General features: G+C 40.4%; 1 protein-coding gene across 1 annotated transcript; it reads right to left on the reverse strand.

The window, feature by feature from the left end:
• Positions 1-34,285: 34,285 nt before the first annotated feature.
• HMCN1 (hemicentin 1) lies at positions 34,286-407,205 on the reverse strand. Its single transcript, XM_078393073.1, has 108 exons — positions 407,148-407,205; positions 405,950-406,270; positions 351,425-351,495; positions 343,408-343,566; positions 340,156-340,278; positions 304,225-304,396; positions 298,066-298,172; positions 293,524-293,644; positions 287,773-288,036; positions 287,181-287,325; positions 281,724-281,845; positions 276,381-276,656; positions 265,519-265,660; positions 264,357-264,484; positions 263,388-263,501; positions 261,997-262,155; positions 259,908-260,102; positions 254,053-254,151; positions 253,497-253,624; positions 250,257-250,401; positions 247,692-247,804; positions 245,454-245,613; positions 243,533-243,707; positions 238,347-238,474; positions 235,547-235,819; positions 234,139-234,234; positions 232,357-232,551; positions 230,583-230,713; positions 229,186-229,333; positions 227,322-227,448; positions 224,934-225,088; positions 214,263-214,541; positions 212,909-213,190; positions 211,818-211,926; positions 208,326-208,495; positions 206,662-206,816; positions 204,945-205,068; positions 202,108-202,209; positions 200,733-200,909; positions 195,901-196,052; positions 193,763-193,886; positions 190,873-191,048; positions 190,023-190,119; positions 186,782-186,904; positions 185,774-185,935; positions 184,878-185,159; positions 182,860-183,027; positions 180,533-180,646; positions 179,304-179,390; positions 178,011-178,202; positions 175,742-175,915; positions 171,106-171,219; positions 168,607-168,752; positions 167,516-167,666; positions 166,321-166,512; positions 164,838-164,951; positions 156,391-156,578; positions 155,696-155,792; positions 152,883-153,044; positions 150,267-150,380; positions 149,926-150,128; positions 148,911-148,992; positions 148,515-148,646; positions 147,857-148,006; positions 145,534-145,693; positions 144,354-144,478; positions 139,340-139,523; positions 137,872-137,969; positions 123,547-123,825; positions 121,915-122,111; positions 121,699-121,780; positions 120,595-120,731; positions 120,025-120,166; positions 116,344-116,488; positions 114,521-114,648; positions 113,723-113,879; positions 112,225-112,346; positions 111,007-111,171; positions 108,449-108,556; positions 105,918-106,055; positions 104,608-104,742; positions 103,300-103,569; positions 100,740-100,930; positions 99,076-99,289; positions 92,304-92,438; positions 91,776-91,966; positions 89,495-89,576; positions 80,852-81,121; positions 78,684-78,854; positions 78,167-78,337; positions 77,701-77,871; positions 76,599-76,769; positions 75,717-75,887; positions 74,256-74,426; positions 72,524-72,673; positions 71,665-71,802; positions 71,113-71,234; positions 69,976-70,213; positions 67,675-67,737; positions 66,520-66,639; positions 65,154-65,288; positions 46,982-47,095; positions 44,846-44,971; positions 44,294-44,422; positions 42,095-42,445; positions 38,920-39,039; positions 37,259-37,385; positions 34,286-35,874 (listed from the first exon to the last, which is right to left on the reverse strand). Exons 1-108 carry the CDS (start codon positions 407,203-407,205, stop codon positions 35,508-35,510), a joined length of 17,025 nt encoding a protein of 5,674 aa, XP_078249199.1. The 3' UTR covers positions 34,286-35,507.
• Positions 407,206-566,464: the final 159,259 nt, after the last annotated feature.

Raw genomic sequence — 566,464 nt, forward strand, 5'->3', positions numbered from 1 at the left:
CCTGAAGAGCTAGATTTTTAGGAGTTCCTTAAACGTCCAAAGGGAGGGAGCCTGGTGTATTTCCTGCCGGGGGGGGCATTACAGATGGAGGGAGTGACTGTCAAGAAAGCCCAATTCCTTATGGACGACTTACAGGATTCTCTTGGGGTTGGTACTTGCAGTCCTGAGGTCTGCGAAGACCAGGTAAAATGGATAGCAGAATTTGGAAGAAGACATTCTGACAGGTAGTAATGTCCCATTTAGGGCCTTAACACATTATTACCAGAACCTTGAAGCAGACTGGTGAACAGTGCAAGCATACCAATATTGGGGAAATATGGTCAAATGATCCTTAAAGGGGAGGATTAATCCATCTAGTTTATGGGAGATTTTCCCCAGGCAGGTAAATGACCTCCTGCCCCCAAAGATCCCCATCTTGTCTAGATTCAGTTTCAGTGTGTTCATCTTCGTCCAGGCAGCGCTCAAGGGGCTGGATTAGCACCCATTGCAGATGGATTAAAGGAGAGATAGATCTGCCTTGCTATTAATTTGTATTTTATATTGTCAATATACCTGTATACTGCTCAGATCTGCAAAAGCTCAGGACTTTGCAGAAAATACAGCCGTGTAATCACTTGGAACTAGACTAGATGAGATGCTGTCTAAAAGCAGTGCACACTAAAAAGGAAAAGACTATTTTATTACACAGTTATTTAAGTCCATGTTTAGCAAATCAGTATTTTTTTGTTTTAGAACTGGTCATTTAAGAAATAACATGGTTTGATTTACACGTTTGGTGTCTGAGGCACATAGCACTGCAAGAGAAGCATGTCTGGAGCAATAATATGAGGAAATACACATTTGTCTTAACATATGATAGGTATCCATGAATCGGGCAACAATATGAAAATGATTCACCAATGATGACAGCACTTAAATTGGCAAAAATGTCAATCTAATTGGGCAGTATGTCTGGGTTTTCTGTAGGGGTTAGTGAGGAAAAAATGACGTTTCTAGAATAAGGGTCTGGCATAGAAGAAAGCTGACCATGTTTGATTCAGTGTTCCTTGGTCCCTAATCTTTGAGCAGTGCTTTTAATTTTAGAGTGTGCAGCAGCCGACTGTGATCTGAACAAATGGAGTGAGGTCTCAGTCAGTTCACTGTTGGGAAAAACGAACGCGAAATATAATCTGGCTCAGCAAAATAAGACATCAACAATGAAAATAAAATCTTTTAATAAACCTGGCTTCACAGGATTTAACTAGATGGGAGTAAAGTTCCATTCCAACTGCCAGATTTCCATAGACCCTGATCAAGCCTTCGGTTCTTCTACTGTCTTTTCTTATGCACAATTATTTGGGAGCAAGTTCCATTAAATACAGTGGGATTTACCTTGGAGTACAAATACTTAAATCTATAGTTTATTCACAACACCACCACTTTTAACCAGAATACAGACCTGGTAGTGGCCAGAATTTGCATTTAAAAATTCTGGTGCCTTCTCAGAAGAAATAAATGTCTCTTTCACTATTTAAGAGTCAGAAGAACAACCTTTTTCAGACAGATGGCAAAACCACCCCAGAATAATGAAGTTGTGTTACAGCCATTTAACTATGGAATCAGTGGCCTAGGAGGATGGTTGTGAAGGAGAGCAGACAGCAAGTGTGCCATCCTCAACCGAAAAGACAGAGATAGTTTTGGAGGGAGTGACAGAAGAGAAGAAAGGCAACATAGAAATCTGCTTAGCAGCAGGAAAAGGGGAAGACCTAGATTTATCACTGTGGGAGGAGGAGATAAAAGGGAGGGGAGAACGGAGATTCAGGGTAGTTGTTGGGAAGAAGGAGTCAGTTAAGAAGGAGGTGAAAGTAGGAACAGAGGAGCAAGCAGGGCAGTATGACAAGGCGTGTGATCTCTTGAGGGATTTTCCTAATCTGAAGGTAGGAGGAGGATTGCTTCCTGATCCTGATCTCCCTAGGAAAGGAGAAATGATATATGAGATGCAAGAATGGACAGTTATAGTATTTCCCTGTGGCCAGGGGTGAGGGAAACAAGTGATCCGGCCAGATCCAATCTTCAATTTACCACCCTAGGAGGGAGATTGGGCACGACGTCCCTGTTATGGGATGGTGTGTACGATGAGGAGTGCCCCATTACGCCAGATCACCAACAAGGACCACTTTAGTCCAGCCCCGCAGTAGAAGAAGAGAGTGGATCTTCATGAAAGACACTGATGTCTAGTTATGGTCCGTTACCTGACTTATCATGTTTGGACACAGTTGTAACTAATGATGAAATTATGCAAATTAATAAGGAAAGAATTATTGAAACTAGATCGGCCTCCACCTCTCCTTCCCGCCAAATTGGAGGAACTGTCATCAGATTTGAAAGAACTCAATCACAAAGGTAGACCCTCATTCACTGGAAACATTTGAGCAGAGGTTGGATGGCCTTGTCCTGCATGCTTTAGGTGTGACCTTCCTGTGTTGACAGTGGGGCTGGACCTGATGACAACAGGAGGGGCTCTTCCAGATCTGCAGTTCTACAATTCTAGTAGAAGTGGATGTGGCTACAAACTCGTGGCTGTGGCTGTACAGTGTAATAACATATTATACTGGAACTATGGAGAATGAATATGAGCTTACACAGCTGTGTCCTCCTGATGCATCCTTGACTTGCAACTGCCCTACGTGATGCTTTGCTGAAGGGAGAATGTTTTAGAATATAGCTCCCGAAAATCCCCCATGCTGGCTGTGGGTTCTGGAAGTTGTAGGACTTTGTGTTGTTGTTTTTTTAAGGTTTTTCCAAGCTCCAGTCGTAACTTGCTTACCCTGAAAAAACTTAAATAGTAAAAGGCCTTGGATGGCCGAGAACTTCTTGTACTCTTGATTCAGTGCTACAGTGTTAAAACAAACTGTTCCCTAAAAATGAGGTGCTTCATGGAATCATACAGTATGCTGACATTATCTGCTGTTGCTTCCATTGGCTGTGGAGATGGGCAGAGGACCAGAATGGATTCAATGCCTTCTGTGATGGACTGGGTGCGATTGAATTGGGTGCAAATCCAGCTGCCCCTTAAAAAAAACCACACACTTATTTTTACGACAGAAGAGGCCTTGGCTAGGTCGTTCCCAAGAGCTGGCTAATGAGCACTAATGAGGTGAAACATTTTCCCGAAGGATATAGCAGATTGCTTAAATCTCCCAAAGATCTATTTTGAAGGGGACAATTTTGCATTAGTAAATTGTTAAATCATTCTTCTGTCTCTAGTCTTGATGAGCTTATACTCGTTTGATACTGTTAAATACTGGGTAGCCAATGCACAAAGAAAAACAATATTTAATGTATAATATAAAGGATTTCTTCCTGAATAAGAAAAAATAGTGTTAGTCCTTGATCTAATACTCAAACAGCTTTCCTCACAAAGTTATAAGAAACAGAATGTGGGGAAAAATGGTTTTTGCAATTCATCTCCCAGAATCTCATTAACCAGGGTGGCTATTGGGACTTGTAGTCTGGAAAGGGAGTTGTAGTCCCAAAATGCAATTTTCATGCTCTGGTATCATTATACTTGCAGTGCGGAAATGGAAAAGAAAGACTATGCAAGCTATCTGTGCATGGGATCACAACCCCTGACCCTGGACTATAACTCCCATAATCCAGTACAGGACATACAGCAGACTACATGTGTTCCCATGCGCAGGTGGTTTGCTGTTACTCCCATTACAAGGAGGACTGTCTACCCAGGGGGGACATGTTTGTGGCTGCTCTAGTTTCTGTCCTTCATTGAATGCATTTAAGTTTGCACTCATATAGTAGTCCTATTATTAAGAGTTAAAAAAGAATAATGTAAGTATAGTACTGTGTTGAAATTTCACCAGAGGTGGTTCTGTATGGTATATTATATTTAGAATATTACATTTAGAAATAAATACTGTATTTCTATTTTAAGCACCAAAAAAAAAAAATCTATCACTACCACCACCACTAAAAGGTAAAGGTAAAGGTTCCCCTTGACATTTTTAGTCCAGTCGTGTCTGACTCTAGGGGGCAGTGCTCATCCCCGTTTTTCAAGCCATAAAGCCAGCGCCTGTCTGAAGACAGTTTCCGTTGCCACATGGCCAGCATGACTAGGGAGCTCCGTTTTACCTTCCCACCAAGGTGGTACCTATTTATCTACTTGCTTTCAAACTGGCGAGGAGCTGAGACAAAGCGAGGGGAGCTCACTCTGTCGCATGGATTCGATCTTACGACTGTTCATCTTCTGCCCCTGCAGCACAGGCTTCTGCGGTTTAGCCCACAGCGCTGCCACCACCACTACCTTATTCAATTACCAGTCACTGAATAGGGTGGAGTACTACTAAGGTTCATGGAAGTGGAAATGTAAAAAATGTAGAGGTGCAAATTAAGTCATAGGCATAGTGGGATTGTGCAGACATTCATTCTTCCCCACCATGCCTAAAAAGCAATCCCTTCAGAAACATAACTGTTGGATAGCTCTGTGGTTTAGGTATTTCCCTTCAGAGCCAGAGGCTGGGAGTTCAATTCCCTACTATGCCTCCTTGACAAGGGCTGGACTTGATGATCCCTAGGATTCCTTCCATCTCTGCAGTTTTATTATTAGCATTAGCACTAGTATAAACATAAGCACGTATCCCTCTTTTGATGCACACTTTAAGGTGATGAAAGGGCTTGAGCTGAGAGCAGTGCATTCAGGAGGCCATGTTACAAGTCTGCACTCCCAACATGGACATTCAGAGAGGAATGGTCAAAGCCAAGAGACCAAACTCAGGTGTATCCACCTTCTTCAGAAATGAATAGTTATCTCAGCAGAAGACAACTCTTCATTACAGCAATGATGGGGGCAAAGAAATTCCTGAAGCGCAAGTGCTGGGCAGCAACAGCAGTGGGAAATGCTGTTGTCGAAAAAGCTTTCATAGGCAACAGCAGTGAGATTTAAGCTAACTCTTAGCACTATGCAGATGAAGGCAACATTAAACATCTTCTGGATGCTTTATACTCAAAACCCCTATCCAAAGTGAAACAAGAATAAAATCAGGCCTGATTACACTGCTAAACTGTGTTTTTGCAGATCTGAGACAGCAGTGAACAATGAGTGTTTGTAGGGTCATTCAACCGCTTTCTGTGGTTGGAGGGGTAGGATACAGCTTGGTGGGTCATGTGCTGTGTATTTCTATACTTATTCCAGCCAAGAAATAACTACATACTGAAAATAAACAACAGGAAGTATGATGTCAACACTGTAATTATTACTATGTTATATAATAGCCATGGAGCTCTGCATTTGTAACTTCTGTTGGATTCAGATGGGGTTCACTCTCTACTGAAAAGGTAATCTAAATCCTGAAGCATTTGTTTCCTCGAGATACTAAAAAAGCTAGAGGCAAAGGTGATTTTTTTTCCTCCCTGATTTTTGTCAGAGTGTCTATAGATAAAATGACCAGTATATCTATTAAGAGTTGCCATAATTTCTACTCTTCTGGTTCCTATCCATTTATAGAAATCATCAGTACCATTTGTGACTACTCTCTTATGTCAGAAAGATTGTCTTTTATAAACTGTTAAGATCTGCATGGTTGTGTTTTCTGCTGTGTTTTGAAGGCAACAATGTTTATTTGGACTACCTTGTTCTTATGCCTGTGATGGGAAACACACTTGTGTGTTGTATTTCACTTTAACTATAATCAACATATTGAAAGAAGCAACAGAGGCAAGCTATTCATAGAGCCCATTTCATTGCCTCCCCAGAAAGCAGTTAGGAAGAAAGCAGGAGGATCACTGTGCTTCAAATGCATTAGAGTTATATGGGCAATACATAACTCCTGTCACTTCACAGTCACCTGATGGGGGCCATCCTTTTTACCCAATTATTTTAATATAATGTTATTAATTCTTTTAAAATATGTGAATAATTTACTGTTTTTAGCTTTTAATATTGTGTTTTTAATGATGTCAGCAGCCTTGGGTTCTTTTTTAGGCGAAAGATGAGGTAAAATATTTTAAACAAACAGTTCCTTTTTTCTGAGGCTGGGTAGTTAATTACCAGGAAATATCTTTATGGAACTTTCTGCCCCAACAAACTGGGATCAGCCTCTCCTTATGAAGGTTCAAGAAGTTACCTTCTTGTCTTGTTCTAGAAATCTAGAAAGATGAAACAGATTTTTTTAAAAGATGGTCCTTACATGATTCTGTTGTCTCATTTTTGCTGGCTTCCCCCCCCCCAAGTATATAGATTAACATCCAGAAAGGTGAAAGGTACATTCTTAACACAATATATTGCACACAAGTATATTAGCATCACAGGCACACAAACAAAGCAATCAGAAACAATACCAGCCACTTGCCCATCAGAACTTTGTGGGAAATAGTGCTGATTAGTTTTGAAGTGACACTCTATTTGTTTCAGGATATATTATATATACAATACCAACTTCTCAGATTAATTGGTTTGACTGTTGATTGTTTTGTAAGCAGCCTTACCTAAAAGCCAGGGTATACATTTTAAATGAAATGTTAATAGCTTCATATTGCAAACATAGGGATAAAAGTGAGGTAGCCTCAAATCAACTAGAAAATGCATAACTCTGGTAAAATTTTAAGCAAGGACTTTCCTGACTGTGTTACACCAGCTCACAACTTTTGTGATGCAATGAAAGGTATAGGTAAAAATGTCCCAAAATTTGGAGTCAGGCTGTTGTAAGGAAGTGAGAAGGATGTTTTTCAGAGAAAGGGATGAGGGTCCAGAAACTAATGGTTGTGGCCAACACTAATAATGTACATATGCGACTTTCTGAAGATAAATGCATTCCTACTTTTACCACTAACATATACATTTGTTTTTCTATAGCGTTTGCCGTATCAGTTATTGGGTAAGAGAGGTGTTCTGTGTAAAAAAGGGAGAGCAGAAGTCTAGACTAGCCATTTGACTGGTTTAGGGTGCGACTGTAAAATCAGATCAGCTTTTCCTGCTCATGCCACTGATTCAATGTGTGGGGCAGGCAATTGATTAACCCTATGGAACATCATAGGACAAGGAGAAAAGAGAAGTGTAAGGGAGAAGCCTTAGGGAAGCCCATGGGCAGAGAGCCGTTGGCCTTGGAATAAATTATAAATAATAAGCCTATTTTACATAGCTTAATGGAGTCTACTAAATGGCTACTTTTATACAATATTTATTTTTTTATTAGGGATTGGTATTGCATTGGGGGGTGTTCATACAGAGCAGGAGGGTGCACTTGCGGTTTGTCACAGAATATGTGATGGACAAAGCAGCAGCAGAGGACCAAAGCATAGTTTCATTATCAGGAACCCGTCTTCGCCCCACTTTGGTAGCATCTCAAGGAAGGGAGGGAAGGAGGGACTTTTCAACCCAGAAAGGAAAAGCAGTCTGAAGGGACGGAATTAAGAGATGTAGAACTGAAACATGAATCTGAAGTAGGAGAAAACATTGATGTGATCTAAAGAAAATATTTGGTGAAACTTAGCATGCATTCAGCTGTTTTCTTTACTCCACGTTGTTGTGAACTAATAGTTCTGCCACCACCTCTCCTACTTAGATGAATAAGCATTCCCAGAAATGGTTGTGAAACTAACACCCTTCCTTTTGGCAGCTTTTATGGATGGTGAACCACTCAAAACATATATCTGGGAAAGAGGGGGAGTAATATGCTAGGTTTGGGTTTTTTGTGACATGCTAAATATGAGGTAACTACTACTATGTGATGTAAAGAACTCTTTGACTTGTATGTTACTGTAAAGGAAATGTCAGGAGAATGAAATCATGTCAGGAATCACTATCCTGTTAAGGAGTATAATAATAGGACATTCTGAAACGAAATGCACTTGTGTCCCTCAGGCATTATCTGTGGGGACATGAAAGGATAATGCCCCAGACAGAATGCTCCAGTGAGCCTTATAGTGGTCCTTTCTCACGCAACACAGAGCAGTGCTTGCACTTGGTGATATCATGCCCTTATTTCTTGAGTATAACAAAATCGGTCTAAATGCATATATTTGTCTCTTTTAAATTAAATTAAATTGACTCCTTTATCCAAGAACTCAGACCTCAGCTGCCTTGTAATTGTTTCATGTCAAGTTGATTCCAATTTATGGCAACCATTTCTGGGTTTTTTAGAGAATACTCAAAAGTGGTTTACCATTCCTTCTTTCTCAGGCCCTCTGGGGCTGTGCAGCTTGCCCATGGCTACCCAGGCTGGCTGTCTTGGAATGTATGGTGGAGGACTGAACTCCCAACCTCTGGTTCTGCAGCCAGGTGCCTAAACCACTGAGTGCCTCAGAAAATAATTCTAAATTAGTACTACCAAACACAATAAGTATTACAGATATTATGCTATAATAATACATTATAATATTGAAACATGTCATCCCCTCCCCAAATTAATTTCCCATCTGAGAAATTCATAGGGCAGAATCCTGTTGATGAAACACAGTGCATTACACCCACTGGCTTAGTGCTTGGTGTGATCTCCAGCATAACATAAACTGAAGAAATCCCCCCCCCCCGCCCGATTAAAAGCATTGGGGCCACTGCTTGGACAAGAAATAGTTCATACACATTGCACAGATTCAGGAGAAAGGCCAATACACATGTGTGTAACAGACCATTGTGCACATGGTAAAATAACACAAGATTGCACCACTGGTGTGCTGTAGTGTGTAAAATGAATTATGCATATTAACCTTTAGCTGCCATGTTATGCAAGTTACAATTTAAAACAATGCAAAGTTGCCATTCAGAACAAAATTAACTAGAATGGTTACACCTTATAAATTGGTCTAGTTAATTTCAGCTCTCCATTAACTTCTGCAGGTCTAGTTGAACCTCCTGCAATGAAGTTTTAATATTACTGAGAAAATAGGTTATGTAGCTCCCACCACCCCATTCTCATTTCGCATGCCAACAATTACGAGTTCAGTAAATGAGGCAACTTTGCTTTGCTTCCACCATGACTGCAGAAGATACAGATTTGTGACTTCTTATCTCATTTCTTCTGCATCTATTGCATCTCCTTTTTGCCATTTTAGTCATAAGAATGATCATATATTCATCTATATTTAGTCAAGATAAATAATTGTTGTTTTGCTTAAATAAATACTACAGGAGTGAGCTGAAATTTTTTTTTATTGTTTATATATATGTATTTAAAAATTTTAACCACGTACAGAGTACACCATGTACTTAAAATACTGTAGAAACAAGTTGCCTAGCCTACCACTCTGGGCAACTCGTTTATAGTTTAAGTACATGGTGTACCCTTCCCCATGGGACTCTACATAGGTTGGTATAAAGAATAATCTTATCCCTTACATACTGCTGCAGATAACCAGTTTAAAAAGAATACCGTATTATATGATTTTACCAGTTGCTCGGTAGAAGTGTGTAAAATGATCACTGTAAAGTAGATTTTTCACTTGTTTTCCAACATTTCAAATGTAGGAAGATGTTAGCTGTAATCCACATCTTTTGTATTTTGCAATCAGATGCAGAACATGAGTGCAGACTGTGAATCTAATGGACAGACACTAATAATTTTCCAAGGGGATGTGGTCAACAGCTGGAGATTATATCTTTGCCATTACCCAGGGTGTGGTCAAGCAGGATGTTCTGGAATACCACCTGCTGAGTTCATCACTCTGGCAGATTATCAGGCAAACCAAGGACCATCTGATTTTTCACGCAGACATGCAGTTCTCAGATTCTGCCCCCCCCCCCCACACACCTTTTTCCTCCCTAAACTGCAATTCTAATAAAATAGGGCTTTCCCAGCAGCAATATAAAACCTGAAATTATGGAGCATAGAAGCAGTAAGTGAAAAATCCAAGATAAATTACAACGTATGTGCTAGTAGTTTGGATGTCTTCCCTTTGCCTCATAATTCATGGCAGTTCCTACTTCATTCCTCTTCTATTTGTTTGACTGTTATTGTTGTTTTGCTTATTTCTTCTCATGTTTTAAGTGGTTTCACAGCTTTCCCCTTCTCTTTATTAGGCTGTTGTTGTCTTTCTCTTTTAGTCTTTTTGTGTTTCCAGCCTCCTTCTGCTAATCCCAAGTAAGAGTAGACTCATTGAATCAATTATTGAGAGAAATTAACATCCCACTGATTTAGTTGGTCTACTCTATTTGGATCAAGTGAAAAGGTACTGGTCATTATTTTTAAGGTGCCATAACTCTTTTGTTTTTGGTTATGCCTGCTGAAACAGACTGACTACAACAGGCTACAGTTCCCCATAAGTGCGTGTTCAGCAACAGCTAGAATGAACAAACATTTAAATGCTATCCTTCACAAAAGGGGGGAGGGGTTCAGTTATATAGTACACTTCTGTGATCTAATTTTAAACATGTGTGTGACAACCCCAGACCTACTGGAGTATGCCACACTTTCACTAAGCTGCCACCAACCATTCCCTGTAAGAAGTCACACAGACCAGGGATGGATTTTTAACAAACAAAGGAATAAGGTTTATTTAAATAACACACAGGGAAAATAAAATGATCAAGTGAATAAGATACAGTAACGTGGCTTAGTCTCAATCATACATACACCAGTTTGGTTCACACAGAACACTTTTAAATCAAGCACAGACCCTGAACCTATCAGTTCTGGCTACCCATAAAGACACCTGAACCTATCAGGTTGGTACTGACTGACACACAGTAGTACCCTGTCTGACACACAGACTCCCACACCAGCTTCTTCTTCCCAGCTTCTCCTCTTCCTCCTCACAAGCTCCACATATATATACAGTACAGCCCCTCCTCCTGATGTCCCGCCTTCCACTCCCCATAGGATGGAACTTTCCCTCCAAACCCATGACAGACAGGTAACATCAGTGCTGTATGTAACACCTCCCCTCTTTATAAGTTGTTTTGTAGGGGGAAAGCTAAAGTGCTTTTCTCCAAAAAACAACCTGGATCCAAAACATACAAAAACAGTTATACATTAACATACAATACCATACTTACTCTAGGATAAACATATCAATTAGGCATTTAAACATTTACCATTTACAATACATCAAGTTACCTTTATTCATACAAACCAAGCATGTTTAATAAACAAGCACATTTAACCTTTGGTCACCAAAATATATACATAGTCCATGTTTCTTTCGCCGTCTTCATTCTTCGGGTCTTCTTGACAAGGCATCAGCAACACAGTTCACTGACCCTCTGACCACCTTCACTTCAAAGTCATAGTCTTGCAGGTTTAAAGCCCACCTCATAAGTTTACTATTGTGGGTTTTCATTGTCTTTAACCATTGCAGTGGTGAATGGTCAGTGCACAGAATAAAATGTCTTCCCCAGATGTAAGGCTTGGCCTTCTGGATCGCGTAGACTATGGCCAGGCACTCCTTTTCCACGGTTGCCAAATGTCTCTCACCTTTCTGGAGTTTCCTACTCAGGTAGGACACTGGATGCTGGTCACCATTTTCATCCTCCTGGCAAAGAACTGCTCCTACCCCGCTGTTAGACGCATCGGTGTAGATGACGAACTCCCGGTCGAAGTCTGGAGCACGCAGCACTGGATAGTTGATGAGGGCCTCCTTCAACCTCTGGAACGCCTCCTCACAGTCGCTGGTCCACGGGATGCGGTCATCAGTCTTCTTCCTCGTCAGATCGGTCAGCGGAGTCGCTATCTCGCTAAACCTCGGGATGAACTTTCTGTAGTAGCCCACCAACCCAAGAAATGATTTGACCTTTTTCTTGGTGTTGGGTCTGGGCCAATCATGAACTGCTTCTATCTTGGCTTCTAGGGGTTTGATCACTCCTCCCCCTACTATGTGACCCAAGTATTTTATTTCTGGGCTACCCAGCTGCAGTTTGTTCTCTTTGCAGAGCCTAGGCCAAAGCACTTCCTCCCCTGGATTAAAGTGCCTCTCCCTGGCTTTCTGGTCATCCCAAGCTTTCTTTCTGACCTTTTGAGCTTGCAGGGTCTCTGCAGCTAGCTCTAGGTTTCTCTTTAGGTCATTCCTTAAAGAGTCTATATATGTCACAACGTCTTGTGGGTCATCCTGGGTGATCTGCTCCCAATTTTGTTTGATTAAATCGAGTGGCCCTTTCACCCTTCTCCCAAACAAAAGTTCAAACGGACTGAACCCGGTACTGGCTTGTGGCACTGATCGATAAGCAAACAAAAGGGATTGCAGCTTCTGGTCCCAATTGTTTGGATTCTCCGCCAAGTAAGCCCTAATCATGCGCATCAGAGTCCCATTGAACTTCTCCGTTAACCCATTACTTTCAGGGTGATAGGCAGTGGTTTCCTTGTGTTTAATTCCACAGATTTGCCATAACCGTTTCATGAGCTTCGATGTAAACGATGCGCCCAAATCTGTGATTATTTCTGAGGCAAATCCCATCCTGGACATATACCCCACCAAGGCATCTGCCACTGTGTTAGTTTCAATGTTAGTCAAGGGAATGGCTTCAGGGTACCTCGTGGCATGGTCCACAATGGTGAGAATGAACCTGTTCCCCCTCTTTGTGGCCTTGGGCAAAGGTCCCACAATATCCACCCCTATGCATTTGAACGGAGTGTCAATCACAGGCAAAGGGCACAACTTTGCTTTGGTCCTGTCACGGTTATTCCCCTGCCTCTGACACACATCACATTGTTTACAGAACTCCTTGATCTGCTTCCCTATTTCAGGCCAGTAAAAATTCTGTGTGATTCTCTGCTGTGTTTTGTTCACCCCTAAGTGCGCAGCAAACATGTCAGAGTGCCCCCTTTGTAAGATCATGGGGCGATACTTTTCAGGTACCACTAGCTGACTTCTGATCCCATCTCCCCCTTTTGAGATATTCATCAGGGTTTCTCTATATAAAATTCCCTTTTTCTCTCGAAATCTCACTGGGGTTTCAGGTGTTAGCTGGGCGTCTGTCACCTGTTCAAAACACTTTTGGAGAGTGGCGTCTGCCTTTTGCTCTTGGCCAAATTTGCTGTCTGTGGTTAAGTTTTCCACCACAGCTTCTGAACTTCCCCCACCTGCTTCCGTCTCGGGCTCATCAGTACCCCCTTGAACTGTCCCCGTGGTAGCTTGTGAGTGTGTAATCACTAGCACCCGTTTCACATGTTCAGCCAGGTCATTTCCCACGAGCACGGCTGCTGGCAGAGTCGATGAAATCGCTAGCCGCCAAACTCCCCTCCAGCCTTGAAAGCTCACAGGTACCTCAGCTACTGGCAGTGAGATCACCTGCCCCTCAATCCCTGCCACCTTTAGGCTCTCATTCGGGATTATATACTCCCTAGGAATAATATCTGGATGGCACAGGGTCACCTGGGAACAAGTATCCCTTAGCCCCCTATACTGATGGTCAAGTATTCCTACGTCCACCCCTGCGGTTTCAAACAACTGCGAATCTGTTCTCACTAGCAAGCAGCGCTTGACCTCCACAAGAGGACCATTTTCCTCAGCCTGATCAGCAGATGTAACTGTTCTAGATTGAGTAGCCATGGCAACAGGCTCCCTCAATGGCAAGGAGCTTTGCTCTTTCTGGACACAGAACACAGCTTTTGGCTTGGTTCCACTCAAATCATGAGGCACATTTCCTTTTAGCTGCTTTAATTTCTCACACTCTGAGATTAGATGGCCCTTTCCTTGACAGAAATAACATTTTCTGCTGTACTTGGAGTCTTTCTCATCTGTTTTTGGTTTTCCCTCCAAAATCTGAGGTCTTGGTTTCATGTCTGAGGGCTTCCCTTCACCATGGGTCCCTCCCCCTTGCTGGTTTCTCCCTGGTCCCTGAGAGTACTTGCTGTAGGTTTCTTTAGGTTTTCCTACAGATTTCCCCTCACCTAAGGGCTTTCTTATTTGAGAAATAAAATCTGCGATCTCGGCTGCTTCTGCCACAGATTTCGGTTTCCTTTCCCTCACCTGGAACTTCAGTTCCCCATGCAGGACTGAATAAAACTGTTCCAGCGCTATCAGGTCTTTGAGCTGCTGGAAGGTCTCTGTTCCCTCCTGAGATAGCCATTTCTCTAGCAGCCTCACCAGTTGGGCCCCCACTTGGGTAAAAGTCTGCTCTGGTTTCTTTGTGAGTGACCTGAATCTTTGCCTCAGCTGTTCCGCATTTATCCCATGTCTGGCAAACACCAGTTTTTTAAATTCAGCGAAGTCTTTTAGCAGTTCCTCTGGCATCTCTGCATAGACTTCTGCCAGGCTGCCACTGATTAAAGATCGCATAATGGTCATCTTCTCAGTTTCCCTTACTGAGAAGTCCACAAACGCTCTTTCCACTAGGGAAAAGAACACCTCAGGGCAATCTCCCTTGTGGTACACAGGGAATTTATTCAGGTCAGTTTTAGACAATTGGCCTCCCTCAGAATCTCTATTGTTATTATTGTTCTGGTTCATCATTTCCAATTTTCTCAACTCAAACGCCATCCTTTCCTTTTCCAGAGCAATTTTCTCTCTCTCTCTCTCCATTTCAAATTGTCTCTGCCTCTCCATTTCCTTTTGCTCCATTTCCCTCACCCTCAGTTCATGCTGTTGGGCTAGAAGCATTTTTCTGAGCTCTGGGTTCTGTTCTCCCGTGCTGTCATCCTGCACTGAGCCAAATTCATCCTCAGAACCTTGGTCTACCTGGGGTTCCCTTACTTCACCCATTTCTGCCATTTGGCTTCGAGTCAAGGGCATAATCCCCCCCCAGAACAGGCTGCTCTCAAAAGTCAAGCCTCAAAATAAAGCGACCACTTTTTTTTTCTTTTGCCTCAGAAACAGCCTTCTATAGATTGCTGCTGTTCCTTCAGCACTAACTTGCAACTGTTGCCAGCCAGAATCCACCCCCCTCTGCTAGGCCCCTCAGCAGACAGGCTAGATCACTGCTACTTCACTCAGCTTTGCCTCAGCCTTTTCCCGCCAAAACAGGTTGCCTCAGAGCTCCCTAATCTAGTCCCCAATCTGAGGTTACACGTTCTTCCACTAGCGCACCTCCCCGTGAGGTAAGCCTAGAAGATTACCTACGCGCTCTCAGATTTTCCCTGACTAGACCCCCCTTGCTCTGGGCACACTTGCCAAGGCTTTGCTGGACCACTGGACAACTGGACCAGTCGTATCCCACACGCTGGACACCAATCAATGTGACAACCCCAGACCTACTGGAGTATGCCACACTTTCACTAAGCTGCCACCAACCATTCCCTGTAAGAAGTCACACAGACCAGGGATGGATTTTTAACAAACAAAGGAATAAGGTTTATTTAAATAACACACAGGGAAAATAAAATGATCAAGTGAATAAGATACAGTAACGTGGCTTAGTCTCAATCATACATACACCAGTTTGGTTCACACAGAACACTTTTAAATCAAGCACAGACCCTGAACCTATCAGTTCTGGCTACCCATAAAGACACCTGAACCTATCAGGTTGGTACTGACTGACACACAGTAGTACCCTGTCTGACACACAGACTCCCACACCAGCTTCTTCTTCCCAGCTTCTCCTCTTCCTCCTCACAAGCTCCACATATATATACAGTACAGCCCCTCCTCCTGATGTCCCGCCTTCCACTCCCCATAGGATGGAACTTTCCCTCCAAACCCATGACAGACAGGTAACATCAGTGCTGTATGTAACAATGTGCTCCATCTTTCTGTCCCCTGAAAGGCACTTAAGGCAGCTTTGAAAAGATGCTCAAAGTGGCTAGGGCTTCTCAGTAATCGTTCTTTGACATTCGAAAGATGTAATTCTGAGAACTGCATTTTGGTCAAGCACTGAGAATTCTCTTAGTGAGCTGTAGCCTTCCTCCTGGGAAACTTCTAAAGGTCTCTGAGAGGAAAGTTCATCTACTGAACTAGTTTAGATCTGTTGCAGACATATAGCCTCCCATTTGTGCACTGGTACACATAGGAATAAAATTATTTTCTCCAGGATTAGCTGAAATGTATCACATTTTTGGCCAAAACCTATTACAGTCTGCCATGTTGCTAAGAAAATGGCAAGTTTTCCACTTAGTTGAACTACTCAGTGGAAAAACTTCTAAAGGATTTTATTTCTTTTTCATTCCTCCTTCCCTCCCTTGCTCCTTTCTCCTCTCCCTTTTATTAATTCTTTAGAATGAGTCAGAGAATGCAGACAGTGTGTAAAAATGCAGGAGTAATTATTTATTTAAAAGCCTGTCCCACCCTTTTAGAAATGCTTACATTTTATTTGAGTCTAGTTGCAAGAAAAGAGCTTTCTGAGACAAGCCCAAGGCATATCATCTGATAAAAGGAGAAGCTCAGAGAGAGAGAGAGAGAGATTTTGCCTAAAAGAACAATATTCAGGGCTTTGAATGAAATTCTGAAGTGCTTGAATCAAAGGCTGCATTTGGATGGTGAGGTGGTTCCCACACAAGATTATATATGCTTTAAACGTCCAAATCCCAGCTTGTGTACAATTCATTAACAGTAGTTCTTATTTGATAGCTTTCTTGAATCCTTGGCTTTAACTTGAAGTGATAAACAAATTAGCCAGAAAGGTGCTGCATACTGATCAGCACTAGACCAAGACCAAGTTGTAACTGGCATTTGTAGTGTCAGGAGCTCTATCGCTGTATTGGTTAAGCTTCAGTTGGGGTGGGGGTGAAAGAAGGGGAAGAAACACCTGCACCTGAGTGCATGGGGGCCATATTGGTTCAACACTATGCCCATCTGTTTCCTTTTGCCTGGAAAGGAGCAGCTAGAGATGATATACATGCTTGGGGTTAGCAGCGTCTTGCCCTTGCAGCAGAGAAGATACCAATAAACAAGTTTATACACTTCTAGCAGTGAATCCCTCCTCCCAGTTTTGGCGCCTGGGTCATTTATCAGGGGTCTCCCAAGACATTTTGTTGCCTGATGAAAAGTTCAACATAGCACCTTCCTCTTCAGCATATAAAAAACATCTGGACTCGCAGCTAAATCTTACTTCAGTATTGGCAACAGAGAACACCCTTAGCAGAACTGAATATAGCCGGCAAAATACAGGACAGGCCATATTATATCTAGAGTTCTTCACCATTTCCCAATGTCTGCAGTCTGTACTTCATGAAAGGGCCAAATCTGATGCAGATATATACACTTTCTGCCAATTAAGTTTGGATCATACAAACTAGTATGTATAACGTTTGCTGTCTGATGGCCAGACTAGAACATATAATGTATCTTTTCTGTTAATGTGAGGTTTTTTTTTAAAAAAGTAAACATTTGAAAATTACAGTGTCTTCAACAGGCATAGACAAAAAAGTAACTATTTCATACCTTTCTTTATTATGAAGGAATCCCTCCTCACAATGCAAATAGCACCTTCCTTACCTGTCACATTTTGTTCAGCATTTAGTTAATAATAATTGTGTGCCATCAAGTCAGTTATGAAGTGTGGTGACCTTTTCCAGGATTTTCTAGATGCAGAGTACTCAGAGTTTGTTTAGTATTCCTTTCTTCTGGGGATTCAGAATGATAAAAGAATTCCATAAAATGTGAAATGCCCCTGTAAAGGTCTAAATTGTGCTTTAACCCTCCTCCAAGAAGATTAAAAAATGCATTGAATGAGTCCTGGGGAATCTAGGATCACATAGGAATTTCAGTGTGTTACAGACTATGAAAATTCCCCATGTTCACAGAACTGTTTGTAGGTACAAAAGCAAGGATATAATATAACACCCAAACACCTCAGGCCAGAAAATATAGATTCATATGACTCAGTACTTGATAGCCCTCCTTTTTTGGAACAACAAAATGTACCCAGCACAAGTTCTATGTCTCAAATACTACTACTGTTATTTTCAATCCAACCTTGTTTTGAAGCAAAAAACTGAGGAAACCAGTATAAACCCTGCAGGGAAACAGCTGTTTTTATTTATTTACAAGAAGACCTGGCGTTCATGGTCTCAAGGGATTATTTTGATCCCAATGACAAAACAGTGTCGGCTGCAGAAAATGTCCTCTTATGAAAAGGCATTCCTTGTACCACCCATCCTATGGGCAACCAGAGTGACGGACACTTTCTGGTCCTGCCAAGAAAATTGTCCACATGCTGTGCACCGTCTGCTGGATTTCTTATCCACTGAACTAGTAAAGTAGTAGCACTAAAGACACGTGGGGGGGGGGGGAGAGGAGACTTACGCCTTCTCTTCTCAAGCATTTATTAGGTCTTTCGTAAGCAGAATTATTGCTGGTCCTGAATTTGTGAAAAACTGTGTCTTCTACCATATTTCATCCAGCACGAATAACCAGAACAAAATACCGTTCAGTCATTGTAACCAAGCCCAAACTCAGTTGTGTTCTGCCATTTATCTTTCATAGTAAAAGATGTTTTCTACGAAGGACAGTTGAAATATTTCTAGTACTGTTTTGTCTGAAAAAAGCAAAAATGAAACTGCACATGGAGTGACGTTTATCCACGTGACCCTTCACCAAACAAAGGCTCACGCCGTCATCTCACCAGCAGATATCAATTGAGAAGTTCCTTCTCCTTTTCACTGCCCTCAGTGGATTTCTGTTATCCACAAGGTAAAAGACTTTATTCAAACACTTGCTGCCAAAAGAATTGATTTATAGAAGTGTATTAAATTATATTGGATGTTATTTATTCATTTCATATAATCTAATCAACATCATATATCTTTAGCTACCACCTGCTCTACCTATGTATATGTTTATCTGTTCCAGCTTTATCTCTCTTTTTATTATCTCTCCGACTATCTATCTTTCTTGATCTTCTTTCCAACTTATCCTATTTTCAACTCCTTTCTTCCATTCTCTTGCAACTGCCACTCTGCCTTCTTATTTGCTGACTCCGCCCCTCCACTCCTTCCATAGGCTCATACAAATGAGATCTGGACATGAGTGACAGGAGTGACACTGGGCCGATCATCACAGATGGCACGTGGCTAAAACTTGGACCCATTGTTTACAATTCTTATTACTCATTACAACAGTACCATATTTTGTTCCCATTTGTTATATTACTGTATTTTCCCCTGTATAAGATGATACTTTTATCTAAAATCTTTATATTAAAAATTGAGGTGTGTCTTACACATGGAGGTGGGGGAAGGGATCATAGTGCTTTGAAGGGATCCCCCTCCACTTTCTAGCAAAGAAAATGCTTTCCCCCTCCACTTTGCTTTGATTCCTCCCTTCCCTGTCCTCTTTCTTCACAAGAAAGTGGTGGGGGAAAGCAGGGATCAAAGCGATCCTGCAGCACTTTGATCCCTGCTTTCCCCCTCCAGTTGCTAAGCCCCACTCAGATTTCTTAATTTTGGGTTAGAAAAGTGTGTGTGTGTCTTAAACATGGGGGCATCTTATACACAGAAAAATACGGTACTTTTACAATGCAGTAATCCATTCCTTTAGTATCAGTAAAATTACTTCTTATGGGTACAGAAAAAAAACAGGCAGCACTTTGAAGACTAACACTTTTATTCCAATGTGAGCTTTTGTGCATGAAAGTCCACCTCTTCTGACACTGGAGTGTGAATATATGACTGGTAAATTTGTACGTATTCGCATGAGCAGATGAGGTTACAGATAACAGACAGTGGTTTGCTAGCACAAGAATGAGACTGTTAAGCAATTAATCATTTCCATTAACAGGTTCTGGCCAGGGCAGTAATTGTAGGCCAGTTGGACGTGATTGTCTTTAGAATGCTGAGACACTTTATTGGGACAGAGGTCAGAGCTGCTTGATGGAGGCAACTGATTTATACCCATATTACAGACAGTTATCTTACCTGTAACTTTCCATACCCAAGTTCCATTTTTCAGTGGCTCCTGTTCTGCTGATCAGGGATGTCACTGCCTGTATGCTTCCCCTGTTCCCAGTCCATAGCATGGCCTAGGGTATTGGAAGCTGGTGCTTGTTTCTTTTCCCTTTCCATCACTGCTTGCTCACTTAGGGCAAACCGTTTGGATCCATTCCATCCCAGCAATCCTATCTTTGGTCAATATAGTGAATATTCATAATAATAATCATGTGCTATCAAGTCAATTCTGACTTACAGTGACTCCTTTTTCAGGGCTTTCTGGGTAGAGGGTACTTAGAAGTGTTTACCATTCTCATCTTCCAGGAACTGTGTAACTTGCCAAGGCCAGATAGGCTGGCTCTTCACCCAGGAGGCACAGTATGGAACCGAACTCCCAACCTCCAGCTCTGCAGTCAAATACCTAACCACTGAGCGATCTAGCCAGCTCTAGTGAGTGTTAGAGATGTGTTTTTGGACTCTGTCTCCCAGAATTCTCCAGGCATCTGTTCAGAGGCAACCTTTGGACTTCCTCTGAGTTATTATTCGTTTTTCCTTCAGTCTGTCCTCTGGCTAGGTCTCTTTAATGTAAAAGTGCAACTGTTATAACGGTCATGTTACTGAATTCCCTTAGGCTAATTAAATTGTCTTACTGGAGTTATACTAAGAGAAGTGGAGAAAGATAATGTAAACATGGTCTTTTGAGCATTCATCATCTTCCAAACACTTTAATGAAATAAGGTAGAGTGCTGACAGTTACTTGGGAGACATTACCTCATTACAAATGGATCAGGCCGTAATTTGTTTCCGCTTGCTAAATCATGATGAGTATTATGCACATCTGTTGAAGAGTCTTGTTGTTGGGCAGTCAATACAATTTTGCCATGATGTAATTGGCACGAGGAGACGACAACACAGTCATTTCCCAGTTTTCAAGTCTTATAGTTCAAATAGTGAGTCCGCGATGGAGAACAAAGTATTCGTCTTTGCCTTGTGAGACTTAACGATTGAATGTTTATTCAGTATGGCACTCGTCTCTGACACAGGGTTGTCCTGCATTAGTTTGGTACCTGAAGTTGAACATCCAAGCAGTGACTTAGGGCTGTGTCCACAGACTAAATAATTTTTTTAGTTGGTTAATTTAGTTTTCAGAGTATTAACTTGATTTCTGAGGTAACTGATTAAATTTAAATTTGTATTATTTGTAGAATTCATAGAATTTATAATGTAGTAAAAAAAACCTACCACCACGAATTTCTACAAGAAGGAACCATCTTTCATATCTTCTTTTTTATCCCTTGTTTCATAAACACCCTGAAACAAAACAAACCCAATATTGTCCAACCTCTGATTAAAATAGTCTCATTAAAATTCATTCCTGTGGATTTAATGAAACTGATGACATTATCACCTGGCAGGACAAAGTTCCAATTAATGTAATCCTGGAATGATCTGGAATTGTTAGCATGTATACACTACTGAAACAGCAATGTCTGCGTTGGGTCAGGCATGTCGTGAGAATGGCTGACGGTCGGATTCCAAAATATCTCGTGTATGGAGAATTAGTGCAGGGAAATCACCCCAGAGGGAGACCACAGCTGTGATACAAGGATATCTGCAAGCGGGATCTGAAGGCCTTAGGAATGGACCTCAACAGATGGGAAACCTTGACATCTGAGCATTCAGCCTGGAGGCAGGCGGTGCAGTATGGCCTCTCCCAATTTGAAGAGACCTTTGTCCAGCAGGCCAAGGCCAAGAGGCAGTCCCGAAACCAGCAAAATCAGGGAGCTGGACAGGGGGCAGATTGGATTTGTCTTCAGTGTGGAAGGGATTGTCACTCTCGAATTGGCCTCCTCAGCCACACTAGACACTGTTCCAAGACTTCTATCCAGAGCACATTATCATAGTCTCTTGAGGCTGAAGGATGCCTACACACTGACATTATTAGCAATTTAAAGAAATCCTCCATCTAATGAAACCCAAAATCTGAAACCTGAGGTTGCCACCTCAGATTGACTCATGCTAAAATAGCATTCTGAGGGGTGGAGTGCTTCTAGTATAGGTTTGTGGAGATGTCATGGTTGATCCTAGGCTGCCATAATTTTATATTCTTCATTTAAAAACTGTTGTTGCTTAAACAGCTTCATAGCTTTGCCTTAGCAGAATTCCTAAAGTGACACTAGAGACCTAGAACTGCAAGGAAGGTGTACCATGTTTTGTAATGCAAGTTGCCCAGTTCCTTGTATTTCATGTCTGATGTTTCTTAAATGGATACACAGGATCTAGTCAAACTAGTACATAAGACACTGAACCATTTCTCAGTTTCTGATTATGAAATGGTACAAGTAGTGGTCTACCTTAGGATAAAGAGATATACTAACAAAGTAAAATAGTTTGCTAAAACTGGCAGATTGTTGTACTCATGTGTGCATGGGTGTGTGAGAGAGTATGTATGTGTCTCACATCAGCAGCTCTTTTAGCACACAAAAGAGTCCACTGTGCTGCCACATTATCCTCCCCAAATACCCTGATACAACTGTACTGTTCAACAGGGCGGCACCTATTTGCATCATGCGCCTTTCTTGGATATGGCAGGTTTTATAATAGTTACCACACACAGGACGAACAGCCCTCCAACGTGCATTTTGTCTTGTCTGTATGTGCTGAGAGTTTGGCATCAGATTCTGCATCCTGCTGCCAGTGCATTATGGATTATAGGGCCACGCTGGAAAACAAAGCAAATACCTCTGTATAGTAAGGCAAACTGAATTCAGTGAGGGGTCTTACAGGCCTGGTCTCTCTTTGCTTGTGTCAGAATTGTACATAATCCTTACCACACGCATATGTGTTCTGTGACTGAATGCTGAGTAATCATTCTGAGGACTATAGCAATGTATTCACGAAGGCTTTCATGGCCGAGATCTAATGGTTGTGGTGGGTTTTTCGGGCTCTTTGGCCGTGTTCTGAAGGTTGTTCTTCCTAACGTTTTGCCAGTCTCTGTGGCCGGTATCTTCAGAGGACAGCACAGATACCGGCCACAGAGACTGGTGAAATGTTAGGAAGAACAGCCTTCAGAACACGGCCAAAAACCCCAAAAAACCCACAAAAACTATAGCAATGTTTTTGAAAAATCATTTTCTGTCTTTTTCTTTGATGTACATTTTAATGAACCACGAATGTGAATAAAAATCAATATACTATGCAAAAATCATTCATTTCCCAAAGTTCTATGAAAGTGCCTGGGAAAGTTAAATGAAAACATAAAAACATAACATGTTTTTGGATTTGTCCAGATGTTTTCATGACAAATGCTATTATGCCTTTTAAAATGGAAGACTATATTTTCTGGTACATTTAAAAATATATATATCCCCGCTATTCAGCCCCACTCAGAGTTTGAGATAGTTTAACCAAACACTTCTGCCTAATTCCAAAATGCCTCCAGGGAGATTAGAAATTGACACTTCTCTGACCAACCAAACGGATAATGCATAATTATTAAGACTGGAGTGACATAAACACATGGATTGTCCTCTTTTGACCACATCTGGCGGTGGACACAATCATTTTCTTTTGTTTTTCCAGCAAGAGAAAATTGGTTTTTGTAATTTTTGTTTATTTTTACCCTCTCAGCCTGTGTTTTTGTGCGTGTGTGTGTGTGCATCTGTTCTTAAAATTCCTAAAGTAGAATCAATATACTGTATGTGTGGTATAAGTAACACACATGTCACTGCTTTGTACAAAAGGCCATTAAAACAAGGGTGAATAACTTATTTTAGTCGAACTCTTCTATGCCTGACCATAATTCCTTAAAAAGGATTGCTTGCTCATAATATACTCAGTGCTTCACTGCCTCAAGTACTGTATTCTTATTTCTCTGCACTTCAGAATTGTTTCTCCAACATGATAGTTCTACATAAATATTGGTCGTTATATGGCACTGTGTGCACATCCATACTGTGAAGAAACTAAAGACCTCGGGAAATATGAAAATGGCATGCAGTTTATAAACTCTTCCATGCTTTGAACTGCATGGACCTGGCCCCGTAAAACAAGCTGCCAAATAGTAAATCGAAGATTCACACCTTCCACTTTCCTCTTGGAACTTCAAAGGAGAAACTGACTAATAACAGATGCTTCTGTACTTAACAAAAAGGACTCTAACACCTTGGTTGTAAATGACTGCCCTGGGAAAATCTTAATTCCCATCTTGCTGAGATTAAATGCAGATTAAGGAAGCAAGTCAGATTACCTGTCTCTTATGAATCTCTTCTATCAAGATGTCCTTTATTTTACATGGTGATCAGAGCAGATTAAGAAATAGCCCATCCACTGTTACAAACAGGACATGAGAAAGTGATGGCTTTGTCTTGTTCTTGGTTCCTTAGGGAGTATGATTCCAGACAAGGCTTCCTGACTCTTTGTGAATTCTGTGAAGTTGTGCTGGATTTTAGCCCCAGATGTGCCCATCTCTCTGCTTAAGTAGAGTTATCTTACCCTATTTTGGGTAGCTTTAGGTTTTCTCATTTTCTGGTGCTTCTGTTTTGTGCCCTGCACCCACAGGTGTTTCGGATCTCGAAGTGTTTTACTATTTATTGTAAATTATTATTTTAATTTTTTCACTTTTCTTTTCCCCTTGTAAAGAATAGCTGGGAAGCTCAGTGGTTCAGGTATCTGGCTGTGAAGCTAAAATTTGGGAGTTTGATCCCTCACGGTGCTTCCTTGACAGGGGCTGGATTCAATGATCCACAGGGTGCCTTCCAGCTCTGCAGTTCTAAGATGGTAGTAATGGTGATTATTACTTAGATGACTGGCACACACCATAGCTCAGTAGTAGTGTGCAAAAGGTGCCAAGTTCAATTCCTAACAGAACTGTTTGTGGGGGGGAAACACCTTGTGGGAGTCTTTCAAAGTTTGGAACAATTACATTTTGGACTAGGATACTGCACATGAAATTGACACAACTACAGGAAGCAGTGGAAGACAGGAGGGCCTGGCGTGCTCTGGTCCATGGGGTCACGAAGAGTCAGACAGGACTAAACAACTAAACGAATGAACAAACTGCTAATAGCTATGTTGTGTAGAAACCCTAGGAACCAAAGTTCAAAACAGTAATTTTCCATACCCTGGACTGGATTCAATCTAAGGTGACAAACTATGTCTCTTCTATATTCAAACATTTTCTTAAGCAGAATCTTAGATGCTTGCCTTTCTTTCTTTCTTTCTTTCTTTCTTTCTTTCTTTCTTTCTTTCTTTCTTTCTTTCTTTCTTTCTTTCTTTCTTTCTTTCTTTCTTTCTTTCTTTGCTTAGGCTGCTGTACCTGCTCACTTCTCAATGAGTTATTCCTTCCCACCTCAATTTTAGTACCTTAAAAGCATATTACACTTCTCCATCCCACATGGTCCTGCTGAGGATGCTAATATTTGCTTGTTTTTTCTCTTCGGCCTCACCATTCGTGCAATCCTGTAGACACTCAACTACTTGAATTAATTATAAGTGGAAATGAAAAAAGAGTTATTCTTATACAATAGTATGAATAAGTAAGCCTTGGATTGCTCACCTGTTTTCTTCCTGTAGCACAGCAAATCATGATGAAGTTACAATTTTCTGACAGGTCTGTTTTGTGAGGTGTAAGCCCCCTTCCCTTTTCAGGGGCCCTGTTTATTCTAAGGAAGCCATGTGACAATACACAATTCATAAATTTACAAGTTTGGTGGTTCCTGTTTGGTCACTACCAGTGTTTGCAATCAAGAGCAATGTCTCTGAGTGATTAGTCGCCAGTGCAATTGGAAATGCTTAGTAAAAAAAGTATATTATTTTTGGAATTCTCTTGTCCTGCCACTTCATAAATTGAAATAGTAATCGTTATTTTAATTTCTTGCACTTCTAGTCTAACAAGTGGGTGAATTTAAGGGGTGACAAAGTGCAATCAGGCATGTTATGATACTGTAATATAGCTGTTAAGAAAAACATTGTTTTTGTCCGCTGTGAAAATAATTATGTCAAATTAAAACAAGTTGTGCAATTTACTGAAGCAAATAGAGCTGTCCCCAAAGCCAGCACAGTTCAATTTGAGCTAATGTCTTCATCACTCTGTTTTCTTCTTTTGATTCCAAGCCAATATAATTATTCCCAAATTGCACCCAACTTCCCTTTCCAGATTGAGGATATAGATTTATCACCCACCACCTCCTCAGTCCTTGTACTTGACATTTTGGATTTTGTGCCAAGAGAAGGGGAATGGGGTCTTTTGAAAATCCCATACTTGGGCTTGCATCCAACTAAGGAGTCAGAGAATAAATAATTGAAGGCCAATCGAAACATAGCATTAAATGCTCTCTCTTTTTCATCTCAGAGAACTAGGGTGGGGATTAAAATGTAAATAGCATCAGCTTCATGAAATGTCACTGATGAATTTTCACAGAAACTGGGCAGGGAAGCAATTAACATTTTTCAAAGCTGTGGGTTTCAATAGACCAAGGGTTGCTCTGATGTATTATTTATTACTATTTATCAAAAATAGGTCTAAACTGCTCTTGATCTTTATAACTACTAAGGCAGTAAACATTGAGCACCATGAAGACAAATCATGCCATTCAAAACGATTAGGTAACATGAATCACAGAATGATTAGAACTATAGAAGTCCAAACGGATCAATACTTAAATTGCCTGGCAGAGAAAAAGGGTTCCAATCTGGTGCCAGAAGAATCAAACAGTTGATTCTGTAGTTTAACCATGTTTTTATGGGGAAAATATTTCAGAATTGGGGTGTCGAAAGTATGCAGCTTCTCTCCATTTCTTGCCAGTAGCATATCTTTCCTGACAAAAGCACTTGGAATGAGATTAGATTTTATAGTTAGCACTTTTTAAAGAATTAGCACTTCTTCAATAGATGGCACATTACTCCTTCCCCTGACCTCAGCTCTCCCTTTGTAGCCCAATCTAGCCTGCATTAAAATAGCCAGTCTGGAGAGGCCCTTTGTTTTGTGATGAAAACCTTTCTCTGGTTAAAAGGTTTTGCTACTAGATGCCAGATCTTTGAATAACAAACCCTCCAGGGCTGTTTATGACTTGATCCTGGGTGGATGTGCTGGTCTGCCATCTGTCACAGAGACCTGCTTGGATAAAACAAGAGAGATGACATAATCTCAGCTATATCTGCAGTTTTCTCCCTACAGATGCAGAACCTCCCCTATAGCAGGTTCCAGCTGGTGGGTGGCAAGTTGAAGTTACACTTGCTTGTTCATTACTTTTGCCTTTCCTGTCCAGATGCCCTGCAAAGGAGTATCTTAATTCTGAGTGTTCGCATATGATCTAGTTAAGCAAAATCTGCCATTCCTAGGATATATTTTGGCTACAAGAGAACAGAGAGAGAGAGAAGTATTCCTACCCGGCAGTTAAGATCTAGCCAGGGGGCCCTTTTGAAAGAGCCGTCCCTTAAGGAGGTAAGAGGGATGGCTTGTAGACAAAGGGCCTTTTTGGCAGCTGCCCCCAGACTATGGAATGCCCTCCCGACTGAGATTCGTCTGGCGCCGACGCTGATGACATTTCGGCGCCAGGTCAAAACCTTCCTGTTCCAGAAGGCTTTTAATTGAAATAATATTAGCTGTGGGTCTGATGGCAATTTTAATTGTATTTTAATTGTATTTTAATTATTTTATCTTTTGCTGTATTGAATTTTAATTATTGTAAGCCGCCCAGAGACCTCTGGGTAGTTTGGGCGGCATATAAATTGAATAAATAAATAAATAAATAAATATTCAACCAGCAAGAGAGGCTTAAATCATAGCATAGATGGCTATGAGCGCATGATGGCTAGTTGCACAGTGTGTACAGTGTTGCCACACAGTTGGCCTTGTCCAGCTTGTCCAGCACTGTTCCTTTTGCGAAAGGCACACAGTGTTTTAGTTGGAGGATGAGCACATGGATTCCAACCTCATAAGATAATTGGAGTTCGATGTAGAGCCTTTGTAATTATTTTAATTTGAGGTCTTAGAATTAAATGACTAGAAACAGGGAAGTCCAAACAGGTCTTGGGCAACATCCTGTGGCTGTTTTGTCTTGTATGACTGTTTATGTGTTTGCCAAATGTCTGGTTGCTTACATCTGCAAGAATATTTCAAGCAACTTCAAATGGGAATGGAAATCTGATGAACAAAATTAACTAAGACTCCACCAGTGATACCTGTTTAAGACAGATCAAGGATCGTCAAGGCTTGATGTAATGTCAAAAGAAAATGAGTTTACAGTCCATACTAAACATGGCTTTTTTCAAATCCTCAATGGTTGCATAGTGGATTCCACCCCCACCCCCAAATAATGATTTGTTATATGTCAGGGGAGCATGACATAGTGTGGTGTAGGGGATTAGGACTCTGGAGAACAGGGTTCAAATCCCTACTTGGGCATGGAAATTAACTGGGGAAGTGGAATCGGTATAACTATTCCTTAAATATCTAACTTGAAAGCTCTATTACGGTTGCTGTAAGTCAGTTCAGACTTGATGGCATATAACACACGTTTGGGGAATGAGCTGGAACAGGATTATGGTTTTGGAAAGGGAAGCGTCACTGCATTTCTTTCCTACACTTCCTACAGTTCTACTCAGAACATCACTACAGCAGCTGATCTGATTCTCAGGCAAATCCTTTGCAGCTACAGCTGGCCTTGGTCTTAGTCATACTGTATATCTTTGTTTCTCTATGCATTTTTTTCAATTTCCAGCAACAGTCCTTCTTTCAGTTTAAATTCTCAATGCCTCAAATCCTGTTGCTTAGCACAATAAATTGCAGTATAATTACTGAATTAATGAAGATTTTGTAAGTCAACTCCTCCATAACTTCCATTGATTCAAATGGGCCTAAGTCTAATTACAACTTACTATGCAGTTACCTAAGGGTCACCTTTATGAGCCTGCCATGTACTCCACTGAACATTTGAGAGTCTGATACAGGTGACCTCCCCTCTGGGCACAAGAAAATCCTGGGGCTGAAACACTTGGCCATTCCTTACACCTTTTGGCTAAGGATTTTTGACTCAAATAAACAACTGAAGAGAATGGTTATTGTGGGGTGTTTGGGCTGTCTGGCCATGTTCTGGAGGTTTTTCTTCGTAACGTTTTGCCAGTCTCTGTGGCTGGCATCTTTAGAGGACAGGAGCTAGAACTATGTGTTCTGACCATCGGATCCTGGCCGTGAAAGCCTTCGAGAACAAACTGAAGAGAATCTTTGAGATGCATCTTTGTAAACAAATATTGTTCAGGAACTCTCTGTATTGTTTAAAATGAGCACAAATGCACTTTGTGGACTACATAATCTTTAGATGTTGGACAGTGAGCTCATTTGTGGCAGAAGTAGATTCTCTTGCAGCAAATATGACATGCCACATGATGTCACCCTTAAACTACCAAATTCCTTTCTCGTGCAAGTTCATTCAAGGAAATGCCAAATCCAAGCATTCACAAGCTGCATGTGGCTAACTTCAGTTCTTCATTTAATTTGCAGCTGATCCTATCTGGATGTAACTTAAACAGAGTTCCACAGAACTTGGTCCCAAACAAAGGATTAGGATTGCTGTCTACAAATCTAACCAGAGTGCAAATAACATGAAAATGCTCATGTTAAAATTTCAATTTTCTTTCTTTTTTTCTTGAACCAAAAATACATAATAAATAAACAGGACCTTTTAAAAGGAAAAGTTAGTGGGCAGGGTATATTTCCATAATACATTGTTATCATCTTGAAGATTAAGAAGAGCTATGTTGAATCAGATTAAAATCTCATCTAGTCTATCATTCCTTTCACAAAGCAAACAATCGTTTGCCTGTTGAAGGCCAGTCAGCAGAACATTAGTGTAAAAGTTCCTGCTTGTGCTCCTCAGCTACTGATAGAGCCAAAACAGTGAGAGAAATGTATCCTTCTTCCTTTCTTTTTGTTTTCTTCCCAGAAATATGGTCTGATTTATTGTGTATAATTCTGGAATCAGATATGCCAAGGAAACTAAAGTTTACATTCCAGAGATAATCCTTATGGTCCATGTGCTTCTTTTTTTAATGTGCTTTCCCAATTATACCTCACCCCTCACCCCCACTTGAGGAACACTATACAGTATCTAGAAATGGATTTCTGGGATTATGGGCTTTGACGTAATCTCTCATAATACCATCTTCCATGGATTTATCAAATACCATTTTAAAACCCTCCAAGACAACAACCATCATTGCAGCTGTTTAATAAAACCGTGAGCTGCTCCTATTAGGGCTGTCATGGTTTAAAATGTTGAGACCCTGGCAAAACAAGTGAGACTCCACCAGTACCACCCTGATCAGCACTGGAAAGAGGACTGATGAGCAGTGGGGTGGGTGGCAGACAAAATCAATTGCTATTCTGTCGCAGGCCCCCCAATTTCAGATAAACACATTCTAATTTGGCAAACTGGAATGTGTTAACTGGTGAAGGAGATGGGATCATGATAAACCACGGCATGTCTGCCTCCCTACTCATTTTTTCATCCTGCTTCACAGCGATCCTGGGTAAGCAGAGCTGAGAGCAGTTATTTTCTTTGCATCTGTTCTCATTTCATCTAGCCAGGTCTCTGTAACATAAACCAGGTTGACCTGCTCAGCTACGATGGCTGTTTTTTCCTCTTTCATTAACCTGGCATTTAGCAGCAGCATTTTCAAACCATGAGAGTGGTTGTCAGGACTGCCCAGGCTACTTGAATTGTGCACATTCAACCCCCAGTTGTCCTTACCTCTTGCATTATTCCATAACTGCCTCCTCTATATATCTCCCTATGCCCAATAGAGACCCCTTGTAGTGTAGTGGATAAAGTAATAGGCTAGGACTCAGAGGACCTGGATTCAATTTCCTAGCTCAGCCATGGAAGCTTACTGGAGGCGTAAAACCACCCCTTCAATACCTCATGTACCTTGAAAACCCTAGAAGGGTCACTATAAGCCATAGATTCAAGCCAAAAAGCTCTGGCATTGAAAGGTTTACAAACTGGTTTCTGAGGGACAGAAATAACAGTCACACTATTTAATGTAAATAGTAACTATGCAGTTGCCAGTCTATGCTGTTGATGAACAGGCATGAAATCCTTCTCAATAAATGATCATCCTAATGCAGTAGATGGTTGCTACTAATGTTGATACACCAATATTATGCAAAGGAAAAAGGCAGCGAGGCACAACAACAGGAACAGGAAGAAAGAACTTCTAAGGCACACAAATATAATTTATCCTACACGACACATTTTCATTACAAGCAAGGTTCTCTCTAAGCTGTGCATGCATCTGCTTGCCCAAAGCTCCGTCAGGGTTGCTCATGGGCAGCTGGCAGTCAGTTTGTTTACTTCCCATTCTGAATAAAGCCCTGTCCACCCTGTGCGCATGGATCAAGGCTCCCACACAGCGGGATAGAAACTTAAGCGGGAGAGTTGATTACAAGCCATCATTGCATGTGGAAAACAACTATGATTTGTTGTTTATGCCAAAAATGCCAGGCAGACGACCAAATAAACCATGGTTTATTTTTCTGCTTTCTAGTTTGTTTCTCTCCTACCCCTGAAGTCAACCTGTTCCTGGGTGAGCAAGTGGAAGAACAATTTGGGGACAAGCCAGATTCAGAACCCTCAGGCATTGTATAAAAAGTCAGAATTGGTAAACCAGCAAAAAATCAGCAGCTCAGATTGTAGTTTGTGCCTGGTTACCAAATTATGGCTGATTATCAGAGGCAGCTTTGCACATAACAATGATCCAGATTTCAGCAAATGACACAATTATTTATCATGGTACACTGTAACAGTCAGGGTGTTGTGTTGCTTTATAATAGCTGATGAAGAATGTGATCAAATGCACTGGTTGAATGAACTATACTTTAGTGCCCTTTAGATTTTTTGTATTCTACTCAACTGATTGGGACATGGGTCAAGGAGTATTGAGAATCTGCATAGGGATTCAGGCAGTGCATATATAATACTGCATAACATGGCAGGGAAGCTATTGGTCATGGGAAGCTATACTGGCCATGTGAGAAAGAAAGGACACCCTCTTTAAATTCTATGGTTTTATACATCAGGACATATCCTGTTTCCCTGAAAATAAGACCTAACCTGAAAATAAGACCTAGTATGATTTTTCAGGATGCTTGTAATATAAGCCCTACCCCCAAAATAAGTCCTAGTTAAGTGAAACCCTGACAAACCTAGACAGCATCTTAAAAACCAGAGACATTACCTTGCCCACAAAGGTCTGCATAGTCAAAGCTATAGTTTTTCCAGTAGCAATGTATGGAAGTGAGAGCTGGACCATAAAGAAGGCTGACGGTCGAAGAATTGGTACTTTTGAATTGTGGTGCTGGAGGAGACTCTTGAGAGTCCCCTGGACTGCAAAGAGAACAAACCTATCTGTTTTGAAGGAAATCAACCCTGAGTGCTCACTGGAAGGACAGATCCTGAAGCTGAGGCTCCAGTACTTTGGCCATCTCATGAGAAGACAAGACTCCCTGGGAAAGACCCTGATGTTGGGAAAGTGTGAGGGCAAGAGGAGAAGGGAACGACAGAGGACGAGATGGTTGGACAGTGTCATTGAAACTACCAACATGAATTTGACCAAACTCCAGGAGGCAGTGGAAGACAGGAGGCCTGGTATGCTCTGGTCCATGGAGTCACGAAGAGTTGGACACACTTAACAACTAAACAACAACAACGTGAAAGCCCACCCTCCACCACTGTACAGCAACCAGAAGAGGAGATGTCTGTATTTAAATAAACGTAGATTGTTGTACATGTAAAAAATAAAACATCCCCTGAAAATAAGCCCTGCTCCTTTTTTGGGGGGGGGGGAGCAAAATTAACATAAGACCCTGCCTTATTTTTGGGTGAAACACTGTAATAAAAATCATCTAGTCCTTAGCAGATCTAAAAATTAAATACTGTACAATCTCCAATGAACAACACATAACATATTATACCATGTCATGATTTATCTTATAAAAATAAAGCCAGAATGGAGAAGCCATGTGTGAAATTCCTATGGAAGCAATACAACCTTACTGTTTCCATAGGAATTAAGAGGCTAAGTAGCAGCCAGGTGATGCTAATCAAATGCCCTTGAGTAACTGTACATCAGCAAGTGTGACCACCTTTATAAAAGCCCAAGTTTACATAGTTTGCTGGTCTGGAGCATGTTAATACAATGTCCATCAATCTAGGAAGGGTTATAAGGCCATTTCCAAATAATTTAAAGTCCATCATTCCACAGTGAGGAAGATTACTTGTATTCACAAGTGGAAAACATCGAAGACAGTTGCCAATCTTTCCAGGAGTCCAAGCCAATTCACCCCAAAGTCAGACCGTGCAATGCTCAGAAAAACTCCAAAAAGCTCAGGAGTTACATCTCAGACTCTACGGGCCTCAGTTGGCATTTTAAAGTGCATACCAGTACAATTAGAAAAAGACTGAACAAGTATAGTTTGCTTGGTAAGGTTGCCAGGAGAAAGCCTCTTCTCTCTAAAACGAACATGACAACACAGCCTAGGTTTGGAAACCACAAAATGTCTGAAACAATTTCCTTCAGACAGATGAGACCAAAGTGGAAATCTTTGGCCATAATGCCCACCGTCATGTTTGGTGAAAACCGAACACAGCATATCAGCAGAAACACCTCATATCAACTTGGAGGGGTTCTTATTTGGGGTTTTTTTTACAGTCTCAGGACCTGGGCTCCTTGCAGTCATTGAGTCTACCATGAACTCCTCTGTATACCAAAGTATTCTAGAGTCAAATGTGAGGCCATCTGTCTGACAGCTAAAGCTCAGCCGAAATTGGGTGATGCAACAGGACAATGATTCCAAGCACACCAGCAAATCTACAACCGAATGGCTGAAAAAGAAAAGAATCAAGGTGTTGCAATGGCCCAGTCAACGTCCAGACCTCAGCCTGCTTAAAATGCTGTGGCGGGATCTTAAGAGAGCTGTGCATAAACAAATACCCACAAACCTCAATGAATTGAAGCAACATTGTAAAGATGAGTGGGCCAAAATGCCTTCACAACAATGTGAGAGACTGATAAAGTCATACAGAAAATAATTACTTGAAGTTGTTACTTCTAAAAGTGGTTCTACAAGCTATTGAGTCATAAGATGTACTTACATTTTCACACATGGCTTCTCCATTTTGGTTTTATTTTTGTCAAAGAAATCACGACACAGTGTAATATGCCATGGATTGTTGTTCGCTGGAGATTGTATTTACCTAATTTTCAGACCTACTAAGCACCAGATGATTTTTATTATGTTCTGATATGTGAAACCATAGAATTCAAAGCGGGTATACATTATTTTTCACATGACTGTATCCTTCCAGCACCCTATAGTCCAAAGTGATACTTAGATTTAGATATTTAGATTTATCTTCAGAAAATCTCTAGGTAGATATAGCTATAGTTTTCAGTGAACTATAGCATCATCTGCTATCTCTACACCAATGGACAATACTTCAAACAAACACAGAGGTTAAAGGTGGATAAGGAAATTAATGCTATTTAGCAGTCGTACCGTATTATTTTTTAAAAAGAATGTGATGCTTTATTTTGGTTATTTCCATTGTGTAAACAATCCTCTTTAGTAAAACATTTGTTTTCATTTTTGGGGGGCGGGGAAACACTTTGATGTTGCATAGAAAATACACACAAGCAAATGACACATTATATATACATACATACTTTCATAAAAATAGAATACATCTTGGCAAATTACTTCCAGAGTTTGTTACCACCTTATACAGTGTATTGACACCTAATGCACTGCTTGACCAAACTTGCGACACCTTTCTAGATTTCTGTCTCTTTCTTGAAACCTAATTGATTTGATATTGGCAATGCTCCATATAAGCTAATCTTTCCTGTCAACCGTTGAAGGAGAAACCTGAATTTCTTAGCCTGTACAATACACCTCCAATATTTTCAGGAATGATTCTGAGGTGGTGTTTCCAAACCAAGCACCCATATACATAAGGGTTATTCAGAGAAAATGGAGTAAAGAGGTCCAAAGGACATGATAAGGCATAGTGAAATATAGAACACAAAGACATTTAAGAAACAATATCAAAAGCTTTTCTCTATTCACATTGCCATCTCTGCTCTTTCAAAACTACCTACTGAAACAAGAGTAGTGTCTAAATTTAGTGTTTTTGAGTATCAAGAAAGAAGCACTCCTCACCATGGCAAGAAAAGACAGCTCTAGCTCCACCACTTGCTAAACAAAGATACAGCTGATACCCTGTTCCATATCTGCACAAATCTGGAGCTCCGGGCAATGTGTTAGAGTCCAAAAGGATATTGCCCTCTTTTTTAAAAAAAATCTTTCTTGCAATTCTGTGAGAAATACACCTAAATTTGTTTTCATATCAGGGGAAATAATGGCTTTTCTTTTGCCTTCCACTTACAACCACCGCATCACCAGCTAATTAGTCCTTCTAAATTAGTCTCAAACAGTCAGCATAACAATCTTTGGGAAGTGGCTGCTCCAGTGTAATAAATAAAGCAAGTGGTTACGATTCTAAAGAATCGTGGTTTATGGCCATTTTTGTCAAGATGGATCGCAACAGATTAACGGCTAAAGGGAAGAAACAAAGATAGAACATAGCACCATTTTCTTCCCATAAGCTGCAGAGTCTGCAACTGGTTTAAGATGAGCCAGTGGTCATTCTGGAAGTGGCGACACCCAGTGGCAAACATATGCATGTGGTTAACATACTTTGATTACTCTCAGCAGAGCTTTTCCTAGTATGGATAAGCAGACACAGCTATATAGACTATGAAAGTTGTCTGATACTCAATGGCTCCATTGATGTCATAAGAGAGAGCCTTGACTCTCATCCTGTATGTTTCTGGCTCTTGCAGAGGCCTGGTTGTGTACACCACTCCTTTCAAATTTTCATCTCTGAGTGCAAAAGGGATTGTTGCATCCTCATTTACCATAATGAAAGTTGTTCTTGGATGCATCACTCCATCTTCAGTATAGGCAACTAGTCGGATTAAATCCTGATTAGCTGCAATCCCAAATGGGAGGGATACAAGTTTGTATTCCAAGGCGTAGGGGCTCAAGGCACACTCCAGATCATTGGGTGGGCAGTTCTTGAGGCAGAACCTGAAAACAAACACAACCATGAAGGCCCAGACTCGAACTGCATCAGAACACCAATAAAGTTAAGCAGCTGTGAATTTCTAAATACATAGTTTAAGATTACTAGATCTAACCATCAGTACTTTCCTCTAGAATGGAATCTATTTGAAAACTTAAGAGCTTTTTAGAGAGATTAAGGAGGACATTAAGGAGAATTTTCCACAATATAACACAAAATCACTAGAAGGCTTTTACTTTCAGGTGAGAGTCCTGCTAGCCCATGTCTTCCAAAACTTGAACTTAAATAAGTGATGTGATGTCATAGAGTTAGCATGTCCTTGCATATTGCTCCACTTCATTCATAGCCATTTTGGAGGGGCAGGAACTCCTAATACCAGGAACCCATTAGCAAAGAGAAACTGAGTTTATATGTTTCTCAAATACACAAAGGCAGGAAACAACCATTCAGGACAAAATAAACCACTGCCACTCCCACGCCAAGCCTAGATTCCAAAGAGCAAGAAAAATGAAATGGCCAGTGAACGTTTCTGAGAAATGTTTCAGTTAACCAAGTTCCCAAATTGTAGGGACCAATAAACACCATTTAAAGGAATTTCTTCTAGTTTAAACTTTCTTAAGCCACTTTTGGGGATGAGAAAGCAAGGTATAAATGCATTGAGTAAACTTAACATATGATTACTGTACAAAATCCATAGATGAGCATAGTTCAAAAGAGCTTTCTTGCTGTTGAGAAACATCACAGTAGGTTAGAGAGAAAGGATGACTGAAGAATGAAGTATGTTTGGCCTGCAGACCTATTCTCAAATTGATTTCTGATCTACACCAGCCATGGAATTCATACAGAATAGTTCCCTCTTATAGCTCCCCTATGGAAGGTAATAAAATAAAGAATGGCTTGGGTGGGAGGACCGTAATCAGAATGTTGTTTTTTGCCTCTAGGTTTTGTTGTTCTATAAATCCTTGCACAGTAGTGCCCCGCAAGATGATGTTAATCCATTCCATTGAAATCATTGTCTTGTGAAAACATCATCTTGTGAAATGTGATTCCCCGTTGGAATGCATTGAAATCCGTTTAATGCATTCCAACGGGGAAAATAGTCGTTGATCAGCTGTTAAAATCGCTGTCTTGCGAAGCATCGGTCCCGAAAACACCCATTTTGCGAAGTGCCGATCAGCTGTTAAAATCATCGTCTTGTGAAGCATCAGTCCCCCCCAAAAAAAGTCTTGTGAAGCACAGACCGAAACATCGTATAGCAAAAATCGCCCATAGAAAACACTATTTTGCAAAGTGCTATAGCGATCACAAAAACTCATCGTCATGCGGATTTGTCATTTTGCGAGGTAATAGTCTAGCGGGGCGCCACTGTATACTGAAGATAAAACATACCCAGAAAGAGAATCTCGCTGATAATTTGGAGGACAAGGTGTATCAATACATTGATAGCTTCCTCTCATGTTAAAGCACATGCGATTTGGTCCACAATAGATATTTTGTTCAAGGCACTCATCTATATCTGAAAAGGAGGAACACAGAGAGATATACAACTCATTGCTTTCAAGTTATGTTATCATTCAAGTTCTGTTAAGACAATCTTGGGTGGCCTAAAAAGCAGGAAGGCTACTTCACAGTTTAGTGTGTGGCAAAGTTCAGGAAGCTTCCAAGACTTATTAGTGTACATTGATTCAATAACACTCAAGAGTCTTGTGGCATCTTAAAGACTGGCCAGCTTTTTGGGGGGGAGGTACAAACCTTCATGGATTGAAGCCCATCTCTTCAGGTTCACAGAATGGTGACGTGAGCTGCAGTCTACAAACCTTTATACAAAATAAAGCTTGTTCATCTCTAAGGGTCTTGTATAAAGGCTTTAAGGTAAATAGTTGTGATTATTGGTTTTTTCTTTTTCGATGCTTCATTATAACAGCAACAACATTGGCAACAAAGGGGGGGGCTTACTGCATGCCTTTGCACACAGAGCACCTAAAACAGTTACTGTCCTTAGTTTGGAGCAATGGACATGGGGAGAGATAGGTTGGAATATAATGGAAGGTTTTTGGCATATGAGCCAGGATTCTGAATGGCAAAACATTGAAGAAGCTACCACCAAGGAGGCTGCTGAAATAAAAAAAAAATGCTGGGGACCCAATTCCAGGAGGAACCCAATTCCTGGCCTCAGCACAATACTTAAGGTAGGGTTTTCTAGGACGTGTAGTCTAGAAAAATGAGTTTTCCAAGTTTGGGCTGTTTTTTCATTATAAGGACAGCTTGCATAGGCCCATTTCATGGCAGAGTAAAACAAAATGTGCTGCTTATATACTGCCCCACAGTACTTAAAGCACTCTTTGGGTGGTTTACAATTTAATTATGTAAGCTACACATTGCCCGCCCACCCCCAACAAACTGGGTATTCAATTTAGTGACCTCAGAAGGATGGAGGGTTGAGTCAACTTTGAGAGAGCCACCTGAACCCTGGATCAAACTCGGGCCATGAGCAGTCTTCACTGCAGTACTGCAGCTTAACCATTGCACAGAAGGCTCTCACTGGTACCTTTAGATGCTTTGTTTTCCTTTTTAGGAATGATGGACTACTCATTACTGTCTTACCTTAAGGACACACTCTGAATCTCCAGTGGCTTTTCCTGTGCCACCCCCCCACATTAGACACATCCATGAAAATGTTCCCCCTGCTCCCTTAAAAGCACCCTTAATAGTATGCATAATAAAATGGCTGGATCACAAATAAAACAATGAAGTGACTAATGATATTGTTGCCTCTAGGAAAGTGACCCAGAGCATAAAGAAGGGACAGGCCTGCCCTCTCTGAAATATAGCCTTATGTAACTCTGACAGCAAGAACAAAGCTCCCAATTTGAATAATAAATATTTAGCTTACCTTTGTTTTCAGATTCCTGAGACTTTTTCTGCATCAATTATTGGAACATATTTGTCTAAACTCTCCTAAAGGTCTGTCTGATACTGCATTTATGAGCTAGATAGTGAAAATGTTATACTGTTTGTGCAATTTTTCATTTTACCAACATATTTCCTACCTTGGCATGTTTTGCCATTGGCCATTACTCGGTAACCAGCTGGACAGAAACACTGGTAACTTCCTAAAGTGTTCCTGCATTCATGCTGACAAACATCCCCATTTTCACATTCATCAATATCTGTGAAAAGCAGGAGACCAAAAATTAAAACAGACCCGAAAGAAAGATGAACACTGAAAAAGCACTTTTCAGGGAAGAGTCCAGAAAATAAGTTAGAAATTTAAAACAGACACAAAAGCACAAATACGCTAGGCTGCATAAGATTTATATGCACCAAGCAGTTTTATATATTTTGCTAGATGGTGCAGTAGATCAGATAACAAGAGTCCTACCTCATTCAAGTTTTTTTAGTTTAAGTAGTATATGACTATTAAAAGATCCCTCAACTATTGGATAAGGAATCTCTTGACAAACCTTTGGAAAACAGGAAGGAGACAGAATGTGAAATTGATACCTTCCAGTTGTAGAAATTGTTGGAGGCCAGCAGCTTGCAATGAGTAGGTTCTAGGCAAAACAGTGCCAAAGGCTGGCATAGAAAGGCCAGGATTGCCAAAGCCGAAGTCCTACTTGTCTTCTGGGAGCTGCTACCCTAATATATAGCTCCCATGGGGCAAATCCCTCATTGGACACAAATGCCTTCCTCACACCCTCAATGAGCTCAACTTCTTCCACCCAGAAAATTAAACAACATTATTTATTACTAGTTTTGGCAACTTCTGGCAGCGGATAGGTAATGCAGCAAAGCAGCAAAAGTCAGTCCCTATGGTCAACACAGTTGAATTTAGAAACGAAGAGATGATTTAAAATAAACATATTTCAAGTTACACTTTTAGCCCAAATACGAACTGCATCCCACTCCACGCAACATGTCTATTAGGTATGTAGATGGTATGACACCATATACAATAAATGGATGTGTTGCTCCATGCATGGAAAAATGTGTAGCAGACTGCCACTATTGCTTGTCTGCTGTATGTTTCAAGTGACATTTGTTGCTATTGTGCCAAATGGTTGAGTTCACATGTAAAAAAGATCAGGTAGTATTTTGTGGCATTATGGCTTCCTTGTGCCTACATTGGCACAAATAAAGCATGGTTTATTAGCCAGTCACAAACCACAAATGGAAGCCATGGTTGGTTGTTAGCCTGTACTTAAACCATTAAGTGCAGGGATATTGTTATGTCTAAACTCACACTGATGTCCTGTCCCTTGTCTCAAAAAAAAAAAAAAAAAAAAAAAGGGACAGAGGAGAAACCTAACCCCTTTACTACCCTGCTGAAATTCTGGCTGAGATCTAAAACCCCATTCTCGAAACCCTTTTTGAAAGGCAACTAATATATATTTGAGCAGTCAACAAGCAAGCAAAATGAAGCACAAGTTCACTGCTGTATCCACTCCAGCCTCTCACCATTGTTTCCATCTCCTGCATTGGAGGGAACTGACTGGCAGACAGTGAGCAGCACATCCAACTAAGCTCTTAAAATGACTAATGAACAGATTCTCCTTTACTGTTTTTCTACAGCACTACAGGGGGGAAAGGCCTCCCTCTACTTCCACATTTGCATCTGAGGCACATCAAGTGTTCTATGATCAATTAGAGTATTACAGAATATAAGAATATAACTTTTATTGAAGACATCCTCATAGAATTGTCCTAAAATGGGACTTAGAGCAATTCAAGACTTTTCCCCACATAAATGGGTGTCACTGAATCAATCACAGCCAAATGTGTGAACAAACTCTAATGGGAAGCCTTGTGTTTTGAGTTGGGCTGTGATGGCTGATTTACACATGAATGTCACCCTTATGTGTTGTGAACACACACAAGAGAGGAATTAAGCAAGTGAGGTAGCAGTGGTGCCAAATTGCCTGCCTCATGTTCTTATTCGTTCTTACTTGTTTTAGTACAAAAAACAGGGCACCTGCTTCATCCCACAGGGATCTCATTCTGTGTCCAAGTCAAACTAGTGATCACTATTTAGAATGTACTTTTGTCCCATCTCTATATACTGTATGTCAAGAGTAATTTGACATTAATGAAGTTATGAGGGTTGCAATCCATAGTAAAATTAAATTTCACACCAAAAACGAATAGAGGAAAGCTAAAACACCAAAGAAATAATCTAAAAACATACAGTAATGGGATATAGTATGGTGGAATAATATGGAATCTACCCCCCAAAAAGGTGAAGTTTATACATTTTAGGGTTTGTTTTAGAACTTAGAATGTTGTTAATCCTGCTTTTGTGTTTACTTTTATCATGTGCTGCTAGGTTTATCTTGGTTTTAGACAGCTAGGGAATTTAATAAGAGATCTCCAAAAGAAATTTGGATTAAATGATGATGTTTGATCCTTAGAAATAACTCCATTGAGTGAGATTGATCAAACTTAGTATAGTGGCATTGTTTAATGGCCCTCTTATCCAGGGATGGAACCATGAAGAGGGCTGGAACCATGAATGATCAGCACTACCGTGTGCCTCTCTCTGGGAAAGGTAAAAGGTAAAGGTTCCCCTTGACAATTTTTGTCCAGTCATGTTCGACTCTAGGGGGCGGTGCTCATCCCCGTTTCCAAGCCATAGACCAGCGTTTTGTCCGAAGACAATCTTCCGTGGTCACGTGGCCAGTGCGACAGGGACACCAAAAAGAGAAGACAGAAACCAAGAGCTTCAAGGCTTAACACAAAACAAAACAAGGAGGCATGAAAATATGAATTGATCTGAGGGACTGGAGACAGTTTTGGACCAGGCTTCTATGAATAACATATCTGAGATAGGTAAAATAATATAAAAAAAGAGCAGCACAGAGTAGTTCGGGGACACTTTTTCTATGATAGAAAATTCTCTACACCTTCCCATGCAAATCTAGCATCCAACTGTCATATTTTATTAGCATGAATATGACTTGTAATATTCTATACCTAAGTCATCTGCCACTCATTAAATATAATTATATACAGTATAATCAATGGTATATTGTTAACTTATTAACTGTATGTGCCCATATTCTATCTGAGTAAGCCCTGCTTAAATATCCAATCCAGAGCTGGTGGAACAAAGCAAACAAGCAGATTTTTAAAGGAAATCCTGAACATAATTTGTCACAATTATTGTAATTTGAACCTCCCCAAAAAAAACTTGATATATTTATACACATGTATATATGTGACATTTACCTATACATTTGTTATTTCTTGCCTCAAAGCCTTCAGGGCAAGTCTTTCTAACACTCCTTTTAGTCCTGGAGATGGGCACTCTGCTGTTCCTATACTCTGAGTAGGAGCTGTAGAGACTGGAGGAGTGCCTGATATACTGCTGTGGTCGGTAGTTGTCTCTCACAGGGGAGGACTGAACATAGCTATAGCTATTGTAATAGGTGCCATAATTTGGGAACCTTTCCAATCCGGCGCAAGATTTGCCATCTCCTAATAAATGTTGTCCAGGGGGACAGATACACTTGAAGCTGCCAGGGCTGTTGGTGCACTGATAGGCACAAGGTATAGGCACTTGTTCGCATTCATTAATGTCTGCTCATGTGACATGATTCCAAAGCAACAAAGCATGTGACAAAGGAGAGGGGAGAGGAGAAAACACAAACATACAAAAGCACATCAGTCTGTGGAACAAAGATGTGATTCTGAAATGCCAAACTTCAGTTTTGTTTGGCTATCAAAATGCATGCAATAATCTTCTTAAATATGATTTAATTAATTAATTAATTAATTTATCAAACACACATAAAGAAATCAGTCCTGGACCAAAATAGCAAGGATAACATGAAACATGGTGAGTGAAATGGTCTATTTGATTATGCAAACAAACCTTAAAAGGTTTGGGTTGGTTTCTGTTTACACTGTGTTATTCCAAAGGCAATATTCCCTAATTTCCCCAGGCCCGGCTCCCTTTTGTAGATATCTATTATTATGTCACATTTGAACATAGGTGTTTACATGTTATACCTATGTTTGAATGTGTGTTTAGTCTATGATTAAGGTGAAACCTTTTCCACATTTATCTGGATGCATCCCCACTGAGCTCAAAGATGATTATGTCCAAGTAAACAAAGAGAGGATCACACCATATGCTGAACAGTACACCTCTTCCTCCAAAAGAGTATAGACTCTTCTAAACAAAAGAAGCAAACAACAAAAAAATGGAAAAAATGACAGAAGTACAGAAGGTCAGTTTCATACATGCAATGCTTAAGTCCATAGCAGAGAAAGTAGCATGCCACACTCTTATATAATCAGTTTGAAAGTTATCCACACTGACATTTCTTAGTACTGTAGCCTTTGCTGATAGTGCAACAACCCATTCTGGTAATGGCATCATCTGCCACTGGGTATATTCAGTGCACCGAACCAGCAAGTTGCTAAGGAGCTGACCAAGGCTAATAATAATAATAATAATAATAATAATAATAATAATAATAATAATAATAATAATGATGATGATGATGATGATGATGATGATGATGATGATGATGATGATGATGATGATGATGATGATGATGATGATGCAGAATTAGGAACTGTCCTGAATCAATTGTACTGCAATATGCATTTTGTAAAATGTACTGCCTTTTTTTTAATACATGCAAGCTTAGGGTAAGATCAGACAGTGGGTAAAGTGTGCACAAGGAAACACCAGAAAGAGTCACTTTGCAGGGAGCAACCCTTCCATCTGTCAGGTAATTGCCCCAAACCCAAAAAGCGGTAGTCCAAACAGCTGGGCATAGATGAGGGTTGGACCAGTGCACTACTTCCTGTATGTTGTGTCTTCTCTGGGAAACAGACTGCACCAGACTGCTCCACAAGCTGACCAAAGTGCAATCGAGTTTCCCATACGATACTTTCTCTAGTATAGTAAAGATTACTTTTACCTCCTGCATTTACCGGAATTGCTGTGCTTTGTGTTTGAAATTTGCTACTCTTAGAAAGACTCAGTAAGAGAGGTTAGAGTGCCAAATAGTTTTCTCTTAAGCAGGGTCTCCATTGTTTTCCTTATATACTTTTTTTTTGCTGAAAAAAGCCTCCTTGCACCTCCTAGTACCCCCAAATATATTTAAAAATAACATTTAAGGGGTTTTAGGAACCCTCAAAGCATGGCAAAATCATCCCCCAAGCCCCCTAGAAGGCAGGAGAGAACTTTTGGGGCAAAGGGATTTTCAAATTTTAGGTGAATGGGAGGGGGGCATCTCAGGAGCCTGCGTTTGAGCCTGCTGGGGGCTGCACAGAGCCCACACGCTGTATGTTGCCCACCCCTGCTGTAGAAACTGCTGATTTCCAAGAACTCTAGCATCTTTAATCATTAGTACAGCATAGGTAGAACCAAAAAAGGTAGAAGACAAGCACTGTTTCTTGTCTCCAACTTACCCATGCAGGGTCTTCCAACGCCCTGGGACCGGAAACCTCTTGGACACACACACCGGTAGCTTCCTCGTGAATTTTCACATATCTGATTGTATCGGCACTGATGAGTGCCATCTCTGCATTCATCAATATCTGACAAGGAACACAAACTCTTAAAGGTAACTGTTCGTGTACAGAAATTTAAGAGCATGCACTTCTTCCTTTTCACATAAAGCTCATTTACAACGTCCCCAAAATCTTTTTCCCAACCTGATTCCTGTCATCCTTCCACTATAAAGAACATGCCTTCTTCGCTAACAAGGAATGAGGAAGACTGAGAGAAAGCAAGCAGAGAAGAAAGTATTAGCTCTCTTCTCCTTTGTTTGTGTGTTGTAACCATCACAGACCTACACTGATGTCTGTAGGTGGCATTCATGTCTAGAATACAGAAGAAGCTGTTCATGACTGAGATTCATGAATGGGGTGTAAAAAGAAAGACCCTTCTGAAGCAGCTGGGTGTCAGCTGATTCACTGCTGCAGTCTTTGCAAACAATATGATAAACGAAGCATACATACCTACGCATGTTCCATTTTCTGCTTTGGTCATTCCATTTGGGCACAGATCAATGCATTTATAGCCACCCCGCGTATTCTTGCAGAGCTGGTCAGGTCTGCACACATTTTGCCTACATTCATTCACATCTTTAAAAAGACAGAAGGTTAAAAATAGCTAAACTAATTAGATACATATCTTCCTCATGTAACTGAGAGCAGTCTTGTTTTGTCTTTGCTCTCCCATGTGCTGGTAGGCCTGCAAAAACACACTTCCAGTTTGCCCATTGCAGAAGCATGCTTTGCTGCTTAGGTAAAGGAATTTTAGTCCTTTCAACTTCAAATACTCAAGATGATCATCCAGCGTCTATCTCACTGCAGCAGAACTGATTTAGAAATTATGATGTCTGAAAAATGTATACTCTGGATTCCTGATTGAGTTTAGATCTCTGCTCTTTCATTCCATCAACTGGCATTAATGTATAAATATGCAACATTTGAATTACAAAAAATTACCAGATTTACAACTAGGTGTTGACAGGTTATCAGTTCTGTGTACAGCAAAGTTATTCAATATAATCAATCTATGTATAAAGCATGGACAAACCAAGGCACAAATTGGAAACGCTGAGAAAAGATGGAAGAGGACTTCCACTGGCAATAGGGATGCCTACAAATTAAATTCAGGCTTTGCCCAAGCAGTAGTCTGCTTGCTTTGTACCAATCTTTGTCTCTTTCTTACCACGTTATATAGATTAAGGCTAAAATCCACTGCACTGTTACATGTTCTGGACGTGTTCCACTGCACTTCAAGGTAAATTGAAACAAGCTCAGATCAGGGGGCTTGAAACCAAGCCTTATGAGTAAAGATTGGAAGAATCAGACATGTTTAGCCTTGAGAAAGGTAGACTGAGGGAAGATATGATAGCACTTTTCAAATACTTGAAAGGCTGTCATATAGAGAAGGGGCAGGATCTGTTCTCGATCACCCCAGAGTGCAGGACATGCAACAACGGCCAGATTTCTATTGAATATCAGGAAAAATATCCTAACTCTTAGAGTAGTATGGCAATGGAATCAATTACCTTGATAGGTGGGAATGTTCCAACACTGGAGGCATTCAAGAGAAATTTAGACAATCAGATATCCTTTGATTTGTATTCCTGCATGGGCCCCTTCCTACTTCATGATTCTTTCATTCTGTGTTTGAGTCCATTAATTTGGAAAGATTTAAACCCTGTAAATTGTTGTTTGTCCTCCATTCTGGCCTCCTTCCCCTTGCATAATTTGCTTCAATGTCAGCTCACAGCTTCCTTCCATTCTTTGCAAGAACACATGCCTTGTTTTTAAGGAGAATCCCACTTGCTGGAGATTCAGCCTGTGTACCATGTTTGCAAGAAGAAAGCAGTGGATTTACTTTGTGGCACATAGGGAAATTCAGCAGTATTATTAATGTGTGTGTAGGCTTCCTGCCCTGTCTTAATCCTTGCAAAAATATTGTGAACTATTCCTCTATATCTCTTCAGCACATAGCAAGGGTTCACAGAGCTCCTGGTCAGGACAACCCATTTTTCTACACAGCAAATTTCCTGAAAAAAAAAAGAGATCCTTTTGACTTCCAAGGGGACCTGCCTTGTCACAACTGTAATGATCATGAAAACAGCAGGAACTGAAGACCCGAGACATACCTCAAACCTTTTCTCCACTAATTGGTATAGGTGCTGACTTGCACTTACAAACAGCCAGGTAGAACAAAAGGCCAATAAAAATGTTTAGTGTATTCGCGAAAGCTTTCAAGGCCGGGATCTAATGGTTGTTGTGGGTTTTTCGGGCTCTTTGGCTGTGTTCTGAAGGTTGTTCTTCCTAACGCTTTGCCAGTCTCTGTGGCCGGCCACAGAGACTGGCAAAACGTTAGGAAGAACAACCTTCAGAACACAGCCAAAGAGCCCTAAAAACCCACAACAACCAAAAATGTTTAGCACGTTAAACTTAAAATACACACACTAATTGGAGTAGCGTGGACTTGGAGAGTTTCATTGCTGATCTGTGAACCAAATATACAGTAGCGGCACATTCTAGATTAGCAGCAGGGAAATTGTGGTCCAGCAGATAGAAATGGAGGAAAAACACATTCAGCTCCCTTCTATATGCTATTCTTACCCATGCATTTTCTACCCTTTAGCTGATATCCTGGATCACATCCACAGTGGAAGCTTCCAATGGTGTTGAAGCAGCGTTGGTGACAGGGGTTAGATTCTTGGCATTCATTAACATCTGTTGATTAGTAAGGATATCATTAAATATTTCTGGCCTGAAACCTTGCAATATTTGTCCCCAAACAGATATACAGGAATGAGTAAAAGGTGAGGGCTTGCTTAATCTCTCCTCTACCACCTCTTCTTTTCTGCATCCTTTTTATACCAACTAGATATGTGTAGCATTCAGCAATACCATTCTTCCCTTTTAAGCAGGATCTTCAACAGACTCACCAAAGTATTGTGAGATCAGGAAGACCTGTGAGAAGCTGGCTGTGAAATACTGCAAGGCCCCCAGGCTTCACAAGATATTGCACTGTCTTCCACTTTGTGAAGCATATGCCACCCAAGGTTTCTGCCTGCCACAAAACCCTCTTTAGGCCCAAAGAACTGTTATTGGGCCTAGCAACTATGCCAGCTCCCCACTATTGCAACTACTTCACAAGATACCACATACATTGATGCTTTCGGGCTCTATAATAAAATGGGTGCCATCTAGCAGTAATAACTTCACAGCTGTGAAAGGCATGTTCCCAGAGTGCTAAATACAAATTCAAAAGAAAAGAACAATATTCAAGGTTAAAATATCATTATTTCTTCCAATCCATTAATGTTTCTCAAGAGCAGCTGTCTCCAGTGTGGCATACTGTGTGGGGAATAGTGGGATTCAAATCTAAAATATCTAGAAAGCATCAGGTTAAGGAAAGCTGGCCTAGAATCTCACAGAATATCAGATAACAGCTAGTATTTAAAATTGGCAAGATAAAATAGCTTTAGAGCTAGATCAGGGTCATGAACAAATGAGTGAGTTATGTTGTTGTTTAGTCGTTTAGTAGTGTCTGACTCTTCATGACCCCATGGACCAGAGCACACCAGGCCCTCCTGTCTTCCACTGCCTCCCGGAGTTGGGTCAAATTCATGTTGTTTTAAATTATGTACAGAATCCTGTTGGGGACCTAAGCTAATGTATAGTGGAACAAGATGCAGAAGACATGGGTCCAAATCCCTGCTTGATCATGGAAACTCACTGGTGGGGGGGGTGATGTATCAGTAAACCACTCCTTGTATCTCTCTCACACGGCTTGGAAACCCTATTAGGGTCACCCTAAGTTGAAATCAACTTGATGGCACATAATATAACATGATAAAGAACCACTGCACAAGCAGATGTGCCTTCTGGGGAACCAGAGAAGAGCCATATCCAAGACAGAGTTGTATAAGTGTTATTGCATGTGCAGAACATTGAAGAAGCGGCTCTACTTTCTGAAACACTCTATCCTCTTTTGCAACATGTCACAGGCTTGAGGTTTCCACTGCACAATCCTTTTGTGTGACCTTTTGCACAACCATGTGATCTAGCACAACTTCCATGTAATTCTGTCTGTGAATATTTCCTTCCTTTTGACCAAGGACCAAGCAAATTGACCAAGAGGCTGAAGGTAACAGCATAAAACGAAAACTAATAGTACACTTACATTTTTAACTCTACTGAATTAGCACTAGTGAAAAATCTGCATTATTGAGTATTCTGGAAGCAGCTGGAAATTCATCAGAGAATAACAAAGTGGGAATGCAACATCTTAAAGATCATCTATTTCCATCCATTTCTTACTACCTTCAAGAATCCATGTTATCAATGTGTGGCATAAGAAAGTCTCATGTTACTGGAGAAACAGAAAAGTACTTGCTGACATTAATATCCAAAGAACTGTCTGAGCAAACAGGAATAGACCAACAGGATTTTTCTCAAGCTGTGGAAAAAAATTTCCGAGTGGGCAACACATATATCAGGCGCAACAACCTACCAAAAGGGGTTCATATAAAATTTCTAAGGAGAACAGTAAAAGAAAAACTCCTTAAAGTAAACAGAGAATAAGAGCTCACAATAAAAGGAACCAAAATCAATATACTCAAACAAGTGCCTTGGACTGTGAGAAAGAAGAGACAAGAGAACTCCTTCCTAGCTAAGATATTACTAGACAGGAAAATACTGTTTCAATGGAGGATCCCGGAAGGGCTGCTTCTGAACTTCCAATCCAGGAGGTTCAACCTTAACAGCAAGATGAAAGCCAGAAATTTCATGAGGGAAATGAAGCATGAACTGAACCTATCAGAAGAGGACCTAAAAATTTTAGTGAACAATCAGAAGAGGAAGAAGAGGAGGAGGAGGGACAAGAAGCAAGAGGGGACGGAAGTCAAAGGATATCATCTCCAGTAAGGGAAATAAAGGGAAAGAAACAAAGAGATAAAAAAGGTAGTAAAGACCAGCAAGATGTCTAAACAAATCAAGCTTCTCTTCGTAAATGTCAAAGGACTCAACTCACCCCAAAAAAGAAGAGAAATATTCACCAAACTTCTCAAAGCTAAGGTGGACATTATATTTATTCAGGAGACCCATATTAGAGAAAAAGATAAAAAAAACTGTTAGAAAATCCAAAATTGGGCAAAGTCTTTACAGCTTCAAGCAAACAAAAGAAAAAAAGTGGCCCTGTACATCAAAAAAAAGAACTAGAACCAGAACTAGTGCTCACCGCTGAAGATGGGAGACTATTACTGGTAGAAATTTCTAAGGAAGGAGAAAAAGTCCTGTTGGTCAACATATATGCACCGAATGAAGCACAAGTCAAATTTTACTCACAACTGAAGAACCAACTACTGCAAAGGTCAGAACAGAAAATATGTATTATGGGAGATTTTAATGCAATAATTGATAAAGAGAAGGACATATCCAAAGAAACTCGGCATGGGAGGAAAAAGTCAAGAAATATGACACCCAAGGTGTTCCTTGAAATGGCTGAGGAATTAAACTTAATTGATCTATGGAGACTTAGGAACCCAAACAGAAGAAACTATACATTCTATTCCAATTGGACATAAATCATGGTCAAGAACAGACAATTGCTGGATATCAGCGGAAGCCATACAGCAAGCGGAGGATATTGAAATTCTACCAAATACATATGCAGACCACAACCCAATATTGCTGATCTTAGGGCAGAGGATAAGGAGCGGATTTTGGAGACTTAACACGCAACTGCTGAGAGTAGAGACCTTTGTAAATAAAATAAAAAATGAGCTGAACTTTTTTTCCAAACTAAAAAACCTCAAGATACAGGAATGACAATGATATGGGATGCAGCCAAAGCATACTTCCGAGGATACGCAGTAGAATTCAATGCAGAAAGAAAAAAAAGAAAGAAAGAAACAATACCAAACCCTAATAACATCTTTGAAGAAAGAGGAAGCAGAGCTTAAGAAGGCACCAACCAAAAAAGGATTGCTTAACAAAATAAATATTCTATAGCATAAAATTAATTTACTAGAACAGGAAGAGATGGAGAAGAAAATTAAATTTGCAAGGGAAAAATTATTTGAAAATGCAAACAAACCAGGAAGATGGTTAGCGTATAGAATGAAAAAGGGAGAGAGAGAAAATGAGGATTACAACAATATTTGATAAGCAAGGGAATGAAGTATATAAACAAAAGGAGATCAAAAAGGAGATCCATGAATTTTTCACCAAACTATATAAGAAAAGAGGAGAAGAAGAAAGACAAAAAATTTATTGGAGCAATATTCCAGAATGAAGACTGAATCATCAACAATTGGAGAAATTGAACAAACCAATCACAATGGAAGAGATCGGAGAAGCATGGAAGAAACAAAAAAGTGGCAAATCCCCCGGTCCAGATGGACTACCAGCAGAATACTATAAGACATTTGAGGAAATCTTAAGTCCACAATTAAAGAAATTAATTGAAGATATACAGACTAAAGGGGAAATTCCTAATTCCTGGAAAGAAGCATACATCTCGCTAATACATAAAGAAGGCACGGATAAAAGACTAACCAAGAATTACAGACCGATCTCTCTCCTAAATATTGATTATAAGATCTTCACAACTATCCTAGCCACAAGACTAAAGGAGACGCTTGAACTAATAATACAGAAAGACCAAACAGACTTCTTATCTAAAAGGAAATTATCATCCAATATAAGGACAATAATAGACATACTGGAATACTACGAAACGCATCCCGAAAAGCAGATGATGCTAATCTTTCTTGATGCAGAAAAAGCCTTTGATAATGTAAATTGGGAGTTTATGCTGTCATTACTGAAGATAATGGGCTTCCAAGGAACATATTTACAAGCAATTAAGGCAATATATACTAAGCAAGTAGCCAAGATAAAAGTTAACAGAAGCCTAACTGGGAATATACAGATTGAACAAGGAACAAGACAGGGTTGCCCACTATCCCCCTACTATTTATTTTAGTACTGGAAATACTTAACAAGCAGATCAGAGACAATGAAGCAATTAAAGGACTCAAGATTAGAGGAGAAGAATTCAAGCTACAAGTGTATGCAGATGACTTGGCGATAATACTAGAAAATCCTTTGGAAAATCTTGAAGGGTTATTAGAAGTTATAGAAGATTTTGGACAGGTGGCCGGACTTAAAGTAAACTATCAAAAAACAAAATTTGTGACAAAAAACATAAAGAAGGAAGATGTTGAAAAATTAGCACGGAACTCCAATTTTGAGGCGGTGAAAAAAATTAAATATTTAGGAGTGATTATTACCAAAAAACCAAGCAATTTAATGAAAGAGAACTACTTAGCAAAGCAGAAAGAAATTCAGAAAAATCTGGAGGATTGGAGCAAACTACAACTCACATTTATGGGAAGAATATCAGCAATAAAAATGATGATCTTACCTAAACTCATATTCCTGTTTCAAAATCTCCCAATACTACTGAATTATAAATACTTCAAGGATTTGGACAGATTAACATCAAATTTTCTCTGGAAATCTAAGAAGCCAAGAATAAAACTTAAACTGCTACAAGATCTGAAAGAAAGGGGGGGAGTGGGCTTGCCGAATTGGTTATTATATTACAAGGCCTGCGTGATGACCTGGATTAAAGAATGGATAACTTTAGAAAAACAAAGACTTATGAAACTAGAGGGACACAATTTAAAGATGGGATGGCACGCATATGTATGGTACAGGAAATATAGGGAACACTCACAGTTTGGAGAACACATTGTGACAAACCCAGACCTACTGGGATATGCCACAGTTTCACTAAGCTGCCACCAACCATTCCCTATAAGAAGTCACACAGACCAGGGATGGATTTTTAACAAATAAAGGAATAAGGTTTATTTAAACAACACACAGGGAAAATAAAATGATCAGGTGAATAAGATACAGTAACGTGGCTTAGTCTCAATCATACATACACACAGTTTGGTTCACACAGAACACTTAACTTGAAGCACAGACCCTGAACCTATCAGTTCTGGCTAACCATACAGACACCTGAACCTATCAGGTTGGTACTGACTGACACACAGTAGTACCCTGTCTGACACACAGACTCCCACTCAAGCTTCTTCTCTCAGCTTTTCCTCCAGCTTCTTCTAACTTCTCCACACACGCTCCACATATATATACAGTACAGCCCCTCCTCCTGATGTCCCGCCTTCCACTCCCCATAGGATGGAACTTTCCCTCCAAACCCATGACAGACAGGTAACATCAGTGCTGTATGTAACACCTCCCCTCTTTATAAGTTGTTTTGTAGGGGGAAAGCTAAGGTGCTTTTCACCAAAAAACAACCTGGACCCAAAACAAACAAAAACAGTTATATAATAACATACAATACCATACTTACTTATACTTACACTCTATTAGGCATTTAAACATTTACCATTAACAATACATCAAGTTACCTTTATTCATACAAACCAACATGTTTAATAAACAGACACATTTGACTTTTGGTCACCAAAATATATACATAGTCCATGTTTCTTTCGCCGTCTTCATTCTTCAGGTCTTCTTGACAAGGCGTCAGCAACACAGTTCACTGACCCTCTGACCACCTTCACTTCAAAGTCATAGTCTTGCAGGTTTAAAGCCCACCTCATAAGTTTACTATTGTGGGTTTTCATTGTCTTTAACCATTGCAGTGGTGAATGGTCAGTGCACAGAATAAAATGTCTTCCCCAGATGTAAGGCTTGGCCTTCTGGATCGCGTAGACTATGGCCAGACACTCCTTCTCCACGGTTGCCAAATGTCTCTCACCTTTCTGGAGTTTCCTACTCAGGTAGGACACTGGATGCTGGTCACCATTCTCATCCTCCTGGCAAAGAACCGCTCCTACCCCGCTGTTAGACGCATCGGTGTAGATGATGAACTCCCGGTCGAAGTCTGGAGCACGCAGCACTGGATAGTTGATGAGCGCCTGCTTCAACCTCTGGAACGCCTCCTCACAGTCGCTGATCCACGGGATGCGGTCATCAGTCTTCTTCCTCGTCAGATCGGTCAGCGGAGCCGCAATCTCGCTAAACCTCGGGATGAACTTTCTGTAGTAGCCCACCAACCCAAGAAATGATTTGACTTTTTTCTTGGTGTTGGGTCTGGGCCAATCACGAACAGCTTCTATTTTGGCCTCCAGGGGTTTTATCACTCCTCCCCCTACCATGTGACCCAAGTATTTTATTTCTGGGCTACCCAGCTGACACTTGCTCGCCTTTACTGTTAGCCCTGCTGCACTTAACCTCTGCAGCACTAACTCCAGGTGTTTCAGATGATCTTCCCAGGTATTACTGAAGATCCCTATGTCGTCAATGTAGGCCACAGTAAAGTCACTGAGCCCTGCCAAGGTCTGGTCCATCAGCCTTTGGAATGTGGCTGGTGCATTTCTGAGACCAAAGCTCAGGACTCGAAACTCATAGAGACCAAAAGGGCTGCAAAAGGCGGTCTTTTCTTGATCCCTGGGATCAATTCTTAATTGCCAATATCCCTTTACCAGGTCCAATGATGAAATGAACCGACAACCCCCTATGGTTTCAATCAGGTTGTCCAGCCTGGGCATTGGGTAGGCATCAGGAGTGGTTATGCGGTTTAATTTCCTGTAATCTACACAAAACCTAATGCTCCCATCAGGCTTGTCCACTAGGACTATCGGAGAGGACCAAGGACTAGAAGAGGGGACGATTATGTTCTCCCTAAGCATCTCGTCCAGCTCCTTCCGCACCTTGTCCCTATAGGGTCCCGTGACTCGGTATGGGGATACTGCCTGCGGGGGTGCATCCCCTGTGTGGATCCGATGCATCACTCCCTTCACTATCCCCGGCTTGTTGGAAAACACCTGTTGATATTTAATGAGCAGCATTTTTAGTTCTTGCTGCTGGTCTTGGGTGAGTGCAGGACTGATCTTTACCTCCTCTGGGTTGTATTTTACTTCCCCTCTACCCTCCCAGAAGGGTAATTCAGCTTCCTCACTCTCAGCTGCTTTTATCGCAAATAAAACCCTCTGTTCCCCTCTGTAGTAGGGTTTTAGGGCATTCACATGAACCACCCTCCTTGCTTGGTTCTCCTCCTGCTCTATAAGGTAGTTCAGGTCTGACATCTTGGAAATGACCCTATATGGTCCTGCCCATTTGAGCTGCAGTTTGTTCTCTCTGCAGGGCCTAAGCCAAAGCACTTCCTCTCTTGGGTCAAAGTGCCTCTCTCTAGCTTTGTGGTCATACCATGTTTTCTGTCTGACCTTCTGAGCTTGCAGGTTTTCTGCTGCCAGCTCTAGGTTTCTCTTTAGGTCATTCATCAAGGTGTCTATGTATGTCACAACGTCTTGTGGGTCATCCTGGGTGATCTGCTCCCAATTTTGTTTGATCAAATCAAGGGGCCCTTTCACCCTTCTCCCAAATAAAAGTTCAAACGGACTGAACCCGGTACTGGCTTGTGGCACTGATCGATAAGCAAACAAAAGGGATTGCAGCTTCTGGTCCCAATTGTTTGGATTCTCTGCCAAGTAAGCCCTAATCATGCGCATTAGAGTCCCATTGAACTTCTCAGTTAACCCATTACTTTCAGGGTGATAGGCAGTGGTTTCCTTGTGCTTAATTCCACAGATTTGCCATAAGCGTTTCATGAGCTTCGATGTGAACGATGCGCCCAAATCTGTGATTATTTCTGAGGCAAATCCCATCCTGGACATATACCCCACCAAGGCATCTGCCACTGTGTTAGTTTCAATGTTAGTCAAGGGAATGGCTTCAGGGTACCTCGTGGCATGGTCCACAATGGTGAGAATGAACCTGTTCCCCCTCTTTGTGGCCTTGGGCAAAGGTCCCACAATATCCACCCCTATGCATTTGAACGGAGTGTCAATCACAGGCAAAGGGCACAACTTTGCTTTGGTCCTGTCACGGTTATTCCCCTGCCTTTGACACACATCACATTGTTTACAGAACTCCCTGATCTGCTTCCCTATGTCAGGCCAATAAAAATTCTGTGTGATTCTCTGCTGTGTTTTGTTCACCCCTAAGTGTGCAGCAAACATGTCAGAGTGCCCCCTTTGTAAGATCATGGGGCAATACTTTTCAGGTACCACTAGCTGACTTCTGATCCCTGTGACAAACCCAGACCTACTGGGATCTGCCACACGTTTACTAAGCTGCCACCAACCATTCCCTGTAAGAAGTCACACAGACCAGGGATGGATTTTTAAACAATAAAAAGAATAAGGTTTATTTAAATACACACAGGGAAAAATAAACAATCAGGTGAATAGGATAAAGTAACGTGGCTTATTCTCACTCATACATACACACAGTTTGGTTCACACAGAACCCTTAACTTGAAGCACAGACCCTGAACCTATCAGTTCTGGCTAACCAACAGACACCTGAACCTATCAGGTTGGTACTCTGACACACAGTAGTACCCTGTCTGACACACAGACTCCCACAACAGCTTCTTCTTCCTAGCTGCTGCTTCGTCACATCCCAGTGTCTCACAGTGTCTCTCTTCCACCACACACGCTCCACATATATATACAGTACAGCCCCTCCTCCTGATGTCCCGCCTTCCACTCCCCATAGGATGGAACTTTCCCTCCAAACCCATGACAGACAGGTAACATCAGTGCTGTATGTAACACCTCCCCTCTTTATAAGTTGTTTTGTAGGGGGAAAGCTAACGTGCTTTTCACCAAAAAACAACCTAGGTAAAATACACAACAACAGTTATACATACCATGTCATACTTACTTATACTTACATCCTAAGTTAACCATAGCAATTAGGCATTTAAACATTTACCATATACATTACATCAATTTACCTTTATTCTTACAAACCAAATTCAAAACCAGGTACATTTAATTTTTTGTCATCATTATATACACATAGTCCATGTTTCTTTCGCCGTCTTCATTCTTCAGGTCTTCTTGATAAGGCGTCAGCAACACAGTTCACTGACCCTCTGACCACCTTCACTTCAAAGTCATAGTCCTGTAGGTTTAAAGCCCACCTCATAAGTTTGCTATTGTGGGTTTTCATTGTCTTTAACCATTGCAATGGTGAATGGTCAGTACACAGAATAAAATGTCTTCCCCAGATGTAAGGCTTGGCCTTCTGGATCGCGTAGACTATGGCCAAACACTCCTTCTCCACGGTTGCCAAATGTCTCTCACCTTTTTGAAGTTTCCTACTCAGGTAGGACACTGGATGCTGGTCACCATTCTCATCCTCCTGGCACAGAACTGCTCCTACCCCGCTGTTAGACGCATCGGTGTAGATGATGAACTCCCGGTCGAAGTCTGGAGCACGCAGGACAGGATAGTTGATGAGCGCCTCTTTCAACCTCTGGAACGCCGCCTCACAGTCGCTGGTCCACGGGATGCGGTCATCAGCCTTCTTCCTCGTCAGATCGGTCAGCGGAGCCGCAATCTCGCTAAACCTCGGGATGAACTTTCTGTAGTAGCCCACCAACCCAAGAAATGATTTGACTTTTTTCTTGGTGTTGGGTCTAGGCCAATCACGAACAGCTTCTATTTTGGCCTCCAGGGGTTTTATCATTCCTCCCCCTACCATGTGACCCAAGTATTTTATTTCTGGGCTACCCAGCTGACACTTGCTGGCCTTTACTGTTAGCCCTGCTGCACTTAACCTCTGCAGCACTAACTCCAGGTGTATCAGGTGATCTTCCCAGGTATTACTGAAGATCCCTATGTCGTCAATGTAGGCCACTGTAAAGTCACTGAGCCCTGCCAAGGTCTGGTCCATCAGCCTTTGGAATGTGGCTGGTGCATTTCTGAGACCAAAGCTCAGGACTCGAAACTCATAGAGACCAAAAGGGCTGCAAAAGGCAGTCTTTTCTTGATCCCTGGGATCAATTCTTAATTGCCAATATCCCTTTACCAGGTCCAATGATGAGATGAACCGACAACCCCCTATGGTTTCAATCAGGTTGTCTAGCCTGGGCATTGGGTAGGCATCAGGAGTGGTTACACGGTTTAATTTCCTGTAATCGACACAAAACCTAATGCTCCCATCAGGCTTGTCCACAAGGACTATCGGAGAGGACCAAGGACTAGAAGAGGGGACGATTATGTTCTCCCTCAGCATCTCGTCCAGCTCCTTCCGCACCTTGTCCCTATAGGGTCCCGTTACTCGGTATGGGGATACTGCCTGCGGGGGTGCATCCCCTGTGTGGATCCGATGCATCACTCCCTTCACTATCCCCGGCTTGTTGGAAAACACCTGTTGATATTTACCAAGCAGCATTTTTAGTTCTTGCTGCTGGTCTTGGGTGAGTGCAGGACTGATCTTTACCTCCTCTGGGTTGTATTTTACTTCCCCTCTACCCTCCCAGAAGGGTAATTCAGCTTCCTCACTCTCAGCTGCTTTTATCGCGAATAAAACCCTCTGTTCCCCTCTGTAGTAGGGTTTTAGGGCATTCACATGAACCACCCTCCTTGCTTGGTTCTCCTCCTGCTCTATTAGGTAGTTCAGGTCTGACATCTTGGAAATGACCCTATATGGTCCTGCCCATTTGAGCTGCAGCTTGTTCTCTCTGCAGGGCCTAAGCCAAAGCACTTCCTCCCCTGGGTCAAAGTGTCTCTCTCTAGCTTTGTGGTCATACCATGTTTTCTGTCTGACCTTCTGAGCTTGCAGGTTTTCTGCTGCCAGCTCTAGATTTCTCCTTAGGTCATTCATCAAGGTGTCTATGTATGTCACAACGTCTTGTGGGTCATCCTGGGTGATCTGCTCCCAATTTTGTTTGATCAAATCAAGGGGCCCTTTCACCCCTAAGTGTGCAGCAAACATGTCAGAGTGACCCCTTTGTAAGATCATGGGGCGATACTTTTCAGGTACCACCAGCTGACTTCTGATCCCATCTCCAACTTTTGAGATATTCCTCAGGGTCTCTCTATATAAAATCCCCTTTTTCTCCAGAAATCTCACTGGGGTTTCAGGTGTTAGCTGGGCGTCAGTCACCTGTTCAAAACACTTTTGGAGAGTGGCGTCTGCCTTTTGCTCCTGTCCAAATCTGCTGTCTGTGGTTAAGGTTTCCACCACAGCTTCTGAACTCCCCTCTGCTTCCGTCTCTGGCTCATCATTACCCCCCTGAACTGTCCCCGTGGTGGCTTGTGAGCGTGTAATCACGAGCACCCGTTTCACATGTTCAGCCAGGTCATTTCCCACGAGCACGGCTGCTGGCAGAGTCGATGAAATCGCTAGCCGCCAAGCTCCCCTCCAGCCTTGAAAGTTGACAGGTACCTCTGCTACTGGCAGAGAGATTACCTGCCCCTCAATCCCTGCCACCTTCATGCTCTCATTTGGGATTATAAACTCCCTAGGGATGATATCTGGATGGCACAGGGTTACCTGGGAACAAGTGTCCCGCAGCCCCCTATACTGACGGTCAAGTATTCCTACGTCCACCCCGGCTGTCTCAAACAACTGAGAATCTGTTTTCACCAGCAAGCAGCGTTTTACCTCCACAAGAGGACCATTTTCCTCAGCCTGATCAGCCGCGGTAGCTGTTCCAGACTGAGTAGCCATGGCAACAGGCTCCCTCAGTGACACTGAGCCTTGCTCTTTCTGGACACAGAACACAGCTTTTGGCTTGGTCCCACTAGAATTCTGAGGCACCATTCCTTTTAGCTGCTTTAATTTCTCACACTCTGAGATTAGATGACCCTTTCCCTGACAGAAATAACATTTTCTGGTGTATTTTGATTCTCTCTCATCTTGTTTTGGTTTTCCCTCCAAAATCTGAGGTCTTGGTTTCATGTCTGAGGGCTTCCCTTCACCATGGGCCCCTCCCCCTTGCTGGCTTTTCCCTGGTCCCTGAGAGTACTTGCTGTAGGTTTCTTTGGGTTTACCTACAGATTTCCCCTCACCCAAGGGCTTTCTTATTTGGGAAATAAAATCTGCGATCTCTGCGGCTGCTGCCACAGATTTCGGTTTCCTTTCCCTCACCTGGAATTTCAATTCCCCATGCAGAACTGAATAGAACTGTTCCAGTGCTATCAAGTCTTTAAGCTGCTCATAGGTCTCTGTCCCTTCCTGCGATAGCCATTTCTCAAGCAGCCTCACCAATTGGGCCCCCACTTGGGTAAAAGTTTGTTCTGGTTTCTTGGTGAGGGACCTGAATCTTTGTCTCAGCTGCTCCGCATTTATCCCATGTCTGGCAAACACCAGTTTTTTAAACTCTGCAAAATCTTTCATCAGTTCCTCAGGCATCTCGGCATATACCTCAGCCAGGCTACCACTGATTAAAGATCGCATGATGGTCATCTTCTCAGTTTCCCTCACTGAGAAGTCCACAAACGCTCTTTCCACTAGGGAAAAGAACACCTCAGGACAATCTCCCTTGTGGTACACAGGGAATTTCTTCAGGTCAGCTTTGGACAATTGGCCTCCCTCAGAATCCCTATTGTTATTATTGTTCTGGTTCATCATTTCCAATTTTCTTAACTCATACGCCATCCTTTCTTTTTCCAGAGCAATTTTCTCTCTCTCTAATCTTTCTTCTCTTTCCAATCTCTCTCTCTCTAATTCAAATTGCCGCTGTTTCTCCCTTTCCCTTTCTTCTCTTTCCCTTTCCTCCATTTCAAATTGCCTCATCCTCAGTTCATGCTGTTGGGCTATGAGCAATTTTCTAAGTTCTGGGTTCTGCTCTACTGTGCTGTCACCCTGCACTGAGCCAAATTCATCCTCAGAACCTTGGTCAATCTGGGGGTCTTTCACTTCACTCATTTCGGCCATCTGGCTTCGAGTCAAGGGCATAATCCCCCCTCAGAACAGGCTGCTTTAAAAAGTCAAGCCTCAAAATAAAACGACCACTTTTTTCCTTCTTGCCTCAGAACCAGCTTTCCCTATAGAGATTGCTGCTGTTCTTCAGCACTAAACTTGCAACAGTATCGAGTCAGAGCCTACCCCCCTCTGCTGGGCCTCTCAGCTGGCAAGCTAGATCACTGTTACTACGCAGTTTTGCCTCAGCTTTTTCCCGCCAAAACCAGGCTGCCTCAGAGCACCTTAATCTAAGTCTCCCCAGTTGGCACGTTCTTCTACTAGCGCACCTCCCCGTGAGGTACACCTAGAAGATTACCTACGCGCCTCAGACTGTCCCTGACTAGACCCCCCTTGCTCTGGGCACACTTGCCAAGGCTTTGCTGGACCGCTGGACAACTGGACCAGTCGTATCCCACACGCTGGACACCAATCAATGTGACAAACCCAGACCTACTGGGATATATCACACAGTTACACTAAGCTGCCACCAACCATTCCCTGTAAGAAGTCACACAGACCAGGGATGGATTTTTAAACAATAAAAAGAATAAGGTTTATTTAAATACACACAGGGAAAAATAAACAATCAGGTGAATAGGATAAAGTAACGTGGCTTATTCTCACTCATACATACACACAGTTTGGTTCACACAGAACCCTTAACTTGAAGCACAGACCCTGAACCTATCAGTTCTGGCTAACCAACAGACACCTGAACCTATCAGGTTGGTACTCTGACACACAGTAGTACCCTGTCTGACACACAGACTCCCACAACAGCTTCTTCTTCCTAGCTGCTGCTTCGTCACATCCCAGTGTCTCACAGTGTCTCTCTTCCACCACACACGCTCCACATATATATACAGTACAGCCCCTCCTCCTGATGTCCCGCCTTCCACTCCCCATAGGATGGAACTTTCCCTCCAAACCCATGACAGACAGGTAACATCAGTGCTGTATGTAACAATCCCATCTCCCCCTTTTGAGATATTCCTCAGGGTCTCTCTATATAAAATTCCCTTTTTCTCACGAAATCTCACTGGGGTTTCAGGTGTTAGCTGGGCGTCAGTCACCTGTTCAAAACACTTTTGGAGAGTGGCGTCTGCCGTTTGCTCTTGGCCAAACCGGCTGTCTGTGGTTAAGGTTTCCACCACAGCTTCTGAACTCCCCCCTGCTTCCGTCTCTGGCTCATCAGTACCCCCCTGAACTGTCCCCGTGGTGGCTTGTGAACGTGTAATCACTAGCACCCGTTTCACATGTTCAGCCAGGTCATTTCCCACGAGCACGGCTGCTGGCAGAGTCGATGAAATCGCTAGCCGCCAAACTCCCCTCCAGCCTTGAAAGTTCACAGGTACCTCCGCTACTGGCAGTGAGATCACCTGCCCCTCAATCCCTGCCACCTTCATGCTCTCATTTGGGATTATATATTCCCTAGGAATAATATCTGGATGGCACAGGGTCACCTGGGAACAAGTGTCCCTCAGCCCCCGATACTGATGGTCAAGTATTCCTACGTCCACCCCTGCGGTTTCAAACAACTGAGAATCTGTTCTCACGAGCAAGCAGCGCTTGACCTCCACAAGAGGACCATTTTCCTCAGCCTGATCAGCAGATGTAACTGTTCCAGATTGAGTAGCCATGGCAACAGGCTCCCTCAGTGACAAGGAGCTTTGCTCTTTCTGGACACAGAACACAGCTTTTGGCTTGGTTCCACTCGAATCCTGAGGCACAATTCCTTTTAGCTGCTTTAATTTCTCACACTCTGAGATAAGATGGCTCTTTCCCTGACAGAAATAACATTTTCTGCTATATTTTGAGTCTTTCTCATCTTGTTTTGGTTTTCCCTCCAAAATCTGAGGTCTTGGTTTCATGTCTGAGGGCTTCCCTTCACCATGGGCCCCTCCCCCTTGCTGGCTTTTCCCTGGTCCCTGAGAGTACTTGCTGTAGGTTTCTTTAGGTTTACCTATAGATTTCCCCTCACCTAAGGGCTTTCTTATTTGGGAAATAAAATCTGCGATCTCGGCTGCTTCTGCCACAGATTTCGGTTTCCTTTCCCTCACCTGGAATTTCAGTTCCCCATGCAGGACTGAATAAAACTGTTCCAGCGCTATCAGGTCTTTGAGCTGCTGAAAGGTCTCTGACCCCTCCTGAGATAGCCATTTCTCTAGCAGCCTCACCAATTGGGCCCCCACTTGGGTAAAAGTCTGCTCTGGTTTCTTAGTGATTGACCTGAATCTTTGCCTCAGCTGTTCCGCATTTATCCCATGTCTTGCAAACACCAGTTTTTTAAACTCTGCAAAATCTTTCATCAGTTCCTCTGGCATCTCTGCACAGACTTCTGCAAGGCTGCCACTGATTAAAGATCGCATGATGGTCATCTTCTCAGTTTCCCTTACTGAGAAGTCCACAAACGCTCTTTCCACTAGGGAAAAGAACACTTCAGGACAATCTCCCTTGTGGTACACAGGGAATTTCTTCAGGTCAGCTTTAGACAATTGGCCCCCCTCAGAATCCCTATTGTTATTATTGTTCTGATTCATCAGTTCCAATTTTCTTAACTCAAACGCCATCCTTTCTTTTTCCAGAGCAATTTTCTCTCTCTCCCTCTCCCTTTCAAACGCCATTTTCTCTCTCTCCAATCTTTCTTCTCTTTCCATTCTCTCTATTTCAAATTGCCTCATCCTCAGTTCATGCTGTTGGGCTATGAGTATTTTTCTGAGTTCTGGGTTTTGTTCTCCCGTGCTGTCACCCTGCACTGAGCCAAATTCATCCTCAGAACCTTGGTCAACCTGGGGGTCTTTCACTTCACCCATTTCTGCCATTTGGCTTCGAGTCAAGGGCATAATCCCCCCCCCAGAACAGGCTGCTTTCGAAAGTCAAGCCTCAAAATAAAGCGACCACTTTTTTTTCTTTTGCCTCAGAACCAGCTTTCTATAGATTACTGCTGTTCTTCAGCACTAACTTGCAACAGTTGCGAGCCAGAGTCTACCCCCCTCTGCTAGGCCTCGCAGCAGGCAGGCTAAATCACTGCTACTTCACAGTTTTGCCTCAGCCTTTTTCCCGCCAAAACGGGTTGCCTCAGAGCTCCCTAATCTAGTCCCCAGTTGGCACGTTCTTCCACTAGCGCACCTCCCCGTGAGGTACACCTAGAAGATTACCTACGCGCCCTCAGATTGTCCCTGACTAGACCCCCCTTGCTCTGGGCACTCTTGCCAAGGCTTTGCTGGACCACTGGACAACTGGACCAGTCGTATCCCACACGCTGGACACCAATCAATGTGACAAACCCAGACCTACTGGGATATGCCACAGTTTCACTAAGCTGCCACCAACCATTCCCTATAAGAAGTCACACAGACCAGGGATGGATTTTTAACAAATAAAGGAATAAGGTTTATTTAAACAACACACAGGGAAAATAAAATGATCAGGTGAATAAGATACAGTAACGTGGCTTAGTCTCAATCATACATACACACAGTTTGGTTCACACAGAACACTTAACTTGAAGCACAGACCCTGAACCTATCAGTTCTGGCTAACCATACAGACACCTGAACCTATCAGGTTGGTACTGACTGACACACAGTAGTACCCTGTCTGACACACAGACTCCCACTCAAGCTTCTTCTCTCAGCTTTTCCTCCAGCTTCTTCTAACTTCTCCACACACGCTCCACATATATATACAGTACAGCCCCTCCTCCTGATGTCCCGCCTTCCACTCCCCATAGGATGGAACTTTCCCTCCAAACCCATGACAGACAGGTAACATCAGTGGTGTATGTAACACACATTATTAGGAAGCCCCTAGGGATGGTATGGCAAAAATGTTAAGCACAAACTTATGAGAAAATCCCATTGTGGGTGGCACCCATAGAAGCATTTACATTAAAAGCCTTGAACCAGAAAGGAATGCTGACTACATATGAAAATCTGTTAACTAATGAACAGAAGATAAAGGACCAACAAGAGCTTGAAAAAATGGGTGTCGCTGTTGATTGGAGGTCAATGGTAAAATTAGAATCAAGATACAAAAAAGATAGGATGGTGGGTTTCTTTGAGGGTAAAGTACAAGTGGATAGATTGTGGATATATACTGATGAAAGAATAATTTTAAAAAGTACACATACTTAGAATATGATTTAGAGGATGAGAGGGTGAAAGAGATAATGGTAAAATGGGCAAAAAAATCTGGATACAGTGTGGATCTTGATGATTGGACTAAGATGTGGAAAGAAAGCTATAAGATGCTTAAACCAGCAAACCTTAGAAAAAATATCCTTAAAATGTTCTACAGATGGCATTACACACCTGTAAAATTAGCAAAAATATCAGAGGGTAACAGCAATATATGCTGGAAGTGTAAAAAGAATGCAGGAACTTATTATCATATGTGGTGGACATGCGAAAAGGTCAAAAATTATTGGACACAGGTATGGGACGTAGCAAAAGAAATTACCCAGCAGAAATTAGATATAAAACCTGAAATGGCATTATTGAATGCCATTTTATATATATATAGTCACAGAAGCTAGACTACTCTGGGCCCAAAAACGGAAAACCGAAGAGGTTCCAACGATAGAAGAGCTGTTAAGATACAGCAGAACTGGACACTCTATCAGAAGCACTACGGGAACAACCAAGAGACTATGTAAAACAAAGCTGGGAACTAATATATTCTTGGGCCCAGAAGAAGACAGGAGTGTAGGGCAAAGTTTATGATGCATGTATATCTACTAAGCACATACTGGAAATGAAATTGGGGGAGTAGACAGGTTAACGAAGCTGGAGTCTCGGACTCCAAAGGGGGGAGGGGTTAGTTTTAGGGGTTAGTTTTTTCCTTTTTTCCCCTTTTCTTTTTTCCTTGTTCCTATTTGTCTTGTTTTTTGTTTCTGTGTGAATTTTTTTTTAAAAAAGAAAGTCTCATGTTATTTAATTATCAGTAGTGATGAGTAAATCCATCTCCATACCTCGGCAGCTTAGTCCATCTGATGTTCTTTTGAAGCCAATGCCACACTGAACCACACAATGATAAGAACCAATGATATTCTCACAATCTTGGCCAGGGTGGCATGAATGCCTTCGCAAGGCACACTCATCAATATCTGCAATAAAGGGCAAGCCATGAGAGTGTTATGTTTCATTGCATATAATGGGAAAAACAATACTAGTTTCATGACAAAGTGTTAGTATCACACAGATGCAAGAAACATTCTGTAGAGCATTCTGTAGAATGCCCAAGTGTGGGTCCAGTCCAGGGATGCAGTGAAGCCATGGCTTTTCAATGAATAGGGATGAAAATGTCAGCTGCCCAATCCTTACTTCCCTGTTTCCTTTTTATTCAGCTGTATCCCCACAATACCTTGGGAAGGTTGGATTTTCCCACAATTTATGTATTTGAGGTTGACTTGATAACAAATGGATAATTAAGATTTGTTTTGTTTTCTTAAATGAAAGACCTAATCCTAGTAGAGCTGAAAACTGCTGGTTCACTTATCAACACAAATGCATGCATTTTTGAACTCTCCTTGGAGGCCATGGGACTGTTGCATGGGGCGCTGCATGTCAACATTCATCAGTGCTCCAGCCAGTATCTGAATGAGAGACCGCAAAACACCTTATGTTCTCTCATATGTTCTCAGGGTCTTATATTAATTTTTGCTCCAAAAACACATTAGGGCTTATTTTCAGGGGATGCTTTATTTTTTTCATGTACAATCTACGTTTATTCAAATACAGTCGTGTCATCTTCTTCTGGTTGTTGCGCAATGGTGTAGGGTGGGCTTTCACTTAACTAGGGCTTATTTTTGGGGTAGGGATTATATTACGAACATCCTGAAAAATCATAGCAGGGCTTATTTTCAGGTTAGGTTTTATTTTCAGGGAAACAGGGTACCACATAGATTTTTTAAAAATTGCTACAATACAAAATTGTTTGTATTGTTGCAAAATACAAACAACCTCAACAAAACACAAAAAACTACACATGCTTCTGTGGTATGTGTGCTTCTGTGTATGTTATGAAGAACATTGGAAAACTGCTGCCTTTTCCCTAATGTTGTGCAACTATTTGAAAACCAAGTAGCTTGACAGTGAACCATAAAAGGATTGGCAGAGGCAGGAACAGAGGAAGGAAGGAAGTCTGTGGGCTGAAATGTCGATCACACCATGTCTGGGTGAGGACATAGGCTCCAAATCAATCTACAGCCTCCATGCGATCACTAACTGAAATGGTAGACAGGCTGTGAATCAAACCGCAGCAAGGTGGAATTACTCTGATTTCACTTGCCAGTGTAGTCACAGCCTTCTTTGCATAACATCTAAAATGGCCTTTACCTTGGCATGCTCTTCCATCTGCTGAAATGGTAAGGCCTTTGGGACAGGAACAATAATAGGTTCCCACAGCATTGTGGCATGTGTGGGAACATGGATTTTGAGTAGTACACTCATCTTCATCTAATGATAAAGACAAAAGTTGATAAAGTTATGATGCCATTCGCACAATGTGAGTTGACAACATAAAGCCTACAGCCTAAAACATATGCCTGGACTTCCTAACTTTTATGTTGGAGGTAGAAGAAGAAAAAGAAAATATGGAGGAGAAAAAGCAGTCCCATTTCCACCAAACTGCAATCTTAACATTTCAGTGTGTAAACCCCTGTATAGTTGTAGATGCAGTGCTGGACATTTCCACAGTTTAGAGTAATAATTCCTAAATAAAATTATTGTGCAAGACAGAAGAGGGGAATTCCCAACCTAAGGGCCTAGTCTTGCCTGCCAGGATCCCAATGCGTGCCCATGGAGGCTTCCTGGTCATGCCATCTGTCCCCAAGTTCTCCTGCCTCAGAAGGGCAACAGGGCTGATGAAAGGTAGAGCCAAAATCAGAAAGGATTGCAGGGCAGAAGCCAGTTCTGCTCCTCCTTTGCCTTTCCTGCATAGGATTGTAACCAGGCTGCACAGTGCAGTCCAGCAGTAATTAAGCAGTAGTTCAGTTGAGTCTTCGGATCTCAGCCAGGTCTGAAGATGCCAACTGACTGTACCCAACCCTACCTCCTTCTCACCTTGCCTATGAGGAGATAGTAAGAGAATATCAAAGCCACTTTATAAAAGGGCTGTGGGAAATATCTGACTTCCCACCACAGACCACCTCCACACCCCTGGTATATGAGCAATATGTTAACCAATTACATATATTATATTTTCCATCTGTAATGTAAGAAGACCTTTAAACCAAATGCTTAGTTTTCCTAGTCTTCAGAAATTGGGAGGAAGCTATGCACATCAAGAAACTGAATTGAGATTGTGTGCTGCATAGGAATTTAGTAGGCAGACGCATCTAGCACTGCAAAGTAGGAAGGAGAGGCACTAAAATAACAGGGTGTCTGTGTTCTGTAGTGGCAGGATAAAGTGTCTCTTCTCTGTGCTCTCTCCATGAGCTGGCAATGCAGAAAACAGATTTTATAGTCATTTCATATTGCCCTTTCTCTTACCTGAACAGTAGGGTCCAGAAGTATCCAAATGAAACCCATTAGGACACTGGTTGCTATGGTGTCCTGTGGAGAAAGAAAGCCAAAGGTCATTCAGACTGATAAAAACTGTGATTACCAAATAGCTCATTCTCACATGATGATGGAGTGCACTGTTTCTCTGCTACTTCAAAGGGCCCAACTAGATTGCAATCGCAAAAACAATGGTCTGAATGGGGTTTTTTTGCTTTGAGATGATCGGTTCCCTGCTTCGGGAACCGATTCTTCACAAAACGACAATTTTCCTCCAGCTGATCGGCGGTTTCAAAATGGCTGCTGGGTAAATAAAATGGCTCTGCGCTGTTTTCTGGGACGGATTCCTCACTGCACAGGCACCGAAAATGGCCACCCTATGGAGGATCTTCGCTGGATGGTGAGTTTCCAGCCCATTGGAATGCATTGAAGGGGTTTCAATGCGTTTCAATGAGCTTTTTATTTTCGCATTACGACGTTTTCGTTCTACAGCGATTTCACTGGAACGAATTAATGTCGTAATGTGAGGCACCACTTTACTGGGAAGATGGAAAGAACCAGAATGAAATTTATCCAGCAAATTAATAGTACATGTGCCCCATTTGCTCTAAGTACCCCAGAACTGCCAGGCTCTGTTTAAATCACATGGACTCTCAAAGGACTGTTGTACTATGAAAAGTATCCCTGTTCGCAAGTATCTGCTTTTCTACAATAAAGCTTGTTTGCAATCCAGCTAGCTTTACAGTGAGACTTTTGGTCAGAGGACAAAACTCTACAGGCTTTGACTCAGGGTCAGATTGGATACTATAGTTAGCACAATATGAGAAGAAGAAACCATTAGTGTTCTAGCCATACAATTCCTTCTGAATGTTGCTTCTGAGCTATGGGAATGGAAACAAAGCAGGAGTTTATATTCTGATGGTCACAAAACAAATGTATCTGCAAATGGGAGACCAAAAAAAAGCTAGAGGAACTATGATCAGATTCTCTTAGCATTTAAAGAAATGCCACTTCTAATAAGGACCTTTCTTTGGTGTCCAGTTCGCCTCTCCGATACTTTTACAAGTAGGAGTGGATAGCAAATTCATTTGTTTTTGTTAAATGACAGCTTCCTCAAATTTTCAATTATTACCCTAAATTCAGGAGAGAAAAAAAATGAAATTTAAGCTGTTTGAAAGGTAAGAGAAGCAGCAAATGTCTGGTTTGTTTATCTAGGCAGAGTGGTTTGAATGCTTATATCCTAGAAGTCTGGCTTTGAATCCATGGATATTATGCTTGTTGTGAGGAACTAGAGTTAGCAATTCTTTTCTTTCCTGATAAACATATGATCTAAATAGATGGGAACAACATGGTATTCCATATTAGAAATACCTTATACCTACTGAATTTGACTAGTGAAAACCTCTGACAATTGTATTTGGTTTTATTGTAAGTACATTCCAGATTTTTAAATTTGTTCATTAATTTTATGAGAAACAGATGATACTAAAAAAATGTGAATGTGACAGAAAGCAAAATTGTTAGTCCTTAGTCAGAATCCTCCTGACTCAAGAAACATGAGGTAATAAAATATTGCTTCAGAACTGTATTCTTCACAGCTGCTGTGTTCACACAGTCAACATGCAAACATAGCCATTTGTTTCCTCCAAATGTAAAATCACCCAACAAAAGCAAGTTAATTTGTAACTTGCAATCCTGTGAAAGATGCTAGAGGACTATCACATCCTTTACTACTTAACAAGATGTCACTTCTTGTCCTAGAGCACCTGCCTCATATGTTTTCTCCTTTGGTTCGCAATGTTGTGCCACTCTCCAAAGTACAGCTCCCAGTTTTGCTACTTTCTTCCAGTTTGGACTGGTTGTTGCCATACATTTTTCTCTTCCTGTCACCATTGTATGGCTGACTTGATAGCTCACTGAGCTGGGTACCCAGCTGTGGTGCTGGAGGTAGGGAGTTTGAACCCCACTGTACGTCCAGGGAGAAGGGCCAGCCTGTGTAGCCTTGAGCAAGCTGAGGTTATCCTCAGAAGAAGGGAACGGTAAAGAACATTATATCTAGAAAACCCTGGAAAGGGGTGTCAGTGGTTGGAATCAATTAGACAGTATGTAAAACATCATATCATTTTTCTAGTCTGTCAGTTGTTCTTACCCACTTTCTACCTAAAGTGGTGGAAGCACTGAAATGTCTCTCTCTCTCTCTCTCTCTCATTTTCCTTGTCTCATTACCTTGCAAAAGCAGCCCATTTCAGAAAAGGGCAAACCATGTTGTTTTACTTCTGCCCAAAACAATACCTTTGGTAATGGAAGCACGAATTTTGAATGTTAGGGCTTCTTCAAGTGGATTGTATTCTGTTTCAATAAAGGAGGCTTGGAGCATTTCCACCAAAAAGGGCATTCTTCCATGATCCTCATCATAGGTAATCGTATGATTCCAAGTATATGGTACACTAACTCCATCTATGGTGAAGAGCCTTGTAGAATAAGCATAGAGTTGACCAGGACCTGTCTGAATATAATCTTCTGTATAATCCTGAAATGAACATCACAACTCCAGATTAAAGAGAAAGTAAAAGTGGGCCACTGCCATTTGAGGCTTCTCACTGAGCATATTTAATGAGCAGGAATGCACACTTGAACATTTGAAAATGGCAGATTCTTAAAATATTTCAAGTCTGTGATGGAACATTAAGTTCTTCTATTCTGAAGGGAAGCTCAGTGGACCTTTAAATAAACATAAATACTTTGAAATGTGGCCTACGACAAGGAACAGAAATGTTTTTATAAGGGCTAGTGCTTATTGTGCAGGTTACGATTTTTATTTTTAGAAGTTGATTTTTAAAAGAACACTTAGGTTATTTAGCCTTTTAAAAAAAAACAGAGTATCAAAAGTTTTAATAATGTTATTATTATGTTTTGAGTTACTTATCTCAGATTTCCTTCACAGTAGCCAGTGTCCTTCAAAGCATAACACAAATCAATTGTCCATTCTCTCTCTCTCTTTGTGTAATATCAAAAGAAAGGATAATTTATGCACCTTTTTCTTGGCCTAAACATGATGTAGTATTGTGGGCTTTACAATTTTCTTATTGTTCACATGAATATTTTTGCATTTTGCTTTTCCACCACTTATGTGGCAAGCTTTTATTGTAAGGTAATGTATTTAAGATAAAATAGTCTAGGTTGTCACTAATTTTTTTGCATTTTATCATTTATGTGAAATATTCTGTTGTTGTGTTATATGTGTATTGTTTTATGTTGTGCACAGTTCTGGGTTCTTTTGTGGAAAGAATGGCATATAACTAAATTAAACTAAGCTAACCTAAACTACATGTTAAATGATAGCAATCTCATATCTCTGTCTTACAGTGCCTGAGTATATGAAATTTAGGAAGGAAACTCTTAAAAGGTTGGAGCAATGTCTTGACTTACCTTTACATTAACATCAGCTAATGACTGTAGTGGTAGTACATGGCCATTGATGACAACATCCAAGAGTAAAGAACCATCTGAATCCAAGCCACGGGCAATATGAGTCATTCGTAAGAGCTCCCCTGTGAATGATAATAATGGTTCTAATACATGAGAGAGATTTGGGTGTTGTTTCTTATAAGCCTCTGAAATGAATCAACAACAATACATTTACATTTGCAAAGCATAACAATAATAAGACTATATATATAAAGCTACCTCTTGAGTAGGCAGTTGACAGGGATTACAGACAGACTTGAACCCCACACTGCCAAGGTCATATATTTAAAAGCTTTTATTTCTCAGTGTGCATCCATATCTTTATTGAACTAAATTAATGATCTACAAAGTATGAGGAAGGTGCTTTATATTCCTGCCTCTTTCTCAGGGCATGATGAGAAGGAGCAGCGTAGCATTTGGGGGGGGGGGGGGGAGAAATTATGATAAATAGTCCTAAAGAAAATATGTTGTTATTATATGGAAAACAGAAATATGTATCCCGTAATAACTAACCAGTAGCAAATTCCACTTGAGTTTCTCTCTTGAAAACTGCGTTGGTGAGTGAAAAACCATTCACGGCTTCCCCAACTTCTTTGGCAGTTGTCCAGTAAATTGGACTCAGAACAGAAACTAGTGCTCTCATTGCTGGACCTTTGGGAAAGGGGGGGGGGAAACCAAGCACAGCAACATGTGACTTTTATATTTGTATCTTCATTTTTGCTTGATTATTTCTCTTGTAAGGCTCCAATCTAGCTTACATCATCATGGGATCTTAAATAAGCTTTCTCCTAAGCAGTAAAAAGAATTATGAAAATAGAACAAATTATACTTCAGGATTTTCAAAGATTGTAAAAGTGAAAGCACATGGTTCTGAATAGGCTTGCCTGCTTTCTGAATTTCTCTTACTATGATTGAAAGATAATGGTGCTATTCTCACTAGTTATTATCTCACTTGAAAAACACATACAGAGACTCACAATTCACATTTCAGTGGTCTCATCTCTGAACTGGTTATATGTTCAATAGCCTTTCTGGCATGAGGGAGATGTGACTTGTAAAGATGAACATCTAATTTACACTGAGTGTAGAAAAGTCAAAGAAAGCAATGCTGTATTCCAGCCATGAATAATGCAGGCAATTCTTTGTGACTGTGACCCAGTATTTCAATTGAAATAACCTGTATAAACTAAATCTTATTGTTAGTCCCAACTAGAGTAGAGTAGACCTAATGAGTCAATGAAACTTAATGTAAGTCTGATTCATTCAGAATTTTGCCCTAGCTGGACCTAGCTATAAGGCAGTAAGTCTGCTAAGTCTAAGTAACATCTCTAATCATAAAAGAAAAAAAAGAGGAAAAAAATCCTAGACGTACCAAGACTCCGAGGGATATTCGTAATTTTGGCTTGTATTCTTCTAGTATCCAGATCTGGGCTATCTTTTATGGTGGCATTCAAGAAAGCTATTCCAAACTCAATATCATTAATATTTCCAATTATACTTCCTCTAGTGCGTGGGGGCCCACCTATTGCCAGGGAAGTTGGGGAAGAGAAAGAATTAACAGAGGAAGATAAAAGGAAGCACATATTCATGAAGTGCATAGTTAAGCTATGGAACTTGTTTTCACAACATGTAAATAATGGCTAGGAATTTGGTTGCTTAGAAGAAGGATTAGAGAAATTCAGAGGACATAGTGACCATCAATGTTCATTAGACATGATATCACATATTACTCCCAGGATTTGAGATGCTGTACATCACCTGCTGGAGAGCACTAGTAAGACAGTGTCATACAATCACATCTGGCTGGTGGGCTTCCCATAGACAACTGGCTGGTCATAGCAGGAACCAAATGCTAAACTAGGTAGTGTTTAGTCAGATCCACAAAGATCCCTCTTCTGATGTTCTATATGTGCCTGCCAACCCATTAAATCTTTTACTTTGTCATATTTTGAAACACACCATAAAATATGAGCATTGCCTCTGAAGTGTTAGTGTGAGGCCACACTGCTCTCTTTGTGTAGAAACATATAAAACAAAACAGCACACCTAAATGGTGATGTTACCAAACTTCAGCCAGGTTATGGATCCCTAGATGGATACTCCAAGCCTTTTTATGTAATACAGAATCATCAGAGTAAAAAGCAACTGCTGTTTAACAGGCTGCCAGTGTTACCACAAGAGATTATGGCAGGAAAGGAAACAGAACAAACTCCTGGAAGAATTCTGGAGAGCTTTACGCAATTATTTGGTTAGGATCTTTGCCAGAACACCGGAGAATATTCATCATACGGACATGCAAATCTTCTGTGTTCTAGTGCCAAATTAAGGAAACGAGAACCAAAAATCATGTCATGGGGGTAGCAATGAGACAGACACTTGTATTTTTAAAACATATTTTAAAGGCTTTTAAAGCAGATTTTTTAATATTTGTGTGCTTTCAGGTGGACAGACTGACAAGCAACTTCCCTTGGGTTATGCAGCATTTTTAAAAACAACATTCTAACATTGAAAAATACCTTCCTGTGAAGCACTTGTAAGAAACGTTTGGATTCATCTGAAAATATTTGCCTGGAGTTTGAGCAAATATCAGTACATAGATCTGTGTAGTCCAGTGAGAGGTGGTGACTTTCCTAGGTTATAAGTTGGTGACAACTTTTTAACTCTCTGTTTCCATGATTCTGTGCCAAAGAGGTGAGGATTATGGTGCTCATAATACAAGTAAACTTGGTGGCATTGTTCTTGGGAGACAGCTGCAGCGCTAATAAGCTGCCTCCTATCCTTGAAAATATAATGCTACATTTTTCTATGGAGTTACCCATAAATACACAAAGTGCATGTTTCTCTGTGTGTGAGAGAGTAGTGGGTGGGGTAAGTAGATCTTATATACTGGGAGTACAGGATGAGCGATTTTTGTGAGATGGGAGGAGGCATAAAGGGGAATGTAAATGGAAAGAAACATATTCAATGTGCAAACATGTAAAATATGTGTCTAGTTTGAAATTTTGAGCATGAGGATGAATATCAATAACCACAATCAGTATCCATAACATAAAATTATTTTATTTCTCAGCATCTGACACACAACCTTAGGTTCGCTTACCTACCTGGACAAGCTTGAGTGTTACACCTGGATACCTGAGACTTGTCTCCAGGACAAGGGCGCCCATTGCTTGATGGGAATGGATGATTGCACAGTCGTGATCGAGCCTGTTCCCCTCCTCCACAAGTAGCAGAACATGTGCTCCAAGGCTGCCAAGGGCCCCAATTGCCATCAACTGTAAACCAGCACAGAGGGTTGAGACCAGAAGTTTAACAGTGTCACACTGATGGTTCACTGATGTGTGCTTGTTATGAGGTAACTGAAATCTGGATAACTATGGGATAAAACCAGACTCTCACTTGTAATAACAACAAAGAGAAGGCAAGCGGTTGCAGAATGGTGTGGAATGATGTACAACAGTTGCACATGTTCCAGGGAAGGCCAAAGCAACACAACACATAGAATCTTTTTTTTTGGGGGGGGGAAGTAACTCTAGATCTCATGGAGATCACATACACTACTCGTACCTAGACTAAAACAACAAGATATGTGAGAGTTATTTGAGAGAACTAAACCAATGGATGGCAATATCCAGAGCTCCAACAGCCATACATGGCCGTTCCTGAGTCCTGGAAGGCTACACCCACTCTCGTGACCTCTACATCATTTTTTTCCTTACAAAAAAATGTGTGTTTCCCCACCCCCACCCCCCAGAAAAAGCATAATGCATCCTATAGTGGCCATATACCAGTGGATTTTGAGCCAACATAATTTTTGGAGGGGCTGCAGGCATGCTGAGGGCTGCATGTTTCCCATTTGGTATAAATTATATATGATGGCAGATATATCTCTTCAAATATGGCTCCATCCTTATAGTTGTTACATGCCATTAAGTCATCTCCAACTTATGATAGCTCTACTGTGGGAGTATGGTTCCAGGTACCAAAGGGTGATGCTGTTTCCTTCTAGCTTGGCTCTGATACTAGAAGGAAAGAGAGTTAGGCACCGGGGAGAGGGGAAAAAAGAAGAAAGTATCTCATCCACGTATTTGTATTTTGTGGTTTATAGTTGTGTTCGGACGCTAGGGTGTCCTAGTGGGGAACAGGAGAGGTTTACTTCCCACTTTGATCATGATATCAGTAAGGGAATTTCAGCAACTGTAAATTCATATGAACCTGCTGAAATGCTCCCATCTGCATAATTGTTAAAGGGGCAGTGATCTGGTCCTCTTTTGCTTTCATCACCTGGCATTGGGAGTAGGTGTGCATTTGAAAATACATATCTGGTGACATTAATTACTATAGTTTAGCCAAAAAGAGCAAATAGCTGCTAAGCCATTGGCACAACAGTTTCCATGTTTCTGGTGAATTCATGCCTCTACATAAAAAAAAATAATAATTCAAAGCCCAAAATGTCTTTGAGAAGTTTCTACTTCTGGGAATAGAATTTCTGCACTCTATAAACATCCAGATTGCTGTCTTTCATGTACAGAGGTAGTAGCCATGTACATACCAAGGTAACTCACCAGGACATAGTTCTGCATGACATCTCTGGATCTGTGTATCAGCCCCTGCACAGGCTCTTCCGCCATTGAGTGGACGAGGGTTGTCACAAGTCCGGTATCTCCTCATCTGGCCACTATTACATGTTCGACTGCAAGTGCCCCAGTTGCTCCATGGGCCCCAGTTGCCATGTGCTGTGGAAACCAAACATTTTTCCAACCACTAGTATTTATATTTAAAGACATGATGGGCAATGGTAAAAAAAAATCAGAAGAAGACTGAGACTTGAAAGGGCATTTATGAAGGAGCTAGAAAATATCCCTGAGAATAAGGATATTGCACTGGGGACTAAGATCATCCATACAATGATATTCCCACTTGCTATGTATGGGTGTGAAAGCTGGACACTGAAGAAAGCTGCCAGGAAACAAAATGATTCATTCAAAATATGAAGAGCTTTATGGATACCATGGAGCATCTGAAAGATAATAAGTGGCTGCTAAATCGAATAAAGCTTGGAATTTCTGAAAGCAGATATGTCTGAACGGAGGCTATTGTACTTTGGGCACAATAGAAAACAAGCCTCACTGGAAAAGGCAATAATTCTGTGAAAAGTTGAAGATGGTAAGAAAAGAGGGAAAGAGGACTGAATATAAGATGCAATGACTCAATAAAGGAAAACATAGTCTTGAGTTTGCAAGACCTGAGTAGGGTTGTTCATGACAGGACCCTTTGGAGGTCATTACTTACAGGGTCACCATCTAGCAGATGGCAGGCGGCATCTACCATGGCATTATAACAACAAGAGGCATTGTGAAATCTGTCGCCTGGCACCACATGAAGATGAAAAGCTGTCTATAGCAAATTCCCATTTGCCCCATAGCTCCAGTCCCGAAGGCACTTACTAGGGCAAGGGTCACTGTTGCAAAAGTCAACCTGCACATCGTTCCCTTCACATTTGTGTCCGCCATATTTTGGTGGTGGGTCTGAGCAAACTCTTGTTCTCTGCCGGGTACCACCTCCACAGGACATCGTACAAGCACTCCAGCTGGACCAGGAAGTCCACTTGCCATTCACTGTTTAAAAAAAAAAATTTTTTTTTTTTAAATTGTGTACCTTTAAAAAATTCCCAGGTAAAGCAGATATGTGTGTTTGTCTGAGCAGAAAAGACATAAAGGGCAAGGAGAACTGAACCATCCACATTTTCATGCTTCACCTCTCCTCTTTCCAGGTGGTTTCCTCTGATGCTTTTCTTAATTTGGATGCTAGAAACAAATGAGGTACCAAATTGCCTGGCACAATGAATGGAGGAGAGGTGCGGAGAGGTGAGCTACAGAAGAAGCAAGCTAAGGTATGGAGGCAAGGATTCAGTATTTGCTTCTTATACGCTGCCTCACCCCTGCTCTGTAAATGAATGAGGCAGGGGAATCCAGATTAGTTGAGCAACCAAAAAAAGTGCAATCTGCTCAAGTGGCATCTGGGATAATGTTTTTTTCTGAACTGCTTTCATTCCTTCCAGACAGAAAAATCATATGACCGGATGAAGGCTAGGCTGCAGCTTCTTCCCCAATAACCAACTTCTTTTTAAGAAAGAATAGCAAAGTATGATTTTGCCCCCATTTTTTTTTTTAAAAATCTAGCTTGATCAGGGAAAGCTTACCCATTTGATTCGAGAGTACCTTTCCAGAGTAGGAAGACCTTTTAAGTTAGTACACAACCCATACAATTGCAAGCCATAGTCTGAAAAGCTGCTTCTGGATTCTAGTCCCAAATGCAGTGGGAACATCAATGCCACGTATTTCCCCCCATATACATTTCCAATAGAAATTATTGTTTGCCCCATTTCCAACCCAAAATACCACAACTATTTTGCTTTCCCCTCTTGCCTTCTATAATCCCCTGTTCTTAAAATAGGTCTGAACTTTTTTATAAACTCAGAGTTTGTTTTTCCTTCTAAAGAATATATAAACAATACAAAAGAAATCATTCATTCACTATATAACCTACCTGGACAGTCCCTCTCACTGCAAACCTGTGCCTGTGCATCTGGTCCATCACAGGAAGAACCGTCAAATGACGGAGGGGGATTATTGCACAGCCTTACTCTGACGTGAGTGCCTTTCCCGCATGTCTCACTGCAAGGTCCCCATGGAAGCCAAGAACCCCAGGCACCATTGACTAGAAGAAAAACAAAGGTACAATCCAAGATAAGCCTTTAAAAAAAAAAGAAGGAAAATAAACCTTGGGTTGGATCTGAAGGCTGCAGAAATGCAAGGCTGTTTGCCCAGCGGATCATCTCCATCCACTCATCCCCCATTTCAGACCTTTGTGCCCCCTAATAAGGCTGTATGTGTGGACTCTCCAGAATAGAATAGGCTGCACAGATAAGACTATAAGCCACCATCTAGAGAAGAAAAGGGAATTCATATGAAGGGTAGCCCACGTGCATCGCTTGATCCCTCTGCATTCTTACCTGGACAAGGCCTAATGTTGCAGATGACTGACTCTGCTGCATTGCCATCGCAAGGCTTTCCACCGTGCTGAGCTCGGGGGCTGCTACAAGTTCTGGTTCTTGTCTTGTTGCCTTGCCCGCAGGTTTTCGAGCATTCTTCCCAAGACCCCCATTCTGACCAGCTCCCATCCACTATGAAGAATACATATATGGCATGAATTATTGAGATCCACTGGCAAATTTATTATAGCTCAAATTTATTACAACAAGCCAAACAATGCCAGACAGAGATACACAATGGGATAAGCTCATAGAGGAGCACTGGCAGAATTGGCTTCAGCGTTTGCCCAGAAATTCCCAGAAAAACTATAAACATGTGAAACACGTCGTGGCAGTGCATCGCTGGCGTGGATTACTGTAACAATAGGTTTCTTTCAACGGGTTTATTCAACAGAAACACAGCATATCTCACATAAAGATAAGAATTGCAGTCTGGGCTTCTGTTAGGCATATGTAAAAAGAGTGAATATTCATTTACCCGGACACAGTTTGTTCTGACAGCTTCGTACTTCATAATCAGGCTCAATACAGTGTCGTCCACCATTTGCAGGTAGAGGATTGTTACATCGACGGGTCCTTTTCTGAACTCCTTGACCACATGTTATGCTACATGGTTGCCACTCAAGCCACTCAGAAAATCCCCCATGCACTGAAATGGAAAAAGCAAATTAATTTTAGTTAATATGCCTCTCAAACATGTAAATGTGTTATTTGCTTTTAACTTCAGACGATGCATTTAGTCTTGTAGCTAACTCAGTTATTAATCTACCATAGGTTAATTTTGTCTCACAACTGAACAGTGATCAAAGTGATGTGACACAAGGCAAACAGTTGCAATTTCTTTCTGTTTTCCACAGAGGACTAAAAAGAGATCGGAAATAAAAAGCCAACAAATCATACAAGGAAGCCTGTTTTGAAGATTCTCACTAATAAATCTTTAAAGTGCAAGGAGATTCTCTGTGGGTTTGCTTGTTTTAAGAATGGACTTACATTTTAAGTACCATATTTTTCCGTGTGTAAGACTATACTTTAGTCTAAAATTTTTAGACTAAAAATTGAGGGTTGTCTTATACATGGAAGTAAGCTGAGGAGAGTACAAAAAATGTGGAGGGGAAAGGAGGGATCAAATTGTTCCTGCAGGGATTTGATCCCTGCTTTCCCCTCCACTTGCTAATCCTTAGCAAAAGGAAAGCAAGGATCAAAGCGCTGCAGGATTACTTTGATCCCTGCTTTCCCCTCTGCTTGCTAAGTCCCATAGGGCTTAACAAAAGGACAGGGGAAATAATCAAAGCAATCCCTTGGCTGTATAATGGGGAAAGGGATCAAAACAACCATGCAGTTGTGGGATTGCTTTGATCCCTTTCTCCCTCCTTTTGCTAAGCCCCGCGGGGCTTAGCATGAAGGGAGAAGGCAGGGATCAAAGCGATCCTGCAGCACTTTGATCCCTTTCCCCCTACACTTGCTAAGCCCCACTTAGATTTCTTAATTTGGGGTTAGAAAAGTGGGGGGTGTCTTATACATGGGGGTGTCTTATGCACAGAAAAATACTGTACTTCCAGGGAAAGCCAGGACAAGACACACATTTACAACAGTTTAAAATAGATAATGTACAGTATATGAAAATATGGAAAACCAAGGTCTAAACAATTTCCTGAAATCCTATTTCTAAAGGAAACATTGCTATTGTAGAATCTGTCAGTAAAATGTTTTATACTTTAGTGTCACAGGAAGTCTTTTAAACACTACTTTCTGGGCTTATCTCAAAAGTTGTCATAAATAGAAAGAAATATCTTAAATAGAAAGAAAAAGCAATGCAAAACTCTTTTGTATTAAAGGAAAATGAAGTATTTCTAGAACACTGTTTCTCAAAACTTTGATGGCTTATAGAAAGTGTTTTTTTCCTGAATGAAGCCAAGAGTTTTAGTTTTTACTCTTACACATAAACCCTACTCAGGTGTTTGAAACTAGTTAAAGTAAACATGGAAGGAGTACATGGCTGCACTTTCCTCCAATGCCAGTCTCTCCATGTGAAGAGCAACAGTTTAAATCAGAGAGCCTACTTTATATGAGAAGGCTCCCTATGCAGTTCTAATATCTGATTTTTTTAAGTAAGAAAGTGGCATTAGGGGGTAGGGCTACAGCATTTCCAGCTCCTTCTGTTTAATTTAGCTATTCAGACATGTGAATATGGCTCAGTGATGGTTTGCTTTCTAGAGTGTGTAAGAATAATCATGGCATACCCTGTCCTATAGCAGGTAATTCTGCAGCATCTCTGTTTGCAAACAGACGAATGCTTTAACACCACAGGATGTAGGCATACTGCAGAATGGCTAACCCTCACCATGGGGATGGAAGGAAAGAATATAACATCAGAGCAGTGACATATGGCAGAGGAGACAACTTCCTCAGTGGGTGGGCAATTTGAGTTCGCAAGAAGATTTAATTTGTAATTAGTCCTCATTTTGTGGAAGCACAGTTCTGCTGGCATGGTAGCAGACCTCACATGGCACAGCTGTGCTTCCCAAGAAATAACTGGTGAAGTACCGTTGTGTAGAATGACTGACTTTATTAAGGTCTTCACTTCAGAGCACACATGCATTTATGTTACAAAGTCCACAATGAACAGTATGAAAAAGTAGCACCCACCTTGGACAATAAATGGCACTTTGACCAGGACAGAGCCCATGAGGTTCCTCGCTACACATTCATAGTCAGAAGTATCTTCTTTACGTGCAGCTGCAATGCGCAAGGAACCATTCGTCAAAACAGTCATTCGCTCTTGGCTATGGAGAGGCCAGCCTTGGCGAGACCACTCGATAGTTGGGGGAGGTTCTCCTTCTGCTTGGCAGTTCAGCACCGCTGTGGTTCCAGCATCAACAATAGTCTCTACCGGTTCAATTGTAATAACAGGTGTACCTAAGATAAGGAGAATATTCCCAGTTTGATTATTCTCACAATAAAATACTGAGAAGATGGATCTCTTCACTTTCTCCAAAAGACTTTCTGCAGTGTTCTGAGTGACACATCAAATATTTCATTTGAAAGAGAAATGAAGCAAACATTTATGAATTTTGTCAGGATTTTCCAAAATACAAACACACATCATCATCATCAAAACCTGTATTTCTAAATGGATTTTCTCTCCAGGGCCTAAATCTAACCTGATACTAACACAAGAGGAATATTGACCCATCCCCTCCTAGATCTTGTTGGATATCAAATCAGCCCAAATGGTGCTCTGGACCTATCCAGTTGAGGAGGATCATCCTCAGCTTGAGAAGCAACAGGATCTTATCCTTCTTATAAGAGATGCAGAGAGGCAAGGAATCCTAGATAAAGTACAGTGGTGCCTCGCAAGACAGTTACCCCACATGACAGTTTTTTCGCTAGACATTGACTTTTTGCGATCGCTATAGCGATTCGCAAAACAGTGATTTCTATGGGGGAATTTTGCTCGACAATGTTTGGTCCCTGCTTCTCAAACCAATTTTCGCTAGATGATGATTTTTACAGCTCCCTCCGCGCTCGCGAAACAGGTGTTTTCGGGACCTAAGCTTCGCAAGGCAGCGATTTAAACAGCTGATCGGCGGTTCGCAAAGCGGCTTTCCTATGGCCGATCTTCGCTAGACAACAACGATTCTTCCCCATTGAAACACATTAAACAGGTTTCAATGCATTTCAATGGGGAAACGCTTTTCGCTAGACAATGATTTCACTAAACAGCGATTTCAGTGGAATGGATTATCATCGTCTAGCGAGGCACCACTGTAAATACATTTACTGTCAGGTTCAGCGGAAAAGCATAACAAGAAATTGTTTATCAATTCCTCCTTTTGGTGGCAGTTTAAAAATAATGATTTCTTGCACACGCAAACCATTGTCCCAGGGAAGTCTCACTCAGGAGGAACTCCTGTCTCTAAATATATTTTATATAACCTTGAGAATTATCTTGGTTACATTATTTTTCTCCAAGATTTAAGGGTAAATTTGACCATGGTTACAAACCCTGATATATAATACAAACATTTCTACAATCGATTCCAGATTAAAGTTTGCATTCATATTTAATAATACAAGTGACAGTTGAAGATGTATAAATATATGTCAGCATTATTAATTCTGCATTAGTCAGGTTTCTAGATAGCTATAATTTTTTTTAGCCTTATAGGTTAGAATAGAGGCATACATCAGTGTTTCATATATACATGCAAAGGCACTGGAATGGAAGAATGCTTTTAGCAATATATCTTTCAGGAGAAATTTGCCTTTCTGCCTTTGACAAGCTCTCTGGTGCCAAAAACATGCTTTGATGAGTTTCAATCTGACAGAGGTGCTGCGTTACCAGACTACGCCAGGGGCGTAATGGTGAAGTGAACTGCCCAGAGATTAAACCAAACAGACACTGTTGTGGTGTTGAAAATATTATTTACATTAAAGTCCATATATACAGGGGTAAATACAGCTTCTCTTGGTCTTTATACAGTCCTGGTCATTCACAGTAGTTCTTCAGTTAGCAATGGTAAATTACAGTTTTCAGTAACCAAAGATTGTTACCAATGTAAATAGTCCAGCATCCACGAAGTCTTCTCCTCTCACCACGGAGATAGTCTTCTCCCAGGATCTTCTCCTTGCAATATGGCAAGTCTTCATCCAGCGATGCAGTATATACAGCTCTCAGCAACACGATCACCAGCAACACAACAGCCCAACCACCCAAACTATCCAAACTACCCAAACTACCCAACAGTTTGTCTCTGTAAGCTTGGCTAGTTTTATCCTTGGTTCAACCAGTCAAATTGGTTGTCCCACAGCTGCCTCAATTAACCCAGCTGTGCTCTTTTGTTACATGTTGCTTTACTAAATCTGATCCTGTAACAACTTATACACTGAATTGCGATGAACAATTCCCTAGGTTGACTTTGAGACCTGTCAATCTCCTCCAATTGTTTATAGCAATTCTGTAACATATGTATCTTACATAGTACATTGCCTTGAACATATACAGAGTTCTTTTTACATTCATATACATTATATCATTCCCAACATTTCACATGCTTTATTATGTTTAGTTGGCCCCAATACTTTTGTCAAACAATCAGCTTTATTATTTTCTGTTCCACAGTATACCAGTTCAATTAAACCATTCTCTATACTTTGCTTAACATTTTGATATCTGATATCTGTGTGTTTGGATCTGCTTCTTACATTTGGTGAGTTTGCCATCTGTATGACAGCTTGATTATCTTCAAAAACCTTTATTTGATATTTTATATTCACACCCAGATCTTGTGCCAATTGTTTATAGAATACTAGATCTGTACACAATTCAGATAATGCTGCATACTCAGATTCGGCAGAAGACAATGATATAAATTTCTGTCTAGCTGTCTTCCAGCTTATCAAACTTCCTCCCAAATGCACAGTCATGCCTGATGTTGATCGTCTGGTTGTTAAATCACTACCATAATTTGCATCGGCATAGGCAGTAATAAACAGTTCTCCCACTGGTTCTAAATTTAGCTTTTTATTTTGTGCTTCCTTTAAATACCTAAGTACTCTTTTTGCTGATTGCCAGTGCCTTTCATTCGGCTTGCTTACATTCCTAGATAGCAGGTTTACAGCTATAGAGATGTCTGGCCTTGACCATCTGCTCAAATATAGTAAGCTGCCTATCAGTGATCTATATACATCAATATCACAATCCGGGCCATTCATATCTTCTTTCTCGAACTCTATGTTCATAGGAGTTGCTGCACCTTTACAATCCTCCATTTTATACTGTTTTAGGAGTTTTAATATTTTGCTCTTTTGTGCTATTTTAAAACCTTTCTCACTTCTTTCTATTTCTACTCCCAAGTAGTTACTTATTTCTCCTAAATCTCTCAATTTGTAGTGTTTCTTTAACATTTGGATTATTTCTTCAGCCTCTTTCTTATCTTTGGTAAATATGGCTAGATCATCCACAAATACTAATATTATAGCTTGTGTTCTCTCATTTATGAATAAACAAGGGTCAGCCTTTCCTTGCACAAAACCATTGTCCTTTAAAGTTTTGGTTAAGTGTTGGTTCCATTCATGGCCACTTTGTCTGAGACCATATAGACTTTTTTTCAATATCCAGCATTTACCTTCATTTTCAATACCTGGTGGAATTTCCATATAAATTATGTGTTTCAGGTCAGCATATAAATAGGCTGTTTCTATATCAACATGCCTGGTCATGAGATTATGCTTGGCTGCATAGGTTAAAGCAAATCTCAATGTCTCTGGTCTTAGAGCCGGTGCAAAAACTTGATCATAGTCGTTTGAAGTTTGTGCATATCCTTTTGCCACTAACCTTGCTCTATACCTCACATTACCATCGGCATCCACCTTCCTTTTAAATACCCATCTGGAACCAATTACTTTTGATTTTTCAGGCAGTTTTACCTCCTCATAAACTTTCAGTTGTTTTAATGAATGCCTCTTTCCATTTTATTTGTTCTTTCTCAGGCATATTACATATGTCATCATATGTCTCTGGTTCAGCCACATTGAGACAATAATAGGTCTCAGGCTTGTACCTGTCAGGAGTTTTTCTCTCTCTGCTAGACCTCCTAGGTAATTCTCTGTCCTCCTCTAGAGTTTCCTTCCTTTCTGAGTTGGATGGAATTTCTTTGTCTGATTGCATTTCCTCAGGTTCTACCTCTCTTTTTATTTCTTGCTCTGGTTGAGAGTCACTTTCATCTGCACTATCTTCACTACTTTCATTCCTTTCAGGCAATTTAATTATTGTTTCTGGGGGTTTACATATTTTGTCCCAGTTACTGTGCTCATTAAATGAAGCACTGCTACTTATCACAAGTTTGTTGGTATTTGGCAACCCAAACCTAAATGCTCTCCTATTTTGTTGGTATCCAAGGAAATACATCAACCTGGCTTTCTTTTTTCCCTTTCTCCTTGTTTCTTTTGGGATGTGAACCCATGCAGGAGATCCAAATACGTGTAAAAATTTTAAATTTGGTTTTCTCCCAGTCCAAACTGTGTAGGGTATGTTGTTTATCCCACTGTGCCAAAGAATATTAATATAAAAATTCGCACAAAGTGTAGCTTTCCCCCAATATTTCTCTGATAGATTACTCCCCCTAATCATTGCCTCAGCCATATTCTGCAGAGTTTGGCCCCTTCTTTCAATAAAGGCATTCTGAGTAGGTGTATAGGAGCGGCTCTCCTGTGAGTAATACCATTTTTCTTTAATATTGCTTGAAATTTGGCATTGGTAAACTCTGTTCCATTGTCAGTTTGTACCACCTTAACCTTTTTCCCTGTTTTGCGCTCTACAAATTTGAGCCATCTTTCAAACTCTACATGTACTGCACTTTTATCCTTCATGAGATAACAGTATCCAAACCTGGACTTTTGGTCTTGGATAGAGAGAATGTATCTGGCTCCTCCTAATGATGCACTTTTAGGTCCAATTACATCAACTGACACCAAATCTAATATATTTTTCACTTGTACATCACTATGTTTCATTATAGGAGCTTTCTTACTCTTGGCTAATTGGCAAGCTTGACAATTCACATATTCATTGCATTGTTTTAAATTAACTCCTACTGAGTTTTCAATTGTTTTTCTCAATGTTTTGTAGTTTGCATGTCCTAGCCTTTGATGCCATAAATGAATACAATCTTTGTGTATACATTTGTTCTCATAGACATTGTTAGCCTTAGTACAGTTTAGTCTATATAAATTATTTCTAGCATAGCAATTCAATTTTTCATTGTTCTTGCTAGTTATTACACATTTCTCCTCATAAAAAGTGCTGACAAACCCATTCTTTGCTAATGAACTCACAGAAAGTAAATTATGTTTCAAATTTGGAACATGTAAAACATCTATTTGTCTAGCAATATAAGGCAATTTCACTTTACCTTTTCCTAGTACCTTAGCACTAACACCATTTGCTAAGCATACTTTTTGGTTGGATACAGGTTGGTAGTTAAATATTAGCTGTTTGCTCTTACACATGCTGGCAGTTGCTCCTGAGTCGACAATCCACTCTTCACCCTGTTCAGAGTTATAAATCTCCTCAGTCAGGCTTAGTGTTTCTCTCTTGCGTCTGGTTTGTTTTTCTTTTACTTTCTTAAATTTACAGTCTTTCATCAGATGTTTTCTTGAGCCACAGGAAAAACAGCATTTTCCAGAATGAATGCTTGCAGCTGTGTCCCCCTCCTCCTCACTTTCTTTCAGCTTATCACGTTGATTAGTGAGTTTGGAGTCTCGGAGCTGTTTGTTATCTTTTCTCTTTTGTTCCTCTTCCAACAGTTTGCTCGTTATATTAATTACTGTTAGCTCTGCTTGAGGAAGAATTTCTAAATTGGTCACCAGCTGATCATATGACTCATCTAATGAAGACAGGATAATAAATGCTTCCTGTATTTCTGTAAATGTGATGTTCTTTTCTCGTAAGTCCATCAACATTGACTTCATTGCCTCTAAATGTTGAAGCATACACCCTCCAGCTTGCAGTCTAGTTCGGAAAAGTTTTCTGGCAATTTGAATCTGGCTTCCAACGTTATCTCTTACGAAGAGTCTCCTTAAATCCTCCCATGCCTTCTTTGCTGAGTTTTGGCCTCTCAGGTGGATAAGAAGACGGTCTTCTAGAGTTAACCCAATAATAGCCAGAGCTTTTACATTTAGTGCTCTTTTTTCTTCATCTAGGACTGCTGGGGGATTTTCTACAATGTCCCATAATGCTTCTTTTTGCAATAGCAACTGAACCTTCTGCTGCCAAGTTGCATAATTTTCCCCATTCAACTTTTTTATGCACAGTCCAGCCATAGACATTTCGTTGGCCATTTTCACCACAGACTGTAGCCCACACTACTTGGCTCTCTCTGTTCAGCAGTTTCTTCAATAACTTCTTAAATTTATACCTGGATGCAGTCTGGTGCGCTGTCTGGGCCCATAACCAATTGACAGAGGTGCTGCGTTACCAGACTACGCCAGGGGCGTAATGGTGAAGTGAACTGCCCAGAGATTAAACCAAACAGACACTGTTGTGGTGTTGAAAATATTATTTACATTAAAGTCCATATATACAGGGGTAAATACAGCTTCTCTTGGTCTTTATACAGTCCTGGTCATTCACAGTAGTTCTTCAGTTAGCAATGGTAAATTACAGTTTTCAGTAACCAAAGATTGTTACCAATGTAAATAGTCCAGCATCCACGAAGTCTTCTCCTCTCACCACGGAGATAGTCTTCTCCCAGGATCTTCTCCTTGCAATATGGCAAGTCTTCATCCAGCGATGCAGTATATACAGCTCTCAGCAACACGATCACCAGCAACACAACAGCCCAACCACCCAAACTATCCAAACTACCCAAACTACCCAACAGTTTGTCTCTGTAAGCTTGGCTAGTTTTATCCTTGGTTCAACCAGTCAAATTGGTTGTCCCACAGCTGCCTCAATTAACCCAGCTGTGCTCTTTTGTTACATGTTGCTTTACTAAATCTGATCCTGTAACAACTTATACACTGAATTGCGATGAACAATTCCCTAGGTTGACTTTGAGACCTGTCACAATCCCTTCAGGAATGTTTGAGGTGCTGCAGTAAGGACTAGACACAGGCTATTCATGAATCATGGCATCATAGGTGCCATGGAGGCCCATTCTCTTCCCCCAGAACTAGCTGGTCCACTCACCATTTGCCGTGAGGTGCTCGACTCCATTGTCATCATCGTCACTCCAATCACAGATGAAGGCTGGCCGGTTCTTCCCCACCTACACGCACAACTGACCACTCATCAGCTGAGTGGGGAGACTCCCCATCCCACCTCTGTGTTGAAGTGGTCAGCTGCACGGTGGAGGCACAGATGAGCTGGCTGGGCTCCTTCTGCAATTGGCACAACAACAGTGAAGCTGAGCGCCACACAACAAATGGTGAATGGACTGGCCAGTTATTGGGGGAGGGAATGAGCCTCCATGGTACCTGTGGTGTTGAAATTCGTACTCATATCCCTGAGGATATGAATATGAATAGCCCATGTTTAGTAAGGAGGACACATCAAGTTTTAGACAGTGTCAAGTATGCAATGTTAACCACATTTCATACAAAAAAAGTTTTTACATATATTTTCATACACCTTGGGGGTTAGGAACAGCACTGAAAAATTCAAAGATCCTTGAATCAGAAAAAGCTAAATATGTTCTGTTCCACAAATTACATCAAGGCAGCATGGCCTCAGATCTATTCTTACTGGAATCCACATACACTGAATTGCTCAAACATACCTGGTGTCTACTATTTTTGAGGGACATTACAGCCCCCTTCTTCAAAATTTGTGGATTTTTTCTACTTAGCATAGAGTAGCAGCTGCTGAGGGAAATCATGGAAGAAAGCAGATCTAAAATGGGAATTCTGTTGTTGAAATGAAAGGCCAAATCTGATTTTAGTCCTATCCAGAGTAGACTCACTGAAATGAATGGGACTTGTTCAGCTCATAGAACTTAAGTTTCGTTTATTTTAATGAGTTTACTCCAGATAAGATAGGATTTAGCCCTGAATGGCGAAGCACACTATATAGCCATCATACTCTGTAGGCTACAATACCAGAGTGCTGAGAGACTAAACTAATGGCTTATCAGAAGGAGAGAGAAAAATTACAGTAGAATCCCTGTATCTATGGGATCAGTATCCATGATTTCACTTATCCGTGGTCTGAAAATATTAAAAATATTAAAGGAAAAAATTCCAGAAAAATAACTATTTCCATATGTGCTTCCAGAACTGGCCACTAGAGGGGGAGCCAGAGACCATGGTATTAATTCTTGTTAGTGAAGAATAAATAGCATTGTCTCTAGCTCCTTCTAGTGGCCAGTTCTGGTAATGCATGTGAAAAAACTCTTCCCCCCTTTTACCATGCTATCTATCTATCTATCTAATCTATCTTATCTATCTATCTATCTATCTATCTATCTATCTATCTATCTATCTATCTATCTATCTATCTATCTATCTATCTATCTATCTATCTATCTATCTATCTATCTATCTATCTATCTATCTATCTATCTATCTATTATCCATGGCTTTCAGTATCCACAATGGGGCTCAGAACCAATCCCAGCTGATATGGGGTGTGTGTCCTGCTGTATTTAGAAAAAATAAAACTAGAAAATTCACCAAATTTAAAATGTACATAAATTTTTTGTTTTATTTCTAATTTGAACATTAGGTTTCACTTCCAACTTCAAGAATTCTTTATTTTACTATCATAACACTGATACAATTATAGCTTACTCTGTAGTGTTAGGGTGACATGGTGTTCAACCACACCAGCTTCATTGGTGGCTACACATGTATATTCTGCTGCATCTTCATTCTGGAAAGACAGATAAATAAATAAATAATCTTAGAACTGCCGCCCCGAGTAGACGGTGTCTAGAGGGGCAGGGTATAAATCGAATGAATGAATGAATGAATGAATGAATGAATGAATGAACTGCATTGCTGGAAGGGACCCTATGGATCATTGATTCCAGTCCCTGTCAAGGAGGTGCAGTATGCAATTGAACTCCCAGACTCTGCCTCCATAGCTAGATATCTAAACAAATGAGCTAAAATATGTTACTAAGGTGCTATAATATATCAAGACCTGGGATGATAATCTGGGAAAACGGAAAGGAAACAAGATGTTTGTACTGATGCATATGAGAATCTCTGTTATGCTGTCTCTTACATTCAGACTGTTTAAAACATTCTATCCTATATATGAAGAAATTTGAAAATTTTGATAAATTCCTCAAAATTCAACTAAAAGAGAATTTTCCGCTAGTTTCACTGGCCAAACTCAATAGGTGAGTTTGCAGCATGAAGTGGATATGTTGTACCTTCCTGCCATATAGGTGTAAAAGATAAGGAGCCTCTAAGAAAGAAAGAGCTGGCAACTCTAAATCAGTACATTAACTTATGGTCTAGTAGAAGAGGATTGAAACCCAGACTTTTATGAATCAAACATCCAAATTTACCCATGAACAAATTTACCAGTTTCAAGTTCTACCATATATGAGAAGAAGGGATTAATCTTCAAATTCTTTCTACCCGAAAAATGAAGAAATTTGCAAATTTCGATACAATTTCATTTTATAGCTTGAAATTTTCACTCATCTGTACTTCATTTTTGGGAGACAGTAGAACAGTATATTATATGCATAAGAGAATCAAATATATAAGAAATATAAATAATACATATCACTATTTAAATTTTAAAAATTTAAGCAAAATCTGACTTTTAATGATTTTCTGGGCATTGAGTTCTCAGAAATGGTTTACCAGTCCCTCCTTTTGGTGGCAGTATGGAATTATGCAGCTTGCCAAAGGCCACACAGTTGGCAAGACATGTAATGACCCCCATTATCAGCCACATACACTCCAGGTGTTGTCAACTGGCATACAGTGGTACCTCACTAGACGACCCCACCAAACAATGAATCCGCATAACGCTGACATTTTGCGATTGCTATAGCAATTCGCAAAACAGTGATTTCAATGGGCAATTTTCGCTGGATGTTGATTTGGTCCATGCTTCGCGGACCACTTGTTCTATAGTTTAGATTTTGTTTTATTTCAATAGTTAACTTTTATAGAAGGTGCTGAAACGCTTATGCTGTTGCTTAGAAATGAAATTGTAGAGAAATGTTTTCTTTGTTCACTTAAATAAACTCATGTTGTTTAATAATTGGCCTTTCTAGTCCTTTGAACAGAACAGTTTCCCTATAGATAATGAATTTGGCCTTACGTTACCAAAATTGAGTCATTGAACAGTAAAGATACGGTATTAAGTGGTTTCTTTTTAGTAAAATCGAAACAGCCTTAAATACAGGTTGTCCAAGAGTTCATGTCCCGGAAACTGTGTTGACTCAAGCAGTTCACTTCAATCGGGAGTGAAGGAAGCCTGGATTTTCCTGTTTCGTGGTTTTTGATCTCATTTATGAGACCAATTTCTGACAATTTCTACAGCTGATTGTCGGCTTCGCAAAATGGCTGCCCTGTGTTTTCCAGACCCATGCTTTGCAGGACAGCCATTTTTACAGCTGATCGGCGGTCGTAAAATGGCTTCCCTATGGGCGATCTTTGCTGGACGACGAGGTATTTTCCCCATTGGAATGCATTAAATGGGTTTCAATGCATTCCAATGGGTTAACTGTTTTCGCTAGACGATGATTTCGCTAAACAGCGATTTTCATGGAACAAATTATCCTTGTCATGCAGGGCACCACTGTAGTGAATCCTGGAAGGCACGGTGGAGATTTGAGCTCCTGATCTGTGGATTTGCAGTCAGATGCTTCAACCAACTGAACTATACCAATTTGATATAACTCTAGCTTATCACTAATTCACAAGTCCTTAGTTTGTTATGAAGATAAATGGGATAGTCCTTAATACGGTATGCCCTCAATCTTCTCAAAAGGAATTTGTTATACAAATATGACAGCTAAATCCTTCATAATTGTAATCAAATCTATAAAACTGATTTCTGCTGGATTTAATTTATGCAATCTATATATAAATAATGACGTACTACTGTGCCGTAGATGGCCAGGGATCCATTGTTGAGTTGTCTGATTCGGTTGCTGATCTGAATAACAACTCCTTTTTTGCTCCATTGGATAGTTGGTGGTGGGTCTCCTGTGACTTCACAGTTGAGAATAGCATTGCCGCCAAGGGGCTCAATCCGACTGGAATGATAGTCTCCCATGAAAACTGGAGGCTCTGTGGGGGAAAAAAGTTCAGTTGGTGTGGGTCCAAATGAAAGCCGAAGTTCACACATCTAATGTACTCAACATTAATTTAAAATATGTTGAAACATGGAACTTAGCATTTAAAATTATTTTGAGGCCAGTCAGCTTATCATTCTGAATTGTAGGAAATTCAACAAATTAAAAATGTGTAAGAAACTCTGTTTGAACAAGAGGTTTCCTTTCTCATTATGTTGATGAGCATAAAGTACTTTGTATTTTTTATAAGATGAACAATCCATTTCCATTATTTCATCTCATCACCTTTAATACTGTTGTCAAATACGTCATATTTCCTTACTAATGCGTACCTTTAACATATACAAATCCGAGAGCCTTGACAGAACCAACCAGGTTTTCTGCTGTACACACGTAAGTACCTGAGTCCTCCTTAGATACTCTTTCAATAACAAGTTCACTAAGTCCGTTCATACCATCATATTGTGCTGGGAAAGCAAGAGAAACAAAAATAAAATAAATAAAATAAAATTAATCAACAACCATCAAAGCAGGATTAGTAAGGCTCTAAAAAGCACATATCTCTTATACAACAAATAGAATGGAGTATAGAGACATTTGGATTTTTTTTGTCCCATCTGCTAGGAAATAAAGATGAGACCAACCACATTCACATCTAGCAACAGAAAAATCTCCTTTCTGATAGTGATCAATCTAACCATGACTGTGTTTTGGAAAATTCATGTTTGGTGGAAGAAAGATATCACCATCAGGGCATTTGTACTTTAATACTAATTCAATAGTGATTTAGAGAGTTTTAGGTTTAAAAAAAGTGTTGCCACCTATCTTAGATCTACAAGTCAGTGTAAAAGAAAACACACAGAAACAATGATTGTTTTACTTTCGATCGTCCATGTTTTCTTGTTGTTTGCTCTCAGGATAGAGTGTTGTTACATGAGCTGATCTGGTATTCACCTTCAGCAACAATTCTAATCCTGTAAACTCCATCCTTTCTGCATGGATACTAGAGATTTGGAAACAGCAAAGAGGAACACAAGTAAGTCCTGTGGAAAAGCTGTTCCACTGAAACTCACTGGCAAATCTGTGCTCATTGTTTCTGTCGTGTCTTTTCTTTATTTCCCTCCTCTTTGCTAAATGCAGATAAAAAGCAGTTTGCCAGCAAAGATACACTCAAGACAGTGTATTACAGCCCACTGTAGATTTCTAATAAGTGTATCCCTCACATGAATATGTTTTCAGCCATCTGCCTATTGCACTCAAATTTTTAGGTGTAAGCTGTTGAAAAGTAGTATGAAGAGGCCTTGTGCAAAAGGAAGAAACAGCCTGTTAGTCCAGTCTGTAATAATCAGTGGCTAAAAATCTGAACTGATTATGAGGGAGTGCTGATCAGTATTGAGCCTTTCCCAGAAAAAATTGAGCTAGGAAGCTGTAACTGCCACACTATTCTACGTATTCCCCCAGGAAGACAATGCACTTGCGACATCTGTCCTGCAGCTTCTTAAGTCCCTGCAAATAAAATTCTTCCGACTGCTGGTGTAACCACTCATTTGCAGTAATAGTTGCCTCCCAAATTGTTGCCCCTTTAGGTGTTTTTGAGTTTGGGGAACAGATAATAATCAGAAGGAGCCAGGTCGGGAGAATAGGGTGGATGGGGCATCACTTGAAAGCCTAAGGATGTCAGTTTTGACATTGTTTCACTTGCACTGTGTGACGAGGTGTTGTCATGCAACAGGATGACACCTTTGGAGAGCTTTCCTCGAAGTTTTTTCCTTGATGTTTGGCTCAACTTCGTCAATAAAGCATTGATGGTTGAACCCTGTTGGAGGTAGTCCACCAGCAGAACTCCAATCTTACAGCAGAACTCCAGTCTTATCCCAAAAAATTGTTGCCATTTGTTTCTGCACCGACCTTTGCACTCAGAACTTCTTTGGCCCAGGGGGACCACTGTGCCTCCATTCCTTAGACTGTTCCTTTGTCTCAGGATCATAACAATAGATCCATGTCTCATCACCAGTTACTAGTTTGCGCAGGAAATCTGACTCATTTCTTGCAAAATGTTCCAAAACAGCCACCGATGACTCCACACGATTCCTCTTTTGTTCGGTTGTCAAAAGTCTGGGGATCCACTGTGCTGCCAGCTTTCTCATTTCCAAGTCGTTGTGGATAATGGCACCAACTCTCTCACATGATATTCTCAAATATATAGCAATACTTTTGTCTGATATTCGGCGGTCCTCCATGATCATGTCATGGATGGGTTTCACATTTGAAGGCACAGAAACAGAAACAGACCTTTCACTGGATTTCTCACTTTCAACACCGAAATGTTCCGTTTTAAAATTGACAACCCAATGTTTAACTGTCGCATATGGAGGGCCACTGTCACCCATCATTTGTGACATTTCATTATGGATCTGCTTTGCACCTTTCCCTTGGAGAAACAGGAACTTGATTATGGTCCTATGCTCTTCCTCACTGAAATTTTCTGGAGGTGCTGCCATGTTCACTTTGGGCCTGAACATGAAAGATAAGTTAAAATCATAGGTAGTTGATTTTTGCACCATTGAATACAGACGAATTGGCCAATACACCCTGCAATTTATAGCTTCCTAGCTCAATTTTTTCTGGGAAAGGGTCAATACTTATCAGCACCCCCTTGTATTACAGACTGGGCTAACCGGTATAATCTAAACCAAATCCCTTATGAATACACAATGGAAGTGAAGAACAGATTTAAGGAACTAGATTTGGTGGACAGAATGCCTGAAGAACTATGGATGGATACTCATAACATTGTACAGGAGGCAGCAATAAAAACCATCCCAAAGAAAAGAAAATGCAAGAAAGCAAAGTGGCTGTCCAACTAGGCCTTACAATAGCAGAGAAGAGAAGGGAAACAAAATGCAGGGGAGATAGGGAAAGTTACAGAAAATGGAATGCAGACTTCCAAAGAATAGCAAGGCGAGACAAGAGGGGCTTCTTAAATGAACAGTGCAAAGATATAGAGGAAAATAACAAAAAGGGGAAAACCAGAAATCTGTTCAAGAAAACTGGAGATATTAAAGGAACATTTTGTGCAAAGATGGATGTGATAAAGGACAAAAATGGTAGGGACCTTACAGAAGCAAAGGACATCAAGAAGAGGTGGCAAGAATACACAGAGGAATTATACCAGAAAGATCTGGATGTCCCGGACAACCCAGATAGTGTGGTTGCTGACCTTGAGCCAGACATCCTGGAGAGCAAAGTCAAGTGGGCATTAGAAAGCATGGCTAACAATAAGACCAGCGGAGGTGATGGCATTCCAGTTGAACTATTTAAAATCTTAAAAGATGCTGCTGCTAAGGTGCTACACTCAATATGCCAGCAAGTTTGGAAAACTCAGCAGTGGCCAGAGGATTGGAAAAGATCCCAATCTACATCCCAATCCCAAAGAAGGGCAGTGCCAAAGAATGCTCCAACTACCGTACAATTGCACTCATATCACACACTAGCAAGGTTATGCTCAAAATCCTACAGGGTAGGCTTCAGCAGTATGTGGACTGAGAACTCCCAGAAGTACAAGCTGGATTTCGAAGGGGCAAAGGAACTCAAAACTGAATTGCTAACATGTGCTGGATTATGGAGAAAGCCAGAGAGTTCCAGAAAAACATCTATTTCTGCTTCATTGACTACGCAAAAGCCTTTGACTGTGTCAACCACAACAAATTATGGTAAGTTCTTAAAGAAACGGGAGTGCCTGACCACTTTATCTATCTCCTAAAAAATCTATATGTTAGACAGGAAGCAACATTTAGAACTGGATATGGAACAACTGATTGGTTCAAAATTGGGAATGGAATACAACAAGGCTGTATATTGTCTCCCTGCTTATTTAAATTATATGCAGAATGCATCATGCGAAAGGCTGGACTGGAGGAATCCCAAGCCGGAATTAAGATTGCCAGAGGAAATATCAACAACCTCAGATATGCAGATACCACTCTGATAGCAGAAAGTGAAGAGGAATTAAAGAACCTCTTAATGAGGATGAAAGAGGAGAGCGCCAAAAATGGTCTGAAGCTCAACATTTTAAAAAAAACACCTAAGATCTTGGCCACTGATCCCATCACCTCCTGGCAAATAGAAGGGAAAGATATGGAGGCAGTGACATATTTTACTTTCTCGGGCTCCTTGATCACTGCAGATGGTGACAGCAGCCACGAAATTAAATGATGCCTGCTTATGGGAGGAAAGTGAAGACAAACCTAGACAGCATCTTAAAAAGCAGAGACATCACCTTGCCGACAAAGGTCTGCATAGTCAGAGCTATGGTTTTTCAGTAGTGATGTATGGAAGTGAGAGCTGGACCATAAAGAAGGCTGCCTGCCGAAGAATTGATGCTTTTGAATTGTGGTGCTGGAGGAGACTCTTGAAAGTCCCCTGGACTGTAAGGAGATCAAACTTATCTGTTCTGAAAGAAATCAACCTTGAGTGTTCGCTCACTGGAAGGAGAGATCCTGAAGCTGCAGCTCCAATACTTTGGCCGTCTCATGAGAAGAGAAGACTTTCTGGAAAAGCCCCTGATGATGGAAAAGTGTGAAGGCAAGAGGAGAAGGGGATGACAGAGGATGAGATGCTTGGACTGTGTCACTGAAGCTACCAATATGAATTGGACCAAATGTCGGACACGACTTAACGACTAAACAACAACAAAAAATCGAAGTTATTCTGCTCTGTGATTCCCTGCACTTCTGCTGCATAGCTAGAGGAATTTAACCAAACATTCAAGACCCTGCAACGAAACAACCCCGTTTCCTATGCCATATACCATGTCACCAACAACATATGCAGTGCAATTTAGTGCATGATATATTGTGGTATAACTGATAAGACAGGGGAATCAGGGTGTGATCACACAGAGAAATAGATTGCAATTCGTAATCTATTTCCTCGTGATCCTTCAAATACATTCAAGCCCAACCCTTTTTGGTCCAGTTGTAAGGCTTTTACTATTTGGAGCATGGGCTGGACCAATTCTCCAGCAGATGGAAGAGTCACTTTAAAGGAGATTGCTCCCATTTAAAACGACCCTGATTGACACTACCAAAACACCATCAGCTTACTGTTTAATAGAGGAGATTCAGATCTGGGTGTAAGCTTTTCACAGTCAAAGAACCTTATTTCTATGCAGCACTAAATATTTTGTGACTTAAACCAATCATTTGAATTAAAAACAACTGTAAGATAAATTGAATTGTAAACCATGCCTATTTTATTAGAATTGATCTCCCTTCCTCTGCCTTAATTCCAGAATATGTGTGGCAGTTAGGGCTATCCATCACAATACCTATAAATCACCTGCAGTATGAAAAGGAATATGACTTTGATATATATTGTGCAATATATTGTGCAGATTATCAGCTGTTTTGAAAGTTTTGGGTGAGACAAGAAAGGGTAGCTGAATGACTGCAATGCTATGAGGGTTTATTACCTCTTGGGAACCGAAAAGGAGTAAGAGAGTTCATCAGTCATTTGAAACAATAAGCCTGAACATTAATAAGCCTTTCTAGCAGCTGGTGGCAAACAAAAAGATGGAACTAAAGTGCAATTCTTATACCACTACTTGCTTCCAGTATTCAGCTAAGTTGTTTCATAATCTACTTGTTGATTTAAAACACGTAGTTTGTCTATCATCAAGATACAGTGGTGCCTCGCTTAGCGATTGCCTTGTTTAACGATGTATTCACTTAGCGATGAGGTTTTAGGAGCGATCTTGCACTCCGTTTAGCGATGTTTCCAATGGGGAAATTTCGCATAGAGATGTTCGGGACCTTGCTTCGCTTAGCAATGACAGTTTAGGTCCCCCTGTTCCACTTAGAGATGTTTTTGACAGCTCTGTTTTCACTATTTTTAAAAGGTGTTAAATTGTTTTAAAAGGGTTTAGAGTGCTTGAAATCGTTAGTGCACTTAATAAACCCTTTGTTAACCAAAATTGACTTCTTTTTGACTCTTTTTGAATTTTTGGTGATTTTTTTTCTCCCCCATTGAAATGCATTGAAAAGGTTTCAACGCATTCCAATGGGGGAACTGTGTTTTGCTTAGCAATGTTTCCTATGGCGATTTTCGCTTAAGGACGGCAATCCGTTCCCATTGGAACGAATTATCCGGTTTTCAATGCATCTCTATGGGAAAATGCTTTTCGCTTAGCGATGTTTTCCCATAGCAATGTTTTTTCCTGAACCAATTAAAATCGTTAAGCGAGGCACCACTGTACAAAGATAAAACTTCCCAGTTATAACTACATGAAGCTGCCTTCTTTTGAATTAAATTACTGAATATGTTGAAAACATTGCTTCTACTGATTCCTGTATGGTGTTTTTCAGCTTGTTATGAAAGATAATTTAGGTAGTGAAGGGGAAAAGGATGGATGCCAGATGTCCACTGAACTACAGAAAACCTCAAACCTCCTATGGTGCTTTAAGGACCAGCTTCATGGATTAGAGCCCGTTTGGTTTATTTTAATTGTTTATCTTTTTAAAATGTATTTAAATTGTTGTAAGCCACCCAGAGACCTTTGGATAGTGTGGGTGGCATATAAATTTAAATAAATAAATATATCAGTAACCAGAAACCCAATGGTGCAATTGCACTCATGTTATGCTGGTGAACTTCTCATAGGCAATGAACGTTTATTTGTGAATAGGATGCTAAATAAGATAGGTCTTCAGTCTGATCAAGCATGACTTTTCTTACCTTTAAATACAAGCATGTAGTAATCATTCCTCTGTCCTGAAGCATTATTTCAAGGAGCAGAGTGATAAGAGCACACATAGACATGGCAGTTGCATTTGTCTCACCTCCCAATTTATGTGAATCAAATAAATCTCTTTCTGGCTGAGACTCTGCTTTTTTCACATTTTGTCTAGATCTCTGTCAAAAAGTGCATGTTCCTTTGCCAGCCAAAGTTGATGCCATTCTGAACTTCGTATGATGCAAATAATGTACAAAAAAACCCCCGTACAGACCAACTCAATGTCACAAATTCAATTATCTTGAAAGGATATGTCAGTTTTCTATATGCAGTCTCATGCTGTCAAACTGCCCTTTCCTGAATGAGCTCACCTGGGATAATATTATTGTTAAAAGTCCATATGATTTGGGGTATGGGAACTCCAGTTGCTTTGCAAGTTAACCGAAGTTGTTCTCCTTTGTTTAAAGCCACATCTCCAGGGAGTTCAATAAACTTTGGCAGCACATGGACTGTTAGGTTTACAGTGTGGCTATCCTCACCAGCAACATTGCTAGCAATACAGGTGTAGCTGCCAGAATCCTCAGGCTGCATAAGAGAAGAAAAGAATAGCTTGTAAAAATTTAACAAAATGCAATCAACATCATCATCTTAGAACTGATGTGCTGGAAGGGACCCTATAGGTCATTGAGTCCAACCCCTGTCAAGGAGGCACATCAACAGAGATGATGTTTTACTACAACTTCTCTGTGTGTGCAAAAAGCAAACCTAAGCTTCATGCTAGAAATATTACAGAAACAACTTCCACAATGATATTTCTTTAGAAAGTGTGTTCTTGAGCCTGCCACAAATCATATTTAGAGCTATTTAAGAAGCACCACAGTAAAGACTAAAAGAACAATGTATACATCAGGGTCTGGCTACTGAACCTGATAAAATAATGAACCCATTAGAGGATGGCCAAGGATGTTGTAGTTATGGACTTCCGTGACTGGCAAACAATGTTCCTTAAGCTTTCCCCTCCAAACTCTTTATAATAAAAAGTCTGAAGCTATCCCAGAAACAAGCTCACGGTAGAGGAGGGGATATAGACAAACATAGTATGAATTCTCATAGGGTCACAAAGAGTCTGATACGACTTAATGACTAAACAACAACAACAAAAGTATGAACTGCTATCCTCCTGCTTCCATATATGTGATGTTAAGGACTATACAGGCTGAGATGGGCGGAAGAAAATACATATTGTCTCTCACTCTTCCCAGCCTAGGAAGAAATATCTACTGATGGAGATACAAGGTAAAAAACAGACTAACTAAGAAAGGTTGCTAATAGTTTCTGCTTCCACTGGTATCTGCCTAAGACCTATCCAGCCTTCTCTGTATCTGAGGAAACTGCAAAAATTCTCGGTCAGAGTCGGTATGGTTACTCTTTTGATGTAGTGAATGGTATGTTCTGAGTTAGGTGACTTTTCTTTTGAAGATTATGGTTTGTTACTGGAGCATAACAATATATGCATAATGAACACACCTTGAACCTTCTCTCACAAGGTTACCGTGAGCTTCATGCCTGTGGACATCCTGCGCTACCTGGATGAAGAGCTTGCCTGTGCATGAAACACTCACTTTGTTTCATTGGGTAAACAGCATGCTCTCAGTTTTGTTGAGAAGTGTCCTGAATATATGGACTGCATGTCTGATTCCTGATTCACTGAATTATCTATAAGCCACAGAAAAATTCAATCCCAACTCAAGCAGCAAGTGACAAAGATGGCTATTTGAGGTCTATGGATCAAACAGTTCCCCATATGATGTTTCTTTTTAAAGCAAGGGAGAAAAACTTTCCTAGGTGTCTTACAAAATAATGTATCCTTCATGCATAAAAAATAATAAAATAAAATGAAATTAAATTGGGGGTGGTGGCGGCGATGCATGCTCTTCCCAAACTGTTTTATGAACTAAATGAGAGGGGAGGGGGAAGGCTAGTTTCTCTCCTTACTCCTATTTATCCTGAGCACTTTGATTTAAATGAGATTTACCACAGCATTTTCCACAATAAGATCTCCGTATGGCACAGTTGTGTGTTTTCCCATCAAGTTTGTTAAAAGAATCTCATCTTTCTTCCATTTCATGGATGGTGTTGGATTTCCATCAGCAACACATGGCAGAACTACACGGAAATTTTCCACAACTGTGTAGTGATCCTCTGTACTGCGTATCTTAGGTGGAACTGTATGAGGATATTTTTTAAAAAATAATACAGTTAATTGTTCATGGATTTTCAAAACCTGAATATGGATATCATCATGTGCATGCATGGCATCAATAATATTCATATAACCATCTCAATGTAAGAGTGTTCAACCCAGTATTTATGTAGGAGATAACTGAGAGAGATTGATCTGTTATGTGTGCACATACAGCATAGAAGAAGAATGGTTGCATTCTACAAATACGTGACAGAAACTGTGATGGGAGACTAAAATACAGTCGTGGGGGGGGAGCACATCCTCTTTGAATTCTATTTTACATTTTACGTTTATAAAAATAATCTGGTCCTTAGCAGGTCTGAAAATTAGGTAAATACAACTGCAGATGGATGACAACTGTAACATACAGCTCTGCTCTCACCTGTCCGTCACAGCTGGGCAGGGGAACATCAGCCAATGAGAGGACGGAGGGTGGTGCAGAAGGGGGAGGAGCTGGATTATATAAGGGGTGTGTGTGATGTGTGAGGGGGAGAGTTTTGAGAGTTTGGGTGATGAGATAAATTGTTAGAGAGATAGATTTGTGAGAGATAGTCAGTGATGGAAAAGTCTGTGTGAGGTACATTAAATGAGAAACTTGATTTACAACTTGATTTACTACCTGTGATTCACTCCTTTTTATTTTGTCAAATCAATAAACGCAGTTTTTGTTTTAGAAGAAACACTTGTTCTTTTTGATTACTAAATAAACTTTGGTGGCAGCAGTAGAAGAAGAGTAGTGAGAACTCTGGGAGGCCTGAGTTGACAGAGGCTTCGGAGGGGCCCGCTACAACAACACATGACATATTGCACCGTGTCATGATTTATTTAGCAAAAATAAAACCAAAATGGAGAAACCATGTGTGAAAAACTAAGTATACCTTATGATTCAATAGCTTGTAGAACCACCTTTAGCAGCAATAATAAAGTTATTGTTTTCTGTATGACTCTATCAGTCTCTCACACCATTGGTGGTTTGTCATTAGATGCATGAGTTGAAACAAGCCTCAGGCTCATATGCTCCATGCAAAGTGACTTCATTTAAATTTATATTCATTGTCCTGTCGCATTACCCACTTTTGGCCAAGCTTTGACTCTAGAATACTTTGGTATAGAGAATTCATGTTCGACTCAAAGACTGCAAGGTGCCCAGATCCTGGGGCTGCAAAACAAGCCCAAATCATCACCCCTTCACCACTGTCCTTAACAGCTGGTATGGGGTGTTTGTGTATGGTTTTTGCCAAATATGGCTCTGTGCATTTTGATCAAACATCTCCACTTTGGTCTTATCTGTCCAAAGGATATTGTGGTTCATCCAGATGCAACTTTGCAAGTCTTATAATTTGTACAGATGCAACTTTGCAAATCTAAGCCATGCTGCCACAATCTTTTTAAAGACAAGAGGCTTTCTTTCTTCTGGCAACCCTTCCAAACAAACTACTTGTTCAGTCTTTTTCTAATTGTACTGTCATGAAGTTTAACATTTAAAAACTGAGGCCTTCACTGGCCGACACCTAAGAAGCTCCATTTCAGCATCAACCTAAACATAAGATTTCTCATCTCATCTCAGGCAAAATGACTCACACCATAGCAGGCGTTCGTTCATTCGTTCGTTCATTCATTCATTTCTATACCACTCATCTGGCTGCAAGGCTACTCTGGGATTTATAATAATCATTTCGCACAGTTTCTTAATAAAATCAATGTTCCTTCTGAGCTGATGGGTGTTGCCATTGCTGTTAGGGCCTAAGAAGCAGTAAATGGGTGTGGGAGGATGGGGGGAAAGGGTATTTGTGGATAGAAGGGAATGCTGAGAGTGGGCTGGCTGGCTGAATGTTTCCTGGCATGGTCACCCTACTAGTCAATACTCAGGGTTCCATGGCAAAAAGGCTGGTAAGTTGTGACCAGATCATTGCAATGTCTAGCTGTTTCCAAGTGTAATGTGTCCGTCACTGTGGGCTATATCCTCAATTGCTAGATGTGCCATAGATCATCCCACTGATTTCCTTTCCTTTCTGTATAAACATTATAAGCTGTGTTGGCACAGGATGCAAGAGGAGACAACATCGCATACCACTGGCAGATCTTCCCACCTGCCCCACAGAGTTGCAGAGACAGCTCCACAAAACTGATATGCTAATTAATGATCATTAATGTAAGTAATAGGCAGAAGCCTACTCAAAGTTGATAGAGTGTTGCTGTCTATTCATTAGAATATTGATTGTGTAATAATTGATGTAGAAAGCACAATTGCATCCATGAAACTATGAAAAACACACCACCTTAACCACCGTACTAGTATTCACCATGATTATGAGAGCAGCTGATGTTTCCCATTTCTAGTCTTACTTACTAAGGACAGTGAGTTCCATGCTGGAGCTGCTTGATCCAGCCACATTTGTTGCAGTGCATGTATAACGTCCAGTGTCAGCGGGCTGAGCAAATGCAATCTGCAAAGCTCCTGTGCTGAGAATCCGCAGCCTCATGGACTCTGTGACCTGCTGTCCATCTTTATACCATGTAGTCTCAGGAACTGGGTAGCCTTCTGCTTCACACAACAGAGTGGCAGGTTTATCCACAACAACAACATACTCTTCCAGATGAGATTTGATAGCTGGAGGAACTGAAAGGTGATTTTCAGTTGTTTTAGTGCACTACTATAATACAATGAGGCAATTCTCCTTTTATTCCATAGACTTACTTCCCAGCACCCTCCATCTTAGAAAAAAAACTGTCAACTGGACCAGACCCCTCTCCATTTTATGAACAGGTTAAAAGCAAACATTGTCAGGTAGGTTGGCAAGCACGCAAGATACCAGTGAATGTCTTTATTCTTTAGTCTGATCATTAGTTTGATTGGGAATATGGTCATCAGTTTTTAAAGACACACAGACTTTAACGGATCTAACTGACTTGCTTGTTCCAGACAGTATTTAATTTCAGCCCATCATCTTTACTATTACGATCATATATCAGTCAAATAAAAATACACTTTTAATGCTCTAAGAATACTAACAAGGCAAAAGGTCTCGAAAAGCAATAATACTGTTTTTAATTTATTTTAAGGACATATTTTATACTGTGAATTTTATTATAATGAGTTATTTTTTAAAAAATAAATTTATTTTATGATTTATTATTTTGCTCTGTAGGATACTTTGCCCCGAAACTTTTATTGTACAAGAATATATTTAATAAACAAATAAGCCATAAAATGCTTCCTTTTTTCCATTTGTTAGGCTGTAATGATTTATTTGTTATTTATTATTTTATTTATTTATTTATTTACACTTTTATACCATATCATCTGGCTTGAGCCCACACTGGGCGATGTACAGCAGAGAACAAATCACAATTAATAATCATAAAACACCAACATAACAAATTGATATAATATTATAAAATAAACAACAGAACAAAGGATCAAAAAGCAACTACAGTAAATTAAATGAATCATTGAATAAAATTCAAAATAAATAAACACTGAACATTAAAAACAGGCGATGGATTATTTTTCATGTTTAATTATCCCTTAAATGATGCATTTCTTAAGAAGGGATACCAGGATAATCATAGTTAGCAACAATCTAGCACCATGATGAATGATATCTGTGGTGATCTTAGATAAACAATAAGGCTATAGTTAATGTAAAAAATTTACCTTGAATTTTTAGTTTGATCTTTCCAACTACAGTGCCTGCTGGGTTCTGAGCAACACATATATAAGTTCCAGCATCTTCAGCAGTAGCCTTTGTAATTTGCAGACCGCCACTGGGAAGAACTGTATAACTGTTCCCTAGAATATATGCTATTATTAATGCATCAAATAACAAACAATATAGAGGAGCCATGTAATAGCCAAAGGAACTGTATATATCTAGGCTAGAAAGTACTTGGGCATTTATGCTAAAAAATGTCAGATACTTACAAAACATCAACAAGGTAAGGGGGAGCATTTATACACTTTTCATAATGAGAAGATGAAAAAATGTGGATTTAATTTGTCAAAATAGCAATTTAGGCTAAACTTTAGCATTAGCCTTTGTTTAAGAGAAAATGGTGGAATAAATTTCCTAAACAGATCATGAACTCCTTTCTTCTCAGTTTTCTCGAAAAGATTTAAATTATATCCATGTTCTATGGAATCTAACAAATAGGCAATGAGATTGGATTTTATGAGCCCTTAGGGTTGCTAAGAGACTTTGGGTATGGCTACATTCGCAGCAGGGAGCAAACTAGTGTGGTCTGATTGGGAATGGTCAGGCTTGCGTAGAATCATCTAATCAAGTATGACCATTCACACGGAAATGGCTTCTGCCAATATCATGAAGTGGCTTAATAAGCAAGCCACTTCAGGTTATTGGGCAAATTAATCACTTCCCTTGCTTGGTAGAGGGTAGGAAAAGTGAAAAAATAATAATTCTACTGTATATAGACTATTGTTGTTGCACTGCATCAGTTCTAAAAGAAATTAAAAAAAAAACTTTTCTTTGCCCTGTCTTAAAGAGCTGGTCAACAAACTACCTACAAATCCAGTATCATGGATTTGAGAATTATTATTAACATTGTTGTATTTACTGGGTGGTGGTGTTCTGTTTTGTTTGTTTGTTATTTCGGTTTATTTTGTTTTTATGCCAAATCTGAAATAATAAGTTAAAAAAGAGAAAAGGATTTACATATGAATATAATTGAACTGCTTTCATTATATTTAATTACTGTCAAGTAAATGTCTACAACTGCGTATGCCTGAAGATTACCATGTACACTGAAAGGACTTGAAAGATTTATCTTCAGTGGTTCATTTTCTCATAACTATAATCACTTAACTAACAAGCTTGTGTAAACTAACTCCTGGAGATGTTTCAAGTATAAAGTATCCTTGGGATATGTAATGATGGTACTTCTTTCCTTCCAACTGTGTGGTGCCAGATGTTCTTAGGAGAACAGAAATAATGAAACAAAGCAGCTTACCTGTTGTGATAATACTGACCCCTTCCTTCTGCCACGTTATTACAGGATGAGGTGTGCCTACTGCTTCACATGGTAAGAGAATGGCATTGTTGAGAATAACCTCAAGTGTTCCAGGCTGGACTTGAATAGTTGGTGGTTCTAAGAACAAAGGAGCACAAAAGAAGAGCAGTTCAGAGATAAAATAATGACAATTGTAATAAAGCAATAACATATTTTAAAGTCATTTTTTAAAATAAAATACATGAAACAAAAGTAGAAGCAAAAACATTTCACTGCAGACCAGCAGTGTGATTAGGCAATCTGATGTGACACTATAGCTGAAATCTTGTTGCATCATGCATAATTATGCAAATAGCATAACCTTTAGTCACAAACTGCTAAGAAATATCTGAAGGCATTATCTGTTGCATGCTGACTAGAGATGGGGTATTCGTATTCATAACGAGCATAACCACTCACCTGGAGTTAATGAGAGTCTGCCCCCTGGGGCCAGACCATCCACTCACGTGTCCAGTGGCACCGGCGGCCTCGCTCATCCTGGCAATCAATCCTGGAGCCTTGCTCTTTTCCTGCTCAGCTAGAGACTCCATAGCCATGCAGGGAGATTTGTCCTCCCTCCCCTTGCCTGGACTTAGTAGCCAAGCAGGAAGAGAGCAGGGCTCCAGGAGTATTTGGAAGGATGAGCGAGGCCACTGCCACCACTGCCAGACACATGAGTGGATGATCCGGCCCCAGGGGGCAAACCCTCATTAACTCCAGCTGCATGGGGATATTCATATTCATATATGATACAGTAGTACCTTGCTTAACGATTTTAATTGGTTCCAAAAAAAACATCGCTATGTGAAAACATCGTTAAGTGAAACACCATTTCCCATAGAGATGCATTGAAAACCGGATAATCCATTCCAATTGGAACGGATTACCATCCTTAAGCGAAAATCCCCATAGGAAAAAACGTTAAGCGAAACCCATTGAAATGCATTGAAGCCTATTTCAATGGGGGAAAAATTCACAAAAAATTCAAAAAGACTCAGAACAAAGCCAAATTAAGTTAACAAAGATTTTATTAGGTGCACTAATGATTACAAGCATTTTAAACATTTTTTAAACATTTTAGAATATTTTAAAAATAGCAAAAACGGGGCTGTAAAAAAAAATGTTAAGCGAAACAAGGGGACCTAAAACTGTCATCGTTAAGTGAAGCATGGTCCCAAAATCGTTAAACGAAAATCACCCATAGGGAAAATCGTTAAGTGAAGCACAAGATCACTCTGAAAAAGCCATCGTTAAGTGAATTTTTCGTTGTACGAAGCAATCGTTAAGCGAGGCACCACTGTATTCATATTCGTATTTATATACGAATACCCACATCTCTAATACTGACTCATACAACCCAGTATACAATAGATAATGTCTATGGAGATTATTTACTGTATAGTAGTTTGTGTCTAAAAGTTACAGGTTGTTTACATTTTTTAATAAAATTAGCTCTACAAACAGATGATCTGAGCATTACAGAGTAATCAGGTATACAGATATAATCAGATAGAAGAATCCATATTTACAGGTGTTGATACACAGAAGCTCTCTGATTAAAGAAAAGCTGTGATCAGGCAAAGAGTTGAACAAAGCCCAGTCTCTCTCCGACATGCTAGCAGTTTTCAACAAGATAATCATGTTGGTCTGTTTAAGCATGTATAACAAAAATAAAAATAAAAGAGTTATGGAATGTTAGACAAACAGATGTTTTTCATGGTTGTTGTGGGTTTTTCGGGCTCTTTGGCCATGTTCTGAAGGTTGTTCTTCCTGACGTTTCGCCAGTCTCAGTGGCCGGCATCTTCAGAGGACTAGAGTAGGAACTCTGTCCATGACAGAGTTCCTACTCCAGTTCTCTGAAGATGCCGGCCACAGAGATTGGTGAAAAGTCAGGAAGAACAACCTTCAGAACATGGCTAAAGAGCCCGAAAAACCCACAACAACCATTAGATCCCGGCCGTGAAAGCCTTCGCGAATACACAGATGTTTTTCAGTGTGAGATTTAATGGGCTGCAAGCAACATACCTTCTAATTTTCAGCACTGCTGGGTGGTCTCCGCCTCTCTCTCTCGCAACTCCACCCCTGTGTGTGCATATGACTCCACCACCCACACACACTGGGTTCCATCACAACTGGAACCTAATGCATTTGTTGCACAGAGGAGGAAGACAGCTGCATGGAGGGAAGCGGAGTCATGCACACACACACGTGCACCCAGCTTCACAGAAACTTTGGCTGCAAGCCATGCCTACAAACATGGTTTCTCAGTTGTGTCTGGGAAAGTTGATTTTAATGCACAAACTGCAACATTCAAATAAATCTGACATAAATTTCCTAATCCGATAGAAATATTTATGTAGGAGATGTGAACAATATCAATCAAGATCCTCTCCCCCAAGAACTGTTGGCACAGTCCCATCAGGGATGTATCCCCTAAATATGGAGAAAATTATTTTTGAGTTGGACAAGAAATGTGCATGTTCCCACCTCACCCTGAACATTAAGAGTGATGTGTCGGTGGGCTGAGCCAGCAGCATTCTGTGCAGTGCATGTGTATTTTCCCGCATGGATCAGCTGAGCAGCAGTTATTTCAATAGCACCTAAAAGGAGGAAAGGTTGCTTCAGTTACGCTACATTTGGAAAAGTCAAACAGCCACTTCCAACTCTTGGGCAGTTCAAATGCAGTTTTGAACACTTCAAGAAAGTGAAAGGAATGCACAAATAATGGATGCTCCCAAAAGAAATTCCTAGTGTCTGGACTTCTAATGAAAATATAAATATATCTGAACCTTTAATGAAACAGCAACTTGTGTCCATCTTCCCATCTCTTTGCCACAGCTAATTATTAGGCATGTGTATTCAGGTTCAGAATTCACCAAATAATACCATATTTGGATAGCTCTGAATATATCTGAATCTAAATTTGATAACTGCATATCTGTAATAATAATTCCTAGTACAGTATTTGGAGTTCCATTTAGTCCTATACAGTGATGCCTCGACTTACGACCACAATCCGTTCCAGAAGATGGACGTAACTTGAAATGGTTGTAAGTCAAAGCACCATTTCCAATAGGAATTTATTGAAATGTGATTAATCCATTCCAGCCAAAGAAAAAAAAATCACAAAAAAATCACTGCAAGACTCATTGGAAATGCAATTAATCCCTTTCGGCCGAAGGGAGGGAAAAAAGGAAAAGCAATCAAGCGTGCAAGACCTATCAGAAATGCACAGAAAAAAATGGAGCAGATTGGAAATGCACAGAGAACAAAGGGACCAGGTCGGAAATGCAAAAGAAAACAAAGAAAAAAAAGCAAGGGAAGCATGCAAGACCCATTGGAAATGGGGAGAAAAACCCCCAAAAGCAACCAACCCCCAAGACCCATCGGAAATGGGGAAAAAACACTCCCAAAAGCAACCAAACCCCCCAAGACCCATCGGAAATGGAACCCCCCAACAAACAAACAACCCCCCAAGTCCCATCACAGCACAGAAACATAACCCCCCAGCCTAAAATCACGCTGCAAAAACACCCAGAAAAGTTTTTTAAAAGCAGAAAACAGCACCTTTCCTTACCAGGCAACCTGAAGCCTCCCTGCAAATACACACACACATGCTCACTTAGAAGCAGAAGGAGGCAGTCCCAAGCCTCCTCCAGTTGCACACTCTCTAACTGCTGGGGCGAAAGAGCTACAAAGAAGCAGCCTCATCACCACCTACAGTTAGCAATTTGAATTTCCTGCCTTTTTTCCCTGCCTCTTTTCTGTTCGTAAATGGACGCTCCAGTCGCAAGCAAAAGCAAAATTTTGCGGCCAGAGCTGGTTGTAACTCAAAATGGTCATAAGTAGGGACATTCATAAGTCGAGGCACCACTGTATGTTAGAAAGGGCAGTGTTTCTGCTTGCTAGAGGAAGAAGTGAAAGTGGAACCTATTTCATGAGAAATGAAACTTCAAGACACTCTGGCATCAAGGGCAGTGGAGGCAGAGAACTCAGTGACACATTGACAGTACGGTATGAGGTCCGGGGCAGGGGATTGGACTAGAAGACCTCCAAGGTCCCTTCGAACCCTACGACGATTCTATGATCCTATGACTCCTGTCTGGGGTTCCCGTGGGTTTTCCAAGGGAAGGAGCTGGGGTGGGAGCAAAACCTGTAAATGATGTCTGTTTGCACCAATAACATTATTTCTCAGGCAGAGGACACTGTCAGTCCACACTGTTCATGCCTAGAAATTAGATCTATAGGAAAACATACATTCCTTAAGGTCAACCTCTGCTCACAGTGCTAGGTATGTCATGCTTCGGTCTGTTGCCCCCTCCTTCAGCTTCTTTCACTGGGAAGGTGTCAGAGGGCACAATGAAATCCTTTAAAAATGTTTTGACTGTTTGTGTTTTAAGGGCAAACTAATGACTATACAGTATTCATATTGCCTGTAATGGAGTTCCAGGTATCAAGAAATTCTGAATTTTTAAAATTCTGATTTGGAATTCCAGATCTAAATTTTGGTGCTAGTACACATCCTTATGAGGAAGAACAAAATTGCTAGAACCAAAGGAAAGGAGTCCTTAGGGAATAGTCATTGACCAAAAGAGGGTAGAAAGAAGGAATAGAAGTTTACAGAAATAGAGAAAGGTAAGATATATTGTATGGCCTTTGGGCATCAAAGATTTTACATAATAGCTTGGGGCTTTTGAAATAAAACATCAGTTACATATCCAAGCATCTGTTCGTTCCTCCTCTAACTCATACAGTTTGGCCAGAGCAGTGATCCTTAACCTCATCCCTACCCACCATGTCTCCTTCAAAACACTCTTCTCATGGCAGGTTTCAAGATTCATGTACAGAACCTGAGCTGGAGGAAAATCAGCTGTAGCACATGATGCAAGACCAATGGGGAAAGATAATGTGCAGTTCCAGCCAAAGAGAATGGCACAGATTGAAATGACAGTGGCATTTCAAGGACTAAGAGCAAAACTGTCTCTAATGTTCCCCATAATGCGAACAGGAAATTCCAAAAATGTATTTAATAATCTTTATAGTCCATAACCTGAAGATAAAATTCTGTAGCCATCTCCCCGAGGAAGAAGCTTTATTCCATTCTTGGTCCAGTGTATTGTTGGCAAGGGAACACCTGTTGCAGTGCAAGGAATTACTACTGGAGAAGACTTGGTCACCAGCAGCTCTGTAGCTTCATCTGCTAAGGATGGTGGCACTAAGGAAAAGAAAGTCAAATAAAACTATTGGTCATTAACACTATAATAATGTTACCTCAAATGAATTACAATACAGGACTAGTAGAATGGGCACAACATGAGGGATATAGAGCACCATACTCTACACCATTGGTTCTTAACCTTGGGTTACTCAGGAGTTATGGACTGCGACTCCCAGAAGCCTTCACCACCAGCTGTCCTGACTGGGGTTTCTGGGAGTTACAGTTCAAAAGCATCCAAGTAATAAAGGTTAAGAACCACTGCTCTACACGACAATACAGAACCTGTTGCATTGCCATCCATCTATAAAACTGGAATTGTTAAAATGAGGTAGGTAAGATGCATTCAGAGAAGTTGGTCAGAGAAAACAATCTGAATATATTGTATAAATTTGGGAAACACACGCGCGCACAGAGAGTGAGTGAGAGGGAAAGAGAGAGATAATATGAAGCCAAGGAACTTCTTAGGACATTGGGGTAACATAAACTCTTTCAGAAGTTGTTGGTCTACAACTTCCATCAGCCATAGCCAATAGTAAGGAGTGATGGGAACTCCAGTCAAAGAACATCTGGAGAAGCAGTTAGCTCATCCTTGCCCTAAGACAAAACATCTTTCTTAAAAAAGAAAGAAATGAAAATGAAATAAGCCAGGGCATCTAAAAAATTAAGTATTATAATCTAGTTAAAATCCCATGACTTATCAAACACAACCTCAGCATTGCTATCACCTTAAGAAAAGGAGATGGATACAAATCATGAGATCTTTCTATGAAGCACAGGTCAATGACATTCAACTGCTTGAGTTTTGTGCATATGAATGGAGTGTTACAAACCAACAGTTTATATCACTGGTGGTTAACACTATCTAGGTGGTAATCATGGAGTTCTAAGGAAACATTTCACTTATTCCTGATGCTATTTTCAATCTGCAAACTGTAGGAAGAGAACATTGGGTACATCTTAATTCCCTAGTTTCAGTTGCTACAAAATACCAATGAATGTGCATTTGAAAGGCCCTCATAAGGATGCTCTGATTGTGCCACAAAACTATACCTTGTACACTGAGAGCAATTGATCTTTGATCCTTGCCGGCTTCATTTGTTACCACACATTCATACAGACCAGTATCATCTATGGTGGGAGAAATGATTACTAGTGACCCTGAAGACAAAAGCCTAAGGATAGGGAAAGAATGGGTGATTATTGTTCATTACAGTGTTGGGGAAAGAAAATGAAGCAGTACATTTACTGTCCTAAGGGATAGAGTTCAAATACTGACACTCATCTGGCAGGCAGTTCTATAGGAACACAGAGCTGGAAGGGATTCGGATGTATCAGTTTCTCTAGTCTGCTTTTTGGCCTTCATGTCAGAATTCTAACTGACCTCTCAAGAAATCTGATTCTGCTGAAGTTTTTGGAAAACTGGTTCTCTTTCATTCATTTCACATCTAATGCTACAATATTCACAGACTGCAACTAGTGCAAAACAAATCTGGATTTGGCCTTTACAACTTTCATGCAACTAACGTGTGCTTTCCAGACATCTGTCTTGGCTCCAGTAAGTTATGCTAAATAGAAGTAGAATGGGCTTTAACCTATAATGTGAATATTCTTGTATAGGATGAGTCCATCATGATATCATGCACAGTAATGATGGCATTGCCTAATGACAAAAACAGTGGCTCTAAAAATGGCCAGCTGATTATGCATTGGTTGTAATCTGTAGTTCAGATTAATTACTTGAACACCAACTGGCCCTCTAAATTATTTCTCTATCACATAGAGGATATCTTATTCATGCTATTACCCACAAATTCCTTCCTGGTACATTCTTTAAAATTTCTAAGGAAATTTCTAAGGTACCATCTACAAAGGTACCTTGCCTGAAATAAATAATCAGACCTTATCATACATTTAATATATTTTTTTAACAAGAAGAGTCTTCTCAAGCACTGAAAGACATATTTTTGTCACAGTGTACAATTTTCCTAAATTGCAGTGTTTTGTGAAAAGGAAACATGGGCCAAATATTACTCTTGAGGTGATGGTGGGGAATCATTTAACTGAAGGGGACACAGATTGTCTAGTTTTGAGCCTCAGAGGCACACTTTTTTGTGTCATGAAAGACAGAAAAAGCCATAAAGAGTCCAGGCTCTAGAAGTCACCTCTGGTCTTTGGAATTAACATCAACATGGCAGCAATTTAAATGTTTGCTCTCATAATGCAGTTATTAACCAAAGGTGACCAAAGTTTGGCAAGATACTTGTTGCAATTTTGAAAGAAAGACATAAAGGACATTGCTGGAGGTATTAAAGGTGTTACTTTGAAATAAAACTGATGGAACATTCATTGCATTTGTTCATTTATTTTATTTTATTTTATTTATTTTATTAGACTTCTACTCTGCCCATCTAGGCCAAAGGTCTACTCTGGGCAGCAGGCTTGGTTACATGTAATTAATTCTCATTTACAATGTATGGGAAACATAGATCGCCCACGGTCAAATTTTAGACTGTATGGCTCTATAAAAATTATAACAGTAAGCTTTCACCTGAATGAATTCTGCATCTGGTCCACATTAAGGGGATGGCCATTTCTCTTCCAGGTTATTACTGGCTTAGGGATTCCTGTGGTTTCACATGGCAAGGTGGTTTGGACGTTCACAGTAACTGTAATGTTGACAGGCCCAGGAGCAACTGATGGAGGAACTATGTTTTAAAGCACAAAATATAATATAGCAATATTTACAAAGGATTCAGAAAAGATATCACAGCATATCTTGGAAATATAAATGAGAAAAATAGTGTTTGATGATGGAAAAAAACAAACAAAAGACCTGTGGTCTCAGTTTTTAATAAGTGGGAGCACTTAAGGTCAAAGATACATACCCTTTATTTCATCTCTGTACCAAAGTAACAAACAGAATAAAAACCTATCAGATTTGGAGGCCAAATGACCAAATGCTGTTGCAATGTTTGTTGACTTGTGCTTAAAGTGTTGAAAGTCTGGGATATCAATCTCTTTTATGTCTACCAAGCCTTAACAATAATTAACACGAAATAAAATAAGAACCACATCTGAAAAAGAGCCCAAGAAGTTTAACATGCTATATTGAGCTCTAAGCAACACATAAGAACGGAGCACTCAGGGAAAATTCAGCTCAACCAGCTGATGCTCAAGAATGCAACACTGAGAGGATATGGCCCCAATAAATTGTACAGTGGAATGTGAAAGCCATGCATGCCATGTACATAATCTAAGATCAATCCTGCTTACACTATTTAATTTTAAGTGTAATTATGTCACTTCTAGGCAATATGCTTATCTGAAAAAATATATATATCCTTACCATGCACATGGAGGTCAATCCGCTTCCGCTCAGTGCCAGCAACGTTGGTTGCCATACAAAGATATCGCCCAGTGTCAGTAATTTGCACTGAATGTATATGAAGGGATCCATTGTTTGACACTAAATATCTAAAAGAAGGCATAGGGGGCTGAAACATGCCTGCACACACACAAACACACTATTAAAAATGGCATGTACACAGAACCTTTCCCTCTTCAACCCACAGTCCAGATATTGTATTTCCCCTTGAAAAATCAACATCTTAAACAAATGCAAGCTAAACAAGTAAACTGGGCACCCCTGGATTTGGGTCTCAAGTTTATCAACATTCAAAAGAGCCCCAAAGCATTTAAAATGGGGAAAGGACCATAAATGTGTTCTTTGTTACAACATTTCCTTAAAACAAAGAATGGAAAATATATTAATAACGTATCTTCCACAGAGAGACATGATGTGTGTATGTTTTGCAATTAGAATAACAGAATAATGGAAATAGAAGGAGCCTATAAGGCCATTGAGTCCAACCTACTGCTCAATGCAGGAATCCAAATCAAAGTACTGTATATCTAACAGATCATTGTCTGTTTATGTACCGGTTTGCATTTATGTACAAAATGTTGCATAAGAATTAAGAAGCAACCTAAAAACCTCAAAAAACAAATACTTCAGATACCTCTGCTCTACTCGATGCCAGGTAACATAGATGAGATTAAGAGTTACCATGTGAGCTACCCAACTATAATAGTCAAAAAAGGTGATGTTAAAAATCAGACTATTGCCCTGGATTTAATTTTATCTCCCCAAAACTGGAAGAAAATAGAGGCACAGAAACGAGAGAAGGGTACTGAGAAAACATGGGAAGTGTTAGAAATGGATATCTTTCCAGACAGGCTGAATGTACATCCAAGGAAGAAGGAAATTGAAAGAGGGGATGTATTTTATAATTGGTCTTGATTTCTTGATAGAGTTGGAATAACTTAGATTTAAATTAAAACATGAATATAAGCTGATATTTAGAGGATAACCAAACAGTATATAGATATATTTAAAAAAGAATACAAAGTTGTTTTTTGCATTGAAAAATGAACATATCAGAGGCATGTATACCTAATATGAATAGATTGGATGATTGTATACTCTGTGTTCTCCTATCCTCAAAACCCTTTTCCCATCCCTTACACTTCCTTTTACCTTTTGTATTCCCTACCCTATTCCTAGTAGTTTAAAATTTAAAAAATTAAAATAGAAAAAAAGGATACCTCTGCTCTACTTAGATAATGTGATGTGATATGATATGAGTCAGTAACATTATAAATGCATGAGGTCCTCAAAAACACTCTGAATGCATATTACAGTGCACAGTTGTAGCAGTTTGATTCTACTTTAGCTGTTGTGGATCCCTGTTATGGAATCCTAGCATTAGTAGTTTGATAAGGTACTCTGAACTCTTTCCTATAGCCCAGGGGATGGCAATAGAGCTCTTTAGCAGAGGATTTTGAGTGTATCATCAAACTACATATCCCAAAATTCCACAGGGTGGAGCCATGGCAGTTAAAGTGGAATCAAACTGCCATAACTGGGTGGCGTACATACACCCTTACTGCCTCCATTCAGGAGCTGAGGACGGCCAGATCTTCATTTCACTCATACACAACCATTGAATCTCCTTGGCCCAACATCAGACAGATGTGGATTCATTGTGTCAATCATTATTTCATCTACTTCAAGCAAACAAGGCTTTTGTGGGTTTCATTTCTATATTGCAAACTCAAGCTGGAAAGGAAACATCATAACATCTGCTTCTTCTACCAATCAGTCATTACCTGGCATTGTTTCCAGCAAAAAGGGTCCCATCCTTTCTCCATGAAATTCTTGGGGCTGGAATGCCTTCCACAAGACACTCCAAGACAGTAGACATATTAATATGCACAGTCACAGACTGAGGACCACTTTTAATTGTAGGAGCAACTGTATGTAGGGAAAGCATTAAAAGGAGAGTTTTTCTATTAGGCATGGATTTTTTTGTCACCCCACAATATTTGGACAAAAATGTTACATGAAGGTCAGCACTGATGTGCCACTAGAATTATATAATAGCAGCACATGAGATAGAAATATATTGCATTCCTCCAAATATCTAATATATTCCAGAGAGCACAAAATTATGTTGTTTAAACCGAGAATGAAAACTAAATTTCTACCATTTTTTCTCCAGATTTACACCCTATACATGAAGTATACTTAGAAACAAGTGCTACGGACTTACAAGTATGTACTAGAGATGGGGATGAATATAAAAATGGATCATTTTTTCTGACGAATATATCCAATTCATTAAATACTCATCGATCCGTATTTGTGGGTTCCAGAGACCCCCATGAATATAAAGGGATGAATATTTACTCGTTTTTATTCGTATTTCGTATTAAAAAACAAACAAACAAAAAACCATTCTGCCTACCAGCCGCTGATCAGCTGATCGGTGGCAGAAAGGCAGCCACCACCCCACACAGCCACCGAATACCACAGCCTAGCCTCACCCCCTTCATTTCCCTACCTTAGGCTCCACGCCACGCTACCCCACCTCCACCGACACCCTCTTACCTTAATCGCTGCTGCTGAAGTTTTCTGGCCTCGGAACCACACATGTAAAAATGAAGACTGGCTGCCCTTCATTTAGGAGGGAAGCTGCAGCTGCCATCATTGCAAAGGGCAGCCTGGATTCCCTTAGCCTATCTTAAGGGAATCCAGGCTGCCCTTTGAAAAGATAGCAGCTGCAGCTTCCCTACCCTAAATGAAGCCACGGCTACCATCTTTGCAAAGGGCAGCCAGTCTCCCTTTTTACACGCCATGGCTGTTGGGGTGGCTGCCTGGGGGGTGGCTGCCTATTGGCTTCTGATCAGCGGATCAGCGGCTGGTATGCAGAATGGGCTTCTGTGCTGTGTGGTAAACTTTCCTGGGGGGACCCAATTTGTGGGTGAACAACTCGGATGTCTGATATCCAATCTTCACCAAAGTTGGCAGGTGTGTTGGGAAAAGGCATAGGAAGCTCCGTTGTGATTCTAGAGTCTCTAGGTACCTGGGGGGAGCTTTCCTGGGGGTGGCCCTCTTTGAGACTACATAACTCGGCAGTCCTTGATCCAATGTTCACCAAGCCCCCCTGCAAATCAACGGATTGATTCTTTGAAGAATATTCGTATATTTGTGTTCGTTGATCCATTAACCTTGATGAATAATGGTTCAAAACAAATCACATTTTTTTATTTGTCCCCATCTCTAGTACGTACATCAGTGGCCAAAATCCTGTTGTTTTGTTTAGTAAATTGCACCAGAGTAGACCCATTTGAATCAATGGAACCTGCACTGCAGTTGACTCACTAAACCTCATTGATTCAATAAGCCTACTCTAGTGTGATTTAGTACACTAAGCTGCAGGACTTTTGTCTATATTTGCAGGCTTCATTTGATGATTACTTTCGTCCTACCAGTATTTTGCTGGTCTTCTACCATAGGTGTTCTCTCACCTGATATTTTATATTTTTTACTATAATTTTAAAGAATTTAATTCATGGGATGAATATCATCAGAACAGTGGCAACTTATCCACATTTTCCTTGGGCGGGGGGAATCAAAGTATGCATACCTTTATTTAAAATAAAGAAAGAAAAAAATACCCTCCCAGAAGTCTTCCAAAAGCATGATTTTGCTTTAGAACAATTTGCACCTTCCTCACATATCTTGATTTCATGCGAAATTTTCTTTCCTTGCTCTACCATTGGCATGGTGCATCTTCCAGTGGACTCAAAGGGGAGGAAGCACCCCTCCAATTTCAATAAATTGCCCATCCCCGCTTTAAACCATGTTTTGAACAAGACGGTATCCCAATACATCGTGAGGTGCCACATTATTAGCAAAAACAGATAACATAGTTTTTGCTTGAACAGATCTTTTGACTGAACATAAGGGACCACATGTCTTCTCACATTAAAAAAAAGTCTTTGTATCCAACACAATATGAAGTTATGTAGAAGATACACAATAACTACTCAAACATCCTACTTTTCCATGTATTCTTTTTTCTAATAGATGATCATTCAAACCTACAATTTTTCACCTGCCATCTGAAGTCCAGGAAAGTAGTACCACATCAGTATGCTGAACATAGCTTTCAATAAAGTGGAAGAGAAGCATAAAGATTCTCAGAGAGGTTTTATGTACAGTACCCCCCCCCCCCTTATCCATGGGACCAGTATCTGCTCATTCACTTATCCACAATCTGAAAATATTAAAAATTTTAAGAGAAAAATCACAGACGTATATATATTTATAAAGATGAAGTTAAAAGAACTGGCAACTAGAGAGAGCCAGAGACTATGCTATGCATAGCATTCACTATTAAAACAGCAGGTTCAAAATTGGGAAAGGAGTACAACAAGGCTGTATATTGTCTCCCTGCTTATTTAACTCATATGCAGAATACATCATGCAAAAGACTGGACTGGATGAATCCAAAGATGGAATTAAGACTGCTGGAAGAAACATCAATAACCTTAGATATGCAGATGATACCACTCTGATGGCAGAAAGTGAGGAGGAATTAAAGAACCTCTTAATGAGGGTGAAAGAGGAGAGCACAAAACAGTCTGAAACTCAACATCAAAAAAACTAAGATCATGTCCACTGATCCTATCACCTCCTGGCAAACAGAAGGGGAAGATACTTTCTTGGGCTCTATAATCACTACAGATGGTGACAGCAGCCACGAAATTAAAAGACGCCTGCTTCTTGGGAGGAAAGCGATGACAAATCTAGACAGCATCTTAAAAAGCAGAGACACCACCTTGCTGACAAAGGTCCGCATAGTCAAAGCTATGGTTTTTCCAGTAGTGATGTATGCAAGTGAGAGTTGGACCATAAAGAAGGCTGATCGCCGGATAATTGATGCTTTTGAATTGTGGTGCTGGAGGAGACTTTTGAGAGTCCCCTGGACTGCAAGGAGATCAAACCTATCTGTTCTGAAGAAAATCAACCCTGAGTACTCACTGGAAGGACAGATCTTGAAGCTGAGGCTCCAGTACTTTGCCGTCTCATGAGAAGAGAAGACTCCCTGGAAAAGCCCCTGATGTTGGGAAAGTGTGCACGCAAGAGGAGAAGGGGATGACAGAGGATGAGATGGCTGGACAGTGTCATCAAAGCAACCAACATGAATTTGACCCAGCTCCGGAAGGCAGTGGAAGACAGGAGGGCCTGGCGTGCTCTGGTCCATGGGGTCACAAAGAGTCAGACACAACGACTAAACAACAATAACAAATGCCTTTCAGCATCCACAGTGGAGTCTTGGAACTGATACCCTGTGGATATGAGGGTCCTACTGTACATACCCATTCTCACAGTGAAACTGGAAGGCTACTTCACCATGAAAAAGAGTTACAGTCTATGTCACATCATGACCTTCCACAGCAATACCATACAAAAATTATATAACAATTTTTGCCTTCTCTTACCATTTATGGACAATACAAACTCTCTTTTTGTTTGGCCTGCAATATTACTTGCAACACAGGTATAACTTGCTGTATCACTTAGGTCAGCATTATTGATCTGCAAGTATCTCCCACTAGATAAGATGCGAACACGAGGAGTTGCCTGAGAAGAAAGATTGCACAAGCTCATATTATTTTTCAACAGTTTATGTGGGTTTTTAGGTTTCTCTATCTCTCTTTAGGCTTTTTAGAGTGCCAGAAAAAAACAAATGTACAAACAAGAATGGGGAAACATGAGCAAGGCCTTTTCCTTTTGTGTAAAAATACAAAAATGAAGAAGGCCAGAAGAACCCAAAATTTAAAAAATAAAATAAAATAAAATTTCCACCATGCACATTCTTAGGCTCCACTCTGAGGGCTGAACAACAACCCTACAGTCATCCCAGAAATGCAGAAATGACCATAATTTAGACCATTTTTTGCACATTTCTAAAGACACTTTATATGCCTATTCTCTACCTTATATATGCATTGGACACTACAATCAATTTTGTATTGACAAATCTCAGGAAGCAGATGCAGAGAACATACCTGCAACATCTCTCCATCTTTGAGCCATGTGATTGTGGGAGGAGGCACTGCATCTGATTTGCACTCCAGGATAATCTGCCTATTCTTCAGCACACTGAGATGTTGCGGACTGCTTGTACCAGCAATATTAGGAGGAACTGTCAAATTTTAAAAAGTGCAAAATATACTATATGGTAAATAAAAACTTAATTTACTGGAATAAAATTCTTAAACATTGATTAGCATTCTGACAAATATCCTTTTAACTGCCAAATATTGATTCTCACCTCAAAATTCTTCTAATGCAGTGGTTGCCAACCTTGGGTAACCCAGGTGTTCTGCAGCTCTCAGAAATCCAGGCTAGCACAGTTGGTGGTGAAGGCTTCTGGGAATTGTAGTCCAAGAACACCTGGCTTAACCACTGTTCTTATGGAAGCCCCCAAATAAATTACTTTTGTTGCCAGTAATTCTCAAAAATGAAGATTATACGTTGTGCCTTGTATCTCATGCCACTTTTTGGAGAACCAGTCCATACAGCCATTGGAACATTTTCCAGCCTATCCTGACTTGTTATGTGTACAAACTAACATGGACTGAACCCTAGGTTATAAAAATGTTCAGGAGTTCTTAACCTTCTGACACCACAGGCTGGCACTTCTCCTATGAGGCACAATAAATGAACATTGAGCTATCCAGCAAGCTAAGTCCCTAACACACACACACACACACACACACACACACACACACTCTGCTGGAAACTCAAATACAGTACAGAATTCAGGAAAGTGGCCTTTCGATGAAACAGATGTCTATTTAATATTTGTGCCTCATGGAGCATTCCTAACAATTACAAGTTCTGCTGTCACAGAAATATTTTCTGTTAATCCATAACTGTTTGTGTGAGAGAGTGTGGTGATGCACAAAGAGAGGGTCTAACCTTTTAAATTTAAAAATTATCTCTATCATATTTTTATTATCTTCTGTCTTCTGAAGAGATAGGAGGGAGATAAGAGTGCAAAGGGAAAAAGTTGAAAAGGGTAGTCACGGTTTCATAGACAGACGCTCAGAAGCAGGTGGGTGAAGATTGCATAATTGAGCTTATTGCTCCTTCCAAATTATTCTTACCATGTACTCTCACTAAATATTCTTTATCATCATCTCCTGCAGGGCTAGAAGCCAAACATGTATATCTTCCAGTATCTTCCACCTGCAGGACAAACAGCCAGAGTTAAAAACAAAACTCAACCAAATCAAATTAAATGGAGGATAAATTCCAAAATGGTAGTAATCCCATTTGACTCTAGTAGTCATCCAATTAATAGTGAGTTGTGCTTCTGTTACCTGAGCACTGGAAAATCGAAGGACCTCTCCTCCTCTTAGGATACGAATATCATCAGTTTGGGGCACTGGCCGCCCATCCTTCATCCACATGATCTTGGGAACTGGAATCCCATCAGAAATACACCAAAGCTCTAAGGGGTTGTTAACGACTATTGAAATCTCTTCAGGTTGATCTGATCCATTAATACGTGGGGGTTCTGAAGGAGATGGCAAAATGTCCGCAATTTTATAACAGAACGAAACAAAATACCGGGAAAAAATCAGGTATTCATTTGGTATGAGACAGGCACAAGAAGCCACTAGGGAGAAACAATTCGCACACTGGAACTCACCTCCTGCCACTTCTACCTTGTTAGCTACAAACAGTGAAAGCAAATGACCAGGTGCCATATTGGTGTTGTTATTACATTTATGCCCTGACCCTTTTCACTACTACAAAGTAGTGCTCAGAGTGGCCTACAATTTTCATAAACCAATAAAAGCAAGTAAAACAGATGTAACTGTAAAATCACTGGAATCCAATAAAGCAATGTGTAGCCTGTATAATTAAAAAATTGTAAACCGCCCGGAGAGTGCTTGTAGCGCTATGGGGCGGTATATAAGTCCAATAAATAAATAAATAAATAAATAAATAAATAAATAAATAAATAAATAAATAAATAAATAAATAAATAAATAAATAGACCCTCTCTTTGTGCATCACCTAATTTTAGTACACACTCATTCAAAACTGTTGATCTTCTTAAGATCTTAATGTCCAGAAAGGTTCATAATGAGATAGATGATCCCTTAAACAGCCAACTCCCAAGGGCTCTAAATGTTGGAAACAACACTTTGAATTGGGTCCAGTTAGAGCAACTGGCAACCAAGGCAGGTATTTCAATATCAGGGTTACATAATCATGATATGGTGCACTGGAGCCTCGTGGCACAGTGGTTAAACCTCCATCCTACTGAGGTCAATAAATGGAGTACTCAGCTTGTGGGGACAGGGGGGATGTATACCCTGCATTATTAAACTGTAAACCACCCAGAGAGAGCTCTGAACACTATGGGCGGTATATAAACAGCATGTTTTGCTTTGCTTTACTCAGTGCATATTGCACCAGCTGAAGATCTCAGACCTCTTCAATTGTAGAATAACCTAGAACTGATTGCCAGTAGTCAAGCCAAACTGCAACGAAGACATAGATACCTATTGCTAAATCAGATAGGTTGAGGAAGGTCATCCTAGTACATTAAGCAGAGTTCTGTGAAACAGTCCTTGCTGATGTTGCCAGCTGACCTACTGGGGAAGCACAGGCTGAATCCTAGTTCCTGAGTCTGACTTTCTACTGAACAGCAACACCTCCATCTTGCCATGATTTAATTTAGTTCATTTATCTTCAACCATTCTACATAGTACCACATGGAAACCTGTAGCCACCATTCAGGCTTTTCCATGTTCCCTTGCAGTTCAATACCTGGCTAGAGCACCGATTCTACCACATCAAATGTTTTACAAGCAGAAATTATGAGATATATAACCACCTATTTAGACTTCCAGTTTTCATGGATATCCTTGTGATAACTTCTGACTAGCCAAGCTCATGGTCTTTAAATAATTGCATATTTAAATATTGAAAATTCTTACCTAGAACTTTAAGATTAAAGTGCTTGTTGACTTCTCCAGCTTCATTAGATGCTATACAGGTATATCGACCTGTATCATCACTCTCTGATTTGGCCATGTGAAGACCCATATCTTGGTTTTCCAAAGTCACATGAGAACCAAGGATGAAAGATTGGCCATCTTTAAGCCATGACATACGAGGTGCTGGGATTCCATCAGCCAAACAAACCAAAGCCACTGGATTCCCTTTTATAACCGTTATTTCTTCTGTTTCTCCACTACTTTCTATGCTTGGTGGTACTGCAGGAAAATATCAAGAGGATCATTTATAGAATTAGATGAACACAAAATCTGAAAAATGGAACTTATTTTAACTGGACTGCTATTGCATATTTTTGCTATGTGCAGTAACCTTCCATTAGGCATGGGGTTTTCTGCCATCCCACAATATTTGGTCAAAAAAGTTCTATGAAGGTTGGTACTTCTATGCCACTAGAATTATATAAAACTAGCACATGAGATATAAATACATTACATTTCCCCTAAATATCTAATATATTCCAGACTGCACAGATTAATGTTCCTTATACAGAGAATGAAGCTACATAAATTTCTACCATCCATGCATCCATGCATCCATGCATCCATGCATCCTTCCTTCCTTCCTTCCTTCCTTCCTTCCTTCCTTCCTTCCTTCCTTCCTTCCTTCCTTCCATCCATCCATCCATCCATCCATCCATCCATCCATCCATCCATCCATCCATCCATCCATCCATCCATCCATCCATCCATGTATTTAGTTAGTTAGTTAGTTAGTTAGTTAGTTAGTTAGTTAGTTAGTTAGTTAGTTAGTTAGTTAGTTAGTTAGTTAGTTAGTTAGTTAGTTAGTTAGTTAGTTAGTTAGTTAGTTAGTTAGTTAGTTAGTTAGTTAGTTATACCCCACCCATTTAGACCCAAGTCTACTCTGGACAGCTAACAATAAAAAATAGCATAAAACAAATATAATAAAATAGAGAACAACAATAGTACAGTAATATCATTCAAGATGGGGAAAAGATAAAAACAATCAAGTGATGACAGGAGGAAAAGCCTGCCTAAAGAGTCAGGTCTTAAGTTGGCTCTTAAAAACACCCAGCAAGGGAGCCAGACAGATCTCTGAAGGGAGACTGTTCCAAAGGCGAGGGGCCACTGCTAAGAAGGATCAGTTTCTTGTTCTTTCTCTCCAGGCCCCATGTAGAGCGCATTGCAGTGGTCTAATTTCGAGATTACAAGCACATGGACCAAAGTGGTGAGCACCCCAACCTCAAGATAGGGATGCAGCTGGGCAATCCGCCACAGATGGAAAAAGGTGGAGTGGACCACTGACACCACCTGAGTTTCCATGGTGAGCACCCAATCCAGATGGACCCCAAGCTGCGAACCTGTCTTCGCGGTGAGAGTCACTCCCCCAAAAGAGAGGGAGTTTCCCAAACCACCAATGGAGGGGCCACCCACCCTTGGGACCTCCATCTTGTCCAGGTTCAGATTTAGAGCATATAATTAAATATGTAGCAAATTTACAACAATGTCCACTCCACTGGGTGAGGAGCTGCCGCAGCGGCGCATTTTGTCCACCCGCCTGGAGATCAGTATCACAGCATAATGACACTGTTCTCAGGGTGGGGGGATGGGCAGAGGCTTTAAGAGCCAGCATCCCTCTCACTCTGCCTCTTCTTCAATCAGCTGAGCAAGAGGGAAGCCACACAGCTCTGAGGAAAGCAGTTTGGCTTTCCTTGCACGTAGCTTGGCTCTGGAGGCTTTTTTCGGGTTGTAACAGTGCAGCCCACAGTTGGATTTTGTTTAAAATATTGCTTATGTGCATCTGGATAGGGAACCCTTCCTGAATTTAAAATAAGAGGGAAAGCTAAGTTGAAAATAATAATAATTAATATAATAATAATAAAGTACAATTGGGAAGAAATCCGTTAATTTGAGAAGCAGCCTCCAATGGGTGTGTGTGTGTGAATTAAGCACTGGAAAAATTAATTGAAGCATGAGAGGGGGATAGAAAAGAAAAGGGGGAGCGATTGAAAAGGAAAAAATGGGAAAGTTAAATAATTAAATAAATAAAAATAAATAAATAAACAAATCAAACATATATATGTATATGTAAATTGGCAAATTATATGTATTGTGTGTATACCGAGATATATTGGTGGATTTGTTTTTTAAAAAAAGCAAGCAGCCATTTTTGAGGCATACTGCCTCCTTTTGGGCTCAAATGGTTGCTGCAAATCAGTATATATTAGAGATAGGCTACATGAAGCCAAAAAAGGGCCAAGGTTTTGCTAAAAGCAAACAGTCTGCAAAATGAAAAGCCCCTACAAATCCATCCCCAGTGGATCTGAGGATGAGGAGTGGCCAGACTAGAGTGCCATACTGGCAAAGTTGAGCAAACTAGAAAGGTAAAGGGCAATGGCTAGGAATGTGGCTAGTACCACTACACCGAGGTTGCGTAGGGAATCCAAGGCATGCAGTGTAAGCAGCCCCTTATCTCCAAGAAGATTTATGGGGGTGCCGGAAATTGGGACGAGTACGAAATCCAGACAAACCTCTAACTGCTGAGCAGAGCCACTTAGATCTCAGCCAGGTTCTGTCTAAATTTTCTTCCTCAGAAAGCCAATCTCCTTATTAAGAAAGCAAGACACACAGACACATCCTTGAGCTATACTCAGAATAATCTGGCTCTGGAACTTAGAGTAGCAAACACACGTGGCCAATTAGACATTCAGCCAGTCTGTGCAAGAACTAACACCTGCAGATTAAATCATTACTGCTTTATTGAAAAGAATTGCTTTAGAAAAGAATTCAGTTGATAGTAAAATAGTTTAGTAGGTACATTTTCATTCAATACCAACGGAACACTCCACTCCCCCCACTCCAGCTAAAAAAATAAAGAAATGAAACTATGCTAACTAATATAAAGGGTAACATAGTCCATCTCACGTGTCTTGGGTCTTCAAAGGCTGATGCTAGATGAAAACCAGTCCATGGTAGGAAAAATAGTCCATTAAGGGAAAAGCACGTGTCTGCCCCTTTCTCAGGCAAACTCCATCTTCTTCTTCTCTTCACTCTTCCTTCTTCTTCCCAGAATGCCCCCTGGGTCTTGTTGTCCCGCCTAACTTTCTCATGGAGCTTCAGGTGTTATCATTCTTTGTGGCAGAATTATTTTGACTACGAAAGTCTCTGCTCTCTACTCATCTTAGCAACGAGATAACCAGAGAGCGAAGCTTCTCTGAAACAGCATGTAAAACTTTCCTACTACAGAACAGACTTTAAATCAAAATGGATGCTATTGGGACAATCTTAGGACTACATATCCCATTCTAATACACATAAAAACACAAATCATCACATGCCCCCCCGATTATCGTTAAAATTCAGAGCAGTTAATCTGATCTAATTTTAAGAAATCAAGTAAAAGTAACTAAAAAGTAATTGAAAGTAATTAACTGGTTACATCTCAAAATTCAACTACAGATTAACTATTACAATACTGAAACATAGCACACTGTTGAATACATTGTTTCAACGTTCAGGTTCATAAGAATCTTCACAGTACATTCTAGAAAGACCATCTGCCACTACATTCAATTTTCCAGGAATGTGTTGAACTTCAAAATCAAAATCTTGCAATGCTAGACTCCATCTCAACAATTTTTGGTTGTGAGATTTCATCTTCTGTAACCAAACTAAAGCTCTGTGATCTGTTTGGAGTGTAAACTTACGCCCCCATAGGTAAGGTCTAATAAATTGAGAGACCAAAATATAGAAAGAGCTTCTTTTTCAGGTACTGCGTAATTTCTCTCTCTATCCAAGAGTTTTCTAGAGAAGTATGAGATAGGGTAAAGATTCCCATCTTCTCCTTGCTGTAACAATACGGCTCCAAGTCCTAATTCAGAGGCATCTGTTTGTAAAATGAATGGTTTGTCAAAATCAGGGGATTTCAGTATAGGTGCATCCATAATCTTAGCTTTTAAAGCATCAAAGGCACCTTGACACTCTGGTGTCCACTTTACCTTGACAGGCTGTCTCTTCTTAGTGAGCTCTGTCAGAGGTGAAGCCAAATGACTGAAATCAGGAATGAATTTTCTGTAGTAGCCGACTAGGCCCAAAAACGAGCGTACCTGTTTCTTAGTTTTTGGAATAGGCCAATCATTAATAGATTGTACTTTAGCTTGCAAAGTCTGAATTTCTCCTTGCCCAATCAAATGACCTAAGTACATGACTTTTCCTTGCATCCATTGACATTTGCTGGCTTTGACTGTCAGTCCTGCTTGCTGAAGTCTGGACAAAACAGTTTCAATGTGAGACATGTGAGAATCAAAATCAGAACTGAAAATGGCAACATCATCAAGATAAGCACTTGCAAAAGGTAAACCTTGTAAAAGTTTGTCTATCATCCTTTGAAATGACGCACCGGCATTCTTCAAACCAAATGGTAATCTGCGGAAACGGAAAGTTCCCATGTGCGTGATGAAAGCGGTCTTATCTCGTGAATCTTCAGCCAAATCTAACTGCCAATATGCATTCTTTAGATCGAGAATGCTGATAAACTTAGCCTTTGAAAGATGTTCAATTAAATCATCCATTCTAGGCAATGGGTATGGATCTGGAACAGTAACACTGTTTAACTTTCTGTAATCAACACAAAATCTTACTTCCTCGAGAATTTCACCCAAAGCGTTACGTTTTGGCACCAGAACCACTGGAGAAGCCCAAGGGGAGAATGACGGTTCAATCACCCCCAAAGATAACATCTTTTGTATCTCTTGTTCAATTTGGATAGCATGATTACCAATTGCTCTATATGGGCTAGACCGTATGGGCTGGGCATTGTTCTCAGTAGTTATCACATGACTGATCAATTTGGTGTAACCTGGTTTATCTGAAAACACATCTTGGTATTGTTCTAAAATTTGAAACAACCTTTCTTTCTGATCAACGGTACCTGTTAAAACAAGATTATCAGACCATGTACCTGCATCTTGCAATTCAGACAACATATCAATAGGTTCATTTGCAGCATGAAAATATTCAGCATGACATTGAAAAACCATTGCAGATCTATCTTTGTACAGTTTCAAACTATTGACATGGTAAAGAACAGGTTTCTTAGTAGAATCCAACATTTTGACAAGATAATTGACATTTCCCAATTTTTGAACAATTTCACCTGGACCTTCCCAGACAACTTCTAACTTAGAAGGTCTGAGTGGGTTCAGAACAAGTACCAAATCACCCACAGAAAATTCCCTGTGTCTGGATCTCTTGTCGTGGAAGAACTTCTGACTTGCTTGAGCGTCCAACAAATTGTCTCTGGCCAACTCTTGGACAGCCAAGAGTTTCTCTTGAAGTTTTCTAACAAAATCAGCAACTGGCACAGTACTACTTTTAACCACTCCTTCCCAATCGGATTTTAGGAAGTCCAATGGTCCTTGTAGATTTCTTCCAAACACCACCTCACTTGGAGAAAAGCCACCTAGTGAAGAATGAGCTGAGCTACGGTAAGCAAACAAAGCAAAAGGCAATAGCTCATCCCAAATGTTTCCATATTCTTGGGTCAAAGTTTTAATCATCCTAAGCAAAGTTTGTTGACCTCTTTCCACCATACCATGAGATTGAGGATGATGGGCCGTGCTAAAACTGATGGTTATTCCACTTATCTCGCAGATCTTACGCATAAGTTCACTTGTAAAGGCTCCTGCTTGATCACAAATTATTTTGGATGGTACTCCAATACGCGAGCACAAGTCCACGATGATTCTAGCTATGGTTGTAGCTGTCAGGTTGCTAATAGCGTAGGCCTCGATCCACCTACTGGCAGAACAGATGAAAGAAATGAAGTATTTCTTCTTAGATTTAGTAGGAACAAAAGGTCCTAGCACATCCATTTGCAAACACTGGAACACTTGGTCAGGAATTTCCATAATCTGCATTTCGGCCTTTACCTTGTCAGTTTGATGGCCTGTGCGTTGGCAATAGTCACAAGAACTGACATAGTCCTTTACGGTTTTTGAAATACCAGGCCAGTAAAAATGTTGAGAAATCCTCTTTAGGGTTTTTTGTATTCCCTGGTGCCCACTACTCGGATGGTCATGAGCCATTTCTAGTATTCTCAGTCTATATTCAGTAGGCACGACTAACTGTTGAACAGGTTGGGCATCCAAGTTGGATTTGGGGAAATATTCTCTGTACAAAAGTCCATTTTCTCCCCACAGGAAACTAACTTGCTGATGCGCAGGACGTTCAGCATAGTTGTCTGCTTGTGACCTCAAAGAAGCTAGAGAGGGATCATTAAGTTGCTTCAGTCTAAAGTCCTCTGATCCCTTAGGTATCACCTCCTCTATTGTAGTTTCAGTTGTAGCTGCATTATCAGGTTCGGTCACAAGAGGCTGCTGTTGGGTAAGGTCTCCATCTGAGCTATCCTCAGTGGATTCCTGCTCCCGTTCAGGATTATGCATCTCCCTACTTTGAGAACGTGTAACTACCGACATCGAAGTTGCATTTTGACTCTGCATGTGATCCAAAAAAGCAAGATTATTTCCAAGAAGAAAATCAGGTTTTCCCTCATGGGTTAAAATATGTTTTGCCCCTGACCAGGACTTATAGGAAATTTTGACATAAGCTAGAGGAATGAAACGCTGATCAGTCTCTATAGATCCATAAGTTTTTACTGGACACCTCAGGTTGTTCAAGATCAAGGTGGGGGTCTAGAAAATGTTTGCTTATCGAAGAAATGTCGGCACCCGAGTCACGAAAAGCACTTAAAGCCATATCACCTCCAGGTGTGTGAAGAAAAACCACCTCAGAAAATGTGCGGGTTGCCCAGTCCCTTTGCGCAGTTGGTACTATGCAATCAGGATCCATAACAGAAAACCTCTCTCCTGATGCAGTCTCTTTTACAATTTCTGAGGAAATTGAAGCAATTTGTAAGTCCAAAACTCTAGGCACATATTGGTTTACTGCTGCCTGCATTCCACTGGCTTGCGAAGGGGTTACAGTTAAGTTAACTCCTTCCTGACTCTGTGAAGGCACAATGCTTGACTGGTGAGGCACAGAAACTGCATTACTGGCAGCTGGCACTTGCTGAGTTCCTGCTGGCACAGAACTTACATACGCCATCTTGGGTGTGCCTGCTTTAGATCTGCGTGGAGCTGGCACAGGTGTTTTTCTAGCTGGCTCCTTAACTTGGCTAGCTGGCATATTCAACCTTGGGCAATCTCGTCGCAGATGAGAGCCACCACATTCAAAACATTTAAGAGGCGTTTTACTCTGGCTAGGAGCTAGGCTCCTGCGTTGCTCAAATGAACTTTGCCTGGGCTCTTGAGGAAAAGACTTTCTAAATTCAGGCTGACTCTGTCTCTTAGGGACTACTGGTGTAGTCTTTGCCCTAACAGCAGGTTCATGAGTTTTAAAGGAGAGAATTTCATCAGTCTTTAAAGCAAGGGTTTGCAAGTCTTTGTATCCTCTCTCCAACAAAGTACTCCTTATTTCTGAAGGCACTAAATTAAGAAAATGCTCCATGTACAACACAGTTCTTAAATCCTCAAAAGTACTGGCGCCCAAGGAACTCAACCACTGATCACCTAGATGTTCTATTTTGTCAGCTAGTGCAGAATAACACTCATTAGGCTGCTTTTTCAGTTTTCTAAAGTTCTGCCTCAGTATTTCCGAAGTGAAACCAAATTTTCTCTTTACCACCTCTTTAAAAGTAGGCCAGTCAGGGTCCTCATCAGATAATTTGGCTACCAAGTTGGCAAGTTGCCCAGAACACTGAGTACGCAGTAGCTTGAGGTGCCAGGCCTCCGGTATCTTAAGATCTCGACACGCTTGTTCAAATATCGATAAAAACGATAATATATCATCGCCATCATGGTAGTAAGGTAGATTGCTTCTATCAACACTGGCTATTGAGTTCTTAAACTCCTCTTTTTCCTTCAGCTCATTAACCAAACGCTCCACCTTTGCCTCTCTGTACTGCTTCAATAACTCATCAGCAATGCTCTGATTACGAATAGTTTGAGTGTGACAAGCAACAAAATCAGCAAACATCATTGTTAACTTATCCACTGGTGATAGACTCTTGTTAGGATCAGGGCCCTCAGCACCAGCTGCTGCTGCTGCTGCTGCTCCTGCTGTCCCATCAGAAATGTTTCTGACTGGCACTCCCTTCCTTACTGGAGTGCTGGCACTCGCCATTTCCTCTGCCTGATCCATCTGTTGCAACTTAGTCCAAGTCTGATCTGAATCAGATCCAAGTAGATCCTGGACGTCCTGTGCTGGGAGTTTAGCCATTATATTTCCCTTTTGTAATTCCCTTCTCAGTTGTGAAGAACCATAAGTAATCCTTTGCTTAGCTCCACTTTGAGTCAAGACGTCGTGCTCAAGAGCCTCCAAAAGCTCTTGGTGCCAGGGCTTCGTATCTGTACTAACCAAAGGCAGCTTAGCAGATGCACCACCAATCTTAACTTTTCTCTGAGTCACAAACAGCTCTCCAGGCAACTCCAAAAATTCTTCTCCTGCTAAGTGTTGCTCCATACAAGCTGCAACTAATGCAAACGCCACTCTGACTCAAAAGGAAAAATCTCTCCCTGCCCATGTAGCCGAAACTGTAGGGCGAGGTCAAAACCATAAAACACTCTGGCAGGAGACAGCCCTAAACTGGAGCTTCAGAAGGGCGACCGTTTACTTGCATGAAAATGCCCACTCATTAAACAGCCCAATTACATAACCAAAGCATTAGTTCTTACAGACTTGGCTTAAAGCTAAGTCTTTTCATTAAGACCCTTAGCTTAAAAGAAAAAACAATTTGGCTAATTTATAGCTCTTCAAAGTAAATAGCGTGGAGGAAACCCCTTTGCCAAAGCTTGGGAGTTTCATCTGTGAAAAGCACATGCATCGAGATGCTTGCTGCTTTCAACTTAAGCCAAAGTAAACACAATAAATCAAAGCCCGTGTTTCGTGTCACCGCTGCCACCATGTAAGCAGCCCCTTATCTCCAAGAAGATTTATGGGGGTGCCGGAAATTGGGACGAGTACGAAATCCAGACAAACCTCTAACTGCTGAGCAGAGCCACTTAGATCTCAGCCAGGTTCTGTCTAAATTTTCTTCCTCAGAAAGCCAATCTCCTTATTAAGAAAGCAAGACACACAGACACATCCTTGAGCTATACTCAGAATAATCTGGCTCTGGAACTTAGAGTAGCAAACACACGTGGCCAATTAGACATTCAGCCAGTCTGTGCAAGAACTAACACCTGCAGATTAAATCATTACTGCTTTATTGAAAAGAATTGCTTTAGAAAAGAATTCAGTTGATAGTAAAATAGTTTAGTAGGTACATTTTCATTCAATACCAACGGAACACTCCACTCCCCCCACTCCAGCTAAAAAAATAAAGAAATGAAACTATGCTAACTAATATAAAGGGTAACATAGTCCATCTCACGTGTCTTGGGTCTTCAAAGGCTGATGCTAGATGAAAACCAGTCCATGGTAGGAAAAATAGTCCATTAAGGGAAAAGCACGTGTCTGCCCCTTTCTCAGGCAAACTCCATCTTCTTCTTCTCTTCACTCTTCCTTCTTCTTCCCAGAATGCCCCCTGGGTCTTGTTGTCCCGCCTAACTTTCTCATGGAGCTTCAGGTGTTATCATTCTTTGTGGCAGAATTATTTTGACTACGAAAGTCTCTGCTCTCTACTCATCTTAGCAACGAGATAACCAGAGAGCGAAGCTTCTCTGAAACAGCATGTAAAACTTTCCTACTACAGAACAGACTTTAAATCAAAATGGATGCTATTGGGACAATCTTAGGACTACATATCCCATTCTAATACACATAAAAACACAAATCATCACATGCAGGATGGCAGAATTGTGACAGTTGGGTGATGTAATGTTGTCACGCATTGCTCATTTAGAGAAAGAAACTGCTGCTGCTGCAAGAGTGTCTTTGGCAGAAGGAGGGACTGGGGGCCAGCGGCCCAACTGTCCTGATACGGAAGTGGACATGAGGTTCGAGCCTCAGGCCATTGAGAACACTCAGATGGGCAAGCCAGTTGAAGAAGAGCAGACTTGCCAAGATGTAAAGATGCTAGCAGACAGGCAGGCCAAGGTTGACTGCGCCACAGCAGGACCTAGCCAGCAGGCATCAGAGGTGCCTTCCATCAATGCTGCAGTGTCTGCATTGCCATTAGCCGGTGAGTTGGCAACCTCATCACGCATGACACACACAGAAGGAATATGGCCTTGGGGGGATGTTACCCCATCTGTGTTTTCTCAGATGACTGCTGGTTTAATGCCTTGCAGCATTGGGAGGGGTTAACCTGTGTTGGGAGTGCCTGTACTGGCTTCAAAGCCTTGGACAGCACCTTACCCACACTGGTCCTTTCCTAGTTAGACACCAGGTTTTGTTGAAGGATTTTGACAATTCAGTCACCCCACGATACCAAACACTAGATATTACTTTGTGTCTAGGAGCGTCCTTCCATACGGTGATCAATCATTGCCATTGGGTGATCACCTTCTCCCAGCTACAATAGAGAAGATTTAAAGAGACAATTACGTGGATGTATTCGAACTCTTGAACAGAGAAATGGAAGAAAAGAAAGGGGCCAAAGAAGAGGAAGAAAAAGAGATTTAAGGGAAAAAAGCCAGAGAGATGTTGGATGAACTGGTTTCCAGGGTTTTTTTTTTTTTTTTTTTTTGGATATATGCAGGAACAATAGTCAAGGCATACCCTTCAGGGGCAATTAATACAATACATAGCCCTGATATATAGGGCAGGTGTGGTTGCTTTATGATGAGGGATTCCATATGAGAGCAGCGATACATCCCAAAATGTGCTGGGATGTGCATCACCACAGCTTGTGGTTACAGTTAACGATCCCTTCTCATCCCAATCTGGGCGACTGTTTTGACAGCGGACATTTGATTCAGAGGAACAACAGTTACAATACCTCTCGTGCTCCAGTGGGCCAGGTGGTTCAACCACACCTGGTTTGCTGGGAATTTAACACAAAGGGGTGCAACTAGAAACCATGTTGATTTTGTCACCAGTGCTTCATATGTGGAGTGCCCCATGGTAGAGACTGAAACAGAGATGCAACTCTTTATTTGCAGGAGGAATTCACATTTGGTTTCAGGATCCCTGTGCAGGGTGTTAGGCGGCTACCATGGCAAACAATTTGAAATCAGTGAAGGGTATGGAAGATGTACTTAGAGAAAAGATTAAGAAAGAAGTCTCCAAGGGACGGGTGGCTGTACCTTTTTCCAAGCCACTGGTACCAAATTTGAGAGTCTCCCCATTGGGAGTGGCCCCTAAAAAAAAGTACCGGGCAAGTTTTGCTTCATTCATCATTTCTCCTATCCAGTTGAGGAATCAGTTAATGACAAGATCCCCCAGGAGTTATGCACAGTCCATTATACTTCATTTGATGCTGCCATTCGAATGGTTAGATCCTGTGGCAATGGGGCAGAGCTCATGAAGTCAGACATTAAATCGGCATTTTGCTTATTTTCTATTCTCCCAGATGATTTTGAGCTACTAGGTCTTCAATTTGAAGGGTTATATAATGGCATTGCCAACGGGGTGTTCCATTTCTTGTGCTGTGTTTGAGCACTTCAGCTGATTTTTGGAGTGGATGCTTAGGCACAGGGTGGGGCTTTCCCAGGTCATGAGTGGGCTAACAAAACCACACCACAGATGGTGTATTTCAGCTGGAATGAAAGAGGACTTGCTAATCTGGTTAAAGTTCTTAGATAGTTTTAGTGGAATTTCTTTTTGGAGGGAAGATGTGCGCTTAGGCTGCTGGGTCAACAGGATACGTTATTTACTTTAGAGGTCGATGGAGTGCCGGCCCACGGCTGATGGAATGGCGTGACTCCAAAGTCACCCATGATCTAATATTTTTGGAGTTCTTCCCAATAGTGGGAGCACTACGGCTTTGGGTGGACATATGGGCCAATTCTGTGGTCACTTTTTGGTGTGACAATATGGCTGTGGGCCATGTGGTAAATACCCTTACATCAAGATCCCAGAGGGTGATGAGATTGGTGAGAGCATTCGCCCTACGTTGTTTGAGTTATAACATTGTATTCCAGGCTCGTCATGTGCCTGGTGTAAATAATGAGCTGGCTGACGTCCTGTCCCGTCAACAGATTGACCGGTTCAGGGCATTGGTACCAGGAGCTCAGGCTCGACCGCATGAGGTATGGAGCATTGGAGGATTGAAGCCAACAGGGCAATCAGTTTAGCAATCACTCCCAGTACTAGATGCAGCTATGCAGCTACTTGTGAAGAATTTTTTACATTTTGCAAAATGGAAGATCTGGGTAGACCTTTGCCTATGACAGTGGACCATTTTCAGCAATTTGGAATCAATCTTCATTGCAAAGGTTTGGCTACACGGACAATTCAAGGGAGGCTGACAGCTCTGGCCTTTTATGCAAAGGTGCAAAGGTGTCTAGATATGGAAGTGATTTTCAAATTAGAAAGATGATTGAGGGTTAGAATAATGAAAGAGGTAGACAGGAAGATAGATGTACTCCCATGCCCCCAAAAATCCTGGTTCAACTAGGTCACGTTTGGGCTGTAGTGTGCAGTGACCAATACAAGGCCAAATTATTTAGAGCAGCTATGTTGTGTGCATTTTGGGGGGCATTTAGAGTGAGTGAGTTAGTAAGGGTGTCAAAAGCAGACAAGTCAAAAACGTGTTACAGATGGACAACTTGTTCCATCTTCGCCATTCTAAGATAGATGAGTTAGGAAAAGGTAAAGTGATAAGTTTAGGGTGTTGTTCAGTTCGGGACTTATGCCCGGTTATGGCCATTTCCAAATATGCTGAGTTATGTGGGACCTTGGCAGGAGATCTATTTTGCCACAGAGACCATACACCCCGGACAAGATACCAACTTTGGACAGTTACCTCCAAGTGGCTTCTGGAAGCGGGAATAGTTGGATGGAAATTTGGTACCCACTCTTTTTGCATAGGAGCAGCCTCCACAGTAGCAGCTTTAGGATATGGGGAGGAGCAGATAAAAAAGATGGGAAGGTGGCCTTCACACAGGTTCAAGACATATGTAAGTTCTCTGCCACAATAGATGCTTGTGTTTGTTCTTTTCAGTTTTCAAGTTGGCTACAGCACGGTTGAGAGTTGTTTTGTATGGTCAGAGTTACATACATTGAGCAGGGAAGTACACTTTGCAGACCACTTGGGGCTATAATTTAGGCCTGGATGAGCAAGCCACGTTGGAATGGAGGAAACGGAGAGGTATGCTCTGGGGTGGTTTCTTGGAACTGGCATCCCAGGGTACTCCGGATGTGCCTCCTGATATACTGGTTGTTCACCTGGGAGGAAATGACTTGACTCTAAGGATGGGCAAATCACTTGTACTACAGGTGATCAATAATTTGCAAGCCATTAAGGCCAAGTTTCCTACAACAAAACTAATTTGGTCAAATATGATACCAAGGATGGTATGGCAGGCCGTTCATGACCCTGGGTGCATTGACCGTGCATGCAGCGATCTTAACCAGGAAATACGCAGAGCCATGCGAGCTGGACTGGGGTGAGTGATAAGGCACCCTGATATAAGTGTTAGTCAACCAGAGTTACACAGGAGTGATGGAGTTCACTTCTCCAATAAAGGACTGGACATTTTTCTGCAGAATCTACAAGGGGGCCTATGGGCCGAATTTTTCGGCTGTTATGGCGGGCCAGGGGCATACAAATAACCCTATGCCAGGGTGGGTAGTGCAAGGAAAAGAGTTGTGGTGAGTTCCTGGAGGACACATGATGGAAAAAACTTCCCATCTCCCTGTTTGGTGGAGCCAGCAGGACTCTGAGGGAGTTGGCCTTTATTAAGGGGACCTCCCGGGCAGCAGTTCACCTAGGGTCATGAGGCTCGGTGGGCTGACACAGTGGGAGGTACCCCTAGCTCAGGGCACCTGAACACATGTTGGATGGAAGACAGCATGATTCAGAAATAGGAACCTGCCCTGCTTTTGAATCTGGAGGTAAAGGATAAAACGGATTTGGACAAACATCGCACTACCTTAGGCCCCCTTGTAGATGGGCAATTTAGTTTAAACAGTTAATAAAGTTGTGGCCCACGTTTTCACCCAACAATCTGCATTGTCTCTTTATTTCTGGGCCAGGTGGGTAAAATCATATACATGCTGTATTTATAGCACAATCCTATGCATGTCTTTTCAGGTCAGTGGATTTTCTCCCAGAAAACCAGAGGAGGATTGAACCTTTGAGTCATGAGACTGTTTCATTTTACAGTACATAGAGAGGCTTACCATAAATCTGAAGGCTGTGGTGCTTATTGTCCACACCAGCTCTGTTGGAGGCTACACATGTATACATGCCAACATCAGCTATCTGTGCTCTTACAATTCTGGAAAGAACACAAACCATGAATGTTCAGATGTCACAATATGGAATACACTCTTCTGTCTGATGTCTAGTATCTTCTGGTTTCCCAGCCTAATGCCATTTTGATTTAGATTATGAGACCTTTATGCGTGCATGAAATCTGTGAGTGAGAACATATCAGTAGGGCCTGTTCTAGATTTCAACAGCTTCCCATGAACATTGAGTCCCAACAACTGAAACACTATTTACTGCATGCACTACCTATGGAATGTTCTGCTAGCACCTGCTTTGAAGTATTCCAGTGCCAGCTGAAGAACCTGTTTTTCAATCCTTCTAACATTTGTGAGGCTCTTGATGTTTCATTTTATTCTCCTGTTTCATTCTTGTGCAGAATTACTGCTGTCTAGAGTTTGTAAATCCAGAAATGCTTATATTCAAGGAAAGTGCAAATTTTGAAGGGAGAAGATGGTTTTGATCAGAGCCACTGCCTATGTTGGCTGGGAGATTCTGGGAACTGTAGTTCAAAAAGTATATTTTTCCAAATTCTGGTTGCAACTTACATGAATGGGCCTTTCCTCCTATGAAAGGCTGAACATGTTCCTTTAAATACAATGTTCAGTACAGGTGGAATGCGTGATCCATTCATGCCCCGGGTGGCAATGGGAGATAAACCATTCCTGGATGGGTCCTTCTCTGCAGACAGAGAAGCTGGCTGTATCAGCAGGAGGCACCTCAGCCCTCCTTTCTAGGAAGAAAATCCTTTCTATTTAGACAGTTACCAGAGTATGTCGTCTGCAGTTGGGCAAAAGAAGGTGGCTGGGATGGGGTTTTCCTAGAAGACAGTAACCTGCAGGTTGGCTTTAAGAAGTAGCCTACACTTCAAAACCTATTAGCTTTAAGCCTAGAAGAAAAGTGAATAGGTTCGTGTAATTTGGAGAACCTCCGAGTTGGCATAGCAAAGGTACTGTGGATGTTGGATTTCTTTTTTTCTTATGGCTAATACAGTTTCCTTTTGATTATTTATTCATTCATTCATTTATGTAGATAGATTTGGTATCATCTATTAGAGAACTAGCTAATCCCAGCCATTACCCCTGACCTGGGAATTTTGCAGGACATCTGAAACAGACTATAAAGGAGGCACAACTGAAATCACTTTGTGTACTTTTATCTCTGAAAACAGGTCTGGAACTGGCCAGTATCTGAACGAAAGATTGTCCAAGAGGGACAACTGCAACATTCAAAGTGCATGGGATACCATGGTTGAAAAGCGGTACCATCTCCAAAGAGGTTAAACCCATCCACTCCAAGCAAACAGTTTTGCCTGTTGCTTTTGTTTCTTTAGATTGGCGGAGATTTCAGTCCAGAATGAACCAGAACTTAAAACCTTACCTGAGAATCTGTCCAGCCGACAGTAACCTGATATGTGAAGATATGGAAAGAGGGAGTCCATTCTTCAACCAATTGATCTGTGGTGGTGGAGTGCCCACAGCTTGGCATTCAATGTTTATGGAAGTGTCCAGTAAAGTTGTTAGAGCCTCAGGTTCTTCTTTATTGTTAGTGATAGTTGGTGGAACTAGATTTTGTAGCCAAAGGGGATAAAATGGTTATTTACTTACAGAATTTCACATCCTTCTTTTCGAATAAATACTCAAGGTGGGCTTATAATCAAAGCATCAGAGAATGAAAACAACAACAAAAATATCAGCAGAACCACAAAGTGATTTATACGGTTTGTCAAAATATTATGCCAGAGCAGAAGAAAAAAGGATAGTTGAAAGGCATGTTTTTTGCATCATAACTCAAAAAATCAGGAAATGGCCCAATATATGGGTAAACTGGGTAAACTTACGCACACATAAACCAGGTGAAACCTGCTTGGAGATCATGCCTGGCCAAAAAGCAAAAAAATCAATAATTTTACGGCTTAAATGAGTGAGTTGCTAAATATTCTCCTTTATTGTAAAAAAATCTTCTTAAGCAGTTTCACAGGAACGAGTGAAAAAAATTTTGGCTAGAAAGGAATTAATTGCTTTCTTTCACAGTCATTGAATGTGCTTCTGAGAGGCATGGTTAAAAGTTCAGTCCTTTTAAAATGTTGGCATTCTAAACCCAGTAAACTCATTGCTCTAAAATCTCTATTTTGAAACTGTCAATTACAGCCATGAATGGCTGAATTCCTGTGAAATAAAAAAGTGGGTGGGACTGACAATTCAAATTTGGTCTTATCAATGTATTTGGTCTGTTTTAAATCATCCAGAGCTCAAGGTCACTTGGTTGTGCATGAGGGTAAAACAGTATTACTTTTTTAAAAATCACAACTCAAAAGACTTTTGCCCAAATGTCTCCAGCTTTGGTGCAGGAGAAGAACAGGCTTTCTACTACATCCATGCCAAATTTGGTGCTGAAACAGTTCCATACTTATAATTTTTGTTTGGGGCACCCCTATTTTCTGTATTGGTTTATAGAATGCTGAATCCTGCTATAAGCACAATATTGATGCCCTCCTAGGCACCAGTAATACTCTGGGAAAAACAATTTTGCTGAATAAGATTGTCTGTACAGCTGATCTGAAATTGAGCAAATTGAGATCCAAGTAGAGGTTTATTCAGATCTTGGCTAGATCTTAACTGAGGTACCTGCCCCACCTTTCAGACAGAAGATTTATTAGATTAGCAGAGTCAGCCCCATCATTACACGAGTGAGGCAGTTTTTCCAGGAGGCAGAAGTTGGGGGTGTGAGGCAGCAACATGGCTGACGAGAGAGAGAGAGATGTGGCACTAAGCCAACTTTGAGCAACTCACGTGTTGCAGAGGATGCTGTCCCACCACCAGGGTTGAAGAAAGATTCAACAGTCAGTCAAGTCAGGGGGAACTGGGAAGGGGGACACCTTGCTTTTTGCCTCAGAAGAGGAACAATGTTATTGGTGCTCTCATGTGTTTAAAATGGATATTTCAAATGACTCCTGTTGAAGCAGTTCACCTTGTGCTGAACTCCAAGATGGCAATAATGCTACCTCTCTAATCTAAGGAAACATTCCTAACAGCGCTCTAAATTGAATAAACCAAATCCAAAAAATGTAATCACCAACCCCTGGTGCTCTCATCTTGGCCAGATCATGTTCAATTTCCTTTTAAATCTATCTTAGAATTGTGTCAACAGCCATAAATGAATTCCTGCTTGATCTATCAAAGGGCACAAACAATTACGCCTTAACATTTCTCAGCTATATCTTGCCAATACATAGTATCATATATCATTCCACCCTGTTGTGTGTCTTTTCTTTTTGAAAGCCACCATTCATACGTTTTTCAAAAATGACTTAATAACCCTGTTCTTTATCAGTCCCAAGATAATTAGGAAAAAGGAAATTGAGTCTGAAGGAAGACAAAAAGAACAGTTATTCTATCTCCCGGCACTGATGCAGAATTTGCCAGACTCCATGACAAAATTGGCACACTAAAAGTAACAGTTTCACAGTTATGCAGAGCACATGCTCTCACTGATAGTATTATATATAAATGGGCACATTTATATTCCTGCAGAAGCAACCTGGTTATCTCCAGATGTCTTAGACTACAATCCTTAATCACCAGCTTTGCTAACAGAATCATAAAATAATTGAGTTGGAAGGAGTCTATAAGGCCATTGAGTCCAACTCCCTGCTCAGTGCAGGTATTCAAATCAAAGCAATTCTGACAGATGGTTGTCCAATTTGCTCTTAAATGCTTCTAGCATTGGGGCATGAGGATTATAGTTCAAAACCTCTGGAGCACATCACATTGCCTATTGAAGTTAAACACATGACACAAAGAGGGAGGCAAGCTGTCTCTCCTCACCATCAGATGTATCTGACACATATTTCTCATATATTTTAAAATCTTTTTGGCAGGTCACTAAGAAAATGCACTAAGAAAGGATAAGCAGCCTCCAAAACCACTGAAAACAGGTAGGTCTTCAGTGCTTTCCCAAAGACCTGCAGTAATAATAATGGCATGCGGTCAATTCTGACTTATGGCACCCCTTTTCATGGTTTTCTAGGTAGACAATACTCTGAAATTGTTCATCAATCCCTTCTCCTTGGGGTGCCCTGGGATGGTACATCTTGCCCAAGGCCATACAGGCTGGCTCTACTTGCAGGAGGCACTGTGGGAATTGAAATCCCAACCTCTGGCTCTGCAGCCAGATACCTAAACCACTGAGCTATCCAGCCAGCTCAGATCTGCAAATGATGAGGCCTAATGATTTCTTAACTTATGGCATTTCATGTCTAAAAGTTATTCCATTTGCATAACTGTGCAACAGGATTTCAGCCAATGAGAGATTGCAGCAGAGCATACTGCCTAACCCATGGGAGGTGGCTAGACGGGAACAAATAACTTCTGAATGTATGAAAGTTTTGTTCTTTTCATGCCTGCCTTTAGCACCTCACCTAATATCCAGTTTGTGCCATTTTTTTTCAGTTGAGCAGGAAGGTTTGAAACAACATAAATACATCTTGATATAATCAACAGGAAGCAGGGAAGAGGTCTGAGGAGAGTACAGAACAAGTGAAACACTAGCCTTTTCTGCGTACAGGTGAGGGAGGAAGTGGGGGTGGTTAGTAGGATCTACAGTATAAATTGGCAACTGTGGATACATGATCCCTGCTTGGTCTAGGAGGCTCTACCAGTCAACTCCCCATGAATAGTTTCTTCATTTTAGTGAATATGATGAATAGACACAAAATTATGCAAAAACAAGAAACAAAAGTTTCTGGGATTCTTTTAAGAAACTTTTTTTACATATATTTCTTGAAACTCTCTTTTTGTCCCAAAAATACTTGCCAGAAAACATTTATTAAAACTTCACTTTAGATACTACTATATATATATTACTAATATTAATGAAATTTCAGGATATATCAAGCAGCTCGTTCTTTGGAAAAGTTTACATTTCAAAATAATCAGGTGCTTTGATTTTCCACAGAATGCTTTGCATTACAGTGTCAAATACAAAACTGAAAAAAAATTGCTATTAAGTGGAAGAGTTTCAACTCTGGCTGAACCAAGCGTGTTGAATAGTGCTATTGTCTTGAGGAATGAATCTTCCTGATAATTTTTCAGCATTACACTCCTCTCTGCTGGACAGGACACTTTCAGTAACTTTTAAGTGACTGTTGACCTTCTGGGCAAATCCTGAATGGACACTCCAACAGGGAATACAAGAATTCCATAATTTTCAGGGCTTACTAGGGTTTGCAGGACTTTGTAGCAAACCTTACTGAGCTTCTCTGGGCTCATCCTGTTGGATAAGGTAGGCATCATCTGGAAATGGAGAAACTATTGCCCCTGAAGCTCCTGAGACTGCACCATACGCTCCCACAACCCTGCATTATGCTTTTAAAAAAGGATTCAAGGGGAGCGGAAACCCTTCTTTCAAGCTGACTTACACTCTTGAAAACTCAGGAAGTGGCAAATTTGACAGTGGTAGGGCAGATGGGGGAAGGGGTGCAAAATGAGCAGGGGCTACATGCAGCACGTAGACCATACATTACTCAGATGTCTGTCTGTCTGTCTGTCTGTCTGTCTGTCTGTCTGTCTGTCTGTCTGTCTCTCTCTCTCTCTCTCTCTCTCTCTCTCTCTCTCCCAGCTTGCTTAAGACCAGTACAAGTCCCTCAGCCAAGGCTGTAGCACTTCTCCCAGTATGCAGCTGCTCTCATCACAGAAGCCTACAAAACAGATTTTTTTTTCCATAGTCTGTCTGGGGTTTTCCCCCTCTGATTAACATTATTTCCCTCTGAAGGGAAAACATTTTGTTTCGGAAACTGAAACAGACACATAGTTTCATTTCATTTGCATAGCACAACAGCATGAGCATTAATGTTTTGATGACTTTCCCATATGCCAGAAAAAGTTACAAGAGAAAGTACACTTGTTTCTTGCAGTATTTGTACTTTTAGAATACTTTTAATTTTGTAGCGTCTGAAAAAATATAATTTAGCCTCCAAAATAGAAATTACACAGTTATTAAAAGCTGTTTTTTAAAAGTATTTCTAATTCTGATCTAGTACTGTATTGTCATCACCACCATTTCAAATGTATATTCCCCAGTCAATTTAATTTATATTTTTAAGAAACAACAATGAAAAATAACGATTTTAACAATCTTATTAAGTACCCATGAGTTGTCTCAAGTTCTTTCAGGTTCATTGATCCAACGTTCTTTATACTTTCTCTACTTTATACAAAAAGCTTAATGCCCTGCATCTATTTATTTAACAGTTATGTCCATACAAGATGCAACATCCACTTTTTCCTTTGCAAAGCATAAAAAAAATCTTATAAATAAGAAGCGTCTAACTCAGTCATGTTAAAAAACAAAAACAAGACAAAATGAACTGAAATAAAACAAGATCAGAGCATACCATATACATTCACGTTGAAAATTCTATCTTCTTCTCCTGCAGGGTTCATAGCAACACACGTGTATTTCCCTACATCACTCGTGAGGGATCCAAAAATGCTCAGTAAGCTTCCATCTGGAGCTAAGCTAGATGAAAAAAATGTAGAACATAGAAGAAAAGAAGAAATTGGTTGCACACAAAACTTAGGCTCTGTGGTCAAAACAGCAGAAAAGTAAAATGGGACCTGCAACAACAGGTTGTAGTGGGTGATTATTGCTGAGAGTTCCTGGTCAGGCAGTCTCTCATGCCAGCCAGCATTCCTGTGTATTTGGGTGTTTTTTTGGTTCTCCGCTCTTCCATACATATTTTTGTACTTCCACAAACTATGGTATTTCTGAGAGTCTGCTGTTACTACTTGTGCATAAATAGTGCTACAGAATCTCTGACACTCACCTCTGAACACTAGAAATAGAGAGACTGAACGATGTACAGTTCTTTTAGAGCACATCAGGGTGTTTGAAAGTCCTTACATTCAGTACAACATTATTTCAGCAGCCCTTATGCTAGCAGGGCAATGGAAATCTGTGTATCCCTATATTATAGATTGGGGGGGCCAAGAATTATATTATAGATGGGGGCAAGAACACGAGATGGAGGATGAGATGGTGGGACAGTGTTATCGAAGCTACCAACTTGAATCTGACCAAACTCCAGGAGGCAGTGGAAGACAGGAGGGCCTGGTGTGCTCTGGTCCATGGGGTCACGAAGAGTCGACTTAACAACTAAACAACAACAAGCTACAACACAGTGTTTATTGTTCACTGCCCTGGCATCTTTTGATGAATGACACTTTGCATTCCTGCCTGCATTGTTTAGCTCTGTGCATCTTCCAAAAGATGACAATAGCAAACCTAATACATATAATTTATATAGCAACAATGATCAAGATATTTACCAGGAATGATCTGTGGGCACAGGCATTTTGATTTCAGCTTTGGTGGTTTCAGAAAGAAAATATGTCTATGACATGGGCCTCATAACATTTTCAAACATTCTGTTTGGACTTTTTAATGACTTTCTCAAAGTCCTGTCCCTTTCACGGATTCCCCTTTATACTGTTTCTAGAATTTGCCCCCTTACTCTGTTCTCATTCTTACTCAGACTTTAGTTTTTTTCGGAATGACAGAAACCAGTACTTTACCTCATCCGCTGAGATTCATCACTGATGACAGGTTTTCCATCTTTTAGCCATTGAATTACAGGTATTGGGATTCCACTGGCCTTACAGGAAAGATGAATGTTCTCTCCAAGAACAACACTGACTTCACTTGGCACTTCAGATCCCACAATATCTGGAGGAACTTTAGAAGGGGGGAAAGGTGTTTTAGAAGTATTATAGCTGCATGAGAGTGCAGTTGTGATATTGTGCAGCAGAGCAAATCAACATTCTACAAAGTAATTCTAAAAATAGGGGCAGTCTAAACAAAAAAAAAGTAACTTTGAAACTAAGTTCAGGTCATCACAGTTCTAGCAAACAGTCTTCTCTTGGTCTGTGCCAAATTTGGAGAAGATGGGTCTTCAAGTTACAATTTTTTAAAAAGTAAAAGTCTTTGAGAAACAGATAACCTGAGATTTAAAACAGATCACATAAATTGAAAAGACCCATCTTGCTTATCTTGAAAGAGAATGGTTGGCCCCAACCACTTTTATAAAAATTTGTAAAGAATCCAGACTAAAGGGATGAAATATTGGTCTTCCAAAAATGCCTTTCAAAAGAGAAAACAGCCACTTAGTAGACCACTGAGTATATGTAGTGCAGACTTGCCAACAAGAGCTTCATGAAATAATATACTGTATACATTCCTGGATGGGAAAGGGAGATATTTGTATTGCTGCAATGCAATGAAAGGTCACAGAAACCGAATCAAAGACTGGTTTTCTTTAAATAGGAAGGAAGGAAGGAAAAAAAGAAAATAAAAGAAAGGAAAAAAGGCAAAAGAAACAGGCTTGCTTTAAGAAAGGTAATGGAATAACAGTCTTCCAGGAAGGGGGACATTTTGCTAAGTATTTTCAGGGAATTATCATATGATTTTATAAAGCATATTCATACTTTCCCCCTTTATCTTAGAAAAAATAGATAGCAGTTGTGTTTTGTTCGAACACTTTTAGTAAACATTTTCCTCAGGATTTCTGAGAGCAGTCTCCTCACAAAAGGGAAATCATGTCCATGTCTGGGCAATCAGTCAGGCTCCAATTAGTTGGCTCTTAGCTAACTTTTTAACTCCTTCCTGACCAAACAGGCTTATGGGATTCTTGAATGCAAGGGGATTTTGTGTCTGGTTGTAAAAATGCAGACACAAAAAGAATATTTTAAAAGTTGTTAAAATACAGATATTGAAATATTTTTAAAAGTATATTAAAACAAGAAGAAATATTCAGATATTCACTCATTTAAGCTGTGAAATTAGAGGGGGGCACTGTTCTTTCTGGTTGGGGATCGTCTTATTTATGTTAGCTGAGCTTTGGTGCCTATATCCTGTCATGGTCTCCAGTTAGTAGTTGGTATCTCAACTATTCCACTCACCTTATCACTATACAATTGTTTGGTAATTGGAAAAAAATGGCAGTATGCAGATTCAAAAACAAGAGCAGCAGCAAAGATCAAGTTCAAGTGGTACTATGCAGCAAAGAAAATGAAGGTTTCTGATGCAGATGAGACAAAACCTTCCATCTGCAAAATCCAAGATCTGAAATGTGAACAAAGCCACCTCTCTCCATACATATCTGTAACCAGCTCCTGGATCAATCACTGATTGATTTTTCTGGATGTATACAGTATTCCCCTGTTAATTGCTCCCTCCCAAAGCAGAACTACCTAGATAAGAACTTGTTGAAAAACAGCCTTGACAATTGCTATGTGTCTGGGTTAGAAGTGGATAACTAATGAAAAAAGGACTCAGGTTCTGGATTTTCCCCTGCTTGGTATCTCTTTGTAAATGGAAATAAGCACAAGACTACATCCTGCAGACCATCTTGACGGCTGACATCGGCATCATCAACATTCAGGCTGCCCTTTCCTATGTAAAATTTGGTATCCTCTTTCCTGCTGTCAATGTGGACACAATATTTTGCAACAATATCAGGCCATTTCTTGGCACTTTGAAACTTTGGGACAGAAGCACAACATCCCACAACATCAGAGGTTTTTGAAGAATTAAATCTCTGTAAGGTGGGATAAGGGAGAGAGTTCCCACCCTTCCCTGGATTAAACCCAAGGCTTATGAAACATAATGAGGAAAGAGTGAGGGTTTGATGTGGAGGAGAATGGATGCACATGCAGCTCTCATTCTCAGTGCCTGTAATAATGATGGATCACGCCAACTGTTTTTGCGTTAGGATTTCAGCTATAAAGTGTTTTGAAGCCTATGAATGAATTTAAGTTATTTTACTACTGCTCCTTTTCAAGGTACAAGAAAACATATATGCACATATAATCACACACATAAACACATACACACACATACCTTGAACAGAAAGGACATAAAATTTCTGAGCTTTGCCTTCCACATTTGAGGCAATGCAAGAATAATTCCCATTATCCGAATAGTGAGATCTGGCAATTTGCAGCTTGCTGCCTCCTGCCAAAATATGCATTTCGAGAGAGGCAGCATTTTCTAAATGTAGAGAATCAAGAATTAATCACTATATTAGAAATACAGAACAATTTACGTTTGTTACAAATTACTTAATCTTCACATCAGAGCTATAAACCATTGCTTAAAATCAGTAGCAAACCACTGCATGCCTAAATTATGTTCAGAGAGAGAGAAAAAACAGAAGTCCTGCACAGGATCTTTCATTCAGTCATGGTCCCCACATCCTAGTGTCTCACAATATCCTGAAGAAGACTCAGAGGACGGAAAGATATCATCACTACCAAATCACTTGGAAAAATTCAATCAATTTATTAGCCTAACATGGCTTGCCCTGACAAGAGCTGTAGAATGCCTCTGTTTAGAAAGAGAAATAGGAGGGGAAGAGAACTTTGTTGCCCTTGTGCTTTTATACTTGTTTTGTCTCATTCTGTTTTGACTACATGCATTCTCTGCATTTTGCATCTGGAGAGATCAGGTAAGGAATTTATAACAACAAATTGACTACAATAAAAACAGAATATGTTACCAAGTGGCTTCCCGTTCTTAAACCATGTTATTCTGGGAGGAGGAATTCCAGTGGCATCGCATGTAAAAGTTACAGGGTTACTGATGGTTTCATTGATCCACTCTTGCTCAGGGCCTTCAATGGTTGGTGGGACTGAGAATGAGAAAAGCACACAAACAAATTTATCGAGAAGGTAATATTCTGCCCAGAGGCTCTAATGCTCTGGATGGGGACTCCATTCAGTGCCCTTGCCCTCTCTCCAGCCCAACCAATATTTCTTGTTGAGCAGTTCCCAAAAGCATCGAGAACAATTTAGGTGGACAGAGTCCAAGGCAAGTAGATTTCTTTAGTTCCATGGTCAGGGCAATTAATTGTTTACTACGTCATTGGAGTTTCAAACATGAACACCAAGCTTACCATGAACATTAAGATGGAAGTTTTTGTCATCACGTCCTGCAATATTTATGGCTTTGCATACATACTGGCCCGTGTCGGACACCTAAAAGTGGAATAAGAAAAATGATATACCATGGATCAATTTATTAAATAAAAGCTTTTTCAGATGTAAAATTTATCATTGCCAACAGCCGGGATGGGGACTCGAATCACTGGACTCAGTGTCAAGTCAGACTTGGGTCACGCTGGTAACTCGACTTGGACTCAGGGTGTTGTTGATTTTTTTCAATGAGTCAGACTCAACTGCTTCTTTTTCTTTCTCTTTTTTTTTGGGGGGGGAAGCATATTTTTAATAGGATTTGGGACCTGGAACTTCAGGACTTGGTATCAAAGACTCGGACTTGGGACTCGGACCCAAAGACATGCCAACATCCCCGGCTAACAAGAATGCTGTAACTAATCGCACGTTCCACAGCATTTGAAGGTTGAGCACAAAGTCTTTTTCAATCTAGTTACTGAAAATGTACAGAGGTTATTATAATATTCAATGGGTAATATGCAAAACAGGAGATATGCAGAAAACATGCATTAAATGAGCTACTTAAGTTTTCCCCTATATGTCAAGGATTAGCAATCACAGCATGTGAGGCAAATATACAGTCTGCCAATGCAAACATTTGGTAGGAAGGGAAGGGGCCAGCAGTATCAAAAAGAGAAGGAGCCCCTAGAGTGGTTATCTGCAACATGTTTTTTTTCTGAGTGATTTGGAAATCGGAAAATAGCTAAAAATAAATGTGTTCAATGGCAGGTTATAGATTTTTTTTTATTGCACACAGGGCTTCCCTCTGGACAGTTAATGTCCCCCCCTCCCATTTTTTATTATCTGCTGTTTTACTTCTCTGCTATAATTTAAAGGTTGCTATATACATTTCTCATAGCTTTATTTTGGCATTCACCATATGCTGCCTCTTACTAGAGTCAAAATTGGTCTACAAACACAAAAGGAAAGAAAGAGAACATATGTGTATGTATATACCTCAGCAGCCTTGATATGAAGCATTTGTCCATCTGCTATGATTTCCACATTAGGTGATGCTGTGATCATGTGCCCATTCTTATACCAAGTGATGATAGGCGGTGGAACAGCATTGGATTCACACTCCAATGTTACTGGCATTCCCACTCTCACATTTACTACTGCCAGGGCTGTGCCACTGTGATCTTTAATACTAGGAGGAACTGTGGTGGAAAAGGGGGGGGGGAAATAAGAAAAAAAATGTTTTACTGTTCTCTGAACGAAGAATTGACACTTTGAGAAACAACAATACTGATAATAGGGGGGAAAAACTCTTTCATTTTGAGAATTCAGAAATTCACCATAAACTGTAAGAAAAGTCCTTCTTCTGCTCTCTCCAGCACTGTTTCTGGCTATGCAAACATATTCTCCACCATCAGAGAGATGTGCCCTAGGAATCTGCAGGGTGCGTCCACCTGAAATCATAATAAGATCACATAACTTTCAGTTGGATCATTAATAGAATTTTGCAAACAAATGTCACACTGAACTAGAGGAAGGGGACAGCATTTATTGAATTATAATAGTGGTATGAAAGAAGCATCCTTATCCATTTTGTGCACAACTGGTTATTTTAGGGTTATCCCAGGCCACAAATCTTGCAGATTTTTTGGGGGGGGGGGCACGTCATCTGCAAAATTTGCTTGGCCAGAAACAATGACAAGGCTGAAATTAATAAGGCTTTTTACCATGCTTTCTCAAAATACTATTATTGATCTTTGGAACCTTGACCATGTTGGATTTAATATGCCCAACAGAAACAAGTCTTTTGCTTTGCATGCAGCCCCTTCATTCTTTTCATACCAGGAAGCAGCAAATGTAGAAGCAGTTATCTAGTTCCCCATTTTGCCCTAATCAGAACAGGCAATAAACTATTATTTCAAGCCATAGTTTATAATCTTATCCTGTTCTGAAATAGTTAACGTAGTCTGGAAAAAAAAGAGAGAGGGAAAATATAATTAACTAAAGGAATCCTGGTTTAGTTATCTCATATGTAAGACTGAAGCAGAGGATAGTACATACGGGCACAAGGCTTGCTCATTTCTTGTTCGTAAAACAAAGATATGATTGTTCAAACTGTCTCATTAAATAGCACAAAATAACTTTTCTCAGAGATTGAAACAAGCTTCTCTGAAGGGCCACAAACATATTTCAGGATCATCCCAAGGCCAATGGAAATACTTTCATTCATAGGACTATAATGTCTTCTCTACCTTTCTTTCTTGACCATATTTAAACACTAAGAAAGTGTAGGAAACTCACAAGTGTTATCCTCACCTCTATATAATCCCTTTGAACACTTAAATATAAGTGTCTAAAGAAGGCAAGGTTCATGTACCTGTGCTGTCTCTTCAGATGTGCCCAATTACCCCTCTCGAAAAAAATTAGGATTGTGACTCACATGGGAAGGCTACCCAGACACCTACCATTCTTCAGACAGCTGTACTTCCATGTTCAACATAATAATGGAGACAGGCAGGGCTAGTATGCTCCCCTCTAGGTACCTGAGCTCCACATGCTTGCTCAAGGACTGAACAAGGATTAGGTGCAATCATCAAGAAATTTCAGAGATTATTGTTTATGTCTTTTTTTTCAATACTTAGGGGGAAAAGAACCAAAGAAACTCCCTGCTTTTTCTTCACTAGAGATCTAAATCATCCTTTATTTTGTCCTCACAAGCAAGAATGAAACTTTTCAGTTTTCTCCTCACTCAAACAGATTACAAGTGTTTTATGTTTTTTTTAAAAAAATCAACATTTTTTTTGCAAAAAAATTAACAAAGGAGCTTCGTGCAAAGATATATTTTGTAAAATGCAAGTTTTTCTACAAAAAACCCAGAGGTTTTTCTAATGCCAATGCTGCTGGTGCTGGGAAGAGTGTTGGTTTTTCCATTTTAGTATAATACTATTGTGATGGAGACAATAATATTTAGAGGAATTTATCATATCCTTGTCTTTAACTCATGTGCTTTAGCACTTATTTGTTAGTCACCCTCACCATGAAAGGACCATTACCTTAGTTAATAGCAAGGCTACAAAGGATACAACCAGAGTTTTGATTACACTGTGAACTCTACAGAGAGAAAAGAGACTGTAAATCTCCAAATCTTTTACTATCTATGCCCGAAGAAGAGTTCTGGGAAATTCAAAAGCTTCTCATGTTTCTAAAGTTGTAATGATCTAATGAGCCTCATGGTGGAGGAGTTAAACTGCAGTACTGCAGTTTCAGGAGGGACGTGGTGGCGCTATGGGCTAATCCGCAGAAGCCTGTGCTGCAGGGTCAGAAGACCAGCAATGGTAAGATTGAATCCATGTGATGGAGTGAGTGTCCATCGCTTGTCCCAGCTCCTGCCAACCTAGCGGTTTGAAAGCATGCAAATGCAAGTAGATCAATAGGGACTACCTCGGTGGGAAGGTAACAGCGTTCCGTGTCTAAGTCGCACTGGCTATGTGACCACGGAAGATTGTCTTCAGACAAAACGCTGGCTCTATGGCTTGGAAACGGGGATGAGCGCCGCTCCCTAGAGTCAAACACGACTGGACAAAAATTGTCAAGGGGAACCTTTACCTTTATCTTACCTTTACTGCAATTTACCTCTGCTAATGGCCTGAGTAGTCTGTTCAACAGACTCAGCCTTCCAAGGTCAGCAACTTGACTAGCTGGGGTGGGGGGGATGGAGCTATGTTTATGTTTAGCCTGCATAATTAAATTGTAAGCCACCTGGAGAGTGCTTAAAGTGCTATATGGCAGTATATAAGCAGCACACTTTAAGGAATTACTTCAACCAAAATATTACATAGAAATTTATTGAACATACAATTGGCCCTCTGTGATTTCCTTCTCCGCCCTGTTAAGATATTGAAGAAGGAAGAGGAGCATCCAGTAGATGGACAAAGAAAATCCAGAACCGCGCTTACCAGGTATGAGAAGAGCATTTGGATTTAAGCTGAGAGGTTTTCCATTCTTGAGCCAAGTGAGATCAGGAGGCGGAAAGCCAGTGACCTCACATGTCAAGGAGATGAAGTTATTCACCACAACAGTCAAATTTTCTGGATTAACACCAGCAACACTTGGAGGAACTGTCAAAAGATACATAAGCTGAAATCTTGCTGTCTTGCTCCTGCAACTACAGGAAATTTCAAGAAGCAACTGGAAGTTATTTACAGGATTTTCTTCCTATGATAATATTAGATGTCATCTTCTGTAGGATCTGAATATTTTATTTTATATTTTACATCTACTAAACCATTCTCCTTGGCTTCTCTGGGCATCAGAATTTCTTTTTTCTTTCTTTTTTGCCCCTTGCTATTCCACATATAACCAACTGGCACAGAAGGTATTAATGCACCTCTAAATGCACTATCGTATTTCCTCATGTACGTGTCATTGGTACCCAAGCACATTAGATATCTCATTGTGGGGACAGAGGTTGGAAATTTGATCCCTTATTGTGGCTCATGGGATGAAAGCCTGCCGGTACAATTTTCAACAAGCTGTACCGGCAGGCTTTCAAAATGGCTGCCCGCTGTTTAAAATGGCTCCCCGCTGTGTTTAGGAAAGCTTTTTCGCAAGACAGGCACCGGACAATGGCAGCCCTATGGAGGATCTTCGCTGGACGCTGAGGTATTTCGCCCATTGGAACACACTGAACTGGTTTTCAATGCATTTCAATGGGCTTTTTCATTTCACTTGAAGAGGATTTCGTTCTACAGCGATTTTGCTGGAACGGATTATCCTCGTCAAGCGAGGCACCACTGTATAAGAATGACTGACTAAAATAGAACCTCAAGTCTCTTAGAAGTTGGAAGTGCTTTGCAGTTTACTGAACATGTTGTATCCATGTTCTTCTTCACTTCTCAAGCAACATGGCCTTGGCTTATATTACACAATGTTTAGGAAATGGCCATTGCTTTTAAATACAAGAAAAATGGCAAGAAATGTTTCATTTCTTGACAATGTAAACAGAATAACTCATGGTGATGAATGACCATATTTTTGCATCTCAGTTACAACGTGGTCCTCCTTGTAAGGATCCCTAGTACTGTTTTTCAAGAAAAATTACTGCCAGGGGTTAATGACCTCATTATATAGTTTTTGAGAAAGAGATTGAGCTGTATGGTATCACTGCAGTTGAAATTATACATGTCTTCAAAAGATAAAGAGCTTTCAGTTAACACAAAACATGAAGAAGAAAACTATATGTTACAGTCAATACTGAACTGTATTTCCAGCCCTCTCCTACTTTGAATGATTGTATATATTCTTGATGTCATAGTTTTCCAACTTTTTCTAACTCTTTTCAGCAGCTGCCAATGATATGAAATGATAGTGAGGAAATACAGAATGCCATGATGCCAAGATAAACAGAAGTTCTAATACATGTTATAGACAGAGGGTGTGGTAAGCCAAGGTAGCCCATAGTCTGTGCCAGGAGGAGTCACTTCAAAATGGTGGAGAGAAACACAGCTTCTGCTTGAACTATGGCAATAGCAGGCAGATCGCTATTTATTTTGGCAGCATTTATTTAATTTTGTTCTCTCTCTGAAGACTTGAGTAAAAGAAACAGATAAATTAGAGTTCTGAATCTGTACCAGTATTCCTATTCACAAAGCAAATACTTAGTGAAATTTATTGGCAAGAACCCCATTGACTCTGCTGATCTTGCATCTCTCACATAAGTACGACACTTAGCAGTTATCTCATGGAGTCTGAAATCATATTACACAGCTCCACATGATCTATGATGATGATGTCATCTGCAGCAGCATATCACTGCTGATAATAGGCTTCTTTTGGTAATTTTAGGATGAATGAGACTTTATTGCACTGTTTATGAGTTGTGTACATTCTGAAATTACCTTTAATCAACAGCAATTTGCCTTTAATTGTGGCCCCTTCAATAGCACCACTGCTGATGATATCACCACCACTATGCATGTAGAACTGCGCAACAGGATTTCAACCACAATGCCATTGGTCTTGTTTCATTGTTTCATGTATAGAAGGAACATTATTTGTTTTGATTATGTTTATATTCACATATATTCAGTGAGTCTGAGTTCAATTTTAAGCCACCCTACATAAATGAATCCCAGTGGGTCAGTTGCACACAGTAAAATCTGTATGCCATAATACTTCTAACCTTCTCAAGAACTAGACAACAAAATCAAACTTAGCAGTATTGTGGTGATATAAAAGCAATGCTCCAGCTGGAATAATTGTGTTGGGGGGGGGGTATTATGAATGAATAATGTTGGCTTTTTAGTTCAGGAAACCCAAACTGAAATCCCTTCCATGCCATGAATCTCACTGGACAAGAAGAAAATAAGAATTCCAAAGTACTTTGGGCAAGTCAAAGGGCTACGCAGATATTAAGTAACAGTGATACGCAGTTCTGAGTTATGGATTACACTTGCCCAATTGTGGACTATGTCGCCTAGGAAATTCTGGGGAAACACAAATCTGTAGACCTCCGTTTAGTTAATGAAGTGGTCGAGAAGCAAGTCTGCCCCAAAACAGAATGAGGTTGATTTAAGTTAGGAGGATAATGTTTTTGCTCTTTAAAGACGTTTTGTTCTTCCATGCAGCTATGACCCAATTTGGTTGAAACAAGGCCTCAACTGAATGTTTATGTCCTTGCATTTCCAAAGCACAGGAGCAGAATTTTTACACTTAATGGTCTCTCAATCACAAATAACTAACCAAGCATCTTAGACAATAGCAATCTTACCATGGACATTAAGATTAAAGTATTTCTTCGCACTTCCTGCTGTATTCTCCACAACGCAGACATACCTGCCTGTATCTGCTATTTGGGAACTGAGGATCTAGAAAGAAAAGGAAATAAGAAACACTCATAATTTGGCTAAATAATGTATTTTCAAGTATTCATACCAAAATTAATTTTTAATTATTTGATCTGATTTTCATTTGCCTTTGTGCCTTTCTTCTTTACTGGGGACCCATAAGCACCCCAACAGGTTTTTCATACACGGTTATTGTTAAGCTATGGAAGTTATATTTTAATTGTAATATATTGCTTGTTTTTGACCAAAAAGAAACAATTCAATTGTTTACTTCATGGAAATTCTATGGTCTAGTGTACATCAGATCTGTGAGGACAGGGAACAGTGCAATTCTCAAGAGTATGTCTCTGAATAATAAAACTCAGCTCACTATACAAGTAAATTTTTCAGGTAACTGACTTCTCAAGTGGAAATATCTACAAAGTGGCAAGTTGTCTGTATTCAGTTGTTGTTGTCTTATAATGGTCCCATTCTGTGTTTCACAGAAACTTAGCAGAAGAAGAAATGCAGTATAAAACCAAGAAGGAATTATGAAAACAAGAAGGAACAGGAATCGAATTGATCTGCTGACCACCCACTGACCATGCTACTTTTTGATGAAGTGCCTTCACTATGTTACCTGAAGTGTTCTTCCATTGGCTAAGAATTTGTGTTGGGAGTCTTCAGTTAAGACCTGCCCATCTTTCTGCCAGGTTATACTTGGAATAGGGCTACCATTTGCTATACATTCCATCATGGCCATCTTGCTCATCAGCACGGTCACCTCTTCAGGCATATCACCATTAGCTCCATTAATGGAGGGCGGCACTGGAGAGAATGCACATGTTAAAGGGTATTCATTTTTTATCCTAGTCATGAACATCTATACCAAATTTATGAAACACACAACTTCAAATTAGTATCAAAGCTGAAAACAGTCAAAAGCATAATTTTGCAAAGCTTTAAGTTCAATATATTTATAGAGTGGCTGTGGAAACTACATAGTTATGGCTGGTGGTAGGTCTCCATATTATCTTCCCCAAAGATGTGATTGGTAGAGTCAGTGCTCCCCCCCCCCCTTTGGCAATGTTTTAATTATGGATTTTATTCACTGAAACTGCAAATCTGCCTCTCCATCCTGCCACCTTCTGAAACCCTGAAATCTGTACAAGTCCCTTTTTACCAAATAGACAATGCAGACTAGCAATTCTGGGGTGAAAATTTCATTTTCCAGTATCTCCTCCTTATGTAGGATTAGTGTCTGATCCTGGAATGTGTTTTGTGAGAAAAATTTTTGAGCAGCGCATGCATATTTAATACCTTGTAATATGATGAATATCTCCATTTTAAGAGACAGACCTAAATGGCAACTCCCTCTCCTTTCTGAGTACATGTGGCTTCTTTCCTGATCCAGCTAGAAAAGGGTGGGGCAAATTGGCCTGTTTTGTACAGTGAATCAAAGACATTAGGTTGTGGTCGCATTATTTATTTATATGGTATCTGGAAAAAAAAAATCTGACCATAAGAGAAACTTTATTTTTCCAACTCTGATTTGTAAGTGCTCCTATGTTTCAAAAATTAGGAAAATTCAAAATATTGGGGGGGGGGGACTCTTTTATTTAGAGCAAACAAGCTATGTTTGAAGCTATATCCCCAATAATGACATTCAGATCAATGAGCAACTCCCCTCTGACATCACTCAAAATACACACATACTGATGCACCCCTCTTATAGGTTAGCTTTCCCCAGAAAAAGCACATGAGGAAAATTTCATTCTTTGATTCCCCATGAATAGAAGCACACTCCCCTTCATGGATTGCTGCCTTGTGGTGGAAAGGGCTTGAGTAATTCAGAGAAGCTATGGGCTATGCCGTGCAGGGACACCCAAGATGGACAGGTCATACTGGAGAGTTCTGACTAAACATGATCCACCTGGAGCAGGAACTGGCAAGCCACTCCAGTATCTTTGCCAAGAAAACTACATGGACAGAAACAAAAGACTAAAAGATATGATGCTGGAAGATGAGCCCCTCAGTCATCACAAACACTCTTTTCCAACAACACAAGAGGCGACTCACCAGATGGGCAATACTGAAATCAGACTGATTATGTTCTCTGCAGCCAAAGATGGAGAAGCTCTATACAATCAGCAAAAACAAGACTTGGATCTGATTGTGGCTCTGATCACCAGCTACTTATAGCAAAACTCAAGCTTAAACTAAAGAAAGTAGGAAAAACCACTGGGCTACTCAGGTATAATCTAAATCAAATCCCTTATGAATACACAGTGGAAGTGAAGAACAGATTTAAGGAACTCGATTTGGTGGACAGAGTGCCTGAAGAACTATGGATGGGGGCTCATAACATTGTACAGGAGGCAGCAACGAAAAAATGCCAAAGAAAAGGAAATTCAAGAAAGCACAGTGGCTGTCCAATGAGGCCTTAAAAATAGCAGAGAAGAGAAGGGAAACAAAATGCAAGGGAGATAGGGAAAGTTACAGAAAATTGAATGCAGACTTCCAAAGAATAGCAAGGAGAGACAAGAGGGCCTTCTTAAATGAACAGTGCAAAGATATGGAGGAAAAGAATAGAAAGAAAAAAACAGAGATCTGTTCAAGAAAATTGGTGATTGTAACATTCAGCCCTGCCCTCACCTGTCCGTCACAGCTGGGCAGTGGAACAGCAGCCAATGAGGGGACGGAAGGTGGTGCTAAAAGGGGAGGAGCTGGGATATAAAGGGGTGTATGGTGTTTGAGAGATCAGTTTTGAGAGATTAGAGATTGAGAGTTTGAGCTGAGAGTTTAAAGTAATTGTTAGTTTTAGTGAGTGAGAGAGCCTGTCAGTGTGAAATAGTCTGTGTGAGCCAGTGTTTATTAACAGTGATTGTTTAATTGATTCTTCACCAATGATTTACCATTTTTATTTCTCTAATCAATAAACCAAGTTTTTTTGTTTTTCAAAGTTACACTTGTCCTTTTATGATGTTAAAGGAAAGGTTGGTGGCAACAAGAGAGTATAGTAGCGTGGTGGGCATTCAAAGAGGCCTGAGTAGGCAGGGACTTTGGATTGGCTCAGCCACGTGACAGTGATGTTAAAGGAACATTTCATGCAAAGATGAGCATGATAAAGGACAAAAATGGTAGGGACCTCACAGAATCAGAAGACATCAAGAAGAGGTGGCAAGAATATACAGAGGAATTATACCAGAAAGATCTGGATGTCCTGGACAACCCAGATAGTGTGGTTGCTGACCTTGAGCCAGACATCCTGGAGAGTGAAGTCAAGTGGGCCTTAGAAAGCATGGCTAACAACAAGGCCAGTCGTGCAAGCTGGATTTTGAAGGGGCAGAGGAACTAGAGACCAAATTGCTAACATGCGCTGAACTATGAAGAAAGCCAGAGAGTTCCAGAAAAACATCTACTTCTGCTTCATTGACTACACCACTGGTTCTTAACCTTGGGTTACTCAGGACTGCAACTCCCAGAAGCCTTCACCACCAACTGTGCTGGCTGGGGTTTCTGGGAGTTGCAGTTCAAAAGCATCCGAGTAACAAAGGTTAAGAACCACTGGACTACACCAAGGCCTTTGATTGTGTGGACCACAGCAAACCATGGCAAGTCCTTAAAGAAATGGGAGTGCCTGACCACCTTATCTACCTCCTGAGAAATCTATACCTGGGACAAGAAGCAACAGTTAGAACTGGATATGGAACAACTGATTGGTTCAAAATTGGAAAAGGAGTACAAAAAGGCTGTATATTGTCTCTCTGCTTATTTAATGTATATGCAGAATACATCATGTGAAAGGCTGGACTGGAGGAATCCCAAGCCAGAATTTAGATTGCTGGAGGAAATACCAATAACCTCAGATATGCAGACCATACCACTCTGATGGTAGAAAGTGAGAAAGAATTAAAGAACCTCATAATGGGGTTGAAAGAGGAGAGTGCAAAAAATGGTCTGAAGCTCAACATCAAAAAAACTAAGATCATGCCCACTGTCCCCATCATCTTCTGGAAAATAGAAGGGGAAGAAATGGAGGCAGTGACAGATTTTACTTTCCTCGGCTCCATGATCACTGCATGGAGCCACGAAATTAAAAGGGACTGCTTCTTGGGAGGAAAGCGATGACAAAGCTAGACAGCATCTTAAAAAGCAGAGACATCACCTTCCCAACAAAGGTCCGCATAGTCAAAGCTATGTTTTTTCCAGTAGCAATGTATGGAAGTGAGAGCTGGACCACAAAGAAGGCTGACCGCTGAAGAATTGATGCTTCTGAATTGTGGTGCTGCAGAAGGCTCTTGAGAGTCCCCTGGAGTTCAAGGAGATCAAACCTATCTGTCCTAAAAGAAATCAACCCTGAGTGCTCACTGGAAGGAAAGATCCTGAAACTGAGGCTCCAATACTTTGGCCATCTTATGAGAAGAGAAGACTCCCTGGAAAAGACCCTGATGTTGGGAAAGAGTGAAGGCAAGAGGAGAAGGGGACGACAGAGGACGGGATGGCTGGACAGTGTCATCGAAGCGACCAACATGAATTTGAATCAACTCCGGGAAGCAGCGGAACACAGGAAGGCCTGGCGTGCTCTGGTCTATGAGGTCACGAAGAGTCGGACATGGCTTAATGACTAAACAACAACAACAACTAAAAGAAGGACACTATTTGTAGATGTTCAGGCTAGCAAAGCCTCTGTTTCATTCAAGATGTTACATCTTAGCAGTGATGTGCTCCTGTGGAAGCAGAGTTATGCTGTAGTGCTTACTCTTCCCCCACCTCCATCTTGTGGCCCTCAACAGCTTTTGAAAGGGATTCCATGGGAGTCCTGGGACTTTGGGGTGGGCTGGGATCAGAAATGTTTTATTTCTGGAAAACTGCAGCATAGCTGCACAAATAAGGTATCAGTCAATTACTGTATTAAAGATGGCATGTCAGCCTACCAATTTTTACTTTGACGTTTATTTATTTTTTAAGTTAAAAGCAGAACAGGCACACAGCCTGGCAGCCTCCCATGGAAACATCTACAGAGAGAACAGTGCCCTGACTGAGGACCCCAGATGCAGACTAATTATTGTATCATATCTGCCCATGGGAATTCAATCTCATAGAAAGTTGCTGAAGGGCCAATAGAAACATCAGAATCAGGGTGCAGAGATGTATGACCCTTTAACCAGTTAAATTTATATCTGAGGCCATTTGGATTTAGATTTGAGCCAGTCTGGATTCACAAAAGCCCTGTCTAAGCAGAGAAAACTGTGGAACCTCAAATTCACATTAGCACTACAAGGTACTGAATGTTTTCATTATATTTAAGGCCACTTTTCTTAACTAGAACACTAATCCATGTATTTGGTAGTATTTAATTATAACCTGAATATAAATGTTTGTAGGGACTATATGAAGAGATTTGCGGTTTCAACACTCCAATCCATAATTGTCAATGCATTGAACTATTGTACCATTAACTGGGGGCAACATTCCCCCCCCAGGTTTTTAAATTTTATTTTATGGGTTAGGTGTGGGATAGGGAACAAGGGGACATGAGATAAACAGGGGGTGCAAATCAACATGAACAATTTAAAATACAGTGGTGACTCACATAGCGATCGCTCTGTTTAGCGATGACATCACTTTGCGATGCATTTTTTGCAATCGCAAAAGCGATTGCTTTGCAATGTTCCCTATGGGGGAATTTCACCTTGTGATGATCGGTTCCCTGCTTCGGGAACCGAGCATCGCAAAGTGATGATTTTAAAACAGCTGATCGGCGGTTTCCAAATGGCCGCCGGGTAAACAAAATGGCCACCCGCTGTTTTCTGGGACGGATTCCTCGCTTAAGAGGCACCAGAAATGGCCTCGCTATGGAGGATCTTCGCTGAACGGTGAGTTTCCAGCCCATAGGAATGCATTGAAGGGGTTTCAATGCGTTTCTATGGGCTTTTTTATTTCGCATTGCGACGTTTTCATTCTGCAGTGATTTTTGCGGAACAAATTAACGTCACAATGCGAGGCACCACTGTACTCCTTCTTACCTGTTACATTTCAAAGATACATGAGTTCCCGGTATTGCTTAGTTATGATATACATTCTATTTCTAAATTAATCTAGACTTTCTATTATGAAATATTAATTTGTATTCTGTTTCTGAGCCAGTCATAAAATGTATGCCAACAATCGTCATGATTCATCTTTCATGTCAGATCTAACCATTCTGATAATTTATCCATTTCTGCCATATGCAGAATTTTTGCTATTAACTCATCTTATGAGTTATTAGCAAATTATGTTTACATTATGTTTAAAAGGAAGAATTCAGGGGTTACAGTTACCAGAATCTCTAGAACCTCTTGCAAAAGCATTTCAACCCTTTTCTAATATTTTTGGGCTTTCCCGCATGACCACCACATATAGTAAAAAAAAAAAAAAAAACCCTTCATTTTACAGAAATGAGCATATCAAATTCCTCAAGCCCATAATGAATGTCTTCCCAGGTAGGACTCTAATTTGCTATACAAAATATTTATTAAGCCACACAAACAAGATAAGCACCGAATCAGTGGCCAAATTCCTTCTCTCTGCCCAAAGAATACAAAAAACAATATTGACGTCTACCTAACCCCATCATAAAATAGTATGGGTAATCTATTTTATCAATTGATACCGTTTTAGCTATCTTGAAATGTTTTAATTGCTTCCATTTATTTTAAATATTACATGTATGCATTTTAATGGGTTGGAGACCGCAAATATTTGTTCCCACTGATTCAAGCTTTTATTGTGCCAAATATTCAGTGTCCACCTTATCATGCATTCCTTAACCACCTCCTCCTGGATATCAAAAACCTAATAAAATTATAGAAGACTTTAATATGCTTATCTTTGGTATCAAGGAGGATTCTGTCAAAGAGAATATTATCCACATAAAAACCTTGTTGCTTATCTTTGCCATATCTTGAAATGAATTGAGAATGTGACCACCAGTCGATATCAAATCCCTGTGCTACTAATTCATCTTTGTTTTTCAATGTCCCATCTGATTTTAGTACTTCTCTATATCTTAAGATTTTCTTGTTTTCTCTCAAGTTCAGAAGAGAAAATGCCTCCACTGGTGTTACCCAACATGGTATTTTGACATACTTCTGTCTTTGAATTTTAATCCAGGACCACAGTAAGGATTTTCTCAAGATATGATTATTAAATTGTTTAAAATCATTTGTTCTGCTATACCAAAGAAAGGCATGTCATCCCATTTCAAATCATGACCTTCCGATTTTAACGGTCTTTGGTTTTCCAATAAAATCCAGTCTTTGATCCACATTAATAAGGCTGCCCTGTAGTAAAGCATCCAGTTCGGGAGACCGGTTCCTCCTCTCTGTTCCATATCCTGACGTGCCTTTAATTTTATCCTTGGTTTCTTTCCTTCCCAAGCAAACTTAGAAATAAGCTGGTCTAGTTCTTTAAATATTGATTGTTTCAAAAATCACTGGAATGTTTTGAAATAAAAATATCAATTTTGGTAAGATATTCATTTTAATTGTTACAACCCTGCCCATCATTGTTAATTGTAGATTCAACTGGGGGCAACTTTTGAATGGATTCCTCTCCAGCCTATTGTTCAGTTAAGACCTGCTATCTTTGGTCTAACTGACCATACTGCACCCTAAGGGTCCTAGTAGACATCCTTCAGTCTCGAGAGACTATGGTAATGTGCTCTGTATGGAGAACTTGGAACAGCATCTAGTGTGGCTGAGAAGGCCAATTCGAGAGTGACAGTCCCTTCCACACTGAAGACAAATCCAATCTGTCCCCTGTCCGGCTCCCTGATTTTGCTGCTTTTGTGACTTCCTCTTTGCCTCGGCCTGCTGGGCAAGGGTCTCTTCGAATTGGGAGAGGCCGTGATGCAGTGCCTGCCTCCAGGCTGAATGCTCAGATGTCAGGTTTTCCCATCTGTTGAGGTCTATTCCTAAGGCCTTCAGATCCCGCTTGCAGATGTCCTTGTATCGCAGTTGTGGTCTCCCTCTGGGGGGCTTTCCCTGAACTAATTCTCCATATAGGAGATCCTTTGGAATCCGACCATCAGCCATTCTCACGACGTGCCCGAGCCAACGTAGACGTCACTGCTTCAGTAATGTATTCATGCTGAAAATTCCAGCTCGTTCTAGGACTACACTGTTACGATTGTTGCATGGTGCACGTTTATCGATCTGCTTGTCGGGTCTGACCCTAAACCCCACGCACCCCGTGAAGTTAACAGACCGTGGCAAGGTAGCACCTTACTGGCTGGGGGCTGCCCAGCTTAAGGCGGGCGGTATCTACCTAGTGAGGTGCAATGACCTCTCCCACCGTCAGAAATAGCCCCTGGCGTCCTGCTCTACGCCAATTGAGCAAAGACTTATAACCGGTAACTGCTACTTCCCGTGTTGTTTCAACGCTGTATGCGAAGCTGGAGTGTCCTCTCCAGAGCACGAAGCCTGGGTAAAATAATATGGAGGATAGGCTGTTACCCAAGCAGAAAATCCCCCCTCTCCACATCGCTGAAATGGTCCAGTGGAAAGGCAAGAGCCAATACAACTGGCTCCAGCAACGTCGCAGGAGTTGGCAGAATGACACAAAATGCCTCCGGGACTCCGGCTCCGGATTTTGCCTCGAGGTTATCTCCTGAAGCCCTTTCCATAAGTGGATATAGCCACAGGGCAGTGGAGGTTTAAAGTCGGAGTTTTCCTTCTCCTAGATGGGCTGCCTTCCATGGCTGACGAGCCCCACTTACTCGGCATGCTCTCTAATAGTGTGGAAGCTTACCCTAAGGGTAAGCTTAACTAAAAAAAACACATAACTGTATCTGGAGAGGCACTGACATACCATAAAACAATTGATTACTTTACTATCAGAAATCACAGGGCATTTCCTGTGTAGTCCAGATTTGTTGTAGAGAGAGAAATGAACATTAAAAAAAAATCCCTGTGGGGCAAGAAATTAGTCTGAATGCATAGGTGTTTAAAAGAATTGTGAATGATTATCTCATTCTTCTAGTCTGTTCCTTTCACCTCCTACACAAGATTTCTAAAATCAAATATCAGAAGGCGAGCTCACAAAGTACGCGGACACTGTACTGGATGGAATCTTCTCCGGCCTCATTTACAGCCACACATATGTATCGACCAGCATCTTCACTTTGAGCCCGTGGAATCTGCAATACACGACCTCCTAGCAGGAAAACAACAGCAGATTATTTTTATTTTAAATACAGACCCCTCCGCCAGGAACCCAATTAATGAATTATCCATATATGAACCCAATTCCATGTTGCAAAGGCAGGGTCTTAACTTTAAATGTATCTCCCTCCAGCTTTAACTTTCTGTTTTAACCTATGTCGTTCTAAGATTTTAAGAATTCTTAACAAAGATCACAAGGTTTAATTCTAAACAATATACTGAAAATGGTTACTACTATTGTTAAACATACGAAGTACATATATTTATATACTTTTACATTATTATTACCAGAGATTGTCATATAAATAAAAAAAGTATTACTTTGCAAACATTCATAGGATCACATTCTGCCAGGATTATACAGCACACTGTATCAACAGCCAAGGTCCTTACTTAAATCACAAGGGAATTTTTTTTCTTCATCAATCTCTAGAGAGGTGACAGCTGGGTTTGCCATTTGCTGAGGAACCAGCATCACCTCTATGTTGTACAGCTTCACCTTGTTTGTTGACCTTAGACCAGCTGACCACAGAATTCAGACCATGAAAAAGTAGTGGTCTCATATATATGTGGAAGAGCAATGATGCTAAAACAAGTCTTGTGGTACTCCACAAGACCATTCTCAGCAGACAGGCAGTTTTCTGTCATCACTCTCCAGGAATCTTGCAGAGAAAAAATGAAAATACCTACAAGGCCCAGGTCTTTCTCTAATCTCTTCAACAGCATACCATGATCCACTGTATCAAAGGCTGCTGAAAGATCTAGCAATACTGTATCGGCAAAAATGACTTGCCTTTGTCCAAATAGCAAAGGACACCATCCATCAGGATGACCAAAACCATCTCAGGACCATAACCAAGCTGGAAACTGGACCAACAAAGGTTAACAGAAGATGCATCACCATAGTTTTTCTGGAGCTCCTCTGCTACCTTTTCAACAGCACTACTCAAAAAGGGCAAGTTGGAAACTGGCCAAGAACTAGATATATGCCTTCTATTCATAGCATATATCTTCGGTAAAGGTCATATAATTGTTGTTTTCAAGGCCTATGGGAAGACATCCTATGACAGTGAGGTATTGATTAGAGTCAGTAGGATGCTTCTTGTTTCCCCTAAACAGGCCTTTCACTAACCATGAGGGAGAAGAATCCAAACAACAAATTTTGCTGTTTCAGCCATTTCAAATAAGAGACATACAAGTACTACAAAAGCAGTAGTGCAGCTTCCTTACTTGTAGTTTCTATAATCAACATGCTGTGGAATACAAAAGTTCACCCTTTAGATTTCAAAAAGCAATAATCTGCGTATAAAATGATCTATTAAATTATTACCTTAACATATTTAACATAATTTAATACAAACCTGGTAGTATCAATACTTTACCACTGGAACTCAGTAGATAGCCATCTTTATACCAAGTAAGGACCGGAGGGGGCACAGCGTTCGTCTCACAGTATAAAGAAAGTGGATTGTTCAGTATGACAGTTTTGGCTTCTGTACCCAGAACACTGCCATCTTCCCAGCCTCCAGGCGGTTTTTGGAAACTAGGAGGAACTGTGATAAATAATGCATGGGAAAGACAGATGAAGAAGAGTGGGGCATGTAATTCTGAATACTGTTTATAAAGAGTTGAATTGGAGGGTATAATCTTAATTTTGAAGTGTAAAATTTGCAAAACAAACTAAAGAGGTTATTGCATATCCAGAAGTATCTAGACCTTTTATAAGAAGGGTATGGTATCTTATACAATACCTTTCTTAAAAACAGTCTAGGAACCACAACAAACTTTAACAGGGATAACTTTCTCCATAACCTAGTGCAAACACTTGTCCCTGCAGGTTTCTGCAGCCTGATGCTCTTCAGATGTTTCAGACTGTAACTCTCACCAGCTCCAATCAATATGGTGAATAGTCAGGAATCATGAAAGTCATGGATCAGTCATCCGAAGGGCATCAAGTTGAGGAAGGCTGTCCCAAGCAGCTCACTGGGAATTGTCTTTAGAATTACTGGGTGTGGTCACAGGCAAGGAGGATTCAATGCTGTCGTTATTTGAACAATTTCCTTCCCACTTTCAATTACCCACACTTAAACATTTCTTCATAAACAATGTTAAGATACTTAGATTGCCACACCATGTCCTGCTTTTCAGTTTATTTCCTCTTGTCAGTAACCTTACAACTTACTGAAGAAGCAACCTGTATGAGTAGCGAAACATTTCAGCCTAATAAGAAAGAAGTCCAGCTGCCATGACTCAACTTCCAGACTTACATGTAAATATTATTCTCTACTTTCGGTGCAGTTGAACAGTTGTTACATGCAAAGCCCTCAACCTTCACTGGCTTTGAGGGACTCTGCAAGGTAGCAGGTCCTTTCAATGTGCCAAGTTGACTGTTCCTGTACAACTTGTCTCCATCTCTGCATTTCCATCTTTCCTGTGTTCACACTCAATGTACCTGTAGGGTACCTACCCATTTGGCTAATTAACAGCAAGAACGATTAGAATTACACTATATTATGTACATGTCATGATTCATGCTTTCTCTGCTAAGAATTTTACCTTGTATGTTGACATCAAACTCCAGCTCATCCTCTCCCGCTATATTGGAGGCTACACAACTATAACGACCAGTGTCAGAGATCTGTGCTGCCTTGATCTGTAGGGTGCGCCCGCTAGCTTGGGTTGTGATGTGATCACCTGGTATAATAAGCTGTAATAAAATTAACCAAAATGCTATGTGAAGTTTTAATTAAAGATGCAAAGGCAATGGTTTTTTTGACCTTGTATGTTTTGTATTTAAGATGTGCCTGCACCACCTGTGACAACTTCATGCATCACAACAGAGCTGAAAGCTACTTCTACTAGGAGTGCCTCCCCAAAAATATTTGAAACACTGTGGGCTCAGTAAATATTTCTCGACATTCCTGGAGCCTTTCACCTCCCATTTTCATATCAAGTGTTTGATACGCTCCATTTTCTATTATTGTATTCCTGGGAAGCCAGCAAAACCAGAAGGCTGATCAAACAGCACACACCTGCAACATAGCCACAAGTTGTATGGGTCTCCACTAAGACATGGTTTTATATTTCATTCTCTTTACCTATTCCACCCCAAAGTTGAAAGGAGTATTATGTGTGACTGTTTACTGGCATATCATTAAGAACAGCAAAATATCAAGAGTACCATTGTAAAGTATTCTTTGCTCTCCTTTGTTTACTCAACAAGAATAATATTTCTATTAGTAATATGAGAGTTCTTAATACTTGTCTAAAGGCGTTTCTGTGGGGAAAATTGCATCCACAGTACTTGTAAAACTCTATGAACTAAGAGCAATAATTCATATGCTAGTGCTTATGAGGGAAGCACGTACATGGAACACATTTAAGTTCAGAGTGCTCAAAAGAAAAGCAAGGTAACAATAAAGAATAGCAGAATGTAGACAGTAGCTGAAGGGTAGTTCTTCCTACACTGTCCCACAATTCATGGGTTCTATAGTGGTGAAAGTGTTACTCCTTCCATAGAGGAACTTTTATTGATCACTGATAACCATGTTTTTGCAGATGGGATGGAGGGAAGGAAGACAATATGGTGAAGAAGATTATTGGTTTGTTAAAACTGCTTGTTGAAACAAGTTGAGTTAGTGACTGGCCTGTCCATCCTTGTACCATCTGATGCCAGCAGCAGGAATTGCACGAGCTTCACATTCTAGCGTAAGACTGTTGTTCACTCTGATCTTCACCTCTTTAGGAGAAAAGACCATTCCTGATAAATCTCCTCTGTTTATTGTAGGAGGGACTGCACAGACAGAAAAACCACAAGAATGAAAATATCAGTTTCTCACATTGATATAGTCTGCGTTATCAGGAAGACAATACATGCACAAATGGGTAAGACTGAGTTGGGTAGACTTGCTCTTGTGAAAACTCACAGCAAGTCATTATTAGTCACATGTCCAAATATTTATTAACCTGTCTAGATAAGTATGATTAACATATTCTGTACACCATACTTTATAAGCATGACAGACTACAAGGAATCTTGTTATCTGTTAAAATATTAGAATATTTGGGACCCATATTTTTCTATGGATGATAAAATCCCCTCCCCATGTTCTGAAATAGGTCATTCCTGCTTTATATCATCACAGGAACAAGCCTGCCAAGAAGACCTTGCAAGAGAGAATTCTTTAGGGTAGAGCAACTTGGCTGTAGTGTGAATACAGCCAAGACATACATGGAAACTATCCAAGGTGGAAATTAAAAGCCAAATTAGATACCACATGGTAGATATACAAAACAGTCTCCTGATTTGGTGTCCATGGAACATTTGTGTAATTTGCCAGCTGGCTGGTGAAATGCCAGGATATCAGTTGCTCATTGGGTGCATGACCGAGCACATGACATGACCAAAATATGTCTTGGCATCTCACGAATCAGCCACAGTTAACTCCAGAAACTTATGCACATCTTATGCAAACATCAACAGGATTCTGAGCTTTATTTCCTTTAAAATGAAATGTGGACTAGGTATCAAGATAGATGGCAAGAATTTCCCAAAATCCAGAATTTCTTCACAAAGAAAAAAAAAATCTGAGAATTAGAAAAACACAAATGTATATTAAAAAATACAAACATTTTCCCAACGAAAGAGGAAGATTTGAATGGTTGGCTCTTATAAGTCTGCATTTGAATCCTTTTTTTATTCATTAATATTTGTGATGCTGAAATAATAGCTATAAGGCAGAAATAAACAAGGTCCCCTGCATGCCGGGAATAACTATTCCTTTTAAACTGGAGCAGACCAAATGGTTGACATTAACTAACATTAAGTTTGTTTTAATATGAAAATTCCAAATTTCACAAGTTTTGTTACAAATTCAGTAGAAAGAACTTGTGGTTTTAAAACGGCAAAGAAAACAAATCTGACAGGTACATCTCACAAGAGGCTGCAGTCAAGGGAGGTCGCATGGCAGGGGTCACTTAGTCCCCCCCCCTCCTCCAGATATTGTATCATTCAAAGCAGAAGTGCTCCATTTTTGCCCCAATAGGTGCAAAACCAGGCAGGGAGGGTGATTTTTGAGTGGAAATGTGGCTGGAAGGAAAATGACATATTGCCCACACATCCCTGTTGCTCATTTTCTTGAGTGTTCAGCTCCATGCAGCTGAAAATAAAATAAAATATTTGGGAAACTAGTGCACATGTATCTCTTTTTTAAAAAATCAAATTTGGCCCTCACATGCCCTAGATTAAATGTAACAAAATGTCAAATACAAGTGTAAGTTTAATAACATACAAAGGCACATGGCCTGGCTCTGGGTGTGCACCTAGAGGCTATGTGGGCAGGAGACCTTTGCCTGCCCTGCCTAGAACAGGAGACTAGCCCCCCCCCCCGGCACCTATTGCCTGCCTGCAGCTCATCTAATGAGGGCAGGAAAGGAAGCCTTTATTAAGCGATCCCACCCTCTAACAAGCCTCTTTGTGAGGCAAAGTAACCCATCCATCCACCCTTAGGGTCCTGTGTGAATTTAGCTAGTCATTTCAAGGTCAGGTAGGAATTGTGGACTCATATAATCTTATTGGCATATTGAAGAAAAGACCATTTTTGCCGATCCCACCCAGATTGCCCACAGGGCATATAATGGGCTGATCAGGGGTCACACTGGTGGGTAGTGTGGATGGGGAACTTAGTAGCAGTGAGTTCCCAATGGTCTCTTAGTGGGTGTTACTGCAACCGGATCCCAAGATTCAGTGGCTGGAATGGGGGAGGGGAAACCACAGATGGCCACCCATGGCCAGTGGCCATCTGAAATCATGAGGCATGGGCAACTGACAGTCAGGAGCACCGTCCAAGTGTTGTCTGGCCAAGAATGGGCTGGCGACATGACAGCATGGACCTGGAGCCTGGGACTCACCCAATGGGGATAAGGTGACCCGAGTTAAACCCATCACCTGTGTCTTGTCTCATTTCCAGGATGGTGGGCAAGGCTTTGCTCTGGTTAATAAGTTATTTGGCCAGTAGGTGGATATAATTATAATGAGAAGAGACTGTGTTAGTAATTCTGAGGAAAAACTGCAAGAGTGAGAGAAAGCAAGACTCAAAGTGGTTTTTTTTAAAGATAACATAAAGGAAGAGCATTGGCACACTTACTATAGACTTTCACTTCATAGTGTTTTAATGTTTCTCCTGCTTCATTTACAGCAACACAAGTATATCTACCAGTGTTGTCCTCCTGTGCATTTAGAATCTGTAGAGTTCGACCACCTGTAATAAAAGCAACCCCCCTCTTCAAGTTAATTCTTGTACATTTTTCTGTGGATTGTGACATTTAGGAAAAACAATTCTTATTTCAGGGCAGGCTAAAAGTGAAGTATATAAAGGTTTGCTCAAGCTAGGATAAAGCAGGAATAATTAGATGAATTCACTTTACTACCCTCATCAAGCTTCAGTGTTCAATCAATGAACGTGCTGATTATGCTCTGGCACTGAGGGATCACTCCCTGCAACATGGAAGTCAACCCACGAAAAGATATAGCCATCAGAGTTTTTTTGTATCACCATGTTTGTGTGTGCGTTCTTTGCCTTCAAGTTGGAACTGACTTACTGTGACCCTAATACAGCTTTCAAGGTGATGTGAGATATTTAAGGTTTTACCAGTTCCGCCCCCCCCCCAGTGAGATTCCATGGCTGAGTGGAGATTTGAACCTTGTTCTCCAGAGTCCTACTCTATCACTCTGTCCACAACTCCACACTGGGGAACTGCATACTACCATAACTCATTTTTAATGTGCTTTAGAATTGCCACACAAAACCCATGGCTTGTGTGACATCCCTCTTTATTGTCACAATGGTCAGGACACTCTCTCATTCACACTTTATTTACGCTGCCACCAACCACTCCTTCATAAGACTCTTCAGACAAATTTATGATTTTAAAAATAAAAACTTGTATTTTATTGATAACAACAGAAGGAATGGTAAATCACTTTATCAACTAAAATAAAAAGGCAATCAGTAATAATAAAGTATCCCCTCATACACACTCTCTCTCAGACCTTAACTAACTCAGTACTTCATGCCCTAACTCAACTCTCACTCTTAACTCTCAAAAACTGACTCACATCATTCACTCCCCCCCCCTTATATACACAGCTCCACCTCCTGGAGTCCCACCTCCTGCTCTGCTATAGGCAGATGGGTTCCAGCATAACCATGATAGGCAGGTGACGTCATCGCAGCCGTCACAGCTTGTATGTGTTGAAAGTCTCACATGATCAGATAACACAAATGGGATGATATAGTATGCTATGATCATTCTGAACAGCTATCACATGTGAATATGTCTCATGATGTAGCCAGACTTGAACACTCATTTACAATGAAAATATCTAACTATTTCGAGAGTATGCCTGTGCATACTGCAAAATGACTCTATACAAGATAGACGTGTCCAACTCTGAAGTTACAATTTAATTTACAAACTGCATTTTCAGTTGTAGGGTCTTTGAATACCATTTTCCACGGTTCTTTGTTTTTTAAAATGCATATGAATCATTTTACCAAGATCTTGAAAGTTGTGGGTGAAATCCTGTTCCTGCATGTTCTGTGCAGTAAGGGCAATTTTCAGTAATTAAAGACTTTCTGTTCTCTACAGCTTCCATGAGTTCCCAAAAATGAAAGAGACTACTTAAGACCTGTGGGTGTCCCAGGACTAGAAACAGGAAATGTTTAATTTCTGAAAAATTGCTCAAGCAGATGACAGCATCAGTCTTATGCCACAGAATTTACATATACAGGATTTCAGCTAATGCATTACACAGAACAATGCTATCCATAACATGGTTACTTTTAAAACCCAGGTTAACAACTAGCAACATTGTTTTTGAGATGCCATGAGCAACATTCTGCTATCTTCCTTCAGTGTCACGGGAGGGGGAGCATTTTTTAATTTTAAGAATGGTATCTTTTCTAAAAAGTGAGTAAAACATTTTCAAGTAACTGAAATGTTGCTAGTAACACATTAAAAAGATGTTACTCTTCAAAACATGAGCAATAAGGAGCAGGTTACTTCACAAAAGAAGGAGTAACAAGTTATAAATCATTTCAAAAGACTAATAGCCCAAATTATGGTTTAAACATATTGGGCATGACAAGCTTGTGGAGCTTCATTTGGTCTCTACCATGACTGAAATGTTTTAGGGTTAATTCACAGCTGCAAAAATGAAGAACAGGCCAGTTCTGCAGAAGCTCCAGAACCTTCCCAAGGAAGCATAATGAAAAGTCTTTCTGAGTAACTCTTTACCAAGTATTCAGGGCCACACCACAAACTCTGCAATATAAGTAAATATTAATAAAATATAACCTCTATCACTATCATGTCCAAATGAATCTCATTAATACTTGTGCATCCAAGGCCAGTTCTCAGTGAAATGTGAAATCTGAGCATTGGATTTCACAATTCAGACTGCAAATTACTTGTAAATTCTAATAATGTCATCTGATTGTTTCCAGCAGTGTAGCTAGAGTTGGATCTCAAGGCCAATATCCAGAGAACTGCAATGCAACCAGTTCTCTGGATTTTGGCCCTGCATCAACACCTAAGCCCTGCATCAACTTTTAAAATAACACGGGCATTTTGGTGCACTGATTCTACTTCCCATTGCATTTCCTCTCCCCCCTCTTGTCATTGTTTTGTACTTGGTGGGGAAAGGCCAGCTGGAAATATGCACAGTTACAGAGGTTAACATTATTATTGTTTTTACTTTAAACAAATATCTTATCCATTTCTTTAACAAGAGAGTGCTTGCTAATTCCCACAAAAATACCTTTTGGTCTAGAAGAAAATTTGATTTGTCACTCTTGACATTATGAAGCTACAAAATGAGGATAAAATGTGAAACAATGATTGAAATCCTGTTGCTTAGCACAGTAAGTTGCAACTAGAATAGGCCCATTTGAATCAATGGAATTTGCTATGGAATCAATGGACTCACCAACTCCCCACTGATCAAAGGGCCTGCTCTAATACAACTCTCTATGCTAAGCAGCAGGATTGCAACCCACACATGCTTAGTGTTTTGGTTGGTTGGTTGGTTGATTTTCCGGATTTGAAATGAAATGGTTTTCCCTTCTATTTTTCTCAAAATCTAGCTGTGTGTATTAAATTTTTGGCTGAAGTGGAATAACATGAACCTCAATTATCTTCCCAAACTATGTCAGCTAGAAAAATTAAGGACAGGAGGCTGGTTTAGGGTTATTTCCCAAAATAATGCCCCAGAACGAACCTTGCCAAAGAGATTCTGGTCCCAGGAGTATATTATGTGGTGGCCATACAAATGTGGTTCATGCATCAACCACTGTTTACTACAAACTCATCATATTTTCTAAGTTATATAGTTTATTTCGGAAAACTGATGGCAGATTTAGTAAACAATTGACTTTTCCACATTTAAGTATTTTTAGAGCTGTGTTTTCTTTTAGTAATTCTTTCTTGCCCATTATATAATGATCCTAGGAGAGCATTTTGTCCAAAATTTAGGTGTGCAGAACTCCAACTGTAGAAGCCACTGCGATGACCTGATGAAACTCTGGTTGTGTGCCTGTTCACGTACGCAAATAAAATATTGTCATTTTATCTTGGTTACCTCCACAATTGTAGCTCTTCAAGAGTGTAAATATTCAAACATGATACAAGCCCTAGAGAGCTATTTCTCTCTTTTATCTGTCAAAGACAGCAGAAAGTTCAGCACAGAATTATTTTTACAATTTTTGTAGGATGATTATAATAGTGTTTAATGTAACATAGTTTTTTTTAATTTCTACAATAAAGAAGTTTCAGTTCTTCAAAATGAAACCTCTGATTTATGAATGTGAGATGTGCTTCTATATCCACAATTCAAAACACTAGAAAATGTCCCGATATTGCTGCATATTATTGTGTCCACACTGCTGGCAAGAAAAACGATGCCAAACTTTACCTAACAAAGGGCAGCCTAAATGCGGACAATGCCAATGGCAGCAGTCAAGATGGTCTACAGCAGCCATTCTCAACAGGGGCCCTGGCACATTTGAAGAGGGGCACAGATTGAAAAATATGAGAAGTTTCAGAAAGATGTTGTATCCTTGTTTGACAGGGGGCCCTGGAACCTGAGAAGAGCTCCTAAAAGGATCATGGCCAAAAAGGGTTGAGAATGGCTGGTCTACCGGATACCCACTTGTGGCCCCCTAGCATTCACAAAGTGGCACCAAGCAAGAGAAAATCCCAGAATCAGACTCCTTTTTTCATACAACCATTTCTCACCTAAAGAGAATGCAATTGTCATGGCTGTTTTCAACAATACTTCCTCAAATTCGACACAGAGCAGGAGCGGGCTGTCTGCTGGATCTGTGCCAAATTTGGTGCAGTTTTAAAATTACAAGTTTTCATTTAGGCTGCCCTCATTTTTAGAATTGCCCCATAGAATGATTTGCTCTGCTGCACATTAACATCACTGCACCATTGTGAAGTGATACTATGGAAGGGATCAAGCTAAACTCCTAATATTCTTGAGGTAGCGTAAACTCTGCTGCTCCATATCATTCACTTCAGCCAGGTAGAATTTTACAACTAGATTGATACTTATGCATAGTGTTTGCAAAAATTTCATATTTGCTTTACCTGCACTGCCCTATAGATACAAACAATATATCAATAATTTAAAAATCAATACACTAAAGCTAATTTAGAAATGTAAGATTCATCAGGACAAACATTTATTGCAAATAAGGAAATAGCACAAATAATCACCTGGCAAAATCCGGATATTCCTGTTTGATTCTATAAGAGCTCCATCTTTCAGCCAGGTAACTGTAGCTGGGGGATATGAATAAGCTTCACAAACCAGTGAAGTTGGGTTATTCAAGATGACAGTAACCTCTTCTGTGCCACCATCATTATCTGCACCCACAATGGTTGGGGACACTGAGTAAGATCAGGGAAGAATGAAAAAAGAAAACACAAATCACAGCTGCTCCTCTTTGTGGATTTAATGTACATATTCCAATCTGCACAATGAGACCATATTAGAGAACTTTGTGGAGGTGGGAAGTCTGTAATGTAGCTTGTAGATTATTTCCTGGATAAATCAATACCATAGATCTTTTACCCTGCTAGCATCCAATTAGATGACCAAGCTACTCAAGAAAAATATATAAATGTTCAAGTCAGTTTGGCAAGCTAACAATTGCTGAAATTGAGACTTTACTGCTATTACAGTGGACCCTCGACTTACAGACGGCTCGACTTACAGACTTTACGAGTTACAGACTTCTCTGGCTGCAAAATTTAGATTCGACTTGCAGCCAGAGAATCGACTTACAGACCAGAAAAAAACCAAAATGGAATAAAAATAGAATAAAAACCACTGGTTATGGGATTAATCGGTTTTCAGTGCATTGTAGGTCAATGGAGACTTGCAGCCACCATTCCAATACGGATTAATTCCTGAAGTAGAGGGTCCACTGTATCAAGCATGTCTACCTATGACTCCAGTGTGTTTCTAAATGTTGTCAGAAGACAACATGACTCTGCCAAGTAGATAACTCATTACGTTTCTATACTTCCATGGATGTTGGGGTTTTTAATGTGTGAAATTAAGGATCTAATGAAATAAATAAACTAATATGCAGGAAAAGGTGCAGAAGAGAGGGACTAAAATGATAACTGGGCTGGGGCACCTCCCTTATGAGGAAAGCCTACAGCATTTTAGGCTCTTTAGTCTAGAGAGAAAGTGCCTGAGGAGAGACATGATTGAGATGGATAAAATCATGCAGGGGTGGATAAAGTCGATAGAGGGAAGCCCTTTTCCCTCTCACACAATACCAGAGCCAGGGGACATCCACTCCAATTGAGTGTTGGGAGAATGAGAACAGACAAAAGAAAATATTTCTTTACCCAGTGTGTTGTTAGTCTGTGGAACCCCTTGCCACAGGACACAGTGATGGCATCTGGCCTAGATGCCCCTAAAAGAGGGTTGGACAGATTCCTGGAGGAAAAGTCCATTGCAGATTAAAAGCCATGATGGGGATGTATAATCTCCAGGCTTAAAAGGAAGGTACTTCAAAATGCCAGATGCAGGGGACTGGTATCAGGAGAAAGATATCTACCTCTCATTGCTCACAGGCAGGTGAAAGGCACACCAGTCCAAAAATGGACTGTCAAAGCACTGTGTGTTATTTTCAGATCAGAAAGAGCCCCATCCTGCCTATTCCAGGCAAGATTATCAGCCCAGAGTTGCAAGAGGCCAGATGGGAAGTCTTCAGTGCAGAAGGCTTCTGCATCTTTCCATCTGACCTGTGAAGGACTCCAACGTGAACTCCCTTTCTCTTTCCACAGAAGGGTGAGGGGTTGAGAGAGCAGTTCCCAACTAAGGTGCAGTCTCTTAACTGACGTTGGAACTCAGTTTGTTTCACCTTCCACTTGTCTTCCCCACTGGGGAAAGGCAAAAAGAGAGAGGAGATGACTTCTGACTGAGATGCAGCCTTGATCAGAACCACCTGAGCTTGACATTCACTCAGGAGTTCATGCATGTGTGTGTATGTATCCGTGTGAGTGGAGTCCAAGAAACCATTTAGTTGGGGTGTCAGAGGCCCTGCCAGCTGTGTGTTATGGCTCCAACCACTGTAGCTATATATCTGCCCCCCTCCATGTCTGCTTAGAACAAATTTATCCTCAGCCCTAAAAAGGTTCCCCAATCTGCTGCAGATCATTTGAGCCACTAGATGGGCTGGAAGCACTTCAAAGGAGATTTGCACACAGCCCACACTCATCCGAAGGGCAACGCTCACATTCACAGTACTCAGCCCACCCCTCTGACTTCCCATTGGGGCCTTAGTACCAAGCTCTAACCATGTTGCTATCTGTTTGGCAAGCAGATTTGTTACATTTACAATTTGTTACATTTGTTACATTTAAAAATGTAAAAACATTTATTGACTGACAAATTGAATCCAAACAAATCTATCTTCTTTCATGAAACTGAACTGAAATGCCTTTTTTTACCACCCCAAAATCTTACCAAATACATTAACGCTGAAGGTTTTGCTCTTGTCTCCAGCCACGCTCGATGCAACACAAGTATATCTCCCTGTGTCAGCTACTTGTGCATTTGTAATTTGAAGAAAGCGACCACTGGACATTAATTGATGCTCATCATCCTCCAGAAAAGGTTGACCGTCTTTTAGCCATGTAATTTTTGGGATGGGGTTTCCTTTTTTTGGCCAAGTGAGATATATTTGTTCAGTATTAATAACTGTGCACTTTGAAGACAACACAGATATTTTAAACATTTATCTGTTTGACAGGTTTTTAAACTCAAAACACAAAGTAAAAAATCTGTATCACACTTTAATCTACTAGGGAAAAAAGTTTTTTTTTCAGCTTTGTAGAATTGGGAAGTACTGTATAATATTAACAAGCCAGAGATTAATGTTTGGTAGTTTTTTAAAAATATTTTAATCAGGTAGAGTATTTCCTTAGAAACCTATCATCTGATGATCTGTAGAGGTCACTAGAAGTGAATCCAAGGTTAAAATGGAAGGAATTTTTATGTACCTAGGGCTGAAGAAGAACTCTGTAAAATTTAATTGTTGTGATAATATTCACTAATAAGACTTAGTGATCAATTAAACTAACACAAACAGCATCTGAAATCCTGTTGTGTAGGTCCATGTGCACAATAGGGATGATGTCATCAGTGCAAATTGCTGCTGATTGAAGGTGGATTAAAGATGATTTCAGGGTGCATGCAATTTGTACACGATGAGCCAGCGTCATGTGCATCCTGAAATTAACAAAGGAAGCCCTCAATCAACAGAGTTTTGCCACTATTGATGACATCATCAATGTTGCACACACAGAGTTGCAAAACAGGATTTCAGCCTATATGTTTTTTGCCATGAAAAGCTGCAGACCAAAAGTGGTATTTACCTAAGTTTCTTACTGCTTCCTATTGATTCCCCAACCAACTCAATGAGTACTCTTAGTAACTTCCTGTGATCAAGATAACAATACATACACACCACAAGCTTTCTGTAGCATGAAAAAGTATAATCATTTTGTGATAGAAAAAGATGGTTGTCTGGCTATACCTTGTGTCTACCATTTTCCTCCTTATTTTGGACAAAATTAATTCTTCACAATGACTAAGTGCTCAGCAGTATAACACTGGCTGTCCATGCTTTGCAAATCATAGTCCAGATTGTCAGTATTTGTTCCCTCCTGTTCCACCTGGCTAACTAAATAGGTATTAATACAGAAATATCTCTGCAGGCAAGACAAATGTAAACAAGCAAGATCAGCTTTAATTTACCTGTCACTTCACACTTCAGCATAATGCTCTGGCTCTCTTTTACTTTCACATCTTCCAAGTTATTTTCTCCTACAATGCCTGGAGGAACTTTTGTATTGCCAAAACAAAAAACATGTATGAACACACATGAGAATAGGGAAACATAATAAAATGACATGATTCTTTGCATGAGTCACTACTAGGAAGGAATAAAAAATGTTGCTTCCATTGTCAGCTGTCTCAACCCAAATGGTTGTGTGCTGAATTCCAGCATGCATAAAATATCAGGTCTCTTCTAATCTAAATGAGTAGGGATAGTGATCCCAAAATGGTAGAGGGAGGTATCCCACCCTCACAGGTTGCCTTTAGCCAAATTAATTTAGTGCAGGAGCGGAGATTGTGCACTGAAGGACAACATAAAGCTTGCTAATGCCCCCCCAAGGCCAGTCCTCAGTTCCCCAACTGAACTATTGCTAAAAAATGTTCTCCATGGGGCATACGCAACACCAAAACATATTCAATACAATCAGGTACAATACTCCATTCTTTTAAAAAACCCACTGGGCAGCCATTCACATAGGGAAAGATTGCCTGAGGAGAAAGGGAGGTGCAGTCCTTGAGACAGCTTGAGCCCAAGCCATTTAGGGCTTTATAAGTCAGAACCATCACTTTGACTTCTGTTAGAAATAGATCAGCAGCCCATGCAGCTGCTGTAAAAAGGGGTTTGTGTGATCCCTGTGTCTAGCCCCAGTTAGCAATTTGGCTACTGCATTTGGACCCACTGAAGTTTCCTGTCACTTTCCATAGGCAGTCCTATCTATAGTGTATTACAGCAAGCCAGCCAGAATGTAACTAAGGCATGACTCACTGAGGTCAAATCAGACTTCTCCAAGAATGGAAAGAGTTGGCACACCAGTTTTAACGGTGCAAATGCACTCCTGGGCAAAACCTGGGCACCCAGACTCAGAGATGAATCCAGAGGTACTCCCGGAACCCTGAGTAATTAAGCTGGAGATTTGCAGGTGCCTCCCCCTCCTCAAAGTTTTAAGGGGAGAGGTTTCTCTCCTTAGAATTTACAAATTCATTTCTCTATCCTCTCAACTTTCTGGATGGAGAAACATTCCTCATTTCGGGGGCTACCAATTGGCTATGCCATTTTTCCAAATGTATTTGAATTTTAAAGTAGGGAAGCCATTCACGAATAAGAAACAAAAATTCTATGATTGCCCTTCCAGAAGTTGAAAACTAACCTAAAACTGAAAGGTCAAAGTTTTTCCTCTCTTCTCCTGCAACATTAGTCACCACACAAGTGTAACGACCTGCATCTTCCACATTCACTTTCATTAAACGCAACATCCGGCCACCTGAAAAGAAAAGAAAACACTTTAACTCATTCATTATTATAAAGTCTGACTCTCAAATTCAATCTTCCTCTGAGCTGTCAATATACTATACCTTTTCTATTACAGACTTGCTCAGGATTATGAAGAGCAGAATTATGATTGGGTAAATCAAAAGCAAATGAAGTTTGCACTTAGGTGGCAGAGAAGTCCCTACAATTCAGAACATACAATATGAAGAAAGCAGACTATATACCATCAACAGGTGTGGCAGCAGTCACATTGAACAAAATACAAACAGGGAAGCTCCTCGTCTATCTCATAACTCAGGTGAGACCAAGAACCCCACCCATGAAAATTCCATCAATATTTTCTCTGATTTTAAACATATGAATGCCATTTATTTTCTATAAAACTGAATGAGAATGGCTGGAGAGAGGTAGAATATTTTTTTCAGCACATTGTTGGAATATATCTCTTTCAGCCTAACAAATGGGGGAAGTGTGATATGTAGCTAAGAAGTAACAATTTACATAATGGCTGAAATCCTGTTCCTTAAGTTATTCAGTATGTTATTTCAGAAATAAAGCTGGAGTTTAATTTACAACCTCATATGCTATCTGTAGTTTGTGTGACTGGGAGGCACATGTCCAGGTCGGGGAGATAATATACTTATCCAGCACTAATTACTTCTAGCCTTTGAATTAAGTGAGAGCACCGCTTCTCTGCTGAGTGTTTTTCTCCTCTCTTTTGTCTGTTGGTGGCAATTGTTAGTTACTGATCTGTTCTATTGGCTGCTAAATATGTGTCCAGTAAAGAAAGCAACATACACAAGTCTGTACCTCCAAGTAACTGTAAATAAATAATTTTTAAAATGCTTTCTCCCACAAATGTCTCAGAGTGAGTTATTGAGACTTTAAATGCCAGTGAATGAGAAAAGGGTGGATTCTGGGGAACTTGAAACTGTTCTCCTCTGTGGATTTCTATTGCCTAGCGAAAAGGGAATTTTACCAGAAATTCAAAACTCTGCAAGAAATAGCACATTTCTGATTCACTCACAAAGGTCCTGAGGCTCCCATGGAATCCCTTTTCTTGTGGGGATGCTGCTGGGGGGCTGCAGGATGAAGGGAGGAGTTTTCAATTTCAAAAAATGATTGTTGCCATTAAATTCATCCCTACAACTGCAACATTAGAAATTAAAGACTTCCCCCATTTCATGGCCCTCAGTAGCTTCCTCAATATATGTGTGGCATCCTCCCAGGTCATGAATATTTATATGCTATCTGCATAGACCAATGGGAGTCCTGGAGGGGCGGAGTCACAAGATATAAGAGACTCAGCAGCAGGGGGAGGAGGAGATAGTTGAGGAGATTGGGAGACTGGGAGAGAGTTTTGGAGTTTGGGCGAGAGAGTGGTGATTGAGAGTAGATGAAGGAGGATGTTTGTTAAGAACAACATTAACAACATTGCTTGAACTATTATCATATGTAACAATAAACAATTTCTATTTGTTTCTTTTAAAATGACACATTGTCTGGACCTCTATTATTAAAATTAAATAATGTTGACGTAATCAACTGGTGGCAGCTGAAAGACACGTAGCATCAGCTCTTAGTTTGGTGAAACAATCAGGGGTCGTATGAGGATCGTGACAATAAGGGATTCCACAGGATCCTCAAGGTCTTTGGAGGTGGGAATAGGAATTTTCTTACTTCTGAAAAATTGCCACAGCTGATGACATCATTACTCTTAGTATAACTTACAGATGATGATTTCAGCCAAAGCCAGCTAAGTCTATGGCTAACCTAGAATTTGAACAGTAAAAAAATCATGTCTAACACTCTGCACACCAAAACAAAAATGCTAGAAAAATATGATTATGTTAGCTGGACCTGTGAGCCATGATCTCCTCTTTCTAGATAATATCACCATTACACAATTTTTTGAGCAAACTGCATAAACAATTTGGAGATGCAGTTTGTTGACCGTGGAGCCTTTCCACATGCTTGCACATTTCTTGACCTTAAACCTACTGCAAAATATATTTCTCATTGAATTTTTAAAATAAAAAGTAACTTCTTACATTTGTTAGTACTGCTCCTTATTTGACAGGATTTTAAGATAGCTACTGGAAGAGATAGGAGGCCTATAAATCAACCATTTTACTGAAAGAACAGATTTCATGAATCTTTATTGAAAAAGTAACTTTTTAATTCCAATGCTGTATTCTCCCTTACCTGACAGGATTCTTACAGAATTACTTGAAGATATGGGCTGCCCATATTTTAGCCACATTATTGACGGATGGGGAACTCCTGAGGCTTCACAAATCAGAGTGACAGGATTTTTCTCCAAAGTGCTGATATTTTCAGGCACAGACAGGTCTCCCACAAAACTTGGAGGGACTATTAAAAAAATTAAAACAAACAGAAACAAAGCACATAAGAAAACACTAGTCCGCTAATGAGCTATAGAAATCTACTTTAACAGAGAACTTTAACAGAGAATATTTGCTTCAGCTGAAATGCTTCAGGCCACATGTAGAACCTCTGCTCTGAACTGTGACACTGGAGCAGTAAGCTCCTTTTGCCAAACTGTGAAGGGGATATCTACATCTAATCCCTTCAAGTAATGCTGAGGGAAGAGAGAATAAACTGGAAAGATAAATTCAATTTCAAAGGGCCTTTCACAGACAATAAAGCATACGCCTATATCAGACCACAGTCAATGAAACACTTTAGTTTTGCACATTTTTCCTACTGTGCATTTTGAGTTGCTGGGAAAATGCTGTTTCATCCCCAACAAACACAGCAGTTGCTGCTATTTCCCATTACTTCTTGAAGCAGAAATGAAATTTGCACTCAGGTGGCAGAGAAGCCCCTATAATTCATACAACATGAAGAATTGTATTTTGATTTGTGTATTCTATGTTTATGTTTTAGATAAATAAAAACTAAAAAAAAAAAAAGAAATGCTTCTGCAGTAACTGCTTTGCATTTAGTAGCTATAGAAGTGTCATGTGCTCCTGCTGGGCAATGCTGGGGTTTTATGCTCATGAGGCACACAAGATTTCCCACATTTCTAATACCTTCCAAAAAAAAACCCAAAACAGGTATTTAAAATGTTTTAAAAACAAAAACACTATGCACACAAGCAAGTAAAACCAGATCCACTGCTGAAGAGGGGTTGCCCTCCACACCCTCTCCTTCCCCACAGCACATCTCCTACCTTTCTTCTTTCCCACGGCACTCAAAAAGTTATGAGACTTTTGATATATTAAAACAAATACGAAGAAATGCCAAACTGGGTTACAAATATTGTAGTGTACTTTCAATTTAAGGCCTTCCATGAATGTGAGGCCGCAAGCCAAATGGCCCTCCTGGCCTCAGCCTCATGATAGGCTCTGCTATTTAGTTACTTGGTGCTATAAAAGGCAGTCCTATACCAATGTGTGTGTGTTTTTAAACCCAAGATTAATTAGTTGACTGTTTGCTGTGCTCACTCACAAAGCGATTTAAATCCAATTCACTTCAATAGCATTTAAGAGACATGTGTAAGACTGCAGCCTAAGGAAAGCAACAGTCATCTTTTTAGGGAAATATTGCCAGCCCATTTCATCACTATTCTATATATAGAGGGAGGAGGAACTATGAGACAAACATTTGTTTCATTTGCTTTGTAATACTTCTGAATGTCTTCCATAGATAGTAATCTACTGACATAAAGTTATTCCAAATGTTACTGCTTTAAATTTTCCTTAATTTTTTAAGCAACAAAACAATCCAATTGCCTTCCAGGGAAATGAAATTACTATGCTACACCACAGTAGTTCAAGATACATACTTGATAAGAATAGAAGCACTTCACTTTTAGGAGGAAATCCACTTTCTTGAAAAGGAAGCTTGCGTTTTTAAGGAATTGAGGTGTTTTCTTTCACACAATATAACAGTAGAATTACAGAGCACACACCACCAAAAGAAGTAGCAAGATTCTGTGGCAAAAGCTACATATTAGATGTGTCCCATGGTAGGTTTTGTACCTTGCTTTAACAACTATATACCTCTTACATAGTCTTTCTCATATCTCTTGCTCATAAAGCCATATGTTTCCTCTAGTGCCACAAATCTGTCTGAGAAATTATCTGCCTTATTCCCCCTTAGAGAAAGAGAATAGAATGGAGTTGTGGCCTGGCTCATTTGAAATCAAACATCCACCTTTATGTAAGTCTTCTGTGGCAGACAGTTTCCTTGCTCACCATGAACACTTAAGTCATATTTCCTGTCGGCCAGTCCTGCCACATTCACAGCAACGCACACATAGCGGCCCGTGTCGGACACCTGAGTGTTTTTAAGTTGAAGACGGCGTCCTTCATTCAGTATTTCGGCTCCCCTCCTGTTGACTAACAGCTGACCATCCTTCATCCAGGTGACAGTTGGCTGTGGAATACCTTCTGCCTTGCAGTCTAATGAAATATCATTCCCCCGGGTCACAGTCACATCCGATTGTTGGCTCTCACCATCCAATATTGTAGGATGAACTATTTAGAGAAACAAAACAACATTCTAAAGTTTAGAATCATATTATAACATTATAATATCATACATATCTCTTTCGTTGTACAGTACATTAATATAATTAGTTCCAGGGATACATGCGTGGAGCGACTGGTACTGTGGACTGATTGACAGGAAATGTCCTTTTGTGTATGGGTAAAGATTGGCTGAGAAATTAGAGGAGGATGTACTGACTGGAATGCTGTGTGGTAGGTAAGAATGATAGACACAGACAGTGACAAAAACAGTTCAGAAAGATTATGTTATGAGTTGAGGGGAATGCATATCTAATGGTTTAGTACACAGATCTGTAGTAGAATAACATTAACCCTGTACAACCAGTAATGCTTATGGCAATAGTTTAGTGAGGTTAAACCTCCAGAACATGGCCGAATAGCCTGAAAACCCACAGCAACCACTAAAATATTCTTTGCTGGCATTTCATGAAAGACAGATAAAACTTGTTAGTCACTAAGGTGTCAAATAAAACATTTGATGATTCTGTTGCAGCAGACAACTGACTAACCTTTCTGGAGATTTATGCAGCAACTGTCTTCTAAGCAACAAACACGACAGTTAATTTTGTATAATGACTTACCATACACTAGCAAACTATATTCCTTCTTTGCCATTCCAGCTACATTAGAAGCCATGCACATATAGGATGCTGTATCTGATTTTTCAGCAATAGAAATTTGCAGCTGTCGTCCTCCAGATAACACTCGGATCCTGCCAGTAGGGTCAACCAGAAGGGGAGCCCCTGCAAAAGAAATACTTTACTGGCTCATATTAAAAGAGGAACACAAAACATAGGGTACAATATAGTACATACTACAGGGCTAATTGCCACAAACATTCCTGCAGTTGTCTGTCACTTACTCTGTGGTGGACATAAGATTTCAAACTTCCATGTATTTATGTGTATGTTGGGTGTGTGTGAGGTCATAGCTTTTTCAAAGGCAAAGTTTTAAAAATTACAAACACAAAATCCCATGGATCTACCTGTCTCTGATTCCACAGGTTTAAGTCAGACTATGATGACTACGCCGTCACCAGATTTCATGTATTTATGTCCAAAATACAAATTGATCTGAACCAAATCAAGCCCAAATGCAAATCACTACAATGGGCACAAATTGAATTGGCAGTGGGGATGAATGTTACATGAATGACTCCTTTGCTCCAATCATGCAGCCACAGGTGGGGTGGCAAGATACACATTCAGATAAATGCTACAGTGCTTCTCTCCACCCCCACCCCCAGCAACATGATCTCTTTCATTATGGAAGACTGTAGAATTTGGAATGCAAAGGAAACTGTTGCTAACATGTCAGAGATAATCGCAACAAACACATTTCTCCTTTTAACCTATTACTAGAAACACACTGCTTTCAAGGGAGCACTCCTTCTCCAAATGGATTTCTCTAACCATATATTTTGACCTTGAATTAGGCTATTTGAAAGCACCTTCTGTTAAAGCAAAGGATTCCTTAGAATCAAACATATGTTATCAAATCTAGGCTATAGGAACCAAATTTCTGCTTATGAGGTCAGATGGCACATTGTTTGATTCACAAGAGAACTTTTCCAAAAAGAGGTCACTCACCATTCTTTCTCCAGCTGAGGGCTGGTGGTGGAATGCCACTGGACTCACATATCATACTGATAAGGTTTCCTTCAATTACAGTCAACTGAGTATGTGCATCAGAACTGTAAATACTTGGAGGCACTAGAGTGGGAAATATCAAAATAATGCTTAACCATAAATATAATAAAATTTGTTAACATTAGCAGGCAAAGAATCCAGTAGAATAAAAATCCTTCACAGAAGATTCTTGCAGGGTTTGAGTTCCTCACAGTTTAATGTGATAAACATGGCAGAGGAATATCTTAGTTTATTCAAAATATTTTAGCAACAAAACATTTCCATTTGACCCTCTAACATTTTTCTCTGTACTTTTAAAAAGTACACAGATAACATATGTTGTAGAGTTGGCAGCAATTATAATATATAGTGGTGCATTTCAACAGTTTAAACCTTATATTTCAGTCTTCCATGCCTAAAACTTGTAAACTGACTAAATTCTCCAAGAAGCAAAGCCTTTTATACATACTGCTGAACAAAATCTCTGGTCCTCGTTCTGGAAACAGCTCTGGGGAATAGATAGATTTATTGGATTTACAACACAAAAGGCTTTCCATCAATGCTTCTGGCCCCAAGCATGCAAACAAATAATTTATTTCTAAACAATTAGCCATAGATGATTTTCACAGGCAAATTCATGGTTCCCACTAAAACTGCGGAGAAAAGGCCACTATAAAATGCTTTCTGAAAGAGAAAGATGAAGGAATGGAAAACTTTAGCCCTTTAGATATTTTGGACTTCATCTCCTATGTCCTTTAGCACTGGCCACACAGGCAGGGGCTTCTGGGAATTAAATATATTGGGGGCCCAAGGTTTACTACCCGTGACCTAGATACTTAACAAGTCAAGCTGGAATATCATCCTCAAGGATCAAGGAGGATATTAAAACACAGCATTGTCTACACTGGGTTTTCATAAGACCAAAGAAGCAACATGCAGATGAGGAGTGTATATCCTCATTGTTTAAATAGCAACTTGGTGGATAAATACTATACATGTTGTTGGACAATACAGTGGGGGTGGGTGGAGAGACCCTTTCCCCTTTGCCTATCATAAAATCACAGATTTTCAATAGCTGCAGTTCAGAAAAAAATGAAGTGCACATGTTTTCACTGAAATGAACTAAGGGAGCAACTAGATGAGCATTTTTCCTATGTTTTATGCTATGTTTCTCATTGTTTCTTTTGATATTTATTCTGTTGATCATACGTTACTGTTAATCACAAGTAGATCCAGTCTTTTGGCATGAATGTGCAGTATATTTTATTCAATTGGAAAGGCTTGTGTTTTTTTTTTTAAACTCTCATTATTTTGACCTGCTTTTGGCTTCTGTGAGCACCTATATTGGTCTTTTAGGGTGTGTCCAAATGACATCACTGATAATGGACAGGGTGAGGTGTGGTGTTGTAGAGTACCTTACTACCTTGGCCTGCATTTTGCTCATACTGGTAAGGACTACAATTGCAATGCAATCCCACTTTAGCACTATAGTGCACTAATTCAAAAACTGTTTGGTCAGTTAAGTGTTATTTCATTTGCTAAACATTAAAAAACAAAGGGATTTGAATGATGGTGAAATGGGTGGGTATAAAGATGGTTGTAACAGCAGAGAGGGGAGCTGTGTGATATATGGATACATGAAGCATACCTTACCAGGATAATTAAACATTTCTGTATGAACTACAACAACAATTAAAATGGTAGGAAGCACTACAGAGAAGTTTGCATCAATGCAAGACAAACTTCCGTGTGGTGATTCCCTAAGTGTACGACACCTGGTTCACATTCAGTTTCACCATTTAGGATGCACTTGTGGGTGAAAATGACTGAAAACCTCAAGCTTATGCATTCTTCCCTATCACAGATAACTCTTTCACTAATTTTTTGCATCAACTCCATCTGCTATCAGAGACAGAGAGAGAGAGAGAGAGAGAGAGAGAGAGAGAGAACAGACAGACAGATAGTGATAGGAACATGCTACATTTATTTTTTCTTTCTGCTAGATTTCTCTTCATCATTCTCCCTCTTCCCTGCTGGCCTATATGTAGTGATCTGAAAATGCTTGTGGAAGAAATTCCTCTTGAACATCTTCCCTTGGGCTTTAAATGAGGTGTGGGAAGCCAAGGAGGCTTCTAGCTGCCTAAGGTGACTGTGCAATGAAGACAAGAAGTGAACAGACACTTCTCAGTCACTTCATAACATCAGTACAAGAATTCTGGTCTTTATGCCTTATAATTTCCCTGAAGGTTTTCCTCCTCTGAAATTCTTTTTTGAAGGCAATTGAAAGATGATGAACAAAATTCTAATGGAAAAAATCTTCTGCACAATATTATTATGAAGAGATCATATGAACCAGGCCCATACGTGTAGGTCTGTATATGGACATATATTGTGATGAAGGGCAATGGAAAATGGATGTCTTCACCAAATTTCTGGGTTAGCTCAGTGGCAGATCCTAGCCATTTGAAAACCCAAATTTATTCAAATAGTGAAAATGGACATCAGCTACTGACAGCAAAGCTTCATCCTTCAGGTAACTGGAACTTGCTTCAGCTCAATATGGTGAATGACATGAGGTCCGAATTCCAAGACAAAATTACTGGCACTCATTCTCCTGTCAGAAACATGAAGAACTGCCCTTCATACATTTTACCCTATATCCAGGAGACCACAAAATGAACTGCTTCTTCTTTTTTTAAGTAGCAGTTCTCAGGTTTTGAAGTAGCTAATAGGTCTATGTATTCAGTGAGGTTTCTTAAACATAGATTCCTTACATCAATGGCAGCTGGTGCTTGTTGTAACTAATGGGGAGAGGAAAAGGCAGTCGGCAGTAGACAGGGCGAGACATTTTTGTATTCTTGAAGGCTTTTACAGCTGGGATCCAATGGTTGTTGTAGGTTTTTTGGGCTGTTTGGCAGTGTTCTTAAGGTTTTTTTTCCTAACGTTTCACCAGTCTCTATGGCTGGCATCTTCAGAGGACAGGAGTTAGAAGTTAGACAGACAGAGTTCTAACTCCTGTCCTCTGAAGATGCCAGCCATAGGTCAAATAGGTGACTGTAAAACACAAGGAGGAGAGCCACTGTCCTACAAACCCTGAAGGGTCAGCCTCTACTGCTTACATCCTTTTCATATTTATGCACTGAGGAATCAATTTTCATTTACTAAAACCTAAAGTCTTGTTCTTTAGGGTTGCCAGTCTTACCCCACACATTGACATTGTAGTTCTTCTCCCTTTTCCCAGCCGCATTTGTTGCTTCACAAGTGTATCGTCCTGTGTCTTTAGCTTCAACTCCTTCAATCTAGCAACAAACAAAGAAAGAATTCTTTTGGCCACCATTTATGTGTACATATTTGCATAATAATCTGCAAAGGCAATGAATAGTTACTGAGTGGTGTGACATATAAAGCTTTGTTCCCCTAACTAAATCAATACGAAGTACTACCTGTACCACCCAAAAATTTGATAAAGGGTGCTATGGTTCAATAGCTAAACAGAATTTCTTCTGATTCTACATTCCACCAAATTTTGCCTTAAGTAAACATGGGAGCTCCAACAGCAGAGTGGTTTAGAGACAGAGCCACAAATCATAAATTCTTATTCCTTTAAATGTCCTGTGGGTGCCATTTAAACATTCTCCTAGGCTCAGGGGTACGTTTTGTGGAAAAAGAGCACAACATCAGCCTGGACTGCCTAGAAAGGACAGTCAAGCACAGCATCCAGCCATGCTGCATTGGCATCTGATTAAGCCACTCCCAAGCCACTAGGGAACATTTAAAGGGCATCAGTTGATTTCCTTTCTCCAATTCACTGATAGTGAAAAACAGAAGACAGAAAATGCTCTGTTCACAAACAGGCAGGACATGGTTTTGCAGAGCAACTGGCTTACTGGTGGGAACTGATGAAACCTGGAACAATGAAATATCCATGAAAGGCTCAAAGAAAAGAACTTCAATAATAGACATGAAGCCTTAGTGATCCTTGTGCAATTAGCATCAACAGTCATAAAGATGAAATGGATATGTGAGAGAAAGCTCAGACATTTTAAACTTACTCTCAGTACACTGCCGTCTTCTGTAATGCTGTGGCCAAACTTCTTCAGGACTGGCTGGCCATCCTTCAACCATGATAGGGTGGGCGGGGGAATGGCACTGCTCTGACAGTGGAGCTCTAAATCTTCTCCCATAACTACAGAGACATTCTGTTCCTCTCCCATAATGTTAGGTGGAACTGAATGAACAAATGTTTTAAAAATTCACTTTTAACTCCTTGCACCGGAGAATGAAAAACGAAGAAACGGAAGACAAATTTTGTAAATTTTCCCTACAGAATCAACATGCTCATAATAAACCGTGGCCATATTCAGAGCTGACTATCTGAATATGCTGATTATTGTAAGAACATAAGAAGAGCCTTGCTGGATCAGGCCAAGGGCCCATCTAATCCAGCTTCCTGTATCTCACAGTGGCCCCACCAGATGCCTCTGAGAACACATGAGACAACTAGATACCTGTCTCCTCTGGGCTAATAATCTTGCCTGGAATAGGCAGGGTGGGGCTCTTTCTGATCTGAAAATAACACACAGTGCTTTGACAGTCCATTTTTGGACTGGTGTGCCTTTCACCTGCCTGTGAGCAATGAGAGATAGATGCCTGTCTCCTGATACCTCTCCCCTGCATCTGGCATTTTGAGGTACCTTCCTTTTAAGCCCGGAGATTATACATCCCCATCATGGCTTGTAACCTGTGATGGACTTTTCCTCCAGGAATCTGTCCAACCCCCTTTTAAGGGCATCTAGGCCAGATGCCATCACTGTGTCCTGTGGCAAGGAGTTTCACAGACTAACAACACACTGGGTAAAAAAAAATATTTTCTTTTCATTGTTCTCACTCTCCCAGCACTCAATTGGAGTGGATGTCCCCTGGCTCTGGTATTGTGTGAGAGGGAAAAGAGCTTCCCTCTATCCACTTAATCCACCCCCTGCATAATTTTATACATCTCCATCATGTCCCCCCTCAGGCGCCTTTTCTCTAGACTAAAGAGCCCTAAACACTGTAGCCTTTCCTCATAAGGGAGGTGCCCCAGCCCAGTCATCATTTTAGTCCTTCTCTTCTGCACCTTTTCCAATTCCACTTTGTCTTTTTTGAGGTGTGGTGACCAGAAATGTATGCAATACTCCAGGTGTGGCCTTACCAGCATAATGTATTGGTGTCATTTAAGTAAGGCAGTATTAGATTTCATGTATTGAATTCAAATTGTTGCAGATGAATTAATCAGAGATGATAATTAAACCATATTTTGACATTATTCTTTTAGTGCTCTTCTTAATTTATTTTTGCTATTAACAGTTCATGGTATGTACCACAGTGTGCTCCTGGTCATGTTTCTGAAGAAGAAAGCCTATCCATCATCTGATTCAAATTAGGCTTTCTGCAAACTGTGATTTGTATTAATTGGTCAGATTTTACATTATAGTTCAAAACTGCTTGTGCTACATCACCTCTCACTATCAGACCCACCCCGTTTCTTCTCAGTTTATCATTTCCAGAGTAAAACACTTTATAATCATGTGATGAAAAATATCCTACTCCTTTAGTTCATTTACATCATGTATTATGATATTGACACACCCCTTTTCTTCTTTTACAATTTTGAGCATGCAGCATCAGACTCTCCTTTTGCATCTTTGCACATCAATAGCTGAATGTCTTTTCAGCTTTACTCATATTGTTTCACTGAGAACAATGCTACACGTATTTATCCTTCGCAATTCTTCTGGGACTGACTGCTTTTTTTATCTGGAAGTCTCATCTTTCAGTGTTCGTTTCATTTTGAATAGTCTCATCATAGAATTTTTAAGGTATACAATATTAAGAAGTTATTTACCATTGCCTCCTTCTGTATAGTTTTAACAAGAGTAAGCTTGAGTGCCTCTGCCCTTGTCTATGAAAGATCTTCCAGCAGTGTCATGTTCCACTGCTGCGGCTGCCCTGTAATGTATGTGCTAGTCTTGAGTGAATCAAACGTAACCTATAGGACAGCAGGGTCCCAGGCACCAAAACTGCAAGTTACATTGATGATATTGTACTTAACATAAATTTACCAACATTCATATCTAACAATTGTATATTAAATTTAAGATAAACATGTTAAAACATCAGCTATGAAGTGCAATGCTCCCTCTTTCTAGTGTACCCTAAAAAATGCCGGAAGCAAAACTACCTGTAATGTATTAATGCAGTGTGTTAAACTACAGAAAACATGTAGGTATTCTCTCCTCTTCATTTTAAATGCCACAGTCTGTGCAAACCAAACACTAGTGACATCTGAACGAAAAATGGAGACCTTGTGCTCCTTCAGATGTTGCTGGACCAGCTGTTCTCAGCCCCAGCTGAGTTTAGTAGCCCACCACTGTCTGGATGACAACAGGTTCCCCACTTCTGATTTAACCTAGCCACTAGTGATTATGTACATCTTTCTTGTACATTCACTACTAGAACATAGAACACTTGCCTATCCATATTTCATAGCTCTGGGAACAGGTGATTTTGGTGTGTGGCCATTCCATGTGCTGAGAGTAAGGAAGCACAAAACAGACTTTAGTGTGACTCCTTAAGGTAGAGTTGTCAAACTCAAAGGGAGTTTAGCCTGATCATGACAACACAAGAATAACATGCATAACACAAGAATAATACGCAAACACAAATTTGTATCTTTGTCTTGTGGGTCTGAAGAGAAAACATTGCTGCTTCTACAAAAGCCAACTGTGTAAGCATACACAAAGTCCTCCTGAAAGTGGTTCCAGAACTTATTGGATATGTTAAAGGTGTCATAGACTATATTGTCAGTCTCTCGTCCTTTTTTAAAAATAAAAAAATGCATTATTTCAGTTGATGGCATTTCTTATGGAGTGTTTGTTTAGGGAATTTCTCAAGGGTCCTCACCATGAACTCTGAGATCAAAATCCCTCTGTTTCTCCCCCGCTGCGTTCACTGCAACACATGTATATTTCCCTGCATCGCTGATCTGTGCACTAATTAGTGCCAAAACACGACCTCCTGAAAGAATCTAAAATTGGGATAAGTGTCATAAGTTGAGTGATTGTAATTGACAAGCATGCTTATATTCCACTGAACGTCTCTTCCACAAGACGGCTACCCATCCCACACACTTCTCACAGTCCTTGATGTTGTAACACCCAAGAAGGCCAAAGAACCTAATATGAAGAACTGAGCTTTCTCAGTTGTGGCCCTTTGGAATAAGCTTCCTGCAGAGGTTCATCAGGCACCATCCTTTTCTATTTATAAGAAGCTACTTAAGACTGAATTATATAAAGCTGTCTTCTACTAGTGTGAATATTATTCTTAGATGTTCAGATGGGATTTTATTTAAAAAAAAAATAAAGGTAGCTTTAGATAGTTATTGGATTTATTGCATTTATTATACAGTGCTTTAGTGTATGGCTTTATTGTATATTGTGAACTGCCCAGAAACTGGCAACACTAATTCATATATATGGGGGGGAAATGATTTAAAAAGAAAGAACAAGAAGTCTTTAAAATGTGGGAGGATAACTGTGAATGTCACAAAAAATGCAATATGAAATCAATGCAATGTTGTTGTTTAATTCACACTTCTTCCTTGAATTGCGTGGATCTCAGCAGCACAGTTTTGGTTATACATGGATTTTTAAAAATAAATGAATAAATCAATATTTCCATAAATAAAAATTCAACACATACTGTGCTACTGTTTGTCTCCAGGAAGTGGCCTGGGAAAGCTGAGTTTTGTACTTACTGAGGCCCCCGTTGTTGGCAGTGTGGTGGACCCCAGTCCAATGGTGGCCTGGCCATCCTGCTCCCCTAGTGTGCCAGCTCCATAAGGTAGCAGGGGAGGGTGCTCGGGCATGCCAGGAGACTGATGCAGGTTGTGAGAGCTCTCTCTCTCTCTCTCTCTCTGTGTGTGTGTGTGTGTGTGTATGAATCAACTGTTTATGCTTCATAGTTACATTTTGTGAGGCATAAGAGTTATAAATGGATTTTGAACTATACAGGCATCAAACGCGCAAACTCCAGTGTTGCTGAAGGGAGAAGTGCATTATTATTATTTATTCATTCAAATTTGTGCCAAACATTTCTAGTGACAAAAGAACTCATTTTATAAATTGGGTATTTCCCTAAAGCATACAATAATATGTTTTTTTTCCACATCCAATTTATTGCATGAAATCAGTTCTCATTGCTCTCATGATTATACTGTTAGCAAGGCAACAGTGCAACGATTCTTCTCCCAACCATGTTGTTGTTAAGGTAAGATTGCCTCTTGACCTCCTTAATGTGTTGCAGCATATTTGGTGTTGAAAGCAGAGAGTGACTCCCTTCCTATCTTCTAGAATGCTTGAGTGGGAGTGACTCAGGTCTTGGCCCCCAATACAATTAGCAAATAAAGAAAGTGGGAAATAGGTAAATGTTCTTTATCTGATTTGCAAAACCCTAGAAGTGACAACATTTGTCTTGGATTGGAGGTGAGTGTTACAAGTTGCCAACTTTGACAGCATCGCTAACATGTCTTTAGAAATATTTCAGTGTTGTCTTATTTCATTCTATTTCGTTTTATTTTCTATAGTGCTCTTCAACTCATGGTTTATAGATGGCTTTTACTACAACGTTTATAGCATAGCTTATTCCTACCCTAAAATGGTTAGATTAAACATGATTAGTATAAATATAGCAGGATAAGCATAAATTAAGTGTTCAGATTAAGCAAGATTAGGCCAGATCAAATCCCTATTTTCTTCCCATTGTCTTTATATAAATGTGGTTTTCCAAGTTCTACAACTGTTGTGCATCAAACAAAGGCGCAAGCAGATTTTTATTTTTTTTTTAATGGTAGAAAAAGAGCAGAAAATGTCAAATAGCGTCAACAGGAAATTTATCTACTCCCATTTCCAGGGTGGGATTCAGGAAAGTCTCTTAACTATGCAAGGAGCCCCTATACATTAAACAAAGTACAGTTTATATTTTAAACAAATTAAAGTTGTCCTATGAGAGATAATAGTTATTAAAAAGTAGCATCAAGTTACCTGGAGTCCATTGGCCAAACTAGAAACGGGGCTGCCGTCTTTGAGCCAAGTCAGAATGGGAAGAGGGATGCCGCGGGCTTCACATTCCAACCTTACTGGATTATTAACCACAACAGTTACCATTTCAGTCTCACCAGAAATGGAGGGTGGAACTTAAACAAAAAGAAATGAGAGAAAACGTATGAGTTTGGAGCAGATATACAGCTTTGGTCTATAAGTTTTCATTTGTGTATGCTTTTGAATTTTGTATGCACATACATTTTTTTTCCAAACTAGCTCTCTCTCTCTCTCTCTCAGCTAAACATTATCTCCACATTCTTCTCTTTTCAGGACAACACTGAGAAATTTGCTAGTTTTACACATTATTTACTAAACTTCTGGGTTTCCATTTAATTTTTATTAATTTTAATATTTTTTTGGATTTCAAGTTTTGTTTTTCCTCTTTAATTGTGCTATTTTTTTCTTAAATCAGATACTATCAGTGATGCTAATTATTTTCCTGCAATTAATGACTGGTGCACAAACTAGAGTTGGACATGGCACCATCAATAACTCCCAGGAAAATGTATTAATCAAGGTCAGTATTGGTCAATTAATATTACAAAGAGCTGCAGACATTTATAGCTCAATAGAAGAATTTAGCCTTCACAAACCTGCACACAGTTTTTTAGCACTAGAATTGCAGGCCTGTTTTTCAAAGAGGAGATGGAATTTGTGTAAAGACATGTATCTAAGCCACAAGAACTCGAGATTTAAGGTCAAATTAAAGGATATTTTGGCATGTTTTCAGAACATATACTCCCTCAAAAGAGTCTGTTATAGCATGTGATTTTCCTCACATATGTATCTTGGCTTTAGCATATGTTGAATTCTGACTAGTTACAGACCACTTCTTGATCTGAGGAAGTGAACTTGTCCATGAAAGCTCACAGGTTAATCACAGAGAATACACATTCCCCTTAATGTTTTGTTTCACTCTTTAGTTCAATAGCTTATTTTATGATGGAAGCTTCTTTTCATATAAGACAATTCTTATGTCAGCATTGGTCACAGAAATTAACATGACAGTTATACAAACATGACATATTCAACTGAGAGCCAACCAGTTTTTCATAAAGTATATACATGCAAAATGTAGAAACAGTTTGTCCTATAAAATAACAATTGTTAAAATCAATGTAAATTTAGACAAAGGAAGGAAGGAAGGAAGTATTTTGATAATGTGGCAAAAGAACTGAACAATGACCAGAAAGAATTAGCTTATAAAGTATGTGAGAATATGGGTTTTGTAGTACTTGTTTCCCAGGACTTGCAGGTGGTTCATCTCGGCCAGAGTCCTAGCTGTTATTGTGGAAGAAGAGCCAATGCCACATCTCAAGACTAATAAACATAACATTTCTTGATAATGGCTTACCAGCCTCGGAACAAGAGACAGAATGATGGGAAGTTGGATGTAGATTTGTGAACAAAGGACTGTATGCTGATTGGATACCATCATGAAGCAGAGCCTTTGATTTAAGTTACAGAAAGGAGAGCTTAAGTGGGGGGGTGCACAGTGGAGAAGAGAAAATGGATGACAGGTTTAAAGCCGTTGTTGATTGACTGGGAGATTTTAGCCATGGTGACTTAGAACAGCCTAGTCATTAAGAGTAAAACTATTAGCTACTTAATCATTTTATTGTTTTGTGGGAAAGTCTTACAGAAGCTTACTTAATACTTAGATGCTTGGCATTTAACCAGTAAAATTGTATCTTTTTGTATTCCTTTTATTTTATAACTTTTGACTCCTTTTGAATAAATATTTTATATTTGTGATTCTTGAGGTCAAGGGAGAAAGTGCCTAAACAAAGTGCCTTAGCCACAAGGGCTATGTTTGCTATTTTTTTGTTATTTGGGTGTCCTACCTGGTAAGGCTGGTGTATAAGGTTCAACATACACAGCTAAAGAGTTTTAAGCTTAAGTGAGCAATTGGAAATCTAGGGACAGACACTTGCCCATAGTTGCCAGGCACAAACCTCCTAGGTCTCACCCAATCTAGAGAAAAGGTGGTGGGTGTTCAGAACTACAGTTCTGGCTCCTCCCCCTAGTGGAATGGCTTCTCTAAGGAGACACTTTCCTGACATGGTGGTAGCGGGGAGATCTTTTGAGCTCTCACCCTTGGTGTTTTGTGTTTTGATGTCTGTTTTTGGAGCTTGCCATGGTTTGCAATTAAAAGATAAAAAGGTTTGCCCTTTTAGAATTGTACTGTTTTAAGATTAATGAGCATACTGGAAGCTTTCCTGGTTTGTTACTTTGTGTAGCGAGTTAGAGCAGCAGTGCGATGGGCAGTGGATGATGAGTACTATGATCCACAAGAAGACATTGTGGGGCATGATACTCCTTCTCAGGACTAAGCGGATCATGTGGTTGGAGATTATGGCAATTTGATTACTGTGGGGCAAACACAATGATTACAATGTAAATTGGAGGGAGCTGTTGGAGGCACAGGACGTGGCCATGTTCAAGGGAGAGAAACTGGCACCTGGCCCAAAATGGAACAGCACTCCCCCACACAGTTGGCTGGGAGCCTGGAGCAGACGAGGTGGATAAGGAATCAGGAGACCCATCAGGAGGAGAAGCAGGAGTTGCTGAGATGCCGGGCTAAAGAACAGGCTGAGCAGCAGCAAGATGTTTTACGTATCAACAAGAGACTTTTGCTGACATACTAAGTGCCTCGGGAAGGAAGGAAGGAAGGAAAGCCCAAAGAAGCCAGGCTTTCATAAATCTCCCCAGAAGATTAATTACACCCCAGCACATCCTTTTGCTGCCCCAGGAACTATTTCCAAACCTATGGCTGCTAGCACCCCTTTTGTATCTTTTCATTGTGGGGTACATTTTGCTCACATTTAACTGGAGAAAAAAGTAAGCCTGTTAAGCCAGCCACTCTCCAACTCCAGCCAAAAATCAAAGTAATCAGTCAGGCCTCAAAAGTCAGGACAGGACAGATCAGCCAAAAGGAGAATGCCATGATGGACCAGGATTTCCTTACAGAAGGCAGTTCATCAGGAGATGAATGTTACTACCAAGCAGCAGATGTACCTACTACAGGCATGGGAGGAGTTAACAGCAAACTGGGAGGGGCTGAGGAGCGCCAGTAAGCTCCTCTGGTTAGAGTGAGACTCAAGACTGGGAAGGAGTGTGACTTTTTTTGGTTCCTGACTCTCGTGAAGCCCCATGCATTCTTTTGGGAAATGATACGTTATAGGAAAATTGGAAAGCACAAAAGAGAGAAATGTTTGGAGTAAGAACATGTAGCCAGGCAAGGTTAGCAGACGCCCGGCCACAATCTCAGTTTCATGATAGGGACCAGTTTCTTGACGCTGCAGAGCCAGTACCCCGCTCTCAAAGCCAACCTGATTTACAATAGGTGGCTGTGGATTTACTCCAAGTCAGATAATTTTCTCAAAAACACTAAGAAATCCACTTGATCTCCTCAAGGAGGACTGGGAAGGTGCAATTCAAAATGCTTCTTTGCCAGTGGCACAGTATGTCTATGAGCTGCAAAAGAGATTTAGTCAGATTCAAAGCATAGCTAAGGAAAATACTGAATCTGCTCAAAAACAGGAAAAGTCCTTTCATGATGCTAAAGCCAGGCATAGAGAGTTCAATGTTGGGGACCTTGCATTGGTTCTGAACCCTCTTAAAACTGGTAAACTTCAGATTAACTGGCAAGGATCAGGAACAGTGATTTAGAAACTGGGAAATGTTAATTATGTGGTACAAATGTCTGACAGAGAAAGAAAGTCTCAAGTTTATCATGCTAGCAATCTTAAGTGTTATATTGAAAAATCTTCTGTAGTGCTGAGATACAATGCTGTCAAGGACTCAGAGAAAGATGGGATTGTTGATATGTTGACAGAATTTCAGAATGCTGGTGATTGGGAGGAGGTGTATTTTAACCCAGAGGTTCCTGAAACTCAACAAGAGACTTTTAGACCTCATTCAACAGTACCAATCTGGTTTTTTTCTAATAAACCTGGTAACACCTCTTTAATTCAGCACAAAACGGATACTAAGGAACCCCCTTCCCCCCATACGCTCATCACCTTACCGGAGCACATGATGAGCAAATTGAAAAAGAGATAAATCTCACACTCGAAATGGGTGTCATAGTTCCCAGCCAAAGTTCTTGGTCTAGCCCTGTTGCACTTGTGCCAAAAGAGATTCCCCAAGGAGAAATTCAGAATGAAATTAGATTTTGTGTGGACTATAGAAAAGTAAATGCTTTGACGGAACTTGATAATTACCCAATGCCAGGTAAATAAGTCTTCACCAACCACACAGAGAGATGGAATATAAATTTAAGTGAAGTCACTTTGCATGGAAAGAATGAAGGCGAGCATATGAGCCTGAAGCTTGTTCCAGCTCATGCAACTAATAACGAATCATACTTTGTCATTATGTCTAAATGAGGCCAAAGTGGTACAACTGGCCAATGGAAATATCAGTGTTGTTCAGTGGGGTTGAAGATAGTTCAGAAAGGCTGAAAGCAACTTAAACAATGACAAAAATGAATCAATTTGCTGAAATAACAACAGAAATATCTGTCATCCAGACATGACATTGCTTAATTCTATGAAGCAAAAACTTCAGAATTTCATGTTTTCTCCTTTTAATTTACATCAGTGATATAGAATCAAACCATTTGCTTTTTCTTGAACCACCATGGGAAACTGATTTTAACTACTGGAAGGTACTAAGTGCACACAGTAAAATTTGGGAAGTTCAGGTGAAAGGCAGTGACCCATTCCCCTCCCATTGCATTTTTTTTCTTCACCATAAGTAAAATTTACCATGAACCTGAAGACTGTAGAACAGCTCAGCTACTCCTGCTGCATTTGCCACAACACACTTATAAATGCCACTGTCTGAGATCTGGGCAGTGTCTATTTGTACAACATGACCTCTGTTCAAGAACATGATGGTGGCTGTAGTGGTGAGAGGGTGGTTATCTTTGTACCATGTGACAGCTGCAAAGTGAAATAAGAGAGCACAAGTTATAAAAGCTGCCCAGAGGCAAGACAGACTATTCTTGGGTCATCAAGAAGCCTACAGCTCTTGAAAAGGATAAAAAGGGAATGATTTTTTTCTCTTGCTCCAGAAGAGGAGAAAGTTAGCCAAAGTTAACAATAAAATAAAATAAAATAACCTTCATACTATTCAACTCCAAACAAGCTCAACAAAAAAGAACTGCCCAGGAGACAGCTTATTTGGTTTAAGCCACCTAACCTTGCTTTCCTCATTGGGCTATTTGTTTATCTGTTCACAATTTCCAGAGGGCAGCCACATTCATCTACCGTCTCTTAATTTGCTAAAAAAATTCTTTGTTGATTATATTGTGGAGTATAACCCCTATGACAACCTATGCCACTTACTACCATATACCATAATGACAGTTTCAAGGTACCAGCTAAAATTCCATCAAATTATTATTTAGCTGTTTGTACCATGGAATGATAGGATATTGAAGGCATTCTAGAGAATGATAGTTGGGAGTTCTAGTCCTGCTGCCCATTAGGCTCTATAGATACCATTTCCTGAAGATCTCTGATTCCCAGGAAGCACTGACAGCAGCTTCCCTTTTTTTTAACATTAATAGGAAGTACAGGCCAGAAAAGGCCATGCAGCCTCAGAGTTAGACTCTTCTCTAAGTGAGCAACACGGTGGTGCTTATCTATATGTTTGGGACTTGAAACACCCAGAGGTCTATATGGGGAACTCCATCAGGAGATAGAGTCTAAAGCAATGAAAGAGCATACTCATACACTAGAAGGGCAGCGTTAAACGAAGCCTTTTATGGAAACATGAGACATTACAGACTAAACATCACAGCTGAAACTTTTTGTTTCTGTCAATGCAGTCTCATCACAAATGCAACTGCTGAGTAATCAGTGGCACATCTATGTCCTACTCAGGCATGGCATCTGAAACCATGTCCAGGACTAAAACAGGTGATGTGGATGGGAAAGTGTGTATAAACTTTATCCCACATCCCTCCCCATCTGAAAGTGATCAAGACCTTCAGGTGATGAACGCAAAGTTCTGAAGCACAGATCGTAAACATGTCCATTTAAGCACAGTTACATTGCTTGTATGATTATGGGTTTGCTTGACCAGTCAGCCATTTTGAAAACTGTGAATTGTGCTAAATAATTAATGTGACTGTACCTGGCAAAGGATTTCCAGATGCTTTGCACTCAAGCTGTATTGGGTTGTTCACAATCACTGTCTCATTTATCATTTTTCCTGCATCCTTCAGACTGGGAGGCTCTGGAAAAAAGTAGAAAATTATGCTGGACTGTCAGTTCCTAAGCCATACAACACCCAGACTTTCTCTATGCTTATCAAATTTCTTTGTGTTTAGCATGTTTCTGTGACACTGTGAACCCCATTACATTTACCAACACAGAAGCAAGGCTTCTGTGACACTGTCAGTGCAACTAAATGTTTCTCAAGAAAAGCAAATTGATTTCATAGAGACAGGCTAGTGGGGTGGCAACATATCTCTAACCACAGAGCCTTTGAAAAACTGCTGTGGTCTACTGTGTATATACTTACAATGACAATAAATTATTATTATTATTATTATTATTATTATTATTATTATTATTATTATTATTATTATTAGGAATTTATAGGTCAGAACTAGTAAAGTACATAAGAATGTTGAGGGACTGAAGTTACTATATTTTTCCAACAGCAGCTCTAACACACATGAAGTTGCACTCAGAGGAACTACACATCACCGAGGAAGTCCCCTGGGCAGAATGATTATTTTTCTAACACTTTCTGGGCTTGTATGAGACTCAATTTTTTTTATCTGCCATATTCAGGACGCTAGATTAAAGCTGATCCACAAGCTCTCAAAATAAGCATTTCCTAACCTTACTGGAAATATATTTCAAAACCAATAAGCTATCTTACATCCCTGCCTTCTGCACAGTAGTAACAAAAGTTAATTTGAATGTCACTAACATTGTCTCTGAAAGATCTGCCTTCATGGAAACATGGACTGTGGTCCAAGAAGCCACATGTTTACCAGTCATACTACCTGCACAGCCAGTTGTTCAAAAACCGCTTAAAAAGCCATGCTAATCTTTTGAGATGTCTCCATTTTTTTTTTTTATTGTAGGAATAGTTTGTGGCACTGACTTCAATATCTTGCTTTTTAGATAACACTTTCCATTCTTTGGCTGTTTCTACCCATGCATTCATCGCTTTTTATTGAAAAAAATGTGCTCAACTTTCTCTTTCCTTTACTATTGTCTCTAGGATAGCTAGTCCCATTGCTCCTCTTTACCAAAATGAAGGTATTAGCAAAGGAAGTGAAGCATTTTTGGAGTTCACATTCTTGGGAAAGTCAGACTTCCAACAGATATCAGGGTACTTGAAGCAGCCAAGAATTCTGTGACTGATGTTCCCATTTCACAGGCCTACGATGATTATCCAAGGGAAAGGTCTTGTGTTGGTCCAAGAACATAATGCTCCTTGATAGTCCTGCTCCTCCGTGTCATATTCCACCAATTGCATGTCTCACCACTTGGTATTCTTCATCCTTAGAGCATTCTACCTCATTACTCTTCCAGGACACTCTACTTTGCTCATGAACCCTGTTCTCAAGTTCGCACCAACAAGCTCCCAAGGAGTATTAGTACAGCTACAGATATGGCAGCTGCTAGCTCTAGTCACAAAAATCATTCTGAGAACCATATAATATAAGGGAAATGAACTCAGATAGTCCTAGTCCAAAAGAACACAGGGATTAAGCTAAAACATGCTGCCCCTCCTCTTATGTGATGGCCTTCTAATACATCTGCAACCATCCAAAAGATGCTTGTATCAATCAAATAAACATAAATTCTCAAAATTCTCTCTAAATCCCCAGATTCACAGCAACCCAATTTTTCACAATACTGGAGACTCAGCTTCAAAGCTAATGCTCACAGAAGTGACAAAGATGAAAGGTTCTGTCTTAGATATGGGGATGAATAAAGAAACAAATTGCAATATTCATCAGAAATCTCTGCTTCATGTAATACTCATCACTTTGTATTTGTCAATTCTGGAGGCTCTGATAAATATAAAATAATGAATATTTACCTCTTTTCTTCGTCCCTTTGTTGGGCCTGGGCCCAAAGAGCAAGCTAGGCTGCTGGAACAGCTGTTCAAGGAGCCTAGTTTGCTCTCTCTGCCTATGGGCCCACCGAACAGCTGTTCGGCAGGCGCTCGCTCTCTCTACCCACACAGTCCATGACCTGCCCCCTTCCCACTGCCACCCGTTGCCTTCCTACCTTGTCCTGTCACCACTGCTAGAAAGGAAACCACCGTTCTGGAGGGCTAGCCTTATTTTTTTTTCTGAGAGCACCAATCAACTGATTGGCACCTCTAGTGGCAGAGAGACTGTGCTGGCACAGTTCTGCCCGGCTAGCCTGCTCTCTCTTCCTACAGGCCAGTTCCATAGACAGAGAGAGCAGGCTAGCCATCCGGAACTGTGCCAGTGGGCCAGCCTGATTTTTCTGCCTCTGTTGGTGCCCACAGAAGCAGAGAGAGATTAATGGCATGATTCTGCCCGGCTGCCTATGGGCTTGGCTGGTCGGCACCCGTAGAGACAGAGAGAGCAGGCTTGCCTGCTGGAACCACAGCTTCCATTCCAGTGCCACTGCTGCGGCCACCGTCAGGCCATGGTAAGAAGGCAAAAGGGGGCAGTGGGAAGGGATGGGGAGCAGAGGGCTCATCCTTTGACAGGCTATCTAAAAAAAAAAAAAAAACCCAACAAGCAGACAAATCAATTTGTGGTTCATCAAAAATTCCTGGGGAAATTCATTGGTCATGGATCATCTCCATGTCACTCAAAACATACTGGAGATATTAAATGGTAAAACAAATATATGAAATGTTGGCCAAACAGTAAGAATTGTACAAGGAAAAGGGCACATGTATGCATGTGATTAGCACAACTGATGGGCTACAAGAAGCTACCAGTTAGAATCAGGAAAGCGTATTACCATACACATGGAGCTGGATATGCTCTTGGGCTTCCCCAGCTGCATTTGTTGCTACACAGGTATATCTGCCAGCATCTTCCATGAGGACCTTGGCCAACTGCAGAATGCGTCCTGAAGATTCCAGCTGCTCCAGAACCAGATTTTTAAAAGAAAGAGAGGGGGAAAAGCAAGGCACGTTTGAAAGGAGGGATATAGCCACTCAGCTTTCCAACAGAATAATTTATGAAAAGGTAGGTTTTTTTTCTGCAGCCTACAAAATATTTATGCATAGTTACTGTTTCAAATTTTGGCTCAAACCCCCCAAAAATGCTATTATTAAAAATCGCTTTACCAGTTAGGGTAAAACTGGTACAATGAATAAATGTACTTCATTTCCATGCGTTGTTTGAGCTACATAATCAGGTATCTTTAAATCTTTAAGAAAAATCTTTAAAATAAATCTTGGATTGTTGTGAATATATACGTAGTTGTTTCCCAATCTTTAAATTTCAGCTCCTGTCTCAGGCTTATAACTATGGATCAGAGTTGAGAACCTTATTCAACCCAAAGGTTAAATGGTCTCTGGAGAAGCAAGTCAGAGTTTGCATGCTGACAGGTCCACGACCAGCATAGGTGGGGACATCCTTCCACTGATATCCTTTCCCTAACATTACTTTCCAGACCTTACTTGTTGCCTCTCTTTCTGTTTCTCTTGCACACAGCCCCTCCCCTGCTACAATCCAGATTTTTAAAAGCTTCCATTAATGCCAAGGGGGTATTTTTAAAAACCTCACTGCAACAGGGGAGGGTTGCTTTTTTAAAGAAGGAAGTTGCAGCATTGGGGGAGGAGAGGATGAGCCCTTTGGGCCTCCATAGAAACAATCAAAGTTTATTTTAGTCCCCGCTCCCATGCTACAATTAGTTATTAAAATCCTCTGTTGGCACCAGTGCATGCTTTCTGAAAGCCTCATGGCAGAGTAGGAGGGATAAAGACTAAAAAGAAAGACTGTGTGTGCAACTAGACAGTGAAGTTATTCTGGGCTGAATCAGGCTAAAGGGTTACTTGAAAGTGCAGCCTGACATTAAGAATGGTCCTTGCATTCACAAGCAAGGATTGGGCAGTTTCAGGACAGGAAACTACACTGCACCTCAAAGTGAACCTCTTTAGCTCATTCTTGCCTTCAGATCACTGCCTCTGCTCTTGCCTCCCCCTCCATGGGGAGTGGGGAAAACAGGAATATATATATATATATTTCATTTTTATACTGCCTGTCTGACAAATGGTCACTCTGGGCAGTTCACAGACAATAACAAAAATAAGAACAAATGTGACAAAATCAGGTGCATTAAATTAAATTAACCAATTAACCAATTACAAATTAACAAAAAACAACAGGTAAATGATATGCTGCGAAATTGCCATGACATCCAAGTGACATAGCACTAGAATCTAAAGAAAGAGAAAAGAAAGGAAAAAAGTTATTTATTGTGCACTGAGTTGCCCAACTCACTATGCAACAATGTCTATGCTGATCTTCTAAATGAAGGGAAGGGAAAATTTGATTCCACTATTCTCCTGCAAAGTTCCATGTAACTTGAAAGCATGTAACACAATGGTTTCTGCCACTAGAAGTCTGTTTCATCATTGTACCTCTTCCATATGTTTGGTTCCCTACAATCAACACAGCAAGAGGAATGCATATTTTAAAATGTGGCCCATTGAAATCTCAGTACTTACCCCAATATTTTCTCTAGCTGTGTTTATGGGCTGGCTGTCTTTCAACCATGTAATAGATGGGATGGGTATACCATTGGCTATGCACTGCAAGGTTAGTGGTTTGTGCATCACCACAGATCTCTCAGGTGGTCCAGTTGACTTGATTGTTGGAGGCACTATAAAAATCAACAGAGAATTTTATGCAGAGCTTGTAGAAATAAAATACTGTCCCACAAAACATTCAAATTAATAATTCATTTTATTCCATTTCCTTTCAATCTCACCTCTCCTAATGCAAGGACCACAAAGATTTCTTGTGAACCACATAGACAGCATAGTTGTCGATGAAAATAATCTCTGTTGGTTGTTGTGGGTTTTTCGGGCTCTTTGGCCGTGTTCTGAAGTTTGTTCTTCCTAATGTTTCACCAGTCTCTGTGGCCGGCATCTTCAGAGGACAGAGTGCTGTCCTCTGAAGATGCCAGCCACAGTGACTGGTGAAACATTAGGAAGATCAAACTTCAGAACACGGCCAAAGAGCCCGAAAAACCCACAATAACCATTAGATCCTGGACGTGAAAGCCTTTGTGAATACAAAATAATCTTTGTTCATGATTACATTATTTGGTCAAACAAAATAATACATTAATCATGAAGGTGCCACTGAAAATGTCAACTGTAACGCAATAGTCTATTACTTAATTTCACTGCCAACAATGACAGAAGTAGTCAGAATTCCATTGGGATCACAGATTGCAGAAGGGCAATCATGCAATGATCACACAACTGATTGCATGTGCAGTTGTACAACTGCTTGCATGACTGCTGTCATGTTCACAGTAACACCAAAAATTAGAATTTTGACCTATGGGTTTAAGTCCATCTCCTGAAATGCCATATGATCTCGGACAAAATCCATGCTACAATATCAAAACAGTGTGTTTCCCTGCTATGGCTCCATGTTATTGACTGCTACTGATGGGGAAACGTGCAGTTTCATAACATTCAAGTACAGCTATGTTGCACTCCACATTGCAGGAAGAAGTGGTAAAGGATGGACTAGAAATATGTGGACCTCCACATGTTGTTTGAACTGCATCAGCTGACATCCTGCATCACTGGCTATCCTGGCTAGGGCTGATGGGAACTAATGTTCATACATTCTCCACTCCAGAGGCAGTCTTCATGTCTCTTGTGGGATGAAATCAGGTGCATCATCAAAACAAAGCACAACAGTGTGTCAGTCATACAATCCCCTCCAATATCTCAGCAATCCAAATGCATATTAAGTCAGTGCTTAGCTCCTGATGACCAATTATGAAACAAACGAAACTAATCTGCAAACTAAGAGAGCTTGCAGGGTTAGAATCAGACAGTTTTTCAAAGAATTGCCACTTCTAGGAACCAACAGTAGAAGTTCCTCTGGAAAAAAAAAAGACTGAAAATATTCAGAGCAATGATTTGGCAAACAAATTCAGCAGCAAAAAATGGTGCAGCAGAATTTACTTGGTAAATTCTGGGTAATTAAAATAATAAAATTCTGTTCCAGTATATTAAGTAAAAAGCCACAACATATTTAAGAGACATTGATTAGAAATGGATGAAAAATATATGGACAGATGGAGAAGGGGAGAGAGAGAAGCCACCCCACACAGCCACCCATTTTCTTTTATGGAAATATAACACACCATGCACAGTAACTTCAAATTCCTTTTTGTTTTCGCCCGCCTTGTTTGTTGCTACACACTGGTAATGACCAGTGTCTGATACTTCAGCTCGTGAGATGACAAGTCTGTGTCCATTTAGTAAGAACTTGTATCCAACTCCCCCTTCAATAGGCAGGCCATTTTTAAACCACCTAGGAAATGGAAAGTAGATTGTCAAAATAACACATTCATATAAGCTGGGGTTACATCTGATAATACATTTCTCTTCTAAGAAATTGCAGAAATGGAGACTCGGAGTCTGAGACCTGGTTTACTGAAACACCTTGGACTGTGTGCTCAGGCTTCAGCATTGTCTTCAGATGCAGGAAGTAACATGGTAATCTACTCCAGTCCCATGAGAGTGGGAAGAAGATTTTGTGTTTATAAAAAAGGGATACACAAAAAAATTGTAGGTTTTTTTTCTCTGACTTCTTTCATGTAACCTTATGGTGCCCTTTCACCCATTGTCTGCCATCAAATGGCCTGAGGTATTTTCCATCCCACAGCACTTCCAGGGCAGTGAGCAGCCAATCAGAACATCCAGTGGAATTTTGACTCTGTAAAAGGGCCTAGAACCCTGTGAGAAGGAATACTGCTTGTTTCAGTTGCTCTTTGTAGAATCATCACATGCCGAGCTCTCAGTGCCCTCTACTTTGGATTGCTGCCCGTGGCCTGCTGTCTGCTTGCCTACCAGCTATACTTCCATCTTGGATCCTTTCCTTTTTTTTGTTTTTTTTTTTCTTTGATTTTTTCAGGCTTTCCCCATTTCTAGATTTTTTTCCTGCTGCCAGGCAGCCTGTTTGTGCCAGCATATCTATTTGGGATTTATTTTTTAAAATCCCCACCCCACCCCCAATTTCTTCGGAGATATTTTTTTTTCCACAAATAGAAGTATCTGGAAGTATACAAACTTCAAGGGTCAGGTAAGACCAATGTCATGCCTGTACTCCACACTAGGGATCACAACCTTGGCATTTCCCTTTGATATGTGATCATGAAAGATCCTAAAGAACATTTCAGTGGTTACAGCATTACACATCTTTCTGAAAGCAAGATTACGTTATGCATTCACACCAAGAAGCTCTCACTGTTGTTGAGATGTTTCAAGAAAGGGCTGGAGGAACTCATGGGTGTGCACCAACACTTGATTGCAACAATCAGAGGCAAGTATGTTTAGGTGGATGTGAATATTTTATATCCACAGTGGCACGAACAAAGCATCCATGTATATATTATGATTGGATTTGAATTATGATTTATGGGGAAAGGTTTTATGTTTTACTGCTTTTAGACAATTACAATAAAAATATTTTAAAAGAAATTGAAAAAAAAACTAGAAGATAAACCTTTTTCCTGGAATTAGACTCAACACTGACGTACCAGGTACAGAGCTTATAGCTGTAACAAGTATCTGCAGTAGGGACAAAATGTATCTACAATGATGCCACAAGATGTTACATTGGGAAGCCATGGGAAGAGTGAGGAACTAGTGCTAGGCCAAAGTTTCTCAGAAGACTTATTTTATTTTATTGTAGTGAATCATTCTGATTTTTTTCTTACTCTTGTTGTTCTTATCTGCCATCAAGTCAATTCTAAAGCTCTCCTCCAGCACCTCATTTCAATGAATCTCTTTTTTTCCCCTGTCAGTTTCCTTAACTGTCCATGCATGGTGATCTCCCTCTTATTCCTCTAGAAATAGATTCTATTTTGCAAAATTATTTCCAAAAGTTCTCTATCCTTCCCCCCCATGTTGCTGCCTCCTTGCTATCACCACCACAAATCCCTAAAATTTCACAATGTATAGGGCACTGTGGAGGAAGTGCAATGTGGGCCAGATTGCCAGCCAAGTTATTGTTGTTTTCACATGGAGTGGCAGTGCAGGAAAAAAATCATTAGAGGAAAAAAGAGCAAAGTTATGTTACAGCCAGATAGTCCCAACTCTGAGAAATTGCTGGAAAATTACTTCTCCAAAGAGATTTGAAATGTCCCCACAATTCCTCTGTCTATATATGGGGAAGACGATTTCAAAAAGTCTTTTCTGCACACCTATACTATAATTAGAAGGAGCCTGTTCATCTCCCTTTGTCTGGAAAACAGAGTGCAGTACTACATGATATATTATAGGCCTTAGGTTCCAGATCACGCATGTTTTCCACTTTCTTTTCCATAGTACTGATTTCAGGCACCTTGCATTAAACAAAATGTTTCCCAGTTGTAAACCTGGATGACATCACTGGAAGAGCCAGCTTGGTCCTCGCTTGGCATAACCAGCTCTTATTTCTCAAGCAACCAAGTTCTGTCTTGGTTAGGTAAGAAAGTATGGGGAAGTATCCCATCATAAAAAAGTGGAAACAAAGAAAAAGAAAGGAATTGGAAGAAAACTGAAAGAGGGGAGGGAGGAAAATGGTGAGTGGAAACTAGAACTGGAAGAAAAGATGAACTGCACCCACACCACAGCTTCCTCCTAATATCAGGTGTTTGATCAGAGGCTCCACAGAGCCTTGTCTCATGGTGAGAGGCAAAACTAGTTTTTCCTTAGTATATATTTCCCTCTGAGAGGACAAAGACAGAGAGTAGCAGCTGAAAGACTGATCAAGGGGGTGCCCCACTCTAATATTTTAATATACTGCACTTTGGTCCATGAGCTACCTGTGAACTTATCTCCTTTTAAATAATGACGTGTACCACCAAGTCAATTCTGGCTAATAACAACCCTTTTCAGGGTTTTCTAAGTAGAGAGTACTCAAAGGTTTCCTAGGTAGAAACATACAGAAGTGGTTTACCATTCCCTTCTTCTGGGAAGACTCTGGCACTGTACAGCTTGTACAAGGCCACACAGGCTGGGGTTTTTTAATACACAGAAGGGAATTGAACTCCCAGTCTCTGGCTTCACAGACAGATGACTACCCACTGAGCTAACCTCACCACCTAAAGGGGGGCTGGGAAAGGGAACACACCATTATTTTAAAGGTAGAGGCAGAAAACCTACAGAACCCCTTTTCTTACATCTAGAAAAATATATGTAGCTGAATAACCAATACAAAACACAACCCACTTAGGGTTAATTGAAGCTTTCATCATCCAACATAGATCTAAAGCAGCAAAGAGTCCTGAAGTGCATTAAAAACTGACAGGTTTTTATGTGTCACCACATCAGATGCTTGTAGTACAAGACGGCTTGCCTCTTGAAATTATTATTTTTAACTAGCCAGCCCACTCTAAACAAAGTAATTGGGTTAACACTGCAATTCGACCACTGCATTTCTACCACTAACCACAAAAGAAAAGAGGCACCCCCAGGAGAAGCAGCAGCAGAACAATAATAAAAGTGCTATCACCCACCATACCACCACTCTCTCTTTTTTTGCCTGTCATTGAATGTTGCTACTTTTAATATTCACTTCATGCCAAATTTCATATGAGAGCAACTTGGGCAATATCTATTTATTTATTTATTTGACTATAGCCTCTTACATGATTTTTGGCAGCGGTGATCCTGTCGCTGGGCAGTCCAGCTCTAGGGGGCTGTGGAGAATCACAATGTGGTCTGAAGAATCATTTCCCCCTTCCACACTAGGTGGGACTGGAAAAAAAGAATGCAAAGCAGAATGCACTAATTTATTGGAAATGAACATTTGAAATACCTTTTTGAGCTTCTCCCTTTTTTAAGTGGTGGGAGGTTTCCTTAGACAAGAAATAATGTGGGACTTAACAATGTCTGTAATAATCAATGTATTTACAAGCTGAAAAGCAAATGCAGAAGTAGTTTCAAAATAGATTTGATCCACAACTTTAAAACCTTAAACTAAATACTTCATTAAATCCCAAATCTGCTACTTGTCACCTGGTCAGCTGCCTCAACATACGCCTTTTACACTTGGGTGGACAAATCTGCTTCACTATCCCAGAAGCCTGCAGATGGATGTGATTCCAGTGATACATTCTAAGACAGCATTTGACATTAAAATGCCAGGAATTGTTTATTTAAGGTAGTCTTGGGTCTATCTCCCCCCGCTAGCATTAAAAAACAACCTTTCCTATACAGTGGTGCCTTGCTTAACGATGATAATCCATTCCAGGAAAATCGCTGTTAAGCAAAAACATCGTAAAGCGAAATTTAAAAGCCCACTGAAATGCATTCAAACTGTTCAATGTGTTCCAATGGGCTAAAAACTCACCGTCCAGTGAAGATCCTCCATTTGGCGGCCATTTTCGATACCTGTATAGCAAGGAATCCATCCCTAAGCACAGCGGGGAGCCATTTTAAGCACCCGGTGGCCATTTTGAAAACCCAACGATCAGCTGTTTTTTATCGTCATAAAGCGAAAATCGGTTCCCGAAGCAGGGAACTGATCATCGCTAAGTGAAATTCCCCCATTTAGACCATCATTTTGCGATCGCAATTGCGATCACAAAAACATCGTCATAAAGCGGATTCTTCCTAATGCAGGGCAATCATTAAGCGGGGCACGACTGTATTCCTTGCCTTCAAGATTCTATACAATGGGAACACATGTTTTAACACAGACTAAATAAAACAGCTGACATTCTCTCTTTTTACCCACCTAGGATTTCCACATCATATTTGATTTCCTTTTCTCCTGCTATGCTGGTGGCCACACATACATACTGTCCAAGGTCAGTCTCTCCAGCTTTCAGGATTTCCAGCTTCCTTCCACCAGACACAATGTGGAGATTGTCACTGGCTTTCACAGGAATTCCATCCTTTAGCCAAGTCAATAGGGGAGGTGGGTTGCCAGCTGCATTACACTCCAACACCAGCGAACTGCCAGCAACCACTTGTTTGTTCTGGATTGTTTCAGAGTCACCCTCAATAACTGGAGGGACTGGAAGAAAACAGAAAGGAAGAAAGACAGTTTTTGAAACCAGAAACATTATTATTGAAATGTATAAATATGATCTCCCACCACATAATGCAGCCTACAGGGAATATGCTTGAATGTCCAACATTCAAATTTAACATGAAACCTGGTGCTTCCGGATGTCCTCCTTCATATAAAAAAAAATTATGGGGGCAGGGAGTTCGGAGATTCTCATGCATTCCAAATTGTAATTTTTCTGTGTTTTCCCAACTTTTTCTTCCATTATTCTTTCTAAAGCAACTCCCCTAAGGAAGAACAGATGAGTAGGTGTGCAACATAATTTAACTGGTAGCACTAGGAGTGCATCATCTGGAAGCATCCATTTTTTTAAGAGCAGAAGTTTATAGCTGTTCAAGAGCATATGTAAATCAATGTACTTAAAGGCAGCAATGCTGAAAATGGATTATGTAGGGGAAATAATTTAAAAAGAATATGTTTCTTTTTCTCCACTAGCAAAATACTGTTATTTAAGGGAAGAATGCCGAACAGGTGCATTATTTTGAGCTATTCTTTATAGATTTTCCTTAAGTAGTCACCAAGGGCAGTCACTAGATATGGCCAATCTAGGTATCAAAATGGCAAACCTGAAGTTTCTTCCCAGATTTATATAAAGTCAGGAAGCGATGTTTTAAAGCACAATATGGTTGAGAAGCAGATGTGAGATGTGGTTGAACCCCTATGCATACTTTCTCTCAATGATATTTGCTAAGGCCTGAGGTAATCCCAACTAGGAATGAAAAGGTAAGAGTGAAATGGTTTCAGAAGAAAATTGCAGGCATGTGAGGGGGGAATTTAACATTCCTTTGCCTCACACCTTTGCTGTATCTCATACTATTTGTCTCCAACCTGTACCAGATGAAAGTCTGTGGCAATAAGGTACCAAAGAACATATTCAAGTGAAAAAGTAGCTATTTTCCTTTTGTCAGGCCCAAAAGCAGTTAGGGTATCCATATCAGCTTCCAGATTTGTTGACTGCACCTGTTTAAGAAGTGATAATAGCCAAACAAATCATACATTACACTTCATCTCCTCTTACCATAAACATCCACTTGGAATAGCTTTTCGGCAGTTCCAGCTACGTTAGTTGCTTTACAGGTGTATTTAGCAGAATCGGAGACTTGAGCATGAGGAATCTGAAGGAACTGCCCTCTTTCCAGGTAAAGGGCTTGGGTACTGGAAGTGATGGGGTGTCCATTTTTATACCATGTTATTGTAGGAGCTGGGATTCCCCTTGTCTCACACTCTAGCTTTATTATGCTGTTCAGCAATGCTGAGACTTCTATGGTAACATTTCCTCCTTTAACTGCAGGTGGGACTGTTTGTAGGGAAGGAAAAGAGAAACACACTGTAATCTATGATGGAAAGATGGAAGAGAAAGCCAGTGCCTGATTATAACATGAACTATAAAATGTCCCCTGTAGAGATATTTTTTGTTATACCACCAAAAGAGCAAAATAAAACATAGTGTGCAGTGTTGTGAAGAAAAATATTTTAAAAAAATTTTAACTGTACTTTAATTGGCTGCTCATCTAGAGGTTGGAAGTTTGATTCCACATTGTGCCTCCTGGGAGAAAAGGCAGCCTATATAGTTATAGTCAAGCTGCACAGTCCCAGAATGCCCCCAGAAGAAGGGAATGGTAAATCACTTCTGTGTGTTCTCTACCTAAGAAACCCTAAAAAGAGTCACCCTAAGTTGGAATTCACTTGACAACACACAATTGTTGTTGTTGTTGTTGTTGTTGTTGCTGCTGTTGTTGTTGTTGTTGTTGTTGTTGTTGTTGTTGTTGTTGTTGTTGTTGTTGTCCCTCATAACTTGGGGTTAGCCTGCATGGACTTCCTTAACCTAGTGTTATCCAGACATACTGGACTCCACCTTTCCTCATCTCATCAGCCATGTTAGCTTTTGTCAATAAAATTTATAGTCCAATACCTCTGGATTACACACTAGATAAAGACTCGTTTGCATAAATAGCAGATCATGTGGCAAAATTCTTTCTGAATCTCCCAGAAATGCTAGTTTTATACATGCTGTGAATAGAGAATATTTAATAATAATGTGATTTCTACCATCTGCCTTCTTGAGTGATGCTATCTAAAAAGAGTTTCACTTTATTATCTGTAGATGTAAATTGGGTCCTAATGGGGAAACAAAACTGATTATATGATGGCAACTGCTCTTTACCTCCAGATGAAGCTGCTTCCTATGATTTTACTGATGTATACTTAAACAGATAATATCTAAACCAGAGACTCTTTCAACAGATAAACTGAAGTATGCAATATTTTAAAAAATTAACCAGTATTTTAGTTTCCAATTGTTTCATTTTGTTTATTAACCATCATTTCTGGTTCTTTATGGTCTTGTTTTTGCTAATGGTTTCAGCTGATTATGAATAGACATGGTCTAGAGGGGCGGGGTAAAAATCAAATAAATAAATAAAATAAATAAATGTGCTTCATTATTATTATTATTATTATGCTTCCTAGATTTTCTAAATCTTTCCTTTTTTGGTGGTGGAATACCTATGCCATACACCCAAATTTAAACTATTCAACAGCCCTTAATCCAAATATTATTTTGGTAAGAGACCAATATGTACATGTTGGCTGAAAACTTCTTCCATAACTACACAGGCCTAAATGGTAATGATGTTTTCAGCCCACAGCATTAATCTTGAATTTAATATACATTAAAAGTTTCCTATCTCCCCACTCAGGTTTTGAGGGTTCTTTTTGATCTGGAGAAGCTTTGTGGAGCCTTTATTTATTTATTTGATTTATATCCCGCCCATCTAGTCTGGTCAACCACTCTGGGCGGCTTCCAGTAAGGTGTATATGATAAAACATAAGGATTTTACAAACAGTCCATAACACATACAATAATAAAAAAATAATAAATGAAAGAAAAAATAAAGAAAGAATTTAATATTGACAGGAGGGAAGGCCTGAACATACAACCATGTTTTTAGTTGACTCTTAAAAGTGCCCAGCGTAGGGGCCGCAGGAATCACTGGAGGAAGGTTATTCCAGAGGCGAGGAGTCCTTTCGTGTCCTTTCCTTCCGGGCCTCCCTCGGCGTCAGGCTCCTCAGCCTCACCTCCTGGCTCGTGCAGGTGATCCGAGTAGATCTAGGTGGGAGCAGGCGTTCTGCCAAGCATCGGGGTCCTAAACCGTTTAGGGCCTTATATGTAAGCATTAACACTTTGAAGTCAATGCAGAAACGAATGGGCAGCCAGTGCAGCATGGCCAGAGTAGGAGAGATATGTTGGTATTTTCTCACTCCAGTAAGGAGTCTGGCTGCCGCATTCTGCACCACCTGAAGTTTCCGCATCAGCTTCAAAGGGAGCCCCACGTAGAGCGTGTTACAGTAGTCTAATCTAGAGATTACGAGTGCATGTACTAAGGTAGTGAGCACCCCCGTGTCTAGGTAAGGTCGCAGCCGGGCAATCCACTAAAGGTGGAAAAAGGTGGTGCGGACTACCAATAGCACCTGCGTTTCCATGGTGAGCATCGGGTCCAGATGTACACCCATGGACCCCACTCTTCGCGGCTAGGGCCACCCCCCCAAACATGAGGGAGTTTCCCAAGCCACCATCCACAGGGCCGCCCACCCTCAGAACTTCCATGTTGTCCGGGTTCAGCCTTAGCCGCCTAGAGTGGTCGAAATGACTAGATAGGTGGGGTATAAATACAATAAATAAATAAATAAATAAATAAATAAATAAATAAATAAATAAATAAATAAATAAATAAATAAATAAAATAAAATTAGCCTGTTCTCCTGCATCCATTGCAGTATGGCCCCCAGGCAGCGCTGGAGGGACAGGACGGCATCACCTGCAGTTGGTGAAAAGGAGATGTAGAGCTGGGTGTCATCAGCATATTGATGACATGATGCTCCACACCCCCTGATGACCCCACCCAGCGGCCTCATATAGATGTTAAACAACATTGGGGAAATAGTCGACCCCTGTGGAACCCCTTGGAACTGGAAGCAGGGAACGATGGTGATTGTCAGATTTTAAGGGCTTTCCACTTTCAGCCATATTTTGGTTTATTTTATTATTGGTAAAAGAGGAAAGAAAAGAGAACTCAGTGGCTGGTTACATGGGCTTTCAGCCCACTATCTGTTTCGCTGCAGGAATGGGCTGATCTGCTCCTGAAGATGGTGATCAGATAACATCTTTGTTGGAGCACACCCACGCACCTCCAGACTGGTCCTATTCAAACCTTTCTGAGCCCCTATTGGGGGCTTCCCCTTTTTTGGTACAGATAGTTTCAGCATGTGTGATCATTGGAACTGATCCAGAGCAAGCCTTCTGGTTTGAGTTTGCTAAAACCGAGGCTTATTAAACCACTTCATAATACTGGCAAGAGCAAATTCAGTGCGAAACACTGGGTTTCATTAGATTGCACTAATCGGCCCACACCAGCTTGCTCCTTGCTACTAGTGCAGCTACACTCCCATTGAGGTAAGTAAATCCTAATTAATAACCCCAAAGAAAATTCAGGTTTCATTAAAGCCCCTGCTCAGGTCTTGCAGAATTTTGGAAGCCATTAAACCATATGATCACCATAACTCTGAGGCAACTTGACAGCACAAGGATGTGCATGTGCTTGTGTGAATGCAAATGCGTGCGCGCATGCACACATGCACACACAGAGGGGGAGAGAGAGATATAAACCAGAGAAGGTGGCAAAAAGACAATGAAAATACAAGAAGTCGCCTAATCAGTCCTCCACATTCTCTGCTCTATACATTGAATACAAAATAAAACTGTGTTCAGATGTGTTAGTGAGGACGTTGAGGTTTGCCCTAACTGCCCATCCCATGATTTTGAGAGCCACGAGCATCACTTGGATACTTCACCTTTTTCCACATGTCTTGAAACCCAAACCCATTCCATTTGCTCTGCAGGCAGCAGCTTATATAATTTTGTGGCCAACAATAATGCATGTTAACTGATCATTTGCAGATGCTTTAAAAGACAAGTGAGTGATTGCCACCGCCACTCATATGCTGCAAGCGCTAAAGAAGCAGAGTTTGACTGTAGATGGAGGCAATATACATGGGCCAACATAATGCCCTACACTGCCAAACAAAATAAAGTTCCAAACCTGCCAGGAGTTTCCAAGATATTATAATTTAAAAGGGCTCTTCAGAGATATTTAAAGGCAAAAGAAGAAACCACAACTCAAGGGAGCTTAAACTAATGACAGAATATTGCCTGGTAACCTGGTTATTTTTGCCAGTTCTTCTCTGTATGATCTCTTTAGACTGTCATTTTTCTATCCGTTATGAAAGATGCATCTGAACCAGCAATCCTCTTGGCCTCGCTACCATACCTAATTTGAACAAGAACCTGAGAGTTCTGCTATTTCTACCAAAAGAGGAAAATTTGGGCAAAGGGGGACCTGACATTGAGCCAAGTCATACATTACCTTTTCTATTCATGAAAAGCTGTATCCAAAGCTCATTATCTTCCTATAATAGACAGAAAAACTGGACTGATCAAGACCAAAGTAATTTTTATATATTTAAGGAAAATTATATTTTAAAAGGTTTTGTCCCAGCAAGTACCCTCATATCCATACGTTGAGCATTAAATCATACAGGGATTTGTTCCATGGTTCAGTCCACTGCAGGGATGGTTTGGTTCACTCTTTTTTTCCAGCAATCACATGACATAGCCACTAGAGCTAACCAAACTGTCCCCAGAGCAGTCCTGCCTGCACTTTTATGAGCGCCTGTCATGATCCCTCTGGCTGGCTCCATTTCAAGCATATGTGATAGAATTGTAAAATAATGGAACTGGAAGGGGCCTATAAAGCCGTCAAGTCCAACCCACCCCCCCCCCATTCAATGCAGGAATCTGAATCAAAGTATATCTGAGAGATGGTTTTCTAATTTTCTCTTCAGTGCCTCCAGTGTTGGAGCACTTACCACCTCCCAAGGTAATTGACACAATTGTTGTACTGCTCTAACAATTAAGAGGTTTTCCCTGGTATTCAACTGAAATCTGGCTTCCTGTAACTTGAGCCCATTATTATGTATCTTGTACTCTAGGATGATTAAGAACAGATTCTGCCCCTCGTTTGTATGACAATCTTTCAAGTATTTAAAAGTGCTATCATATCTCCCCTCAGTTTTCCTTTCTCAAGGCTAAAAATGCCCAGTTCTTCCATTCTTTCCTCATAAGGCTTGGTTTCCAGATCCCTGATCATTCTTGTTGCCCTCCTCTGAACTTGTTTGTTGGCATCTTTCCTGAAGTGCAGTGTCCAGAAATGGATACAGTACTCAAGATTAGGCCTAAACAGTGCCAAATAGAGGGGAAGTAGTACTACATAGGATTGGGAGACTATACATCTGTTAATGAATCCTAAAATAACATTTGTCTTTTTTTGAGCCACATCACACTGTTGACTCATACTCAGCTTGTGATCTATAACAATGGCAAGAGCCTTCTTGCTTGTAGTATTTCTGAGCCAAGTATCCTCCCAACTGTGTGTTTGTCCCCCCCACAAGTGTAGAACTTTGCACATCCCTGTGAAAGTTCATTCTGTTGTTTCCAGCTCACTGCTCAAGCCTATCAGGATCTTTTTGAAGATTTGTTTCTGTCTTCCAGGCTATTAGCTATTCCATCGAATTTCGTGTCCTCCACAAATTTGATAAGCATTCTCTGCACCCCCCTCATCCAAGTCATTAATAAAACATGGAAGAGCACTGGGCTTGGGACTGAGCCTTATGGTACCCCACTTGTTACCTCAACCCAGTTTGAGAGCCATTGATGAACACAAGTACAATTCTGTAACCAAATTTGTAGCCACCTTATAGTTGTTCTATCCAGCTCACACCTAATTAGCTTGCACTTTGTCAAAAGCTTTGCTGAAGTCAAGATATTTTATATACCTACAGCATTCCCACCATCTACCAGGGATGTTAACAAAAGAATGAGATTGGATTAGTTTGGCAGGATTTATTCTTGACAAATATGTGTTGGCTTCTAATTATTACTACATTGTTTCAAGGTGCTTGCAGATTGACCACTTTATAATCTGCTTCAGAATTTTCCATGAGATTGATTTCAGGCTGGACTGGTCTGTAGTTTCCAGGTTCTTCCTTGTTGCAAATAGCGGGATTAGCCCTCCTCCAATCATCTGGCACTTCACCATGGATTTGGCTGTGGACAGTTTCTTGACTGGTCCTTTAGACCAACCACATAAAATGTTATTTTTCATTTTTTTTAAGTGATGCAGCACCCCGGTGACAGTCTATCAGAGTCTTCTTAAAAAAATTCACTTCCTCTGCCCCTTCATTGATGAGCAGAGGAAATGTTCAATGTGACTCATTAATTAAAACACTTCATGATTTCAGAAGAAGCTAGACCAAATAGGATTGTTTGAGCTCCAATATGCCATTTGGATGCAAAGATTGCATATCACAACTCTATTCAACCCAAAGTGACCCTATTTAGTCCACATCATTCTGCTCCAAAAAAAAGTCAGTGTACACATGCCTTAATTATACCTTTGTCAGACTACCCTAATTATATTAGGTAGATTTACTTTCCTGCTGCTTTTTTAATCTTATGTATTTCCTGGCAACTTTCTCACTTCCTAGTTAATTTTATCTCATCAATACTACCATGTGTGCATTTCTTCACTAAGGGTACCATATGAAGCTGCAAAGGTGTGCATTTGATCACACCAGAAAGGGCTGCTTTAATGGGACTCGTTGCCTTCAATTGACTCTTCCATCTACAGGGGAATCACTCCAGACAGTTCCAAAAAGTAGAAGCTGGGGTCAGGCTGAAGACCTCTCCCTGTGCATCATGTGATTGCCAAGGAAAGACTGCACTAGACTGCTCTATAAGTGGTCCAGATTGTGATCTATTTCCCCATGTGATCAAACACTTTGTGAAACACATGAAAATATTAATGAAAATATTAATTTAAAAAGTCTGTGCCTCTCAACAGCTAAATTGAAACTAAACTTAGAATAAGAGAGTTCAAGTGAAATTTGATGAGAACACAGAAACACACACACACACACACACACACACACACAATCCAACAAGGAAAAGAGACAGAAAACATTTATTTTGAAGCTACTGTTTAGTCTAAAGTAGCTGGAAATACAGAGTATCGCCATTTTAAAATACCAAGAAAGAAGATGTAAGAATAGAGGCCAGACTACACACTACATCCTTAGATGAAGACATTTGTTTTGTTTTTGAGATTGGTCTTTCAATGTAAACACAGTCTTCATTTGCAACTACAATTTTAATTATAAGGGGCTGCCTGAATACCTCTGGAACACAGGTGGAGTACCAAAATCTAATGATGAGCTATTTGTAATATCGAGTTTGGACCTCATTCTCTACGCTAAATGAAGTTTTATGCTAAATGAACTGAGCAGAGCATCAGCAAATTAGGGCCATAACTGGCTTTTTTAAAAAGCCTAGCCAATAATATATGAAGAATTCATTTTTAAAATGGTTAAAGCCAATTTAGGGGACTCTGATATTGGCCATATCTGCATGGGCAGCACAGTTTCTGGGAAACATGTTGCTTTGTATGGTAAATGATATGAGCAGACAATTTTATGTTTACCCCCAAAAGGTCTGGTGCAACCATAGAGGCACTACGAATGTGTATACTCACAAACAGTTGAATGAAGAGGGCTTACTAGCTTCAACACAACCTTTCAATTCAATTAAAAATACAGGTATAAAGATATAAATCTAGCAGCAGAAATGATTTCAAAATAGATTACAAAAAAACATGTACTTATGCCAAACTCCCCCTTTTTCTTTTACTGTTAGACATAAGACAACATAAAACAACATGATATAATAGTGCCTCAATAGTTTGACATCTAACCTACTGCCATATTTCCATTTTATTTTATTTTATTATGTTTTTACTGTGTATTATTGCTCTTACTTGTTTTGTATCTTTAACATTTTATTTAGCCTCTTGTTAATCCTTGTCACTATGTTACTTTTATTGCTTACTTTGTTGTAAACTGCCCAGAGTGGCCTTGACTGCCAGATGGGCAGTATAAAAATAATTCCAATCCAATCCAATCCAATCCAATCCAATCCAATCCAATCCAATCCAATCCAATCCAATCCAATCCAATCCAATCCAACCAACCAACCAACCAACCAACCAACCAACCAACCAACCAACCAACCAACCAACCAACCAACCAACCAACCAACCAACCAACCAACCAACCAACCAACCAACCAACCAACCAACCAACCAACCAACCAATCCAAACCAACCAACCAACCAACCCCAACCAACCCCAACCAATCCCAACCAATCCCAACCAACCAACCAACCAACCAACCAACCAACCAACCAACCAACCAACCAACCAACCAACCAACCAGATTTTTTTTCCCTGGGTCACACACCCACTCTCTGAATGACTGTCTATATTTGGGTTAAAGAGGCCGGAAAAAGTAACTGGATATACTGCCCCTTCCAAACCTACAGCCTCAATTCTATTTTATTCTGAAGCCATTTTGTATTACACAGAGTTTTCTCTGCTTCAGATTATTTTTTTTCTGCCTTCTGTCTGTCTTTACTCTCTCTCCATTCCAAGAAAGCCTCGTCATGCCGAATCACTAATGACCTCCACTTCAGCATTTTGGCAATCCATCATAAGTCTCTTCTCTCAGTTATTATTTGGGACTCAAGTTGTACTGCCTGGTTTCCATCAAAATAAGACAGTAATTGTAACCCTGACATAAATCTTGACTGCTCTTTCCTCACAGCCTTCTTTCACCAGGTTATGCTCACACTCTGTCTGGAAATCCTTTTTATGTTGCTGTTAACCACACAAATAAGGTGAAGCTTTGCTTTTCCTGAATTAAAACCCCATGTAGCTTGTTTCAATTCCTTCTGAGATAAACTTGTTCAATACAAAGAATTATTATAATATATTCTCGAAGGCTTTCACGGCCGGGATCTGATGGTTGTTGTGGGTTTTTCAAGCTCTTTGGCCATGTTTTGAAGGTTGTTGTTCCTGACATTTCAGGCTGGCATTTTCAGTCCTCTGAAGATGCCGGCCACAGAGACTGGCGAAACGTCAGGAAGAACAACATTCTGAACAAGGCCAAAGAGCCCGAAAAACCCACAACAACCAATCATTATAATACTCTGGCAATTCTCAAGCATTTTTAACCATTTCTTCAAAGGTTGCTTTCCATTCCTATCCAAAAGTCCCTTTCACAGCAGAGTTATCAGCCTGCTTTGAGGACAGTTCAAAGGAAATTTTCCTTATGTAAAAATCCCACACCTTGGAAATTACATTTTAAAAATAATTAGAGCTCCCAGAAAAATAGATACTTGTCAATATATTTGGATTTTTTAAAAAGTAACTATTTGCTTTCTCATTTCTGAAAAGTAAGTAGCAATCAAAGCCTTGCTCCTTGCTCTGCCTGCTGGGTTCATCAGAAGTACCTACATGGTCCTTACATTTCCCTGGGGTTTATGAATACTGAGAAGGCTCGATCTGGAAACTCAAGAGCTCAATTATGTGTGACCACATTGGCTTTGACATGGATTGTTCCTACAGAGATATATGTGAATGTACAGCTGGCGGAAGAGGTATGCAACACAGAAAGGAATGGTGTCACCTCCCTCCCACACATAGCTTTCAAGCATGGACAAATTAATTCAAGGCTTTGTTTATGTCTGGCTCATTTATTTGCAAGACTTCCCTTTCAGCTATTGCGGTGTTCTGTAGGACTGCCTTTGAAAATCCCTGAAAAATTCAGTTAGTTCCTTATATCACTGAGGAATTGCAGGGCCTGGATGAACATAAAATCTCAGTTCTGTGTTCTTTACTATCAACTAATTTTTTCCTCAACTATTCCTCCTTGGCTTTCAGCCCATTTCCGAGGGTTGAAAGCCCTTTGCAGTTTGGGCCCAATGTAACTCAAAGACTACCTTTCTCCACATGTACCTATTCAGATGCTAATATTTTCTCCAAAGGCTCCTCTCTGTTGCCCCCCAGCAAGTGAGCCCACTGAGTTGTCTACATAAGGTGGCTAGTTCTGGGATGGAATGTCTTACCCAGGAACTTTTGTTTTAATTTGTTTTAGCCTTCAGCAGAAAGCTCCTTGTTACTCATGCTGCACTCTCATGGTTGTTTTAACAGCTCTTTAAAGTTATTTTATTTCTTGAAATGAAAAGCTCCGAGAAATTTATTACATATATAGCTATAAATATTATAAAGTGATAAAGAGTGTCTAACAAGCAAAAGAATTTCAGCAAAATGTTTTAGTTTTGTATGCCATCAGTAAAGTATGCCATTTTCCAGATAGCAGTTACAGATACATTCTAGATATAAATATGAATATATCTATAGCTAGACACATACATTTTATAATACTGTTATATATATATATATATATATATACACACACACACACACACACACAAACATATATACATATATCATATTACATTTTAATAAAATTTATTATATAATATAAATATTAATATTTACATAAATATAATATAATATTTACATAATTATATTTACATAACTATAGATATATTTTAAAACACATTTAGTTTAGTGAACAGACTTTCTTGCTGTCATTATAGAAACACGAGGGGATTCCTCACATTTCTTAGTAAACCCATCAAAGAGATTGCAAAGATCATGAATGTTACATACATACCATGAACGGCGAGTCTGAGCTCCTTAAGCTGTTTACCAGCAGAATTGGTTGCGCTGCACTGATACCGCCCTTTGTCAATTCTCCGAGCACTCTTAATATGCAGGATCTGGCCTTTGTCCAAAATTTCAATGTTAGGATCTCCTAAGAAGAGGGGCCTGAAGTGGGAAGAACTCACTACATTTGTCATGCCATGGCTCTTCTCCTATGTACACAAGCCCTGTGAGCACAGTAAGACTTACATCTGAACACACACAGAATTGCACTCGGTGTCTATATATACACACACACACACTCAGCTGTCCTATCACCTTTTGACAGGGTCCAATCACCCAGACAAGACTGCAGAATCTGAGAGAGAGCATCTCCCCAAGTCCCTTACACAGCAGCCTGTGTTTCATATGCTTATGCATGCCTGTGCGTTCCCTCAAACCCAGATAAGCCACTTCAGGGGAACTGCAGAAGGCTGCAAAGGTAGGGAATAGGAAAGAAAAATCTTCAAGTTCCACCAGCAGAAGAATGTTAGGTTTGCATTTAAATGTTTTACCTACAAAAATGCACTACAAGGAAAATCATGTTCCTGTTAGTATTTTCCATCTGACGTAACACTTTGCACGCACAGTTTCTATAGCTCTTCTCTCACTGGGGAAAAATCGTACATTTTGAAACAATCTACTGGGGTGATCCTCCACATAATTAACACCAATGAAGTTCTTTGAGAGAGGGGTAGAAATATTTATTTCTCGTTCCTGTTCATTATTTTCACAGAACAGCAAGCCAGTATATATGTAAATATGGTTGCATCAAGATAATCCCAATGGCCACCATACCCTCTCCCACGTCTTGACCCTGGATGCGAGCAAACCTCTCTGTAACTACCCTGTTTCCCTGAAAATATGACCTAACCTGAAAATAAGCCCTAGTATGATTTTTCAGAAGGCTCATAATATAAGCCCTACCCCCAAAAATAAGCCCTAGTTAAGTGTAAGCCCACCCTCTGCCCTTGTACAACAACCAGAAGAAGATGACACGACTGTATTTAAATAAATGTAGACCATTGCACATGAAAAAAATAATAAATCATCCCCTGAAAATAAGCCCTAATGTGTTTTTTGAGCAAGAATTAATATGACCCGGTCTTATTTTCGGGGAAACACAGTACCATGTCTCTGACTGTGGCACTGATGTTGCATCTGTATTGCAAATTTAAGCCAATGCCAAATTTCTTTAATAGTTCCAACAAACCAAGGAACTGGAGAAGCCGTGGCTCTAACATTCCAAGGAATTCTCAGCACTCTCACAAAAGGACAGTCCCCAAGGCCCTTTGCACAGCGCCACTTTGTTCAACACTTATACTCATTTCAGAACCATTTAATCATGATATGTAGAAGTATTTAAACTATTACTAACATCAATTTTACAGCCTTTATTCCATTACTAAGAATTTTTACAATGCACGTGCTCTAGTTGATCCAAAGTGGGATTAAACTATCTGATAAAAATGGAACATCAGCTAACAGCTGATTTCTACAGTGCACAGACTGCCAAGTGGAACTTACTATTAGGATATTCTCTTTGGCTGGCCACAGGTCTGCATTACTAAACATGAATGCTATTTGTCCAAGAATATTTATATACTCATTTTTGTTGTCCAACTAACATTTGTACTGCCAGATTTCATCCCCTTAATGGGATTTTCCTGGAAGATGAGCAATTAAGAGGCACAAACTCAGTCTTGCGGTAGACTGTCCTGGATGTAGCTATGTACATCTGCAAATGTGTTCAATGCGATTATGTATTCTGTCTAACAAATTATATAGCAGGCTTGATCCATCTCCAATTCCTCCTGTGCAACTTGCCCTAAGGAAATCATTTGCTCTGGTGTAACTCCAATCTATTTAGATAACGTATTGGCTTTGCATCATTCTCTTTTAATTCATCTTGTCCACGTGACTATATTCTTTCTTTGGAACGTATAACATTGAAATGTACACCACTACCTCAAAGCCATGGGATATATTGATGTGGGTTGCACAAGGCCCAGTTAAACTGGTACTAGGTAGAATATAGGTGGAATAAGATATTCCCCAATGTTAGAAAAGATTGAGCAATCCATTATGTAGATGGGATAGATTAGAGGCTTTGGCAATTCTCAACACCACAGATCATGACTCTACACTGTAAAAGATGCCATAAGTATGGTAGATGGTAGTGAAAGACCTGGGATATCCATACATGGGTCTCTCACTTAAGTCCACCCATAGGACATACTGCATAGTGAAAGTATGGCTCTGATCTACTCTACCAACAACAGGAGAAGGAGGAATACACTGGTTTCTCACTTCTCTTTTCTACACATATGTTTGCAACAATTTGAGGACTGGCACATACTTGCCATCTTTGAACCACTGGATGGTGGGGAAAGGAGAGCCACTGACTCTACATTCCAAAGTGGCATCTTGGTTGAGGACGACTGAAGCTTCACTGGGTGTATCTGCACCTCTTATAGTAGGTGGGACTAGGTGAAAAAGAAAAGGAGAAGAGTCAGAAATATAATAGGAGGAAGACAAATAAAATGTATAATGGAATAGGTTGCAAATCTTTCAGCAGAAAGACTAAGGAATGAGGCTAATCATAAAAATAACAGAATCTATTTCATTTTGTTTTCAGTTGTAAATGTAAATGTATGCATCTCAAAATGTACCCACTGAGTTTTTTTCATATGATATGAATAGTGCAGAAATCATTGCTACCAGTGTCCATTCTTAAAACAGGGTCTACACTTGAATAGTGGCAATTTGGGATCAACAGCAATGGCAGGAGGACCCTGAAGCAGATTTCTACAGTGAGACCTAGCATAGGCATCAACACACTATTCCTGCCTAAGATGATAGGCATCTTAGGCAGGAACTCTACATGGCCCAGGAAAGCCACTATTCCTCAAGACCTTGTTGCTGACATTTGTAGCACATGGATAATAATACTGAAATATATTTACAGGGCTTCAGAAGCACTATATGGTGTTACGTATGTTGTTGTTGTTGTTGTTGTTGTTGTTGTTGTTGTTGTTGTTGTTGTTGTTGTAGTACATGGTCCATAAAATGTTGGCTAGATTTGGTTCCTTGGGTCATTCCCAATGACCTAGAATATTCATGGGTATTTCCTCAAAATATGTGTTGTTCCAAGTAAAACAGCTGCCAGTGTTTAGTACATTGTGATCTCATGTATACCAAGAGTATAAAGATGATTTTCTAGGTCTTTTGCTATTGCACTCAAAGAACCAGTTACAATTGGAACAATTTTAGTTTTCTTTTGTCACAATCAGTCCATCTTGATTTGTCTTTATACCATAGCCTCCTATCCTTGTGAGGCTACTGGTTACCCTGGCCTAACGTTATGACAATAAATCTTCAATGATACAATAATGGCTTTTGGCCTATGTTTTATCTGTGCTTGTTTACTATGTTATTAGATGTCTTAAAAGAAGATGTTAGCATGGAAGTTAATGTTTTATAATGGATCACCTGTTTTTCAAGGTTATGGAAATTAGATTTTAATTGTAATATATTGTTGGTCTTTGACTGTAAATAAGCGATTGATTGAGTTTGTCTTTATACATGGCAATCTTTTCATGTTTTTATTTTGTCAGTTCTAACATCCCCAGGTATCTATTATCCAGACCTACTTCCTTTCAACAACTATCAGTTCAGGTGTGTTGTGAGCCAGATATTTTATCAGTTTGAATCTGGAATAATATTTTGACTTCTCCATTTTCAACTTTTTTTTCAGTTTTGTGGTCCCAACAGTTTTTGACCACTGGTATATTATAATTCTTACAAAAATTCCAAAATACCATTGCTGCAACTTTCTTATTCTTATTTTTATTCTAGTTCCTATTATCATTGCCACTATCATTATTACCATTATCATCATCCCTAGTTTAACAGCTGTAAAGTATGAGTATAGACAGTTTTGTGATTCAAACTAATCATTTGTGTTTTCCCATAACAGAACAAGCTGTTCAAAAGAACAATCTTAGATGCTTCTTTGCATCTTTTTATAAGGATAGGTGGGGGCTGAATCATATCAAAGTATGCAACCCAACCAAGTTCAAAAGACATTTACAAAATAATGTAAAAGACTGGTATATTTTACACAGTTGGTCTATGATTTCTGCCTGCATTATATCCTTAGTCAGGTATACTTGAAATACCAAAGCCTGCTTTTTCAAAGTGTCATCTTCACTGAGACTAACCTTGTACATCTACAATGAAGAACTTCTCTACGCTTCCTGCTATATTGGTAGCTTTGCACGAATACTGGCCAGCCTCACCAGTAGCAGCTTTAAGAAGCCTCAACAGCTTTCCATTATTCAAAATCTGTAGAGTATTGCTCTCCACAACCTGAAAAAGATCCAAAATTAACTAATGAAACATCTATCAACACTGCATCTGAATTGTACAGATCACCCACTCTGTTTCCTTTGCCTGATTAGACTACTGTACTTTCAGAGGATTCCTAGAATAAAGGAATAATGGCAGATGCTAAAAAAATGTTACTTTGTTTGTTTGTTTTGTATACCACTCCATTAGTGCAATGCACTATTCTGGGTGGTTTACAACATACTACCCTCTATGAAGCTGAGGCTCCAGTACTTTGGCCATCTCATGAGAAGAGAAGACTCCTTGGAAAAGACCTTGATGTTAGGAAAGTGTGACGGCAAGAGGAGAAGGGGACGACAGAGGATGAGATGGCTGGACAGTGTCTGCGAAGCAACCAACAGGAATTTGACATAACTACGGGAGGCAGTGGAAGACAGGAGGGCCTGACGTGCTCTGGTCCATGGGGTCACGAAAAGTTGGACATGACTAAACGACAACGACGACCCTCTATGATAGTGGCTCCCAACCTTGGGTCATCCAGGTGTTCTTGGACTGCAATTCCTAGAAGCCTTCACCACCAGTTGAGCTGGCTGAGGGTTTCTGGGAGTTGCAAGGTTGGGCACCAATGCTCTATGGCATTTTCACCGGAATCAAAAATTGGATGGGACAGATACTTCTAAAGCACCAGTGAGTGGAAAAGATGTACAGTACCCAGGGACTAGTTTTCTCTTAAACTAGAAAAAAACAGTAGTTTTGCAGAAATAACTATAGTCCAAAGCTGCAGAAATCCCTCAGGAGTCGAAATTTTGATATTACATGTCAGATTCTCTACTTAAAAGGGGACCCCTGTGGATAGATGGATCAGGAATCTTGACACATCTCTTCCAGAGCTTTAGCCCTTCCAAACTCAGGAGGTAAAATGGAGCTGGTAAAAGACCCTGTTGTGGATAGAGTGATGGGGTGATCACCTGGAGGACAAATAAAGCCATCTTAATATTGTTTCCATCAAATTGCAAGTTCTTGCAAAAGAGGGAATGGAAGAAACATACTTGTAACCATTAACCTTCATGGCAATATATCTTTTTTTTTTTTTTTTTTTTTGCAGAAGAACCGCTCAGACTTTTGCAATGGCCAGTTCAAATCTATCTGAACAAAACCACCATTCTCAAACACTTTCCCCGAATCAGGAGGTACAAAAATATTCACAGTTCATTTTTGAAGCTTTGATGCTTTTGAACTTGATCAAACAACTGACAACACCTATACGTACCTGGGTGTCATCTTTATACCAAGTGATGATTGGAAATGGGTTGCCAGATACTTCACAGAATAGACTTACTGACTGATTAATAGTTACAGATGCATTTGTCACTTTGTCCTGATCTCTGATTTCAGGCGGAACTGCAATCAAATAAGCCATGTAAACATTTAGGTTAGAAGCAAAGCAAAGTGTGCTGCTTATATATCATCCCATAGTGCTTAAAGCACTCTCTTTACAATTAAATTATGCAGACGACATATTGCCCCCCTCAGCAAGCTGGGTATTCAATTTTCTGACCTCCAAAGAATGGAAGGCTGAATCAATCTTGAGCCAGCTACCTAAGCGCAGGTTAAAACTCAGGTCTTCAGTAGACTTTTTACTGCACTAAAGGGCTCCTAATATTCAAATGTAAGCTTTTGCATTTATAAAAATAATCCTACTTGTAGTTTGCCTACCACAACAAATTGAATCTTTTTTTAAAATTGTTTTTCTTATATGCCAATTAGCATTCATCCTAGATGGATAACGGAAGAAGCATTTTAAATTTCAAAGGACAGGCTAGAAGCAAAAGGTGATAGACGTAGACTCAGAATCCCAAATACAGTTTTCCAGCAATTGTCACATAAAGATAATGAGAACTATTCCAACAACCAGTGAACAGAAACAGAGGAGAACAACAAGGGGGGGGGGACAAGAAATCTCTTCCAGAAGATTCAAGAAATCAAAGAGAAATTTCAGCCTAGATTAATTAGGAATCCAGAAAACCCAACAAAGAAGCTACACTATCTGACCAAGACAAAATAAAGAGAAGGTAGAAAAAGTATACTGAAGACTTATACAGAAGAGACAAAAGATGGCAGACTGCTTTAAGAGGAATCCTATAACAAAGAATCTGCAGTTCTAGAAAGGGAAGTGAAAGCTGCTCTGAAAGAACTAGGAAGAAATAAATGATCAGGTAGCTACAGATGAAATACCAATTGAATTCTTTCAAGCTACAGAGAATGAATCCGTCAAAATCTTAAGATAATATGCCAGCAGATATGGAAAGCAAAACAATGGCCCACAGATTGGAAATGCTTGATATACATTCCAATAATTAAGAAAGGAGATGCCAAGAAGTACAGTAACTATAAAATCATTGCTCCAGTTTCCCATGCAAGTAAAGTGATGATCAATGTCTTGTAGCAAAGGCTTTTACTTTATGTGGAAAAAATGCCTGATGTTCAAGCTGGATTCAGAAAAGGAAAGCGACACTCAAAATCATATTGCAAATATCCTCTGGCTACTGCACAGCACCAAAGAATTTCAGAAGTTCAGTTATGCTTTATAGATGACAGGAAAGCCTTTGAATGTATAGATTGTGAGAGACTATGGATTGTTCTGAAATAGATGAGTGTGCCTGGGCACTTAATTGTTCAGATGCATAACCTGTATGGTGGACAAGAAGCTACCATTAAGACAGAATATGAAGAGACAGAATGGTTTCCTATAGGCAAAGGTGGTTATACAAGGGTCCATTTTATCCACATCTGTACAATTTGTATACAGAATATATCATATGGAAAGCCAGACTAGATTCAGATGAAAGAGGAATGAAAATTAGTGGAAGAAGCTTCAATAATGTAAGATATGCAGATTACAACATCTTTCTGGCAGAAAGAAGCAATGACTTGAAATGATTTTTCAGGACAATGAAATAAGAAAGGGTCTCATACCAACTCTCCTCAGACTGAAGATTATCATCTGTATGTATAATGTTAAATAATGAAAAAAAAATGTTTACCATGAACCTTCAGATTATATGTTCTCTCTGTGCTCCCAGCTTCATTTACTGCAGTGCAGACATATTCTCCATTGTTGAATGGTGAAACTGAAGCAATGACCAGCAGAGTTCCATCTTCCAATATAGAAATACCAGGTTCAGAACCAGTTAGTTCCCTGTTGTTGTGTAGCCATTTTATAATAGGTTTTGGAGTACCTATAGAGGGGGGAGAGGGGATTTTATACAAGAATGTTTGTATTTTAATTTCAAAAAGAAAGATGGCAATTAAATATGCATTCAAGACTTCAAACACATGTTTATTTTGACCTATAGGTTAAATGAGCTAAATTTCACAACCTTCCTGCAACAACCTGCAACGAATTTAATAACTTAGGTGGTTTTCCTTGATGTAAAAGAGAAGCAGTTACATTCCCAGGAAAATGTCATTTACAGGCACCTTGCCAGCATGAAGAGCAAGATATTGCTTGCAATTCAGAGTGTCTCCTAGATAGACAAAATTGCTGAAGGAAGCCTAAGGTAATGTGGTTCATCTATATAAATCAGCTTGTGGTGAAGATTCATCTGGTCAGGGACATACGAAGCTCCAAAATGTATTTCACAAGAGATCTCAATATCCCTCATATACAGTTATGTCAAAAAGAGGGTACACTATCTTTGAATTCTACGGTTTTATGTATTATCTGGTCCTTCACAGGTCTGAAAATTAGGTAAATACAACCTCAGATGAACAAGAGCACATGACATATTATACCATGTCATTATATATTTTACAAAAATGAAGCCAAAATTGAAAAGCTACATGTGAAAACTAAGTATCACACTGAGAGCACATTAGTGTAGGAGAAACATAACTCAGGCAAATATTTGTACCTGAAAAAAAAAAAACCAGGCTTCAGAGGATTCACACACTCCTAAAGAGTTAATCACAAAACAACACAAACTAATCTGGGGACTCTGTGAGTTAACAGACAGTTCTGGGGTGATGCTGACACACATTTCACCCTTAAGAATTTTCCTCTTCCTATGGTGGCTTGTCTGTAATATGTATTTCTACACTAAGCCAGATATAGGATGAAAAATTCCAAAGAAAACCCCTTATATTATTCTATCAGATTTTTTTCAGCAAAGTGTGCTCAAAAGAGGTTTAAAGTTATTAATGACAGCAGCAGTTGAACCAACTGTGGCATTATTCCAAGAATAAAAACATTCATCTCAGATGTGTCATATATTCACTTGGGTGGCAGGGTTTATAACTGCCTGTGACAAATTGGGTATGAATAGAACTGGCCAGCCTGATTCTGTGGCCTTCTAAAAGAAGAATGTTTTTTAAGCAGAGACAAAAACACAACCCCCTTCTGTCTTTCTTTCTTTCTTTCTTTCTTTCTTTCTTTCTTTCTTTCTTTCTTTCTTTCTTTCTTTCTTTCTTTCTTTCTTTCTTTCTTTCTAGCTTTATATGTTTTTGTGGTTACTGCTGTGGTCTCAGTATCCAAAGTTATTGCACATAAACATTAATGTTAAAATAGAAACAACAGAGCAAAACTAGAAAACTAAGGATGCAATTTTTCTCCCTTTATGCAAGACTAAGCTCCACTGAAATCAGCAGAACCTACTTCTTAGTAGACATGTACAGAATTATGCTTGATTTTCCTATTATTTTTACTGTTACCAGAGACTTCTCATCTAATATGAATTCAATGTAATATAGATCATGAAAACATGGAAATCAGTCTGGTGTTTCCAAAAGACAGTACAAACACTGTTAAATGATATGAGGTTCCACACCTTTTGCTGGACATGGGAAGGCAATCTGCTCATTTGCTACTCTTTCTTGAAATGGAGTGTTGTATGGTGGATCAAGTGCAGCTACAGTAGGAGCCTCTAAAATAAGGAACAGAAATGGAATGTTTTATAAATATATATGTGGATTATTTCCTCAAAACCCTATTTTAAAATTCAAATGCTTTAGGCAATCTTACAAAATTCTCTCCTCTAGACCCCTTAAATCTGAATTAGTTCTTTTTAAAATTTGAGGGGGTCTCTCTCTCTCTCTCTCTCTCTCTCTCTCTCTCTCTCTCTCTCTCTCTCTCTCTCTCTCTCTCTCTCTCTCACACACACACACACACACACACACACACACACACACACACACACACACACACACACACACACACACACACACACACACACACACACACACACACACACACACACACACACACACACACACACACACACACACACACACACACACCAGAGATTTAAAAGTAGAGTGGGCATAAAACCAAATACAAATGGTGATGTCAGGGGTGCAATGTTCAGGAAGGGTCAGCATTTCAAAAACTGAAATTGTCTCTTTTTTTCTCTAGAGCTGGAGAGAAAGAGAGGCAATTATGCTAGCAAGGGTACATCTTACTCAGTTTTTAAATTTATATATGCATGATTCAATTTTGTTCCAGGAGAAGTTGGCAACATACCACATATACTGAAAATGTGAGAAGTTTTAGAGCTATCATTGACAGATTCCCTACTCCAGTGGATTACAAGGACTATTCTAGGACTTTAAAGAATTACCATAGGAAACTGGAGGTCCACAGCATATATTGCTGTATATATTGACAGTGCATTAATGAGAGGACAGCAGGAAGGATCTTATCAAACAGGGAGATTTGAACTGATTTCATGTTAAAAAGTTGAATTACACTGAAATTTAACACACATTCATTCTACTTGCTTCTTCATGGTGTAATTACATCCTCTACACATTTATTTTATAATATCATCTACATATTGATTTGCCCTGTATCAGTGGGGTGGAGCAAAGCACTGCCTCCCCGTATGGCTGGACTGCAATTCCACTCAGCCCTAGCCAGCACAGTGATGGTGAGGAATGCTGGAAAGTATCATCCAACACCATCCAAAGTGCCTCACTTTGCTCACTGATGCTTTACAAACTCATTGGCCCAGGCTCCCCCATTAGATATTCACATAGTTTTACTCTACTTTGGTTAGCATTTGCTTTGCTTTTTTTAGATTTCCTGCTCCCTCTACTGTATGTATGCTTATGAAATTTTAAATTTAAAAAAGTCACAATTAATAGAACTGCATCTCAGTGTAAAAGACAATAAGATCCCCTTAAGCAAGAGATGACTGAGTGCTTTTCTAATACTTTCCAGCACAAGACTGCAATTACCTTGAACATGGATTGTTATCTCAGTTTCATCACGGCCAGCAATGTTACTCGCCACACATCTGTAGATTCCAGAATCTGAAAGCAGGACTTGGCTAATGCTCAGTGTCCCATCTGAAGCAACAGCATACTGTCCGTTGTCTATTAAAATGGGTCTTTGGTTTTTAAACCAAGTAATTGTTGGAGACGGGATCCCCTGAGCATTGCAAGGTAGATCAATCCGGTAACCAACTTTTGCTTTCATCACTCGAGGCCCACGTTGTATCTTTGGAGGAACTAGCAAAGCAAATGAATTAGCAGAAACATCAGAAGAATTTTGCAGATAACTGAAGAGCATGAGGCCTTGGTAATTTAAAGGCTGTCACATTCTCAATGTATTTTTTAAAATCAACTAGGATGACTTTCTTAATAATAGCATCTATATACTATTGAAATGACTGAAGCCCATAAAACTACAAGTTTAGGGTAGGGAATGGCTGCTGAATTATCAGTAAAATTGCCTTGAACAACTTCAGTGGAAAATCTGACATTTGTTCCTGAAACTGCACTAACAGCATGATGTGTTTGTACCTTTTAACTAAATGGCTCAATTTACAAACAAGAACACATTACTTTCTGAGAGTGTGTATGGTTATTCCTTGGATACATTACACCACTGGGACCATGTGAAAATAGTACATTGCACTGGTCCAGCAAGCCTAATATTGTCACCACTGACTGGCATCAGCTCTCTGAGGTTTCAGCCAGGATTCTTTCCTAGCCCTACCTGTGAACATCTCAGACTGAATCTATGGCCTTCTACATATATGCTATTTAGCACCTCTCTTTGGCTTATTCCTCTAGCAGTGCTACCAGTTTATAAAGCAGCAAAGCAGCATTGATAATAGGAAGATCAAATAGATGGACTGACCCAATAAAAGAAGTGAATGAGAGCTGAGCAGGTATGTAAATGACAGGACCTGTTGGAGATCACAAATTCAGAGGGTCATTTTAAGTTGGAGTTGACTTGATGGCATGTAAAAGCATGCAACCCTGAACACACTGGAATGTCCAAGTACACATGCACAGGGGTGCACAGTAGTAACTTTAAAAATTACAATTGGACTTGAAAGCTTCCAACTGTGAAAACGTTCAGAGTGTCTTTACTGATTAAATATCACCAGTCTAGACTGGAAATGTTTGTGTTTTCTTTTCCATTCTTACTCAGTCAAGCATGGTACAGTTACTTGTTATCTGAAGGGTGAGGCAATCAGAATATTTTGTGATGAAGGTTCACAACATATCCACTTTGACAGCCCAGCTTCTTCTATTTTAAATCCTGTTGTTTTATTAACTAGTAGTGCTGTTAGAGGAATGAGCCAAAGAGAGGTACTAAACGGCATTCGTGTAGAAGGTACCAGATTCAGCAGCCAGCATATGTTCTGAAAGGAAGAAAACAGACAGATGGAATAGACACTGCTGGTCCCACAGATTACTACAGTACTCTTGCAATTGCTATAAGCATGGCTCAAATCAGGAGATTTTGAACTGTGTTCTTCCAGGCAAACAGGGGAATTCTTCAGCAAAAAAGAACAACAGGGGCAATACTAATATTTGTATGCCTCAGGGAACATGAAATTTTGCCATTTAGCAGTGTAGCTCTACAATCGAAGAAGATGATTTTCATCATCATCATCTTAAAATGCAGAACTGGAAGGGAAGCTATGGATCATCAAGTTCAGTCCCTGTCAAGAAGGCCAAGTGGGAAATTGAACTTCCAACCTCTGGCTCTGCAAGCAGATACTTAAGCTATTGAACTACCATGCCAACAGGAGCTAAGACTTTATTTTCTGTGGTTTCATTCCCTCCATTTCTAAGGAGGGATATCCAATTTGACTTCATTCATTCATTTATTCTTTTTTTTCCCTTTTCCCTCAACTTCTTTACTTAGGACAGCAGCTCAACCTATCTCCAACTTTGTAAATACATATTTTTGATCTTTTTTATATCAATAAATTAGCCAATCTGCTTTGCACAGCATAGGGAACTCAATTTACAACTAGATTTTGTATTTGCCAAAATGGAGGATCATACATTGCTGTCTTTTGTAAGTAACCATCTTGTCGTCTCTTTTATTTTTTATTTTTTTACAAAGACCAACACATTTCTGCCCTTTATTCTCTTCAGTGCCTTCTTTAGGGGATTTATTGGAAATGAGTTTCCAATAAAAAGAAAGTTAAAGGTTCTATTTATAGATAATTCATTATATATTATAAATAAGTAAAGCCTTCTTTAGCTTTCTTTTTATTCTCAACCAACTCTATGTCATTGGAAATCAGGAGAAAATGTACACATTTTTGAAGTTTTTTCTCATTGTCCATCTCAGGAACTCCAAATCTGTTTAGATTTAGAGGGTACCACAAATCCAACAAACCTCTTGTTCTTTTTTAATCCCCAGTTCTGGTGCTGTTGAATGTGTTTTGGAAGGCAAGAGGAAAAAGGTGCCATATTGGGTTGGGGAGCAAGGAATTGTATGTTGCTTTTAAATTAACAGTTCTACAACATGGCTATCAAAACCTGCTTTGAGGAGTTCTTTTCAGGGCCATACAGCAGGATAGAAGTATCTCTGTAATTAAATCATCTGCTTTATTACTGCCTCCCCCCACTTTAAAACAACTTTTAGAAAATAAAATACTATCATTGCAGCCATTAGGTGTCCACTGCATAGAAGTCTGACTTTCCAGTCAATTTGAGTTTGCATTTATGCAATCGTCTGTTCTGTACCAATTTGAAAAGGATTCTTAGTTCAGTTCAGACAGCTTACCTTGTACATTTAGTTTCACTGCCTGAGTTGCATTGCCAGCAATATTTGTGGCTACGCAGAGATACATGCCACTGTCTGAAACCCGTGTCTCCATGATCTTCATTGAACCTGAGGGGAGGAAGGTGTGTCTGGAAAAAAAAGGATGCAGATATGACTGTATAAATATTTACCACAGAAATAATAAACATTACTTAGACATTAGCAATGAATACTCACTCATTAAATAGCATCTGTTCAGTATTATTTTTGCTCAGACTGGGCTGGCCTTTGCTCAGCTGTGCTTACAGTCTGTCTGACTACTTCACTCTACCTGCTTCTTAAAGGAAGTAGGACTGATTTTAGGATGTCTTTCAATGGGTTCACTCTACAGAAAAGTTGGGAGACTTTCTTACAGTATCTTTAATAGTGGCGAAGTACTTCCCTCAGGCAATAAGGGCTTTTCAGAAGCAAAATTAAACTGGTTTCTGCTCTACAAAATTCAAACCTGAAGAAGGGTTGTTGTGCCCAGCTGTCAGGGGTCTGGTTGATGCCAAGTTATGGCCTCATTTCGATGTCATTTTAAAACCTGGCCATTCACCAAGCACTTCTGGGTCAGCGGTCACAGCTTGATTTTTGGTCTATTGCCCTGTATATTTTATCTTGATTATGTTATATTACATTTTTTAAACCAGTTTATATTTGTTTTAAAACTGTGTTCTCTGTTGTTTTCAGTCCTTCTATCTTCAGATACAGAATGTGATTGAAATGTTTAAATAACTGACAAGAAAAACATTTTTCCCCTGGCAGAGCTTCAAATTAAAGCCCACTTTTCTTCCAATGTTTTATATCCTCCTTATATGCCAATGACTAGTTTCCATGGCTGCAGCTTCTTACTGCGTTTTGAATATATTGATGGCTTCGTTGATGTAGCAGTGACAAAGTAAAATATATACCAAACAAATAAATAGACTGAAGAGAGGAGTCCTGGTACCCTAAAACAGATACAACTCAACTAAATCTAACATGGAGTAAGTAGCCACAGGCTAATGCATAGTCACTGGTGTTTCTATTTAAAAAATGAAGGTGTTGCAAGGCAGGGGGAATTTCTCTCTTTCTCTGGGAGAAGGAATCTCTTGGTTTTTGGACTCTGGCTTTTAGGCAAGAGCAAGGTAATTCTGCTACTACTGAGCTCATACTTGGCAATAGTTCACAGGTCATAAGCCTATTGAAACAAAAGTGGTTCCTTTATATCTCTTCCTTTTCACTGCTGCCTTCCTAGGTACTGACTCCAGAAGGCCTTAATTCCTGTAGTTTTCATGGTGCAGTATTTCATAAGACCAGGCTTTTATTTTTCTTCCCATATTTTTTCCTTTTTTATCAATAAAGCTAGAACTGACTCTGCCAAGTGAGGTCATCAGCTCAGGCTGCATATGTTGGGCACAGCACAAATATTTCTGGCTGTTTCTCCTGAGCACTCCAGCCATCCCACTTTGTCCTGGGGACTTCTGTACCAATCTGCTCCCTCAGGTATGGTGCTCCTTCACCAGTGCTAAAAATAAGATTCAGCTGCTAGTCCAGCTAGCTTTTCTGCATGAATAGGGAAAGAACACAGCCTTGACTTTAGCTTCAGGCAGCAAAACACTCAGGATTTGTTTGAATACAGTGGACCCTCGACTTACAGACGGCTCGACTTACAGACTTTTCGAGTTACAGACTTACCTGGCTGCAAAATTTAGGTTCGACTTGCAGCCTGAGAATCGACCTACAGACCAGAAAAAAACCCAAAATGGAACAAAAATGGAACAAAAATGGCCGGTTATGGGATTAATCGGTTTTCAATGCATTGTAGGTCAATGGAGACTCGACCTACAGACTTTTCGACCTGCAGCCACTGTTCCAATACGGATTAATTCCGTAAGTAGAGGGTCCACTGTAAAGGGCAGTTGAAAGGCCAGCTTCATCACTGAATTGGTGTCCTGCTAACTCAATGCCATACCACAGTTATAAGAGTATCCTGATTAGAGAATTCATATTTTTCACTTTGCTTCTTCCACTAATATAAAGCAAGCTGTGAAAAGGAGATAATGAACACACAGGAGCCTGAAGTCTTGCAGATCATTCCACAAGAATCACTGCTTTTCAAAGACTTGGAATGGGATGCAAAAAACAAAACTAACACCATCACCCCGCAACTAATGGGTATGGATGGTGCCAGGCAATGAGGACTGGTCAGTACATGTAAACACGGTAAGGAGTCATGACTGGCCGACTAGTAAATACAGATGTTAACCAAGGGAAACACATATACGAACCAACAGCCACAGAGATTCAAAATTCGAGTCAGAAATGCCAGAAAACACTCTGGTAAGATGCGAACAGCTGATATGTATTCAACATGATGTTTGGAAAAAGTGGGGGGGGAGTATTCTGAGTCAGAAGGAGTACCATTATTGTCACCAAGATAAAACAAAAATAAATGGTGGGGTATTGTTTTGTTTTTGCATCATTTGCTGTGCTCTGAAAGAGACAGGACTAGAAAGCCTGGCTAAAAGAGGCTAGACCTCTCTGCCTGACAGACTCAGTTTCTAACTGCCATATTCTGACACAACGTCTGAGACATATCTGAGTCAGTTGAGGAACACGATGATTAAAGCCACAGAAAGAAGCAATAGACTGAAGCCAAGCTAAATAGTAGATAGACAAAGCCAAGGCAAGACTGAGACTTGGAAATGGAGAAAAAGCTGAAAGAGAGTCATAGGGCATAAAAACAATCCAGCAGTTTCATATCAGATGTCTTATTACTGGGATATGCTAATTCAGGCGGTCTTTTAGATCGCACCATTACCCTGTATTTCACAGGGGGTGAGACTCGTGGTCAAGTCGGACTTAAGTTCTCTCAGTGAATTGACTCAGCCTCACCTCAGATTTCTTTTTTGAATGACTTTGACTCAACTTAAGACTCGGAATCCATCCACCCCTCCCTTTTTTTCTGGGGAAAACAGCTTGTTCTTAATAGAGACTCAGACTTGGGGCTTGGTACTCAGGCTTGGTACTAAAGACTTGGACCCAAAGACTTGCCAATGCCCCTGGTATTTTTAAAATCATACTGTTATGCTGGCACCCTAGTCGTCTCTCTGACACACTAATCTTGAGATTGTCTTGTTTTGTTGTGCTTTGTTTCCTCTGTATCAAGAGAAAGTAACATTGCAGTTAGCCTTTGTAAGCCTGAGGCAGAACCCTGCTTGTGGGTCTCTTTGAAGAATGACTGAAAAAATGTAGGGAGTTGATTATTTCTCCTCCTCCTCCTCCCCCCAATCAGTAATACTGAGGGGTGGGCAAAGCAAAACAAAGTCTGCTGCTTATATACCACCCCATAACACTGAAAGCACTTTCTGGGCAGTTTGTTATTTTTATTTTATTATTTATTTATTTAAACTTATACTCTGCCCATTTGGTAGACAAGCCACTACTTTGTGTGGCTACAATTTAGTTATGTAGGCTACACATTGCAGCCACCCTGCTACCCCCAGCAAGCTGGGTATTCAATTAACCAACCTTGGAAGGATAAAAGGCTGAGTCAACCTTCAGCCGGCTATCTGAGCCTATTGGGATCAAATTCAGGTCATGAACAGAGTCTTGACTGCAGTTTAATCACTGCACCATGGGGCTGAGTATGCTTTACTGTGTCAGGCTGTAAATCCCAGAACACTGAGAAATTGCAACATTGTCAGTCTACCTGACTTGGTATCTAGTGTTTTATGTACAATTTTACAAACAAATGCATTCATTTCAAATGGGAGAACATTCTATTTCTCTGCTCTGAACATGTCTTTTGGTTTCAGAGTTTGGAATCAAAGAGCAGCAAACCCAGCAGCGCAAGTTTCTTTAAATTGGGAAAGCAGCAATGGAAGTAAAAAGTTATAAACAATGGAGTTAATTTTTGGCAAAGCAAGATAGAAGAATTCCGACTGAATTTTTCCAAACTTCAGGACATTTCCTCACTTTTAGATACATTTTATTAAACTGAACAAACTGAGCAATATTACAAGCTGCCATTTTTTAACAACACTAATAATAACAAATTACATTAAAGAAGCTTGCAATGGGTTACATAATTCTTTATAACAATACTTTTTAAAAGTAACTCAAGTGGCTGAACATAAGTTTGGAACCCAGCAGAGTTGTTAAAATGTTGTTTCTGCAACTCAAGTTACCAGAGGTAATTTAGCACAAATGTTTCAAGTAAAGAACAAAGATGTTTGGACTGTCTTGTTGCTATTTTTATGTCAAATGACATTCTGGAAAGCTAGCCCAAGCCTGAGGAAAAAGATTTTCAAAAAGTCTGAAGTTTGTCCTGCCCATCCAACCCCCGCCCACCATAACCACATGCTAAAATAGGGTACATAGCATTACTGACACTTAAGCATTAAGTACAGCCAAAAAGAATGGAAACAACATTATGAGATGGTCTTGTTTATGTTAAATGTATTTTGCAATACAATACACGTTGCTGTCATTTACTCAGTACAGAAAACCACAAAAAGCATACTGGGATTTGGAAGAATTTGTTAATCCTGGTGTGAATTCTCCAGTGTAATTTTAAGGAGTTCAACAAATTAAAATGAAGTTAAAAATCTGAACCAAAGAGAATTGGGATAAAGCTACGGTTACTATGCACACAAAGTAAAAAGCAGCCAATAACCATCTGTTCATAGCACAGGAAAACATATTAGATTATCACTCCAAAAAGGTATTTTGCACATTTTTATACATTTTTAGTTTTCTTGGGATTTAAGAGCAGGCAAGAAAATGAGCAAGTAGGCTGGCAAAAGCATATCTTAGGGAAGGCAGCGTTGCACTATAAGTTTATAATGTTTTGTTTCATTCTGGGCAGGCATACTTCCCTGAAGTGCCCTGAAACAAACTACAAAACGGCCCAATTTGTCAGTTGTTTGTTGTGTTTTGGTTTGGTTTTTTTTTCTTCTGGTTCATTTTGTGCCCCTCTGTAATCCCGACCAGTAAGTTATTATGACCCCTAAGACAGGCGGGGGCTCAAATAAAGAGGAATGAAACACTGATTTGCACAAGGAGTGTGCATCTCTTTATAGAAAGAAGATTTTTTTAGCAGCCATAACTCACCTCAAGAGGATAATTTCAAAATAAAAGCTAATAAACCCATAAAAACAAACAAACAGAAGAACTCTTACCTTGGAGAGAAGGGAGAGATAAGCTGCATTTCTTTAGCCCAGGTTATTATAGCAGGTGGCAAACTTTTCACTTCACAAGGAAGTGTGACATCTTCCCCTGCTACCACTGAAAGCTCTAAAGGGTTGTCCAGAGAACTTCCTTGCTGATCTTCAGGTCTGGTCACTCTTGGTTTTACTAAAACAGCACAATATCTCTCATCATCTAAGCATATCCAAAGTGTCCACAACTATCCCTAAATGTTCCACTTTGAAATTAACAGGTTATATTGAATGGTTGCACAAACAGATGGCGATTCATCAACACCCAATACTTTTCTTCCCTTTTAAAAAAAAACCCTCAGACCTCCATTAACCACTACCCCACAACTTCAGGGGAGCTGAACAAATATAGCTGTGGATGCATGGTGGCAGTATGAAGAACAAACAACCCCAAATCAGACAGAGAGATCTCGTGTCTGCACTCCTGTCCAGCTGAGTTCTACAGTCAAAACAGGAAAACATTAAATATTGAAAAAGGGAAGGGAGGGCAAGGACAAAGTATAAGAGGGAATGACTCTTCCAGGCTCCATCTCAAATAAATGGAATCCCAAGTTTGTATTTTAGTTCAGCAATAGTTTCCACATTTAGAAATGACTACTCACAAATAAATAGTTATTCGTAATTAATTCTTTCTTCCAATAAAAGTGACATAGCTACATCACACAACAATTGTAATAAGGGAGAGTAACTTTTACAGCACTTGCACAGAGATATCCGGGGTGTTGTAACAGGTGTTTGGGCTTCTGCAAGTATGTGGGAGACCCGACTGTCATTGTGCTTGTAGAGCATTATTACACTCTGCCCATGGACAAGAGTTCTCCAGTTTGAAGCTGTAACTTTTCTGTTACTTTTAAAAGTATGAGGGTGTAGCCTCACTAAATGCAAGAGGACAAATATTGCATGTGTTGGCTTGTGTTGTACCAAGTTCTGCTGCCTGGTACTTGGTTGTGGAAGACAAAATAAGGAGGATGGGGAGACAGTGTGTTTTTCACCACTGACCAACAGATTGTAGCCTTCAGATTTTTTAAAACAACAACTAAAAAGTAGTTATTTGGGCTCTTCTTGAAAAACTGGGAGGTAGAGACCTACTCTTTAAAAAGTATAAATGTAAAAGTAATGGATTGCGTTTGGGGGGACTTGGAATTGTAGCTATTAAAAGTACTTTTTAAAGTTGTTGAAGCAGCTTCGTAAGCTCTACAAAATTGCTGCTCCTCTGGATCCTCTAGTTTTCATTGTGGGCAAGTAAAGCAAAACTGGATATTTAGCTGACAATTATTAAGTTCTTAATATATTTATAAACACAATAAAGAGTCTTGTTTCACCTTAAAGACTAACAAGCTTTACATGGCATAAGCTTTCATTGACTGTTAGCTGCTTCTTCAATTGCTTTTGGAGAAGAGGAGCACAGTCCAGAAAATGTTGTGCTAAATAAGACATGACAGCTTTTGAGCTACTAAAAAATTCTTTGTCATTTTTGCTCCAACAGATGAACAAGATAACCTCCCTTGGAACATGATATGTTTATGTGGAACTGTGCTGTTATCTCATACTATTGTCTTCTAAGGAGTCTTATCTTATACCGGAAGTATGACGGGTAAAGATTCTCCCACACGTTGAATTATGGGAGCTCAGCACTCTGAACTGGACCACTAATTACTGATGTTCAAATTTTGAGATTAATCTTTATGTCTATTGCATCTAGTCCACATCCACTGGCAGAATCAACAGCAACAATCTATCTAAATCCTGAGAACAGCAAATACAGTCCCTCTTATGACAAAATACTTCCTACAATTTGTTCTAAAACTATCATTGCTCCTAGTAGCACTGTTTGGGAGCATCATTATAGAAGCACACAGTCTGTGCTGTAATGTTTACTTACCATAGACAGTCAATTGCACTTTCCGTGTTGCATAGCCTGCTGCATTTGTTGCAGTGCAGATGTATTCTCCAGACTCTTCACCTCCTGGAGAAACTATATACAGACTCCCATCAGACCCTGCAGAAAATTTTAGATTGGTGGGAGGAATCACCGCTCCTTTCTGGGAATGACAGGAAAATACTAATGAGATGATATTTCTTTTTCAGACAAAACAGCATCAGAATCGTTCGGACCTGCCTATTGGTTTGTTGACTTTTATTTTTAATTCAGCTTTGCTGCTGTCCAGCAATTGCATTATACAGTAGATTTTCATATATATTACCATTGTTGCCCAGCTTGAATAGGATTCATGTAAAGGATGGATACAAATATATCTATGACCCAACAGACAGGGCATAATTACCAAATTCCATTCTTTCTTAGACTCTACAGTTTTCACTCAACACCAAGATTACCTTTCAAGCTAACATCCACTGATATTTAAATGTATCATAACCAGCTTGTGACGTGAATACCTAAGGAATCATCTACTGTTATATGAATTCATCTATCTATGAAGACCCTCCCTGGATACCCAATTCAGGGTGCCTCCTCAACACAAAACAGGGCTTTTGTGGCCTAGCCCTATTCAACAGCGGGGTGTCCCCCCCCCCCACAAAGCATATAGATGGAACTAGGGATACAGTCCTGCCCTTTCCACTCTTACCTCTTCTGTTCAACAGAAAAGGTCCCCAAAGGCACCGTGATTGGTTCCACATTTACAGAGCCACAAAGATCCAGGCAATCTGTAACTCTGCCTGAACAGATTTCACAATTTATGGACCTCTGTAATGGCACTTGGAATGAAGTTTCCTTGCACACATTTTCCACTAACACAGGGAAATGGGGGGGGGGGTGGTTTACAGGTGGTGGAATGGAACTACCCATCCTTAGCTGCTTCTACATGCTGAGAAAAAAATTACAACTGAATATAGATCCTCTCCTTCTCAATCTAATTTGCACGCTTGATAACATTAGACATAATAGAAGTGGTTTATTCACTACTTAGATAATCCTGAAAAGTGTCACTTTAAGTCAGAATTGATTTGACAGCACACAATTATTGGAGATACATCTATTTATTAATGCTCTTTTATATACCAATATTTTAAGCTTTTGGTGTATGCTGCTGCACAATTTTATACATCTGTCTCTTTTCTATTTCATTGATTTTCCTGCTGTTTCAGTAGTGCTGGTTTTATTTTTTTGCATGGATTTTTAAATAACTTCATAACTCACCCTGGTAATGAAGACTAGGAGCCAGGACAGAAATATCTTAAATTATTAGACCTATGTACATAAATATTTAACCCCTCTCAAAAACCATTAGGATTGTAGTTTTTACATAGTAGATTAATCAACAAAACCTGACACATTGGCCAAAGCTAAATTGAATTAATAAGGCCAAGAACAAAGGCAAGCCCTGCTGATTTTTATGCAGCTTACGGTAAATTTAAAAAAAGAAATGTTAGAAGACCACAAAAGACTTTTCATCAATAAAAGATCTTGACATTTTGGAAATATGTATATTTCTTTAAATTTATACTGGCCCGTGTTTTTTATATTCAGTTTTCTATTCTTTTCAATGGGGATAGGGCTATGAGGAAAGGAATGTAGGGTTGAGGGGGTAGAGAAAGGGTAAAATTCCAGAGAGTGAGATAGTACATTTACATCAACTTGTACACTTATACTGCAAAGAAAGATAAAAAATAAACCAGCAGATTTTCCCAGTATTACTATAGCTACTAATCTATCTATTCCCTAATTGGACTTTCACATTCTTCTTTAATTTATGCTTTCCAAGCTACCTTTCAGGTCTAATCATGGAATTATTACTTCTCCGTGACTTCCCATGTCTTTCCTATCAGCTTTTCTAAGTCCAGGATATCTGTTTTCTTCTATTATTTTCCATCTAGTAACTTAACTGTAGAGATTACATACATTATCAAATATTTCATTTCTCTAACTAACATCTGAGGTCTACTGTTCAATAAAAAGAACAAAACCGATTTAAATGCTGTGGCATGGACCAGAATATTTTTCACACTTTCATACACCTACAGTATTTCCCTATATACGCATCAAGCATAATAAAAGTGTCCTCCTGTTTTTTACAATTCCCATACTATCTAAATGTAAATTTATACTGGCAAATTAATTCCTCTTGGTTTTTCATTATAAACAGGAGAAGCAAGTTACCTTGGACCAGACTATAGATGGTTTAGGAACTCCACTGGCTTTGCAGGGCAGTGTAACCGGGATGCCTTCTATAGTACTGAATATCTGCTGTCCATGTTGAATTATGGGTAGAACTAGAAGCATAAATACACCCACACTTTATGCATTGTTTCACCTTGCATTACTTTTTGCCTTACATATGTAGTTATGATGCAACATAGCTTGAGTACAAAAATGACACCGCCTTGTATTTAAGTGGTTAAACTGGAGTTCTGCAGTCAAAACTCTGCTTACAAACTGTCATTGCTTGAAAATACAGGGAAAAATATTTTAGGATGCTGTGTAATATTTTTCTCTGCAACCTTTAAAAAAATCATGTCATATTTATTCACATGCCTTGCTGCCTAGGCCATCCTATAATCAGAATGCCTTACACATCTTCATAAGCACAGGCTAGAATCCAAATGTAAAGTGGCTATTCTTTGTGTGCAAGCCGTGCAGGTCATGGAGCTACAAGTTAGGAAGTTTAAAATTCTCTTCTGTGTAAGCAAGCTCACAGAGCATAACAAAACCAACACAAGAGCCTCTGCACATCTATATGAATGCTGAATCCCATTCCTTCTATGAGCCACTGGAATCTGGCTGTTAATTTTCAGAACAGTCCAGCAAGATTTCGCAGCCATACTGATTAAAAAAAAACAAAAAGGACACAAGACATACTTATATACAATATCATAAAATTCACTCCCAGTTATTAACTGTGAAAACTGTCAATCATTCTGATAGAAGGGTGCAAAAGGAGTGAATGAAACACTATTGTTTCTCTTGCTGATTATCCAACATTTCTGATTGCTTCACACACAAAAATATACAGCAGCCCCTTGTGGGAAATTTCTCAGCAGTGCCCAGACCACCGAGTTTGGGGAGCAGAGGCAGGCTCTGCTTTGAACACTGCTGGTGCTATAAATTCCCCCCAGAAATGAATAACTGATATTTTCATCTACATGGCTGAAAATTAAGGTTTGCACTTGGGTCAACTGAGGGTGGTGACTTCACAACCTGCATACCTAGAGGAAGCAGTAGTAAGCCTTTAAAAAAAAAGAAGAAGAAGAAGAAGAAGAAGAAGAAGAAGAAGAAGAAGAAGAAGAAGAAGAAGAAGAAGAAGGAGAAGAAGAAGAAGAAGTCCTATTTGAATCCTGCTGTTTCGGATAATTATTGGCCAGTCTTCAACATTCCTTTTTGGCAAAGATGGATGAATTGATTGATTGATTGATTGATTCATTCATTCATTCTATGCCCCACCTTTCCACTAAAAGATAACTCTGAAGATGATTTACAATGTTCTTAAAGAAATAAAAACACAAAACCACAATTCACTAGTATTAAATTGTGGTTTTATGTTTTTATTACTTTAATTTAGCTAGAAACTAAATAAAATAATATAAATCTGTCCCAATGTGAAATAATAAAAACCAGCAAAATGCTTTAACATTTTAAAAAACATTAACATTACAAAGACATTATGGAGAGGTCCTTCTCTTGGCCCCCACCAGATCATTTGGTGAAGATGCAAGAGAGGACCTTTCAGCGGCTGTCCCCAGATTTTGAATGCCTTCTCATAATAAGCTAAGTTTGCCTCCTGCTTCTAGTCCTTAAACAATTTTAATGGTAATTTTCAATATTATGTGTGCTTTTAAAATTTTTTATGGCATTTTTAATGTGGAATATTGTGCTGTTTTAACTGTTTGTGAGCTACCTATGAGGAGAAATGCAGCATCTAAACTAAACTAAACAATTGCAGAAAAGTGGTTGCTTCTGCATCACTCTTCAAACAGTGGTAATTAGAGATTATTTAATATTGTTCCACATCCAATAGTGAAATAGAGCAGGGACACTGGGATAAGGAATACAACTGAGGGCATAATTTCAATATCTTGGAAAAGGGGGCTCTTCCCCCAACCACAATTTCAAACTGCTTCTCAGACAACACCAGTTTTCTTTTCTACCTGAAGTCTATGTGAGGCATCAAGACCTAGCCTGGAATCTATTTCATGTGACACCAAGTTGTCCAGTTCACATGATCCTAAGGATACATAACATGTATTGTGTGAAACAACATGAAGGGAAAGTCACCAGGACAGGAGTGAGGGATCTGTTTTCTGGAAAGGGCCACATGCTCTTAGTAATAATACGTACACTAGAGGGTGCACACTGGTAGGTGAATACAGAGCCAAAATTTGGTTGCATTTATCCATTTTTTTTCTACTTTCATCCTCTTTCCTTGACACTATGCAAGCTGTCAGAAAGAAGACTGAGAGAGCCTTGAAAGTGATATGAATTGATTGCTTTCAGAATTGAAATAGGCTAACAGGGCCATCAAAGAAGGCCAAAGGCTGCTGGTTGTCCACTACTTCACCAGGCACCCAATTCCTTTCAATGAGAATGTACAAGCCCCACTAAAACGAATGGGAACTAGAGAATTGCTGGCTACATGTTCAGTCATCCATTTTCATGCATATCATCCCCATCCTGGGTTCAAGTGCATCCTGCACTGAAAATCTTGCAAACATTACAGATTTCTCTCACCGAATACATTGAGGGCAGTTGTTTGATTGTAAGTTCCAGCAACATTTTTTGCCATGCAGGTGTAGTCCCCAGCATCCTGCAGCCGAACTCTTTCAAGATGAAGGCTCCCATCACTACGAACATTGATGTAGGGAGTCTCAACGACCTGGAATAGCATGGGGTGGAAGTAAGGAAATCAAAGAAAGCTTATTTCTGTTCCACATATAGCTTGTGTGTTCATGGCCACACTTGTGCTACATTTTTGCACCAAGATTGGCCAAATTAAGTGGCAAGAACAGACATTTTGCATGATTTTGTTTTTGTCAGTGATACAGCGGTCCAAGGAATGTAGTAAGATCTACCGCTTTGATAATCATCTAGCTTCTGAATGGTTGACCCAGCCTTGCACATTTCCCAGGATATCTGACTGCTTAATGGTGAGAGTCATTAACTCTTCAGCTAAATAATTACATGTATTTATTTGCTGAAACAGTCCCTTGTGATCCCTAAACTACAGCCCTGAGTGTGGTCTGTAACAGGCTGCATATGATCTACTCTGTTTCTGCTAGACAGAGACAACAGAAAGTATCTAGAACATGGCAATAAACCTTGAAGTGGGAAGAAAATAAAAGATCCAAGTTCTCTCATACATACTTTGCTTCTTCTAGATCTTTTCCGGGTGTCTAAATCAAATTCCCTGTGGGCTTTTGCTTGGAGTGGAGAATTTGCCATCCAGCTAGAGGAGGTTACATACTGCTTTCTTCAATATGAATGCTTCCTTTGAGAAACATGGAGGGCAGGCAGAAGGAATGATACCTATATATGGCCATAATCCTATTGGTGATTACATGAGGAATGTGTTACCATCATGGCTAATCATAGCCAACTGACAGTGCTGGGGCACACTTCAGTTCCACAGCTGGGCTTGTGCCCAGGCATGTAACCAAGACTTAGCTGCAATTAGCTGTAGTACATTATGCAAACATCAATAGGATTCTGGCCTATATAGTACAGTGGTGCCTTGCTTAACGATTACCTCGTTAAATGATGAATCTGCTTTATGATGAGGTTTTTGCGATCACAATAGCGATCACAAAACGATGTTTAGATAGGGAAATTTCGCTTGATGATGATCGGTTCCCTGCTTCGGGAACCAATTTTTTGCTAGACGATGATTCTAAAACAGCTGATCAGCGGCTCTAAAATGGCTGCCTGCTGTACAAAATGGCTCCCCGCTGTGCTTTAGGATGGATTCCTCACTTTACAGGCACTGAAAATGGCCGCCCCTATGAAGGATCTTCGCTGGACGCTGAGGTATTTAGCCCATTGGAACGCACTGAACCAGTTTTCAATGCATTTCAATAGGCTTTTTCCTTTCGCTTGACAAGGATTTTGCTTAACAGCGATTTCAACAGAATGAATTATCCTCGTCAAGTGAGGCACCACTGTATTATAAATACAAGACTGTATGTGTGTGCTTGTATGTGCATGCATGTGTATGTGTTTTAAGGTTACACATAGGCAAAAGTAGCTTAATAAACCAAAGAAATCCTGATGACAAAGCATGCTTACCTGTGGAGGTAGAGACACTATCACCTGGAGACAAACAAATAGCTCTCTTTCTCTCTCACTCTTTTTCTCTCACACATGCCCCTCTTGTTGCTAGGCTTACATCTCCAGATATTAATAAATACAGACCCTCCACTAGAGCCTTCAGACAGTAGTGCTATCAAAACATTTGTTTTCACATATTGCATTTTCCTGACTTTGAAATAGTCTGCACAATGTGCTGTTTGGACAACTTTCCATTATTTTCCTTGTTTAATCCTGCCTCATGTGTATTTACTAGAAACGCATCTGTACAAACAGGAGCAAAATGCATATGCTCCAAATCTGGAATTAATCAATTATTCTTCCTGTATAACTGTATGAGAGCAGAAGCAGACCAGAACCCGTTCGGAAAAGACTAACAAAATGGAACTGAAGAAATCTACTCATTCCTAGTTCAACCCTGGTGCAAATTGGGGAACAGCAGGCTGTAAGCACATAAAACAGAACCCAAGGTTGAATTCAGGTATCTTCATAATGTACATTGCTTGGTGATGGCAGGAATAATTTGCATAGCAACTTATCATAAATTCATAACTACTGAAAGCACTTCTGCACAAAGTCAAGTAAAATAATTTAAAAACAGAGCTAATTCATATGTTGAAATGAAATAATCAACCATTAAGCCATCATATGACTTAAAGCGCATGTGAACGAATTCTGACTTAATCACCGCCAAATGCTGAACGGGGATCATTACATTATTACTCAAATACACCTTCAAACATACTTATTCCACACAATTTGCTATTTATCTAGTTGTAGGCTAAAACAATTTGTGCATCCTGTCCCAAGAATTCAAGGCTGCATTTCTTGAGCTACCCCATTTTATCATTTAATGGGTTTTATGAAGAGAGATACGAGTAATGTCTGAGATCATCTAGCAGATTCTTTCACTTAATAGACACTTCTATAATTCAAGGACAACACTATCTTTTCTTTTATTTATTGAAATGAGGGATATTCAGTAATTACATAATGCATGTAAGATAGCATCACATTTGCCTTCTTGAAATTCTACATTTTTTTCAAAAGCAGTTTGTACAGTTTCATGGAGTTCAGAAGGAACACAGTACAAACAATAGATATTTGTAACTGCAATAACAAAAGTATAACTATATTATACTACAGTTAACAAGGGTTAAGTTTATTCTTTTTGCAGTGTAACTGTAGTGTTCAACTACAACTTAATTTTTATAATTTGGGGAGTGTAGCAACATTAGGTGGTGAAGGAGAAACAAAATCTGGTTCAGAGTGCTAGCTTATGTTGTGTCTCATGCTGCTGTCTTGTGCTCTGTTACGGGTGTCCATTATGTGAACAAGAGGAGAGTGTGTTTTATTCCACAGAACGGTAGCTTGTGGCATCTACATGCTGCCATATGTGTGTTTTTTTAAGCAACTATTCAATTTTCTTTTGAGGAATAGGGAAGTATCAAGTAACTTTTTAAAAACTGTAACTATAACAGTAGCTGATTACTTTTAGAGGACTTGGAACTAAAGCTAATTAACTATTGAAAGTAACTTTCCAAGCTCTGCAATTTCATCTTTTTTTAGAATGATTATCACTTTAGTAATGGTAAATGGTCCATGGGGTCACGAAGAGTCGGACATGACTTAACGACCAAACAATAATAGTAAACAAAATTCTCTTACCATCATACTATTTTTAATCCACTTTCGCTCTGGAATAGGATTTCCTGCCAGCAGCATACATGACAATGTAAGCTGTTGACCTTCAATTACATTAGCTGTAGCTGGACTCATTCCAATTAGAGGTGCAACTGTATGAAACACAGAGGAGAGAAAAGAAAAACATATTACAACAATTATTCATGGTCTAAAGAATGCAGAAAGAATGCTTAACTATAAAAAGTGACAAAGGTGCGGTCTTTAAGGATGTTTTAATACTTTAATGTATTAAAATGGTGCTTTAATACTAGAAAAGAGATAAATCTAATTAATTAATGTGACAATATTTTAGTCCTGCTTTTCCTGAGTCGTATCCACTTGAAAATAAATCTGATAAGGATTTAATGCAAATTTTGAACATAACTTTATTGTTTAATGCATTATTCGAGCATAGTTTATTGATCTAATATACACAGGTGGTCCACACAGAGAACTATACTTCTGTTCTGAATACAGCAGTAGATTTGGTTTGAAGTATAAAAAGTCAAGCTTTACAAATGCCATGTGATCAGTTAATTACCAAGTCCTGTCACTGTAAGAGTAGCATGCCGCGAGACAATCTTCCCAAACTGATTTTCGGCTTCACAGATATAGGTTCCCTCATCATTAACCCATACATCTAAAATCAGATAAAGGAAGGAATCAAAATCAGCGCTTAACTTTGCACTAGAAAACTAAAATGCCTTATATGATTAGTACAAAAATACATTCTCCTTAAACATGATTTTAGAATTCTCAAATCAATGAAACTTATTCTATATTTAAACCCTACCATTTACATGACTTGCTATGAAACTAGATAAAATCCACAAAGCCACTTCTATTCAAATCAATGAAACTTACATGACACACTGAAATTAATAGAAGCTGGAGACAGAAAGGCTTGATTATTTATTTGGGCCACCTTCCAAATCTATCTATTAGATGATTGATTGATTGATTGATTGATTGATTGATTGATTGATTGATCCATCGATCAATCAATCAATCAATCAATCCATCTAATATAGTGTGTGTGCACAGATGTGTGTATGTGCACAATCCAAATACAACCTGACAAAGAGGTAGGGAGGAAGCAATTATTCACATTTTTATATACAAATTTAATTCACACTGGGAGAAAATAAAGTGAAGGTGGTAAAAAACATGTCCCCTTTCCTCCACCTAAGAGATAAGAACAAGGTGATGTTTTGCATCACCAATGACTGAAATCCTGTTGCTTATCACAGTAAGTCTCACTGAATCACTGGGAATTTGATGAGTCAACTTGATGAGTCACTGCAAATTACTACACTAATCAACAGGATTTCAGCCAATATATGACTTCTACCTCAAAGCTATTTGTTTTCCAAGAAAAACATCAACAATTTCTATTTACTTGTTAGGGCTGAACTAAATGTTCAATGGATTATTTTCTGACATTATGATGGTTGACCCCTGATTGATTGATTGATTGATTGATTGATTGATTGATTGTATTTATACCCCGCCTATCTAGTCATTTCGACCACTCTAGGCGGCTTACAACATAAGGATAACAAGTTCTAAACAAATTTATAACAATTAATTAATTAAATGATTTTATAAGATGGGAAAAATAAAAATAAATCAAATAAAGAGAAAAAAAAGGAAAGAGGACAGGAATTAACTGGAAGGGAAGGCCTGCCTATACATCCATGTTTTTAGTTGGTTCTTAAAAGTACCCAGCGAGGGTGCAGCGTGAATCTCCGGAGGTAGGTTATTCCAGAGGCGAGGAGCCACCGCCGAGAAGGCCCGGTTTCTAGTTCTTTCCTTCCGGGCCTCCCTCGGCGTCAGGCTCCTCAGCCTCACCTCCTGGCTCGCGCGGGTGACACGGGTAGAACTAGTTGGGAGTAAGCGTTCTGCCAAGTATCGAGGTCCTGATCCCAAGTGTCTCTTAGTGCTATGTGCCTGACCAATCAAATTGGCAAATTATTTATTTATTTTATGGCATTAGTTATTTTATTTATATGTTGTTTTTCTTTCAGGACTGGGATTCAAGGTAGTTAAAAAGTTCAAAATAGTGGGGAGGTCACTTCTGCTTGGGGGGGAATGACCAGCTAAGAGCTGAACCGCCATATCGCTGGCACAGTAAAAAGCTTTTAAAATGCATTTCTTCCTCTAGAAGACTGGTTCTTTTTGCATAAACCTTTGAAGGGAAAGATAAGGAATGTGTATATTTAATTAAACTCTCTAAGGACTGTGTTGTTTTAAAACTGAAAACTACTTTCGCTTTCGGGTCTGATAAGCTGCTGGACTTTTCGTAGTGCCCTGTTCCTAATGAAAAGCTCATAACAACAATAATTACTCTTAATTAGACTTCTCTATGTCAAAGAGGAAAGATAAATCTGCCAAACCCCCTGCTTGGACAAGAGAAAAAACCCATCAGATTGCAGTTTGAAAAGGTAAATGAGGGCACTTTCATCAGCTGAAAAAGAGGAAGCAATGGACGAGTTCACAAAGATTGTAAAAGACATGTCTTGTAAAATGTCTCAAGGCTTTGAACAAACAGAGAGACGAGTCAAGTCCATCGAAATGAGCATTAATAAGCTCCAAGATCAAGTTTCAGGGATCTCATAGGAGCTGAAAGATGTCAAAAGCAAAGTTAAAGAGCTTGGAGACAGGGCTGAATCAGATTTTAAAAAATATGCAGCTTGGACGAAAAAAATCACTGAAACCAATAAAAGGTTGATCTACATCGAGGATAACCTCAGAAGGTCCAATATTAAAATAATGAATTTCCAACATGGACAAGACCTCAAAAAAGAGATTATAGCCAGGGTTAACTCCATAATGGGTTCACAGCATGTGGTTGAACAGGACACAGAAAGAGCACACTTTCTTGGTAACCCAAATAGCCCCAGAATTAGATCAATGGTGGTGAAGTTTTGTAACTATACAAAGAAAGAACAGTTTATGAGAGAAATTAAACAAAAACAAGCTCAGCTGGTCTATCGGGGCAATAAGATACAGATTTTCCAGGTTTTATGCAATGAATCTCTGAATTGGAGAAAATCTATGAAGCCTGTCATAGCAGTGTTGATTAAAAACAACTTCAAATATCAATGGGGTCATCCTATTTTTTTGAAAATTTAGAAAGACAATTTTCTGTTCAAAATCTATTATTACAAGGAATAATTAAAATAATTCAAAAATTAAAGGAGAAAATTTTTAATAAACTAAAAAGTGATATTAAAGATAAACTGCAAGAGTATTCTAAATTGAAACTATCATGGTTTGGGAGAATCGCTATGATTAAAATAAAAATATTACCAAAATTACCTTTTTATTTAGGATGCTCCCAATAAAATTAGAAGAAGATTTTAAGTATTGGCAAGGATTAGTTAATGGATTTTGTAATCCAGGTAAAAACATCTAGAATAAATAAAATATATTAGTATAAGGTCCCCAAAAAAGGAGGCTTCGGTATTCCTAATGTAAAAAATTATTATATAGCAAATCAATTAAGATTTATTGGAGAGATTATATACAATAAAGAGAATTTAATTTGGTGGGATACGGAATCCTCAGAAATAAATTGAAATGTTCAAAAATAGTTGTTTAATGTAGTAAAAAGAAATACAATAAATCAGACAAAAAGCCCCTTTTTAAGAAATATGCTAAATATATGGAATAGATATATAGAGAAGCTATGTCCCTCGGCTTCACCATTAAAATTAGTGACTGAAATAGAAAATTTTCCTATAAATCTAAAGGGTTTAGTAGATTTGTTTAAGGAAAAAAATGTTGCAAGGATTGAATGAGTAAATGAGATCGAAGGATCAGATTAGGGTCAAACTTCAAACTAATAAACTATCATGGTATAATTAAATTCAGTTAGACAGCTGGACAAATGAATGGTTGAAAACTAATGGTAAATGTAGAGAATGCACTAAGTACGAACAATTTATATCATCACATGAAGATATGCAGAAAGATGCTTTGATGAAGGGAGTAGTAAGTAGAATATATAATATAATTTCAGAACAAGAGGAAAAAGAGATAGGAACAGAAGGTTTGAAATTAATTTGGAAAAATGATTTAAAGGCAGAAATTAAAATAGAGGATTGGATAAAAATGTGGAGGATGAGAGTTTTAAGGTTAATGTTGGTAAGAATTAAAAAAAACTTACATCTGTTTAAGGTGGTATATGACTCCTGTGAAATTGAATATAATAAATTCAGATTACTCTAAAGCTTGTTGGAAATGTGATGAAGAAATTGGCACGTATATGTGGTGGGATTGTAAATTGATTCAGAAATTTTGGAAACTGATTTTTAAGGAAATATATGATATATTTGGTAAAGATATTGAATTTAACTCTAAAATTGCTTTGTTGTCAATTTTTGATAAGATAGATCTTGATTATTATTCAAAGGAATTGGTTTCTAACTTTATGACAAGTGCTAGAATATTAATAGCTAGGTTTTGGAAAGACAAAAATGATATTAAATTAGAAGATTGGTATGGTGAAGTATTGGACATTGCATTAAATGATGAATTGACTACTGAACTCAAAATGAAAAGAGGGGAACTAAGTTCAAATATTTTTATGCTATTTGGGGTAGATTTCTTGAATTTGTATTAGTGAAAGGAAAGGGGAAAGTCTCTAAACAACAATCTATACAATTATGGAAAGGAAGTTTGTAATAAAAATATTGTTTAATGGGGTTCCGTGGGTATGGGGTGCACGGTAGAATTTAGTGTATAGTAAGCACTATTATTTGTATTTTTGTGTTTGTTTTTGTTCTAAAAATAATAAAAACCATTCATTAAAAAAAGAAGTTAAAAATAGTATTGCTAAGAAGATAGCAAATACAAACTTTAAAACTTTACAATATCTCAGTTAAAAGCCTGGTCTGAATTTTCATTAAAAAGAAAAGAAAAGAATATTAGCACATCTAGCCTCAAATCCCTTGTCTCTAGTGGGCTGTCAGTTGTCAAAATTATTTATTTATTTATTTATTTATTTTATTTCTATCCCGCCTATCTGATCATATTAGACCACTCTAGGCGGCTTACAGTAAAAACAACAATGTAATTTTAAAACTTTACAGCAGAAACGTAAATAAATAAATAAAAAATAAAGAACAGAATAAGAAAAAAGATCGTCAAGGGTTTTCTGTTGGGAAGGCCCGCCTATACATCAATGTTTTTAGTTGTTTCTTAAAAATGCCCAGCGAGGGAGCCGCGCGAATCTCAGGGGGCAAGTTGTTCCAAAGGCGAGGAGCCACCGCCGAGAAGGCCCGGTTTCTGGTCTTTTCCTTTCGGGCCTCTCTCGGCGTTAGGCTCCTCAGCCTTATCTCCTGGCTCGCGCGAGTGACACGGGTAGATCTAGGTGGGAGAAGGCGTTCCGCCAAGTATCGAGGTCCTAAACCGTTTAGGGCTTTGTAAGTAAGCGTTAATACTTTGAAATCAATGCGGAATCGGATGGGCAGCCAATGCAATGTGGCCAGAGTGGGGGAGATATGTTAGTATCTTCTCAGCCCACTGAGTAGTCTAGCCGCCGCATTCTGCACCACCTGTAGTTTCCGCAGCAATCTCAAAGGTAGCCCCACGTAGAGCGCATTACAGTGGTCTAATCTCGAGACTACAAGCGCATGCACCAGAGTGGTGAGAGACCCCACATCAAGGTAGGGCCGCAGCTGGGCTATCCTCCTGAGATGGAAAAAAGCGGAACGGACCACGGACGCCACCTGGGTCTCCATGGTGAGTGCCGGGTCAAGATGGACACCCAAGCTACGGACCCCATCCCTGGCTAACTAAAAAAAACACAACTAAATAGCTTTAGCCTTACTTGGTAAGACTTATCCTTGCTTGGTAGACAGTTCTAAGCGGAGAGGGCTACAGAGCAGGCCCTCCCATCTCATGCCCTCACCATAATTTCTGCTATCCCAATCCGGTTTATGCTGATGGAACTGTGCCAACAGGATTTTGCCTATTGTTTGTCAGTTTTGACCTAAAAATACCAAGTAAATGTAAACCATCATTCTGGGTTTCTTGTTGCTATACAGTAGTATAAATGTTGCCCCCTGTGTTTCTAACCTCCACTCACAGGCTTATGTTTTAATTCTTCTTAAGGCAGAATTTATAAAACTGGGGAAATCATCAGTTTTTTGAGGATGTTGCAGGTTAACCCAAACATTTTATGGATTTTTAGCACACTGGCATATATTTCTCTTGGATGGATGTATAGAAACCCGTTCTGTTTTATGATTTCCCACAGAACTGTGATTTCAAGAGTACTTCCCTGTCTTCCTTCCAGACAACCCAGCCCAAGATCTAGTAATGTGGTATACATTATGCGCTATATCTTTCCCTTGCATTCCTTACATACCCAAGGTTTGGTCTACCTACTGTTAATAGAAAGGGCGCCAGTTCTGAGTTGACTGATGGAACTAACTGAAAAATGCCTGGAGAAAAGTGGGGTGCCATCCAGTCGTCGCCATTTCACCTTGGGTTCTGGATAACCCTGAACGAAGCAAGCTAATGTCACATTCGAACCAATATCGGCAGACTCATCACTAGGTTCCTGTGTGAAAATTGGAGAAGCTGAAAGAAAGACAACAAGCAGAGAATTAGTAGTAGTACTTTTGCTTTTCTTTTGCTCTGTTTGATGCTTAATCTCTATGTTATAATGTACAAGTGCTTGGTTTTTGAATCAGTGGGATGCTGTAAGTAGAACATTGCTGGGGGGCAAAGATCCGGGTTCAAAATCTTGCTCAGACATAAATTCTACAGACAGTTATTTGTATGCAAGATGCTTGTTCTCAGCCCACTATCACTATCTGTAAAATAGATACATGAGTTGCTTACATCATAAATTGGCTGAAGAGATCATTTTTTGATTTAAAAGCACTACATAAATGATACATAGGTCTAAATCATCTTGCCTGGTGATGTTGGCATAACACAGGAAGTGTAACTTTTGAAGCCAAATAGCCCAAAGTTAAGAAATCACAGTAGACATTGCTTGTTGTATACTGAGCTGTATGATTCAGAGTGGAACTGATAGTGTCTATGGTGATTTCTTAACTTGGCACAATTTGGCTCCAAAACTTCTGCCATTTGCACAGTGACAGAAAAGTATTGGGGCCATAAAGTGGGAACGATATAATTCCAGTGCTCCAAATTATATCTAATTTTGCTCATGGTTCATTAACACACTCTTCCTTCATTTGATTCCCAGAAGTATTAGGAAATGGTATCTGAGAATATACAGTGCTTGCACAAGTGATTATGTACCAGTGATGGTAAAAGAGAAAAAGACAATTACAGTAGAACCTCAACTTATGAACGTCCCTACCTATGAACATTTCAACCTACAAATCGCTCCATTTGAAAAAAAATTGCATCAACTTGCGCATGGAGCCTCGACCTACAAATGAAAAAAGGCAGGGGAAAAGGGCGGGAAATTCAAATTCAAAGGTGCTCCTTTTTCCTTTCAAAAAAACTGGATGGGTTTTGGAGGGTGGGTTTGGACTGGGGGAGTTATGTTTCTGTGGTCTTGTTTTTGGATTTGTGTGTGGGTTTTTTGTGGGTTTTTTTTTTAGGGACGTGGTGGCGCTGCGGGCTAAACCGCAGAAGCCTATGCTGCAGGGTCAGAAGACCAAGCAGTCATAAGATCGAATCCACACGACGGAGTGAGCTCCCGTCACTTCTCCTAGCTCCCGCCAACCTAGCGGTTCGAAAGCATGCAAATGCAAGTAGATAAATAGGGACCACCTCGGTGGGAAGGTAACAGCGTTCCGTGTCTAAGTCGCACTGGCCATGTGACCATGGAAAATTGTCTTCGGACAAAACGCTGGCTCTATGGCTTGGAAACGGGGATGAGCACCACCCCCTAGAGTCAAACACGACTGGACAAAAAAAATTGTCAAGGGGAACCTTTACCTTTACCTTTTGTTTTTGTGGCAGTCCCAGCATGGGACTTGTTCTGTTGTATTTTTATTTTTATTTTTGCTATTTTTTTAAATGTTGGAACAGATTAATCCTATTCCCATGCATTTCAATGGGAAACGGTGCTTCGACTTACGAACATTTTGATTTACGAACGGCATTCAAATACGGATTAAGTTCGTAAGTCGAGGTACCACTGTATTTAGAATTCCTTACTGGTTTTGCTCTTTCTCTTCTCTGCTCTATTGCTTTCTCACATACAGACAAATACTTTCAGCCTTCACTTCATCATAAATACCTCTTGTTCTCGCAGGACACATAACTGGTAAGAGAATCAAAATTGTTCAAAACATGTAACTCACTCTAATAAAACTTTCTCATCACTGAAGCTGAACTTTTTTTTGATGATTCCAAGTAGCAGCCACCCTATAGCCCACAAATTTCAAGTTCCAGACAAAGGGTTAAACAGTAACCAAGAAAATGCAGATGCTTGTTTTATATAAAGTTTCACCAAGAGTATGTTTTATTCTGAACACATTATGCTTACAGCCAACATCCAGAGTTATTTTGCCAGATGCACTTCCTGCAATATTGCTTGTGACACACATATAGTCACCAGCATCCAGATCTTGTGTTTCCTGAATCTTCAGAATTCCACGTTGGAAGTCAATAAGAAGAAAATCTGATGCTCTTAACTCTAAGTCACCTATGTCCAGAGAAACAATAACAAGAGGGAACCATTAATTTATGCCGTGCACCTGATGATTAATCTTTAAATTGACACAAGATTCTTTCTTGTATAAACTTTAAATATTTAGATCTATTTCAATAAGATGAATGGCTTTTTCTTTTGTTTTTGAGATGGCACAAGGATGTAATTTGCTTAAGACTTCCTTTAAGAATGTAAAGGCTGCCATTTATTGAGAACAAGGAGTGCTACATAACATGTATACTGTGTCAAGTGACATTTGCTGCAAGGTTACTTCTATGGTGCTTTGATGCATAATTTTCTGCAGCAATTTCTACTAGAGATGGGGACAAACTGCTGGCTTGAATGATGGCCAAACAGATGTTCCACTGTTTGGTGCCCCATCCCCTCTGGCAGGTACCTACTCAGAAGCAGCACATCAGCCTCCCTGCCCCACCTCCTCCTGGTGCTGCCTTTGAGTGGGCAACGACCAAAGGGTTGGGACTCTGAGCCATGGAACACCTGTTTGGTTATCATCTGAATTGGCCTGAACTGGTGAACCAGCAATTTGTGCTCATTTCTAATTACAGTGGTGCCCCGTATAGCGAGGTTAATCCGTTCCGGATTAACCCTCGCTATACGGAATCATCGCTAAATGGGTAGGGGAAAGGTATTGGAACGCATTAAACTTCGTTTAATGCGTTCCAATACCTTCGTTACTTACCCGTTCAGCGAGGATTCCAGGTGCCGGCAGCCATTTTCGCGCCTTCGCTAAGCGAGGGCAGGGCGCGAAAACGGCTGCCGGCAGCCATTTCCGGGCTTCCGGCGGCCATTTTGGAACCGCCGATCAGCTGTTCGGCGGCTCCAAAATGGCCGCCGCAATACCCGATCTTCGCAATGCGGGTTTTCCCCATTGCGAAGATCGGGTATGTTTCCGTATAGCGATTCCAAAAAAGGGATCGCTATAAGGAAACATCGCTATACGGTGCACTCGTTAAGCAAGGCACCACTGTACTATGTTTGAATTCCGGAGTCAATAGAAGCAGTAGTTTCAACCAATTAGTTTCTCATTAAAGGAGCTTGCCTTCTATTCATAAGATACTTTATTCTAAGTAAAATGACCTCTCTTAATTAGGCTGTGATATCAGTTTGAAGCTGGAGGACTATACACTGCTCATGGAATTGTAAAAATTATTATTATCCTTTTATGAGAAGCTAAACTAATCAAGATGACTTTTTGATGAAGGTACCTTTAAACCATTTAACATCTGGAGGTGGAACTCCAGTGCTTTTGCATTCCATCACAGTAGTGTCCCCAAGGGCAACGAGGAGTTCACTTTGGACTACAGTCAACTTCGGGGCCTCTGGAAAGGGCCAAAGAAACAGCATTAAAATTTAACAACATGACTCACTGGGCAGCTTCTCTGGCAAACTAGACATATAGTCTACCTAATGCTAAAATTTAGTATTATAAAACATAATTACTCTGTGCCCAAACAATTTGGTCAAACTGTTTCATTTGTTTGTTTGTTTCATAGGTAAAGACCACCTTTTCTCTGAGGAGCTCGAGACAGGGTACATAACTCGTTTCCCCATTTTACCCTCACAGCATCCATATAAAATAGATTAAACTGAAAGAGAGCGACTAGACCAAGGACAAAGCAGGAATCTGAAACTTAGTTTCCTCAGCACCAGGCCCATGTTTCATCCATACACCATAAAAGCTCTCTCTGCTGCCTTGTAGACTAATTTCAGAGTAACTTCTCTAACAAGTACTTCTATTGGGCAAGGGCCAAACCTTAGTGGTGGAGCACATGCTTTGCAGCAGAACTTCCAGGTTCCCAGCATGCAGGGGAGGGGGCAACACTAGAATGAGGTCAAAGCACCATCTGTTTTGCATGTAGTAGGTCCTAGATTTCATTCCTCACATCTTCAGTTAAAAAATTGATTTCAGATAGAAGGGCTGTGAAAAATCTGCGCTTGGGAGTGACATTGCCAGTTGAAATCAGTAATCCAAGATAGGCCAGACCAGCTGTCTAAATCAGTATAAGAAAAATGCATCTGTTCAAATGATCATACAGTGATCATCAATATACTCATACGTAGTAACCCTTAATTTCCTGATTAATTATGATTACAAGCCGTCAAAGGAAGCAATCAAGCACAATCCTTCCCTTATTCATTTATTCCCTTAAATCCCCGTTTCATATTATACTTGCCAATATACGTGAGGACAGCCGTCTCCTTGATGGTTCCTGCTGCATTGCTAGCCAAACAGCCGTACAACCCTGCGTCTTTGGGGACTGTATTTTTTATAACTAGGGTCCCTTCCAGAGTTAATCTGTATCTGTAGGAGAGGAAAGCAAAGGCAATAAACATGGAGGTCACAATAATGATCTTAATGATATCCTTCAGGATGTAAGGCACTGACACACATATTGGCCAAAAAAAAAAAAAATCCACCCTCAAAACCTAGAGCTCATTTCAACTTCTTCCTTCTGCACAATCCCTTTGGTCATCCCCATTTATACTTTTTCTCTACAGCAGGGGGTGAGGAAAGTTCAGCTCATGGTTCCCTGCAGCCCTGAATGCCCCAGACAGGGATCTCTAGTATCCCCAGGGCCTCCAGCCCCTCCTGTTCCCTTTTTTTTTCTTTCTTTTTTTTTTCCAAAAAGTGCTCTTTTGCCCTTTAGAAAGCATGAGAGATAGTTATTCCTAGGTTTTCCTTCCCACCCCACCAGGTTCCTGAACAACCCATACACACCAAATTATAATGTGTTTTCCTAACAGGACCCTAGCGGGCATGAGGAGGCTTTTTTAGTTTAAATAAAGTTTTAGCCACCTGTGTAACCTTGGGTAAGCTGCACAGTCCTAGAGTGCCCCCAGGAGAACAGAGTGATAAACCACTTCTGAGTACTATATACCTCAGACTCTGCAAAATGTTGCCATGAGTCAGAATCTGACAGCATGCTATTATTGTTACTACTATTTTTAAAGAATTCAATATTGGGGATAGGCAGGGCATGGAAATGGGTGTAGCACCCCAAAGACCCAGTGGAGGCTTGTGAATTCCTTGGACCTCTGGAAATTGGACCTCACTTGTGAAGGCAAGCAACCTGTGACAGTGAAGAATAGCATTAGCATATGAGGTGGGAGAAGTAACCAGGGCAAAAACTTAAGTAGTGGTTTCATGATCCAAAGAAAAGCAGTTTCGTGTTATTTTAGGTGTGCAATGTTTCTTGCTAGGTTAAGCATTGCTTCAAACTGGGTGAGTTGGTTTCTTAAATCTCCGCACAAACATAGAGAGTGGAAATATTTTCAGTCAAGAACACTTCATGAATTTTTACTTTTGATAGAAGTAAAGTAGAGGTCTAAAGGTACCTGTGGGAGCCCATGAGAAACATATCATTGTGAGTCCACACTATTGTTGGCTTTGGATACCCAGTTGCTGAACAGCCAATGGACACCTCAGATCCTTCAATAAATGTCTGATTCTTGGGTGAGACCGTAGCTTTGGGTGGTTCTGTTAAATAAAATAGAATACCAGTCAGTTATTGCTGTTTTCCAAAGCCTATTCAAACATCCTCAGATTCGTCTTTCCACCTGCAGATAATTTTTATACGATTCCCAGAAGTGGCACAACTCTAGCAACAGCTTTGCCACATTGGTACCTCTGATCCAGGACAACAGCCCAACCAACTCACTACTGGTCACCTCCACCACTAGAAACATGCTGTTATCATGTGCCTGGCTACCAGACATCATGATATGGATATGGGACCTTCCATATGCAAAATATGTGTTCTAGCACAAAGCCATGATCCTGTCTGCAGAACAACCTCCCATAAGGCATTCATGTTCTAATGCATCTCACATACAAGCATAACAACGAAAATATTATAGTGTGCATCTTGAACTATTTTTTTCCATCTTGAAATTCATTTGAGATTTCCCTCTGCAATTAGTTGGTGCTGATGCCAAAAGAAACAAGTCAGAGGAAGAATTATCTTTCCCAAGTTTCAAATAGCTTTTCCTTTCAGAGCTTGCTCTAAGGAACTGGAAGTATCAACTTCCCATCATTCATCATCATTTTTCATGAAAATATATTCTTCTTCACTAATAGGGACACTGGCAAGGTAAGATTACAAAATCACTAGCATGTAAGTGCACAAGCTTGCTTCCATTATTGTTATAGACTAGTTGGTCCAATAAAAGGGTCATCCTCTCTCATCCTGTGTTTCCCATTCTGTGGGACCAACAAGACTCATAATAATCTGATCTCCTGTGAAACAGATCAGCACAATTCCCACACTATAGAAAGGAAAAGGAGGCTGAAATTGTGCCCAAAGTTTTCAAACAAGCCCTCTGCAAGAGGCAAGAAGAAATTCCAAAGAGAGGCACAAGGCTCCAAGATCTTCAAAAGGAGAATATTTTTGTCAGCTTAAACATTTTTTTCTATTTTCAGGCTTGCTGTCTTCCTTTCATTTCTTAAAGTAAATTTCTTTCTTACATTTTGTGTCAAGAAAATTATTTCTGCTTATTTTTAATTTAAAATAATGTTTCCTGTGTTTATATGTTAATTTCAAATTAGAAACCAAGGGTCAGATGATGGTTAACGAGAAGATGGCAGGTATCAACTCTTCTCCAAAATCAGAAGAGAGGTATGATGCAAAAAAAAAAGGGGGGGGAACCAATCTAAGATTTAAGAAGTCTGTGACGAATGATGGCAGGAACCTAGGTTCTTCAAGCCAGAGGTCAACTATTAATCCATATTCTAACATGGAAGTGGCCAGCCATGCAAATCAGGGTTTAGGGCACAGGCACAAAAGTTCAGAGTCCTTAAAACTTCTGTGCTATTTATCTTCTGCCATCCCTTTGCATGTACGTTGTTCTTCAGAACTCAAAAATTTGTTGTTATTGTTACTACTATTCCCAGAATCCCCAACCAGCATGGCTGTATGGGCTGGGAGATTCTACGAATTGTCATCTTTAAAAGCAATGTTTCAAACTTCTGTTCTGTTCACTTAGGGGGGGAAACATGGTTTACACACGGTGTGTTAACTTTTTCCCCCCTATATAAGTACTAAACGGGAATTTTCTGTACCAAAACACCATGAAGGGTACACACAGCTTCTTATACATAAAGTGAATGCAAACCTGTGACCCCCTAATGTCTCATTTTCCAAGAGTTAGCTGTGGCAGTTGATTTTAGCATGCATAACAAAAACAGAGTAAAATTTAAAAAATTAAAGCAGAAGTCATATGGCACCCTGAAAACCAACAGATTTATCTTCGTGTGAGGTTAATGAATTACAATCCATTTCCTCCATTCCATGTTTCTAAGGAAGTAGATAATATCCTCAAAAGCTCACAAGGCAATAAATTTGTTATTCTTTAAGGTATTTTTATTTTAGTTCTTTGGTTCTGCTACCTGTGTTTCTATGGGCTTGGGAGAGTGTACCTTCCCTTTATACTTTATAGGTTTGGTGAGGAAAGCACCAAAGTCATACCAGTACCAATGTAACAAAATATGGCTGGCCCGTAAAGTGAAACAGACTCAAAATTTGTGGGAGGAAAGACAAAACTGAGAGGCTAAACAATTCTAGTAAAGAGGGTTGGAATTAAATCCAGATTGCTTTTTTTAAAAATCAGTGTATATGACAGAATGACACTGGATTGATTTGCCATGTGGGCAGCTGCCTCGGCTATTTTTATTCCTTTTCAAACATTGCCAGAACAGACTGGGGGGAGGTCTTAAATGCTCTGTGGGTTTGAAGAAGATTTACTCTTCTATTGACATTAGGAAACTGAGACTAGCTCAAATAGGAGGACATGCTGTGCCTGAGCATCACTTCTTCTGATAATGCAATGTTATTTTATTACACTGTGAAGGAGTTACTCAGAAATGATGACCTTTGACTAAGGTACAGATTTTGCACATTACAGTGGATTGCCCTATGGAAAGTCAGCAAAACATGCTGCAAGATCCAGCACAACAACATCTGGCAGCAATTACTAGCTTTGTTTTCTGTCCCAGCAGTAGCCAGCAACATAACAAAGACAAAGAATCAATAGCGGTCTTTCTCCCCACATGGCAGCTTTGCTTTTTAATAGGGAAAAACAGAACACATTCCGTGGCGACACTGCCCCTCTCACTGCACTTTCAGTGTCCCTTTGAGGCATTGTCTTTTTTTTCTTAATATATTTTTATTAGGATTTTTCTCACTGCCACAGAAAATGTGCTTTTTCATTATGTTCTTCATATAAGCAACAGTGTCCCAAATTCAGTATGTTGAAATCAAGCGAGACAAGGAAATGCCAAAATATGAATGTCCTGTGGCTTTTACTCTTGAAGTAAACCAAGCTTGGAATAAACAACGAACAAAAAGCAACAGGAAATGTTGCACCTAAAAGCTATTGTATAAAATGGTATTCAAGTGTTTCAGGTAACACTAAAGCTCTCTTGTTACAGCTTCACATTTGAAAATGACAAATTTCACCTGTATGGATAAATCACGGCTCTCTTAGATTAGGCATCCTTCAGTTTCAAGAGACTATGGTAACATGCTCTGAACAGAGGTCTTGGAACAGCGTCTAGTGTGGCTGAGAAGGCCAATTCAAGAGTGACAGCCCCTTCCACAGTGAAGACAAATACAATCTGTCCCCTGTCCAGCTCCCTGATTTTGCTGGTTTCGGGACTGCCATGAACAACCTCCAATTCTTGTGTGGAGATGGTAATAGAGGGAGGTGAGTCCACACCCTGGCCCATGACTTCTGTTTTCTTCAGGCTGATTGTTAGTCCAAAGTCTTGGCAGGACTTATTAAAATGATTCATGAGTTGTTGGAGGTCTTCAGCAGAATAGGCAACAACAGCTGCATCAGCAGCGAAGAGGAAGTCCCACATGTATTTCAGTGGGACTGTGGTCTTCGCTGTCAATCTAGAGAGATTAAAAAGCTTTCTATCTAGTCTGGAAATAGACACCTTCTGTTGCAGTTCCAAAGGTGTGCTTCAACATGAGAGCAAAAAGATCCCAAACAGGGTTGGTGCGAGGACACAGCCCTGTTTCACTCTGCTTCAGATGTCAAAAGGATCTGATGTTGAGCCATCAAAAACTCCTGTGCCCTTCATTTCCTCATGAAAGTACCTGATGATGTTAAGGAGTCGCGGTGGACATCCAATCTAGGGTAGTATTTCAAAGAGGTCATCCCTGCTAACCAAATCAAAGGCCTTTGTTAAGATCTATGAAGCCACAAAGAGTGGCTGTCGTTAGTCTCATATGACAGTTTTATGGAGAAAGCTTCCAACAAGGTTAATCAACTATGCAGTTCTGATTTTCAGCAGCATCCACATAGCTGGTAATATCTGAGCAGCAGGTATTTGCTTAAAAAGGTCATGATATTCAGTTTCTGAAGAGCTTGACCCAGCCCTACTATTAAGCAGATGAGGGCAATAACTTCATGTGGTAGATAAAGAGGGAAGAGCACTAACAGACACCCACACCTACAGATGGGCAGTTCACTAACTGTTCTCCACTGAACGACAAAGCTATATGTATCATAAAGCCTGCACTGGGAGCCCCTACACTAGCCTATTGCAAGTGGAAAATGCTATTCTTTTACCATTGTTGAAAAAGCTTTTATATGACAGTAAAGCCAGCTTCTGTACATTGAACCCTCCAAGGAGTGTTGCCCTCAGGAAGCAAAAAAGTAATTCAGTCACTCAGCGATCTCCCTTAAGTGGTGGCGCTGTGGGCTAAACCGCAGAAGCCTGTGCTGCAGGGTCAGAAGATCCGGCAGTCGTAAGATCGAATCCACGCAACGGAATGAGCACCCGTCACCTGTCCCAGCTCCCGCCAACCTAGCGGTTCGAAAGCATGCAAATGCGAGTAGATAAATAGGGACCACCTCGGTGGGAAGGTAAACAGCGTTCCGTGTCTAAATCACACTGGCCATGTGACCACGTAAAGATTGTCTTCGGACAAAACGCTGGCTCTATGGCTTGAAGAGCGGGATGAGCGCCGCCCCCTAGAGTAGGACACGACTGGACAAAAAAATTGTCAAGGGGAACCTTTACCTTTTTTATCAAAACTAGACATGGGGACGAATAAACAAATGGATTGCAATATTTGTGGAAAATCACTGATCCATTGAATATTCATCCCTCCATATTCATAGGTTCCAGAGACCCCCACGAATACGAAGGGATGACTATGTCCCCATTTTATTCGTCCCTTTGTAATAAAAAAACACACTATGCCTACCAGCTGCCAATCAACTGATCATTATATGTATCTGTGTTACTTGTAACTAGCTACTTCCGAGCTCTGAGCATGGCTTATCACAAATCTTACCATATAGTTTATTAGTAACATTGTATAGTTGACGTCATGGTCAGAAACATAGTGTGAGAGTTTGCTTTTCCAGCTAAAAATACATCAGCATCATCATACAGCCCTTCAGGTTGCAGCAAGGTTCCTCTGCTTAGCACTCACTTCCAAGGAGCCTTGTTTCCCCTTTTCTTGCAGTTTTAAATGCTTTAGAATATTTTAATACCATTTCCATACCTTTTCTAGAAGGTCATCTACTGCTCACTTACAGCATTATAGTATTTTCTGGATTTTTCCACTGATCTCTAGAGGCAGCTTTTATTTCTGCCAGGGAGGAAAGTTCGTGTTTCCTTTTCTGTATTGCTGCCTCTTGAATGGAACCATACCGTGTGGAGAAGGAACTACTGCTTAGTTTTTCCCACCCACAATATCCCTCATACCAGCTACATTTCCTGACTTAGCTGGGAGGGAGAAGAAACAAGAACATATGTAGCCCTTTCTGCATATTACCCTGGTTTGTAGCCCACAGTAATCAAGAGACCTTTGGGTAGTGTGGGCGGCATGTAAATAAATAAATAAATAAATAAATAAATATTGGTAAGTGTTTCTTCCTTTGGAAAACTTAATAAAAGCCGCTAATCAACTCAGGATTACAGCTTTGTCAAAGGAAGTTTTAAAACCCTCTCTTGCATTGTTTTCCGAATGTAAATGAAACTGGGCAAACACCCCACAAACATGCAATGTCCATTTGATGAAACTTTTTTGGTTTTGTCTGTTGAGAAAATTGTTGTTTCAGGTTATAACAGGAGGACAGGAAGTTAGTTGCAGAAAAGGGAAGATGGAAGAGATTTTAAAAACTTCTCCCATGGCTTCAACTGACTCCTTTCTGTATAGCCACTAATGCAATTCATATTTCTTAAAGCTAACAGAGGCTCCTCACACGTCTCCCACACCATGACAGTCTGATCCCTTATTCAAATAAAATTTCCCACTGTTGACTATTAGGATAACACATGCTCTTCACATCAGTTATCACAACAGAATACCCTGGCCTATTCTAGAGATATGGTTGCCCCCAAGATCCTTGGCTTTAACTGAGACCTGGCCACATCCAGGTTTTAGTGGAGAATGGAAACTACACAACTGGAGCATTAGGGCTCACCATCATAAAAATGGAAATCTTCTGCACAGGAATTCCGGCATAGATTCATGATTTGAATATCTTGTGAGGCCAAGAGCTGTTACAAGATCTTTCACATCCCCCAAAGTATACCCTTGACTCCCTGATGTATAACTTTGATTTTAGGCACTCTGATGAGTACCGAGATGGCACACATGATAAATACATCATCACTTTGATTTTAATTCATTTTTACATTCCACAGATCACTGAAAAAGTTCCAATAAGGCAGATACAACAAATTCCCTTTTTATTTCTGCTTTGTTCCTGGAGTTCAACCCAGTTGAACCCATTTCCAGGAACATCGTTATTCACACAAACAATTGCAATATATTTTTCCAATTAGGAAATATTATCTGGCTTGCATTAACTTAGATCACACTTCATTGATATGTATTGGATTTTCTTCAGCTCTATGTCCACTATTTTTGTTGCAATAGTTAACCTTTCATTTATCAACAGGCAAAGCAGTTTTGGAAAGATTCTAGGCACAGTGGAACTACAGAGATTTGTTTAAATTCCAAGGAGACTTATGAATTGTTTAAATTCCAAGGAGACTTATGTAAAACCAAGCTTCAGTTTTATTCATTTCAATTATGCCTATTCACGCCAAGAAGAGCAGACAGAAGGTGGAGTTCAGCATATTGAAGAAAGACATCAGCATTAAATTTATTTATTTATTTATTTATTTATTTATTTACTTATTTATTTATTTATTTATTTATTTATTTATTTATTTATTTATATCCTGCCCATCTGGTAGATTCTACCACCAGTTTATCAATCATATGCATTGATTACAAGGTCGAAAGAATAAGAAGTGACAATGTTATTTAGCTGTTCCCTGCCACATGTTAGCTGCTAAATGTTTTATTTGCATTTTAGTGTGTTTAATTTTGTACAGTATGCCAATAAAGGTTTCTGTCTGTGATTTGTTTATCAACAGAATTCAGACAAGTGATTTCTAGCCATTTGATAGGCACTGCCAATTTTTCTGCACTGACTTTGCTGAGCCTAGATTCTGCCCTCTAGTTTCTCCATCTGTAGTGTCTCTTTGGAGGTAAATTATTATAATAAGGTAGAGGAAAACTTTTGCATGTCCTTTCCCTAATATAGTAGAATACAGAATAAATGTCAGCAAATTTATTGGATTTTCCCCAGGTTTGTGAACAAAAGCAAACAGAAATGAAATTATCAATCATAGGAAATAGGCAAATCAGTTTATTTCCCTAGCTGTCACATTTTAATGTTGTAGATTTTGGTAAATTCTAATCAAAAGTGAATGAAACAAAATTAGGAAAAGGCCATGTAGTCGTGAAAACAATACAAACACAGGAGCAGATGTTACTTTTAATCAACCATTAAGAATTATATATAAAAAAAATAGTGAGCTTTCGATGAAGGTAATTTATTTTTTAATTCTTCTTAATGGTCGATTAAAGGCATCATGTACTCCTATATTTGTATTGAAACAAAATTGCCACTCATCTCTTATATAATATATGGTATGACTCATTAACTCCAGCAAGGAGGGGTGATTTGGAACCAATTATCTCAGGAGGTGGTGGGCACTTCAAGAGAAAATTAGTCAACCATTTGTCAGATGTATTTTGATTTGGATTCCTGCCTACCACAAGGGTTTGAACTCAGTGACTTTATAGGTCCCTTCCAATTCCATTGTTCTATGATTTTATTATTTTAAGTTGTGAAGCTAGAACTAGTCACTACACAGGATATATATATATATATATATATATATATATATATATATATATATATATATATACAGTATACGTACGTATTAATGTGTTTTTTAAGGAATAGCCCTTGGCAGATAAAAATTTTCTGGCATTTTAAAGCTTGAACAAATATAAAAGGCCCTTAACACAAAAACCAGAAGATAAAAACTGGCCATGGATATATGAGAGTGAACCATGCTCCAATATCCTATTCTTAAAATAGTTTGTCAACGCACAGAAATCTGGTTGAAATTTCTTTCTTTCTTCTTCCAATGGAAAGAGGAGTGACCGGAGCTCCACACTGGAGAAACCAAACAGCTACTAAACAAGAGAATGGCCCAGCACAGGAGGGGCAATGGCTCAGGACCACAATCAGCAGTGTCCCTTCATTTGAAGGACAAAGGACACTTATTTGATGACCAAGATGTACTTATTTTGGACCAAGAAGATAGGTGGTTTGAGAGAGGGGTCAGGAAGGCCATACATGTGCATATAGAAAATCCCTCACTCAACAGTGGTGAAGGCCTTAGGTTCAAACTGTCTCCTATTTATTATGCTGCCCTTTCATTCGTCCCCAGAAAGATCAGGACCGCACATCCCAAAAAGACCACTGTTAACAACTGTTAACAACCTATGATAATGGGTGGATAAGGACTGCAAAAGTGGGATTTTTCACTTACACACACCCATCCTTTGTCTATCTAACAAATCTATTCAGACCAGGGGGAAGTAAAACCAATGGGGAGGATATATCAGGGGTCTCCTACCAACTCTCCTCAGACTGAAGAAGCTACTTGGATGAGTAGCAAAATGATTCAGCCTAATAAGAAAGAAGTCCAGTTGCCATGACTCAGCTTCCAGATTCTTTCCTGATACTTCCTTTACTTGCAAGTAGATGACTGATTAATTCCAGCAAAGGAGGATGATTTTGATTACATTAAAATTGGCTTAATATTAGTCTAATGTTCCTGATATGCCATTTGGATCTTGGGGTTTCTTATTGGTTAACACTACATTCTACTTTGATTTGTCCTACGCAAGTTTCTTCTAGCTCTGACTTTTCATCTCCAGTTCTATACAGTATTTTGTGTATTAGAGGCAAATTTCAAAAAGTATTACTGCTGAAGGCTGCTGGGAAAGATGATTTGCAAACACAGGAAATCAAAAGATCTCTGCATACCTACTAATTTATGTGTGGGTTTCATTCCAAGGATGACTTTTAAATGAAAAAAGGTTGCTTTAAGAGTACTTGTTCTTCAAGAAAAGGATGACAACACTAAATCAAAAAGTGGAGAGGAAGGGGAGATTTTTGAACAAAGAGTTTTGAAAATATATATTTGGCAAAATATTTCCTCATTTTCAACTATTTTCAGTAAAGAAGCACGTTGCCATCAAAACTGTTTCTTTCTCTCAGTCAAATATTATTGTTTTTTACATTCCTTTGACACTTCCAACAGAAAATGTAGCTACATTCTATTTTGAACACCATCCTGTTCTCTAGAGCAATGGTCCCCAACCTTGGGCTGCCAGATGTTCTTGGACTTCAGCTCCCAGAAATCCTGGCCAGCAGAGGTGGTGAAGACTCCTGGGAGTTGTAGTCCAAGAACATCCGGAGGCCCAAGGTTGGGGACCACTGCTCTAGAGTACAGGTAGATTGCATATATGATAATTAGGGGGTAAAAGTTCTGCATCAAAAAGATGCCCTACAACAGTGGTCCCCAACCTTGGGCCTCCAGATGTTCTTGGACTTCAGTTCCCAGAAATCCTGGCCATCAGAGGTGGTGGTGAAGGCTTCTGGGAGTTGAAGTCCAAGAACATCTGGAGGCCCAAGGTTGGAGACCACAGCCCTACAACATTCATATTTCTAGAAGATACTCAGATTGTATTCTGGAAATTGCATCAGGGATTAGAAGGACAATACATTTGACCGTGCATTTTACCAATCACTCCCATGTTATTGCCATACCCATTCATAATAGCAACTCTCTTCTGGTATTCACTTCCTGATATTGCAGGAATGTGTGAGACTAACTCCAGTACCTCAGTTGCTGCATATGCCAAAAACACTGGGAATGGCCAAATCTGAAAGGTTCAGCTCCCATGACAGGTAGGGTATACAACACATAATCAATTAACACTCCTCTTCTCATGCTGAAAAGCCAATGTGTGATGAAAATAGGGCTCAGGTGACTATGTACAGAATCTGGAGTATTACAAGGACAAGAGACATCATCAAGCCTGAAAATGGTCATAGCTATTCCAGATTAGATCTATTTTTAAGAGAAAGTGGGTTTTTTTGTTGTTATTGGGTTTTTTGTTTTGTTTTGTTTTTGCTTTCAACATCTTTTTGAACACTTAAGAATCTGAACAGACAGTAAATGAAAGCACAGTGAATTTCAAAACTAAAGCTATCATGGCCAGAATTCTATTGCTATTATTTCTAGCCCACACCTATAACTGGAACAAGGCAGAAATACAGTATCTACTAGAGATGGAGGTATTCATGTTCATATACAAATACAAATACTCCTGCACAGCTGGACTTAATGAGGGTCTGGTCCATGACACTGGACCGTCCACTCATGCATCTGCCAGCCCCGCTCATCCTTCCAATTGCTCCTGGAGTGCCACTTTCTTCCCGCTCAGCTATCTACTCCTGGCAAGGGGGGAGAGAGAAGGAATCTCCCTGCACAGCTGCTGAGTGGCCAGCTGAGTGGGAAGGGAATGGCACTCCAGGGGTGATTGGAAGGACGAGTGGGGCCGCCGATGCCGGCAGACATAAGTGGATGGTCTGGAATCAGGAGCTGGACACTCGTTAAGTCCAGCTGTGCGGGGATATTCATATTTGTATACGAATATTAATACTCCCATCTTTATTATTTACATTTTATAAAAGTGGACAAAAAGCTAGAATTTTAATTTGAGAAAGGAGATACCAAAAAAAAGGAGAAGAAATGCATTTTCTTTTCAAATACAACAATTTCTTTTCCATATTACCTTGCACTGTGAGGAATACAGATGCCACAGCAGAGCCACCTTCATTAGATGCCACACAACTGTATTCTCCTGCATCTGCGAGTTTTACCATTTTGACTTCAAGAGAAAGATTGCTCATCATCCGTATTCTGGAAGGCTCCAAGAGTTTCAGATCTTTATTGTTTCTTTTCCATGTAAGGTTATAACGCACTGTGCTCAGAGTTAAGCATGTCAATACAGCTCGGTCACCAGGACTTACAGTAACATTATTGGGAACCTGTATGATAGGTGGTGGCTCTGTGAAAAATACAAGAACAAGCAGAAAAAATATTTACACTATCAGCATGGAAGAGTGAGTGAGAGAGAGAGAAGGGAAGTCTCAAGTTAACAACTTGCTCCTTGATAAACAGGGTTATCTTTCATGTGAACATGTTTGTGTGTCATACTGCTCTTTAGACTGGATTAGCAGGTAGACTAAGTGCAGAGACTGGGATTTCTTTTAAACTACAACTCCCAAATCCTAACCAAGCCACAATGTAGAGGTTCAGCCAATTAGGTCCAGATAGATTATAGTTATCTGAATTTTCTGGTATTGCACATGGAATAAAACTCAATATGCTGTATAGATTCATGACAATGCCCCTTTATATTCCCCTGCCTTTTTAAAAAAATGGCAAACATATTTCTTTTCTTTACTATGGACATATGTTGGAAAATGAGCAGGCAGTGTCAGAAAAACTAGTTCCACCTCCTGTAATTTAGCTGTAATAAAGTTTGAGAAGCCTATGCCACAACTTTCCTGGCATATTCTACTAATAGCTCTACCACAATTTTATCCACACCTATTTCTGTCCCCTCCTACTTCCATTGATTAGTTTTCAAGAGTGTTTCCAAATTCTGAACAAACCGTGCAACTGAAGGACTACTTTACCCTTCCAAGGAAGAATGTTATGGGCTTGCACACATCTATGTTATAGCAATGTAAGCTGTCTTGACACAGTATTAGATTTTCTTGGAGCAGCCCTTCATGTTTGAATGAAAGCAAAACCAACAGCTCGTTCGCTTTCAGGAGAAACTTCCTCACATTCAGTATAGCTTTCAAAGTCATTAAGTACACATGCTAATATATTTCAGATTTAATAATGCATGGTGGAGGTACTAACAGTTTCTAGTGGTTGGTATTTTTCTTGTGCAGGAATCAACAGATTGCCTCCACTGTAGTGGGAGGAAAGAACAATCTCCCTTCAATAGCAAATTATGGCCACAACCCTGTTGACAGTCCCAACTGGTGTTGACCTACTGCATCAATAGGTTTTACATAATGTTGATTCAGTGGGTCTGTTCCAGTTAGGAACAGCAGTAAGATCTAGACCTAAAAATGGATTAGAAAGGAGAAAGATCTAGATTGCAAATCCTAGAGAGCCACAGTAATGTAAGTCTTTCATTTCACTCTGCAGCTATGTGAAATGGCTTTCCAAGTGCCCACAGAGAGGTGCATGGTGCGCAGTGACCTCAGAGTGAGCCTTCCCTAAAGCCTCAGTGGTTGGAGTGGTCTTGCATTTTATTGCGGGGGGTTACAGCAGTCAGCCTCTTTCTCCTTTCACATCAGCTAAGTATTTCAGGATACTGTGTTTTACCTTCCCCTTCCCTCATTCTCACTTGTATTAACAATGTGTATTTTTTAAAAAATCAGTCCATTTTCACACATTTATCCAAAAACAGTGCACATCATTAATTTGAACTAACAGGTAAATCAATACTACCAGCTGTTTAAATATGACTTTTAAAATAAGAATCATTTGCTCAGATTACATCCTCTTCTGTGTCCATTTTAAAAGTATAGACATGCTGGATGTTGCGGCTTGTTTTCATATAGCTGCTGAAAATGTTTATATGAAGATGTACACTATGAAGTATGTTACCTACTTTGTTGTTCAAAATGATGCTTTATAGATTATACTTACAATTATTTTTGGGGATAGCAAGCTAGAAATGCAAATACTTCCTTCAACAGGAAAGTTTATTTCCAGCAGCTCTTCAGCAGGAGCAAAGTATCCAATTCCCACTACTGGGATTAATAAGAAAAAAAAATGTACAATACTCTCCTGTGTACTGGCTAAGAAGAACAAATTTTTTTTTACCTGGATGGGGCCATTTCTGCTGTACTCCCATCTCAACCACTTGTTTAAAGCCTAGACAGGATCTCCCAGGTCTTAATTTCCAATTAGATCTATGACAGCAAATTACACTTAAATAAATAAATAAAAGCTCCCTTATTTCACTTTTGTTTCCCATGAGTTCTCTTCAAAAAGATTTACAGTTCTAAGAACTAAATAAATCAAGTTGGCGGCACTAAATATTCATGCTGGCAGTTGATTTGCAAATCCTCATTCATCATTGCATAACAAAGTTTCTTTTACTTCAGAATTATTTCAGTTCAGCTGGCCCTGTCTTTTCATTGGACTGTTGGGGATAAATGTGTGGGTGTTTTCAACATGTTTTAAAATTTCTATTTTCTATTTCTATTTTCATTGGCCGTGGTCCAACAGGATCACTTCACAGATGGAATAGCAGCCATCAGTGGAATTGGAAGGATGACAGTCCCCATTCCCATCCCCACATACCCTCAAAACCTTCTCTAGAAGTCTAGATGAGTCACCCTATCAAGTCCTGTATCATAAACCTATCAAGCTCATTGTTACTGCCATATTCTTCCCATTTGAGGGCACAATTTTACTTACAGCCACATTCAGTCAATTCATCTGCTGCTACCTGCAGGAGGCAGTAACAGTGTTTCTTCATGATAAAGCGAGCAAGTTGCTAACCAAAGTTGCTGATGATATTGAATACTGAATAAAGAAATTATTTCCCTCCAAATTACTAGCAAATAGAATGACTCACTGATTCTCAAACAGGGACATTATTACATGAAAGATGCTCAGGGAAAGTTGTGCTACCTAGGATTTCCGGGAGTTGTAGTCTAAGAACATTTGAGGATCCAAGACTGGGAACCACTGTTTTAGGAGACCATGAGAAATATGATTGTTGCAGATTTCAATATGAGCTAACTTCATCTGCCCTTCTGTACCAATGTTTAAAGTACCTGTCATTCTCTTTTGTACTTCTGCAAATATTACAACACAGTTTTTTGTTCAAAATATGTATAAAAATACATTTTAAACGTGCGCTTTAAAGCCCATGTTTAAATACTATTTAATCATGCCTTTGTTTTCAAAAAGTAGAAATGGAATGGACTAGATTTGTCGACATATTCAAAATTCACATAAATAACAGATAAATAATCATAGAATAATGAAGTTGGAAGATGGCAATAAGGCTATCGAGCCCAACCCACTGCTCAATGCAGAAATACAAATCAAAGGATATCTGCCAGATGATTCTCTAAATTTCTCTCAAATGCCTCCAGTGCTGGAGCACTCACCACCTCCTAAGGTTACTGGTTCCACTATTGTACTGCTCTAACAGTTAATGTGTTTTTTCCTGATATTCAGCTGAAATCTGGCTTCCTCTAACTTGAGCCCATTGTTGCATGTTCTGCACTTAGGGATGATTGAGAACAGATCCTGCCCCTCCTCTGCATGACAGCCTATTTGCAAAGTACTATTATAACTCCCCTGAGTCTTCTTTTCTCAAGGCTAAACATAGCCAGTTCTTTCAGTCTTTCCTCTTAAGGTTTGGTTTCTAGCCCCTTGATCAGGCTCTTCTACCCTTCACTGTTCACTTATACAACCAAATACTGGCTGCTGTCCTTTAACAATAAGCCAGAGCTTGGAAACATTGAAACAAAGCCTCTTACATTGTTATGCCAATAGATGGGAAATAGAGTAACCCAGAGTGGCAAATTACTACTAATTAATGACTTCTCATTAAGATTTTTCATTGCACACAAGTAATGTATGACCAGTAATACAACTAGGGACTTATTAATTAGCAGCAATTTGCTGCTGGGAGTTATTCTATTTCCCTCCTGCTGATATCAGTGCACAAAATTTTATCCATTATTTTTTTTTCAACCAGAGGTTTCAAGAACCAACAGCCGGCATGACCTAGTATGCCAAGTTCTGTAATGATCATAAAGTGTGTAAAGAAATGGGTCACCATTTATGATATAACTTCTTCACATAAACCTTTCTGCTTCATTGGAGAAAGGAGGAATTAAAACTTGGAAAAATTAGGTTTTTTAGAATAAATTGTCACATGAACTGAGCAAATCTTGGAGTTGTAGTTGAGAATGGTAACTTTTTGAAGTCTTCACATGCCATTTGAAACAGCAAACAGATCATCATCTCTTTTGCATCCAATCATGGGGAAACAAATTATATATCATGAATTAAGACAGTTAAAATTGTTAATAACTCTTGCAAGAGGTTATGATTGTGAATCATACAGTATCTTCTTCTCAGAGAAATAGGGGTGGGGTAGGAAGTCCTTCATCTTCATGAAAAATCTCATGTGGCTTCTCAGATGTTTTGTGATAATTTTTTCTGTGAGGAATCACAAACTGCAGGATTATTAAATGCTATTTGTCTATGTCATTCACCTATGCCAAATTGTACAGGATTATTAAAATTCTTGTAGAAAATGGCATGTTTCCCACACAGGATTCACAGGAAAGGCCATCAAGCTGCTCATGATTTGCCAGTTGCCTGTGTAGAACTACAGGTGAAGAACATTTGGGGAGGCAGAATAAATTAATGGAAAAATGGACCACAGTCTGGTTTTCACAAAAAGCTGGAGAATTTTGCTGGTGCAGGGGAAATTTCTTTCGGTACACCTGGCATGGTGAAACTCATAAAATCACAGAGATCAAGACTGATTGATTGATTGAGTCTTCTCTTTTTTCAAGGCTATTTAAGGCAGTGGCTGAAATCTTGTTGTGCAGCCCTTCACGCACAAAAGTGATGACATCAGCAGCAGTAGCAAATTGTCCCTGACAAAGTGCTACCTTAGCAGTTTCTGGATATATGTAACTTGTTGCATTGTGTGTCACTCACACATATTTTGAAATCACCTTTAATTAGTGGTGACTTTGTCTTGAATCAGCGGCAATTTGCTACTGGTGTAGACATCATCATTGGTGTGCATGTGGAACTGGTGAACAGCATTTCAGCCAGTGACTGTGATCATATTGGGGGGTGGGAGAGAGAGAGTTTATGAAGTTCTTCATTGTACAATTGGAAAAGTACATAGTATTTTTTCTTTTTCTTGCTGTTGTCATTTTGATCTGAATCGTCACTATGTAATTTGGAATGCATTGACAAATACTGTTACTAGGTGTGGTGTGTGAACGTATATTTGAGTGAAAAGGATCCCTTTGGAGAGGAAACAGTAAATGGTACTAACCTGAGACATCCAAAAATGTCTGTGCTTGCCCAGTTCCTGCACTGCTGCTGGCAGTACATTCATAATAGCCCTCATCTGATAAAGACACCTTGGGAATCTCCCAGTTCACACTAGCAGTTTCCCTATATAATAAAAACACAAAACGCTAGATGGTTTATACAGGATTTGGATGAAACAGGCATGGAAAAGAATTTTGCTAAACTCAGTAGCCTCAGTTGAAGTAATCTTTTGATATTTCAAAAGTGGAAGAAGAAATGCATTTCATCTTGAGAATATTTATATTTGCAAAATTAATTGGGCCATTTTGGAGCAAGAAAATGCACCTAAACCAGTGAGCATGTTTTAAAATATAGGTAACAAAAACACGTATGACTGAAAATATACACACACAAAACTCACAAACACACTTGGGTCAATGCAGGAAAAGTTTTATGTTAAATAAATTTCTTAAGTAAATGTACATTTTAGAAAAATGCATTAAAATATACACAGCATGCTAAGAAAGTATATGCTTAATAATGCATTATTATTATATTAGGAAAATATATGATAAATTCTTCAAGCAGTTACAAAATAAACACAAGAAGAACATGCACACGGGGGAAGCGTAACAAAATTAAGCCTGGCAGAATTCCACATCACTACCAGGGAGAGTGAATGAGAAGCCAGGCCATAGACACCTTCTGGCAGGCACACATCAGTCTCTTCCACACTCTTTTCACAATGTCAGGGAAAAACTATAGGCCTCCAGAGCCAAATCAAGACCCGAATGTCAGGAGATTTGAAACCAGAGCCTGTAGAGAAGCAAACTGAATGGACTAGGTAAGGGCAAAAGGAGGCCAACCTCCCAGGAGTTTTAGAAATACAGAACAGCCAAGAGCATTCAATACCATGGCACATCATATAGTACTATTCTGTTTTGTGTCTAAAAAGGCTCTAGAAACCTTAATGCATAGTTAAAGGCAGCTTACTAGAGAAAGTCCCATTCCTAGACAAAAAGGATCCAGTTAAAAACCTGACATGGAATGGCAATGATAATCACCTAGAGAGATAAGGTAAAAAGGTAAAGGTTCCCCTTGACATTTAGTCTAGTCGTGTCCGACTCTAGGGTGCGATGCTCATCCCCATTTCCAATCCATAGAGCCAGCGTTTGTCCGAAGACAGTTTCCATGGTCACGTGGCCAGTGCGACTAGACACGGAACGCTGTTACCTTCGCACTGAGGTGATACCTATTTATCTACTCACATTTTTGCATGCTTTCAAACTGCTAGGTTGGCAGGAGCTGGGACAAGCGACGGGAGCTCACTCTGTCACGTGGATTCGATTTTACGGCTGCTGGTCTTCTGACCTTGCAGCACAAAGGCTTCTGCGGTTTAACCCACAGTGCCACCACACCCCTAATGATTCAAGAAGTAGGAGTTCTCAAGAAGATAAAGGTAAGTGCAAAATCCCTTGCATTTTGTTTTTCTTAAATGCTTTTCAGACTGAATAAGATAGTAAAGAAGTGGGGATAACAATGAATAAATAAACAAGACTGTCAAATTATAATGTATCCAGTTTATAACACTAGAAACACCTGTACACTATACAGCAGTACAAAGTGTCCCTTCCCATTACAGATACTTTGAAGCACTGATTAGCTACTGTTAATGCAATGATCTGTTCTGCTTCATTTGTCCAAAATTCTAAATATTTAGTTAAAATTTATTGAATATCGAATCCACAATGATGCCAGCTACAAAACAATCTGTCATATACAGTACACTCATATCAATGCATCCTGATTGTTTAAATTCTATCAAACAAATATAGACTTTTCTGAATTTGGTATACTGGAAAAAATAAATCTTACTCATGCTATATTTCATGTTTTACACAATATTGTATAATTGTATATCATTCAGTATATCTAATACTGGCCAGACTGTTTTATCTATATTACAGGCATTGTGAAAGATTGCTGTTAAAATACTGTGTCTGTCTTCATCCTGAGGTATAGCTCCTAAATGAAGAGAGGCGAGTGTAGTACAGAACATGATCAGTCCTTTTAAAACACATATGCAAGAAAGTACAGCCTCTGCACGAAACAGGAGAGAAGCCAAGGTAAGTCTCATTATTTAAAATGGAATTATCAGTTAGTAACCCTTGGTTTTTAAGATTTTGTGAAACCATCAACATATTTTTCTCTTTTCAATAATGTAATGAGATATGAAGGAAATTAAGAGAAAAAATGAGCAATGTGATCATTAAAGCTTGAGACCAAAATGACAGAACTAGCAAAGTATGTGGCTGCAATGACTTAATGGAACTCCACGAAAACATTATGTGATAAATTGGCAGCAGTTTACAAGGAAGAACTATACAATTAATTTATTATTTAATAATACCACAGTTTTGCAGTTAGGTGTCACCAGTACATATATGACACCCAACTCTACCTCTCATTTCCATCCAAATCCAAGGAACCTGTTTCAGCTCTAGATCAATATCTAGTGTCATGAATGACACTAGACATTGATCTAGTGAATAAACTGAAACATAATCCAGATAAGACAGTGGTGCTTCCAGTCAATCGAAAGGCAGATCAAGGAATAGGGATGCAGCCTGTGCTGGATGGGGTTACATTCCTTTTGAGAATGCAGGTGTGAAGCTTGGGTGTGTTCCTGGATTCACATTTAAACCTGGACACCCAGATTTTGGTTTTGGCCAGGAGTGCATTTGGAAAACTAGTACACCAGCTGAAGCATATCCTGGAGTGGCGATGGAGACACATGTCTTAGTTACATCCTGGCTGGATTACTGTAAGGCATTCTAGGTATGGCTGCCTTTGAAAAGTGTTCCGAAATTTCAGCAAGTCCAAAAAGCTGCAACCAGTGTTAACTGGGGCTTGGATCACATAACACCCCCCAGACAAATGCTGTAATTAACCTATAAAGCCCTAAACAGTTTGGGTCCAAGCTATCTAAAGCAGTGGTCCCCAACTGTTTTGGAACCGCACACCTGTTGGGGGTGCAGGCACTGTGTGGGGGGGGCATACTCATGGGTGGGCATGTCGCTCTTGCAGAGGGGCGTGTTGTGCTTGTGCACATGCACATGAGTGCAACATGCCCCTCCACAAGCATAACATGTCCACCATGTGTGCATGCAGGGAGCGGAGATCCGTGTCCACAGGCCAGTTCAAGGAAGCCCGCAGACCGGCACCAGGCTACAGACTAGGGGTTGAGGACCCCAATTTAAAGGACCGTGTTGCCCTTTATGAACCTTCTTGGATGTTAGGATTATCAGGGGATGCCCTTATCTCAATCCCATCCACCATCACAGGTTCGCTTGTGGGGAACACTAGAGAGGGCCTTCTCTGTTGCTGCTCCCAGACTCGGGAAGCTAAGCTGGCCCCATCTTTGCTGTCCTTCCGCAAGCAGGCAAAGACCTTTCTCTTAATGCAGGCTTTCCTTTAGTGACTGATTGTCTGAGAAGGGTTTTTTGAATAATTGTTGTACTTGTTACTTTGTATGTATTTTGTTGTTGATTCTGTTTATCATTTCAGTGTGGTATTTGTTTGATTCTTTTGTAATATTTACTGTTTTTAGCTTTTAAATATTGTTTTTTATTAATGCAAGTCCACTTGGGTTCTTTTTAAGGGGAAAGGAGGAGTAAAAATATTTTAAATAAATAAATAAATAAATAAATAAATAAATAAATAAATAAATAAATAAATAAATAAATAAATAAATAAATAAATAAATAAATTGGTTACAACAGAATGTGTGCTACTCAGCATCTACATTTTGGTAGTATAAAGACAGATCATTTTCCTATTCTTCATGTTTTTGTGTACCAAAGTATTTAGGAGATACATGACACTCATGGGGAAACAAAGGCTTGTTGACTTACAACTCCCATAAATCAAAATATTATCATATCATCACCATCACCACTACTGCCACTGTTTTTTGGTCCACTTGTTAGCTTAAAAAATATAAGACTGGATTCAGACAAAATCAGATATGCCTCAATTCTAACAAGCAATGGGAGCAGTAAGTAACTATTAAGTCTACTCATTTCAATTGGGATTAAATTAGAATGACTAATTTAATCTGGATCCATATCATAATATAATTAGTTCAGTGGTTTTTAAATCAGCAAGCTTTAGGAAGCTGAAAATTTATCACTGGTGAAATCGCCAGGATGATGCCTTTACTTACCAGGATTAGTGAGGTCATGAACCACCCTAGTTCACAGCCTCACTAATGATCTTAATACTGAATGCCTTTTTCACCAATTTGAAGGCTTTGGCATATCTCCTGGTCAGAAGCTTTACAGTAACCAAATTGCATTCCAACTTCCATGTACTCTCTAGCTGTCTCCTTGCTAACTTCGTAGCTCAAAGTCCTCCATAAACCAAGAGGAGATATCAGCTCTGAAGTAGAAAGGGCCTTTGGGAGCAATTGTCTGAACCAGCTGGGCCACCTTGATGTACCACCTACTGACTTAGTACTGATCATGGATCACCAACCAGGTTAGCTAGCTACTCCACCAAGGCCTCCCTAGACCTATCTGGATCAAGAGGTCTCCAACAAACCCCTTCCCCCACACCTCCAATGAGGATCAAGTATCCTGGTGCACGGACCCAAGAGGGAGCTATTGCTTCTATTCATACCTGCGCAGGTCTCAGTAATGCAATCCAGATCAGCTCTCTCATCCATGAAAAGATAATAAATTAGATGATATTTGCTTTGAAGTGATCTGGCATTTACCAGCAGGAGGGTCAGGTCAAAAGGATTGCTGAGCGTACCTCACTTTTGACAGGGAGCAGAATGGCATTTGGAGGGAGGCATCTGAAACTAGTAACTTTAGCAACTATTACTGGCCTAACAATGATATGAATTCCTTTGGAACAAGTAAGTTTTGTAAAAAAAAAAATGACACTACAACGAAGTTCCATTTAACTAGATTTACAGCAGTGTGGAACTGCTTGTCTTTTTGTTTAAATGGCATTTTCACAATTATTACTGGCTTTATCTGGCTGTGGGAGCCAGAGGTTGGGACTTCATTTTCTCAATGTGCCTCCCATCAGAAGAACCAGCATATGTAGCTTCGAGCAAACTGCACAGCCCCAGAAAGAATGGAATGGTAAGCCACTTTTCTACCTAGAAAAGCCTGGAAAGAGTTGCCATGTCACATAATTATGATTACATTAATGTTACTGCTTTAAAAAGGAGAAGCACCTGAAAATATTCTTCCACCTGCAGGTAATCCCCAGATTCAGCTCCTTCATATTGACATCCATCATGCTTCCTTGCAAAATGTAAAGAACCTGAAGTTTCCTCTGTGGACTACAGGGACCCTTAAATTTTGACCCAATTTTGTTGTGATATAATGCGCTCTTCATTGTATCTCTCTGCCATACAGTCATTTATCAAAGAGAAAATTCCTATAAAACAAAAACTGTTACTTACTTGAAAAACTGATCCATACCCAGTTTCATTCCATTTCTGCTGAAGTACATAGTAAAAGGTATAAGACTGGCAATGTGGCAAGAAATGTGACCAAGTTGCAGATAATATCCTGGTGTACTCTTGGGCATGCTTACTCTTGGAGCATCTAAAATAAAAGGCAGTGTTACCTGGTTTCCCAAAAAATAAGACCTAACTTGAAAATAAGCCCTAGCATGATTTTTCAGGATACTCAAAATATAAGCTCTACCCCCCCCCCCAAAATAAGCCCTAGTTAAGTGAAACCCCGCCCTCCACCACTGTGTAGCATTGTGCAGCAACCAGAAGAAGATATGACTGTAAAATAAAACATCCCCTGAAAATAAGCGTTAATGTGTTTTTTTGGAGCAAAAATTTATATAAGACCCTGTCTTATTTTCAGGGAAACATAGTATTAGAAATATAACAGAATAGGACAGTAGTTCCTATTCTATAATACTTAAGGCTGTACAATATCAACCCTACAAATGGTTGGTATATCCCTTCCCAAAGCAGCCCTGTAAACAAAGAAAGATCATACAATTAAAAACAAAAATATTTTTTTTAAAAAAATTACCAGGAATAATATTAGAAAATGAAACACTGGAAACTCTCTGGAAGAGGTAGTCATCTTTGTCATAACCAGTTATTTTAAGAAAAAAGGCTTCATTTGGTGGAATAAACTCAGTAATGTTCCAGATTCCATAGGGTTTTCTACTGGGGAAATATTTAACAGGAATTGTCTTCAGAAGCTCTCCAGTGATACTGAGCAGTTCTAGACGATCCACTCTCGCAGGTAGATAGATCCCTGTAGTATTCAGTAGAATGTAGGTAGGTATCCCTATTGATAAAGTACACAGTGAAAGTTACAAAGATGTGAAACTGAGACTTTTCAGTTATCCCAAGCAGCACAAGTTCCTCTACGTACTGTCCTTTTATTTTATTTTTTAATTTTATTTTTATAACTATAACATAAACATAAACATAAAATACGCAAACCAAAATACGATTTAACTGTGTTCCCCACCACCATAGACGGGACTTCTTGCAATAATCTTCTTCTTTCTCCATCTATATTCTTCTTCTTCTTTTATTGTCCTCTTCTCCAGAACTGCATTGATTCTTGATTTGGAGCTTTCCCTTTTCCTCTTGTTAACACATGATCCAAAACTCTGTCCCATATTTCATAAAAATTATTCTTTTTCAACTCTCCTTTCTTAACCTTTAAATTACAAGTTAATCATTTGTAGCTATATTCCATATTTCATTATACCATTCATCGATTTGAAATTCAAATTTTGATTTCCATTGCCTAGCTATTATCAGTCTAGCCGCTGTTAATATATTGGTTATCAATTCTTTAGTCATCTTATCATATTCCACATTCTCAAATATTAATAACAAAGCACTCTCAGAATTAAATTATATATCTCTTTCACATATGTCCTTTAATTCTTTAAAGATTAGCTTCCAAAATCTTTGTACTTTTTCACATTCCCACCACATATGAAAGTATGTACCAATTTCTTTCTCACATTTCCAACAGACATTCGGATAACTAGCATTAATTTTATTTAATTTTATTGGTGTTAAATACCATCTTAGACCCAGTTTAAAAAAGTTTTTCCTTATTCTCACTGACATAAATCTTAAGACCTTCATTTTCCATATCTTCCTCCATTCTTCCTCATTTATTCTTTTTCCAATGTCTCGTTCCCACACTATCTTCAATCCTTCTTTCTCACTTTCTTCTTCCTCTAAGTCAAGAAGATGCCCATAAATTTTATTCATTGTACCCTTTACTGAATCAGTTATCTGAATGTCTTCATATGATAAGAATTGTTCATACTTTGTGCATTTTCTACCTTTGTTATATTTCTTTACCCATTCATTAGTACATCTTTGTACATAATTCAACCATAAAATATTCTTATTCTGAAGGATTTGTTTCATTTGATCTATCAATCTCATTTTATACAACCAATCTTTCAATCTAATCACTTTTTTCTTTAAATAATTCCGCATACACTTTCATATTAACAGGAAAATTCTCTATTTCAGTCACTGATCCAAGTGGAGCGTTAAATCAGTGGTCAGGGAAGAGGGTTAAATTACCCCAAATGGGGTAAAGATGAAAAATCCTGGGGGTAATGAGGATGCAACCCTAACCCCTTTTCCTCCTCCTCCTCCTCTTCCTCCTCTTATTCCTGGAAGGGAGTTCCCGGGCTGCCCTATTGCCCCCTCCCCACCCCCTTCTCCAGCCCGGCTGCAACCGAGCCACAGCGGATGGTGGATGGCAATCGGCCCCAGCTGGTGGCATAGGGCAGCCGAGGTGGCAGTGGCAGGGCTGGCCATGGCAGAGGGCAAGGCCAGGGCAAGCAGCTGGAGTGCCCCAGCCAGGAGGAGCCTCTCTTTCCAGTGCCTGAAGAGGTGGATTGCGGCGGAGAGGGGTGGGTGCGACCACAATGGCGGTCTGGGCTAGGCTCAGCCTCTTGGCACCGGGCAGCCACCCCACACCCCTGTTCCCGGGTGGCAAGGCTTTGGCGGCAGCACTCAACAGGCCGTGTGTGACCACGATCCTTCCTTTCAAATCAAGGGGGTAATGTCAGTGTATATAAATTTTCTGGGGGGTAAAAGGTAAAAAAGTTACCTGACCCCTGAGTTAAATGGACTTAAATTCTTTCTATATTTCTACCATATGTTTACCATTGTCTTTAAAATGGGTTATTAATTTCACTTATTTTATATTTCTTAACCATGCCAAATAAATATTTTTCAACACAGTATCTTCCTGTAATTCTGATTATTCAATTTCCCACCAAATTAACCTTTCTGGGTTGTATATAATTTTTCCAATAAACCTCAACTGATTAGCCAAATAATAATTTTTTATATTTGGTAAACCTATACCACCTTTTTGTTGTTTTATACCAATACTTTTTATTTATTCTAGGTCTCTTCCCTTCATTACAATATTTGCCAAAATTTCAAATCCTCCTCTGTTAATTGTATTGGTAACATTCTAAATAAAAAAATAATTTTTGGTAAAAGTTTCATTTTTATCAGTGCAATCCTTCGAAACCAAGAAAGTTTAAAATTACAATATTCCTGTAATTTCTTTTTAATTATTTCCTTTAATTTATTATAATTATATTCCTTCATTCTTTTAATATTTTTTACTAAATCTATACATAAGTATTTAACTGATTTACATATCTTAAAGTCATGTTTCTCAACAAACCTTTCTTGTTCTAATTTATTATGATTAAACAACATTATTTCAGATTTTTGTCAATTTACACATAGTCCAGTTTTTCCAAATGAATTTTAATTCTATCGATACTTTCTAACAGGTTTTTCACTGTCCATAAGGACCCATCAGCAAATAAATTATTTCATTATTTTTCCCCATACCTTCAATTAAATCGTCATTCCTTATTACATTTGCTAACATTTCAATAATCAAACAGAACTGGGGAAAGAGGACAACCTTGTCTAGTGCCTAGGCCTAGAGCTATCTGTTCTGTCATCCCATCATTAACTATTAATGCAGAGGTATTCTCCACATATAATTGGTCTATTATCCCCCTAAATTTCTTTCCAAAACCCCAGCCCTTTAACAAAATCTGGCCATTCTACACAATCAAATGCCTTGAATATGTCTAGTGATAAAATACCTGCCTTTGATTTATCTTTTTCTATATTATATACAATATTCAAGACCCTCCTAGTTAAATTTTCCATTTGTCTTCCCTTTAAAAACCCATTCTGATCCTCTTTAATATATTTTGTAATAAACTTATTCATTCTATTCACAAGTATTGCAGTGAATATCTTTGCATCCTGATTTAATAATGAAATAGGTCTATGTGAACTTGAGTTTCTTAAATCTTTATTGGGTTTTGGAATAAGAGTTATTAATGAATGCTTCCAAGAATCCGGTATTTTCTCTCCTTCCAGTATCTCATTATATTTTTAACTTAGGGATCAATATTGATTTAAAAATTTTATAGTATTCTGATCCCATTCTGTCATAACATGGAGTTTTACCATTTTTTAGTTTATTAATAATCTCTATAATCTCTTCATCTTTTATCTCTTTTTCTAAGTCTCTTTTATCATTCTCTTAACATTTTCTACTGTCCTTTTAGACAACACAGCCTATTTTGGTTATTCAAGGAAGACAAGCAATAATGCAGCTTTTCATTGTATCTTTCCTAGTCAATACTAGTCTCTGTTCTTGCTGTCCTTTGCTGCCTTTCCTCAGAGGTTCGGGAATATAAAGAAAATTTTGGGGCCAACAGTGTTTCTCAGGAAACAGAAAAGCATGTTTACATAGAGCAATGTAATGTAATTGTTCAAAATGTAGCCTTCCTCCCCTATTAATTTTTCAAACAGGGTGTTGTTGGAGTATTTATTTATTTATTTATTTATTTATTTATTTATTTATTTATTTATTTATTTGTTTATTTGTTTATTTGTTTATTTGTTTATTTGTTTATTTGTTTATTTGTTTATTTGTTTATTTAAGAAATATCCCACCTATCTGGTCTTACGACCACTCTAGGTGGCTTCCAAACACATAAAAACAGGATATATAACAAAGAAGAAAAGGAAATTATTACATCAATAAACAAGTTCCCCGGTTAACAATAAACAAATTATTATATTTTATTCAGACTTTCTGCTCTTCTAGTTATCAGTCCACTCTTCCTGTTGAGCTTTAGGCAGAACAAGTCAAAGGAAACCAGAAGAGAAGGAAGCAGAGGGGAGGAAGAATCCAATACAGGCAAAAACAATCCTGGAGTCAACAAGAAACAGAAGGAGCAGAACCTAAACAGGACCACAGAATGATCTGGTTTGACATATTGATGTGAATAGGTATCTTTGCTGGAGTGAATCATTTCTCAGACGTTCTTTCCTTTAGTAAGAACAGAGAAGTAAAGCATAATTTGCACCATGTCAGGACGCAGATATATCCCTCATAGATTTTCCTGCTGTTGGTCTAGACTAGAGCAAAGTTAGGGCCTTCTAGACGTTTTGGCCTACAACTCCCAGAAGTCTACTCATCATGATCAGTGATAAAGCACTATTGGAGTTCTAGGAAAAAACATTTAGAAGTCCAAAAGTTTCCCATGCTCTAGAGCAGGGGTCTCAAACATGCGGCCCGGGGGCCATCTGCGGCCCCCCAGATGATAGTTTGTGGCCCTCGCCTTGCCTGCCCCCCCAAAGCGCCCACACATCCTCTGCTGTCAAGAGTAAAAAAAAAAAAGCCTTGCCTCGCTCGCCGGCATTCTCCCAAGACAGCACCTCTTGCACCCTCCATCCAGAACTGCAGCCTGCCAGCCAGCCCACCTGTCTGTTGGCTAAGGAAACTCCTGGGCAGCTTCCTCGGGCTCTTGCTCCGCTTGGCGGAAAATCTGATGCGGCCCAGCCTCACCCAGACTCTGCCTCCCTCCGGCCCCCAGGTAAATTGAGTTTAAAACCCCTGCTCTAGAGGAAGCTTGAGACTACTGCAGAGTCTCCATTAAAGAATAAACAAATTTATATTCCAGTCCTATGAAAATTTACTTAGGGGCATATTTCATTGAGCTCAACAAGACATGCTTTGTAAGAATAATCCAAAAGGCCCATGCAGGAAAAACTGTAAACCATGTGGATTGTGATTTTTGTAACACAGAAGGAAATTTTAGGAAGCCAAACTACACTCATTTAAATCAAAACCTCACATAAACATTTATAAAGGATTAGATTTCTTTTCTCTCCCTGCTGTCATAAAACCATTCTGTTTGTCTTCCATGTTTCACTTGTTTCTCCACTCCGTTAGAAATCAACTAATCAGACTTTCAATTTGTTTTTCAGTTTCTAATTCCAATCATATTTTGAAGAACTCAGACACCTTTGAGCCAAGATAAGAATCTGAAATGTCTGCAACACAAAATCCACTGTACCCATATCAAAATACAACACCCTTCAAGTTTCCAGTCTTCTACGGAACAAAGAGTTTGGGCAAGATCCATTAAAGAGAAAGGATGCATCTGAAAGACACTTTCCAAAGAAGTGCTCTCATTAAACTAAGTTGTTTTTCGTTCTGAGTTAAGACATAGCAGCCTGTTTAAAAAAAAAAAAAAGCAATACTATGTTGTGCTCTTAAAAAAATCCGAGATTCATCATGCAAGATATAGGCAAGATGTCTGAAAGAACTTCATTATATATTTGCCTGCTGACTAGCATCTAAGTATGTTTTTTCCCTGAGCAGTATGATGGCAGAGTAGCTCATTCACTAACTACTTAAATTTAAAATGTGTGAACTCAAGCAGCAACTAACCTTGCACTGGTCTGCTGGAAGTCATTCTGAAGTCTAATGTTGGCTTTCTGGAAAAACCAGCTCTGAAGTCAATGGTACTGAGACCGGTAATGCGAACAGAGTGTCGTCCACCACTTGATGTCTGAAAAACAATGCAGGAGAATATCATTCTAGATATAGAAAAGAAATTTTGCATTAACCAATTTTTTATTTGCAAATGCATTGAATTTTCAGGGTGTTTGGATATTAACTAAAACATGTAGCTATCTCATAGCGTCCAATCACTGAGAAGCACCAGGTTCTTATTTTTAAGAAATGTTATGTTCTGCAGGTAAATATATACCACTAAAAGTCCATATAATTAAAAATGCACATAAAGGCATATTTGTCAATGAGAACATGAAATTAAAATAACATACATTGGCTAAAATCCTGTTGCCCAACTATATAAGCAGAACTCAAGATTGTACCTGTGGCAGTTATAATAGAAATGAGGTGGAAATGGTATCCACCAAGCGCTTCCATTGATGCTTTGTGTAACTGGCCGTGCCAGGAATGCACAACTGACTGAATAGCACAATTCCTTGTTGCCAGGCATAGATTAGATTAGGCATCCTTCAGTCTCAAGAGATTATGGTAACGTGCTCTGAATGAAGGACTTGGAATAGCATCTAGTGTAGCTGAGAAGGCCAATTCAAGAGTGACAATCCCTTCCACACTGAAGAAAAAAACAGTCTGTCCCCTGTCCAGCTTCCTGATTTTGCTGGTTTCGGGACTGCCTCTTTGCCTTGGCTTGCTAGAAAAGTGTCTCTTCAAAATTCAAAGTACTTGTTCTGACATATAAAGCCCTAAACAGCTTGGGCCCTGGATACCTGAAGGACTGCCTCCTTCCATATGAGCCTACCCGGCAGTTAAGATCTAGCCCAAGGGCCCTTTTGAAAGAGCCGTCCCTCAAGGAGGTAAGAGGCTTGTAGACAAAGGGCTTTTTTGGCAGCTGCCCCCAGACTATGGAATGCCCTCCCGACTGAGATCCGTCTGGTGCCGACACTGATGATATTTCGGCACCAGGTCAAAACCTTCCTGTTCCAGAAGGTTTTTAATTGAAATAATATCAACTGTGGGTCCTGATGGCAATTTTTAGAGTATCTATTTTAATCGTATTTTAATTGTTTTACCTTTTTATTGTATTTTAATTGTTGTAAGCCGCCCAGAGATCTTTGGGTAGAGTGGGTGGCATATAAGTTAACTAACTAACTAACTAACTAACTAACTAACTAACTAACTAACTAACTAACTAACTAACTAAGTAAGTAAGTAAGTAAGTAAGTAAGTAAGTAAGTAAGTAAGTAAGTAAGTAAATAAATAAATAAATAAATAAATAAATAAATAAATAAATAAATAAATAAATAAATAAATAAATAAATAAATAGGAGAGACCATGCTGCACCGCCTGCCTCCAGGATGAACACTCAGATGTCAAGGTTTCCCATCTGTTGAGGTCCATTCCTAAGGCCTTCAGATCCCACTTGCAGATATCCTTGTATCACAGCTGTAGTCTGCCTCTGGAGCAATTTCCCTGCACTAATTCTCCATATAGGAGATCTTTCAGAATCCAACTGTCAGCCATTCTCATGACATGCCCAAGCCAATGTAGACATCGCTGTTTCAGTAATGTTTACATGCTAAAATTTCCAGCTTGTTCTAGGACTACTCTATTATGAACGTTGTCCTGCCAGCTGATACCAAAAATGTGTCAGAGACAATGCATATGGAACATGTTCAGCTTCCTCTCTTGCCGTGAGGTGCAGAGTCCAGGACTCACTTCAGTATAGGAGTGTATTCAGGACACAGGCTCTAGAGACCTGGATCTTGGTGTATGCCACCAGCTTCTTATTAAGCCATACTCTCTTTGTGAGTCTAGAGAACATGGTAGCTGCTTTGCCTATACGTTTATCCAGCTTAACATCTAGGGGGAGAGTGTCAGAGATCATTGAACAAAGGAATGCAAAGTCATGAACAAACTATAACTCTTGTGTGGAGATGGTAATAGAGTCCACGCCCTGGCCCATGACTTGTGTTTTCTTCAGGCTGATTGTTTATCCAAAGTCTATAGTATAAAGCAATTCAGGTCCACACCCTGAATCACTATTGAGAATTTGTGTCATAGCACCATCACCACAAAACATAGGAACAAAAGAATAATCAACACCTGTCTCTCTAAACAGCAAACAAGGAGCTAAGGATAGATGGATAGCATGCAGCTAAGAGTTATTAAAATCAATTTTGAATTCACAAATCCATATCTGATCCTCACAGCTAGAGGAAATATACTGCCACTATAAAATTATAAGAGGTCAAAATGGACCTGCTCATTAACATGTTCTAACAAGAGTGCTCAGCAAATATATTATGAGAAACCACTGCACTAATATAAGCTTTCCAGGCATCATGATAAATCAGTATGCCTTTTTTTTTTAAAGTCTTTGTTTATATTGCTTAGGCTTTCACTCAATAAAATCACTACTCAGAGAGTTTTTTTACATGCGCCAGCTACTGATCGACACATTTTTTAAAAAGTCTTTCTTTTTTTAAAAAAAAAACAATGCCAAAGACTCCTGTTATCAAACAATAACTGGCTGCTAATTATTTGTTGAGCAAATTGAGTGACAACAGATTCTCTTCATAGTTTTACACAACATCTGGTCAGTCGAAAACCAAATCAAGGAATAGGGTTGCAGACTGTGCTGGATGGGGTTCCACTCCCTTCGAAAACACAGGAACTCAGCTTGGGGGTGTTCCTGGGTTCATATCTGAGCCTGCATGCCCAGGTTTCAGAAGTGGCCAGGAGTGCCTCTGCAAAGTGAAAACTAGTGTGCCACCTGTGCCCGTTTCTTGAGCGGTTTGATATGGCCATGGTGACACATGCCTAGTTACATCTCAGCTGGATTACTGTAATGTGCTGTATGTGGGCCTGCCTTTGGAAAGTATTCGGAACCTCCAGAGAGTCCAAAAATGCCACAGCCAGATTGTTAACTGGGGCTAGTTGCAAGGAACACGTAACTCAAAGTACCATTCAAAGTACAGTACTGGTTTTAACCTGTAAAGCACTAAACAGCTTGGGTCCAAGGTATTTAAAAGACTGCATTTCCCTCTATGAGCCTGCCCGGGCATCAGGAGAGGTCTTTCTCTCAGTCCCAACACCTTCACAGGTGCACTTGGTGGGTACACAAGAGACAAGCTTCTCTGTTGCTGCTCCCAGGCTCTGGAATTCCCTCCCATGGGAAGCTAAGCTGTCTTCATCTTTGCTGTCCTTCTTCAAGCAGGCAAAGACCTTTCTCTTCAGGCAGGATTTTCCTTAATCACTGGTGGTCTGAGAGGGGTTTTACATAGATTGTTGTACTTGCATTTTTTAAATGTTGGTTTTATTTAACATTTTAATATAATACTTGTTTCAATCTTTTTAAATATTTTGTACACTTACTGTTTTTAGCTTTTAAATGCTATTTTTTAATTATGTAAACTGCCTCAGACCCCTTTAAGGAGAGAGACAGGATAAAAATGTTTTAAATAAATAAATGATCATGTGCAGCTTGCCTTTTCTTTCAGAAAACAGGACCATGGGCCTCACAAGAAATCCCAAACAATATCTTGGGGACAGGCAAGGGAAAGTCTCACAAAGAGAAACTCACCGCAAGGGAAAAGAGGGATTTATTTCTCAGTGTCTTGAGAAACAATGAGATTCACAAGTTTCCTTGGTGGGCAGTGGGCACAAATCAGCAATGAGTGTCTTTAAGTAATGACAGTTTGCAAGAATTGGCTTTGGAAGCTATGCATCCTAGTAGCACTAGAAAGTACTAGCGTGTGGAATAATTTTGTCATGCTTGTACCAGGCTTTTGGAACATCAACAGTAGCCACAATTATCATCCAGAGAGGATTCCACAGTGCTCAGCAGTGCATCATAGGGAGAAGAATCCTCTCTGCAAAGTATATGCCAATTTATACATTATAACTTTTTCTCCTGCTTCATTGAGGCGGTGACAGACCACACTCCCATTTCTATTTGACCAGAGCAACTAAAAAGACGTGGAATCAAAATTCCTGCCCTGGGGCTTCATTTGCTTAAGTTTCATCTCCTGTTCTCATTGCCAGACACATGACAGCTACAGCTGTCTGTGGTTTAGTCTTTTTCCAGAAAGAAAACAGCAAACTGTCATGCTTCAGAGTTAGAACGTATTGACTGTAGCCCCCTAAGGACTCACAAAAACAAGGAAGTAATCTTAGACCATCTTCTGGTATACCTTGTAAAGATGACCTCATCTTATAGGTCTTAAATATCAATCCAATATTAAGAGGCCACTTTAACATCAAGACTCAAGATGACTGCAGGATTAATAATAATTAAAAGTACAGTAAAAATACTTCCTTTAATTAATTTAGGGCCTGAAGAATTAGAAGAATTGTGTGCGATCAATGTAATTTTATGGACACTGTTATGTACATTTTATTAAAATGTATACCATAAATTCAGGAAATTAGCTGTATTATCAGTAAAGGAACATTACCTTAATTGTCCACATTCCTGGCTCTGGATCTTTTACATTCAGTACTTTCGCAGAGTTTTCAATATTTAGTAACTCATTCAAGCCAGATCCTTTCTTCATAAGCTTACCTAGAACATAAAGAAGAGATAGACATTTTGTTTTTCACCAGTCAAATCAAGAAGGTTCAAACATTTTTGCCTTTACATGCGACTGCCAGATTCAGCTTGAAATTCAGGAACATGATTTCTACAAAACTTGAAAAAGTTAAATGTTTAGTCTATAACTTCCAGAATGCCATACATTCATTGATGGATTCTAGGATCTCCAATCAAAAAAGTTGAGGGAGTGGAACTTTTCTTTTTTTTTCTTTTTTTCTCTTTTTTATTTCAAGGGTAAAAGGAAATAACTCGGGATAATATCATGCTATACATTATCATATATTATCTGTACTTAAACATATAATTACATTAAAGACTTTTGTGTCTGTTAGTTGCCTATATTATTCCAACTAGAGTGGTGCCTTCCAAGATGATGTTAATTCGTTCTGCGAAAATCGTTGTTTTGCGAAAACATCATCTTGCGAAATGCGGTTCCCCATTGGAATGCACTGAAATCCATTTAATGCATTCCAATGGGGAAAATAGTCGTCGTCTTGCGAAAATCGCCCATAGAGAAACCATTTTGTGAAGTGCGGACTAGCTGTCAAAATCACTATCTTGCAAAAAACGGTCCCAAAAAAAAACATCTTGCAAAGCACAGACCGAAACATCGTCCAGCGAAAATCGCCCATAGGGAAAACCGTTTTGCGAAGCGCTATAGCAATCGCAAAAACTCATCATCTTGCAAATAAGCCGTTTTGCAAGGTAATCGTCTAGCGAGGCAACACTGTAGTGTTATTTGACTATTTTGTATTAAAATTATCACATTTGGCTTTCAAGTTATAGAACGGACCTATTTATATATAGGGTCCAATTTTTCAGATGCTTCTTGGATTGAATTGTCTTTCAAAGCTTCTGTTAATATGTCCATCTCTGCCACTTCCATAATCTTTTCCACTAGTTCTTCACGATTTGGTATTTCGGTTTTCTTCCATTTCCATGCATATAATATTCTGGCTGAAGTTATTATTTATATGTATCACCAAATGGCTCTCTCTCCTATCTAAACCGTCTGATAACATATTTAATAAGAATAATTCTGGTTTAAATAGTATATTACATAGCAGAATTTTCTGTAAACATTCATGTATTAGTATCCAATAATTTTTTTCTTCACTACATGTCCACCACATATGACACAAGGTTCTCTCTTGTAATTTACATTTCCAACATATATTTGATATACCTTTATACATTTTTGACAACTTATCTGGCGTCATGTACCATCTGTAGAACATTTTGTATATATTTTCATTAAAGTTTACCGATTTTGTAATTTTTATATTAAGAGCAACTTTTCTAAGCTCTACATTAGAGATGGAGATGAAAAAAAAACCCAAATCAGAAAGTCCGTTAAAAATTCGTTGGTTCATTGGTTCAGGTTGGTTTAGGTATGTCAAAACTGACAAATGTGAACTGACCTGAACCATGATTTGTTTGTTTACAATTTAATGCACTTCCTGATTCATTGCCCCACCCCCTTCCCACTGCCCTCATCGCCTCCCTGCCTGGTCCAGTTGCTTCCACCACCATCTCGAGAGACAGCAGGCCTAGATTCCCTTCTGGGAGACATGTTTGCTGTCTCTGCACATGGGAGAGTGGCCTGACTGCAGTGGGGCCTCCTCCTCCTCCTCCTCCATTGTTGTTCCAATTGCAACCAGAACAACAATGTAGGAGGAGGAGGAGAAGGCAGGACCAGGTAAGGAGGTGACAGGTGGAGTGGGTAGGCTGTGGGGCTGTAAATGGGAGATCCAGATTGGGCCTCATGGTGTTGGATCACCCATTTGTAGCCAGAGCAATGATGGTGGTGGAGTAGGAGGTGGCAGGAACAGAAAGGAAGGCAACAGGGGCTGTGGGAAGGGGTGGGATGTGGGGATGGGGAGTTAATTTTGCCCTCCGCCCAGGCATGAACCTTTTTTTTAAAAAAAATGAACCAGTTGATTGTTCTTTTATATATATATATAGTTTGTGGTTTGTGAGTAGCCACAAGCCACTGTTTTTGTGGTTCATGCCCATCTCTCCTCTAGATCTATTACAATATGGATCAATACTATGAGAGTTCTGACAATGAGAGGTGCAGAGGTTCAACACATACCAAAGCAACTTGGTGTACCTGGTCTGGCTCTTTCACAACTTTGCATCATTCTGACAAAAAGAGGAATGACCCAACCATAGGAGAGCTGTCTCAGATACTATAAAATGAAGTTTATTGCTTAACACAAGAAACTTCATTTTATGGCATCTTGAGATGTCTCTCTCTTATATGTAGGTTGCAAACTGAATATTCTCCAGATTCAACTATCAACACGAAGTAGACTGAGACACATGTACATGAATCTGTTTGCGTTCTATTTAAATACCTTGCAGGAGGCTAAATTCCTGCTGTAAGGGCCCCCTCAAAATATGACAGGGAACAGATTCCTGCAGCAGTTTCTGTGGCTAAGCATATAATTGTATTGCACAGGAAGTCACAATTCAAAGACTAGAATCCTACCAGTCTGCACATAAACTTTATGTAACTTGCTGGAGCAAGCTGTGACTAATTAATAAGGTGCTAGGGCACATATAAATAGCACAGCCAGGTGCATGGCCATGTACCCTAGCACCTTGTCAACTAGCCACAATTAGCCATAGCAAGTTATGCAAACTTTACAGGAACACCAGCAGGATTCTGACAAAGATGTTCTTAAGAACAAGAAGGCTGAAAGAACTGTAATATAAGAGGAATGGAAACCCAGAGAAATACAATTTTACATGACAGATATTCTGGAACAATTTTAAACACTTTTCCCAATCCAGTACTGTGCTAGTTTGCTGTCTGACAACTGTGATTATAGCAAACAACATACTGGGAGCTGGCTGGAATGACAGCGGATGAGGTCCAAAAATTTTGGAGGGCTCCAGGTTCACAAATGTCAGCTGAACAAAGAACACTGTTCCCTGGCTTCAAAAATTGCTCGGAAATTGGAGATGTGAAAGCTTGCTTAATACCATTGATAAAACTTTGAATTCTTTCTTTCTTTTTCTGTCTGTCTGTCTGTCACTGTGTGCATGCATATCTGTGTGTGTACACTGGGTATTAGCCTGGGGGCTGAGAAGCTTGAGGTTCCCTACTCTACAAGAACCTTCTCTGGCAGCCACTGGACATGACATTATTTGTATCATATGGCCAATGAGGAAGCAGAACTAGGGCTTGCAGGATTGAAGACCCAACACTTTATGAATAGAGGGGATTATGACATCATCTTCCGCCTCCCTCTGAGTTTTTCCTGTAAGCTCCACAGTGGTTAGGAGACAAACAGATTTTCCCAGGAATGCTGTATTATTTCAAGCACTCCGTGTTGTGATGCAAAGTATTTGAGAGTAGTTTGGTCTGGAATGGACGATTTAGAACCACTTCACCAAAAGGCCTGTTCCTCATTCACTGATATGAACAAATCTAACTGCTTGCATTTTGGGATTCTTGTTATTGGTGGAGGAAGGCTGACTATGGGGATTGCTTGTTTACCGCATCACCACTATATATGGCCTCTTGTGGTTTATTGCAAGCAGCTAGTTTATGTGGAAAGATGAGCTAGATTTGGAAGGTGACATATGGGAGAAGAGATTTGAATTCTTTGCCACAATACCAACCAGAATCCCACCTGCTATTCATTGATGAGGAAAGCTCCCATGAGTCCTTTTAAGAGCTGTTGCACACCTTTCTGGCACAGCGCTAGGGCAGGATTTCTTTTTATTAAAATTCAGTGCAATCCTGATTGTTGTGTAGCCTGTGTGAATAGTTAGTTTGCACCCAAATGGATCTGTGGGCAGCATTATCTGAGGTGAAACCCTCGTGACGTAATAGGTGGCTTGTAACATTAAAAGGGCGGATGGAAAAACCCTCTTCTCTATTTCCATTTTTTTAAAAATATTTCCCTAACTGAAACAATGAAATTTTAATACCATGTTAGGTTGATGCATTGGTATTTTGACATGCCATTGGTATTTAGACCACCATACCACTTTATTTAACTAACAAACAAAAACAAGGAAAGCCACTGCCACTGGCTGAATGATGTCTGAGAGAAAAGGCAGGGAACAGGACAATCTTAACTCCATGGGCTCCACCCCCACAAGGCAGAGCAGACCCAGCAGAGCCCCAACTAAGGAGAAAGACAGAGGAAAGGAGGGTTAACCCCTTTCCAGCTCCCCAATCTTCAACACAATGTACCACTGCCATGAGCTTGCTTTACTGCCCTTATTCATGAGTAAACCAGGTAAACTTATCTGTGAGTACACCAGGTAGATTTACGAGGAACTCCATCAATAATAAAAAAACCTGCATGGACCTTTCTCACAGGAGAAGAAACATATTCAGTGTGAATGGACGGATCACTCAAGTGAGAGATAAAACAGATCACACTAAATGATAGGAACCTTTGAAAGAGGAACACACACACATCCCAAATGTCCATCTGGACAGGTGTTGAGTCTCCCCCTGTGCCAGCAAATGATGTCATTTTTTTGTTTTAGACCGAGTTTCTTTCCTAAATTACCAAGGTTTTTTTTCTATTTAATTATCCCAAAACATACTGCCTACGAATTGCAAGATGTGATTTTTCTAGCCCACAGCAAAAGAGCCATGATTCAAAATGAGACTTAGCCTTTGATGATACATTGCTCTTGTGAGCAAACTATTCACACAGGCAGTTATTTATTACAGCAAGTACCATAAAACAGAGGCTCTGTAAAATATTATGCTGCTTCACATGACATCTCTGTGAAGCAACATTCAGGTGTTCCACCTGAGTTTTTAAAAAATATACCTTTTCTGTTTTTTTAATGGTAAAGAAAATTTTCCTTGGAGAGTATCTCTGGAGACCAATGCAATACGGTGTTTTCTTGCCATCAAATCCAAGCACTGCCAGATGTACTTTGTTTATTTTAAACAAGGATATTGGCTTCAGGATTTCCCCCCTCCTTCCCCCCCCCACTTTCCTCCCAACTTGAACTGACTCCAAACTATATCTAGTAATGAAATCAGGAGGAAGAGGAAGACTGATATATCTATGCATTAAAAAAATCTCTGTTTCAGAATTATCTGAGCAATTTCACAGTAGAATGTCACATTATATGGCACGTATATTTGATGTCAACAGACTGATATCTGGAGCAGCAAAGACCACAGACCCTGATCGTAATGTTATTATCATCCACTAACTCTTATGGGATCAGAATGACAAATTCTAGTCAAAAATCCTCCTCACGAGGTTGGAAAGAGCCTACAGAAAAACCCTCTCCTTATTAACTATCCCAACTTTTGGAGAAAAGTATCTGAGGCAACAAAGTGGCACAGGGAGGGAGGGAGACAGGAAAGAAAGAAAGAAAGAAAGAAAGAAAGAAAGAAAGAAAGAAAGAAAGAAAGAAAGAAAGAAAGAAAGAAAGAAAGAAAGAAAGAAAGAAAGAAAGAAAGAAAGAAAGAAAGAAAGAAAGAAAGAAAGAAAGAAAGAAAGATTAAAGTAAACCCAGGGACCAGGTGTTGGGAGAAGAGGATTCAAACAGCAGTTTGTTTCCCTGAAGACCTGCTGTATGGCTGCAAACCCCTCCATGTCTGCTCAAGTTATCATACCACCCGAACCAATGCAAATACATCCAATTCTAAAAAAAATTAGAAGCCCCAGCAGCAGAGGAAAAAATATGGATGGCAATGGGGGAGGCTCTCCAGGCTCATTCACACTGACTTTTATATCATACACTCAACAAAAAAATACTGCAACTCAGATCATTCAAATCCCAGAGCATTCCCCACGTTATTTGTTAATGTAGGTGCGCCCTGAAGCTATTTGTACAAAGGATTATTAAATTGCTCTGTGATCCCACATATTTCTAAGGCTCATCTACTCTATAAATCACTACTGCTTGCATATTTCAAACCTCTGTTTCTCCCAGAAAATTCAGCAATTTTCTGTTTATTTAAGTTTTGGAAACAATTAATCAATCACTGACCTTGTTTATCAAAAATAATGCATCAGTATCTCACCTAAAGGATTATAGACTTCAATTGTCGGAGAAGGGCCACTCAGAGACACTGTGACCTCTTTCAAGCTAGGATCAAAAGGGATCTGCCAACCATTTACTGCTGAAGTCAGTTGATCCGTGGACAACAGATGAACTTTGGAGGCTTGCACAGCTTCTTCAACCCATTTTAATACCTGCAAGAGAAGAGAACACCTATGTCAAGTGTCCATATTGCACTTCACAGTACGCATTAAGTGCTTTGTTTCGAACAACACCCCTATTGAACCAGGGTTCATTTTTCCATGAGGCATCAAACAGTTAGCTGTCAACATACTTTTCCAAAGAGCAATAAGACCAACATAAGGCCAACTGTTCCTTGTCCAAAGCCACTATACTTCCTCCAAGTTCAAACAAAGTCCAACTGGTCTTGCAAACTGTTGCTGCCCACACATGGCAATTTGTGGGCCAGACAGGCATATACAGTGACAACCATCTCCCTACAGGCAGCTTGCAAAGGAAAATTGACAAGACAAAACAAGAAGCAGCAAAGAAAAGGAAGTAGGATTCTATTTTCCCTTCTTCCCATACCCTCATCCATCAGAATTTATTTAATGAATGTTGGCAGAAGAGCCCAAAATGTCTTGCAAAGCATGAATTCACTTCAATAGGTGTAAGCAAGTATAAGAGTCAAAAACTTTGGAAACTTGTAAGGTTTTAAGACAACTTAATATTTCCTAAATCCCTTTCTAAAAATGAAAGGGTAGACAAGAATGAAAAAAAATTAAGTGAACAAGAATGAAGGATCACTGGTTGACAAACTATGAATACTCTGCATATTTACAGGCCAAGAAGCAGCCTGCTTAACCATCTGACTCTAAGGTTTTGAGAATTCATTTTCTGATCCAGCGAGTAAAACTAGGATCTCTTGCAGTACCAATCTTACACCTGTACTCAAAAGTAAGTCCTACTGTGTTCCCTGAGTCTCACTCATATTTAACCACACGGATAATAGAATTCCTAGGCTCAAAAAATCAACAAATTCCAGATTCCTGCAGCTATGATATATGGCTTTCACCCATGGCAAGAAGCTCTTAATATCCTTTTTAAAGAGGCAGCCATGTTTGTTTCAGCATGCATAAGAAAAAAACAAGAGTCTTGAAGATCTATTTCTGCATGCCTTTTATGGTTGACAATGTGGCTTTTTGTGTCTGAGGATGTGGACATGAAAGCTGGTCTACAGCTCTTTTGTTCTTGGTATGCTTGCCTAAAGTGTGTTGGTTTTGTCCCAGCTCCATTCAACCAAAGCTCAGAAAAGTTACTTTCTGGATCACAACTCCCAGAATTCCCTTAGTCAGGGCTAAGTGAGAGAGTCTGGGGATTTTATTACAAAAAAAGTAGTGTGCGTTTTTTCTAAACACTGTACGCCATCTACCAGGTTCCTCTTAATTTCACCCTGACTTCCCGATTTATGCCCAAATCTATCTTGGCACAGCTTGCTTGGCTCCAGGCCTCAAAAGGCTAGTCTTTTTACAGTTCCAGCTCAAGGTTTCATATTTTCCCCACAGCTGCCAATGCTCTCATTGCTAAAAAGTCTGTGCAGAAGTTGGCAGATCCCAACACAGAGAGGTTCCATGCACACTGTTTTCTCAGTTTGGGTTCACATCCCCTGGGTTTGCAATTCAAGTGAGGCCAAGACTTGAGGGCTAAAATCCCCATCAGACATGCTAGATGTGAAGTCTAACACTATGTTAGCCCCAAACTGTTTAAAAATAGACTGGAATTCATAAACTTTGGCATGTTACATGTGGCTTTAGGTTTCTTTGTTTTTTTGGACAGGTCTTAGCACATGTAACAGAAAGCAAAGCACAGTCCTTCCTCACACTCCTTCTTTTGTATGTGCAGCTTATTAATCTCAGTTTGTGCAAGGAAAGAAAGCTAATAAAACTAAAGTCTAATACATAAGTTGTTCAACGCACAAACTGCTCAAGAGTGGGGGAGACAAACTGCCACATCATGAACTGTTCCTCTGCCCTCCAGTTGCCCAAATAGCTTGCATTTATCTCAGCATCTCTCTCAGGGCTAAACTAGACAATGATTTTGTAATATATCTTGCAGATATGTCTTTTTCCTACTTACTCTAGAGTAAGAATAAGCACATGGGATTCTTTGCCTGCCTGTCCACTGTGACTTTCATTCAGATACAGAATCATTTAAATCTACCTTTTTTGTTGTTGTTGTTGTTGTTGTTGTTGTTGTTGTTGTTGTTGTTGTTGTTGTTGTTGAAAAGAGATGTACTCAAACAAATGAATCACTTTTGACAGAAACATTGCTGGCACAAAGGGCCCAATATGGATCGAATCCACAGCAGGGAGCAAAAAAGATTAAAGCGCCATGATACCACCTCATGCTAGGGTAAACATGGAGTAAGCTATAAATGGTAAAGAAAACATCCATGGACACCTATGAATTGTTTTACTTAATCCATTGTTCATTTAGATTTCTAAGCAATGTATGGCTTTTTCTGCTCTTACATCTCTATGAATATTACTTTTATGGATGCAAAAATGAGCCTGGTTTAGGATGGTTTGGCAAAGGCCCCCATTGACTCCATGATCTGACTGAGATCTGCTCCAACTCAATAACTTTACACACCTTTGCCATGCCATGAAATACCAAATACGGTACATTGTGATTTTCTTGCATTTTCTAGCTGAATTAAGTGCAGAGGTAAAATGAACTTTAACAAGTAGGGCTCCATGCCCAAGTCAAGTCTGGCTGTTTGTGGTCCTACAATTTGAAGCCTACATCCAAAGAACTAGCTGATTAGTTCAAACCAGTATCTGAATTTTTATTTTTTATTTTTTGCCCAGTTACAATTGCTGCTAGGACCTACACTCCCCACATGGCCTCTCGTTCTGCATATTGCATTGCAAACTTAACAAAGTGAGGGGCAGAAGGTAGAATCTTTGGAGGAAAATCACAGTTGAATGGAGAAATGTCCTCCAAAGAAACAGGTTCTGTGGTGCACAAACGACTCACACCACTGAAGAGAATCAAATAGGGGAGAGCTTGCTTCCTCCCAGTTTTACTTCCAGTGGTGGCCAGTGGAAAGGTCATGCTCTCAGCCAGTGTTTTCAAAAGTTCCCTTCCTCCTTTCCCAACCAGAATCATAACTTCGTCCCATATCTTTTAATGTATCCTGTTTCTGGACTAATATTGTTTGCATATCTGCCTGCCTTCACCAACCCTCTGAACTTATGTGCTAAAATTTCTACAGATACTATTCTCTAACTCAAATTCCTTGTGCACTCTAGCCGTTTTTCTTTTGCCATATTTTCAGCTTCATTCAGGTTCTTTTCAGTCCACAGCAGCCCCTCCACCTGCCCTTCAACAGGTTTTCTGCATTCCATGTCAGTTAAGCAAAAGTGTTTACATCCTCTATATTTCCTCATTAAAATATGGAGATTTACAACAAACTAAACACCAGCAATAATAAAACAGCAGTCAATAAAAGATACATCATCAACCTTCACATTTAAGTGCAGTGATAATTAATTCCATAAATATAATTATGTGCAATAATGTTTGATTCAACATCATTCTAATAAAAACCAAGTAATTAAAGCAGCAATCATTCCACAGCAGTACATAATGTAACCACAGTATTCCAACAGCTCATTTCATACACAAGATGCTTTTTTCATATTCACAGTGCAATTTAGTTACCTAAAAATATTAAAATAAAGAAACTGATCTAAAAAGCCTTCAAAATATTTCCACAGGTTACCAGTAGTAAATCTGTGGCCCACAGGCTGCATGTAGCTGCCCTTTTCTGTGAACCCTGAAAGGACCCGGAGCCCCACAACACCAACAGAAATTGGTAGCACATTACTTCATTGTATAGGAAATCACATTTTTACCTTGAAAGAAAAGCCTCTGCACTTCCTTTTAAGGGAGAAACTTGCTCCCAAAAGGGTCTTGGAAGCTCAGTTTGCCTTTAAAACAAGGTCTGTATGCCTTACACTCCCTGTATGAAGGCAAAAGTGGCTTTTCTTGCACTTCCAGTAGTGCCGCCTTATTAACTTTCAATGATCCATAGTAGCACAGCCCACAGTATTTCCAAGGGACGCTTGTGATAGCGGAGATATAGGCTCCGCTTTCAACCAGTCACTCCCTTCTAGCCCACCCAACTTCATACATTTTTAAGTGAAAGAAACAAGGAAGAGAACTATGTACAACACCTGAACTCTGCGAAGATGATGGAAGTGGCCCACAGGCCCCTGTTGGATGTCTTTTTCCCAGGACTTGCTGAATTTCCCACTTTAAGCCCCTCAGTAGATCTGGGAGAGCCTACACTAGAATATGACGTCCGAGAGGAAGCGGTTGTCCAGGAAGAATCTAAGCTGCTAGAAAGGGAGGAAAAACCCAGGAATTGGAAAAAGTCTGAGAAAGGAAGATCAGCCATAAAGGAGAGAAGACCTGTGGGAGCTGATGTCTATAAAAGAGGGCTTGGAAGCAGCAAGTACAGAAGAAAAAGTAGAGAAGACAAATCTCTAAGCAAGAGAAAGGAGGAAAGAGAGGAAAGGAAAAGGCCTGGGATGAGGGATAGAAGGTCCTGAAATGGAATCTTACCAGCTGGACCACAAAACCCCAGAAGAATATAAGCCTCCAGGAGATTGGGAATACATATATAAAAATGATCATTGGACTGGCATACTGATACAACTCAGGGTTCCTCAAGAAGAGGTGGAGAGACATCTTAACCCTTGACCAGTACACAAGCCTTAATACTGGGGAGAGCAAGAGAGAAGAGAAAAATGTTGTAAAACCCAGGAGGCTCCTGGGGAAATGGAGGTCTCATGAGAGAAATACTGGCAGAAGTCAAAGCGAAGACCTGGCATTCCCAAATCAGGGCAAGTCTAATGGAAGCTGAGACAAAGAGCCTGTGAAAATGTTCACTGTGTGAGGTTACAAGTCATCGTTGCTGTGCTATCCCTTGCCCAAGTCAACAAGAATAGTCTCACTAAAAAGTTCTGCCTTGAATGCTCCATTAGTCAAGGTAACTGGCAAGACTAGGAATCCCGAGGGGACGGTCTGGATTAGGTATCTGGGCAGTGAAGGGAACTGGCTCCAACATGTTTGATGTTATTAATGTTATACAACCTTCTCCCAGTTCAATAAACCCTGTTTTACTGACACATTTTTAAGCCTCATTCATGGAGTCTGAAATGGAAGAGGGGAACCCAATGAACCCAATAAGGGTTGGTGAGGGTCACAAACTCATTGAAGAAAACGATTGAAGTCGCAATGGCCTTACTCCAAGTCCTTTTAGAGTCCTCAGTATATGCTAGTTCCAGTCAAACTGACAATTTTGCTATAGCATTCCCTCATAGAAGCTGCACTGCAAACTGTTCAGTTTCTAGCTCAGCAACTGAAATATCAAACTCTGAAGCTTCGGTGCCATAGCTATGATACACAATAGGTGATTATTATTAGTAGCACTACTGCTATTGTCTCTGTGCGTTAAATATGCAAGAGTCATGATCCAATCATAAGGACTCCATATAATGATCTGAAACCCAGTTAATCTGACCAGGAGAGCTTAACACCTGAGTCTGTTAGATGTAGAAACACAGGAGGGACAAAACCCATCTAAGAAGGTTGATGACCAGTTTCCAGTTTCTGAAATTAGATGTTGCAGGTATCAGAAAAGTATGTCTCAATCAGCCTAATTATCCACCCAAGGTCCAAACTGGAGACAGTTGTCAACTATCCCACAAACTGCACCAGTTCTGGCTCCCGTCCTCTGAAGATGCCAGCCACAGAGACTGGCAAAACATTAGGAAGAAAAACCTCAAGAACATGACCAAACAGCCCAAAAAAACCTACAACAACCATCAGATCCCGGCCATGAAAGCCTTTGAGAAAGCTAGTATGATTTGAAGTCATCTAGTACCACCTGAGCGCTCCTTTAAATTCCTCACAAATTATTTTTCAAAGCCAAAGTGAGTTTCCAGTCATTATTTCAACCCATGCCATTCTCAACCTTGCTTTGGTTTTCCTTACACTTTCCCCTGGGCCACACTGGCATCCAACCTAGCCATAACAAGACAGCTACTAATGCCGCATTAATGCACCAAGCTGATGTTGCTGCCATAAGCTTTCCTTAAAGAGAGTCTGTTTCCTGTGACTCAAGGAGCCCATCTCTGAAGTGGACCAAATTGTGGGCTAAATGTCTGTGTAATCAGACTCTAAGTCACATTAACAAATTAGATTCTAGAAATGTATGACTATTTCTATTAGAGAATGTAGGAATATATCATTTGGGAAAGTGAGGCAATCAGCAATCAGAGTAGTCCTAGAACGAGCTGGAATTTTTAGCATTTATACATTACTGAAACAGCGACATCAATGTTCGCTCGGACATGTCGTGAGAATGGCTGATGGTTGGATTCCAAAAGATCTCCTGTATGGAGAATTAGTGCAGGGAAAGCACCCCAGAGGGAGACCACAGCTGTGATACAAGGGTATCTGCAAGTGGGATCTGAAGGCCTTAGGAATAGACCTCAACAGGTGGGAAACCTTGACATCTGAGCATCCGGCCTGGAGGCAGGCAGTGCATCATGGCCTCTCCCATTTTGAAGAGACCCTTGTCCAGCACACTGAGGCAAAGAGGCAGTCCTGAAACCAGCAAAATCAGGATAGGGGACAGATTGTATTTGTCTTCAGTGTGGAAGGGACTGTCACTCTCAAATTGGCCTTCTCAGCCACACTAGACACTGTTCCAAGACCTCTATTCAGAGCACGTTACCATAGTCTCTCGAGACTGAAGGATGCCTACTACAGCCCCGGTAGCAGATGCTGAAAAGGTGCTGGTGCCGAAGAACAGAGCACTACATGCTCAACTAACCTACTGCCATCCAGTGTGGTTGAAAATGTTGTCCTATTGCCAGCAAAGCAGAAAACGTCTACGGTCAGGACAGTTGGCTTTTGTCCATGGGATGAGGAGACCGTATCTTCTTCCATACCTGAAGCAGCAAAATATCTTGGGCTGACCCCAGGAGAATGGATCGCCTCCATGAAATGCTGCTGCCAACAAACTACGGTAATGGTTCTGAACTGCAAGATACAAACTGCTAGTTTTGAAGTACAAGCTCTTTCACAAGGCTTCCATTCAGCCTTTATGTGATATTTAATAAAAGTATTATTCAGTTTCATAGAGAACTATATTAGACTCCAAAAGTGAAAAGTACTGTATGATACTCTTCCAAAACACCCAAAGCCTTTGTATGAAGTTCAGATAGTCTTCACAGAGATAAGTAATGAGATAACATCAAGTTGAAGAAGGGAATTTCACTAAGAAGTCTTGAAAAACTAAGTCATCTGCAGCCAATTATTGCAATATAATACTGAAGTGCAGAATGCAAATGCACTTGACATATGTTTTCAATTTAAAGGCCTGTGACAAATTTTGCTGCCCCCTCCATTAATAAACACACTGTGTTGGCATTTAACTTTTAGAGTTTTAAAAGTACAAACAAGAACCTTTCTGTGTCATAATTTGTGAATCAACACCTGCATGGCATAAATGCGAGTAAGAGAGTAGATTGCAGTCTTGAAAAGTAGCTAAGAAATACAATAAACAAATGGATGAATTAAAGGTTCACAAACGTAGCTGGAGATCACTATTTTTTAAAGAAAATTGTTCAACAGGAGATGAAAACCATATCTGCGAAAGTCACATTTCATCCATGCCTACAGCCCTCTGCAGGCTGAAACCAAAACGGGAAATGCCATCTCTCTAGACCAGATATTCTTGGGCTAGAACTCCCAGAAGCCTCCACCATTAACTGTGCTGACAGGGATTTCTGAGAATTGTCATCCAAGAAGATCTGGAAGCAATGTTGGGAACTACTGCTCTAGTAAGAGGGTCCTCTTCTCAGAAAATGAAGATATACAACAATGCTGGCATTAGGGATACCAGAAACCCATGTAGTTCAAAATCCATGTATAACTCTTATGCCCCCTCAAAAAAACATAACTCCAAAGCATAAACAGTTGGTTCAAGCACACATACACACCTCCCCTGACTTGTGCCAGCTTTCTGGCATGCCTCAGCAACCTCCCTGGACACCATGAAAGGAGAAGGGGCTGGCCACCATCAGACCAGGGGCTACTGTACTGCCAACATCATGGTCCTAGGTAAGCCTGAGGCTCACTTTTCTCAGGCCACTTCCTGGAGATGAATAGCAGCACAGTATGTATGTATGTATGTATGTATGTATGTATGTATGTATGTATGTATGTATGTATGTATGTATGTATGTATGTATGTATGTATGTATGTATGTATGTATGTATGTATGTATGTATGGAGGGAGGGAGGGAGGGAGGGAGGGAGGGAGGGACTGACTGACTGACTGACTGACTGACTGACTGACTGATTGATTGATTGGGGGTGGAATTATACTAAATTATACCAAAACCATACTACTCAGATCCATGCAATTCAAGAAAGAAGTGTACTCAGAGGTGGGCCTCTGATGTCCAAGGCAGGTTTACATAGAAGAAAGTGGACCTTTTAGGTGTTCTTATCCCCATTGCATATTAGAAAATGAAAGTGATGGCTTTACCTCTCTGTATTGGGATGGAGCAGCTCATCCACAGCATGAACAGATAGCAACCTCTAGCTGCATATGTGGAAAACACACTAAACATTTCAGGTATGGAGGATGATCCAGTGATAGCACCATTTAAAACTAAAGGTTAAAATCTTACATCGTGCTCTCAAAATGCATTACAATCAACCTTAACCTCCTCATCTTCCTTGGTGAAAGGGGGTTTTTTGTGTGTGTTTTTCTAATACTGTAATCTGAAAATTCAGAACACGTTTTAGCATCTAATGTTAAAACACTCAAGTTTTGGCCTGACACATTTTATTACCAAGTCAAAACCAGCTGTGTTAGCATGTGATCTACTCATAACCAAAGTTTATGAAGGCAAAGGGCAAATTAGCAAGTTTGCAGTCTTTCTTAGAGATAAGTAATACAGAGGCAAAAGAAGGAAACCTGGCACAAAAGCATCATTTCAAGATGTCCAAAAGTTTCTGTTCAACTGTGTGTTAAATGTTTGTAAAGCAGGCAGAGATAGAATTACTCATCATTATCTTATATTTATGTTGTGAGCTTTTGCTTGCTGGTGAAAGATAGAGACACCAGCAGTTCATGGGCTAAACAGGGAGAGGGGCTCACCCCTGCTCAGAACACAAGCTGCCCCTGCTGCGCAATTTTGATCTAAGTCTACTTTGATTTGTATTGACTTATGGCTTATACAAGAAAAATAAGAGAGAGAAAAAGAGGAAAGAACAAGTTTCTGTAAGAACTTAGTAGGCATTGTAAATTATTTGCACACATCCATCTGCAGCTGTTTAAGGAGATGCTCTGAAAATGCCCCTGAAAAAGATAACAAAAACTTAGTAGATATACTTGAGTGACTAGTTCATTTCTATTTCTGTTTATTTATTAGAGCAAACCATTAGTATCTACATTGTTCTTTCTCTTGTTGAAATATCCTAGGTCCCCAGGCTATAAACACTAATTCCCATGCTTGTACTCTGTTCATTTAGGGAACTCAGGTAATTCTTGTAACAACGCCAAAAAAGTCCAAAAATAGGACCACTCTTCTGTGCTTCCATCAAACATTACCTCAAATACTGTCTCCTGTTCAAGAAGGACATTGAGAATCTGGAATGTGTTCAGAGTAAGCAAAACTGAGTCCTATGAAGAACTCTTCCAATATGTGAAGGGTTGTCACAAGTAAGAGCAAGCTTGTTTTCTATGGGTCCAAAGGTAGGAACCCCAAAGTGATGGGTTCAAATTACAAGAAGGGAGGTTTAAACTAAAGATTAAGAATATCCTCCTGATATGAGTTGTTTAGCAATGGAATGGACTGCCTGAGAAGGCAGTGGGCTCTCCTTTTAAGCAAGGGTTGGATAGCCAAATGTCATACAGTTTTAACAATGAATTTCTTCCTTCAGCAGAGGGTTGAACTCAATGATCTTTGGGTCCCTTCCAACTTCACAGTTCTTATATTTATTTTATTCTATGTTTGAACACCTACTAATGACCTTTGGATGAGCAATGCTCCCCAGAGCATATGAATGTACAAGATTCTGTAAATAAGATGTTTACTGTGATTGTATTATAATTTATATTGTTCTGCTCATATAATTCTGGATAGATAGTCAATAAATTTTTGGAAAACAAAACATAATAAAAGACAATATTTTAGTGACAGAATCATTGTGTAGAAATGCTCAGTTTCTTTGCCCTACTATGACATGTGTTAAATATATTTAAAGATTTTATTAATTGATGTAATCATTCTGCTAGACATAGTCTCACAATTAGAAATTGGGTATTTGTATTCGTATATGAATATGAATATCCCTGCACAGGTGGAAATAATGAGAGTCTGGCCCCATGGGGCTGGACTGTCCAGTCATGATTTTGCTGCTGCTGCCGGCTCCACAGAGGCTTCTTATCGTGCTGTTCTCTGCAATGGATTAGCCAGTCTCTGACCTAGCAGAGAGGCTTCCGATCCTGCCTCCTGCCAGGACTGGGTATCAACTGCGGACAATGGCACGATAGGAAGCCTCTGTGGAGCTGGTGGCAGTGGCGAAATCATGAGTGGACAGTCCAGTCCCATGGGGCTGGACCCTCATTATTTCCACCTTTGTGGAAATCTCTACTCAAAATACATCCTGCTCCTTATATGACCCTTAGTATTTCAGGTTATACCTGTTACTAATTCTGAATGAATAATTCGTGAATAAAAACAACAGTGCAGAACACTTAGGAAAGTGAGAATATTTGCATAATCTTAGTCCTTGAAAAATGCCTTCCTTGCAGTTAGTACTTTTTTGTCTCCAAACTGTAAAATTATTAATATAGTGGTGCCTCAACTTACGAATGTCCCTACTTACGACCATTTCGAGTTATGACCAGCTCCAGTCACAAAATTTTGCTTCTACTTGCGACTGGAGCTTCCACTTACAAACAGAAAAAGGCAGGGAAAATGGCAGGAAATTCAAATTTCTAACTGTAGGTAGTGACGAGGCTGCTTCTTTGTAGCTCTTTTGCCCCAGCAGTTAGAGAGTGTGCGATTGGAGACAGCTGCTTGATAAGGTGAGGTGTTGTTTTCTGCTTCTAAAAAACTGTTCTGCGTGTTTTTGCAGTGTTGGTTTGGGCTGGGGGGGTTACTTTTCTGTGCTGTGCTGGGTCTTGGGGAGTTTGTTTTGGGTTTTTTTCCCATTTTCGCTGGGTCTTTGGGGGTTTGTTGCTTGCTTGGTTTTTTCCCCATTTCTGATGGGTCTTTGGGGGTTTGTTGCTTGGTTGTTTTTTTTCCCCATTTCCAATGGGTCTTGGGGGGGTTATTTGTTTATTGGCTTTTTCCCCCATTTCCAATGGGTCTTGGGGGTTTGGTTACTTTTTGGGGGTGTTCCCCATTTCCGATGTTCTTATATGCTTCCCTTTGTTCTCTTTGCATTTCCGACCTGGTTCCTTTGTTTTCTCTCCATTTCCAATCTGCTCCATTTGTTTTCTGTGCATTTCCAACCTGGTTCCCTTGTTTTCTGTGCATTTCTGACCTGGTCCCTTTGTTCTCTGTGCATTTCCAATCCACTCCGTTTGTTTTCTCTGCATTTCCGATGGGTATTGCATGCTTGATTGCTTCTCTTCCCCCCCCTTCAGCCAGAAGGGATTAATTGCATTTCCAATGAGTCTTGCAGTCATTTTTTTTAGGGTGTGTTATTTTTTTTTTCTTCGACTGGAACAAATTAATTGCATTTCAATGCATTCCTATGGGAAATAGTGCTTCGACTTACAACCATTTCAAGTTATATCCATCTTCTGAAAAATTGAGGCACCACTCTATTAAGAACAACTGATTTAGATACTGATAGTTGCTAATATTTTCAAGCACACCTCCAAAAAATGGAGGGACATTGGCCACCCACCACCGATATTACCAATATTATGTATGTAAGGCATAATAGTGGGTGCTGCCAAAACAAACCACAGAAACCACCACTGCTATTCTTACATCCCAATTCAAAATGGAACCAGACAGTGAGAGCCAGCTTCATCAAGACAATGTCCAGGTTCAAGCCACATTGATGAACCAACTCTACTGCTTCTTGTCACTTACATGTCGGGAATCACATTTCACTTCCTCATCTCCATTTGGGTTATGATTTTTGCTGGGAGAAAAGGAGGTTTTTAAAGCTGAGATTTTTTGTTGTGGGAATATAAGACTATTGCCAATTTTGGACTAGATTACAGCTCTCTGATTCCTAAAGTAGTGAAGGCATAATTCACTGTATTTCTCCAGAGGTTTTATTTTATTATTACTTTTCAAAGCTATTTTCCTGTCAAGTCGTCATTTGAAATATGTACTAAAACCTGAATAACACATTTACAGACACAATTCTCTGTAGTTTATTCTAGGACACAATTGTGTTTTCTAGATATTAGTACCATGGAGAAGAAATATCTATTATTAACTCTTGCTGAGGTTAAAACACAGGTTTTTCTCTCATGGTACAAACCCCTGAAGTCATTAAATTAAATTGGCTGGAACTGTATTTAAAGCACACAAAGAGAAGACAGCACACAATTCATTTTTATTCATTGGCAGAAGAAGTGAAGATGGTGCTTAGATGATTTATAAAAAGGATTAGATAGATTCATGGAGGAAAAGTTTATCAGTGGCTACCATCCTTATGGCGAAGCGGAACCTCCAAGGAAATACAATATGTCTCTGAATTCTGAGAGCTATGGAACAAAAGGAAGGAAGGAAGGAAGAGAGGGAGGGAGGGAGGGAGGAAGGAAAAGAAAGAAGGAAAAGAAAAAAAGAAGGAAAAGAAAGAAAGAAGGAAGGAAGGAAGGAAGGAAAAGAAAGAAGGAAGGAAGGAAGGAAGGAAGGAAGGAAGGAAGGAAGGAAGGAAGGAAGGAAGGAAGGAAGGAAGGAAGGAAGGAAGGAAGGAAGGAAGGAAGGAAGGAAGGAAGGAAAGAAAGAAAGAAAGAAAGAACTACACATATATGCTGTACTTGTCAGCTTCCCAATGGCATCTGAAGGGCCACAACAGAAGACAAAAATGTTTGATAAGTCAAAGCTTCAACGTGACCAGCCTGCCTCTTCTTATTTCCTCTTCCTTGAGTTAGAGTCTGATATCCAGACCAGATGGATATAAGGTCAAGATGTGAGCCATTCTCTGTTGCTTGTAACTATTTCTTGCAAGCTCCTGTGCTATAAAGAAACACTCCCAATGCCACTGAATTGTGACAGCAATTGCAGCATCAATTCCTCACAACATTTCCAGAAATCTCAGCAGCCACCACTAAGCATCAATGATGGTAGTGCAGCTACTGGTAGGACAGGGTTCTCATGCAGTCCCTCACCCCAGGGAAGTTATCCACCCCTGTTCTAGAGGAACAAAGAAACAAAACTGAGGGTTGATCTGCCCAGCAAGGTGTGCTTGATCCTTGACTAAAGTCATGAGCAGGTTTCCCAAATAAACTCTTTTCCCTTCTGTCATGCATAGCTTGAGTTATCACTGTTTATTCTTATACAGTGGTGCCTCGACTTACGAACGCCCCTATCTTCGAACATTTTGACTTACGAACATCTCCGCTTGCAAAATTTTGCTTTGACTTGCGAGTGGAGCCTCGACATAAGAACAAAAAAGCAGGGGGAAAAGGTGGTAAATTCAAACCGTTGGTGGCAAAGAGGCTGCTTCTTTGTAGCTCCTTCGTCCCAACGGTTAGAGCAGGGGGTCAGGGAACTTTTTTACTCCTGCAGGGCAGGAGGAGGAAGGAGAGGCAGGGGCGGCTCTGGATCGCCGCTGGGCGCAGGAAGCTGGTGAGCTCCCAGCCCATCCCTGATGTGGGTCTACTCATGAGTAAGGGCCCCCTCCACATGGCCAGCCCCGCCACCGCCGCCTTGGCTGCCCTACGCCGCTGGCTGGGGCCTGTTGCCAGTCGTCAGCCGCCAGCCGCTGGGTAGTGCCATTGGAGGAGGTTTCAGTCTGCCTGGTAAGGTGCTGCTTTTTGCTTTTTAGAAACTTCTGGGTGGGTTTTGCAGGGTAGGTTTCGGCTGAGGGGGGTTATGTTTCTGTGCTTTTTTTTGGTAAAAAAAATATTTCGCATTCCCAGCATGGGGATTGCTCTATGTTTATGCTTGGGTTTTGTTTTTTTCTTGTTGTTTTTGCAGCCTTTGGGGCTTGCTCTGTTTATTTTTGGTTGTTTTTTTTAAAGCTTCCGATGGGGGGGTATTTTGGGGGGGGTATTTTTCTGAAATGCAGGAACGGATTAATCCTGTTCCCATGCATTTCAATGGGAAATGGTGCTTTGACTTATGAGCATTTCGACCTATGAACACCATTCTGGAATGGATTAAGTTCGTACGTTGAGGCACCACTGTACTGTTTATGGATACACTGAGAATAAATCTGAGCATAAAATCTCTCACCATTTGTCTTACTAATATGTTTGAATAAGTTCAAATTATAGTAACAGCCATGTTCTCAGGTGCTGGCAGGTTCCAACTTTTCACCATGGGTAGGGAGCACATTTTGGCACCCATGATGAAGCAATCACAGTGAGGGCAATGTTTGTTTGGCACAGGAGTGTCAGTACTGGTAGCTTTGACCAAACTTACAGTTCTGGTACTATCGTTAGGAAGAATAAAGCATCCACCTTAGGTTGCAGTTGCTGGGGAAAGTAATGGCATATTTTTAGTTCTCATGAATTCTGCAGCTGTTTCTCACTGTTGGAGGACACAGCAGTTTGTGCCATATAACCTGTCCTGGGCCCGCAAACTAGCCTGTGACTCAGGCGAGGTGGAAGATGTTAAAGTATGACTCATTCGCCAGTCCATTAGGTTCTGCAGGTAGATGAGCAAGGAGATACTATCATAGGTCTTGTCTTTTGGTTCAGACAGCAAAACGTGGACTGACCCTGCATATTTCTCCCCTGTGTCCATCCCCATGACCTATCCCAACTGCCACCATGTCAACCCTTAACCACATATCCCAGAACAGGATAAAGTTGGGGGTGTGTGGAGCATTTCAGTTCAGCCTAACATCAGTGAGCATTCTACAAGTACATAAATACAGAACTCTTTACTCTTCTGGCCTTTGGTCAAAGAGCACATCTAACACAGCTGATAATAACCTTATATATCTCACATTCTACAAGCCTAACAGAACAGTCCATAAAATAATAAAACTGTCATGGCACAGGATCTAGCCAAATTAGTACATAATTCAGCCAAAGTTTTTTCGTTTTAAGTTCAGTTTGTTTCCAGGGTGGATTTAAACACGTGTCCAATTTTCCCACTGAAATTTAGAAGTGCTTGACTGGATTAGCTGACCAGCTTGTACAAACCTAAGCACACTTACTCAAATGTAAATCTCAATAGATTCAATGAGGCTTACTTCCAAACAAGTATGTATGGAATAACAGTTCTGGTCTCCTCATAGTAACTAGATTTCAGAAATCCCTTTTGTCATATGGGGTGGCGAAGATTTTTTAACAGATTTATTATACAGTATCTAGATATGGATTCCTTTAACTTGTTTTCTTCCCTCTGAAACAGCTCTTTGTGTCAAAGCAAGCAAAATCCCATCAGCTTGGATTGCTTTATTCATCTGGCTAATATCAGTCATTACTGACTGAAATACTCTGCAGTTTTTCAAAATTTAATCAGTTGAAGGATATGAACACATGAAACTACCTCATACTGGGTCAAACCAGTGTCCATCTAACTTTCAGTACTGTCTGATTCATAAGCACTCTATAAAAACTCAGGCACAAACTATTCATAAACCATGTGTTCAAAGCAGGTCTTCTACAAATCATGGCAATAAGGCCTTCAAAAGCATAGCATGAGCAGGACGGAGTGAAGAGCTGAGCCACTACCTCACAGGTCCCTTTTGGGCCACAGTCAGGGTCAGCTCTGTTATTAGGCAAAGTAAGCTAACTACCTCACGCCTCAGATACCTGAGGGATCAGTTGCAGGTGCTAAGCACTCTTTTTCAGCCTTCTAGCCACTTTTGTTTGTCAGAAGTCAGGACAGCTACCATACTCTCTTAAAATTACCTTCTGCCTTAAGGTGTGGAGGTATCCCTGGCAGTCCAGTCAGTTTCCTTCTATGGAACTACAGAGGACATTTTGTCTTCTCCAGCACTAACACTATGGCTACAATAATCTATATCGCAGGGAAAGGACAGCAGCAATCCTTACTAAGAGAAAAAAAGGGTTGCTAGGTCTCAGGTTTTGTCGCAGATAATAAAGGTTTGCTGTCAATTCTTCAGGTCTCAAGCTTTTGCCCTAAAGTGACAACATGATGCTGCCAACATAGTAACCCAAGGTTTTGTGGTTCATTCTTACACCAGGTAGGCAACCTCAGAAGTACCTTCTCCTTTTAACTATCATTCATGCCCTAGAGTGGCATGAATGCTACGAATATCCACACATGTGCCTTTAAAAATAATCAGAGTATTTGTACAGTGTCAGTCACCATTTGGTAGCCATGTTTTGTTAGTTGCTGAAGGTCTGCCTCCCAGTGACATCACAACAGCCTGTCCAAAGGTCTCATGTTGTGTCTCAGGTAATGGGATGCTGCAGACCTAGCAAATGTACAACAAATTCTCTCTCTCTCTCTGCACATGTGTGTGTATGTGCGTGCATGCATTGCATGTGTGTTAAATAACATATATAGAGAGTTCTTTATAGAGAGACAAGAGTACCAGATTTGGATCTGCCATCATAACACCTCAACTCACTCCAAGCAGAAGTCTATTGCAGCATTGCTACTGGAAATCTCTGAATGGGAGGTAACACAATCTGACAGTGAAACCTTATGCATGCAAAGCATGTGCTTTACTACTAAGTTTCTCCATGTAGGACCTTCCATGTATAGCCAATGAGCTATTCATCTTCACAAGGACTGAATTTTGCCAGGAGAAGCCATCACTCAAAATCTATTAATATTGCAAATAGTCAAAGCCAAAAGCAAGAAAACCAGATTCTGAAACCACAACACATCTAAGGGAAGGCAACTTCAGCAAAAAGGCAGAAACTGGTGTATGTTCCAAATTATCAAAAAGATGTAAGGAAAAAATTGTCATAATGGGATTGGAAAGATAGTCTGTACACCCTCTCAGAAGTCAATGGGACTCCTGTTGGTATAGGAAGGGTTTGGACAGGAGACGGTGTAGGATAGGTGAGAACCCGCTCCCAAGGCCAAACCATTCCAGAACGGGCCACAGTTTCCACCAAAACCTCCCAAAGAGCTCCCCACATACAGTTCCCTGATGGACTGCAGCTATGCCAAAGAAGTAGCCAAAAGACAGTGGGCCACCAGAGGGAGGAAAGAAGCCCCTAGTGCAAGAGGATAAAAGGGACAAGCAGGAGAGGCAGAATGCTGGGCAGAAGCTTCAGAGATGACAGTTTGGGAGAGTTGCCAGGCTGAGACCCTGGAAGAAACCAGCTTAGATCCTCAGGCTGGCTGGGAAGTTATTCTGTGGCAAGCCCCCTGAACTGGTGAGTGAGTCCAGCTGACTGTATCGTCAGAGGAAGCGGAGAGGGTATGGTGTGCTAAGTGGAACTGGAGGCCATCATAGTGGGTAGAGCAGGACCTGAACCATCAGAGGAGTTGTAGACAAGGGAAAGGCCATCACGAAACCACTGATACCCCACCAGAGGTTGATTCCTGGAACCTTGCAACCCAAAAGAGGCCTGTGCCAACCTCTCCTGCTGTGGTTCAAGAAGAACCACCATCAGCGTCCCAAACAGACGTACACCCAGCCACTGCCACAGCAACCCCCCCCACACACACACACATCCACCTACTTTGGAGGTCATGGAGACAATGCTGCAAGGTGATAGTGACCATATACCACCCTTGCTATTGTACCTCCTGCATGGCCCACCTCTGTGGAGTCTTCAACCTGCTTGAGGAGAAAAGGTTCACCCACCCTCCATGTTCTGGGAAGGAAAATCGGTAAGCCTCTCATCTCAAGAGTTAGCTTAGGGCACTCTGTTGTTCTAAAGTTGTGCCCAATTTTGTTAGTTCAGTGTCTGGGTTGCGAATAAAACCTTAGTGTTTTGTGCAAATCTGTGTCCAACTCATGGAGGGGTCATTTGGGGCCTCTTACAGACAGGTTATTGAAACTTAATAGTTCTAACGGACTACTGAAAATTATCTTGATGATTCTGGCAAATAACTTTATTTGTTCTGAAATTTCATTTTTATGGAGACAGGTCCATCTTGTTCAGGAACATACAACAGTTTGTTATTATTGTGCTCAGTCTCCTTGCCTGTCCAAACTAAAGTAGACCCACTGAAATAATTTGATTCACATAAATTAAACTGGTCAGCATTTGATAGTGCTTTAAACTGGTGTAATGCAACTGGCATAAATCTTGGCAGCTAATTACTTCAACTTAAGAAAGTGGTATAAGTATCTACTGTTGCATCACTCAGGGCACAACAGAAAAAGCAAAGCTTCTAAAAAATACAGTAAGTCACTACTTTTTGAAAAGTTCAACATATAATGTTAAAATAGTTAAAAGCATCTTTATACCATACGAAAAACATGCAAACAATAATAATGTGTAGCATCCCAAAATCAAGAACTCTTAATCACCCAATTCAATTGTTGAAAGTCTGTCTTTAAAAGAAGGTCTTCACCTGTTGCCTGAAGGGCAAGGAGGAGGTGGCTAAGCTACTCTTCTGAGGGATTCCAGAACCAGGAAGCAACTAGTAAGAAGGTCCTCTCTTGCTTCTTCACCAAATATGCATGTGAAAGTGACAGGACTAGGAGAGGGATCTCCTTTGAAGATCTTAAGAGCCAGGGAAGGCCATATGGGGGAGATATTCTTCGTTGAAGGAAGAACGTAAAGACACAAGGATTAGATGAACACATGTGGCTCTTCCTATGCTGAGAGATCCCTTCTGCAATGTGTTTCTCTGTTTATTGAGGTTCCTCAAGCAATCTAGAGTTCTAATCTTAGTAAAACAATAACAATAACAATTGTGTATCATTAAGTTGATTCTGGCTCATGATACCCTTTCTCAGGGGTTTCGTGATATAAAGTACTCAGAAGTGATTTCCCAGTCCCTGTATAATTGTGAAGGTGCCATTAAACTCCCAGAAATGATAACAGATGCTAAAGACTGCAACTGCTTTTTCTTCTCACCATGCTGAAATTTAATTCCCCTAATATCCTGGGAAAAGAAATTTACTATTAAATGAGCTTAACAATGCAAACCTATATATGTCTCTTCAGAGGTAAGTGTCTCTATGTTTAGTGAGATTTACCCTTAGGTAGGCACGTACATGATTGTAGGCCAAATTTCTAATATGGATCTATGGTGAACCTAAAATGATTTAGTGATGAATATCCTAACATAGTGAACTCAGTATTAAGTAAGGCATCGATCACTATTGCCACTGCAATATGATCTTGCTGTTGCTATACCATCCACACTGAGGAATTTGGCAATTTCTGATTTTTTTTTAACTTAGCAGACACTTGACACCCTCCCTACTCCATCCCAGACATGCTGAACTCCTCTTACAGTTTTTCTGTGGCAAAGTCTCACTTCACTGTGACTAAGAAACAAACAGATTGAATGTACATTGAGCAGTGCCTTACATTTTCCTGCTCTATATATGATAACAGGCTTCCCCAACCTGCTTGCCTTCAAAGGTATGGGTCAACAGTTCCCATCATTGCCAGTCACCATGAGTTTCATGTAAGGCATCTTTATCAATCCCCAGCAACAACATACAAATATGCTATTTTTTTAGAGCAAGAAATCTAAATCCCCAGCTTCAATTTATTTAACAAAAACTTGTTATAACAGACTGTGCACTTCCAAGTACAGCATAAACAAATTTGCAACCAGAGGAACAAACAGGCATTCAAAATTTCATGATCAAGATGTCTTAAATCTCAAGTAAGAAACAATAAAGCAGCCAAAATCCTGACTATATCAACCAAAACTCTTTTTTTTAAAAAAAGGGTATTTATATCTTTCTAAAAAAATAATACAATACAGCTGATGGAGTATTGTGTATATCAGGAAGTCCAAGATAATGTTTACAGCTACAGCAGATGATTCAGATTACCCAAACAAAAAACATGTGAATTTTTTGATTCAGCAAATTAAAATAATCAGTCCTTGCAATACAGCTATTGTCCATAACAACAATGTGGAAACCGAAAACTTTCAAAAGAGCTAGAAGATTATAGTGGCTTAACAGCACACCTTACAGTTTCTTAATAGCACACTATGCTTTCTTCCTGAATGGCTGTACCGGGGTAGGGGTGGGGATATAATGGTGGCGTTAACAGGGTCATTTCCAAATGTTATTCCAGGGATGTTATGCTGTACCATACTCATGTATTTTGAAAAAATTATTGGTTGAATGTGAATCCCAAATACACATTCATGTATGCATGCATGCATGCGTAAGTGTATGTTACCCTGTTACACTATCACACAATACCAGGATGATTCCAATATTACCAATTATTGTTATTGTGAACAATCACCATGCTTATTTTATATATGTTTAATTCAAATGAATGTTCACAGCAGGTCTGTTTTGCATTTCAGTGACATTTAACTCCATTGCTCTTCTTTTTTTCATCTGTGTACCCATACTATATATATATCTGTAGTTACATATACAGTGGTGCCTTGACTTACGAACTTAATCTGTCCCAGAAGATGTTCGTAAGTCAAAACGTTCATAAGTCAAATCAGCATTTCCCATAGTACTGCAGTGAAACACAATTAATCCATTTTAGCTGTTTTTTGTTCTTATGGTGAGGCACGGTTTGTAAGTCAAAAACCGTTTAATCCGCCCTCTACCAGTAGGAGGAGAATTTTTCTTCTTTTAGCCTAAGATGAACGTAGGTTAAAAAGGGGCAGGAAAGGAGGGAGGGATGGAGGGAACAATGGGGGAAAGAAAAAAAGAAAGAAAGAAAGAAAGAAAGAAAGAAAGAAAGAAAGAAAGAAAGAAAGAAAGAACGAACGAACGAACGAACGAACGAACGAACGAACGAACGAACGAACGAACGGACGGACGGACGAACGAACGAACGAACGAACGAACGAACGAACGAAAGAACGAAAGAACGAAAGAAAGAAAGAAAGAAAGAAAGGTCTATAACAACTCTTATTTACTTCATTCAGTTCCTAAGAAGCTGTAATAAAGTAATTAGAGAAGCACAAGTAGGGATTTGATAAACAAACAAAGCAATCCCCTCTCTCTGCTGTCCGTCAGCCCAAATACAAACAGTTAGGAGTTTTACTCTTGTCTGTTTCAAAAAGCCCACTTGATTTTAAATAACACAACACAGACATATAAGATTTTAATTGGTTGGGCTGAATCATCAACTAATTAGGTAGCGTAAATTCAGTACTCAAAATGCATTCGGTTTGGTCAGGAAAGAACATAATTTTAAACTGTCAAATAGACAGAAGTATTTATTAAAGAATTAAATCAACATAACTCTAATATAATATAAATAGAAATTTGTACAATTTTTTACTCTAAGCAGTTTCCCTCCCCTTCATTGCATTTCTCTAGAAAAATAATTAAACACATTCTCTAAATAAAAAAAAAATTATTATCTCACGTCCTTGAATACAGCTGGTAAAGCACAGAAGTTTTTTTAGTTGTAGGGATATTTCAGCAACGACTATAACATCAATCATGTAAATGTTTCTTCAGTCCATCATAAATCTCCATCTTGTCTTCTTCCTCCCAGCAGCAAAAACGAACTCTCTCCTTGCTGTTTTTTAAACTGTCTTTTTATCTAGGGAAACTCCCACTCCCTTCGGCCAGCTATATTTTTTTTTCCAGTTACCAGATAAGCAATGTGCAGAAAAAACTAGGTGAAAGTTCTTGCTGCCTAACTTAATTCCTCACACGCCCCCCGAAATTACACAGAAATTCAGATTAGTCTACTTATCTAATTTATAGTAATTTGATACAAGGAATTAAGAAAATATAAAACATGTTATATATCAAAACTCTACTACAAAAGTATATATGAAATAATGAAACACTACATTCTATGAAATTACATCAGATATCTAAGTCAACGCTCAGTGTTGCATGAGTTTTCTTCTTCATACATTCTAGAAAGACTATCTGCTACTACATTCAATTTTCCTGGAATATGTTGGATATCAAAATCAAAATCTTGTAATGCTAAACTCCATCTTAACAATTTTTGGTTATGAGATTTCATACTTTGTAACCACACTAAAGCTCGGTGATCGGTTTGAAGCGTGAATTTGCGCCCCCATAAATAAGGTCTCAAAAGATTCAATGCCCAAAAAACTGAAAGTGCCTCTTTTTCAGGAATAGCATAGTGTTTCTCGCGTTCCAGAAGTTTTCTAGAGAAATAGGATATCGGATAAAGGTTTCCATCTTCTCCTTGTTGTAATAAAACAGCTCCTAGACCTAATTCAGATGCATCAGTTTGTAATACGAAAGGTTTGTTGAAATCAGGAGATTTCAAAATAGGCGCATCAACAATTTTAGCTTTTAAGGCATCAAAAGCCTTTTGACATTCAGGAGTCCATTTTACTTTGACAGGTTCTCTTTTTCTAGTTAGCTCTGTCAAAGGTGCTGCCAAATTACTAAAATCCGGAATAATTTTTCTGTAGTAGCCAATTAGACCTAGAAACGAGCGTACTTGTTTCTTAGTTTTAGGAATAGGCCAATCATTGATAGCTTGAACTTTTGCTTGTATAGTTTGAATTTCTCCTTGCCCAATCAAATGTCCTAAATACATGACTTTTCCCTGCATCCATTGACATTTACTGGCTTTTACTGTCAGTCCTGCTTGTTGAAGTCTGGACAAAACAGTTTCAATGTGTGTCAAATGAGATTCAAAATCATTACTAAAAATCGCAACATCGTCAAGATAAGCATTAGCATAAGGTAAACCTTGCAAAAGTTTATCAATCATCCTTTGAAATGAAGCACCTGCATTTTTCAAACCAAATGGCATTCTGCGGAACCGGAAAGTTCCCACATGTGTGATGAAAGCGGTCTTATCTCGTGATTCTTCTGCCATATCTAATTGCCAATAAGCATTCTTTAGGTCAAGGATACTTATAAATTTAGCCTTAGCAAGGTGTTCAATCAAATCATCCATTCTAGGCAAAGGGTAAGGATCCGATTTGGTAACACTGTTCAACTTCCTATAATCAACACAAAATCTCACTTCTTCTTGAATTTCACCTGTAGCAGTCTTTTTAGGGACTAGTACCACAGGTGAAGTCCAAGTAGGGCTGATTGCCTCTTCAATAACTCCTAGAGATAACATCTTTTGAATCTCTTGCTCAATTTGTTTAGCATGATTACCAATTGCTCTGTATGGGCTCGACCGTATAGGTTGAGCATCACTATCTGTAGTGATTTCATGACTGACTAAATTTGTGTAACCTGGTTTGTCTGAGAATACATCTTGATGTCGTTCTAGGACCTGGTACAACTGATCCTTCTGATCTTGATTACCTGTTAAGATAATATTATCAGACCAATCACCCGCATCTTGCAATTCTGACAACATATCAATTGGTTCATTGGAAGAATGGAAATACTCAGCATGATATTGAAAAACCATTGCAGATCTATCTTTGTAACGTTTCAGTCTATTGACATGGTAAAGAACAGGTTTCTTTTTAGAATCCAGCATTTTAACAAGATAATTAACATCTCCAAATCTTTGAACAATTTCTCCTGGACCTTCCCAGACCACTTCTAACTTAGAAGGTCTGAGCGGGTTCAGTACTAACACCAAATCACCCACTGCAAATTCTCTGTGTCGGGATTTCTTGTCATGATAGTATTTCTGTTCAGCTTGAGCGTTCATCAAGTTGTCTCTAGCTAGCTATTGAACAGCTAAAAGTTTCTCTTGAAGTTGTCGGACGAATTCTGCAACTGGTGCTGAACTAGATTTGACCGCACCTTCCCATTCGGATTTCAGGATATCCAAAGGTCCTTGAAGATTTCTTCCAAATACCAACTCGCTCGGGGAAAATCCACCTAGTGAAGAATGAGCGGAACTTCTATAGGCAAATAAAGCAAAAGGCAAGAGTTCGTCCCAAATGTTCCCATACTCTTGGGTCATCGTCTTGATCATACGAAGTAAAGTCTGTTGACCTCTTTCCACCATTCCGTGTGATTGAGGATGATGAGAAGTACTGAAGCTAAGGGTGATACCACTTATTTCGCAGATTTTCTTCATGAGTTCACTAGTGAAAGCTCCTGCTTGATCGCAAATGATTTTGGATGGAACACCAATACGTGAGCATAAGTCCACGATGATTCTAGCTATGGTGGTAGCTGACAAGTTGCTGATTGCATAAGCTTCAATCCATCTGCTTGCAGAACAAATGAAAGTGATGATGTACTTCTTCTTGGTCTTAGTAGGGATGAATGGTCCTAACACATCCATTTGTAGATACTTGAACACTTGGTCGGGTATCTCCATAACTTGCACTTCAGCCTTGGTTTGGTCTGTTTGGTGTCCTACTCTTTGGCAAACATCACAGGAACCAACATATTCCTTTACGGCTTTGGAAAGACCAGGCCAGTAAAAATGTTGAGAAATTCTCTTGAGTGTCTTTCTCATACCTTGGTGTCCACTGGAAGGATGATCGTGTGCCATTTCAAGAATTCTCAGTCTATAATCTGAGGGCACTACTAACTGTCGCACGGGTTGAGCTGCCATAAAATCCTTGGGATAGTACTCACGGTATAACAGTCCATTTTCTCCCCATAGAAAGTATGCTGACTGTTGGACAGGCTGTTGAGCGTATTCGTTTGCACGGGTTCTTAAAGATGCTAAAGAGGGATCATTAAGTTGCTTTTGTCTAAAGACCTCCGATCCTTTAGGAACGATTTCTTCTATTCCTGCCTCAATTGTAGTTGAGTCATCAGATTCGGTCTCAAAGAGCTGTTGCGGTGTAGACTCTTCTCCTTGAATATCATCAGGAGTAGGCTCTTCCTCTGGAATATCATCTGGAAATACTTGCTCTGGTTCATATTCTGAATCTTGTTCCTCATCTGGCTCATAACTTTGATCTGGCTCCTCCTCTTCTGGTTCTAAGTCTAGTTCTTCTATTGGTTCAACTTCTCGCATCTTCTTGCTCTGGGATCGGGTAACTACTTGAATTACAGGTGGACCTTGGCTTTGTATTTCGTCCAACACAGCGAGATCATTTCCTAGAAGAAAGTCAGGTTTCCCCTCATGGGTCAAAATATGTTTTACTCCAGTCCAGGACTTGTATGTAATTTTCAGATACGCGACAGGAATATGTTTTAGCTCATCTCCTTCGCTTGCATAGGTTCTTATGGGGCATCTCAAGTTATACAAGACCAAAGCTGGATCAAGAAACTGACGGCTTATTGAAGAAAGTTCAGCTCCAGAATCTCTGAAAGCACATAAAGCTACATCTCCGGATGGTGTATGCAAGAAAACAGTCTCGGTGAACTTCCTTATAGTCCAGTTCCTTTGGTAATCTGGTATTATGGTGTCAGGATCTAAAATAGAGTATTTTTGTCCATCAGCAGTTTCTCCGATGTAGTCTGAGGTTACAGAATCCATTCGTAAGTTCAAAACACGAGGTACACCATAATTAACTTTGGCTTGAGCCCCATTAGCTTGAGTTGAGGTTCTAGTTGCTCTTCCACCCTCTTGACTATGTGAATGTCGAATGCTTGACTGGAAGGGTACTGATGATGCAGTACTGTGAATATGGTCTTGAACAGTTCCTATTGACTCTATACTCGTATAAGCCATCTTAGGAGCACTAGGTCTGCCTTTGGGTTGTACTGGAGCAGATGTTCTTCTCCCAGGCTCTTTCTCCTGTTTAACCGGAATGTTTAACTTCGGACAGTCTCTTCTCAAATGAGAACCACCACACTCGAAACATTTGAGAGGTGGTCTTGTCTGTCCCGGAGCTATACTCTTACGTGTATCTTCTGTCCTTCGTCTGGGATCTTGCTCAAAAGACTCTCTAGTTTGAAATGAACTCTGTTTCCTGGGGAACGCTGGTGCAGTCTTCGGCCTAACCGTCGGGTCAGGTCGTTTGAAGGAAAGTAACTCATCGGTTCTTAAGGCCAATTCTTGCAGATCCTTGAACCTCTTCTGCATCAAGACACTTCTGATCTCTGCAGGTACTAAAGAAAGAAAATGTTCTTGGTACATCAGTGTTCTCATGTCTTGGAAAGTACTGGCGCCTACTGAGTCTAGCCATTGATCCCCAAGTTTTTCTAATCTATCAGCCATTGCAGAGTAGCACTCATTAGGTTGTTTTTTCAGTTTCCTGAAATTTTGTCTCAAAATTTCTGGAGTGTATCCAAATTTTCGTTTGATATATTCACGAAAAATCTCCCACTCGACGTCCTCATTAGGTACAGTTGCCACAATCTCAGCAAGAAGTCCACTACATTGTGTACGAATCAAAGGTATGTACCATTTCTGAGGGATCTTCAAATCTTGGCAAACTTTCTCATACAAAGATAGGAATGATAAAACGTCCATACCCTCGTGATAAAAAGGTAGGTTATTTCTGTTCACACTGGCAATCGATTTGTCATATTCCTCTTTTCGCTTCCTTTCCTTTTCCATTTGCTGGAGTTTTGCTTCTCTGTACTGTTTGGACAACCTTAACTCCAATTCTCTGATTCTCTTCTCTTGATTTTGGTTAGCAATAAAACTAGCAAACATCTTGGATAGTTTGTCAATTGGGTCTAATTCTTCATCCAGTTGGGATGCTGCTGCTGCTGCTGCTGCTGCTGCTTCTTCATCATCTAACCTTACTTCTTCTCCTCTTTGGTCTTCCTCTAAATTGGTATGCCTGGGTCTTGGGCGCACAACGATGTCTTCAATAGCTTGATCTTCTTGAACTCCAGCCATCATCTCACTTAGTTGCAACCGTCTGCTTACTGGAGATAGATGAGCTGCACTTTCTGTATCAGCTTCGTAAGAATCTGAAATGTCATGCTGCAATAATGTCTGAAGACCACCAGGTGTCACTTCGACATCTCCTCGGAGCAATGTACCCCGTAGACCACGAGATGTCGCCCTTCTCCTTCTCTCTGATGCCAAAAAAGATGCAAAACTGTCCATGTGCTTTAAAAATGAAATTAGCACATAGGGAAAAAAAAAATCACTGCAGAAATGCTTGTGAAGTTCAAGGAATTCACTCAGAGAAAAATGTACATTTAATAAGCCAATTTAACTTTAAAAACGTTCTTTCCTACCAAACTCCTGCATGGCTAATGTTTTTATCAAAGAAAACCCATTAGCTTTTCACTTACTCACACAGCTCTGCTTTAAGCAGACACTGCTTTTAATGCCATAAATCAAATATATAGTAGGCTAACGTCTTACTTTTACGATCGTTGCCTAGCTATAAATCTTCAAACTGTTGCCAGCAAAAATAAACAAAGCACGTGTTTCATGACACCTCTGCCACCATATAACGACTCTTATTTACTTCATTCAGTTCCTAAGAAGCTGTAATAAAGTAATTAGAGAAGCACAAGTAGGGATTTGATAAACAAACAAAGCAATCCCCTCTCTCTGCTGTCCGTCAGCCCAAATACAAACAGTTAGGAGTTTTACTCTTGTCTGTTTCAAAAAGCCCACTTGATTTTAAATAACACAACACAGACATATAAGATTTTAATTGGTTGGGCTGAATCATCAACTAATTAGGTAGCGTAAATTCAGTACTCAAAATGCATTCGGTTTGGTCAGGAAAGAACATAATTTTAAACTGTCAAATAGACAGAAGTATTTATTAAAGAATTAAATCAACATAACTCTAATATAATATAAATAGAAATTTGTACAATTTTTTACTCTAAGCAGTTTCCCTCCCCTTCATTGCATTTCTCTAGAAAAATAATTAAACACATTCTCTAAATAAAAAAAAAATTATTATCTCACGTCCTTGAATACAGCTGGTAAAGCACAGAAGTTTTTTTAGTTGTAGGGATATTTCAGCAACGACTATAACATCAATCATGTAAATGTTTCTTCAGTCCATCATAAATCTCCATCTTGTCTTCTTCCTCCCAGCAGCAAAAACGAACTCTCTCCTTGCTGTTTTTTAAACTGTCTTTTTATCTAGGGAAACTCCCACTCCCTTCGGCCAGCTATATTTTTTTTTCCAGTTACCAGATAAGCAATGTGCAGAAAAAACTAGGTGAAAGTTCTTGCTGCCTAACTTAATTCCTCACACGCCCCCCGAAATTACACAGAAATTCAGATTAGTCTACTTATCTAATTTATAGTAATTTGATACAAGGAATTAAGAAAATATAAAACATGTTATATATCAAAACTCTACTACAAAAGTATATATGAAATAATGAAACACTACATTCTATGAAATTACATCAGATATCTAAGTCAACGCTCAGTGTTGCATGAGTTTTCTTCTTCATACATTCTAGAAAGACTATCTGCTACTACATTCAATTTTCCTGGAATATGTTGGATATCAAAATCAAAATCTTGTAATGCTAAACTCCATCTTAACAATTTTTGGTTATGAGATTTCATACTTTGTAACCACACTAAAGCTCGGTGATCGGTTTGAAGCGTGAATTTGCGCCCCCATAAATAAGGTCTCAAAAGATTCAATGCCCAAAAAACTGAAAGTGCCTCTTTTTCAGGAATAGCATAGTGTTTCTCGCGTTCCAGAAGTTTTCTAGAGAAATAGGATATCGGATAAAGGTTTCCATCTTCTCCTTGTTGTAATAAAACAGCTCCTAGACCTAATTCAGATGCATCAGTTTGTAATACGAAAGGTTTGTTGAAATCAGGAGATTTCAAAATAGGCGCATCAACAATTTTAGCTTTTAAGGCATCAAAAGCCTTTTGACATTCAGGAGTCCATTTTACTTTGACAGGTTCTCTTTTTCTAGTTAGCTCTGTCAAAGGTGCTGCCAAATTACTAAAATCCGGAATAATTTTTCTGTAGTAGCCAATTAGACCTAGAAACGAGCGTACTTGTTTCTTAGTTTTAGGAATAGGCCAATCATTGATAGCTTGAACTTTTGCTTGTATAGTTTGAATTTCTCCTTGCCCAATCAAATGTCCTAAATACATGACTTTTCCCTGCATCCATTGACATTTACTGGCTTTTACTGTCAGTCCTGCTTGTTGAAGTCTGGACAAAACAGTTTCAATGTGTGTCAAATGAGATTCAAAATCATTACTAAAAATCGCAACATCGTCAAGATAAGCATTAGCATAAGGTAAACCTTGCAAAAGTTTATCAATCATCCTTTGAAATGAAGCACCTGCATTTTTCAAACCAAATGGCATTCTGCGGAACCGGAAAGTTCCCACATGTGTGATGAAAGCGGTCTTATCTCGTGATTCTTCTGCCATATCTAATTGCCAATAAGCATTCTTTAGGTCAAGGATACTTATAAATTTAGCCTTAGCAAGGTGTTCAATCAAATCATCCATTCTAGGCAAAGGGTAAGGATCCGATTTGGTAACACTGTTCAACTTCCTATAATCAACACAAAATCTCACTTCTTCTTGAATTTCACCTGTAGCAGTCTTTTTAGGGACTAGTACCACAGGTGAAGTCCAAGTAGGGCTGATTGCCTCTTCAATAACTCCTAGAGATAACATCTTTTGAATCTCTTGCTCAATTTGTTTAGCATGATTACCAATTGCTCTGTATGGGCTCGACCGTATAGGTTGAGCATCACTATCTGTAGTGATTTCATGACTGACTAAATTTGTGTAACCTGGTTTGTCTGAGAATACATCTTGATGTCGTTCTAGGACCTGGTACAACTGATCCTTCTGATCTTGATTACCTGTTAAGATAATATTATCAGACCAATCACCCGCATCTTGCAATTCTGACAACATATCAATTGGTTCATTGGAAGAATGGAAATACTCAGCATGATATTGAAAAACCATTGCAGATCTATCTTTGTAACGTTTCAGTCTATTGACATGGTAAAGAACAGGTTTCTTTTTAGAATCCAGCATTTTAACAAGATAATTAACATCTCCAAATCTTTGAACAATTTCTCCTGGACCTTCCCAGACCACTTCTAACTTAGAAGGTCTGAGCGGGTTCAGTACTAACACCAAATCACCCACTGCAAATTCTCTGTGTCGGGATTTCTTGTCATGATAGTATTTCTGTTCAGCTTGAGCGTTCATCAAGTTGTCTCTAGCTAGCTATTGAACAGCTAAAAGTTTCTCTTGAAGTTGTCGGACGAATTCTGCAACTGGTGCTGAACTAGATTTGACCGCACCTTCCCATTCGGATTTCAGGATATCCAAAGGTCCTTGAAGATTTCTTCCAAATACCAACTCGCTCGGGGAAAATCCACCTAGTGAAGAATGAGCGGAACTTCTATAGGCAAATAAAGCAAAAGGCAAGAGTTCGTCCCAAATGTTCCCATACTCTTGGGTCATCGTCTTGATCATACGAAGTAAAGTCTGTTGACCTCTTTCCACCATTCCGTGTGATTGAGGATGATGAGAAGTACTGAAGCTAAGGGTGATACCACTTATTTCGCAGATTTTCTTCATGAGTTCACTAGTGAAAGCTCCTGCTTGATCGCAAATGATTTTGGATGGAACACCAATACGTGAGCATAAGTCCACGATGATTCTAGCTATGGTGGTAGCTGACAAGTTGCTGATTGCATAAGCTTCAATCCATCTGCTTGCAGAACAAATGAAAGTGATGATGTACTTCTTCTTGGTCTTAGTAGGGATGAATGGTCCTAACACATCCATTTGTAGATACTTGAACACTTGGTCGGGTATCTCCATAACTTGCACTTCAGCCTTGGTTTGGTCTGTTTGGTGTCCTACTCTTTGGCAAACATCACAGGAACCAACATATTCCTTTACGGCTTTGGAAAGACCAGGCCAGTAAAAATGTTGAGAAATTCTCTTGAGTGTCTTTCTCATACCTTGGTGTCCACTGGAAGGATGATCGTGTGCCATTTCAAGAATTCTCAGTCTATAATCTGAGGGCACTACTAACTGTCGCACGGGTTGAGCTGCCATAAAATCCTTGGGATAGTACTCACGGTATAACAGTCCATTTTCTCCCCATAGAAAGTATGCTGACTGTTGGACAGGCTGTTGAGCGTATTCGTTTGCACGGGTTCTTAAAGATGCTAAAGAGGGATCATTAAGTTGCTTTTGTCTAAAGACCTCCGATCCTTTAGGAACGATTTCTTCTATTCCTGCCTCAATTGTAGTTGAGTCATCAGATTCGGTCTCAAAGAGCTGTTGCGGTGTAGACTCTTCTCCTTGAATATCATCAGGAGTAGGCTCTTCCTCTGGAATATCATCTGGAAATACTTGCTCTGGTTCATATTCTGAATCTTGTTCCTCATCTGGCTCATAACTTTGATCTGGCTCCTCCTCTTCTGGTTCTAAGTCTAGTTCTTCTATTGGTTCAACTTCTCGCATCTTCTTGCTCTGGGATCGGGTAACTACTTGAATTACAGGTGGACCTTGGCTTTGTATTTCGTCCAACACAGCGAGATCATTTCCTAGAAGAAAGTCAGGTTTCCCCTCATGGGTCAAAATATGTTTTACTCCAGTCCAGGACTTGTATGTAATTTTCAGATACGCGACAGGAATATGTTTTAGCTCATCTCCTTCGCTTGCATAGGTTCTTATGGGGCATCTCAAGTTATACAAGACCAAAGCTGGATCAAGAAACTGACGGCTTATTGAAGAAAGTTCAGCTCCAGAATCTCTGAAAGCACATAAAGCTACATCTCCGGATGGTGTATGCAAGAAAACAGTCTCGGTGAACTTCCTTATAGTCCAGTTCCTTTGGTAATCTGGTATTATGGTGTCAGGATCTAAAATAGAGTATTTTTGTCCATCAGCAGTTTCTCCGATGTAGTCTGAGGTTACAGAATCCATTCGTAAGTTCAAAACACGAGGTACACCATAATTAACTTTGGCTTGAGCCCCATTAGCTTGAGTTGAGGTTCTAGTTGCTCTTCCACCCTCTTGACTATGTGAATGTCGAATGCTTGACTGGAAGGGTACTGATGATGCAGTACTGTGAATATGGTCTTGAACAGTTCCTATTGACTCTATACTCGTATAAGCCATCTTAGGAGCACTAGGTCTGCCTTTGGGTTGTACTGGAGCAGATGTTCTTCTCCCAGGCTCTTTCTCCTGTTTAACCGGAATGTTTAACTTCGGACAGTCTCTTCTCAAATGAGAACCACCACACTCGAAACATTTGAGAGGTGGTCTTGTCTGTCCCGGAGCTATACTCTTACGTGTATCTTCTGTCCTTCGTCTGGGATCTTGCTCAAAAGACTCTCTAGTTTGAAATGAACTCTGTTTCCTGGGGAACGCTGGTGCAGTCTTCGGCCTAACCGTCGGGTCAGGTCGTTTGAAGGAAAGTAACTCATCGGTTCTTAAGGCCAATTCTTGCAGATCCTTGAACCTCTTCTGCATCAAGACACTTCTGATCTCTGCAGGTACTAAAGAAAGAAAATGTTCTTGGTACATCAGTGTTCTCATGTCTTGGAAAGTACTGGCGCCTACTGAGTCTAGCCATTGATCCCCAAGTTTTTCTAATCTATCAGCCATTGCAGAGTAGCACTCATTAGGTTGTTTTTTCAGTTTCCTGAAATTTTGTCTCAAAATTTCTGGAGTGTATCCAAATTTTCGTTTGATATATTCACGAAAAATCTCCCACTCGACGTCCTCATTAGGTACAGTTGCCACAATCTCAGCAAGAAGTCCACTACATTGTGTACGAATCAAAGGTATGTACCATTTCTGAGGGATCTTCAAATCTTGGCAAACTTTCTCATACAAAGATAGGAATGATAAAACGTCCATACCCTCGTGATAAAAAGGTAGGTTATTTCTGTTCACACTGGCAATCGATTTGTCATATTCCTCTTTTCGCTTCCTTTCCTTTTCCATTTGCTGGAGTTTTGCTTCTCTGTACTGTTTGGACAACCTTAACTCCAATTCTCTGATTCTCTTCTCTTGATTTTGGTTAGCAATAAAACTAGCAAACATCTTGGATAGTTTGTCAATTGGGTCTAATTCTTCATCCAGTTGGGATGCTGCTGCTGCTGCTGCTGCTGCTGCTTCTTCATCATCTAACCTTACTTCTTCTCCTCTTTGGTCTTCCTCTAAATTGGTATGCCTGGGTCTTGGGCGCACAACGATGTCTTCAATAGCTTGATCTTCTTGAACTCCAGCCATCATCTCACTTAGTTGCAACCGTCTGCTTACTGGAGATAGATGAGCTGCACTTTCTGTATCAGCTTCGTAAGAATCTGAAATGTCATGCTGCAATAATGTCTGAAGACCACCAGGTGTCACTTCGACATCTCCTCGGAGCAATGTACCCCGTAGACCACGAGATGTCGCCCTTCTCCTTCTCTCTGATGCCAAAAAAGATGCAAAACTGTCCATGTGCTTTAAAAATGAAATTAGCACATAGGGAAAAAAAAAATCACTGCAGAAATGCTTGTGAAGTTCAAGGAATTCACTCAGAGAAAAATGTACATTTAATAAGCCAATTTAACTTTAAAAACGTTCTTTCCTACCAAACTCCTGCATGGCTAATGTTTTTATCAAAGAAAACCCATTAGCTTTTCACTTACTCACACAGCTCTGCTTTAAGCAGACACTGCTTTTAATGCCATAAATCAAATATATAGTAGGCTAACGTCTTACTTTTACGATCGTTGCCTAGCTATAAATCTTCAAACTGTTGCCAGCAAAAATAAACAAAGCACGTGTTTCATGACACCTCTGCCACCATATAACGACTCTTATTTACTTCATTCAGTTCCTAAGAAGCTGTAATAAAGTAATTAGAGAAGCACAAGTAGGGATTTGATAAACAAACAAAGCAATCCCCTCTCTCTGCTGTCCGTCAGCCCAAATACAAACAGTTAGGAGTTTTACTCTTGTCTGTTTCAAAAAGCCCACTTGATTTTAAATAACACAACACAGACATATAAGATTTTAATTGGTTGGGCTGAATCATCAACTAATTAGGTAGCGTAAATTCAGTACTCAAAATGCATTCGGTTTGGTCAGGAAAGAACATAATTTTAAACTGTCAAATAGACAGAAGTATTTATTAAAGAATTAAATCAACATAACTCTAATATAATATAAATAGAAATTTGTACAATTTTTTACTCTAAGCAGTTTCCCTCCCCTTCATTGCATTTCTCTAGAAAAATAATTAAACACATTCTCTAAATAAAAAAAAAATTATTATCTCACGTCCTTGAATACAGCTGGTAAAGCACAGAAGTTTTTTTAGTTGTAGGGATATTTCAGCAACGACTATAACATCAATCATGTAAATGTTTCTTCAGTCCATCATAAATCTCCATCTTGTCTTCTTCCTCCCAGCAGCAAAAACGAACTCTCTCCTTGCTGTTTTTTAAACTGTCTTTTTATCTAGGGAAACTCCCACTCCCTTCGGCCAGCTATATTTTTTTTTCCAGTTACCAGATAAGCAATGTGCAGAAAAAACTAGGTGAAAGTTCTTGCTGCCTAACTTAATTCCTCACAAGGTCATCCCTCGGGCACACAGACCCCTCAGACAAAGGTTTGTGCTTTTAAGCACAGAGAGAAGACAGAGAGAGAGAAGACAATGGGGAGGAGACTTGAGTCTAAACATTTTAGAGGCCAACAGCCAGACAAACCTTTGCAAACAGTTTTTTGATTTTAAAACCAAAAGACTAAAATGCATTTTAGAGGCCAACAGCCAAACCTTTGCAAACAGTTTTCTGATTTTAAAACCAACAGCCAGCACAGAAACAGAATGCCCCCACCTAGCCACCTAGCCCAACCCCAAGCTGCAAAACCCCTGTACAGTAAATACAGTGTACTCACCCAGAACAGGCAGTCTCTCTGTTTTAAAAAGGAAAGTCAAAAATCCAAAAATAAAAAATAAAAAAATTAAAAAATACAGTCCGTTCAGTACAGTACCAAGCAGTACAGTACCAGGCAGTAGGCAGTCTGAAGTCTCTCTCTGTATCCACACTCTCTAACTGCTGGGGCAAGTGAGGTAGCAGACAAGCAGGCTCTTCGCTCACCAACAGTTAACTGAAAGTTCAAATTTCCCATCTTCCTCACATTGTACAGTTCCCAGAAACCTTCACCACCAGTTGTGCTGGCTGGGGTTTCTGGGCATTGCAGCCCAAGGTTCCCCAACGTTGGGAACCACCACTCTGGAAGGTTATGAGGATTTTCACACAAGCACAAAAGAAAGCCATATGTGTGATTCACACAGACCATGAAGAAACATCTCCGTATAAGGCAAACTGAAGGTAGGTATCAGGACATAGCAAAGCTTGGCACTCACCTGTCTTAGGAGGTGGCCACATTGATAAAAATAAGGTTAAAATCAAATGTATAGTGCATACTGGAATGCAAAGAATGGACATAAAGAACACACATACGCAAAATTAACAGGGAGCAGACAAGCTATTCCTTACCTCTATTACAGCTTGATAAAATATAATCACAACTTGGGCAAAGGACAGAATACAAAAGTTGTTTCATGTCACAGACAGACAGACAGACAGAGAGAGAGAGAGAGAGAGAGAAAGACAGACAGACAGAGAGAGAGAGAGAAAGAAAGAAAGAGAGAAAGAGAGAAAGAGAGAAAGAAAGAAAGAAAAAGAAAGAAAGAAAGAAAGAAAGAAAGAAAGAAAGAAAGAAAGAAAGAAAGAAAGAAAGAAAGAAAGAAAGAAAGAAAGAAAGAAAGATTCAGTGTTTTATACCACCAGAAAGGTTCATATGAGAAACTCATTCTTCCATACCTCATTGACTTGCTTTTTGTCTAAGTGAAAAACTTGACCAGAGCTTGTTGAGGCAATTTCTTCATAGACCTTGTAACCAATATGTGCTCTGTCATCACAGTCTCCTGTTAGGACAAATACAACCTATATGATCAAGGAAAAAAGTATGCATATAAGTGGTCATCATATGCAATAGAATAGGAAAAGCAAAGCATCAGAAATTAATTAGCTAAAGGAAATGCACTAGGCAATTAAAGGGATAAACTTTATTTAATACTGTAAGCTTTAAGTAATTAGTGTAATAACTTTCAGAAGAATACCATATTGACAGCTATATAAACCACATAACATTCATTAGTGCCTCATATAATTACATGGTTTCATAAATCATAACTTTATTCCCCAGGCTGAATTGCCAAACAAAGATTTAAATTAAACACAGAGGTACAAACGTGGACACTGTAACACTTCACTTTCTATTATTAGACTGCTCTTTATCATAAGAGGAGTCCTATGATTAAGAACCTGCAGTTCTAGATAGTGAAGTGAAAGCTGACCTGAAAGCACCAGGAAGAAATAAATAACCAAGGGGAGATATCATACCAATAGAACTATTTCAAGCCATGGGGAATGAATCTGTCCAAATCCTAACAAGAATATGCCAACAAATATGGAAAACAAAATAATGGCCCACAGACTGGAAACTATACAGTATATACATTCCAATTCTCAAGGAAGGCGATGCCAAGGAATGCAGTAACTATAGGACCATTGCTTTAATTTCCCATGCAAGCAAAGTGATGCTCAAGATGTTGCAACAAAGGTTTTCCTTCATATGGAGTGAAAAATGCCTATAATGCAAACTGAAATCTGAAAAGGCATTCAAGATCATATTACAAATATCCACTGGCTAGTAAAGGTAAAGGTAAAGGTTCCCCTTGACAATTTTTGTCCAGTCGTGTTCGACTCTAGGGGGCGGTGCTCATCCCTGTTTCCAAGCCATAGAGCCAGCGTTTTTTTCCGAAGACAATCTTCTGTGGTCACATGGCCAGTGCGACTTAGACACGGAATGCTGTTACCTTCCCACTGAGATGGTTCCTATTTATCTACTCGCATTTGCATGCTTTCGAACTGCTAGGTTGGCGGGAGCTCGGACAAGGGATGGGAGCTCACTCCGTCTCATGGATTCGATCTTACGACTGCTTGGTCTTCTGACCCTGCAGCACAGGCTTCTGCAGTTTAGCCCACAGCGCCACCACCAAATAATTTCAGAAGAAAATCAGTCCATGCTTTCCAGACTACAGAAAAGCCTTGGCCTATGTAGATCATGATAAACTATGGGTTGTTTTGAAACAAATGGGTGTGCCTCAGCACTTGATTGTCCTGATGCGTAACTTGCATTGTGGACAAGAAGCTACTGTTGGGACAGTATATGGAGAGAAAGAATGATACAGTATAGGCAAAGGAGGCAGACAAGGTATTTTATCCTGTCATCTGTTCAATCTGTACACAGATATATATCATAAGGAAAACCAGACTAGATTCAGATGAAGGAATGACAACTGACAGAAGAAACTTCAACAATTTCAGATGTGCAGATGACACCATCCTACTGGCAGAAAGCAGCAATGACATGAAACAATTTTTAGTGAAAGTGAAAGAAGAAAGTGCCAAAGCAGAAGTTCAGTTAAACATGAAGACAAAAATAATGACTACAGAAGAAACACACAACTTTAATTCTGACAATGAAGACATTGAAATGGTCAGAGATTTTAGATACCTTGGTTCAATCATCAATACAACTGGAGACCGTAGCCAAGAAATCAGAAGATGGCTGAAACTCAAAAGGACAAAAGTGAAGGAATAGAAAAGATCAAGTGTAAGAATGTGTCACTGGAGACGAAGGCAATGTTCATCCACATGTTTTCAATCACCATGTAAAAGGTGGCAGAAAAAAAATTGATTCGTAGCAATTGTGGTGATGGAAGAGAGCTTCACAGATAACCTGACCTTCCAGAAAAATGAACATGTGGGTCCTAGATAAAATCAAGCCTGAACTAACTCTGGAGGCAAAAATGTTGAAAGTGTCATACTTTGGGTACATCATGAGAAGATAGGAGTCTCTGGAAAAGGCAATAATGCTAGGAAAGGTTGATGGGAGCACAAAAAGAAAAAGATTAAATACGACTTGGATTGACTGCCTAAAAGGAAACCACAAGTTCGAGTTTGCAAGAGTTGAGCAGCTCTGTTGAGGACAGGACATTCTGGAGATTGCTCATTCATAGAGTCATCATAAGCTGGGGGTGACTTGACAGCACATAACAACAATTCCCCTACCTATCCAGGGCCAAACTCCAAGTCATGTTTCCTAAGCTCAGGAGACATGAAATGAGTGAAGAGCCGGAAAGCATTGTGAGTACATCTGGAAGTTGAGTCATGGCAACTAGACTTCTTTCTTGTTAGGTCGAAACGTTTCGCTACTCATCCAAGTAGCTTCTTCAGACTGAAGAAGCTGCTTGGATGAGTAGTGAAACATTTTAACCATGTTACCATGACTCAACTTCCAGATAACCATACCTGGACGACTGAGAATCTTCACAAATACATTGTGAGTACACATATAAATCCCCTAGACAACAGCATACAGCCAGCCAGTCCTTCACTTCCAGAACCATTGCATTTTAAAACATTTTTATTTTATGTTTTTATATGCTAATATTGTACGGACCTGGTTAATTATTCATAGCAATCATTTATTTGTACTGTTTGTATAGTGGACTGGTAGTCCAGATAGGTGGGATACAAATCAAATAAATAAATAAATAAACAAATTAAATTTTAGTTTGTTTAAATCCTTGTTATTTAATGTAAGTTAGTTTAATTTGGAGCACTTTGTTATATTATTTCTATGTTTCATTGTGTTTTAAACCACCCAAAGTGAGCACTGGTTAGATGGGCAGTATAAAACCTAAACAAACAAACAAACAAACAAACAAACAAACAAACAAACAAACAAACAAATAAATAAATAAATAAATAAATAAATAAATAAATAAATAAATAAATAAATATGCAAATTGTGTATCTCAGCTCACAATTCTGCATAGATTTAACTGGATGTTAAGCTCTATTAAACCCAGTAACATTTAGACGTGGATAGGTTTCCACTGCCTATTAGTATTTTAACCCACATTGTGATACATTTCACTGGAATAGCTGAATGAAAATTAAACATGTGGAGGTCTGAAATACCTGGAATAAGATGTTTCCTACCTGTGACTGCTTCTGTTGAATCAGCTGCAGTACTTCATGAGCCAGTTTGTAGTCTTTAGACCGTGCATCAGTGAATACATAGATAAATGAACCAGGAAGAGATATTTCTAGAGCAATTTTGATAGCCCCAATGCTCATCTCTGGACAGTCACCACCACCCTGTTCATAATTGGCAAATGAGGAAGTAAAAAAATAAACACAAATCCAAGTTAATCAATTTAAAGAACAGAAACATTCTAAATTTCCATCTGTTGTTTTAATTTGCAGATATTCATGATTTAAACATGCAAATTGAACAGTTCTGGCGAGGTTTTGCCTTACATAATTAAGATTCTTCAGTGAAATTGTAATTTCATAGTAACAGAATTTCAAACAACATTGGAGAGTAGCAATTCCCAAATCCTGACAAGGAATGGATGTTCTGTTCTCCAGCCTACGGTCTGCAACTTTGAACTGAAACTTGCAAAGCTCTAACTATTTATTAGGCAAGAACACATGGCCATCACATAGTGTCAGACTAATACCTCCTGTGGCCTGTTACCACTTGGTGTTTGGGCTTGGCTTGATGGAAAACATCTGGGACACCTCTGGACAGCATCGCATCATACTTTAGGATTTTGTGTGTCCACAGGGTCAGGGAGAAACAACACTGTGCTTCCACAACTGCAGAATCACCTTGCCTCCCTCCTGCAAAATTAAATGTATCCTCACACCTTTTTTTATACTACTGTTTGGGAGGCTATTCAAAATGTAGCTTCTGATTTTAGAATGGAAGGCCAAGTATAAAAGGTCTACCAGCCAGAAAGTAAATGGGAAAGAGCCATTTTGAAAAGAAAAACCTTTGATTCATGTGAATTGGCAAGGTTTTTCTGTCTTAAGGGTCAAATCAGTACAGCCTTATTATATTTTCCTGCTATTTTAAGAAAGTGCTGCCTTTGATAAATGACTACACCGCCTTGAGTTTGGCTTCTTATGCACCATATCATAATTCCACAAAACCTCCTTTTGCTAAATATTTATTGTTATTTTCCTTAGTTATTCCTGCTGCACATACGAAAGAATGAAGTCTAAAACGCAACAAAAAACCTGCAAGACTACCTATTACTGTAAGTATAAGACCTTGTAATGTTATGGGCAGGTTTCCTAGGTTAAAAGCCAGCACTTTGATTGCAGATGCATCTGACAGATTTCATGATCAAAAGAAGATGCAGTTGCTGCAATGCCTTGGATAGCTTTTTAAAAATGTGTAGAATAAATAAAGGGAATTCTCAATAGTTACTAGTCATACTAGTTAATGAATTACCCAGGTTTAAAGGTTTAAAGGCAGCAATCATGGATTGCTGCCTTGTCGTGGCGAAGGGGCTTGAGTAACTCAGAGAAACTATGGGCTATGCCGTGCAGGGACACCCAAGACGGACAGGACATAGTGGAGAGTTCCGACTAAACGCAATCCACCTGGAGTAGGAAATGGCAAGCCACTCCAGTATCTTTGCCAAGAACGCCCCATGATCAGAAACAAAAGGCTAAAAGATATGACGCTGGAAGATGGGCCCCTCAGGTCGGAAGGCGTCCAACATGCTACTGAGGAAGAGCGGAGGACAAGTACAAGTAGCTCCAGAGCTAATGAAGTGGTTGGGCCAAAGCCGAAAGGACGCTCAGCTGTGGACGTGCCTGGAAGTGAAAGGAAAATCCAATGCTGCAAAGAAAAATACTGCATAGGAACCTGGAATGTAAGATCTATGAACATTGGGAAGCTGGAGGTGGTCAAACAGGAGATGGCAAGAATAAACATCGACATCCTGGGCATCAGTGAACTAAAATGGACAGGAATGGGCGAATTCAGCTCAGATGATTATCATATCTACTATTCTGGACAAGAATCCCGTAGAAGGAATGGAGTAGCCCTCATAGTCAACAAAAGAGTGGGAAAAGCTGTAATGGGATACAATCTCAAAAATGATAGAATGATGTCAATACGAATCCAAGGCAGACCATTCAACATCACAATAATCCAAGTTTATGCACCAACCAGCATTGCTGAGGAGACTGAAATTGAACAATTCTATGAAGATTTACAACACCTTCTAGAACTGACACCAAAGAAAGATGTTCTTCTCATTCTAGGGGACTGGAATGCTAAAGTAGGGAGCCAAGAGATAAAAGGAACAACAGGGAAGTTTGGCCTTGGAGTTCAGAACGAAGCAGGACAAAGGCTAATAGAGTTTTGTCAAGAGAATAAGCTGGTCATCACAAACACTCTTTTCCAACAACACAAGAGGCGACTCTATACATGGAAATCACCAGATGGGCAATATCGAAATCAGATTGATTATATTCTCTGCAGCCAAAGATGGAGAAGCTCTATACAGTCAGCAAAAACAAGACCTGGAGCTGACTGCGGTTCTGATCATCAGCTTCTCATAGCAAAATTCAAGCTTAGACTGAAGAGATTAGGAAAAACCACTGGGCCACTCAGGTATAATCTAAACCAAATCCCTTATGAATACACAGTGGAAGTAAAGAACAGATTTAAGGAACTAGATTTGGTGGACAGAGTGCCTGAAGAACTTTGGATAGAGGCTCGTAACATTGTCCAGGAGGCAGCAACGAAAACCATCCCAAAGAAAAGGAAATGCAAGAAAGCAAAGTGGCTGTCCAACGAGGCCTTAGAAATAGCAGAGAGGAGAAGGGAAGCAAAATGCAAGGGAGATAGGGAAAGTTACAGAAACTTGAATTCAGACTTCCAAAGAATAGCAAGGAGAGACAAGAGGGCCTTCTTAAATGAACAATGCAAAGAAATAGAGGAAGATAACAGAAAAGGAAAGACCAGAGATCTGTTCAGGAAAATTGGACATATTAGAGGAACATTTTGCGCAAAGATGAACATGATAAAAGACAAAAATGGGAGGGACCTAACAGAAGCAGAAGACGTCAAGAAGAGGTGGCAAGAATACACAGAGGAATTATATCAGAAAGATTTGGATATCCCGGACAACCCAGACAATGTAGTTGCTGACCTTGAGCCAGACATCCTGGAGAGCGAAGTCAAGTGGGCCTTAGAAAGCCTGGCTAACAACAAGGCCAGTGGAGGTCATGGCATTCCAGTTGAACTATTTAAAATCTTGAAAGATGATGCTGTTAAGGTGCTACATTCAATATGCCAGCAAGTTTGGAAAACTCAACAGTGGCCAGAGGATTGGAAAAGATCAGTCTACATCCCAATCCCAAAGAAAGGCAGTGCCAAAGAATGCTCCAACTACCGTACAATTGCACTCATTTCGCACGCTAGCAAGGTTATGCTCAAAATCCTCCAAGGTAGGCTTCAGCAGTATGTGGACCGAGAACTCCCAGAAGTACAAGCTGGATTCCGAAGAGGCAGAGGAACTCGAGACCAAATTGCTAACTTGCGCTGGATTATGGAGAAAGCCAGAGAGTTCCAGAAAAATATCTACTTCTGCTTCATTGACTATGCGAAAGCCTTTGACTGTGTGGACCACAGCAAACTATGGCAAGTTCTTAAAGAAATGGGAGTGCCTGACCACTTCATCTGTCTCCTGAGAAACCTATATGTGGGACAGGAAGCAACAGTTAGAACTGGTCATGGAACAACTGAGTGGTTCAAAATTGGGAAAGGAGTACGGCAAGGCTGTATATTGTCCCCCAGCTTATTTAACTTATATGCAGAATGCATCATGCGGAAGGCTGGACTGGAAGAAACCCAAGCCGGAATTAAGATTGCCGGAAGAAATATCAACAACCTCCGATATGCAGATGATACCACTCTGATGGCAGAAAGTGAGGAGGAATTAAAGAACCTTGTAATGAGAGTGAAAGAGGAGAGTGCAAAAAACGGTCTGAAACTCAACATCAAAAAAACTAAGATCATGGCCACTGGTCCCATCACCTCCTGGGAAATAGAAGGGGAAGATATGGAGGCAGTGTCAAATTTTATCTTCCTGGGCTCCATGATCACTGCAGATGGAGACAGCAGCCCTGAAATTAAAAGGCGCCTTCTTCTTGGGAGGAAAGCGATGACAAATCTGGACAGCATCTTGAAAAGCAGAGACATCACCTTGCCAACAAAAGTCCGAATAGTCAAAGCTATGGTTTTTCCTGTCGTGATGTATGGAAGTGAGAGCTGGACCATAAAGAAAGCAGACCGCCGAAGAATTGATGCCTTTGAATTGTGGTGCTGGAGGAGGCTCTTGAGAATCCCCTGGACTGCAAGGAGAACAAACCTATCAGTTCTAAAGGAAATCAACCCTGAGTGCTCACTGGAAGGACAGATCCTGAAGCTGAGGCTCCAGTACTTTGGCCATCTAATGAGAAGAAAAGACTCCCTGGAAAAGACCCTGATGTTGGGAAAGTGTGATGGCAAGAGGAGAAGGGGACGACCGAGGATGAGATGGCTGGACAGTGTCTGCGAAGCAACCAACATGAACCTGACACAACTCCGGGAGGCAGTAGAAGACAGGAGGGCCTGGCGTGCTCTGGTCCATGGGGTCACGAAGAGTCGGACACGACTAAACGACTAAACACACACAAAGGCAGTATTCTTCTGAATATCTAACAGACTGACTAAAGAGCAAGAAGTAAACATTATTTTTATGTCATGGCATTTTTAGAAGAGCCTGACTGGCCACCCAACCGATCCTTGCTGGGCACAGTGAACTAGGCTGAGTCAAATTCAGCAAGGCAGTTCTGCTGTCTGTACTGGTTCCCTTCATGGGCTGTCATCTCAAATCCTGGGCCTTTCGTCTGATACGGGTCCTAAACAATCAGGTAACTCTAGAACAGGAGGAAACAACTCTAGGAGATAGGAAGTCTCTGGGGATCCACCAGAAGCTGCTTGCTAGAATCACTACTAGTTAGTTGTAAAACAGACCTCTGAAGACGTACCTTCCAGATGTGTTCAACCACAGCTCCCATTAAGCTCAGCCATCATGTCCACAACCCAACAAACCTGGAGAGCATCTGCTTGGGTTATGACATCTCACAAAACTTGCCAAAATATTTTTATGACATCTCACCAAAACATTCTATAACCTGGGTTAATGTCTTCATTTGTCATACAGTATAAAAGTGCAAAAGTGTTGTATGTAACAGATGCTATCAAGATTTCAGTCTGCTTAATATCTACAGTACTCCCTCTTTGAAAACAGTGTTGAGTGTGCTGGGCTTCCCTCAGACATATTTGGGGGGCTTACAGTTCTTTGATGCTGCTGAGAAGGAATTGCTCAAGAGTGCCAGCTCCTCACACAACTCTTCACCAATGAGTGAATGCATGTGCATGAATTTTTAGTTTGAATATCAAGAGAGTCTAAAGCATGCTCAAAACCAACCAACCTACCTCAATCTGAGGCCCTGCAGATATGTTAGGTTATAATTCCCATAGTGCAGGGGTAATAGGAGTTATAGTCCAATACCTTGGAGGTAACCAGAAAGGGGAAGCTGTTCTACACCAATTTACATGTCTAGTATAGCTGTGTGTCCTCTTTGTGTGTACATTTATCTGTACTCCTGCACTGGCTTGTGTACCTCTTTTCTTTAAAAGGACACTTAGAATGCTACATTTCTGCAATAGCATTATAACCCATATTTTCCACAGACATATATAGTGCATACTTACGTAGCTGTTGCATTATCCCTAAATGACCCTAATCAGCGGGTTTGTCAAATTCATCTGCAATGATTTCAGCAGTGAAGTCTATTCAGAAACCGCCTTTGGAAAATTGTTCCACTGCTTCAGTATTCTGATATTACATTATGACATTAATTCTTTTTCTCTTTAACTAATGAAAAACATGTTGTTGTTTTTCTCTTTCCCATCAGCATAAATCTGTCTCTGAACTTTATGTTGCAGTTCCTATGCCTTTTTTAATTAAGCTATATTTCTCTTTTGTTCTCTCTTTCATTTCTGTTTCACAATCTTCGGGGGGGGGTTGCTTTTTTCCAGAGCCACACAAAGAAGTATACCACTTAAAAAATACTTTAAAAATTTTTAAAATTAAAAATACTACAGCTTTCCATGCCACTTAATTTAATGTTGGGAGTTTTTTTATAGTTTTAAAAAATGTAATAGCAATGGAATAATTGGGTTTATTTAGACAACAGACAGAAAAAAAATGTACTAACTGCCTTTCTTTGTGTAATATAAAGAATATATACAAGCAAAACCATTTCTTCCTCCCTAAAATCTCAGTACACAAGAGCAACTCATGGCCCAAGGAAGGAGACTGTCTCACTTGAACCCTTCAGGATGACATACCTTTCCTGCCTGAACTACATGTCCTCTGTGGTAGTCTATACACGGCCTTGTACTGATCAAGAAATATCCCTGGTAATGAAACTAGCTTCAGAAGAGCCAAGAGTAGGAGATTGGGAATACAGCTCTCCAAATGTTGCCAGACTACAAATCCTATCTGCTAACACTGCCAATTATGAGCAATGTTGAGAGCTGAAATTAAACAGTATCTAAAGGGCTGTGTTGTGTTCACATCTGGTTTGGAGATTTGCTGGATGGGAGAAAACAAGCTGCCAGTAGAGATGGTGATATTTCTATTCATAAACAAATACGAAAATCTCCATCCCAGCTGGACCTAATGGGGGTCCTGCCCCCAGGACCAGCCATCCACTCACGTGTCCTGGCACCAGTGGTACCAGAAGCTCTGTTATCTCTCTGCTCAGCTGGCCACTCCAGGCCGGGGGCAGGAGGATGAGTCTCCTCACACGGCTGCTGGGCGGCCAGCTGAGTAGAGAGAAAGCAGAGCTCCTGGTGCCATTGGCAGGAAAAGTGGTGGTACTGGGATGTTTGATTGGATGGTCGGTCCTGCAGGTCAGATCCTCATTTAGGTCCACATTTATGAATATAAATATCCCCAGCTTTTTGGTCCCCCATCAAGCTAACAGGAGGCTTCTTTTAAACAACATGGGACTTGGTTCAGTAAAGACTAGCCACCTGATGTCTGCCCACAGACCACATGTCCTTAGAGGCTATCTTCATCTTCTAGGGGCATCTTGAGACTGTGTAGCTTGCCCCATGCCATACAGGCTGGCTCTTGAAGGATTCAAAGTGGGGAACTGAATTCCCAGTCTCTGGCTTTGAAGACACATAACCAACTAACAATGTGACAATAGAGGAGGGGAGCAGGTGCTGTGTTGGAAACCAATAAATTCCCTGAACTGGATAAAATTAAATGCACAATTTTTTAAAAATTGGCTCTTTGGATTCACCTATTTCTTCAATCATCTTTTAAAAGCCACACACTGTTCCTAAAAAAAGAATGATAAGTTGACACAGTAGAGTAAACAGTGGACTAAAACCAGTTAGTTTCAGCTAGACAAGACCTGCTAAATCAATAAGACTCTGGGAAGTCAACATTTAGACAGGTTCCATTGGTTCAATAGGTCTACTCTAACTGGGAATTTTAGGCTTCTATCATTCATGACCAGAGGTGGGATGCTTTTTTGTTTAATGTTCCCCAACATTATTGCGCTGTCTATACAAAACTAGAACATGAAGAAATAAACTAGTATTATACCTTCCTCCCTGATGTGTCAGTTTGATGTGGCTTAAGACTATTAGAATAATCTGTTTCCTAGCTGTCTGAGGCAGACCATTTACAAACAAGGGAGAGAGCCCTTCTCAGTCCCAGCTATGAAATACTATCACTGCTGAGAAGTATCTATCCCAACACTGCACTTTCTTCTTTTGCCCAGGCATTTTAATTGGCAAATTTGTTCTATTCTGTTTCTTCATTTTTTTTTCTGATGGATTTGTTCAGAGATTTTATAGTTTAATTTTAATGTTTTAACTGTATTTATACATTACCTGGTCTCTCCATGAATAAGGGAAATAAATAAATAATGTTTTCAAACATTTTAATAAATGAATAAACAAAATACGATATAGACAATAAAAGGTTTTTTTAAATGGGGAAACATACAGAAGGCATTCTCTGGAACAGCACTGTCTCAGTACTTAATCTGTCTTTACAGAGTAAACAGGCCCACTCACCTGAACATAGAGCTCCCTGAGTTCATACTGAAATGTCTTCGGATCTGTGGTAATTGTTACAGGACCAATTTCTGAAAGGAGAATAAAGTCAGTCAGTCTCTGAAGAAAATCCACAGAGAAGTAGTAGCTTCAAGAGGGTCATGGGATCTGCCATGAGAAACTAGGTAATTTCCAGATTGTGTTTAAATTATGACTTGTCAGATAGTCTCCTTGCAAAGTAGCATCCTATTTGGACAACTCTACAAGAACAAACTCCCAGTGGTGAGAAAATATGTATGAACAGTAAAATATGTATGCTTTTACACACACACACACACACACACACACACACACACACACACACACACACACACACACACACACACACACACACACACACACACACACACACACACACATTTTCATAATAACCTGAAGGTACTTATTTTATTTACAGACAACACCAGATAAGGCTACATCATATGACCCACAAACTAATAATTGGCAAAGTTCCCATGAGGTCAATAATTTTCTCTTTGGCTAAAGTTTTATGGGAAACAGACATTTTAAAAGTGTAGTTAAACAAAGATCAGATAAAAAAAGAGATAACACTTACTCTAACAAACAAATGTTGATGTTGTTTGGGTTTGGTCAAATAGGATATGATTTCCTTCACTTAAAAGGAAATGCAAGCATTTGTCTGTCTGTCTTCTGTTTAAAGCACCTTTGGGGGTTCTTTCTGCCTTCAGCTAATATACTAATTTCCTAGGAAAACTAATTCAGGCAGGGTGCTGGTAACTACAAAAGTTTATTTTGTAAAAAAATCCTGGTTTTTAGTTTGTCAACTGAACAGAAGATTCTGTGCCAATGATACATACATAGTTTCAAGGAAATATGTTTTTATAAGTATCATCAAGAATTATGTACGATGTAGTTCCCTCTTTTTCTTCACTGTAATATGGTTGCAGCCTAGATTGCTATGCACTAGAGTGACTAGACTACCTTTCTCTTGCCCCCAAATTTGGTTCCTGATATGAAATTCAAAGTTCCAGCGAGCCACACCCTTTTCTATTGTACTCCATTCTGAACTGTGTTTTCATATTCCTCCCTTGAGGAAGACAGCATTCCATACCCATCAAGCATGTTCTGTCCACACACACACAAACATAGCTGCTGAGCTGATCTTAAGGCTTTGCATAGGGCCATGAACCTGACAAAACAGAAAAGAAATGAAGAATGTTGAGGGTATTTCCTCAGATGCATTTTTCTGGGGAGAGCTTCCATAGCTGTTCACACCTTTTGTATGATTATTAAAGGGATCAATGACCCATTCCAGAAAAAGGAAGAACTACCAGCTTAAAGGTATAGCTTGTCTTCGAAAAAAACTACATACATGCTTCTCTCCTTTCACCTACGTACAGTAGTTTCACAACAACCCCACCTGATGGGGTTAGACTCAGAGACAATAAACAACCCAATGTCACGAAGTTAGATTTCAAACTGAGTGAGGATTTTAACCTAGGCGTACTCAGCCTACTGTACTGAGTCACACTAACTATTGCTATTGCTACCACCTCTATATGCTACTAGCTTTCAGGTCCAAGTAGCAACCATTAGTTGAAGTGCAGCTCTCATATGCATGCATGACAAAGATATTTGAAGATGAGAAGGAAAACCACCCAAGAAAGATTTATAAAACACAATAGAAAAATATGGGATGCAGAGGATGGGAGACAACAACCACTTGCAATTTTTGAAAAGTTGTTAAAGTAAATACCAAAGTAATGGATTACCTTCCTGTCTTCCCTCCTTTACCTCCCTGTCTGTTCACTACAGATGTAAATATACATCAGGGAAAAACCACTTTGATGTGAAGGTTTTCCAATTAGATCTCTGTTGGTTTTTGTGGGTGAGATTGTACAGCCCAGACAAACACAAACAACTATCACGTTCTAAGAGTCAGCAGTGGCAGAGATAGCTGTGAATTTGTTTGCAGGGAGCTCCAGTAGCAGAAGCTGCCTCTGATCTTACAGGTGCCAATTTGTAATTTCACATACAAAGAAACAGTTAATCTGAAATCATATATTACTGAAAAGTAGGGGTACTTCCGGTTGAGAAATTTATATTGCAACCACTCTGCCTCAAATATAGACACTTTATTTCATTTGGAACCCACCCTTGATTCTCTACTACTTTCTCCTTCTTTTTCCTTAAAAGTAGGGGTGGTGGGAGAAAGGCAGACAGCTGCTCAGTTATTCTTAACTGATAGTGCTAGGAGCTGTCTGTATGGAGATGCCACAGGTAACTTGTGACTTGAGCAAATGAGGTGATCCTGCCCTCAAACAATTGGTATAAAGGCACACCTGCTTTATGAACTGCCCTAGGAAACACCCTGATTTCTTTAGGCCCTATATTTGATTTCTCCTTGAATACCAAAGTTCAATATATGTGGAACCTGGTGCCATTGCAAGACAGAAACTTTTAATGTTTATACTGATGAACCCTGCGACTTTAACTGTGGCTGCAAAACAAAAGAATAAATCTCAAAAGTCTCTGGGATTTTTAAAAGTTTCTGAAAACACACTGAATTGATTTCATATGCAAGATTCCCCCCCACCCTTCAAGACATGCTTGCATGTTACTGAACATGGCCTTGCCTTTCGAAACTGGAAAACCACAGAACTGAAGTTAACAAAACCAAGATGGTGTTTAGGATGGTCCCTAAGCAACTGACCAAACACTACTGCATAAAACTGCCTGCCAACAGATTTGACAGGCCATAAGAATGTTGATACTTCCCACCCAAAAAATAAATGGGAAACCAACACCCCTCCACAACAAACAAACAGGAAACTATCTGAATAAATAAATATTTCTCTCAGTAAACTGACAACAGCACACCCACTTTGAAGCATAAATACATTTTTAGGACTTTGTGTCTCATTTGGATGTAAGTTAATATGACAGCTTGAGAGCAATTAACCTGATTTTTAAGAAAAATACTTTTGAGTGCATGCATATTTTACAGATAGGTTGTGGTGTTTGTAGTGTTTGCAAATGAACCTTTGCTAATAACCATAACAATGGAAGCTATCTGCAAAATAAATGTCACATAAAGTGGGTGGTCTTTAAGGAATTATCACTGAGACCTACCAGTGCCCGCAATCACATGAGGCTTAAAATCAAAAGAACTTTTGATTTGATAAAACAAAAAATAACAAAAACTTGCAGCAATCTCTACACACTCCAGTTGCAATATTTATTTTAGAAATTCTTCATATGGAATCACAAGGAAGACATGGCCAAATGCAGTGCAGAATAAACTCCCGTAACAGTCCCTCAGTTGGACATGAGAACTTTCCTCATCCACACAAGCCACTTAAGGGGCCTAAACAGCTGCATCTGAAATGTGTTAACACAAAACTTGAGGATACAGAGGTAAAAGCAGTAACTATTGTCTGTACTCACACAAAACTGTAAGCCAGAACTCCGGCAATCCTAGCTTGCTATGAACAAGCTCCCATTGGGGCAATGAAAGGTGCCATTTTCTCCTTAGTTTTTGGAAGCAGAATGTTTTGAACCAAATCTACCAGGTGCAGAGGAACTATGGTACAATTTATGCTTCAGTTAGCCAGAAATGGTTTTTGAAGTGTGTCATCCAAATGACCCAGAACAGCAGGTCCCCTAACATTTTTCTGCCAGAGGCAAATGACAAAATAGCACCCTCCATCTACAGAATGGCAGGGCACTATTCTACTTCCTACTAATGTTGAAGCAGCACCCTCTACTGCATCTGAAAGTGGCACACTAGCTTAATGGGTTTAGGCCAAGCTACCTGATATACACATTTCCTTGTTACAAAATGGGAACAGTCAGGGGCTGCTACACTACCCGCACTGTTCGCCATTTGCTGCTTCAGGCATCTGCTTCGTTTTGTCTAATGTTAGAGCCACTCCTGGATCCTAGTTTGTTGCCCTCTTTACAAATCAGGATTACAAACTGGAACTTCATGTTATAAATCCTGATTTGTTTATCACCAACAAGCCAAAATCCCAAGTTCAGCAAATCTTGATCACTTTTATTTAGGTGCTTTAGCAGGGTGAGGATTAGAAAAAAAACAAACCAGGTTGTTTTCAGAAGCGTTTATCTAGTTTGCAGTAATCTGGAATATGTTAAAATCCTGGCATTATACTTTGTGTGAATGCAATGATAATCTTTCCTCGATTAAGAGGAAGTCAATAATTTCTATATGACAACGTATAACACATAATTATTTCTGAACAGCGCAATAGCTAATTTGAGATTGTCAGTGTCTTGCCAATTCTGAATATCAAAACACGTTATACTTCAAAATGGGATTATATATTGAGTATTTCTTATTTAACATCCTATTGCATTATACATAGATGCAATATCATCTGCCTAATGATAAGCAGAGGACCCCAGTAATGAGACATCTGGGGCCAAAGTGGAGCCACCTAAGGTCAAACAAGATGATCTAGTTTAGCCATCATTAAAATAAGTACTTTCTTACCTGGCGATAGATGTATATTTATCACAACACACACTTTCACATGTTCCTACATCTTTTATTCCAACTTTCTTCATTTTGTAATTGCCCAAATATGTAGCTTTGACTGTGGGAGGAGGAGAAAGGCTAATCACAGGAACACACATTTTGCTTAGGTTTACCCCCAGATGAGACGAAGGCATCAGCATGCTCATGGCTAATAGTTTTGGCAAAGAGAAGACAAGGGAGGCAAACACCACACCCCTGGATAAGAAGCCCAACCCCAACCCCAACCCCCACACACTCACACTGCTGGATTCACAGGAAGAGGAACACTTTCCCCATGTACAGTACATGTATTTGTTATCAACTGTAAGTCAGTTGCAACTCTTGAGCCAACAAAGGTTATCTGTTTTGCAGCTACACGCACACTCTGGAAGAAGCCAACAGTGGCAATCCAATGAGGAACTGGAGGTGATTGGACAGGTCCATTGCTAAGAGTGAGGTGAGGCACAGCATCTGATTATTTTTTGTAAGCCACCCACCCACCTATGGTGCTTGCTGCTTGCTTATGCAGTCACAGCCATCTTCCATGCAGTTCCCTGAGTCAAACACTGGCTAACTTTTTGGAGAAAGGAAAACAAGGGGAAAACTCTGCAGCAACAGTTTGTACTCTGTGCTCTGGAATCCTACTAAAACATAAACACCTATACAACACTGTTCCTCAGAGTTCTCTTTGAGTGAGTGGCATCCACAAAGATGTTCTGTTTGTTTGTTCGTTTGTTTAAACTGTGCATATATGCTCTGGAGCTGGTCTCTCTCATCATTATAGTCATTTAGGACGCTGATGGCTGTAGTGATCTTGCACATAATATCTAGCAGAAAACTGTATTTTAGTATTAATATGTTATGAGTAAGCCCATATTCTCTCTAAAATTTAAAAGTAACATTTTGTTCTGCTGGCATAGAAATAGCACTGTATCAACTAACATAGAAATAACTTTGAACTGAGATAAATTCCTGACAGCATCAGTAAAATGTGATCCAGAGGAAATGCAGGAAAAGTTTGTATGTTACAGGAGTTTTATATTTAAAAGGAGTCCAAATATAGGGCTGCACTTTTACCTCTCTATTTTTGGTCTAAGGTCTATGATTTTAATTAGGATATGCTATAACCACGTTCAGTTTTGTTTTGACATTTGCTTCAGGCACACTGACATTTTCTTGATTCTTCAGCCTATGGACGCGCTAGTATTAGAACTGATTCTCTACACTTCAAGTCTGTTAAATTATACACACATTTTGCATTTTCTTTTGAGACTATTTGGTCTGCAGTCCCACAGATGCTTGCTACCAGGTGAAGTAAGACCATGAAAGATTAATCTGAAAGGTTCTAGGGAATCTGAAATGGGAGTGTTTTTAAAGTAGAGAAGCATGTTCCTGTGCCAAGGTTTATAGAAATAAACAAAAGAGAGACTGGCTTCTACATGGGTGTACACATACACACAAACAGTGGAGCCCAGAGGATATTTTGTGCTAGGGGCAGAATGACCTTCCTGAACCCTTTATAGCTTATAATGTCCTGGAAGACAGTGCCAGGGCCTGTGCAAACCACTTGGCTACCTGAGTTGAAAGAAAAGGTTGTAGTCTTCTTCACTCCTCCTGTTAGGAGTTCTAATATGCTACAGCATTTTGTTGCACTTCCCACTCATTCTTGATAAATATGAAAAAATATACAAATTCTCTTGTTCAGAATTTATAAAGCATTTATAAACAAAATCTAAACGTTCCACAGCAAAGTCTGCAGTGTTCCTGAACAGACCAGTTGAAAAAAAATGCTTCACATTAAACCGATCAGTATCCCAAGAGGTTGTATCTAAGCAGCAGAGGCATAACTGGAGAAATCCCACAGCCCAACCCCTTTGCCCCTCACGTTTATTAAATCCACATCCCAGTGAACAGGCATCTCAAGAAAACTACCCATTCTGAGAACATTTACTCTGCATTCCTAAAATTGTCCATGATGGCCTACAATTGTTCTTGACTACTACCAGAAAAACGAATAGTCATTACTTATGTTATGGCTAATAACATACACTGAGATCTGAAAAGTATGTACAGTAGTTAAGAATTAGACCAGCAAATCAGACCTCCCAGGTCCAAATCTGATTCCTCAGTCCAATGTCACTATGCATTAATGTTGTGCTGTGCACTGCCTGCAACTGTGATGTTGCATATTCTCTACGCATGTTTCCAGCAGTTGCCAGCTTTGGTTTCTTATGTGCCACCAACCAGACAACCGCTATGATGGGAACAAAAAGCTCACTTTTTCCAAGAAAAATCATCATATGTTTACAGACCTTCTGTTATTATAATTCTATCATCCCTGGTAAGTATGTAGGTGGAAGATATAGGTTTAGGTAGGAGAAAGTGTGGCTGGGATCCTGTTGCACAGAACAAGAGGGGGAACTATTTAATGAGCAAAAATCATCACTACTGGTCCCAGTACCACTGCCAGCATCTGCAACTTTAGGGCATTAAAGAGTTCCCCTTTCTGCTCCCAAAGGTTTCCCCAGGACAGATTCCATAATAAAATCCAAAAAGATGAACTCTTAAGTGGAGAATTCAAATGGCCTAACATGTAATTATTATGGTATTTTTAAAAAAGAATTGTTTCTTCACAACATTGTATTTTTCTTTACATAGTTAATACACCAAAGCCCTTGAATAAGAATCACAGCTATTTCACTGTGTCATTGTATTCACAGTTGCTGAGATCAGGTCAGCACTGGGTGGCCAACCTTTCGGTGGTCAATCCCCTCACCCCCAAGGATTTCGCTAGGTCATCCTCAGATATCTGGTAGGCAGCCTGTTACCAAGGTGCACTCAAAGCAGAGCCAGTTTAGCAGACTCTGCCGTAGCTTGGGCTCAAAGCAGAGGGAACTGGTACATCCACTGGTGGCAAAAGTACAAATGGGAGACTGAGGCTCAAGATGTATAAAAAGTGGTGGCAATGCAAGTTTTATTCTTATCTAAAAGGCTTAGGCTCGATGTGTTTCAGCGGTGGCATTCAAGAGCTAAGCAAAAATTAAATAAATATAGTATATTATAAATGGGCAATCTCTTGAACATGTTTCGTGTTTTAAATACCTAGGTATGGCCCTGCAATCCACTGGGGACAGGAATGCCCATATACAATATGCAGCCACCCAAGGGGAAAAAACAGCAAATGGCATCCTAAGGTTCTACCATTCAAAAGGGGGGCGTTATATTCCAGCATCTCAAAACCTCTTTCAGGCAAAGGTGGTCAGCCAGATGCTCTATGGCAACTTTATGGGGCCTCCACCCAGCAGTTTTGACCCAATAGAGCAGGTTCACTCAAAATTCCTCAGAGCAATACTAGAAGTCCCAAGAAGCGTAACGAATGCACAAATCCGTTTAGAGACCGGCTCACTAACAATGGTAGCCAAAATTGTACTAGCCTCCCTTCAGTACTGGCTTAAAATAAACTTTCAATTACAGGGATTAACACATCTACTCCTAGAGGACAATTTCCAATCGAGCTGGTTAAAAGTGGTCCTAAATAAATTGCAAGTAATGGGCTTCTCTCCTCAAACAATATTAAGCATGCAATGGGATGAAGCAAAATCAGTCCTTAAATAGAGAGAAATGGATATGGACAGGTAGATCTCAGTAGATGCCCCAATTTTAGAGCAATAGACATGCATAAATATCGTCCGCTCCCTATGGCCTACCTATCACAGCTTGAGACGTATAAGTTTAGAAAGCCCTCTGCAAGGCTTTCCCTTCTGCAGTGTTGGAAGGCAGATTTAAGAAAATCCTGAGGGAACAGAGATTCTGCCCATGTGGCTCTGGCGAGATAGAATCTACTGAGCACATGATGCTCAGGTGTAACAGGCATAATAAGATCCGAGAAAAATATATTACGCCTCTCTTAAAAGATATGGGAGGTCAATCGGATTTGGACTACTGTAATCAAGTGCTAACCGACCAAAATCGTACTACTACAGAACTGGTAGCGAAATTGTGGGTGGCATGCTATAGCAGACAGAATAGACAGCTAAACCATTAGACCAGGGGTGTCCAACCTTTCACCTTCCCTGGGCCACATTAAAAGATGAAAATTTGGTTTGGGCCGCACATAAATTTGGTTTGGGCCGCATGGGGGGGGCAGCCCTAGCTATCCTCTGCAGCCCCACTCCAAGCGCACTTACCGGCAGCTGTGATCTCAGACAGCAGAGGCTGCCAGCTTCGACTCCGGTGGCTTTATGGGGCCGGGAGGGGGTCCACCTATTGACGGGGACAGCGCAATGCAGTCACGCAGCCCCCCTCTCCCCTCCCCTCCCGCTCCTTCCTTCCTTCCCTCTCTCTCCCCCCCACCATTGTGACATGCCACCAGCTGCATTCCAGCCGCAAGTGCCGGCAGTGTAACTTGAAACTTTGGAATTCCTTTAAAAATAAAAAATTGCACTGGGCCGCATTATGAGCCAACCTGGGCCGCATGCAGCCCTCGGGCCGCAGGTTGGACAAGCTTGCATTAGACTTTGGTCTTACATTGCTATATTTGCTGTTCTAGATATTTTACTTCTTGTATGTCTGGTATGGCTCTTTGTAGTGCATACCAGTCTTTGAAGTTTTGTATTCAATTTTGTATGGTTTGATGCCATAACAATAAAGTATGTATATATATTAATTAAAAAACAGCTGGCTTGGGACAATTTCAGCTTTTTTTCTGTCTATATAATTAACAATATAAAGTATTAATGAATATGTACATAACAAGATACATAAACTCCAATATAGCTTAATGACTGCATATAAGAGACATACCAGGCTTTTCATTTGGTCTATAGCAGCTCCAGCATTAATCCAAAGTGCAAATGCAAAAGGGAAGGTATCTATTTATTCTCAACTGGCAGACGAGTCAAGGTCAGTGTGATAATCAGCAAGGCAGTGGGGGCTGTGCTAAAATAAGGGCAAGAAATCTGTTTCTTCATTTAGCCCAAAAGGGTCTAGAGTGTTCAATCTCCCTTCTCAATAAAGGCCTCTCATACTTAGGAGGGATCATATCCATGGCCCAGATTATTGAATCTCTTATTGTGTGGTTGAAATCTGTGAAGTGGCTGACAAGAGGGCTTGAGTCAGCATATCACTCTGAGGCAACAATGTAGAACTTTCTGGAGTGGATTAGTGTACCACTTATTAGCTGAAATCCTGTCATGCAATCGTGCAAATGTGTAATTTTAAAATCACTGTAAGTTGCTGAGTTGTGCAACACACAAATAATAAAGAATATCTACAGAAATCTCTTAATTTACAAAAATTCCCTTCCAAAAGTTTCACCATTTGCCTTTGTTCAACAGAATGAACCATTATATTTTATTGTCATCCATCAGGATTTTTTAAAAAAAACTTGCAGAGTGAGTTCTGGATTTTCTAACCTATGAGAATTCCAATGTAATTCATTTTAACAGAAGCATTATCATGGAGAATCGATCTAATATAGCTCTGTGGGTATGAGTACCTACCTATAGATTCAAATATCAGGAATTGGAATACCCACTGCACTAAGTGGGGATAGGACCCAGATGAGATCACCTGGAGAGTGTGTGGCTGATGGAATTACAGGCTGTGCCAATTGAGAGGGAAGGACTCGTAAACTACTCCTGAATATCTTATTCCTAAGAAACAGTGGGCAAGTTGCCATCAACTGAAATTGACTTGACAGCAAATATTTTTTGTCAGCATTAGAGTTTTAATTACTAAGACACTTTTTCACCACACCTACTGAGAATATCAGTATGTTCTCTGAATGAGGCCAACTACTGACAACCACTATATGCCAATTTTCTTTCTTGGCATCATGGTTCCCCGCAAAAAGGCTGGGACAAAAAAGTACTTTAGTGGAAAAAATTGATAGGTATGTTGTATCATTTTTTGTCCCAACCATTTATTTTGCCCATTAAATGAAAACTGCATATTGCAATTGGCTGAAATATTAGCACCTTGCTTGCATTTCTTCAGGTGACAATGTCGTACAAGGCTTACCTTGTAGATCTAGTGCAATGTGAATTATGCAGTAAAATATAACTCTAGAGGGTTCAAATGTGTGGCTCTGATTCCTGAGACTAAATAAATTCAATGCCTTAAAATATTTCATAATATTTTACCAATCAATTGATTAAAGGGGGGGCAGGCCACATGCTCAAATCTAGAATTAATTCAAAAATGCTTAGAAATGTGTTGTTTAATGCCCAATAAGTACAGAATATATTCTTCTTATGACAACTGGAATTCATGCAAATTGTATTAATACAATTTTCTTGGAATCAAACTATTTGGTTATTTTGAAATACAAACAAATAAAAATACGTAACAAACACCCTCAGCTCTGGCTATGCTTCTTTAGCTTTCCTTCCAACATTACCCACAATACCATAACACACAGTTTTAAGGACAAACAAGACTGTAAGTGCTATACACTTACTGCAGTAATAAAAACATATAATGTTGCTGTTTTTCTTACAAACAGTTCTCTCTGAAGTGTGCTCAAAACTTATTAAAGGTTAAATAGCATCAATTGACCTGGATCAGGTCCTTACTGCCAAGTGGTTCATAGTCAGAAATGTGTCATAAACTATTAAATTTCTTCCTACATAACATTGCGATTATTCAGATGGTTTTGGCTCCAGCTTTGAAGCTGGGTTTAATTATACTATTTTTAAATAGTGTGACAATGATCAGCTTGCACCAGAGAAAGATAATAGATCCAAAGTATATCACAAATCCGAAACATGTTTCCCTCATTCAGACAATTAAAGTTCAGGCTGCAACCCCATCAACATACTGCATATTTGAAAAGAAGCATCAATGACCAAAGAGTATAAGCTCTAAGTTTGGAACGAGGAATCATCCCTGCTCTGCAGCCTTTCTTTTTAATCCAGTGCCCTGGAAGTTTCTACCACAAGTACCACTGAGTTACAATGGGCCTTCTATTATGAAGAATGGTAATGGCAAGTTGGATAGTTCAAAGCACAATACATCCTATATTGTCATATCTTCCCAAATCTTCACAAACCAATTCTTCTGATTCTTCCAGCTGGATTCATACTACCATTTGCTCTACAATAAAACAGCGACCTAATTAGTAGCAAAAATCCATATACGCCTCAGGCTCCTGAATGAGCCCAGGATTTTTTACAGATAGACACAAACAGGAGTAGAGGAGGTATTAGTTTGGTTTGCATTTTTGCAAAATTACACTCTCAGCACAAATGGATATAAGAGCCCACACCCCACAATTCATCCTATGACTATTATGGTTGCATAGATTAAAACAGTTAAATCTCACTGGGACTAATTACGATGTATATACAAACTTCAAACAATGTTTGTGAGGGTCACACTGATTTCATGGAAGGCCAAGCCCAACGTCAACTCCCAGCATCATTTACACTTACTGAACCACTGTCTAAGCCAAAATGCAGTATTCACACTTTTCTAAATTTTGTGATGCATGTCTTTTGTCACAAAGTACTGAGAAAAGTACATTATATTAGGGGAATGTATGCTCCACAATTGAAATATTTAAAATAAGAGATGAAAAAGCAATATATCAGGGGGAAAAATCAATTGCAAAAAAAATGCACATTTTAGGCAAAAATTGAAGTAGAGGTTTTGTAGTGTACTTTGGGTCAGTCCAAAGGAAGACTGCAGCCAAGAAATCAGAAGACTTAGACTCTGAAGGGCAGCAATGAAGGAATTAGAAAAGATCAAGTGTGAGGATGTGTTTCTGGAGATCAAGATAATCAAAACTCTTGCACTTCTGTTCACCGTGTATGGGTATGAAAACTGTACAGCTGAAGAAAACTGACAGGAAGAAAAAATTGATTTGTTTGAAATGTGATGCTGGGGGAGAGCTTTGCAGATACCCTAGACTGCCAGCAAGATGAACAAGTCAGTCATAAAGCAAATCAAGCCTGAACTATCTCCACAGGCAAAAACGCTGAAAATGACTCTAACTACTCGTGGTAAATGTGAGTAATATTTATTTGTTTGTTTGTTTGTTTGTTTGTTTGTTTGTTTGTTTGTTTGTTTGTTTGTTTGTTTATAGCCCGTCCACCTAGTCATATAGACTACTCTGGGCGGGTAACAACATATCATATAACAATTTAACAATTTAGAATCATAACAATATATTACTAAGTAAACATAGTTTTTTTACAGAAAGATGCTTCTAGACTGACTTTTACTGCAGGAAGAAATACATGTTGTGTGCAGCCAGGGAGGGGATGATGAGATTGGGCTGATAGCCTCCATTTTTTTTGTGTGTTTTTATGCATTCTGCTTTGCTAACTAAAGGAATAACCAGATGCCCTTTTTTTACCAACCAAACACACAATAATATCCACATCAACATGTATCAGTTTTTATGCAGTCTTTTTTAAGAATTTGACAAACTAATTTGGATACAAGATGAGACTGACTTAATATGGAAAAGCAATTGAAACTAAGGTTAGTAGGTGTTGGAGTTTTAGTATTTCATTTACAACCTCACATGCTTTTTGTTGTTTAGTCGTTAAGTCGTGTCCAACTCTTCGTCACGTCACGGACCAGAGCACACCAGGCCCTCCTGTCTTCCACTGCCACCCAGAGTTGGGTCAAATTCATGTTGGCAGCTTCGATGACACTGCCAACCATCTCATCCTCTGTTGTCTCCTTCTCCTCTTGCCTTCACACTTTCCCAACATCAGGATCTTTTCCAGGGAGTCTTCTCTTCTCATGAGATGGCCAAATTATTGGAGCCTCAGCTTTAGGATCTGCCCTTCCAGTGAGCACTCAGGGTTGATTTCCTTCAGAACTAGCCACCTAGAGTGGTCCATTGGTCCAGATAGGCGGGGTACAAATCAAATTAACAAGAAGAAGAAGAAGAAGAAGAAGAAGAAGAAGAAGAAGAAGAAGAAGAAGAAGAAGAAGAAGAAGAAGAAGAAGAAGAAGAAGAACGGATAAGTTTGTTCTCAAGAGTCTCCTCCAGCACCACAATTCAAAAGCATCAATTCTTTGGCAGTCCGGCTTCTTTATGGTCCAGCTCTCACTCCTATACATCACTACTGGAAAAACCATAGCTTTGACTATGCAGACTTTTGTCAGCAAGGTGATATCTCTGCTTTTTAGCATGTTGTCTAGGTTTGTCATCACTTTTCCCTTTTTTAATTTTGTGGCTGTTGTCACCATCTGCAGTGATCATGGAGCCCAAGAAAGTAAAATCTGTCACTGCCTCCATATCTTCCCGTTCTATTTGCCAGAAGGTGATGGGACCAGTGGCCATGATCTTAGGTTGTTTTTTTGATGTTCAGTTTCAGACCGTTTTTTGCACTCTCCTCTTTCACCCTCATTAAGAGGTTCTTTAATTCCTCCTCACTTTCTGCCATCAGAGTGGTATCATCTGCATATCTGATATTTCTCAGGAGATAGATAAGGTGGTCAGGCACTCCCATTTCTTTAAGAACTTGTCATAGTTTGCTGTGGTCCACACAGTCAAAGGCTTTTGCGTAGTCAATGAAGCAGAAGTAGATGTTTTTCTGGAACTCTCTGGCTTTCTCCATAATCCAGCACATGTTAGCAATTTGGTCTCAAGTTCCTCTGCTCCTTCGAAATCCAGCTTGTGTTTCTGGGAGTTCTCAGTCCACATACTGCTGAAGCCTACCTTGGAGGATTTTGAGCATAACCTTGCTAGCGTGTGAAATGAGTGCAATTGTACGGTAGTTGGAGCATTATTTGGCACTGCCCTTCTTTTGGATTGGGATGTAGACTGATCTTTTCCAATCCTCTGGCCACTGCTGAGTTTTCCAAACTTGGTGGCATATTGAGTGTAGCACCTTAGCAGCATCATCTTTTAAGAATTTAAATAGTTCAACTGGAATGCCATCACCTCCACTGGCCTTGTTGTTAGCCATGCTTTCTAAGGCCCACTTGACTTTGCTCTCCAGGATGTCTGGCTCAAGGTTAGCAACCACACTATCTGGGTTGTCCGGGACATCCAGATCTTTCCGGTATAATTGCCCTGTGTATTCTTGCCACCCCTTCTTGATGTCTTCTGCTTTTGTTAGGTCCCTAACATTTTTGTCCTTTATCATGTCCATCTTTGCACAAAATGTTCCTTTAATATCTCCAATTTTTTTGAACAGATCTCTGGTTTTTCCCTTTTTTATTATTTTCCTCCATATCTTTGCACTGTTCATTTAAGAAGGCCCTCTTGTCTCTCTTTGTTATTCTTTGGAAGTCAGTATTCAATTTTCTTTAACTTTCCCTCTCTCCCTTGCATTTTTTTCCCTTCTCTTCTCTGCTATTTGTAAGGCCACTTTGCTTTCTTGCATTTCCTTTGCTGACCTAACCTGAAAATAAGCTCTAGTATGATTTTTCAGGATGCTCATAATATAAGCCCTACCCCCCCAAAAAATAAGCCTGTTAAATGAAACCTCGCCCTCCACCATTGTGCAGAAACCAGAAGATGACATGACTGTATTTGAATAAGTGTAGATTCTTTCACATGAAAAAAAAACATTCCCTGAAAATAAGCCTTAATGTGTTTTTGGAGCAAAATTTAATATAAGACCCTGTCTTATTTTTGGGAAAACATGGTAACTGTTGATGGGGAAGAACTTTTCTGGGCTTGGGTGATTGGCTATCTAACCAGTACTAACCAATCATTTCTTCCTGTTTTGTAAATTCAAAGCCTTGCCTCTCTGCTGAGAGTTCCATTTCTTTCTTTTGTCAGCTGGTGGCAGTTGTTTCTTGCTGTTGATCTGTTTGGTTGGTTGCTAAATTGTGTGCAGTAAAGAAAGCAGCATACACAAGTCTGTAATTTAAAGCAACTGAAAGTAAAGAAATGCGCTCATTACTCTTCAACATTTTTATTAATGACTTGGATAAGGAGATACAGGGAATACTTATCAAATCTGCAGATGACAAAAATTGGATGGAATAGCTAATACCCTGGAAGATATCAACAAAATTCAAAATGTATATTGATAGGCTCAAGCACTGGGTTGAAAACAACAGAATGAAATTTACCAGGGATAAGTGCAAAGTTCTACACCTACTGGAGAAAAAACCCTAAATATATCACTACAAGATGGAGAATACTTGGCTCGATAATACTACAAGCAAGAAGGATCTTGAAATTGTTGTAGATCACAAGCTGAATATGAACCAACAGTGTGATGTGGCTACAAAAAAGGCAATTGTCATTTCAGGCAGCATAGTCTCCAAATCACATGAACTACTAGTTCCCCTCTATTCTACATTAAGTCTCATCTTAAGTACAGTTCTGAACACCACTTTCAGAATGATGCTGACAAACTGGAACAAGTTCGGAGGAAGGCAACAAGGATGATCAGGGGATTGGAAAACAAGCTCTATGAGGAAAAATTGAAAGAACTGGGCATGTTTAGCCTTGAGAAAAGATATGATGGAACTTTTCAAATACAGTGGTGCCTCACTTAACGAGGATAATCCGTTCCAGCGAAATCGCTGTAGAGCGAAATCCTCAATAAGCAAAATAAAAAATCCCATTGAAATGCATTGAAAACCCGTTCATTGCGTTCCAGTGGGCTGAAAAACTCACTGTCCAGCGAAAATCCTCCATAGGGGTGGCCATTTTCTGTGCCTGTAAAGTGAGGAATCCATCCAAAAACACAGCAGGGAGACATTTTACACAGTGGGTGGCCATTTTGAAGCTTCCGATCAGCTGTTTTAAAAACGTCGTAACGCAAAGAATCAGTTCCCAAAGCAGGGAACCGATTGTCACAAAGCAGGTTTTACCTATTAAAACATCATTTTACGATCGCAAAAGCCATCACAAAACAGTAATCGTATAGCGGTTTTGTCATTTAACGAGGCAATTGTTAAGCGAGGCACCACTGTACTTGAAAGACTGCCATCAGAAAAGGGGCAGAATTTGTTCTAGATCATCAGAACACAAAATAATGGGCTCAACTTACAGAAAGTCAGATTTTAGTTGAATACTAGGAAAAACCTCTTAACTGTTAGAGCAAAACAATAATGTAACCTATTCCCTCAGGAAGTGATGAGTGCTCCAATGCTGGAGACATTCAAGAGAAAATTAAGAATCATCTGTGAGATATACTTTGATTTGGACTCCTGCATCAACCAAGGGGTTGGACACAGGGATTATTCAAGGTTCTGATGGGCCCTGGACTCCCTTCTTCCTCCTTCCCTCTCTCTTACCTCCCACCTAAATAGGTCACATAATGTGAACAATGTAATATAACATAAATAAGACTGACTCGCTAAGGTGATCTTGGTAGCAGTAAATAAGTAAACAATGCTTAGGTAAACAAACAAACAACATAACAATGAAAAGAAAGTCTAGCTTATGGCCATAAGCAAGTATCCAGTCCTAGAAAACAAAAACTGTATCCAAAGAAAATCCTGTAATAAAAACAAGAGTCTTGGTTCCAGAAGGCTGAAGTACTACCTCCTATTACAGTGCCAAAATAAACACTTTGGATATGTCAATTTGCTGATCAAAATGTAATTTCGGCCATAAGGCAGGATCAGTAGATGATATATTGACATCTTCCTTATCTTGTACAACTCCAAGAATGTCATCTTCAGCTACTGATGTTTTATTCTCCTCAATCCACTCACCTTCTGTTGCCTCATATTCACATCGTATCAAATCTTCCTCAAATTCAGGAATATTATCTTCTTCATCTGTGTTGGTGCTGTTCAGAATAATCTCTTTAGGATCATCATCTCTTTTCTCTGAAATAAGATCTAAACCTTCCATAGGTATGTCATAATCTCCATCATGGGATGTTGATGGCAAAGGATTACTTTTAAATTTTGCCCAAAATGGGAAAGCCTGCCTTACAGCTGCCTTCTTTTCCTGTTCTTTCTTATGCCTTTCTTTCTTTTTAAGAGATCCAGGCTTGTATTTTTTAAGGTGGTGCCATATTTCTATCTAGATTCTGTAAGTGTAATAAACGTATGCAATAAGGCATTGTCACTATTAGTATATAGAAAGCATTATTTAAGAGTTACTGTGATTTAGTTTGTAGATATTTGTAGACTTTGGGAGGCACACAGACTAATTCAGGAGCCAGCCTGGTTGATTTTAGGAGCCAAAGAAATAATTGCTTCCTAAAGTTATATATAAAACAGTCAAAAATATTATGAGCCAGTAGCAGAGATTTTATGAGCTGCCATGGATCTGCCAATCCCGGAATTAGAATGTGTAAAAGATACAAGAAAGAGAATTCGAATACTAAACACAAAACATCCTCCTTACAATAATGCCGTCAGTCTTGTCCAAAAAATGAGTATCGCACTATGCGCTCAATTTAATTATCCTATCACTGGTTTTTAACTCAACATTTTCTGTTAAAGTCTATAATAAGCAATGAGATAACTTAACTCATGCTATTAAATGGCATCTGTTCGGTGCAAAATTTCACCCATAAAAGGCAAAGAGAAAAAGGGGGGAAGAACAACACCCACAGCTCTGGCTCCAAGAATTAATCAATTAATTAATCAATCAATACTGACAGGTAAGATATTCTCCTCTGATAGAAGGAGAATTTTACAAAGACACTATTTTAGTGCATAAACTTTATATATTGTGCCAATGAACAGTAAGTACATAGACTTGGCATATCATGCCAATGAGCAGTAAATGCATAAATCTTGTACATCATGCTAGTGCCCTGTGTGTCTCGAAACAGTTTGCCTGTGTCATCTTAGCCCCACAACAATACCTCTGTACCATTTTAGCCCCCTGACAGCCTCTCTCTGCCATCTTTGACCCCATAATAGCCTCTCATTGCTGTGTCTGCCACTGTCAGCTCCACCTGGCCTCAATGATGCAGGAGAAAAGGCTGTTCCAGTGCTCAAATGGCGCTAGGTCATGCATCATGGTCCAGTCACATAACCTCAGCGCACATGACTTCAAAGGCCCAGTGAGAAGTGGGCAGTGCAGGCTGCAGAGTACTATTACATGGGGGAGGGGGATAAAAAATTCCCCCAGGCAGCCCTGGGCAAATGTCCACTTTGCCCTTTGAATAAAGCAGCCCTGGTTGGATGCAATAGCCTTAGAGGCAGCATCCAACTCCATTATTCTATGATCCTTATCTGCAATGAACTAGTTTTGCAGCTGTCATATAGGACAGGGATGTAAAACATGTGGCCTTCCATATACTGTCAGATTGCAGTTCTCATTTTCCCTAGCCAGCGTAGCCAACCATAAGAGATTAAGATGGTCGCAGTCCAGCAACATCTGGAGGGCCAGACATTACCCGTCCTCAGTATAGACGTTCCTCAACAGACAAGCTGACACTGATTCTGTTTCATGAAAGCAGAAAGTATGAAAACCACAGCAGATTAATTGAGTATCACTATAAGAATGATGTGTCAGCTAGTTTACCTCTCAGCTCTGACACGTGCATCCCTAGTGATAGTCTGACCTCAGAGAAGTGCATTGGCTTCTAATAATGTTAGCTATCAGATGTTCTGGAGTGACTGATGGGCTGTTACCTCTACGAATTTATTAAGGAGGACTCCCTGTGCACTCCTACTGGAAGCTAGCCCTGATGAATTCAGTGGAACATACTTTCAAGTATACAGCCATAGGTTGCATAACCACAGGAAAGAGCTAATGGTGACCTGACAGACAAGCAATTTTTATCAGTCTAGAAATGCATAATAGTTTTCTTGTCTTTCCAGCAATTCTATGGGAATCAATAATGATGAATTATGTGCCATCAAGTCAGTGCCAACCTATGACAACCCTCACAGGGTTTTCTAGGCTTAAAGTAGTCTGAAGTGATTCAGCCATCTCTCCTTTTGGTTATGCATTGGAACCATTTGGCTTTTTCAAGGCAGCATAGGTGGCAAGGCATGTAACTTGGTCACCTTTGCAGCTGACCTCATCTAGTCTCTCTCTTTTGAGGAGCTGTGGGGAATTCAAACTCCTGACCTCTGGACCCACAGCCAGGCACACCAACCCTCTGGGCCATGTTAGAATTTCTATATGCAGCATGACAGGAGCAGGTAGGCCCTGCCCCACCAGGCACAAACCAAAAACCCAGCCGTGAACTGGTTCAGTTTTCTGGTTGGTTCGTGGCTAACCACGAACCATCACAAGCCACATTTTTTTCAGGTTCATGCCCATCTCTAATTGCAGCCCTAGATTAAATAAGCAACTATAGCATTTGGACATTTAGTTTGTCAACACTTTTTCTTCCCAACAATATTTGCAAGTGCTTTCAGCACACCAAATTAAGAAATTAAGAAATCTTATGACGATACAATAGCTGCTGAGCTTTTAATCAGTGAAAGGTTTTAAAGAAAACCTTTCCATGTCTGTTTCACAGCTAGTAAAATTTATTAATCTCAAGTCTCCAAATGAAGCGGCTCCTAATGTAGATGCAAGCCTATGTTCATATTAGAAACAGTCATGTATCTAATGGACATATTTTGGAAAAGCTGCTCCAAGAATAGTAGAAGTAAATGGAAAAGATGCAGCAGTATGGGTTCTTTTACAGTGTCACTGAGCAGCCATTCCACCTCGATACAGAAAGCAAGGCAAGGCCACCACCAACTTTTCAGAGTTCCAATGAACTATACATCAGCTGCAGTGATTCCACAGGGCTGAGTAGCCTCATACCATCCAAGTACTGCCTGAGTTTGTGTTTTCATTTTACCTCCTCATCCCATCTTCCTCCTGTGTCATCAGTTATCATTATCATTATTTTTATTTATTTATTTCTTGCAAGCCCAAAGGATCTTCATTCTCTCTCTTTGTACTTTGAGAGTATTCACAGCTGTAGAACAAGAGTATAAATGCTATCTCTTGTCTTGGGCCACAGCAGAAATGGCTGCTTTGGGATTTATTTATTTTTTTTAAAAAAGGGTAGACAGGAAATGGTTGGATGAGCACTTCTAGTTTGGTTTTTGTTCTTTGTTTTGGGGGTTCATACCTTAGGGAACACCCCCAAGTTCTCTAATATCCAAACAGCTACTCCTGGGGGAAAGGCTGATTTTTTGAAATATTTATTATGGGTGGATCTGAAGCCAAATGCTGCTTAGGGCTGCATACATTATATATGTGTGTATATATACACACAAAGACACAAATCTACCTGCAGTCAGCTTACAACATGTATAGCATGCCAGTGGCTACAATCCTATCTAAGCATTGAGTTGTCCTTATTTGGTATAGCATCAGCTTTTATGCACTGCTCTGTAGTTCACTTCTTTAGATGCATAAAATGTTATGTAGTCTTACAGATATATCAGGATGAAGAATCTCCAGAGGTCCAGAGGTCCAGAGGCTACACACAACCATCTCCATTTTAGATGGCCACAGCCACTTATCTTTTTCTCCCCTTAAACAAAAGGACTTTGGAGTCTCCTTGCACCCTCTAGTGGCCAAAAAATCTGTATTTGGACCAAAATTATTGGTTATACACCTAATTGTGCAATCAAGATGCCCTCTGGCACCTTATAAATTAGCCACAGTTAATTATAATCAATTACATAAACCGTACACAAAAACCAAGAGGATTCCAACAATAATCTATGACAAGGATGTGGGACTGGCGCGAGTTCTCAACAATAAGTGTGCACAGGCTGGACAGTGTTAGGAATGTGCCCTCACATCCCTGTGGATGCGATGTGCCGTCAAAACTATTTTAACTCATGGTGACCCTAGTACTGTTTCAAAAGTATATGAGATATTTAAGGGGCGGCTTTACCAGCCCCACATCCTAGTGAGTTTCATTGGCCAAGGGGAGATTTAATGCCAGTTCTACTGAATCCCGGTCTGACACTATCCATTTTACTACGCTGGCTCTCTTCTATCTCTAATATCTCATAACATCACTGGCTTTTTCTTGTCGCTAGCTGGAAGGTGTGGCTGGAGTTTCAGTTCCTTCTGGCCTTTCCCAGTCAGACCAGTCAGGAGGGGAGAGTGAAGCATCCAGCCAGGTGAATGCAGTTCATTGTCGACCCATCTTCTGTATTCTGGGAATCCTGAGGTGGGAACACAAACAGTTTTCAATGTCCCAGCTGAATGTGCTGCCTCCCAACTTTTCTTTCCATAGGAAAGGAGAGGGGTGAGTGTTGCTCCTCCCTGATGGAGATCCCTCAGCTTTGCCCACCTTCTTTCTGCCCCACCTCCCTTTGCAAATGGTAGCACTGAGAGGAGGAAAAGGCAAACAAAAGACCTCTGTGGACCAAATAGAGGGTCCCAGTGGGGTAGATTAGGGTTCTAAATCCAGAATTTGTAAATATTACTCTTTGGATTACTGGCCAAGCTGGCAGTTGTGTTCTGGGAGATATAGTTCTAAAAACTCTCCTTTCTCCTCCTTTCTTCTAAAAAATGCAAAACTCCCTACCATGTAGAGCAGGCTTCTTGCTTCATACCATCCCAATCAATGTATGGATTGTGGCAGGGGCAGGGAAACAGGGATGTGAAAAATGGGTGGGGGGGGAATATGCACCGCCCCTTGCTCACACAATGCTTACCATAACAGTGTTGTGTGTGACTTGACCTCAGTTTCGCTATATGAATGTATGAAATGTTGGACAAATGCACTAAATTATTGGAAAAACATGGATCTCTATCCCACTAAAGTAAGATTCTTAAATCATACTTTAAGCACATTTGAAACCTATCTGTTCTTGCCTGTCAGCAAAGGAATTAAGAGAACTGCTCAAATGCAATATCACATTGTCCCTTGCGTATTTATTACATACCTCTGCAGCAGTCATCAGAGGTGATTAATGAAAGATGGGACACATCTGGGCTGGAAAAAAATTCAAGGAATCTCAGGGTCAAGGGATCTCAAGTGGTAAAACATGTCTGGTTGTTGTAGGTTAAGCTTGTGTCGTCTGCACACTTTGCAAATCTTCCTGTTTTGTTTTGCGATCAGAAGGTAACCATGAGCTTCATTTTGGAGTTTGAGCATTAAGAATCAAAGCTGTGCTTGTGAGAAAACATGCTTTTACCTTCTAATTAAAAACTTAGCATCTCGTATAGCTTGGACTGCAAGAAAAAAAGCAGTGGCCATCTACTGTGCTAAAGACTATTAAAATTCTCATATATCATAGTTATACATGTCGTTCCATTCTCTGACAACACAATACCTTAAATGTTTAGAAACACTTTCCCATAAACCTAGCTAAGAAGACAAAAATAATGAAGTGGGTTTGAGTTAACATTAGTTTGATTGACCTCAGGTGAGTTCACAACTAATACATCGAGTTCATTAATAAACCTAGAATTGAAATCAACGAGCTAAAAAGAGCAAAATAATCCTAGCTTTTTATTTATTTATTTATTTATTTATTTATTTATTTATTTATTTATTTATTTATTTATTTATTTATTCATTCATTCATTCATTCATTCATTCATTCATTCATTCATTCATTCATTTATTTATTTATTTATTTATTTATTTATTTATTTATTTATTTATTTATTTATTTATTTATTTTATATCCCGCCTATCTGGTGAGGTCAGGACCACTCTTTCTTATATACTTTCCCAGCTTACATAATAGGTAAGTAAGTTGTACTTTAGCTGGTTACAGAAGATGTATATATTTAAGATGCAATGGGCAGTAGTTTTGAGTCAGCATCATAATTTTCCTCCGCTTTTTTTTTTTTTTTTTTTTTTTTTTGCTTTAACACGCTTCCTTAACATGTGCTCAAGAAAGGACTACAATGCCCAGCAACCCCAACTATCATGGCTAAGCATATGGAATGATGAAACTTGGAGTCTGGAGGGCATTGTGTCAATGTCAAATGAATGATACTAGTCTTTTCTTTAAAAATGGATAAGGGCTGGTTCATTTTGATACAGATTTGTTTCTAACTTTCCATAATTCAATCTTTCTTTTGTTCACTGGAAAGGATTTAACCTGCTGATAGCTGCAGTCAGTTACAGTGAAACATTCCATTTGCAATGTTAAGCCTTTAAAACAATGTAAATGGAATGTTTTGATGTAAGATGTAAGTGATCTGGAATAGTACTAGATTAAATCTTTTCCAAGGAGAAAGGAAAAAACTGGAATGCACAACTTTAATTATTATTCTTTCAAGCACTTCATAAAAATATAACATACAGTCTGTGGGAAGTTTTTTTATTATTATTATTCTGAACTTTGAGTAATTAATGTCCACATCTCTGTAGAGGCTAGTCATTACATTGTGTAACACATTAAGCACTGGGTGTGGAACTTTCTGTTGGAGCGGCAAAGGGGCTGGGTGTGCATTTGAGGTTACATGACATCATGCTTCCTTCACCATGTCCAAAAAGGTGCAGCTGTTATGAACTACTTCTCTCACAGGAAGGGGAGCAGCAAAGGGGAAAGCATCTCTTCTAGATTATTACCTTTTGACCTCCTGACCTCTTTCACCTTGAGACCATCTTGATTGTTTGGATGCTAATCTTAGGCATTATTTTGCTGTGTCAAAGGGAACTGTTCATAATATGAGGCAGAATGGGGAAAATCACCTCAGGTGGCAGATGCTGGAAAAGGCACCAGTAGTAGTTCTGCAGCTGGTCCTCCTCAGTCCTGGACCCCTGGCCCCTGGATGGTCTGAAGCAAGAGGACTAATAGCTCATAAAGATAGTCCACTTTCACCCCTCCACACTAGTCTCCTACCTTCATCCATGTAAGAGAATTATGTTCCAGTACCAGTGTCGAAGGAAGGTTCAGCTATCAGTCCAAGTAAGGGTCCTGTCTTTTACCTCTGACAGGAAAACATCCAGATATCAAAATGAGGCCTCATAAATTCTCAGTGAAGCATATCATACATTAGAAACAACGTAGCAGACCACAAGCTAGCTGGATAGCTCACTGAGTTGAAGTACCTGGAGCCAGGGTTAAAGAGCTTCATCTCCCAGTGGATCTTCCATGAGAAGAACCAACCTGTGTGGCCTTGGGCAAACAACATGGTATCAGAGCAAAACCCAGAAGAAAGGAGTGATAAACTGCTTCTGAGTACTTTATACCTAGAAATCCCTGAGAAGGGTCACCATAAGTTGGCATCATCTTGATGGCATTATTTTACTACTAGCCCATAAACTTTCATTTTTATCAGCAACGCCAATTACACTACACAAAGAAATCATGTCAGATGGCTGTGCAGATGAAACCAGAGCATGGCTGTTACTGGGCCTTTGTGTTATGCTCTTGACTTAGGGTCCAATGCCGGAAAGTGAGTACACAGCGGCACAGAGGCAATGTTAACTTCTGGAATGTTTAACTGAACACACTTCTCCTTTGTAGAGGTCTCATGACCACAACTCTTTCCAAGAAAACAAAGAAGTTTGTCAAGAACACTTGTGACAGAAAAAAATGATAGAAGTCCTCATTCTAGCTGGCTATGTTGGAGATGTCTGGAGCTATGAAAGCTTATTTCATCTCTAGATAACAAAAGTAAGATGTTTCCTCCTTGGAGAAATAAGAGAAAAGTCTGAGAAGGGGGGGGATGACATCAGCAATCTAAGGTTGAGGGAAGGTCAGCACAGGTCAGAGCAAATAAAATTAAGTCTAGAAAACCTGGAAAGATCCTCACTCTGTTATTTTCACCATGCAAAGACATGCATTTTGTTACGTGTAAACTTTGACAGTCTGGGGGAAAACATTTGGGACCACTGAACATCAGCTAACCCCTACATTAGAAAATCTTTTTTATATTATAAAAACAACCACCTGAAACCAAACCCTTTGAAAACACAGCTCTGTGCCTTCCACTTAAATAGCAAGCTCCAAGTTAGCTGGGAGGGCAAGATTTTGGAACACTGCCTTACCCCAAAGTATTTGGGCATCACTCTTGAACTTTAACCTACAAAAAAATGTCTAAACACCAAACAGAAAGTTGCTGCCAGAAATAACATACTTAGGAAACTGGCTGGATTAGACTGAGGTGCACACCCACCACAAACAATAAGAACAACAGCTTTGTCCCTGTGCTACTCCACAGCAGAATATGCTAGTATTACATAATAATAATTAGCACATGTTAAACAAGTGGATGTACCTCTTATTGAACCATGCAGGACTATTACTAACTGCCTGAAACCGATCATCACTAAAAACATATATTATTTGGTTGACGTTGCCCCTCCAGATGTACTTTGAGAGATGATAGCAAATAATGAGCAAAATACAGTGGTGCCTCACTAGACAATGATAATCCGTTCCACTGAAATTGCTGTTTAGCGAAATCATTGTCTAGCGAAACCTGTTTAATGCATTCCAATGGGGAAGAATCGTAGTTGTCTAGCGAAGATCGGCCATAGGAAAGCCGCTTTGTGAACCACCGATCAGCTGTTTAAATTGCTGTCTTGCGAAGCTTAGGTCCTGTAAACACCCGTTTTGCGAGCGCGGAGGAAGCTGTCAAAATCGTGATCTAGTGAAAATCGGTTTGCGAAGCAGGGACCAAACACTGTCCAGTGAAATTCCCCCATAGGAATCACTGTTTTGCGAATTGCTATAGCGATCGCAAAAAGTCAATGTCTAGCGAAAAAACTGTCATGTGGGGTAACTGTCTAGCAAGGCACCACTGTAAGGTAATACAGCACCAAACCCATCCACTTCATGGATACCAACCCCCTATACGATGGCTAAATTCAAGGAAAAATGTTCTGCACACACTCAAGCTGTGAATATTAAACCAGAAGGGACTAGGCTAAACCTATGAAAAACAAAAACAACACACCTTGCCAATTCGATAAATGCTGAAGATTGTCTCCCAGGAGGACAAGAATCTAGCTGGATCATCTGGAAGTCACCTAACAGACTTTGAAGAGAAGTAGGAAGATCAAAGAACAATAAAGTAAAATGGAGCTACTTGGATACTGGAGTAAATTTTCTGTCACTGTGGAGAAATTCAATCAATAAAGCACTTATGTGAATGCAATTTATGCCCCACCATGTGTATAAAAGATTTAGCAAATGGCCACGATAACACTATTAAAATAGCCCTCTTCTGATCAAAAATACTCTAATTATCTTGACATTTCAACTTGTTTTTAATTATACCTATATTTCATGTACCATATTTTTCCATGTGTAAGACACTACTTTTCTCCTAAAATCATTACACTAAAAATTGGAGGCGTCTTATACACGGAAGTAAGCTGAGAACACAAAGAGAACAAAACAGCCTGTACCTTGCCTCTGTAAACAGGCTTCCTCCAATCAGAAGGCTTAACTTCCTATAGTCAGAAGACTTAGCTTCCTCCTATCAAGAGTCTTATGGAACTAATGCCAGCTGATGCTGAACAAACCAACTGGAACACAGCTCGTTGGAGGTGGAGCCTGTAGGCTCAGATTCAACAGGGATTCCTAATGTCTGAGTGTTCTGAGCCCAGAGGCTGAACACTCAAAGCTAAGTTTTCTTAATTTTTGGTTTAGAAGAGGGGGGCATCTTATAAATGGGGGCATCTTATAAATGGCAAAATATGGTACATCTGTAATTTTAAATTGTGCAACACTCTGACATAAGCTGAGTTGCATTCAGTCACTTCCAACAATGATAAGTATACACTGAATTATAATAAAATATTAAATATCTGCTTTTTCTGGCAAAATAACAATTTAAAGATATAGCTGGATTAAAAATGGGTGGAAAAAACTGTTATCTGCTGGAAACTCACTAGGGAAAAATGTCCATGTTTCACAGTATAGTATTACAGTGGTGCCTCGACATACGAACGTCCTTACTTATGACCATTTCGAGTTACAACCAGCTCCGGCTGCAAAATTTTGCTTCTACTTGCCACCGGATGTTCCACTTATGAACAGAAAAAGGCAGGGGGGAAAAGTGGGGAATTCAAATTGCTAACTGTAGGTGGTGACAAGGCTGCTTCTTTGTAGCTCTTTTGCCCCAGCATTTAGAGAGTGTGTGTCGTCGGAGGCTTGGGACTGCTTTCTTCTGCTTCTGAGAGCATGTGTGTGTGTTTGCAGGGATGGTTCGGGTTGCCTTGTAAGGTAAGGTGCTGTTTTCTGCTTTTTAAAAACTGTTCTGGGTGTTTTTGCAGTGTGGTTTTAAGCTAGGGAGGTTATGTTTCTGTGCTGTGATGGGACTTGGGGGGTTGGTTTGTTGGTTGTGTTGTTTTCTGCCATTTCCGATGGGTCTTGGGGTTTTTTGCTTTTTGGAGTGGTTTTCCCATTTCTGATGGGTCTTGGGGGGTTTGTTTGTTTTTTGGCTTCTCCCTCCCATTTCTGATGGGTTTTGGGGGGTTTGGTTGCTTTTGGGGATTTTCCCCCATTTCCATTGGGTCCTGCATGCTTCCTTTGATTTTTCCTTTGTTTTCTTTGCATTTCCGACCTGTCCCCTTTGTTCTCTATGCATTTCCAATCTGCTCCATTTGTTTTCTGTGCATTTCTAATGGGTCTTGCATGTTTGGTTGCTTTTCTCTTCCCTCCCCCTTCAGCCAGAAGGGATTAATCACATTTCCAAACAGTCTTGCAGTGATTTTTTTGCGATTTTTTCTTCGGCTGGAATGGATTAATTGCATTTCAATGCATTCCTATGGGAAATGGTGCTTCAACTTATGACCATTTCAAGTTACGTCCATCTTCTGGAACGGATTCTGGTCATAAGTGGAGGCACAACTGTACTCAATTAACTGTGAGGCAGATACTACTTAGACAACTGTATGGAGGCCAGGACATGCATGTATGGTTCTACTGCTCCATTACACACTGACATCACACAGTTAACTGGTCACCAGCTTAGGGCTAAGGGACACTTTGGTTCACAAGAAGCATATTAAGTCTTATATAACGCAGTAAAGCACACACAGATTTTATTCCCTGTTTTATCTGATGAACTCTTGAACTCTAATCCTCTTTCTAGAGGGGACTGTCCACGCATGCCAACAGGAACTTTCAGGTTCTAGACGCCATATTGTCAATTTGTTCACAAACATGTACTCTTATTTTGCTCCCCTTCTCAACCCATTTACCAACATACTATATACACATAGCTAGCACAATTTATTCTCTATCCTGGCTAGCCTGAACATCTTCCAAATACAAAATAGAGTATTTTAAAGAAATTGAAAAGTAATATTGTATGCAATTATTTATAGCCTATTTTATCTTTTTAATATGCTGTTAAAGCAGGCCTGGGCTTTTAAGGGCCTTCTTATCCATATGAATGCATTTGCCCTGTAAATCCCACAACTGAAAAGCAGTTGCCTCATCACGGTGAATGTACAATATCAAAAAGAAAAGACTGTAACTTCAGATAGAGCATCCAAGAACTAAATTAATGCCAATACTAATATTACTAATAAACCTACTATGCCTGAAAACACACATATGGGTTAGACTCCAGATGTTCCTGCATATATTAAGTGAACACATCCTGCAACATAGGTTTATTCTGCAAACCTAAGATAATATCAGAAAAATACATTAAGCCCTTGGGTCCTCACAGCTATTGGGGAAAAGCAGTTATATAGCCTTTTCCTTAAGGCAGCTATCCCAAGGAAACATTTCACTTTGATGACTCAAAGGTGTGATTCCCTTTGCTATTTTTGTTCTTGACTGCAGTTAGAAAGTTACTTTGAAACATGACTCATGTAAATTATATTTGGCCAATAAATCCTGGCTATAGACACCTCATATTTTAAAAACACACATTTTAAAGAGGCACACACTGAAATGTCTTCACATATGAAAGACCTCATGAAATGTCATTAAGCTCAACCTCATAACTACAGTTAACACTCCAGAGTGTATTGGCAGATATGAAACCAAGCCCTTTTTCTCTAGCTGTTACATAGTGTGGTCACACAAAATTAGAGTCTTCTTAAATAAAGTATTCCAGAACAAGAAAAGGGAAGAAAAATCTGTAAAATAGGGAAGGAGGGCTTATTTGGGATACTATTGTTGTCTGATCTGTCAGCAAGGTGAATAATTATCTGTCATGCTAATTTGCCCATCACATTAATGACAAACCATATAACTGTAATCAACAACAGGTTTTGCTCAGTACCACTCTGAGAAGGTGTTGAGTGTGGTGAGGTGCCAATAAGGAACTCCTCATCCTTCTCCAAAATGGCTTTCTTACCAGTCCTGCTGCCATGGCAACTCCTTCTGCCTGCAGGTACATGCCTACTCTGAGAGTTTAAAGTCCTCAAGCAGCTTTAAGTGGCCCATGGGTTTCTAGCATCTCTCTCTCTCCCTCATTTAATGTAAATAGTTGAACATAGGCCAGTAATCCGCCATTTTGAATGCATTTCCCCCCTCAAGGTTTAACTGGGATTTGCTCCAACTCATTAGAACTGTTATACTTGATTCTAAGACCTGAGGTAAATGACCTCATCCTGTGATGAAATGTTTATACATTCCACGCTGCAGAATAGTTTTATGGAACAAAAGGTAACAACGAAACATTTGTGGGATTTGTGACAGAAAAGTAAGCGAACAAATGTAACATAATCAATGAAGGATTTAAGGGGCTAAATTTTTGGTTGCCAAATAAATATGCAACCCCTCCCTCCTTCAACATTTTATTTGTAAAGCTGCATATGCTGTCATAAAACAGGTGAGCTGAAATATGCACTGATCTGAGTGTCAGTTTTACAGCAGCTGGATTATAACTTCTGTTTCCCACAGTAGTAAAGAAAGAAATGTACTACTAGCAAAACTACACATTATTCTGTACATGGAGGAGCTGCTGCCACAAACGGCATTCCTGTGTCAAGTTCTCCCCCTTCTCTTGAAAGGTTTACACACACTTAGCTATGCCATAACATTGTCAGGTCATATATTCCCTCTTCTCCAACAGGGACAACTAATGACGAGGATTAGAAATGAGGAAACATGGCATGATTATGTGTGCAGAGTGAGAGATGGGACTATGGGTGAACATAGCAGCACTGGATGAAATATAATGCCTAAATCTACCCCAGATTAAGAGATACACAGCAAGATATGCCTTGCCAGGGCTTCCTTGTTTGTTTTAATGGGTGTCACAGTTCTAAATGTTCCCTCAAGTAAATATCAAGTGGCAGACAGTAGTGATGGTCAAGGCCACCTGAATGTAGTCTGTCACTTGCTCCCACGGTGGGAGAAGGCAGTAGCTGCATGCCTCCCGCCAGCTATTTCTCCAGACAGGCAATTTTTAGGTCAATCCCTATCTCAGTAACTTGGTTTCAAGGCAGACCCTTCAGATCTCAGCACTGAAGAAACAACCAGCAGGAAGCATGCTGCTATATCTTTCTCCTTCAGGAGCAGTGGCAGAAGATGCATTCCACTGGCAGCCTTGGCCACTGGCACTGCCTGCCATTAGTCATCATCACTCCTACTGCTGCCGCTTACCTTCTCCCCACCTCTGCCCTGCAAGTAAGCTGCTTCCTCCATCTCACTATTTCATGTTTGTTGAGGGGAGGCTGCCACTGCTTATCACCTCTGCTGTTACTGCTTGGCCTTTTTTTTTCAACTTCCACCACTGCCACCCCACTTCATCTTTTTAGCAGGATGGAGGGGTGGCAATGTTACTTCCTTCTGTTCCAGTTCACAGCTGCATGGGCCTTCTGAGGGTGGCGAGGGTGCTGTGGGGAGCACTGCACCTGCTGCCCCAACACTCCATCATCTGAGATGATTGTGTCACCCAGGCGAATGGCAGGGCTGGCCCTGTCTGTGTAAATGTGTCAGTTTCACTGACATAAAATAGCAGACCAAAGATCACATACAGAATGTTCACACCTCAAAACATAAAGCCTTTCAATAGAGCCCCTCAAGCTATTTCATCAACAATCTAGTTATTAACGGATGAGAAAATACACTGAAAAATATGTATGTGTGAAGAGATCTTAAAAGGCCACAATGTGGCTATAAATGCAGTAAATAAAGCAACTTCTAAACCCTATTTGGGTCTAGTATTGCAAAATAAGACAACATTTCATTCCTCCTAAAGGATTTCTTCCCTCCACCCATCTTTTTTCCTCAACCCCCCCCCCCAAAAAAAAACAATTCATTATACAACAATTGGGCTAGTATAAGGAGCTACATTGCAACCAGGCTGACAATAAAAAAGAGCACAGTTCTTTTGCAAAAACAATTTTCAGCATTCCATTGTGCAGCTTAAGAGAACTCAGGAAATGTTTCAGTGATATTCAGCCTCCCCGGAGACTCTTTAAAACTGCAGTTCATGAAAACGGTCTAGTGTCCGAGGCATGAAAATCACAATGGGCTTCCTGCTTACATTTACCCCTCCCCCAGCCCTGCCAATATACTAATTTAAACAGTATGGCAGCATTCCAGTTGAAAAGTTTTCCCCCCAGGCTAGGCCAAATAGAAGGGATGAGGGGAGGAGGGTTGAGCACAACCATTTTCTGAGGGCTCTACATTTCTCTGACTCCTAAGCCGTCTTTTCCTCTCAGCTGGGCTGCATACACAAAAGAAAGACCACACAAATGAACCAACCACATCACTCTTCCTGGTACATCTTAAATCCACTTTGCACGCTATATCTTTTCCCCTAGATGTAGCTATGCAAGTATCTGCCAGCAAATATGTGTCAATAAAGAGGGCACAAGGAGATACATCTTTGCATTAAATTGTGTATACTAATGTATAGATGCTTGTTTAAAAGTAATCAGTATAATGTAAATAGAAAAACTATAACACTCACCCTAAAAGGGCTAGACACATCTGCTCAGTTTGCTAGTCAAGGAAGACAATTTCATGGGCTGCATTCACCCCTCTTAAGGTACTTTGCCAGTATCCTTTTGAGGATTTCTGTGTGCATAACTAGCATTGTGCTTTGCAATCAGTTGCTCAACCAGCCATCAACAGGTTCCTTGCCAAACAATGTAACCAGCTGTGCAATGTTAGTTGCCCACACAGAAATCCCCAACAGGATACTGGCCATTTATGTTTAAATTTGAATTGGATTGGACAGCCCTTCACATAGATTTTCAAAACAGGAAAATGGCCTGTGGCAGCTCCTCAAATAGAGAACTGTCATTTCTAAAATAAGACAGATAGCTACTCTAGTCCAATGCTATATTTCCACCCATGGCTATCCATCAGGTCATGAATATGACAATCTTCCTTTGTTTCCAAGCACTTAGCTTCCAGAGATATGTTTCCTTGATGATGTACTGTTTCTTTGAGAAAACTTTAGGAAATGCTTGTCCAGGAAATGTGAAAACAAAACTAGTCATCATCATTTTAGTACTGCAGAGCTGGAGGGGACCTTATGGATCATCAAGTCAGACCCCATCAAGGAGGCACAGTTGAGGAATTCAACTCCCAACCCAAGCCACTGAGCTATCCAGCAGTTCTTCGTTTGTGCTTCGTAATTCTGGTCCCAAGGGGTATGTTGAACGTTGCCACATCCAGATCATGTCAGTAATGGATGGTTTGCAGAAAACCTGAGTGTGCTGACATTTATGCCAGTACACATAAACGAAACAGACATTACAACTTCTATACAAGAAAGGTGAATTTAGCTATCACTGCCAATACGCATTTGTGCAATCTGCTTTTGAAGCATGTTTTGCACAAATGCTGGCTGGATAGCTTAGTGAGTCACCAGTTAGCAGTTTGATTACTCACTGTGTCTCCTGGGAAAATACCCAGCCTTTGTGATCTTGGACGAGCTGCACAGGCCTAGGGAGTTCCCAGAAGTAGTGAATGATAAACAACTTTTGTGTGGTCTCTATCTAGAAAACCCTGGAAAAGGCTGACATTAGAGATGGGGGTATTTGGATACACAGCTGGACATAACAAGCATCTGGCCCAGTATTGCCACCTATGACTGTCGGTGGCTCTCCAAGGTTTCAGGCAAGATGCTTTCCCCATGCTACCAGGAAATATCTGGATGTGTTCCATCCAAATTCTAACCAGGGCAAGTATCATTTAGCTTCCAAAGTCACCTGTGTTTAGGTGTTATGGTTCTTTGGGATATAACAGGTGGCCTTTTATCTGTCCAACACCTGAAATTTAAACCACACATTGAAGACAGTGTTCTGTTCTTCATTGTGACTATACAGTATAATCTAGAAAAAGAATCCCACAATCAGGCAATGCCTGTGTTAGGCCAAATGAAAAGGCAGGAAAATATGGCAAACCTTTGAGATGCACATAGTAGAGTATCAGGCTGGACATTAAAAGGAAGGAAAACAGTTAACATCATAGACACAAATTCCCAATTTAATCTTTCTTCATGCAGATTTAGGTATATGCAGCTGGGTTAGCAAAAGTGAACTTTTCTGTACCTTTCTCTCCATAGCAACCCTTCCAGCTCTCTGGAAATTTTACAGAGGATTGGAGATCTTCCTAGATAGGATGAGCTGTGGAATGGAGGAGGGATCCTGAAAAATCAGGTTAAAGAACTTTCCATCATTTGCTATGGAAGGCCGTTACAAGATCCAACCCATAGACTTGCATAAGAGGAGATTGCAGAGTTGACTGTCTTAGGTTCTTCTAAGACATGCAAGTTGCAGATCACAGGTAAGATTACAAAGAAGCACAGTGACCGAAGCCCCGCTTTTCAGACTATAAAATTAAGTCATTCATCAGAACTGTTTCCAATCCTCTAAATTAAATACACTGGTTTCTTGTTGGACATAGAACGGAAGTGCACTACTTCACTACCTTATGATGATAAAAGGAATAATTTCCTTAAGAAGTCCTTTCCTGAACTGTCTAAGGCAATATCCATACCAACAAGAAAACTTTAACTTCTTTCTAAGCCACAGGCCAAAACCAGAAATTAGAGCTAGCCCACGACTATGGGATTCCTTTGAAGTCTTATTTCACACACATGAAAAGGTTGTGATCACCTCTTGGCAATGTCAATGGGCTTTCAGCTCTAATTACAATCTATCTGTAACGCCTGCTTAGAAAGGTTAGCTTTTAATGCAATGAACATTACCTTCAACTGACAGCTTTGGAATAGGACACACAAAAGAGGAATAGGCAACTGTGGTCCTCCAGATGTTGTACTGCAATTCTCACCATCATTCATCTCTAACCACAGGTCATAGCAAACTAGTGGTGTCTGCTTATGCATCACCGAAAAGGAAAACAAAAGAAGACACTGATTTGGACACAATTGCATACATTAAGTTAATACATAGACAAAAAACTCAAAATGATTTAATGGGATTACAATGTACCTCATCCCATGGGGAATGAATGGGAAAACTATGACATGGTGATCTGTGTGCCTCCTGAATCTGCCGTCTAGGTGCTCAATGTGGATGGATAATTTTGAGGTTCCTGATGTTCCTCCTTATGGTTTTTTAATCACTGAAGCAGCTCTTTCAATGGAGCACTTCGTCAAAAGCAGAAAGGTCTTCTTTCTTGTAGGCATCCTTCAGTCTCAAGAGATTATGGTAAAGTGCTCTGAATAGAGGTCTTGAAACAGCGTCTAGTGTGGCTGAGAAGGCCAATTCGAGAGTGAGAATCCCTTCCACACTGAAGACAAATACAATCTGTCTCCTGTCCAGCTCCGTGATTTTGCTGCTTTCGGGACTGCCTCTTTGCCTCGGCCTGTTGAACAAGTGTCTCTTCAAATTGGGAGAGGCCATGCTGCACCGCCTGCCTCCAGGCTAAAGGCTCAGATGTCAAGGTTTCCCACCTGTTGAGGTCTATTCCTAAGGCCTTCAGATCCCGCTTGCAGATATCCTTGTATCGCAGTTGTAGTCTCCCTCTGGGGCTCTTTCTCTGAACGAATTCTCCATACAGGAGTTCTCTTGGACTCTGACTGTCAGCCATTCTCACGACATGCTCAAGCAAATGTAGACGTCGCTGTTTCAGTAAGGTATACATGCTAAAAATTCCAGCTCATTGTAGGACTACTCTATTCAGAATTTTATCCTACCAGATGATGCCAAAAATTCATTGGAAACAACGCATATGGAACTTGTTCAACTTCCTCTCCTGCCATGCACAAAGGGCCCAGGACTCACTGCAGTACAGGAGTGTGCTCAGGACACAGGCTCTATAGACCTGGATCTTGGTATAAGCTTCTTGGTATAAGAAGCTTATTAAGCCATACTCTGTGAGTCTGGAGAATGTGATAGCTACTTTGCCAATGCATTTATCCAGCTCGACATCTAGGGAGAGGGTATCAGAGATTGTTGAGCCAAGGTACACAAAGTCATGAACAACCTCCAATTCTTGTGTAGAGATGGCAATAGAGGGAGGTGAGTCCATGCCCTGGCCCATGACTTGTGCTTTGTTCAGGCTGATTGTTAATCCAAAGTCTTGGCAGGCCTTATTAAAATGATTCATAAATTGTTGGAGCTCTTCAGCAGAATGGGCAACAACAACTGCATCATCGGCGAAGAGGAAGTCCCACATGCGTTTCTGCTGGACTTTGGTCTTCACTCTCAATCTAGAGAGATTAAAGAGGTTTCCATCTGATCTAGTCCGGAGATGGACACCTTCTGTTGCAGTTCCAAAAGCATTCTTTAGCATGACAGCAAAAAAGATCCCAAACAGGGTCAGCACGAGGACACAGCCCTCTTTCACTCTGCTTCGGATGTCAAAGGGATCTGATGTTGAGCCATCAAAAACTACCATGGCCTTCATTTCCTCATGAAAGGGCATGATGATGTTAAGGAGCCAAGGTCAACATCCAATCATGGGAAGTATTTTAAAAAGGCCATCCCTGCTAACCAAATCAAAGGCCTTTGTAATATCTATGAAGGCCACAAAGCGTGGCTGTTACTGTTCCCTTCATTTTTCCTGCAACTGTCTGAGGGAAAATACCATGTCAATGGTGGATCTATTAGCTCGAAATCCACACTGTGATTCTGGGTAGACTCTGTCTGTAAGTACCTGGAGTCTCTTCAGCACAGCATGAGCAAGCAGTTTCTCTACAACGCTGAAAAGAGAGATGCCATGGTAGTTATTGCAGTCGCCTCTGTCTCCTTTGTTCTTGTACAATGTGGTGATGTTTGCATCCTTCATGTCCTGTGGTACTCCACCTTCCCTCCAGCAAAGATAAAAGATTTCATACAGCTCAGTGGTGATGATCTCTTTACAGCACTTCAGCAGGTATGTTATCCTTTCCAGGTGCCTTTCCAGAGGCGAGGGAATCCAAGGCCGCTTTTATTTTTGCTAAGGTTGGTTTGCTGTCCAACTCTTCCAAGACAGGCAGGCACTCAATATTATTTATTGCCTCCTCAGTTTCTACATTCCCTCTGGAATATAGCTCAGAGTAGTGCTGCACCCAGCATTCCATCTGCTGTGCTCAGTCCTGGATGATCACACCTGTAGCTGTCTTCAGAGGAACTGATTACTTCTGTATTGGACCTAAAGCCTGCTTGATACCGCCAAACATTCCTGTAGTGTTACCTGTGTTCACCACTATCTGTATCTGAGAGCAGAGCTGAAACCAATAATTGTTGGAACATCTCCTGGCAGCCTGTTGGACTTTGCTATGAGCAAATCGAAGAGCCTGCAAGTTGTACTCACTAGGACAGGCTTTGTATGCTGCTAGAGCTCTCTTCTTTTCCTCAATGGCTGGCATCAGCTCCTCCAAATGGTCTTCCAACACCCCTTCAAATGAAGGACTGTCCTTTCTAGAAGAGGACATACGACCACCCTACCAGTTATTGTAAGAGATTTAATCAGTAATATTTCTTCTATACTACACTCAGCCCTGCGCATTGAATTTTTTTTTAAAGAGAATCCAAAGACCTAGCTTTAAAAAAACATTCAATGCACAGGGCTGAGTGTAGTATACTAACAGTGCAAATCTATACATAAATCAGCAGTTCACCTAAGTTAAATGAGAATTACTCAGACTCTCTATACTTCCTTAGAGAGTCCTGCTGGGTTAAAGCATAAGATTAGCATTAATGCAGCTGCATTCCTCTTTAACCAAGAGGAATTCTCATTGGCCAATATCCTGTTGGATATTTATGCATGCACAAGAGGAATAATGAAACCTGCCATGGCTAACTGCTGCTAACTGACAAGGAGGTATGGGGACTCAAGTTGAAGGACTCCCTGTCAGGTTAGACTTAAATCACACCGGTGACTCAACTTGACTTGACTCAGGGGGGGGGGGGGGGAGTGTCAATGACTTGGACTTGACTCGTGACTTGGAACCCACCCAACCCCTGGGAAAAAGAGCTTGTATTTAATAGGACCTCACATTTGGGGCTTGGGGCTTAGGACTTGGTACAAAGACTCGAACTCAGACATGGTACTTGGTACCAAAGACTCAGACTCATTCTTGGGACCCAGAGCCAAAGACTTGTCAACATCTCTGCTGACTAGCTGCTAGATGCATGACAGATGTACAAAAACACATAATCAATTAGTCATAGCAACTCTATAACTCCTCTTCTAGGTGCATAAAAATCCAGTAGGATTTTGGCTCTTATTCATAGGTAAGTGTTCAAAGGTTTCAGGCACAGAAAATAATACTTTTTAAAGCTGTTCACATAGTAGCTAACCTATAAGAGCAAATAATGTACAGAGCCACCTATATTCTACCAGGGAAGGCTCCATTTTGTTTTGACACAATCCAACGTTGTTATTTAAAAAAACACAAATATTATACAGTTATGAAAATTTGGCAGTGTATATTCTGCAGAAATATACCCGATTTAATTTTTACAACTCTAGTATTTGGGCAAAAGGAACTGGGATCAAAACAGATGTAGAAATACAGATATAAAGATTATGGAGAGTGTATTGATAGCCTATCTTGGCAAATTCACAAACAAAAAATGTTTAAATAATAAATAAATAAGAGAACTGGAATGGATACTTCAAAGGGATGCCAATACAGGGTGCCACACCTCTAACCCCCAAAGAGTGGACAATTTGCAATTACTGCCTGCACATGCAGTTATTAAGCTTGCTATTTTTATGACTGTAAGGTAAAGGTAAATGTTCCCCTTGACAATTTTTGTCCAGTCGTGTTCGATTCTAGGGGGCGGTGCTCATCCTCATTTCCAAGCCATAGAGCCAGCGTTTTGTCTGAAGACAATCTTCCGTGGTCACATGGCCAGTGCGACTTAGACACGGAACGCTGTTACCTTCCCACCGAGGTGGTCCCTATTAATCTACTCGCATTTGCATGCTTTCGAACCGCTAGGTTGGCGGGAGCTGGGACAAGCAATGGGCGCTCACTCCGTCACGTGGATTCAATCTTACGACTGCTTGGTCTTCTGACCCTGCAGCACAGGCTTCTGCGGTTTAGCCCACAGCGCCACCACGTCCATTTTTTATGACTGTAATTCCTAAAAAATAGAACCTTTATTTTGCAAGACCAAAACTTTTGCATCAATTATACAGTTTCTTTCAACTACAGAATGCAAACAATTCTTAATTTATATCTCCATGTCCACAGTCCACACAGTAATTTACATATGGGGAACTAGTAAACTCAAGTATTTTGTAAAATAATAAAATACAAGCGTCTGGGCTCTTCCTATTACAGTTGTTTTCTTGGGAATTTATACAATGAACTTCAACCAAGATTAGCTCAGAAACTTCTGCTTAATTAAAGAGTGTGCATGGCATTAGCACCAGGTGTGTTGGGCATGTGCCAGGCTCCACACATCTTGGGGGCATAGTCTTCCTCTCATTCTCCCTTCCCCATTCTCTCTTAACTTTTCATGTCATTCAGAACTGTAAAGCTTCTGAGTGAAGGAGTTCCAGCTGCTGTTACTGCTACCACTCCCCTCCTCCCCAGTCACACTAGATGCATTGGGAATGGGGCTTGGCTCCAGAGGAGGAGGAGGAGGATGCTGTTAGTGGCAACGCTGTGCCCATCTGGCCAGGGGTGTAAGAAGTACTTCCACCTGTGCATTTTAGGTGTTTTGTGATGATAGGAAAAATTAACCTAGGAGGCCAGAGTAGCAAAGATGGTGGTGCTGCCCGCCCAGGTAACATACACAATGGCTGAAATCCTGCTGTGTAGGTTATGCCACATAAGGATGATGATATTATCAGCAGTGGCAGTTTTTCAGAAATAAAACACCTTTGATTTCTCCTCTGAAGGTCCTGAGGTTGCCGTGGAATTGTTGGGAAGCTGCTGGGGACCCAAGGAGCAGGGGAGTCTTCACCCCAAAAAAAAAAAAAAACCACCGCTAAGATTTTCAGTAATTAATTTCCCCCTTCTGCCCATGGCCCCTACCAACTTCACGATGATGAAACTATCTCAAGACCTTCGTGGGGAGAAATGAAAACGTTTTACTTCTAAAGAATCGTGTGGCTGGTGACGTTATCAGCTTACGTGGAGTTACTTATGAGAAAAGAATTTCAGCCTACATAGATGCACTGTTTTAAGACATTCATAACTAAATCGAAAACTTATTAAAAAGTATGGATCACTACAGACTTCAGGAGCTCTTCACTAGCTAGAATCACCATACGTCATACTTCATAGTTGACAGTTCTCCATTTCAAGGCGACCTCTATTTGAAGAGGTGTTGAAAGTCAGACCTTGGTTTGAAGGCATTGTGTATTTAAAAGACTATCCAGGCCAAGTCTGGTTTAAACATAAAGAGGCATAAGAAGGGCCCTTCAAGTTACCCATTCTTAGTTAACATTTTGATATCAAACTGAGCATGTACAAAAATCACCTGGGGCAAATCTTCTTCCACTAGGTTGAGATGTACTGTGTTTATTTTAAAATGACAGAAATTACTGCTCAGTATGAAGCTATATGCAAAATGTATTGCCGATCTGTAGCCTCTATCTGTTTTCTGTAATTTTTGTTTTTGTTTTTTTGGTGATGCATTTTTCTTTATTTTGTGTTAAGTGATCAACCTAACCATACTCCTCTTCAGCTCCACTTTCAAATGTCTTCCTGGAACACTGCCAGATCACAAACATACAGAGGTACTTTCTATAAGTGAAAGAGAGAGAGAGTTTAAAGCAGCATCCATCAAACAAAATTCAACACTTAAGCCATTAATGGAAAGCTCAAATGACAAATGCATACCATATGGCATTAAGTATTTAAGGGTAGCCAGGTGTCTAGGGAAGATTTTTTTTTTGTTTTCTTTTTTTACTTCAGCCATATTCAGTTAGAGTAAAGCCAGGGATTGCTTGGGTTGCTTGGTCTTCTAAGGGCCCAACTATATGCTACCAATAACCTGGCACTAGAAGAGGGAATCGCTTAAGTGCTGATTGAGTGTGATTGTCGCAGCAGGAGCTTTTCTCACCTTCTGTAACTTCCGAATTAGTTGCCTCTGTTTTGAGATTATTTTTCAGGCCACAAACACATTCTTCCTTTGTAAATCTGATTTCTAACTTTGATTTCTCAGAGACAAAGACTGCCTCAATCCCATTATTTCATGTCTAATGGTCTGTTATTTCTCACCCATTGTTTGGCCCCATCAAGCATAGAGTCTGGTTATCAACAGTATGTGCAGTGGGGTGGGGGAGAACTACTGGGCCCTTTGATTTAATTCCTAGAGGGACAACCATGCTAGTCTATTACTGCAAATAGAATTGTGTGGCATCTTAAAGATTAACACGTTTTAAAATGGACTCCAGCATAGTCAATGTCAAGACTGCCTTGTGGTTCTCTGTCTTTCAGTTGGACAAGCAAGCACAAGGAGCTGTAAGTCCAGATAAAGTACATGCAGATTTGAGTTCATGCTGTCTAAAATAAGACAGCATGACTTTCTCGATCTGACAAAATCTATGGGTTATTTTGGATGAAATCATCTAACACATTGTGAGACCCACCATTGTGAGACCCATTGTGAGAAGGAGCCCACACATTACTTCCTGTAGTAACACGCAGACAGCAAGATCTTAAGAGTCAGCCTCCCATTCCTGTGCACATACTTCCTCTTCCCTTTCGCCCACCCTGTTTACTTTGCACATCTTGCCAAATAAATTGCCCGAAGACAGCATTGTCTTCAAATCCTGCAGATTTTTGTTTTGTTTCATTATTTGCTTTTGCACAATTTTTTGTGTTATTTTGGTTGGTCAAGGGTACAGCCAGATGGGGGGATTTGGAACTACATAGTGCTACAGCAATACATAAATCTGGCATGGATAGTGCTGCATCACTTAGAAGGATAATTTTTTTTTTTAAATTGTGAGAAGAGGAAAATAGAGGAGAAGATTGCCATCCTTTCTACTCTCACAATCCACTGCATACATTACCGGGTTATCACTGAAGAGAACACTGCTCACAGCTCTGTTTGAGAGCAAATTAAGCAACCACACAGACTACATAACGGGATAATCAGGAACATCTCCAATCACAGCAAATAAACTGCAGCCCTAGCACTGTGCTAGAAAGGAGTGGAACAGCTCACAAAATGAACAGGATGGATCAGTTTTTCTTAAAACATATGTGCTTACAAAAAAAAATGGCAGACCAAACTACACCAAAAATGAACCAAACAGTGAACAATATGCTCGTCTGAATGCCCCCTCAGTGAAGGTATTGCCATAGCATGGATTTTGGAATTTGTTTTATGCCAACATGTTCATTTGTGCTGAAGCTTTAATTGAAATGAGCTTATGTGTACCACAGCCCAGATGTGTGTAGTCAAGCTTCAGCAGGCAGATATTTACAACTCAACCACAATTGAATTATAATATTATATATCTATTACAATTTTATTTACAATTAACTTCCTCAGAGGGGAAGATGTAAAATATGATATGTAAAAGATACCAGAATAGTCATTATCATAATGTTAGTCTTTAAAAATCTTTCAACAGATGTTACTGGGTGACAAGTACATCCAAACATGGATGTGCAGATTAACACATGTACAGTGGAGAAAAACGCTGTCCAAGCCAAGTAAAAGAGAAAAAATTAGACTACGGATACATACAGTTGGGGGGAAATTTAAATTAGAAGGATCAGCAATAATAGAAATGCACAGTATTCAGGCACAGAAAATTGTCCAACCAGTAGTCATAAAATATACAGAAGTTGGATAGTAGTATGGGCAGCCCTGCCCAGGTGAACTACTTAACATATGCAACAGAGAAGGGCACAAAGCCCAAAACAAAGCAGGAAATACATTAAAAATCACCAGTTCATTACTTTGGGTTGGTTCAGGTTCATCCATATCAGAGAACCCAAACTTTCCCAAAACAATGAATTTTGATGTGATTTATGAATAGAGATGGACATGAAGCCAAAAACAAACCAAGGGAATTGTGGAAATCACCAATTCCTTGTTCCAGTTTGTCCAAACTAGAGAACCCAAATTTTCCCAAAGCTACAAATGTTGGGGAGATTTCTGAATCTCCTGGTTCATTGCCCCATACAGCCTACCCTCCACTTCCTTGCCACTCCCCCTGCCCCTTCCCCACTGCCCCCTCACCTCCCTACCTTGTCCACCGCTGCCACTGCCACCACTGCAGCCACCACCTCAGTCTTTGCAAGAGCAGTCTGCTTCAGCTGATTGGCAGGCCGTAGACAGACAGGGCAGTCTAAGCTGCTGAAAGGGAAGCCAGCCACTGTTTGCAAAGGCTGAGGCAACAGTGGCAGCCTTGAGTGGCAGTGCAGGTGCAGGCAACGGTGGTGGTGTGGGTGGTGATAGCAATGTAGGCAGCAGAGGCTGCAGCAGCGGAGGGGGAGGCAGAAAAGGACAAGGTAGGGAGGCAACAGGGGCAGTGGGTGGAGGCAGGTGGCAAGGGCAGGAGGGGCAGGAGGGTCTTTTTAAAAAGCCCCAACAAACCGATTCATGGTTTGTCAGTAATCACCTGGAAATTCATGGTTTGTGGTTCATCAACTGTGATGAGTCACAAACCAAGACAGCGGTTGGTGTCCATCTCTAATAACAAGATAAAAAGGTTTTGTAAAGCAGAGGTGGTAGATGTGAACCTCTTAATATATTCTTGCCTGGCAGTTTCCCTTTGGGATCTGTCTTGTTCAAAGACCACCATCTTCCGATTAGAGATAAGATTATCTTGAGAAAAACAAAGACAGAGCCTCTGAAGAGGATCTTAGGATTCAAGGAGGTTCACATACACAAGGAAGCAGTCTTTCAGGTAACAAGATCCTTACTCAGTAAGGCCCTTAAACAATACAAACAGCACTTTGAATTGAGGCCAGAAAGGGCTGAGAGGCACCACAACTAATAAAGCATTGGTATAGCATCAGCAGTTCACCTAGTTTTAGTCAATACTTTTATGGCTACATTTTGGGCAAATTGCAGATTCCAGACATTTTTTAACAAGGAATCCTACATATAACATATTGCAATAGTTTATAATGGACACAGTCTACCCTTACACTTAGGCAGGGTTATCTAGCTTCTTTTAGATTTATTAAAAGGAGTAAGTGACCATTCACATACTTTATCCAAGTAAATTATGCTTTCTAATATGAGGAGAGAAGAAATGTCAGTAGTTTCACAGGTACTAACCAACAGACACATCTTATTGCTGTAATACAACAAATCCAAACATTTAAGTTGAAAACCTACCAGACTTGTTTGTTGGAGCTCACACTAAACTGGAAAGGGAGCGTATATTTTACATAATATTTCCCGTTCTTAAGATGTTACATCTGTCTGTATTCTTTAGAATCCCTTTGGTTCACGATGTTTTGAATGCAATCATTTTTTAAAATGGCCTGTATCCAATTCTATGTTCCACCCCAAGTAGATCCACTGACTCAATGAGGCCTTGGAAGCCAATGCTTCTGTAAATTCCATTGATTCACTAGATCTACTCTAATTAAGACTACAATTGGCCTTAGGCCATAGTGTTCCTATTCCGTATTTGCACAACACCGCCTGGAGTAAAGGGAATGTCTTAAGATTTACAATTCTGTATTTAGATATCACAGATAAAATGTAGTGATAGGGAAGGAGTATGTGTGTGTCTCATTGTATGGAAGAAAAAGTATTTCATAGTCCCTGCTCCATTTCTCCTGCTACTTTGCTCATAACTGAAGCTTCAAGGATGACTTTGATTTAAAAGGGAGGTGCTTAATTCCATGCTTTTGGAGGCCAGTGGTGACTCCTGGCATGTATAGCCCAAATTTGCCGCAACTTTATCTATCTGTGAAAGATCCAAAATAGTTTAATAGAACTGCCTTCAAAATATTCTGGCCCCATTTTAAAAGAGACTCAAAAATAAAAAGGAATCTTTGTCTCTTATAAAATCCGGATCTTGGATAAGCAAAATTAACAAAAGGAGAGTTTATTAAAATCTCAGCCAGTCAAGAACCAGTGTCCAAACTGTTAAAAGAAGAAACTAATCAACTCGTTTAAAGAAACAATAAATCCGAACAGGAAATTCAGCCACTGCCAGCAGCTGCCATTTAAATTTAAATGGGTTTAAAAACTCCCAGGATAAGATCACATGTATCCTCTTCAGCAAGTAAAATTCTGGGGGAGTCAGAGCAAATTAAAAGGAGAAAACACAGAGCCTCTATCCTCCTCAACATCTTGTAATAAATATTGCCAGTTATCACAGAGCATGCTGAGGAGGTTCCAGTAACACCAAAGCCCTCTTTCAACAACTGCAGCCTTTTACTATTTCGTCTGTAATCAACATGTGTTCCCAATATTTTCACTCATGAATATGTCTCCTTCAAAACCAAAACACAGCAAGCTTGCCAGTACCAAACCCTTGATTGGAAAATGCATACCACTTGAAACTCCTGAGTTTTCCTCCCCACACACTCCGTTCCCCACTGCAAGACTCCCACACATCACAGCATTCTTTAAGCTGTACATCTCTCCATACTAACACCCACTTCTTCCATTCTTACCTATCTCCTATGATCTTTTAAGAGATAAATTAGGAAAGGGGAGAGGAATGGACTACAGTTCCCAGAATTCACCAGTCAGCATGGTCAAAGAGTAAGTTTTCAAGCTGTGTTTTAGGACTAGGGCCCACCCAAGACATTTTGCTACATGAGACAAAGGGCAAGATGAGCAGTCCCAGTCCATGTACAGATGCCAACGAGATTGGTTACTGAAACATCCTTCGACACAATTGCAGAACAGTATCCTCCGCCATCCCCACAGGGCAGCAAGCTAGTTAAAGGTGCAGGACAGTCTATGTTGCATGCACAGCTCCTTCACAAAAAAGTAAACGTGTTAGTGCTGCCCCTCAGCATCTGCTTTCTGGGGTAGCTGTCCAAGTCTCCCTAAGTGTAGGACAGGTCCCACATAGGACACGGGAAGAGCAGGTGTCTATGTGACTTGAATCAATAACACATAACTCAATCTCTGTGCTACTCCAGCGATGAGCAATTAAAAGAAGCTATTTGCTAGTTTGTTCTTCTAAACAGATGCTACCAATAGTACTGAGTAGAAAGCTGCTAGAGCTATGTCATCAGTTGTCAGGAGACAATGTTCCATCTTAATTCATACATGTGTGCCTTCCTCACTGGAGTAACTTGATACTTGGTTCCCAGTTGCCTGAAATATCATTTTCTGCTGTGCATGCCTACTCTCTCCTTAAAATACACTTCAAAGTCCCTACTCTGGGTGTCATAATCATCATACAAAGTTATCATACATTTAATTCACCTAGGTCTTTTAAACTACTCATGATTTTACAACCTGAGCATCTCAGTTTTGTGATTCATGTTTCATTTTGTTCCTGCATTATCAACTGTTTCATACAGTATCATCACCTACCGGAAAGAACAAATTTATGTTCCTTACTAATGTTCCGATAATGCAGCCTGGAATAAATTGGTCTTCTGGATTGTTGTTTTCACAGCCAGCTGTGATAAGGCTGTACATATATATCTGGTGTGGAGCCACAAAAGAGAAAGCTTTACCTCCATTATTTATGTATTTATTTATTTATTAGTTTTATTTATATGCCACATTTCTCCCAACAAGGGACCCAAAGTGGCTCACAACACTATCCACATGGTCTAACGGCTCTGGCTGCTGGACCAAAGGGTAGCTCCTCAAGTTGCTCTTAATGGTTGAGTAGATTCATACAAGCATAGATGATACTTCAGGTAATACAGCACTCAGCCATCTAGGGCTTTAAAAGTCAAAATCAACGTCTCCAACAGGGCCTGGAAACTAATCAACAGCAAGTGTAGGGGATGCATGTCATACAGCCCAAGTGCCCAGCTCTCAGAAGTGTTTTAGTTGTCACATTCCGTACCAGCTAAAGTTTCTGAATCATCTTCAAGGAAAGTTGGGTGTACAACACATTACAGTACAGTTATCAAACATGGACCAAGAAACACCTCTGTCACTCTGGACATGTTTAGTCTTCCCTGGCTGTCACAGCAGCTTCTGAACCAAGCCTTCTTCGTTCGTTTAGTCGTTTAGTCATGTCCGACTCTTCGTGACCCCATGGACCAGAGCACGCCAGGCCCTCCTATCCTCCACTGCCTCCCGGAGTTGTGTCAAATTCATGTTGGTTGCTTTGCAGACACTGTCCAGCCATCTCATCCTCGGTCGTCCCCTTCTCCTCCTGCCATCACACCTTCCCAACATCAGGGTCTTTTCCAGGGAGTCTTTTCTTCTCATTAGATGGCCAAAGTACTGGAGCCTCAGCTTCAGGATCTGTCCTTCCAGTGAGCACTCGGGGTTGATTTCCTTTAGAATTGATAGGTTTGTTCTCCTTGCAGTCCAGGGGACTCTCAAGAGTCTCCTCCAGCACCACAATTCAAAGGCATCAATTCTTCGGCGGTCTGCTTTCTTTATGGTCCAGGTCTCACTTCCATACATAGCGACAGGAAAAACCATAGCTTTGACTATTCGGACTTTTGTTGGCAAGGTAGGCTGGTAAAATATATTGACGCCACCTGTGCTTCCTTAGATAACACTGAGTTCAGGAGTACTCCCAGACTGTATAACTGGTTTTTAAAGGGAAGTGTAACCTCAAAAGTGTAATTTAAATATAAACCACCATCCAGATTAACAGAATTCCCAACCTACAATACTTTCATATTCTCTGGATTAAATTCCTGCTTGTTAGACTCCATTGACATTGTTCCTTGATATAATATATGCTGCTGAAAATATGTTGTTTGCATACACAATATATGTTGTGGTATTTCAGATGGCATAGGACTCACTGTTGGCTTATTTTAACACTTGCAAGATCTCAAGGATATTAAAGCCACACAACCAATGCTCATAAAAATAAATTTAAATATGCTAAAATGCTGATACAGTCCTAAAGTAACAAACCCTTTGCTCGTTTTAACATGTGAATTAAGGCCGTAATCTATAAAATATAATACAGAGTTCTTATTTGAAATACACACCACAGATCATCTACTCCTGCTTGAATATTTTGAATTAGTGAATGCAATCACTCAGTAGCAATTCTCAGTGCATTCAGACAGACAGATTACCATTTTTTTTCACAGAGTAAGAAAATGGCATGGCTCTGAACCCTCTTCCCCAGACTGAATTGTGAAGGCTAAAGATACATGGGTATTTAGGGGGGTTGTGACATACTCACTTCAATGAGTGGTTCTCATATTTATTCCCCAGATGCTGCCACATGTCAGCTTCCAGAAGCCCTGACCAGCATGATGAAGCATTCTGCGTTTTCCAGTTCAATGACATCTAGATAACTAAGTGTGCAAATCACCACCGAATGCTATCTGCACAGTCCCTGTATAAGTGTATACTGGCCTACATTGGCTTGTCAAAGACTCTGCTTTCTCAAGGGCCTTCAGCCTACATGCCTAAGAGGTGCAGGAGGTGCTGCCTAATTATTTCCTGAGCTGATTAGCAGGAAGTCAGAAACAATGTTTTTAAAAACAGGCAAAAACAGTCTTTAATTTCTAAGGTTTTGTTGTAATGCAAAGTTTCTCTTTGCCAGTACTCTTTAATTTGCAGCAGGATATGAATGACTTGCAATGCATGTCTGTGCCCTGAGGTTAAATCCACCCAGCAGCCCTTTGTGGTTGAAGTGACACCCCTTCCGAGATGATTGTCCTGATTATACACAAAGCACTAACTAGTCATGTGTCTGTTTCACACAGTAATGAAAAGACAAGTCCTCCTTGTCTTCAGGTATCTGCACTCTAAATGCAGACAGTGAGTACATAAAAAACTGAAGAAAAGGAAGTACAGAAGGAAAAGGCAAGGATAACATCTATATGAAACCCTGAGCTTCATAACCAAGCACGCATTTCACCCCACGCCCTCTGATCTTCCCATTCTTGCACTAGCCCAGATAGCCAGGCTAGAGGATACTGAGAGTTGTACTCCAGAAAAATCTCATTGCAAAGCTCTGGGGATGGGCATGAATGCTTTCACAACAGATGTCCTGCATAAACCATTGAGATCCCTCAGTGGACTGGGAGTGAAACATCCACAGACTCGAAAGTAGCAAACTCTCCATATGTCATTTAGAAAGGTAAAGCTGCCTATGAGGTCAGTCATAGCAGGTTGCCAAAAATACTCCCCCTATGGATTACCATATTACCTTGTTAGCCAGATGTTACCCTGATCCTGCAGCGACTTACCTGGATGCCCCTCTTTCCTATTTCCACAACCGCCTGACCTGAAATCATTTCCATACCTTGTCCCCACAAGGGCTTGTGCCCTACTCCCAGTTTTTCACCCTAAAATCTCACGGGATAAGGTGCTACTGAACTGATGACCAATTGGAGAGCATCCCATGCCCTCAGATTTAGAGGCCAGAACCTGAGACCAGAGGGATAGACCTTGTGATGTCAAAAAGGCAGAGCAAGGCAAGGAAGCCCAAAAAGCTTCAAGGCCAGCTGATTGTTGGAATAGGTGTGAGAAGAATCCGGGTAAATGAGCCCCAAGTCTTGTAATGGAACCAGAATCTTGTAAACCCTTGCGAACCCAGAGCCCTGGGGCAGATCCAATTTCTGGTGGCTGCGCAGGCAGCAATATCACTACCGTACTAGCTGAAAAACAGTGAAGATGGACAGGTTTTAAAGCCACCCTATACACAACAATAATGTTTTCCTCTCCTCTGGAACTCCTCACTCTGAGATGTATCTCTCAGCCTGGAAACTTGCAAGCATTCCCTGAGACTATGGCTGCTACCCTATAGCAGCCATATGGGAAACCCCAGCATCTATATTCTCTTGGACACCTGAAGAGAGCTATGAAGCTTGCATTGTTTTTCTTCCCAGATAAAATGCCAGTTTTAAGCTTAAGGCCTTCAGGTTCCTGCAGATGGATCCTTAGACATAATTCAGAAAGAGGACAAAGGGAACACTGGTGGACATAACATTTGCACATGCTGTTTGATATTCACTGCTGTATAAATATGAGTACAACAGCATCTTGTTTGTTTGTTTGTTTGTTTGTTTGTTTGTTTGACTGACTGACTGATTGATTGATTGATTGATTGATTGATTGATTGATTGATTGATTGATTGATTGATTGATTGATTGATTGATTGATTGATACCCCGCCTATCTGGTCTACTCGACCACTCTAGGCAGCTTCCAGTATAGGATAAAACAATAAAACACAAGAATATTACATAATCATTTGATACAGTTACAATAAAATAGAGTGAGAATAAAATAAGAAAGAATAGAAAAGAAATCAGGTATTGACTGGAGGAAAGGCCTGGATTTACAACCATGTTTTTAATTGGGTTTTAAAGATTCCCAGCGTAGGGGCCACACGAATCTCTGAAGGGAGGTTGTTCCAGAGGCGAGGAGCCACCGCCAAGAAGGCCCGGTTTCGTGTCTTTTCCTTCCGGGTCTCTCTCAGTGTCAGGCTCCTCAGCCTCACCTCCTGACTCGCACGGGTGATCTGGGTAGACCTTGGTGGGAGCAGGCGTTCCTCCAAATATCAAGGTCCTAAACTGTGTAAGGCCTTGTAAGTAAACATTAAGACTTTGAAGTTGACGCGGAAACGAATGGGCAGCCAATGCAATGCATCCAGAGCTGGAGAAATACGTTGGTATTTTCTCACTCCAGCATTCTGCACCACCTGAAGTCTCTGCATCAGCCTCAAAGGCAGCCCCAGGTAAAGCGCGTTACAGTGGTCTAATTTTGAGATTACGAGCGCATGCGCCAAGGTAGTGAGTGCCCCCATGTCGAGATAGGGCCGCAGCCGGGCAATCTGCCAGAGGAGGAAAAAGGCGATGCGGACTACCAATGCCACCTACGTTTCCATGGTGAGTGTCGGGTCCAGATGTACACCCAGGCTGCGGACCCCACTCTTCATGGCCAGGGTCACCCCCCCCAAATGTGAGTCACCCAAGCCACCAACCACGGGGCCACCCACCCTCAGAACCTCCGTCTTGTCCGGATTCAGCATCAGCCCATTTTTCTGCATCCATTTCAGTACGGCCCCCAGGCAGCGCTGAGGGACAGGACGGCATCACCTGCAGTTGGTGAAAAGGAGATGTAGAGCTGGGTGTCATCGGTATATTGATGACACAATGCTCCACACCCCCTGATGACCCCTCCCAGCGGCTTCATATAGATGTTAAACAGCACTGGGGAGATAATCGACCCCTGTGGAGCCCCACAATTGAGACTCCACAGGGCTGAAACACTCTCCCCAAGCTGCACTCTCTGGGGACTGTCCCCCAAGAAGGAACAGAGCCAGGCGAGTGCCGAGCCACCAATTCCCAACTCAGAGAGCCTCCCCAGGAGTATACCGTGGTCAACGGTATCAAAGGCCGCCAAGATGTCGAGGAGGACCAACAGAGACATTTTACCCCTGTCAGCCTCCCTCAGCAGGTCATCATACAGGGCAACCAATGCCGTCTCTGTACTGTGGTACGACCTGAAGCCCGACTGAAATGGATCCAGGGCATCTGTTTCATCCAAGTGAGCCTGAAGCTGATCAGCCACCACCCTCCCGACCACTTTGCTCATGAAAGAAACATTGGCGATGGGCCTATAATTGCCAATTTCATCTGCCGCCATATTAAGTTTCTTTCTTATGGGCCTAATGAGTGTCTCCTTGAGGGCAGATGGAAATCTTCCCTCAAGGAAAGACCCATTTATTATTGCTGTGGCCCATTCTGTTGTTATTGGCCTGGCTGCTTTGATTAGCCAGGCTGGGCAAGGGTCAAGGGAGGAGGAGGTGGCCCAGCAGCGATCAAGCACCTTGTCCACAGTGTCAGGCGTCACAGGCTGAAAAGAATCAAAAGTTACTGGGCAAGGTGGAGCGCTGGACATCTTGCCTTAACAAAGATGACCAGACGGCCTGTATGCCTGCTCAGTTTGCTGTCCCCCTGTTAAGTGCTGATGGGAAATTTCAAGGTTCCTGGTCAAATTTCCTAGGGTTCTTTACCTTGAAACCCCACTGGGAACAGACAGCTCTTCAAATTGAAAACTGTTCTTTGACAGCCATTCAAACAGACAGAACTGCCCTGTAGAAAGTGGAACACATGGCTGCCCTATGTTTCTGACTCAAGCCCTTCAATGCGTAAGACTGAAGAATTACATATAGTAAAGCCTATAGAATGAAGAAAGCATGTATGTAAAAGAGACATATAATATTGTAAGACAATTGTCATTCTCAGTCATTAAAATTTTTCTTTACAGAAAATGTCTTAGCAAGTTCTGGATGTTTGACAAAGATAGCTACTTAATTAGTGGGGTTGAACATGAAGGGCATACTTGAGATTGTGTTTTTATTTTTAAGAAATAAAAAGCACTTTTATTGTGGCATGCTGCCTACAGAGACAATATGCTTTTCTTCTAACTGAGTGGTAGCTTTTGTTAATTAAAATCAGAGCTGGTCCTACCACTAAGAAGAGCGAGAGAGCTGCCTCAGGCAACAGGTTTTGAATGTCATCATAAAAGGGCAAAAAATGGTTGTTGTAGGTTTCCATTGGATCCCAGCCATGAAAGTCTTCAAGAATACAATGGTTCATTGCTTAATTTATTATCTTTTCATTGCCACTGCCAGGGAGAGGGAGCATGTTTCTAGGTTTTATTGCCTCATGTGCTAAAATAAGTTGGCTGGCTTCAAGACCTAAATGTGAGATCATTTACAACTTAATCTTTTTTTGCCTGCAACATTCTTCCTGTACTGAAAGGTTAGATTCAACATACCTTGATTGAGGGCAGGAGTCACTTCCTGATTTGCCCCATCAGTAAAATGTCTTGGTACAATCTTCTGTTAGGTACTGGAATTATATTACTTGAATACCTCAATAGAGAGCCCTCATAAAGATGTTGAGAATATGTAAATACCCCTATTAGCAATCTTAATCAATAAAACTAGTTTCTCAGATGGTCAGCAGCCTTGATTAATGTAGAAAAATATAATTGGCATTAAATGTCCAGTTAATTAAGGGAGCACAATGGAGCTTGTCTTAACATGCTTCAGGCCCTCTACCAGTATGCACTGTGCTGCAATGGTAAATTTTCCCTTTAAAGTATTCTGGTGCCTTTCATGAAGCAGTAGAACACAAAAAGGAAGAACAGAGGAGTATCTTCCTCCCACACAAACACCACTTTATTGTGGCATGCTGCCTACAGAGAGGAATGACTTTGTGAGAAATAATGCTTTATTTTTAATTGCACAAAAATGGAAAATGCTTGCAATGTGCCATTAGTAATTCCCACTATTGTTATCTGACCAAGTCACTGTTAGCCTTTTTTTTGCCTGTGATTGTGAAATAGCTGCCTTTTCCCTACAAAACAAAAACACACAATAAGAGCCTGGAAACCTCTGGATTTATCAATCCTTCCAACACAACTGAATTCCAGATGTTTGTACTCTTGGATGTTTCAGGTAAAACGAGGAGCAAGAATGTCAGACTTCTAAACAGACCCTCAGTGTTTACTTTGAGCAGATGATCTTTGCACTGATGCTGCCCCGTGCCCCAGCAGGGGGCATCCAGGTTTCTATTTCCTTTGAGAGTCACCCAGAGACAGTTGACAATGGAAGAGGAGAAAATCCTAGGAAAGGGGATAGAAAACAGATGCCAGGGAGTGGGAGAGGAAACAGGAAGAGTATGTATGTATATAAACAGTCGGAAGAATGAGGAATGCAGGGAAGAAAATAAAGGGAAGAAACAAAACTGAAATAGACTGCGATAAAAACTGCATTGTATCCCATGAACTCTGAATGGGAAACAACAGAAACCAAGCTTGTGTGGTTAAGATCAAAGGTCAATGAGGTTCAGGGTAAATACTGTAGCTGCTCTAATATGTCCGGGATGACTGGGGAATAGGAATACACCCAGGTTTCAGTGAGAAAAACATTAAATGTTGAGTGAAAGTATTCTATATAATTCTTAATACTGAACATAAACTATGTGCACCCCCCATGGTAGTGAGTATCATGTTAACTGGTGTAGCTTAAAGTTAACATTTTTGTGTGAGGAAAGGGTAATTCAAATAAGGCATGGCTTGTGACTCACAAGTTATTCCAGCAGAAAATTCTATGTAAATATTCAACAGAAGGTCTTATGTTCCTATCTTCTGTAGCAATCGTTCCCAGATGGTGTGCATTAAGCACACTAGTGTGTTTGGAGAAACACATTCAGTTCAATCAATGAAGATTGCTGTGAGGCACTGAATATGTTTCTTTCCCAGAATTTGGCAGACTTTACTTTGACTATATGTTCCCTGAGGTATTCTGGGAGTTTTAGTTCAAAAAAGCAACAATTCCAAAATTCTGCCTCCCCACCAGCAAGCATCCTCTCCTGTATTGTCTTTCCATTCACAAGAATAGGAGAGACACTATCACATTTGATACAGAGACATTCCAAAAACTACCTTGCTTCATCTGAGTCCACCCATCCTAGTCCCATTCCTTTCAGTCTTGTGAGAGTATAAGGATTTGATTGTCTCTCCAGTCTTCATCCAGAACAACAACAAAAATGTGTGCTATTCTTATATATCCTTTTAGTCCAAAGCATCAAATAGACTTGGAATGTCCATCTATCTCAGATCTCTCTCTCTCTCTCTCTCTCTCTCTCTCTCTCTGTGTGTGTGTGTGTGTGTGTGTGTGTGTCTGTGTCTGTGTCTGTGTCTGTGTCTGTGTCTGTGTGTCTGTGTCTGTGTCTGTGTTTCAGTGCATCTTTGCATCTTTGCATGCAGTACTCCATTTAAGATGTCTTAAAAGCATTGTCTTACCTGGATCATGGAAAGGAACGAGTGCAAAATTGTAAAGCGGCCTCTTGGGTCTCTTCAAAGAGGTCTCCAAGATTTTGGATGCTCCTTCAATTACCTGAACTAAATCATCATACATAGAACCAGTCACATCAAACACAAAAGCTAAGGTGGAGGCTCCTTCTGGGATTTCTTCCACTGAGGCTGGGAGAGGCTCCACTTCTACCTCAGCACCTTGCGCATGGCCAGGAGAAAAAAGGAGAACAAAAAATAACAATGATGCATTGACTCGCCTTGCCCTCAAAGGGACAAGGCTGTAAGGATTCATGGTTTCTTTCCTCCTTCCTGGTACTTAAGCAGTGTTCTCACTTCTGAACACTCAGCATCACAAAAAGATCCAGTCTGGTTAAAAAGCAAAGAAAGAAAACAAATGTCTTTGCTTTTTCCTTTTCCAAAGCAATAATAAAAATCCTTCCCCCCCCCCCTCTCCTTTTTTTGCACACAATTCCTTTCACTCGACTCAAGGGAGCTAGAGAGGGTCAGGGGAATTCGGCAGCTTTTTGCTTGGAGTGGCTGCTTCTTCTTCCCTTCCCCAACCTATTTCTCTGCAAGAGTTTTTTTGGCAGGCTCTCGCCAAGGAAAGGGAGAGAGAGTCCCATTCATGTCCCCCTGTGCAGCTGCTGCTACTTCTGCTGCCGCCTCTGGATTCTTTGGCAAGAGACCGTCAGGCTCTCAAAAGTTCGGCTGCTGTTTGGAGTCTTTTGGCTAAAGACTGAGGCTTCTCACTGCTGCTGCTGCTGCTGCTGCTGCTGTTGCTGCAGTGGCTGCTCTTGCTGCTGTGACCAGGAGTGGATGTTCACAGCTCAGTTTGCCCTCTCCTTGGTCACTCCCCCTTCCCCAACGTTGCTTCTGAGGCCCCCCTTGTAGGGCGACTTGTTTTGTGTGTGTTTTTTTAAAAAAAAGACAAATTGAGGGTCACTTGAGTGCCTCAAAAAATCACTGGAGGCAAATCTCCTTTGTATGCACTACAGAACCACAGGCAGAGAAGTGGTGTGGGGAAAATCTCAGAGAGGGGAAAGGGGACCCTTTTTAAATTTGCTTAAAGCAATGGGTCTTGTCCTTCTCTGTGCTTCAGCTCCAGTAATTTGAGCTCCAGGAGGCATAGGGAAAATAATAGGGGGAAATGCATTCAAAAGTCTTGTGGATTCTACAGCATGCATGCTGTGATATTTCAGGGCAAGAGTCATTTTCCGCTCAAACGAGAGGCTATAACTGCTCATGGGCCCAGTCAGGAAAATTGTGGTCAGTCCTTGACATTCAACCCAATGGCTGCATTTGCAGCCACTGAGTGCACACTCACGTGACAAATCCAGAGGTTACAAAATGTCTGCTTGTCCATTGACAATTCACCCATTGCTGAAGCTGCTTTATTCTAAGTGACACCAGCCATCCAACCCAAGATCTTTTTTGACTGTAATGCTGAGGAGTTTGGACACAGTTCCTTTTATATGCAAAGCACGTGACAGAGTGGTCACTTAAACTTGTTGCTCCCAAAATGGAAAAAGAAATGCATCAACTGCCCTCCGCACAAGAAAGAAGACAAAAGAGACCAGACAGTGGCCTGAAAATTATATTTGCTTATTTATATGTATATGTATGTATAGATTTATGGCTATATGTGTCTGCTTTCCAGAAGCTAATTTTTAGTAACTTCAAGGTTGCTCCTTATCTTTATAATAGGCAAAAGTTCAACTACAGCAAGAATAGGCAGCTTCTGTGGGCCAAAGGCTACAGTGATCATTCCCAAACTCAGCTGGAGGCCATACCCCACAACCATCCTCCAAGAATGTGAATGCTTTCAAATAAAAGTTACTCTGACATGGCTTACCTTCATAAAGCTAGACATGACATGGCTAGCCTACCCCAAAGAGATGGTTTGGAAACATCAGCCTCCACACACAACTAAAGAGTGAAATGCGGATGGCAAAAGGTACAGTTCTTACCCACATTACAACTTCTATTGTGCTAGACCAAGGGAATAAATCTATAAAAATACAGCAGGATGCATATCAACCCTCAGAATAATTATCCCGCGTCTTCACTGGTCCCAGATTTCTGACCCTGAAAATGTCCAAGGAGCAACACCAAGCATCCAGTAACATTTTGCCAATTGTTGAGAGACGCGACATGGTGAAGCTCACATGTTCCGTTCCAGTGTTTCGTTTGAGGGTTTGCCACAGCTTAGCTCTGGAATCTATCTTAAGTTATAAAATAAGTGAAAACCTATGAACATATGTGGAGTACCTCTTTCCATTGAAGCCCTTTTCTGGAATCTTCTTCCTGAGTACCTGCAAAATATGACACCCCTGCAGGAATTCAGGAGAGGATGTAAGGCAAAATTGTTTGTATAGTAGGAACAGCTATTCAATCCCTCATGCAGCAAGAATATTCACACAGTAATGCATATAAGATAAAATTGTCTGGGCTGTTGTTAGGTTTGATTGTATTTTATCATTTATATAAAGTATTTTGTTGTTGTATTGTTTTTGTGTTGTGTGTTGTTCTGGGTCTTTTTGGAGAGAAGAACAGCATATAAATTAAAACAGACAGACAGACAATTCTCATTCTCAAACTCTGACAGCACTAACTAGTCCATAGTTCTTACTAACTCACAGCTCTGAACAAATGACTCTTTTACACACACACCCTTATATAGAGAGCAGAACCTCTCACACCTCCACTTACAAACATTCTTTTACATGTCTTAACTATTTCAACAGTCACTCCTGACACACATCCCCCATAAAATTGTCAATGAATCCCTGTCACTTACCATACAAACCACATAAATATACACTATATATAAAAACTTATGTGGCAAGTCTAAAAGCTGGTTGAAAGAGACCTCCATGGAAATGATTTTGGCCAGTTAAGCAGCACAGTATCAGCCAAAGACTGGCGGAGATAACAGTGTGGCTGCACCTTGGTTTGTTGAAGGTACTGAGGACGAATCTGTTTGATTAAGAATGTCTCTGGAGACCTGCCTGATTTCAGAGCAAAACATAATGAAGAAACAGTGTTTATCTCGCTAAATTTTTCATGTTGTTCACCAGATATAAACTACCATATTTTTCTGTTTATAAGATGACCCAATGTATAAGATGACCCCCCCTTTTTTTCTAACCCCAAATTAGAAAATTTGATCCCTGCTTTTCCTTTCCTTTTGCTAAATCATGGGGCTTAGCCAAAAAAAAAAAAAAAAAAAGCCCCGTAGCTTTGCAAAACAGCAAGGAAAAGTGGGTGTCAAAGTGACTGCCACTTTTCCTTGCCTTTTGCAAAGCCGTGGGGCTTAGCAAAAAGGAAAGGAAGGCTCCCTTTGGGTAAAGCAGTGATGAAAGGGTTGCACGATCGCAGCCCTTTGATCCTGAAGCCCTTTCATGGCTGCTTTACCCACTTCCTAAGTCCCAGGGGTTTAGATCAGTGTAATCTCCCAAGTAGTAAATTGATGTATGGTAGAACATGTGTTAAAATAGTTTCATGGAGCATGGAGTCAACCAAAATGCAACACTATAAGATCCTTAAAAATTCAATAAGGGTAGGTTTAGTATACACTTGAAACATCCACTTAAAACAGTGGCAAATAACATTGACCCTTTGCTCTGTCTCTGTGTGTGGCTCTCAGAGTTTGAAGCAGGTTCCCATACAGAGATGAAGACACAGAAGCTAGCATTGTGCCTCCCTGTTGTATTTCTAATTCCTGAATCAATTTTGTATAACTTTTTGAAGTGGTTCCAAGAGAGAATGCTCTTGCTGTCAGGGATTTCCACCAATGCTGGGCTTGCTTATTGCTCAACCACCTCTAGTTGCTAGATGGAGCAAAACAGAGCTGTGAATTCCACTGGGAAATAAGGGGTGTATAGAATCACTTTGAAATAACATGAGATATTACTTAATAATAGATCCATGGGCTGGAATTGGGGGTCCATTTATCAGATGTTGGGCAAATCCTGTTGGATGGGTTCTGCCTCCACAGTGAGAATATCAGAGACAGTGGCATACAGTTGCTGATTCAAGTCTTCCTTTTTTCAGTTTCATTGCATGTGAGTCATGAACACCATGGAAGTGAAAAAAGAAGTCTTTAATAAGCAGCGATGTGTTGTTGATATGGCAGAACTGCACAACAGGATTTTGGCCAGAGTCAGTTAGCCACTGATCCTTAATTAAAGTAATCTAAGCTAAGGGCCTAGCTAATGAGAGCTGGGCCATAAAGAAGGCCGACCGCCGAAGAATTGATTCTTTTGAATTGTGGTGCTGGAGGAGACTCTTGAGAGTCCCCTGGACTGCAAGGAGAACAAACCTATCAATTCTAAAGGAAAACAACCCTGAGTGCTCACTGGAAGGACAGATTCTGAAGCTGAGGCTTCGATACTTTGGCCATCTCATGAGAAGAGAAGACTCCCTGGAAAAGACCCTGATGTTGGGAAAGTGTGAAGGCAAGAGGAGAAGGAGACAACATAGGAGGAGATTGTTGGACAGTGTCATCGAAGCTACCAACATGAATTTGGCCTAACTCCAGGAGGCAGTGGAAGACAGGAGGGCCTGGCGTGCTCTGGTCTATGGGGACTAAACAACAACAACAAAACTAGGGGCCTCAATTTGTGACAGTTAATTCCACAGTTTAGCTACATGCTCTTTGAACAAGTACAATTATTTGATTGTCATGAATCTCCCCCCATTCCACTTAGCTATGTAGTACTGAATTCACTTCTATGGGTTTTAGTATTTTCAGAGAAATTTCTCTCTGCAGACTTTCATCCCATTGCTTGCAAGCTGTGCAAAACCCAAAATCTTTAATTAGGGCAATCTCCCACTGATAATGACATCAAACAAACAAACAAGTCTTTATTACGGTCATTGACCAGCATAAAGAAGATGGGATACAGTCAGTTGATATGCCCATTACACACTCAAATTAAACCATAACCCAAAATTAGACATCAATCTAAAATTTTAAAAAAACAACCTCACATTCATTCTCATATAACCAGAATATTAAAATCCAGGAGGCAGTGAATAGAAGGAAAAGGATTTTGAGGATTAAATAAATATTGTGGCGCTTAGAGGTTAGTGTATCCATGAATAAGAAGTACAGTCATAAAATAATTCCAAGTAATTATAAGTACAGTGGTGCCTCACTTAACGATTACCCTGCTCTATGACGAAATCGCTTGACGATTAGTTTTTTGCGATCACAAAATGATGTTTTAAATGGGTTTTTTTCATTTAACAATGATCGGTCCCCTGCTTCGGGAACCGATTTTCACTTTACGACTACCAAAAACAGCTGATCATCAGGTTTCAAAATGGCCACCAGCTGCTTAAAATGTCTCCCCACTGTGTTTTTGGACCGATTCCTCGCTTTACAGGCAGCGAAAATGGCTGCCCCTATGGAGGATCTTTGCTGGACGGTGAGTTTTCAGCCCATTGGAACGCATTGAGGGGTTTTCAATGCATTTCAATGGGCTTTTTTATTTCGCTTTATGACATTTTCGCTCTACAGCGAGGCACCACTGTATACAAATAAATATATAATGACATTAATCAAGCATTAAAAGGCATAAGATTAAATATAAATACTAGTTTGTGATGTCAGTCATCACCCAGCGAATTTTAATGGCAGCCGCACAAAACCTAGCAACATTGTGCAGTATCTGACAGCAGCAAGGAGGTATAAAATTGATCTGAGTGTCCTGGGTATTTATGGACTATTGGTAAGATGAGATGAGCTCAAATTTCTCTATAAAACGAAAATTGAAAGAGGACATAGAATGCCTATGTGGCCAGAGCCACAGAGGTATTCTGTCTCCAAATAGGGGATGCTCCGATATCAGCGCTCAAGAACAGCTGAGGGGAGGGCATGACATCATGCCAGAGTAAAGGCCCTCCAATGGTTTGGTATCTCCAGTTTGGATAAATATATCATAGGGGAAGCAAAATATCTGCTGGATTCATTGACAATAAAAGTTGGAGATCTGGCTAAATCCAATTGTCGCTCTATGTCTATTAACTGCTGTTTAATGAGCGCTTTGGCCTGGTCATATCCCATACTAAGTAGGAGACCTGGAAAAAACCCATGGATGAAATTTTTAATACCACAGCCCTTTTCCAAGTGGACTTAATGTCATCTCTTAAGTTAATGGGGCAAGGCCCAAGGGGTGAAGAGATAATCTATTCTAAGCCAATAATTAAGGATAACCACCCACACCCTAGCCTCCATTTTCATAAGGCCCAGCTCTAGTCTCAGAGTGGAATTGGAGACACATTTTGGGACTTGTAGGGCCGATTTTATGAACTGGATTGCACAAACTCTAGTGGTGCAAAATTGGAAAGTGGGCCTGAGCTCCATACAGAAGTTGGGCTATTGACTTGGCTTCAAATAGTTCAATTGCTGCAGGTATATAATGACCACCTGAGGTATTTAAGAACAGCCAATGAACTTCTTTGTGCCACATCAGCAGCGTTGTCTCCATGGGCTTTTCTACTACCAGTAGAATGGAGGACTGCTCCCAGATATTTGAAGGATAAAACCTGCTCAATTTTATGGCCATCTATATTCCAGCAATAACTTTTAGGTCTTTTGGTAAATGCCATGACTTTAGTTTTCTGGTAGTTAAGATGTAGTTCTTCTGGCGCCTTTTAAGGCCAAGAGGTGTCCTTGAAAGTAGTGCTGCATTATCTGCATAAAGTAAAACAGATATGTGCCTTCCAGCCAATTTTAGCAGGTGAAAGTTCACATTATGAAGGCAACCCACCGTAAAATTAATATAGAAATTAAATAAAAGTGTGGCCAAAATACAGTCCTGCTTGACACCTTTCTCTGTAGCAACGGAGGTGGCCCAGGGGATTATTTTAAGTGAGGTTCCTTCATGAAGCATGCGTATTAAGTAGAGTGATCATCGTTCTATTCAGAAGGCCTCCAATTTCTCCCACAGCTTGATTCGAGATATGGAATCAAAGGCTGCTTTGAAATCTTTGAAATCTATGAAAGGGAAGAGATGTTATGAGAGCAGTATTTTTCAATAAGATGCTGAAGAACTAGGCATTGATCTATAGTAGATCTGCCTTCCCTAAAGCCGGCTTGCCTCTCCTCCACAAGTATGTTTTGTTGTTCCAGCCAATCCTGCAGTTTCCATTGTAGATGTCTTGCATATAGTTTGCTGATTGTATTAAGGAAACTGATTGGTCTGTAATTAGCAGGGTCATCCTTTTTGCCTTTTTTATATATCAGTATAATAATTGCCAGCTCCCAGGATAACGACATAATTTCTATCACACAAATGGAGCTGCACAACAGAATTTGGCTGCTGTGCCCTTTCAAAAGACTCATGGGCAGTATTAATTTGAATTGTGTAGAGGCAAAAAAAGGACAAAGAATTAGATTGCAAGGGGAGAACCTTCTAGAAGCTGAGTGAGAAAAGTTGGGTGCATGGCTTTGCTGGACACACCGTAAATGATGTCTTTAAAAGAAAGAGGGGAACAAAAACACCCATTATCCTTTGATGGGGCTCTATGACATTCAAAAGGAGATAAAATCAGAACTCTATGGCATTCATGAGGAGATAAAATCAGAACTACTTGGTTCTGGCTTCTTATATCACTGGCTCTTGTTTTGTTTGCTTGCAGCCATGGTACATTTTAGTTTAAAATGTCCCACTGTCACTGTGCTTACTGCCTATACATAAACCTTCTATTTTACATGTTAATTTGGTTTTCGTGACAATGGGAACCATAGCATACATGAACTCAGCAGAAGCCTATGGTATTGCTTGTACATAGAGAGACAAACATGCACGCCTGCCTTCCTCTTCCGCACTAAGTACTGCCACAATTGTCCCAAGTATCAGCTGCCTGTGGCATCTACAGTATCTTCATCATCTTAATAGGACTGGCCCTGGAAAGGAGGGAATGTCCTATGGGAATGGCATCGGCTCATACTTCAGACCTGGCATGTGACACATTTGTTTAAAGCTGAACCCAGAAGTTAGACTAAACTCCATTTAATTTTCCATCAAATTAAAGATATAGTAAGAAGGCTGTAGCCTTACTTCTACTAGACAATCATGTCATGAGAATTTTTGGTTAAAAATTGAGTTTGTAATATTGATGTTTTCAAGCTTTGGCTTTACATGCCTTAAAAGAAGTAATTAGCTCCAGCATTCCAAACCCCATCACGTTGTGACTGGAAAATTAATCATGTAGAAAACTTATTTTATTCTGGAATTGGTTTATAAAAAACAGATGTTTACATTCTGTTTTCCTTCCCTTTCACCAATGACATCATGAGAAGCAAGCATTTAACCAGAGCCATGCAAAATGCAGGCAGTAAAACCCCAAACCATAGAAAACAAGCCTCGTCTGCAAAACTTTACAGTTAGAAAATTCAGCTCAGGTTTGCTGAAACATTCATAAATCTGTGGAGTGAAAGCCCCCAAGGCTGTGTTCTTGATTTTTTATTTTATGTTATTTTTATTTATTTTTTTAAGCAAAGCCCAGACACCTTGGAATTCTGGATTTTGATCCAGCCATTTCCAAGATGTTATGTTTATCAAGTTTATATAAATATTTGATGTTCATTTGAATGCTGGTTGAGCAAAACAGAATTCTTACATTACTGTTCCTCAAACAATGTACAAAACTCCAGCCATACAATCAATCAGTTGGTCTGTTGTAGGAGAGCACAGGATAAGAGCAGGGCTAGCTCTCTCATTAGGCAAACCATGGCAACTGCCCAATGGCAGGTGCTAGGAGGTAGCAGTGGTACCCTTCTGTCCATTTTTTATGACCATTCCCCTCGGTTAGAGAATGAATCTGTCCGTGCCAGACAGCCGGAGCCCTCTAAACTAGCTTGCTTGCCTTTGTTCATAAGGGAGAACATTAACTTGTCACCAATGCAAAGTAAAATTCAAGTATTAGGACAATTTACGTCTTTATGAGAAACAGTGGAGGGGGAAGGACCCTCTTTGTGTCAGGTGGCAAAACACCTTGAATCCAAACTGGTGGCCACAATACTCCCAAGGGTCTTCACTTCAGTGCTAGGAAACCAATGGAAGAACAATTCACTCTGATCCTTCACCGCTGGATGCCCAGGTGAAGCCAGGCCACAGTTCCCAAGAGTGTCTCAAACTGTCTAAAGCAGCAAAGACAAAGACAAAATTCAGAATTACGTGTGTGTTGGAGATCACTTCTAGGCATAAAGCCTACAGAAAGAAATGTTCCTTTGCACAGTCTTAAAAGTGAAGTTACCATGATGCTAACTTTCCTTCAGATTAGATGAAGTACACAGCAGGATGTATCCACCAATGCTCCTTTCTCACAAAGCCTCTGTTGTGGTCATGCAATCTCTGCACGTATCCCACATACTTCTAACCACAGATATTCAAACAATTTCCCTTCTTGTAAACACTGAGCTTTCCCTCACACCTTCTCAACGATCCCTTCTCTTTTTGAACTGATACTGATCTTTGTGTTCTTTTTTCAAAAAAATGAAAGAAAAACATATATAGCTTTATTTTTGTGGTGTCATTACCATGATGATATTTCCAAAGTCTCAGAACAGCAGCAGGGGGGAAAAGCAGGATAGATGATCCCACAGTTGCCATATGTTGTTATGCTATTGTCTGTACCAGTTTAACATGGACAGTACACTATGCTTGCAATTAAAAACAGAACAATCACATTGGGGGGCAGAGAGGGGGAATTTGCAAAACAGCATGGGTGGCCACTTCCAAAATACTACTGACAACTCTCTGATCAACCATAGGAAGCCCCAAGGCCAGTTAAGTCAAACTGCAAAGTACTCAGGGTTGGTGGTGTTATTTTGGCACTCAAGGAAGACAAATGCCACAAACACATCTCCCTGAACCTAACACTATGACAAGCCTATGGGACTTTCTCCCCCTACCTTCCCCTATCCTGCACAGTAGCTTGTGCAACACTAAAACCTGCTTTAGTGGGTTTCAAAAACGCTTGGAGGTGCACAGAGACAAGGGTTATCCTTCATCTCCCAGTTCCATTGTCCAAAGCAGATCCTGTGGTAGAAGCAGATTCACCAGCCTCTTAGCTGTTTGGCAAGTGAATTAATAGCTCGCCGTTTGCTGTCTTCTAACAACACTCAAAATCTTCTGGAAGAAAAGAAGAGAAGGGACATCTAGATCCTTTATTGGATCTAGATGGCACTTCTTTTATTGGAGTAAAGGTGGAGCAAATTGGAGTTTATTGGAGGAAAGGAGGGTCATGAATGTAACAACGCCACACAACCACATAGATCACATAATTTTAATGTGATTATTAAAATATCTCCTTAGCGTCCTGAACTATTTGAGGGTCAAACTTTATAGATATTGTAATCTATCAGTAGAAATTGAAATCCATTTGTGCTCCCAAAACACAGTTCAGGCGGACCTTCATGACAGGGCAGTCATACATGCAAATGAAGCTTATGCTCACCTCCTGATGTACAATCACAAAACAAAACAAACTAAATTGCAAATTATTTCAAGTACAGTATGTAAATTCCTGCTGTGGCAATCAAACATTTTTTTCAACACTTAAGGAATCCCTCTACTCGTCACAAGCGATATGTAACGTAGTTTGACTCCAAGACAGCAGACGGGACGTTCCTTTTCAAGACATAATTTTAGTCTCAAAACTGGACACCCTATCTTGGATTCCTCTTTTCCATCTCTACCAAAAGACCATTTTCATCATCTTAGCCCCTACTTAAGAAAGAAGGTAGACAGGTGGACGTCAGAGGCATGATGGATGGAGAAAGCAGGATTGACAAGTAAATAGTACACAGCAGCAACAACAATGTAGAAGGACTAGCCAGTATCTCCTTTCCTTACTTTTGCCCTCCCTTCCAAAGTCTGGCAGGGAGTTGGAAATGTCAAGGCACTTTGAGCACTCTGCACAGTAATAAGATTACACTGGAAAAAAAATATATTTTATGAAATAACATTGAAATGCAAGGAAATAAAACTGATTAATAACATAGCTCAAAATGCTAAATATTTATTACCAGAGTATCTATGTACAGTAACAGACAATTATAGACAGTGACAAAAGCAGAAAGTACCTTAAGTGTTAGAGAGATGTTTTTTTGAGTTTGAGGAATCAGACTTCAAAAGAATCCCATGCTTAAGTACTGAACACCAGTTACAAAAACAAAGCAAACCAGTTTGTAACTGCTGTGACGAAAGAGAAGCACCTGATGTGCAGTCAGAGAATTCCAGCATTTAAGGAAACCCATTTTCCAATGCTAGATTACCTGTAATGTCTGTTTCTGCACTACGTTACAGTGAATGTTAGAAATTTGATTAATGTCCTCCACAAAAAAAGTGAATTTTTAAAAAAGTTGATCCACAATACATTGTAGTATTTTTGTTTCTAGAAGTCTTTCAACCTCTGTGATGCACATTTAGAGAAAAGATTAACACATTTGATGTAAGATTAGTGAAGCCATTAGAGGTGTGGGGAAATGTATAAGGGGGGAAAATTAATCCTGCATTTTTAAAGACCTGATAAACATCTGTTGGGAGTTGGCTCAGGTGTAATGCCTTTTGCCTCAATACAAGGAAGTTGAACCATTAGGCTCTAGGGAGAACTTTTCAATTCTGTGGTTCTGGGCTTTGAATCACTCCTTCCTGAAGACTGGAACAACAGTGGTTCCTTCCCAGAGCTTTCTTGAACTGTGAGCTCCAAAAGGCCAAAAGTCTTGCGCTACTTCATAGGTTTTGGCAGTCCAAACATTGCAACACTGACATAGGAACAAGGCTACATTGCGCTGAAGTGGCTGAACATACAGTAAAATTGCCATCTTGAAAAACCATTATTGTATCTTCTTACTTATGCTGTAAAAAGAAAAATTATGCACTTCTGGTGGCAAAATATTCCATCCTTCAGTGTGCCCAAAAATCACAGAGATTTATTTTTTTACTGTGTTCTGCTTCCTCTCTTCTTTGCCCCACAGAAGTTTCATACAAGTGTCACTCTGATTCACAGCTGAAAGGCCTGGGAAAATATGACTGCATGTGGTATAAAAGAAAGGCAGCACTTTGTTCAAAATACATTATGCTGAATGTCATTCTCTCTTTTTTTATAGAGAGACAGTTCCCCAGCTTTGATGAAGTGGGTGTTGCTGTTTCCGGTGCAAAACTAACTCTTTGCACCGAAAAGAGCATTCAGTAGGGATGTGTCTTAGAACACACATGATTTTTAATGTTCAGGGTGATGTAATGTTTGAAGTTTTTGGACTGGGATTTGGGAGTCCCGAGTTCTAATCTGACTAAGCCATGAAACTCATTGGATGGCATCAGATCAATTGCACTCTCTCAGCCTGGCCTGCCTTGCAGGGTTATTGTACTGTGCCTCTCAGTAGAAGAACCAGCCTGTGTGGCTTTGGGCAAACTCCACAGTCCCAAGATGCCTCCAGAGAAGGGAATGGTAAACCACTGCTGAGTACTCTCTTTCTAGAAAATCTTGCAAAGGATTGGCATGAGAAATGGGCACAAACCAAAAAAAAATGCCGTATTGAGATGGTTCATGGCTCGTGGGTACCCATGAACCACGAACCACCCATGAACACTGGAAAAATTTAACCAGTTTTCAGTTCATTTTTCCAGTTTGTGCCTGGGGGGAGGGAAACTAACATCCATGCACCGTTTCTGCTGCCCCCAGTGCCTCCCCGGTCCTGCCTCCTCCTCCTCCTCCTCTTCCTTCTCTCCCATCGCCATCTTCACGGTCAGCAGGACACTGGCCCGGCTTCCCTCCCAGGAGTGATCATGGCGGTGGGAATGCGGCAGGGCCATCCTTTTTGCCAAAACAAAGTGCCAGATGGAAAAAGCTTCAGCACTTCATTTCATTTCAGCAAAATGAACAACAAACCAAACCACAAACCAGCCCAGCTTATGGTGTTTTTCAGTTTGTTGTTTGGTTCGTGTCCGTCTCTAGTCATCATAAATCAGAACTGACTTGACAGCACACAATTATTAATAAAGTGATGGTGGGGAGTGAGAGTCCTATATGCCATCTAGAGGCTGACTGTAAACATTTGTTGTATTTTTGTGGTGGGCCTGAATACTGTTTGTAGGTTATGTTTTTTCAAAAGTTTCCCCATGCAGTCCGTGACCACTTTGATGTATGGCAGAAGTACTTTATTTGTGGGTGGCTGTTTTTCTTCTTCATTCTGGTGTTGTTTACTCGGTTTGATGGCTCTTGTGATTTCATTCTTGGAATAGCCATTTGTCTGTAGGGCCCACTTCAGATGGTTGAGTTCGGTGCTGAGAAATTGACCTTCACAGTTCCAATTTGCACGGTCTACCAGTGTTTTGATTATGCCTCTTTTTTGTCGTGGGTGGTGGTTGGAGTTTTTGTATAGGTCTGTGTGGTGGGTTTTCTGTAGACCTTGTGTCCCAATAGGAGGTCAGGTTTGCATATGACCATGACATCTAAGAAAGGGAGTTGGCCCTCTATTCCTTTGTCCATGATGAATTGTATATTAGGGTGGATGCTACTGAGATGGTTTAAAGATTTTCTCTATAGAGAAAATATTTTCTAAGTTACAACACTACACTGGTACTAAGAAATTCTAACAGCAGCAGCAGCAGTACTGCCACTCTACTGGCTAAATATTGTGAGCTCAGAGGGAATAAGGAAAAATGGTAGGTGATGCCATTACTGATGTTACTAATCAGTTAATTTTACAAAGCCAAAAGCCCCAGTACTTGATTCCGCAATTCTTGACTTCACTGGCTGACAGCTCCAGACAATACATTCAGTTTATTCACGAAGGCTTTCACGGCCGGGATCTAATGGTTGTTGTGGGTTTTTCGGGCTCTTTGGCCATGTTCTGATGGTTGTTCTTCCTAACATTTCGCCAGTCTCTGTGGCCGGTATATTCAGAGGACAGCACTCTGTGCTCTGGTGTAGTTTGCTTGGTTGTTATTTATGGCTGTGAGATCAGCTTTTGTCCTATTCATAAAATGAAGCATCCATACCAGAATCAAAGAACATGAGAGACACTGCAGACTAAAACAACCAGAAAAATCTGCAGTAGCTGAACATGCCCTAAAACAAGCTGGACATAAAATTCTATTTCAAAATACTGAAATACTGGATAACACCAGCAATCATTACGTTAGACTGCACAGGGAAGCCATTGAAATCCACAAGCATCAGCAGAACTTCAACAAAAAAGAGGAAAGTTTGAAACTCAACAAAACTTGGCTCCCAGCTCTGAAAAATACAGCATGCAAAAGGTCAACAAACTCTACCCAGCCACAAGGACCGGGGATCACTACACACAAAAGACCAGCTAATGACACCCATCAATCACAGTGACAAATAATCTCTCCTCCTTATCACAACAATACACCAACAACAAGACACACTAACCATCTCCTGAATAGGACAAAAGCTGATCTCACAGCCATAAATGCTCAACAACCAAGTAAACTACACCAGAGCACAGAGTGCTGTCCTCTGAAGATGCCAGCCACAGAGACTGGCGAAACGTTAGGAAGAACAACCTTCAGAACATGGCCAAAGAGCCCGAAAAGACCACAACAACCAATACATTCAATTCTTCAGTAAATCTCTGATTTATGAATGTGAGATATTGTGCTTCTGAATCCACGATTCAAAACACCAGGAAATGGCCTGATATTGCTGCACAGTATCATGCTCACATTACCAGGAGGAAAAAAGATGCTAAACTTTACACAGCTGACAACACCAATGGCAGCAATCGAGATGGTCTACACTACAGAATACCCTCTTGTGCTCACTACCATTCACAAAGTGACATCAAGCAAGGGAATATCCCATCCCTTTTTTTCATCAATTAACCACTTCTCATTCAAACATAAAACTACTGTTGGGACTGGGTTTTTTGACAAGTTCGCTAGATACCTATTGCTTGGGAAACAAAGAAATACAAATGCCTAGAACAGGGATCTCAAACTCAATTTACCTGGGGGCCGCTGGGGGCAGAATCTGGGTGAGGCTGGGCCACATCAGATTTTCTGCCAAGTGGAGCAAGAACCCGAGGAAGCCGCTCAGGAGTTTCCTTAGCCTGGCTGGGGCTCCAAGGAGGAGGAAAAGGAGGGGGCGTGAGCCCTTGTCGCCGGCCACAACCCCCTCCAGCTCCTTCTTCACTACCACCAGCAGCAGCAGGATGAAGAAGCAGAGAAGGGAGGGAGCGCCGGCGACCTTCCTAGCCGGAGGGGGGAGGAGGGCACGACATAAAATTTAAAAACAAACCCTCACAGAATTGTCTTGCCAAAGGAGAAAAGCCCCCATCAGTACCCACAAAATTAAACAGAATGGGGTGGGGCCCCCACAGGTGCGCACGTGCGCGCGCGCACACGCACACACAGACAGAGGTCCGGCAACCTTCCTCTGAGGGCCCCCCTCAAAAAAAGGGGGCACTCAGCAGCAGCAGCTACCTCCACCACGACAGAGGAGCAAACTTTGCAAGGTGAGCCCAGGCAACCTCCATAGCCAAGGTGGCTGAAGCAGGACAAAGAGGAGGAGGAGGAAGCACCGCCGGGTGGTGAGGTGGCCGCTGGCCAGGCTGGTGCTGGGGATGGCGAGAGAGAAAGAGAGCCAGAGAGCTGCTTCCCTGGAAGAGGCGGTGGCGGCTGCTCTTGGTGGCTTGGAGGCGCTCTTCGAGGATGGGCCGGGAGCGAGGTCCGCTCTCAGGCTTCACTTGGCGGTGGCTCAGGCGCCCGGGGAAAAGTGCTGGCAGCACGCCTCACTCGCCGGCTCTCCCCCAAGACAGCGCCTCTTGCACCCTCCATCCGGAACTGCAGCCTGCAGTTCCGGAAGGAGGGTGGAAGAGGCACTGTCTTGGGGAGAGCTGGCGAGCGAAGCAAGGCTTTTTTTGACTCTTGACAGTAGAGCACGAGTGGGTGCTTTGGGAGGGCAGGCAAGGCGGGGGCCACAAACTATCGTTTGGTGGGCCACAAATGGCCCCCGGGTCACATGTTTGAGACCCCTGGCCTAGAAGGAACCTATCTTTCAGACCAACTGTGTGCACTGAAGCACTTCTCTGTACATCCAGAAGGTGCTAATCTCTATGGAATTAATATGAATCTGGAGCACCTCTGTCCCATGCAACCCAGTGCAAAGCACTCCCACCCATCTGTATTGAAAAAAAACGTTGCACTATTCAGGGTCAACATTCTTTTATATTCAGCAATGGCTTGCAGCACATCCAGATTTAGATACAAGGCTGAAGGAAAAGTTTTTGTTGCAAAACTTGGTGTTATAAATCACTCTCAGGTGTGTGCAGTATGGGCCTTTCTTCACAAAATGTTTACTGGAGATTGACTTGAAATTACTTTAATTAGGATATCTAAGTAATTTAATTGAAATTGCTTGAATTTCACAATCTACTTGACTGTGTCTTTTGGAATGAGTTCAAAACCTCTACCTTTCACCACTATTTGCTGAATTGCTGCTCTGTGTCAAGTTGAACGGAGCAGCAAATAATGTCAACCATTTTCCTTCTTAATACCAGAATACAAAAACAATTTGTCCCCCAAGGAGCTGGGTTCTCATTTCACCAGTCTTAGAAGGATGGGAGGCTGAGTCAACCTATCAGGTTTGAACTCAGGTCATGAGCAGAACTTAGACTGCAGTGCTGCAGTTTAACCACGGTGTCAAGGGCCAATTCACACAAAAGTATGTTTGATTACATGGATAATCAAACATACTATCAATTGGTGCTCCACAAGCTGAGGTTTCATCACAGCTGTTGATGATCATCCGTATTTTCCTAGCAATACATACATACAGTATATGTTGAAAAACAACCAGAATAGTGGCTTTGTGTTTGAACAAGAAGTGAGTGGTTAACTGATGAAAAAAGGAGTCTGTTTCTGGGATTTTCCCCTGCGTGCTGTCTCTTTGTCAATGGTACTGAGTGCATAAAGATATCCTGTGCAAGGATCTTGACTGCTGCCACTGGTGTTGCCAACCTTCAGGCTGCCCTTTGCTATGTAAAACTCAGCATCCCTTTTCCTGCTAGCAATATGAGCACAATATTGTGCAGCCAATTCCTGGTATTTTGAATAATGGATACAGAAGCACAATATCCCACATTCATGAACTGGAGGGGTTTTTTTTAAGCATTGAATTTCCTTGCTTTTTAAAATGGAAATTTAAGTATACATACACTGCACACAAATGTCAACAGAAATTTCTCTTGTATAGAATTAACGAGTGCTAGAGGATCCCAGAAGATGGGCATATAATCTCTACTATGGTTGCTGGGAGCAGATAGAACAGCTGGGATGTGGCTGTAGTCCCTCTGTGCCAAAATATTTTGAAGGGCCATTTTGGACTTAACGAAATGGTGAAGCAAAGGTGTGAATAAATGCAACACATACAACAGCAAACCATACACACCTTTTTATTTTATTTTATTTTATTTTATTTTATTTTATTTTATATATATATATATATATTTAACTTATATCCCACCCATCTAGTCTTTGACTACTTTGGGCAGCTCACAACAAGTGGAATAAAAACAGTTAAAATATAACAACAGTTTACAACAATAAGCAATCATTCAAGATGGGAGAAAAAGAAAAAAATAGATCAAGTTTTTACCACTCAGGTAAACCAATATGGCAATGCCCACACCACAGAACACAGATTGGAGAACTATGTTCAAATTTCCAAATCATTTCCTCAGAGTAGGCCTATTGTTTAGAAAATATGAGAGAGCTTAGCTATCATCACCTTAGCTTGAGCACTGTATCTAGCCCCTCTTGCTACTCTCATGGACAGAGAATTAATCTGTCAAAATTTTAACAAGAATATGTCAACAAGTATGGAAAACAAAATAATGGCCCACAGACTGAAAACACTCAATACATGTTCCGATCCCTAAGAAAGGAGATGCCAAGGAGTGCAGTAACTATAGGACCATTGCTTTAATTTTTCATGCAAGCAAAGTGATGCTCAAGATGTTGCAACAAAAGCTTTTACCTTATATGGAGTGAAAAATGCCTGATGTTCAAGTTGGATTTTGAAAAGGAAGACACAATCAAGATCAAATTGCAAATCCACTGACTACTGGACAGCACAAAAGAGTTTTGGAAAAAGATCAGTCTATGTTTTCCAGACCACAGGAAAGCCTTGGACTATGTAGATCTATGTAGATCATGAAAAACTCTGGATTATTCTGAACGAAATAGGTGTGTCTCAGCACTCAATTATCCTGATGGATATGTTGCATTGTGGACAAGAAGTTACCCTTAGGCCAGAATAAAGAGAAACAGAATGGTTTCCTATAGGCAAAGGAATCAGACAAAAGTGTATTTTATCCCTTTATCTGTTCAATCTGTACACAGAATATACCATACAGAAAGTTGAACTAGATTCAGATGAAGAGTGGAATTTGGTGGGGAAAATTTCAGTAATTTAAGATATTCAGTTGAAACCATCTTACTGGCAGAAAGCAGTAATTACATGGAACACATTTTAGTGAACATGAAAGAAGAAAGTGCCAAAGCAGGAGTGCAGTTGAACATGAAGACAAAAATTATGACTACAGAAGAATTACACAACTTTAATTTTGACAATGAAAAATTGCTGAGGACTCCAGCCAAGAGATCAGGGAAAAAAAGACTGAGATTGGGACAGGCACCAATGAAGGGACTGACAATCATGTGTAAAGGATATGTCCCAAAAAACAAGACCATCCACACTCTAGTATTTTGGATCACCATGTAAGGGTATGAAAACTGGACAGTAGAGACAGTTGACAGGAAAATAAATTGATTTGTTTGAAATGTAGTGCTGCAGGGGAACTTTGCATATACCCTGAACTGCCAGGAAGACAAACAAGTGGGTCCTAGAACAAAATATGCCCGTACTATCTCTAGAGGCAAAAATGTTAAAATTGAGGCTGTCCAATTTTGGACACATCATGAGGAGGCAGATTTTCTGGAAAAAACAATAATTCTGGGAAAGGTGGAAGGGAGCAGGGGGGGGGGGAAAGAATACCAAATACAAGATGGATTGATTCATTAAAGGAAGCAACAGGCTTGAGTCTACAAGAGTCCAGCAGCGCTGTTGAGGATAGGACGTTTTGGAGATCGCTCATTCTGGGGGTCAACAAAAGTCAGAGGAAACCTGATAGCACATATCAACAACAACAAATTCACAAAGATCTGCTGTGCTCAGTCTCTTATCCAAAGCTTCCCCCAAACATCAATTTGCGCCTGCATAGTCTGTAGTCAAATGTGGCCTTCACCAAAAACCATTGGTCAAATTTATAGTAAGTATCTCATGAAAGAGCAAAGTCTGAAAATTTTGCTGTTTGGATGAGATACCTATTTTCCTCCAGGTAAACAGTAATCTATTAATATCAGGGGTAAGGCAGGCCATTTTCTTCAGGTAACTTGGAAAACTCCAAGGAGTAATAAAATAAAATTCAGCATCCTTTAAGAATTCACTTTAGGAAAGGATCCAAGAATCTTGTCTGAGTGTGGGACAATATACTGTATTCCTTCTGAAATGAACAATTAAAAACAATTGAGTAAACAAGACTCCAGAACTCTTTCACTGTCGCAGAGTTATGAATTTTGGTTTTAAAAAAACTCTAATTGTACAGGAGAAGCACAAGAACTTACAGAACAGAATAAGCTTCAAGTCTTCCCAAAGTAGACCACCTCTTTACTCTCATCAATTTACAGTCTCAATAACTCACTTGGTGACACTGGTAAGAGAAAGAATAAAAAGTTCAGTTTACTTACAGCTCTGAACAGATCACAAACAACATACTGTACAAAAAAATGACTGCTAACAACAACAAGCCTCAGCAGACTCTCAACCTGCTTCCAGCAAAGTCTTGCAGATTACATTCTAACTGCACACTGACAGCGTAACTTCCAGCAGCCTAAAAAGTGAGAGGAAAAGACATTTAAGCAGAGAGGTGGGGAAGGAATTGTTGGTTACTGCTGAATTGGTTGACAGTTGCCCCAGACCCAAAAGGTCTCTCCCTGCCAAAGAGGTTGAAATAATTCCAACCCTCACTATGGCTATAGCTATTGAAAAGTCTGTCTTCAGAATTAAGAATGAACAAGTATGGTCCTGTTTGCAATCTGAAGTGCTCTTGTTCAAGGTTCTAGTCAGTCAGCCACAACTTTTTCAAAATATTCCATTCCATTCCTATTCCTCAACCCTACAGCCTGATTTGTTAGCCATCAGCTTAACTCCAGAAGTTCTTTACAAGTGATCAACAGTCTCTTCTCCAGTAACATGCTAGCTTGAGAATAAGAGAGGGAGATATTGATAAGAAAAAGAAAGAAATTCAGCTTGCTTACTTTTGTCTCTGAGGCCACTCACCAATGGCTTTAGGCCTCCCCACCACCATTATCCCCAAATGAATGTGGAACTCATAAAAAATGTCCCAGTCTATAAGAATGGCATCTTCAGTTTGCCCACTGGATACTTACTTCCTCTCCATCGTTATAGTTCTCATGGAGAAGAAGTAAGCATCTACTGGGCAAACTGAAGATGTACAAAAGAGCCCACATCCTTTTTGGCTAATGACAGATGGAATCACTAAGGGGAGTGACACCTGCCACTTTTAACAGTATTGAAATCTAAACCAGTTGCCTACATTTGGCTGTCCACCTCAACTCCTTAACACATCATCAGATCCTTTCATGAGGAAATTAAGGGCACTGTAGTTTTTAATGGCTCAACATCAGATCCCTTTGACATCTGAAGCAGAGTGAAACAGGGCTGTGTCCTCATGTCAACTCTGTTTGGGATCTTTTTTGCTGTTATGCTGAAGCACGCTTTTGGAACTGCAACAGAAGGTGTCTATCTCCGGATCAGATCAGATGGAAAGCTCTTTAATCTCTACAGATTGATAGCAAAGACCAAAGTCCAGCTGAAATGCATGCGGGACTTCCTCTTCACCAATGATGCAGCTGTTGTTGCCCACTCTGCTGAAGAGCTCCAACTCATGAATCGTTTTAGTAAGGCCTGCCAAGATTTTGGATTAACAATCAGCCTGAAGAAAACACAAGTCATGGGCCAGGGCGTGGACTCCCCTTCCTCTATTACCATCTCTACACAAGAATTGGAGGTTGTTTGACTTTGTGTACCTTGACTCAACTATCTCTGACACCCTCTCCCTAGATGTGGAGCTGGATAAATGCATTCGCAAAGCAGCTACCATGTTCTCTAGACTCACAGAGTATGGCTTAATAAGCTTCTTATACCAAGAAGCTTATACCAAAATCCAGGTCTATAGAGCTTGTGTCCTGAGCACACTTCTGTATTGCAATGAGTCCTGGACCCTTTGTGCACAGCAGGAGAGGGAGTTGAACAAGTTCCATATGCATTGTCTCCGACACATTTTTGGTATCATCTGGCAGGACAAAGTTCCAAACAGAGTAGTCCTAGAACGAGCTGAAATGTTTAGCATGTATACATTATTGAAACAGCGATGTCTATGTTGGCTTGGGCATATTGTGATAATGGCTGACAGTTCCAAAAGATCTCCTGTGTGGAGAATTAGTGCAGGGCAAGCACCCTAGAGGGAGGTCACAACTGCGATACAAGGACATCTGCAAGTGGGATCTGAAAGCCTTAGGAATGGACCTCAACAGATGGGAAAACTTGACATCTGAGCATTCAGCCTGGAGGCAGGCGGTGCATCATGGCCTCTCCCAATTTCAGCAGGCCGAGGCAAAGAGGCAGTCCCCAAACCAGCAAAATTAGGGAGCTGGACAGGGGACAGATTGTATTTGTCTTCAGTGTGGAAGGGATTGTCACTTTCGTATTGCTGTTCCAAGACCTCTATTTAGAGCACATTACCATAGTCTCTTGAGACTGAATGATGCCTGCAGTGACTGTGTCTACATTCACTGGAAGAAATTCAGTGTTTTTTCTTTCCTTACACTTGTTGGGCACTCCAAACACCTCCAGATGCTAGAGCACACCAGCTCTCAGCAAGTCAAATCTTCAAGGCTCATTGTTTCTCCACAGGTGGCATTTCCCTAGACATCCCCCTCTATTTCTTCTGGCCTGTTCCACAGACCATTGTGGGAAATAGATCCATGCCATCTATGGCAACAAGCTTCAGTGACATCTTATATATGGAGGTGGATTTAGAACTCATTTCTCCACACACACACTCCACTTCATCCTGGCAACATTGGTTCTCAGTCAGGATTGGCTCCAGATAAGGGGGTGGGCACTAAATTAATTGTGAACACAAAGGATTTCAGCTTATGAGTGAAATAACTTGGTTGTGCAGCCACCAGAGTTGGCTTACTCTGTGGTGATGGCATGCTGGTGTGATAACAGAAACAGAGCAGCATTGTTGGGTGGGGCGAAATTTGGACTCCAACTTTCAGAATCCTTCAGCCAACACCCCTTTAGGCTCCGGTAATGTGATACCTGTAGTCCAAACATGTAACTTTTCTAAGCCTGGGAAGCCTACTACAATACTTGGTGCATCAAGAAACAGAAGCTTTCCCATTTAAACTTGCTGTATTCCTCTTCTTTGAACATGTTTCCCCTCAGCTGTATTTCTAATTCACACATTAGGAATTACATACCCGGTTAGACCTTTAACAATATACTGTAGATTCTACCATGTCAAATATTACTTTTGTCCATGTCTCTCAAAATGACCGTAATTTCACAGAAAGGATTTAAATTGTCATTGTTTTGCATTGTTCCTGATGAGTGGAATTATCCGTGTTTTACTCTGTAGGAAAGCTTCTCCATTAAAAACATTGACTTCAGAAAAACACAGTCCAAACACTTTCCCTATTTTGAAACTTCAGCATGATGCTGCAGATGCTGAAATTATTGTTTGTGCCACTGAAGAATGTACATCTGTTCAACTCATGACACTTAATTGCTTCAAGAACTCAAGTGTATGAGATCTATTGTCATGGTATCCATAAACACTGTCTTGGGGGGGAGTAATGTTCTCAGGGCATAGCTTTCAACTCTGTCCATTGAAACCATCTCCATCTTTCCTTCAGCCACTGCAAAAATGAAACAGTACAATACTAATCTTACTTTTATATTGACAGTTATTTAATATATTATTGCTACAGAACTATTTGTTCCTAAAACGCAGGAGAGGCTTTACATTACTAAAAATGTTGGCTACCTTAAAACAAATTTGATAGATTCTAATGAGGGGAATAAAAACCACTATCACCCTCTACTGGTAAATTAGGGGAAAATGTGGGCACAATCCACAGAAGGCACAATACAAAAGGCTTGTTTAAATTTACGTTTGTCTCACAAAAAGTTCCATTCTAAATGGAATCAATTTAGAAATCATGTAGTAGTTACATGATATTTGGGTCAGTGTATGCATTCTGTTGGGAAAATTTTTAATCTGTTTTTAAGCTGGGTTGTCTCTCGGGTGAGGGGGGCTACACTGGCTTTTAGAAATGTTACATTTGAGGTTTTGTCCTGTGCCCACCCAGCCTGCCCTCATGCTGGACACTCATTCCTGCTACTGTGGTGAGGGGAGGGAGAGGGAGGGCAAAGTTGCTTGTCTAGAAAGCTTGGCTGCTTCTGTCCCTTTAAGAATGCTCTGCTTGTTCCCATTTGTACCCACAGAACACACCACAGAAATGAAGGATGCATGGCTTTGCAGCAGTGCAAAAACACTGATCAGAGCACAGATCCACATGATTTTAAAATGGAATCTGCTCCAAGCCACTACCCAATCTGTGGGCAGAGATGGTGCCTATGATTACGATTGTTTGAGGGATGACATAAAAATCATGGGGATCCATGGGGATCTGCCCCTTTGATTTCCCACACACACACACACACACACACACACACACACACAAAGATAGCTCTTTGGTCCTCCAACCCTGGCTGCGTCCTCCCCTTCCTCTCAGGCTCCCTGTACCCATCTGTCCCTCCTTCCTCCCCCACCTCACGGTGGCTCTTGTTGCTGCTGCTGCCTCTCCCACCACCTCTGCTGGTTGCCCAAAGATGCAGTTTTTATATATACAGAAACGACTGAAATAAATCAGGGTTTCATATGTGTGGTAAAAATAAAGGGCATTCTGGTGGCAGTGTATTTTACATCATTTTCCCACTAGAAAGCACACTTGCTTGGCATTATCTGTGTTTCCATTTACATCATGGAGACACCTTGTTTTAAACCTTTTTTTAAAAAGCAGAATGCGATACAACAGTGTTTCTTATTGTCAATAGGACGAAGCTAAACATTTTTACATCCCACTGGTTTTAAAAAAAACAATTATGAAGAAAAGTTCCTTTCCCTTGAATTTCTATCATAGCAGCGTTTTAAGGGCAAGTAACAGTTTCAAAGGGGAATTCTGGGTATTCTTGACCCTTTCCCAATCCTCATGTCCTTCTAGCCTCACTTCATGACTGGTGGGTGTCCAGCACCAAAACCAGAAGTAACTTAGCAAGCCTCTACCTAACACTGCCTGACTTCTCTTTCACAGCCTGAGCATTAAAGAAGGCCCCGCCTTGCAGCAAATGGGGGAGAAGTAAAGAGAGGGAGAAATGTACATGAGGTGATTCAAAGGATAACATCTGCTGGGAGGCAGCACTGGAACTGGGGTGGGCTGGCTCACTTCTGGTTCCAGTTAATTAAGACCAACGCTTGGCCTCTGGACCAATATCTTGTGGCAATGCTGAGGTCAGCAGCTTTACCGGCTGAGAAGCAACCTCCATTTTCTGTCACCTCAGCAGCAAACTGAAGAAAGACTGCCTTGCTCAGCTCAGTGCATTACAGCAAGCAGCAGCATTGGTGGATGTCAGCTGGGAAAACAGAGGAGCAGGCAGGAGCATCTAAAATCATCCAGCACTGCTCATTATTGTACAAACCCTCTTGCCACTGAAGGTGAGAACACACATCCACATGTATGTGCACTCCCAATAAACATGCAGCTGGCTTTGAGAGTTTATAGATATCTGCTGGGCTCTGTGCTTTGTTTATTATATCTATATTCAGATATACGAATATTTGCCTAGGAATTTTGTTGGATAATTTGTGTGGCATGGGGATGCTCTTAATTAGTGTGGTCACAGATAGAAACTGTTGGGAGATGTAGAGGCTAGGTGAGGAGAACAACTATTATTCCCTTTTTTTACAACTTTAACAGAAGAAGAATTACACCTATCTTACACCCCTTCTTCCTTCTGATTTTTCACCAGCTGAATAATTTCTAAATGTCTTACCCACTTGCCACCAAGTCTTACTGAGTGGCTTGCCTGAAGTTTCATATAAGAGCACAAAGAGACCTAGTGAGACACCTGGAAGGAGTTATTCTCTCAGCTACACCCTTCTGGGTATCAGGTGACAATAAACCAGGGCTTGAATCTGATGCTTGTAATTTCCTCCGAGTTACATGAAATGGAAGGGTGGACTGTGCTTTAGCCTTCATAGTCTTACAGACCACAAATTGGATAAACCTCTTTAATGCAGTTATTTTCCATCTCTAGTCACATCCACTTGGGCCCAGTTCACTAGTGATGATTTGGTTGGGGCATTTTCCTCCATAGTGGCTTTGTTACTGCTTTACTGAATGGCAACGACCAGCATCTGAAACCAATTACCTTCTGCATTCCATCTCGCATAATTTTTGCCGCTTTCTTTTACATGAAAGTTCTGGGATCCACTAACCTACTTTTGCCTCAGGGTCCACAGATACCTGCAGCCAAACTTGATTTTTAGTGATGATATAGCCCATGGTTACATAAACGTATCTTAAAATTGTAAACCACACATCGTAATACTCCCGTTTCTGTGTCAGGTTTTACATGCTTGAAAGCGAATTTAAAAACTCCAACTACACAACATACAGCTAAGCGTGCATTTTTTTTCCGGCTGGGAAGCAGGTTTTTGTTTTTAAAAATGTTCTGATCATGCTTTTAAAAAACTCATTTTAGCATGTATGATCACCTGCACTGGAATAAATAGTGTCTGTGAGGGGTCTGCTGAGTTCTGGGTGCCAAGGACAATGGGTTTTGGAATGCAGGATACCCAGCAATCCAAACTCTTCTCTTTTTTCCCTCTATTTGTTTCTATTTTAGCACTGAATCGATATAGCATTACAATGGACCCTCAACTTACAGACGGCTCAACTTACAGACTTTTCGAGTTACAGACTTCTCTGGTCACAAAATTTAGGTTCGACCTGCGGCCAGAGAATCGACCTACAGACCAGAAAATAACCAAAATGGAACAAAAATGGAACAAAAACGGCCGGTTATGGGATTAATCAGTTTTCAATGCATTGTAGGTCAATGGAGACTCGACTTACAGACTTTTCTACAGACCTGCAGCTACCATCCCAATACGGATTAATTCCGTAAGTAGAGGGTCCACTGTATGCCACTTCTACACTTGTATTTTAAAAATTAAATATTAAAAAATGTGATTTAGACCAAGTATGAGTATTCTTAAAGGACAGGGGAAACGTCTGTTGTGGGCTTTGTTGTAGGCTGCTGATGCTGGCTTTGTTGAATAAAAGTTGCTGAGTCCAGTGTCAGCTGTCTCAAGGCTGGCAAGCTTCACCTCAAGAAAGGCACAAGTTACGGTTGAGGTGAAGAATTAAGTGCCTGGTACAAAGGGAAAATTGGGGAAACCAGTACCTGGAGCACCAAAATACCGATATACCATACACCTTACAACCAGACTAAAAGCTGTTCCATGAAAATGTACACACCAACACAAAACCACATGATGTTAAATCGATTTTTAAAAAATCCAAACTAACTCACAATTTAATTCATCCATTCAGTTGCTCCCTCAGACAAGGACTGGTCATTTTGCTCTACCGTACCACAGACAATCCTGGTCTGTCTAAACCAGAATAAGCTGGACATGGAACTGCAAATCTTTTATAGTACGTATGAAGCAAAGACATAAATCATAGACAATGACTCTTTCATGTTTATTTAAATTTATACCAAGCACTTTGAGAAGGAAAAAGTTTATTGCCTTCTTAACTTCTCATTCCTTCCTCCCATAACACCCATCAAAATATGTTAGCCTTAATTATGGAAAGGATCAGTCAGATATTTCTTCCTTTTGTAAAATGATCCAGCAAAATCTATACCAAAGCATACAAAATCACAGCAGTCCTCAAATCCTAGTCATATGGAGCCATTTCCTGCAGCCTTTACTGAAACTGTGGAACATCTCTCCAAAATATTTGGCCTGTAGACTTGGTCTCAATTTTTTGCACTTTAAAAATGATTTAAACCTGTTTGCCAGTGCAGTGCTAAATAACCAACATTAAAGCATATCTCACTGGCTTTTAAAAGAAACCGGGTTCAGAGCTTATATTGCTGACTTCCGGGGCCAGGGAGGGGGGACTTTTAAAAGTAGGCATTTTCCATCAGGTCTTACTGTCAGCTCTGCAGACTCACAGAAAGATAGCATGCTATGCCCCTATATAATTTTCCAAAAAGGACAGTCTATGGGGAAATTCAATTACACTCTTTCTGCTGCGCACACTCTTTAATAAAGTGAAGCGGCACTAAAAATAGAATTTTATCCCTGCACTGAGAGGAGAAACGGACATTAGAGTGGCTCCGTAATTAGAACTGGGAAACCAGATGTCAAAAGAATCTCATTAAAAATCCCTTAATTTCTGAAGACTCATCATCAAACAAAGCAAACTAATCTGTATTATCATGGGAATGAGAGACACTCAAAAACTCACATTCATTAAGAATTTTCCTCTCAGTATGTTTAGCCTTATTCTGATCTTTGGTCTACGTATTTCTGGACTAGAATAGTTGTGGACTAGTGTCTACTAAGAAAAAAGAATTTTACTAAAAATTAAAATTCATTTTTTCCTGCAATTTTTCTTGCATAAAAATTTGAATTTGGCTTGTAACATGGAAAGTTTCTGTAAAGTGAGAGTATGGTTTCTACATCATCACCATTTATTTTTGGCTTTCAATATATGTTAGAAACAAAAAACAGAAACATAATAAACTATGCAGTTTACGAAGAGTATAACCAAGAAAATATTATGCCAACATACTGTTAAATACTTGTTTTGATCAGCAATATCTCTTTCTATTGATGAAAAATCAGATATGGTGAAGAAAGTTATTTTCTACTTCCAATAGAGTACTAGCTCTCTGTCTCAAGATCATACCACATTTTCTTTCCTGCACATTACCCTCACCTCACCCCTTTTATCTGCAAATTCTATGGCAGTGTCTTATTTGTGTTTTTATTTACACTGGCAATGTACATGACTGCTTTTTATTGTTCTCTTCTCCTCTCCCATGTTATCCTCAAAACAGCCCTGTTAGGAAGCATTCACCTGAGAGATAGTGACTGGCTGAAAAACACAAAAGAATCTTCGTAAGTAACCACGTCTTGCTGTTCTAACATTCTTACTATTACAGTACACTGGCTGTCTCAGATCAGTGGTCACATATAAATGATGCCAAAACTAAAACAGTGGCAGAAAAATAACACAACAGTTAATATGGTTAATTTGCAAAACATGCAACTTTGTACATTACTCAAATAAGGCCATCATATGCAATCAGCTTTTCAGAAATTGTTTGGTCCGCTAGTGAGCTCTTCAGCAGCATGGGCCAACATTATCCCATTCCTGGGATAACGCGAGTCAAGCTAGTCTCACAAAAGCAGCTTGAGAGTACTGGGGGGGGGGGAGCATATTTAAAGAAGAGCTCCTTCTACCTTCGGCCTCTTTCTTCTTGGCATCCATAGAGGAAGGAGGGAACGTTGTGATTGGGCAATTCTTGCTGTGCCACGCTATTGTGCTTGCCATATTATTAGTGCTTCAAGCACTCTCTGGGTGGTTTACAAGTTAATTATGCAGGCTACACATTGCCCCCAACCTCAGAAGGACAGAAGGCTGAGTCAACCTTGAGCCGCTACCTGGGATTGAACCCCAGGTCAAGAGCACAGTTTTTGGCTGCAGTACAGCAGTTTAACCACTGCTCTCTCTCTCTCTCTCTCTCTCTCTCTCACACACACACACACACACACACACACACCGCTGGGCCCAGAGATCTATCTTATTATATGAATTAATTAAGTCAAAGTTTTTAAGAGGATTTCGGTAGGGGCTGCTCAGTGATTAATTAAGAGAGAGAGAGAGAGAGAGAGAGAGAGAACAAACACACTCTGGCAGGTTAGGGCATGCGTGCTCCCATCCAACATATCCATTCCTACCCCCCACCCTCTCATCTCCCCCCAAGTAGTAGATACTCTCTATGAAGAGTAGCATTTACTGGGGATCTTAAGAATTTATCATCATCCTTTATTCTGGTTTTTCAAATTCATAGAATTTTATTGGAGTGTGGGGGGGCATTTATTGAGTTAAATATATATATATATATATTCCATCTATTGACCATTAATTTAGTTGGTTAAATAAATTGCACTGCAGGTATTTGATAGTAATTAATTCATATGAAAATTATAAATTAAGAGGTTAGGATAACGAGATAGAACTAATATACATTGTGTGTTTGCTTCAATTTAGCTGTAGTCTGGATTAGGTTTTAATTAATAAGTCTAACAATTTCATATTAATTTAAGGTAATTGTGGTTTATTATCAATTCATATTGCTTAGGCAGTAATCTAGCATTACAATATTTAATTAATTTGTGCATAGAATTATAACAGTACTTAAGACTGTAGCAAGACATCAACTCAGTTCTGCTTAGGCAGGAAATTGAAGGAGTGCCCAGTAGTGGGCTCTACACACATGCACGTGCACACATACTCACACACACAAACACATACATAATTTAAAAAAATTTAAAAATTAATTAAATTTGTTATTCCTAAAGAAAGGTACATTTACTACAATCATAGCTACTAGTAGGTGATACATAGTCAAGACTAGATTGAAAGGGACTGCAGGGCCTAGCTGCTTAGAGATGGCTTCTAAAAATGGACAGAGGCATAAAAAGGGGAAATAGCCAGCGAGGAAGCGCATGGCTCCCCAACTTTCCCCTTCTCAATCATCTTCAAATGAAAAGGCATGGCCCATATGGCAGCAGTTGCAAGAAAAAATCGCAGCACTGGAAGCCAAAAGGGCAACTAGTCAGGCTTTGTCAGTTAGTGCACCAGAAAGGTGTTGTTCAGCCAGGGAATCTAGGAGCCACAGGAAGGCTAAACTCAAGGATCTTGCTGAGGATTTACTATCTCTCTTCTCTGCTTTAGAAGGGGATTGCGAGGCTGTACATCAGTCTAGAAAGTTGGCCAAGTCTTTGGCAACTACACCACAGTGCTAGGGTGAGGATAAAGGCTGGGCCCCATCACAAAAGGGACGGCTCTTTGGTATGGCTCTTTGTAGTGCATGCCAATTTTTGAAGTTTTGTAATCAATTTTGTATGGCTTGATGCCATAACAATAAAGTATGTATGTATGTACCTCTTTTGATGAGGCGGTGCGTATGGTGTGTAGATGTGGAATTGGGGCTGAACTGGCAAAATGCAACATTAAATCAGCATTTCGCATTTTTCCAGTCCACCACTTAGACTTTGACCTCCTAGGATTCTATTTTCAGGGTTCTTACTATATTGATAGGGCCCTGCCAGTGGGTTGTTCTGTTTCCTGCGCTGCATTTGAGTGATTTAGTTCATTTTTGGAATGGAATGTAGGCTAGGTTGCAGAAGCACTGCCCATTATTTGGATGATTACCTTTTTGTGGTGCGCCTCACACGGGGTGGTGCAAATTCATATTGGAGTCATTTCAGTCATTGGCCAGGGAATTAGGAGTGTCGCTAGCTGAAGAGAAAACAGAGGGACCCACTACTTCACTTACATTCTTAGGAATCGAATTGGACACTAGACAGCAGGTGTCTAGGTTGCCAGAGGACAAACTAGATGCCCTTAGGGAATGAATTCGGCACTTGTTATCATACAAGAAAGTGATTCTGAAAGAGCTCCAAGAGATTGTAGGTCATCTGAATTTCGCATGTAGGGTTATTGCCCCAGGTCATGCAATTTTACGTTTGTGTGGGGCCATGAAGGGACTTTGTCGCCCTTCATACCAGAAGTATGAAGCAGGACCTGCAGGTGTGGAGCCAGTTTTTAGAGGAATTTAATGGTGCATCCTTTTGGGGATTGGAATGCTAAAGTAGGGATTCAAGAGATAAAAGGAACAACAGGCAAGTTTGGCCTTGGAGTTCAAAACAAAGCAGGGCAAAGGCTAATATGGTTTTGTCAACAGAACAAGCTGGTCATCACAAACACTCTTTTCCAATACAAGAGGCGACTATACATGGACATCACCAGATGGGCAATACCAAAATCAGACTGATTATATTCTCCGCTAGCAAGTTTGGAGAACGCAGCAGTGGCCAGAGCATTGGAAAAGATCAGTCTACATCCCAATCCCAAAGAAAGGCAGTGCCAAAGAATGCTCCAACTACCGTACAATCGCACACATTTCACATGCTAGCAAGGTTATGCTCAAAATCCTCCAAGGCAGGCTTCAGCAGTATGTGGACTGAGAACTCCCAGAAGTACAAGCTGGATTTCGAAGGGGCAGAGGAACTCGAGACCAAATTGCTAACATGTGCTGGGTTATGGAGAAAGCCAGAGTTCCAGAAAAACATCTACTTCTGCTTCATTGACTATGCGAAAGCCTTTAACTGTGTGGACCACGGCAGACTATGGCAAGTTCTTAAAGAAATGGGACTCCCTGAGCACCTCATCTATCTCCCGAGAAATCTATATGTGGGACAGGAAGCAACAGTTAGAACTGGATATGGAACAACTGATTGGTTCAAAATTGGGAAAGGAGTATGACAAAGCTGTATATTGTCTCCCTGCTTATTTAACATATGCAGAATACATCATGCGAAAGGCTGGACTGAATGAATCCCAAACTGGAATTAAGATTGCCAGGAGAAGTATCAACAACCTCCAATATGCAGATGATACCACTCTGATGGCAGAAAGTGAGGAGGAATTAAAGAACCTCTTAACGAAAGTGAAAGAAGAGTGCAAAAAATCGTCTGAAGCTCAACATCAAAAAAACTAAGATCATGGCCACTGGTCCCATCACCTCCTGGCAAATAGAAGGGAAGATATGGAGGTAGTGACAGATTTTACTTTCTTGGGCTACATGATCACTGCAGATGGTGACAGCAGCCACGAAATTAATGCAGTACAGAATTTCAGGAGTTCAGGAGACCTGTGGGACTGGACCTGATTTAGCCAGCTCCGGTTGAACACCTCCAACAATTCTTAGTGTCACTTCATAGGAAAGGTTTAGCTCTGGATTCCCTCCAAGGTAGGTTGTCAGCTCTAGCATTTTACGCTAGGATATAAGGTACACAGATTATGCATCCGACTTTTGTATCAAAAAAATGATCAAATGTTGCAGTAAGGAAAGGGGTTGGGTTAACGATTCTAGGACACAAATTTCCCCGATTCTATTGGGAAAAATTTGTCAGCTGTGGCCTACCATTTGCATAGATGCATTTGAAGCAACGTTGTTTAATGTGGCGGCATTATTGACATTTTTGGCACATTTAGGATCAGGGAGGTGGTAGCATCAGCTAAGGAAGATGTATCGAGATTGGCCTTGCAATGGCACAATGTAACACTAGAGCAGGATTCGGTGCAGGTTCACATCCGCTGATCCAAGGTAGATCAGAGTGGTAAGGGAACAGATCTTACTGTAGGTACCTGTTCAGTGCAAAACCTTTGCCCAGTAAAAGTGATAGGTGATTATCTTAGTGTCAGAACTCAGAGCCAAGGTTATTTTTTCATTCATAGGGACATAACCCCTTTGACAAAATATTAGTTTTGGAAAATGACTGATTTAGCATTAAGCAAGGTAGGAATTCACGGAATGAGGTTTAGTACTCATTCGTTTAGAATCGGGGCTGCATCAACCGCAGCTGCAATGGGTTATCTCCCTGATGACATGAAGTGGTTAGGATGATGGTCATCTACCGCAGTGGTTCTTAACCTTTGTTACTCAGATGCTTTTGAACTGCAACTCCCAGAAACCCTAGTCAGCACAGTTGGTGGTGAAGGCTTCTGGGAGTTGCAGTCCAAAACTCCTGAGTAACCCAAGGTTAAGAACCAGTGATCTACCGCTTTTCGAAGATATATTTGAACACTCCCTCACATCTAGGCAAGTGCCTGGTTTTATCTTTTCAGGTCCGATATTGATGGGGAGACACTGGCAAGTCGTGATTTTGGGTCACAGCTTCATGTTTTGGGCAGCGAGATATGCTGCTCAGTCGGCGTGGGGAAGATATTAGGGTCTCAAAGACAGAGCCCAAATAGAGTGGAAATGGATCCGTGGATTGCTTTCGTGCCAATTGTGCAGGGCAGCCTCATTTTGCACTCAACCCCCAGATGTGTTGCTTATACATCTGGGAGGTAAGAACCTTGCCAAGTTTGGTGGCAAGGCCTTAATTTTGGATGTCCTGCGAGACCTCAGATGGCTGAGGGCTGCGTATCCCAGGATGAGTATTATTTAGTCCACAGTCATCCCTCGGCTTGTTTGGCGTGATGAAAGCCAGGCACAGAGCGTTAACACTGCCTGGAAGAGTGTTAACAGGGAAGTTTTCAGAGTGGTTTGCAATGGCCTTGGATCAGTGATTGGTCATCGTGAGATCTATCCTAACAGGCCTGAGCTCTTTTGGACGTACGGAGTACACCTCTCCAATAGAGATTTGGAGTTATCTTTGGCAGACCTCGGGGGGGGGGTGCTTTTAGAGCTTGAGAGGTTCAATGGTGGACATGGACCTTAAGCGTAGGGCAGAAAAAACAGGTTTCGGTGAGTCCCATCACAACCACAGGTAATGTATAGCTCATCTGATCTTCCAGAGCTGCGGATCGTGCGATTACAGTGCTTGGGGGAGAAGATTCGCTGGGGCCACTCCCAGACCAACAGTCAAGAAGGAGGAGGGGACTGGAGGTCTGCGGGTGGTCAAATTTGGCCCAGCCGGGTTCTTGCTGTCTTCACGGCTGCAAGATCTTGGGGCTCGGGACTCGCCCATAGTTTGATTAGGGGTCTGTTGAGACCCCTCTGCAGAACTTGATTCTGCACTATAGCAGGACCCCCCCTTTTTTCCATCTACATTGAGGATAATTTTGGATCTCTAATAAAGTGTGGCCCATGTTTTATTCCGTAACAGTTGTCTTGTGTCTTATTTCTGGATAAGGGGATAATGACCAATCATAACTAAGCAGTATTGAAAAGAAGAAGAAGAAGCCTCCTCACACAAGCAAATCTAGAACCGGTGAGGTAGTGTTTCCTACATGCTATAAAAGATTTGGCAAACTCGGCTTGCTTGTCTGAACAATGATAAGATCTGCTCTTTGTCCTTCTTTCAGGGTTTTATATGAGCGTATCTGAATACAGCCCAACCTGCTACCTCACCTCCTTCACCATCATGAAAGAACTGTTTCCGTTTGCACCACAGAATTACACACACAGGGTGCTTTATTAAAGGTATATTTTGTGTTTTGCTTTTTGCTCAGCTCACATTTTCAGTCGGTCAAACAAAAGCATTTTGACCTTTTAGCAATCTGACTGACAAATCAAAATGGTGATACTACATAATATAAGCACAGCAAGGGGCTGAGAAATGTTGCTGCGAATTACTGTTCAGCCTTCCAAGACTGGAGAAGATCAAGCATACAAACACTGGGAGTATATGGACATGACAGGTGATTACATTAATCTTTATAGCTGGACTTCAGTGTCTTCCTGTCTAAGTATTTCTGGCCAATCAGTGGCATGCAGTGTACTGTGCAAAACTCTTGTATTTTTATGGTCAACAGAAGGTAAAGCAAACTTGTGTATCTTGTCCCTACAAATAAAATACCCTGTCATCTAGAGCACAGCTACCTGTTAGAAGGGGAGCACACAATTCCAAATTAATTCTTTTTCCTTCCATGCTAAAGCAAGAGAGGATGGACAAGTCAGAGATGCTTAACTTTCTTTTCAACCTTTCTTGCATTTGTCCAAATATTTTTATTTACTGTTTTCCTCCAGCCAAGTTCCAGGATGATTAAAAGCCTAGCTCCCAAATGGAAATGATTACCAATTTCTCTCCCAGGTTTCCCCCCCCCCCGGCCCAAGTTTCAATGGTGGTTCTTTTAATTCACTTTATACTTTGATGTGATTTCCTTTTGATGTTCTGTGTTTCATTTTTCAAAAGCTGCATTCACTGACTCTAAGCTGTAATTCTTAAGGGAAACATTTGTAGGGGAGCATCATAGGGCGCAGGAAGAATTCACCAATTATTTTTGCAAGTGATTCTGTTCCCTCATTTGGTTTATCTCAGGAAGCTCAGTTTTGAGAACATGTGTTTGTTGAGATAATGTTTTCTTCTGCATTTCTTCTCTGCACCATTACAGTAGCTTTCTTACTTGCTTGTTTTTATTAGATTCATATGTAATCTTTTTCCTCCAAAGAAAATATGGGACACAGGATATTTTGCAGAAGAGAGTGCTTTTGGTCAATTGTGCATCAGTGTCCCTCCATAATTAAGATGGTGATGTGGAAACCATTTAGGCAGAGGTCAGGAGACTCAGAGGGCCCTTTGAGTTTAAACTGGCCTTACAAAACTACACTCGCTCCTCAGATGGTTTACCATATTTAAGTATGGAATTTCTATGCCTCATTTGCTCACATTTTACTGGCCTTCCATATAACCTCATCCTCCATTCTGAAGCTACTTATCACCCTTTTTATAAGATATTTCTCATAGCATGAACAGGGTGTGTATTTCATATTAAAATATTAATAAAATTGTGCTTAAACAAAAGAATGTTAACCATTTCCAGTCTATGCATATGATGCAAAATAAATGTGAACACTATTTTGTCTCTCTCTCTCTGTGTTTATATATTATGGACAGCAATTGGGCAATCATTCATTAATGAATAAGAGTGATAACTCTAACTGAAAAATGGGTTTCTTTCTTTAAAAATGATCATTAAGTTTCTGAGCAGGTTAACTGGGCAGTCTCATTGTCCTGCTACAGCAACTATGTCGTGCTTACTAGAATGGATGAAACATAGCAAGTTATACAAATAGGAATCATGCAATAAATCAATGAGGGGAAAAACAATTATTAATAGAAGCACTAGCAACTGTCTGTTTGGAGGAGGCTCAGGCAGGGCCAAACTAAACATCACAGCATAGAGTATTCCATATTATTTGCCAATTTTTCCTGTATCAAAAGGATTTCCTTGCAGATGCATGGATCAGTGATCAGACTCGTTCAATGACAATAGAGCAAAGCATACAGTGGGGTCTTGACTTGAGAACTTAATCCGTATTGGTTCTCAAGTCAAAAAGTTCTCAGGTCAAATCTGCATTTCCCATAGGAATGCATTGAAAACCATTTGATCCGTATCTGCTCTTTTCCATCCATAGAAACTAATGGGAAGCTGCTATTCTGTCTTCGACCACTAGAGGGGGATATTTTGTTTCTTTTTTTCTTAGGTCAAGAAAGGTTCAGGGAAGGCAGGGAAAATACAGTCCAGGCAGTACAGTACCAGGCAGTCTGAAGACTGTCTCCCAATCCACTCTCTAAACGCTGGGAGGAGTGAGGAAGCAGACAGGCACCCTTTTCACTGGCCAACAGTTAACTGAAAGTTCAAATTTTGCACTTTCCCTGCCTCCCACGTGGGCTTTTTTCAGTTTGTAACACAAAAGAACAGATTTAAGGAACTCGATTTAGTGGACAGAGTGCCTGAAGAACTTTGGATAGAGGCTCGTAACATTGTCCAGGAGGCAGCAACGAAAACCATTCCAAAGAAAAGGAAATGCAAGAAAGCAAAGTGGCTGTCCAACGAGGCCTTAGAAATAGCAGAGAGGAGAAGGGAAGCAAAATGCAAGGGAGATAGGGAAAGTTACAGAAAACTGAATGCTGACTTCCAAAGAATAGCAAGGAGAGACAAGAGGGCCTTCTTAAATGAACAATGCAAAGAAACAGAGGAAGATAACAGAAAAGGAAAGACCAGAGATCTGTTCAGGAAAATTGGAGATATTAGAGGAACATTTTGCGCAAAGATGAACATGATAAAAGACAAAAATGGGAGGGACCTAACAGAAGCAGAAGACGTCAAGAAGAGGTGGCAAGAATACACAGAGGAATTATATCAGAAAGATTTGGATATCCCGGACAACCCAGACAATGTAGTTGCTGACCTTGAGCCAGACATCCTGGAGAGCGAAGTCAAGTGGGCTTTAGAAAGCCTGGCTAACAACAAGGCCAGTGGAGGTGATGGCATTCCAATTGAACTATTTAAAATCTTGAAAGATGATGCTGTTAAGGTGCTACATTCAATATGCCAGCAAGTTTGGAAAACTCAACAGTGGCCAGAGGATTGGAAAAGATCAGTCTACATCCCAATCCCAAAGAAAGGCAGTGCCAAAGAATGCTCCAACTACCGCACAATTGCACTCATTTCACACGCTAGCAAGGTTATGCTCAAAATCCTCCACGGTAGGCTTCAGCAGTATGTGGACCGAGAACTCCCAGAAGTACAAGCTGGATTCCAAAGAGGCAGAGGAACTCGAGACCAAATTGCTAACTTGCGCTGGATTATGGAGAAAGCCAGAGAGTTCCAGAAAAATATCTACTTCTGCTTCATTGACTATGCGAAAGCCTTTGACTGTGTGGACCACAGCAAACTATGGCAAGTTCTTAAAGAAATGGGAGTGCCTGACCACTTTATCTGTCTCCTGAGAAACCTATATGTGGGACAGGAAGCAACAGTCAGAACTGGTCATGGAACAACTGAGTGGTTCAAAATTGGGAAAGGAGTACGGCAAGGCTGTATACTGTCCCCCAGCTTATTTAACTTGTATGCAGAATACATCATGCGGAAGGCTGGACTGGAGGAAGCCCAAGCCGGAATTAAGATTGCCGGAAGAAATATCAACAACCTCCGATATGCAGATGATACCACTCTGGTGGCAGAAAGTGAGGAGGAATTGAAGAACCTTGTAATGAGAGTGAAAGAGGAGAGTGCAAAAAACGGTCTGAAACTCAACATCAAAAAAACTAAGATCATGGCCACTGGTCCCATCACCTCCTGGGAAATAGAAGGGGAAGATATGGAGGCAGTGTCAAATTTTATTTTCCTGGGCTCCATGATCACTGCAGATGGAGACAGCAGCCCCGAAATTAAAAGACGCCTTCTTCTTGGGAGGAAAGCGATGACAAATCTTGACAGCATCTTGAAAAGCAGAGACATCACCTTGCCAACAAAAGTCCGAATAGTCAAAGCTATGGTTTTTCCTGTAGTGATGTATGGAAGTGAGAGCTGGACCATAAAGAAAGCAGACCGCCGAAGAATTGATGCCTTTGAATTGTGGTGCTGGAGGAGGCTCTTGAGAATCCCCTGGACTGCAAGGAGAACAAACCTATCAGTTCTAAAGGAAATCAACCCTGAGTGCTCACTGGAAGGACAGGTCCTGAAGCTGAGGCTCCAGTACTTTGGCCATCTCATGAGAAGAAAAGAGTCCTTGGAAAAAACCCTGATGTTAGGAAGGTGTGACAGCAAGAGGAGAAGGGGACGACCGAGGATGAGATGGCTGGACAGTGTCTGCGAAGCAACCAACATGAACCTGACACAACTCCGGGAGGCAGTAGAAGACAGGAGGGCCTGGCGTGCTCTGGTCCATGGGGTCACGAAGAGTCGGACACGACTAAACGACTAAACACACACAACACAAATCTAAGTACTTAAGTCAAGTCAATATTTTCCTATGAGAGTGGTTCTTAAGTCAAAATGTTCTTAACTCGAGCCGTTCTTAAGTCAAGACCCCACTGTACTAGAAAGCGTAGAATGCAAGGTACAAAAGTGAGGAAAGGCAACTGTAGAGCCGACATCTTTGACTACTTGAGGAGCACCACTCCTAAGCATATCATTTAGTCTGACCCTCAGAATAGGCAATCAGTGCTTTCTGTGTGCTTCCTAGCTTTATTCTATGGGTATTTATTTAAATAACACCATGTTGTGATCTTATTTCCATCTAACACAATGCATGTGTATATTCAAAAGCACTGTTACTACCTGAGAACCAAAGTGGACAGCAAAACTAAACATCCTGAGTGAGTACATTTCTCCTTAATTTCACTATTTGCAGTGGGACTCATCATGCAACAAGTGGTGGTAGGCTCATTTTCTATAGATGTGAATTTGCACAATTGTAGTTTGAATCTGACCTAGTAATAAAAAGAAGCATACCATTTATTTTGTGCTGAAGGAATCCGGGGGGGGGGGGGGGAGAGATCAAGTACGCAATGCAGAGACAAAAGCATACAGCAAGCATAAATGGGTGTATACAACTGTTGCTTCCAATTTTGAATCTAATAGCAAGAAAACAGATTTCTATTTAAATGTTTTCAGACTAGCTGTGGTTTTTAGTTGAGTGATAAGTCTATATTCACCCTATATGCCAGACGTGGGCAAAGTGCGGCCCTCCAGATGTTGCTGAACTGCAAATCCCAACACTCCTCACTATTGGCTGTGTGGGCTAAGATTGCTGGGAGTTGCAGTTCAGCAACATCTGGAGGGCCACATTTTGCCTAGGTCTGCCATATGCTGTCCTCCCCAGCCAATTAGGACATGATTTGACCTTAAACTTGTTAGGACTCCTGCATTTCAATTGGAAAATATCATGCACACTTTAAATCCCTTATGGGTCATAAAACTTTGGATGGGTTATGCCATGAATTTAATGCAAACCCCCCCCCCCGATAAACATCACTGCAAAACAGATTTCACCCCATTTAATCAGTTTGATGCTATCCCAACAACAAATGTTTGTATTCTATTATCCAATAATTGCATCTGTCTCTGTCTGCAACTTTAGTGAATGAATACAGTTGATCAAAGCCTCACTGCCAATCTGTGGTTTTGAACATCTTTTATGTAATTTCATTATTTGCAAGTTACCCTGTGACCTTAGAACTGAACAAAACAGCCATTCAATAAATACAGAGCAGAGATGAATACATCAGTGTATTTCTAGTCCAAGGCAGGCTGAAACTATGTGACTATTTGGTAAAATACTGTGGCATATGTTCCACTTATAAAACAGGTGAATTTGTATTTTTTACTGACTGCATGACACAAAGACTGATTTGACTTTTTGCCCTTTTTTCTTCCAAAACAGCTTTTTTTTTTCCTCTGCTGCTAGGGAGCTTTTACGTTATCAAGCCAGAACAATTCAAACATGTAGTTTCCGTGTGGTTAGTTGTGATGTATTGTTGTAAAGATGGGGGGGCACTTCTGTAGGTAGGCAGTTGGAGGGTTCAGGACTGGGGGAACACTCCCCTGTATGCTTTCCTTTCCCCCATCATCTTCCAATTTTTCAATCTTTTTAAAAAAGTCTTACACATATGAGGCTAGCATCATCATCTTATCACTGAGTCTTCATTATTATTAGTTCCCATATTTATGTCCCATAAAAGGATCAGCAGAGGTGGGACCAGAAGAAGGAAGGATTGTCAAAGGTGAGACAAGAGGAAGGAAAGAAAGAAGGGGGCTGTGGGCTGGAATGCAACTCATACCGCATCTAGTATGGGCAATGAACTCCCAAATCAATCTGCAGCCTCTGTGTGAGCACTGACTGTGATTTCAAACAGACATAGGCTGTGAATCAAATCGCAGCACAGCCAAATCCCTCCAATTCAGCTTTCCAGGGTAGTCGCATCCTATGTCTGCTCTCCTTTGTTTCCACAAGAATCTGTATTCTAAATCCATGGGAATTAAAGTGAGGGAAGGGACATGAATCTAGGAAGCAGAAAGAAGAACTACAGGGAATACACCAGACTAGAGAGTGTGTGACTGGGTGTCACCAGGTATTGAGAAAGGTATGCGCCTGATCACGCCAGAAAGCATCACTTTGTCGGCAGCAATCTCCCTTAAAACAACCATTCTAGTCATTGGGGAATCACTCCAGCTTGACCCAAAACATAACAGCCCTGATGCTGCACCAAAAAGGTCCAGCTTGGACACAAATTGGGGTCACGCTGGTCCAAGCACCACAATACTACAGGCCGTCACTCTATCTGTAATGAAAATATCTAATAGGAACAATGAGAACAGCAGTATTCTGATATATATAAGTTAGCTTTTCTTGGCCATATTGTTGGCTATAGGACTCAGAGGCCATTGCTTACATTCTTCCATGAATTCTCCTCCTGGAGATGTTTTTGTTTCTGATCTGACATTTCCCTTTCGCTGATAAAAGCAAAAGAAACAGGCCCTGTGTTCCTTATTATTAGAACCACATGCAGCTGCACATGCAATGTTCCTTTAGCAGCCAAATACTACCTCCACCCCCACCCCCTGCCCAGCAAAACAGTCACATATGGGTCCCCACTCGCTAGAACAGAGATTCCTTTTTTTTTCTTTTCCAGTGTATCTTGTCCCTAAAAAGCTCAGCCACACTTATTTGAGGATGGAATTCTGCAACTATTTTACTGGTGTTCTATATAGAACTGTGAAGAAACCAGATGGAAAAATCCCAGATGTGCTGTTGAAGTAGGTAGATCATAAGAGAAGGGAAAAGTCCACCAAAGAAGACACAATTAAGAGCTTTTTGTTAAACACACAATTTTATAAAAGGAAAAGAAGAATAACAATAACAACACTTTTTCCTTGCCTTCCTGTTATTTAGTGAAGAACTAAAAAGACAGCTGGTCTTTTGAGGCACAGTCTTGGATCAATACATTGGCAAATTCAAGTACACTTCTCCCTTCAACAATGCTGAGGTTAGGGACATCCTCACATGGTGCTGGATAGATTGACAGTCACTCCAGCTTAGAAAAGTCCCTCCCAGTGACTTAACCCACAGGCAGCCTGCTGGAGTGCAAATAAAACTCCAGTACTAAACGGATGTGTTCATAAGTCCTACCTCCTGTCCTATGCCCATTTCCCATGTCCCTTCCCCACCTGAAACAGAACCTTGATCATAGCACTGTAAGCACACTAAAACATGCTTACAATGTCAGCTTCAAACTTCACATAAAGGTCTCAATTCATGTGTGTGTGTGTGTGTGTGTGTGTGTGTGTGTGTGTGTGTGTGTGTGTGTGTGTGTGTGTGTGTGTGTGTGTGTGTGTGTAGGTTTAAATGGGGAATGGCCACAAGGGCTAAGAAGAACAGCCAGAGGAGGGGGAAATTGCCATCACTGCCCTCTGCACTGATGTCTTGACTTAGGAACTTAATCCATCCCAGGAGATGTTTGTAAGTCAAAACATTTCAAAGTCAAATCAGCATTTCCCATAGGAATGCATTGAAACCTGATTAATCCCTTCTGGCTGTTTACGTCAAGGCACAGTTTGTAAGTCAAAGCATTCATTCCCATAGGAACGAATGCAAAACCAGTTAATCCGCCCTCTACCACTAGGGGGAGAATTTTTCTTCTTTTAACCTAAGATGAATTTAGGTTTTAAAAGGGCAAGAAAAGAGAGGGGCGGAGCAATGGGCAGCAAGAACAGGGGAATTCTCAGGGCTCTGAGGACCCCTGGGTTTTATTCCGAGTGAGCGGACCCCCCCCAAGAAAGGGGAGCATGTTTTCTACAGGAGAAGTAGGCTTGCAGCAGGGAAGGTTGGAGACACTGGAGAATTCAGACTTGCAGTCTGCTTTTTTTGGAAGCGTTTCCTTTCCTTATTGCAACTGACCCGTGAAGCCACCATGATGAATTGGTGTGTAGCTGCCAGAGATGGGGGAGAAATGAAGATTTATGATCTGACTGCATGAACAGAAGTTGAATGGCTATTTTTTATGGCAAGTAACAGACCAGATGTTTTGTTTCTTTCTTGGAAGCCGATTGTGGAGATAGATCTCTTAAGCAGCAGAGAATCTTTGGCAATATTTTTTTACTGTGCCACAACTGATAGAACTGAGAAAGTGAAACTAATTGTCTTTTCCACCTTAACTCTCCCTCCCTAAGATTTGGATTTTTATACATTAGAAGCTTGAGAATCTTGAATGACTATGAACAACTTAATCTATAGAACTTTACTTTGAGCCATAAAGGTGGATTATAAATCAAATACAGTGGTGCCTCACATTACGACGTTAATTCATTCCAGCGAAATCGCTGTAGAATGAAAACGTCGTAATGCGAAATAAAAAAGCCCATAGAAACGCATTAAAACCTGATTGATGTGTACCTATGGGCTTGAAACTCACTGTCCAGCGAAGATCCTCCGTAGCACGGCCATTTTCACTGCCCGTGCAGTGAGGAATCCATCCCAGAAAAGAATGGGGAGCCATTTTTTTTACCCCACGGACATTTTGAAACCGCCAATCAGCTGGCCGAAAATTGTCGTTTTGCGAGAATCGGTTCCCGAAGCAGGGAACCGATCATCGCAAAGCGAAAAAAACCCATTTAAAACATCAGAAAGCGATCGCTTTTGCGATCGCAAAAAGTTCATCATGATGTGATTTCATCGTTAAACGGGGCACTCATCTTGCGAGGCACCACTGTAGTCATTTTTATGCCACGGTGTTCTCCGCAAGATTCTGCATTTGTTCTGGCCAGGGAGCTATGAGGGAAACCTGAGCAATTTAGTCTGTTTGACTCTTATGGTTTTGGATGAGAGATTGAGGGTGAGACCCATTTATTGGGATTTAAAATGGAGGCTTATCTTGTATGCTGTCTTCAGGAATTTCAATTTAATCTCATCAATTATCTCAAGGCTCAAGTTTCAGAATGAAGACAGAAATCAAAACAATACTTCTTGGCTTGGACTTTAAGATAGAGACAGGAGACAAACAGATTGTATTTACTGAATATTCTGAACAACTACTATTGTCAGAGAGAGAGAGAGGAAAAGACTACTGTTCTTAAGAAGAAGGAGATGGGAGACAAAATGACTGACTGCTTTGAATTCATTGAACGATTGCCTCCAGAGAGGGCGAGAGAGACTTAAAAAAAAAACAGAACAAAATATTTAAAAATGAGGAAAGGAGGGATGGGGACAAGGTGGGAAAGCATATGGAGATTACCTTGATGGAAAAGAATGTAAAAGGGAAGGCATGGGTGAATTTAGAGCCAGAAATTTATGATCAGAGATCAGATAGATCTGTGTTGCTCCAAAATCAAGATATCGACTATATTGGGAGGAAGTTAGTAAATTGGATAGAAAATGCCTTAAAGAGACTTCATAGATGGCATTTTAAAACTGGCAGAAGGGAAGCAAGAGATGAATATTGGAAGTATGATACTGGAGCTCAGGAGCAAAAATGAAAAGGGGAAAAGTAATCTGTGGATTAAATGGTAAAAATTTCTTGGTTTGAGAGAGATATAGTCACAAATAAAGCAATATGAGTAATTACACTATGAGCAATTTTGGCCAGGTGGGAATCTAAATGGTAGACAAGCATATGTAATTATGAATTTTAGAAAGGTTAATGAAGAATAATAATATTAGATGCTTTTATTTCTAGGGTACATATATAGAGATTAAATATGAATTACTATACTGATTATATAGACAAGATTAGGTATACAATGTCTTTTTACCTGCAAAATTGGGGATATTTGAGAAATGTATTGACCTGGCTTAGAGCTTTTGTGTGTGTGTGGATAAGTTACCTTAATGATGAAATTAGGAATGCTTATGATGAGTATTGGATAGAGGGGTATGCAGGTGAAGGAATTTATTTATTTATTTATTTATTTATTTATTTATTTATTTATTTATTTATTTAGTTAGTTAGTTAGTTAGTTAGTTAGTTAGTTAGTTAGTTAGTTAGTTAGTTAGTTAGTTAGTATCCTGCCCATTTATAGAGACTTTATGGATGGCATTTTAAAAGCTAGTAAAAAGAATGTAGGAAATGAATTCCTAGATTCACAAGGCTATAAGTAATCAGAAATCCCTGGTCTATACATGGAGCTAAGAAATACAACAAAAATTGGAAAGTTACTTGCTGAATATCTTAAATGGTTGATAAGTACATATAATGCTTAAATTAGATTATATGATTATAATTGTTTAGAAGGTATTGATGATAAGTCAGAAACATGAAGACACTAAGTAATATATGAATCATAGTTGGTTTATGCAGTTGCTTGAATATAAGATCAATATTGGTCTAAGTTTGTATATTAGACAATGTATGTATGTTAATCATTGTAAAGTTAGGAAGTTATTCTCTGAGCTTAATAATGGTTTAAATATGCTTAGTAGGGTAATATGGTTTATGTAATCAGATTTATATGCTAGATGGATATATGGAAATTATCTCCCTGCATATATGTTTGTTTTTGTCTTGTATGTCTGTTTGTGCTATAATAAAAAAGGGCAGGAAAGGAGGGAGGGAGGGAACAATGGGGAAAAGAAGAAAGAAAAGAAAGGAAGGAAGGAAGGAAGGAAGGAAGGAAGGAAGGAAGGAAGGAAGGAAGGAAGGAAGGAAGGAAGGAAGGAAGGAAGGAAGGAAAAGAAAGAAAGAAAGAAAGAAAGAAAGAAAGAAAGAAAGAAAGAAAGAAAGAAAGAAAGAAAGAAAGAAAGAAAGAAAGAAAGAAAGAAAGAAAGAAAGAAAGAAAGAAAGAAAGAAAAAGAAGGTCATCACTGGGGCACACAGACCCCTCAGACAAAGGTTTGTGCTGTTAAGCACAAAAAGAGAGAAGACAGAGAGAGAGAAGACAATGGGGGGGAGAGTTTGGAGTCTAAAACACATTTTAAACCCACACATGCTAAACCCACACATTTTAAACCAACGCATTTTACAACATCACATTTTAAACCAAGCAACTTTTAAACAAAACACATTTTAAAACAAACCAAGCATCTTTTAAACCCACCCACCAATACCTTTTAAAGCAAAAGAGAGGTCACTTAGCTTTAGAGCCCAACAGCCAGACAGACCTTTGCAGTTTTCTGATTTTAAAACCAACAGCCAGCACAGAAACATAACCCCCCCACCTTACCACCTAGCCCAACCCCAAGCTGCAAAACTCCTGTACAGTAAATACAGTGTACTCACCGAGAACAGGCAGTCTCTTTGTTTTAAAAAGGAAAGTAAAAAAAAATAGTCCATACAGTACAGTGCAGTACCAGGCGGTAGGTAGTCTGAAGTCTCTCTCCGTATCCGCACTCTCTAACCGCTTGGGCCAGCGAGGTAACAGACAAGCAGCCTCTTCGCTGGCCAACGGTTAACTGAAATTTCCCGCCTTTCTTTTTCATTTGTAAATCAAAGCTCTGTTCGCAAGTCAAAGCAAAATTTTGCAAACAGAGCTGTTCATAACTCAAAATGTTCGTAGGCTGGGACATTCGTAAGTCAAGGCACCACTGTAGAACTATATTCTATATTATACAGTGGTGCCTCGCACAGCGAGGTTAATCCGTTCCGGATTAACCCTCGCTGTGTGAAAGCATCGTTGAACGGAATGTAAAAACCCATTGGGCGTTCCAATTGGGCCGAATACTCACCATTCAGCGATGCTTCAGGATGGCTGGCAGCCATTTTCGCGCCCTCCCCTGGCTTTACGAGGGCGCAAAAACACTGCGCGCGACCATTTTGGGGCTTCTGGCGGCCATTTTGTAGCCGCCGAACAGCTGATCGGCGGGTCGCAAAGCGAAGGTCCGTAAGCGAACCGCTTACCGACCTTCGTTCTGCGATTTTCGCCCTATGCAGGCACCATTTTGCAATCGCATTTGCGATTGCAAAAACGGCCTCGTAGAGCGAATTCATCGCTCTACGAGGCGCCCGTTGTGCGAGGCGAGGTACTTGCATTTCATAATTGTTAGCTATCTCATGAGCTCATATTTTTTGTAATTAAAAAGTAAATTTAAAAAGCATGGATAAGTAGCACAACAATTTTTTAAAAAAAACATATTTTGGTTGCAATTCAGGGGATACTTACCTAACACCAAACTGCATGTTTTTTTATTACTCAGTAATAAAAGTAGAAGACCTGATATGAACTAGTATTTTAAGCTGGATGTAGAAGGTGTTTATCATTTCCCTGATAACTTATATCCACTTTGTCAAGGAAAATTTCCAGGCCTGAGCAGAACAAGGTGTACTAATGAGCAGCCATGATGAACAGGTGTGTGGAAATGCTGAGTCATGATGACTCATGAGTGCTGACTCATACATAATGTAATGTCTAATGTGATTGGCCAAAGGCAGTTGTGCATAAGTATATATGTGAACCTGTACAGTAGATGTATCTTCCTGTTCTATGATTAATGTTGTCCTGTTATGCTGCCAGATTGCACTGCTATATATATCCTGTAAATACATGCTGGTGTTGGGAGAAACTGCCTGTGTGTGTGAGATTTATTTGGACTTCCTGGACTGGACATTACTCTGCTGATTCTACTGAATTTCCGCTATCCTGTGCTAACACACTTTAGTTCATATTGCCAAAAACAATGATTCTTTCAGACAAATCTTCAATTTCTGGGTAATGCCACCCTTAAGACACAGAATTTGCTCATGCAATACTTACACTGAACACACAGGGCCTGACAACTAGGTACGTGTTGGATTGCATATCTGAATTGAAAAGGAAATACACTCCACTGAATGTAGCTGGACTGAATTGCTGAATAAACAAGGCTCTATACCACTACAAATAAAGTTGCTTGAAATCATTTGCAGGACTTGTATTACTACCGTGTGTACAGTACCAGATTGATAAACTCCTAAAATAAATGAAACAGAGGCCTCAAGTGGCAATTTTGAAGGGAGACAAGTTAATTTTCCACCAAAAAGAGTCCCATTGACTGATACTTGGCATGGAAAAAGAGGGCCAACCTGAAAATGTTTGAAACCCTACAATCCACTGGTCATCTGAAGCACTCCTGCTGTTCGATCAGCAATCAAAAATCAATGCTTTATGTACTTCAACCACAAGATGGAGCTACATACACATATACATTTTCTGAAAGACTCTTAAAAACATACTAACCAGTTTTTTTAAAAAATGGAATGGTTAATGTTGTCAACACCTAGCTGAAGGTCTTACAGTTTAAAACATGTGGCACAGCAAGATCACACTAACACCGTAGTGTCTGGGACAAATCCTGGAGTTTAGATCTTCAAGAACCAACCTGCTGCCTGCCATGGGATGTAGAGATGTCCTCTAAGCTTTGTGCCAAATCCCTGTGGATTTTATTACTGTATTTTCATAAATTGGTCAAACAGGTCTCTGCATGTTTGTTTGTCCCAGCAGTCACTCAGCATCAAATTGACCCACCTACCCCAGCTCTTTTCCCTGGTCCTGCTTTTTGCAGCATTTTGTCTGTCGAATAGACTGAAAGATCTAGAGAAGTGTCCAGACTTGTCTGCAAAGATTAAATGATGGTTGCCAAAAACAGTAATTAGCAGTATCAAATCCCAACATATTTTAAGCTAGTGAGGTCTTCAACAGGGTTAATCTTGAATTATCCTGGCAGAAAATTACAAATTACATATTTAAAACATATACACTAAACATTAAGTATATAAAGAATGTATAAACTATTTGCAGAACAATGTCAAGTCAAACTACCATGTGTTTCCTGTTCAAATTTAATCAGAAGTCCCACATGCATGACTATATAACTGAGTTTTACCATGTTTCTCCATAAATAAGACAGGGTCTTATATTAATTTTTGCTCCCAAAAAAAGCATTAGGGCTTATTTTCTGGGGATGTCTTACTGTTTTCATGTACAACAATCTACATTTACTCAAATACAGTCATGCCATCTTCTTCCGGTTGCTGCACAAAGGTGGAGGGCGGGACTTAACTGGGGCTTATTTTAGGGGTAGGGTCTATATTACAAGGATCCTGAAAAATCCTACTAGGGCTTATTTTCAGGTTAGGTCTTATTTTCAGGGAAACGGTAGGTATCATATTGTCTGTGAGGCTTATTGGTAGCTGCAAAATAGCATGATTTCTTATATATTTGTGTTCACATAATCACTAGTATGTTGTCAAAATTAAAGGGAAAAAAGAGAACAAAAGAAAACAGGCACAACATCATGGCACTTTTAAAATTTAACACATAACTTCCACAGATCAAACAGATCAAAATCCACTTCTTCAGACACCAGAAACACAAATACTGGTCCTTTCTCTATATACATAGTGTCAGAAGAAGTGAGTTTTGAACCACGAAACCTCACATTGAAATAAATCTTTTATTCTTTGAAGTGCCACATTTTGGATTTCCCCCCCCCTCCCCTTTTCTCCTTGGCAATAAGTTGTTTCTGTATATATGTTTATGGGATATTGCAGATTTGTTATCAGGCACGCTGCGCAGGTGCATTGGTAAACAGAACTGGCTGAGAGTCCCATCCCCATGGAAACCAAGGCCAGCTTCACAACATGTTTAACAGATACAATCAGTGAGTTGAGTCCCAGGCTCACTCATTTTGTACTCTCTCCCTTTTCCTCCTCAGGTTTCCCTCTGTATAGCTCTTTCTGGAAAAGGAAGAAAATTCACCCACTTCAATCAGGTTTGGAGGAGCCTCTGGATGTTGCTGGACTACAGGTCCCAGCATTCTTCACCCAACTGGTTATGCTGGCAAGGGCTGATAGGAGTTGAAGTCCAACAACATCTGGAGGTCTGCAAGTTGGGTCAATCCCAATGTAACGGTTTATTAATTGCCCTCACCAAGCCTGACCCTGAGAAAACGACTTGCTAGCAACACAGCCCACTTCTACTTTTTAAAGTACATGCATGCAGGGAGTCAGCAGATTTTCAGGCTTGCGGGATCTACTTGGTTTCATTACTAGAATCCTGAGATCTACCAACTGGAGCCTGGTGCAAAAGACAGATACTTTGAATTAAGGAATTCTGAGCCCAGAAATTGGTTTGGAGTGTGAGACAGAATGCCGCTCAGAGTCTTCCCACCTAAAAATCTTCTGGATACTTCCCACTTTTCTTCATTTCAGCAGTGGAATTCAGGTCAAGTAGGCCTCATTTTGTTACTATTATTGTTAAATATATGTGACTCAGAAATCCTAGCTGACCTACCACAAATCATCTAAATATCAACAGGTAGATCGAGACACAGTCCCTCACTATCACAGACTAACTAACCTTACAAGGCTGTTGTGAATGGAACTCCCAGTAGGAAGGGAATACAGTATGTGAGGGAGAGTCATCTCCTCTGGCACCCCTGGCAGGCCATCTACTTTTGCCCCGTACCCCTCAGAGAGCCCATCAGAGTTGCCTTCTATTGGGCCTCAGGCAGGTAACAAGGCTGGTCATCTGATCCAGGCAGGGCCAGGAGGAAAAGCCAGGTAACGAGGGCCACCTGAGTGAGGAAGCAGGAGCAGATCTCTGTGTCCAGCTGGCAGGGACGAAGGTGGAGGGCAAGGAACAGACGAGAGCTGGCAATACGGGAGAATTGGAGACAGCTGAGGTGAAAAGTCAAGATCAGGCCTTACTTGCTCAGACAATGAGGGCACCTGGAGAGACAAAGTGGAGGAGCAGGACTAGGCCTTGCTTAGGGAAGGGGGCCTATGACTGTGCCCTTATTAAAGACCCCTGGACTGGCATTCTCAAGATTTGTCTCCCACAAGGGAAGGGTCAAGGCAGGGACTTTATTGCCAGCCTTAGCCTGGCACCCAGTGCTGCTGGAGACAGGAAGCCACAACCAAACACCCAGCCACTACTCCAGTGCAGAAGATGTGCTGGAAGTGCAAGCACAAGAAAGAACAACAGTAGTGCCTCCAGGAGAGCAGTTTCCCAAAGGTACAAGCCATCCCTGAGAGGCATGAGTCAGTCCAGTTGGACCTTGGACTGCACCAGTCCTGGTGAAGTTAACCAGAGACTTCTAGGATGACGGGAAAGGCTCCAGGCTAGTGACTGGACCAGTCAGGGTGAAGTGAACCTTGGGCTTGGAAGCATCTCGTTCTGTAATAATTCCAAGGCTATGGAACTTCCCCCACCACTCAACTCTAGGTGGGAGCAGTGGGGCATACAGTGTATGGAGCCTATTTTTTTTTTTATTAGAATGGACATTGAAGAAATTCCTTTCAGCCCCAATGTCAGATTTAAAATAAAACAGGTCATGTACAACTACAGCTGGTTATTGTATTGACACTGTGTAAATAATCATTCAGTCAACATTCTGCCTGAAGCATATTCTTCGTGCTTGGCTCAAGCACGGCGGATTATTTTTAGTTCTTCCCCTGCTAAAGTTGTTTACTGGGGAATGAACACTCAACATGCTCAAGTGTACCTTTATTTTGGAGAGCGTACAGCTTCCTAAATCAAATATCACTCCTCCACTAGATGAAGATGGGGGGAAATGGGGGAATGCCATCCTAAACATTCACCTATTCCATAATTCCTGCATCAGAAAAGAAGGAGCCAATGTTTTGATTTCTTCGGTTAACTGAAGGACAGGTTTCTCTTCTTTAAAGTTTAGAACTGGGGGAAGCCAGACACGTTAGTCTGTTGCAGCAAAAACTATGAAAAGTCTTCTGTTGCCTTAAAGCTTTTGTGCTCTGTAGTTTACTTCATCAAAGGAATCAAAATTTATCAAAATGTAGAAGTGTATGTAAAATTTGTGAGACCTGCAAAACAATTCCACTATTTTGCCCTCTGGTTCAGAGTTGAGCCTGGACAGATTGTACCTTTTCTCAAAAATGGAGAAATGTTCCATTTCTTCCTGCTGTATTCAATCTTGGCCTCTGGCATTTTGACAAGGTCACTGCAAACTATAGCCTTCCAGCCATACTGCTTCTGTTACTCCACATGCTCAAAATCTACTTTACAGATGCCATTTAACCTAAATGGGAAGAGAAAGAAGTTTATGCCCATGGAAAATCATCATTAAAACTGAGAAAGCACCCAGGCTTTCCATTCGCACCCAGGCCAAAGAGGAGCTAACATTTAATAGCGAGCTTCAGATGGGAAGGCCAAAGTGAGAGAGAGGAATGGAAGGAATTTCAGGGCTAGCCAAGGCATTCTGCGCGGTCTGCGCTCTTCTCTGGTCCATATTATCTATTGGTAATCTCTACCTTGGGGCTCCTTATTTTCTCATGTTTTAAAAAATACAAAACACAATGAATTAGGGAGGGGGAGCTGAAATGTCAACTACAGTCTTCTCTTTCACTCCTGCTTATCCTTCCACAGCAGCTGCCCTAAGCCACATTAACCTCAAGAAAACCTCGGAGGAGTGTGAGTGACACCTTCCTCTTCTGGCATCTATGATCTGCTGTGTCTCATCCCTAACCTACCTCAAGAGAGCACACAGGGCTTTCTAGTATCTTCCCTAATTTTGCTTTTTAATTGCCTCCTAGTGTTCCAGTGATGCACAGTCCCATGCACCTTAGATGCACTTAGTCTCTACCACCATGGTGCCCTAACAGGCCTTTACTGCCTGCGCTAGAAAGAGCTATTCCCCCCACCCCCCAAATTGCTGCTGCACCAAGCCAAACCCTGAATTCTTGTGTATTTGTGTATGGAATAAATGCAACCCTTTTCATACTCCAGTTTTAATATGTGCACAGGAATTCTTGCCTGTTCAACAACAAGAAGATCAGACAGCTTCACTGATGACTGACAACGACAGTGTGTGAAATCTCCCAGGAAGTCTTCATTATATAATACTTGAAAACAAGTGTGGGTGACACCTTTATCAGAGCACTAAAATCTCATAATCAGGCAGGCTTTTGAGTCCATCAGGACTCTGCATCAGACTGGATATTACAGAGCTGGGGAGTGCAGAACAAACAGAAAAGGTTCCCAAATCATCATGGTTATATGTTGAGGCTAGTTTAAAATAAGTTCTAAAAATGGCTTCTATATAACGGAGAATGGAAAAATGCATAGAAATGTGGCAGACACACTTCATATCAAAGAGGTTACAGATGAAACTTACATTACACGTTAGGCCAGACACTTGTCAACTGTAGCCAAATTAGGAGTACTCCTCCAGTGGCTGAAGGAAGATGGAGTCCTCCGTTTGTCAATGATAAATCTATTTGCGCCAGTTGTAGATAACTGCTATATCTGACTGTTCAGCATATCTTCTGCAGTCGGACAAGAAAAAAAGGCTGTGCATTCCTTGTACAATAATTATATCTGTCTGATATTGTCTTTTTTATTACACATAATGTTTTACAAACACATCCCGGCTATGGCTAATGAATGTGACTGTGAGCGTTAAACTTGATATATCCTTCGAAAGGGCTCTTCCTATCATAAGGCAGAGTGAGGTGGCTGCCGTAAGTGGCAGATGCTGAGGGCAGCCATGGCACCCTCGTGGGCAGTTTCTGTCTGTTTCCCCTACACAGAAGACAATGCTGTGTGTGCTGCACAATCTGTCCCAGCCTTGCAAAATTAGCCTGCTGCCTCAGAAATGATGACAATGACATATCACAATAGGTCAGCAAGTATTGGAGTACAATTATCTGGCTCGCTTCTCTACCTGTGCCAGGGCATTGGGACGGCATGCTGTCTTTTTTCTCAGGCAGCAGAAGGGCTTGGGCTGCCCCGTGCATGCCCTTCTTCAGACACGTTCCCTGTCCATGCGTATGTGTATGTGTACCTCTCACTCACAATTGTAACCTGTAGTTTGCAGCAGTTTTTAAATCTTTGATTTAAAAAAAATGACAAAGTCAGGCAAACAAAATTGTGTACAAGGACCAATTAGAATTATTCCAATGTAGAATTATGTAGGTAAAATGCCATACAAAATTTCTCCATCATTTAAACCTAAGGCTGTTAGACAGCTTACCACCCCAGAGACATTTTCCCAATAGTCAAAACATCCATGTTACTGATATCAGGATGTTTACACAGTCAGAGTCAGGATATTCCTGGGTGGAATAGCATCAGCCTTTGCAAGATGTGTAGCTACACCGTTTATAGGTCAATAAACAGAGTAATTGCCATGGACTAGCAGTTCATGGCATTCTCTCCTTCCATTTCTCAAGTGGATGCAAGTTAAGGGATATAAACCTGAGGTAGTTCTTGGCATGAGGGAAAGGGATAGCCTTTGCCTTTTCCATGTTCTGTTTTGCACAGAACAACCTGGGCTGACAAAGAGTTTCAAGAGCTGCTAGCCAGAACAGCATGAATGGATACAGATTCAAACTGGCCCTCATCAATGGGAGAGCTAAAATTAGTTATCAGCAGATTAAACTAATCAAAGCAGTAGGGCATTCAAAGAGAGCCCAGATAACCTTTCCAGTGTCCTTATCTTTGCAGTTTGGAACAAGAATTTGACCTTAGGCCCTGATTTTTATCTGTTTCTGCAGGAGCAAATAGGTATGCTTAACAACCTATTGCGCCCCCAGGGAAGCCCATGGAAATTTGAATAAGCATTGCAGTGGGGGTGAGATTGAAACAATAGCATGAAAAGCAAGAGCTGTGAGGAACCATGACTACGGTTTTATGTGCAATTTTCTGAAATATCATGATCATCTCAACATGATATTTTATAAGGAATAGCAAGGTAGCATGAGATGCCTCAGAAGCCTGCTTCCAAAATTTGAAGCCTTTAGAGAGGACAACCAAAGAAGAGCACAAGGCCGCCTATAGATGTGAGGGGTGAGGAAAGTGTGGCTGTCCAAATGTTGCTAGGCTACAGTTTTTATCAGCCTGAGCCAGCATCACCAATGCTCGAAAGTGCTAGGAGTTGCAATTCAACAATTGCTACCTCTACTCCAGGCAAGTATATTGGAGCAGCTCCTGGACTTACCATGTCATAGGACAGGTTTGAATGTTGCAAGATAGAAAGGCAGAAGTAGAATCCTTACGCATAAGGTGGTCATATCTTCCATATTCTTGGCCAGAAGAACTAGGTAGCCCTCTGAGTCAGGTCTCAACTACTATCCTCTGCCATCTGGCAAGAAAAGTCAAGCTAGCACAGAGACCTACATCTCATTTTCCAGGGTCATGGGAGTCTGCAGGGGGGGGATCCTTGCTCCCTCCAGTCCTAAATTTATTCTTAATCCTAGAAACACTATACGGCCATTCAAATTGAATGTGCTTGCAGAATTTCATACCAAATGTGCAAAAAGTCTAATTAGCATCCAGGTGGAGAGAGGGTGGTTACAACACTATCCACTTCAAGCTATAACTTCTGAGTAAAGTTTATATAAGTTTACTTGTTCAGGTGGATTGCTCAGCACAGATTCAGGTAGACCATAACCCTAGTATAGGATCACTTTTCTATGTGCTCACTGTGTTCTTTTTCTCTTCTATTTTTCCTTAGTGACACGTCTGTGCTTGGATATTTGGACAAAAGAGAATTCCAAATCACAGCATCAAGGGTTGAATTTTTCTGTGGGCTGCCTCACCCTTTGAGAAACACTCTAAGGTTTCCATTACCTGCAAGGGAGGAAAGGGAAGATGGGCCATTTGGTTGGCTGGATTAGTCAGAAAGCACAGCTGGCCGCTTTTCCTATTCCTGAGTAAGCACCCTGTAAGTCAGGATGAATAGCAGTGACTTCTCACTTAGGATGATTAGATGTTAATAGAAGGAAGGCAAAGAGATAACCTATTGCCAGTGAACAAACAGCTTTGGCACTGAAGTAGCAGCTCCCTGTCTTGACAGGCAGGATATGAGAGAAGCCAGTGCAGTGGATAGAGAGATGGACTAAGATTCAGGAAACGTGGGTTTAAATCTCTACTTGACCATGGAAACACACTAAGGGGTTGGTGCTTGTAAACCTAGTCCTTAAATATCTCACTTACTTTGAAAGCCCTGTTAGAGTTGCTGTAAGTCAGTTCTGACTTAGCATGTACACATGTGAGGAAAACAGGCTGTAACTCCCCTTTTAATTATCAAGACTTCTATGCAGGAGACATACATGGATCTAGACTGCATACATGGATCTTCTCATTTTGATCCTCACAAAAACCCTAAAAGTAGGCTCAGAGACACTGGTCCAAGGTCACCCACTGGGAATTAAACCCAAGTCTCCTCATCCTGACACCCTTTGGCCTATAGTTGAAATGAAACTGCTATTATCAGCAAGCAGATGACAAAACAAGCTCTCACTCACGTGCATGTTAGTGTATGCATACATCCTTACATTAATGCAGGCCCTGAAGCTAGCTCTGAGGGCAAGTTAGAAAGGAAAAAGAAACACAACCAGTCCAAACTGCTTAATCTCTGCCTGTCAGCAGGTCTTTCAGGCTCGTTGGCATTTTTCCTCCACAGGTACTTGCGCAATACAGAAGCTTTGAAGTTCACATTCTGACGACTGGGAAATTAACATTCTTGGACCTGGAGCCCCCTTGTTTTTCACCTCTTCTTTGTTCCCTGAATCAGAAGCATAAAGAATGGGTTTCTTAATGTTTTAGAAACAGTTCTTAGCCTTTTGTTTATCACAGACCCCCTTTAAATATCTTTTGTTGCTGTGGACCACCAAATTTGGAGAGAAGGGAGAAATCAGTTAATCTCTTCATGCACAAACTCCTATTATAATAATATTTTTATTGGAATGATTCCACACAAATTATTATTCTTGTTGTTGTTGGTGGTGGTGGTGGTGGTCGTGGTGGTGGTGTTCAAAGACACCAGGCACAGTCAAAATGATAAAACCTTGACTGGTATTATATAACACATACACCACGACAACATGTTTTAACCCAAAACCTAAGCATCTGTTAAATATACTTCTACAAAATATACTTATACCAAAATAGGTTGGAAAAATAAACCACTACATGGACAACACCTGAGAAATATTGATGGAAAGCATGATAATAATTCAACATGGGCATGACTAAAATTGGGGACCATTAAGAAAGAAACCAAAGGCTTGATTTTTGCTGCATAAGAACAAGCACTCCACCAACGTGGTGAAAGCTAAGATCCAAGGAATTAGTGCTAAGAGCAAATGTCGACTCTACCAAGGAAAAAATGAAACTCTGTCATACCTCATCTGTGAATGTCCAAAGATTGCACAAATAGATTACAAAATTAGACATGATAGAGTGGCAAAATTAGTGCACTGGTCATTATGCAAAAAAATATAACTTGGTAGCCTCCAAAACCCCATGGTAGCATCAGGTGTCTGAAAATGAAATCAAGATTTTGTCAAGATTTTGTGGGATTTCCGGCACTTTGAACATAATACACCAGACATAGTAATAGAATGAAGAAATGTCTGGATCATTAACATTGCAATTTCAGGGGATGCCAGTGTTGAAAATAAAGAACTGGAAAAATTAATAAAATACTTAGCATGATCTGGCAATCAAAACATCTCACTTGTGGATGAAACAGATTTCAGTGGTTCCATAGTCATCAGGGCTTTGGGAACAATATCAAGAAATTTCACACAGTTGCAGTTCTCAGAAATCACACCACTTTCGGAGCTACAAAAAACCGGCAATATTAGGAACAGCATACATACTATGCCAATACTTAGGCTTTTCATCAAAACTTGTATCTGTTATATAAACCAGTCAATGTTTTTTGACTGTGTCTGGTATTTTTGAATAACAATTGTATTTAATTCTTCCTGGAATAACTACTTCTTCCAGTTTGACCTTGTGGCAATACAGTCCCAGGGAGACAGAGCTCTGCTCCCCAAGACTACTTTTTGGTCTGCTAGGGAGCCCCAAGGGGTTTAAGTCACCCTGGAGAGGTGACAAGTAAGGGGGAGGCACCTGTAGATCACGAAGATAATGGCATTTGTCTTCGTTTGATTCAGGAAACTCCTCAAATCAGCAGGGAAAAAAACAAGCCACCTGTTCAGTTGTAGCTTGTCCAAGTCATCGGCTGCCAGAGAAGTAAGCACTAAGTTCTGGATGTTTTACATTGCGTTATCAACTTGGGTGAGAATATTTTTCTTTTTGTTCTACTAATTCTATCAACACTCCTGGCCAAAATAACCCCTTAAAAGAAAAGAAGAACTCTAAGACGTCCCCTAGCTGGAGAAAGGAACGTAGCAGCAAAACAAAAAAAAGGAGCGGTCTGCTGCTCCAAAGGGGAGGCTAAGGAGACAAGGGCAAAAATCTGTCCCACAGAATATTAATCTGTATTTGTTGGAATTTATTGGAAGGCAAAAGGGGAAAGTAATGGGTGTTTTCTGAACTTAATAAATGGAGATCAAGAACTAAGGAAATCATCATTCTGGGCATTAAAGAGTGGAGGCAAACCTTGAAACTTTGTTGTATCTAAACTGTGGAATTGGCGGTGAGCCCAGACAAAGAGCAATGGATATCTCTAGTAGTGACCTTGGATGAGCTAAAACTTTTAACGCCTGGTTGTTTTTTTCTTTGGGAGCTGCAGTTTGGATTAACTACAGACAATTACAGACAATTAACTCTTGGATTGTAAATAACAAACTTGACTGTACTTGATCGAGCTGAATTTACAATTAAAGACTCTAGACCATCCGGTCAAATTTGGATACATACATTGTGTGAATTTAGACTTTGAACTGAACTGGAAAAATTTCAAGAACTGAACCCTCCAACAACAAAATATTTAAATATCACTCCTTTTCTTTTCTTTTTCGGAGTTGTGTTTTGGAATAATCACAGAATTATAGAACAGCAGATATTTCTAGCAGTGACCTTACGACAGCCAAAACTTTCAAACACAGATTTTTTATTTTTATTTATCTACTTATTTATTTATTCCTTTAATCTCTCTTGTTCTTCTTTCTTTTTTGGGAGTTCCCTCTTGGACTAGTTATATACAATTAACTGTGAAATTGACCTTAACCCTGTGTTGAAAATTGAATGGACTGAATGCCACCCCAGCTAGCAAAGAGTGGAAATAACCTTTGAAGCTCTGTTATATTAAATTGTAAAATTGTGAAACTAGTAGCCTGCTTATGCAGAAAATACTAAATAGCTCTGGAAGTGGCCCCCTGTCATGTATTATAAACTGAATATAGAGCTGTGATGATAAGGTACTATTGATGACTATTGATAAGGTATTATTGATATACTGACTATAATTGAATAACTAAAAGGTGTAAAAAGCAGTGTAGCAGGTCAACAGAACTCTGGGGGACTGATTGGATAATTTGGGGGAAAGTACTCATGATGAGTCTACCAAATCTTTCTAAAATTGCAAATAAAAGCACCTCTGCACCTTCATCTGGGGCTCCCAGTCTAGTACAGTAAAGATCTATTGATACAATGCTATTTCAAGAAAAAAATTCAGAAAGATCTACAAGCAATACTCCAGAAGATTCAAGATACAGTTGTATTGCACAAAGAGGAAACAAAGAAAAATCAAGAAGAATCCAGAAGGAACCATGAAGAAGAAGCCAAACTTAACCAACAGAAACTGGAAGAGAAATTGGATAAAATCAACAAACAGATCTGCATGATGAATACGCAACTCCAGGTTTTCCAGCAAAACACCACAAAGAACCAACAAAGAATTGAAAAATTGGAAAAGAGTGTGGATCAAACAGAAAAGAGATTGGATGAACTGAAAAAAGAAAAAAAACAAACTGGTTCAGGCTAACAAAAATCTAACAGATTCAATCGTAGTAATGGAGATGGAAAGACCCTCAAACATTCTTAGATTCCAAACATACCAGAAGACAAACAGGAGGACTTACCAGAACTGATGGCAACCATTTTGGCAGAGGCACTGGGAATTGGAAAAGAAGAGTTGGAAAATGAGATAGACCAAATATATAGATTAAATTCAAGTTATGCGAATAAGAATAGAATACCACGTGAAGTACACATAAAGTTTGTGAAAAGATCGACGAGATACGAAGTACCAGTGAAGACCCAATACTATACAGACAAAAGGAAATTGTGGTATTGAAACAGATACCTTGGAGAATAAGAGAGGGGAGGAAACAATATCAGTTTTTTACTGCCAAACTGAATAGGAAAGAATTTTAGATGGCTGGTACCTGAAGGGATCCTGATCAACTGGAACTCAAGATTTAGGCTTGACTCCATCCATAAAGCAAGAGAATTCATTGAGAAACATATAACCTTCTTCAAAGAAGATATAGAAGATATAAAGAAGGGGCAAGATATAAATGAAGAAGAAAGTAGAAAACAGAGAGAGAAAACACCAGAAGAGGAGAGTGAACTAAGTTAAGGAGTTGGAAAAAAGATATTGGACAAGATCTGAACAAAATACAAAGAGAAAAAAAGAAAACCAGGGCAACAAAACCTAAATATAAGTAAACAAGATGGAGAACGAAATTGGGATCTTCTCAGTGAACATAACGGCCTAAATGCACCAAGAAAATGGAATCATGTCTTTTCAAAACTACAAAAAACTAAAACAGATATAATCTGTCTTCAAGAAACACACATTAAATAACAATAAACTAAAAAAGTTTTTGATGATAGCAATGTATGTACCTAATAGTAAATAAGAAAAATTTTAGAAGCATGTTGTATAGATTAAGAGCTTAATATGTATTGTAGCTGTATTAACATATGGTTATAAACTGAACCCAGGTGGCATGATGTTAAATAAGCTTTGATGGATTTTATTAATAAAATCATTACTATGATGCACCTATACAAAATGTCACATGAAAGTGAACGCTAGAAAATGGCCTGAATATAATCTGTACAAAATTGTACCTCATTAAAAACAAGGTGGATAGACAGTGACTTCCGGCTTGACGCCACGACGAGACAGCAGCAGGAGGACAGGGCTCTGTCCCCTGGGCTGAATTCTGACCTGTTTGGGACACCCCAGGATGTCGAAAAAACCCTGAAGATGGGGAAGCCTGTTGATCACGGGGGGGACGGCGGTCATCCCCGTTTGATCCAGGAAACTGCCTAATCAGCCAACGGGCAGAAACAAGCAGCTTGGAAGCTCGCTTGCAAGTCGTCGGCAGCCGGCTAAGAGAAGCAAGAATCAGCTATCTGGCATCAGTGTTAGTATCAGGTGAGATATATTTTTACAACTAATTGCTTATGATTACCCCTGGACAAGACAATTCCTATATACAGAAAAAAGAACCTGCTATCAATCTCAGCAATCATAAAGCGGCAGAAAATCTGGAGAGAAAATAATTTAAAGATTAATGGGACATTAACTACTCATTCAAATACATTTAAAATATACTTCAAGAATATTATAATTTGGTGTTATAAATCTTAAGAAATTTTCTCATAAATTATATTTGATAAGTCTGGACTTTGTTTTGTCTACCTGAAGTCTTTTGGCATAAAGCCCAGGACAGTGACCTTGAGTACTCTACTGCTGCTTAAAGCTTGTAAACCTGTTTATTTCTTTTTGATTTTTTTATGCCTGGCTGAATAAATTAACCCTAAAGTAGACTTTTAAAAAAACTGTGCCTTGGGAATTAGTAAACCTGTGGGAATTAGGCCATCAGGCCGCGGATACAACCATTGCATTCTACCCTGGTACTTTGGGGGTTTAAATTTGGTTCAGGCCTATTTAGCCAAAGTGGACTTTTTGAAATGACTCTGGAAACTTGGAATATCTGTTTACCTGGCATCAATTTGTCAGGGATCAATTAGGACACAGATATAATCATCAATCTGGACTGTGAGACTTGGGGACTTTGAATCTTGGCTTAAGCACTTGGGTAGCTGGAACAGAATGGCACAACAGGACAATTTTGGGATGAAACAAAATCTACCCTTCAAACAATACTAGAAATAGTGAGATCCCAAAATTCAATTAACATCTGAAGAATTATAGTCAACAAGCGACAGGGAACAATGAAGAAGGAAATGAGAGTGTGGCGGATGATGTATGCAAATCAAAAAAGGAGCTGGAGGAAATTAATGGAGAAAACCTAAGAGAAACAACGTCAATCTTGGAGCCGAAGAGAGTATTAACGGAAAACAAGGGGAGAAAATCAGCAAAATTAACCAAAAAAAGCCTGGAAGATCTATTGAAGATAGACCAAGTGCATAAAGAGCTAGTGGGCATAAATCAGATGCATAAAATAGTTTCAGAGGGCATGAAAGATGGCAGAATGCTTAGAGACACAGAAACACAAAGTGAAAAAAGAGAAATGAGAGAGGGAATTACTTAGAAAGATGAAAAAGGGGAAAACAAGAAGGGGCCCCTTAATGTTGAAAAACATGTATATATTTAACATCGGGAATTGTAAAGGGGTATATCCTTTATATTAAAAAGGAGAATTAAATTGAAATAAGGGAGCCCTAATCAGGGTAAAGATGTAATATGGTGGGTTTTCATTTTAGGTAAACTAAACTTGATATAAAGCTGGGGCATGGATCGGGAACCACTTTCAATAAGAATGTTATTAGAAGACCTTGAGAATATTGTACACTATGAGAGTAATATTATAATAGTAGTCATATTATATACTAAAATATGTACATGAATGGTTTGAATGTCTGAAAGATGTCTGGAATTTGGGGGGACAACCGGGAAGACACCGAGATGTAAAAAAAAAATAACTGTAAGCAAAGCATGTAACATGATGTTTGACAAGCACAAACCAATGTAGATAGATTGAAAAACTAATAAAATGTTTAAAAAGGTGGGTAGGGAAAAAGGGAACATATTATATTCATATAATTATAATTAATGAGAAGGCTGGTGCTGCATTTCACTTACAAGCCTTATTCTATCAGGATTAACAGCTGAAACTTGTATTCTGAGTTCTGACTCTACATTTTTCTAAGGTTTTCTATACTTATTTTTAAGTTAAATGAGAGCAGATAATGATTTTTTGTACGAGTATGTTGTTACAAAAGACATCAATACTTTCATAGCCCTCTTTGATAGTTCTGTAAAATCTCTTTGTAGGTAAACCCAGAAATTTGGAAGGGACTGTTCCATGATTTGGAATTTCAGAGCACCATCCGTGGATATTTCTATGATTTCGTCTTCCTCTGTGATCCCCTCTGATTCACACACATTAACTAAAAATGACTCGGTAATCGAGCTTTTGCTCGCATCAGGAACAGGAAAACATTCACAGAAATTATGGTACAAATCTTCCAAATATCATGTGTTAAGTGATATGTCCACCTCAGGCAACTCTTCATCGGTGGAACCAAGAAAATTTGGAAATGTCTCATAGTTTCAGTTAGATAGGTGATGATGCCACAATTCCAACTTTTTTCTCATTGCTTCAATCTCGTCTTTATCCTGAAAAACTGCTTTTCTTCTTGAATATTTAAGTTGAGCATATTTAAATGGATGACAATATCTGACAGATATGCTAATGATGGCTGAGGTGAAATTGCTTCTCCATGAGGAACAATCTTACCTCATCTCTCAATTCCCACAAATGAGACAAAACTTTACCTCATGACAGCCAACAAGCTACATAGTGTAGCACAAGGTGATGGTGTTCACTGTCCATCTCTTTGCAAAGATGTTTAAAAAGCCTTGAATTCAGTGATTTGTTTTTTGATAAAATCAGCAATGTTGACTGATTCATTTAAGGTCTGCTTAAGGGGAAGACAGGAGACCCCCTAGAGAAAAGGAGAAGGAAGATCATGGAACAGGTGAAAAAGAAAGACTGTTAAAAGAGATGGGAAAAGGATTGGTAGAGAAGAAAGAGTGGAAGAAGAGGAGAGAGGGGTATGTAAAGGGGGGGAAGGAGTGGTAGAAGAAGACAGAAGCCGGAGCAGCCAATGGAAAGAAAGACAGAAAGATCCTCCCACCTGGGTGGGAATGGATTTGGGTTGAGAATCTATGGACCCACAAAGAGGAGAAGTCAATGGTCCCATGGAAAGAGGCTGACAGACAGAGGAGAGAGAGTTCCCCAGAAGCTGTCATATTGGGGAGAGAAGGAGGCGCGAGAGCGGGGGGTGGGTGGAGAGATTTGAGAAGAGAGGACTAAGATAGAGAAAGAGAAAAAGAGAAGGTGAAATGGCTGAACATACCCGAGATGGCAAGATCTACAGCCCAGAAGCCTGGGAAGTTTCACAACCAGGAGATGAGTCCATGTGAGGCCAAGACCATCCCCACCCCCCAGAGAACAATTGCCCATGTTGCTATTATCACCTGGTCCAACATTAATGGACTTAGACACTGGAGGTGTAGGAGAACTTTGGGACCACACCTTCGAGAACCCCTTCATGGTTCAAGAGAAAACCTGTTTATTAACCCGTTGTGTTCTGCCGAGTTACTGAATGTTAAAGTTGATTTGAATCATTTCCTAGATGTTCCAGAAATAAACACTTAAGTGTTTGAAAGCAGAAAAAGAGCTTCCTGTGTCCGATCTGCCACTGCCCCAAGGCATGGATAAACTCTTCTTTAATGGAGAAGCATCACACCATCTTCAAATATTTGATGGACCATCACATAAAAGATGGTGTAAGCTTGTTTAGTGCTATAAGGTAGGACTTGAATCAGTAGGTTCAAATTACAAACAAGGACATCTCAACTAAACATGATGATGCATTTCCTGATGGTAAGAGCTGCCCTGCGACAGGTGGACTGCCATTCCTTGAATTTTTTTTGAAATCAGGCTCCATGGCAGATTGTTCTTCATTTGTTAAAGGAGGCTTTAAAAAAAAAAACCCTATTAACCTGTTGTTTGGCCCTTTTTATGTCACTATGAGTAACTGTCTGCATTAAACAAGGACAATGAAACATGTTCTTGCATGTTCTTTTCTCCTTAGAAAAATACCAGTCTGAATGGGCTTGCTTCTGTATATTTTTGATAATTAAGCATTTAATTCAATCTGCAGAATAAAGAAAATGCAACCGATATAATGGCAGCCTAATTATTAGGACCTCCAAAGAAATAAACGGTAAGTATAGTCTGCTAATGCTGACTTTTAAACTAAATGGGATGAATGTCGGCATTGTGGAAATAATGTAAGACCCAATTACACTTCTGCTGGGATCTTGGTACCTCAGGCAGAATATAAAATGCAGGAGCAAAGGGGAGACAAAATGGACTGTGGCAAATGTATGATAATCTTTTTGAAAATAGGCAGGAAAACTTAGTTAAAAAACACACCTACACATAAAAGAAACAAAACAAAGGGAGATATAACTTAGAACTCTTCTCTGAGACATGCTCATTTTCCTAATTGCAGGCAGAACTAATCCTATTATAAGGCTGAGTCAGGGAGCAGCTTCAGGTAACAGATTTGGGGTATCATAGAAGGGAAGCAAATTGTTAGTTATTTCTGTTATTATTTTATTACTATATTTGAGCACAGGAGAGATGATTGAGTGATTTTTTTATTTTATTTTTTTCCCATCCATTTCTAAATAATATAGCTGGATTTGGGCGATATGCACCTTAGCCTCAGGAGTGGAATACCGTTTGCTACTCTGCCCAAAGCAACAAAACATCTTGGCCTGACCCTGCTTGAAGGAGCTTTTTTGTTTGTTTGCTTGCTTAACATGGGAAGTATTAGCAATGATACCTGTCCACCTGCAGTCTGAAGGGCTTCAATCTGCTCGTTGCTCCGTGTATGTAAGGAGAAAAGACCCATATGCATAAGATGTACAATTTTTAAAAATGAGATTTCTGTACAGGATTTCTAGACACAATACAAATTTAAATTAACCCTTTTTTTCTATTAACAATGGTATTTCCTAATGGATACATGTCTCAGCAAACAGGCTTGCAAATTAAAACCAGTCACAAGACAAAGCAGTTTAAATGTAAATCAGTAATGAAATAACAGATATTTTACTTGAAGAAGTACCTCTACAAATAATGGAAAGGAAAGGCTCATAAACAAATTGTCCCATTTAATTGTGACATCTGAGTGCTATCCTATCTTCTATTTCAATGGGAGGATGGGTTTAAGGTGTACTTGGGAATGCCAACAATACAGAGAGGGGCTATTGGTGGCACAAGTACGGCTGTACTACAAAACTACTGTCCAGAATGGACGGGGGATCTTTCACTTGTCTCTCAAAGCCCAAATGATCCAAATTTAGATGCATATTGAAGCAAAGAACAACTGCTAACACTCTTTGTTACAATCTCTTTTCATTGTATGTTGCCTTCTACTCCCACCCCACATACACACCCTGCCCTTTTTCTACTTGCAGTGTTAGAAATGAAGTTCTTGGCACAAGGAAATAACTTTCGCCATGGTGCTAAGGATGACAGTTCACAGGCTTTTATCACATTCTTTCTGTTTGATGATAACCAACATGAGAAATTGGGTGTATCCTGCAAACTTGCCCCGAGGCAAGGATTAACTGATATAGCCAAAACTTGTACCACACATACCACAACAGCAGCAGTCCTAGAAAACAGCACAAACAGTGGAGGAGAAAGGACATCCAGTTCTTTCATTATTATTTGTTTTGCCTACACAAAGTTCTGCCTCCTTAGGCATGGGCTTTACGTGGCTGATTCACATATGCATGCGTACCAATTAATTACTCAAAGCCTGGTTATATAACATATGATTACTTGTGCTAAAGAGTAGGTGTCACAAAGCGTGTCGAGATATATGACTTCTTTGTTGAAGGCAAGATATACGATGCCTACAGCATTCCCTCTGTCTATCAGGGAGGCTACCTGATCAAAACATGAGATCAAATTAGTTTGGCAGGATTTGTTCTTGACAAATCCATGTTGATTTCTAGTTATTAATGCATTGTTTTCTAGGTGCTTGCACAATGACTGCTTTACAACCTTTTCCAGAATTTTGCCTGGGATTGATGTCAGACTGACTAGCGTGTAGTTCCCAGGTTCCTCTTTCTTTGCCCTTTTTGAAGATAGGGACAACATTAGCCCTCCTCCAATCCTTTGGCACCTCCCCCATTTCCCATGATTTCAAGAAAATAATGGATAGCGGTTCTGAGGGTTCTTCAGCCAGTTCCTTCAGTACTCTCAGGTGCTATTCATCTGGCCCTGGAGATTTGAACTCAATCAAGGTTGTAAGCAGTGGTGGGATTCAAATAAATTAACTAGGTTCTATGTCCTAATGACCATTTGGCCGTTCCACCTCTACGCATGCTTTTTTCATACCTCGCTTGCTAAACAGGAGTCTTTGAAGGGGGGTTCCACTTGTTTTTTCCTGTCCCACCTATGGTATTAGCACATCAGTGAACTCTAAACTTCAGATTCCTAGCTGTTTAAGACTTTTAGCTCCTTGGTCTGAGGCAAAATATATTAGAAACTTCCAATGAGAGACTTAGAAAGCTCCCGAGTTGGACTACAAGTACCAGAAACCCTCAGTCACGTTCTGTGTAGACTCTGGGACTGGTCGTTCAACTACATAACTTTTGCAACTTCTGGCTTACAGTGGTAAAGATAAATAATAACCTGATAGAGAGAAAGTGGGGGTGTGATGACAGAACAGGGAAGGAGCTGTGTTTCTGGGCCTTAAGGTAGAGGGGCTGCCTCTCCCTCTTCTCTTCCATCTCAGTCACTCAGGTTGACAGTCACAGGCCTTTTAGCAAAATTACAGGTCTCGCCACAGACCAGCAGGTGTGCCTAGTGGTTACATAGAGAGGAATTGTGACATAAGCGCTGGGGACTTTCTAGATTCACCAGTGCGGTGCGCACTGAAATTGGTCACCTTTATTAATCCTGGATGCCCAGTTCACTACAATGGCAGCCTATGGGAAAGGGGGGAAGAGGGTGGGGTGAGGTAGAGTGGAGAGAATCTATCCTATAAGCCACTTATGCTGCCTGATCTCTCCCAGGTGGGTTGTTTCCTACTCGCCACAGCAGCGCAGGAGCTGCCTTTCTCCGCCAGCGACGGACACCTGTTGCAGGTTGATCCGGGCTCGCCCACTGCTTCCTGCAACCGCCTGTTTGTGTGCTCTATAGTGCAAATTCATCTGACTCTGGTGTACCACTTTAACTGGATCAGGCCACCAAAAGTGAGTTCCTCTTGCCGAGTACATCTTCAGTCACCCAAACACCAGGAATCCCCCCCCCCACTGCTTCAGTCACCAAGCCTCAAGACCCTAGGTGCACTGCCACCTGGGAGATTCCCTTAACCCATCCCCCTTTATATAACTCCTTTTCCCACCAATCATGGAGATGGGTTAATTGTCACCTTCCTCTGGTGTTCCCGAGGGAACTCACACACACTCCTTACTTTCACACTACCCGCCACGGCATACGGGCTATTTATATGCCCCATGTCTGCCACCCAAGCCAAAAATTTCAGCCCAAAGGCCCCCTTGCAATTGGCACAGGAAAATATCCAAGCCAGCATCAGACAAATGCACACCATCCTCTCTGTGTAATTCAGGCCATCTCACCAGTATGTCCAGGTGTAACACCACTGACCCCAGGCCAGCCTTCATGGCTGACTCCACGCCTGGCACGATCAATACATTTGGGGTCACACTAAGCCCTCCATACGAATTTTGGTATTCTGTACGACCAGATAATACTCCCAGGAACCTAGACTTAACAGCCCAGAGACCTTTGGGTAGAGTGGGCGGCATATAAATTAAATAAATAAATAAATAAATAAATAAATAAATAAATAAATAATCAATCACTTGTAAAATAAGTGACGTGCCTTTCCACTGGGTCAAGCTGTTGCCACCCAAGTGAACCAATAATATGTCAGGGGGCATTTCCGCATTATTCTGGGATGCTACCTTCAGGAAACCATCCCAAAGCATACCCCTATGCCCCTTCCACTCAAGTGTAGCCCAGGCTCCCAGACTCATGTTATGACCCCAAGTGGTCTGGGAAGCATGCTTGGATGCCCAAAATATAAAACTGTGGCCACAAATAATAACTCGCAAAATGTCTCCTTGGCAACTCAGAACTTACAAGATAAAAAAGAAACAGCACCAGAGCCTACTGTGGCAATGAACAAACATACGTTTGAAACCTATGGGATGACCATGTTCCCACCTTTATTTGCTTATTACCATATCCCAAGGCCACAGCCGTAGATGCAGCACCAATGCAAAAAGAGTGGATCGCAAATTTCCAACCTACGAAGCACAAACTTTGCAGGTAACTACAACTGAATTGGCTCCACCCTCCATAATCCCTTCAAGCTTTTTTACTTTCAACTGTTTGCTTAGGATCCCTGTCCCTCTTGTTTGGTTAGTTTAAATGCAGTTGTACGTATACCCAAAGGAACCCAAAAAAATTTGGTAGGGACTTCCGCCTCGACCTCCCCCAGCAAATTCCCATGGCAAACTCTATGTTTGCTATCCTGTTCACGCGCTCTGGTCACGAGCTCCCTGCCTTTAGTTTTATTTGTCCGCTGTACTCTGCCCGGAGTCAGGAATTGTTAGAGGATTGTAGGCCTTGGCCAGATCATACCAAAGTCCAAGCACTATGGCCAGAATCCTGCTTGGAAAAAAATGTGTCACCACACAAATGATTCTCCCACTCTGCCCATTGGTTTTTAAACTTGTCACATGAACAGTCATTCAACAGACTCTTTGATAATTATTTGCACCATTACCACTGAATGTGTATTTTTATGCCCCAGCAGGGCTCTAATGTATATATTTTAAATAATGAACAGTGAATTCACCTGAGTTATCCATCCCTGCCATCTGTCGAATTCTAGGAGTGGTAGTCTAAAAATAAAACATTCCCCATCTCTTCATGTACAGTACAGTAGTTTCAAATTTGACTTACATATATTCATCATTCAGTGTGTAAAATATATGATGTTCTAGGACTCGCATGGTCACCTGATGATCATTCAGGCTGTGTCCAAAAAAGCATCATTTCCCATCTCTGACATCATGCATTGTGACCAGCCAATATGCACAAGAATCTATTTATGCTCTTTGTGCCTCACGGTTTCTAGCATCATTTGGAATATACAAACACCAAGTAGGTAGTATGCAAACTTTCCTGCTTACGTTATTTATTTATTCAGATTCTTAGGAATGGCTCTTGAATGTGCATAATAGCCAGTATATCTATTCAACTTGCATTAGCTGCTATTACATATGTACAGAATGTGTGTGTGTATATATATATATATATATATATATATATATATATATATATATATATATATATATATATATATATATATATATATATAAATGGAATTTAAAAAGCTTATTGCCCCTTGGTTATGCTTCTTCTCTTCAGGCATCAGAGAGGTAAATAATCTAACAAATCAATGTGATTTTTGCTCTAGGCATTTGCTGGACCACATATTATGAATAATTAGTGTGTTATTCCATCTCTCTGCACGTTACCAGAATATATTCCTTATGCAACACAAAGCCTGCAAATGCTTGAGTACTTAGTCCTATGAAATCTGCATCACTGAACCAATTATATGCAACCCCATTGTTTAGACTTTAGTAAGTCCCTCCAGTCTCTCTTTTGTGTTTTCTGCTTTGTCAAGGGACCCATATTGCTGCACACAGAGGCTACTAAATCCATAAAGCTCCTGAATTCTAAACTCCAGCAAGGTTATTACATAACGCTGCCATTCTCTGCATGCCACATAATGATTAGGAAGGGAACATCATTGCTTCCCTTTCCAAACAAAGCTGACAAACCTTAGTGCCAGAGTTAACAAGCTATTCACTGATTAGTGCAACTTGTCAGGTCAGCTAGCTCTGTGATTCCATGATTTCAGATGCCTGACACTCATATTTTCCCCTGCCTCTGAAGTAACACTTACAGCCACACTATTCTAATTTTTTAAGAGCTGTGTTACACATAACATTTTCTTTACAGTGGGGTCTCTACTTAAGAACGTCCCTACTTAAGAACAATCCAACTTAAGAACAGCTCCATTTGCTAAATTTTGCTTCTACGTGAGAACAGAAATCCAAGATAAGAACAGGAAAAAAAAACTTTCCTGCTCTTTTTTTAACCTTAGGTCATCTTAGGTTAAAAAAAATATCTCCCCATAGTGGTAGAGTACGTATTAACCAGCTTTGGTTAATGTACGAACGCACCTCTACATAATGGGAAATTTTGCTTCAACTAAAGAACATTTTAACTTAAGAACACCATTCCAAAACGGATTAAGTTCTTAAGTAGATGTTCCACTGTAGTTTCTATGGACGGAAAAGAGCAGATACGGATTAAATGGTTTTCAATGCATTCCTATGGGAAATGCAGATTCAACATAAGAACTTTTCAACTTGAGAACCAGTACTTCAAGCAGGATTCTTTCTTTGTCTTACTTGGAGATCCCTGCTGTTCCCCAGGTGGTCTCCCATCCATGTACTAATGAAGCCCAGCCTGGTTTAGCTTTCGAAGTAAAAAGAGAACGAGCGTGTTCAAGGCAGTACGGTGTATTTAAAAATCTGTGGTATGCCATACACACTTTGAAAACTGAAATGATTTTGTAGAATAAGACAGGCTCATAATGAAAAGTAGGTACCAGTGTTGGGTATTGTGCTTTAGATTCAGTTGGAAGTGGAATGATCTGGAGAGACTCAGGAGATGTCCATGCAGAAGCAGGCGCAGCAGAAATCCTGGTGGACAAAGTCAAAATCTCGTACTGAGACTACATGATCAAATACTGTGGTTATAGGATGGGTCAATTCAAAGGACTTTTTGTTTCTGATCACACGATGCAAAGGCTGGCTCAAATTGGTCTGGCCTTTTTTGCCATCAACAAGACTTTCTTTTTTTCTCTGCTGCTGGTAACATCTGTGTTTTTCAAGTGAAGCAATTTGAAACAGTCAAGACAAAATAACATGGAATTTCTGTACATGTTAAGAAGACCTTTGGAATGCCTTTTCCGAAACACTGTACAATTAGCATTTTGACAGCAGACCAGAAAAAGATCCGCAGAGATAGGACCAAAGGAAAGAAGGAAGGGGGGGGCTGTGGACTGAAATGCAAACCACATCACATTGAACATGAACACTGAACGTCCAGATCAATACACAACCCCTGTGTGAGCGCTGACAGCAAATTCATTTGGAATACAGACTGCGAATCAAATCGCAGCAAAGCAACACCAGAGCAATTCAGCTTGCCAATGTAGTTGCAGCCTCAGTCTGTTAGCGATTCAGATTTCAAGGCACACAGAGGCCCAGACCAAGCTCTCCATATAACAGGAGTGTGGCAAGGAAAGGATGCGATTTTGTGACAGTTACTAATGACTGGAGGTTATTTTATCACCTCTCTCCAATCCCAGAATTTATGGCAGAGACACTGGAGTAATATATTGCAGAATCACTTCAACATCCAGTGTTCTTTCATTGTTCTCCACCACCACCCCGGCCGACACCCCTGCAGCCACCTCTGCCCTTCCCCCTCTGAAATGTTGCTGCTTTCACACTTAGGGGCATGTCTGTGACATATGTCATCTTCATATAAATTGTTAAAACAGAGACACAGAGGGGAGAAGTGAATCCTTGCCTCTTGCCTCAATCTACATATGCCTTTCCACTAATTTTTATTAAAAAGGGGGGTGGAGAACACCTATGCCATTGGTGCAGATTTCTTAAATTCTATGCAGTATGCAATTTTCATACCAACCGCCCTTCAAGAGAATAAGGACACAAGCATTTCATCTTGAGGAAGTCCAAACGGTAAAGACTGTTCTGTATTTATTCATGTGAAACTTGGCAGGCTTGAGGGGCAAGTTTATCTGTGACTCTACGGCTAGCACCAATACTTGTAACAGACATTCTGTAAGGTCTTTTTGTTCCCAAGCTGAGAGATTTCTCAAGTAAGCCTCGCCTCATGAGCTTGGGAATAGAGGAAAATGGGATGCGTACATTTCAAGCTTGCATAAACTTGATGCCAATTGACATATTTACTTCTTCCTGTTGGCATCAGGTGCCTTAAATATGAGCCAAGGAAAAACAGAAGCAGGCATGGGAGGAAAACTTGTTTCAGTCTACTTTCTGCAAAAGCTGCATCTTCTACACAAGCCGATGTTCAAATACTTTGCTTCGAGCGAGAGGAACTGCCTGCATGCATGTACTCACACCGACAACCACAAAGCCCAGGTTATATGTTCTTGTGTAAGTTTTCTTCTTGGATTCCTACTATGGTACTAAACGCCATGGGAATCTTTTACAGGGGCAGTTTGCTTTCAGGATAATAATGTTACAGATTTATAATGCCTCACATAATTGTCTCAGGACTGACTGTGAAAGTGAGAAGCTGTTTTTGGGTATGATGGAAGATCCTATCCAATTAACAAAAGCTAAAGAAAGAATTAGCCAAAAATCAAAGTAGCTCTTCTTCATGAAATATAAGTAGAGACCACCTTGGTCCTTATCTCAGATAGCAAAAATGTATTAGCTTGGCCCTGAATGTATTGTTTGATTACAAATTAATGTGTTGAGTGCATGAGCAGCTATATTTTCAGACCAATGTTAGCCCAATATCCCAGGAGTTACTCTAGGCAACTTCATGCCTGTTTTTTTCCCCTCTCACAGCAAAACAGTTAATTCCAGCCCTACCTCAGAAGGTGGGGCATAACACACATTCAATATCTGTAAACAACACAATGGGTATGTGTGGCAAAATTCAATTCCTCACTGTGCCTCCTAAGTGTGCCTTCAGCAAGCTGCACAGTCCCAGGATGCCCCCAGAAGAAAGAAGGGTAAACCACTTCTGAGTGTTTTCTACCTGGAAAACCCTGGAAAGGGTCACTTTAAGTCATAATTGACCTGATGGCACTTAATGGCACATATAAAAAGAGACAACCCAATGATCTATTTTTTCCACAGGCTGCACAATTAAACAAAACTGTGGTAAAGTCTAGTCATGGCCATCACTTTAGATTGCCTTTAAATATGATCTTCAGGTGCTCTTCATGCAGGTCTCATGCCATCTCCTTTGCTGCCAGAGGATGATAGGAGTTACTGGGAGATAGATGAGGCTAAAACCAGCTTCCCTCTAGAATTGTGCTGCTGCAACTGCCAGCAATCTCCATGACTGGACAGTTTACATCATAACATTTCTCCCTGAGAGTGCACGTCTGGGGAGAGTTCTATATACACAAAAGAATATGCACCCTGGCAAACAAAGCATCCAGGTCAACAATAAGATCCCATCAACATTGCATTCTCTTGTTCTTCAGTGACTCTGGCAGATAATAAATCCCAAATCAAGTAGCAGTTGATATGCATAACTGAGCAAACAGTCAGCATGAGCCCTAAGACTGCTGGGTTTACATAGAGGCTCGTTGTCATTGAGTCATTTAGTCGTGTCCGATTCTTCGTGACCCCATGGATCAGAGCATGCCAGGCCCTCCTATCTTCCACTGCCTCCTGGAGTTCTGTCAATTTCATGTTGGTTGCTTCGCAGACACTGTCCAGCAATCTCATCCTCTGTCGTCTCCTTCTCCTCTTTCCGTCACACTTTCCTAACATCAAGGTCTTTTCCAAGGAGTCTTCTCTTCTCATCAGATGGCCAAAGTACTGGAGCCTCAGCTTCAGGATCTGTCCTTCCAGTGAGCACTCAGGGTTGATTTCCTTTAGAATGGATAGGTTTGTTCTCCTTGCAGTCCAGGGGACTCTCAAGATCCTCTTCCAGCACCACAATTCAAAAGAATCAATTCTTCGGCGGTCTGCTTTGTTTATGGTCCAGCTCTCACATCCATACATCACTACAGGAAAAACCATAGCTTTGACTATTCAGACTTTCGTTGGCAAGGTGATGTCTCTGCTTTTTAAGATGCTGTCAAGGTTTCTCATTGCTTTCCTCCCCAGAAACAGGCATCTTTTAATTTCGTGGCTGCTGTCTCCATCTGCAGTGATCATGGAGCCCAAGAAAGTAAAATCTGTCACTGCCTCCATATCTTCCCCTTCTATTTGCCAGGAGGTGATGGGACCAGTGGCCATGATCTTAGTTTTTTTGATGTTGAGTTTCAGACCGTTTTTTGCACTCTCCTCTTTCACCCTCATTACAAGGTTCTTTAATTCCTCCTCACTTTCTGCCATCAGAGTGGTATCCTCTGCATATCTGAGGTTGTTGATATTTCTTCTGGCAATCTTAATTCCGGCTTGGGATTCCTCCAGTCCAGCCTTCCGCATGATGTATTCTGCATATAAGTTAAATAAGCCAGGGGACAATATACAGCCTTGTCGTACTCCTTTCCCAATTTTGAACCAGTCAGTTGTTCCATATCCAGTTCTAACTGTTGCTTCCTGTCCCACATATAGGTTTCTCAGGAGATAGACAAGGTGGTCAGACACTCCCATTTCTTCAAGGACTTGCCATAGTTTGCTGTGGTCCACACAGTCAAAGGCTTTTGCATAGTCAATGAAGCAGAAGTAGATGTTTTTCTGGAACTCTCTGGCTTTCTCCATAATCCAGCGCATTTTAGCAATTTGGTCTCGAGTTCCTCTGCCCCTTCGGAATCCAGCTTGTACTTCTGGGAGTTCTCGGTCCACATACTGCTGAAGCCTACCTTGGAGGATTCTGAGCATAACCTTGCTAGCGTGTGAAATGAGTGCAATTGTGCGGTAGTTGGAGCATTCTTTGGCACTGCCTTTCTTTAGTATTGGGATGTAGACTGATCTTTTCCAATCCTCTGGCCACTGTTGAGTTTTCCAAACTTGCTGGCATATTGAGTGTAGCACCTTAACAGCATCATCTTTTAAGATTTTAAATAGTTCAACTGGAATGTCATCACCTCCACTGGCCTTATTGTTAGACAGGCTTTCTAAGGCCCACTTGACTTCACTCTCCAGGATGTCTGGCTCAAGGTCAGCAACTACATTTGCTGGGTTGTCCGGGATATCCAACTCTTTCTGATATAATTCCTCTGTGTATTCTTGCCACCTCTTCTTGATGTCTTCTGCTTCTGTTAGGTCCCCACCATTTTTGTCCTTTATCATGTTCATCTTTGCACGAAATGTTCCTCGAATATCTCCAATTTTCCTGAACTGATCTCTGGGTTTTCCCTTTCTATTATTTCCCTGTGTTTCTTTGCACTGTTCATTTAAGAAGGCCCTCTTGTCTCTCCTTACTATTCTTTGGAAGTCTGCATTCAATTTTCTGTAACTTTCCCTATCTCCCTTGCATTCTGTTTTCCTTTTGCCTGACATCTAGCAACCCTACTCACAGTGGATTTATCTCAGTTTTGCTAGAATCCACCCACAGAAACTTCCACTCCCCATTCAGGCACTGATATCTGAATCAAGACAGGTATGAAGATAGGCTTTCCAGCCCACTTCAATTTCATGGCTGATTCTAGACAAGAATAGAATCTTCTATTAGATTCTATTAGAATATTTTGTACATGTTCACAAATTGCTGTCACTGAGTATGTTACTCTAATACTGATCAACTGAGAGGCTTAATTCTGTTTGTCAGTCAGTCAGTCATAAGAGAATAGATGCTAAATGCCCCCTTCTGTGTTTACTGAAACCTGTGAAACCAGAGTCCTATTCTTAAAGGGGAGCATGTAGCTCCTTCCTGTCCATCATCCTATTCATAACGGCTTCAGCACCAGGCTGAAAAAGGAAAGGAAACCTGAATTCTTGGTAGCAGGTACAACCTATATGCTTTAGTTTTTGTTTGTGAAGTGGCTTTACAACCTGGGTGTGAATCTCCGCTTATTCCCAGCTGTTGCCACCACTCACTGGCTTAACATGGAGATTATATATACGCACTTGCCTACTGTTTGTGCCACATCAGCAGACCAGGAAAGGCCAAGGGCAAGAGGAGAGGACTGAAGGTGGGGAGCCAACGGGTGGGTTTGTTTGTTTGTTTGTTTGTTTGTTTGTTTGTTTGTTTGTTTGACTGGTTGGTTGGTTGGTTGGTTGGTTGGTTGGTTGGTTGGTTGGTTGGTTGGTTGGTTGGTTGGTTGGTTGGTTGGTTGGTTGGTTGGTTGGTTGCCCATCTGGCAGCCAAGGCTACTCTGAGCGGTTTATAACAAATAACATACATGGACTTTGGACCATTCCTACTATTTGAAGCATGGCAGGGAGTGCAATGCCTTGTGCCTGTTATCTCCCTCAGAAACCCTTCTTCCCCTGTTCCTAATCTTTGCCTGCTTTGGACCTATAACATCACAAGGGCCCCTTCCCCAGACTTAGATTCTGGCCCTGAAATGTCAAAGAATGGGATGGTGCCGATCTAGCTACCTTTATAACAAATATATTAGATTTCATTGATTAACTGACTAACTTAGATTCTCCATAGCCACTTGTTAGGCCTAGAAATAATCTTGAGCCACCATAAATAACCATGTCAGGGGTGTAACAGAACCAAGGCTTCAGGGTGGTTTGGTCCAGAATGAGCAGCTAAAAGCCATGAGCTCTATGAAGCCCTGGCCTTCGTAGAAAAACAAAAAGAGGCAACTCACTGGTTGATTGTAGACTGACTGCCGCCTGGTCTTTGGACTCTCCTAAGGTGTTAGCTATGAAGACTGTCAGGATGAACAACTGCACTGCCACATTTGCCACTATGCCATTTTCCATGCCGGTCCCTTAAGACCAAGCTCTTCCACTTTATTATTCAGCTCTAGGACTCCCACGAAATCAAATGCTGGGGCCAAGAAACACATCAGAGAAGAAAACAGTGGCTGAAGAATGCCAGCTTGTAACAGACCGTCTTCAGTTTATGTTCCCCTGTCATTTTTTTTCTCAGGCCAGTTCTTCCTGTCTTGACAAATGTTTCCCAGCCAGTCATTCCCACAAAACAACCAAAAGGAAGCAAAACAGTCACTCCCAGTTCTTAGCTGACTGCAAAGAACAGTGAGTAAATAGCTCCTGGTAAATTATTTCCTGGTTTAAGAAAACAAAGGTCTGGTGGAAATTTTTGTTGTTTTTCTGCTTGCATGTGTGTGTGTGTGTGTGTTGTTGTTGTTGTTTAAAAGGGACATAGTGATCCTTTGTTTCCATGACATTGGCTATTCTCCAGTGTTTTGTTATGCACTCTTCAAGGAAAACAAAAGCACAAGGTGGTGAAGCTGTTCTAAAAGCTCCCACAGTGAATTCAGTTCAAACATACTTTATCTTCTTTGTCCTCTGTGTTCAGATGAGAGAATGGGATTTTCAAAAGATCTGGAAGCTCTAAGGTGGAGCTGGCTTTCCTTACAGCACACTATTTATTTATAGTCCTCGGGTATAATATTTGGCCAAGCTGGTTTTGCAGGGACTTTTTAAAATAACTCTAGGGAAAATGCCCAAATGAAATGCAGCTCATCATGTTCCCTGCTTAAACATGTTTAAACCCTTATTAATTGATTGATTGATTGATTGATTGATTGATTGATTGATTGATTGATTGATTGATTGATTGATTGATTGATTGATTGATTGATTGATTGATTGATTGATTGATTGATTGGTCAGTCTATCTGTCTGTCTGTCTGTCTGTCTGTCTGTCTGTCTATCTATTGGCATGACTGATTCAGGCATCCTTTTGATAGCAACTATGACAAAATAATACAAATACATTTCTGTATGCATTCTTGAAACAATTTAGGATCAATATTATTTTTCTTTTCATTTCATTCTATGTTAAGCAGGTGAAAGAATGAATGGTTCTCTCCACATAATGAAGCCAGAAGTGGGTGGGTAGATTCTGTTTTCCTCCCAGATTAGCACTCAAACAGTTTCTCCCTGAAACTGATTTTTTCCCTGAGGAAACAATAAAGAGGGAAGTGGGAGAAGAGGGGTGACTGAGATTTGTGATAGTATACATGGTGGCTTCTGTCATGAGCAGCTCTAGAAAAAAGGAGCATTAGAGGCATGCATGAGGGCAGAAAAAGCCTCAGGTGGCAGATGTGATTGCTGAACTATAAAATTATTAAACTTTAATTGAAATAAAATTAGCCAGCCTTTCCCAGTCTCCCTCACAACATTATTTTCCATTAAGCTTGTGCATCACTCACTGTCTTTAGTCCTCCTTTCCTGCTGTAGTTAAGGGCCAGACTGGAGAAAATGTGAAATGCATGGCAATGTTTAACCTTACCTGTTCTTAAACATGTACTCAGCAACTGTGGATCCAGTCAGTCAGGACTAGCACACCTCTATAAAGGGAGGAGAGTTCAGCGTTTTCCTTCTGTGTTGTAACCCTGATGGAAATTCTTTCCCCCCGTTTCCATTTGCTTTGGACAGAAAGCTGACCTCAGAAGAAAGAAATGATCTTTCCTCAACAGGCCACATGGTTCCAGTCCCGCCTCCTGCCCCACCAGATATTTTTATGAATGTATTTACTTCAATAGATGGATTCAGTCATATTTTTATCATCTTATTTAGTCCTTTGCAAACAACAGTATTTGCCTACAATTGTTCCTTGCTGCTACCCAATGTCTCTCCTTTCCCTGTACTGTCGTATCCGCTGCTGAATTGCAGGTCATACATTCCTTGGGGGCAGTGAGCTAACCTTTTTTTGAACAGGAAGTTACAGAGGAGAATAGCTTCAGGTTCACCAGAGTCTACCCTTCCTCATTAACTGACACTTAAAGCCTCAGTAACTCGCTCTGAGACATTTGTAGTAAAAAGAGCAAACATTTATTTACTTGCAGTTACTTGAAATCACAGAGTTGTGTATGCTGTTTTCTTTACTGCACACATACAGTACTTAGCAACCAACTGAACTGATCAACAGTAAACAAACAACACTGCCACCAAACAAGGAAAAAGAGGAGAAAGGAATACTCAGCAGGACTCTCTTTGAATTCAAAGGTAACAATGGAAAATGTCCTTCCTTCTGTAATGCAACTGAACAATGCATGGATGGAATGGAAACTTTAAAAGCATTAACTTGTTTGGAAGGCACAGGATAATCTAAGCTTATATAAATAATAATAATTTTAAAATAGCCAAAGGTCTTTTTCATTCTCCCACCCTCACCACAAAAACAAGGTCTCATAGCATTCACAACAGCCGTGGAACCCTCTTGGTTCTTGCTGAATCAGACAAAGACTGAAGCGGTATAGTGTAAGTTGTGTTGCCCATTACTCTAGTCTAGGGTGGGTAATCAAGCCACAGCCAATTTTTCAGATTTGCCAGAAGCCTAAGGGTTGCCCTCCCAAGCTGCTGCTGAAGCTAAAAGATGTCTGTGACTGAAGATGCTAATTTGAATATTTGTAATTTTGAAAGTATACTATGGTATATTTCTATAGCATATTGTATTATACAGTAGGTAAATGTAAAGGTTCCTCTTGACATTTAGTCCAGTCGTGTCTGACTCTAGGGGGCGGTGCTCATCCCCGCTTCCAAGCCGTACAGCCAGCGTTTGTCCAAAGACAGTTTCCATCATCACGTGGCCAGTGTGACTAGACAGGGAACACCGTTACCTTCCCACCGTGGTGGTGCCTATTTATCTACTTGCATTTGCATGCTTTCAAACTGCTAGGTTGGCAGGAGCTGGGACAAGCGACAGAAGCTCACTCCGTTGCGTGGATTCGATCTTATGACTGCTGGTCTTCTGACCCTGCAGCACAGAGACTTCTGCGGTTTAACCCACAGTGCCACCACGTCCCTCTGTATTATACAGTAGCACCCTTGTATCCGTGGGGGATCAGCTCCAGCCCCTCCCCCCGTAAATACTGAAAAATATGACTTATAGTAAACACCATTTTAAGAGTGAAGGTTACACATAGTATAGTCTCTGGCTCCCTCTAATGGCTAGTTCTGGTAACTACATCTTTAAAAATATATATTTCTAGTATTTTATAAAATATATTTTTAATATTTTCAAACTCTGGATAAATGAATGAGCAGATCCTGGGTGTCCTACTGTTAGTTTTCAACTTTCAGTAGTTTTCATCAGACTTTTTTTTAATGGTCTGCATTTATACCCTTATCTATTCAGTTTATATGCAGAACATATCATACAGAAAGCCAAACTAGATTCTGATGAGGGAGAAGTGAAAACTGGTGGAAGAAACATCAATAATTTAAGGTAATGCAAATTATACCATCTTATTGGCAGAAAGCAGCAAGAATCTGGAATTACACATTGTAACAGTAATCAAGCATGTTAGTCTGCGGTCATCAGAAACAGGAACAGCAACAAATTTTAGGAATGCAAACAGATTACATTCAAGAAAAAATTAAAACAAGTATAGAAGCTTGGAGTGAGTGATTCCAGAGGGAAGGAGGCAAGAGTTTAAAACCACATCAGTCCGAACCACACACCTGTCCAGATGGGCCCCAAGTGACACTTCTGAAGTAACATTTCAAGCTCTGGGGATTCATTACAAAGTACCACATAAAATGATCTGATCAAATAAAACCAATATTAAACCACCACATTAAGACAGGGCCAGCCTTACCATTAAGTCAAGTAACTTGGCCGCCCCAGGCAACAGATCTGGGGCTCCCATGAAAGGCCTGCAGTATCTTAATATTACCTTTACAGCTGTTCGATTTACAGTATATCACAGAAGTGAGTACACCCTCTTACATTTCATTAATATTTTAATATATCTTTTCATGTGACAACGCTGAAGAAATGACACTTGGCTACAATGTAAAGCAGTGAGTATACAGCTTGTATAACAGTGTAAATGTTTGATATTTTAAATGTTTTTAAGATGTTGTTTGATATGTTTTTATGTATGTAAGCTGCCCCGAGTAGACCTTGTCTAGGTTGGCGGGGTAAAAATCAAAATCAAAATAAAGTAAAAAGTAAAAAATGTGCTGTCCCCTCCAAATAATGCAACACACATGAAAAGATATACTACAATATTAATGAAATGTGAGGGGGTGTACTCACTTCTGTGATATACTGTATGTCAATAGAGATTGGTAAAGCCGATTGAGGGATTCTCTAACTCAACTGCAAAAATGCCATGGCTGACTTTGGGCACAATATGTCTGCACTTTGGGTATTATGCAATTTAACAGCAAGGAAGCATTTTCTACTTTGTCTCAACCAGATAAGTGTTTTGGAGTGGCCATACATTAAGGCAAAAACAAGTTTACAGATCCTAAGGAGCAACTGGTATTCTTCCACTGGACAAAAGCCAGTCATAGTTGGACTGCCATGCTGTTTACTCTGTGAGCATACAAGAAACACACATATTCCAGCAGAAGGTGTTTCAACAGATGAAACACAGACAAAAGTTGTCACTGGTAGGAATCATCCAGAGAAGTTTAATTTGCTAGCTTCAAATGACATAGGTATAAAAGATTGCTAAGAAATAATTCTAGCCAAAATAGTTTTTGCACATTTCCAGATTATTCGCCATTCCGATTTCACTTCAATAATTGTCAGTTTGTCCCCATTTTTCTTAGAAGCTGTGACGGGGGGGGGAGGCATTCACTGCTGAATTTGTTACTTTCTGGCTTTTGAATATGGGAACTGGCCTTTCAGAGTTCAACACAAAGGCTGAGCTTGCATAAGAACATTGGAGTTTCAGATGCAAAAAAGCAAGAATTGAACACCGTGAACCTCCAAAAACAGAAAGGGCTTGAGAAAATAAACAGATACTTAGGAGAGAAGTGTGAGAGGACAACAGGGCAATAAATTATAGAATCAAAGAAGGAAAAAGTCCAGTGGTTCCCAACCTTAGGTAACCAAGGTGTTATTGGACTGCAATTCCCAGAAGCCTTCACCACCAGCTGAGCTGGCCGAGGTTTCTGGGAGCTGCAGTCCAAGAATACCTGGGTTATCCAAGTTTGGGAACCACTGGTCTAGTCTGTTCCTGGATGGGTTATTGTACATCGAAAAAGGCAGGATACAACTCTACAGAATCTGTTCTAGAAACAAAGCACACAAATCTGTAGCCAAGGCCTGGGAAGCAGGGGATGTGGCAGACACTTCACCCAGCTCACATACCACTCTGCAGCTTTGCTTCCTCCACCCCAAAAATTCCCTTGTCTAAGAGGCATAAATGTCTCAGAGGTATAAAAGGACTGTAGGCTAAATTGCCAATCCATTACCACAGAGATTACCGTATTTTTCGCTCTATAAGACGCACCTTTCCATAAGACGCACCGATTTTTTAGGAGAAGAAAACAGGAAAATATAATCTGTTTTCTTCGCTCCATAAGATGCACAGACTTTCCACCCCCCTGTTTTGTGGGAAAAAAGTGAGTCTTATGGTGCAAAAAATACAGTATATGATTTGGTAGAGCCAGTCATAAACAAACAATATTCTAGTCAGCAAGCTGCTCACCAAGTCTGGCCTCTAGAAGGAGGGGGAGAAAACGAGGGAGAAGGAGAGCTAGAGAGAAAGAGAGAACGATTTTGTACAGAAGCAATAGGGCGTCTAGTTTGAAAGACAGGCATAACTGCCCTATCTGATGAGCTCTCTCAAAAATGGCAACCTGGGAATTCCTAAATTCCTTAGTTTCTTGGCCCTCTGGTGACTACCTGGAAGCCATAGTTTTAACCTTGTAAAATAGTGTTGCTCCAGGGTATTATGGGATATAAAAACCATAACACCTAGTAGGGGAATTAGAAGGTGCCATTTTCATTTCCAATCATATTTTGAGGCATCAGAGGCATTGTGGGAAACTAAATGTCAGCTCAGTACTCAATTTGATACAATTGCCGCTGCCACCAGCAACTGGGGGGCAGAATACCCATGAGTACGTACACACCCCTTATATCTACAGTATTTCACTTGCTGAAATGGGAGCTGGAAATTTTAACAGTTTGGGGGATAACAAGATGCAGAAGCTCAATCAGCAGAAGGCATTGTTTTGCTTACTGAGAAAGAAGATTGGGCTTCTGTTGTTTATTTTTGTCCCGGCCAGCCTAAAAAGCTTCACAGAGCCGAATGACTGGGGGACGGGAGTAACATTGCACAGTCCTGCCTTCTGAGTCAGAAAGTTCCAAAGCAGACAGTCTGAAGTAACCACAAGACACAGACAGTGTCCCAGACGGAGACTGTGAGCTGCAAAGTCAAGAATTCAAGTTCCAAAGCTCCTGGCAATTCTCATATTTTCATCTGCCAAAGGATGGTACCCAAATACCTAATACATATAATAAGTTTTTTTTTACATTGGCAACAGCATACCCTCTAATTTCCAGCCCTGTGACCAGGATCAAAGGGGTTGAATGTGAGCACTGCGCAGAGGAGGAAGAGAGCTGTGCAGAGGGAGGTGGAGTCACACACATGCGTGCCTCCAGCTTAGAGGGAACCTCGGTTGGCAGTTATTTATCCATGTCGTGTAGTTGATCTTACAGGATAGCCAGATTATCTGGAATGCTGAGATTTGGAAGTGTGCCCTTGCCATATGATAGAGGTGTTTCACTTGTTGATGTAACAGGCAATCTACCAGTGGATCTAACTTCAGTTTTGTCTCATCTGTGATTTAGAAAACAGTGTTCATTATAGCACTATAGCTCTCTAAAATGGGGTAGCTACGTATAATGTTATTGTACAGCAGAGCAAATCAACATTCTACAAGGCAATTCTAAAAATGAGGACAGCCCAAACTTAAAATTATAACTTTGAAACTGGACTTTGGATCACCACCAAATTTGGCACAGGTGTAGCCAACAGTCTGTTCTTGTGCTCTGGGCAAAGGGTTTTTGAGTTATGTATCTCCAGGGAATTAACATACAATTTATAAGACATATTCAAAGTATTTCTGCTTTACAAAAGCACAGAGCAGTTGTGTTTGTCCCAGCCCTGAGTGCTTTCAGTAAACATTATCTCAGGACCAGGCTCCTGATGCAAATTTTCAAAGGGGAAATCAGCTCCAAATCTGAATTTTTGACCCTGTCAGTGAGGACTCAGTTAGATTCTTATATAAATTTTTAATTCCTTCTTAGCTGATCAAGCATTCATGCTTCCAAAGGGATTCTGTGTCTGGTTGTCAAAAAAACAACCCTGACAATTGCTTTGTGTTTGGGTGAGAAGTGGTTAAGTGATGAAAAAAGGAGTCAGCTTGTGAGATTTTCTCTTGTTTGGTGTCACTTTGTGAATGGTACTGAGTACAAGAGGTTGTCCTGCAGACCATCTTGACTGTTGCCATTCGTGTTGTTAACATTAAGTCCTTTGCTATACAAAGCCTGCCATCCTTTTTCCTCCTGGCAACACAGGCATGATACTGTGCAGCAATATTGGACCATTTCCGAGGATTCTGAATCATGGATACAGACACACTATATCCCACATTCATAAACAGGAGGGTTTCTGAACAATTGAATTTTACTTTAGGAGTGGACTTGCTAATCATTATGCTTTGTAGCCTTCAACCTGCAAAGCTCTCGAGTCTGGGAGGCTGACCCCAGATAGGACAGAGTTCCGACTCCAGTCCTCTGAAGATGCCGGCCATAGAGACTGGCGAAACATCAGGAAAAGCAACCTTCAGAACACAGCCAAAGAGCCCGAAAAACCCACAACAACTACCAGATAGGACTGCTTCACTGCCTTTAAATTCAGCAAAAAATTGCAAAAAATTGCAAATTGTTGAGTTTGACTTAAGTTGCACTGGCAATTCAACTTGGGTCTTTTTTTAAAAAAGACTCAGACTTGACTCACCATTTGGAAACATTTTTCCAAGTTGTGTTTCAAGTCTCTCTACCTGCTCCTGCCACCGCAACCGCACCATTGCCGTCAGAGGCCGCAGGCCCACCTTTCCTTCCAGGAGCCAGCTGCTGTCTCTGCCCACTCAACCAATGCCCAGCTGATAGGCCAGTGTATGCACAGAGACAGAGGGCTGATTTCCCTTCCCAGAGCCAGCCCCTGCCTCTGCACATGCACAGTCCAAGTCTTTGGGTCCCAGCCCCAAACCTCGAGTCCCGGGTCCCAAGTCCAAGGCTCAAGTGGTTTGCTTCAGGGGTTGGGACGAATGACTCAGAGGCGAGGCTTGGGACTCATACCCAAAGACTTGGACTCTGGACTCAGACCCAAAGACTTGCCAACATCCCTGAAAATAAACCAATGACTATACATAGTGGTGAATGAGTGTTACGAAGACTATTTCTCCCTAAGTCTGTTGGGGAAGACTTGGAGGCTGAAGGCTGTCTTGCAGAGTGGGAAGCAAGTGTTTTACAAAAAGGAGAAGGAACACTGTTTTCTGGACCAAAGGGATAAAAAAAAAAAATAGACCGGAGTCTAGGTCTCTGGGTGATCTGTAGCATGAATGCCAGTGCCAGATCAGGGTTGGCAAGCTAGCAGCGCTGCCGTCCTTGAGATTTTAGGGCAACACCTGAAACCTGTAAAATGAAAACTGACTCTCAAGGCCAAAGCATGAGATTATAAAGAAATTAAATCATATATAGAGGGAGTGGGGAACTAGCATCCATTAGATCACTGGTTCTTAACCTTGGGTTACTCAGGAGTTTTGGACTGCAACTCCCAGAAGCCTTCACCACCAACTGTGCTGGCTGGGGTTTCTGGGAGTTGCAGTTCAAAAACATCCGAGTAACAAAGGTTAAGAACCACTGCATTAGATGTCCACACTTTTCCTAGTATTAATTAAGGCCCTTAAGATGGCCAGAAGAACCTCTAAAGAGCCCTACTAGCTTGGGTGAAAGGCCTTCTTCATTCAGCATTCTGTTTCCCACAGTGGCAAACCACAGACATGTCGAATGCCCACAAGCAGAACATGAGCACAGAGGTACCCCTTCCTATTTGTGTTCCTCAACAACCAGCTGTATTTTGATGGACAAGGGTACAATCCCACTCTCCTTGATAGAATCAGCAACATCAATTCACTTTGATTTTAGTGGAGCAGAATTGTAGCCAAAGCCAGCAGTGCAGGCACTGGCTTTTAAGAATTTGGTGCCATCATGACATCTCCTGCCCAGAAATGAATTAATCAGTTACATTGTGTTAAGCAGGTTATGAGAAATGAAGATAGAAAGGAACAGAGCATGACTCATCAGGGAAAGGATCAATGCTATAAATAACTTGACAGTAGCACTCTTAAAAAAGAAAAGAATTAACACCGGGAGCCCATCATTTTTCTCCACCAATGATTTCCTAAACAATCCTTTAAGATAACAAATTGTCTTATACATTTCTTGCCAAACTAAGGTTTTAAGTGGGAAACCCAAGGGTAACAACCACTTAGATTTTTGTTTATTAAATGAGCTTGGAGAGAACATATCAAACTCCCATATGCCTCTAACAATGAGGAAGACATTAAAAATATTTATAGTTTTTTTTTTCAACTTCTATTTCTGCAGCTAGAGAGGCCCCAGGTTATTAATGTATAAACAGCCCCAGATCAATCATGCAGGTATCTGAAGGCTCAAAAAACATCTAGTTTTCCCATTAAGAATGGGAAGACATATATGGGAATAATTTTTATAAAAGGATAACCAAGTGGAAATCTCACAACACTATTTTAACAGAAGCTTACCATTAGCAATTTAAGGTTGGTTAAATCTACCAACAAAAAGAAGTCTGTAATGGTATGTAGAAGTAAGTTTTGAAGTGGAGGTGTCCCGTATGATAGTCCACCAAGGAGTCCATGAAAAGTTCAAAAATGCAGGTGGCAGGGCTGATGTATATGTCATACATATACAAACACAAAAACATGCATCACAAAAGACAGCAATACTCATTGTGATACCTAAGTTATTTGGACCAGCTGACATTGCTAGAAGAGTGAACTGGCAAAAAGAAGGGAAGCAGTTAACGTGTTAGATTTTGTAAGAGTCAGAACATATCAAGTTGTAAGGAACATAGGGTGTGATCATACTGGGAAAGAGGTCACAACTTCGACCACTTGTAGAATGCTCTGGTGCAATCTATTTCTTGGCAATCACACAGCATACAGGGAAATGCATCCAGATCTGATCCATCCCCAAACTGGAACTTGTTGGTCCAGCTGTAGGTTTTCTACATTTTGAGGCTGGGCTGGAGTGATTCCCTGGCAAGTGGAAGGACTGCTTTAAGGGAGATTGTTCTCATTAAAGCAATTCTTTCCAGTGTGATCCTTTGCAGCCATCCGATTGTACTCACCATTACCTGCAAATGATTCTGTTTGGGGTACTGAATGATGCAATGAGTAGTCACAAAGTTACAGTAAAAATAAGGTAACACATAATTACAAAGTTACTTTTAATTATAACAAGTAATGTTTTCTAGTTACTTTCAAGAGTAAATTTTTCAAGAGGCATCTATGGCATATGTTTTAGTTTTTAATGCCATTCTCTCATCAGCCCAAAATGGCAAGTAAAATAATAATTTGGTTTTGTCTTTTACTTTTTCCCAAATATTTGCAGGTAGTATTATCAGAGGTTGGCCGCTAAAAAGAACCAGAAACTTATTTCCCTTATCTTTCTGGTCCGTTAAGAATAACACCACAATGCACTAATAACTCACAATACAATCAGATGCCTATGTACTACAAATAACAATATGGAAAGCACAACATGTTCCTGTTTGAAAAATGCCACATTCTGGACTTTGGCTGGAGACATGAGCAACTGCTTGAAAAAGGGAAAGGGAAGGCAGAGAACATGTCCCCAAAGAGCATCTAGCCATCTAGCCATCAACAGCTCAAGACTTTTCTCAGCAGTAAGAACAGACAATTTAATTCCAGCAGTTTTCACCTCTGCCATGAACAGTCTTTTCTTCATTCACCTAACAGATCTTAAAGGGTGTCTACACTGGCCCATAGATCAACATACAGATTCCTGATGGAATTGTTTGGATCAAAAAAAAAAAAAAAGACCACGTGTGCATGTTCCTACTTAGATTGATCCATCCTTCTCCTTTAAGAGCTATCACGCTCCTTTCGAGCATGCATCTCCAGTAGAGCATGCATTCTTTTTGGCATGATTCATTTAGCTTGTTGTTTAGCTTGTTTAGCCAGGCAGCCAAGCTTTGTATTGCCAATTGAAAGGAAAAGGAGGAGAAGGGGTTAGCTGAAAAGAGGCAGGTGGGCTCAGAATGAAGGTGCTGCACAGGACAGAAAGGGGGGGGATTTGAAAGGAATTCAAGTCCTGAGGGGAATCTGGTGCTGGAAAAGGTTCAAGACTGGAGGCAGTCCCACGTCATTTCCCTGCACTGCTATGTCCATGGGTTCACCTGTCAGGCCAGTGCAGCTGTACACTCCTTCATCACCTCACCATCATTACAATCACATGGGCACACCTCCAAGCAGAGTCCTAGCACCAACTGCCTCAGTTTCCAGCTGCCATCATGTCTGCAGATTCCAAGGGAGAGTGTGATAAAGTGTGGGGAGAACAAGGGAAGGGAAGAGGGGACGCACGGAGAAAATGGAACAGCACTGATAGAGGAGAGAGGAGTGACATTAAAATATAATTTTACTTCCCCTGACCCTCTGCAGATGAGCAGGTGAAGCACTTAACTGAGAGTTGATTGGGCTACAAAGAGTCCCTTGCTGCCCAGATGAGAGGAGGGATGAGGGGCACATGACTCCTCCCTCTGACCTAAACTGACTAACCTTTGTAGCCTGATTCAGCCCGCACCAGAACAGCCAATCTGGACAGGCCCCCATTCAAAACTATGCAGACCGAAAATATTTTGCATCACATCAGGAATATTAGGAGAGTCAGATGATATTACTGTCCCTCTAATTTTAAAAGGGTCAGAGTATTAGATCATTTCAGCCCACCACTTCATTGGAAAACAATTGAAATTATAAGCAAGAATGGGAAAAAAATGCCAGTTTTCAGATTTGGAGGATTATACTGTGGCATGCAAATGACAGTCTGGTTCTCACATGCTTTTTTTAAACAATTGTTCTAACAGTAACTACATTAGCTTACTTTTGTTTAGATGAAGTATTGAAATAAAGAGGGAACTCTGTATAGATTGGCAAGCTGCTTAGACCAGCACATACCAGTATGGACCGATCTCTGAACTCCGCTGGAATCTGTAAATTCCATTAAGGTGTGGCACACCCTGTCTTCCCACATGATGCCATTCCATCCACCATGTGATCGAAAGGCTGTTCATAATGTGTCCCTGAAGGGATTTGCAGTTGGATCATTAATACCAATTTGAAACATTCCTAAAATGTAACAGCCTTAACAGAGGCACTGTCAGAGGCAAAAGAGTGGATTAGAGGATTGTTCCCTACAATGATAACTGTGAAGGGCTCACTTCAGAATAAAACCATGTGTGTTAATGGAAGAAGTCCCCCTGCCCCATCCAGAGATTTGGGGAGACAGCTGACAATGCTCTGTACAAAAGCCATTAAGTAACCTGAGACGTTAACACTACAGTATATGCTAGAAAGACTGAGTACAACTCGCTGAGTAGACCAAATAGTGCACATAGTGCTTTCTCTCTTTTTCATTGCCAACTTCACAACTTTGATTCGCACACAGGATTTGTCATGTTAAAATATATAATATTTGCTTGTGCCATATGAACTGTTTCTACTAGGAGGGTGCACTGAAAACCCAACCCAGTCTCTATCAATGAACCCTGTGCCCTTTGGAGACCCTTGTTTGAGTCTGTGCTGGTTTGTGTATTTCCAAGTCTCTAAGGGGAAAAATAACCATTCACACAAATGAAGAAATTCAAGTGACAACAATTTTTGGTGAGAATTTACACAGTGCTGCCCAAATTATTTCTGGTAGAATTACTAGTCCATCTCAAGCTCAGAGAACACAGAAAAGGGTCTTAAAATCTATATAGACATTACACACACACACACACACACACACACACACACACACACACACACACACACACACACACACACACAGAGAGAGAGAGACAGACTCTCTCTCTCATATGCTATTGATGCCCTTTCCCCCACTTTTAGTTATACAGCATTTTCTTATTTTAAATATTGTTAACCCAGAGATGCCCAAATGTAAGATAAGGAATGTGTTGGACATAAGGCTCCATTCCATGAGCGTGCTTGGCTCTTCATTCCACCCTATGCTGCATCAGAAATGCAGAAATAATTTTGATTTGTTCCATATGTACACATCCCTAGATTGAGCTCACTCATTCAACTGAGCTACGTCCCATGCTGTTGGCAGAGTTGGTGCCCGCTGCAAGGTATCTGCCTGCCGGTGCTGCCAAAGCTATCTGCCCGCTCCCCAGTGTGGCCTGTTTTCTGCTTTCCCAATGTGCTGGCATTTCCTGTTCGCATTTCCACTGTTCATGATTCAATCTGCATGCCCATGACAGTCACTTCCTAATACCTAGCAACTGCTGGCTGTTGGTGCGCACTCTTTTATTTGGCACAGTCATTGAGAAAGTGTCAAAGGACACTGAGAAATTCTTTAAAAATGTTTTGCCTGACTGTTTTTTAAAGGGGAAAACAGTGACCATGTAGTATTCATGGCCTGTAATGGAGTTCTGGATATATGGAAAGTCTCAATTTTCTAATTTTTAATTCTGAATCTGAAAGGCTGTAATTTCTGAATTCTGAATCTAAATGTTGGTACTAGTGCATACACCTAAGGCTAATAATTAGGGCATACTTATTCCCTTTGTTTTGTGTCATTCTCTGTTGTTGTTGTCGTCGTCATTGTTTTCGTCGTTATGTGCTGTCAAGTCAGAACCAACTTATTATCCTGATAGCGTTCTCAAGGTAAATGGGATATTAAAGGAATGGTTTTGCCATTCCACACCCCCAGTGAGCTTCCACGGCTGAGCAGAGATTTGAACCCAGGCCTCCTTTGTCCCAGTCCATTACTCTATTCAATGGGTATCTGGTACATTCTTCTCTAGCCAACTTCAAATACAAAAGGGTGAATTCCATCTTAAGAGACTGCATATATCCCCCTCCTTATATCTAGAGTGCCTGGTAATTGAATCAAAGGCTCTGCAATTTAGTACAAGGCATGGTGGGCACAATAAGAAAGAAGGGCAAGCCAATAGAGTTCCAGGCTCCAGGCTTTATTCCATTCCAATTAATTTAGAATTGCTTGTATGCCAAAAGAACACATAAATGGGCACCCTGGAAGAAACACAGCAAGAGCCTCTGTAGCCAAGATAAAAAAAGGCCCTTATAGATTTCATTGGCAGTGTATTTATTCTATCTTGTGTAATGGATAGCTTTGGGCTCTTAAATCCTGTAACCAACGCCTCGTGTGTCTCCTCTAAACTATGTGAGCTGTGGCTCAAGGCATTCTTCTCTCGGCACCCAAAAAAGCAGCTATGACCAAGTAGCCTCATCAGCTTTATAATTATAAGGGGTAGACCTGTATGTGATGCCTGAATCATTTGTTCTTGGTGGATGCTGCTCCTAACTAACCTGATTTGTACCTCCAATCCAAATAAATGTATTGGGGCAAAATCATCCTTCAGATTTTTCACCTTTAATTCTGCAATGCAGTTCTTAACTAAAAAGCCAAAAGCAAAATATAAAAAAAATGCATGTCTTCGGATAACAAGCATTTAGAAATTCACACATTTTGATAAAATATTTTATAAATACATATTTTGTTAAAAAAAATTACATAGGAAAATACAAATTTAAATCCATATTCATAAGAAAAAAAATATATTTTTTTATATATTTGCAGATTCATATTTCTATCCTATTACATTTCTATTTGTAGAGATATTTTAAAGCAGATTTTTAAAATCTAAAGATTAGTGCACAAACAGGATGAAATGGCCATGCACAGCTGATATTGACTAGAAAAATCTGATCCGATCTCCCCCTCTCCCTGAAAAACTGTTTCCAGTACACCATAACACACCATAGTTTGCTGAACATAATGGCTGACATCCTGTTCCCGCAGCTAAATTTTTCAGAAATAAAAAGTTTCCAATTCTATTTTCCAAAGGTCCTTCTTAGTTGTGGGGAAGCCACTGGGGGCCACAGGACAGAGAAAGTCTTTAATTTCTGAAGATACCATCAGAGGGATGATTTTTCTGGTGGCAGCAAGTTTTGGAAAGGAAAGAGGGGGAAAATGTAAAGAAATTATTTGCAAGGAACTGTTGAATGGGTGTTCAATACAGGATAGGAAAAACTTATCCCAATGGGATGGCTGTTCTGAATTTTTCTCAGGAACACTTCAAAGAGCATGCAGGACCAAACCAAATCTCAAAAACTAGAACGTTAGCATATTCAAAGAAGAATATGCCTCCCCACAACTCTGCTGATGACACAGAAGACCACCTGGGGCGTGAGATTCCACAAGTCCATTTCAAGGATTTAAAAGCAAATTCAGACACTGTAGTCCTTGCAGGCAAAGCCATTGCACCTATTGGCTTGAATAGCAAGAGCCCTGAGAAGCAATAAACATGCAAACACACCCACATACATAGATCCTCAGGAAATCTTAAAGAGGGGTAAAGGTAAAGGTTCCCCTTGACATTTTTGTCCAGTCGTGTCTGACTCTAGGGGGTGGTGCTCATCCCCGTTTCCAAGCCATAGAGCCAGCGTTTGTCCGAAGACAATCTTCTGTGGTCACATGGCCAGTGCGACTTAGACATGGAACGCTGTTATCTTCCCACCGAGGTGGTCCCTATTTATCTACTCGCATTTACATGCTTTCGAACCGCTAGGTTGGCGGGAGCTGGGACAAGTGACAGGAGCTCACTCCATCGTGTGGATTCGATCTTACGACTGCTGGTCTTCTGACCCCGCAGCACAGGCTTCTGCGGTTTAGCCCACAGCACCACCACGTCCCAGATAAAGAGGAGCTGCTTGAAAATGATTTCTTTGTAAAAGGCACACATGGTTGGAAATGCTGAGTCAAATGATTATATAACCCATTTCCCCCAGAAAGAACTGCACGTCCCTTTATTATCATCCTCCAGGCAACATCAGTGCAGTAGTTAACTTTTTGCCAGCAGCTGCAAGATACAATATCAGTATCTTCAAGATACAGTATCAGAATTGACAACCAGAGGGAAGCAGATAGCATTTTCTCGGATTTTTATGGCAACTTGGAAAGGACAATGTGCAGAGCCAGAGCGTGGGAGCTCAATTCCACTTGCCTCCTTGATGGAGATTTGATGATCCATAGAGTCCCTTCCAACTCTGCAACTCTAAGATGAAGATGATGATAACTATTTTCTCCAAGTTCCTTAAAAAAATTACATTTCGTGTTCTGTTTATGCATTTCTTACCCCTGAAACAATAGTCTGAACCAGGTGAACATATGAGAATATTAAGCATGAATTTGACACTTTCTTAGAATGAACAACACACCAAGACCAGGGAAGGGAAGGGAAGTGGAAGAAGATACAGGATGAATGTGACATCATTGTAGCAGATTAAGGTCACCAAGGCCATAACCTGACACAAACCTTGCATCATGCCGGTAATCTCGTCTCCTGCAAGCAGTTCCATTGACGTCAACAGTATGAATGGTGTGAGTAAAGATTGCTCATGAGGCAAAAGGAGGGGGGAAGTATTTGCATGATTAGATTAACCTCCTTTAGAGTCTTCAAGATGCATTCATGCTTGCTCTAATCAGTCTGTAGCATCTATGTTACGGGCTCATTAAAAACTGCTTCTCTTACATCAGAATCCTCTGAAGGGATTTTATGAACTCTTTCCAGAATGCTTAGAATTATAAAAGCTGAATAAAACATCATTTTATTCTATCTTTCTGCTCAGTTTGCCATCTGATTACATTCTGGCCAATATATCACTGGACGGTAAGTGCTAATGAGCTGGAAGAGCTCAGGATATCCGTCCAGTCATTCTAAAGCCCCCCAGCGGTAAGTATTTCATTCCTTTGGAACAGAAACAGCATATGTCAAATTCTTCAAACTGGATTAAAAGCCTTCAACTATTTGCTCTTTTCTTTCTTAATTTCTTAGTGTCAAAGTACCACAATACAATTACAAAATATATCACATCATTTTTGCTCAGTAATGAGCAACATCAAGAGCATTTGGGGCAGCTGACATAAACTCTTCCATAGTATATTTTGAGGAGAATAGGGCACACTGACATAGGCGTGAAGCTGCCTTTTCTTTTCGACTCACAAGGAACCCTGTCAGTGCAAGAACCTCATTTTCTTAGATTCACTTTTGTTCTGCCAACCCCAGGCCATAGTGGCCTCCAAGTAATTCACTTTCCTGTCTGAGTGAGGGGGTCTAGACTTTCCTGGGATTTCACCCATTTTAAGAGTCGAGCAGTTCTTCCTTTCCAAGTTATAATCCCAGTATTCTCTGCTGTTCTTTCAAGATTCATAGATGTTCGGGGGGGGGGGGGGACTTTCCTTGATGTTAACCTGAAGGGTCAGGATGGTAGTCAAAGAGTGGTCACAAATTTGAGATAAATGCTTTCAGTTTTTCACAATTAGCTCCTACTTCTTCCCATATGTCTCTGGGTGCAGGAAACTGATTTTATCAGCAGGGTTTGGCTTCAACGCCCCCAAAGTGAATGTAGGAGATTTCAGGGCACTGGAAATTGTTTTCTCTATCCAACTTCCCTGGGACATTCTGCACAGATTTTAACACTAAAGTTGAAGTTTTGCCATTGAAAAGCAACTTGACTCTGATCACTGACAGACGCTTTTTGAAACAACTTCCTCACTGCTATGAAACTGCCTTTGCCACTATGTAGAAAAAGTATAGGAAACTGGTATTCCATATTAGGATGGGAAGGAATGGGAAGGATGGGAAGGAAGCAATACAGTTACAGTATAAGCCCCCATCAGCCCTAAAATGTCTAGTTATCGATATCTCATTGCACTTTTCTTTCCCACCCTCTGTAAAAAATAGGTGCAGACACTGAGGCAGAAATATTCCCCAGAGGAAGCAATATTTCTTGAGTGTTTAGTCTTCAGGGTAGACATCACTGTGCTTTATGTTTTTTTATATTTTGCTGCCCTCCCATAGAAAAACGCAGAAGGGCTGTCCGGATACGCAAAATTGAAATGTAACAGTTCTGTCCTCAATATTTTCATCAGCTTTCATTCTGCTATTTCTGTTTTCTAGCTTGGTGTGCAATATATTTTGAATTTTTATTCCCACTCCCAGAACTTTGAAAAGGTATGTATAAGGACAAATTGGGGTTTGAACTTGAACAACGAATTTGAACCCCAAATGTGAGCTCTGTTGTACTTTTTGTATTGGTACTCATTGCCTGCAGAGGACACTGTCCAAAAAGGCAGCCTATAAAATAAAATCTGCACCACGTTTTATTCTGATGTTGCAATGTAAAATGGTTTTTATGTACTACAGGCAAACTGACATCAAAGGCCTCACACTGCACAGCTAACAAGCATAACTAAAAAGTAGTTTACATTTGCAATATATTTGGAAGAAAGCAACTTCAAAGAAACAAACTAGTCAGCCCCTGTGCTTTGTATACTAAGTAGACAAAGAATAAAAATAAAAATAAAAAGATAGTTGGCATATGTCTTCTGAAACTCAACCTTGTGTGGTGCTCAGAGATAAACATTGTGTGGACTGTTTTTGGCAACGTTCACTGTCAACACAAATATTTTTGTGACATTGTTTTGAGTGTCCTTGAAGTATGCCAACTGATGGTAATTACGTGACCTTTGAACACTGACTGAACAGAAGACACTGAAGATACTTCAGGAACAGAAGACACTAAAGCTATTGGTTCAAATTCTGTGGAGAGAAAATGGTGAAGTTGATGATTCTTTTTAAAACTTTTTTTATTAACTAATACAAGATACAAGATACAAACTATAATAATTGTGCTCCCTACCACTATCGGGACCTTCTGAAGAACTCTTCTTCTCATTGTCCTCCTTTCCAGAATTGCATTGATCTTTGTGTTGGGACTTTACCTTTTTCTCTTATTAACACAAATTCAATAAATCTACCCCATATAAAAAGTCTTCTTTTTAATCTCACCTTTCTTAACTTTTAGAATACAAGTCGATGTATCATTTACAGCAAGATTCCAAATTTCATTGTACCACTCTTTCAGTTGAAATTCATGTTTAGATTTCCAATTCCTAGCTATAATTAATTTCACAGCAAACAATAAATTAGTAAGGAATTCTCTAGTTGCATCATCATAATCTTCAGTATCAAATATTGATAACAAGGCCATTTCTGGATTCAACTTTATATCTCTATCAAAAATATCTCTTAATTCCTTAGTAATTAGTTTCCAAAATTTTTGTACCCTTTCACACTCCCACCACAAATGAATATATGTACCAATTTCATTACCATCAAGAAGACAAAAACAATAACTTCAGAAAAATTTCATAATTTCTGATGCTGATGAAGAAACTGATATTGTTGAAGATGTTCTGTATCTTGGTTCAGACATGAATCCAAATAGGGGCTGTGGCTGTGAAATCAGAAGAAGTCAGAGGCTTGGATGACCAGCTATGAAGAAACAAGAAAAGATCCTGAAGGCCAAGGTTGTTCAGCCTATGGTATATCTGCTTACTGTGTACAGGTTTAAAGCTAGTCATGACTAAAATTGATGGAGGTTGGGGGGAAACTGATTCACTTGAAATGTGGTGTTGGAAGCATGGCCATCAAGCAGAGTGACGCTATATTTATGAAGTACAACAATTTATCACCTCCCATTTTCTTGAATTACATCTTGAAACTCCCTGTCAAATATGGTCAGTAGCCATGCTCACTAGGAGATCCTGGATGTTGAGCTTTTTTTAAAAAAAGTAAGGTTTCCAAGCTCTATTAAAATCTCATTCCTTACCAAAGTGTAAAGAAATTATCTTCTTGGCTGTCACTTCTTTCTAGGAAGGAAATGAGATGCTCTGTCCTGCAAGTTACTCTTCTCTATGGTACGAGATCAGACTGGCACCCTTTTGCACCATAGGGATGTACTGCAGGTGCCACTGGACACTGGCAAATTAGAATCTCAGCAACCACCAAACTGTGGAGGCACCATAGGATCAGGGTTGATCCCCATGTCTAGGATTTGTTCACCTATGATTTAAGAGCTTAGTCAGCTTAAGAGTGAATGGTTGAACACGTACTTGGATGGTTGATGATTATCAATGGAATGCATGAAATGACTCCACTAAAAAGCAATGAGTTTGAAGTCAACATCATGCATTATGAAAAAATTGCTTATATTGTGAAATATGATTTGGCTAGTCCATATATGCAAGTTGCCATTACAGTGGCAACAACTGCTTCAACAACTGCCATGTACATGAGAAGTGTTCATGCCGCCTTCCCCCCCCCCCATTCTGTAATATAAAGACATCACATGCATTAGGAAGAGCAGAGAAGTGCCACCCCCATGGTCTACAAGCAGAACAGCTCACTACTTTTCATGCTGAAACATGTGAGGAAATGTTCAAGCCAGATTCCTCCAAAACGTCATTGAACTCATCAGTAAACTCATCTGAGTGCTGTGAGCCTCACTGTACAGTATTCTTGAAAGAATGAAACAGTGTTTATGAAAAAGTACTGTATTTTCATTTGTGGGAGAGACACACATCTGCATCAATATAATAAAAGAAACATTTACATGAAGCAAACTGATCTCCTGTTACAAATATAGTTTTGGAGTGGGCACTATTTCGCCTTAAATTTTCATAGATGTCTAAGTTAGCTTCCATGTGAACTTGCATTACATGTTCCTTTCTCAAGGACAACACAAGAGGCAGAACAAAATGCAACACAACAATGAGTGCTTCCTGAACAGAGGCAATTATTTATCTGTAGCCTTTTTATTAGGCATGGGAATTAAAACAGACCATTTCAAATGTACATTCGAGACAAATCTCTTCCGCCACACAAACACAAATTTGTGACTTGTTTACTTTAAAATTTGCCTAGTTTGTGAAATAGGCTAGGATTATTGAAATTTTTTATTTAGAAGTCCGTCTGTGTGGATCCTTTGAAGAATGAATTATAAATCCTGATGATTTTTAGTCACACCAGTTAAGAATTCATTTACTCACTTTGACCCACCCTAGACCTGAAATTCCCACAGCAGATAGCACTGTGGTTTGAGAACATCCTAGCTGGGCAACACTACCATGAGGCAGAATAAAGCAACCTCCTCAGGGAACACATCCTGGGGGTAATGAAAGTTAGCAGGGTGAACACTTTATTTTGTAGATGGTCTTTTTAAAGCATAAACAAAAACAATTCCAACTTGTTTCAGCCCAATGAGGTTTGGTTTTTTGTTTCTTGTTTTTGTTTACCTTTTTGGGCCTTCTTCAGGGACTATATAATAACAATAAAGGAAGGAACAGCTCAGTTATGTTATACACACACACAGATTTAACTCTATAAATGTACATCGTATCCAGCTATTTAAAATTATAATTAATATAACACCATTATCATGGAAATATTGCAACATACCTCTACATTTAATATACACTTTCTGCCATGGCAATCTCTATTTTTATAAATATAAATATGCACATACTGTATATTTTTACTGTAGCCATGTTTATGTGCAACAGAAGATATCCAAGGAGAACTGCAGGAAGGAAACAGCCAAGATGATTCACAAAGCCAGTTGACATGGCTCAATGGCATAATTCCCAGAAATTATCCTCAAGCAATGGCTCATGTGCAGAAACTGCTTTTGCCATTCCTTCTGTCATATTTCCTCCCATGTGGTGCATCCAAGATCATGGATCTGCTTGGCAGAAGAGTGGAGGTAAGTGAGATAAATGTATATTAGGGTTAGATTTAGAAGAATCCCAATTGTCTAAAACCAAACCAAAATAGGGAGAAGAATTGGGGGGGGGGACCCAAAGAAATACATCATTCAGAGTAGCAGTTCTGCAGAATAACCAATCTCTATTTAGCTCATAAAGCTCTTCAAAACTGCTGTGCTTTCATTGGCCTCTAAGAGTCAGAGGGAAAGAAATCAGGCCAAGAAATTCTCCTTTTGGGAAGGGATTATCTTCCATGATTTAAAGAATCCAGCGTCACATACTTGCCCAACTTCCAGTAGCTGACAGACCTAGTGCTAGCCTCTGATGTGCTACCTAAGTGGCTGGATCAAATGATGTGGGAGATTATCCTAGAGAGATTCTAGCTCCAGATGCCTTTTGTGCTTTAAAAGGTCAGAACAAGCACTTTGAAGTGGCCCAGGAACCAAATAGGCAGCCCATAATGATGCACTATTTTGGTTTTGTATGGCAACTCCAGTTGATACTTTGACAGCAACCTACCTTTAACCTTTTTGTAGGTTTTGAGCTCTCTTCAAAGACAGGCCCATACAATACATATTATAGTAGTCTCTTGTCTGGATGATACTAAAATGTAACTGACATTATCCAAGTCTAGCTTCTTAGGCAAAGTGATTAATTTTGAACCCTAACTCATGCTCTTTGCCAGCCTCGCTTGGTGCAAAGTGTTCTTAGCCACTGCCAACTCGCCATTTGGGAGTAACTCTGGTAACATCCTGAAATGGTGTACCTTTTTTAAAAGTAATACCACAATAACCTTAATCCAAAACAGCTTTTATACCTAGCCCTCAGTCCGTAAGCAAAAATATCCCTGGATTGCCCCCCTTATGTTTCACTTTATTCTCCTACATCCAGTGGACATTGAGTTTGGCAGTTGTTTCCCAGAAACACTTTCTTGCTGTGCTCGTTCCTGTTACCAGGACAAGCCATCTCCTCCGCCTCTGCCTCCTCCACCTGATGTGTTTTATAGTCCATCCTTGCTCCCCCAGTTCAGTTCCTGAAGTTTCTCCCAAAGTGCAAGAGGCTCTGATAAGGTTTCCATGCCTGCCTTGTGTAATTAGTTTCAATGTCTTATCTGGCCCAAGACATGTGATCTACATAACATACTGGGCAACAAGACAAAAGCATATTATCGACTGCTTTATTGCTGACCTCCTCTGGCATGTTTAAAGTCCAGTCACAGCTCAGTTTATTTATTAATAGACCCCCTTCAGCACAAGTACTGCAATATACTGTTTAACCTTTGTCAATGTGAATTCCAACACAGCTGCCAGCCACTGACGCTGAGCTAAAGCCCATTAAGCAAGCCAGCCAAAGCTTTTTAAATGGAAAACAATGCAGAAGCCTGACAACAGAATATGCTAGATGTCTAGCATGTCTATTAATCCACCCAACATCTCACTGTCCCGTCCTTCCAAATGAAGACAGCTTTATGTCTGAGACAAGTTGGGCAGCTTTAGAGAGAGATTAGGACAGAAATACAGCGTGGGGCTGCCCAAGGCTACTGACCGTAACAATTATACACTGGCCGTGATGGCACGTGAATTCCAGTTGCTGGGGAACACAGGTAAATTGAAACATTTACCTGTTAAGAATTTGTTGTTGTTAACAATGGGAAATGAAGACATTTGGTTTGTTGAGTTGGTGTTAATTAACTCATTCTTTAATTGTGAGATTTACTGTACAGAGAATGGCATGTGGGTTGTTACTGTAGACCATCAGTAGTACACATGCCATTGGCTCTTTCAAAAGTGCTCTTTTTGTTGTTTTAAAATTGTGTTCCCAATCTAGCACTTTTTCCCCAGTTGAGAAACCCAGCTTTTCCCCATAATTTACATGTTAGCTAGGGATGGTAGAGGCCCAACATATTTGGAAACTGTCAGTTTGAGAAAGCTGTCTCTTCTAAAGCATCGTGTCTCAGTTTACAGCCTGTTCTATTACAGTTGCCACTGATCTGCACCAGTCTTTCCATCCCCACCTACACACAGCAACTGTCTGTATCATTTTGATCATAATAATTTACTCTCTCGGTGTGTGTTGCTTGCGCTGATTGCTCGGCAACAAATAAACACACCCTGAAAATAAACATGATTTCCCCCCCTCCCTAAAAATAACATTTTAAACAAAATAAATAGAATGGATGTGATTCTTATTGTTATGGACAAGAAGCCATTGATAGCTAATATTTAACCATAAATGCACATATTCTTAAATGTTTCTTCATTTAGCAGATGGGTTTCCTTTTTTGTGCTTAAATCATTTAAAACAAATGCCGCTATAAAAGAGGAGCACATAAACAGACACAAGCACTAAAACAAAAGGAGGAGGAAGAGAACAAGAGTAACAACAGCTATAAAAAGGAAAGCAGAAAAGTCCCAAAAATCTAACAAAATAAACATCTGAATAAAGATGACTAAATATTCAGATAACCATCCACATGCAATTGTTGTCCACTTAACACACATTTGAAAGTTATTTTAAAAAATTACACAGTCCTCATACATTTATTAGTAGAAGATGAACATTTATCCTTCCGGTGTTGCAGTATTGCTTACTGAGCCACCAGATGGCTAGTAGTAGGCATCTTTCAGTCTCGAGAGACTATGGTAACGTGCTTGGTATGGAGGACTTGGAACACTATCTAGTATGGCTGAGAAGGCCAATTCGAGAGTGACAATCCCTTCCATGCTCAAGTCAAATACAAACTGTCCGCAGTCCAGCTCCCTACTGAAGGCAGCATCCGTGGTTGAAAAAAATCCAACAGCATTCCCAGACTGGCTTTTCCTCATGCAGGGACCAAAACTTGTATTTGCATTTGCAAGGCTGAAGTGTGGTTTGACCATGACAGTTCCCAGCTTACATGCATTTGTTCATGTCCCAGTCTGAAACTGGTGTGTAAGAAATCTCCTTTTGCATATGGGCAGCTTCCTTTGTGGCAAAGAGGGCAAATGGGAGGGAAGTGTTTGTGTAGGGAACAGTATTGAAGACAAGTCAAGAAAATAGTGCACAGCCAGCAGCAGGCTAGTCTTTAGATTTTAGATTAGATTAGGCATACTTCAGTCTTGAGAGATTATGGTAACGTGCTCTGAACAGAGGACTTGGAACAGCATCTAGTGTGGCTCAGAAGGCCAATTCGAGAGTGACAATCCCTCCCACACTGAAGACGAATACAGTCTGTCCCCTGTCCAGCTCCCCGAGTCTGCTGGTTTCGGGACTGCCTGCTGGACAAGGGCCTCTTCAAATTGGGAGAGGCCGTGATGCACCGCCTGCCTCCAGGCTGAACGCTCAGATGTCAAGGTTTCCCATCTGTTGAGGTCCATTCCTAAGGCCTTCAGATCCTGCTTGCAGATATCCTTGTATCACAGCTGTGGTCTCCCTCTGGCGCGATTTCCCTGCACTAATTCTCCATACAGGAGATTTTTTGGAATCTGACCATCAGCCATTCTCACAACATGCCCAAGCCAATGTAGACGGTGCTGTTTCAATAATGTATACATGCTAAAAATTCCAGCTCATTCTAGGACTACTGTATTTGGAACTTTGTCCTGCCAGGTGATACCAAAAATGCGTCAGAGACAACGCATATGGAAGGTGTTCAGCTTCCTCTGCTGCCGTGCACGAAGGGTCCAGGACTCACTGCAGTACAGGAGTGTGCTCAGGACACAGGCTCTATAGCCCTGGATCTTGGTGTATGCCATCAGCTTCTTATTAAGCCATACTCTTTGTGAGTCTAGAGAACATGGTAGCTGCTTTGTCAATACATTTATCCAGCTCAACATCTAGGGAGAGTGTGTCAGAGATCACTGAGCCAAGGTACACAAAGTCATGAACAACCTCCAATTCCTGCGTGGAGATGGTAATAGAGGGAGGTGAGTCCACATCCTGGCCCATGACTTGTCTTTTCTTCAGGCTGATTGTTAGTCCAAAGTCTTGGCAGGCCTTGCTGAAATGATTCATGTGTTGTTGGAGGTCTTCAGAAGAGTGGGCAACAATGGCTGCATCATTGGTGAAGAGGAGGTCCCGCATGCATTTCAGCTGGACTTTGGTCTTTGCTTTCAATTTAGTGAGATTAAAGAGCTTTCCATCTGATCTAGTCCAGAGATAGACACCTTCTGTTGCAGTTCCAAAGGCATGCTTCAGCATGACAGCAAAAAAGATCCCAAACAGGGTCGGCGCAAGGACACAGCCATGTTTTACTCCACTTCAGATGGTTTTTTTTCCATTGGCCACTCGTTTATTTCCATGAGACATGTAGGTACTTTAGATACAATTCCATTCTTTAAAAAACCCCAGTTTATGAATGTGAGATATTGTGCTTCTGTATCCAAAATTCAAAGCTCCAGGAAACAGTCTAATGTTGCTGCAAGCAACATTGCCAAGCTTTACATAGTAGCACTTATCAAAGTAAGTACATAGCAAAGCTTATCATTCACAAAGCGACACCAAGCAAGGGAAAAACCCAGAAGCTGACTCCTTTTTGACTTCTCACCCAAAGACAAAGAAGTTGCCATGGCTGTTTTTCAACAAGTATGAATGGTAGTGGTGAGGAGAAGAGGGCATCTTCTAGACCATCTTGACTGCTGCCACTGGCATTGTCAACATTTAAGCTGTTCTTTGCTATGTACAGCTTGGCATCCTTTTTCCTGCTGGTATCATAAGCACAATACTGTATTGTGCAGCAATAACAGCCATTCCCTGGCATTTTGACTCATGGATGCAAAAGCTCAGTATCCCACATTCATCAACCAGAGGTAATTTGAATAATTTAATTCATTTGTGGGGAAATGGGCCTAATGGAGATGAAGGACTGAATTTTTCACTTGTTTATCTAGAAGTAAGCCCCAATGAACTCAGTTACTTAGTCACAGATTTTTTTAGAAAGATAAGAACTTGTAAGGGAGAAATTAGAACACAAGGGATGCACAGAGTCCTTTTCTTATAAGCACTTCACACAATATTTAAAAGAATTAACTTAGAGGTAGCTTTTATTCTGCAAAGTGCAGATAACGTTTTACTCACCTATCTTGCTCTTCAGTCCTGATTATTGGTTGACTTTTATGAATTAATACAATCACATGCAACACCTTTTCAGTTAGGAATCAGCATGTCAAATAACCTTTAACACCAAAAGAAGAACAACCAAAACTTATGTCTTCTTAGGCAGAAGGCATAATGATGATTAACAATGATTAGACTTGGTAACGTTACATAGAAAAATTTACATATGATGAAAATGTTACATTACTGCCTTTTGGCCCCAATAGCCACACACACACCCCAAAAAGAAAATTGTTAACAAATGAAAATTAATGATTTATTTCTAAACTCTGGTTAAAAGGCCATGGACTAGAAGCATACTACCCAAGCCATTAAGATATTAAGATAATGCCTCACAATGAGTTTCCCACTTCTGCTGTAATGTTTATAGGTATTTGGAGGTCAGATTCCATGTATCATATGCCATCATTCAATGTCACTAACAGCGATAGGCCAATATCATTGGTCTCACTGCATTTTTTCCCTAGCCATATCCCATTGAAATATTTAATCTTAGATTATTTAAGCAACACAAAGCAGAGACAGCTGTTTTGAGCAATGAACAAAAGTCCAACATCTAAACTCCCTAATACAGATGTTTGGCTTTTGGACTTTGATAATCTGAAATGCAGAAAGCAGAGGCTTTCTTCTCATTACATGACAAAGCAGAGGTATTTGGGAAACCTGGCTTGTAATGGCCAAAATTAGCTTGATGCACATTAGTCAGTCATGTCTACTTGCATGGAACCAGGTAAAAAAATTGGTTTACTGGCTTATTGTGCTATTTTGCAATGGATGGCTTCCTTTCATAACCATTACATTTCTGAAGAACAATCCAGGGTTATTACTTGCTTCTGTCTTTGGTTTGTTGGGAATAAATAAGTGAAATAAACAGAAATAAAATAAACCAGAGTCAGAAATCTACCAGAAGACATAATAATGTGTTACTTAATTGCTCCCACTGCAGGGGTGAATGAACCAACCAGACCAGTGCTCACCGCGATCAAGCCAGGCTTCTGATGGATCCCTGGCTTGTCATGTCACAGGGACATACAGATCATTTCTACTTTTCCTGCAGAAAGGCATGACATTGACTGGTGCATAGATGGTTTTTCTACCAGCAGCTGTCAGACCCGTCAGCTAAATGAAAACTTGAAAGTCCAAACTAAAACCTTCACCTTGGTGCTTTGTTCATAGAACAAGAACAAAACAAAAGGATTAAAGACCTTAAAGACTAAGGCCATAATCCTATAGCAGGAAACCACATGCCTAAGGGTGATTGTGCAAGCAGTTTTAACCTCCCTATAGCTGAATGTTGTGAGTGGTGACTAGAGATGGGGGTAAAAAGGCGAAAGATTTATATGATCTGAAAAGAAATCAGAGTATAGAGATGGGGGTATTTGTATTCATATATGAATACGAATATCCCAGCACAGGTGGCGTTAATGAGGGTCCAGCCCCATGAGGCCGGATGGTCCACTCAATGATCCGATGTGGACGGTCGTTGTTGTTGTTTAGTCGTGTCCGACTCTTCGTGACCCCATGGACCAGAACACGCCAGGCCCTCCTATCTTCCACTGCCTCCCATAGTTGTGTCAAATTCATGCTGGTTGCTTCAATAATACTGTCCAACCATCTCATCCTCTGTCATCCCCTTCTCCTCTTGCCATCACACTTTTCTAACATCAAAGTCTTTTCCAAGGAGTCTTCTCTTCTCATGAGATGGCCAAAGTACTGCAGCCTCAGCTTCAGGATCTGTCCTTCCAGTGAACACTCAGGCTTGATTTCTTTCAAAATGGATAGGTTTGTTCTCCTTGCAGTCCAGGGGACTCTCAAGAGCCTCCTCCAGCACCACAGTTCAAAGACATAAATTTTTCGGTGGTCAGCTTTCTTTATGGTCCAGCTCTCACTTCCATACATCACTACAGGAAAAACCATAGCTTTGACTATGCGGACTTTTGTTGGCAAGGTGATGTCTCTGCCTTTTAAGATGCTGTCAAGGTTTGTCATCGCTTTCCTCCCAAGAAGCAGGCGTCTTTTAATTTCATGGCTGCTGTCTCCATCTCCAGTGATCATGGAGCCCAAGAAAGCAAAATCTGTCACTGCCTCCATATCTTCCCCTTCTATTTCCAGGAGGTGATGGGACCAGTGGCCATGATCTTAGTTTTTTTGATGTTGACTTTCAGACCGTTTTTTGCACTCTCCTCTTTCACCCTCATTACAAGGTTCTTTAATTCCTCCATACTTTCTGCCATCAGAGTGGTAACATTTGCATATCTGTAATGTGCTCTACTGTGGGGCTACCTTTGAAGCTGATGTGGAAACTCCAGGTGGTGCAGAATGCAGCAGCCGGACTCCTTAGCGGAGTGAGAAAACACCATCACATTTCTCCTATTCTGGCCGCATTGCATTGGCTGCCCATTCAGTTCCGTGTTGACTTCAAAGTTCTGATGCTTACGTTTAAAGCCCTAAACGATTTAGGGCCTTGATACTTGGCAGAACGCTTACTCCCACCCAGTTCTACCCGCAGCACTCGAGCGAGTCAGGAGGTGAGGCTGAGGAGCCTGACGCCAAGGGAGGCACGTAAGGAAAAAACAAGAAACTGGGCCTTCTCGGCGGTGACTCCTCGCCTCTGGAACAACTTACCTCCGGAGATTCGCGCAGCTCCCTCGCTGGGTATTTTTAAAAATCAACCTAAAACAAGGATGTTTAGGCAGGCCTTCCCCCCCCATTAATTCCTAATTCTCTTCCCCTCCTTTTTTAATATGATTTTTTTTGTTTTTGCCATCTTGTAGAAATTCTCCTAATTGTGTAAACTATTTTTTCTTTTATATATATATAAGTGGTCGCAATGACCAGATAAGCGGGGTATAAATGAAATTAAATAAATAAATAAATAAATAAATATCTGAGGTTGTTGATATTTCTTCTGGCAATCTTAATTCCAGTTTGGGATTCCTCCAGTCCAGCCTTCCGCATGATGTATTCTGCATATAAGTTAAATAAGCCAGGGAACCATATACAGCTTTGTTGTACTCCTTTCCCAATTTTGAACCAATCAGTTGTTCCATATCCAGTTCTAACTGTTGCTTCCTGTCCCACATATAGGTTTCTCAGGCGATAGACAAGGTGGTCAGACACTCCCATTTCTTTAAGGATTTGCCATAGTTTGCTGTGGTCCACACAGTCAAAGGCTTTTGCATTGTCAATGAAGCAGAAGTAGATGTTTTTCTGGGACTCTCTGGCTTTCTCCTTAATCCAGCGCATTTTAGCAATTTGGTCTCTAGTTCCTCTGCCTCTTCGGAAACCAGCTTGTACTTGTGGGAGTTCTCGGTCCACATACTGCTGAAGCCTACCTTGGAGGATTTTGAGCATAACCTTGCTAGCATGTGAGATGTGGATGGTGTGATTCTGCAAATGGCTCTGCAGTGCGCAATCTGCTCACCACTCTCAGACCTTGCAGCAAGGCTTGTCCTCCCACGTCCTGCCAGGAGCGGCGAGCGGATTGCACACTGTGGAGCCATTGATAGAATCCCGCTGTCCACATCCATGGCGGATCGGTGAGTGGACCATCCGGCCCATGGGGCTGGACCCTCGTTAATACCGCCTGTGCGGGGATATTCATATTCATATACAAATACCCCCATCTCTAGTGGTGACCATTCAATTGCACAAGTGAGGCAGACTGCTTAGATGAGGAGCAGCCCAAAAAATGTTGCAGAGTTTGGAATTTCTGGTAAAATTCCTTTTGCTGTGCAGTAGGAGTACTGTACAGAGCAGAGTAGATGCAAGTTTTCCAGTGTCCACCCCTTTCTCATTAACTGGCACTTAAAATCTCAATAATTCACTCTGAGACATTTGTAAGAGAAAGAATAAAAAATGTTTCTTCACTTATAGTAACTTGAAAATACACACTTGTGTATGTTGCTTTCTTTAGTGCATACTTACTTAGCAACCAGCCAAACTGATCAACAGCAAACAAATAACTGCCACCAACAGACAAAAGACAGAGGAAACATACTCAGCAGAGAGGTAGGTCTCTCTTTGAATTCAAAGACTGGAAGAAACAGTTGATTAGTGTTGGATAGACAGTCATTGCAGCCCAGAAAAATCCCTCCAAGTCAAACAAACTACAGGCAGCATGTGAGGCTGCAAATAAAACTCCAAGAGAAAACACCTCCTGCCATTGGTGCAATTGCTCCTCCAAAATCACATCAATCAGTACAATGCTGCCCTAAAACATTTATTTCTGTATGACTTTTCACATATTACAACCCACTTCCTGGACAGAGATAGGCCACTGCAATCCTGCTTTGCAGATAGGCCGCTGTAGATTGTGTTTTTGCCCTTCAGTTGCTCTACAGCCAAATAATAGCCCTCACATTGCTGTCCTTGGGCTGGGGCTGCCAGGTGTGTGTGGTCATGGAGAGACCATGGTTAAACAAGAACCTTATATCAGCTTTGCAGCTTGAACTGTAAAAGAGCAGAAAGTGTACACTCAGCTCAGAGCTTTGTGAGACATAAAAGTTGGCCCTTGCTTGACCCAAAACCCCACTAGCATCGAGAATGAAAAGAATTTACAACTTGCTTAAAATTACCCAGTTTAGATTAAGATAATTCTCTGGGCTCCCACCTAAGAGGCAATTTGCAAACATCAGTGAACATGGCTGGCTAAAGCAGTTCTAAATACTTCTCTCTCTCTCTCTCTCTCTCTCTCACACACACACACACACACACACACACACACACACAGAGTCATTGACACACACACAAAGAGAGAGAGAGAGAATGGAAAAATACAAAGAACAATTTATTTGGAGAAACGGACTGCCAGAATAGTCTTCCTCTCAGTGTGGCACTCGAAATGTAACTGCTGCAGCTCCCATAGCAACTCCTGGAGCCTGCAATATTTCTCCCCTGGGCACAAAAAGGAAGCTTGTGGTAATTAGGCTTTTGTTCAGTTTGTTCCGAGGTCCAACTGAGTCTGTCCAACTTAATTGCATCTCTTTGAATGTCTCATCACACAGGCAAAGCATGCCAGATGGCTCATAAACAAGATGGGAACAATTCTTTTCATGCTCCTTCCTTGGTGCTACCACATTGGAAACCAATTTTCCCCAAGGCCTTGGGGAAAAAATAGGGATAGACTGATACAATTTCTGTTTTCTTACCAGAGTATTACAGCTCAATTGCAATATTGGGGTCTATGTTCACTCAGTTCAGTCACCTGTGGAAACAAAATCCTACCTTTCCAATACATTTGCCAAACAGCCTTTTGATAACATGTTTTTCCAGAATACAACAGTGTATCCATCTTGTACCACCTTTGCCTTTGCAGAAAAACGCCACCTCTCACCCTTTCCTTGCCTTTGCCCTGCATCAGAGGTTTCAACTCAATCCTTTGCAAATAAACATAAGCTTATAACATCCCCCTGGTTACCTCAAACAGAATAGATTGCTAAGCAATTTATTCAAAATATATAAATCTGTACAGAGAAATCTCAAAATTTTAGTTAGCGGTGGCAAGAGATTAGGATCTCTTCTTTCCTTTCCTCCTTCTTTTTTTAAAGTGCCCACAGCTCTTGCTTTAATTCACAGGTGTCAAAAGCAAGGCCCGCGGGCCAAATCCGGCCCCCCAGACCTCGACTGATGGCCTGTGGAGCCGCCGCCAGCCTTGCAGCCTCCCCCCCTTTTTTTTTTCAATGAATTTACTCCGTGCCTGCACGGAGTAAATTCATTGAAAAAATGGCTCAAGTTAACAAGGCTACGTCCTCCTTCCGATTGGCTGTGGCGCTGTCACTCCTTTCCTCTCCCTCCGCCCCCCGCTCCCCCTCCCTCCCTCCCGTGCCTGTTCCTCGCTTGCTCTCGGCCTGAGGCGAGAGCCGTTCCCAAGGCCGCGTGAGGAGGGGGCTCCGCGCCGCCTCTGTCGCCCCCGAGGGGAAGGGAAGGGAAGGGGAGCGGTGGGAGTTCCTGGCCGGGCTCCGAGGCGGAGGGAGGAGATGCTGGGGGGACGCGGGAGGCAGCGGCCAGCGCGGCCCTGAGGAGAGGGAGAGAAGAGGGAACATGGAGCGATGCGCTGGCCCGGTTGGGTAACGTCAGAGGCGGCCGTTCGACCCAGCCGCGGAGAGAAGGGAGGGAGGGCTGGCTGGTTGCTCGCTTCCCTTCCCTTCCCTTCCCTGAATTTCCGTTCTCTCTCTTGCTCGATTGGAATGCCTGAGGATTTGAAAGGACCGAAGAATGAGGTTTTTTTTGCGAGATCCAAGCAGAGTTGCATATACTAAATAACTCTCTCTCTCTCTCTCTCTCTCTCACTCACTCATTCACACACACACACACACACACAGACCCCGGCACTTTCCCTTCCTTCATACACACATACGCATTCTCTTCCTTCCTGTAACTCTCTCTGTCTCTCTCTGTCTCTTTCTCTCTCACACACACAGAACCCGGCACTTTCTCTTCCTTCACACACACACACACACAGACACGTTCTCTTCCTTCCTGTATCTCTCTCACACACAGAAACACACACACACACACAGAGAGACCCCGGCACTTTCTCTTCCTTCACACACACACACACACACACACACACACACACACACACACACACACACACACACACACACACGTTCTCTTCCTGTATCTCTCTTTCTCACACACACACACAGGCACTTTCTCTTCCTTCACACAGACACACAGACACACACACACACACAGACACACACACTTTCTCTTCCTTCCTTTTCCCACCAAGTCGGATGGGGTCCTTGCAAGGCCATCAGTACAGATACAACCGGCCCTTTGATGGGGACCAAACTGCTGATGCGGCCCCCGATGAATTTGAGTTTGACACCCCTGCTTTAATTTATATCAGCACCAACTACTAAGTAACCCATATGTCAAAGCCAGGGCATTCTTATGGAAATACGTAATGACTGTTCCAACAATCCAGAGCTAACAGGGACTTTGGCTGCTATCTCTTCCTTTGACACCCTCTGGCTGTTGGCTGACAGCTTCCTCGCCAAGTGCCAGCTTGGGCAGCCCCCCCCCAAAAAAAAGAAAAGAAGAGCAATCCCTACCATTCCCTAGAGACATAGCCCAAATGAGGCTGGGATCTAGACAATTCACACAGGCTATTTTAATTTGATCCCTTTTCAGAGACTAGCATTCGTTCAATAGAAGACAAATCTGTTCTCTGATACATTGGAATTGTCTCCAATTTTTCCCTGGAATACAAGCACCAGTGACACTCACTGGGTCAATTCAACTTCAGTGACACGGGTCAGTAACATGATCCCTGCCACCAAACAAGATTGTATCTCATTTCCATGAGGACTATGGAATTCTAGGAAGATATAACTACAACATTTGTTAATGTTGTCTAAATGTATGGTGGTTTACAATATTAGCTTTATTTGCAACTAATATTACCACAGGCACTCCTGCCAGCAGATCCCCTCATGTCCAGAGAAATAATACATGCTACAGCCTTCGAGAATACAGTACATGCTTTGCTTGACAAAAGTGAAGACAAAACAGTCACTACCCTCTCTTATCTCATGTATGAAGATAAATGTAGATTAATAAATAGCAATGCTTTTCTGTCTAGATTTAAATCTTAAGAAATAATTAGATAAATCTTAAGAATAATTAGATAGTACTAGGCAGAGTGTATGTCTTGTGATTCTAAAATAGCAAGGAGATGTTGAACTAGAAAAGAAGGAAGGAAGGTTAAGAAATTGTTGGTAGTTGATACAGTTTATCTACTGTTCATTGATTATGTGACCAAAGGCATTACATTGAAGCTAGGCATTTTCTTTTTAAAGTAAAGATAACTTATTTTTAACTTATGTTTTAGAGAAGATGGAGAAACTAGAAAGGAAAGATTCTATGAGAAAATAGGGGCAGAATAAGAAAAGACAGATAAGATGGAATTTATTTTTAGAGCAGTAATATTATCTTTACTGAAGATGACCTGATGTATAGCAATCCTAGATGATGGAAATGCTAAACAGATCATATGACAAAATGGGCACAAAATATTGATTATGGCGAGGAATGAGAACAATGGAAATAAACCCAGCAGTATTACATTTTTTAAAAAGTTAATAAGGTTAAAGAAGAAAAAGAAAGAGATGGTCCAAGGGAATGGAAGATTAGTTACTATAATTGATTCTCTTTTGTATGATTTTACTTTTTAATATAATTGTAATATAATTGTATAAGCGGATGTAAGAATACTTTCCCCCCTCTGGAATTTTATCCTTTTCCCACCCTTTCCTCTTCCCTTTACCTTGTTCCTTTGTTTGCACCTAAACCCATGGACTTTTGAAAAATCGATAAAGGGGCCAAAAAAAAAAAGAAAGAAAAAGAAATGTAAATCTTAAGAAATGTAAATGTTAGATGCATTGTAGTACTCATGCAGAATTCAGAACAGTAATGAAGGCTAATTATCAAGGTCTTTTTTGTATATGTTGCTTCAGCCTATGAACTAGGAACTCCTGGAAGAGGAGAAACATTATGAGGATGGAAATATGCTTTGTCTCTACGTCTGACTCATAAAGGGAGCTTTAAGTCATTCTTGCTGTGAAATCTTTTGTGACAAAAGCTTACTTTAATAGAAAATAACCAGAAGTAATGTAAGGAAGAGGAGAAGCTGAGATATGCGCTATTATTATTCTCACAATGTAGACAAGCAAAATATTTTGACAGAGAGAGTCCGCTTGCAGTAATTTAACAAAACACTGTGGAATGAATCTTGAGATGCCACTAACACACATTCTCCCACCCCATGTACTTTCACTCTTAAACCCAGTATATAACCAGCATGACTTCTGTCACCAGCAGCAACTTATGCCCTCAGGATGTTCCATGCAGCACTTTAGCTAAAGGTATTTTTTTCTTTTGTCAAAGCATCATCAAAAGGGAAAAGAAGCAGTAACCCTCCCATTGGATTATTTCAGATCTTCAGTCTTGGGACAGCAACATGATTAATAAATATAAACTAAGTACAAGTGTCATGGATGGAAATAATTCTGCAATGCAACAGTAAAGGAAAGTCAGTGGCAAAGCAACAGCCTATTAAGAGGGGATATGAACTCCATGTTTAGGCTGTGACTCTGTGAATGTGAAAAAAATTGTTACTGACCACTTGACACAAAGGCTGATTTGAATCTATCCAGCCATGTTTTGCTCCCAAAGCAGCTCCCCCCCCCCTGCCCAGCAGCTGAAGGGCTTCAACTTTTTCAAGGCAAAATAATTTGAGGGAGCTTTTTCTTGTGTGGTTAGTTGTGATATGTTCCTGTAAAGATGGGGTGGGGACATGTCTGTAGGTGGTGTTTTAGTGACATGGACAGTTGGGGTGTGATGTTCAGGACCAGGGGGAACCCCCCCACAAAAAATTTCCTCTCCCTCAATCGCTCTCTAAAATTATTTACTTTATCAGGTTTCTTACATATGTGACATTAGTAGTAGATCATCTTATTGCTGGGGTTATTATCCCCCCCTATTTACATCCACAAAAGGGTCAGCAGAGATGGGACCAGAGGAAGGAAGGAAAAAAGGAGGGCTGTGGGGCGGAATGTGAATCCCATGCCATCCAGTATGAACAGTAAACTTCTGAATCAATCTGCAACACTGTGTGAGCACTGAATACAATTTCAAATGTGCAGCCTGTAGCATAGCAATCAAATCACAGAAAGCCAAATCATTCCAAATCAGCATTTCAGTGTAGTCACACCCTAAGTTGCCTTAACAAGTTTCATACTCCAAGCAATCAAAGATAAGTCACCTTTGTGGTTCACATAACAAACACAGTGTTAGAATGTATTCTCGAAGACATTCATGGCTGGGATCCAATGGTTGTTGTGGGTTTTTTGGGCTGTCTGGCCATGTTCTTGAGGTTTTTCTTCCTAACGTTTTGCCAGTCTCTGTGGCTGGCATTTTCAGAAGACAGGAGTCAGAGCTCCTGACTCCTGTGTCTATACTCTGGTGCAGTTTATGAGATAATTGAGTATTTATAGCTGTGGGATCAGCTTTTTGGGTGATTATAGTGATCAGCGTGTTTTTTGTTGTGCGTGTATTGTTGTGATAAGGGGAGTTATTATCTGTCACTGTGATTGATGTGTGTCATAAGCTGGTCTTTTGTGTGCAGTGATCACTGGTCCTTGTGGCTGGGTAGAATTCATTGACCTTTTGCAAGCTGTGTTTTTCACTGCTGGGAGCCAGGCTTTGTTGAGTTTTAGACTTTATTATTTTTTGTTGAAGCTCTGCTGGTGTTTGTGGATTTTAATGGCTTCCCTGTGCAGACTAACATAATGATTGCTGGTGTTGTCCTGTACTTCTGTCTTTTGAAATAGAATTTCATGTCCGGCTTGTTTCAGGGAATGTTCAGCTACTGCTATGTCCAAAAAGGAAAATAGTGCTTAATCTGAGGGGCGAAGAGCAGGTGATGTAGTGGGGGAAATGCACCACAGAATAGGTAGAGACGTAGTACAGGAATACCTGGCTACTCTAAATGAATTCAAGTTTCCAGGGCCAGAAAGTTACATCCAAGGAATTTTAATTGGTTGACTGACTGAACCCAAAGGGTGCTCACCAATAGCTTCTCTTCATCGTGGAGAGAGGTAACTAGTGGGGTGCCTCAGGGTTCTGTTCTGGGCCCTGTGCTCTTAACATCACTGCATACAAAAGACCAGCTAATGACACTCAGCAATCACAGTGACAGATCATCTCTCCCCTTATCACAACAATACACCCACAACAAAAAACACGCTGATCACCATAATCACCCAATCTCCTGAAAAGGACAAAAAGCTGATCCCACAGCTATAAATAATTACCAGTAACTATCCCACAAACTGCACCAAACCAGAGACAGAATTCTGACTCGTGTCCTCTGAAGATGCCAGCCACAGAGACTGGCAAAACGTTAGGAAGAAAGACCTCAAGAACATGGCCAGACAGCCCGTGAAAACTACACCAACACTGTTAGAACTCAGCTAATGCAAGCTACTAATGTTAATCAGGCAAAATACTGCAACTCACCATTAGATAGTTCCAGCAGTTCATATCAGGCAAAACCAAAAGAAATAAAACAAGATAAAAATATGTGACACACTAAAGACTAACTATTATATCTTAATGTGAGCTTTCATGGACAAGTCCACGTCATCATTTTCATTTGCTTATAGCTGATGAAATGGTTTTGGCCATGAAAACTCAAATTAAAACACAACAGTTAGTCTTTAAGGTGCCACCTTGTCTTGTTCTGTTTCTTTGGATTTTGCCTGATATGCTTGCACAGACTAACACGGCTACATCTTCTAAAACTCCAGCAGTGCAATTTTCACATGGTCCCCCTACTTCTACAAATACCATCATTTCCATACAATTACTTTCATCAGCCCGTTGTGTATCTGAAGTACAATCTGAATCCAGAACTCTACATAGAGGCAATGATCATAACAGCACGTAGAAAAGCAAATTCCAGCAGGTGCAGCTGAAATGTAATCTTCTGCTCAACTGTTAATGGAAGGAGCCCTAGTTTGTTTTTATGCAATCTCAGTCAGAGAGCATTCCATGGAAAGTAATGGATCCCAAACAAATGTTTTGTCATTGTATTTTGTCCTTGTATTGCCTCCTTCCCCAAGAGACAGAAAGAAATTTATGAAATGGCAGTTGTCTATTATGTTAGTTACAGATATTAAACACATATCCCTAAAACATTGTAAAGTTCTGTTCAGCTGCAGTTTGGAGAAGCAGGAAACACAAATGAAAGATTCCACTTCTGGTAACATAATTTTATGATACACACACCCCATTCCAAACTGCCAGAGAAGAGTCTCAAATGGGCTTCATACAGCAATTTGGTTGGCAGAAATAATAGGTGAGTTGTTTCTTAACTTTGCCATTCTTTTTTAAAATATTGAGGGTGATCAGAGAGAGAGTGAAGCACTAAGAAGTTCATTGACAGACAGACAGACACACACACATAGCATAGGCATCCTTCAGTCTCGAGAGACCATGGTACGTGCTCTGTATCAAGGAGTGTCCTCTCCAGAGCATGAAGCCTGGGTAAAGTAATATGGAGGATAGGCTGTTACCCAAGCAGCAGATCCCCCCTCTCCACGTTGCTGAAATGGTCCAATGGAAAGGCAAGAGCCAATACAACTGGTGAAGCAATAACACACTCACATCGTTTGACCTGCATCTCCACAGTGGGTCAGCACCTTCCCCCTAATTACTCAGGCACTGCATTTTCTGAAGTCACACTCAGCTTGAAACTGGAGCAAGGAAGTCCCTGTTCCCACACTTTGGAGCAAGCTACAACCTCATGCTCAGAATATGAGCTGCCACTGTTGGAACTACAGTTAAGCCTCATCCTTTTCTGGTTTGCTGCCAGTCCTTTAGTGCATTACATATATATAAACAAATGCTAGAGAAAGATGCAACCATATTCAAGAAATACAATTTTAAAAAAAAGAAATCCACAAGTGTAGAGGCACATGACTACCACTGGCATGACATACTTCAGTTATCTACAAAGAAGGAAGTGGTTTTGCTTAGCAGACAATTCCCTTAACATTCAAAAAATAAACTCAAGTGCTCCATGTCCTTGCAGAAGGGTGGTTATGCAATGTCAACAACGAGAAAAAAAGTATGAGTGCTTGCTTTGTAGATATAGCACCCAAACACACAAGAACAAAGCAATGACTCTCTCAAGTGCCAAAGAAACCCAAGTCTCTCTTTCTTCACACTATTCAGGCTAAGCAGAAGCATAGTCCCACCAAATTCAGAGGGGCTTGCTCAGATCTCTTACTATGTGTGCACAGGATTACAATGAATCCACCAGAAATTGGGGTAGGTTTTAATACAGAAACTGTGTTGACTCCAGACTCCATGGGTATTTTTGTTCAGTAATAGAGGAATGGGAGACCCAACATGGTGTCGTGGACAGAGTAATAGATTAGGACTCAAGATACTTGGCTTAGTTTTCCCGGCTTTGCATAGAAACTTACTAAGGGGTGGAACTGGGAAAACTAGTCCTTAAATACCCCACTTACCTGAAAACTCTCAAGGGTGGCTGCAAGTCAATTCTGACTTGATGGCACATAACAAAAGTAGATTAATAATAGGCTTGACAGGAGATTTCCCAACTCCCATGTTATTTAAGATGACCAAATGAAAAAGAAAACAGGCTTTTTGCAGTTTTAATAGCTGCTTAGAAGATAAAATTTCAGCAGGTGCGACTTGTTCATCCAAGTAGCACCAGCTGAACTTTCCTCTTTCATAGAATTATTAAAGGTACAGAAAATCCATCTTCTTTTTCATGAGAAAAAGCCACTAAAAGCCACTAATAGTCACTAACATGTTACGTATCCCACTATAATAAGCATATGCAGGTTTGTACACTGTAGGGTATTTCTGCATCCTAACAAAAAGTTTAAAGTCATGTGGTGCCTGCATACAATTCAAACACAGGAGTAGGTGATACCCTTTCAAACTTCTCAAACAAAGAGCTGCTAAGTATTCAGCATTCCCTTCCCTCTCCTGTCTTACACTGAAAAACAGGGTTCCTTTTTCAGCTGGGGATTGGGGTCACACAGAAATGTGACAAGCTACCGATCAGAGAAATGTGATAAAATCTTCTTCCAGCCATTAGGCAACACTGTTAATTTGACTGTAATTGACTTCACCTAATGAGCAGACCAAGAGAAGACCTGTAGGGGTTGAAAGGCAGCATTTGTTTATGATTTTTGGAGCATTCTGCATTCTCTGAATCTGTCACCTGTATTATGAGCCATAATTTTGTGGCTCCCAAAGATTCAGGGAGTGACCGGACTGTGAAGTTATCTTGGTTTGGATCAGGCTAAACAAAGCCACTTGAAAATGAGATTTAGAACAACACTTGCATCCACATGCAAGATTTGGATGGTTTAGGGACAGGAAGCTACCCAACACTTCAAAGTGACTCTCTTTAACGCATTCCTTCCTCTTGGCCTTCATGCTCCACATCCTCTCCTCTCCAGGGATCATGGGAAGGCTGGTTGTTAGGTTGTGTTTGTTTCATTTATTGATAAGTGACATATCACTTCATTGGCTTGCCACCAGAGTGAAACAGCACTGGATTGTAAAGAAGAAGGGGGGAGCCCAAAAGATAAAAGGGACCCCCCTTTGCCTCCGTGACCATCTTCTCTTCTGCACCCCCCTCCATGGGGAGCAGGAGAAAGCTGGATTGATTGATTGATTGATTGATTTTTCAGTGAGTGGCATATCATTTCATAGGTGTGTCACCAAATGAAAACAGCACTGTAAAGGGGGAAAAAGAAATTGCCATTGGTTGTTCTTTGTTGTCACCCCCTCTTTAAAAAGCAGGGTGACACTGACTTTTCCCCTCCCATTAATTAAGTGGAATATCACTTCATTAGCTTGCCACTCAAATAACATAGAATCACAGAGTTGGAAGAGACCACAGGGGCCATCGAGTCCAACCCCCTGCCATGCAGGAACTCCATCAAAGCACTCCTGACAGATGGCCATCCAGCCTCTGCTTTAAAACCTCCAAAGAAGGAGACTCCACCACACTCCGAGGCAGCCTGTTCCACTGCCGACCAGCTCTGTCAGGAAGTTCTTCCTGAGATTCAGGTGGAATCTCTTTTCCTGTAGCTTGAAACCATTGCTCTTTTCCTAGTGTCTGCAGCTGTGGAAAACAAGCCTGTCCCTTCCTCAACATGACATCCCTTCAAATATGTAAGCATGGCTATTATGTTCCCTCTTAACCTTCTTTTTGTAAGGCTAAACATTCTCAGCTCCCTAAGCCACTCTTCATAGGACATGGCTTCCAGACCTTTGACCATTTTGATTGCTCTCCTCTGGACACGTTCCAGGTTGTCAACATCCTACTTGAATTGAGGTGCTCAGAACTGGACACAATACTCCAGGTGAGGTCTGGCCAAAACAATTTTTTTTCTGCCTAGGTGTAGGACCTTACATTTCTCCCTGTTGACATTCATTTTGTTAGTTTTGGCCCAGGACTCTAATCTGTCAAGGTCATTTTGAATTTGAATCCTGTCCTCTGGAATTAGCAACCCATCCCAATTTGATATCATCTGCAAATTTAATCAGCATACTCTTTATTCCTTCATCCAAATCATTGATAAAGATGTTGAATAGCACAGAGCCCGGAACAGAACCCTGAGGCACCCCACTAGTTTCCTTTCTCCAGAATGAAGAGAAGCCATTGGTGATCACCCTTTGGGTTTGGTTAAAAATCCACCGAACAATAGCACTGTCTAGCCCAGTGGTTCTTAACCTTGGGTTACTCAGGTGTTTTTGGACTGCAATTCCCAGAAGCCTTCACCACCAGCTGTGCTGGCTGGGGTTTCTGGGAGCTGTAGTTCAAAAACACCTGAGTAACCCAAGGTTAAGAACCACTGGTCTAGCCCACATTTTACTAGCTTCCTTGCAAGGATATCATGGGGAACTTTCTCAAAGGTCTTACTGAAATCAAAATATGCTACATCCACAGCATTCCTTTCCTCTATCAAGCCTGTAACTCTATCAAAAAAAGAGATCAGATTAGTCTGGCATGACTTGCTTTTAAGAAACCCGTGTTGACTTTTGGTAATGACAGCGTTGCTTTCTAAGTAATAACAAACTGTGTTTAATGATCTGCTCTAGAATTTTTCCGGGAATTGTTGTCAGGCTGACTCGGCGATAATTATTTGGGTTTTCTTTTTTCCCCTTTTTGAAGATAGGGACAACATTTGCCCTCCTCCAGTCTGTGGACTTCTCCTGTTCTCCAAGGATTCTCAAATATTATTGCCAATGGTTCTGAAATTACTTCTGCCAGTTCTTTTAATATCCTTGGATGTAATTCATCTGGCCATGGAGACTTGAATTCATTTAAAGTCGCCAGGTAGTCCTGTACTACATCTCTACCTATTCTGTGCTGCATTTCACCCACTACATCACCTGCTCTTCGCCCCTCAGGTTGAGCACTATTTTCCTTTTTGGACATAACATTGAATTGTTGGGGAAAAGACTAACTAGTGCCACCTCATTTCAATGCCAGCGATTACACATGCTGGAAAGCAAACTAAAATGAAGTGATCCTACCCCTGCTTAAAAACAACAACAACAAGTAGCCCCTGCCAGGGACCCAAAAGGGTATGGGTAGGCATGGATAAGGGTCAGGCTGGTTTGCAGCTGCCTGCATGTCATGCAGTTGCCAGAAAATGGAGTGAACCAGTTCGTTCCCCATGCAGTCCAAAAGGTGAGAGAAAGTGCAGTCGGATCTTCAGTTTAATGTCTGAAAACCTGATCAGACATATCAGGAATCACCTTCCAGACATTTTCCCCAAGTGCAAGTGTTAGAAAGTGCTGTCAGGATTTGAGGTTGGGTTAAAAAAAAAAAAGAACAGTGGTGTGAATCCTTGCTGTAGTTTTAAAGTCAATTGACAGCTGCCTGGACACCTATGATTCTGTCTTCCTGCACGGTCTGTTCTAGAATGATGGAGCTGTGTTAAGTATAAACCCCATCTCCTAAAACTATGCCAAAGTTTCATACCAATTTTGTATAATTTTGAACCACTAATCCCTGGTTTTGTTGAACTGTTTAGCTCATTGACAGTCAGTTATTTTGGGAGAATGGTCTGAACAACGCTGAACAGTCCACTCCTGGGAAAGACTTCACATCTGAAATTCATACAGAATTAACATGCCATGCCATATCTTATTTTTGCAACCTCGCATGCTGCCTTTTGCAGATTTGGCTGGGAGGGGCTTTTCTGGGCTGGGGGTGACTGCCAATCTATCCAGCACTAACCAATACCTCCTTCCCTGTCTCTGACTTCAAAGAGAACCCTGCCTCTCTCTTCAGCTTCTTCTCTCTCAGTCGTCCGTTGGACGCAGTTTGTCGAAGTCTGTTGCTGAGAGTAGTCAGTCATGTTTGTCAGTTTGCTGTTTGATCTGTTCACCTGTAAGTAAGGAAATCTTGTATTCTTTCTTCTTACAAACGTCTCAGGGTCAGTGACTGAGACATGTGTCAGTTAGTGAGAAAAATGGAGTGGGCTACTCTTGGGATTATGAAGTTATTCTGCTCTGTGAATCCCCACACTTCTACAAAACATTCAAAATTCTGCAACAATACCTGTTTGTGTGGTTTGCATCTTTTCTTACAAAATGGCATTTCCCTGCCGAACAATTTTACTTTAAAATTTACAGAGGGCTGATTAGGTATACTTACCATTCAAATCTTCCTCTTTCCCTCTTTGGCAAAGAAAACATCTGAGGGGGGCGGTAAGATATCCTCTTATATGTCTCCAAAAAGGAGGATAGGCATCACCAAAAAGAGGACAGCCCTTATACAGTAGCTGTCCTAGGTCAGGCCTAGGGCTGTAGCTTAGCAGATATCGCGGGAAGGCCTGTGCCTTGCTTGTGTCAGGGAGTGGGGATGACTAGACCTCAGGACAGATAGGCTGTATGCAATTGTGTTTCCCTTCACCAACAGGAAGATTTTGGGTTCGCAGCAGGCCCTTGTGGCTTGCTCTGGGACAGGCCTTGACAACTACAAGTTATAATACTTGGCCACATCAGACCAGTGGGGGCTTCCTTTTGGGGAGAGGACTGGGAGGCTTAACCAGTTGTGCTGCTGTCAATATTGGGACCACACAGTATGTTGACCTCTAGGCCTATAACAGAGAGAACTGCTTGTGTGAGCTTGTGATAAATGGGTCCCAAGAAGATAGTATGTCATAAAAAGAAGCAGCTGGCTAATCCCCTTGCCATTATCCACCTGTAATCACCTCATTTTATGATGAGGATTAGTTACCAGACGTCAATGCAATCTTGGTGTGCCTTAGTGTACTGGAGAGGGACAAAATGGCAACTGCACAGCCTCCTGCATCACAATAGATTTCTAAGAGAGATAAGAGCTGTCAAGTTGGTAAAGCTTGCAAAAGATGGCTAATGATATTCTGTGGTCTGACTATCTGTTTTGAGGCATAGAGTCTCCGATTAAAGTAATTTGTCAATTTTTTTAACTTCCATGCATCCTCTCACCCAAGAACCTTTTAAAACCACCTACCTGATGAAAACTAAGAATCAGCATTGTCTGACACCTTTTCCCTGAGACACAGCGGGGATTTGAATTGCCAGCCTCTGGCCCTTGAACCCCCTGAACTATCTCAATTTCAACAGAGTTAGAGAGTAACAAATGTCTCCTGTATGTTTATATTGCAGGGATGGTAAAGTCTGTCCCATAGATCACATGCAAACTTCTCAAACCCCCCTCTTTTTTTGGCCTTCCCCAGGATCCACCATGCAAAGAAAGTACCTTAGTTCTATAACTTGGTCCAGTCATTAATCCAAACGAAGACTGCAGCCACGAAATCTGACTCCAAGAAGACTGATTCCAATTACAGGGTCTCAAAAGAGTCCTGTATTGTTGTTTTTCATCACTAGGAAGAAGACTGAGGTCCTGATCACACCAGCCAAATGTTCCTTAGTTATCCCCCAGATTGTTGCATAAATTTCTGGTCACACGACGCATAGGCATTATCAAATTCATTTTCCCAGCCAACAATGTATCTGCAGTTTATTTTCCCCTCGCTGGGAGGGTTGTGTTATTGTTTGTACAATGTATCGAAACATTCCTTACTAGTATTGCACGTGTAAAGGTCAATCCCACTGGAGAAAATGGAGAAGGGAGAGTGGCCAGGACCAAGGCACCACCTTGAAGAAGCGCACCTGCTCTGTGGAGCTCAGTGCATGGGAGGGGGGAGTATACCAAGCCTTTGCCAGTGGAGGGAGGGAGTGAACAGAGAAAGGAGACTGGACAGGACCAAGTTGCAGCATTGAAGAAGTGTGTCCACCCCATGGGACTTGGCGCAGGGGCAGTGGTGGGAACCCCTGGGCTTTGCTAGCAGAGGGAGGGAGGCATGGGCTAATGGGAACCATGTGAAGGAGCCCCAGAACGATTCCATATGGAGAAGCTGTGGGGCAGGAACAGGCACTAGGGAAGTAGTAACATCGGAAGATGAGTGCTGTAGACACCTCGCCTTGCAAAGCTAAGGTTGCCAATGCCCCAGTTCCCCACAAAGCCAATCCACATGATCCAGACTACAGTGTAACACCACAGGAGGCAACCAATGGAGCAAAGGGCTCAAGAAATCAAGCCAAACCATAAGGCGCAAGGGTTAGGGGCTTTAGCTCTCAAAAAACGTCTATGACACATCTCTATAAATATAAAGTAAGGGGCTGCCTTGTGCAGGAAACAAGAGCGGAAATAACTAGGTTCCACAGAAAGTTACAAATAGGAAGAAATGAATCAGTAACATTAAAACAAATGGGCATGTTTGCCAGGTATATATACCACATGACTGTGATTCAATAAATACGGTAAATGCAAGGTATGGAATGAAGGTACAGAGGTATGGAATGTATCGTTAGAACTAGGGAACATTTGGCCGGTGTGATCAGACTCTGCAACTCAGAAGGGCAGCAATGAAGGAACCAGAAAAGATCATCCAGTGTAAGGTGTGTTAAAAATTAGAGAATCCTGCCAGAAACTGGATAATTTCTGCCTCTCACAGTTGGCCATACTGGGACAGATAGGTTTGATTTAGTTTTAGGCAGCTTCTTAACAGAATAACCAAAGTTAGAGGTTCACATCTGCACATGCTTCATCTCTTCTTACTCAGCACTTGGAGCTGAATGGGAAAACTGACTTCACTGCACATAGGAGATGAAGCAGAGATTATGTAGGGGACAATGGATCAGTGACAGCTTATTTCTACATTTGTCACCAACACTTAAAATTATGGTGAACTGCTGTAATGTGGAAACTAGCCCTAAATCTATTTTAAAATGGAAGAGCAAAGAGAACAATACGCTTGGGACTGAAGGACAGTATTTTCCCCATTGTTACCTTTTCAAATATTCATTTCATAGATACTATGCTTACTTGATCTAATTTGGATCCCAGCAAAGCAGGAATCCAAATTAAAGCAAAGAGATTTATTTTTGTCGCTTGCCTACTCGAGACAGAATCTCTTCACAGTGATATCCCACTTCTCTTTCTGCCAGATGGCTTAGTCTAACTAAGGAAGGCTTAAACAGATTGACTTAAATCCTCCCGGTTGTCTGCAGCTCAGTGTTAGCAGCTCAACACTACTCGCGATTCATGTTCCTCTCTCTTTGTTTGGGAGGGAAAGGTCACTCTGTCTCGAGTGACCCAGTTTGCTTTTTGCCTGTGTAATCCAATAATTGCACCATGCTCCCCAGTCTACCTGGAAGGTGGTGCCAAGTAGCACATGAAAGGCTGCAAGGTTACCTTCCCTGACACTGGCACTAATCTGACCTTCATTGCTCATACACAGGATGTTTGCCTCAGATTGCCTGTTCCTTTCGTGCTCACAAATGTATGTGGAACTGTTGTTGTTGGTTTTTTTTTTTAAACTATGTTAGCAGCTGGTAGCTTATAGCAAGTGCCAGAAAATGTGCCCTTATCTGTGGAATCTTATCCCTGAGCCCAAGGAAGCAAGAGAGGCCAACTCACTGAGCTGGTCCCACTGCCAGAATAAACCGGCAGAGCAAGCATATTTTTTTATATACATGCTTAAGGCATGTGGACTTCAGTCCAAATCCCACACTTTTGTGGTGGTGTGTGCACCCTCACCCTGCAGCTGCTAACGCCAATGGCGCCTTCATCTCCTGTCAGGTGGGTCTGACAGGGGGGCAGTGGGAGAATGGGAAGAGAGGGGGAGGAGGAAGGCGAATGGGAAAGGGGCAAGAGGTTTTTTTTTCTGGCAAACCTGCACATACAGAGAGAAGAGAGTTATAGCGAGAGAGGCACAAGGGTGGGTTTCTCCACCCTGGATGCAGGAAACCCAAAACTTCAACCTAGACAGCGAGCCAGTGGAGGAAGAAGAAGAGGAACTACCCTTCCCTTTGGGCTCAAGTTCCTGGAGAAAGCTTCCCAAGGATGCCCATCATTTTTATGTGTAGGATCAGGCCAAACCAGAGAAACATGGGTCCCAGGCATGGATCCCCACTGATTTGTATATGTAGGATCACCCAAAATCACAAAAATATGGGCCCCGTGTATGTCTTGGATTCGAAACCTGTGGGCACAGATGGGGTCTATGATTTTATGGGGGTTTGGTGATGATCCCATGTAAAAACCATATGCAATCATGAAGGAGGTGGAGACAGAAAGAGAGGGTGGAAAGGGGAAGAGGGGTGAGGGTGGTGGTAAATGACTGAGGGGAACAGAAAATAGGAAGGATTTGGAGGCAGGAGGACAAGAGATTGGTTGAGGGATGGAACAGAAGGGGAGGAAAGTGGTGGGGGCTGAAAGGGGAGGGAAGGAAGGCTTGGCTTGGCTGACTGGTGGCTGTCAAAAAATCAAAGAAATGCAGAGAATGGGCATTCACATATGTGGAAGTGATTCACTGGGATCCACCTCGAAATAAATGAACCTCTGGCAGGGAAGCAGAAAAACCCGCTTTCCTGATGCAGGGGAGGAGTATCAGGAGTCAGGGATCTTGTTGTGTGCTCCCAGAGGCATCTGGTGGGGCCCCTGTGAGATACAAGAAGCTGGACTAGATGGGCCCTTGGCCTGATCCAGCAGGGCTCTTACGTTCTTATGAGTAGTCTGCTCATGCACGTGCCTTGCATGTATGCTTAAGTTTGTGTTGTGTTTTTCCAGCAGAAAACAGATTTTATTGTCCATGGGATAGAGCTCTCAGAATGGCAGGAGAGGCTTTTCCTTTCCTTTTTGAATTGGGGTAGACACCATTGTGAGTATGCCCTGTAATATGTGGGCCCAAGACAAAGAAGAAGGGAGGCAGTAATAATCTGGAAAGCTGGAGCAGGACTAAACATCACTAGCAGCTCTCTTGGCTCAATCCTTCTCAGCAGAATAGCATCCCCTCACAAGATAAGAAGTGGGAAGACCATTACATAACACAGCTTTCTTCATTTACTGTGGACAGTTTCCATCTTTTCCAAAGCACAAGTTGTCCTTAGTTCAACTTGCTGCAAATGATGAACCGCTAGAAGTTAAAACTCTGAGTACAGGGCAGAAATTTTGACCCTAGTGTGAATGCATTGCCTTGACATACTCACAGCTCATGGTCTGCCTTGAGGTCTGTGTGCGTCAATGCACACTTTAGGGTGAGGTACCACCCCATTACTGGGACTATGAGCCACCCCATTGGACCATAAAATGCAAACGTGCTGCTGTTTTCTTTTCCTCCACCTCATTCTATCCTCATCTTTCCCCCTTCATGAAAAAAGAGCCTCGTGGCGCAGTGGTTAAAACGCTGTACTGCAGCTAAAACTGTGCTCACGACCTGGGGTTCAAATCCCAGGTAGCCGGCTCAAGGTTGACTCAGCCTTCCATCCTTCCGAGGTCGGTAAAATGAGTACCCAGCTTGCTGGGGGGGCAATGTGTAGCCTTTATAATTAAAATTGTAAACCGCCCGGAGAGTGCTTGTAGCGCTATGGGGCGGTATATAAATCCAATAAATAAAATAAATAAATAAAATAAATAAAAAGGTCAACATCCATTAGTTAGTTGATCAAGTACACAATCAAGATGTCCTCTTGAGGGAGGGTTTCCAGGTAGCAATTGGAAAAATTACTTTTGGAGATCACTGGCTGAATTTGAAACGTAATAGAACTGATGATGTTGATGAAGGGGCATCCTATTCAAAACAAAATGACACTTCTTCCAGTCATCTTTAAAAGTGTTGCCGTTATAACAAGGAATATCTGTTGATGAAACCCGCCACGAGAAATTTAAGTAAATATTTGATGCACTTTAGAGTTTAAATCTTGAGTTAAGTCTTGGTGGTCCATGGCAACAAAAGATATTTAAAGGGGGTCTGTGGTAAAGAAAAGGTTAAGAACCGTTGGCGTAAAAACTATGAGTTGTTAAATCATTAATAATAATAATAATAATGGTGTGCTGTCAAGTCAATTCTGACGTATGGTGACCCTTTTCAGGTTTTTTACGGATAGAGTATACCATTCCCTTCTGGGGGCGCCCTGGGACTGTGCAGCTTGCCCAATGCCACAGAGGCTGGCTCTACTCACAGGAGGCACAATGAGAAACTGAATTCCTAATCTCTGGCTCCTACTTAACTAATTAGGTGGCTCATTGAACTAGCCACCTAATTTGTTAAATCATTAGCTGTCCATTATATTGTTTCGGTTTCTGAACCAACCAACCTATGCTAAGCAAGTTGTGATGATGAACCTAGAATACTCACTGAGGATATAAATAAATAGATGGAAAAGCTTTCTGTATCAAAGGACAAGACAGTCATTCATATGACTGTGTACATAGTAGAAATTGCCTTGTATAAATATTTAGCTGCTCTGTCTCTGGTTTACGATTATGAAATCTTACAGGGTTTTTTTCCTAGTCATCCTGTTTTCACTTTTAGAGAACTGACTCCCTCTGTGTTAAATCTTCTTCCTGGAAACGCTTACTGGATGAGACATAGCAAGTTATCATTAGACATTAATAGTAAACCAAAGTACGTACCACATGATCTGTGAGGAGATCAAAACACAATGTTGGTCAGATAAGTGCATGTGGCAGATGCACCCACTGCGTTGAAACTACAGCTTTTGGGACTTCAGCAGGCTGGGGGATTCTGGGAGTTGTAGTCAAAAACAGTAGCATTGCCAACCGGTGGTTACAGTGGTCCATGCATGCATACTGTCTGTTCCCATGAAGGTGGAAGAAGTAGGATAGAGCAGAAGAGGTGCATTTTAAGCATGCTGATAAGGGCTGTTCCTTTTCCCCAAATATGTGGGCACTGTCAGATGCAGAATAACATAGTTATTCTGCAGCATGGATAAATATAACTTGGTGACACTCCTGGGATTCCCTCACACCTGTCAGCTGTAATAATACTGCGAATCCTTCTGTACTCTTGCTCACACTGACAAATGTCACATCCCCTGTACCAGCAGCTGACTGTCTCACACGTCTCTCCTGTTCTGTAGGTGTTAGAATGATGGGTTTGACTAACATGTTGGCTTTTTAATTTGTTCAAGTACCCAGAACAAATCACTGCCCAGAACAATCTGGAAGCCACTGCAATACTAGATGGTTGATACTCAAGGCAAATGTTTTGCTTTGTTCTACATTATGTAGATCATGGAAAAGAGCAAAACAGATTACATTGGAAAAAGAACACAGACAGAAAAGCTACTTTTCTAGATTTCAACTCACAGAACCCCTAATCAGCATCCTGCAAGTTGCAGCCCCAAAATATAATGTTTCTAAGCTCTGTTTATAGGAGGCTAAAATAATGATTGTTCAGCTGTGGGATGGAGGGTTATTATTTTAAAAAGAAAAAGTTCAGCTTTCAAACTCAAGTTTAAGAACTTTTTAAAACAAGCTCTTTAGAACATAGGCCTGCATACTAATGCATGCCCACCTATGGATAAAGCCCATTGAATTTAGTGAGTCTCTTCCTAGTTCAGATGCATTATGATGGCAGTGCATTTTAAATGTACTCTACGCTGCAAGCAAGCACCTCAAAAGTCAGTTCAGGACAATAACTTTTGACGTGCTAAAAGAAAATGGCCGGCTTGACTCTAAAAATTAATCTGGATAAAGCCATAGAAGATTTTGTTGTGCTCATCAGCTTAATTTTAATAAGCAGTAAGGTCAGACTAGGTTAGCATAGCCTACATGAAACCATGGTGCTAATGGGGGTGGGAATTTGTGAGGTATTACAGTCAACGTTCGCAGAGCTTAACTGGACAGAAGGGGAACCGGACAGCTTGGTGGTGGGAGATGCCAGCAGTAACTAGGACTTGGCTGTAACGTGTAACACAAAGGGAACTAGGAAAGATACCTTCTGAGCAGAAAATGTCTACTAAAGTAAGAAGGCAAGAAGAATGAGAGAAAAGTAAGGGTTTGCTACAGGAATAATATGCTAGAAGACCCTGCTTACTGTAATATTGGTGGGATTGCTCTAAAAGAAGAAATAGTTCAAGATCTTCTTGAAATAAATTAGTCTGCACATATATAAAGTTAACTGTATCCTACTTCACAAAGGTCAACCCTTTCCTACTTTATGGAGGTCAGGTGACAATCCTTTATCAGGAGAAACCCTCTTATCTACAAAGCTTTCCAGCCAAGTCCAGTTTAAAGATAAAGGCTCAAATTCACTGCTCACCACAGCTTGAACAGACCCATTGAATAAGGCTACGACTACATGGTCAAATGCTAAGTGATTTGTTCTGGCTATTAAATGGATGAATTTGTATTTTTTTATCTTTCTTTTTTACTGATCACATGATAAAAAGGCCAATTCAAATGAATCCAGCCCTTTTTTTGCTCCTGACATGGATTTTTTTTTTCTTTGCCTCTGGGGTTTTCTACTTTTTTCAAACTGGAACAATTGGAATTAACTTTTCCCCATGTGATCAGCTGTTTCCTTCTGCAAAAGGACATGGGTACATGTCTGCTGCTGTGGTGATGTATAGTCATGTGAAAAAGAAAGTATAACCTTTTTGAATTATATGCTTTTACCTATCAGGGCATAATACAAATCATCTGGTGCTTGGCAGGTCTGAAAATTAGGTAAATACAATCTCTGCTGAACAACAAGACATGACATATTACACCGTGTCATGATTTATTTGACAGGAATAAAGCAAAAAATGGAGAAGCCATATGTGAAAAACTTATTATACCTTATCACTCCATAGCTTATAGAACCACCTTTAGCAACAATAACTTAAAGTGATAGGTTTTTTTAATGACTTTATCAGTCTCTCACATCATTGTGAAGGCATTTTGGCTTACTCTTCTTTAAAACGTTGCTTCAGCTCATTGAGGTTTGCAAGCATTTGTTTATGCACAGCAATCTGAAATTCCCACCACAACATTGCAATAGGATTGAGGTCTGGACTTTGACTGGACCATTGCAACATCTTGATTCTTTTTTTTCAGCCATTACATTGTGGATTAGGTGCACTTGAGAACATTGTCCTGTTCCATTACCCAATTTTGGCCAAGCTTTAGCTGTCGGACAGATGACCTCACATTTGACTGTAGAATACTTTGGTATATAGAGGAGTTTATGGTCAACTCAATGACTGCAAAGTGCACAATAAGCCCAAATTATTACCCCTCCACCACTGTGCTTGACAGTTGGTATGAGGTGTTCGTGCTGATATACTGTGTTTGGTTTTTGCCAAACGTGGTGCTGTGCCAAACATTTCCACCTTGGTCTTGTCTATCCAAAGGACATTGTTCCAGAAGTCTTGTGGTTTTCTTCTTCCCAGCAGCATAAATCTCTCTCTGAACGTTATGTTGCAGTTTCTATACCTTTTTAAATTCAGCTAGATTTCTCTTTTGTTCTCTCTTTCATTTTAGTTTCACAATCCTCTGGGGATTCAACTTTGCAAACCTAAGTCATGCTACCATGGCTTAGGTTTGCAAAGAGAGACTTTCTCCTGCCAACCCTTCCAAACCATACTTGTTCAGTCTTTTTCTAATTGTACTGTCATGAACTTTAATGATTAACATACTAGCTGAGGCCTGTAGAGTCTGAGATGTAACTCTTGGGTTTTTTGCAATTTCTGAACATTGCACGGTCTGACCTTGGGATGAATTTGTCCACTCCTGGGAAGATTGGTAACTGTCTTGAATGTTTTCCTCTTGTGAATAACCTCATTGTAGAATGATGGACTTTAAATTGTTTGGATGTGGCCTTATAATCCTTACCGAATTGATGGGCAGCAACAATTGCTTGTCTACCATCATTGCTGATGTGTTTCCTCCTTGGCATTGTGTTAACATGCACCTGAATGCTCCAGACCAGCAAACTACTAAAACTGGCATTTATAGAGGTGGTCACACTTGCTGATGATCAGTTGCTCAAGGGCAATTGGCTAGCAATACCTGGCTGCTAAATAGCCTCTTAATTCCTATGGAATCAGTAAGGGTATACTTAGTTTTTCACACATGGCTTCTCCATTTTGGGTTTATTTTTGTTACATAAATCATGTGTAATATGTCATATGTTGTTGTTCATTGGAGGTTGTATTTACCTAATTTTCAGACCTGCTAAGGACCAGCTGAGTTTTATTATGTTCTGGTATGTAAAACCATAGAATTCAAAGAAGGGTGTACTTTCTTTTTCACATGACTGTAGGCAGGTGACGTGTGATGTTTAAAGACCACTGGAACAACTAGCCCTGAAACTTGTCCCCTGGGTGTCCCTAGTTTTTTTGTTTTTTGCTATTCAAATATAGTGCTGAGTCATTGCATTAATGCACTAGTTTAGCACTAGATCACCTCTGCATAGGAAAAAAATGATACAAAATAGAGCAACCACATTGAAATACAGAAGACTGCACATATTCCTGTGGTATGTGTGTTTCTTATGTACATTATGAAGAACTTTGGAACATAAGAACTTAAGAAGAGCTCTGCTGGATCAGGCCAAGGGCCCATCTAATCCAGCTTTCTGTATCTCACAGTGGTCCCACCAGATGCCTCTGGGAGCACATGAGACAACTAGATCCCTATCTCCTGATACCAGTCCCCTGCATCTGGCATTTTGAGGTACCTTCCTTTTAAGCCTGGAGTTTATACATCCCCATCATGGTTTGTAACTTGCGATGGACTATTCCTCCAGAAATCTGTCCAATCCCCTTTTAAAGGCATCTAGGCCAGAAGATATCACCACATCCTGTGACAAGGAGTTCCACAGACTAACAACACGCTGGGTAAAGAAAATTTTTCTTTTGTCTGGTCTCACTCTGCCAACACTCAATTGGAATGGATGTCCCCTGGTTCTAGTACTGCGTGAGAGGGAAAAGAGTTTCCCTTTATCCACTTTATCCATCCCCTACATAATTTCATACATCTCAGTCATGTCCCACCTCAGGTTCCTTTTCTCTAAAGAGCCCCAGATGTTGTAACCTTTTTTGAGGTGCAGCAACCAGAACTGTACGCAATACTCTGGGTGCAGCTTTACCAGCATTTTTGTACAATGGCATTATAATGTTGGTTGTTTTATTTTCTATTCCCTTTTCAATGATACCTAGCATGGAATGGTGGTATAGAAATAGGGGACGCGGTGGCGCTGTGGGTTAAACCGTAGAAGCCTCTGTGCTGCAAGATCAGAAGACCAGTATTCGAAAGATCGAATCCACGCAACAGAGTGATCTCCCATCCCTTGTCCCAGCTCCTGCCAACCTAGCAGTTGGAAAGCATGTAAAAATGCAAGGAGATAAATAGTTACCATCTCTGTGGGAAGGTAATGGTGTTCCGTGTCTAGTCGCATTGGCCACGTGACCATGCCTTCAGACAAACGCTGGCTCTATGGCTTGGAAATGGGCATGAGCACCACGCCCTAGAGTCAGACATGACTGGACTAAATGTCAGTGGGAACCTTTACCTTTACCTAGCATGGAATTGTGTTCTTCACTGCTGCCGCACACCGGGTTGACACTTTCATCGAGCTGTCCACTAGCACACCAGGACCTCTTTCCTGATCCGTCACGAACAGTTCAGAACCCATCAGCTGATAAATAAAGTTTTGATTTTTTGCTCCAATGTTCATTACTTATATTGAAACACATTTGCCATTTTGCCGCCCATTCTCCCAGTTTGGAGAGATCCTCCTGGAGTTCTTCACAATCCCTCTGGTCTTCACCACTTGAAAAAGTTTCGTGTCATCTGCAAACTTGGCCAACTCACTGCTTATCCCTGTCTCCAGGCCATTTATAAACAGGTTGAAAAGCACCGGTCCCAGGACAGATCCCTGGGGCACACTGCTCTTCACCTCTCTCCATTGTGAAAATTGCCCATTGACACCTACCCTGTTTCCTGGTTCTCAATCAATTCTCAGTCTATAAGAAGACCTGTCCTCTTATCCCCTGACTGTGGAGTTTTCTCAGCAGCCTTTGGTGAGAAACCACTTCTGAAAATCCAGATAGACAATATCCACTGGTTTGCCCGCATCCACATGCCTGTTGACCTTTTCAGATTTCTAAAAGATTTGTGAGGCAAGATTTACCCTTATAGAAGCCATGCTGATTTTTTCCTCAGCAAGGCTTGTTCTTCTGGAAAGCTGCTGCTTTTTCCCTAATGCTGTGCAACCCTGTAAAACGCAAGCAGTTTGACAACAAACCATAAAAGATTGAGGAAGGAAGGAAGGAAAGAAGGAAGGGAGGGAGGGAGGGAGGGAGGGAGGGAGGGAGGGGGGACGGACGGACGGACGGACGGACGGATGGAGTTTATGGGCTGAAATGTGGATCTCACTATATCTATTGGCCATAGATATAGTGCGTGGACACTGGCTCTAAATCAATCTGCGGCCCCTGTGTAATAATCACTGATAGCAAATTGAAACAGAAGACAGGCTGCATATCAAACCAGAGCAAAGCTGAAGCATAGCAAATTCAAAGCTCTGATTCAGCTTAGTGCAGCCACAGTCTCAGTTGCTGAATGGTGACTCAATACTTACCTATGTCTGATGAGTCTATTATAGTTCAAATTATCAGTTCCCCCATATTCTGAACCGATTGAATTCAAGCCAAAGACTTAAGAAAGGAAAACAGGGATTTTGAAGTTGAATATAATCAGTTAGCAGACAGCTGATTGAGTCTATACACAGGTCACCTTCACTGCAGTCCTCCCTACTATGGTGCAAGATCCTGAATTTCCATTTAAATTATCAAAATGAAGAAGGCTATGTTGGTTTATCAAAGGAAAACAAAATCCAGAATCCACAGGGAGGCTCTGCCTTTGCCAATACCAACTACAGTTCTACAATACATACTGTGCAAGATTTTGAGTTTTAATTTTCACAGCAGTAAGTGATTTTTTAAAAAGTGGTGACTGTAAAGAAGCATGGAAGTCTAAAATTCTCACAAGCGATTTTAATCACAGCTCTCATATCTTAAAGCATCTAGTCAAACATAGACATCTCTGTATTCCTCTATTTTTAACCATCTCTCTGGTATAATTCAGTGGGTTACAGCACCTGGCTATGGAGCAAGGAGTTGGAAGTTCGAATTGTGACTCCTCAGAGAGGGGCCAGCCAAGATCATCCAAAGCATGTGTGGCTGATGGGGTTATGTGCCCTACCACCCGTGTGGCCTTGGCAAACTGTACAGTATCAGAGCACCAGCAGAAGGTAGTACTGGTGAACCACTTCTGAGTACTTTGTATATAGAAAACCCTGGGAATATAACCACAAGTCAGAAATAAATTGACAGTGCATGATTATTAATTTAACTCATGGACAGCTCTGGAGAAGTCAAAAGCTTGTACATATGTATTATGCATATGAATTAGCACAGAAAAAAGGCTATACCAATCAACACTATCTGTTAACCTCTCTTTTTGTGAGGCAAGAGTTGCCACTCTATATCCTAGAAGTGGAATTAGATAAAAATGTATCAAATAGAAACAATCATATCTGACATGCCAACATTTTATATTAGAAACTGTTCTACATTAAGTTCATCAGTCAAAAGCAACTTGCCTTGTTTAGCCCCAAGCATCAAGGGAACGTGGGAAAGGCTTACTATACTGCAAATTTATTTATTTATTTTATTTATACACCACGATTAGTGAAAAGCACTCTTCTGGGTTGTTAACAGTACAATAAATCAAATAGATCATTAAAAAAAACTCCAGTAGAATCATAAAGTAAAACAAGTCAACTAGAACAGGTTAGATCAGCCACCCAACCAGGACATCGTAACATTACCATAAAGAAGAAACAGAAGCTTCAATCATTTCCCTGCACCTGTTCATCAATAGATGGAGAGTACCAGTTATATGATCTTGTGAGATATTCTGAAGCCCATCAAAAGCAGTGTTCCTTATTTGATTCCTATGCCACCTTGCTCCCATAGCAAGGGCCCATAACAAAATTAAAAACATGCACAAATGAAAAAAGTTGTATGAAAACAATTTAAAAGCACCACAATGAAAATAATAAATATAATTTACAAAGCACAGCAGATCTGTCAACCATCTTGTCCTTAACAGCCAAGTAGTCACCAGAGGCCCACCTGAAAAGGGCAGCCTTCACCTGGTGGTGGAAGGACAACACACACACAAGGCTATCCTGGTCTCCATCCAATCAATCCCAGCAGCAGTCGGTAGTCAGACTGGCACCTATGCTGGCCTAGGATCTCCTCTAGAACAGAGAGAATACGTTTGTATTTGAAACTCTTAAAACCAGGAATATGAGAAACAGGAGGCTGATTCATGCATTATTCAAGTAATCTGAGCAGAATTGGGGGTTGATTTACTAGTCCAGCATTTGCTGCTGACATATTCAGTGTGGATGTTTATACAATGGCTAGATTTTCTCTGTCTAACAAAAATGTGTCATCTGGTGATTCAGCCAAAGCTGATATATGTTATTTGATGCCACTGAAGGGTTTGAGCTTCTTGTGATGAACCTGGATCCAGGAGAATGCCTAACCTGTTACGTAGTCTGGAACTGGCTGAACACCACCATTTTATTAGATCAAACAACTTTGTACCCAGAACATTTCCATCTTTGGGGAATTGAAATCTGTTTATTGGCTGTCCTCCTGAATAGCATCAATTCCAAATACTGATTCAGTATTTCCACCTGATTCCAGTGAGTACAAGTATTGGCAAAGTAGCAGATCCTCTAACTTCAGTGGTTAGAAAAAGTAATGATAAAAATATGTATTAATGAGATACACACACCCATTCCTTGCTATTCAAAGTACAGAAGCCATCTGGATTGGCAGCTGAAACCTACCTCAGCCAATGTGATATTGATTTCTCGGCCTTTACTTCAACAGGATAAAATTTTCTTGTTGTTGTTTAGTCGTTTAGTCGTACCCGACTCTTCGTGACCCCATGGACCAGAACACGCCAGGCCAACCTGTCTTCTACTGCCTCCCAGAGCTGGGCCAAATTCATGTTGGTAGCTTCGATGACACTGTCCAACCATCTCATCCTCTGTCGTCCCCTTCTCCTCTTGCCCTCACACTTTCCCAACATCAGGGTCTTTTCCAGAGAGTCTTCTCTTCTCATGAGATGGCCAAAGTACTGGAGCCTCAGCTTCAGGATCTGTTCTTCCAGTGAACACTCAGGCTTGATTTCCTTCAAAATGGATAGGTTTGTACTCCTTGCAGTCCAGGGGACTCTCAAGAGCCTCCTCCAGCACCACAGTTCAAAAGCATCAATTCTTCGGCGGTCTGCTTTCTTTATGGTCCAGCTCTCACTTCCATACATCACTACAGGAAAAACCATAGCTTTGACTATGCGGACTCTTGTTGGCAAGGTGATGTCTCTGCTTTTTAAGATGCTGTCGAGGTTTGTCATCGCTTTCCTCCCAAGAAGAAGGTGTCTTTTAATTTCAGGGCTGCTGTCACCATCTCCAGTGATCATGGAGCCCAAGAAAGTAAAATCTGTCACTGCCTCCATATCTTCCCCTTCTATTTGCCAGGAGGTGATGGGACCAGTGGCCATGATCTTAGTTTTTTTGATGTTGAGTTTCAGGCCGTTTTTTGCACTCTCCTCTTTCACCCTCATTAAAAGCTTCCTTAATTCCTCCTCACTTTCTGCCATCAGAGTGGTATCATCTGCATATCTGAGGTTGTTGATATTTCTTCTGGCAATCTTAATTCCGTTTTGGGATTCATCCATTCTGGCCTTTCGCATGATGTATTCTGCATATAAGTTAAATAAACAGGGGGACAATATACAGCCTTGTCGTATGCCTTTCCCAATTTTGAACCAATCAGTGTTTCCGTATCCAGTTCTAACTGTTGCTTCCTGTCGCATGTATAGGTTTCTCAGGAGATAGATAAGGTGGTGAGGCACTCCCATTTCTTTAAGGACTTGCCATAGTTTGTTGTGGTCGACACAGTCAAAGGCTTTTGCATAGTCAATGAAGCAGAAGTATATGTTTTTCTGGAACTCTCTGGCTTTCTCCATAATCCAGCGCATGTTAGCAATTTGGTCTCTAGTTCCTCTGCCCCTTCGGAATCCAGCTTGCACTTCTAGGAGTTCTCGGTCCACATACTGCTGAAGCCTACCTTGTAGGATTTTGAGCATAACCTTGCTAGCGTGGGAAATGATTGCAATTGTACGGTAGTTGGAGCATTCTTTGTCACTGCCCTTCTTTGGCATTGGGATGTAGACTGATCTTTTCCAGTCCTCTGGCCACTGTTGAGTTTTCCAAACTTGCTGGCATATTGAATGTAGCACCTTAACAGCATCATCTTTTAATAGTTCCACTGGAATGCCATCACCTCCACTGGCCTTGTTGTTAGACAAGCTTTCTAAGGCCCACTTGACTTTGTTCTCCAGGATGTCTGGCTCAAGGTCAGCAACCACACTATCTGGGTTGTCCGGGATATCCAAATCTCTCTGGTATAGTTCCTCTGTATATTCTTGCCACCTCTTCTTGATGTCTTCTGCTTCTGTGAGGTCTCTCCCATTTTTGTCCTTTATCATGTTCATCTTTGCACAAAATTTTTCTTTAATATCTCCAATTTTCCTGAACAGAAATCTGGTTTTTCCTTTTCTATTATTTTCCTCTATTTCTTTGCATTGTTCATTTAAGAAGGCCCTCTTGTCTCTCCTTGCTATTCTTTGGAAGTCTGCATTCCATTTTCTGTAACTTTCCCTATCTCCCTTGCATTTGGTTTCCCTTCTCTTCTCTGCTATTTGTAAGGCCTCGTTGGACAGCCACTTTGCTTTCTTGCATTTCCTTTTCTTTGGGAACATGTTGGATGCCTTCCGACCTGAGGGTCCCATCTTCCAGCGTCATATCTTTTAGCCTTTTGTTTCTGATCATGGGGTTTTCTTGGCAAAGATACTGGAGTGGCTTGCCAGTTCCTGCTCCAGTTGGATTGCGTTTAGTCGGCACTCTCCACTATGACCTGTCCGTCTTGGGTGTCCCTGCACGGCATAGCCCATAGCTTCTCTGAATTACTCAAGCCCCTTCGCCACGACAAGGCACCAATCCATGAAGGGGTTTTCTACCACGCCTGAAAGCAGCAGACTACTAGGGGGTGGGGGTGGGGCTCAGGACAAAGCCAATCCAGGCTTCTCACTCACTAGCATCTGGAACCTGAGGTCGTGGCTTCAATTTGCCTAATGAAAGGGTCAACTCTGTTGAGAAGAAATACTGTGTCCTACATGAAAAAAGCAGGAAAGATGGTTTTCAAGCAGCTTCTCTCACCGTTATGTGTACCAGGCATTAATTTTCTGCTCAGATATGGGTAGCATCTAGCTGATGCACAACCATATTTCATATAGCACAATAAAGAAAAAACTAGTGGAAGAAACCAGATTTCATCCAGAGACCAACAGGCTGTTTCCTGCCTGGCCTTCCCACAAATTGAGCAGCCTTATAATAAAGAATGAAAGCTCTTCCTATCAATGTGTCAGATCAACAAAGCACTTGGGGCAAATTTAAATCACTCAGAACTGGCAAAACCCATCATATTCTTGCCTGTCACTCGGTTCAAAGGAAAAATATTAGTCACAGGGCCTCTTTCAATTAATATGATGCAACTTTTACAGTTTATGCCCTGAAGGGAAAAGTACTGTCTATGGCTGACGCATCGCATTTTTTTTCCAGTTGACATAGTCCCATTGTGCACTCCCACTGGACCATGTTGTAATGTGCCTCTCTTTGTACAAGAAAATTACTTAGGTGTGGTGGCAGGTATTATTGCTGTAGCAAGCCTGGTTCCTAGGTAATGTTTCAAGGACAGTCACCTTCTATATTCTTTTTTTATCGACTTCTGTAGTTAAGTAATTCTGTTTGCATGTTTAAGTAACTCTCTAAATCACTCAGCTGAGTGAATGTAGGAGCAACTTGCTTGGTGGCAAATAAAGTCTTTTATTTAGAACACTGTGACTGTGATACTGTGTGACCTACGTTTGTTTGTTCAGGGCTAGGTTACCTTTGAGTGCGGCAAAGTGAAGGAGCTCGTGGGGCAATTCCTCAAAATTCCTTCACCCCTGAAAGTTGCTACACTATATGGCAAACATTTATACATGACTCCATGATACAGAAGGACAAGTGACAATGATTGTTTAGTACAGTAGACACAAGATGTAAATTGTGTGAATCGATGTGGCACTTAACATTGGTAATGACTTAAGATCCCTGTTTGATACTGTTTACTGGTTAAAGAAACCCCAGGCTATACAGAAAACAACAGCAGAAACAATATATTCAAATTATCTTGTACAGTTTCTATATGGAAACCATGTTCACTTGTGGCAGCAAATTAATAAACAATTTTGTGGTAACTTAAAAACGAACAAATTTTATTAAGACAAAAGTTTTTGTTGATTACAGACATTTAATCAAATAAAGGAACGGTGTTCAGTTGCCCCATGGGAATAAAGGGGAAAATGTGAAGACTGGAATTATATGGGAATGGAAAAGCAAAACATACAGTCCAGAGGAATTAAATCAGAGCACACATATGTGTAAAATGACAGTGCTTGCAGTAATTAAGTGATAACATAATTTTAGTTTTCCTGAGTGGAACATCTGTAGTGGAACAGGAAACCATTGTCTTTATTCAGACCCAGAAATAATTGGATCTTTTTCATAAATTGCTTATTAACAGTTTCAGGTTGAAGTTAGAAACTGAACTGATATTGATCAATGTGTTAATTTACCAGATGATTGAGTTTTACTGCTATTGTCATGGGTCCTTTTGCACACTCCGAAGCTCTAAATGAATTGTCACAAGATTATTTGCGAAGGTTTGTATTTCATTGCTATTTTCTTGCATTAACCTCTTGTCCTCTTTAACCTTCTTGTATCTTAATAAAATGTGTTGGTCTAAGATGCCAAAATATTGCTTGTCATAAATTTGATGTTTTGTTCTAGAAAGGTAATTATTAACCACGTAGAAGGAAGTGTGGTCAAGAAATTCATTAATGCAAAGTTTAGTTGCGAGAAATAGGTAAGGAAGGATGGATTAAGCAGGGTTCAAAGGACCAAAACAAACAAACAAAGGGAGACCCCACACATGAGGCAGGAACGGACAAGGACAAGGCAAGGCTTGAGCAATACAGTTACAGAGAATATATTCCATAGGCTAATCATACAGAAGATGGTTTCATCTACCAAAATGTTTCTGGAATGTACATGGAGCAAATCAATTTCAACCAGATATGAGAGAAGTGTGTTGTCCGGAAAGTAATCAATGACAGAACCATAACATTGAGAAGCTTGTTTTAGCTCTGTTATTGGTCATCTTTCAGACCCCTCATTCTCTCCCAGGTCTTGTGCAGAGGGACTAATTCAAGCATGTTCCAAAACTGTTCAGCTTTAGGAAAATTCCAAATGCATACAGTAGGTCAAGCTGGTGTATAGCTATGGTTGATGAGATGTTTCTCCATAGAAATAAATGGTAGACTGTTCTTTTCTTTTTGGCAACTCTTATATTGCAGCAATTACTCACTGATGCTGCAGTTCTGCATCTCAATCCTGCCGCTTCCTGAAAGCTCAGAGTCTTTACCTGTACCTTTTATCCAGCCTTTTGGCCATGTGGACAATATAGAGTTGCAGCCATGGGTTGAAAATTTTTGATTTTACATCCCTCCCCAATGAATAGGGCTAGCTTTGATGCAATGCTTCTGATCCTGGAGTGTTTTTCTTGGGAGAATCCTTTGAGCAGCTCACTCACACCCTATGGGGTCAGATTTATTAGGAACACTTCACAGAGTTACACAGGACTTGCCTTTTTCACAAACAAACATTTATGACTATAGCAACTCCATCTCCTTTGTTAGAGATCCAGCTAGAACTTGTTGGGATATGTTTGTGCTCTGTCTACTGTGAAAGCAAGGTTTTATGTAGCTGTTTTACTTTGCTTAATGGTAGCTTTTTTTTTTTAAAGGTCTCTTATCCTAAATTCCTAGTAAAGACAGACCTTTTTTCCCCCAATAGTTAGGTCAATGTGTTCCCATATTTCCAGAAGCTTGATAATTCCCCAGTGAGAGAAAGCCTTCAGAGTAAAATCAGTGTGTTTCGTGTCCATATTCCAGCAATCTCCAGACTGCCCTCCTGTAGTCCATGCTACAGTTTGTGTTCTGCAAACAGTATGTGCAAAACACAACAACCTGAGTGCTGAGAGGTTCCACTGGGAGCATATGTTTTCCTCTAGTTCCAAAAAGATCCACACTGGTTGCAAATTAGCTCTTAACTCACATTCAGGGTTTTGATTTTAACATACCACACTATGGCTGAAATCCTATATTTGGCGCTGCGCTGTATAAAGCTAATGATCTCATCAGCTGCAGCAGTTTTTTTGGAAATAAAACATTTCTGATTCTACCCCTGAAGATCCCAAGCCTCCTGTAGGATCCCTTTCTTCACAGTAAAGCAGTTGGTGGCTGCAGGACAGGAGAGGGAAGCTTTAATTTCAGAAAATTGCTGCCATCAGTGAAATTATTCTGGTGGTGGTAATTTTCAGAAATAATAGACTTCCCCCTTCAACCCCACAGCACCCAAAGGCTTTCCCACACTGAAGAGGATCCCATGGGAGCCTCAGGACCTTCAGCAGGGGTGGGAGGGGGTGGGCTGGGGAGTTCAGAAAATTTTTATTTCCAAAAAATTGCCAAAGCCATAGTGGTGTATATTACCTAACCAGATTCCAGCTACTGAATGATTTGGGCACTAAATATGTGAAACAGGCAGGAGATGCCCTGTCATCAATACCACTATCCTCAAAAGTTCCTTGCATGAAAGGCCCCTAGTTATGGAATTCCCTTCTCAATGAGGTGCTTGTAGTGCTTTCATTATATGCATTTAATGGCTCAGCCAAGGTGGGTCTCTTTATTTCAAGCCTTTGGAAGGAGATTAATTATATCACACTGGACTCTTTCCCCCTTAGCAAATGCAAAGCTATGTATAGAATAACTGACAAACTGAGCTTTTAAGACTAGATTTATGTGTTCACTGATATTTATGTACCTCATTCTGGGACGATTCAGGTCCCAGGATGAGGTACATAATAAATTCATAACTACAAAAAAAATTCTTTGAAAAAAACTTTAATAGCTCTAAAGCTGTAACCAACCCTCCACGGCCTAATGAAGACTAGGCATACAAAAGGTGCAGAGACTTATTTTTTTAATGTATAAATGTAATGCCCAGTGTTGTACTATAGATAGAGTGACAGAGTAGGACTCAGGAGACCTGGCATCGAATCCTCACCCAGCTGTGGAAACTCATGAGGTAGGGAACTGGCAAAATCTCTCCTTAAACCTCTCACTTTGAAAGCTGGATTAAGGTCACTATATGTCCATTTGAACTTGACAGCACATAACACACACATATTTTAAAGACAAAAGTAGCATAACAGTCAGATTTCTATAACTCCTATCAAGCAGCAAAATCAGAAATTGGGAACAGCAGAGGGGTAAAGGCAGGAATGCTTTGCTTAAAGAGAACAGCTATCTGGAAACTGGACAGGATCATTTCTGTTAGGAGGAGCAAGGATATGCTAGAACATTTAGTTGCAAGTTCAGCCTGTACGACCTATTATTAAGTTCCCAACAGTAGGATGACCTTGAAACTGAGTTGTTCATGGCTGTTCCTCTTCTAGAAACCTGGACACACGCCACCAATTCCACCTATTTGTGTTAAAATGTTCTCATCTTTGAAAACATGTTTGTAGATTCATTATTTTTATAATGAAAGGGCAGCATTCATTCATACTCTTAAACTTTATTTTGGTTTGGGACTGTACCATGAGGCTTTTGCATATAAAATATTTTTAAAGCTATTGAGGGGGTGAGAAATTAGCAGGCTCTGGTTGATTTCCGTTTATCTGGCCAGGTGCTTTAACAGCATGTTCTTTGATATATTTAAGAGAGTAGTTGCTGGATAAATATTTGGTTAGTGCTCTTGTGAGGGTGAGTAAGAGGAAAGGTGCCAGCGATGGTGACAGCAATGGGCCTTGAAGTTGGACAGATGCCCCTAATACTAATCACTGCTCTGGCTTTTGATGTCTCGTGCATTTCTTACAAAAGAGCAGGGAAGGCCAGCTAATTTTTGATGAGCCAGTCAGCCATATCCATTTGATGAAAGATGCAGGCTTTTTTGTTTTTGAAAAACTGACCAAAGTTACATTTGTAAGAAAAAAAACACATTCTCGGACGATGCTCCGTTAACTTACTGTAGCAAAATCAGCAAAACATTTTAGCACCTTTCCGTGGCGTAAACTTTCCTGCCTAATCCAACATTTTAGTGTAGCTGGTTCATCTTCTATGTATCTGTTTTGATGTCATAATGGTTGATGACAATGTTGACCATTTATTTGTTTGTTTATTTGCTTCATTTATGCCCCACGCTTCCTCTAATCAGCCAAGGTGACTTACATAATTAGAGGCCATGCTATCTGGAGGACTGTGGGAAGTTTTTTGTTTGTTTGTTTGTTTGTTTTAAGTAACTTATTCATCATCAGATCTTGCAGGGGCAGCTGCAATTTTTGATAATGAGAATTTTTTTATCTGTCCATAATGCCGTGGAACAACAGAACTCCTTGAACACTGCCTTTTGGGGAAACCATTATGACATCTGCTAACGTGGCTTGAGGAAGCCCTCAAATGGCCTTCTCTTACCTGTGGCTCTGTTTGTCATATATGGTTTCAAATACATTTTAAACAAACCCCCAACACTGTCACTTTTTTCTTTGTATCTTTTTTATCCTTACTTAAGAAGTAAGCCTCACTGAATTCAACAGGCAGTCTTCCATGTGAACATACATAGGACTGAATCACATTCTGATTTCATTTTAATAACCTGAGACAGCATTACTGGCCAGAATCCTATGGTACGATTCGCATAACTTGCTGCAGTTAATTGCAGTTAACAGATGTTTCAGCTGCATGCCTGACACAACCAAAAGGCACTCAGGAACTCTATCAGTTAGCCACAATTAGCCCCCAGTTATTGACATCAGCAACACATATGATCAGAGAAAAGTGGAGTTTATAACACTGCCTTGACCACATTTGGCCAGAAGACCAAAAAGATGGTGGACTGGTTCGAAGCAGATTCAGAGGAGTTGATGCCAGCCATCGAGGAAAAGAAGAGCAGCATACAAAGCCTGTCCTAGTGAGTACAACTTGCAGGTTCTTTGAGTTGCTCATAGCAAAGTCCAATAGGCTGCCAGGAGATGTTCTAATGATTATTGGCTTCAGCTCTGCTCTCAGGTACAGATAGCAGCTGACACAGGTAACATCAAGGGAATGTATCAAGCAGGCTTTAGGTCCAATACAGAAGAAATCGGCTCCTTTGAAGACTGCTACAGGCATGATCATCCAGGACCGAGCACAGCAGATGGAACGCTGGGTGCAGCACTACTCTGAGCTATATTCCAGAGAGAATGTAGTAACTGAAGAGGCATTAAATAACATTGAGTGCATGCCTGTCTTGGAACAGTTAGACAGCAAAATAAAAGTGGCCTTGGAATCCCTCACCTCCAGCAAGGCACCTGGGAAGGATAACATCCCTGTTGAAGTGCTGAAGTGCTGTAAAGAGATCATCACCACTGAGCTGTATGAAATATTTTGTCTTAGCTGGAGGGAAGGTGGAGTAATACAGGACATGAAGGATGCAAACATTGTCACACTGTATAAGAACAAAGGCAACAGGGTGACTGCAATAACTACCGTGGCATCTCTCTTCTCAGCATCATAGGGAAACTGCTTTCCCTTGTTCTGCTGAAGAGACTCCAGGTGCTTGGAGACAGAGTCTATTCAGAATCACAGTGTGGATTTTGAGCTAACAGATCCACCACTGACATGGTATTTTCCAATAGACAGTTGCAGGAGAAATGTAGAGAACAACAACAGCCATTCTTTGTGGCCTTCATAGATCTTACAAAGGCCTTTGATTTGGTTACCAGGGATGGCTTTTTTAAAAATACTTCCCAGGATTGGATATCCACCTTGACTCCTTAACATCATCAGGTCCTTTCATCAGGAAATTAAGGGCACTGTAGTTTTTAATGGCTCAACATCAGATCTCTTTGACATCTGAAGCGGAGTGAAACAGGGCTGTGTCCTCGTGCCGACCCTGTTTGGGATCTTTTTTGCTGTCATGCTGAAGAATGCTTTTGGAACTGCAAGAGAAGGTGTCTATCTTCGGACTAGATCAGATGGAAAGCTCTTTAATCTCTCTAGATTGAGAGTGAAGACCAAAGTCCAGATGAAATGTATGCGGGACTTCCTCTTTGCCAATGATGCACCTGTTGTTGCCCACTCTGCTGAAGACCTCCAACAACTCATGAATCATTTTAGCAAGGCCTGCCAAGATTTTGGATTAACAATCAGCCTGAGGAAAACACAAGACATGGGCCAGGGCGTGGACTCACCTCCCTCTACTACCATCTGTACACAAGAATTGGAGGTTGTTCATGACTTTGTGTACCACAAAGAGAGTATGGCTTAATAAGAAGCTGACAGCATATACCAAGATCCAGGTCTCTAGAGCCTGTGTCCTGAGTACACTCCTGTACTGCAGCGAGTCCTGGACCCTTTGTGCACAGCAGGAGATGAAGTTGAAAACATTCCATATGCGTTGTCTTTGACACATTTTTGGTATCACCTGACAGGTCAAAGTTCCAAATACAGTAGTCCTAGAACAAGCTGGAATTTTTAGAATGTGTACATTACTGAAACAGTGATGTCTACATTGGCTCAGGCATGTTGTGAGGTGGTCGGATTCCCAAAGATCTCCTGCATGGAGAATTAGTTCAGGGATAGCGCCCTAGAGGGAGACCACAGCTGCGATACAAGGATATATGCAAGCAGGATCTGAAGGCCTTAGGAACGGACTTCAACAGATGAGAAACTTTGACATCTGAACGTTCAGCCTGGAGGCAGGCGGTGCAGCATGGCCTCTGCCAATTTGACGAGACACTTGGTAAGCAGGCCGAGGTAAAGAGGCAGTCCCGAAACCAGCAAAACCAGGGATCTGGACAGGGGACAGATTGTATTTGTCTTCAGTGTGGAAGGGATCGTCACTCTCAAATTGGCCTTCTCAGCCACACTAGACATTGTTCCAAGACCTCCATACAGAGCACATTAACATAATCTCTCGAGATTGAAGGATGCCTATGGAGCTCCAGTTAGTTATACGAACCTTATGCAAACACCAATAGGATTCTACCAGATTTGTTTTGTAGATATCTTGTCTTTTCTTTATATATCACTTGCACTTCAAACAGTCCTTTGAAAACTTCTTAGTGTAAGTTGTTCCATGACCATCTGTTCTGAGGTCCTCTTTTTTCATAGTCTCCCACTCTGTCTAGATTTACAGACATTGCAAGCTAATTGAAGTGGACTGGCTTGGTCACTATCATATGAGTAGGAGGAGAATAATTGCTACTTTTTTTAAAGATCAAAACAGTATGGTCTGAAAGTTAGGAATATCCACGTTGTGCAGCTGCCTTAGAAAGAAGACTGAAGAGTCAAGAAATCAAGGAATCAAAGTGCCATTTGTGGCACCGAAGACCCCGTTGTTTCTGAATCCAGTCCACCAAAGGGCAAGAGAAAATAGACAAGATGAATCCCACAAAGTTTGGCTGCACACAACTAAACTCATGAACAACTGCACTGTTATTAGCATGTGACACATTTTAAAAGGATTGGAAACTGGTTCAAAGTGATAGGTTGGATTCCCTTGCCCCTCAGAACCCTGACAAGGTAATGTGACTGGATCCCTGACCAAAATGTCACATGGAGCTTTTCCAGATGATATTTAAGCTTGACTTATCCTTTGCTCAGTGGAACAGAGAAAAGAGCTCCACAGGCATGGTGTTCTGATTCCTCCTCTCTCTCCATCCTGTCCCATCTCCATTCTGTGATGACCAAGAAACATGTATATGGTTTACCTTGTAGCTGCCCATGCTGTCCATTTAGTTTTTAAAATGTAATGGGAGAGAGAGAGAATGGTATAGTGGTTAAAGGAGTGTTGGACTGGAACTTGGAGATCCCAGTCCCTGCTGAGCCTCCCACCCCACTGGGTGACTTTGGGTCACTCATACTCTCTGAGACTTACCTAATACACAGGGCTGTCATATAAAGAAACAGGAGCAGAAAAGCTGTGTGTGCCACTTTGAGCTCATTAGTGTAAAGTGGCTGGCCAGTGTGTGATCAGGATGTTAGCCTAAACAGGCTATCAGTTCAACCTCTGTGTGACTAGGTAAAAGCTGGAAGGGGACAGAGCAGAATGGGGACTTCTTAATAAAGATTGATGTCACAAACAGTGGGAAGCAATGGACAAACATCAGAACAATATTTTAGGCTTCAAACCTAAATTTATATTCTTTTATTAACCCTTTATTGCTCCAGAACCCACCAGAATAGAACACAGTGGCCTGGAACAGCGACTTGCAAGTAGGAGAACCAAACCAAATTCATGACACATATCTCTAGATGAAATGGATGGAGCAAATCACAAATCATCCCCAAGGACTACCTTGCAGTACCCATCCCAGGCAGAAAATCAATATTGTGAAGAATACCCTGAAACAGTGACTTTCAAGTAGCAACCCAACAAAATTCACCCATACCATCCAGCTAGAGGGTACTGATGCAACCAGCCCCAAATCACCTCCAAGAAGAACATTCCAGTAGCCATTCCAGGCCCAAAACAATATTCTAGTACCCCTCCCAGACAACAAATCCATGTTGCAAAAAACAGCCCAGTACAGTGAATTCCTAGTGGGGCGGCCCAACAAAATTCACCTTTCCCATCCAATGCAAGCAGCCCCAGCCATGGAGCTCTCACATTAAATCCAGCATTCATGCATCTTGATTAGAACTCTGAAAAGAGAAATAAAAAGCTCAGGCATGCATTAATACAGCCACCACCATTGGGGCCTGCAGATATAAAGGAGAAACAATGTGAAGATGAGGGCTATCCTTCATAACCCAAAGCATTTTGCTGCCTGAGGCAAAGGATAAGATTCTAACTCTATCCCAGTGGACTGACATTTGAATTTTACATCTACACTAGTATTGCCAAAATGTCCTCTGCTGCACCTGAGGGTAACAGGATAGTTTAGAGATGTGGAAGAAACCACACAGCTCTGTCCTCCAAACAAGAGAGTGTGTAAGAGGGTGTCCCTACTTCCTTCTCCCTGCATTTGCTGCTTGGGGCAGTTGTTTCATTCTACATAATAGTAGGACAGGCCTACTATTCCTTCACGTGATTATATGTTAATTATCTCTGAAATTCAGCCAATTATCTCTCAGGGCCTACTCAAACCTGCCAAAAGAACCCCAGTTATGTCGATTCTTTCCATACCTCTGTTGTACCGATACATTTATTTTCACGGTCACATGGTATATATACCAGCAAGAGCATTCAGATTGTTTTTAACTGTATCAATTAATTCCTTTTTATTTGAACCGTAACAGGCTACACTGCTCTTTGATTTTGTATCAATTCATTTTCTCTATTCTTTCTTGTGGCAATCAGCCCCCCTTCTTCTTTTTTAAATTACCAAAGCTGGTATATTGATACAGAAATACAGTGGTAAGAGGCTTCTTTTCTCCTCCCCTTTTCCCTTCTCCCTGCATATAATTTACCTTTTGCATCGGGAGGAGGAAGTGGGTTTTGGAAGACTTGCAAAGAATTGTGAAGATCAAGGTTAAATACATGCAACACTCCTCTCTTTAGAGTTCAAAGCAGGAAATCCGAAGCCCTCTTTCACCTACAAGGGATGGGGGGAAGGCTGCCTTCTTCTGAGCAATGTGTTCATGTTGGGGGGGGTTGGTGGCAAAAGTGGTAGTGGTGGGACCAGAAGATTCTACTATCAATTTGTCAGTACATTTTTAAAAAAAAAAATTAAGTACACAAGCACCCAAAAACCCAACCATTTTGCAAAGGAAACAGATCAAAAACAACATTCAAACAAAATGGAAAAAAAACTGAAGCAATTCATCATCAGTACAAAATAAAACAACCCTCCTGGTGAGCAGTAAATAAACCAGAAATAAATCACAGGCCAGGGAAATGAATCGATCTTGGCTCTGCATCGTGTGCTCTGAAAATTATGAAATTATCTTTAAAATGGCCATATTGGTATAACAAGGGTTCTTCCACAAAGTTTGATCAAAGATCTCTTTCATCTTTGGCTGAATGCTCTAAGCCAAAGATCAGAGAGAGATATAGTAGACTACACTTCACCAACCAGTCCTCTCAAGCTATGATAAGTGAAATAATCTAAATCAATGCAAGGATCTGGTTTTTCAGCAACAACCAATGTTTGCACTGTATTGAAAGTAGCAGCCGAGTTGGACCAGATGCAAGTGATGTTATCCGTCAGATGTTAAGCAAACAAATAAGCGTCAATTGTCAAGGATTCTCTCCAGTGTCCTTTGAAGTAGAATCATAGAATAGAATCATGAATTTGGACGGAGCCTATAAGGCCATTGAGTCAACCACCTGTTCAGTGCAGGAAAACAAACCAAAAGACATCTGCCAGTTGGTTGTCTAAATTTCTCTTGAATGCATCCAGTGTTGGAGCACTCACCACCTCTCAAGATAATTGAATCCATTGTCGTACCACTCTAATAGTTAAGAGATTTTTCCTGATATTCAACCGAAATCTGGTTTCCTGTAACTTGAGCCCATTGTTGTGTCCTACCGAGAACAGATCCTGCCCCTTTTTTCAATGCCAAACATGTCCAATTCTTTCAGTCATTCCTCATAAGGCTTGGTTTCCAGCCCCCTCATCATCGTTGTTGCTCTCCTTTGAACTTCTTTTAATTTATTGGCATCCTTCTTGAAATGTGGTGTCCAGAACTGAACACAGTATTCGAGATTAGGCCTAACCAGTGCCGAATAGAGGGGAAATAGTACCTCTGTTCAGCACTGTTTAGGCTGTTTTTCTCTGGCTATGTTCTCTACATTTCATTGACAAATTTCCTCATCGTACTGGAGGATCAAGCAGGCTTCGTTCAGTAAGGAACAGTGCTTAGGAGCAATTGTGTCAATCTGTAATTGTGTCAATCTGTAAGTCACAGATCCATACTGGAGAGCCACAGAAGTTCTTTAAACTGAGTAACGCAGAATTCAGGCATATACTGAGAGTGCTCGCCACATAGGTTTTATTTATGTGCGCGCTTGAGTATAGGACTGGGACTTGGGTGATGTGCATTCAACTATAATAAACCATGAACTCAACTGGGTGAGTGTTGCATGACAGGTGCTCTGCCACTGCCCGTGATCATGGTATCTCCTCTGCCAGGTAAGTATGAAGCAGTCCAGTCAATCTGTTTTCCAGCAATTACATGACACATGGGAAAATGCCGACCAGCCTGACCCTGAACTGTGCCCAAGCTAGACCTTTTCTCAGGCTTCTAATTTGGGGGGGGGGGGGGAGGGTAGAACAATTCCCCAGCAAATGATCTTGTTTCATGGAATGTTGCATCAGTCCCTTCTAGTCAGTGGGATGGGTGAATATCTTTGGGGCTGTCCTACTCAGAATTGATTATTCCAGGCTCCCCCCCCCCAGTATCGATTTTCCTGCCTAGAGCAGGTACTGGAATGGTGTCATCAAGGGCTGTTTGCATCAGTCCCCTCTTGTCAGGTGGGATGGGTGAATTCTGGTGTTTTTGTTTGTTTGTTTTTATTTTTGTACCACCCATCTGGCTACTAAGGCCACTCTGCTTGACTATCCTATTTGGAAGGCACCATTCTGGGCTGTTTTTCACAATACCGTATCAGTTTTCTAAATGGAACAGGTACTAAAATTTTGTTCCCTGGAATATTTTGGGATTGGGTGTATCAGTCCCCTCTAGTGTTGGGGCAGTTTTCCAATGATTGCAGTGATTCATGCTATCAATTTGCATAGGGATACAACTGAACTGCACAAGAGGGAAACAAACACTAGAGACCTGGTAGAAGGGATGCCTATTTGTATATGGGACAGAGCTGGAGGAAAGCAGAATTTAGGAACTGCAAAGGTTACATTTCTGACTATACCTTCTAGTTACAGCTACCTAGAAGTCCAGAAAAGTAACATTTCCTAGCTCTGGATTTAGATATGGCTGGACTGGATCTGCCCATAGACTAGCATAATATGATTATGGGGAAAAAAGTGTCAGTCCCTCTGAGGCTCTGTGATAAAAAGTATTTCTTCAAGGGCACATCTGAATAATATTTTTGAAAAGTATGTTGCTAAGTGGATGTGGTGGCACCCAAAGAGTTTCTTCTCAGCCCCATTAGTTATGAAAAGGGTGGTCTTACTTTGCAGCCCTTGTTTTGGACAACTGGATCTAGAAAAGAACTAAATTTTGTGTGTCTAACCCCAGTGTCTACGTGCTATTCAAAACGGGCATGTCATTTTGATTTTGCACTTCAGAAGTGAAAACGATTGCAACCAGTACCAAATCCTCAGAGAGCAGTGATCCCATGCCAACACCATCTATGTGTGTGTGCATTTTTCTCTCCCCATTCTGCTGAAACCTTGTTTGAGATAAGCCTGAAAGCCAAGAAGCAATTCTTTGCACAGCTCAGACATAACAGGGGAAGCTTGCCATTTTTTTTCTGTGTACAGTATGTGGGCAAAAGAATGACCAATGTCCCATATGAAAAGCTTATCTAGTCATGAATCCACATTGCAATCAGGGGTTATCAAACCAGACCACTTGAGTGGCAATCCTACACACATACATACTTATCAGTAAGCCCTACTGAACTCGGTGGGATTTACTTGTACGTACACATGTTGCTGCTTCATTCACATACAACGCTCACACAGGTCAACACGATGAGATAAATCCCACATAGAATTTAGGGAGCCGAGAAATTCACAAACAGGCAATGAAGCCCCTTCAAAGTAATCCTGCCTTCCCCAACATGGTGACTTCTGGAAGCACTGGACTGCACCTCTCAGCATCTATTGGCTAAGCTGTCTAAGGATGATGGGAGCTATAGTCCAATAATATGACACCAAGATGGCAAAGGCTGCTGTAACATAACAAGTGGATACTACGTTATTCCTGGGAGTACTGCTTAAAACAGGGGAAGGGGTACCCATGGCCTGCCAGGTATTTTTGAACTCCAACACCCATCATTCCAAGACAAGATGGCAAATGGTCAGATAATGTGTTTGAAGAGCATTTGAAGAGCTATAAGCTTTCTACTCCTGGCTTGAAAGAGCCAAGACTGCAATCCCTACTTAGGAATAATCTCTTATGAATTCATTAGGGCATGCTTCTGAATGGACATGGCTATGAAGTCTTTATTCCATTTGTAATGTACTCTTGTACACATCATATAAAGATCAGCCTCATTCTAAAATGTTGAGGGTGGAGCAAGAAACCGCTTTATCAATCTGGATAGGCAACACAGTGAAGTCCTGATATATAAACATGTCTTCAACTGAATTTCCTGTTTGCAAGTAGGTCACTTTCACAGTCCAGTCCAGATGCTGGTCCCATTGGCCTCTTGTCAAAGGAACATCCCTTTACATTGGATAATGCATCACATATTCTGTGTACTGCTGTATCTTCAGCTAGGGAATGTTTGGTTTCTTTATGCATCAGATAGATTGCAAGAAGTCCCTAAATGGATTTGTAGCAGAAAAAAAAGAGATAAGGGGGTTCTAGAACATGATAAAGCTTTTAAACCATATGAAGCTTTCCAAAAGATCAGAATGGTATACTGGTGTTATGGTACCAATAACAGGATTGGTGCAAAATAGCTATTAAAAGCTGGACTGGTGATCCATTAGGTTTTTTCTCCCTATTTACTCAAATAAAATTTCCAAAGGAAAACCGAACAGTTGAAAATTTATTGGCTCTTGGGAAACTTCTAAATCAAAAGCAATAGTAGTTCTATATTTAATCACCACACTCAATAAATCAAACCTTAAACAAAACAAGAAAAAAAAGCATCCATCAAATTATTTCTTAAGTAGAACTTGGGTATGGCCAGATAGAGACTGAAGTTCCCCACCACCACTTATACTGTACTGTAATGTCAAAGAGCCAAAGCGCAAATTAAATTTATTTCCATAACCTGAGATTTGCAACTGTGAAGAGCTCAATTCTACCTGTAAATCAGGAATGGTGAATATATGGCCTTCTTTATGGTACTGGAGAGGAATTTCCGGCATGCTTTACCAGGGACTAAGTTGGTGAGAGCTGTTGGGAATCATAGGCCAAAAACACATGGAGATCCACATCTATCATAGAGCATTTTGTGCTATCAAAGAGCAACGGAAGGGGTCAAACAGCCCCACCTTTCACTAACAGAGAAGTTGGCAGAGATTTATGCAGCTCATATAGCTAAAACACTGCCAGCTGATGAAGTGATAAACAAAACAAAGTTCATTCCAACCAACATATGGTGGCAAACTAAGGCCAAACCACACAGGACAGTTGATTCTTTCTCCCACACTCCTGCTTGTACTCTAAAATGGTGCAGTTTGGGAAAAACCCAGCTTGTTTAATTCTGCCACTTGGTGAAGTAGCACTCTTTCTTGTTGACCTTACTCATTTTGCATCTGTATGTATTTACTGCCTTACAAAATACAGTACGTAGTTCCTGTGTGGCTCAATGCAGTTCCTTGTGTATATGAGTCATAGGCAGCAAAACATCGTGGTCTCCTACTTGTTCTGGAATCTCTGCTCATTTAGAAAAGCTTGTTGCTGCCTTATGTTATTTCCTGGCATATATGCAACACTGAATCATGATGCATATCACTTCCAAACTCATGGCACCAATCAGGCAGTGTTGCATTTCTATACAATAGGGAAAGACCTAGTCTTCTATTTCTAATGAGCCCCAGTCAGCCTGGTCAGTGGTGATGCATGACGGGAAATATAGTTCAACAAGATAAGGTAGTGATATATTCCTCAGCCCTGCTGTAGATGGAAGTGTAGGGTAAGGGAATCATGGTACACTATAGCATCTGCATAGCTTGCAGAGCCAAAGGATTCTAGCATAATCCTCTGCATGGCTACTCAGAAGTCTTGCTGAACACAGTGAGACTAACTTCTAGTTAAGTGTACACAGGACACAGCCTTAAAGCCATTCTGAGTATAGAAAAGACCATTTCCCTAATCCCTATTATACAAGTAAATATGCCTTTTAGACACATGTTGCCAACAACATCTTAAGTTCCTTTCACTTACCATGAGGAAAAAATGCAGCTTCCTGACCTGCTGCCATACCCAATGCTGCCATTCCCAATTCCAAATCTGCACAGCTCTCTGGGAAGGAAGCAGGCTGACCCATTTCAAGTCATAAAAGGTGTTAAGAGTCCTTTTTGAGTGGCTTTGATATGCCTTTTGATAAATATAAGCACAGAAGTGTCTGCTGCTTGCTCAGTCTTTCCTTTGAACTATTCAATAACAGGAGATGAGTCGAAGGTGTAAACTGTCTGTTTCGCACTCACCTCTGCATGTTAGGTCAACATCCAGACTTATTTAAGATATGCTTAATAAAAAGAACAAGCTAGAGGTGTAGTTTTATCAGGTTGCCCAGCCCCATCTCTATGCAGAAAAGGAAAGAAGGAAGCAGATCTGGTATTATCTATGTTCTGTTCTGTGCCAGAATAAGTGGACTTCAGGTACTGTGTATCTTTACCAGTCTCAGGGAGCACAATATCTTGAGTCAACCTTGCCCTCTGTTATTGTCTTTCCAATTTCCACATTTAAATTGTAAAGCACATAATGCACAATTGGTGTTTCTGAAAATAATGATGATGATTGATGATCTGTAAACCCTTAATTTGAAAACTGACCACTCCCATTGAATACTAGACCAGCAGTCTGGATCTTCTTCTGGCTCTGAATGCTCATCAAAATCTGCAACCACGCATGCATGCAACTTAAATATTTTCTCTCCTAGTTTTCACAGACACCTATCCATTGCTCACAGTTGTAAATCTAGAGAGATTTAACCCAGTGTCAGCTCTACAAAGCAATGCCATTTGCCAGGCTGTTCTTTTTCCCTAGAGCTCTTCAAAGCTTAGCAAACACAGCAACATCCATTTATGCAAAGGCAGCTGCTGATGTTAAGCTTGTGTGGCTTACCAATCTGTTACTAAAAATAAATTCAACAAAAATGACATGACCTGTCAGTGAATGCTAAGGACCTAACTTAGTGGGTAGAGCTTATGAGCAGAGTTGTAGCCAAGACAGAGGGTGCCTGCTTTATACAGGATTCTACAAAAGATGCAGATAGACTGGGAAACAGTGCAGTTGATGAAAGTTGGAATACTGAATGGATGAAGAACCCCAATTTAAAGATAGCCTCAGACATGAATTCTCATGGGTGTGTTTGTGTGTGTTTTGGCACTTCTTAAACTTTAAGGGTTTGCCCAGCCATTCTGGTAGCAGATTAACCTAAGTATATACTTTAAATGAACATCCAAACAGTATTATGCAACACTGCAACCACTAGGAAGTGGTTTAAAAAAGGAAATGCTTTCTTGTTTCTCAGGGGCCCCACTTCTGCTACAATCCTGTTCAGTTCAAAGGAAGGAATAAAGTGTCTCTGAGTATATTTAGAGAGGCTTCAGTTCATCAAAAATATGTCACATCTGGAAAGAAAAAGGGAGAGAACATCTAAATTGACTTGTGCTCTGTGGATTCTCATTTTAACCCTGCCCTTGGATGTTCTCCTTGACATGTTATGTAGTAGTGGTGCAATGGTGGATAAAAGCACCTCCTTCTGCTTAGTCTAATGTTATTACTTGCTCTCAGACTTTCTGAGTTTAAGTGCAGCTGGAGGAGGATTGTCATGAACCACCTATGCTGTAAGGTAAAGTGTTTGGGAATCGCTTGCTCTTGTGAGGTCAGTTAAGACCATTTGGCTATACAAATGACCCATTTCTCCTGTAAAGTACTAAAATGGGATTCTTCATAGGAACTGAGGCACCTGCTTTCATTTTTAGATTCTCATTGGTGGCATGACTATGGTGACTCACCAATGTTGCTTTTATTCCACATTCTCTGTGTCTTGTATTTGTGCATGACATTTCATATAGCAGAGCATTAAAACATGATACCCCTCTCCCCTTTTGCAGCCTGAAATGGCAAATCCTAACAACAGCTCTTATCACATGGGGCTTCTGTTCTTATATTTCAGCTCTACACCACACTGTATTCTTCTTATGTATACCTCAAGGGCTTCATTATCTGAACAGATGGCATCAATTTAAATGAAAAGACTTTACAAACACTACTCAAAGCTTGTAGGAGATTAACCTAATTGGGCTTTGATTGAATATCAAGACAAAAAGATGCAACACTAGAACCAGTTTCCGAAATAAAAGAAAGAACCTGCCTTTCAGAATACCATGCTGAACCGTGAACGAATTTATTTCCATGCCTCCCAGAAGCCTTCTTTATATTTTATTTTAATTTTTTTCCATGGTAGTTTTCAGTTCTCCTGTGAGTCACTCTTTGTTTCCTGTGGCCTCTTCCCATGGAAATTTTTTACCAACTGGAAAAAAAAGTGCCCTGCCATACTGGGAAGGAAAAAGGGAGACCTTTGTTTCTATTCTTTGCTCTTAGCTAGCTCTTATTTGGATTATGTGGGCTCATGTGGGCAGATAATGTGTAGGAGGGTTCTGTCTAAGGGCAGTGAGTGACGTTGCCCTTTGCGAGCTTCTAGGTCTGTTAACAAAGGGACACACTGTGTGGTATTTGCAAGACTGCCAGTGCTATAGGGACAAATGCAAAGGAAGGGAGGGGGATAGTTGCTAAGCAGCAACACTGCTCACTAAAAAAGCATATGCAAGATTCAGTTATGTATTATGAACTGCTGCGAACTGCACTATGAAGAATCTGTATAGTATTCAGAGGGGTGAGCTTTAAACAGGGAGATCTCCCTATTCAAATCCCAGCTCATCTATGACTTTCATTGAGTGGCTTTACACATCTTCTTTCAGAGTAAGGGTGCAATCAGCTGGTGAGAAAGGATTGCATATGATCCTATCAGAAAGGGTCACTTTACAATCTCCCTTAAAGCAATCCTTCTGTCCATCCAGGAATTGCTCCAGCTCAATCTAAAAAAGAGAGTAAAAGATCCAAGTTGGGCACAGATCAAGGTCAGGACGGTTTGCAATCTCTCATACTTTGTGTGACCACCAGGAAATAGCTCATACCAGACCTTGCCATAAGCAGTCCAAAATGCAAGGTATTTCCCATCTGAACACACCCTAAGTTACCTCCAAAGGAAATTGTTTTTTTTTTTAAAGGGGGAAACTCATGAGCTTTTAGAGACAAGATGGGATGCCTATAGCATAGGCATCCTTCAGTCTTGAGAGACTATGGTAACGTGCTCTGAATCGAGGAGTGTCCTCTCCAGAGCATGAAGCCTGGGTAAAGTAATATGGAGGATAGGCTGTTACCCAAGCAGCAGATCCCCCCTCTCCACGTTGCTGAAATGGTCCAATGGAAAGGCAAGAGCCAATTCAACTGGTTACAGCAACTATCATCAACATTAAGCTGGGATCTTGCAAGAAGGGTTGAGTCCAAGGAGAGACTAGCAGAAAAAAGATTTTTTGTTCTCTTCCGTCCTCCTTACAGTGTGTTCCTTACCCAGAAGACAAGGAGGCCCTTTGGAAACCAGCCCTGGGTTCTTACGGCTTGAAAGATGGTGTAACCCAGAACGGGCTTCATTATTTTCACTTTTGGCTAGCAAACCAACAATGATACAGGGTGGGGACACGATTATATTTAAAAGTATTATTTATATGTGATGGTAAATTTATTCTTTGAAATTCATTCATTTGATAATTATGTAATGGGTCAGTGAGGAACATGGACAAATAAAAATTGTTGTGATTGACTCGGAGAAACTAGCGGAGTGGTCAGTTGGTGAGCTTTTAGTTTTATTCCATGTGGAGAGATGGGGACAGTGGTTTTGGAGTCTGGGGAGAGATTAGATTGAGTAATCTGGGATTTGGGACTGAGGTTGGAGAGAGAAGTCTGAGAGAGAGATGGAGGGAGCAGAAAGTGATGACAAAGTGAAGGATGGTGCTGAATCAGTTTAAAATGCAGGAATAAACAAAGCTCTTTTAATTCTGCTAGTTTAATTTAAAAAACCTGTTTTGTTCTATTGTAAGACTTCTGCAAGAGGTAGGGCCTTCTTTGCAGTGGCTCCAACCTTGTGATACAAGCTTCCAGAGGAGCTCTGACCAGCCTCTCCCTCTTGACATTTAGAAGGCAACTAAAGACCTGGCTTTACAGGGAGGCTTTCCACACTGACCCTCACCGATCACCTTTTTCTTTTTTCTTTTTTAAAACTTCATCTGCTTTGGTTCTTATATGATTGTTTCATGACATCCATTTTCATGGTTATTTGCAATCTGCTTTTAGTGCTTTAATTTTTATTTACTGTCTGTTTTTATGCTTTGGCACTAAGGGGAGCGGGATATAAATCGGATTGCAGAGTGATCCATTAGATGCTGCCTGGAAAATTCTGGAAGTCATAGCCCAAAAACACAAACATGAACATCTCTACAATCAAGAACACAAGAACAGAATAGAAAGGAAGTGATATGCAGACAATTGACAGTGGTTTTATGGGACTGCAACACTTAATGGTGTTATTATTGTTATGTCCTACCTATAGAGTCACTTCTGACACGACTCTACAAAAGCCATTGCAAAAAGTTTTATCATCAGCATCCGTGGCCATGTGTCGCAAACTAAGGCTGTGGGTCCATTTATTGAGTCAATTCATCTCATTTTAGGTCTTTGTTTCCTGCTGCCTTCCACTTTAGCTAACAGTATAGGGTTTTTTGTTCAGTGAGTCTTGTCTTCCAGCAATAAGTCCAAAGTAGGTTAGCCTCAGTTTTGTCATTCGACCTTCTAGTAAAAACCCAGGCTTGATTGATCTGCAACCCACTTATTCGTCTTTCTGATGCTGTTTGTGAAAGATCTTCCTTCAGTGCTCCTTCCCACTACTGCTGCTTCCCAGTAGCTACCCTTCCCTGTCCCGATTACCATTGGAACGATCCATTCTCTTACAGTGAGGTGACCCTTAACTCCTGAATGCATCTCAGTCTGATGTTTCAGCTTTCACCATGTCACCATGAATGACCCTGCTTGAAGAGTTTAGCCTGCTGAAGGTGTTGCTCTCAGCTTCCTTGACACATTCAGAGACCCTACCACCACCTTAAGGTGTGCATCCCAGGGGAAAACACCTATGTATTGCATTACATTTTCACTAATGTCAAATAAAAGACTCACTTTCTTGAGTCTGGCAGAACCAGAGAGGTATATTATCCAGCTAAAGTTACTCCCCACCCCCGCTTATTCCAGGAGAAGTAAACATGTGCTTCAGCCTTACACGGATATGAGTGATCTGCATTATGCCCTTCAGCCCAAAATAAACTCCACAGTTTGCAATTCCTCTTCTGAACCAGGTGCGCTAGCATCCTCTCTTTGAAGTTGCTGTCAAAATAGTTGTGACTTTTCATAGCACACTTCAAACACACAGGAAATGCTTTGAAACTAATTGTACACAGACTTGCAGAGGCAGGAGCTGCTGAGCAGTATGTTAAGATGTCTTGTCATTTCAGTGCACTCACCGTCCTATCTAATTCCTCCTACAGAGCATTGCATTAAGGTGCACTGAAATCAACTAATCATCAAGAAGACTTTGAAGATCTGTCTTTGCAACATTAAAAATGAAAACACACTTGTTGGAAGTTCTTCTGCATCATCTCTGAAGAAGTGAATGTGGACACCATCAGAATAGTATACCATGTAGTCAAGTGGGTCTCTGCACCAAAATGTTGTAGTATGAAGCGCATCTGTTCAGATTATTCCTCCCCGCACCACAGCCAGCACTCTGTTACCTACTAAGAATGCTCAGTCCGGATATATGTGGACACCTTGGTTTCCAGTGGTTGCAACATAAAAATTTGAAGATTTTTCCACTGGTTTTGATAGCAATTCTGATTTTTGTCCTTGAAGAGTTTTAAATTTTTGAAAAACTCTCCTTTCTTATCTTTGGAAAGATTTCAGAAAACATGAACCGGGAAATGACTTATCCAGACAATGAGATGACTGATAGAACAGATTATGAACTTCAGCCCTGGTTTAAATACTATACTATTTAAACCAGAATTATTCTTATTAAATATTTTACCAGAGGGTTTAGATACGAGAGAGAACCATTTAGTGCTTCATATAATAACTGCAGCCAGAATACTATATGCATGGAAATGGAAGAAAACCAAAATACCAAATCATGAAGAACTTGTGG

Source organism: Pogona vitticeps, chromosome 4 (genome assembly GCF_051106095.1).
Source record: "Pogona vitticeps strain Pit_001003342236 chromosome 4, PviZW2.1, whole genome shotgun sequence".
NCBI classification, from domain to species: Eukaryota; Metazoa; Chordata; class Lepidosauria; order Squamata; family Agamidae; genus Pogona; species Pogona vitticeps.

What these genes read in the sequence shown, in the direction of transcription:
- HMCN1 (XM_078393073.1), bottom strand. Translation starts at nt 407,205, where the DNA reads ATGAGCAGTTATAGCCTCTCGTTTGAGCGGAAAATGACTCTTGCCCTG. An exon ending in TTATTGTGGAAAATGCTGTG is followed by an intron (nt 99,290 to 100,739) that starts GTAAATCTCATT and finishes TCTCTTATGCAG; the next exon opens with CCTGAGGATTCTGGCAGCTA. An exon ending in AGATGGAAGAGCATGCCAAG is followed by an intron (nt 65,289 to 66,519) that starts GTAAAGGCCATT and finishes CCTTTATTGCAG; the next exon opens with ATATTGATGAGTGTGCCTTG.